A 575,354-nucleotide genomic window follows, 5' to 3' on the forward strand; every position below is an offset into this window, starting at 1 on the left:
CTTGACAAAACACCGTCTCCGTAGGCCTGCTGAAGTTTTGCAAAACTATCCGTTGCACTGTGCCAAGCTCTGAAGCAAAACCTGATAGCACACCGTTGCTCGAAATTTTTAGAACGCATTACAAAAAACTTGAACATGAAAAAAAATTGCTGCGCGCAACTAAATGACTTTAGCAAGTTCAAACTCGTACTCAAGGCACTTGTCGCTCCTCCAAGTCACGCGTCCCAAGTCCTGCCAGTCTCATTACTAAATTTACACACCTCGTATGTACCTAGTCACTTTGAATATCATTAATTGTAATCGCAAGATAGCTAACTGGAACTAGAAACTAGATTCTTTCTAGTTCTAGGTCTAGTGCTAGTGTTAGTCTAGTTTTATTTGTTATTCAGCGCTAGATAGTTGTATATTTTTATTGAGCTATAACTGTAGACTTTTTTTTAGGACTGTATATAGACTTTTTTGAGTTAAAGATATGATTATGTTTTGTATTCCCCTTCATTAATAATAACTTATATAGTTTTTATGTAAAATAAGGAAAAAATCTGGACTTCTTACATGTTTTGTTAAAAAATTTCATTAAATTACATTTCGGGAGCTGAGATATTATCATTTTCCGGGCTGTATGTAGACTTTATTGTATGACTGTATAAGTATTTAGCCGTGCGTCTTCAGACTAAACCCGAATGTTTCTAGTTGTAGGTCTAGTGTTAGTTCTAGTTTTACACTAGCACTATCACTAGAACTAACACAAGATCTAGAATAATTACCGATATAATATCGGTATCGGCACCACATTTTTAAAAGATCTATAACTATTCCATATTTAATAAACACTAATAAAAATAAAAATTATCTTTTAAATTGTATGACAAATTATGTTTTTTTTTCATGAGAATTAAAACTTCGATCCAAGAATCGGGTCACAATAGATATTTTGTTTTGTTAATTTTACTTCATATAATGGCTTTAATGCCATTAAAAGTTAACCTCTACATGTTGTTTAGTTTGGTTAAAAACCTTCTTTTTTCATTGTCCAACAATTAATAAAAATTAAAAAGAAATAATTTATAGTTGTTTTATTATAAAAAAAAAATGTTGAATGGGTTTGTACTTTCAAATATACAGGGTATATCTAAATTGATGCGAAAGATTTGAAGGGGTGATTTTTCACCGAAAATTAAGGGGAGTCTTTCATATAACTTTTTGGTCAAAACCACTTCTCCAAATTACAGCCCTCTAAAATTAGGAGAAAACTGCAACTTTCTTATCTCTTGACATTTTACATTTTACTAACAAATTGTTAGTTTGATCACAAAAAATAAAATAATGCTGAGATCAATTTGACATAACTTCATTTTTTTGACTAATAATAACCAATATGAATTAATTCACTTGAGCTTGTGTATTATTACTATTTTTATGAACAAACTAACGATTTCAGGAGAAAATGTTAAAAGACAAAAAAGTTGCGTATTGAATCCCACTATTTAAATCAAGTTTTTAACTAGAAAAATATAGAAGCATTAAAAAGTTGATGCAAAGTATTGTAGGGTTGGATTTTCTCACCCCCTTGTAATAACATTTTAGGATTATAAAAATCGTCAAAAAGTGTCATTTTATTAGTAATAGTTATCCGCCAAATTTCATCCTTCCAAATTCCTCCGTAGTGGATTTATTAAAGAAAAACAATTTTTTTCCCCTAATTTTAGAGGGCTGTAACTTGGAGAAAAAAGTGGTTTTGGGTCTTTCATATAACGAAAGACCCTTAATTTTCGTTGAAAAATCACCCCTTAAAATCTTTCGCATCAATTTAGATACACCTGTATGAAACAGTTAATCTTAAATATACCGATATTTGTCGGAAAAATATTGCCGATACCGATTATCTGCAAAATTTGCCCATATGCCGATCACTACTTCTAATATCCTTCGTTTAAAAAATTCATTGAATTATATTTCAGGAGTTGAGATAGTATCATTTTCTGGGGTGTATGTAGACTTTATTGTATCACTGTATGTATTTTTGATAAAGTAACAAAAAAATGATAAAAATATTTATTTTTGCCGTTTAAGAACCACGGGTGACTACTTTTTACTAAGTTTAGATTACATATTTGGCAACCTTGGTTATAACGAGCGATTCTTCTACTCCCTTGAATACTCTTTATAGCCGATCTTCACTCTATCATCATCTGTCGAACTAAACATAATCGCTAACACTATCATCTGAATCGTTTTCTATCAAATTAGTGTAATCAAAATCTTGGTTGTTAGAGCTCGATATTGTTGAACAAATATTTTTCAGGTATAAATATAACGAATAATATAAATGGAACTTTCTATGAATCAAACTGATTATTTTTCGTGATAACAGGGTCATATCGGGCCCACGACCAAAACAAAAGCTTCTACATACTTTACAAAAGGCCCATACCTGTATATTACAGATTGTCCCGAGTGAGACTCAGGTTTGTACAATTTCGCCATTTGTTGGGCTTATGCATTAAAGGGATAAGAAGCTCCAAGCTCAACTGTGAGTATAAAAATGCTCGAATCTCACCAGGATTTCGTTTAAGTAAATTTACGATTAAATAAGAAATTGCTAAAAATACTCAATCTGAGCAAGGTAAAATACTCCAATAAGCACCTCATTTTTGAAAAATAATCGTATATTGTGCCTATTTGTATACAATAATTACAAAGTGCTGTATAAAATATAAAAAAAGATTGAAGCCACTATTTTTTATGACATTTTTTAGAATTTCAAATTGATTTTAAATTTCGAATCAGTCTTAAATATAAAATTTTCAACAGCCGATTTATCTTAAATTAATTTTTTAATTTAAAAACAAAAAAACAGTGTCTTCATATTACAAAGTCAAATAGTAATAATAATTTTTTATAACATACGATAACAATATTATAAAGCAAAGATAGCTACCAAGTTATTTATTATTAAATAGCGATTTTTTTAATAAATGGAATAAATGAGTAAATATTTTTTCGAGTATATTTTTACGAATCGTTTTTCAAAGGCACACAATTTGGGACGGTTTCTATCTAATACTGGTCACTTTTTATTTCGTTTTTGGAAGGATGATGAACGTTTTTAATAAAAAAAAATAAATAGAATGATTACAAAAAAATTTAGCTGAAGAAAAAGAAAAAAAAAACAAGTTAAACAAACAATAATTAACAATATAATACACTTACATACTTTAATTATTATAATTAATTAATAAAAAAAAAGTAAAAAAAAAAAAAGATATTTACATTCTCCTTTCCTTTTTCTTAATAAAAAAGATTAAGTACTTAAAAAATTCTAATATTCACAAATGAACGACTCAAAATTAAAAAAAAAAAACAAATTAATTAATTATTTAATTAATAAGTTGAATGTTTCGCACCACGCATTAAAGGCACTAACAAAGCTGGTGGCCCGGCTAATCTCAAAAATGGATGTTGTAATAATTCGGCGGCTGTCGCTCGTTGAGCGGGATCCCTCACTAACATTCGATCCAAAAATCCTTGTAAACGCGGTGAAACTTTATGAGCATTCTTTAATTTCGGCGGGGGCATCTCTCGGATTCTCCTCATAGCTTGCAAAGGTGGTTCATTGAAAAAGGGAGGTTCTCCATCAACCATTTCAATCACCATAATACCCAACGACCAAATATCCACCTCAGGACCATAAGGAAGTCGACTAATCACTTCTGGACTCATCCAATACGGTGTCCCAACTAAAGATTTTCGTTTTGGAAGTTCTTGAGAAACTTGGGCGCAAAAACCAAAATCTGAAAGTTTAACTCTTCCATCAGGCGCTAATAAAATCGAATCTGACTTAATATCTCGATGAATCACCCCTTGTGAATGTAAATAAGCTAATGCTTTTAAACATTGCTTGCAAACCGTTGCTATTTGTTCTTCGTCCATCCTCGAATGTGTTACAATATCTGTTAAAGCGCCTCCTTCTAAAAATTCCATAACCACCCATAATTCATCATTAACCAAGTAACTATCAAACATTTCAACTATGTTTGGGTGATGATAATCCCGCATTATAACGACTTCGTTAAAAAGGAGTTCTCTTCTTTGTTGTTTGCGTAAATCCATTTTTTTAACAGCAACTTGTCGACCCGTATTACATTCTCGAGCAATGCATACCGTTCCTGTTGATCCTTCGCCGATTTTTACGAATTGTTCGAGATTTTCTCGAGGATCTCGCGGTGATACAACCATTTGTAAAGCAGCTCGAAACTAAAAATAAATACATTTTAATTAAAACATTTTTATTAAGTAAAAATTTATATTTTACTTGTTCATGAGTAAGTCGTTGTTCATGATGTTTATTAGCACTAGCAGCTGAAGAAGTAGCAACATTCCCCCCATTCCCACCACCATTCTTCACATTTTGATTTTGATCTGGTCTTGGTGGATATCCGGCGTGTTGCAAACTTTGGTGTGAACCGGTTGCATGAGAATGATTCCCTAAATGTGATAATCCCATGGGGGGAACAGAACTCATTGATCCAGCTGGAGAAATTTGGTTTGGATCTTTATTTGGGGGAAAACCAAAGTTGTCTTGGACGTTTCCGTTGATGTGGGAAGTTTGAATCTCATGGTTACTTATAGAACGTTCTGCAGGGGATCCATCTCTAACAACTTGAGGCTTACTGATGCTGGGATCTCTACGCATCGATGGGTATTGCAGAATTTGTTCTTCGGGAACTGAAGGAGGTACATTGGTGTGTCTGTTATCTCTGCGTAATCTTGGAGGACTGGAAGATCGTAATGAGTTTGATCGAGCAACATTTGATGTTTTAGGAAGAACGATTCCGTTGGAGTTTAGTTGTTTCGTTTGTTGTTGATTTAAAGATAGACGATTTTCAGATTTGTGATCTCCCCGAACTATAGTTTTTAAATCAAGAATTTCAGTTGGGGTTATTTCAGATGGATCAACTAAAGGAAGTGGGCGATTAGTGCTCTTTAAAATCTGATTATTTCCAACAATTGAGGCCCATTGTAATGGTAAACCTGTGTAACGTCCTTCGCGTTTATCAAAACCAGTATGGACTCGGTGCTCAAAATTGGTTGGCGAAGAAATCTGAGGTTTCTTTTTCTTTTTTGAGAACATTTCGCCTTTTAAAACACTCACTATTTAATTTTTAAAACATTAAAACACAACGTAACAAACTGTCGCGATACGCATACGTACACATAACCTTTTCGTTAATGCGTTGTTATTAAAGGGCATGACAATATCCCGTTTTTAAACGATTCTATACACGTAAACGAAACGCTAACGCATGTTTAATCAATAATTTAAAACTTGGGAAGAATTAAATTAGCGATTATCGACAAAATAAATTTAGGGGGCTACGATTTTCGTTAATGCTATTTATGGGGCAACTGGCGACACCAAACGGAAATCTTAAAAACTAACTTTGGAATGTCGAATAACGTTATTAAATTTAAAATTTTAAAATTAATTTGTTATTCACTTAGAATTAATATTATTTGCTTTATTATACAATAATAATTAATAAAACGTATTTACTATAAAAAATTAACTCAACAATTCAATAAAATTCTACCGTTTAAACTGTCACAATTACAACATAACCTTAAATGTCAAAATTTTATAAGATGTAAATAAAATTTAATTTGTGAATGAAATCGTTATTTGTTTTTAATAAAACGATTTGAACCTAATTTAAGGTTAAATTAAAACATTAACCTTAAAAATTATCGAAAATATGATTCAGATTTGACACTAACCTTCAAAATTATTACAAATGTCAAAATTTGTTGTGAAATAAAATAAGTTTGTACCTCAACTATGACGGTTATCCTTAAATGTTGATAATTAATCGAGAATCTCTATCAGGGTCACTTTTAATGTAATTAGTTTTAGAGCAAATAAATTAACGATTATACACAAAATAAATTTAGAGGGCTGCAAGTGGCGACACCAAACGGAAATCTTAAAAACTAACTTCGGAGTCGAATAACGTTATTAAATTTAAAATTTTAAAATTAATTTATTATTCACTTAGAATTAATATTATTTGCTTTATTATACAATAATAATTAATAAAACGTATTTACTATAACAAATTAACTCATCAATTATTCAAAAAATTCTAACGTTTAAGATGTCATAATTACAACATAACCTTAAATGTTAAAATTTTATAAGATGTAAATAAAATTGAATTTATTAATGCAATCGTTGTTTGTTTTTAATAAAACGATTTGAACCTAATAATAATTTAAGGTTGAATTAAAACATTAACCTTAAAAATTATCGAAAAGATGACTCAGATTTGACATTAACCTTTAAAATTATAACAAATGTCAAAATTTGTTGTGAAATAAAATAAGTTTGTACCTCAACTATGACGATTATCCTTGAATGGTGATAATTAATCGAGAATGTGGACACTTTTAATGTAATTAGTTTTAAAGCAAATAAATTAAGGATTTAAATAAATTTAGAGGACTGCGAGTGGCGACACCAAACGGAAATCTTAATAACTAACTTTGGAATGTCTAATAACGTTATTAAACTTAAAATTTTAAAATTAATTTGTTATTCACTTAGAATTAATATTGTTTGCTTTACTATATAATAATAATAATAAATAAATCATATTTACTATAACAAATTAACGTATTAATCGTATTTACTATAACAAATTACAACATAACCTTAAATGTCAAAATTTCATAAGATGTAAACAAAATTGAATTTATTAATGAAATCGTTGTTTGTTTTTAATAAAACGATTTGAGACTAATAACAATTTAAGATTATATTAAAACATTAACCTTAAAAATTACCGAGAAGATGATTCAGATTTGACATTAACTTTCAAAATTAATACAAACGTCAAAATTTATTGTTATAAAATAAAATAAGTTTGTACCTCAACTATGACGATTATCGTTGAATGTTGATATAACAAATTATCTCCTTCAATTCAAACGAAATTCTACCGTTTGAGATGTCACAATTACAACATAACCTTAAATGTCAAAATTTTATAAGATGTAAATAAAATTGAATTTGTTAATGAACTCGTTGTTTGTTTTTAATAAAACGATTTGAAACTAATATAACAATTTAAGGTTAAATTAAAACATTAACCTTAAAAATTATCGACAAGATGATTCAAATTTGACATTAACCTTCAAAATTAATACAAATGTCAAAATTTATTGTTGAACAATAAAATAAGTTTGTACCTCAACTATGACGATTATCCTTGAATGTTGATAATTAATCGAGAATGGGGACACTTTTAATGTAATTAGTTTTAAAGTAATAATTAAATTCTTGTAAGATTTTATCTCAATATCTACGAATTCACGCTATTAATAATAGATGGCGCTACATGAAAAACTATCCCTAAATGTCAATGTCAAATTGAAGTCTTAATTTTTTAAGTTTTAAATTAAGTTTAATCTGCAGAGCCCGGACAGTTTAGGAAAAGTGCGCCCCTCTACACGAAACGAATTCCATGGCAACGACGTAAGTACGTTGTTGTCGCTTTTGACATCATTTAAGTTACTCCATCTTCAAAATTGAATTTCGAAGAGCGATGAGCGTACCTTAGCGAAGAACTTGCAATGCAACATTAATTAATAAATTAATAAAAATAATATAAAAATACGCACTGAATTATTACGTATACATTTTTGGTTTTATTAAATTTATAATTAATAAATTAATTTATAATTTATTTCGTGACATAAGGTATGACGTATTTGACAGCTTCGCACGCTTCGATTGAATATTGAGACTGGAGTGGGAGGCGTTTTAGGATAATTTTCCTAAACTGTCCGGGCTCTGTTAATCTGATTTAATTAATGTTAACTTGATTACTTATTCTGTAATTATTAAGTTAAAAGTTATTTGAAGATTTTGGATTACGTAGAAATGAATTTTGGTACGCATTTATGTTTTTATGCTTAATTATAACGCATAACCTTACTTTTCCGAGGGTCCCTCTAAGGATCCTGAAAAAAACGAGTCACCGGACCTCTGGCTCGAAGAATAACCATCCTGTTAATGTAATTAGCTTTAAAGTAATAATTAAATTCTTATAAGACTCGGGTTGTCTTAATATCTACGAATTCACGCTACTAATAATAGATGGCGTTACATGAAAAACTATCCTAAATGTCAATGTCAAATTGAAAAGTCTTAATTTTTTAAGTTTTAAACTGAGTTTAATCTGGTTTAATTAATCTTAACTTGATTACTTATCCAGCAATTATTATGTTAAAAGTTATTTGACCATTTTGGATTACGTAGAAATGAATTTTTTTTTATGCTTAATTATAACGCATAACCTTACTTTTCCAAGGGCCCCCCCTAAGGATCCTGAGAGTGAGAAAGACGAGTTACCGGATCCCATTTGTTACAGTGTGTGTTCATATGGGGCAGTTCGATGGAGTTGAAGAAGGAAGATATAATATAATAAGAAATAGAATCAAAAGAAACTTTGTGACTGGAAAATGATATGAATGGAAGTTGGAACTTCAAAACCTGACCAGTAGAAGAATAACGAATTGAAAAATTTAATAAATAAATAAATAATCGCTTCGATGAAACTTGCAGAAAAGAAAAATTTAGCCTTAAACTACAAGTACACTTCTAAAATTGCAAATTATATAATACTAGGTCAGGGTTGAATTCGTGCGGCCGCCTTCGTGCGATTTATTCCAACAATTTCTCAGAATCTCAAAGAAAGAAATCGTAAATGAATGCCGGCGACTGAAGAGGTGAAAAGACGATCAACCGCGAAAGTATGCGATGACGACAGTTGTAAATGAGATCTCGCAAAAACGGTCTATAAATAGCATCGAGAAATACAAAAAAAAATTGAGGAAAGCTTGAAAAGAATCAAAGTCGGACGTAAGAAGAAGTTTTAAAACGTTTCGCGCATGCGTTTTGCTCGCGCGCGCAGCATATCCTACTGACCATTATTTATTTTTACGAATTTCCTGCACACAACAGTCCGATTAACAACGAGAAAGTGTGTGTAAGTGTGTTTGCGTCCGGTGAACCGTTCAGGAACGCTATTTTGTGAATGAATCTTATTGGATTACCGGATTACAATGATCTTGTTAGTAAAAAAATGTCTTATTATTCAATTTAACAATTTAATTTATTGTTTTTAATTCAATGATGATAGTTGAAGTGTTGGCAATTGGTTTATATCCTTAGTGAACGATTTCAATTTAAAAATTTAAATAATATAAAATGTTTAAAGAACGTACGTCAATAGATAATTTAGTTTTTCTATTTTTAAAACGTTTTATATAAATTACAATTTATACTTCCAACTAATTAAACAGATTCATTCAATTAATTGAATTAAACACCACAAAACCGTAGAATTATATAAACCAACGTTCAATTAGCATCGAAAACCTTTTATTAAAAAGCGCAAAGCTGGTTCGCCTTCTGCAATTTGAGTAAGCGAAAAGGTCGTTTCTTTTTCACGCCGTGGCGTGGCATGAGATTTATAACGCATAATTGCAACCGCCCAGCAATTCGCAAGTAGTACACATAGTTATGATACTGATACATAAATGTTAAAAGTACTGAAACGCACCTGCGTTCGTTTAAATGAGATTGCGACAGTTACAAACTTGCTACTACGCATACTAATCGACCCCATTATCAATCGCAACAATAGATAATTATTGTAATTTTTTTTATTTTTGAATATACTGTCACGAAACTTACAGTTGAAGATAAATAAGGTGACCAAGAAAGTTTTTTTATATATTTATAAAATTAAGAATTTCTTGTGTAATGATAATAACTTATCAATTTATTAAGTTAACGTGTGCTAATTGTGCAAATTATTAAAATATGTGTGTAAATCCGAAAAATAAATATGTAACAGGTAAGGTAATTATTAATAAAATTAATACATTATTTTGAATTAATTTAAAATAAACTTTGAAATTGAACATATTATTACAGAGAACTCAAATCTGAATATTTAAAAAATATGGGCCGTGAGAAATTTGTTTGTTATGGGAAGTTATGACCCATCTAGCAATTAGAGCACTTCCAAACTAGGCTAGTAGAGCTACGAATCATGGTGTCAATTTTGCTAACTTGAAGAAGAAGTAACAGCATTACACAGACAAGGCAAAGACCACGAAATTCTTACTGACCACAACGACAGAGTGGTGACAACGATACGTTTGATAGAAAAGCGATTAGCGTAAATTAGAGTTTGGGTTCAAATTTATAACTAGCAATAATAGAAGAAGCAAAAAGGGAAGAAAAATGAGAGCAATATAAATGACACATTGACAATGGAGTCAAAAATAGCTGGAAAATTAATTTCAGATCAACAATAAACGCACTAGAAACAGATAAGAAACCAGCTGAAGTGTGTAATAAGTTTATTTTAACAGAAAAACAAAAACGATTACATGTGCAGTATGAGTTTGTATTGGGATCAACCTTGTAGAACATGTTACGTGATGATTATGCCATTAAAGGATTTATTAGTCCAATAACGGAGAAAGAAACACTACAGATACAATGACACATGACATATATATGACGAATCACTTGACACAATGACAGCAAAGGTGAAAAATCAGGCTTATGCTGGTATTGCAAGAAACAAGCCAGAAAAAAAATGATGCTTAAGGATGATGATGATGTTTCCGTTTGAAGAGAAGTGATTAAAAACCTAAGGCTAAGGGTTACCAGAGGAAGGGGATCCAGCCCAAAACGAAAGATTTGGTGATAAAGAGTGGATGAGTATTGACGGAGAACTATGATTCCTGAACAAATAAGAGATAAATTGATTGTCGTGAAGACTGGATTGAGATGAAGAGATTGTCCAGAACCTACACATAGTACCACCTCAATGAGCAAGGTACTCAAGTTCCATAAAATTAAATTCTATGACGAACCAGGCACAAGGCAACATATTTCAATCTTACTATAAGTTATAAATTCCAAAGTGGTAATTCGTACATCCCTCCAAGTCTTGTATATCAGCTGCGAAAGCTTTTTATCACTATGTACAACAGTATAACAGGTTGCAAACAATTCTGAAATCAGCAAAACTTTGTAGATAAATATAGAATATTTACCCAAAGCTCAAATACTAACTTAAAAATTGCGTATTTATTTCCTCGGTCAGACTGAACCGAATCTGGAATGCGAAAAAATGATATTGGGTAGAAAGTAGGGAGAATGGAAATAGATTATAATAGAATAAGAAGACGAGCCAGAGTGCGAAAAGACAAGAACAAGACTGATAATAGAAGAAAATGTCTGAGTAGAAAGTATTAAAATTGAAAGACAAGATTGGGGGGAATGTGAAACAGATACTTGGTAGTGGAACAAAGAGACTCAAGAGAAGATGGAAAAACAAGAAGGTGACCTTTATTGTAAGTAAAAAACAGTGTATAGAGCGAAAGAAAATCGGAAAAAGAAGACAGAAAGGAATAACAGAAAGGAAAAATTAGCAGCGCAGGGACTTTTGGAACTGGAATTTTTCCTTTCTGTTATTCCTGTCCTTAACGTATAAAGGTATCCTTCCTTCTGGTTGTGTTTCATTTATATGTTACATACACGTTTATATTAATTCCAATTATTATTTAAGAAACTGTAGAGACTACAGAGCTGAGGAAGACGGGAAGAAAACAGTAATGTAATAAAGCAATTGCGAAAAGTGGAAGAGATGGGATACTTATTTGTAATGGAAAATGTAGATTGAACAGATACTAAGGAAGAAAGAAAAGACTAAGAAAGGTCACAAATATGATACTGGAAATAGACTTGTAGTAGAAGAAAGAGTATGGACAGATGAAGGGAGAGTCGAAAGAGACTAGCAATACAAGAAGCAACAGGGAATAGAAGATGAGGTCTTAATAGGGACTGGAAAGAGATAAAAGATATTCGGTAGAGAAGAAAATTGGAGTCTGGAAACAGACTGGCAATAGATAAAGGAAAATGAATAGATACTAATAGTAGAATGAGACCAGCAATGGACGAAAGAGACAACTGGGGCTGAAAAGACAAGAAGGAAATTTATAATAGAAGAAACTGGGAAAATATGGTAGAGTCTGCAAAGAGACTGATAAGATAAAAAAGAAATTGATAATTAATGAAAGAGACTGCACAGAAAGTAGAAAAATCGAAATGAGACAAAACAGAAATTGAATAGTACTGGAATTTGAAAAATAGATTGTGCAAAAAGATAGGGGATTCACAAATTTATAATAGAAGAAGGAAACTGGATAGAGATTTTAATAAAAATAAACGAGAAAGATATGAGGTAGCAAGGTAAAAATATAGGAAATGCTAAATTCCTCGATTTGTAGTTGAAATACTTTAAAAATCCTCAATTTATTGATAAATAAATAAATATAAAATAAAAATTAAATAGTTTTTCCTTTAAACCTCCTTATAATAATAGAATGGAATGTTATGAAAACGTTTTTGTTCTAAATTTCATTACCGTTTCTCGTAACTTATTATTTTTTGAACAATTATTTTATAAAAGCAATACCATATGTTGTGTGTAACTAAAACTGTATTCTAAACGGTATAACAACGAGAAACTGTTATTATTCTACATACAAGTCATACGATATGCTCTCAGAGCGAGAAGATTCTGTGAATCAGTATAAGTGAAGCAACCGAGAAGTTTATGGCACCCCATTGTTCACTTTTATCTTTCCCTCGTGACTGTTTTATGAAAGCTGTTTAATAAATAACGTTGGCAAGTTGGGAATTATTTAGTTCAGACTTAGAAAGATTTGTGAATTGTACGGTTTTCTAACCCGGATTCCTTCTCAATCAATTTCAACAACTAAACTTAGTAAGTAACCTAATTTTTTTCTTTTTGTATTATTTCTAGGTAACAAGGTCTGACGATCAACCAATCGATAGGGAATGGAGTGGTAAGTTAACCGGAGAAAAAATAACCAAGTAAAATAAACCATGTTATTTTCGGTAAATATTTGTGCGAATACTTTTCGTGTAAATTCAGATCGAAATTACTTTTTAAATTAGTTCAGGGAAAACTTCGCATTTTCTTTCTATGTTTTACAATAACAAAAATGGTATTATATTTTCAAATTTATTGCCCATGCTAAATATTAAATTACACACGCACACCCACCTCCAACTAATTACCATTTGCGTCATTAACTTATCTAAGAGTTGTTCAACCGCAAACTTCCATCCAAATCAGAATAAAAATTTTAATATTTAAAAATTTATTTTAAAGTGAATTTACTAAATAAATTTATAATCATTTCCAGGGAATTCTAAAACAAATTTATTACATATAAATTTCTATAAAGATGAAATAAATAATACGTGTGGAATATGGTGTAATTTCTTGTAGTTTCTTCTTATACACGAGTTGTTCCGCTGACTCTGCATTCAAAGTAACCTTGCAAACTTACCATTGGCCTAAATACATATTTACAGTTGGTAAACGTCTTATAAAAGACTGATATGGTCCACCGTTAATCGATTATCATAAAATAATTACCAAAAAAAAAATCATAAAAATTGATTAATTGTTTCTTTAATAACCTCATTCTGTTGATATTTAATTTATTACAAATCCAAGAAATAATCTTTGAACTACGTCTAAAATCAGTACAATTCCTATCACGCTGTAGATGTACTACTAATTATTTTTTTTGAAATAAAGTTTGTAATGTCTCGTTTCAATACACAAATCAAAACATAAACACGTATTAATAAATAATTCATTTGCGTTTTAGCTTAAAATCTTAGAGATGACGTGCGACGAGTTCGTTATAAATAGATTTGAGTTCTATAAACCATCAATATAAGACCAAACATTCATCACGTGCCCCGTTTATATTAATTCACAACGTTTGTTGCGAATTAAAGTCTTTTTATAGATCTCGAATTTATTTTTATTTTACAATTTCAAAATAAGAGATTAAAAGCTACAACAAAACAATAAAGTTGATCTTTTTTTATTATTTTTTTTGCAATACTCCTTATCTCATCATTTTGCGTATTCTTATGTGTAATTATTTCGAAAAGCACACATCACCGGGAGCAACAAAATGTGTTAAGATAAGATTGACGTCAAAGCTTAAAAGAAATGAGAAATAACGCGAGAGAGGGTTATCATGTCGTCAATTAGATTTATTCCTTGGAAATAGGTTGCTACAGAGAATGAAGATAAAATTTGAAAAATGATGCAAAAATAATTTTGTTTTCATGATTGAACACGTTTGGGAAACCAAAATCCTTTTTTAATAGTAAAAAATAAACGTTTAAGTTGATGTTTTTATCGTGTTCACTTAAGTTAACGTTGTTCAAATACTTTTATCGTTTTATGTCCGACATGTTCGCGGAGTTTAAAGTCTATAGACGAAATAAATATGTTAATGGAAAAAAAATAACATACATTTTCATGTATTTAGGAAAAAATACGAAACAAATCGATAATTGTTGAGGTAAATTTAAAAGCATTGTTAATTTTATGTTGATTTGATGTTTATGAAGCAAAAAAGTTAATTCAATATTTCGAGCTTTATGAATTACGTTGGCGTCAATTGTATACCATATTAAGAAATCAGTGATCAACATATTTCACAAATTTAAAAGTTAGTACTCTCTGTTTAGGAGAAGTCTGAAATCTCGGAAATAGTGAGCAATTCTTTTTTCTCTCCCCAACCACAATGTTGCGTGCCACTCTATACCATGGTCTATAAAGTCTGTTGTTCTCGATTAAACCTCGTCTTTGAAAATTTTTAGAATTTTAATGACGTTAATTGCACGTGATCTGCTAGAACTATGTTGATCGCTTATAACCAGAAAACTTCTGTATTTAAGGCACCAAGAACTTATCTAACATCTCTACAAAACGTTCTGAGTTACTGCAACTTCGTATCCACTTTTGTCTTCAAATGGCAATAATTGGTATTAGGCTATACGATATTTTTGACAGAATTTTCTGAGAGTGGCTTTATACCTTCTTTGACGATTGATATTCTTTAAATTAATATATCGTCAAATGACGGAGTTATGGTGGCCCTTAGCGGAGAATTGATAAATGCATTGAAATTCCATTGAAGTAGAAAATGACAAGCTGCACCAAAAACTCTAGAGAAAATTCTATACTACTACAAACCAAAATGTTGCTACATCAAAGTAAGATCTTTTGGGTCGAAACCATAAAAATGTACAGAAGACCATGTACTTCTCTAACACAGTCTTCAATTTTGTTGATATGACCCCCAACAAATCATACCCTTTCCAGTAACGCGAAAAAGCTTAAAAAAGTAGAGGATAGCTAGGTTTTTTCACTTATTAGAAATCACTACACTCCTGGACAACTTATTCCAATGAAAATGATATTGTGAATTACATATATAAAAATTATCAATGTTGTTGATTGTTGACAAAACTGTTTTAAACTAACTTTTCAAAGAAAACTAACCAAATTAAAATTTTTTGAATAGAATTTAAACCAATTATAATCTATAATATTAACGAAGTATCAATTTTTTTGTACGAGACATTTCAAATGTTATTTTTAGCGTAATTACTAATTACTATATAGGACAGGGTATTTTTCCAAACAATCTTATCGCGAGGTAGCTAATGAGGAAAAAGCGCACACCTAACGACGAACTCGTCAGTGAAACAATTTTAATTATTTTATTTTTAGTTTAAATTAATCATTAGAGAACGATAACAATGGCTATAAATTTTTTCCCGATTTGCGTCACTACAAGAAACACTAAGAGTGAGGCTATTTTGGAAATCGAAGGTCAAAAAGAATATTTTCGAGATTTATCAACAACTATTTGAAATAATAAACCCCCCCGGCTCGGTTAATACTCATATTTCTCCTTAGCATCGTGAATGTGCGAAGTTTTATGTTCTCTGGAAATGAAATTTAAAACCATTTGCGGTAAAGTTGCAATAAAATTTTCCGTTTGCATGAAGGAATTAAAAAAAATCTCAAATTTATAATGCGTTTGAACAGATAAGCACCTCTCCGACCCTCTCTCTACACCTCTCCACTATTCCTTAACCGTACTGTTACTATACAGTTTATATAGTGGTTTAACGGCTCTTCCCCGTTCAGTTTCAGCGTCCTTTGGGCACGTCGCCCTTCTTCGGAGCCGGTCAACGTGTGGTTTACCAGTAGATCTTGCAGCTCTCAGTGCATAATCGACGATCTAACGTGCATCGAACAAAAAATGGAACCTAATCAGCTCCAAAAGAAATCATCTTCTGGTTCTATACCAAAGGATGAAGACTTGCGCGAAATCGTCCAGCAAAAAGCCGAAAAACACCGCGAATATTACAGAGCGTTAATCGGCGACGTGGTCGACGCTTCGGATTGTGAGTTACAGATGGCGCCGCCTGATCACCAACAAAATCAAATAATTACCGCGGAAATAGTGGATGAGATTGATGTTTTACCTGAAACGAGATTTAATAGCGTTAAGAAAATGAAACAGAAGTATTTAGAGATGCTGGGGAAACAAGGTCAAGATAATAATGATTGGTTGGCACCGCCTCCGAGCGGTTATTGTAGTTCTTCAGCTTCCGGGGGAAGTGATGATGAAAGGGAAAAGGGATGGTACTCAAAAAGAGTTGAAAGAAGTGCTTCTTCAGATTCGGCGTTAGGATTGACTCAAAGTGATGATGAAATAACATTAAATTCATTAAAAAAATTCGAACCCACCATAAAATCTAGTGAAGAAGAAATCCAGATGCCTTATTCCTATGAAAATCCTTATAGCCCCCGATCTTCCATAGACCATTACAACGTCCCCACTAAAACCCTGCTCGAAGCGCAATGTTTTTCTTGCCCGATTGATTTCGCAACTAATCAGAGAAAATTCAGCGACGTTAGCGACGGTTTCGACGATTCATCGCGGCGCGAAAGCACGTTTACCGATGATGGTGAAGAATCCCATCGATATCGATACTGGAGAACACCATCCGTGGTTGTCAGCGATTATTCCGATGAAGTTATGGCACTAACACTCGAAGACATCGAACACATCCGAAATCAAAAGGAACGATCATCATCCCCAGATTCAAGTCTCCACAGTTCTTGTAGCAATTTAAACTACGTCGGATCTACGATAAGCACCTTAGATGCCGAATACATTCAAAGACAAGTGTCGTTTCGGAAATCTTCCGACTGTTCGACGTGTTCGACGTTGAGCGGCGATGAAGATTTATTGGAAACCACGTATAAACCAAAGGTAAGATTTCGCTTTTATTGTTATTATCATGATTTGTTTATTTTTGTGATTATAAAAATATTTATGAGTTATTCCAAGACCCTATTGGGTCTCGGTTAACCGCGCTAAAAGGTCATTGTAAAAACGTTGCATACCAGGCACCTGTCTGTTGCATATTCAGCACAGCTCTGACGTCAATTGTGACGTCTGTTTGGGCCTTGTAGCAAAGAAATGGAAAGGGAACAACAGTGTGAGTGCTTATAAAAGTGGAGATTGAGTAAAAATTGAGTCGGATCGAGAAATATTGTTTTTTACGGGTATTATTTATGTTTTAATTAATGAAAAAAATACACAGTTAAATTTAAATTTAGAATGATTTTTTTTTTGTTAATTGTTGATAATTTATTTTTTCTTGTAAAAAAACTTGCAGTAGAAATGAAATTAATTTTTAATTATATTTAGTGGCAATTTAAAGTATGGTTTTTAATAAAAAAGTATCTCTACAAAACAACCCTAAGAAATACCTAAAATGTTTATTATACAACGTTTTAATTTATAACTTTTGAACTAAATATAACAAACTTATTTCTTCGTAAGAAGTAAAAAATATCAGAACAAGTTGGCACATACTGCTCAAGATATTCTGATTTTTCACATTGCACTGAATTGGAGAATTATTTCCTGTATATTGAAAAAAACCTTCAAAGATTTTCTGGGTTTTCTAACAAATTTCAAGGTATTTCTAAAGTATTTCAAAGAGCTAACAAGGATTTCATGGAATTTCTAAGCATTTTCAAGAATATCCATAAATAATTATGATAATTAATATTTCCACAGGAAAAAAAAATCTAATTGACTTTACACACAATAATCTTACTGTAGATATAATCGAGAGACTTTATGCATTTACCAAGTCAGATCCATGATCTAGATTTGGTGAAGATTTAATAAGGATTCTATGAAAGTTTTATAAATCCTTGGAGGTGACAAGATGCACTACTAGATGCAGTTTTGGCGTAAACTCGTTTTGATAAAAACAAAGCGAAATCCTCATATATGAGCATATGAGGATATCCTCATATCCTCATATGCCTCAATGCTGACTTCATCAATGAACACTTGCAACATTTAAACCAGGAAGCATATTATAGATTCAATGCAAACTCATTAAGTACGATATGGAGATTTTATGCAATCTTGAAGTAGTGTTGATGCTGCAATTTGATGCTAATTTGATGTAATAATAATGATAAATATGTAAAACTACGCCTCTGTTTTGGAGGATCTGTTCTGGATTTAACACCAAAATATAGTTTTTGTTACAGATCCAATGGATATTTAGCCTTAGCTTCACCGAAATCTTATTTGACACGTGATAAAAATTTAAAATAATCTTGATAAAGCTATGGTGCATCCAGTCAAAAGGTATAGTTTAGATGCGATGCAGACCTTAAATATATTTAAGATGCAGACTTAATAACGATTTAAGTGAAAGTTATGTAACGTTGAAGCAGTCTTGATGAACATCTGATTTTATATACATTTTTCTGGCTACAAATATGGTGAAGGCTTTATTCAGAGAGATACAGATTTAAAGTAGGCTTGATAGAGCCACAACGCATCTATCAAACCAGGAATCATAATAATGATTTGATGCAGATTTTAAATATATGATGTAGACTTAATAAAGAACAGTGTTAAAGTTACAGTGTTAATGGATTTGACTCTGTATGAGTCTGTCTTGATACGCAGAGACAGATTTTATACGGCACTATTTCGATGAAGACTTGACGCAGGAATAATGGAAATTTAAAATAGACCTAATGAAGCCATAATGTATCTATCACATAAGGAGATTTAATGTACACTTCAAACACATTCAGACTTAATAAGGATTGAAAGGCAGTATTAATGCGGATCTATCTACCAATATGATGTAATCTTGATGGACTAAACTGTATAAATTTTATCTTGCTATAAACAGGGCGAAATTAAAAATAATCTGGAGTTTATACAATGAAGATTTGATGGAGACTTGACACTGTGATAATAGAAATTTACAGCAAACTTAATAGAATCATAATGCTTAAAATCTATCAAGTCAAGAGGCATAATTTGATGCAGACTTTAAAGACTTGATGCAGATTTTAAAGACTTGATGCAGATATATGGAGATGTTATGCAATCTTCAGGTAGCTTACACACACTACAATGCATCAGGATGCAAATTGAATGACTGTATGGATTGTTTGCAGTCTTGAAGGGGTTGATTTAAGACTTATTGTTAGAAAACTTTTTAAAATTTGTTCTTGACACAAAAAAAATCTTTTGACTTGTTGCAGAGATTTTTCCTAAAAATGTTTATAATGTTTTTATTGATTTATAAGCACGTTATGGCACATTTACAAAGAAATGAGGAATTGGAGTTAGCAATCTATCATGTACACAATACATTAAGCGAGAGCTATTATTTTTTTTTAAATAACATCATTTAAACAGTAAATTTTTAAATTTCCAAGAATTTAACTTAACAAATGAACACAGAAACCACGTGATATGTACCGACAACGTACAACTTATGCAAATAGTTTAAAAACATAAACAATGCATTAATAGTAAACCAAAAAACCATTATAAATCTTAACTCTTCTTTAACCAATTTTTTTTGCTTCATATAGTTTCAAATTTTATATTTTATAATTTAACAATTAAAACGGTTCTCTTATACAAAAAAAATTTGAAAATTTTATCGCTTTTCTCGTCACCTAATCCTGAGACGTTTTAATATGCTAATACGTCGAACATAAATGAGCCAACTTGCGTCACCGTTGTTAGTCACATAGCAATTTTTGTAACCGGTGGTTGTGTTCTGTTATATTGTTTTGTTGATGTTCTTATTGATGTGCCGCGCGGATGTTTGCAGTATACGTTTTTGTTAAAACTCGTTAAAGCTAAACTCGCCGTTCATTTAAACTCAACGTTTATATAGTCGATTTTATAAACAAAAACCGGCATAAATCAATTTCGATTCGTGTGCGTTTTTATCCTTTCGATCGTCTCTGGTTAATCTCGATCATAATTTATGATTTTTATGAGTTAAAAAGAAACAAGACCAGAACATCATATCTTTTGATGTATGGATATCTGTCTATCAGTGTATACATATATATTAATCGTATGATGTAGGTATATTTTGTTTAGAAATTCATTTTGAAACTTTAAAATACTTTAATAAATTATCTTGTTGGTTGGTTGTCTTCGACGAGGTGGGATTTTTTATCAACCCTGTCAAAACGTCATCTTGTTTCTGAAACTTGGTGCTTAATTGCCATGGTCATTAAGATGCGTTCGTGCGACAACTGCATATGAGGCGGAGCGCATATTAACGAGGTCTTTCTCTTTGCCGTCATGGACCAAGCACAACGTCCGTTAATGGTATAGAACAGACGCCTCGGCATCTCTAAGTGAGATGCCGAGACATCTTTATTGGCGTCCTGGACCTACCGACGACAACGACGAAGACTACTTCGACCTCTAAAGTCTAAACCAGACCAGATTTCTTCTAACTTGGCAATTAATACATACAAGTCGATAAATTGAATAAATTCGTTTCGGTTTCCGTTAGCGATTACTACTTTTCAAGCAGCCTAATTACGAGGCAGATATCGAATACACGACGGGACGCGAATTACAAACGATTAATATTAATTTAAAAAGAGTTTGGAATCAATAAGAACCAGTTTATATCTTCTGGTGGTTTTTTGTCCTTGATCATAACTTTTTCTTCTTTTTTTAACTTTTTTTGTATAAAATTAAAAATTAATTCTATTTGATAAGTGTTAATGAATTTTGTTTGTAATTTCGTAAAACAAATTTTATTGGAAAACAAAAATTCAGAAAAAGACACCTTTACAATCACATTATTTCAAAAGGGTCATTCGCATTTAAGTCAATCCGCGTTGTTTATAAACAAATCGTAACATAATCGTCGGCGTTTCAGCGCGAATGTGGGGAATTCGAGGCGTTGTTAAACTTAGAATGTCGGGACTCAACAAAGAATTTTGTGGGTTAAAAATGTCTCCGGCCGTTTAAATTGTGTTTGAAAAACGATGACTACTGAAAAGATCCAATGAAAATGGTTGGGATGACCAACATGTGCGTTGAAAGAGTGGGATCGCAACATGAATGCTCCTTCCTTAACGTTGTATGGAACGCTCGCTCTCTTTAGTATGAATTAGCCAAGTCGCGGCGCACGCAACAAAAACTGAATTCTCCTAATTTTTTTTTCGTTAAAACGGGTTGTTTTTAAATTACATTGTTCCATTCGCGGTTAAAATACCTTGTAAAAACTTATTTAAAAAAAACTAGTTTAGTTTGTGTACTAGGAAAAGTAAAAATTAGTGTACGTGTTTCTGAATACCTTAATAAGTGTTGATAGTGGAAGAACGCAAAGCAAAAACATTTTTTTTTTGTTACATTTAATGTTAATTTAGTGAAAAATTAGCGCGAAAATAAATGAAAGCATAATCGAGGTATGGATCGTTAAAAATATTTGAATTGAGCAATAATTTTCAAATAAGGCGCATTGTGCTTAAAATGTACAGGAAGTAACGGCATCAAACAAATATGATTTACGATAACAATATCATTGTGAACGGATATGGATTGTTTTATATTTTATCGTCTAAACATTTAATTTCTAAGAAATCAACCAATAATAATATCCTTAACGAATTACTTTTAAAAAATACGGCTAAGATAAAGTATAACGTTAGATTTATCATCTTTCGTAATATAGTCCAACCCGTGTTAGCTTACAAAATCACTATTTATGACATTTATAAATCTCTCAGCCTCCATATAGAAAGGAATTTACCTGGTCAACTAGAACAGGAAACGAAAGAAAATAAATAATTTCGTTCACAAAGTTTCGTTAATACTTATTAAAAATGTTCTTGTACTAATACTCATTCTTCTCAATCTAAACCCAACATAAACTTGATATTTCCTTTTTTATGATTTTATAATGAGAGTGAATTTCAAATAAGATGCAATATACAAAAATATATATCCATTCCAGTTTCTAATTCTAAGTCTAATGTTAGTTGTAGTGGCAGTGGTATTTTTATTGCACTAGAACTAACACTAGATATACTTTCTAGTTCTAGGTCTAGTGTTAGTTCTAGTTTTACACTAGAACTATCACTAGAACTAACAGAAGACCTAGAACTAGAATTATTTAGGTTTAGCCGCCTTGACAGAGGTGCGGCTAAATCCGAATGTTTTTAGTTCTAGGTCTAGTGTTAGTTCTATTTTTACACTAGCACTATCACTAAAACTAACACAAAACCTAAAACTAGAATAATTCGAGTTTAACCGTCTTGAGGCCGTCTTAAGAGACGCACGGCTAGTCTTTTAAGACTGCCGAAAACTCAGGGTTATCATAAGGATCATTACCTTTTTCCATGCAAAACTTTTCTTTAGCAAAACTACCCAATACCTGTACTATTATAGTGAGTTTAGACATGCATAGATTTAGTGGCGCCAATAAAAACTGGCGCGCCAGTAAAATTAAATTGCATGTGTAAACATCAACTGTCATGCAAGTTGAAATCATGCATGCATGGATCGGAAAAGTCTGAAACACACCCTTCTGAAATCACTGGCGCCAGTGATAAGTTTAAAAACATGTAACCATGACAACATAGATGAGTATCCACAAAAACACATTTTTTTTGTCAAATTTAGGTTACATTTCATTGCATTCAAATTAAATCCGAATTACGTTAACACATTGAACAATAACGTTTAATTATCCACATTAAACCTAGAATATATCTATTTTCGTTTCGGTTGAGGTCCTAATTTGTGTATATAGTTGTGCAATACACTTTAAAAATGAAATTGGCGTGTCACTTATTTTTGTTGCAAATAGAACTGGCGCAACTACTGGCGCCACTAAATCCATGCATGTCTAAACTTACCACCTTTAAGCTATATTGCATTTTATGTGGGACAGTGCAAGTAGTACAACTACTTATTGTTAGATTTTGTTTAGATCTACACTCCACCAAAGCATTCTAAATCTGCACTGCTTATTTTAATGTATATTTGATCAAAAGATATAGTGCCATTTTGCTGCATATTGGTATATCCGTCGAACAAAGTTAAAGGTCTACTATACAGGGTATCACAACATAGCTATACTGTAACACTCTGTATATACTAGTATCATACATTAATTACTTAGTACCTAGCCGACATAGTACAACGATGTAAAATTTCGAAAAATCTGGATTTTCAGTATTCTAATTAAGAAAGGGGGAAAAGTTTGTTATACATGAAGTAGTATTGGATCGAGAATGCCGTTTACTTCATATATTACTGCTCCTTGTGTAACCCTGGATTCATGAGTTTGTGGTTGAGAGAGAGTAGACGAAATTAATTAGGTTGGATGTGTGGTTAGAGTTCATTAGTTTGACTATCAGTCCTGCTGCCGAGACTGCAATGAAAGTTTTTTAGAGATTGAGAGAAATCAGGGCGGTGCACAAACAAGAGTATAGAAGCGTAATGGCGTTGGTAATGATACAGACGATTTGATGAATTCTCCAAAGATGACTTTTCCATTAATTACTACCTTTTTTTACATACATTTATGTAGGCTAATATAGTTTGTATTTCCCTTGACATGGAGTTATTATATTGTGTTAATTCGAATAACTTTGAATGATATAATTTAATATCCATAATGCCTTCTCTCATGTCTCTTGGTTTTAAATTAGCAGATTTCTTTCTGAATATTATTTTGTCTCATGTTTCGGACACTTCATTAAAATACTCTTTCTTCATCTCACTCAATTAATAATTTGCGAAGTCAACCCTAACAATATTTTCTCAAATACTTGCAATTATTGAAGTAATGAAAGTTTTCAATTATTACTTATATTTAACTTGCTCAAATTCCGTGGCTAGAAGAACCATTCAACATTAGAAAACACATTTTTAAATTTTATGTGGAGCTTATTTAATAATATAACCAAATTATAGTAAAAAATGAAATTATAGTTAAAAAGTGACATCCTAATCTAGGTGACATGCGCTTGTATTGCTGGTCAATGTAGTTCTGCGTTAACTATCATTCGGAATAACTACAATCGCTAGCTATTTTGTGGCAAAAAAACTTGATCACGTTGAATATTACAATGTTCGAACAATTCTGTTTACAAAAAAGGGGTGGATGATAACATCATCTTTTTATATTTGCTATCGTTCTTTAATTTATGATTAATATTCGTTGAAGCAGATTCTAGACGCGAAGTCAAAAAAGATGTAGATGATTTCAAGACTCTACTCCAATTAATATTCTCACATCTACCATCTGCTATTTAAGAATTTTCTGCTTCGTCGGAGCATTTCAAACCGTGATATGATAATGACACCCTTGATTGATAATGAAAAGTAAAAAACAGTCGTTTAGAAATACCAACCTAATTAAAGACAAAAATATACAAAGAAATAACTATAGGAAATTTAACTGAAAAACTGAAAATTTAAAAAATATATCTGGAGAAATCTATCCTGGAGAATCTAACAGGTAATATTCATCTTACTAACCTTGTTTGCATGTGTAGCCCATAGAGAAATATGGTGCTGGAATGCTATAAAAGATCATAGATCAGAGGTGGGGAACCTGCAGCCTTGGAGCCACATGCAACTTGATTCTTGTGTGGCCTTCATAAAAAGTTAATTCTTGTAGTTTTTAAAATTCATAAAGAACGATATGATTGTAAGTTTCAATGAATACTGATTATATCAAATACATATTTCAAATGTTAAAGCGTCACCTGATGTAAAGTGATAGTTATTGATTCGGCGCAAACTGGGTACACTACCTGAAAGAACTCGTGGAGTTAACAAGGTAAAAAAGAAGGCTTCGTTACCTCATAAAAGGACAACCCAAACATGACAAAATTAATATCATTTCGCTGCATTTTGCATTAGCAAAGTATTTGTGCAAAATCTACCATTTTACAAGACACTCTTCATAGAGCTATTGCGATTGTCAACTATATTAGCGTAAATGCGTGAATTACGGTAGATGCTATCTCTAGACGAGGACCCGTACTACTGAAAGGTTCACTGTCTATCTACACGACAAATTTTGATATAAGGTATAACTTTACGATGACAAATTTTAAACTTTTATCAAGAACAAGGAAAGGTATGTGATGTATCAGATGAAGCATTTTGTAGAAACATTGCATTATTGTGTGATATCATGACAAAGCAAACAATTTAACTATTTACTTGCAAGGTAAAACATCCAAGCGTTTCGAAAAAAATTAACATTATTTGAAACAGACATGTAAAAACAAAATATTTGATAAATATGTAGTTGTTCTGGATTCAGTGGCATTCATGGCAGTCATACCCAGTGAGTTATTCAATCAATTAATCTTTTATTGCTCAATCAGGTTATGATCGTGGTTCCAATTGGTTCCACTATTACTGGAGCGTTTCTTATGTTTGCCCAATTTTTTGTTTTTTTTTGCTTATCAATGCAATAAATCAATAAAGCTATGGAAAAAGTATAATAATTTCGCAAATGTCGCATTTATAGGTGTATCGTCTTACGCGGCCTTCATTATTACTACCTAATTCAAAAGTAGCCGCTAATGGCAAAAAGGGGGAACCTCTGTATTTTAGATTATTTGGTACACAACTAGGTCGTACTGATATCTGCAATAATTAATCTTCCTAAGATTACTCAGAGATATCCGATGTATTAATTTTGTGTGCATTTCTGGCCCTGGGGCGTAGCGAAAGTTTCATGATGGCTTTTTCTAGTAAGCTATCAGACCTGGAATGAACTAATTCAATCTAATTCAATGATTCTCCACAATCTTTTAAGACTATTTCATTCAACTACTCAACCCACTTTATTACAATTCCTTAACTAGTTTTGTGAATGTATTTTATTGAAAATCGCTTAATTTCATTTGAAGTGATTATATTTTTTAAATGCAGAAAGTGGACATATCAAGGATCTTCGTATTAAATATGAATTTAGGTTTTGTCCTCATCATTATTCATGGCTTAGAACCACTCACTGGCTTATTAATTTAACACTATTGTGGGCTAATATTAAGATGGAACAATAGGAAATACGAGAAATCATTCGAATAGCATTAATTATTTACACATTTTATTCGCTGTTTTATATTTAGAAGTAACGAAACATCTTGCCTTAGGAAGCCAAGTTAGAAATCACAAAAAATCGAAGGTTAATCGGGAAAAGTTATTTTAATTATTGAGATATCACTTTTGAACAATAATTGCAACTATATTGTAATAATGAGGTTGTTCACATCGCAAAATTTTTATGTAGCACGTGTATTAGAAATTGTTACCATGAAGGTCATAGTAATAAAATTATTTAAGAGTGCGTTAAGCGAATAGTAAAATAAAAAATAAAAGAAAAATCAAAAATATTAATGAATAACATTACCCCGATGAGAAATTGCCCTATAATTGGTACGAACCTTTAAAATTTACACGATTTACGATTATGGTATTCGGGAATAACTTGTTTTCGGATGGTCGAAAAACGTTCTAAAAAAGGGCAAGAAATTTTCTTGGGTCTCTCATTTACAATAAATTCGCATTTCTTTTAGCGGTCGCGTAAACGTTTATTCTCCATAAAACTGTTGTGAACGGCCAGTTAACGGTGGATTAATTTTTATTACCACAAGCTTATTCCATAATCCAACCGAGAGGAGGTCGTCCAATTACGTTCGCGGTTAACGAATGTTGATGGCGTGGCACAATTAAAAATTAAAAAAATATATATATATTTATAAGGATATATAGGACAACAAATTAATTTTTAAATGCAACAATGAAATTAAATGAGTATTAAACGTACAATTATTTCGACTTCCACGTGCTTCAATTATATGTGCATTTTTCGTTGAAATTGTACATTTCATATATGCTATTATGGTCGCGTTATGACAATGTCGAAACGTGCTATTTATTTTCAAAACATTTTTCGCGGTAAATTCGACCGGATGTTAAGCAATAAATATTATTATAAAGAACGATAAAAGGCATGTAAATTGCCGTTAAAAAAGGTCGATTGGTTTCATTGATTTGAAATTGATACTTAATTTAAACTAATCGTCTGGCTAATGCATTTTTTTTACTTATTATCGTCGATGATTGAGCATGTTTTTATTATAAAGAATTTTTATAAAGAGTCATTATAAAAAATCATTACAAAGAATGGACGCGAATAAAAAGAGAATTTACAAAATGGTTAAATTAGAAATTACAAGATGACAGTCGCCCTAATTAAATAGATTAAAGTGCCACTCGTTCATTAGCAAGACGTACGTCAGATAATTAAAATACTATTACTTAATCTGTTATGGAGAGTTGTTCAACAATTAAAAAGCGGGTCGGTTTAGAGATGGCGTAACGAAGCTGTGTTGCTTATTTTGTAAACGAAGGGAAAGAACGCGATATGCCTCTGTGTTGTCGGGATTAATGGTGGTTCGAACTATAAAAACATATATAGGAGGTATTATCAGATTCCGAACTAGATTTATTAGTCTCGTGGTTACACAAAAAGTTAATCGATTTAGTTGACCTGTATACTTGCTCAACAACAAATGTTTAATGATGTTTTTCAAATACATTTGCGGTTTTAACCATTTTTTTTTAATTACTGAATATACATTAATGTGTGATATGTCTTTATTAAAACTTGTTATATCTTAATTTAAACTCAGCGCCTCAATAAGTCTGTCGTCGTTGATGTTTTTGCCGAAATTTGTTTATTTACTTGTCGTCACATTATCGTCATAATTTTACTCCGTCACCGAATTTAATCCCACAGTTATATAACATACAGTGATGAACAAAAGTCTACATACAGCATTCAATTTTTTGTAAAACAGAGCGATACAGTAGAGTGTCGAAACCTCGTAATTCAATGCTGTATATAAACTTTTGTCCTCCACTGTACGATTAATTTCAAATTAATTATTTCTTTTTGCAACCACTCTTATCATATATCATGCGAAATTCCAAATCTAATTGACATTTCCGGTAACTATCGACAAGTACCATTCATAACACGACTTGCCTCTGGTCATTTCATGAATAAATGCACAACCATTCACTAGGTAGCATGTCCACAAAAAGTCAATCAAGTTTCGTTTTTTAGTTTTTGCCGGTCAAGCTTACCGAGAACTGATTTCGAATCCGAGCTTTTATTGTTCGTTTTAGAATCGTGAAACAATGTGATAAAAAAAAAAGAAACTTTTTTGTGATCGACCTTAAAAATGCATTCGTCAAACTGCGGATTCTCCTCTCAAAATCAACAAAACGCGGCGTCTAATGTGCCCACGACCATTCAAAGATCAAAATCTTTGATGGAAACTTTATTGGTGGCGAAAATGGACGGTTTGAATCAAAAATTGCCGAAGCAATTTGTTAGAACGAATAGTGTTGATTCAACGGGTTCTATTGGAAGTGCTCAATCGACTTCGAGTGAATTTTGCAAATGCGATGATTGTTTGCTGGGAATAACCGATACCTATTTGAGAAGATCTAAAAAGAACGAGGAATTTTCCACGAGAAAGGTATGATTTTATTAATTAAATTATTTTTATAAAAACTTGATAACTCAATTTTGTAATTATCACTTATTTTAACCAATTTTATTTTCAATCATTTTTAATAATATAAAAAAGAGAAAATTTTCTCGTCAACAGATCAATTCCGATTTTTTTATACAATGTATACAAAACAAAGTTATGAATTTTGTAACCTAGCTCCATCTACATTTTAATCAACTATTTAAATACCTCGCTACAGTCATTCTTGGCTAACTATATTGCTGTATTTCAGAACTTAGCCGAGAGATGGCGACAAAAGTAATGTGGGTTATTCAACTTTTAAAAGAATAATTGATTGCTAAATATTTACAATAACTTAATTGATCTGTCCACGTTTTTTGCTGATTAATTAGTTTCATGATAAACTTGGATTTCCTGTATATGGAGAAAGCGATTTATTAATACTAAAATAGCCAAGCCTGGCTACACAAAAAACAGAAATATGGTATTAACAATGAATATGGTTTTTACACTACTTTCACTCCGCAATAAGTTTATTGGTAGTTTTTCAACGCTACAATTTTCCCTGCGGATGTGGTTGTATTTCACAACCCAAGTTCTTATAGATGAAAAGGTCGTCGTTTCGATTCGAATACAATGTTGTGAGTTTCAAAGGAAAGGAAGCAAAGGAATCTTGACTATGTTCCAAAGAATAATAGGTGGAGGTTTCCTTAACTTTAATAAGCTTTTTCAATGATGAGGCAATTTGAGTATATTGGATGCTGTATCACAAAACGGAGAAGAACGCCATTACGACTTCAATCACAGCTGGTATTTTAGCTTTTTTCAAAACATTTCTGTGGCAATATGTTTTCACTCACAATAACGTACTCACATAAATAGATTTCTAGATTTAAACCAGTCAATAACTGTCAACAGGCTTGTGTTAATAAGCTTATATTGGTGTTTGTCTTTCTGCAAAAACATCTTTGCTAATTTACTTATTTTTCTGTTAAGATAGTTATTTCTATCAGGATTTTTGTTAGTAACAACTGTTCCTCTCTTTTTGACAACACTTCTGTCAATATCAATTATCATTGTTGCTGTCCTGTTTGAAAAAGTTTCTATACTATTCTACTCTTTCTCTAGAAACTTTCTGTTAGCGTGAGTGTTTTCATCATTTTGCAAAAAGATATCTCAGTCTTTTTTCTTTGGTCACTTACAGAGTGTCATTTGTTCTACTATTTGGACAAATACTTCTGCTAATGTTTTCTATCGGCCAATTACCTAGCTTTTTTGCACAAACTTCATTGTCAGTGTCAATGTTCTAATCGTTTTAGAGAAAATCTTAATGGCAGTGTTTTTGACTCTTTGCAGAACTTTCCGTCTCAATGTTTCTATTTTTCCACAGAAATTTCAGAGGTTTAAATTGTGCCAACTATTTACTTCCTCTTTCTGCAAACATTTCTACCAACATCCTTTATTAGTGTAAGTATGGCCTTTTTGCAAAAACTTTTGTGTCGATATTTGAGTTTTTTACTTTCTACAAACACATCTCTGCTAGTATATATGTTTTTCTCTAGTAATTTCTATTTTTCCAACTGTTAGATTTCTACCTGCATTTTTTATATATCCCTATAGGACCTTGTTACATAAAATTTTGTCAATATTAAGGTTTTTGACTTTCTGCAAAAACATCTTTTCTATTGTACGGGGTGGCCAAATAAGCATGCAAACCTCGGAAACTACTCATTGTGGAGAGTTGCGGGAAATAATTTAGTATTCTTGTCTGGTTGTAGGTTGAGTTTGAAACACCATGAACCGCCTCCATAAATAAAAATCCAAAAAAGTTATGTGTGGGGATCTGGCTGGCCATGGAAATAGGCTTCCTCTTCCGATCCATCGCTGTTAAAACACTGCGTTTAAGTGGTTTCTCACATTTATAGCAAAATGTACTGGACTACAAGTAGTGGTTTCCGAGATACAGTCCTTTGCACGGTTATTTGGCCAGCCTGTATCAATCAGTATCAATTAATTATCAGTCTCAGTATTTTATCCTTTTTGCAAACATTTCTGTACCAGATTTGGCATTTTTCTCTTTCTACAACAATGTAGTAATAAATCTCGGTATTGCCTTGTTGCATCAAGTTTTTTCAATATTAAGATTTTTGACTTTCTTCAAAAAAATCTTTTATGATGTACATGTCGTGTCAATTAATTATGATTCTCAGTCTTTTATCATTGTTACAAAAATATCTATACCAGTTTTGATATTCTTATTTTTCTCAGTTTAAGTGCTTATGTCACTTCGCAAAAATATCTCCGACAGCGTTCTTGTTCCTCAACAGAAATTGTCCGTCAGAATTCTTTCAAACACATCTCCCAATGTTTTCTATCAGTCAGTAACCTGACCTTTTTGCACAAACTTGAACATTGTCGGTGTTTTTAGACTTGTTGAGTTTTTTACAAAAACTTTCGCGATAATGTTCACATTTTCAGAAATTCACACTACTTTGTTCGTGCCAAAAGCTCTTCTCGTTCTGTATATCTTTCTGGCTGCATTCTTTATCAGCCTTTCTTTACAAACTTTTGTGCTTTACTGTTCTTTTATTTGTTCTTCTATAAATGCCAATGATTTTGGCTTTGTTGTTGTGTGATGCTTCTTTGTAAATATACTTATTTCCTACAAAATATTCTATAATAGCAAAACACTTTTTCTAATCTCTTTGGCTCTATCTGTGTAAGTGTTTTGTCCTTTCTGACTTTATGCTATTAATAAGATAATGTCTGCTAAATTGCTATAAGCATTATTTACTGCCCAAATTTTACGTTTCACGTTTGCTGTTTCTTATAACATATAAAGCATTTTGCACTTATCCGCAAACAAAATCATAAGTTTTTGCAACCTTTTTATTAACTAGAATTACTCTTCCTGCCAGGAAATTTGCTAAGTGATTCTGCTTTATTGACAATATTTGATGTAACAGATTTGATTATAAGTTATAGATAAGAAGATTTTACTAAAAATTGTTTATGATAATTTAATAATTTCAAATATTTAGCAATACATTTGTTTACAAAATTTCCAACGATAAACATTCCCTTTCTAATCTAATCATTTTGCAAGGGACCACAAATTTTCATAATCTTGAATAAGTTAAATTCAAATAACACGCAATTCAAATAACGTGATTTCGCTTACTTTTTAATTAAAAAAATATCTTAGTTACGATCGGTGATTGTTGGCGGTAATAAATATATTATTAGATAAGACTTTTCCGCGAAATAAGTGACATTAGTCCGTAAAAATCTCACCGGTAATAAGATTACGTTACCAAAGCATGAAATCGGATAAAAACTAAGAAAAAAAAACTTTGCGGTTGCAACAAAAAAAAAACAAGCGCACTTATCTATTACGAAATTGACGCATAAGTAAAGAAAAAACTATTCATTACTTTAATTTTGAGTTAGTTTTACATATTATATTTGAGATACACGCTAAACTGTAATTTACTTGATCATTACAAAATTAGATACGCTCCAATTCGTTACGAATTGGAATTCCGAATACCAACGAATAAATAACTAAGTTACGCACATGTGCTTTGTATATGTAATTAATACTAAAATCTAAAACACGAATCTTAAATTACACGAGAGCACGTGTAAAACTCATCACATCGCTAATTAAATAATCGCTTTTTTAATTCATTATTACAGTAATAATTTAATAAAATGCTCGTTTAATGCGCGTGCAATAACAACGGTGAAAGTGCGCCAATGTAACACCTAAACCATCGACAAAACAGTCACACCTGATTAACTATGACAAAAAACGTGAATTGAACCAAAGTATAAATTGGTCGTTGCTCGCACACAGCTGTCAGTTGTCTTTGGGAATTACTCAGAATCAGAATGTTGACACGGTACAGTTTGGTAGCCATTGCCGTGGCCCTTCTCGTCATTTACGTTGAATCGAAGAGTGTCTCTTACGATTTGGAAACAGCCGCTTCCGGTCACCACGAAGAATGGAAAAAGGGCGGCGGTAGTGATCAACATTCGGATCACCATAGCAGCAAAGGTGATAAAGGTGAGAAAGGTTATAAAGGATTCCATGATTACGAGAAAGGCGAAAAAGGACATCACGACAAAGAAGGCCATAGTGGTTCGTATGGTGAAGATGGCGGACACAAAAAAAATCATCACCACGATGATGGTTATCATGCTCACCATGAAAAAGGAGAGAAAGGCGAAAAAGGAAGCGAATTCGGGGAAAAAGGCCATTACAAGAAGGGTCACAGCACCCACGGCGGACACGACGTTCACAAAAAAGAAGAATACAAAAAAGACAAACACTTCTTCGATGAAGACCATGACGAAGGAGAACACGAAAAATACGGAGGATTCCACCACGAAGACGGATACAAAAAGGGAGGTCACGAAAAAGGAGGACACCACAAGAGCGGACACCATGAAGATCACTACGGCAAGAAAGGTCACCATGAAAAGGGAGGACATTTCCATGATGAAGGTGGCCACAAGAAGGGTGATGATCACGAGGAACATTATGAGCATGGTTCCAAATATGGAAAGAAGGGAGGTGATGAGGGTCATAAGAAATGGGGAAGCCACCACGAAGAAAAGCAGGGAGGACATTAGATTGACCAACATTTTCTCACAAATTTGTGTTCTGTTGTTGTTGTTAGATGTTTTTAAGTTATTATAAGGTTAATCCAAAATGAAATTGTTGAGAAAAATCTTATTCTTTTGTATGTATACCTTGTAAAGTCTCCTTTTTTTTGAAAAAAATTTTCCTCAAAAGATATTACTTTTTTTTAAATAATCCCTTCTTCATCAAAAAATAAATTTTTAATAGTTATATATATTACAAGTGGGCTAGAAGCATAATTACTGTACGAGTGTGGAGAATTGCACGACGAGGTCATAGACTGAGTCGTGTAATCACACGAGTACTGTAATTATGCTCTAGCCAACATGTGATATACAACATTTTATCTACCGCTGCTAAAAATTACATAAAAATCAATTTCTTTAAAAAGATCTATGTATTTTGACATTTATAAAAATATTTTGAAATGATTGTTGACAATTTTGAATTAATGCCACTTTCAATGACATGTTTACTCATCTGGAATAAGTGTTTCGAAATGTAAAAACATAACAATTAATGTTTATACTAAATACTATTGTTTCTCTTTAAATAGGTAGCACTTTTTCTTTTGTATTGTTGCTCGTTTCAATAAATTAAGTTTATTCTGATTGGGCTAAAAATGCGTTACGTAATGAAGCCAGTGCGGTAATGAACTTCATTACGTAACTCAAATCACCTCAAATGAGTGTGGTAATGATGACTTATCCAAGCAATCGTAGATAAACTAATATTTATATGAAAAAAAGTGACTAATAATAACGTAGATTCCATTGAGTGTTGATAAAAAACTTCCGGTCATCCCCGGAAGACAAAGATGGAATGATATGAAAGATTTTAGTTTGGGTTCGTGTCTAAAATCACGTACACCAAAAAAAGTTCGTTCCTCCACCTGTTTGTGTTTACATAAAAGACCCTTCTTTTGAAAACCCACCAAATGTCTCGAAAAGATCTCCAGAAACAGATATAATTTTGTGAGTGCAAAGATGCGTGAATTTAGTGTAAAGTTATCATTATTGAAATTAAGGTTATTTCGGGTATGCAAATTTTTTAATCATTATTTATTTATTTAAATGAATTCATCAAAAACCTTTCCTCGGGTTCTTTCACTATTACTCAATCGGCTCTAATCGTTATAAATAAACTTTGAAATAGTTTTAATTAGTTTCGCGTATATAATAGTTACGAATACCTTAAGTTAAAAAAAAAAAATAAACTCCACGTGGTTCGGGTTCGTTTTATAAATGTGCAGTTGAACGTTCGTTGGAAAACGTGGAACCCGCGTGGTCGTTTTCTTTACGTCATAAGAACCGATATGTGAATGAACAACGAACGTACAGAATGGGAAAACAAGAACCAATAACAAGAATCACATGGTTCCGCATCAGGAGTTCATTTATTATTTATGCTTATAAATTTCTTTGAAGTCATCTTTGTTTATGATAATAAGTGTACAAAGTCTACACGAGAATTCCGTCCGATGCAGACGTTGAAAGTGTCAACATAACCAGATAACATGTTGTTATAAAAAATTTAATTATAAAAAACAGTTTGTTTATACAGAGAATACTACATAATGTTAATATTTTATGAAATTTTTTGATAAAAACTTCTTATTTGGGATTTAAACAACATTGAAGGTGAATAATAGAACCACTCTGTATATAATAGCACAATGTTGTAATTTACGTAACTAACCTATTGAATATTCATTAAGTATATTCATATTGATTCGCATTTCTTTGCCTTACGTTTTGAAATGCACCTTGGACTCGCCGTTGTTTATTGCTTTATTGAATGAAATCAGGATATAACAGTAATTGTTGGTATCGTAGAATTTACGTGCAAAATGACTTGAAGAAGTAGTGTGAATCACAGCTATGTCGTTATGCTATTATATACGTTATTGGATTCGTAATACTTTTTTTTACAAGAAAAACACGTTAAAGGTTTGTTTTCTTTTACGAGAAGGATGTCGATTATGTTATTATCCTAACTAACTTGAGTGATAATTGAAAATAATTGAAAAATATTAATTATCACATCAAGAATAGTTATTTAATTTATATAAATATTTGTGAAACTAATAAATACCCTTTTTTTGATGTTTTTGAAATAGTTACAAGTTTATTTACCTTGGCGAATTGTGTAATATAATAAAAAATGATAAAAAAGCACTTTGTTATTAAAAGATTCAAATTTTGAAGTAAACAATTAAAGGGAAAAAATAATTGTTACAATTAGGATTATTAATATATGAAGAATTTAGTGCTATAATTAATTGCTTTGTTAGAAAAATATTTCTGTTAGCTCATTCTCAAGCAAACCATCAACAAAATTTATTGCATTGACGTAAATACAACATTCCAAATATTTTTTTTTTATTTTGGTCCTTAACCTTGGTTTTAAATAACTAAAGTGCAAGGGATTTTTGGCATTTTATGGTCGGGAGACTTAAACACTTTTTTGATCTGTAATTCAAATCATGAAAGATCAAAATTATGCAAAAACTAGAATTTTTATAACAAATATCTCATTGAAGATAATTCTCCCATTCTGAGATACAGATATATCCACCTCTATGTTTTAATGTACGAAGATTTCTTGATCTTACTGCACAAGTTATGAGCAGAATACAATCGTTGCATTTGATATCAAGTACACCAAATTTCTCTACAACATTGGGCGAGTGCAATGGCAATTCTCTATCAAATCTTTGTCTATAGTTATACTTGGTTATATTTTACCTTGGAAGCAAAAATTACATGATTATGGCAAGAAGAGGGGACCAAATTTATTATTTTACAGTTAATCGAGCATGAGTGTCCTTCCATCGATTAGCAAGTGTACAAGATATACAAGATATAGTACAAGATATGGCAAGAATGTACCTCAATACCAACGTAAGTTAATTGATGGTGGATACTTTTTATGGGGATATTTAAAATCTGATGTGTACGTAGAACCACTGGAGATCATTGAGGAATTGAAAGAAAAAATTAGAATTTATTCACACGTACTGGGTCGTCTGAGGGAGTAGTTTTTGCACACTTTGTGTAATTGTAACCAAGTTAAAGGAATGATTTAGCACCAAAGAAGAGGTCAGCAAATGTGTAAGGTTTCATTTGCTCGCAAGCATGTGACTTTGTAGAGTTGAAAGTCTGCTTAATGCTTCATACAACTATGTACAAGGCCTTATTGACACCACCTGAGACAACTCACGCGAAGGAAATCTTTTCAGTATAGAGCCCAATGTTTTCTACAGAGTTACCGTTAGCACAATGATCTATTAATAATATACATAGTAAATATAGCTGGAAGTTTCAAAAATGTAAAAACAAATGAAGAATTTGCCTTAAATGTCTTAGTTATACGCCATGATTTATTTGAAAGTCCATTTTATTATTTCTTCTTCTTCAATGGCGGTATATAGCCCAAATCGAGCCTTGACCTCTTCGATACTTCGCCTTAAACTGTCTCTATCTCCGGCCGCTCTCATTCATCTTCTCATCCCAAGAAAGAGCATCCCTGGTCACGTCGTCTCCCCATCTTACTCTTCATCTACCAGCCAAGGGTCTTCTTCTGTTTGTTTCTGTCGACGTTGTCGTATGCTTGTTTGAGGTCTATGAACAGCTGGTAGATATCAATGTCAAACTTCCAGAACTTTTCATAGAGTTGTTTGATGATAAAGACTTGGGCAGTTTGTGACTTTTCTGGTCTGAAACTCGCCGATGACGTTTTAGGTGTATTTTAATAATTAGTTTCTGATAATTGTACTGATACTTTATATGCCGTGCTAAGTAGCTTTATTCCCCTATAATTGTCACACTTGAGTTTATCTCCTTTTTTATATGTATAAGGCAAATGGTGCTGATACGCAATTTGTCGGGGAATCCATCTGTTTTCCATATCTCCAGTATCAGTATGTTTATGCCGGGTGCCTTAACACGTCTGTTTTCAAAGTTGTTTTTATTCAAACTATATGTCCATAAACTTTTACACATTAAGTGACAATCTTATCATCCATAAACTATTTAGCGGATAGTTACCATGGTTACAGCAGTTTTAAGCGCTCCCATTGGCTAAGAAGGGGACCCACTGTTACCAACTCTTGATGAATTTAACCGATGAATAAATCCAGATGTTAGCCAATGAGAGCGCTTAAACCGCTGTACCTATGGTAACTATCCCTTACATAGTTTATCAGGTGGTTGGTAAACGTGGTCTTTAGTAGACTAATACGAGGAATGCCCCCAGGTCGATGTTCAATCTATAAACATCCAATAAAGGAAGTCGGTATAATACAAGAATTAAGAAATCATCGTTAAAAATATTATTTTAATTGAAATTTTGATGTCATTTTAAAATTGATTGCAGAAAAACAAATTTTTAGTATGTCACAAACTTTACACAAGATAAATAAAATAAATAATTTTATCTGGAAGTAAAATAGCTGTCGGTTTTTATAACCAATTTTTTTATTGCAGCCGTGTTTATGTGAAGGTGTTTAGACAGTTTTAGTTGCTCTCATACGTTTTAAACAAAAAAAAAGTACAATATCGTGTTAATCATCGCATTCATGTCTTCTAAGCAGGTAATTGACGCATTCAAAATATATCGAAATCGATTTTTTAAGTGGTTTTCTTCGGAAAGATTTGTTTTTTTTTATTATTTCTTATTGACGTAAACGATGGTTAGTGGAAACAAAAAAAGCTCAAAGATTTCTCAATAATCGATTTGCGACGTTTTGTTTAACGACTTTTTTTTTGTATTTTTTTTAAAAAACTTACAAATACCAAACTGAAATACCGTATATAAAAAGGTACCCGGCATTGTTGAAATTGTTTTAGTTATCTTTTTAGGAATGAAGTGTGTGGAAAGGTTGTGTTTTATCGAAGTTAATTTTTCTAATTTTTTTGTTTTTGTGTTTGTGACAAAGGGAAAAACTGTTTGTAATAAAATCGATGTGTAAATATTACGAGAAAAAAAAGGTACTATTAAAAAGCGGGTTAATTATAACTTGATCGATTATTTATTAATAAGTGGTAATACCACATCAGTACTATTTACAACTTTAATTATTTGATACGTCAAATTTAAACAATCTGGAAAATATTATGATTTGATAAAATTTTATGAATCTTATGTGACATTGACTAATTTTCCCGCAATTTTTGTGGTGTATTAATCAGTGATATCGTCATTATTTGATTAGTACATAAAACGTTTTTTACACAGAAATCTTAATAGGATTACTCACATAAATCATATCATATAAAAACCGTGTAAACTTTAAAAAAAAGGAAACTTACGACATCATGTTCCATTGACCTATTTTATTATCATAAAATAAATGTTTAAATACTTTACATACGTTAAATACTTTTGAGCATAAAATGTATTTTTTTATCGACCTAATTAAAACAAAATAAAAACGACTTTCATAACGTCAGTAGAAGACTTCAGTAACGATGAAGAGGTCTTGGTGCTTTCACCTGTCCCAAAACCTACGTCATTCACTTCCGGGAGTCGGGCGACTTCCCTCTATAGAGTATTCTTTATCCGGACGGGGACCTGGTGACGCCAGAAGTTTTCTTACTCTTTTTTTTCGATAACGCCGTCTCCGTCGTTGTCGTCGCTACCGTCGTCGTCGACATATATTCAAACAGAAAGCGTGTGGCTCATGTGGTTAGTTGTAACGCGTCCTCTGCCTTCATCAGAGTTTTTAACTCAATCACAGTTTTTATTTCGGATTTGTGTTTGTGTTGTGATTGTGATGTAATGTCCAAAAAGATCCCATTGATTTGCACTCATATTATCCTCCCGGAAATCGTAATGAGCCAACACAACGTAGATCATTCCCAAAACGGGAAATATCTGAATTCGCCGGAAATCACTTGTTTTCCTTATCCATGTGTTTTTGATAATTGTACTGGCCAAGAAGATTCAAATCGAAATCTCATCGAAGATCGTACCCCGTCTCCATGCGATTCTCTAAATACATCCCCAAGATTAAATAGAAGATCTTTAAGTCCTTTCGGAAGAAGTATATCACCTATAAATTATTTGAACAGAAGGACATCGAGTGCGTCTCCGAGTGGTTACGAACAATATTCTAAAAGTCTTTTGGAAGTGCCGACGATTTTGGATTACGGGGACGCTTCCAGCGACGATCTCAGTTCCGAATGGGATTCTGATGCAAACGAGTTACACCAAAATAAGAATTCAAAGGTCAGAGAATTACTATTTTTGGTTTTTATGGTTTTTGCTTTATTTCTTCATTTCGGTGATAATATAAAAATAACCGTAATAAGTGACATTGACCTCGGGTGAAGACTTAAGACTTTGACCTTAATATTACATAAAAATTAAAATCTTAACTGTCAATAAAATGTTTATTAAACCTTGATATAAAATTGTAAAATTGGTCGTGTGGAGTTTGCAATTATATCTATTCCCATCTATGATTGATCGATCAATCATTTGATCAAAAATTCCGATCTCGCACAAACTTATTATTCTTATTAAGTACTAATCAAAAAAATTCATTACACGTCCTTTCTTCAACGTGTTCCGTTTTGCTAATTAGTTATTACAAGAACATAATTTTTATTTGTTATAACTTACGTAAGTTATAACAATTTTTTATTGAAGAGGTGTTAATAACTTTTAATTCCTTGTGGTTTGTTTTTAATAAAACCAGTTAAGAGTATGCAAATTTTTACCTTTGAAGAATGTTTAATGGAAATTAAACGATGAGGTTTTTGTGGGATGTTTGTTGTGGGAAGGTTGTAAGAAGAAGGTTAAATCGAGAATAACATATAATAAATCGGCCCCAAAATCATTTCAAATCAATCATTATTAGAAATTCAAGATTTATGTAAACAAAAATGGATAATAACGCGTGTGCCTATAATCCTCGATTAAATATTTGATACTTATGTTTACCTGCGGTTGTAATTAATGCTGAGCTATTACTTACTTCTTATGCAACATCCATAATCTTGAAAAAAAAAAATAACTAATATTTTATCTTTCCTCATGGAAATAAACGAAGCATTAAAATCTACTTATTCTCAAAAAATGTAGGTGTTAAATCATAAAAAAACTCGTGGGTTGATGTAGACGTGATGGTTCATTTTTCAATCAAAAAAGAATGAATCATTCTCGAGACATTTTTAAAAACCGCGACAGAATTTACGATGCCTGTCTTATTGTTTATTGAAATTTGAATCGAAATACAATTAGTAACTTAGTATGGAAACGCGTGGGTGTGTATCTTATTCGTTCGGGATTTAAATAATTTTAATCATCGCGTAAAATACAAATATACGCGAATTGGCATTGAATCCAGAAATATATTGGCTCAATAACGACATCGAAACGAGGCGTACATAATCGAATAACTACGCCGTTTATTATTGTTGTTTATAAATTCGTTTTTAAAGGCTTCGATTTCGTAAATTGACCTTCGCTAAAAAATTTGCAATAAATCCCAAAAAAAATGTTCAAGAATTAAAAAAAATTGATTAAATTAAAAAGAAAGATGAAGAAACAAAGGATTTCGTTTTGATGTAAAATGTTTTTTAAACCACATTGAGGACACATGAAAAGTGGCTCTTTTTTGCTTCTCTTACGTCAGGGAGTGGAGAGAAGTTGTTCAACACCTTCTATGGCACCCGATTTACCAAGCAAATATTTGCCATCGATCGAGAATGAGCGCACGTCCTGACGTCTAAGCGCCTTTTTAATAAACCGCTTGTGTAAGATTACGAGGTGAAAATCAAAGATGTAAAAAATACGTGATCACCATCGTTAATAATATATTAAAAGAAAAAATCAACAAAAGTTGTCGAAGAAAAAAGTTGTTGAAAGTTTATTTTTTAGAATTAAGTAACGAATTAGGTAATAAATCATGTTAAAGATCATATTTTTTAAGAAAATTTTCTATCAACAAAATAATTAAATGTTGCGAAAAATTACTCGTTGCACTTTCTAATTGACACCCGTAGATTGAGATTCTCATTGTAATTGACAACTTGATGTGATAATATCCTTTGTTGTATCTGGTATTGATAGTTTTTTAATTCGCACATTTTGTCAATCAGAATATATGATACTTAGATAGTAGTGACACGTGTCTTGTAGTTTCCTTTAGATTGCTTTTTGAGCTTTTCTTTTAAGAATACAACTTTCAGTCAAAGTTCTCGTAAACAAGTTTTCGTAAGAATTATTTGCACGAGATGATCCTTAGAATCTTCATCATAATTGAGATCATATCCAAAGAACTCCACTCCACTCCCAATTAATTAAAATTTGAAACAAGATTGTTGCTTTTGAAGCTGGTTACTTGATAAACTGTGTACTAATTATCTAAAACTAGACTCTTTCTGAGCTAAAACTTGCCAACTATTCCTGATATTATTTTTCATATACAAGTATATCTCAATTGTTTGGCCAAACTTCACCCAAGTGATGTATGAAACAAAACTGTAAAAACGTTTCTATAAACATGTGTCTAAAAGTGCTTCCTTAAAAAGTGCCATATATGGGACTGCCACATATGATATGAGCAAATTGTAACAGTAATTTGGTTCGACGTCTTTATGGCGAAACATTTCCGACTCGACGATGTCTTTTGCGGCAATACATCAACATCTTCGTGGAACAGGATATTTTAAACCAGAACCAGCACCAAGAAATTATTTTTAAAATCAGGTGCTTCGTATAATACCACGTACAGCGAGTGCAGGATCTTAGTGAAGCTGATTTTGTAACTTCTTCAGCAGTCGTTCCAAACATCCAATCCTTCTTACGGATGAAGCACAAATTACTAAGGATCCAATTATAAATTTTCATAATGACCACCTATGGGTTGCAGAAAATCCTCACGCGATTAAACAATCAAGACATCAACAAACATTTTCATGTAACATCTCAGCTGGCATTGTTGTGATTAATTAATAGGATAGGAAATTGTTACTGAGAGAGAGAGAGAACAATATTTCTTTAGACCAACTTTTTTTACAACAAAAAGAAAAAAAACTGCACTATTCAATGAACGTTGGCCCAAAAGGGCTGTTACACCACCATAGTCCTTCTGCCCGGGGTAATCTTTGTTTGAATTTGACTTCTTCTTAGTTTGGTTATAAATTATCTAGAAGATATAGCGAGTTTTTTAGTTTTTTAAGATTTCAATAGGCAAGTTGATGGTGGAATTATGGGATAAAGATTGTAGACGGAGATGGATTGGAGGGATTTCGAATATGATGGTCTAGTAGATATGTGCAGCGCATTTTGTTGCTATGTATTTTGGTGCTTCTCACGATTTATAGCTTTCATCTTTACCTTGATATGCACGGTCGGAAAATTTTAACCATCTGTCAATCGAAATTCGAAAGTTATGATGGGAGAAGGAACATGAAGGAACGAAGAATTGGGTTTAATTTGAATTCGCTATTTCTACAGCCAGCTCTCTGTAATTTGAATCAGCGCCTGCAACTTTTGCACTGCTTATCCGATGTTTTTGTAGAGTATCGGGGAGAGGGGAGACCTTTTTAGACACATGTTTATATATAGGAACTTATGTACAGTTTCGTTTGGCAAGTAATTTAGTATATTAAAAAAACCATCAAAGCGTATTTTGATTATATTAATAAAGGTATGATAAGCTGCTACATGACACCATGCTATCTATTTATCTCCTTGTACCAGATTCTTCGTCAATTTCGTCAGGTTAGACCATTTGCAATTTTTGAATTTTAATTTGTTGGCGTGTTTCCAATTAGGTGGCTACGACAAGCATTCCTGAATTGAGAATGTGAGATAGGTCGCATCGTAATAAACATGGATGTTCAATTTTACAACAATTAATACAAGAAGAACTATACTAAATTCTTTTAAACGCATCACCCACTCCAATGATTAATGAGGTTCTTCTAGAAGTGGCGCACCTTGTTGTGGTAATAACAAGCATTTTATATTCAGAGTGAATCAAGTATTCTTTTCTTAAGAATTTTATGTCTTCCTCGAAGGTAGATGATATGTGGTTATGGAAAATATCGTTGAAAAGTGATAACGTCATTGTATTTCTGGGTTGTACTTATTTACATAAATTGATTTCTCATCAAGCTTAAACAACGTCATGATTGAGCATGGTTATCTTTAAACTTCCTTGACATCATTTTTGTATGACAACTTCTTCAAGTCTCCGCGTCATCAAAGTTTCTTTACCACAATAACCACTTTGCGAGTTCCTGTGTCTAAAATTGTCTACAGGCAAAATACTCATTGTAAAGTTGGTGTAAATGTGTGTCTAAACATAGTGCGGGACGATTACAAGACATAATTCTGTCGCGCACAATATTGGACATAAATTTTGGAAAAAATTCGTATTTGACGATGGTTCTTTTGGCAAACTTATCCTTGTTGGAGTTATTCATCGTCTAATACGTCATATTCGAATGGTTCATTGTCTTCTTTATCCTAAGTCTCCTTTAGTTTCCTAGTAAGGACATTCGCATTTGATTTGATGTTTCTAAACTATCGAGATTTTTCCATTATTTTTATTTTTCACGTTTCATAAAGCATGTCTAATATTTAAATGTTTACGTTATAAAATTATTTTCGCCTCGATTTGTTTGTTTTTATTTTTCTTTAAATATCAAGACAACATATTGCCCTATTTTAAACCTCTCTCGAGATTTATATCTATAAACTTCAAAAGAAAACAGATGTTTTTAATTTTAACATTTTTTTTTAATAAATTAATGCATCTTTAAAAATTCCTTGGCCCAAAAAGAAAATGAAAATACAAAGAAAATATTTCCGCTTACCTTAAAACCTGTTTCGGTCATCAAATTTTTAAACAATAGCTTTGACGCAACTTGTAAAGTTTCTTTATCAACCTTGTCGCGGTTTTAATTGCATATCGAAACGGAAACTTGGAAATTTTTAAATCAATTCGGTCGACATTTAGATTGACCAACTTTCGCTGTTGTGGTCTCTGATAACAAAACTGACGCAAAAGCGAAACCACAGAATTCTATTGAATTCACTACGACTTTGTAGTTTTTACTAGAAAAAAAATACGGCTTGTTTATTTTTTTATGGCGAAAATGTCAAGATTTTGAACCAACACCTGACGAAGCATGAAATGCTAGACATTTCAAACATTCCTTTTTAAATTTTTTTAAATTATTTCGCAATTACCAATGATGATGTTAATTTTAATAAATTATAATTGATTAAAGTTTTTTGTTGTTCGTAATCTTTTTAATTAACATTTCCCCCGGAAATTTCTCAGATTAATTCTTTACGTCAAAAGATTAGGTATTAATTTAATAAATAAACGAATTCCGAATCGAAATGAATCAGGTTATAAACTTAAACACCAATTAATAATTTTTAATTTTTCTTTTTGCAGTCTTCAGGCTGGAGAAAATTAAGAAACATCGTTCAATGGACGCCCTTTATACAAACTTACAAGAAACAAAGGTATCCTTGGGTACAACTTGCTGGTCATCAAGGAAATTTTAAAGCTGGCCCAGATCAAGGAACGATATTAAAAAAGTTATGCACGAAAGAAGAAAAATGTTTCAATGTAATAAAACAAAAATTTTTGATTTATTAATTTCTAATTTTATTTTCTTATTAATTTTCTAGGTTTTAATGAAAGATGTGTTACGACCCTACGTCCCAGAATTTCGTGGCTTAGTAGCCAGCGACGACGGAGAATGCTCCTACATTCAATTACAAGATTTATTAAGCGATTTCGTCTCACCATGCGTTATGGACTGCAAGATAGGCGTACGAACTTATTTGGAGGAGGAATTAGCGAAAGCTAAGGAAAAACCGAAATTAAGAAAAGATATGTATGAAAAAATGTGCCAAATCGATAAAAACGCTCCAACTGAAGAAGAACATCGACTTAAAGGTGTCACGAAACCTAGATATATGGTTTGGAGGGAAACAATTTCCTCTACGGCAACGTTAGGATTTAGAATAGAAGGTTTAAGGAGAGCCGATGGGGCATCTAGTAAAGATTTTAAAACGACAAAAACTAAGGAACAAATTATTAAAGCTTTTAGGAATTTTACTGATGGCTTTCCCCATGCAATTGTAAGTATTTCAATTTTAATAAGAATTAACAATTTGTGATTTAAGATTAGGTTTTAAACTGTCAAAATTGAAACTTACCGATAACTTCACGTTGATTCCTTGAAACAACTTCACAGCCATTTTTTAACCTGTCAAAAGAATACAAATTATATTATTTTTTTTTAATTTTTATTTACTTTAACGTTAGGTTTGTGCAAATATTCGTTTTTGTAAGAATTTGATTGCACATTTTGATTAAAATTATATACTCTAACTTACCGATAACTTCACATTGATTCTTTGAAACAACTTCACAGCCATTTTTTAACCTGTCAAAAAAAATTACAAATTATATTATTTTTTTTAATTATTATATTTATTGTAAGGTTAGGTTGGTGCAAATATAGTAAAAGTAATTATGATTATACTTACTATCACATTTCCGTATTTGTAACAATTTGGATGCACATTTTGTTTAAAATTAAAACTTTTTTAACGGACGCTTCAAACAAGTAAAAACTGACAACTACTAAGTATTATTATTGTTATCTAACTTACCGACTTACCGATTAGAGGTCATCAAATTTATCGCTTTAAATTTTTTACTTTATTTTAATGAAACGAAATTAATAATAACTTTAATTAATTTATGTTGGACTTTATTTAACTGAGTTAATTAAACAAAAAAAAAAGTGGGGCCCCTAAGTCACATTGGAACTGTCAATTACTAAGTTATGCAACCGGTGATGCTTTAACCTATAAATTTTTTTAAAACTTTTCAAATTATTTTATTTATATTTATTGATAAAATTAGGTCTAATTAATAAATTTTCTTTGTTACAGCCTAAATACATTCAAAGATTAAAAGCGATTAAAGCAACTTTGGAATCATCACCTTTTTTCGCAGAACACGAGGTAATTAATTAATTAATCTTAAATTGAATATATGTATTAATAAAAATTAATTTCATTTTTAGGTTATCGGAAGTTCATTACTATTTGTACATGATCGTACAAATGCAAATATTTGGTTAATAGATTTCGCCAAAACCGTAACATTACCAGAAAACATAGAAATCACGCACAATTCTAAATGGGTTGTTGGGAATCACGAGGATGGTTATTTAGTGGGTGTGAACAATTTGATATCAATTTTTATGACGATGTTGGAACAACAACCAGTTCCTGTAACTCCACCTCCATTGGAATCTGATTTAAATTTATTGGATTCCGAATCGAATCTTTTAGAACCAAATGCGAATATTTTAGAATCAAATTCGAATATTCTTGAACCCGATTTAGAGGTGACATAAAATGTTGTTTCATTTTATTCTCGGGTGGAAATCTTAAGACTTTTGTACTCGTATTTGTGACTGATTAATTTAAAAGAGATTTTTTTGGAAAGAAATGTGCCTTAATAATAATAAATAAAAAGATTTAAAAAGAAATAAGGTTCTGTGGAGCGGAACGAAAATATTTTTTCAAAATATTTATAATTTAAAAATTAAATGTTACTTTTATTTTACTATTAGTTTTTGCTGAAAAATGCTGTGTACATATTCGACTATTAATGATTAATTATTTATTGCATTTAATTTATCTTCATTTTTATCGTTTTTTTGTTTTCATTTTATTAAAAAAAAATGTGGTTCGTCTTAATTAGTATATTCTTAGAGAAGAATACAAATTCATCTGTCTTATAATAAGATATTGATGTAACTTAATCATATAAATATAAAGCACTGTCTGTACTAAAAAGTGTTAATTTATTTCTTACACTACAATACAAAAAAGTACAATGAAAAACTTCATTTTTCAATCATATGTATAACATACAAAAATAATCTAAGATCTGGCTATAAATTTTTCTAATTAATCCTTTAAAAAAACACTATTAGAAATTGTAGGAAAAAATATTTTAGGTTCTTAATAAATAAGTGTAATAAAGGATTGATTTTTTCTTAAAAAATTCTTTTTCGAGACGTTTTATTGACGTCACGTCTCTATTTTCCTCACAAAACTATTAGCAACTCGTTTTATTTTCGATTCTGAGTAACGCGTTGCTAATTAATGTAAATACTTTCTACTAATAATCAAATTAATATCACATTTTAAAAAGTCCCCTTCTTCACATTTTCACAACCTTTCACTATAAGAATCGTCGCGTTTTCGAACTTGTCTTTGAACCGGCCCCGTTGACGATTGATTTAAATTTAAAACTGGTCTCAACGAGTACCTTCTATTACTACCTGGAACTCTAATAGATCTTCTTCCTGGAACATCTCTATCTGTAGTAGCAAAGGGTGTGTATGGTGGTGGAGGTGAAAGATGATGTGAATGTGACGAAGGAACTTCTAATGTGTTTGGATTTAAATTAACTCTTTTAGGTGGTGAAGGTTCTAAGAAATTTGAAGGCCGCAACGAAAATCTTCTTCCAGAAGCTGGGTTATGACTTGGTGGCATTAAAGAACCTTTCCTACAACTATTTAAAATTGCCCTCCTAGTCATTGGTGATAAATCAGGTGGAGTTAACGATGCTGTACCAAGTTTTCTGTTAGGTACAGGTTTAGGTTCTTCGTCTTCTTCGCCATCAATCGATATATTTGCTAACATTCTTAAGAAATCAGCTATAGAAGTCTCTTCTAAGACACTATCAGAAGAAGGTTGATGTAAAATTGAAGGTCTTCCATGACGCGTATTATTCACATATTTATTAATAGCTTCGCTGTTTGTGCGAGGTAACGGCACTTTCGCACTTTCTTGTTTTTCAACATCAACGTCTTTATTATCCTTGTTTGATGTTCCTTTAATGGTATTTTTAATTTTTGAGAAGATATTGGGGGGTTGAATTGGAAGAGTTCTACTTCTTGCTTTTCCATATTGAAGTCCTTCCCGGATTTCTTGTAAATTAACGAAAGATGGTTTTCCATACCAAGTCAAATCGTTTTGGTACTTATTTTCAGGCAACTTTTGAGGAAATTTAACTTCACTACAAGCTCTTTTACGCACAAACGGTATATTTAACCTCGATTCTTGATTTAATGATCTTATTGTATTAACATTATCATCAATTTCTTCATTATCAATACTTCCCAATGCATTTGCAACCCTTAATAATAAATTACTTTGTTCGGATAATTTCCTTGGGAACGTTCGTTCCATATCAATTTGAGTTAAATCACTATCAGAAGACATTCTAATAAGGGGTGAAACAAAAACACAAGCTGAACAAGCTCGCCTCCTATTCATCGCTGGTACAACTAGTTTATTATCATCGTAAATTCTTAAATCCGGACAACTTTGACTTCTCTCTATTTTATGGGGTGTATAAACAAATTCGTGTTTATAAACCCGTTTTACTTTAAGTAAAAGGAATTCGTGTACTAAAGATCTTAATTCCGATCGGATTTTATGAGGTGTTTTTTTGATGTTCATCGCTAATGCATGTTCGATCGCTCGAATTTTTTTACTTCGTAAACCTCTTGAAATAAATCCTAGAACCATTAGGCCGTATCCTAATCCAATTATTATCCAAACTAAGAGGAATATTTTGTATGCTAACCACATTACAGTGCCTTGTCCAGGTTTATTAACTCCTGAAATAAAAATTATAAACATCAAAATAAAAATTTGTAAAAGGAAAGTACTTTTTAGTACTTAAAGTATTATTTAGTATTTGTTTAAGATAAGTTTATCAGATTATTTTCAAATTTGACATTTAAATGTCAAATTGACATAAAAAATTAAGGTTATGTTGACGCAAAACGTCAGTCGATTTATAAAATATTTTAAATATGAATCAATTACAGTTTTAATGAGAGATAATAAAATAAATGGAATTAAATAACTTGAGAGATTACGTTATAATTATGATTGTAATTTCAATTTTTATTGTTGAGAATGGCGATAAAAACGAGTGTCTCCTGACAATCTTTTTAAAGTATTCTATTTGGATTTGGCTTCTACACGTTTCTTGTAATCTCAAATTAAATTATAATTAACAATTAATAAAAAGTACACCACAAATAATATTGTTCAATTGACTTGTTTATTGAAGTGTTTTGTAAATATTTCTGGCGCCATTTAATTTCAATATTTTAAAATCATTCGTCGAAATCGATTACAAAATTATTGACTTTGTTTATAAGGTTTAAGCTATTCTATTTTAAGGTATACCATAGAAAATAAATGTCTCAATAAGATTTTTTATTAACTTTGTTAGTTTTTTTACTTGAGCTATCAAAATTTTTTTTCAAATACATGAAATTAAAGCTAAAAGATCATATTTTCATATAATTGTGATGAACTTGACAATAGAATTGTACAAAAAAATGTTTTCAAAGAAATTGTTGAGTTACTTTTTGTACTGTCAAAAAAGAGAATGTTAAAGAAATTGGGTAAACTTGATTTACAGATAAAATTAAAGCTAAAAGATAATTTTTTCATATAATTATAACGAATTAAGAATTTAATAATAGAATTTTACAGAAAAAATTTGGAGAGAATTCGATTTGCAACAAGAGATGTATAAAACATATTTTTATCGAAATCAAAGAAATAATGCAAATAGAAACGACAAATTAATGTTATAAAGCATTTCCTTATTCGTAAATCGAAACATTATATTTTTAATTCACCAAATTACATGACAGCTTGAGTACACGAAGACTAATCTTGATAAAATCAAATTTCAAGAATCAATTAAGATTTCAAGTTGAAAAAAAACATTTTAGCCGATTTAATCTAGTTATAACACACCAAAAATGATTTCTTCGAAATTATAATATGAGATAATGATGTCACGATTTTTGAAATAAAAAAAACATAAAATTTAAATCATCATATCTCAAAAGCCGAATGAGATATTGTCATGAAATAAAAAGCATTTTAAAGCAAATTTAATTGATATTTCGTGTGACGAAAATTATTTCTTTATTCCTATAAATCTAAACGTTATGATTTTTTTCATTCATGTCTTAAATTATAACGAATAAATATTAAAAAAATCATATCTCAAGAATTAAATGAGATATCAAGTTGAAATAAAAAGCATTTTAAAGCAGATTTAATCTAGTTATAATATACCAAAAATGATTTCTTCGAAATTATAAATAATGATGTTACGAGTTTTTAAATGAAACTGTGTATAGCAATTTAGGCTAGGTTGATAAACATAAAGTTTAAAACATCATATCTCAAAAGCCGAATGAGATATTGTTATGAAATAAAAAGCATTTTAAAGCAAATTTAATTAATATTTAGTGTGTTGAAAACTATTTCTTTATTCCTATAAATTTGGACGTTATGATTTTTTTAATTCATGTCTTAACTTGATAACGATTAAATATTAAAAAAATCATATCTCAAGAAGCAAATGAGATATCAAGTTGAAATAAAAAGCATTTTAAAGGATATTTAATCTAGTTATAACACGTCAAAAATGATTTCTTCGAAATTATAAATAATGATGTTACGATTTTTTAAATAAATCTGTTATAGCAGTTTAGGTTAGGTTGGTAAACATAAAGTTTAAATCATCATATCTCAAATGCCGAATGAGATATTGTTATGAATTAAAAAGCACTTTAAAGCAAATTTAATTAATATTTGGTATGTTGAAAATTATTTCTTTATTCCTGTAAATTTGGGCGTCATGATTTTTTTAATTCATGTCTTAACTTTATAACGATTAAATATAAAAAATTCAAAATTCATATCTCAAGAACTAAATGATATATCAAGTTGAAATAAAAAGCATTTTAAAGCAGATTTAATCTAGTTATAATATACCAAAAATGATTTCTTCGAAATTATAAATAATGATGTTACGATTTTTTAAATAAACTGTGCGTAGCAATTTAGGTTAGGTTGGTAAACATAAAATTTAAATCATCGTATCTCAAAAGACGAATGAGATATTGTTATGAAATAAAATGCATTTTAAAGCAAATTTAATCAATATTTAGTGTCTTGAAAATTATTTCTTTATTCCTATAAATCTGGACGTTATGATTTTTTGAATTCATATCTTATGACAGCTTAGCTTTATAACGATTAAATTTAAAAAAATCATATCTCAAGAAGTAATTGAGATATCAAGTTGAAATAAAAACCATTTTAAAGCAGATTTAATCTAGTTTTAACACACCAAAAATAATTTCTTCCTTTATATGATTGATTTTGTTATCCTCATTTAACACAGTACTGAACCAATTTCGAGCATTAGCTCATCAAATTAACATTAAAAAATACTTTTTTTCTTACCTGCAACAATATCTCCAAACCCAATGGTTGTTATTGTAACGAAACAATAATAAACGGCAACATCATAATCCCATTCTTCAAAGGCCATGATAATAAAAGCCGGAAGGAATATGAAAAAGGTAAAACCGGGTACTAAATAAAGTACTATTTGACTGATTAAACCTAAGCGGGTTGTATCGTATTCCATTTTCGCAGTTTTCCATCGTCTGTATAATTTAACAAACTGAAATAAAAAAAGAATATATTAAAAAAAAAAAAATTGTTTTATTCTTATGAGTCAAGTATAAATTTAATGTAAACTCGACCTATAAGAAGTAACAAGGACTCATTCTGTATATGAATGATGCAAATTAGTTCTTAACAAAAGTAATTTTTGCGATATCTCAAACAATGCTCGTTTTATAAAACTAGGACACCGATTTAATTTATTAAAACCCGTTTTTTTAATGCATTCTATTTTTTTTGTTTGTCATGTGATTTTCCATTAAAAAAATTTATTTATAACTCACCGATTTTCCGAAATAATCTCCTAACGTTAACATAACTATGCTGTTTACAGAAATCCCGATTAAAGAGTAAAACATCATCACAATTCGTCCTAACATTGTGGTTGGAGCTAAATTACCATACCCTAAAATAATTATTATTAATTTTTATTCATGATTAAATGAAAATTTACTTGCCTACCGTGGTTACAACTGTAACCGAAAAAAATACAGCGTGATAAAAATCCCATTTCGGAGGATCCTCTTCGTCTGTTACGTTAGAAAGCATCGGTTTTCCGCAGTAATTGGTTAATTTTTGGAAAAGATCAGGTTTGGTATCCTCCATTGTTGAATTGTAGTGTTTATTAATGAGTTCTGTAATGATAAATAAGATTTATTAATAAAATTTTTGTTTGAAATCGAATTAATTAGCGATAACTTTAAACTTTCAAAAAAAAGTTTCAAATTAATACTTAATGACGTGGTTTTTTCAACGTTCAAATGACGTGATGGTGATTTAACCGAACTATTTAGCAGTTTTGTATCAATCTAATAATAAGGATAAACATTACCTAGAAATTTGTGTGGAAAGAATTTTTTTAAAGATTTAGGATTATATTTAAAAAAATCATATTACCTCAAGAAGTAATTGAGATATCAAGTTAAAATAAAAAACATTTTAAAGCAGATTTAATCTAGTTATAACACACCAAAAATGATTTCTTAGAAATTATAAATAATAACGTTACGGTTTTTTAAGTAAAAGTATGTATAGGAATTTAGGTTAGGTTGATCAACATAAAATTTAAATCATCATATCTCAAATGCCGAATGAGATATTGTTATGAAATAAAAAGCATTTTAAAGCAAATTTAATTAATATTTAGTGTGTTGAAAATTATTTCTTTATTCCTATAAATTTGGACGTTATGATTTTTTTAATTCATGTTTTTACTTTATAACGATTAAATATTAAAAAAATCATATCTCAAGAAGTAAATGAGTTATCAAGTTGAAATAAAAAGCGTTTTAAAGCAGATTTAATGTAGTTATAACACGCCAAAAATGATTTCTTCGAAATTATAAATAATGATGTTACGATGTTTTAAATAAATCTGTTATAGCAGTTTAGGTTAGGTTGGTAAACATAAAATTTAAATCATCATATCTCAAATGCCGAATGAGATATTGTTATGAATTAAAAAGCACTTTAAAGCAAATTTAATTAATATTTGGTATGTTGAAAATTATTTCTTTATTCCTGTAAATTTGGGCGTCATGATTTTTTTAATTCATGTCTTAACTTTATAACGATTAAATATTAAAAAAATCATATCTCAAGAAGCAAATGAGATATCAAGGTGAAACAAAAAGCGTTTTAAAGCAGATTTAATCTAGTTATAACACACCAAAAATGATTTCTTCGAAATTATAAATAATGATGTTACGATTTTTTTAATAAATCTGTTATAACAGTTTAGGTTAGGTTGCTAAACATAAAATTTAAATCATCATATCTCAAATGCCGAATGAGATATTGTTATGAAATAAAAAGCACTTTAAAGCAAATTTAATTAATATTTGGTATGTTGAAAATTATTTCTTTATTCCTGTAAATTTGGGCGTCATGATTTTTTTAATTCATGTCTTAACTTTATAACGATTAAATATTAAAAAAATCATATCTCAAGAAGTTAATGAGATATCAACTTGAAATAAAAAGCATTTTAAAGCAGATTTAATCTAGTTATAACACACTAAAAATGATTTCTTCGAAATTATAAATAACCATGTTACGATTTTTTAAATAAAACGGTGTATAGCAATTTAGGTTAGGTTCATAAAAAAAAAGTTTAAATCGTCATATCTCAAATGCCGAATGAGATATTGTTATAAAATAAAAAGCATTTTAAAGCAAATTTAATTAATATTTAGTGTGTTAAAAATTATTTCTTTATTCCTATAAATCTGGACGTTATGATTTTTTTAATTCATGTCTTAGCTTTATAACGATTAAATTTAAAAAAATCATATCTCAAGAAGTAATTGAGATATCAAGTTGAAACAAAAAGCATTTTAAAGCAGATTTATTACAGTTATAACACACTAAAAATGATTTCTTCTAAATTATTATTATTTTTAATTCATGTCTTAATTTTAAAACGAATAATTTAAAAAAATCATATCTCAAGAAGTAATTGACGTATTCATTGACATTTGGTCATTTAATAATAATATTATTCAATGAAATGCATTAAGATAATCAAGAGTTAATCAAAAACGTATTGTGATTTCTAAATTATCTTAAATGGAATCGTTTATGGATTGATTTTGATTGTTATCACGTTAAAAAACTTAATTATTAATACCTTCGATGATTTTTCGTTCCTCTTTCTCGATTTCTCTTTTATGGGCTTCATCGTGGCTTTGGACGTAATAAAAAAATGTGCTACCCAAAAGAATGTAGATTATGAATAAGCAAAAAAGAACGAACCATTGCTTTTTGGACATCATTTTTAATAAAGCTAAAATAATCCTTTTCTTACTCAAACTTAATCAATGTTTAATAAAAATAAACTCACCTGGGTTAGATTCAAAAACTCTCACAAACTAATTCTATAAAATCGTCGGATTTCTTTTGTGTTTTTCAGTCAAAGAATAGTCGAGGTGTGTCCCCTTTATTGCAACAAAACTATTTCCGCACATTTTTCGAAACAATCAACGATAAATCGTTACCAAATAACAACGACATTTTAAATTCTTTTTAAAATAATTTAAGAAAAAATAAATTATTTCCCGCACTAAATAAGTGTTCCGAGCGGATTAAAAAGTGGTGATACACTCGCTCTGGCTCACTAAAACCATCTCATTTAAAACATTTATGTGTAAAGTGGTAGGTAATAAGTTGTTTAGCACTTTCCCGTTTTTTTCAACAAAAATATTCGAAAACACAATAAAATAATAACTATTATATTGAGAAAACTCGGCGTTGGAAGTACTTATAGACTAGATTTGTTTGCTATCACCATTAAGAATGTGTTTTTCAATTATAAACAAATAATTTTTGCAAAATAAAAATATGTAGTCTATAGATTAGACACAAGTAGGACTCGCGAGGCTATTGGTCTTATCAAAGAGAGCAAAACGAGTTGTTTTATAGATCACGTGCCTTTGATTGTCTTTCAATATTAACCATTTTATTCCTTATTTCAGTTTGATTTAATTTTATTAAATTATATCGTTTTTTATTCATTAAAACTAATAACTTTGTTATGAAACCAGCATATTATAAAATTGAATATTAAAATCTAGTTTATCGAGATAACACTAAATTCTTTGCATTTAGAATTAAATGGAATTCCATAATCCCATCAGTATTAACTTAAATTTCTTGGACTATGGACTTCCTAATTAAAATCAAACCTAACTATACGATACAACGTTAATTTTGCTATTTCTTTTGCAACTTTATAAAATCTCTTCTTTTATGACCCCATAAAAACTAATTGTATACTCATTTAGATCATTTTGATCTTAAAAACACGCCTTTTTTAACATTACAAGATTTTATCAGTTTTTTTTTATTTCAACCTTACAAGTTTTATTTGTGACAACAATAAACATGTTTCTCTTTCAACTAAATTAATTTTACGAAAAAATAGCGGATGTGGACTACTTCAACTTTGGAAATTTTAAGTGGAAAAAGATCGTGTTTGTAAATAAAAATTTTTAAATAAATATATCGTTTAAACGATAAAACCACTTATATGAATTCAACAAACATTTAGGTGTCGAAACGTCATCGTCTATATGCCAATTATACGGTATTGGGCTGGCGAAGACCTTGTTTAAATACGCAATAAACTTGTTGAATTTTGGAATTTTCGTACAACGTGTATTAAATTTGCTAATTTGTACGCAAAATGATTTATAGTGTGCGGTATTTATTTATGATATTAAATCTACGTCCTTTTCGGGTCACTTATTAGTTTACGACCTTTTTAATCATTTACAATTTTTATTTTCAATAAATATTAACACATTTCTTTAAATTTAAATTTATTTCGTTTTAATCACCAAGAGATGGCGCTAAATTAAACGTCACTTCAAACAATTAGGATAATTTCAATAAAAAATTTATTTATTTTATTATCTAAATTATTACAAAAACCATACAAAATAAACAATTTTATTTTCAATAAATATTAATTAGTTTTTCTTTTTTACTTTTACGATACTTTTGTTAATCATTAAAAGATGTCGCTGAATCTCAATCTTAATTAAAAATAATTATTTAAATGGTAATTATTATTAATTTTATAATTCTTTTTAAATTAATATTTAAGCTTCTTAAAAGATAAAATAATAAATAAAAACAATTTGTTTAAATAAGAATGTTTATTTTGCAAAGTAGAAAAAAGTTTATAATCGCCAACTTCATTCATATTCATAAGTTAAGTTTAGTATGAACCTAACCTGTAAGTCATCAAATTGTTATTTTTGTAATATTTTAATTTTATTTATAGTTTAATAATTTAATTTTTTATCCCCATTTTTAGATACCTCAGCTTGACATAACTATATCCCTGATTATGATTTTTCAAACTCCATTATCGTTTGATACAGTTTAAGATAAATTTTTGGATAATTTATGATACATTTGAAGAGGATTACAATTGTTAAGCTTTTTGGAAGACTATTCACTCAAATTAACATCTAAGTTCCAAGGTAAATTAACTTTATTTTTATATTTGACTATATTTAACTCAACAATAACATAAACAAATTTTTAGTATCAACTTAACATATTTAATTCCAATACAATTTCTCGGACGAGCATTAAGTAGATATACTGCACAAATAGCAATGTTTATAATAATTTTCACAAATCCTTTGATACAGTTTGAGTTCCGCTATTAAATAATAGATGGCGCTACATAAAAAAATTCCTAAATAATTATAATTGTGTAAAAGAAATTATATAAATATAATTCAGTAGCACTTTTAAAGTAGATTAATCCACAATCTCTGCCATCAACATTTGAAATCTTCGATCAATTTCCCAAGTAAAAATAGGAATCCCACATCTCCATAACATCATATTGAGGTGTATAGTCAAAATAGCCTAAAAATTAGATTAATGGGAAATTAAATAAACAAAATTCTTCATTATTTACTAACCTTCCAATTTGCTGCAAGAAAATGCAATTATTGTTATCCATGACAGATTTATTTCCATCACAATAGCTTATTTTAGTTGCAACCTCATTATTATCCACCCAACTTAAATTTTCTTAAGCATAATGCTGTTTTCTTTCAACCCATTGCTTAATTTCTACTTCTTTGTCTTTTAAGGCCTTTGCCTTGTACTCTATAATCTAAAGACGTGACTGGGATGATGAATTCCAGCTTTCATACCATCTTGTGGGCGTCCAGGAAGTCTGTTTGATCTTGGGATATCATCCTTTGCAATTTTCGGCAATCTAGTCACCCAACCGCTCAACATGGTCCCTCCATCTGGTTCGGGATCATCAAACTATATCTTGGACCCTCTGATGTCTGCTTTCAAGTTGTCGTTTGTCTAGAAATGATTTTACGACCTCTAATGCTAGATTGATGTGATTTTCCACAGTTGCAATGTTAGCAGAAGTACAATATAAGATTAAATCATAGACATAGCTTATCGCAATTACAAGTTCAATCAGTTCTTGACTAAGGGAGAACAGATATATATTGAATAAAATTGGATTCAAGGAACTTGACTTGTAGCTTATTCTGTGGCCAACATTTTTAAGCTTAAGTATCTTTTCGAAGTAGCGTCAGTGAACAATCGCTGAAAAAACTGGAGGGGTATTTCTACTCTACATAATCTGGATCAACGTAGGGATATCAATAAAAACAGGCAGTGGAGAATTTCTTTCTACGAAGGCTTTTCGTATATCCAATACCAAAGTTGTCACCGCTTGATGAACTCCTTTACCTTTAAAACTGAGTGTTTGTTGGGTTGCATAACAACATGAATTTTTAATTCATAAAAACAAATATTTTTGTTCAAAAACACTCTTTATTTATAGATATATTTACATTTTTTTTCAGTCCCAATTAGTCCTTATTAAATAGTAGCTAAAATAGAATAGTAACTACATAATCATGGTAATTCATACTTCCAGAAATAGGAAAAGTTTTTTATTTAATTTATGCGTTATTATTAAAGGTATTGTTAATTATTAAATTGATAAAATAGAAAATAAAAATCGGAGTATCACAAACAATACTACATAGACTACTATAAATATACATCGCTCGGAAAAATGCGTCTACAAAGAACAAAATAAAGAACGTTTTTGGTTTTAACGATAAACACACATTTAAAAGCACGATCACGATCAAAAACACAGTTTTTATTATTTTTATTTCGGGGTTTCGGTCACTAAAAATTCACATCACTCGCGACTTTTGTATCTACGTGTCTTTCTTTCGTTTCTTTCCGAGGAATGTCTTTACCATCGCGAGCACAATACTGAATACCCTATCACGGAACTGTCTGTCTTGGAAATTAGGTCAGATCTATCACCTCTATAAACCTGAAAAAGAAATAAACAAAAACGTTAATCACATAATTTAGATTTTTTCGAAAGAGACGTAAAAAACGCCTTTTACATAAATATTAACATGTAAATAAATCCAATTTATTTAGATTTGCAAATTCGTTTAATTGGTATGTATTTAGAATTCTAGGTCAATGCGACATTTGTTATTCTCGTTATTAACGTTTTGAGGTTTTTCGTGCACGGCCTGTTATATTATTTATTTTTTCATTCATTTTTAGTTTTATTGTAGCTGTTCACGGTTTAGAAACTCGCAAATTGCACTTCGTTTCAAGTGATGATAATAAGTGTGGCGCAGCAGTAGAGAAAGTGAAGTAAATTTACAGATGATGATAATAGCAATAACAACCCAGATGGTTTATTCGAGGTCATTTTAAGTAACATTCTTTTTAAATAAATTAAAAACTTACCCATTTACACGCTTGAATTTTCTGAAGAACTATTACTAGTTCTTCTTAATGCCGGTGGAGGTGGTGCAGGTTTAAACCGGAGTGGTGATGGTGTGTAAAATTCATCCGGGTCGGCATCATCGCCTGAAGATGGTGTAGGTGATGGCGATGGGGGCGAAAGAACACGATCTTCATGATCTTGAAGCATTTGTCGAAAATCTTGAATCGATTCGTTCAACGACCACAATTGAGATAGTAAAGATAAATCCAATTGTCTCAAACTATACTGTAAAGATAAAACATAATGATTAAAGATAATGTTAAAATGAAAGTAAAAATAATTATTTCAAATTGGCATATCGCGTTCTCGCACTTTCTACTGTAAATATGCGTCCACTGTAAATGATGTCATTATTGTCGTTTTCTCTTGAACGTTTTTTTTTTATTATTAATTTTGTTGTAAAGAAAAATAGGCAAATTATTCTTTTTAAGCCACCTTCGATTTGATTACGACCACATAAAAGAATGCAGCTTGACTTCATGTTTAATTTATTATTACGGTTAACAATCTTGCGTTCTTACGCAAGCGGTCGACATTGCGAATGCACCGGGAGATTGCAAACTGGAGGCTGAGTGAAAGTTGGCGACGATGTCGAAGGAAAGAAAAAAGATCAAAAGAAATGACCTTAAAAGGTCACATAACCTCGAGCGATTTCTTAGAAAAGGATCCGATGGAGACAGATAAGAAAGTGTATCTAATTGAATTTGCATCGGTTCCCAACCAAATGGAAACGAAGAAAGTCTACTAACTTTATTCCTGCTTGAATAACTACAAGGACTTAAGTAGTAAAAATTTATTGAGTGGGCGAGAAAAAGAAAACAAGTTTTACACCTGTATTTATCGTACTAAATAAAAACGCGAATACAAAGCATGCGGAAACAAGGTTTATTGTTATGTTTTGTATACAACTCAAAGGCTTTGTCCTTTAGGAAATTGAATTCTAGTCCCACACAGGAGTTTATAAAGCTGACTGGTGACTGGTAGACGTACATTTAGTACCATTGTTTTCGCCTGGAGAAATGTCTAAACTGTCTGGTATTGTGAAGGATTGCGTTGAAAACGAGATGGAAATTAATTTTTTTTTCGATTAAGAAATCAATTTCGTAAAAATTATTAAAAACTTAATTCTATTATTAATTCAGTTAAACATAAACAAATAATTAATATGAAATTAAAGGAACAAAGTAGGTAAAATATCATTTTTACAAAATATTCTTGATCTTTGAATGATCTTTATCACTGTTAAACGCTGTCACAAAGCATGTCACACTCGAAATGGCTATAAGAAATTTTCAAACCTACATCACTGCGTAATAAGAATACCGTACACGGCTGAGTAGGAGCAATGCCATACTCAGTGCAGTGGACATTGGAAGTGAATTGTGGCACACGGGGTAGTGCCAGCCATCTATGGCGATGATCAAGAAGAAAGCTGAATGCCGTTGGACTCGTTAGGCGATGAAAAAGAAACCGATCGTGTCGGCCAAGAATAGGAAGGCACGCGTGGAGTGGGCGAAGGCTCATCTCAACTAGACCCGACAATAGTGGCAGCAAGTCATCTACAGCGACGATAGCAAATTCCTGATGTTTGGAATTGATGGCATATCGTGTACAGGTGCATTCTAAGAATGATATGCTTCCCTGGGAACGCAAAAATATGAGTTGGGGTTAGGTGTTCCAACTAGCTAACGACCCAAAACATCGTTCCAGAGACGTCACCAACTGGTTCACGTAGTATATAGAGTCCTAGCTAGTCGTTATAGCTTTCGGGCCACATCCGCCGATGAAAACTTTCGGCAGCTGGAGACGGAGATGTAAGACTGTCATCGACAACAAGCTAGAGAACTATCCAAAGAGACTACCAAAGAAGAAAAATTACCAACCCAGCAAGTTTCATAGGACAAGATTGAGGCAGTTCTAAAGATGAAGTAAAGGAAGTTCCAGAAGAAGTTAAACCTAAGGAAGATAAACTTGAGAAGACATCCCAAGAGGTTGTCAAAGAAGAGAAATTAGGAACCCAGCAAGTTTCAGAAAAGAAGAATCAGTTTCTAAAGATGAAGTGAGGAATGTTTTAGAAGAAGCAAAGACGGAGGAAGTTAAACCTAATGAAGACAAATTTGAAAAACCATCTCAAGAGGTTGTCAAAGAAGAAGAAAAATTACTAAATTAAATTTTATTTATTATTAGAAGACAAAGTTGGAGAATTATCCAAAAAGTCAAGTAGTGTTGATTTAAAAGAAATAAGACCTGAAGAAAGTAAAATGAAAATGTTTCTTTCCAGAGTGTCTAATTTGAAGAGTCCTTGTGATTATTCATCTGTCTCATCCTATCATTCCTCGGGAAGAATAATTTACTCGATTATCATTCTAGAAGTACCAAAGAACGGTTTTCTATCAAACAGCAATTTTTGTCAATATGAAAACAAAAAGACAGAGTTTCCCGAAATAACACCATGTGACATTTCCCGAATTTATTTGCCAACGTCGCAGGCTCCATCATTTGCAGAACTAAGTATTTACTCAAACTGGTCAAACTGAATATTCTACACATTTATCACCTAGTAACTCCGTGTGGTGACGAAGTTGAAGAATAAAGCTTTCAACTGATCCTCCAGGTTGAAGGCTTGGCTTGAGGCTGACAAAGAAGGCTCTTTGGAAACCGGATATCAGGCCTCGGAACTGGATGGATAAAACTGGAGACGAACATGGCGACAGAATATGGACTACTCTTTTGGAACGTAGAATTAACAAGACTAAGTCCCTATTGGAACAGTTAGGAATTGATGCATTGCAAAAAACCAGATGGCTTTGGGAAGGGAATTTTGGGTGAATACTGTGGAGAAGGACACGAGGGGTTTTCTAGATGTGAGGTGCTGGAACTGAAAGGCTGGGGATAGGCAGGAATGGAGGAGCCTGATAAACTGTCGTGCCATAGAGGAAGAAACTACCGAAACCTGTAACGTGTAAACGTTACATATTCGTAACGTGTAAGATAGACAAACGTGTAAAATGAGATTTATGTGAGGACAACACCGCCAACTGTTGAAAACACGAACAACTACTATTAAAGTTTCTCTTAACGTCCTTTTCAAGATTCTCTCAGCAATTACAACTTGTCATCATGGGGTTAAAGAGACACTATTAGGACTGGTTAGGGTGGACTGAAAGTATATGAAATTATGTTAACCGTTGGTGGGTCGAGGACAAAGCTGATATTTTTGGACTTGACTTGAGATGTCATTATAACACCACCACCTGTTGAGTTCTCGATTGGGCTGCAGTGCTGGGTAAAAACTATGAGAAGTTTGATGATGAAACACTACAGATTTCTAGCAAGGGTGTCTACTGTAAAAAAGAACGTCATTGATTGCAATGATTACCCAATAGGAAGAGTCACAAAAATGTAGGTACCTATCTGATGAGTAGAGATAGTGTGTTTTTCTCAAAAGCTATTAGTCATAATTACATCACGACTTAAGATAACACGAATATAAAATATCCACAACCTGAGTTAGATGAATGTGGCAAAATAGCTTTAAATCAACGTTTTAATTTTCCTTTGCATAATTCAAAACCTTTTTGTCGCCTTGATAGTTTAGAAAAACAATTACGTAAGAATTAATTTATGATTTATGTTTAAAAAAAATTACAAACACTATTTTAACGGATATGTTTAGTTACATTAAAATAACTAAAGTATTCAAAACGGACGTGATAAGACTGTAATTTTATTTATTCTCGTGTATGATTCACCAGTTGAGTTTCTCACAGGCCCACAATATGTATAATGGTAACTTTTTATTATGCGCCAAGTCCACGGAGAACATAAATGAAGTAATAAATTTTAATGAAAACATCTTGGAAACTAGCTCGCAACCTTTCACGAATATTAAAGTAGCAATTAACTTTCTGCACTGAAGGGTGTCTATAGACAAAAAATATCGTTAATTTTTTAAAATTTGATTACGAGTTTAATAGATAAATATGCAACCAATTACTTTTATCTTATCGAAATGTTAATAATAAATAAATTCGATAAACTCAAACGTGTTGCATCGCAGTATTAACGAAAATATTTGTACATACTTCAAGGAATTTCTGTTATCTTTTCTTCGTTGTAATTTATAATAGTATAAATCTAAATGTAATAACATTGATGCTGGTTTAATCGAAGTATTATGTAAAATCCCGAATGAATCATAACAAGATAACGCATCTTTCAACTCATTTATCTATAAGCGCAATGTTTGACGTGGAATTTCCATAAAGGTTAAAGAGAAGAAAAGTTTTCGGTTACAACCGCTACAGAAAAACTGTCACTTCCTGGCTGTTGGCACACCTAACAGGACTCTTAATTAATCAGCCAGCGGAGAGAACTGTGAGAAAATGGACTCACTGAGGCAGAGCGCGACTTGATACAGTTACTCAGAAAAACGGGAGACTACAAAAAGGTTGTCTCCACATCCTCCCGTTGGAGCAAGTAAGAAAGATAAAGTAATTGATTCAATTTCCCGGCTATTAACTTAGAATGCAACCTCGTTTCAATAAAATTTTTAAATTTAGGATCCTTCCAAAGTGCTAACTATCCTTAACGAAGAATAGGTCAGTTCTGAGAGAAGCCTTCAAATTGAGTTTCGTACGTTAATAGAAGACCATCGTGGGCTCTCGTAACTGTACAAAAGGTGGGAGTCGTAGAGGTTACGAGGCCACCATCAAGAACCACTCAACAAAGAACGAAACTGTTACCTGAACTAGAAGCATGAAAAATATAAACACAAAAAAGGAATCGTTTTTAAGAAATTATTGAATACGACCAATAAATAACACAGGATGTGGTTCGTAAATTTTTAAATTAACATACACGCGGAACTCCAACCGTGTTTAAATTAAATTAAATCACTCACACGAATTGAGATGAGAGAACATTCAAGCGTAAAATACCGCATGTTGTCCCCTACAATCAAGAATTTCCTTTCCACCTGAGAATGTTGACAGTAGTCACGCATATTCCGGCTTAACATTTGATTAATCAACGTTTAAGTACCGCTAATTTAAGAACCATTATGGCTCATTAAATAGCAAATACATTGCCGCGTAGGATTTATATTTATCTTTAAATCTATTCTCAACCGTACTTTCTTTATTTTTATTTATTTCATTTAGTTTAGATCTTCCGCGTGTTTAAACTGTTTATAGTTCGCGTGTCAATTATAACAATGGAACTGGATTGAAATAGAATATGACCCCTAGAATTGTTGAGGTTATCTCGCCATGATACAAGTTTATATCGTTAATGTTCGGAATTAAGTAAATATTTTAGTTACATTAATTAACGTCAATTTTTTTTGATTAAAGATAAGTTTGCAATTCGAAGTATTACCAGTGTATTTTCAATTTGAAATTGTAATTTATGGTATCTTTCATCTTGAAGACTCACGCTAATCGCTTATCCTGCATGGCAGGATTTCGCAAAGATGAATCACGACACATGAACTAAGCAGACGTCGGCTGCAAGAATGTAGCACGAGATATCTCCCCTTTGTTTGAATAGTATAACGCCATCGGCAGGTGTTTGAAGTAGCGGTGTATGTAAACCTGATAAGCCCATTTGTTCCACGTCCCCGGCTATTTATAAAACTTTTAATGAATCCTATACAGATGCTTTTTATTTAAAATAGAATCAGGTGCTGTATGTAGGGGGTAAAGATTAATTATTTTACTATTTTAAAAAATGAAAGTATAGGCCTTGTTAGTTTCGCTTATAGTTTTGGTTTGTAATTTTCGTTTATTCCACGCATCAGGTACCACTAAAGTTACGCAATAATGAACACGACTTTGTTAAAACATCAACAACATTCGATATCAACGTTACACATGTTACACTCTACTTATACAGAGTAAAACAACGCTAGAAAAATTTCTTTGTGCTTTTTATAAATGTTCAATATTGATAATTTATAACGATCTTTACCCCAGCGACTAGTTACTTTTCTAAGATGTTGTTTTACATGGTTCAAGTCTTTGTCGACAGCAGGTGCGTTGCATCGACCCCGTGGTATTCCCAACTGGAGATTAACTCGAGTAGCCATGTGCATCGCTTAAGTTAAAAAAAGAAACCCCTAAGGAAGAATTTCCATATTTATATCATTTTTTTCTCACCTCTAACACTTTTATACTTTCTTAATTTTATTCCAATAAAAAAAAGGAAACCAACCGAAGAAAAGTGGTATCAACAAATAAAACGCCATCAGGTAGAAGTTTTATATACATATTCGCTTCCTTATTGCACATAACAGCCGGTCGCAAGACAGGTACTGAAATTCCACGCAACGAAAAGAATGTCCGCGTATACTTACGTAACTATACTGGAATTTTACTTCGAAAGCAATAATCATACTTACGCGACAAAAATAAAAGGGATGATGATCGTTGAAATTGCCCTCGAATTAAATGTAAATTTCATCGGACGATTCTATTGTTGAAAGATCACCGATGGATCCGAATAGAAAGCGAAAGAACAACAATGCAAAGTGCAACCCATAACCGAACGCCGAACACATAACCTTTCGATAAAGAAACACTCCTTGTGGTCTATTTATTATGCACGAACTATGCGTTATGCAACGATAATTTTATTCACTCGATTTGTGTGGTATAATCCACTATTTAACATTTTTTTGTTTATATTTTTTTATTTCAAATTAATTCAACAGAAATGAATTCGTCTATATTGGGATAGAAGTGTACGGAGGATGTAGGGACGAGGGGAGCTGATAAGGTGGTAAGATCAGGAGTTGTGGAGGAGAGATATGAGGAGGGTGTGTTTTCAGAAGTATGTGTCGGCAGGAGATGATGGAGAATGTTAGAAAGGCGCTGAAGAGATTATAAATGGAATCAGATAAAGATGTATAGGTTTATGAAATGGATGAGGTGGCCATGTCTAGTAAGGGCATTCAGCTGATGACTGGACATGTTCCATTCCATGTGTATGTGTGTGGGGTTTGAGTGAGGACACCCTGCAGCATATCTTGCAGGAGTATCTAGGTGGGAGGAAAGTAAATAGTAAAGACGAGGTCAGAAGGAAGAAAGAGAGAGAAAGTTAGGGAGACTCGAATATAATTACGGATGATAGAGATGTGGGTGATTGGAACAAGTTGGCGACAGGAATTATGTTTGGTTATGATGAGGAGTAGTGCTGGGTGTTGTTAGGCGGAGGCGGTGGGTGGCCTTGGTGGTAATTGGGTAGAGAAGAGCAAACAGAAAGCTGCATGCCGAAAGACAGGACGGTCGTCATCATATTTTATACATGGTAACTTAAACTGTCATTGTAAAGAATAAAGCTTCATAAGCAACCAAATCAAATCGAAATATAGACATGGACAGTACATAAAAGCAACTACACTGGATGGATAAATTGTATTGATGACAACGAAATTTGATAATTGATAGATTATCCAAAAAGATTATATTTTTTTGTAATAAAATGTCTAAAAATTAAAACCAGATAAAAGTATCAATAAAGCTAAGACTCGACTTGTTGTCAAGGGCTGCGTTTAATAACCATGAGTAGACTACGATAAATTCTATACCCCATATGTATTCTGAACTTGAGGAAGAATTATAGATGATACGACCATAGAGTTTTGAGGAGTTTTAATTACCAAGAAATACAAATTCAGAGAAGAATTACACAAATGATTGAAAAATTTGGCATGACTAACGCAAAACCAAGCTAGTTTGCTAATCATGCTAGTTAACAAAAAGGAAGAAAGTATAGTTCTTGATCATAACACATCACATCGAGTAGTTCTCATATCTCACAATGTGAAGTTAGCCGAAGATGTTGTGTAAGTTAATCGTGGCTAGAAAAGTATCGAAGTCCACAAAGCGGATTAAATACTAATCTAACCTTCTTATCTATTAACATTAAAAAGGTGAGATTCGGGAATTTTTGTTACTGTACGAAAAAAAAACTGTTTAGAAGACTTTGTAATATATAACGACCATGCAGAATACGATATGTTGATCGACAACCAAATCTCAATAGCTAGCAGCCAACGAATTGATATATTGAGAAAAGTCCAGATTTCCTGTGTGACAATAAATATTATGATAAAACCTTGAGTTTTGTTACAAAAGCACAAAGTACATCATTGTATGTACAGGGTGGGCCGTCAACGTCCACTAAAGTTTGTATATTTCAAAGAAGACTTGAACGAGATATCAACTGTGCTATATTTTTGGAAAGAAAAATTTATGCTATCGTCGCATTTGCAAAAATATATAGGGTGTTTGCCATTTAAAAAAATCATTTTTATGTCAATAACTGCTAAAATATTGCTTTGAGGGAACAGAAAGGAAGATTTATCAATAAGAAAAAAGTTATGACGACTTTTCGAAAATGCACTTTTTTGAAAAACACCCTGTATCTCTGAAACCGTAAGAGATATCGATATGCGGTTTTCGTCATTAAGTTTCTTATAAAAATCGAGCCTCAGACACTGACACCATTTTTACTCTATCTTTTATAAAAAGAGGAGTTTTCCTTAAAAGTGTCCAATTTGCCCCACCTGTACAGTATTATTACAAAGAAAATTTGTGTCAAAAATATTTTAGCAGTGTGTAACGTTGACATGAAAAATCAATTAGCCGACCTTTATATGAACAATTTATTGGCCTTACAATTTTTAAAGTGAAATTGGCAACGTGGTTTGAATCGTAACTTTCTACTCTGATACCTCGATTGCGTTTTAGCTTTAATGATATCGGTTGAAACTCCTCAGCTCCAAAAGACCTCGGCTTATATTCGGCTAGATCTAGAGCTATAGATCGACCATCACAGAGCTATAAAACAGCTTTTCTACAAAAAGATCACACTGCTTTATCTTTACCACTTTAGAAATTAAAGCTGAAGGTACTTCCAGCCGAAGCGCTGCAATTGTAACTTTCGATGCTCATATCTAGTTTGCATTTTATTTTTAATGATATCGCTTCATCTTAACAAACCTCGGCTGTGATTTATCGCATACTACAAGAACTTGCATATCGAGGTTAAATCCGAGGTACTACAAACATCATAAATTCGATTGCGTTTATTGAGTCACGATTGTAGCGCCTCGGCGGTGAGCAACCTCGGCTATCATCTATCGCAATCGTCAGAGATAAAATGCAACTTAAATATAGATCACAATTTTTATCATCACCGATTTAAAGATTAAATTAAGTCGCTTGCGACCATTTATACATTCATACTTCGACTGAGTTTTATCTTGCATAGTCTCAATTATAGAACCTCGGCTATAATTAGTCGCAATCATCAAAGTAAAATGTAGCTTACGAAATTTTCTTAACTGCTTTAGAGGTTATGTCGTTTTTCTTTAATGGTCTCGATTGTAGCGCCTCGCTTTCAAGGCTATGACCTACTGTAATCATCAGAGATTGATCATAGCTCTGGTATGCAATAAATAATTAGATATCAAAACCACGAAGTTTGCAGGAGATATTAGGAAATATTAGACAATCATATGTATGTGATCTTTAAGGATTAAAGATATAGTTTATATTACATGTTTGGTGTTTAATGTAATGCAGAAGTTGTTTTATAAAGACAACTTGGGTAAGTGAGGTAGCCTTATTTATGAGGGGATCTAGATTTTCAAATCTTAATAATCTTACGTTTACCAATTATTTGATAACATTTTAAACGGAAGCACTAAGTTTTATATTTGGATTTAGTCATACATGATTTTGATAAATTCCTAGTAATACAGAATTAAATTCTTTATCCGATAGGCTAATCAAATATGTATGAGGTGTTCCATTTCTAATTTTCGAGTTTTTTGAATTGATTACGATAATTAAATTTGTGAGTAATCCTGTATAAGATTGAGTGATACATTTGAAGATCCAACGTTGCCGGTTGATTACTGTTGAGACATCTTTGGTTTAACCGGTGAGTCATTTTGATTTGTATCTTACGATCTGGTTTTTCAAAAGTTCTACTATAATAAAAATTAAAACGATAAAAGTAGATTGAATAATTATAATTTCAACTTTTTAACGCCTCACCTAATCATAATTTATTATTCAAATCAAATCATTTATAAAGCACTTTTTTCTCTTCCCACACCGCTTAGAAAGTGTGTACGTAGAGTCTGTCCATAATTGCCATTTTCGCGTATTAATTAGCTTCTATGTGGTGTAGTCACAAGGTCGAACGTGGAATTAAAAAACCGCCTTCTAAACGTGTTTCTGTAAAAGTAACAGTAAAACGCGATGTAGTTGCGTAACCCATCGGTAACCTTTTCTACATTGAAATGGTTCCACGCCCTTCTCGGCGAAATGATTTTACATCTCTATGAGGTCGATATAGCTGTTTTCTCGTGTAAAACCGCGTTTCCGGAAAATTTAAACCCGCAATAATGACTCCCTTATTCGCTCGGGTATCGTTCCGTGGATAATTACAAGACGAGGTTATCGGGTATTGAATTTGCTGGGAGTTAACTGGGCACGTGCAAGAACGGTCGTTTAATGGTTTTCGTGGGCGGTTTTGCCCCGGAGGAAGTTGTAAAACCACGGAATTTTCTTTTGTTGATGAAACAATTATTAATAAGAATTGAAAACAAAAAGAAAAAAATTCCATTTATTATTACTCACCATATGGGTTTTGTAAACTAATTGAAGAACAACAAACTTAAGAGGGGTGCTTATTTAAAATCGTTAAGATGTTTAGATTTTCTTCGTTCGTGTTTGCTGTTTTTAAACTTATTTACTAACATAACCTTTTAAACTATGAATGAGTTAATTGATATCCTCTTTAATACCTTTTCCAACATTTCTTAAGAACTGACAAAATCTCGTTTCGTTTCCTCTTTGGGTTTATTTTTACGGCTCGGTTAACAAACGGATTCGGTTCGTTGCCAATGGTGAGAATGTCGAGTTTTCCTCGACTCGGAGACTACGAGAGGATGCATTGTTTTCAAGAAAAACGTTCGATTCAACGACGTCGTTTCCACGCGGTTGGTTGTAGTCGTTGTTGGGCTGGTTACTATACATGTTGGCCTTGCAACTTGTTTACACTATTCATACGGGATCTATACTAATGGACACGCAAAGACAGTACGTATTCAAAAATTATGGGAAAATTACAAAGGAAGTTACGTTATTTTGCGAAATCTTACATACACATAACGTTACGTAAAAGCTTAGAAAAAAAAAAAGATTAAAGGACAACAGCCTTATGAACGACAACGAAAGATGACACTGTATTCTTCCTACGCACGTCATCAAGTGTCAAGGCCGAACGTACTTTGCGTTTCGAATTACATATGAAATTGTTTCTTTAGAATAAAGAAACATTTTCTAATATTCGTAATAATATTTATCTATTTTTATAAATTATTTCATGCGACTTTAAATAGTTTCAAAACTTGTTTATAATTGGAGATGACATCATTAACGATCACACACAAATACCTTCTGTCAAGGTCACAAAGTTTATTAAAAATCAAAACATCGAACTTACCATTTCCCTTCGTAGTATGGCTAATTGAGCATCCAAACTCGATTGCTGTTGATTCCCAGCGACGACGTTTCCGGTGGTCTGCTGTTGCTTCGGATGTGGTGGGTAAACCATGTGCTGTTGTTGGACACCTGCACCCGGAGGCGTTGTGTTCCGGCTCCGGTTCGGTGTTTGTTGTCCTTCCATGAAACTGAAGCTGGAAAGACTCTTCGGTAGCGGTGGTAATCCATGAAGATTCGACATTGCAGCCAGCCTGGAAATTAAAGGGTCCAGATTGATGTCAGTGTCGTTCTTTTCGGCAGCTTCCTCGATGGTAATTTGACAACTGGATAGACGCACTTCCTGCCCGTTACTCAACTCTATCCAATCGGAATGATGTATTTTTGAATCTTGCAAATTTTGTTCGTTGAGATCGGTGAGTTTTTGGTCATCATAAAGATCTTTTGATGGTTTTCTTTGGCGTTTCATGATACGTTCTTGTTCAATTTTCATGTTTTGTAACTCGTTTATTAATAATTCATGATTAAGTTTATCATCAAACTTTACATGGAGCGACTTCCGATCTGTTGTTGATGAATTACTATCTTTGCTACTACTCGAATCATCTTTAGTTTCAGTTTCCGATGAATCTTCGATAACCAAAACTGTCGTGGCTTGTGGAAGAAGCACTTCGACTTCATCTTGATGAGCAACTTCATCGTGCACTTTAATCATAGTTTTATCCAAAGACACTTCGATATCCTCGTTATCACGATTGTTAAGAACTTCAGCGAACATCTCATCTATGAGAGTATTCACGTGATTTCTGTCATTCAAAACTTCGTTCCAATTTTTGTCTTTTTCTTTCAAACTTTCTTTCCTGGTTACGTTTGGTGGTTTCTTTTGAGGGTTCGACTCGTAAATAACAGTTCTTGTTTTCTTCTGTTCGTGGGATATCGACCGTTCCAAAGTAGGTTTCGAAAGATTCAAGTTAATGCTCACTGAACAATAAGATTGAGACTTCGCGATTGGATTCGCGGCAAAGTTCTCTTTGATTTGTTGCACTTTCGATGAAACCGGAGGCGGAGGTGCAACCCTAACAGGTACTGAGGGTGGTTTCGAACCAATTTCTTGTTGAATCGCGACGTTAACTTTTTTATTCTTAAGTGCTTCGGCAACCGTGTGTTTACTAGGCCTCGGGGGTACAGGTGGAGGCGGTTTTGCCATTTTATTCCCGGCGTTTGACCGCATCATGATCATAACTTACGTCGTCACTATACGTTGTTAGTCATGAGTAAATGATTCACGAGTATTTGTTCGGATAAAGTAGGTCGCGGGTTTACGTAGTTCTCTCTCGGAGGTCGAGCGCGGGACTGTGGAAGTCTCGGAGTACAGCATTTTACCTTTTCGACAACAACCCAGTTGGTGGAGGGGGATTCTCCTCCTCAACTCCTCGCCAGCAGCTCAGGCTACTGTTAACGCAGGCGAACTGTGTAGTTGTTTACCGTGTACAATTAACGAAAACAATAACAAAATTAGATGGTACTGAAAAGAAGTCATCTTGTAGTAATCAAAATTAGTTTTTAAGTGATTTTAAATCTTAATTTCAAACTAATAATTTGTATACGAACCAGATTAAAAAAAAAATTGTATAACTTGGGAATTCGAACAGAATTGTGACATATTTTGTCAAATTTTTAAAATCATACAATTAAATGTTGATCAATAAGTATTATTGCGCAGTAATAAGATCTCATAAATTTGATGTTATGCACATCTGCGCAGAACATTATTTTGTTATATATATCGTTTTTAACAATAATGTGTGGTATGAAAAAAGCAGATGTAAAGTACGCCTACTTGTCATACTTAATCAACCCGCAGCACAAAACGCGTGTGAAACACGTTTTCCACGACCCATACCAAAGATGAATTGTACACATGAATTCTGAATGCAATTCTGAATATGCTGAGTGAAATGTGGTTACTCATTTTTTCCCAAGTACGAAGTTTTCCACCTTAAAATATTGTATGGGGAGTATTACAATATAAGTGAATAAATATAATAGATTTTTAGTGAAACATCAAGAAAGGTCTATCAACAAAACTGCGAACAAATTATTTAGGATCTTAATATTTAGATTTCCTTGATCGTTCACGATATCAGTGTTGAAAGATGTGTTCTGTTTTTTTTTTCAGTTTTTCATCATGACTTTTGGGTTACGAAATGCTGGAGATTTTTTTCAAAGATTCATCGATAAAGTATTGCAACGTTTGGATTTATGGTATTTTGGGATATCAGTGATGGTGCTTCTTGTGTGTTTTGAAGACAAACATTATCCAAGCAGAAATAAGTGAGTACACATTTTGATTTTACATTCCAATAAAAGACCCAAAATAAACCTAGTTAATCTCTTATTGCTATTAGAAGAAAGGTTATGGATATCTTTTACTTTGGCTTAAGAAAATTCGCTTCACTAACACCCATAACATAAGCTTAGACAAAGCCCATATCTCCTGTGTTAAAACTATTTCTGTTCTAACTCCGTTAACTTCTTCTTAATAAGTTATGGCACATAGATTATGCACGCCAATGAAGAGAACCCAGTCCACACAAATTTACTTTGCAACATCTCTGCTTTTATATTATGTGCTTGTTTTACTTATTTTCTATCCAAAATAAGATTGTCTTTGATGATTGATCTTCCAATTCAAAAGATTTTTATGTCACTCTTGTTAGCTACGTTTCCAATCAAATCGTTGAATCTAAATGAAGAGTAGTTGTTGATTCACAAATTTAGTATTTTTAGCAAAACATGAATTTTTCATAGAAGAACTAAGGTTCAATCGTATTTGTCAATATTATCATTCAAAACAGGAATTAGATTTAAAAAGCGCTTGTAATCGCTGTATGCCAGAATAAAGTCATCATCTATTTGTATGGCAACACCTCAAAAAACGACACTCAAAAATTGATTTATAAGATAGCAAAGTTAATGAATTTGTTAATAACATTAATCCACTATGCGTTGCTTGGTTGCAATACATTTTGGAACCGCCATTTTGCCACAATTATCATAATAATATTAATAATTGAAATGATTGAGTATAAGAAGTGTTACAGATTTGTTTATTAAATAAGACTGTGAATCATTTTCTGACAGTTCTTCGCCGCGTCAACTCCAATCTTGGCTGCAGATTTATAACTCTGCTTTGTAAGATTTATTTCTAAGTGATTTTTTTAGTATTTTTGGAACTTTCTTTATAACTTTCAGATAATATATTAATGCTCAAGCTCCTTGAGGTGAATTTCTTGGACCTAGTCTAAGAAAACTTATGACGGATGAAAAATTACTGGCATTCTTGGCAATGAAAAAGACCCACACTAAAACTCTACCCACATATTTTCAGAACCTTGACTAAAAAGTAGACGAAAATCGTACTTAGAAATTTGTTTTTGAAAGTATGCGCTCGTCACCTATCTCGTCCTCTTTTAGTGATTCAAATTCAGAATCAGATCCATTCTACAGGATCCTTTTCACATTTTGAACAGTAAAGTTCAGCGTCATCATAGCCAAGTCATACTCAAAAAGAGTGCTTCTCATCCCGTTGGAAATGCCGCTTCGTTTTCAAACTGCCCGGTTATGTGTTCACTCAGTTTGATTCATCACTGATCATCAAAATAACTACTGTATCTAGCACAATCTGGACCAATATCTAATCGTTATCTTATTTCCCTCTATATTTGGAAGAGAAAGCTTGAGTATCGTCATGTAAGACATTGCTAAGGTATTTATTGACTTGCTCGTGGCCAGTGACGCAACAATTTACTACTCTCGTTTACTCGAATCCTTATAAGTCTTGAGTATGTTCCATAAAATAACCGTTTCTTGTGTACGCTGATAGAAAAAGTTACATGTTATGACTCGTTTGGACTTATTGCACAATGTCTCAATATGCATTTTAAAAGATTTGACAACAATTTTGGTAAGGCGATATTCAGAGATGTATTTAGCTGGTTCTCAAGCGAACTATCTCGGTTTTCTTATGCTAATACTTAATCGGTCACCCAGAAAAGTAGTTCAAGCAACATTACGTCTCTCTCCAGATATCCTTTCGACTTTTAAAGTATCACGTTCCCTGGGCTGATATGTTACTTTGGCCATCTGGGATTAAAACCGTAGGTGTTAGTTGAAGCGTGGTAACTGGGTATGTTCGCTGCAATGCAGTTTTATTGGAACCAAGCCGAGCTTCTGGCGATAATTACCTCATACACTAATTATACAAACATCTCAAACGAGTGCTGATCTCCAACAACCTTCAGAACTAAAATAGGAATCACAAATATATTAATATCTGTTTAATAGGCGCTCTCGTATTATTATTCTTGTGGTACAGAAATGAAAATAGATGAAATCTTGATGTAATTTTAACCTATAGCTGGTTCAAGTATTATTATGAACCCTAGTTATCCTAAACCAAACCGAATATATTTTAGGATACATATAAAACATAAAAAGATAAAATCGCAACTTAATAATATCTAAATTTGACAAAAACGACACAATTCAGTTATCTTGATATAAAATCATGATATAAGATTTCGTTAAAATTTTCTAAATAAGTCTATTTGACCTGAATTTAATTTAAAAATCTCGCATACTTTGACGTGCTAAATCAAGTCAGTTCATTTTACTTTCCCACTGACCCAGATGCAAGTATTGACCCGTTATGTAGTCCAATTACCTTCAAGAATGTCGATTTATTTATTTTTTGTAATCAATCTCGCAAAAAAAGTGAATAAAAAAATAGATAGGTAACAATATCAAGAATTAAACATCTTGTGAAAGGAGTTGTAATCACAAAGGTTGAACGTTGTAATTAGCGGGGAAATTATGTCACCGTTGTTCGCAGAGTGAATGTCACGGCTCGTATTGCGTCACGCGCTGCTTTATTTTCCAATCTAAAGTAAATTATCCGCATCTCTACTCTACTATATGTCTCTCTACCATGCGTTGCGGTTCCTAACGGCAACTAAAAGTTTTTCTCAAGAAAAAAGCCCGGTCATCGTCGTAACACGGTGACGAGTTTGATTCAAATCCAATCAAAATCCACAAATAATTAATCTAACAGTAAAATTTATCTGGTCGTTTTGGTGAAAGGGTCTAATCTACATACTACCTCGTATTTATTCATAACGCAAAATGCAAAACATTACAGTAGTTATCTAATTTTTAATTAACAACTATTTAAACGAATTTTTTTCAAGTGTGTATTCGACTTCAGCTTTTTATTTTGCGTACACAACTGTAAACCGATATTTTATTCGCTTCGGAGTTTGGTTCAAGTTGCAAAACAACTACGGCGATAATTGTATAACCCTAGGCGTTACCCGCAAGTCAAGCTATGCTACAAGAAATCCGCCTCCTCATTGGACGTTCCATCTTTGAACAAAGGTTACAGTGCCGGGTCGGTCACGATTTTAGAAATCTCGAGTTAAAACCGTTCGTTTACTCGTGCACCCGCACAAACTAAAAGGTTTTCTGTTATGTAATTGATTTTGCAAGTTCTTATTTTTTTTTGAATTTCCCGCTTTTAATTAGGATGGTTGTTAAGGAAAAATGGCGGTTTGACACTTAGCTATCATACAGTGGCAGACAGCATTGAATTATGAGATTTTTGTACAACATGATAAAAAAATTAGTAGAGATGCTGTATGTAGACTTTTGTTGGTCACTGTATTTGTAATTAAACTGGAAAATTGGAGATTATAAAAAATAAAAAAGGATTTATTATCTACTTCAAATAAAACATTTAAAGAATTACCTGTTTGATCTAATCGAAGAAAATATCTTAATTTCGATTATTTTTTTGAATTTCCCGCTTTTAATTAGGATGGTTGTTAAGGAAAAAATGGCGGTTTGACAATTAGCTGTCATATTTTAAAATTAATCTGGATTATTGGAGATTATAAAAAATAAAATAAAATTATAAAAAAAATTTATTATCTACTTCAAATAAAACATTAAAAAAAAGTTACCTGTTTGATCTAATCGAAGAAAATATCTTAACGATTATTAAACTTCCACTCTTGTCGACACATTGGACATTGTTGATTAACTTGTTGAGATTGTAACCATTTAACAATACAGTGCATATGAAAGCAATGAGTGCATTCGCCCCAAACTAATGGACAATTATCTCCAGGAAATTTACATTCAGGGCAACAACCATCAAAGGACATTCGACATATTCCACAATTATCATCGTTTGCTACCCATTTCCAAGTAGCGACCGATTGCCAATCTTAATAATCAAAAACTAAATTAAAAACTTACGAAACCCATAAATAACAATTTACTTACTTTTAATGATAACTTTCATAATGAACCATATCCAAGGGGATAGAAAATTGATGTATTGATGTCAATTTAATGTCATTTAATAGTGTTTTTGTACAAATTACTTTTTTTTATAAAATAAGATTTTGAAGGTGAAATAAGATGAAATCGAAATCGAAAATAGTACAACCAAAAATCGATGAATCTCTCCCTCAAGTTGATAATGATAATGCTGATATAGAAGTGCAACCAACATCGAAATACGAAAAGAAACTAATTGAGTTTATTAAAAGCGGCCAAGCTGATAGAGCTAAATTTGAATGTAAATATAAATTAACTTATAATTATCGCAAATAAGGTTAACGATTCTTTTAAATTAATATTAATTAATTAATTACAGTTTGTTTTTATATATTTAAGTTGGCAGTTATAACGTGAAGTTAGTACGTCAATTTTCTGTCAATTTATGTTGTATAAACTTCGGATTTTAATCTTTAAAAATTACTTCAACACGTTTTTTTAGATATTCATATTGAAGGTAGAACACCAAAGCTAAAAACAGAAGATTTAGAAGGTGATATATCACAAGGTGAATGTAATTTATACGACACCGAAAAGTTGTGTACTCTTTTTAAGGTAATTTTGAGGTTATGTTATAGGTTATGTTGATTATTGTTACTATTATTTAGCAATTACTAGAAATAGATTCAAAAATGGAAGATATGCAAGCGAAAAAATCTCGCGTTGATTTAGCATCTCTTCCTACAAGACAATATTTGGACCAAACAGTAGTTCCGATTTTACTTCAAGCGTTATCATATTTGGCAAAAGAAAGGCCTCCAGAACCGATAAATGCCTTAGCGGCTTACCTATTAAAACATAAACAAGTGTTTGATCCATCGCCAGATCAATCTCCGAAAGATGGAAGTGATAAAAAGGACAAGGATAATTTACAACAACAACCTACTCAACAACAAACGTCCTAAACTTAAGGCTATTTATTATTAATTTTTTAAACATAGAAGAAACACATGGTATTTTCTCTTCTAATTTAGAATAATAAACAAATTATTGTAATTAAATTAAATTATTTTAACACAAATTTTTATCCTTTTAACATTTTTTTTTACATTTTTGTTAGAAATATGTCATTACATATCGTTACAAGTAGCTGTGTCTTGTGGTGAATTAATGCTGATTCCGCATAAGCATCTACGACTTCCTTTCCCATCTGGAAGACAAATATGGCCTGTTGGACATTGATTTTTATATTGACAAACATTGTATTGAGTTGGACATTGATCAGGAACTGCTACAACTTCATAAATTTTATCTTTTGGAGATCCAAGAGGAACTGAAATTGGTTTTAATCGTGTTAAAGTGTCTTTGTTGACGACGTTAATTTTTCTTCTAAAAAAAATTAGATAAATAATTAGAATATAGAATATACAGTGTGTTAATTAATTATCGTACCTGACGTATGCAACCAATATCACAGTGTTGGTATTGCAACAAGCAAATCGCATATTATAAAATAAATACTGTGATATTGGTTGCATACTTTCAATGATGACGTCGGGTACAATAATTAATGATAGAAATGAAGATTAAATTTTTAACTTACGATATCCAATCAGACCAATAAATTTTATCACTAGATACAGCAACCCCAAAAGGTTTTGTACAATTACTAGCGATGGTTTGTCGAAATCTTGTGTCGATGTGTATACATTCAATGCTATTTGTACCAGCATCTGCATAACAAACGTGTTCTCTATCAAAATCTATAACTAAAGAATTTGGTGTCACAACAACAGTTTCATTTACAAAGACTTCTCTTCCCGTTCCGTCTGTGTTTGACCATTCTATTTTTGGTTTACTTCGCTTCCAATCGCTCCAAAATAGTTTTCCTCTTTGAGGATGAACCGCGATGCCCCTCGGATTTGATAGATCCGTTTTAAAAAGTACTCGTCTTAATCGTGTGTCGATGTTAGCAACTTCGATTGTTCGTTTATTTGCATCGGTCCAATAAATGTTTCTTGAAACCCAATCGATTGAAATTCCTTCTGGTGCTCTGATATCGGTGTCCAAAAAGACCTTTTTATCATTGCCTAGATAATTAGAACTTCGAATAGCTTTCCCGGAAATATCGCCCCAATAAATTCTTCCTTCCATACAATCAACATCTAGTCCAACAGCAACTTGCATTGGTCTCACTTGAACAGGTTTTATAAAACTCCTTCCATCATAATTAAAAGGAATTTTTAATGTAGCCATTCCTTGATTTAATAAAACAAAATTCCCGTCGTGTTTTGGAATTGCTTTACAAAAAGTACCATTTCCAATAAAACCTGGGTTACATTCGCAAACGAATTTTCTCGAAGCATCCGTTACACATCTCGCGTACGGATCACACATTGACGGTTCATTGTTGCAATTTTTTTCTTGGTAACAAACAAATCCATTTCCAAAATAACCTTCGAGGCATTGACATTCGTATAACTGCGATGTCGAATTTAGTTCGCATTTAGCATTTATTCCACAATTATTATTAATATTACACCCGACGGGTCTCAATTTACATTCAGCGATACCATCACCCATATATTCTGATTTACAAGAACAATAATGCGTTTCAAGAACGTCATCGAAAAGACAATCGGCGCTTTCGTGGCAAGTTGCACCATCACAATTTCCTTCTAATTGTACGCATATGTTTTGAGTGTCTCTTACCAAACCATCTTTACATATACATTCGTAACCATTGAAATCTAAGGAATATGCGCAAATTTCGTTGATCGGACAATCATCATCACTACTGCATTTTGCTAAAAAAAAAAGATTTTTGTTTGAAGAAATTTTCTGGAGAATGTCTCAAGAATCTCGCAATGTTTGCAGCATACTCTTTCACTACTACGATTAAGCTCCAACAATTGGTGACCCCGACGTGATCAAAAGTAGCCGAAGTTAAGTTGAAAATAAAGAAGAACTTTAAAATGGCCCCACTACAATTACTGTTTATTAATGTTGAAATACTATTTGTCTGGGGGTAGCTGATCGCTGATGAAATGAAGTACAATTATGTCTTGATCTCAAGATCAGAAGTATTGGTCAGAAGAACGAGAAGTTCTGTGCAAGTCTTCATCAATGGTCAATTATGATAAATTATAAGAATAATTATAAGAAGAATAGATTTGGCAAAAAATCATTATAATTCCTAAGATGTCTGACTTTAGTTGGCACCGTCATACAGAATTGTGGTCTTCAACATTTATGCTCAGAAGGTAACAAGACGAGGTGGTTGTTGAAACGTAAAGAAATCAATGCCAGGAAATCAAAAACGGTGTCTTGGAAACAATTCCAAGGCAGACGACAGACTGCAAACGGCAGGCTACACTTTGGTACAGGTATATGGCATCATCTCCCTAAGTCATTGGCAGTACCACTTCACATCCTCGCTATACCATAATTATTTGTGTAACAAGATCAGGGGTTGTTATTAACACGGCAAAGATCAAAACTGAGGTTGCTTGTGGATTCAAGTCCTCAATTGTAGTGCTTAGGCCTCAAACGACGTCGGCTTTAATTCTTTGCCCGCGATGATAAAGCTTCGTGATCTTGTTATGCAAATAATTATTGTATACCAAGCTTCAAAGTATTATTTCTAATGATTTAGGAAAATAAACGGCGAAGTAGAGACAGTACTTGATGTCTACTGCTCATGTCAAAGTGCTGAAAATTATAGTTGCAAATTAAGTCGCCGTAATCGAAGAGTCAAGTGTCAAAGTAACGAGAAAAATGAAGAGAGGGTTAGTAACGTGGTCTCTTTACTACTTAGGTTGGGACACTTTCACAATGACTGGAAGCTGTTAAACTGACATTTAGTGCTGTACTTAGTCAACATCACCATGCAGAAAGTCAGCTATTTGTCTACTAAATTAAGACTTATTGTCAGGTTATCAGCTTGGTATAGCCAGTTAGATGATGTCAGCGTAGTGGACTGCTTCACCTATTTGGGCGTATCTGCTACAAAGACGGCGAAATGCGGAAAAGAATCGTAGCTGCTAATAGGGCGTACTTCTCGCTGATACGTATCTCCTAATCGAAAAGCATATCCGCATAATCGTCTTGTAGAATACGAGGAGAGACTAAATATTTTCGAGAGGAAGATAATGAGAAGAATTTTGGGGCTCGTTATGGAGAACAACCTTTGGAGGCCTAGGTACAACCACGAATTGTATTAGCATTTTAAGGAACACTCCCTGTCTGATTTTGCGAAAATTCAAAGCCTAATGATAAATAGCGGCATGCAGGGAAAGAAGCTAATCGGAAGACCGATGAAAAGATGGGAGGACGCAGTGGAAGTGGATGGGAGTGCGGAGTTGGAAGAGAATGGCTCTGGATAGGAGAGAGTGGAAAGGCAGATTGAAAGAGGCCAAGGCATGATTTGAGATGTAGCACCATAGGAGGTATGGGAGGCGTCAAATAGATTCCAATAAGATTTTAAAATTGATTACAAGATGTTGCAAACCTGAAGCCTGCGAAGAGAGGCTTGAAAGACCAAGAAAGCTGCCATAATGGTGGAAAACAATATCTTCATATGAATTTAAAGGAGTTTACGTGAGTTTCTGGTGAATGGGGTTTTCTATAGTATTCCTTTATTTCAGCCATTTAGCACATCTGTTATTTGAATAATTCTGGTATGTTAGACATTTCGGAATTATAACAGTATTAAGGCTTCTTAATTCATTCCCAGCCCTCAATCAACAGATTGTTTTGATTAATGTTAAAGAGTGAATCTGTGAAAATCGTTCGGTTTTAACCTCATTTGTTAGAACTGAGAAGTGCAAAAAGAGAATATACTTAAGGAGTACTTAAGAAAGAGTTATGTATAATGTAAGTATGGATAATATAATGGTGATGTTCATTTATTAGGACTCTCCCATCTGTGTTAGGAAACCAGCTTGCTACTTGATTCTCGTTTCGCAAAACCATTCTGGCTTGGGACCATGATGCTAACATAGACTGTAAGCCAAGCCACGAGTGGACCAATTCTAGAAGAATTAATTAGACCAGGGGATCTTAAAACCAACAAATCGTACCCAACAAGTCCGTCAAAAAGCACATGGAAGAGTCGATTAGCGAATCCCAAGATGAAATCAATCCAGTTTGATGCAGCCTTGTTTGTTGGAACTAGTGTAGTATAAGAACTAAACTAATATAATGATGAAGTTCTTTAATAAACAACCATACCGTGTAGCTGCTTACAATAATAGTATGGGAATGATGATTGGTTGGGTTGCCTGCACTTTTTTATAAATTTTATAAACCTCATCAGTCAGAAATTAGCACTCAGTTCCTGATTTACAGTTACTCAGAACAAACAGTGAAACATTTATACATATTTACAATTATCTTATTTATACATATTTAAACAAATCCATAATAATTACCTGCTGGTTCACAAGTAAATCCATTTCCTTGATATCCAGGATTACAAACACATATTGCTTTACCAGTATCGTAATCTTCAGTACAAGCGGCGTGCATATCACAAATATCATCGGTCATACAAGATTCTTCGACCTCTTCGCACCTATAACCATCTCCTTTATAACCAGGTTTACAAACGCAACTATACGTTGATTGTAGATACGGCGTGTGAATACATTCCGCGTTGTGATCACAATTATGTAAATATTTGCAAGTAACTAAAAACAATTAATCAATACCAATTTATTTCTTACATTAACACAACTTACATTCATCACTTCGTTTCGTTGTAATCTCTTGAGTGGTTATTTCAACTTGTAGTTGAGGAATTTCCGTTAAATTGTTGTGATTTTCTGTGCAATTATATCCGTCTCCTATGTATCCGTGAATACAAGCGCAAGAGTATTTGCCGGATTCCTCATCGATTCCGCAATAACCGTATGGTGAGCAATTGTTGATGTAATAACAACTTTGGCTTGTTATTGGTACGCAAGATTGGCCATCCCCGGTGAATCCTGCCATACATTGACAAGTTGCAACTGTGCTTTGAATACATTCCGCGTTTTCTGAACAAGTAACCGTTGTGCAAGATATGGCATTATCGCAAAATCTTCCATCTCCTTCGTATCCCGGTTTGCACTCGCATCGAAAACCGCCCAATTCGTTGATACAGTTCGCGTTAAAATCGCAATCGTGAGATCCGATTTGACATTCGTTTATATCGGAACACAAAAATCCACCGTCTTTATAAACTTCGTGATAACCCGGATTACAGATACATCTATACGTGTCATCGTCGACAACGCAAGATGAATTTGGGGTGCAATGTTGTCTTCCTTCTTCGCAAGGATCGACATCTTCAAATGGTCCGATTTTGTTGCTCAATCCGTATCTTATAATTTGTTCTTTCCCTTCGTAACCGATAAAATTATTACCAACTCTTAATTTCCACGTTGTTCCTGGAGGTGTGTTGTTGTATTTACAATAATTAAATAAAAAGTGTTGTTTAATTTGGAAAGGTACTTCAACTAGGTAATTTCTTGAATTGTTGTATTTTAGTATTCTCGTTGATGTGGATTGTATAACTCCTGGATTAGTTAACGTATATTCTTCTGTGTATTTTGTGATAGTTGCGTTAGCTTGAGGTAAAATTGGGATAACTCCCTTTATATCAACTTCTAATCGTAATCGATCAAAAACGTCGAGTCCTAAATATTTTTGGTTAATAATTAAGGTGTCGTTAGTAAGGGGATAATGAATTTCAGCGGTATGATTAAAGATACCACCAGTTAATTGAAAACCGTTTAAAGCTGTTTTAACTGGTTTTGCGAAAACCCACCCCATTGTACTCCCTAAAATTTGCAAAGTCTGACTTGAATATCCAATCTCTTTAGGTACTTTAGAAACTGCCGTATAAATCCTTGCATCTCTCATAACAACGTAACACTGTAAATCTAAATTTTCGAAAACTTCCCCGTTGATTTCGCCGTTTACTTTTCCGGTCACGCGGAAATCGGCATCTCGTTTCACGCAGTGTTTTCCATTGCCGTAATATTGTGATTTACACTCGCAACAGAAGCCATCGTCGTAATCAACGCATTTTCCCTGGCTGTGACATAACGATGATGATTCAGCGCATCTTTTCGGAGCGACATCGACTTCATCGTAAAGATCGGGTACTTCTATGTCTTTTGTTTGATCAACTTCGCCAATTTTGAACATCCATTGCCCGGGAAGTCCTCTATTTGATAATCTTTCCAAGTTTCTTATTCTTTCTGATCCGGAGCCGGGAAGAAGATAATATCTTCCATCGGGAGCTATAATCCCCGCTTGGGCTCGTGCATCTGGCAGTCCCGATCCATCACCCGTCCCTTGTAACCATTGTATTCCGTTTTCTGGATATAAAAATTCAACGTACGTGTCATCGTTATCCGAGATTAAAGCAACTTGAAATGTGTTGGTTTTATCGGTGCCGTTAACGTGGTAACCAACATCTTCCCAGGTTACTATGAAGATGCTGGTGGGATCGAACATATCTGCGTCTAAAAAGCTATCTCTGATATCGCTCGTTGCTCTATCAATCGATTCGAAATCGTCCGTTTCTAAATAAATAACTCTACCGGCGGCTTTTGTGTCAACATTTGAATAAAGTGGCGCCAACAAGGGGTACGCTAACGGAAATTCATAATTGTAGAACGTTCTGATGTCGTGTTGAAATGATAAAAGACCGTTGTTATTTACCTAGAAAATTTATATAATTATAATTTTTTTATATACAAGGTATAATTTGTGTTTAAAAATATACAGGTTTCTGTAAAATGTTGATTAATCCTATGCCACGACTTACAGAAACACCTCTGTATAGATAAATATATTTGAATGTATTGAGTGTAGACCATTTGTTGATTTAATTTAGATAACGTAATTATTAAGGTTATGTTTAAAATATCAAAAGAAAGAATTGTCATTTCAAGCAACCATTTAAAATTTAGGTTGGTAAGCTTTGTAAAACTTAAATCAGTTGTTTTTAAAATGACGTGAAGTGACATGAATACCTCCTTAAAAGGATACTATACTTAAAGTTTTCTCGTTTATTTTTGTCAAGTACCATGTTTAATATCCGTTAAGAATCGATTTTCATTTGGTAAGTTTTTATCCGTTTTCTTAACTTTTATTGTTGTTTAATTGAATTGATGGGATATTGAGGTTATGTTTCAAACGTCATTCGAAAATTATTCGTAATGTCAGTGTGTTGCGTTTCCATGGCAACCGTTTCAAGTTCAGGTTGGTAAACTTTGTAAAAATTAGTAAATTTTATAATTATTTGGTAAAGTCAATGACTTCATCCTCAAATAAGACGTTGTTTAGAGCTTAAAGTGTTTATTTTATGTTAGTGTTTATAAAAACAAGTTTTTTGGTAAGTTTTTGTTGTATTCTTCAATTTTCTGTGACGTTTAAACGAGTTAATGTGATTTTATGGTTATGTTCCAATTGTTAATGATAATTAATTATTATTTTTTTATATCACATTTCTTAAAAAACTTAGTTTACACGTTAAGGTTTTAAAAATCATACAAATTTAGACCAAATTTTGGTATTTTAGGGTTATGTTCAAAATATTAAGAGAAAGAATCGTCGTTTCCATAACAACCGCTTAAAATTCAGAATGGTTAACTTTGTAAAAATTAAATCAATTGTTTTAAAATGATTTAGTGACGTGATACCTCCTAAAAAGAAAGTGTTATATCTTGAAGTTTTCTCGTTTATTTTTGTTAAGTACCGTGTTATAACATCCGTTAAGAATCGATTTTTATTTGGTAAGTTTTTACCCGTTTTCTTAACTTTTATTGTTGTTAAATTGAATTAATGGGATATTAAGGTTATGTTTAAAACGTCATTCGAAAATTAAACGTAAATGTCATTGTGTTGCGTTTCCATGGAAACCGCTTCAAATTCAGGTTGGTAAACTTTGTAAAAATTTGTAAATTTTATCATAACCTCGCACTATAAACGAAAAATATTTTTATACATACCGGGTGTTCCATAACGAAGTACTGACATAAACATGTTATTTTAAATGGAACGATATAAATTCTGCAGACAAAAATAATATATTGACTTTGATAAGACATGTTGATCCCTAGTGCTTTTAGTTTTTGAGTTATTTTAATTAGAATCTGTTTTTAGCAATTAACACTATATCTTTTAAATCTGATCTCAGTGAGCGGTTGAGCTAGAAAGTTCAAAATTGGTATTGTTTCTCCTTGGATATCCTCCATATCAAATGGAACATTGGTTATATCGGTCTATCTTATACAGGATGTTCAAAAATGTAACTACTGTTTTACAAATCTTCAGTACATGTTCCTATCCCTATCAGATTTTGAGATATTGCGGAATTAATCAAAATCATGCAACGAATGGGAGAATTTGTTTATTTTTTAGTAGGCCATGAAGTCTTCCAACAGTTTTCATGAGTATTTGTGGTAGGCTGCGCAAATTTAGCCCTTCAAGCAGTGATCGTTCTGCTTCATAGCAAAAAAATCGTTACTACAGATATACAAGATTGACTAAATCACGAAGATTAAGTTCTAGGATATGAGATTCTTTGAAATGAAGAGATTGTTGCAGAACATTGAGTTAGTTAAAAACAATCTTGTTAATTATAAATATATAACTGATTTATTTTTGAGTTAATTTTGATTGAATTAAGTGACCTGGGTCAAAATTTATCAAATTGTTTCATATTATATAATAGTTATTTATTTGGGCCAAAATGAAAATATTCGGTTTAAAACGCGTCTTAATTAAGTTTACTTTACTTAATAGGATCAATAACCTACTCATAAGTATAACGAGCGTTGTTCGCATTCGTTGACCCCTAACGCATCTAATAAGATAACCCGCGATTTTTTTTAAGAGAAATGGGTTAAAACTTACGAATATTGTCCTGTATTTGGTTCCGTAGAAAGTGATCGGTTGTATTAGAGGTACTTCTTCGGATACGTCATCCCCTTTCGGTAATTCTTTCCCATCTTCGTACCTGTACAAAAGGGATTTATCTAATCCCAATACGGGAGGAGCAGGTGTTATTATTAGTAAATGTAAACACAAGAAAATCAGCGCAGTGTTAATCCTCTGCATCTTGAAGCTGCACTGAGCCAAGTTCTTCGACGCCTTGGGTCTTATCACCGCCGCAAGTTAAATAAAGAAGAGTTCACAGTTCAAATTCTGTTTGATTTTAATATTAAGAGGCAGTTTTGTATCGCTTAAACAAGATTTTTATTTTCGTTCTACTTACCTAATTAGGTAATAAGGCATGTGCCAATAGATAAATTAATTAAACCAGATATGAGATAAATATTACTTTATTTTTTTTTCTTAAATACAACTGCATTATTATCTAACAGCTATCATACAAAGAATCGATGCTCGTTAACTCGTTAACAATATAAAAAATCATATATAAATAAATATAGTAATTTTACATTAATTACAATGATAAGGACAAAACAATAACTTGTATGTTCAATTTAATAATCGTAATAATAGACAATAATCGTAATAATTAGGTAGTATCACAAAGAAAACGTTATACGCACGAGAATCTTTTGTAATCATTTTTTTTTAATATCTTTTAATCTGTCACAGTGCTACGTGTTATCGTTATAAAAATCGTATTTTCCTATCCGATCGTTGGTAAAAAAAATGAAATCAGAATCCGATGAGATCAAAAAAATTGACAAGCAGTCTTAAGAGAGGGTTATAGGTAGTATAAGGTATACTCGTATCAAAAAAGATTGGCAAGATATATCAATCGTTGATCCCATAAGTGAAATGATATGCGCGGGTGGAATGGATGATGATTGAAAATGAAATGATTTTTTTACCCCTGTATGTCTTTGGCCACAAAATGAAATATATACATTAATTTGTATTGTCACGAATACATTTTAACAATTTTTAAATTAATTTATTAAAGCAACTTATTTCAAAAAGTATCATAATATATTCGCAACATCAGATTTTATTACAGTAAAATCTCGATATAACGGACATCGTTAGAACGAATTTCGGATATAACGAACAAATATTATCTATTGAATACATCAGTATATTTAAATATAAATGTTAGCGCTCATAGATAGAATCCAACTTGGGTTATATTTTTGTTCTATTCCATGGTTATAGATAAATTCGGGGTATTCCCCGAGTTCTCTATACGATATATAAATCAAGGACGTAGTTCTAGTTTTAATTGTTATTCAGCGCTAAATTGTTATACATTTGTATTGAACTAAAAGTAGAACTAACTCTAGACCTAGAATTTGAAACATTCAGGTTTAGTCGTATGTCTCTTAAGACGGCTAAATGTTTCTAATTCTATGTTAGAGATGAAAGAGGAGAATAGTCTCAGAGGTAATTTTCACATCGTGGCTCCCTCTGTCGGTCTTGACAAAACTCGGACTATGAAATATGGCATGGTAGATGCGGGATATGCTATGAATATTGAAATTATTTTCTTAAATTTTATCAAAATCAGAAGTTAACAGACCCTCATCGAGTTCCACACTCGATGGTTTTACTGATGTTCCATCAAAAGTTGATCAAGAGAAGCTAGAAACTATTCGCTAGGGCTGTGTTTGCTATTGTTGAAAATAATGACTGGCAATCACTTTTTAAACATTTGAGATCATCTTTCAAAATCCCCACACGTTATTTATTATCAAATAAATTGCTGGACTCCGAGCATGAAAGAGTTGACGCAGACATTAAAATGAAAATTGGAGAAGCGCATGCTCTTTACCTTACAGAGGAAGCAACCAACGGAACGAATCCATACTTAATTTTATTATGATTACACCAAACTCTGTGTTTTATAAAACTTTGCCAATAAATATTTGTCGACATACTGCAGAATATATTGCTGAAAAAACCGATGACATTTTGAGAGAAGTTGGTTCTGAAAAATTCTTTGCTACAGTAACCAACAATGCCAGTGCAATGGTTAAAGCAAGAAATATACTTCATGCAAAGTATAAACATATTTCTGTTTATGGATGCATTGCTCATAGGCTAAATTTGTTAATTGGAGACATTTTAAAAATGAAAACCATGTCTACTATTATCGAAGATGTTAAGGCTGTCATCAAAGAAATTGACAATGAAAACTGAAAGAAATGACACCAAAGCTGCCTTGATCCCCATCAATTTTTCATAGTTTAAAAAGTCTTCTTGATACAAAAGTATGCATTAAAAACATTAGCAGTTTGTGAAATAGTTGAAGATATAACTACTCAGTAAACGAGTTGCAAAGTTGATATTGGATGAGAATACTTTTTGGGTAAAAGTTTCAAAACTTTATGAGCTAATAAACTCTATTGTTAAATACATAACCCAACTGGAAGGAGATAAACCAAGGTTGAGCCAAGTAGCTGAATGCTTTTAGCAGTTGGAAAGTCATTTTGAAACAGCCCTTTCCTCAAACCCTTTGCTTAACCAAGAGGAAAGCGAAGTAAATAACTTTTTAGTTAAGAGAAAGAAAGCAAATGGCAATAAATCTTATCCATTTTGCTGCAAATATTCTAGATCCAAATTTTAATGGAATACATCTTAATAGAGAAGAACAAATACAAGGAACAGAGTTTATAGACAATATGGCTACTGTAACAAGCTCATATGAGTCTGCAGAGGTAATGGCAGAATTGGCCCTTTATTCCCCATCCATTATTCATGGTTTAAAAAGTCTTCTTGATACAAAATATGCATTAAAAACAGTAGCAGTTTGCGAAACAATTGAAGATATACTCAGTAAACGAGTTGCAAAATTGATATTGGATGAGGATTGTTAAATACATAACCCAACTAGAAGGAGATAAACCAAGGTTGAGCCAAGTAGTCCTTTCCTCAAGCCCTTTGCTTAACCAAGAGGAAAGGGAAGTAAATTTTTAGATAAGACAAAGCAAATGGCAATAAATTTTATCCATTTTGCTGCAAATATTCTAGATCCAAATTTTAATGGAATTCATTTTAACCATTTAAGTCCCGATTTATTTATAACGTTATTTATATCGTGACGAGTCTGACTCGTCAAATGTACTCAAGGGGTTAATAGAGAAGAACAAACAGTTAATGGCAGAATTGGTCCTTTATCGATCTAAAGAAGGGTTATTTGGAAAACCATATGTTTTAAAATCCGTGGAAAAACTACATCCCGTTGTATGGTGTTTTTGGTCGTTTAAGTAAAGTTGCAATCAAGATACTAAGTATGCCTGCGTCGAGTGCAGCAACAGAAAGAAGTTTCAGCACACTGCAAAAAGAAATCGGTTTACGGCTGAAGGAGCTCTATTAGATTCATGTGAGACCAGCGAAATGCACCTGGAAACATCCACAAGTTCTGCCACCGAAGGCAATGAAGACCTTTCTGATATTAAAATAATTGAATGAGGTGATTTGGAAACTTTGCCAGAGCTCTCTAAAAGTTTATTAGATTCGAACTAATAATTTGTTTTTTGTTTTTTTTAACGCCAAATATATTCTAAACATTATAAATAAGTCCTCCATAGTAATTAATCCCATAAATATGAACCTTGTCACATTATAGCCGTCAGACTGAATTTGCTGAGCTGTATTTGTGTTTATAGCTTGTTCTCAAAAAATTCTCAAAATTGAGAACATTCTCCTATTTCTTTTTCTCAAGAATTTTCCATCTCTATTCTAGGTCTAGGTTTAGTTCTAGTTTTAGCTCCATGATAAATAGAACTAGAACTAACACTAGCGTTAGAATCAACACTAGACCTAGAGCTAGAAACATTCGCGTTTAGCCGTCTTAAAAAACGTTCGGCTAAATCCGCATATTTCTACTTCTAGGTCTAGTCTTAATTCTAGTTTTAATTCAGCGCTGACGTCACGAACGGACCTTCGAGCTGTGGTTGTAGCAGTCCTCTTAGATTCTACCGTCCTTGGTATAAATATAAACCCACGTAGACTGAACGTAACGGTGTGAATAGCCCGACTTTGTATGAATTAAAATTATTTATATAGCGAACAATCTCTATCCCGCATTAATCCGTTATATCGAGATTTTACTGTACTTGGACACTTGATTCGGATTCATTTATTATTTTACTTTTGACAATTAGTTGAGAAATGAGCCAATTTCAAATTCACAACCGATTGTCAACGAAAAGTGTTGGTGCATACCTCTACCGAGTTTTATCTTTAATTATTTCGAATACTAAAAAGATAAAACTTTGTGGTTTTGGTATACAAATATTATGCGATTCGACTTTTATAAATTTATTTTTTAAATTTATTTGAAAGCCCTTTTTCGGCCGATAACTGAACACATCGACGACGTTCGCAAGTTCTTCGATTAAGCTTAGAATAAAAATTGTTCTTCCTGAGTATTGGGTTCTTCCTCAAAAAGATCCAGTCTTCGATTAGAAAAAACGCGGAAGTAGAAAAAATGGCCGAAGCGATTGTTTTTTTAAAAATGCGTTTCCGGCGGTTCGTCTATGTATTTACATGTAAAAGGATTCAGAAACCATGAACAAAAAGATTTCTCGTGTTTATGCTTACACTTTCCTCTCCTACTGTGGACGTGCGATAACCTGCTCGTATCCGAGTCTATGCTAGAACTTTCACTATCACGTACTACGCTGTCGTATCCGCTTTCGGCTTTTCTTGATATCGCAGCCGGACTATGTTTTGATGTTCTGGGAGTTGAATCGTGTCCGCTGTCGTAACCTTCTGATTGTTTTTGTGTTACCTTTTGAAGACCGGTTTCTATGCTGAACATTCTTCTGTTAATTCTTTCTGCGGATGGTAATGAATTGGGAGGGGGAAGCGGGAGGACTAAATTCGATTGTGGTGCATTTGTAATAGGGTTCTCACTGGACGCACCGTTTCCAGGAACCCTTTCTTGGTCTTCTCTCAAATTTGGATTTGATGCACCATCAGGGTGTCTTAAATAAGCTAAATTTGCGTCTTTTGGATTGCTGTATTTGTGCGTGTATCTCTGAAAACGACCGCTTAAATGGGGGGTTGGATTTGATAGTTCCATACTGCTTGCTGAGAGACATGTATCGCCATACCAATTTTGTGCAGTTGCTGGTCTTGACATGCTAATTTTACAATTTTCGCAAAATTTTTCTTGGTTTGGAATATAAGCTGGTTCGCTGTAAATACTGCTGTTATCGTGTTGTGGTGGACCTCCGTATAACATATCGGTGAGGGTTAATGATTCACATCTAGTTAACATTTTTTGGGAATTTCTTTGAAAAGTTTCCGAATTCGAAACGTTTGCTTTAGCTAATTTATTCGAGTAAATTTCGTGTAATCGCGCTAATTGATCAAATTTTTGTCGGGCTTCATTAGTTTTATCTATATCCTCGTAATCGTCGTTGTATAATCCGTATTTTGGGTCGTATTTATTTCTGGGAAGTATCCTTTCTAAATCTGTATATATCGACATTGAATCGGTAAAAGTGCTAACAACTGTTAAATTTTCTTGGCTCAAAATTCTTAATGGATGATCCAAAGGATTTTCTTGATCTACTTCCGGCAAAGGATTTTCTCTTATTCCCATGCAATAAGCGATATCTTCTTCGGTTACTTGTAGACAACAATCTTGCGTTGGAACTGGCTCTAATGGCTCTTCAACTTCTATGATTTCTAATACTTCATCTTCATCACTTCCTTGTTGGTCGTCGTAGTTATTTTGGAAATTATTGTATTCGGCGTTGGACATTAATCGCTCTTTTAATAAAATATCGAGACTTTCTAGCGATACTTCTCGGCTACTAAGAGGTTGTATTAATGGTAAAGCTGGGGGGATTTCTGGTTCATCTTCTTCGTCGAAATCTTCTTCAACTTGATCGCCTTCTTCTTGGGGAGTTTGACATTCTGGAATCGCATCGTTATTTTTTCCATTACTCATTTTTAATCCGGTTCTTATATGGGACTCCTCAATTATTTCTTGTTTTTTGCTTGAATCTAAAGGTTTTATAACGACTTCTTCTTCGAGGGATTTAATTTCTTTTCCATCTTTAGTTCTAACATCTTTATGAACGTGGTGCTTTTGCTTAACGATTTGCGATGTTTGATGTTCGACCCATTTTCTTATCATGTTTTTCTTATGGCTATCCATGTATCCGTATCCAGCGGAAGCTTCGGCTTGCATTGGGCCATCTATCCACGTTTCTCGTTTCTTAACATGACACGCTTCTTTCATTAAATGCCTCGCTTCGGCTACTTTTGATTTCGATATTCTTGGACCATCAATCCATTGTTCATCACTAGGATTTATTTTTAATCCGTCGGGTTGGGGTATTTTTACTTTAGCTGATGTTCCTACTCGATTTGGGGAGCTTTTGTTCGATGATGATGTAACGACGTGAGCTGGGGATGTTTTTGTTATCACACCTGATGATAACTTTGGAGTGGGTTTTTGAATGCTTTCGGTTTTCGTGCAAATTTTGGGTTTTTGCTCGGCGATGGAACCTCTTAAAGCTTTACTCATTGAACAACGATTATCCCCCGAGTTTAAACTTGGGATATAAACTGGTGGGTGTTCGCCATCTGTTGCATCGTCAGCTGGTCCGACGTAAATAACTGTGTCGGCTGATAAATCACTGCTTGAAGGATCTGGTTCACTACTTGTTCCGGTTGTTCTCGCTGCTTCTTCTCCTGAGCTACCTCCTGATCCATTTCCGGTGCCGGCGGATACAAATTTTATTCTTCTCCGTCTCATTCGATGAATTCTCGATGCTAATTGGACTGTTGTGAGAGTATCTGAGTAATTTTGGGCGTAAGGAGAAACGTGGGCTATCATTGCTGCGTGACAGGTTAAGGAACTTAGGCAATCTTTGAGGAGGTGTGTTAATTTATGTTCTTTATATGGCAAATGTTTTTGGCCATTAAAGATTGCGAGGAGAATATTTCCTAACCCAGAAAGAGGGATCCCTCCGCTTGCTTTTCCTCTTTCCGAGTTGCCGAGGTCGATTAGATGAAGACGACTTCGACCACCAGCAACTGCAAAAAAAATTATTCATGAGATTTTATTAATAAAAGGGGTCGAAAAGGTTATGTTTTTTTTTAATTGGGCTGGGACGTAATTCAATTTGCTTAATTGGGTGGTAGACGGGGTTTCGAGGTTATTATTAAAATAATATCCGGTGGAATATTAAAATTTGTCTGGATGGAAAAGGATGGTTTTTAATTTCCGCAGTTTTTTTGTTCGCGGTTAGCTTACCTCCTCCTTTTCCAGCCACACTGTATTGGTAGACGTGAAGTGTAAACAGTAGATGCGAATCTCTAACATCTTCTCGTCTTGGCGCTCTACATTCAACAGCTGCATCCAAATAATGTGCCGCTCTTTCAGCGGTGGGCACTCGTAACTCGCAGTGCGGGGGTTGGTTGCCAAAAAGAGGGTCGTCCCTCAAATAAACGCCGGGTGATTGCTCGGAATCTAAAGAAAAGAACGGAAACAAAATGTCTTGTTATAAGTTTTGAAGATAAGCTAAAATTTAATTCGAATTTTCTCCCCCTCCCGTAACCCTAATTGAATTTATTAGTGGCATAATTCCATTCTAATTCTTAATTTCATCGCGCCCCTCGTTCCGAATTTTTAATTCGCTAATAGGAACTCTGCCTGTCGTCGATTTGTCCTCCCTCGTCTTCAAATTCACAAGTTTCCGGAAGCGTCGTATCCATTACCCGCACCGGTTGCTCGTTCACCACGACGACGTCTACTTTTATTGCTATCATCCACCGACGGTGACGATATGTAGACACGTTGTACGAACAACCCCCTTATGCAGTTTATATTAATAAGACCCCCTCTCCCTTCAAACCTAACCGAATACGTGACTCGCGGAAAGTTTCGCGATTTAGAGCAGTAATGGTTTCAGTTTCGGCGCACCATAATGCTCGTTTAGGGAAAAGAGAATAGCTTTAAATACCAATTAACGACACATTGAATTATCATTATTCTGTATGCATGGTAATATGGAGGGTGGACCAAAAAAAAGAAGTAACAAGTAAAATATTATTCATGGGGAAAGGATCATATTGATTAAAACATCATATCGAATATTCAGCTTAATACCGAAAAAAATTGTGTATAAAGCAATGGGAGTACGAATAATATAAGAGAATACACAAGTTCGATATTTTTTACAATTTAAAATCCGATTGCAAAAGTTCAAACATTAGAAAAGATTGGGAGAATATATTTGATGATCAAGATGCAGAGATTGATTAAGAGATGTAGATAAAGAGTTTAATATAAAAGTTTCTCGTGTTACACGAATTTTTGGCAACACTCTTCAACAAGTGTAGGTTGGAAAGAAATAATGTCCCAGACGATTGGAACTTAGCTTACATCAGCTTAATTTTTTGAGAAAGGAAACAAAAAGTTGTGCCAAAATTATCGAGGTATAGATAACTAGTACATTGGGGAGGTTGCATGGCAAAGTCTTAAAGAATAGGATTAACATGCAATGAGACTCATAGGTCGCAAACACGGTGCCCATGAAAAAGCTGTTTGAGATCTTGATGGGATGGCTGAAAACAGAGACCTGCAAGAATGGTTTCATTCGCTAGAATGAAATATTCATAGAAAACCGAATGGTGCAGTGTTGTTCTACAACATCAAGCAGTAGGCCTCTCTCTCAAGTCTAACGAAAAGCAGCGAATCATTAAAAGTATTCGCAAATCATTTAAAATGATTCATTGCCTCACGTACACAGTAGTGCTTTTGTATACAATCGTTGTTGTTTTAATACCGTCGTATAACAACCGTATATAATTTTGTTTAAACTTGTGCAAAACTGCCTAAAATGATCAAAACTTGGCCAAGCTTGTACAAAATTGTCTAATCGTATATGTATATCTAAAATTATCAAAATGTTAAAAAATAGTTCAAGTTGTTCAAGATTATTTAAAAGCAGAAAATTTGTCTAAAATTGTTTAAACTTGTTCAAAACTGAAAAATATTATGGAGTTGCCCAAAATGATAAAATTGTATTTAAAATTATTTAAACTTGTGTTGTTTTGGTCGATTTGAGATTTCATCCGTTCTTCCAGTTGGTTCTCCCTGGAAATGTTTCGCCAAGATCTTACCTGGCATCTTCAGTGCGTTGTCGTAGTTTCCTGTCGGCAGACTAACTGTTCAGAGTTTCGTACGTAAGAGTCAGCTTGCTCTGTTATGGGTTGCATGATCTTGGCTAGATACTTTTCAAGATTTTGTACCTGTGAGTGGTACTTGTGGATTTTGGGCAGACTATAGAGTTGGAACACCTGCTTGATTTTCCCCGAGGGATTAGGATTTTCTTGATCCCGGGGGATTTTCTATTTTCGATTTGGTCGTTTTTTCCAGGTAACTTGTAGGCTCTCTTGCTGCTGGTTTGTAAGCTGCGTTGTTGAGCAAGTCCGTGATCTTGTTCTTATAGTCCACTGAATCCATAACCACTGTGGCGTTGCCTTTGTCCGCCGATAGTATGATGATGGTTATTTTTAAAACGTTTTAGGGCCTGGAGTTCACTTGGAACCAAGTTGGGCTTTGGGTGGTTTGGCTAAACGTAGGATCCTGGAGATGTCCATTCTCAGACTTTCGGCTTTTTGCTTGTACATTGTGATTAAGCTGGCTCAACGTTGGTAACGATTTCTTCGACCGGAATAGTCGTGGTTAAGGCGTAGTTGAAACCTTTGATTAAGACGGCTTTTTCGGCATTGGAATGATTATGTTCTAAAAGATTATGGACGATTCTGGATGTGGAAAGGTGGATGTTTCGATTTTTTGGTAGATTCCGTTTCTAAGCCCTCGAATTTCTTTTTGAGTTTTCTGGTTTTTAGAGCTTTGTTGGTTTCGCTTTTGGGCTTTTAAATAATTTTAAACTCATTTGGAATATTTTTGATAATTTTACAACTTTCATGATTCATGAAGTTTCACATGATTCATAGTAACTATTGACGAATGAAGGCAACACTCAAGCAACGAATCAGCGGCTAAACAGTCTGGCTAAAAACATGGAGAAGACAAATTTCGAAAATGAGATGGATGATAGAGATGGAAACCCAACCCTTTTCTTTGCTAACGACCAAGTTGTTAAAGTAAGTGATTAGAAGAATATAGGGAGTGAGGATTGAATATCAATATGGTTTAGACAGAATATATGGTTATAGCAAATATGAGGGATTCTGAACTACAAATAAACAAAAAAATAGGAAGATCCAAGAAGAGTGGAATTATGATTAAGTCAGATTAAACTATACGGCCTATTAGAGCTAGTTTTAACGTAAGGGTCGAAATTCTGGTAGCTCACTACGAAAAGCAGGAAATAACTTGAACTTTTCTAAGAAGACCATGCAGAGTATCAAGACTAGAACATGTTCCAAATGAGGAAATTAGACGAGGGTAGGGTATATACGTCAATGGGTGGATATGATAAGGGCATGTGATGAGGATGCCCCAAAATCAATGGCCAAATAGAGCTCTTTGATATGTACCTCAACATAGAAGAAGGAGAGGTTATCCTAATACATCCTAGATTTAAGGGATCACACAGACCCTTATCAGAAAAGGGATGGAGAAATAGAGAAGAATGGCGATCGAAATGCAGGATGAAATAATTTATTGCCACTTTATGTAGCATAATGGTATAGGAAGTTTCTCCTGGACATTCTTCAATATTATTGCTGTCATCCCTCAACATCATCTTAGACAGTTCCTAAAACTATGCTGGACATCTTGGAACTCCTCAACATTGTCAAAAGTATTCTTTGATATTGTCCCTAACACACCTCAACATATTCCTGGAAATTTCATAATGTTTTCTCTTCAATATGTTAATTCTTATGTTAATTTTAGATTTATTAAAAAGAAATTTATGAATAGAAATTCTCTTACCGTTTGAATGTCCTGCTAGTAAATCTCTAAGTTGATTTGTCGGTCCACATACTTCAACAGCAGAAACTCTAACTGAAAATCGAGCTCCGGTCTTTTGCTTCTGTTCATTGATGCCTCGAAAAAGCCAGGAAATTGCACACGGAATAATTCCGAGTGTGTTGGCGCTGTCCGTGTTGCCCAACATAGTATACGATTTCCCTAAAACCAAAAAAGCATAGGTGAAAAATTTTCTATTTCGCAGGTAGGTACCGATGCGGTCGTATTTCTTCCATAGCGGACAGATAACTGACCGAATGGTACCCAGAGGCGCGATTGACGATTCTCCTGTCCACTGCAGTAGGACTTCGTATCCGGATAACAGGCAGTAACCCGGTTTCCCTTTGAAATTTATAGTCAACCGCAGACAGGTTTTGTCTCTTATCTAATATGTCACAGAAAATTTACCTAATCAATTTTCCAGTCAATTTTCATACGATAATAGAGCCGATTAGATAGGGGTTAGGTCTTTAGTTTTCGTTCCGTTGAATTACTTGAACTAGTTGACAGAGCCATCACGTGAAAAATTTGCAATTTGATGAAAATGGGGTTTCCCCTGTACGTTGTCGCCGCGGTAACAACACTTTGGGGCAAAGTGCGCATACAAACTATGGGCGCTTTTTTTCCGATAAAAAGCCACCCCTTAATCCCGTCCGAATAAATATCCGGCCCTCCCAAAAGGAGATATCCGCTTTAGGGATGCGTTCGATTTCCGCGGCTAAATGGATAATAGATGCTCGCGTTAAATCGATTACCTACGGTGTTTACCGTTCCTCCTACGACAATTTATCGCCGATATAAAGATGATTTTGACATAAATATTAATTAATTAAAAGAACTGTCATTAGAACTTACTTTTCTTTTTGGTTGGTTTATTTACTGAATTATCTAGTAAACGTAGTCGTTTATCTTCATTTTAACCCTTTAAAGTTTTCAAAAGAACACTTTTTTCCTTTTACTACGAAATCGCTGAAATAATACTTGGAAGCACGTGTTTCTTTCTGGGTTCGGATCGATAGTACAATAATCGTAAAGAATACGGCGCGTAAATAAACGTTCTTTTTCGTAGTACTTCCCGTTTCTTCCAGCACAGATTTTCTTGTGCCATTGTGCGTCTCGCACGTAAACAAAGCGGCCCCAATAAGACTCGGGAGCACTTTGGAGCTGCTCCCCGTTTCGTAGAGCGCGAGACGTTTGCATCTAAATTGGTTATTACTCGACGGTTCGTGGCAAAACTCATTTGAGCGTGGTACAACTCTATTTGGGTTGTAAATCAGTTTGTTATTTCGCAAAATTTTTGTCACCGCAAACTTGAATTTCTTTTAGTTTTTGCCATTTTTTTTTGAATAAACGTGCTTTTTATACGAATTAATTTGGATTAATTAATTTTGGTCGAGAGATATTAAAGTCGGCGTGTCGAATGCCCGTTCTGACAGATACTTAATATGCTAATTCTTCGCTTACGAGGTACCCAGATAACGGCTAAAACGGTGTGAACGACGACTCTCGGGGACAGTTCTACCGAAAATTTCGTAGTCGCCAGATTTACGAATGCGTAATAACCGGGTTAGGACGCTTTTCGACGCTCGCCGCTTTATCAAATTTTCAAGTTAAACTTTTAGTGGAACGACCGGCTTTATCGCAATTAACCACTAATGATTCCATTAACGCTAGTTACTTTCGAATTCGATCGAAAACCAAAATCGAGCGATGAATCGCGAATTTCGACCGCATCGCGTTGTCAGACTCAGAATTAATAATAATGGCTCGCATTAATCCTTTGTAGAGAGCAAACAGGGATAAATTCACACTACACATGCCTACATGTATGTATGTATGTTATAGTCGAGAAACCCCCTTCAAAGGATATTAATAACAATCAAACTCGCACGAGTTAATTATGGTTATTATCACAAAAAAGTATTCTTACCTAATCCAGCGTGTCCAAAACAAAAAAGACATCCATCCGCACCATTTATGACAGCATGTATGACATCGGTTAGAGCACTCGAACAAATTTCAGTCTGAAATCAAAATCGAATCGTTTATTACCCGGATTACCACTCTGACACTTGATAGAGATCACATGTTGCCTGAAGAAGATTGCATATTGCTTGCAAAACACCAGGTTTTCATCGTAGAACACAAGATTCTCTATTTGAAGCTTGTTGAAGGCATATTGCTTGAAAAAAACTGTATAGTGCTTGCAAAAGACTAGATTCTCATAGTAAAAGATCAAGTTCTCATTATAAAAGACAATATTCTTATTGTAGAAAACTAGATACTGCTTGCTGAAGTGTAGATACTACTTGTAGTAGTATAGATATTGCTTCAAAAAGACTATATTCTGCTTGATCAATACTAGGTACTGCTTAAAGCTTGACGAAGACCACATATTGCTTGAAGAAAACTATATACTACTTGCGACGGATCAGTTTTTCGTTGCAGAAGACTGAAAATTTTCGTGGTCGAGGTAATATGATGTTTGACACCAATCTTGTTATGATATGGTATTAATCGTAGTGTCTCATCCGCAAGCAACCTCGGCGTAAGTCACATCGTGTATTTCAGTGTATTAAGCCGAAACCAAAATCGAAGGGATATCCTTTAATAACCTGTGACTATTAGTGCAATATTCTACACTCTGACACTTGATGGAGATCACATATTGCTTGAAGAAGATAGCATATTGCTTGCAAAGGACCAGGTTTTTATCGTAGAACACAAGATTTTCATTGTTGCAGCTTGCAGAAATGCAGCTATTGCTTGAATAGGACTATATACTGCTTGAGCAAGATTAGATGCTATTTGAAGCTTGTTGAAGGCATATTGCTTGAAAAAAACTATATAGTGCTTGCAAAAGACTAGATTCTCATAGTAAAAGATCAAGTTCTTATTATAAAAGACAATATTCTTATTGCAGAAAACTAGATACTGCTGCAGAAGAGTAGATACTACTTGTAGTAGTGTAGATATTGCTTCAATAAGACTATATTCTCCTTGAAGCTTGACGAAGACCACATATTGCTTGAAGAAAACTATATACTGCTTGCGATAGATAAGTTTCTCGTTGCAGAAGACTGAGGGATCTCGGCTTAAGATAATGGCATCGTGTATTTAATTGCATTAACCAGTCATGTGTTGATAATGGTATTGACCTCGGTTTAATCCAGTGACATTGTGTATTTCAGTATATTAACCCGATGCCAAAAGAAAAAATACATCAATCTGCACGATTAATGACGGCATGTCATACATCGGTGAGAGCGCTCGAACAAATTTCAGTCTGAAACCGAAATCGAAGGGACATCCTTTAATAATCTGTGATTATTAGTGCGATCTTGAAGACGACGCCAGACGTTTCATCAAGTCCAAACGTCGTGTTCAAAACTCGCCTAATACCCGGACGTTTCGATGACGAATGCGACCGCAAGAGAACGTTCAAACTTTGCGTAATATCGCGCGAATCGGCACCTGTTCCTGTCTAGGATTAGGATTGAGGACACAACTCCTTGTGGTAGTTGTAGACGCTTTTCCGATCGATAGTTGAAAAGTTTTTTCATAATAGCAACAAAATTAGAATGATAAATTTCATTTATTTCTTTACACTTTAGATAGAGTCTATTTAGTAGTTTTCTCTAATTATCGTTTGCAAATTTGTTATCAACCCCCGACAGAATGCAAATTAACAGAGAGAACACACCCTTTGTTCGGTTTGTTTTATTGCCGTAACAACGTAACAATGAATGGGCGTGTTTTTTGCTTGTTCACCCATTTTTACTCATGAGTTCCCTTTATTAACGTACCCGAAAAACCTTCAAAACTAGAAAAAAAGTAAATTTTATTTTAGGAACTCATTTTAACCGCTCAAATGTAAAAGTCGTGTCGATGTTTCTAAGATTCTTTCCCCCCGAAGTTACTGAAGGAGCCTGGAGGTGGTGAGGAATTTTGGGAAAGTGTCGATTCCCACGTACCTCTTCTCAGTCCCCTACACTTTTAAGCAACGTCAACCCCTCTGCTCTCGTTGAAAACGTCGTCGAACGTAGTCGGCCTACTTTTTCTTTAATATTCCATAAAGATCTTGATGAGTTTTTTACGCGTTTTGTTCGAAATTGGTCGTAAACACTTATCTTGGGTGGGCATATTTTCCTGGGCTTTTTTGATAAGAAGGAAGGGCTTTTTTACTTTTTTTAATTCGTTTCACCTAGCTTACCTGAGAGTCATCTTGCGAGAAGATTGCGTCAAACGCGAACATTTTCGGTGCTGCTACTCCAACTCTCCTGTCTTCGGGGGCTGCTAATCCGCTACAAGCAGAAGGGTCTATTAACGTAACTTGTTTCTTTCGCTTGTCAAGGTTGAAGAAGCCGTTTGTACTCCCCGTTTCACCAAGATTCGAAGTCGGCGTCGACACTCTAAGCATCACTTTAACCTAACAACAACAAGAAAATGTTAATTAACCGAAAGGAACAAAAACTAAATGCTTCTCGACGACATAAATTTTCGATTCCCGTTGGGAGGGAGGTTTAACACACGGCGCTCACCTGTCAGGTTTTAAAAGTGCTTATCACCAATTCCCAACCCAATTATAATCGGAAAAAAGTTGTCCGTGCATACGAAAAGCTGGTGCTCTCGGGCTATGTTCAATTTCGCTTTGCGCCCTTCTCTTGGGTGATTTATGTCGAACGGAGCTTTTTTGATATATGGCCTCTGTAATTGCCCAAGTTTTTGAGTTATGCGCGGGCCGAGTGCTTTTGCGACAGAGCGCAAATTAACTACGCCATTGAAAACGGTAAAACAGACCGTACGCGTGCCTCTCTTCTTGACAGGACAACTTACCGCCAGTGAGTTACGCGTGGAATAATTGAAAACCTCACGAATATTGAACGAAGGATTTATTCAAACTCACCCAGTGTAGATGGATTTATTTAATAATCCCCACGTCGGATGTTGCACGCGGTTTAAAGTTGGTTTGAAGGACCCTTGTCATTACCGAAAACTGAATACCGAGGGTGTTCCTGAATAATTTCAAAATTTTCTACTTCAAGTACCAGATTTCATGAGATAGATATTCACTAAAACTTTTTTAATTTATTAATTTACTAATCTTTTGGTCCAATTTGGCCAAATATATATATTCTTATATGATTTATTAAGTAATTAAGATTCCCGTTGTTGTTACCATTGTAATTTTAGTATGCGAAACATTTCTGCATTGGGATACTTTGCACCACATTATAACGGGGTGGTCAAGCGACCGTTCGTGAAAGCAATTAATAAATTAATTTATAGTTACCAGGTCGGTGTTGACATAATTTGCAGTTAGTTAGCCCCTCTCGGGTTTCCATACTCGACGTTGTTGTTTCGGTTACGAACGCATATTAAAGCAGACGTATTTACACCAATGAATGGAAGGAACACCACCCCTTTTACAATAAATCACAAACTTTTTGCTACTAAACGGTCCCCAAATTAAGTGATCAAAAGGGAAGAGGGTGGTATAGATTAGCAATCGGCTTGTTTTCTCGTTACCTACGTATCGGGTAGGGTGCTCAATGCTTTGAGGAGTCGAAGGGGATTGCGATATCGCGTCGACGCTCGTTTCAGTGATGGATTTATTGCCGGAGGGCACCGTAGGTGGCGATTTTTGCAAATTTACCGGGGACCGGTTTGTTGGCGACGACGTCGTCGCCGATCCAATTTTCCGACGCTAAAATCAATACGGTTTATTGGACGTTTTGACAGTCCATTAAATTATTTAATATAAATTCTGAAACGCCCCAAAGGCATCGAACGCAATTTGAGTGGTTAACGTTGTCTCTCCGCTACGGATATATTCACGTTTGATCGACACGTTACAGGTTAATCGGCGGAAGCATTCTAATGCATCACAATTGAAATCGAAACACAACACAGTAATAGTGTAGTAATTTATCAAATTGATGACAAGAACTAATAGATAATAGAATATTAAGTAAAGGAAGCGATGAAAAATACTCCTATTAGAACACTTTCTTGAAGAAGACTACACCACACAGTTTGACGTTTATATTGCTTAAAGAAAACTATATACTGCTTGTAAAAGACCACATTCTTATTATAGAAACTAGATGCACCCCATCACAGTAAACTAGTGCTTTCATAAGACCAGATACTGGTTTTAGAAGACTAGTTACTGGTTGCTATAGTGTTTAAAAGGCTATATATTGTTTAAAGAAAATTATATATTACTTGCAAAAGACCACATTCCTATTGTAGAAGACTACTTGATGCTTACAAAAGACATCATTCTGCTTAAAGACGATTTACATAAGACTATATACTATATGCAAAAGACTGCATTCACAGTTCAGAAGACTAGCTACTATTTGTAGAAGACTTCCCCGCTTCAAGAAGACTATACAATGAGACTTGATGGTGATCTTATATTGGTTGCAAAAAAAAAGAACAAATTGCAAATGGTTTGGTTTTGATTGTAGATGTGGCGTACATCTAGACGGCTGAAATGAATCTGGAAAGGCTTTACAATCTGAGAAGGCCAGAAATGTTTGTAACCTTTACAATGACACTTTCTCGGGTTATTGAAGGACAAAAACAAAGCCATAAAACGTCGAGCCCTCGAACTTCAACGGAAACTTTCACCGGAACATAAAAGAACCAAGAAGAGAGTTGGTTCCAGCATTTTTGATCCCGAACAACCGTTCTTCGAAGCGCATCGATACTTTTATTGTTATATTTTTGTTTGTAAATAAAATTTCATTGTTGTAGCAAACAATAGGTTTTCCTAACTTTCTCTCGCTAGTATCAAAGCATTAGCCCGCAATAGAACACAAAATTCTGCAGAAAACTAGATATTGCTTGCAGAAGAGTAGATACTACTTCTACATTCTGCTTGAACAAGACTAGATACTGTTTGAAGCTTGACGAAGACCATATGTTGCTTGAAGAAAACTATACTGCTCGCGAGATATCAGTTTCTCGTTATAAAAGACTGAGAATTTTCCAGGCCAAGGCAATACGATGTTTAACACCAGTCTTGTGTTAATATGGTATTAATTGTAGCGCCTCTGCTTAAGTCAGTGATATCATGCATTTCAGTGTGTTAAGCCGAGGTCGCTGACGGTCGAGGCAGTTTTATACCAGTCTTGTGTTGGTATATTGCTTCAATAAGACTATATTCTGCTTGAATAAGAATAGATACCGCTTGAACCATGACGAAGACCTTGACGATGCTTAACACCAGTCGTGTTGATATGCTATTAATTAATGCGCCTCAGCCGCAACCAACCTCGGTTTAAAACAATAGCATCCTGTATTTCAGTGTATTAAGCCGAGGTCGCTTGCAGCCGAGACAGTACGTTGTTTTACACTAGTCTTATGTTGATGTGGTACTAAATGTAGCGCCTTGGCATAAGTGTTAAGCCGAGGTCGCTGACGGTCGACGCAGTTTTATACCAGTCTTGTGTTGGTATATTGCTTCAATAAGACTATATTCTGCTTGAACAAGAATAGATACCGCTTGAAGCATGACGAAGACCTTGACGATGCTTAACACCAGTTGTGTTGATATGCTATTAATTAATGCGCCTCAGCCGCAACCAACCTCGGTTTAAAACAATAGCATCCTGTATTTCAGTGTATTAAGCCGAGATCGCTTGCAGCCGAGACAGTACGTTGTTTTACACTAGTCTTATGTTGATGTGGTACTAAATGTAGCGCCTCGGCATAAGCCAATGATATCGTGCATTTCAGTGTATTAAGCCGAAGTCGCTGGCGACCGAGGCAGTACGTTGTTTTACACTAGTTTTGTGTTAATATGGTATTAATTGTAGCGCCTCGGCCGCGAGCGACCTCGGCTTAATACACTAAAATGCACCATGCCATTGCCTTAAGCGGAGGCCGATCGCAGTCGAGGCAGTACGTAGTTTTACACTAGGCTTGTATTGATATAGTATTAATTGTAGCACCTCGGCCGCAAGCAACCTCAGCTTAAGACAACGGCATGGTGTATTTCAGTGTATTAAGCCGAGGTCGCTCACGGCCGGGTATTATGGTGTTTTACACTATTCTTGTGTTGATATGGTATTAAATGTAGCGCCTCAGCCACAATCGAACTCGGCTTGGTCGCTGATATCATTGTTTCTTATAATTAAGCCGAAGCATTGCTGTTATTTAGATTTGGGTTGGTTAATATTAATTGTAGTGATATAATGATACAAAATATCTTTTGTACTGAAGGCTTAAGCCAGCGACATCGTGTGTTTCAGTTTATTAAGCCGAGATCGGTTGCAGCCAAGGTTGTCCCTTGTTTTACACCAGTCTTGTGTTGATATGTTATTAATTGTAGCGACTCGGCCGCAAGCGACCTCGGCTTAATATACTGACACACACGATGTCACTGGCAGTACGTTGTTTTATACTAGTCTTGTGGTGATATGGTATTAATATTAGCACCTCGGCCGCAAACGACCTCGGCATAAACTAGTGCGTGGTGTGTTTCAATGTATTAAGCGCCTGCGGCCGAGGCTGTCGGTTGTTTTACACTAAACTCGCGTTGATATGGCATTAATTGTAGTGCCTCGGCCGCAAGCGACCTCGGATTAAGCCAAAGACGTCGTGTGTTTCAGTGTATGAAGCGGAGGTCACTCGCGACCAGGTATTATGTTGTTTTACACTATTCTTGAGTTGATATGGTATTGAATGTAGCGCCTCGGCCGCAAGCGACCTTGGCTTAAGACAATGACATGGTATATTTAAGTGTATTAAGTCAAGGTCGCTTACGGACGAGGTGGTACTACTGGTATTAATTGTAGCACCTCGGCTTAATATACTGAAATGCACCATGCCATAGTCTTAAACCGAGGTCGCTCGCGGTTAAGGCAATACGTCGTTTTACAGTAGTCTTGTATTGATATGGTATTAATTGTAGCACCTCGGCCGCAAGCAACCTCGGCTTCAGACAATGGCAGTACGTTGTTTTACACTAGCTTTGTGTCGATATGTGGTTAAATATAACTATTAAATTTTTAATTCAGAATCGATCGATTAAGAATTTGAAAGGAAATTCTTTGGGTTGTTATCAAACATTCACAAACGCAATTTTCTTGGGGGGATCATAAACGCATTCGCTCACGGTAGGTAGATGAAAATTTGTTATGGCCAATAAGACAAATGTGAGGATAAATTCGCGCCTAACGTGATGGTGATTTTTACGATATTAAGCTGGGTCGTAAAACTGATCGGTATAGAACGTTATCTATCCTTTTCGCGTTCGTCGTAAAACATTATGGTCGCGCAAGGTTCCATCTCGCGCACAATCGCATAAACCGAGCAGAAAGGAATGGGTGCCTCGTAAAACGCCGCTCATAAAATTTAATACCACATTTGTTTAGAGCGAAATCCTTCTTAGTCCTTAAGGCTTTTAATCAAGGAAGGACTCAATTAAAACTAGGTTTAAAACGAGATTTAAAGCGGAGTTTAGAACGGAGTTTAAAACAGATTTAGTTGAAGCTATTGTACGGTTTGTTTCGTACTCGCAAAAGATTTATGTGTATTTTTGGGAATATTGTTATATCGAAAAAGAGATTGAGTGCTTTCGAATGTTTCGTTGAATACAATAATATAAACTCGACCCATTTTGGGATGTTGGTGCAATATATTCGCGCGAGCTTTTAGTTGGACGATGTCTGCATTTCGGTTTTGATCGATAATTTTTAATTAAAAGTCCTCGTGAAATATGAACGTCATAAATCGTAAACAGATCGCTGAGCAATTCAGTGTATATTTATTAGTGGGATCGAAAGTTATATGGAGCATATTCGTAAAGATATAAACTTTCTGCAGTAGGTTCAAATATTTAGTAACATCGATTTATCTGGGAGCCGCAATAATTAATTTACGTTCGAATCAGCTTTTTAACCCGCGATGATTAACATCCGATAAATATGTCGGTGATGGCCCCAGTGTAAATAATAAATCATACCGGATGCAGTTGCGCCAACAAATACGTGGTTGAAACTACGGGAATTGAAAGTTAAATAAAAGTTACGGAATCGAAAATAAAAAAGGGGGCACCCGCGACAGCAGCAAAGTTTTATCACCAATTATGCAAATTATCTCCCTAGTTGAGATTCGAAACTTTCTGAGCGGGTGGGAAACAGTTAGATGGCACGACCGTAAATTTTGTCCCTTTCGTCCCCACACCGCACGGCACTGCGCATCATATCCCCGTCGCTGACTTTTATGACATGTTGAGATTTATCGTTACATCATCGGGGCACACGTTTATTGTTCCATAAAAGTTGGTGGATGCGCCGGTTTATCTCAAACGACGATTAAAAATTTTACGACCAAGGCAACTTCCTGTTTCGATTTAAGTAGCAATTTGCAGGTGGACTTTATATATAAATCAATATATTATCTTATTAACACAAACTTTAAAAATTGAAATTAAAAGCGTATACAATTTCCTTGAATGGATGACGAAGCTGTCTTGAATTAACACCGTACTTTCCAACAGTAAACGAAATGTCGTTGAAGTAAATATACCTGTGGAGTGGAACGAGCTGCTGATTAACCAGAACGACGCCGTAAAAGCGGAGGTAGAAAAAGCGCGGCCGCCATCGCCATAAAGACTTCTAACGTACTCGAGCTTTTTGCCGACGTCAGTTCCAACGTGTTGCTCCGTCATTATGAATTCTTTGAGAAAATTGAATAAACCGCCCCCTAGCTTTCGGACCTTCCGACCCTGTAACGACCTCGTAAAATGTTTACAGCAGAACGAAGTCGACATTCTCGTCGCGACGGAGGAAGTACGTCCGCACGCACCCCGGAACTAAAACCTAAAGGCGATCTCAATACGGGCTCGCTTATGGGAGAACCTTAAAAGTCGATTTGAATATTTTAATTGCTTTCTACTTTGGGCACAAAGGGTTTCGCGTAACGAGGCGCACTCTAAAAACTGGAACTGCGCGTTGCCATCGGCGTCGAAGCCGAAGCGCCGCGCCGGTGTAAATATTATGGTTAAATTAAATTTTAATTACCGCGTTTTAACGGGCGCAATTATAAACTTCGCGACGTCGGATGGTCTATAAAGATAATGTCCGCTTTAAAATCAACATTCCAACGATATTATATCCCATTTTATCATCGTTCTAATAAAAGGCTAATTTGTTTTTTACTGCCCAAATTCATAGTTTACAAAAAATATCTCCTTCCTTTATTCCTTCTGTATTTAGGACTGTTTTTCGGAAAGTTGTCGCTTCATCTTTTTCTAGGTCTTCCAATGCTTCTTCATCCTGATGGTGACTTGTCCCATGTTATTTTTACAATTAATTCTTCTGTCTTTCGTCGATGTACTCATTCCATTTCTTCGTTCTGTCCAATACCCAATCATTCATGTTATCTATCCTGCAAGCCTATCTGTCTAGGTACCACTAGTTAGCATTAGATATCACTGCGTTGCATATTTTTATTGAATTAAAACTAGAACTAACACTAGACCTAGAATTAGAAACATTTAGAAACTTTCTAATTCTAGGTCTAGTGTTAGTTCTAGTTTTGCATTAGCACTATCACTAGAACTAACACAAGACCTAGAACTAGAATAATTCGGATTTAGCCGTCTTGACAGACTTGCGGCTAAATCCGAATGTTTCTAGTTCTCGGTCTAGTCTTAGTTCTAGTATTGCACTAGCACAGTCACTAGATCACGTAATATGTCACGTAGTTTAGCGCATGTATGTGGCTGATTATCCTTCATACATCTCTTAAGCGGCCCTTACACGATCAATAGTATTGACAATATCAATATTGACAATACAACCATCAATCCTCGTGGTAACCAGTCTCAATACTTCACTACCTTACACGATCAATATTATTGTCAACACTTTTGTCAATAAGTTTGCTCAATAAGTCGCCTTTTTACCACGAACAGGGTGAATCTACGTAGTTTTACTTGGTTATTTGCCGGTTTTTCCTTTCCAAATATGCCAATATTTTGTATATCTAGTACTGTTGAAAGAAATCAGCCTCTGCGATGTTAATGATTTCAAGAACTACTTTCGAATGGATGAAAATACCTTTAACAAACTGTTACAGATGGTTGAACCATTTTTAAAAAGACAGGATAGCAATATGAGAGAAAGTACAAATGTTAGGGAAAGATTAGCCTTAACCCTGAGGTACTTGGCCACATGAAGAAATTTTGAAGACTTTAAGTTTTCTGTCATAATGTTCCCAGCAACTATCAGCAAACCTGTAATAGAAACCTGTGAATCCTTTATACCTACAGGTGTTCCAAAACTCATCGTCAAGCGGGCACCGGATGAGAGGCAAACCCACACCTGTTCTGGTAAAAATAAGAAAAAAATTCCATGTCTCTTAGTTAAGTGGTAATAGACATATTTTTGAAAATGTTAAAAATCGTTCCCGTACATCATATCTTTAGGTATCTTACGGTATCATATCTTACGGTCAGAAATGTTCGCAATTTAACAGTGATTTTTTTAATAATGTATTCCTTGTGAACCATGCTACCATAGAAGTCACAAATCAAACAATAAAAGTCCTTAGTGTTGCAAAAAAAAAAATTAATTTGATTGAGTTAAGGTTGAAAAAATGTATGTGTATTAAGTTTGACACACGATTTCTAATAAAAGGAGTAGTACAACACCCTTGGCAAGTTATTTTAAAAGATGGCCAGTTTAGTCAAGTTTCCAAAATGGTGCCCGCTTTTGTTGAGTTTTGGGACACTCCGTATATGCTTTACAAGACATGAACCATGTCGTGTTGAACATCAACAACGTCAGCTAATGGGTCGGTCAGTTTCACCATTTCTTCAAAGGCGCGCGGCTTAAAGTGAACTGAGTGTAATGTAGAAAACAGAGATGTTATAAACGAGTATTTTTGTGGAACAGGTACAATATGTTCCTGTTCCTAAAAAGTAACTGTTCCAAATACCTGTTACAACTGTTATTAGGTATACTATACTTAACCTGTTCCTATATCTAATACTAATTTGAGTACATTACACTGTTACCGATAAAACCAGAGCTTTATAGTGTTGTTTCTTTGTCTCAATTAAAAAAAAATATCGGTTCAACGCCGATTTTCATTCCAACAAAAACAACCGTTTTTTTTTCGGTTTTCGGTTCAGTTCCAAGTAATAAATTTTAAACACCGTGATAAATAACCAAAATTCTAATATATTTATTTTTCCATATTGTGTCATTTAGACACGCTCGTCTGCGTACTACCAGATGTTAACCGCCCTATTTCCCATCTTGTATCCTTTTAGTTCGACAAAAAATATCAATTAATTAAATTGATTAAAAGAAAAAGTTGAAATAAAATAAAACTTAGAAACAGAGAGAAACGTTGGTCGCGCTAATGTAATTTAAAAGCATGGGCGACATGGACAATTCAGTCGAGAGAAAAAGTTTAGCAAATAACTTCTGATTACGGTCCGAAGGAAACTCTTAAACTAGACGGGTTAAACTCTGCCCTGAATGGATTAATTAAAGAAAATTCGCTTCATCGGACAACGACCGTCATAGAACGATGGTCATCGATGGTAAATCTCCGGTAAAACGTTCGCGTGTTTCCGCACGATAAACTATGGAAAGTGCGTGGAATTAACTCGTAAAGAATAGAGAAAAAGAGGCGGAGGTGCCCGGGTCGTTGTTGTCGAATCGGGTCGCGTTCTTCTCCAAATCGAACCAAGAACCCTCCATCGGCGGATTATAAAATATTGGCGAAGCGTTCGGGTATTTCAGCAACGCCAACGATTTAAATTGTATACACGAGACGAATTTATATTTTCCTCGAAAAATACTCAACATGAACAATTTTCCCGTTGCGAATAAGTTTCTAAACGTCATTTTATTTCGAGTGAATAACACTGAACGGGAATGGTTTTGTCGTAGCGAATAAGTTAATCGCGTAATTTTCACATATTTTTCGCAAGATCTTCAATTAAGATTGCTTTGTTTCAGTTGACGCACGTGGTAGCTAGCTAGTACCGGATTAATTATGTATAAAAGGCTTTCCATGGTTATCGTACCAACCGAATAGAATTAACATTTTACATACATAATCCGCTATGTATGCTCTGCGGGATCGACGTAAGCCGGTTTTCCCCGTAACTTTCACGCCAAAGGGAGATTTTAACAAATGAAAAGACGCTCTTGATCCCGATTTTGGTCGGATCTATAAGGAGTGGATGTAAATCAACGTGGAGAAATCCCGTTTCAACGCAGATTTCGTTTGAGTCTCGTGCAGGTAAAGCTTATTTGGGGCGGCCCCCTCGAGCTTCCGGGTGACAGCTCACTTACATTTTTCTCTACTGTCCTTGTCTTCGTCGTGAATAAAAGGTTTCAATCGGTTTTCTAGAAACTTCACAAGAACAGTTCATATTTACTTTGTAACATGTACTTGTAGATTATACTCGTCTACTACGTTTATAATTTACTACGCTAATTGATTTATATCAATCAATAGAACAGGCGGGTTTTCGCCTGACAACCTCTAAAGTATCAAGACATTCATCGAAAAAACAATAGAGTATAATAAACAGGCAGTTTTACAAGCACTTGAAGAATGTAGAGTCGATTATCGATACACCAAACTTATTTATAACATGTACAAGAATGCTAAAATGACGGTAAAATTGCATCAAAGTATTGAACGAATACCTATTGGGCGTGGGGTAAGACAAAGCGATACAATCTCCCACAAATTGTTCATCACAGTCTTACTTCTTCATACTTCACTGTATATATCTATACAGTGAATTTTACTTAAAATGCAATATGCAAAAATATAGTTCCATAGAAATCTACTTACTTTGTTCCACATAAAATGTAACATGTCTGAATGTTTCTATTTCTAGGTGAAATGTTAGTTCTAGTGACGGTGCTAGGTAGCGCTAGTTAGTATTAGATATCACTGCGTTGCATATTTTTATTGCATTAAAACTAGAACTAAGACTAGACCTAGAATTCAGACGCACGGCTAAACCTGAAACTTTCTAGTGCTAGGTCTAGTCTTAGTTCTAGTTTTGCACTAGCACTATCACTAGACCTAGAACTAAAATCATTCTAGTTTTACACTATCACTAGAACTAACACAAGACCTAGAACTAGAATCATTCGGGCTAGATCTGAATGTTTCTAGTTCTAGATCTAGTGTTAGTTGTAGTTTTAATTATTATGCAGCACTGACGTCACGAGCGGGCTTTCAAACTATGCACCTGTTCCTATGATGTATCAATCCTCTTAAACTCTACAGTCATTGTTATAAATGCAGTGTGTTAATTAATTATCGTACTCGACGTCATCATTGCAAGTATGCAACCAATATCACAGTATAGGCGAGTTGCGTATTGCAATACCAATACTGTGATATTGGTTGCATACACTGTACTATTAAAAGCTATGTTGCAGTTTATGTGGGACAGTGCAAGTGCATAATAGCTTCGTAACTATGGTTACTGCATTCATATATTGCGAGTTATATGGAATTCCCGGTATATATGAAAAGAAAGGCTTTCAATCAATTCGTGCTTCCGGTTATGACATAAAACTTTAACGTCAACGGTGGCCACAGACAGGAGGCTCAAAGTAACGCAAAGAAAGATTCCTGAACTCTGGAGGACCACATGTGAAGAAGAACTGGCGTAAATGATGTGGTTAACATTGTGATAAAGCTCAAGTTGAACTGGGCGGGTATATGTTACGCGAAAGAAGAATGAGCAGTGAACAAAACGACGTCAAAAGAATGACCAAGAATTGGATTCAGACAGAATAGAATCGAATATATCCAATAATGGACGCAGAGGGCTGCTTGATGATGTCTACGTTTATATACAGGGTGTCACACAGAAAACGCCCCAAGCTGTAACCTGTTATTTACATTTCCATTTTTATGACATTTGATTTCTAGCAAACGCCATCTACAATTTCAAACGATTATTAACTCTTGTTTTTCAAATTGCTGCGTATATTTTTCTTCACGTCATTGGATAGAGATTTTTTTTGTGAATCCATTGATGTACAATACATCCGTTTTAAATGTAATTTTAGCAAAGAAAAGACACCTGTATATACAGGTTGTCACATAAGATTGCCGCAAGCTGTAACTCTGTCATTTACCTTCCGATTTTCATGAGCGAGGTATCAAATGAAAAGCTTTGATGAATACTATGATTCATACTAACTAAATAAACATTTTCTAACGCCATCTTCAATTTCTGGCGATTATCAGCTTTTGTATTAATTATCAGCATTAATGTATTCTTTTAATCATTAATCTATTAATGTATGATGATTAACATCAATATTAATTGTAATTGTAGCATAGAAAAACATTAAAATAGTTTCCGAACATTCTCTTAAAGTCACTTGTGTTATACTGTAGTGTGCCATGGGATAAATAAAAAAACAACTTATAAGTACCATTTACAACTGCTTCGGACATTGAAATAGCATTTAATGACTGTTATCAGTTTTGCATGTTATTTTTTTCCATGGCACACAGCAATACTACAGAAGTGACTAAGGGCCGGTTGTACCACCTCCCGATAAACTATCTAACGGATAATTACCATGGATACAGCGGTTTTAAGCGCTCTCATTGGCTAATGTCCATTACTACCATCTTTTAGTTAACTTTATCTTATAGATAAACCCATCTACTAGCCAATTAGAGCGTGTAAAATAGCCGTAAGCATGGTAATAATCCCTTAGATAGCTTAACCAGAAGATGGTAGTAACGAGCCTAAGTGCGCCAATTTATCTATCGGATAAATTTATCGGGAGTTGGTACAACCGGCCCTTAGACAATGTTCGGAAAATGTTTTAATTGTTTTCCTCTGCTAAAATTACAATTAATGTTAATGTATTGTACATGTATAACTAGGTTCAGAAGAAAAATCTTTATCCCATAACGTGAAGAAAAGCAATTTGAAAATCAAAAGTTGATAATCGCTTGATATTGAAGATAGCGTTGGAAAAAATTTATTTGTAGCATGAATCACAGTATTCATCAAACCATTTCATTTGATGCCTCGGTCATGAAAATCGGAATATAAATGACAGAGTTACAGCTTGGGGCGTTTTTTGTGTGACACCCTGTATTTTTTTTTTTAATTGCAATGGAATTTTTAATAGAGTAAAAAACCGTACATAAATGTTTGTTCACGGTGTGTCGTATATTTACGTTGCACCGTCGATATTTATGTTGTGCTCTGCTCATTTGGGTTCCACTATCAATGAAACGAGCCGTTTTATGTTTATAAATATCAATTAAATTTCCCCTAATTAAAATAAACTGAGCGGTTTATTAATTTTTTTCGACGTGTACTGATGAAATTGATCGAACCGGACGCACAATTAATAGCGTAACAAACGCCATTATGTAAATATAACAATTAATATCCGTACAGGAAATTGTTTTAATCATATACGCACTAAAAAAATCAATCTATATTAGCGTATAATTGCTAGTTAACTATCGATAAATTATGTAGGGTTTATAATTTACATTAATGGTAATGCGGAAATTTGTATTGTACGAATTATGTTATCATTTTTAATGAGGGTTACAAAAAGAAAAGTAAAATTTTTTTAGGATATAGTTTTGGTTTCAAAGCCTCTTGAGTTAATGCACTGCTGCTCCGTTTCGGCGGCGGTTTCCGGTATACAATGGCAGAGGCGTACGCTAAGTAATTTCGCACAATGCACACGTCGCAATCAATAGCTTGCTCGGGGCATCTTAATCTGCCAGATAATGGGCAGACTGACGATCAAATTTACCGCGTCCTCCAACGAATAGGCGGTCGATGTCGACCGCCTAATTGGTCCGCTGTGGTGACGCGACACTCTTGTTTATTTTCCATTAGCTCGCGCTCGGTCCGATGTCAATTGAAAAGAATATGAAATTGGGAAAACGTACACCATAAAATACCCAATTCGAGTTTAGAGAGATGTAGAGGGAAATGTGAAATCAAATCGAAATGATTCCAGTAACCCCGTAATAGTAAGCAGATATTGCATATGTTTTCCCCTACTAATGCTTTTCACGCAAAAATGTAGGGAAAGGAGACGACGTTTTAGGGGTTCCATCCTTTTTGAGATTCAAAACCTGGACGTTTCCACCAATCCCCTTATGCGATTTAAAGATATTTATTGCTACAGGGGGCGTGTAGATACTCAAGCGCAAAACGACGTATGCATGCAAATCATGGTGGTGAGCTTACTTTGTATTTTTTTTTCGCCACGACAGGAAAATTCAAATTTTCTCATCAACATATTATCGATGAGACTACTTTTAAAATCACTTTGACATTTTTTCTTTTAGCGCCATCTATTAATATCTATTATCAACAAAGAAGTTTTTGTATTTTTATTTCTTTTTATCAAATTTTCGTTTATTGAACTTTTCTGTGAGAGAGAGAGAGAAAGAGAAAATAATATTAGGGTGAAACGTTGAAATTTTCGAAATTAACACCCTCTTACGTTAATAATCTCTTTATGGCGAAGTCGCCGGTCCGGTGTAGATAATGTGAAATTGAAACACCTTAACGACTCTTGTGGTCGTTCATAAAGACGACGCCCGATAAAGTGGACAAAAAATTAATGGCAGTTCTTTCTTCACGGGGCGTTTGGCTCGCGGTGGTAGGTTAATCACTCGAAGGAAATAAATGAAGCTTTCGTTGGCCGGCACCGCGTAATGATTCCTTCCTTCATCTTGCTTTTATAAGCTGGTCCCTTTAAAGACGTATTTTTCACTTGCCGCCTTTAATAGTGAAGGTGGCCTTTCATTCTTTCACCCCTTCAAGGTTTTCTTATACTCTTTTAGTTCTTAAGGGTGGCGGTTTAAATAAATAAGAAAATCAATTTTCCTCTATTACACCAAACTATTGTCGCCACAATTAACTTTAATTAACAATGCAGCCTCAAGCTTTCAGGCGGTGGTAGATTCCGGGCGCCAAATCCTTGCATTCACCCCTTTGACTGGCGTCCTCATTTCTGACAGGCGCCCTGATAATTGCATCTTCCCCTTAGCGGTCGACGTTAATGAAGGAGCCCTCTCGTAGCTGAAACGGCGCTGTCGAGCAATCCAAAACATGGTGGCACACACACCAAGCACGTATACGTCATCTGCGCCGAATTGGTATCCCAACGATTTTAAACAAAGACGGATCCGCTCGAAATGACTGCGGTCTCTTCCTTGAGGCCGCAGGCTTCCAAAACTGCCAAACAGGAAAACCGTCCCATCGTTGGTTAACTTTAATCGCAATTTCTTGGTATCCGGCCGTAGGGAAAATAGAATCCATATCCCATTAAAGTTTTTGGGGGTGCGCGCAGGTAAAGCTCGCGATGGCAGGTGATTTCTCGAGCCTACGGCTATGGAAAGAGCGAGGGAATTCAAAATATAATTTCTGGTTAACGAGAAAATTATTTTGATGGTGTATGTAAACGAAATAAAGTATACAGTAACAACCCGACCGCAGCTTTTACCTTTCAGAGGCATACATGTATATATATTATAGTTGATGCAACCCCCTTTCTGGCGGTGCAGTATTTTGCGGTTAGCGGTCGCTCCGGGTGTATGCAGAGGCACAAGGACTTATATCAAACAACGCAATCATCGTGGTCTCCTGTTTACATTACGGACATATGACCCTTATTATTCACAATAATTTCTGTCTTTTCAACTAGATATTTTAGGTACATTAACTTTATTTGTACTAAATAATTAGTACAGTGTGTTAATTAATTATTGTACCCGACAAGTATGCAACCAAATACGCAAATCGCGTATTGCAATACCAATCTGTGATATTGGTTGCATACTTGCAATGATGACGTCGGGTACATTAATTAATTAACACACTGTACATCATAAATTAGACATGACGACATCTTTTGGTCTATATATTATAATGATATGATAAATATAAAAATGTGTTAAAATCTGATTGATATATACTATTGGGGTATGGTCCATCCATACATTCTATATTTATGATTAGCGACGGTGAAAACCTAATTTCCATATATATATGTTATATGGGAGACTTAACAAAGGTATTTCCCCGAATCCAATATCTTAAACAAAATTATATTTGCATACTCTTCCGATTATACAACCTCTCTCTAGACTACTTCCTTGCAGAAGAGTAAGTACTACTTGAGGAAAATAGCTATTGCTGGAATAGATCTATACAGTGAATTTCGCTTAAGATGTAATATACAAAAATATATACTAGTACCGTAGGTGGTAGGTAGCGCTAGTTAGCATAAAATATCACTATGTTGCATATTTTTATTGAACTAAAACTAGAACTAACACTAGACCTAGAACTAGAAATATTCGTATAATATAATGATGACTAATATAAATGATGAGCTCTAAGATACGCAACTTTGCCCCCATTTAATCATTTTTGTATCTCTTATGGCTTCTGAGATCCCAATGGTGGGGGTCGAATTTGAATTACCCTGTATATTATAACGCTTGAACAACACTAGATTCTCATAGGAAAAGATCAGGTTGTCATTGTAGAAGACAATATTCTTATTGCAGAAAACTAGATACTGCTTGCAGGAGAGCAGATAATACTTGTAGTAGTGTAGATATTGCTTCAATAAGACTATACTCTGCTTGAACAAGACTAGATACTGCTTGAAGCTTGACGAAGACCATCACATATTGCTTGAAGAATACTATATAGTGCTTGCGACAGTGCAAGAACGTCTTTTGATCTATATAATGATAAATATAAAAATGTTTTATAAAATCTGATTGATATATACTATTGGGGTATAGGCTTGTCCATCCATCCATACACCCTATATTTATGGTTAGCGACAGTGGAAACCTAGTTTCCATATTTACATGTAGCTGAAACGCGATATGGGAGACCTGACAAAGGTATTTCCCCGAATCCAATATCCCAAACAAAATTACATTTGCATAATCTTCCGATTAGACAACCTCCCCTCGCCGTTTTTTGTTCCGTTCGTCAGTTGTCTGGCCGCGAATGAATATTTTGTGTATTGGTAACTCTCTATGGAGCTTAAATTTTCAATTTCTACGCTATCGATTGCGTGAGTTCCGTTTGTAATTTTAGAAAGGGGGCCCTCTACAATATATCAAGAGGTGAGTAGTCCAAACAATATAAATCCTTCAATCTCACGTTTTGCAATTCTGAAAATCGTGCGTTTTCAATTTTGTTTTCATTTCTTTTTAAAAATAAATTGCTGTGATGGAAAGAAATCTCACGGATGAAAAAAGCTGAAATGGAGTAAAATTGAACCGGGAAAGTAGAAAAGAAAGCGATAAATGTCTTAATTAAAACTGCGGAGGTTGGCTAAGTTCATAATGCGGTTACAAGTAAAATTTTAATTCTCTCCCCGACCGACCCTGTTGCTGCTGCGGCAGCTTTTGTTTTCTCCCTTTTAACCAAAAGGGGTTCTTAATTTCAGCGTTTTCTTTTTAAGAAATTTTCCTTACGTTTCGCCAACCTCCCGGAAAAAAAGAATCAATCAAACGTTCCGGGCCCCGATTGAAATCCAGTTATAAGTAGATAAATGATCCGGCGAGCGGAAAATAGAGGCAACCCCTATCGGAAACCAGGGGAAACTGCCAGTTTCACGGAGCTCGATGTGTGTGGCAGCGGCACAATAGATCCGGTACCGCCAAAAATGCTATCACCCGTAGCGAACAATGCCGCGCGTCTCCTTACAATGGAAATGGACCGAAATGGTCATCTCTGGACCGGATTCCCGGAGCGCGCCCCCGAGTTTTGCAATCAGAACGGGATTCAAATTATCCGAACCTCTCCTTTCCCCCATCGGTTTCACGAAACGGACGGATCCATCAAAGTCTCTGACGTTATGACATATTATTACGGGAAACGAGCTGACGTCATTAATATCCCGTCGGGGAAAGAAGTTTTCAATTTTATTATTATTATGAAAGAGAGGGGAGAGTATAATGTGGTTCGGTTGTGGTTTTAACCAAGTTGACTTAGGCAAACAGCTTATTTGAGGATACACAAAACCGGACAAAGGACTACTTTGAGTTCACCTGTTTAATTAGTACGTATGCGGTCAGTCTTTGAACATATGTATTTGAATGAGAATAATCCAATCAATGAAAAGTCTCGTTTTACATTTATTTGGCGAATGTTTTATACTAGCACTATCACTAGAACTAACACAAGACCTAGAACTAGAATCATTCGGGTTTAGCCGTCTTGAGAGACGTGTGGCTAAATCCGAATGTTTTTAGTTTTAGGTCTAATGTTTGTTCTAGTGACAGTGATAGGCAGCGCTAGTTAGCATAAGATATCACTATGTTGCATATTTTTATTGCACTAAAACTAGAACTAACACTAGGTTCTAGTTTTACACTAGCACTATCATTAGAACTAACACAAGACCTAGAACTAGAATCCATTCGGGTTTAGCCGTCTTGACAGACATGCGGCTAAATCCGAATGTTTCTAGTTTTCGGTCTAGTGTTAGTTCTAGTTTTGCACCAGCACTATCACTAGAACACAAGACCTAGAACCAGAATCATTTGGGTTTAACCGTCTTGAGAGACGTGCAGCTACATCTGAATGTTTCTAGTTCTAGGTCTAATGTTCGTTCTAGTGACAGTGATAGGCAGCGCTAGTTAGCATAAGATATCACTATGTTGCATATTTTTATTGCACTAAAACTAGAACTAACACTAGGTTCTAGTTTTACACTAGCACTATCACTAGAACTAACACAAGGTCTAGAACTAGAATCATTCGGCCGTAACGTAAGAAAACTATGTGTTTTTTAGAAGATGGATATTTTCATTTAAGGCTCAACCGGTTTCAATTGCTAGTTGCAATCATCTTCAGGAGCTAGCCACCTATTATTATAAAAATAAAGAAATACTTTTCAGAAATTACATCAGACTGTAATTTTTTTATAAAAAACATAACTTACGTCATCAAATAATATTCTTAAAGACATAATCCGGAAATGTCCGGAAAATGACGTGTACAACGGAAGACCACAAGTACGTTGACCAAAAATATGATGATTTAACTAAACTTATCTATATACAAAATTGCTTAGTTTAGTCGCTAGAGGGCTTTGAAAATTCATGATGAATCAAAGATAAAACGCAAAACGGAAAATACGAATACTGCTATCAAGTTTAAGTGACAAACTGATTTTGTTTTTAAAATGAATTATACTTAGCCAACTATTAGAAAAAACGTTTTTAGTTACCTTGCACCACGCATTCGCGCTTGTGGGGATTTACAAAATATTTTTTTGTGGCTAAACCGTTCACCCAATTGAAATTTTGTAAGAGAGAAAATAGTTTCTAAATTAAAGTAAGTATTCAGAAAAATAAAATGGTAGTGTTTGTACAGGGGGTTAAAAAGATATCGATGCATAATTTATTGTTACAAAGTTTGTAAACACCCTATAATTTTCGAAATTAGAGTTTATTCCACAAATAGCTGTAGTCTACTGATACAAATGCATGACCAAAAAATGAATAAAATCCATCGAGGATTTTTCGACTTATTTAAAAAATATTTAAAAAACATATTATTTTTAAAGCCCTCTAGCGGCTAAACTAAGCAATTTTGTATATAGATAACTTGAGTTAAATCATCATATTTTTGGTCAAGGTACTTTTGGTCTTGCGTTGTACACGTCATTTCCGGACATCCTTATATTTAATGGTATTGTCACTACTTGTATATTGTATCCTCTGGAAGTCTTATTTTTGTTGTCAGTTCTTTATTGTTTATTAATTTAGTTCGACCATTATTGTGTTAACCATGTGTGTTTTCTTGAGGTTATGTCTGGTTTGGTCGTCATGTCAGTGAAGGTAGTCACGAATTAAAGAAATTCTCAGACGCACGGCTAAACCTGATACTTTCTAGTTCTAGGTCTAGTGTTAGTTCTAGTATTATACTAGCACTATCACTAGAACTAATACAAGACCTGGAACTAGAATCATTCGGGTTTAGCCGTCTTGAGAGACGTGCGGCTAAATCTGAATGTTTCTAGTTCTAGGTCTAATGTTTGTTCTAGTGACAGTGATAGGCAGTGTTAGTTAGCATAAGATATCACTATGTTGTGTATTTCTATTGCACTAAAACTAGAACAAACATTAGACCTAGAACTAGAATTATTCGGGTTTAGCCGTCTTGAGAGACGTGCGGCTAAACCAGAATGTTTCTAGTTCTTGGTCTAGTGTTAGTTCTAGTTTTAGTGCGGCCAATTAGTACGTGCGGCTAAATAAGAAAAAAGACGTGCAGAAGGGGAGGATAGTGTGGTTCGGTTGTGGTTTTAACCAAGTTGACTTAGACAAAGAGCTTATTTGAGGATACACAAAACCGGACAAAGGACTAGTTTGAGTCCACCTGTTTAATTAGTACGTATGCGGTCAGTCTTTGAACATATGCCTTTGAATGAGAATAATCCAATCAATGAAAAGTCTCGTTTTACATTTAGTTCGCCATATTATTATCACTGGCACACCCTGCGGCCAACCGCAACATACTACTCGCATATATTTTATTGCGATCGCTGTGGGCGCTATTGAACACAGTGGCGTACGCAGGTTCCCTGCAAGGGTCGGGACAGTTAATACGCCGTTGGGGGCCCACGGTACCCTGCAGTATGGACTCCCCCGTATTCCGAGGGACTACGTTATCGCGCGCATGGGGAGCCCTAGCACTTTACCCTGCACCGGTATCTCGTAGCCGAAGGCTACACGACGGCGACACCGGCGCCTCCGTCCAAAAATGCACCTGAGGGCTTAACTCGTTCAGATCGAATGAGTTTCGATTAAAAAGACAGACAAAAAAGTTTTAAAAAAATTCTGAGAGAGAATGGGAGGTTTCCCCATCACAGTTGTAGGTTTGAAATATTAAAAAAGAACAGGTACAATTACAACTTCTCCCATTAAAAGCGACTTAAAAGAAATATGGAACAAGGGCAGTAATTGCACGCGGTGGGTGCTTTTACTGAGAGGAGAATATGTGTAGAAAGGGCTGTTTGTACCTTACATGTGTAATAAACAGTGGTTCTAAACCCTTCCCTTTTTGAAAATTTCGTTTCTGTATGTATAAAAATTTTATAAGATTTATAAAGAAAATGTTGACAATCACCGTGCCATAGTTAAGCGAATCGAGCGTCGAAGCGATAAAGCGAGTAAAAATAATGAAGCGGGAAGTAATAGCGTTTCATCTTTCTCGGTGAAGGACTTGCCGCGTCCGGATAGAGAAGCTCAACCCTTTATAAAAGCCATAAACTTGCCTTTGGAGTTCGCAAAATCGGTCCCGCGAGGGAAATAGGCAGATTGCCGTAAAAAATAATCCCGTTTTGCTCTCCACCTGGATTCTATCCGTGCGTAAGCGGACTCCGTTAAAATCTATAAAATTCCCTCCCCCGGAAACGGACCGAACCCCGTCCGACCCGCGCTCAATACCGTCTTTATGAATTTATAATCCAAGCTATCCTGCCGTTTTTGTCGGAGCCAGACAGGATGGGGAACAATGCTGTGGAACGTGGGTTGTTATAATTGAAGATTAAGCCGTTTTGGCATGTGGACTAACCGTGCGCCGTGTGGATTAAGCGAGGGGCTCAAAACCCGTCCGCGGCCAAAACTGGATTAATCAATCGTTAATAGTTGGGACACGAAATAAATACTCAAACCGTGAACGTCAGCGGGAAATAATTCGGATAGTTTCAATCTGCACGGCACATTTGAAATTCCTACTCAACATTTTTGTACCGTTAAACTTGGGCAAATTATCGCATGCTTCCCATTCCGGTCGACGCGTTATGATCCAGCGGCATTTCTGAAACATTTGACGATTCGTTTAACTCATAAACAAAATAACATTAATATTTTCGCCTAAGTTCAAGTTTGCACCCGAAACTCGTTAAAAGTTTAAGTTTTGAACTAGAACTCGTTTGTGTAAGTTTAAATTGACGTTGACGTCTGAAAAATTTCGAGTCTAGACAACGAAAATTCGAACATAATAACCCAAGGTGATTATGGTGTTACAAGAAGATCGTGGTTCGGTTTAGCGAGATTAACTTCGTCTCGAATACAATCCTCCCTCTCTCTCTCTCTATCTCCTTAAGTACCCGGTAAAGAGTTTTATAAAGTAGATAAGATTCAAAGTTACTCGCTGCGCGGCGAGAAAATATATGTTTCTAATTAAACTTCGAAGTAGCAAGATTTAGAGTTCTCAACCATTTTTACTTTACCCGATCAATGGACGCACCAAGTTTACAAACTCTAAGTGCTTTACTCGCTCCATAACGTCTCTCGACTTTACATGCCTACTTAACCAGTTTTTGTTAACATAAACCGTTTCGACGTAAAGTCATATTTTGACGACCCGGAGCTTTTAAACTGAATGTGAAAATCCTTATCAACGTTTTCCGCGTGCGACCATTTAGATTTACACGTTAGGATAACACCGGTTTATGCGTTTTTACCATTGCCGGAGAGGGATGGGCATTATGGAATCGCGCGACCGTATACATGTTAAGAGGCAGTAAATATCGTTTTCCGCCCTTTTAAAAGGGCATACATCAATATAATCTCCGTCCTCGTACGCGTCTTTGTTCCTAAATAGGTGAATGTTTATTTATTATACTTTTGCACGGAGATTTTAAACACCATCAACTTTGTTAAACGCGATAATGTTATTACAGTTAAAACACTCTTAATTAAGAACTTACATGATTTGAATCAGTTTGTAAAATTTTTTTAATCAGCTGAGGTCAAATATCTTAGTCTAATACTACTTATAATACTAAAATATAGAGAAGATAAAGTTTATTTCCGTTTGATTAGTGATGAAAAGCTGTTTGGAGTTTATAAGGATTATCTCCCAAGGTAGCTATTTGGATTTAAACGGCCGTTGTTCGACTAATGCTCGCATACTGTGTTGTGGTGGCCACCGCCAGTCTAAATAGAATATAGAGACTCGCGCATGTGCATGTTACAGGTGGGCTGCGAGCAATCCTCGTCGCAGCCACGAAAAAACATTTTCAACCTACCACTCCATCTAAAATTAATTAAAAGTTATAAAGGGCTATAAGAGGTGTAAGTGTTGTAAACTTAATCAGACAAACAACATCAAAATAAATCATAAGTTATTTCTCGTTAATCGGAGGTACTTCCAACTAGATCTGATTGAGTCATTTGATGTGTTTCATTTTTCGATAAACCCACAGGAAATAAATGTCCCTCTATTAGGTCCATAAAGCTCGGTAGAATGAAACAAAGCTACGCGAAGCGCTATTTGCGATTCTCCTCTGAGAATCAAAGAGCAGTATTGAGTCGCGTCGCACTGCAATATAACGAAACCGGTAGTGGCTCAAAACTCCTCGTTGACTTCGGGGCAAATAATCGCTTCGAAGTATCGTTGTGTACGCATTTCAGAACTAGGTTTATATTCAATCTTTTTTTCTTGTTTTATCTTGTTTTTAACCTTTTCACCATATGTGATTTATCCAGGCAGACGAATTAAGTGTACAGGGTGTCCAAATTTCGATGGGTTTGCAGGGCATCTCAGTTATTATGAAAGGTAGAAAGTTGCGGCTTTCGCGAACCTGAGCTACTTTTTTGTGAAACTTACAATGGCGCAAACCAAATTTTCATAGCCCTCTTCATTTTTGATATACAGAGAGTGTTTCAAAATTTACGATTTGAGACACCTCCTGTATCTCGGCTATCCGGAAACTTAGTAAAAAAGTAAAAACGGGTTCTAATAGATTTTTTCACGTAGAATCCAATGGTGCACGTAGAATTTTTCTAGTCATCAAGGTTTTTGAGTTATAAAGAGTTAAGTATTTTAGAAGTTGAGTATTCAGTATTTGAGTTGTGTTTATAACTCAAAAACCGCGTGTGTTATATTTAGTTCTCAGCTGCATTGTTTGAAAATATAGAGAATTCATAAATTTGGATCTGATTTGAAGCTTTTTAAGCTAAAAAGTCTATGATTTTACGCTGTTTTATTTTTCAGTCTCTGTTGCAAAAATTTGTAAGGTGCTAAGGATCCTTTTCTATCAACATTAGTCTTCCTCCCATTTCTAAACATTTATTAACTGTTTTGAAAGTTAACATAGCTGGAAGATCTGCCAGATCTTCAGAATTCAGAATTATGTGCTTAAAGAAGCTCTTCAATATCTGACAGTTACAGGCACGTAGGAGGCACATTGTTACATTTTGTTTGGGGCACGTTGTTACAGTAAGCAGGTTCTTACTGTTCCAATCTCTTGCATCTACATTCAATTTATTTATTATTATTGCTATAAAATATCAAAAATGGTGAGAACATATAAGAGAAAAACTACTCGAGAAGGAACCAATTGCAGCGTTTCAAGCTCCTAATGCTATTTCTCTAGAGAAAATGTCTATAAGAGCAATTGCTGATAGATTTGGAATTCATTTTATGACGCTGTACCGCTATGTAAAAAAATCAAAATCGAATCCAGATAATCCTCCATCTGTTGGATGTGCAACATCGTCAAAACTTTTTACTCAGCAATAAGAAGAGGAGTTAGTTGAATATGTTGAGTTTGCTTAAAAATATATCATGGACTAACAAACAGGGTAAATAACAATAAGGACAAAAGAAAAATTCTAAAAAAATACAATAGATCTGACTCTTGATGATGATGATGAGTCAGAAGATAATGAAATTTGCATTATCTGTCTCATACCGTACTCACAAAGTGCAGACAAAAATTGGATCCAATGTACAGCATGCAAAAGATGGGCACACGTGGCATGCGATTAGTGACGACGACTTTTATGTCTATTGTCTTTATGGCATACTGTTTAAGCCCATATATTTAGATTTTGTTCTGGTTTAATAGATTGAAAGAAAAGAATTTATTTGTCAAAAATGTAACAACTTGCCCCACCCTCCCCTACTGTGGGTACTGTTGCCTGAATGTCATTCTGCAAATTCTCATAATCCTTTTCTGATGTGACAAAACTTGGCAAAGTTTTTGCTCCAGCAACCATTCCATGTGAATTTTTCAATTCATATTCACTATTTTCTATACAATCGGCAATGTTGTAAATTTTTCAGCATTGTGATAAAGTTAGGTCCAAATTATCTAGCAACTTTTTGAAAGTTCTTCTGGCATAACATATCATGAATGAAGCTATAATATATACAGGGTGGTTCAAATTCAATGTCCGAATAGGCTAATTCGGAAACTATAAGAGTTAGAAAAAAAGTAACTTACATGTCTCTAGTTCTAGTTTTACACTAGCACTATCACTAGAACTAACACTAGACCTAGAACTAGAAACATTCTGGTTTAGCTGCACGTCTCTCAAGACGGCTAAACTGGAATGATTCTAGTTCTAGGTCTTGTGTTAGTTCTAGTGATAGTGTAAAACTAGAACTAACACTAGATCTAGAACTAGAAACATTCATCCAATACAATATCTTTTTCGTCCATCTACCGTCAGTCATTCTCGCCCATTTCCACTTCAAATGAAGGCTAGTCTCAACAGCATCTCGTAGCCCTGTTTTGCGTCTTATATCGTTTGGAACTTTATCTCGAATGATTTTTCCCAGCATTGATCTCTCCATTTTCTTGGTCATCGTCAAAGTCTCTGATTCATATGTCAGTACCGGGAGAATACATTGATTGGAAACCTTCCTTTTTAGGCATATTGGAAGGCTAGATCTGAATACTGTCTTAATTTTAAACGTTACCCGTGCCAGGCCAATTCTTTGCACGATTTCGTGTATTTGGTTGTCTCTTCCAATACAGATCTCATGTCTCAAATACTTGTATGTGCCTACCTCTTCTATGCTGTTGGTTTTCTTAGTATTTATTTCTATACCGACCTCTGCTCCCGTCTCATACAGGTTTTGTAACATAGTTTGTGTCTGCTATTAGGACAATGTCGTCAGCGAGCATAGGTTTTTCTGGTTTTTGATTAGAATCAGTTATTTGCACCTTATTATTTTACGTTTTGACATAACGCTTTGAAAAAGGTTTTTATGGTTAAATTACGTACTATTTTATTTATGTACTGTGTTATTTTTTGCTTTTAATAATAATCTTTTAGTAAAGGGACTCCTGATAATTTATTGACAGGAGTCCACTGGGGAGTTCTCCCCGTTCGAGTTCTTCCTGTATATATCGCTAGAGCTGGCGGCATATAATTGGAAAAAGGACTCGTTGGCCGCTTTTATTTGTTTTTCGCAATTAACTTTAATGGATAATTTTATTGCCGGTCCGCGAAAAGATACGGTTCCGATGGAGTTTATTTAAGACGGTAACGCGGATAGTAATGGTAAAGGTGCGCCCGGCGTAACCGGGGGAAAGCGGAAACTAAAGTTTTACGAGGTAATAGTAGCACGTTTGCACCGGTACGGAATTACTTTTAACTGATTTTATTGCGTCCATAAGGTTTTTCTTTTCACCAACGAAAGAACAAAGAAAATTTTAAAGGTAATAATTTAATAAAGTTACGCGGTCGGTATCGATCTGTTCCAAACAGACTTAGCAATTTGCACTTTATCCTCGTTTGAATAACCAACAACGCATATAGGTTTTATCTGATTAAGAATCGTCGGCGTACGACGCGATTATTGACCACTAGCACGAAATCGAAAAACATTAACTGATTATAATCCCTGGTTTTAATTAAATTAAAGATCACCACAATTCTTCCGGGTCGCGTCGTCTGTCATAGAAAAGCTTGGGGAATTTGTTTAAAATTCATTCTCGAAAAGGGGTTCCCGCCCTTGCCAGTAATTAGTTTGAGGACGGCAGGCAACTACTTAGAACAAACATTGCATTGTCTCGCATCCCTCTCAAGACGCCGACGACGCCTCCGACGACGACGACATCGCATCGCCTCTCGCTACAACTCATTACGACTAACGGAGTGTACACAACGCGGGACTTGACGTCAAAATGCGCCATAACTTATTGTCGCCCGTCCGAAATTGTTCAAATACGTCGACGACAACACGAGGCTGCTTCACTGTCTTCTCGTGTTAACGTCTAATCTTCCTCTTCAGCGGGGGAAAAGGTCCTAAGGGTGAACATCCACGCGTACTCTCTATGAAATTTTAATGAATAATTTATTTTTTCTTACATTTACATAAATTACATATCGTGTAGGAGGACCAACCAACCTTGCACCTCAATCCTAAGGATCTATTATACCCCGATAGATAACGTTATCAAATTTCACCTCTTAACGAACATTAATACCTTGCTCGGTGAAAAGTCATACATCGTCGGCTAGTCCCAACAAGCTTAGCACAGTAGACGAATTCTCTCCAGCCCATAGTCCAATCTTATGTTTGGCCAACGCAAATGATACACCAATTGCTGGCTCTGACCCCACAAACGCTTTAGCTCTATCCTCTCGTGCTAGCTCATCTGCCGCTTCATTGCCAGCAACCTCAGACTGACCTGTGTGTTTAAAGTTCTTTTACAGTCATTAACCAGAGATTGACTGTCTCAGAAAAATCGTACTGTCATATTCCTCATCTCTCTCTCAAGAAGGATTTTAGCACCTATGTACAGAGAATACGGTATGTGTATCTGCCTTTTGCCCATGATAGAGGTTAGAGATTATTCTTGCGTCTCTGAGATCAATTCTCTTCGTTAACAAAGTTTCTATGAGAAGGTCGAAAGCCTTATTGTAGTTTACAAAACACACATGTAAGTCTTGATTTGCTGAATGTTCCGTTATGGATCACCTTCAGTAGGATTTTCAAACGTGTGACTCATGAGGCTTATTGTACGGTTGAGAGCAGTACTTGACACATTTACTTATTGGGAGAGTTATGAACGTTGACAGTAACCAGTCATTTGCTATTATTCCCGGTTTATATACAGGTGTCCCGTTAAGGGTACGGAGCGGCTGTATTTCCACAACGGTAAGGCCTAGAGGTTTGGGAAAAAAATCCTTATAGGCAAAGTGGCCAAGAGAAATAGCTGGAAACAACGGATCAATGAAACATCAACAATGATAATAACACAAAATAAACACAACACACTTAGAATTACTAAAATTGTTGGCAAAAATAGCTCACTAATGTTCGAAATGCCGTTCATAAACCACGATGCATTTATTTAATCTAGTTTCGACGGAAAGAACCGCCGTTTAAGTCTCAGCCCTGGACACGTTTTTAATGGCATTAGTGTTTTGTCGTATTTCCCTTGGTTATTGGTTTTTCTTGAAAAGTCAGGTCGTTTAGTCTAGCCCATAGAAAAAAATCTAAAAGGGGTGAAAGCAATGTGAGCTTTGCTCGAACCAAGAATGCATATTATGCAAGTTTACACCAGCTTGTTGGAAGATGCTTCATGCATCCATAGTATTTGTGATAAAAAGTTTGGATTTGCCCGAATCATGTTTAAAAGGCAATGATAATAGTTGAGTCTGTTATCACAATCGGTATCTGTTAAGGTCTAATGTAAAACAATGTGGTAGAGATACATATTATTCTCTTAAGGAATCTTGTGGACAATTGTTTTCGGGGTTCCCAGATCATATGGGATTGTATTGCGCACCAAATTTGCATATTCAAATGCAAAGGAGATAGGCCAAATAGAACATCTATTGCTAGAGTTGGCGTTGTATTTATCGCACCAGAGATTGCCAATCAAGCTACTCGTTGAATTCGTGAAAGTTTACTGATAACTGAAGTCTGTCGGACATTCCTATACTAGGCTGCCGCTCCGTATGTGATCATTGGTCTAACCACAGTCACATAGAGCCAGTACAGTCTTTCAGGGGTAATACAGCAAAAAGTATCATCGACCAACAACGTGAGAAGTAATAGAAAAAATTTATTCGGATTTTCGGTCAACAGGAATTAAAAGAAAAACAACTTTTTAAAATCGCTAATATTTCGATTGTTAAATTACAATCTTCTTTAGAGCATTTTGTTGCTAAAAGATTTTACAAAGAAAAAATGTAAGTCAAGCAACCATATTTAAAAAGCAAAAACTGTAACTTACTTGTAACTTGAAGTGGCGTAAAATCTCAGAAATCGTCAAAAGTGAATTGATCAAAAACATTATTAAAATTTAAAATTCAAAAAACAAATTAAAATTGAAAAATGAGATATTAAAAACTTATTAATAAAACGTGGAACAAACGCACGACTGTCAATGTAAAAAGAGGAAACCCGTTTTTGGAGTGAGAACATGATTCCCAAAAATTTCAAGATGTACAGTGTACAAAGAAAATTATCAAACATATGAACAAAAAAAAGTGTTATTAGGATTAGAACCTTGTAAGTTGGGTGAATTATTGTTGTTAAACCTATCTAAGGCAAACAAATAAGCATAAATGTTGCTAAGCTTCTGAGTATCAGTTTTAAAAATTTACAGCATTCTGTGTATAATTGATGTGTACCATCTCCAAGAACAGCCTATTATGATAATTACCTTCTGAATCCAAGATTTTTACATCCTCAAAATCAAACACGTGTTGGAATAAAGCATTACTGGACGTATTAGTCTACAGTCACTTGCATGTTTAGAGATTCTACAGTTCAGCCACTGACTGGTCTGACCAACGTACTTTCCATCACAACCCTTGCATGAAACACAGTAAATCAAGTTGGATCTAAAATTATCACCAGTTTTATCTTTAAGTTTAGTAAAACGGTTTCCTAATTTGTTATCATAACAGTCAATGATCTTTATGTTATTAAAATCTATCATCTTTTCAGGGATAAGACCCCAATTTTTTCCACAAAGACTACGACAAGTTCACAAGGATAGTCTAGCTTTGTGTAAAACTCCCTGCAAAAGTCGGGAAAGAATTTCTTCGCCTTGGACACTTCGTCTCCTAGTGAAGGGCACAACGATTGTCTTTTGTGGGTTTATCGAGAGATCCTCTTCCTTACACCAAGCTCAAATAGTATGTGGGTCACCTAGATATTTTTTCTTGGTATGTTTAAAATATGTTTTAAATTTAAAGTTAAGTTATTGTTGATACGAATCTAAAACACAATTTAACCCCTTCATCACGTACATTCGCGAATTGTTAACTATTAATAGGAAGCTGGAAGTCGAGCAATACGGTCCGAATTGCAGAGAACACGGCTCCCTGTAGGTGTGGTAGGGGTAATAACGTCTAATCTCGGGGGTCTCATTGATAATTATTATAACACGAGGGGGGCCGGAAACGTGAGGGTCGACGAGAGAAACGCGCGCCCCGCACGGTACTCGTGGGCCCGAGTTTGTCAACTACAGAATCGTACCGGTTTCCATGATTTACGACTTCCGGAGACTATTCGAATCGAATCGCACACACGCTTTTCGCTCGAGCGACTAATTTCCGATGCCGTTTTAGGGGTGGGTTTTAAAATTTTAAAGCAGCACTTTCTCGCGCACCTTTTCCGACGTCTAAATTATTAAAAGGCCCGTTGCTTTTGATCTTTTCCGTTTTTGACGTTGCCGGACGTTTAATTTAATTTAATTCGCGAAACAAAGCCGCGCGATTTTGTAATACTTAGAGTGGGTCAGAAAGGGAATGTTTAATTAGTTTTTGTTGGCGATCGCGAAAATCTTTGGGTAAAACAACCGTTTTCCGGAACTAATTAGGCGTTCGCGTTCGCTACGAAAAAATAACGGGACGGCCTCCGTTGAAAAGCCTCGGCGATATGAAAAAGCCCTTCGAAAGCTCACCCGGCGGGGAGTGAGCGAAGGCGAATCGCGACGCTGAAACGACCCGGATGGGATTAAAGTCGTTTAATTAGTGAGTAACGCAATGAAATAACTACGTTCGAGTAATTTTCACGAATTTTTCAGCCGCCTGCTGGGATTACGTACCCCCGCGCGCTTCCTAAAATTAGTTTTCTCTCGGGAACCTGAAAAAACCCGGAGGCCATTTCGTACGGCAACACTTCATAATTAGCCCGCCTCTAAAAAACTGTTTTGTTTTGAGAGTGCATTCGTCACAAAAAATTCGTCCTCCCCCTCAAAACAGAGCGCGTTTTCGGCCCTCATCCATTTTAAAGGGCAATTAATACAAATCCACGCGATTTATTCCTGCTTAGCCCGGCAAGGGCGATAAGAAACGGCTTAGAAGGTTCGAGGTACAGAGCCGGTCGATACGGGCGACGAACGTGAAGGTTTTAAGAACGACTACGTCTCTATAGGCGACTGTATACGTCTAATGAACTCGGCGTCCTTCGCGGATTACCAAATACCTTTCTCCCTTTCGACGACGACGATGCGGCCCTTCTTTGCGACGAATACACCCGCACACCGCAACGGCTCTCGACTTCTCCCGAGATTAAATTTCTTTATTTGTCTTTGTAATCTTCGTATTGATTCCGACGTCCCATTTAGGTACCTTTCTTTTCACGTTTATCGATCTTCTACCTCAAATAAAATTTTTTATCTTATTTTGTTAGTCTAAATGTTACATTCTAAATTATTTTTAGATAAATGTTACTTTTGTCGTCGGCAACATGGTTTTCAAAGGTTGTTCAAAGCACTGAGACTTCATAGAGGAAAGATTTCCGCGAAGAGTTGCTTGCTGCAAAGGACACGTGTCCTTTGCCTAGAACCTCTTATCAGCACCTATCTCCTTCCTTTTGCAAACGACTCGTATCCCTTTGAACTCCCCACTCGCATTAGGTTCGTTCGGAATCGGAAAAAGAACTTCGTTCGCGGCCGGACGTCTCTGTTATCCCTGCAAATTCTCGATCCCAATCAAGCGGTTAGTATTCGGATCGCATTCGGAAAATTCGACTGGTTCTCGTATTTGGAGGGTTAATGAGTCTCGTTGTTCGCGAATTCGCTGGAATCCGAAAACCGGAGAAGGCACTTGGTTAATACTTTTTGTCGTTCGGATTTGTCCAGGCGGACAGAGGTCGCCATTATCGGGTTCCCTCTTCATTTCTCGCCTCATTTCTGCTTTGTACGCGAACCGGGACGAGCGGCAATCAATAATCCGGAGCTTAGTTAGAGGTTGGATGCCCTCTGTCAACTTCTGACACCTCCATTCACTTTATCGGGATATAAGGATTTTGGCGGAGCAAAAAAGGCTCGCGACGTGTCTTTTTGTTGCCAGCGAGACGGCTTTGTGTCCTCGTAATTTGCCCCTTCTCGATGTCACTGTTACAATGGAACGTATTTTGTTCGATATTTTAGGAAAAAATTTATTTTGGATAATAAAAACGACCAAGTGAGGAGTAAGTTTATCAATATAGTTTCTCTCCCCAAATTTTATTCCCATCGTAATTCCACAATAAAGACGCGAAAAGGGCTGGGCCCGTAAGGAGTTTATTGAGTTTTAACCTTTTCTATAAGCGCTGGGGTCAGTCCCGATATTGGCCTCTCGGGAGCCCCAAAGAAGACGTGTTTACGAGGAAAACCGTACCCCTTGGAAAGAAAACGATGGTTATGGAAACCCACCCAATACGCAAAATATACACACAAACTATATGATTGTTATTTCATAGCTGAAATATCACCTCAACATTGAAATTAAACAAACAATTCCCGAGGGGAAACAATAATTGCAGGACGATGTGGTCGTTCTACTGTCATTATTTTTAATTTACCGGCGTAGCCCGTTATTGCAAAAATGCTTGGCATGTTTATTTAATTGCCGGAAATGTTTGAACAATATAGCGCGGTCGAAAGTCGCTGCTCGTTACCAATTCAGTGTGCAGTTCAACTGGAGCGCTTTTCGACCCAGGCAAGATGGAGTTAAAATTCAATCTCGAGTGGGGAGAAATGGTCAGAAATCACGTAGGCGACCAGGACCTCAGATCCGAGCGACTCTGAAACCGCATTACATATTCAGTGAGCGGGAATTGAAACGTAGCGATCGTCGTCGCGGTATTTGCAAGTCAGATCAGACCCGCTACCTGACAGAAACCGAAAGTGTAAACCACCCCACCGAATGTCAAGGAGAATCCACCTTCCCCAAAAGAAATCCAATTCACACAAAAAAAAAACTTGTTTTCCGAATTAAAACCGGCCGGATAGATATTCGCTTGCGAAATACATGCATAACAAGTAGCCTTGTGAGTTATGTATCCTTGTGTACTACAAAGCTCGTGTATAGGGGATGTAGCGGAACGCGGGGTTGAAAACGATAAGGGGCATTGTGCAATCGGTAATGTAACGCGCGTCCCGACTTATCGAAGAAGGAAGAAAAGAAAGTAGAAGAAGAAGGAGGCGGAGGTGGCTGTGTCTCCGGGACACGAACGTACGGACGAAGAGGATCCGCCAATAATTGGACCCCACTTCGCAGGCTGAATACAGATCGAGTGGGCCGAGGCCGAAGCGAGGATGAGGAACGAGGATTGTTCCGAGACTGGAGACTTCTGTTTGGGAGGAGGTCTTCGTAGGTTTAAAGTGCATTAATCCCCGCCGACTTATCGTGCAGTAAAATAATTCAAACGGAGACGTAAACGTTTTATTCATTTAATATAGATGAAAATATTTGGATGTTGTAGTAATCGATCGCTCATCTATAGATTCTAACGATTATAGACGCATTTCCAAAGTTCTTTCGATACGGGTTCTCCACCCCCTCCGTTCAGGAAAGAGAAAGAAAAGTAAAGCTGGAGGAACACACATGGTCAGTTCGCATCAGTTGTGGGTCATGGGTCGCATATTGGCAATCACGGGTCCTGCAGGACCCCGCCGGATCCAATCTGTTTACCTCGCCTCATGGAATATCACGGTCCATTGATTTGGTTGGCGAGGTGCTTTTTTCCTTTTTCTTTTGCCTTCTTCTAGTCTAGAGAACTTTACGACACATCCTTTCCTCCACGCATATCTAACACACGTAATTTCAATAAAATTTTCAAACTTGTTAAAATAAGAACACGTAATCTACATGACTTCCTTTGGGCAATGTTGCTGCCCTATTTACTCCGTCTGGCGTCGCCCTTCTATTTACCCCTCTCTATACTGCGAGAGAACTTTGCGTTATAATATGTTCAGTCAAATATCGAGGAAACGGTTGGGATCCGGCGTATTTAACTTGCAGAGTGCGCACTAGAACAACCAGTAGTTGGCCGGAATACTCTGGGCTTCGTCGAATTCAAATAATACGCGAACAATACAACGGCAGTATGTGGCATCGTCTCTTACGTGCAATTTACCACAGATTAACTGCGAATACCACACGTGCAACGTACACGATTCCAATGTTGCCAAGAATTCTTTCGCACTCAACTTATTATTACAAGAAAATTAACTACAACTATAAAGTGAAGTAAAATTTTCTCATCAAATTAAAACGCCATCAAAGTAAATTACACGTCGTTCGAGAAGTTTTACAATCGCAATTAGACAAAGGACCGACCCGATTCGCGAGATTCAACAATAAAAGTGATTTATACCCGGGAAACTTTCGGATTTACTTCGGCGCTTAGTTAGAACATCGCGTAGTGTATAAATGGCGCCGTCATTAGAATACTGCGCACAACGCGTAACTAATTGCATTGTGCAATTAACCTCTTCGAGAAGGAGCGGATCTCGTCCTCTAAAACCCTTCCTTCCTATTTCCCAGCTCTAAATTCCTGGGTTTCGTTTAAATGGCGTGTAACCGCACAATTAGTGTAAGCAGGCCGAATTCGAATTTATTCCTTCGACCATCGAAGTAAAAAAGATCTCCTAACCAATAAACTTACCCTCAAATGAAATTATCGAGATGAAATTAACGCTGGAAGGTACGAAATCCATAATCGTAACTCCGCGTTTCTTTTTTGCGAGGCGACTATGTTTTTGCTCAGGCACAAGTTGTCGACAAAAAACGACGTCCAACGGACGAGGTCGGAGAAGTTATGGATCGTGCCCTCAACAATTGGGGAACTTTCCCTTTCGGATTCGGACCGCTTTTTCCAACGGACCACCGCTGTTTAATAATAAATGGCTCCTTAACTTTCCTCCGCTTTTCCGCAATTAATAATCCAAATCAACGTCGTAAATTATATCTTGAAATTGTGCGCGAACTTGAATCAAGTTCTAAATTACCAAAATCGTGTCGCTATTTGTAATAATAGTCATTATTCAACTTATTTCATAGAAAAAGGTTACTACTATGTAAGATTTATGTTAAAAAAAGTGAATTTCAAATAATTTCTAGAAAAATCGCAACAACGAGGATATTACAAGGATTTTCTAAGTTTTAAGATTTCCAAAGATATCAAAATGCCTAGATATGAATCTAGACTTACATTTATGTTTTGTAGACTACAATTAAGCTTTTGATAAAGTTAAACACCACCTACTCATAGAAACTTTATGGGCAAAAGGGAGAAATATATAGAAGATTTAATATCTGATGAAATAGAAGTTTAAAGAGGGGTTCGACCAATCCTCTTTAACCTATACTCAGCGGACATAATAAATAAAGCACTTGGTGAAGTAGATTAATATCAACGGTATGCTAATAAACAATTTAAACACCAGAACGCATGAAGATCTGCAAAAGCTTGTTAATAGAATTGTAACTGTAAGCGAAGAATTAACCTTTACCTTTACTTTAGTTATTACAAAAAAGAACAAGAAACAATAATAAGATATATGTAAAAGGTCAACCTATTGAAAAAGTAAAAGAATCCAAATACCTAGGCATAACGACAGCTCCCAAGAGGTGAGCATTAGAATTGAACAGGATAAAAGCAGTTTAATGGAATGAAGAAGCTTTTTTGTTGTCGAAATCTGAGTCTGGAATTGAGAGTGAGAATGATGGTATGTATCAGTACTGTTCTACGAGGTTGAAGTGTGGACATTTAAGGCGTTTGATGTGAGAAGACTGGAGGCATTTCCCATTCTTTTTGATTCACCCTGTATATGGGCCATGTCATGCAAGGGAAAAAGTATCAACTTTTGCAAATCATTATGCAGGGAAAAATTCTGGGAAAGTCCTCCATAGGAAGAAGACATAACTCCTGGCTGAAGAACCTTCGGGAATGGTTTGGCTGCACTAGCAACGCATTATTCAGATCCATGCACAGTGTTAGGAAGTTATGAATATCTGGCCAAAAATCTAATACCATTATAATATCTCCTTAATGATTAGCTAGGATTTTTTTCATCTATAAACAGTGCTTAAAACAAAAATTAGGAAATTGACAAAAAAAAGCGAAGCAAAGGTTTTGTTGTGGGTTGGGTTGGATGTTTAATCTAATGTAACTCCGAAAACATGGTACATTTATTTCATGTACCCTAACAATAAGTACAGGTGTCCCGTTAAGCGTACGGAGCGGCTATATCTCAATAACGGTAAGGCCTAGAGGTTTGGGAAAAAAATCGCTATAAGCAAAGTGGGCAAGAGAAATAGCTGGAAATTATTTTGAAGTTCGTAATTCGACCGCGAGGGGGCGTAACTGCCATAGAGAAACATAAAATTCCTGCTAACTCAGAAAGTTAGACGATGAGCTATAACTTTGACAACATCATTTAATAGCTTGGATAATACCGCATCGCTTTTGTTTTGCAATATTTTTCATATCTGTCATAATAAGGGAGGGGGAGGCCAATGCGTTTTCAAATGTTTACATTTTAATATCTCCTGGACCATTCAACCGATTTGAATATTTTTGGTCTTGTTTGAAAGAGCATTTCATACTCTTTTAAAAGATATTTTCAGAAAGACCGCTTGGTTTAAAACAAATAATCTAGAATGCGCTATCTGCAGCGGTTACATATTTATGTGATTTTTGAAAAAAAGTTAAATGGAACGGTACTATTTACTTCACAGACCGTTAATCACCATAAAATTTGCTAAATATTAGTGAAAACCGCATCTCGATATCTCCATCCATTCTCGAATTATAAAAGAAAATGTTAAAAATTCGTATATCTTAATCGGATCAAGTTACCTTAAGAAACAAATAAGAGAGAACAATAATTTTATTATCTAGAACCTTCTAGAACACTTTATCCAAGCTGAGAACTGCTTCAAAACTACTTTTGAGGCGTGTTGAAAAGCCAACGGATCAATGAAACATCAACAATGATAATAAAACAAAATAAACCAAAACACTTAGAATAACTTAAATTTTTGGCAAAAATAACTCACTAATGTGCTAAATGCCTTTCATAAACCTCGATGCATTTATTTAATCTAGTTTCGACGAAAAAAAAAGCGCTGCTTAAGTCTCGGCCCTAGATACGTTTCTACTGGTATTTAGTGTTTTGTCATATTTTCCCTGGTTATTGGTTTTTCTTGAAAAGTCAGGTCGTTTAGTCTACCCAATAGATAAAGGGGTGAAAGCAATGTGGGTTTTTCTCGAACCAAGAATGCATATTATGCAAGTTTACATCAGCTTGTGGACAGATGCTTCCATGCATCCATGCATCCATAGCATTTGTGATAAAAGGTTTGGATTTGCCCAAATCATATTTAAAAGTCAATGGTAATAGTTCAGTCTGTTATCATAATCGGTATCTGTTAAGGCCTGATGTAAAACAACGTGATGGAGATATTATTCTCTTGAGAACTCTTGTGGACAATTGTTTTCGGAGTTCCCAGATTATGTGGGATCACATTGCGCACCAATATGATTTACGAATTCATAGAGATGTCTGAATGGGCTACACGTTGCCAGTTTTCCGTAATCGCTAAGTCAATCTTAAAAACACTTCTAGAGAAAAATGTCTTTCTTTGTCGTAATTGCATTGCACATTTTTGCCATGCAGTTGCATCGTATAAGAAACATTGAAAATAAATCATCATACGCTCTATCATACGCTTCTGCGTTAGGAAATGACATGTTTACAGTTACCATGGTAATGTGATTTGCTTTTCTCGATGAGGTAACTGAATCCGATTGATGGCACTCGAGTTTTTAACATTTTCTTCTATAACTCGAGAACGGGTGGCGATATCGAGATGCGGTTTTCACTAAAATTTAGTAAATTTTAAGGTGACTAAGGGTCTGTGAAGTAAATAGTATCGTTCCATTTAACTTTTCTTCAAAAATCACAAAAATATGTAATCGCTGCAGATAACGTCCTTTAGCTCATTTGTTTTAAAGCAGACGGTCTTACTGAAAATATCTTTAAAAAGAGCATAAAATGCTCTTTCAAACAACACCGAAAACATTCAAATCGGTTGAATGGTCTAGGAAATATTAAAATGTAAACATATGAAAACGCATTGGCCTCCCCCTCCCTTATTATGACAGATATGAGAAATATCGCGAAACAAAAGCGATGCGGTATTATCCAAGCTATTAAATGATGTTGTCAAAGTTATAGCTCATCGTCTAAGTTTCTGAGATAGCGGCAACTTTATGTTTCTCAATGGCAGTTACGCCCCCTAGCGGTCGAATTACGAACTTCAAAATAATTTCCAGCTATTTCTCTTGGTCACTTTGCTTATAAGGATTTTTTTCCCAAACCTCTTGGCCTTACCGTTCTAGAGATACAGCCGCTCCGTACGCTTAACGGGACACCTGTATATATACTTATATAATATAATATATACAAGTGTCGTTAAAACTTTTTAAGGTTCCACTATTCATCATAGAGGTTTGAAATTTTGGTAACATGGGTTGGGTTGGGTTCCGAATAAACGGAACTTTCAATCTAAAACATTTTCAAGATGGCCGCCACTTCCGGTCTACCGGAAGTAGGCCATAACTTCGTTATTTTAAATGGAATGTTATAGTTTTTATTACACCTTTTAATTACATGCAAAAAAATATGTTGACTTAGATAAAAGGTATTGGTACCTATTGGTTATTGAAACCCGAATAACAACTAAAACTAGAAGTAACATTGGCATTAGAACTAACACTAGACCTAGAAATATTCGGGTTTAGCCGTACGTTTTTTAAGACGGCTAAACGCGAATGTTTCTAGTTTTATGTCTAGTGTTAGTTTTACTTTTAGTTCAATAAAAATATACAACAATCTAGCGCTGAATAACAATTAAAACTAGAACTACTGTCCCGACAAGGTTCTTTACTACATTTCAAGAATTTCCATTAAATTCCGTATGTATGTTGAGAATTTAAAAGGATTTTTGTTTAACAAATAAATTGTAGATGTAAATGCATAAGTAATAATACCGAAATACCATGAAACACAATGTGTTAGAGATATGGTGAAGATCTTGTGAAGTTTGTAACCCCACATTTTCGTCGAATCAACGAGTACAGCCGTAAAGTTGCTATCAAATATTCGTGTGGCAATTGTAACGTATCCTACCTGTTTCGTGTGAGAGTGGGCTGAAACGGGATACATCCAATTTTATCTCTCGGAAACAATGGGACGGGAGAATGGAATATCGACAGTCGCCCGTCCGGAAGCAATACCAAAAATATACGACTTATATTCGAACGTTGCCGTTGCGTTGTGGCGAATTTCAGCATGCCTCTGGATAGTTTCGGGCTTGGGCCAACCGGGAAAACAATCAATAGACAATTCCCAGAGATATAGGGAGGCAATAATATAATTTACCCGGGGCCCTTCTTTCATTTCTACGTGATTCCGGAACGGAAAACCCTTTTGGGAGGTTATTTCGCGTGGCAATAATGGATTCGAGTTCTTGACCGAAAGAACAATTGCCCTCGGGCATAAACAACTTCTTGGTAAAGTCCTTTCCTAATGCATCAAACATTTTTCGGAGCGATAATCTCATCGGTGTTAAATGATTCGGTATAATCTAGGCTCTAAGAGGGACAATGGCCAGAAAACTACCACCCCACGCGTGGCCAAAGGGGGATACTTTAAGGTTTAACTGTCGGAATAGAAACCAGAACGCCCCGTTAAACGACGTTAACCGGGATTTTATTCGAGTATTATTAGAACAGTACGCGCACCTAGGTATAATAGAGATCTAATCGATTGACAAACGCAATTGATCCGCAATAAATAGGTCTATTAATGGGGTGTCAACGCGATTGCACGGCTCGTTTGGCCTTTTCAATTCGACCTCGGACGTGTTCCGGCGAAAACAAATTCAATTTCGGCCCACACAAAAGGGCCGCGTCGCTCGCGCAAATTACCCAGTGCTCGCTAATCTAAACCAAGTTTTCAAGCGGACCCCAAATCCTCCCAAGAGGATTGACCAACAACCGTCTCTTCGAAGGGCGACTCAATCTGGGGACCTTCAACACCGCAATCAGTGAGTAGGTACTCTACTCGAGAAGGGTTAGTGCTAAACTTCTTGCAATTATAAATATATATTTACTAATACACTACTGATAATTTGGTATACAATGAATTTCACTTAAGATACAAAAATATATTTCTATAGAAACCAGGGCGTACCTACTTACTTTGTCCCACATAGAATGTAACATGTCAATATAATTTGACATTACACTAAAACTTCGATATTACGGATCAATACGGGGAACGCAGTGTGTGTTATAGCTTAATATACAACCATCTAGAATAATAAATAAAACTAGACTAGCACTAGGACTAACATTAGACCTAGAACTAGAAACATTAAGTTTAATACGCAATAACTTTTAAGACGACTATACCTGAATGTTTCTAGTTCTAGGTCTAATGTTAGTTCTAGTGGCAGTGATAGGTAGCGCTAGCTGGCATAAGATATCACTATGGTGCATGTTCTTATTGCACTAAAACTGGAACTAACACTAGACCTAGAACTAGAAAGTATCTAATTCTAGGTAGATCTAGTGTTAGTTCTAGTTTTACACTATCAGTAGAACTAACACAAGACCTAGAACTAGAATCATTCGGGCTAAATCTGAATGTTTCTAGTTCTAGATCTAGTCTTAGTTGTAGTTTTAATTATTATGCAGCGCTGACGTCACGAGCGGGCCTTCAAACTGTGCACCCGTCCCTGGGATGTATCACTCCTCTTAAATTGTACAGTCGTTGGTATAAATACAGCGTGTTAATTATATATTGTACCCGACGCCATCATTGCAAGTATGCAACCAATATCACAGTATTGGTATTGCAATACGCAAATCGCGTATACTGTGATATTGGTTGCATACTTCAATGATGACGTCGGGTACGATAATTAATTAACACACTGACAAAACGGACACACTTTTCCCGTATTAATATTACTGTACGTTTATTTTAAAGTTTACGTTTCTGAAGACGCACAGCTAAGTGCTAGTTTTACGCTAGCACTATCACTAGAACTAATACAAGACCAAGAACTTTCCAATCATTCGGGTTTAGCCGTCTTGAGAGACGTGCGGCTAAATCCGAATGTTTCTAGTTCTAAGTCTAGTGTTAGTTCGAGTTTTGCACTAGCACTATCACTAGAACTAATACAAGACCTAGAACTAGAATCATTCGGGTTTAGCCGTCTTGAAAGACGTGCGGCTAAACTCGAACGTTTCTAGTTCTAGGTCTAGTGTTAATTCTAGTTTTAATTGTTATAGCGTTAGGTTATTTTTATTGAACGTAAGGTGGAACTAATACTAGACCTAGAACCAGAAATATTCGGGTTTAGCTCAAACTAAACTCAGGGTTATGATAAGGACGTCACCTTTTTCCAAGCAAAACTTTTCCTTTGCAAAACTACCCAATTTCTGTACTATTAAGCTATCTTGCATTTTATGTGGGATAGTGCAAGTGCATAGTAGTTTCGTAACTATGGTTACTGCATTCATATATTGCGAGATATATGAAATTCCCGGTATAATTTTATTGCAACAAAAAGTAGTATTGCTAAGATTATTTCTTTCTGCAAATGGATTGAAAAGTGGATGAAACTTCCGGTTTTAGATGTGCACTGTCAAGTCTGACTTGTTTTTGCTAGCTAATTGGCTACCGAACAAGCGTGACGCGTCGCTTTATAATTCACAGCCACTCGATCTGTCACGGGGCGTTCTACTCGTTCTACTACGCTCGAGCGCGACGCTCGTGGGTTAAATAATAAATGCGGAACTGAGTTTTGCAACGATCCAAGCCCGGACTCTCTCTACTAACTTTCGGTATCCTGTGATCGATACTGCCGAGGTACGTGAAATATCGGTTGAAGTTCTTTTTTTTATTCCGAGTAGGTGATATAGCTAAATGATCATTTTTATTTAAGCCCGAATAGTGAAACAGCTAAATATAGGGAAATTTAATTAATAGACAACGAATTCTTGCTTTCTAACTTCTAGCATTAAATATTCCAGTCTCATTAAAAGCCTCTTTTATCAAAAAGTTTTAATGTCACTTTGAAAGTTTTACGTCTGCACGATAACTACTTTTAAAAAATCTTTATAAGACTTTTTAAGACGATCTAAATAAAATTTCTGATATTGAGAATATCCAGTTATGAAAAGAATTTTGCGGTTTATTGGGTTATTACCCAAACATGCACAATAAAAATAAAAGGGTCCGGGTGAGATATAAAACGTTCAAGTTAAGAAAAAGAATCATAAAAAGGAACGCTATAAAATAAGGAAAAGGAATGATAAATCTGGCCCAGATTAGAAGTATAGATAAACATCGTCGCGCCTCCCTCCCACTGAGAAAATTTATGGCTCTAAAAAGAAAAGTATAAAAAGGAATACGGAAAATCCTACCTTTCCTACTCCTGTAATCTCTTTAACCCCGATCCTGCGGAGTAACGCTGGAGGTACAGGAGGTGGAGTCCTCTGCAGGACCCCGCAGAAACCATTAGGCTCACTGTCATCGGAATTCAGCCTTTTTCTTCGATGGGGTGATGAGGAAAGATTTAGTTTTTGAGCTGCCCTGAAATAATAAATAATAATAATAAATTACAATAATAAATTTTGAAATTTAATTCGTTAATCTTTATTATTGTTATCATTTATGATATACCAAAAAAAAATAAAACATAATCCGAACCGTTTTCTATATAATCCTAGAGCGAATTTTACAAAAACCAACTAGGTCCGGATGTTTTTGTAATTCCCGACATCCGTTCGACAACAAAAAACAACGTCAATTAAGCCGAGCATATTTTTTCGATAGCCCCCCCGATATGTGCGGGGTTACAAAAATTCGTTGCTTTTTTATCGCGGCCGACTCATATTGCGCTCATTTCAGCCAGGAAATAGTTGAATAGGTAATCGGATTCGTTGGGCAGCAACGCATTGTTCAGTCAAAATTACCGAGGCAGTTGCAACGAAGTAATTTTTATGATAGCGCCCCCCGTTTGTGAGAATGTGTATAAAATCGTTTTCGATGAAAAATTCTTTTTTTCTTTTTCGCTAATTTAATAATATTAACTTTTAACATGAAAAGCTTTCCTCAAAGAGGATTCAGGTAGCGTGCTTATAAACGTTACATAACGAAATTTTCATTAAAGAAACAATTTTTATAAACCCCAAAGGAAAAGAACGCAACCTGTCATCTACAGATATTAAACCTTTCATTACAAAAGTGTAGTTATTTAAAATAAATGTATAGTAAAACGGATTAATACGGGAAAAGAGTGTCCGTTATAGCCGAAAGTTGTATGAATAATTTTAATATATACAAAAGCGGACAACTATCCACAACACCGTTGCGTTCAGTCTACGTGGCTTTATACAGTGTGTTAATTAATTATCGTACCCGACGTCATCATTGCAAATATGCAACCAATATCACAGTATACGAGATTTGCGTATATGCAACCAATATCACAGTATTGGTATTGCAATGCATATCACATGACATAAATTTAATCACAAATACTAGAGTCAAAATGATGTTTCGTGTACAAATTTTTGAGGAAAATTATCTAGAGTGTGATTTTGTACTTTTCAACTGATTTCTATTTTATACCGAATTTAAGTCTAACTAGTTTCGGCCCTTGGCCACCTTTAGAGACTCTACAAATAGATTTACATCCCTTATCCTATCCATTTTACAAACAAGTTTCTTAATATTTCTGTTTCTTTTGTTAAAAAAGATCACGTATCAAAGTCGAAATCAGATAAAAAGTTGTAAAACTAAATTAAGGACGAAGTGTTACAAGTTTACAGGTTAAAATTTAAGAACGCTTTTTTTTAACAAAAGAAATATTAAAAATCATCTTCTTAAAAATCGACGATTTTTTTTAATCACTGTGAAATGACGAAAAAACACATTAAAAATAAAAAGAAAGTGCTGAAAAGTGACTAACACTAGATTAACTTCAGTTATAAAACTTCTATTATACGATAACTAACTTCAGATTTAACATGTCAACCTCAATTTAGACATATTTGTAATCTTCATTAAAAATCCTTTAAAATGAGTCCAAACATGATACGATTAATTCCAATATTACTCGAGATATAAGCAACTTCCGATTTGAAATGTCAATGTCATTTTGACATATTCTTAATTTTTATAAAATGTCTTACAATTAATGTTTGTCACAAAAATTAATTGATATTTTTAATTAATATTTAAAAATTAAATTGCTATCTTCATTGTTGCTAACTTCGGGTTTAACACGTTCGCTGCCAACTCTCAAGGTAGTCGGCTCCGCGCGGAGTCGATGACATATGGTACGATAACCGACTGGCTCCTAGCGGAGTCAGTGGCACTGAACGTGTTAATGTTTTTTATTCTAACTTTTTTGTTTTTTGAGATAAGTGCGTCACCTTTGGACTCATTTTAAAGGTTTTTTAATGAAGATGACAAATATGTCAAAATTGACGTTGACGTTTCAAACCGGAAGTGATTGTATCTCTATTAATATTAAAGTTAAATACGTCGAGTTTGGACTCATTTTAAAGGATGTTTTATGAGGTTGACAAATATGTCAAAATTAATAGTTGAAAGTTCGAACTTTTTGGTTTTTTGAGAGAAATGCGTCATGTTTGGACTCACTTTAACGGTTATTTTATGAAGATTACGAATATAATAATAAAATTAAAGTTACTTAGCTTTATCCTTTAAAACAAATGGTATTTTAGGTCTTTCGATATTCAGGATTTTTTCTAAGATAAGTTACATCGTTACCTACGAGACAGCATGAAAATCTCTAAAAACGACAAAATGTCGCTTAGTCAAGTGGAATACCACGAGTTTATCTATAAACATAAAATAGATCAATTAGGGGAATAACCCGAGTTGGATTCTATCTATGAACGCTAACATTTATATTTAAATATACTAATAATGTATAATAGATAATATTATGACTTAAAAATATTTTGTTCGTTATATCCGAACTCCGTTCTAACGAGATTCGTTATTGTGGTTTTACTGTATTTTATTTTAAACCAACGACTTGATATACACCCACAATGATATCAAAATCACAGTGTATTCTTCGAGACCGTTGCGATATTTTACCAGAATGTACGGAGACAGCATTCGCCCAAGGAAAGAGCTTGTTTAAACTTGAGAAATGTCCATGCACCCAGCCCTTTCCGGCTTATACGCTCATTCCACTCGAAGAGAGAGGAGGGGTTGCACTCCGTACATGTGTGTACTTTCTTTATAAATCACTCTTTATTACGCTAGGAATCGCGTCGGGGACATCTGTGGTGTTCGAGGGGACGGGAAGGATAATTGAGCATCAGGTGCGAACGTCAACTTTTGTCAGAGAAAAATAGCCTTGAGGGCGACGTGAAGGGAAAACCTAAGATTTACCCTTCGAGATGGGGATAAAAGGAATGTTATAAAAATAATAATCGTTGTAACATAGAAATCAATGAAATTTGATTTGGATTATCAGATCATGCTCGTCAGTTTCTATATTTGAAACGTGTTTTACAATGACAATTAACTGATAAATTTTATCAGTGTATAGAATATAGCTTATAAAGGAGAAAGTCATGGCCCATATTCTCTACTAGGGCATTTCATTCCCCTCGCTGAACGTCAGGAATGCATAAAATTGATGGGCTAAACCAACAATATTAATGCCCGCATTCCTACAAGTTCATATCAGCATACCGATACACGAGAAGGCTTCCAGAAAGTCACCGCTTGAATAACTTCTTGTTTCCATAAAACCGTGGCTTTTTATTATAAAATCTTCATCTCTCTCGACGACCATCCATTTATCATTGGCTGTCAGCCAAATACGAACACTTTTGGTGCAAGATGCTTCTTTTTAAAGAGGCGCTGAAAACTCGTTTCGAAGCAGATTTCTGTTTTTAACTGAAAAACGCGCGACGCGAGAAAGTCATCTGGAAAGGTTAAACGTATCGCTACGAGTTGACCTTTAAAGAAAAGAGCAGCTGGAAGACGTCAGAGAAGCAAACTCGGAACAATAAAAAAGGGAAGAAGCCGTAACAAAAAAAAGGAGATACAAAAAGAGAAGACACAAATAAAGGAGAAAAAAAGGAGATTCCAAAAAAGGACATACAAAAAGAGGTGTTAGACTGTCGAAGACATCGAGATCCGTTGTCTAGCGTCAATTATTTGTTGTTCTATTCCACCCTCGCGCTTCAGACTACCGAATTTATTTATTTTCGTTGCGCCATTCGATATCGTGTTCTACTACTGCCCTCTTCGACATCAATGGAAATCGAAATAATAATATTCAAAGAGGCCGTTTAAAAGCTAAGTTTATGGGGATATATCTAGTTCTAGGAAGGACGCCATCCACCTTGTGCCATGTGTATTTTCAAGGGTGGGAAATCTCGAGGAGGAAATCTGATCGAGCATAACTGTTTGTCCTTCGGAGCGTATCAAAAAGGGAAATTAAGTGACTTATTGCGTGATGTCGTCGCGATCACAGGTTTACCCCAAGAAAGGGGTTGGAGGGTGGTAAAACGCAAAAGTGTAAAAACTGATACTCGAGCTATAAATTTACGGGCCCCGCGCAGTATTATGTTTACGTTCGTTTTTTGCTAATTGCTTTTTGCTCCTCGTTCGTGCAGTCCTCCCAACTATTTCGATTCGTGTAATTTTTTAACGTCTACCTTTTGCTTAAGTGCTTCGTACACGACAAGCCGATTAACGATCTCAGCTTTCAATGCCACATTCACTATGGTAATATCATCGTTCTCTACTCTCAAAACGTAAATTCTTTTCACATTTTTTTTTAATTCCTTTCTCATGAATAATACAACAACATTCATTGAACTTGTTAAAATGTCGATGAATAACCAAAACTAATAGTTTGTATTATTATTGGGCATATAATTGGGGTAGCTCGCATATTTTAAACAGGTTGGAACAACCCCTTTTTCAACGTGTCTGGCTGTGCGACGTTGGTCGTTGTCATTATAAAATTATCCCGTCGGCCGATAAAATCATTTGCATAATTGCATTTAAAATGCGGCGAGACGGGGGGCATTTAAAATTTACATCCATTATTACCGTGCTATCGCTGCTACTATTGCTGTTCGTCGAGTACAAGTTTGGGCAAGTTTTAAGTGGTACAAGATCAAATCGACGTTGAGCCGTAAAGTAAACAAGACACTTTTAAATAAATGGAAGCAAAAGCCTCTTCCCCCGTCCGCCTAGCGTCGCGTCGGCCATTTTCAGAAAACCGTTATATTTTGACAGTATCCTCTCTAAACAGCGTCGCAGAAGGATTACGTATGGACGTCACGGCGCAAGCGACGCCCCAGGAAGGCCTCCCGGTTAGTTGTCACGTGGCCAGACACTTTCGTTCGAAGCCAGGGGTCTGTGAAATTGGAAAATCTACCAGACGGACTTTCCTCACCGTCGCTATTTCGACTTATTTCGCGTAAAAACTTAAAACAAAGAGTTGTTTATTTTTCGACAGTCACGAGGTGTGCGTTATGAACGCGTGCCCTATTTACACGTGGTTTCCCCTCCGTACACACCAAGTGACCCACGTGCCACGATGCAAACGACGATAACGTCACTGTAACTGATGGATCACCATGGCCTTACACAGTACCCACACGGTATAGAACCCTAAAACGGTAGAACAACGCCCCGTATTAACCCCAACCCTGTATAAAAATTAAACTCGAATTTTTCATTCTTAACTTAGACCGCGAGAAATTTAATTTGTGACCGTATCGCAGGTCGTCTATTTTTTTAATAAATGATCATTCCCTACCTAATGCGGTAATCAGACGCGATAATCTTACGCGAAGGGCGAAACTCGGGTAAATTAATAACAAGAACCTCATGGGACGATAACTTATCGTTACTAATGTACGGTATGCCCGGAAACGGAAGAAATTCGTGGAATGTTTCTCTTTTATTGTCGTTTCTAACGCACTACGTATTATAACCTTACAGTTTTTTTTTAGAGGTAATCTTCATTTCTGTAACTATATTAAATAATATAGGGCAAGGAATAGTAATATCAGTAAGTAATATCAATACAAAACTGTTTCATGATTTGTTTGAGCCTGAAGAAGGTTATTGAGGAACCTGAACAATTTTTGTCCAGTACTGTATTAATTATTGTACAGTGAGTGGCAAAATTCTGAGTTAACAGTCATGACAACGAAACCATATTTCCAGGTACTTCTCGAATGCCAACTTTGCGAATAATATTTGATACACTTTATGTACGTGGTAAGTACGAGATGATCATGCGTTGTTTTAAACTAAAATAGCTGAAAACTTTTAGCATTCGGGTTACTCGACTATAAACTGCCCACTTATTAACTTCCAGTTAGGTATGAATTTTAACATTATCCTAAGAACAAACATTCGCTAGAAATAATAAACCCAACTATACTAAAACCCACACAAAACTTATTAAAAACAAGATGTATTTTGCTTAGTTCAGATACCTATGATAAGCCGTAAAATTCAAGTTGAAATGCACTTTTCCGCTGTCGATTTACCGAAAGCCCTCAAATAACCCAAAAGAGTTGAAAGTCTCGGAAAAATTCTTATACATCCGTCTACGCGAGAATGTGTTGGCGAAAAAGAAACCGCAAAGTCGCTGAAAACCCGAATGACGGGGGCTGCGCCCCGCCGATAAGTCGTCAGCCTTTGATGTTCGCGAGGCGGTTGATTTAATAACTTCCCCGTTTGGTAAGGGGTGGGGTTAAGCTCCCGGACTTTTGGCGATGGGAATCGGAAGAAGACGACAGAAACCCGTTTTCCCGGTAATTAATCATGTCGGGGCAATTAAGGGAAACGCAATCTGCTCTAATTCTGGGTGGATCTTTTAATTTTCAGCCAGTTTTCGTTCTGTAATTAGCAAAAATCGATTATAATGTTCAGAATGATACTGGTATAAGTATTTAAAATAATCTTTAGAATAATTGAACAGTACTAGTATTTTATTTTAAGTTTACCGATTTCTAATCTTACAAATCATCTTCAGGAACTACGTCAGCATTGAATTAAATGTCATGAATCTATTACAAATCTCCACTTTCTAACATAAAATCTATTGTAAACCTCCGACACGATTGTCATCATCGAATTAGAGATGTTTTTAATAGATTCAGGAGATTTAATTCAATACTGACGTAGTTCCTGAAGATGACTTGTAAAAATCGAAACCGGTAGAACTTAAAATAAAATACATCCATCGAGAAAAGTGTAAAACTTGAGTTTTATTAAATCTATAAGATGGAAAAAGATGATAATAATATACCAGGAATTTCATATAACTCGCAATATACAGGGTGTTTAGAAATTGGTGGATAATGTACACGTAACGACATTCTTTGATCGACTTTGAATCGAAAATCTTAATGTTAAAATGCTATGTTATACTATGTTATCAAATGTGTTTTTTATGACGATATGATAATGAAAAAATGTTAAAAACGAACCCAACTCAAATGATCTAGTTCTAGGTCTTGTGTTAGTTTTAGGGATAGTGCTAGTGTAAAATTAGAACTAACACTAGATCGAGAACTAGAAACATTATGGTTTAGCCGCATGTCTCTCAAGAACCTAGTTTTACACTAGCACTATCACTAGAATTAACACAAGACCTAGAACTAGAATCATTCGGGTTTAGCCGTCTTGAATGACGTGCGGCTAAACCCGAATGATTCTAGTTGCAGGTCTTGTGTTAGTTCTAGTGCTGGTGCAAAATTAGAACTAACACTAGACCGGGAACTAGAAACATTCGGATTTAGCCGCATGTCATTCAAGACGGCTAAACCCGAATGATTCTAGTTCTAGGTCTTGTGTTAGTTCTAGTGATAGTGCTAGTGTAAAACTAGAACTAACACTAGACCTAGAACTAGAAATATTCTATTGCTTTCTAGTTCTAAGTCTAGTGTTAGTTCTAGTTTTAATTGTTGTAAAGCGCTAAATTGTTGTCTATTTTTACTGAAATAAAAATTGAACTAACACTAGACCTAGAACTAGAATCATTTGGGTTTAGCCGCACGTCTCTCAAGACGGCTAAACCCGAACGATTCTAGTTCTAGGTATAGTGTTAGTTCTAGTTTTACACTTGCACTGTCATTAGAACCAACATTAGACCTAGAACTAGTAACATTTGGGTTTAGCCGTACGCCTCTTAAGACGGCTAAACCCTTATGATTGTAGTTCTAGGTCTAGTGTTAGTTCTAGTTTTACACCAGCACCGTTACTATGTAGAACTGAGAGTATACCTAGAACTAGAATCATTTGGGTTTAGCCGCACGTCTTTCAAGACGACTAAACCCAAATGATTCTAGTTCTAGGTGTAGTGTTTGTTCTCGCTTTACACTTGCACTGTCACTAGACTAACATTAGACCTAGCACTAGTAACATTTGGGTTTAGCCACACGTCTCTTAAGACAGCTAAGGTCCATTACTACCATCTTTTAGTTAAATTTATCTTATAGATAAACCCATCTACTAGCCAATCACACCGCGTGAAATAGCCGTATCCATAGTAATAATCCCATAGATAGCTTAACGAGAAGATGGTAGTAACGAGCCTAAATCCGACTGATTCTAGTTCTTGGTCTAGCGCTGCATGACAATTAAAACTAGAACTAGCACTAGACCTAGAACTAGAAACACCCGATACTTTTTAGTTCTAGGTCTAGTGTTAGTTCTAGTTCAATAAAATTATGCAACATAGTGATATTTAATGTCAACTAGCGTTACCTACTACCTACCAGACATTTTAAGAGAGGTACCTCTAAACGGAATGTTTCTAGTTCTAGGTCTAGTGTTTTTAATATACTATTATTGAACTATAACGGACACTACTGCGTTCCCCGTATTGATCTATTACATCAAGATTCTACTGTAATGTCAAATTATATTGACATATTGCATTATATGTGGGTCCAAGTAAGTAGGTACGCCCTGGCTTCTATGGACATATGTTTTTGTATATTGCATCTTAAGTGAAGTTCAGTGTAAATGATTAAGTATTTAGGACCATATTGAATCGTTCTATATTATCAGATAATCCCAGAGCCACTCAAATAACTATGATTCGAGTGTGAACAAGGTGCAGGTAACGGCGCCCGGCAATTATTCAGAATTTAGCAGCACGAAATTTGCATTAGTGCTGACACGGCGGCGGCATCACACGTGTATGCTAGGCCTTTACAGTCACGTAAACACGGCAACTGCGGCCGTACGTAACGAATAATCCACGCGCCGCGCCGTTTCAGGTACTAATGGTGCTAATTATACGTATCATTGCTCTGTTTAATGAAAGGCCAAATCCCGCGTTAATATTACCTAATACCACTCGCTGTTTGGATTTCTTCATACCGTTTTTGAACCCTTTCATAGGACCACCTGTGAAAGGCCTTCATACTTGCATACAGACTTCGAACTAACGATCTAAACTTGCTAATACACACTCGGATTAAGTAACGCCTAATTATATTTTATGTGTCGAGGCAAACTTCGCCCGAGCACCTGGCTTATGAGAAATTGTTGGGCGAATGGAGCCCCTTAATGCAGGTCTCCTACGATTTTGTATTTATAATCTAATAAAGGAGGTCGTAGATCACCGGATCCGTCCCATAGCGACATTCGACGGAACTATTACCGGGCTCTCTTATTAGAAAACGGACGAAGGGCGAAAACAGAAATATGTAAACCGAAAACTCACGAAACCATTAAATTAAACGTACCTACTTAGGGGGAGCTGCTCCAAATAGAGCATAAATCTCGCAACTTTCTTTTATTTCACGGCTGCTGGGGCAGTAAATGGGATATGAAATAAACGCGCCTGAGAACTGCCGAAGATTTTCTCCTTAAGAGGATGCTAACATGTAATAGCTTAACTTTTTCTCCTGCTCCTCGCGCTAAAATTTGAATACCCGATAAGATAGGGGATTCTTTACGAGTTGGCAACGAAATCTTTGCGAAGTGGGATTTCTTAAAGAGTGCTCCCTCACGTCTATGTTTACGTTAGGCTTAATATTAATTAGTCTGGCCCAAGGAGGTGTCGTAATTATGCACGAGGTGTCGCTTCGAGAGCAGCAACGCTGCAATATACAGGGTTACCGTTTATTGACTTTATCAACACAGGCAAACTGCGGGTTAATGTTTGGCAATGCGCCGGTGTCAACACTATAATTATAATCAAGATATAACCGTATATTCGGCTCGGTCGCCACGATTCTAAATCAATTTGCTAACGGCCTCGGCGGGGCCCAATAAAATCCAATGTAGCCCGAATTAAATAAGCACGGCCGTTTCGGACTGCTGATCAAATATTAAGCGCGTGTATGAAAAGTAAATTGCCACGAACCGTGTTTGCAGACGCAGCTATAAAACTTGATGGTTCAAATTATACTTTCCATTAAAGACGATTCATTTTAAATATGACGTGAAACAAATTAAATGTACCTAATTTAACTCGTATTAAAAAAAAATCTATGACGATAACATATCGAAAATGCAGTAGACGTTGACGTATTTGTCGATAAACGCTTCAATGCAACGACCGCATGTCAAAGGAGTAAACCGAGTAACTCGGTTGGAAGAGTTGTCACCAACACGGGGTTAAATCTTCGCCCATAAGGGTTCCACCATCTGCGCGAAGCGATTATTATCAACTCTGAATTCTCCTTGAAGTCGAAAGGAAGCAGAAACAGACTCGGAACTTTGCATAATGTCGACGGAGACGGTAGTAAATCAGCCGGTGGGGCCTCGTGCCTGCACTGCAGGTTTCCCCGACTTCGTCGTCCTCTTCCCCAGCCTTTGGAATTCGCGATTTTATTTATCTGATTGGCCTATCTTCCCGGCCTACTGCTCGAAATCTGTTTCCTTTTGCCGGTTTTATCGACCCCGAGGGTCTTCTTCTAAAATCAAATAGGAAGAGAAGGTTTTCTTTTTTTTTTAAATCCGCTTTGTCTTTTACTTGAAAAAGAACACTTTTTTGGGTATAAAATATACGATAAATTCCAATTACAACAAAAACCTGGGAAACTCGATCCGATATAACGATATACCTTGGTTGGCCGTAAAAAGGTCCTAAAAATATAATTTACGGCTTGATGGCAAAAGCATGTGGTAATGCACTCAGTGTAAGGGCGGGATTACCATATTTTATATAATTTAATAGAGTCGACCATCGTAAACTGAGAAATATTGCTCGAGTCGAGAAGTTTCGATTTTGTAACATTACAAACATTTTTAATTAGCATCGCGCACTTTGGGAATTGCAAGATGTAACCAGAGTTTGAGACAAATATTTGCGTTCATCGAGTTTAACAAACTACAATATTAGTTCTACTCTCGGTACGACGTTAATTTGTTTATCCAAAACCGATCGTTAATGAATGCAATTTAAAAAAAATAATCACATTTATATCCGAATGTAGTTGTTAGTATTCTTGGATGTGGGATGCCCCGAAGGACATTCTGGATACGTAGCTATGGAAACGAGCTCAGCCTGTCTCTCAAGTGAATTTGACCGAGTAATACCATTAAGCGGGTACACGAACATAATTTATTGTAATGTATTCCACGTAATGTACCGCAGAATCGCGCGGATTAGACGAGGTCCAGAAGCATTGTTTTTCCACGCGCGAAATGTAAACGTTTCAAGGCGGAAGCCGATACTTTTAGACCTCTTTGATGCCGAGTGACGCGGATGTCACAAACGTATCCTGCCTCTATTTTTATCCTTACCCCAACCCTCCCTCATCCGCACGACAAAACAAATACTGCCCTAATTCACAGTTTACCAAGAGGCAAACTAAAACAAATAAGCCCCGAGGTTTCAGCTTCAAGCTTCAATTCGGTCGAATTCGTTCCTCCTATACGAAATTCATCACAAATAATGAACTTGACTCTCGAAACACTTATAAATAGAGATGTAAGTTGTTTGTTTTAATAAATTATCCTCGAAACATTCCAGTTGCGTGTAAGTAGAAAAATAAAATCCCTACCTTCCTTCACTGCAACTGGTGGCGGCTGAAGAAGCCATTGCAACAATAATAACGACGTTGAATCCCCCAAATTGATAGTTTCTTAAAAACACCAACTCAACCGTTCAACTTTGTATTAAGATGTTTAAAAAATGACATTTCCGGCGAAGACCATCCGCGGTCATCGGAGTCACTTGCGGAGATGCGGTAACATCGTGTGCGGGTTTGGACGACGGCGGCGTCGTTTTCAACAGGACGTCGCGGCGTCAGCGAGTGCGCGCGACTGATGGTCTACCAGCGCCAAAACCGAGCACTGCGTCTTCAGCTGCGAGAGGCGCATATATATGCGCACACCAACTGAATACAACACTACCAAACTAAAAAAAATTAACTTTTATTTCCTTTTGCACTTTTAATAATCAAGAATAAAGTCCGTTGGGGTCGAAACGAAACTTTCTTAAACCGTCCAGATTTCGCGACCAACCTCCCCCAACCCCAGTATACGTGGAATATTGTTTCTCATTTCGTTTGATGGCCACAAACCCGTATGTGACCGGAATAATAAATGAGCCCTTATGAGCTTCCGTTATTATACGACTCCACCCCCGAGCAATATACGGGGCGGCGTCGTGGATCGGCCGAGAAAGCGAACAAAAGATTTTTTCAGTGACGGAAATGAATCTGCCCGATAGTATCATTATCGGTCGATATCGAGGCCCCCTTTAAAATCTCTTTGCGTTTTTTGAAATGGGGGTTCCCATTTTCGACGAAAAGTTTCCGTTTGCTGCAGATCACCTGATGCTGCTGAAGGATCATTGTTAGCGAGTTGCAACGGTGGCACCGCCAGCTCCATATCGGAACGGCTTTGGCGTAAACGAAGCCAATTCGGAAGAGAAATGGAAAGGGTGGTGCGCGGGCTTAGATTCCGAATCCCCGTATTATGATTATTATTGTTATTAATTGAAGTATTTGACGGGAGCGTGAAAAAGCGCTCTCGATCAGCTTTAGAGGTGCTCGCTTTTTCGTTTTTAATTGCACTTTTTCCGGGATTACGTGATAAATGTCGATTAAACGTATTATGCAAATTCCGCGCCGACTTTTTCCGTTCCCCATACAATAATATTTAATTAAGTATGCACGCTCTCACATTCATTTCGTTTTCAAATAAACCTTCTTATACCTACACCTCAATATGTTGCGCCTATACAATTTATTCTGACAGAATTCTTAATTACATCCCGCATAATTAGGAGCAAACTGAAAAAAGGAAGAAGAAAACTAAGTATAGAATAAATTTTAATGAAAGTTTAAGTGTGCTCCTGCGGTTCGTCTGAAGACGCACGGTTAAACCCGAAACTTTCCAGTTCTAGGTCTAGTATTAGTTCTAATTTTATATACAACAAATGCTGGATAACAACTAAAAGTAGAACTAACTCTAGACCTAGAACTAGAAACATTCGGGTTTAGCCGTCTTAGAAGACGTGAGGCTAAACCTGAATGTTTCTACTTCTAGTGTTAGTTCTAGTTTTAATTCAATAAAAATATGCAACAGAGTGATATCTAATGCTAACTAGCAGTACTTAGCACTGTCACCAGAACTAACATTTGACCTAGAACTAGAAACATTCGCATTTAGCCGCACGTCTTTCAAGACGGCTAAACCCGAATGATTCTAGTTTTAGGTCTTGTGTTACTTTTAATGATAGTGCTAGTGCAAAACTAGAACTAACACTAGATCTAGAACTAGAAACATTCGGGTTTAGCCGCACATCCCTCAAGACGGCTAAACCCGAATGATTCTAGTTCTAGGACTTCTGTTAGTTCTAGTTTTAACTCAATGAAACATATACAATAAACGCTGGATAACAACTAAAACTAGAACTAACACTAGACCTAGAACTAGAAACCATCGGGTTTAGCCGTGCGTAGCTTTGACTCAATCAAACATGTACAACAATCTAACGATGGATAACAACTAAAACTAGAACTAACACTAGCATTAGAACTAACACTAGACCTAGAACTAGAAACATTCGGGTTCAGCCGTACGTCTCTTAAGACGGCTAAACCCGAATGTTTCTAGTTGTAGGTCTAGAATTAGTTCTACTCTTAGTTCAATAAAAATATACAACAATCTAGGGCTGAATAACAACTAAAACCAGAACTAACACTACTTTCGGGTTTAGACGGCTAAACCCGAATGTTTCTACTTCTAGGTCTAGTGTTAGTTCTAGTTGTAGCTCAATGAAACATGTACAACAATCTAACGTTCTGACATTCGGGTTTAGCCGAATATGCCGACGTTTCTAGTTCTAGGTCTAGAGTTAGTTCTACATTTAGTTCAATACAAATGCATAAAAATCTAGCGCTGAATAACAATTAAAACTAGAACTATTACAAAACAGACTAAAGTTTTCAACCAAAAAAACTGCACTACCAATAAATGCCAGTGTCCCATTTGAAAAATGATTTAGTTATTAATTTTTTTCTTAATACGATATATTCAACTAATAGCTGATGCCTGATGATGCATGATTAGGTAAAACACGTACCACACAAAAAAAAATTTAAAACATAAATTACTTATGACTTAGAAGTTAAACGTCAAACTTTAGTATAAAAAACTCAATTTCAATATTGTAATTATTCTTGATGGATGCACTATAACGATCCACTCATCCATTAAATCATTTTTGGATGCTATCTTTTTTAATTACACCCGGCATAATTAGGAGCAAACTGTAAAAGGGAAGAAGAAAACCAACTATAGAATAAATTTTAATGAACATTTAGGTGTGCTCCTGCGGTTCGTCGGCCATAATTATCCAAACACTCGACGCTGCAACCATGCCGTCCCCTCGCATACCCCAAAATGTTACCTCGCGTACACAGAGTGTCATTTTGCGTAAGATCTATCCCGCAGGAACTCCCAAACCCGCTCGACCGTTAGGGACAGTTTCAGTCCACCTCTGAAATTTTAATGCGATGCAAACGAGAAGCGGAGATTATTTGTCAGTCCCGACGATGTGGGTTACAATTAACGTCAGATTTAGACATGCTACAATGATTTTTGACATACGAGGATTACACGTTGTGATAGTTTGAAATTAGGACGTTATCGCAATAACTAATAAAGTTTTTACAACAATCAAGGTAGAGGTATGTCTGAGGCACGGTGATACATCAAAAAGAAGTTGATTAACAGAGGCAAATATTTAATTAAACCGTATGGTGGAGCACAGCACGCGGAAATTCCAATAGGAACGTTGTGAGGCTCCGGTGTTTGAGTTGGAATTAGAGGGTTTCACATGCGAATCGGAGCCTCACGAAAAGCGGCGGCTGTCAGTTATGAACCGGGCGAGGCAGTCACCGGCTGACGGTTCCTGCAGAGGAGTTGCCGGAAGTTTTTCCCGTCGACACTCGTTAGCGCCGAATAACGTGCGTTTTTGTTGTCTTGTACGGTGGTATTTTTCAACTAAAATATTCCGACCCCTAGCTGACGGCTGCAGTCAGTTACGTCTGATGGTTGAAGTGTGGCTGAAGTGCTTTTCGCAACATTATTATTTGACCTTGTTGCCACGTGTAGACCACACATGCATAACGCCTCACGGTCTGTTGAAATTAACAAGATACGCCCCATTTGTGGCCACGCATCTCCGCAAACTCGAGACGCCACCACTCGAAATAGAAGATCTAATGTATCTACATATATTCATACACAAGTTTGTTGGTGAAACACACGTGCCCCGTGGGCGAGATCCTTTACGTAAAGTTTCTCTATCTGCTTTCACCCCACTATAACTCGGTGCAGTTAATAATGTGGAAAGGTAAACCTACACAATCCCTACTAATAAACTATTTGACAGTTATTTCACTCTGGCCGGTTTTGACGTTTCCAAAATCCCTCTGCTTGTACCCTTAATAGCGCCAATTCAGTACTAAGTACGGACCCGTCAATAATTTACAAAGTGAATTTGTAATTCTACTGTGACAACAAATCCCCATTATGCCCGGGTTGCATTATAAATGAACTTCGAAGGAAACCTTGTTAACCTATAGCGAACTATTTCTCGCACTAACTAGAACTCTATATCAAATATATAATTATATATCTAAAGTAAATATAATTATGTTGTATTGTTACTTCGAGAAGACTTATTTTCATCATAAATAAAGCTGTATTTATTGGTTAAATTAAACATTTTTTCGCCAAATCATCGAATACATTTAATTTTCAAATTACACATTCAACGCATGCGCAATTTCAGTTTAATAATATAGTAATCTCTTACTTCAGTCTCCCAAAGTTGATACTACATAATAGATCAGTCAGTTTTCAAATTTTAATAAGTCTGTAGATTCAGTAAGTTACATTCACTAAATATATATCACATATAGTTTTTCATCTTCTCTTATTTCTTTTTGCAGATAAATTCTTAATTTAATTCAAAAAATAAGATAAACCACATTTTTACGTTAAAACCAGTAAGTCAACTTTTACATTACCTATAAGACACGTGCTCTAACTCCATTTCCTTTGTTTTTCAGAATTTTATTTATCAAGAAATAACAAATTATTTTAAATATGACAAAAGCCATAAATAACTTTTCTCACATTTTTTCACATTTAAGGAAATTTTTCAAATTTGTTTCAAACTCCTAAACGTATACGCCTAAATTGTTGACGAACGTAGAAATGAATTTTGATCATAAAAAGGAGTTCCTCTGAGATCTGACGGTGAGCTGTTTCTTTTAATCCTTTTATTTCGTTAAATGTTAGTTTTTGCTCCTTAATTGTTTTTACTCTTTAGTTAATTTGTTAAATCAATTTGATAATGTCATGGTATTTTCAGTCGTGCCTGAAGAGGGAAAGAAATTTCCGAAACATATGTAGCACTAAAAAACAAATAAAATTGCTTCATCGTTAAACATAGTTTAATTATTTAATAAAATTTGCGATGAACACCGAATCTACTATATCTAGGCCAGTATAGTCTAGACTATACTGGTTTTGCTTTGTTTATATTCTCAACTCAACCTAACTCAAACATTTTTATTAGTAACCCAAAATATTGACATTACTTTAAGGACTGCAGTTAAAGTTTTTTACCAAAAACCGCACTACCAATAATCCATCCAATGATCTCTGATGTCTGATGCCTGATGATGCATCATGGGTGGGCGAAACACGTACCGCACAAAAAATGTTTGAAACATAAATTAAGGCGAAAAAATGTTTAATTTAACCAATAAATACAACTTTTTTAACAAAACAAACTGACTTAGAAGTTAAACGCGCTTTAGTTTTAAGCCGTCTTAAGAGATGTACGGTTAAAGACCTGAATGCTTCTTGTTCTAGGTATAGAATTAGTTCTACTTTTAATTCAATGAAACATGTACAGGGTGTCCCAATTTCGATGTCCGCATAGGCTATCTCCGAAACTAAAAGAGATAGAAAAAAAGTAGCTTACATGTCATGATCTCGTTTTTCGAGAAAATGCTAATGCCGAAAACTCCGAACAGCTATCGTCTTTTGTTTTCGCCCTATCGGCAAAAACAGAAAATTTTGCGAAAACAACAATCGCGAATATCTCACTTATTATCAAAGATGGAGTATTATAAATAAAACATTATATGGGCAACTTTTTACGAAGAATTCAGTGGCGTAGGTAGAATTGTTTTCCCATCTTTTATTTTCGAGATTTTAGACGTAACTTTATTTTTTTAAATGGAAACCATAGTTGGCTATGTCTTAAAATAATTTGTTATTTTCTTCTGATAACAAATATATATAGTTTGTGGGGTATATTTCTTATAGTTATTGAATAATTAACAAAAATTCATTTTGTTCCATCTAAATCTAATGTATGTATTTAAAAGTTAATGTTGCTATGGTGATAACCATACATACTATGATGGAATATAATGTATCAATTTTTTTGTTCTTTCTAAAACTATTGTATGTATTTAAAACTTAATGTTGTTATGGTGATAACCATACCATGAGGGAAAGCATTGTTTCCAATTATTGTCAAAGTTTGTAGCAAGGACAGTAGAATCTAACAGGACTGCTACATCCATTGTATTTTTGTAGTCGACTACGGGTTGGTTGCCCGCACTCTACGTCACACTATTTACCACGCCTGGTAACTGTCTGTGTTTTTAGAGGTTATATGATAGACATTAATACGTCTAAAACATAAAACTTCAAAACTAATATGAATACATCTAGGATATAACCTCTAAAAACACACAGCAAACGCATAGACCATAATAACAGCTGGGCGTGGAATATGGTGTGACGTAGTTTGCGGGTAGGTTGTCACAACAATGGATGTAGCAGTCCTGTTAGACTCTACTGTCCTTGAATTTGTAGTAGTATTTAAAAATTCACTAACAACTCTGGCATTATGTGGCATATCTGGCATATATCATTTGAGACATATTTAGTGGCAAGTTGTCGACTAAAGGCTCAATTTGCTGCCTTAATATATTAAGGTATTACCCTGAGTTTAAGTTTTTATGGTTTATACTTATTTTTCTTTCATATTCGGGAGCAGCGGCTTTTGGGTCAGACGTCTTGTTGCAATTTCTCTTGCAGGTCATTTTGGTATGTTTTTGCATGTGGTTTAGGGGAAGGACTAAATATCTATTCAATTTTCTGCTAACCGACTGAAGGTTCTTACGTGCGGTTATCTTCTTTCAGGATATCTTGTGAAATAAAATTCCGCGGCTAACGTCGCATTCTTATCTGATAACATATAGCATTCCATCATGTTAAATTTTTCATAATTTTCGAAATTCATTGTAAAGTTTTATTCAGTTTTGTTATACTTTGACACTTAACATGCTGGTGCATCGTACCAGCACATAATGCCAGAGTTATTATCGAATTTTTAAATACAAGCTTTGGCAATTATTTCATACATTATGTTCCATCATAGTATGTATGGTTATCACCATAGCAACATTATCTTTTAAATACATACATTAGTTTTAGATAGAACAAAATGAATTTTTGTTAATTATTCAATAACTATAAGAAATATACCCCACAAACTATATATATTTGTTATCAGAAGAAAATACCAAATTATTTTAAGTCATAGCCAACTATGGTTTCCATTTAAAAAAATAAAGTTACGTCTAAAATCTCGAAAATAAAAGATGGGAAAAAAATTCTAGCCACGCCACTGAATTCTTCGTAAAAAGTTGCCCATATAATGTTTTATTTATAATACTCTATCTTTGATAATAAGTGAGATATTCGCGATTGTCGTTTTTGCAAAATTTTCAGTTTTTGCCGATAGGGCGAAAACAAAAGACGATAGCTGTTTGGAGTTTTTGGTATTAGCATTTTCTCGAAAAACCAGATCATGACATGTAGGCTACTTTTTTTCTATCTCTTTTAGTTTCGGAGATAGCCTATGCGGACATCGAAATTGGGACACCCTGTACAACAATCTAACGCTGAATAACAACTCAAACTACAACTAGCACTAACACTAGAAGTAACTCTAGACTTAGAACTAGAAGCATTCGGGTTTAGCCGCACGTATCTTAAGACGGCTAAACCAGAATGTTTCTAGTTCTAAGTCTAGAGTTAGTTCTACTTTTCGTTCAATAAAAATATGTATACAACAATTTAGCGCTGAATAACAACTGAACTAGAACAAAACAGGCTAAAGTTTTCTACCAAAAAACTGCATTATCAATAAATGCCAGTGTCCTATTTAAAAAATGATTTAGTTATTATATTTTTTCTTAACACGACATTGCGCTTCATAAAAGGCGCCTCCATTCAATTGATTCCTGATGATGCATGGTTAGGCGAAACACGTACCGCACAAAAAAATATTTAAAACATAAATTAAAAGAAACAGACTTAAAAGTTAAATATTAAACTTTAGTTTAAAAAACTCATTGTAATTATTCTTGATGGATGCACCATAACAATTCACTCATCCATTAAGTTACTAAAGGTCATTTTTGGATGCTATCTTCATAATTAAAACGCCAGTACTCGAACGAATTTAATAAAAACTTTTACCGAAAAACAAAACCTCTAAAATGCCGCATAGCCAGCATACCGAATTTATTAACAAAGTTTAAATTAAAACTTTGCCTTTTTGACGGTGGATGTTTTTGAATGCAAGTACTAAGCGATGACCGGAAAGATACCAAACGAACGCTGTGCATTTTGAAACGCGATAAAGAAAAGAAGAAGAGGAAAAATTAGGCGTTGTAAAAGCTTAAGGTACTAACAGTCGCGCGCTCGCGATTATTACCCCGAAATCTGAAGCTATTTTAAGGACGTTCCCCGTTTTCCTCAAGCAGTTATTTCAGCGTCTGTCCATTTACCCGGAGCTTCGGGACCCGGACTCGAGACGGCACTTATCTGCCCCGTTGCCAAGAAGTTCAACTTAAAACTGAAATCTCGTCTCGGCCAATTTGTCTACGTTAAATTGTTCTCATTAGGGAGGGTTGAAGGGCTCTTGCAGAAAAAAAAACTTTTAGTAAACAAAACGAAAGCCTATCAAAGAAAATATTTACGTCGGGAACGAGAATAAATCTGAAACTGTCCGCAACTGTAGGGATATCATTCATTTTTAATCAAAGCGCCACGAATTCTGACTGACTGACTGACTTGTTTATGGTGTTGAGTGACGTTGATAAAAACGATCGGCCCGCTGAGTTGAATCAGTTTTTCGAAAAACACATTTTCACCCCTATGTATACTAATATCATTAATGGTTTCCCAAATATTACATTTTAGTATTCTCGTTCTTGTATTAATTTATTACCTCCGACAAACATCGTGTCGCAGAATCTCTGCAGTTACTCGCTAATCTCAGACATATTTAACCGAGGTATGTTAAACGCTCGACAGTGATTAGTGGTGTACAGCGAAATACTTTGCGTTCGCGAGTGTTTACGCGGACACGTTGTTTATTTGCGAGTTCTTCTTCTCTCGGACAGGAAAAAAAATCAAAAAAAGGTATACCAATTTTTTTCTTCGTCTCTTAACATTCAAGAATAAACATCTCGAGCGAATATTACCATACAACACCGAAATCACACAATACACTACATCTCGCGCATATTATGCAGAGAGAGAGAGAGAGAAATTTCATTGAAATTCGCTAATATCCGCATTGTTGGCCGAGTTTATCCCCTCATTGTATATTAAATGCACGAAGGTTTTGTGTTGTTGTCCTTGTTATGTAAGGACGAATGAAATAGTTATGTAAAATTTCTAATACTATTATTTTAGAGTATTTTTGTATATAATAAGAGTTAAAATGAGAATTTAATTAATATTAACACAATTAAAGACCGTTGAGCCCAAAGATAAACATCAAATCTATGGAAAAGTAGGTTAGTAGCAGAAAGGTTCGTAACATGGTGGAAGACGGTTGTAGATGTTGGGGCTAAATTGAATCAAGTTTTAAAACGACTAAATTTTTGCTGTTCCAAAGACATGATTTTTTGAATTTGTCACTTTGAGTGGTAAAGTTGCAATTTATTCTGCCAAGGACTTGCTTCAAATGAGAACAAGATATAGAATCTATTTTATCAGAAATCTTAACTAATGTGAGTGTTATCTCGAGTACACTCACTGCCTGTCAATAACCCAAAATCAAGTAAATGGGCGAATTTTGACATATCTTCTTTATCATTTCTTCTAGATACCATCACAGCGTTGGGGTGTTATTGGGATCCATCTTCTAAAACTACGTCTGTTGCTTGCCATATTCTTCACTTCTTGCATATTTCCTCCTCTCTTACGCACTATCTCCTCCACTTTATCGTCCCATTTTATCCTTGACCTGCCTCTCCTTCGTTTTACAACTATTCACATTTCCATTACTTTTTTGGGAATTCTCTCTTCTGACATTCTAACTAGGTGTCCATACCAGCTCAGCTGTTTGTTTTCTATTTCAGCTACCAGCGGTATTTATTCTAAATCCTCTCTTATAGTTTTGTTTCTAATTCGATCCACTCTTGTTTTTCCCGCAATCTATCTTAAAAATTACATTTCATCTGCTGTTATTTTTGATTTGTGTTTATCTCTCATCGGCCATATTTCAGCTCCATCTGTCAGGGTCGGTATATACAGGTGTCTTTCGCATCAGAGCATTATACGGTTGAAGGATACATTATATACCCCTGTATATAGTTTCTTCTTGCCCACAATTGTGTTATTCATTTGGTAATATACATTACTTGCTTTTTGTATTCTATTCTGTATTTCTCTGTATATTGTTCTATTCTCAGTAATAATGGTTCCCAAGTATTCAAAGTTATCCACAATTTCCAGTCTCTCCCCAATTTTGACAGATGCCATGTTTAATAAAAAATGTTGAATTTATTTTCTTAAGAATTAAAATCTGCTGCATCTAGGCCTACTTTAAATAATTCAAGTAGTATCCGTAATCATAAGACTCTTCCAAGCAGCAGGACTTTCTGCAAAAAGTTCGCAAAGGAATACAGCAAATATGAGCAAATCCAATCTTTCAGTACCCGGTACTGCCAGCAGGTTAGAACATAATTACAGTATTCTGGTGGTGTACCTTCATACAATGACTAAATCTTCGATTCGAAAATTCTGAACCATCTTATTGGCAGTCTAAAGTCCCTAGATCCAGAGGGATTTTCTCCCTTCGCTAAGAATAATGATTGAGAATGATGATGAGAATGGGCCAGGGTGGGTTTCAATGCCTATTCCTAGGAACATAGATTGTTGTATATTTTTCATTGAACTAAAACTAGCTTTAGGACTAACACTAGACCTAGAACTAGAAACATTGGGGTTTAGGTAGTTCTAGTTTCAGTTGTTATTTAGCGTTGGATTGTTGTATATATTTCAGTGAACTAAAACTAGAACTAACACTAGTACTAGAACTAGAAACATCCGCAACTTTCTAGTTCTAGTACTAGTGTTAGTTCTAGTTTTAGTTATTATTCAAAGTTAGATTGTTGTATATTTTTCATTGAACTAAAACTACAACTAACACTAGCATTAACCCTAACACTAGACCTAGAACTAGAAACATTAAGAAAAACTTTCAGAGTTAATTTTAGTCATGTTTTAGTTAATTTAACTAGAAAGTAATATCAATAACCTATCGCCGCATTAATTAAGTGTATAAATACATAATTATTATACGGTTAATTTGGGTCTCTTGTTCGTGGGTGCTTTTCAAGCGGCCACAATAAGAAGCCTGTTACTAAGACAGGAACGTAATCCTTTCGGGTAAGTAGACCCTGTTTTGTTCCAAAACTCCGCCGGTATTAAGACCTTGGTAATTGAGGGAGTCTCTTCAAAGATGAACAAGAAGAACGGGGTTATTGTCTTGTATAATCCATCAAAAATAATTATTACACAATTTTTGTTTGTAAAAAAAAAGTAATAATGTATAAGAGAAAGTATATGAATAGGGGCTGGTAAATGCAATAACCGTACTTTTGGGTCGCTCTCTCACCATAACGGCCGAATTTCCATATATGCTGGTCCTCGATGTCCACACTAATTGCCGCAGTAACTCGTAAAATTTAATAAGGGCATCAGTCATCCAGAATTCGCTGCTTAACCTGTTGGCTGCCGTTACTTTTACGAACGATAATAATAAAAAATGAGCCGAAATAATACCCGGAAACTATCCCCGCAGTTTATCTTTTTCGCGAAAAAAAAAAAAAGTAAAACATCGTGGGATTAATTTGGTGAAATTCCTAGCCGCTAAATCTACATTTTAATTTGAATCCGGGAGCCTCAATTAAAACACGCTGCCCCCTTTATTTTACTATTATGTCGCTCCCCTTTCCGGAATAAGAATTCTGCGAAGAAATCCAATTAAAAGGAAGGCCGCGCAATCAAATCCTAAATGAAAAACCGGAAATACTCAAAAATATCTAACACCCCATTGTGGTGGAATGAGTTCTGTTGAAAGTTTTAACGAAAACCGAAAAGGCCATCAAGATATCGTATGGCAAAGTAGTAAGACGTCGTCGGTAAAAATTTAAAATGGAACGAGCATTATCCGTACCGGAGTTTACTTAGTCTGGACGCCGCTTCTGTAACCTGTACCTTTGCAACTACAGTTAACAGGATTACGTTCGATGTGTGTGGGTGGGAATTGAATTAAACCAGCATTCGCAGACCTGCATTCGTTATCTCTTGGGGATATTGTAGGGCGGAGTATTGCCAATATCGATCAGCAAAGGTTCACAAAATAACTTATAGTTTCAAAATGATTAATTAAATTATCTAAATACCATAACTAGTATTATATTAATACTTGTTATGATTAAAATTCCTTTTGCTCGTATATTCATACAAGATGGTAATCAATTTCTCTGGCAAATAGACGATCGAAATTCCAATTTGCGGAGATGCTTTGATTGCCATTCGAGAACGCGCACTCGAGAACGAAATCAGCTCATTTTGCTATTTTGCGATGATGGCTACGTCTTCAGGGCAGAGAGGGTTTTGGATTTTTCGATCGGTGCTTCTATTAGTGACGAGACGCGGTGCGAAGGGGAAAATAGGAAAAGTTTAATTTTCTTTCGGGCAGCACGCGAGACAAAGCCGCAAATGCGGACCTTAGCTGGAAAAAGTAATTATAATTCAGTGCCATATATCCCGGCGAGGCAGACCGTGGTTTAGATTACAAATGCGGAAACGGCATTTAATTCTCTTTCCCGTAACAATATGAAACGGAATCCTTTTGTAGTTAGCCACTCTCTTTACTCCAACCTGTTTTCGTTTTTGGCAAATATGTAAATGGAAACGGTGTAATTTAGTGTCATAATAATGTCCTCTTTGACCACTAAGCATCAACTGTCAACTCTCGTCACCAGATAAAGTGGTTTCGTTAAATATAGTTTCTTGGCGCCGTGTAATTGTCTCATTTTGTTTTATTCCACAAAGGCGTACACCCAACCCACAAACGTTTTACTCGTAAACGGGTTAAGTCTGAGGACATCTCTCGGTTTAATAATGCACAAGACAAAACCGCGTTGACGGAACGAGCTTTTCCTTATCTGCCTTTTACGTTTTCGCCGGAAGGAACGTGTTACGCGATTGTTGGGCGACCGCGTTGCGAGCGTTGCATAATGAAACTGGCCCATGAATACCAAATGTGCAATGCCGTCGATGTCAAAACGGTTAACGACGGGGTACCGTACCGAAAATTCTTCCAACGGAGAAGACCACCAGAGTTGAACATAAAAATCATTAACGATCGTAAGTGTTTGCGTTGGTTTACGGTTATTTTCATTCAACGTTCGGGTTTATCGCGTGTGTCTCTTAAGATGCTTTAGTTCAATAAAAAGAATACAATAATCTAATGAACTAAAATGGAACTAACACTAACATTAGAACTAACACTAAACCTAGAACTAGAAACATTCGGGTTTACTCGTCATAAGAGATGTACGGCTAAATCCGAATATTTCTAGTTCTATTTCTAGGTTTGTATTACTCCAAAATCTTGTTCTTTTATGTCGGTATTCTCATGCGTACTTAACCGAAAATGTTGTGTCTTAGGCAGCCTCTGGCGACGCATTCACACAGTATACAGGGTTAGTATAAAAGAATCATCGGGTTTGACGAAGCTATATTTCGGTTAGTATTATAGATAGAATAGTAAATGACATGTCTATAGATAGAGAAAATACTTAAGTTTTAGCACATTACAAACGTTCTATGTGGGCTCCTCGAGTAACACTGCAGATGTAGCAACGATAGTGAAGTTCAGCCCATGCACGCTGCAATGTGTCTTGGTCCATACTGTTATGTAACACCATCAGTAATGCGTCCTCTGAGTTCACCCAATGTTGTAGGTAGTGGTGGTACAAAAGCCTTATCTTTAATGTACCCCCATAAATAAAAATCGCACGGTGTCGTTCAGCACGATGGCTTATCCAACGGTGAAGAAGTTCCTCGTTTTGGTACGCATTATTATGACAATAAGGGGGGACCCTCTATCTATCTAACATAACTTTTAAATACATACATTACTTTTAGATAGAACAAAATGAATTTTTGTTAATTATTTAATAACTATAAGAAATATACCCGACAAACTATATATATTTGTTATCAGAAGAAAATAACAAATTATTTTAGATCATAGCCAACTATGGTTTCCATTTAAAAAAATAAAGTTACGTCTAAAATCTCGAAAGTAAAAGATGGGAAAAAAATTCTACCTACGGCACTGAATTCTTCGTAAAAAGTTACCCATATAATGTTTTATTTATAATACTCCATCTTTGATAATAAGTGAGATATTCGCGATTATCGTTTTCGCATAATTTTCAGTTTTTGCCGATAGGGCGAAAACAAAAGACGATAGCTGTTTGGAGTTTTCGGCATTAGCATTTTCTCGAAAAACGAGATCATGACATGTAAGCTACTTATTTTCTATCTCTTTTAGTTTCGGAGATAGCCTATGCGGACATCGAAATTGGGACACCCTGTACTGATGGACTTTTGTGACGAACGCACGACACATTGTTTAACTGCTTCCACTATTCAGTGTATCAAGTACTCGTGGTCTTCCGGTACTTTTACGTTTCTCAACTACACCTGTGGTCTTGAATTGTCGATATGGTAGAAACCACGAGAGCTGGCAGTAAGTCATTACTTAAAAATGGTATGAATCAAGATATGGACGTACGACTTCGATTATTTCACCACATACATTTAAATGAAAATACTAACAGATTCGTGACAACACTCACAAGACGTTTCGATTTGAAGTTGAATTATTTTTTCGACGTGGCTATTTGATTTGTACAGCAGACATATTAAACTAATGTCTAACACTAAAACTATCTAACACACATTACTCTCTAGCGGTTTGTGAATTTTGATTTACTACGTATGGCATTTGTAAGAGCGGAAAGCGATGATTTACTGCCAGCTCTCGTGGTTTCTACTATACCATCGTAAAATGCTTAGGAGCATCAATTTGGTATTCCCTTCGGAATGCACGTTCCACTGTACCAATCGATAAACATCACGCGTACTCTAATACACAAAACGTATTCTATTGCACAGTTGCCATTTTGGGAACTGCGGACTTGACTTGGGCGTGCGCATGACAAACTTAGAGGTTGTCGCTATCTATATGTTCATTTACCATTCTATCTGTCATACTCTCCGAACCTTGTCCACAACTGGGTTTGAGTTCAATAAAGGGCGTTTAAGCTGCCACTTTAGTAAGCTTGTTCGTCTTTTCATTGCCCTCAACGTATCTGTGACCTGGAACTTACCATAGAGTAACATCATTGCCCTTAGCCAGTTTTTTCAGATTGCTGCTACACTCTCTGATCAGCGCAGTGTCACACGTGTAGGCCTGAATTGCGTTTAGGACCTCCCGACCGTCTGCGAAAATGCGTCTTCAGACGCACGGCTAAACCCGAATGTTTCTAGTTGTAGGTCTAGTATTAGTTCTAGTTTTAGTTCAACGAAACATATACAACAATCTAACTTTCAATAATAACTAAAGCCAGAACTAACACAACAGGTCTTAAAAGACACACAACTAAACCCAAAACTTTCTAGCCTTTCTAGGTATAGATCTAGAAAAACAGTCGTTTATTTATACATAGTATAGATAAAGATCGTAAGTGTTTGCCTTGGTTTAGTTATTATCGACCGAAATAAAAAAGCGAAACCTACTGGTGTTGCTTAAATTTAAAGAACTTTGAAAACTTTTAAAGTTAATCAAAGTTCGTCACCGGGCGTGATCTTCTACCCAGATTCAACTTATTTCCGAGATGAATCGATATGCAAATGAACCGTGGATGAAGATAGCATCGTTCAAACTTAACTGAACTAGTTATCTCTCAATCAATATTTTTATTTTCATACAGGTTTATTAGAAATCATTATCAACTTTAATATTCATCATTTTATTATTAAATATTAGTCAAAAATGTCAATATTCTCTTTCCCGTTTTAGTCCCTCTTTTAGTATTAATCGCAGTCATTAACATTTAGTCCCAGGCGTAATTTTTCACCAACTCCGTCGCTTTGATAAACGACTTACGTCACAGATCCCATTAAATGTATAATATTCGAGACACGCGTCCTATTTTTCACTTCGTTTCGTTTTTCCTGCTCTTTCCCCGCCGCATTACTAACACGACTTACAACTCATTAAGCGTGTGCTCGTCGCATAGTCTAATCTTCAACGTCATTATTCTCCGATTCTAAACAGTTTTGATTCGGGAAAAGTCACGCACGCGAAGCCGGTTATTGTTCCTCGTTAAGAAAATATTTAATCGTCGTTAAAGCTTCTGAAACAGGAACGCCTGTGGTTTAGATCTCGTATATGGCCAGCGGAAATGCAGATATCGAGCGGAAATACTGAATACATCAAAGTTAGAATTTACATAGCAAAGGGGGAGAGAGGTCAACGTTATGTGTCCACTAAAGATCTCAATTTAATACTGTAGTAATACAAAATTGGTGTATTAACCTAAATAAAATATATGTAGATGTTTAATAAAATAATTAACAAAATTTAATTTTTAATAAGCAATAAGATAACGATAGTTAGGACATCTATTGGGGAAAGGTTAAACTCGCAACTAAATCTTTGCGTAAAACGCCGATAGATGGCTAAATGTGCAATCGATTTAAAAATAAATCCAAATTTAAAAAAACTTTAAAGTTTTATCACTTTACACGAAATTGTTATCAATTTAATCCGTCTTGAGAGTGAACGACAACACATCGAAACCACTTAGTTCTCACACCTTTCCCGTTGGAAACGACGGCGGGTAACTTTGGATAAATTTGATTGAGTGGTTTAGTTGGGACGCGCGTCGAAATTCGATTGAAAAGTTTGGCAAGAGAGGAGAAGGGGTTGGTTTATTTCGAAACTCCCGAGGGCAGACGCTAAAACGCATAAAACTCGGTAACTTTTTACAATGGAGGCGCGCGGTCCACCTCCAACGGCCGTAAAATGCAAAATTACGACATGCTAGATGCACGCCACCGTCATAAAGGGGACATAAAATCATAATTGTAATGGCGAAGTGGGTTTGCTGAACCGCTTACAGTCCAATCAATAGCTCTTCGAAAAACGCGCCCTCGAGAGCTGCATGGGAAACGGTTGTAAATGTGAAAGAAAGGGTAGATAAGAAGATAATCCGTTTTTGTTTTTTTTGTTTTTTTTTTTTTGTTATTTATGTAGTGGTAGCTAAATAAAAACGGCATTATTTTAATCAAACACGATTAAATGCTCGAGTTTTAGGGTCTCACTGACCGTTTGACAAATTACCCAAGTGAGGAAAATTGCGTGACCACAAGTTTCCACGTGTGTGGTCGTGAGATAGAAAAGTTTGAAAATTTTAAAAATACAAAGCTTATTTAAGCTCTGTTAACATTTAACCTTTAATTTCTGTTGATATTTTTAACACGTTTTTAACTTTAAATTGATATATGTACATAAAACCTATCCACTAAAAATAAATATGGAATGGTATATGTAAATTTATTTTTGACATTTTGAGGTTGAATAAGTTGATGATTTATATCTCAAATTATAGCTTAACCCATCTATTTTCAGACAAACCATAACAACGTGGAGAATAATAATCGAATTTACTCGAAAAAAAATTTAAAGCAAATAGTTCATATTTGACATTTTGAGGTTAGTTTGGAATTTCTTTTTTATGTATTTCCATAATAAACCGACCGATTTATACCGCAAGGAAAAAGCAATAGCGAGTTTTACAGCTTTAATCTAACGTAAAAATAACATTTTTATTCACAAATATAAAGTTGGAACGATTTAAATTGTTTTTTTGACATTTTGAGGTTAGTCTAAAATTAAAAAATCGTATCATTTTATTGATGGTTTATATCTTAACCTTTCAATACACGATATTAAATCAAAGACGCAACTAAAAGTATAACTAACTACTAACCTAGAACTAAAAACATTCGGGTTTAGCCGTGAGTCTTTTAAGACGGCTAAATCCGAATCATTCTAGATATAGGTATAGTGTTATTTCTATTGATAGTATTAGTACAAGTTTTAGTTGTTATTGAGCGATAGATTGTTGTATACCTTTATTGAACTAAAAATTCTAGGTCTAGTGTTAGTTCTACTTTTCGTTCAATAAAAATATACCACAATCTAACGCTGAATAAGAATTAAAACTAGAACTACCACTAGACCTAGATCTAGAAACATTCGGATTTAGCGGCACGTCTTTCAAGACGACTAAACCCGAATGATTCTAGTTCTAGATCTTGTGTTAGTTCTAGTGATAGTGCTACTGTAAAACTAGAACTAACACTAGACCTAGAAACATTAGGGACTTTCTAGTTCTAGGTCTAGTGTTAGTTCTAGTTTTAATTGCTATTCATCGCTAAATTGTTGTATATTTTTGTTGAACTAAAAGTACAATTAATACTAAACCTAGAATTAGAAATATTCGGGTTTAGCCGTTTTAAAAGACGCACGGCTAAACCCGGAACTTTCTAGTTCTAGGTCTAATGTTAGTTCTAGTTTTAGTTCAATAAAAATATGCAGCACAGTGATATTTTATGCTAACTAGCGCTACCTACCAGCTACGATTTAGCTGCACGTCTCTCAAGACGACTAAAACTGAATGATTCTAGTTCTCGGTCTTGTGTGAGTTCTACATTTCATTCAATAAAAACATGCAACAATCTAACGTTGAATAACAATTAAATATGGAACTAACACTAGACCTAGATCTAGAATCATTCGGATTTAGCCGCACGTCTTTCAAGACGGCTAAACCCGAATGATTCTAGTTCTAGGTCTTGTGTTAGTTCTAGTGATAGTGCTAGTGCAAAACTAGAACTAACACTAGACCTAGAACTTTCATTCGGGTTTAGCCGCACGTCTTTCAAGACGGCTAAACCCGAATGATTCTAGTTCTTGATCTTGAGTTAACTCTAGTGATAGTACTAGTGCAAAACTAGAATTAACAGTAAACCTAGAACTAGAAACATTCTGGACCTTTTAGTTCTAGGTCTAGTGTTAGTTCTAGTTTTAATTGCTATTCATCATTAAATTGTTGCATATTTTTGTTGAACTAAAAGTACAACTAATACTAAACCTAGAACTAGAAACATTCGGGTTTAGCCGTTTTAAGAGACACTCGGCTAAACCTGAAAATGTCTAATATGTTAGCTGTGTTGTCAATTTATAGAAAACCTAGTTCAGTTGCTACATTAATTTCATATGATTCAAATCATCCCTTATCTCATAAATTAGCGAAGCTTCAGATATTTTACGGAACGAATTTTTAATTATCCATTACCATTCATAGAGAATAAGATTGATGAATTTAACTATATCTGTGATCTAGCAAAAAATGATTATTTTCCTATAAAAGTAATTAATAATTTAATTAATAAAATTAGAATAAAACATTATTTTTCAAAGATTATGAAACTAAAAACTATAAACCCATTCCCTTTAACTCTATTCCAGCATCTAGCAAAAGATTTTTTCAGAAATATAATGTTAATCTTGCCTTTTCTACTAATACAATGTTAATAAGGGTACTATCTAATTATCATTTTAATGATTATAACATTAATAAAGAGAGTGGTGTCTATCAAATTAACTGCTCTGAATGTAGTCTGACTGGCCAAAAATTGGAAAATAGAATAATGGAACATAAAAATAAAACCAGTTCTAATGTTTTTAAACATAAAATTGAAACAGGACACGAGATTGATTTTGAGAATGTAAAATTGTTGCATAGATGTAATACAGGTTTTAAATTAGATTTCTTCGAAGCTCTAGAAATTAACAAATATACTAAAAACAAAAAATATGAACTTCTCAATGACCAGTTGGATATTAAATTTACGCCTTTGTTTAGTTACCTAAGTAAAATATAAAATTCTTTTGGTTTTCTGTCTGTTAAAAAGGTTATTTATGTCTGTTAAATTTTCTTGCGAAACCTGTTTGTTTTATAACAGCGATCTTATTATAATGCAGTTTAGATCTTGCTTCGTCCAATGTATGTTCGGTTTTGGAGAGTTTTCATTTTTATAGTGTGTGTAAATTTTGATACATTATAAATTATATTTTCTTAAATGTTTAATTGTGTATATCGTGTCTCCTTTTTAATTGTTTATTATTTTTTATTTTTGTATCGGATAACTTATTTAAGGAATGTTTGTAATTGTGATTTCTTGATCATGAAGATTCGGCTGATGATGAGCTAATAAATTAGGTTGAAACCGGTACCGAGAAATTTAATAAATATAGCAAGAAAGAAGTTTTATCGAACATCGTATTGTTTCTTTTAAATTATGAAAATCTCTCCCAATTCTTGGTCTAGTTTTAAACTAAAACTAGTGTAACAATTTTTAAACAATCTATTCTTAGATAGAAACTTAATTTTTGTTTTTTAACATTATTTTTTAATGCGGTTTTTATACAAGGTTAACATAAACACCCAAAAAAAATATTTTTCATGTTATTTACCCAATTTATTGATATATAAATCCGAAACACCCGAATAAAAATTAGTTCTTCTAAAACAATCAAAATGACTGTAAGTAATTTTACGATACTCTTTATTTTGCTACTTTATTAGTATTTTAGATTAACGGTGCACTATTTTTATACACTCCTGTCTGGGGGTCAAAATTTAAAATACGCGGGATCCCAGATAAGGATGGTACAAATTTTACAATTAACTTAACGCACCATGTATCTAACCAACACATATTACACCTAAATTTTTATTACACCAGAAATTACATCGTTTTTGATACTATGGATAAAGACAATAAATGGGAAAGGCAAGAACGTACTAGAGATAATCCTGTTCGAGCAGGATACGAATTTGAAGCAGAAATTACTTGTAACAGAGACGAGTATATTGTAAGAATATTAAATTAAAGTAGATAAAGTGGATAAATATTTTAAATATTTTTTAGTTGAAGATTAATGGAACTTGGATTGAGAAATTTAAACACAGACATAATTATTTACATGCAGATCGTTTAACAATTGCTAATAATATAACTTTATTGAGTGTTAATCTGTAATTATTCCAGAACCATGTAGCACAGTGTCAAAATAAAATATTCAATTCTAATATGCTTATTGAAAATCAACTCAAATCCAATTTGTTATTAGTTAAAGTTAAGACAAGAATCTTATGAATAATATATTCTCGTTATTCATATAGATTAAGAAAAGTTTTACTTAATATCTTTTATAGTTATGATCCATTGAGGTTAATACTCAACATGATGTTGCCCACTGTAGCAAACATACAGGCGCCGGGGTCGTAGTTCAATTCCATTGGGACGTCGTGTCGGGTCTATAGTCCGGTCGTGTCTACTAATTTCTTCTATCTTTCTCCGACATCCAAGTTTATTGTTTCATGAAGCGTTCCTCTTCAACCCGGGTCCACCTTTGACCTCAATTATTCAACACCGTTCTGAAGAGGCGCCCGTGTTCCTACCTCTTTTCGTGTAACAGATCGTGGCGTTTTAAACAAATCGAGAGAATAAAAAAAAATAAAATTCTTTTCTCGCCTTCGGGTGGCACCAGTGCGCGTCGTCGCTCTCCCCTCGCTACGGTTATTACTGCTGAGTTTGACACATGGTGTGTCGAAGGGTGAAGACGTTAAAAAATGACTCTAGCAACGTGTTTCATTAGGTTTTCGTTTTTTTTTTGTTGAATTTTTTTTGCTGTTTGAGTAGGGTTACAAGTATTAAACTACATGTATTTTTAAATAGACAAGAAACTAATATCCGGTGAGTCGAGCGAGCGTCGCGACGCCGAAAGTCTCGGTAATTTAGATTAATGGGGAGCGTGTTGCGGGACATCAAAGTGCGAAAACGTCGGGGCGACTTTACTATTTCCCGATAAACACGGGTTGTGAAGGTTGTGAGAGTTTATGTTCACTGCTCGGGGTTCCCGTAAAGTTGACAAATTTCACGGCCATGTGACAAACTGCACGGATAGTAAACGATAAATTTTCGTGGACTTGTTTCAAAACAAGATGCGAACAAAACTGACTGAGATCAGTTGGTTTTCTTCCAGCAAAAACATACGACTTATAATGTCTTAAACATGTCATAACTTTCGAGGATATGTGTAGTACATACAGTTTATAATGTACCAAAATAGTTTGATATTATGTCTACAGGATTCATTTATATTATAAATATATGAAGGAAACAATAAAAACCATTAAACAAGCTATAAAAAAGTAAGGTTGATTAAAACTTTTTGAGGGATTTTTTCGGGTCGCATGCTTATCATTTTTCGTTGTGGCACTTTTTCGGGTTCGTTTGCGTGCGGAGTGGGTAACTCATCAATTATACCTTGATATTGTGTGCGTAAACGTATTAAAATTAGCCAGAGTGGTATGTACAAACGTTATCTTCTTTGCGATGATAAGACACGCGAAACACCGCCGCGGGATGATGAATCGCGCTTTCGTTTTTTATTACCAATCAACAGCAGCGGTTGGAAGCGGAGCGCTTAAGGTGTTAATGGCAATAGTATTGTGGTCGCTAAAAAAATGCAATATATATATATATATATATATATAGTGGGCAGCTCTAATGGCAACAACCACATTCGCGCATAGACCGCATGCCTCGGGCCAATAAATTCTTGCGCACGTCGGACGTTAGCGCTTTAACAACTGTTCCAGTACGATTAACTGCATCACCATACAATGGGAGAGCTTCGCTCCCAGTGAATTGTTTATGATTATTACAAAGGAGCTGTGGCAATTGTGCGAAACGCGTTTATTTTGTTACTAAGTAATAATAACCATCTTCGAACAATTTAATTTTGATAAAATTCGTTCAATCACATCATCACCCCTTTTGCTTTCGCCTCTCCCCCGTCAAAACAAGCTAATGAATAAATTAAGCCAGGGCAGCTGTACTGTCTCCCAAAAGAGGTATATTTCACGCTTACGCGTAAAGGGGTTGAATGGGAGGAGATAAGAGATGTGATACAAAACGGTAATTCTATACATTTAAATTGGGATGTTACATAGAAGAGATGAAAGGGTTGAACGCCACAAAGGTATTGTTTTATTAAGGGGGTCAACTAGTAGGGGTCAAAACAACTACTCTCGATTATAATTATCATTGCTCTTTGGTACAGTTTCTATGGTCTTTATGGGCTATTTAACATCTATGGGAGCATGAATCGGGCGACTTTCTACCAAGCTGCCGCCGACCTTTGTCCGGAATTGGGTCGGTCCAGATCTGTTCGTCGATATCGATCGAGCCCGAACAATGATGTTTACCAGATGCCTGTAGGGCAGTCATCTAATTAGAAAACGCATTGTGTCCGCTGAGAGATTGAACGTCCCATTTCAACGATTAGAATATTTAAATCGATTTTCAATAAGAATACAAAAGATATTACGATTAAATATTTTATTTTGACACTTGTACTGAACACGGCTCTGGAGTAATTACATTCGGAACTACTTCCAACAAAACAATATTAGCAACAATTGTTAAACGATCTGCATGTAAATAATTATGTCTGTGTTTAAATTTATGAGTCCACGTCCCATTAATCGTCAACTAGAAATTAATTAAATTATTTATCTACTTTATCTGGTTTAATTTAATATTCTTACAATATACTCTTCTTTGTTACATGTAATTTCTGCTTCAAATTCTATTCCTGGCCGAACAGGACTATCTCCAGCGCGTTCTTGCCTTTCCCATTTATTATTTATATCCATAGTATCAAAAATGATGAAATTTTTGGTATAATGAAAATTTAAGTGAAATATGTGTTGATTAGATACATGATGTATTAGGTTAATTCCTATATTCGTACCATCTTTATCCGGAATCCCGCGTACTTTAAATTTTGACCCCCAGATAGGAGTGTATAAAAATTGAGAACTATTATTCTAAAATAATAATAAAATAGTAAAAATAGAGAGTAGCGTAAAATTACTTACAGTCATTTTGATTATTTTAAAAGAACTAATTTTTATCCGGTTGTTTTGGACTTATATATCAATAAATTTGGTTAATAACAGGAAGAATATTTCCTTTTTGGGTGTTTATATTAACCTCGTATAAAAACCGCAATAATAAATAATGTTAAAAAACAAAAATTAAGTTTTTATCTAAGAATAGATTGTTTAAAAATGTTACGCAGTTTTAGTTCAATAAAAATATACAATAATCTAACGCTGAATAAGAACTAAAACTAGAGCTAGCACTAGAACTAGAAACATTCGGGTTTAGCTGTAATAATAATAATAATGTTTATTGCCTCAAAAACAAATATATACATTCATAACAAATATAGACATCAAGACAAACGGATCAATTTATCGCAATAAGCGATATCTTCCAAGAGATCCAACTGATAATAGTGTATATGTAATTTTAAATGAATAATTATGGCTACCAAAAAAGTAATACTAAATGATGTGCTAATAAAACTGAGCGAATGAGCATATTTGAATTATGTAACAAATCGATAGTCAGTTACTACAAGCAAGGAAATAGACACAAAGAAGTGCAGCAAAAGATAGATGAAAGGCAGACTAGAGAAGAAAACAAACACGTATAGCTCAAGAAGAAGATAGTTGAAGAAATAGCAGATCGCGCCTCAAGGCATTTTTAAAACTAATTAAACTAGCTGCATTGCGAACAACGGCAGGCAAATCGTTCCACAATGCAATCGACTGCATTGCAAAAGATCTGTGGTAGATTTCAGTACCATGGACTGGAAACATGGGTGTAGAGTTCGACATTGATGGAGTGGGCAAGTCAAGTATGTCAAGTATGGACAATTTTGTATAACATAGTAAGCATACGAAATGATCTACGACTCTGGCAAGTCATCATCTGCTAGTTGTTACTTTAACTTTCCTAAATCAAAAATGTACCGTATACAATTGTCTTTCCAATTTACCCCGAAGGGCTGCGGACAGATCGGGATACAAAGATTGCGATGTACAACAGGAGGAAGGTAGCAGCGAAGTTTTTTCAAAGTATGGAAACAGAAGTAAACCCTCTTACAGACTCCCTGACCTTGTGGCCGGCAAGACATCGCTGAATCCATTACCACACCAAGATTTTTGACCGTATTAGAAAATGGAATAACGGTGACGCCAAGCCTCAGTTGAAGGGTAGTTAAGGAATTAAATTGTACCAGCCAGGGGCGAATGCTAAATGCAATGGCTTGCGTTTTACCTGGATTCAGGTTAAGTCCATGACGTCTAGACCAGTCAAGTGCGCTAGAGAGATCGTTGTTAAGATGCATCAAAGCATCTGGGAGGTTGTTAACAGTTGACGAAATATAAAGTAGAAGGTCATCTGCATACAAGTGATAGTTACACGAGATACCATCACTAATACTATTTATGAAAATTGAGAAGAGCAAAGGACCCGCACACTACCCTGGGGAACTCTATATTTGATGTCAACAGCAGGAGAGAGTACAGAATTCACGCGGACATGTAAAGACCGATAGGAAAGGTAGGACTGGAACCAAGATACACAAGAAGGGGTAAAACCAATAGCAGAAAGCGTGCCCTAGTAGTGTGGTAAGTATCGTCTTTCAAGACGACTAAACCCGAATGATTCTAGTTCTGGGTCTTGTGTTAGTTCAAGTGATAGTGCTAGTGTAAAACTAGAACTAACACTAGACCTAGAACCAGAAACATTCGGATTTAGCCGTGCGTCTCTTAGGACGGCCTTTTAGAAGGATGTCACTTTTTTCCAAGCAAAACTTCCTTTGCAAAACTACCCAATGCCTGTACTATTAAGTTATGTTGCATTTTATGTGAGACAGTATAAGTGCATAGTAGTTTCGTAACTATGGTTACAGCATTCATATATTGCGAGTTATATGAAATTTCCGGTATTTAAATCTCAAGTTTAATAACAAAATTCTACACTTTGGGTATGCTTTGATATACCATACTGTTCAGCGGGAAATAAAAAGATCTAAAATTGTGAATTAATTTTTTTTTCATTTGCTATTTACAAATTGCTTTCTCAAAGAAGCTCCGACCAGCTATACATAACCTCAACAATCATGACTTATCACCATGGCTACATTGAAGATTATCAGCCATGTTAGTTATGATCCTAATTACAAGCGGTAACTCTTTCCTTTAAAATATATATATTTCTAAATTTCTTTTACAAACTGTTAACATTTACTGCCAACACTAAATATAAACAAAGAAGTTTCTTTTCATCTTTTAAATTGGTTTACAACATCGAAAGTGCCGCTACAATAAGTATACGCTACCTAAACCCGTTTAACGAAGTTAAATAAAACAATAAAAGTTAAATTAGTTAAAAGCCTTTTTTTAAAGAATCACACGTCTCGCGTTAAAACGAACGCGGTTCTATATTTAAATTAAATTTAAATTTATCATTGGTGACTGCCAATATGCGATCAGTTCAGTTTTGAATTTCCATTTCAATTATCTCTGCGGGATTGACTAGGGAATTAATTTCATTCGCGGGGGGTTGATAAATTGAAAATAACAAATTATGTGTTATTACGAATTTAGAGTGACATTGTGTCAGTTTTTTTTTGGTTTTTATTGGTACTGTTAAAACGGTCGGAGACAAATTAAGATTAATTAATTGCCTTGGTAAGACGAAGTGAGTAGCAAAAAAATAAACGGATTCCCGACTTTAAAGCGGTGTAGCCATAAATTATATTAATTATCAAAGTCGGCAGCAATTTTTCTCTTTTCTCTCCCTCGAAGGGAGTTCCACAATTAATAGGTTAACTTTTTTTTACCTTGTTTTTATGTTTCTTACTCATCAGGACTTTGTCTCTGCGTATTTTGATCCCTTTTTGTCTTTGTATTTCACGGACCATTTGATCAATTCAGTGTTTTATGATTTATTTTATTATCCATTATTTTCAGACTTAATTAATAGGACAATGGAAGGGTTTATTCTTTTGTCTTCGGCACATTTATGTTTATCATTATTATTTCCCGGTGTCATAAATAAACGGGTATGCAATTTCGTTCGTTCACAAGAGAGGTCCGTACGCGCAGCAAAGCTTTTATACGACTGGCATAAATTTCAAGAGAAGAAAACTTACGATAGCCGACCGTTCACACGGGGTTCACAGTTTAAAGAGAAGATTCCACGATTCCACGCCGGTTAGAGTCGAGAAGGTAACGCGATATGTAAATCTTAATTACAATCCCGCGTACGCGAAGCGTGAACTTGACTGATGACGACAATGTTAAAAACGGCCGGGAATGGTCAATTAGGTTTCAAAGACGAAAAACTCTCTGTTCGTAGAAACCACGACGACGACGATTTCATCATTTGCATATAAATTAAAACATCAAAACAATTTCCTCTTTCAACTTTCTTTTGAAGACTCAAGAAATCTTTGCGTACACAATTTTTAAACCATCACCATCGTCGTCGTCCTCGGAACCAATTTAACACGAGAAACGCACCGTTACTCGGAGATACCTCGATCGACCGCGAGCACGTCAATTGCTGCAATTAGTTTTGATTGATTAGGCTTAAATTATACGTTACGGACCGATTCATTACATAAACGCACGAGTAATAACCACCATATTCTCTCTCTTGCTATGTGTACAGTGGATGCCAAATTAAGAAACCTCTTTCCATATAGACCACATGTTTTATTACTAGTTATGAAATTAACTTTAATAAGTGGGTAATAAAAATAATTATTTCAAAGACCAGATTTAGCTTATATAAGCTAGCACTACTTCTGAAATGGCTCCTTTCAGCTGAGAGAGTTTTGAACCAACTACCAAAAAGGTGCTGATTCAAAAATGGTACAGAACTGTACTTCAAAAATTTCAGAACATCACAAATGAATGAAGATTTTATATTTGCTTGTAAGACTCCAAATATTAATTATATAATTAATAATATAAGCTGCCCATGTATTGTTTGTATACTTGGAGCAAGCAACGTCCAGTTCAAGCGAGGTCTCACGTGCAAGATGCTATTTATCAGGATTCACATAATCCTGGTGTTTCTGATACTGGCCAAATTTTAGACTGCAAAAAAGTGTGGAATTACACTGGCCAAAGTCTTCTACCAGCAGATTTTAGTCTTTTGCAAGCAGTGTGGTCTTGGGCAATCTTTGTAATCTTGTTGATTGCAATGTAGATACATTGATTAGTATTTTGTAAAAATTGGATAAGAATTACAGAGGGTTAAGTATAACGTCACCACTTGGAAGGTTATATGGAAGAGTCCTGAAAACTAGGATAGAAAGGGAAATTAACGAAAAAGAGGAACAATTCACGCTTAGACACCTAGTTGAGAAGAAGTTGTCAAAAGGAAGGGAAATACTTATTGCGTAGATAGATGTGAGGAAAGCGTTCGATATTATCCCGCTTCAGAAATTATGGATTGCCCTGACAGATGCAGGCATCAACAGACGCGACAGAGGTTCAGGTAGGAAAACTCACAACTAATGCTTCTCTCATACAAAAGGTGTCAAACAGGGATGCTGCCTCTCTTCCACAATATTCAAGATCTATATCCACTCAACCCTAAAACATTGGAAAAGGTAATGTAACTCGATGGCAATACGGGTAGGAGACATACACACCATGCTGTTCGCGGACGACCAAATAGTTTTTACAGAAGACGAAGAGGATATGAGGTATATGTTAAATACCTCTTGGTATAAGAAGAAGAAGAAGAATACAATAAATGGGGCTTGGAAATGAACAAAGATAAGACCCAATATATGGTAATTGGAGGAACGAGAAAGGACAAACAATTAGAGACCGGCATAATAAAACATGTAGACCAGTACGAATACCTTGGGGTAGTTATAAACGAAGACAGAAAGGACAATAAAGATGTAATGAGGAATGTTGGTAGACGAAAAGAGCGATAAAGGCAATGCATTCTATTCTGTGGAATAACAACCTAACGATACAAACGAAGAAAAATATTTTTAGGGCCATTATAGAAACATTAATGACGTATGGGTCGGAAGTGTGGGTGAGAGACATAACTCGAAGACAGCTAGCAGCAGAGATGATTTTTTGGAAAAGATGCTACGGCATAACCATGCTGGACCGAGTTGAAAATGAGGAAAAAAGAAAAACTAATGGAACAAAACGCAATAATAGACACTATAAATGAAAAGCAACTAAAATGGTATGGACATCTACGCCGAATGATTAAACAGAGAATCAAACTTAAGGTTTGGACCTGGGTGCTAGCAGAAGGAAACAAAAGAGGCCTAGGAAAAAATGGATCCAGGATATCAATATAGAGATGAAGAGGAGAGGACTGGGTGAAAATGATTCGAATGATAAGAACTGCTGGCGGTTGGGATGCGAGAAGCGGCAATAAAGAAAGCTGCAAATACTCGCCAAATAGAATAGAATAGAGTAGGATAAGAATTTTCCATGAAATCGATTTTTTAGGAATTTTTAAAATTAATCTAAAAAGCGGCAGAAATTGCTAAAACAACTTCAATAATCTATATCTCAAGAATCAAGAGTAATTTTTTAAAACAAAGTTATCCATTGCAAAGTTGATACTTTAATTGGTAATTGACCAAAATTTGACAAACATTTTCCAAGAAATCGATTTTTCACGAATTTTTTAAAATTAATTCAAAAAGCGGCAGAAATTGCTAAATCAACCTCAATGATCTATATCTCAACAGTGATTTTAGTAGTTTAGTAGGTGCTTTGATTAGCAATTAGCCAAAATTTCGTAGAACTTTTCCAAGAAATTGATTTTTCGCGAATTTTTAAAATTAATCCAAAAACCAGCAAAAATTGTAAAATTAACTTGAATGATCAAACTTGTCCATTGTAAAGCAGACACTTTAATTAGTAATTGGCCAAAATTTGACAAATATTTTCTAAGTACCTAATCGCTATTCACGAATTTTTAAAATTAATCCAAAAAGCAGCAGACGTTTCAAAATCACCTTCAATGATCTATATCTCAAGAACCAAGAGTGATTTTTCAAAACAAACTTGTCCATTGCGAAGTAGATGCTTTAATTAGCAATTGGCCAAAATTTCTGCGGCCAAAATTTCGCAGAAATTTTCTAAGAAATCGATTTTTCACGAACCAAGAGTGATTTCTCAAAAGAAGCTTGTCCATTGTAAAACAGATGCTTTAATTAGTAATTGGACAAACATTTTTCAAGAAATCGATTTTTCAGGAATTTTTGAAATTAATCCAAAAAAGCGATACAAATTCCTAATTAACTTTAATAATTTATATCTCAAGAACTAGATATGATTTTTCAAAGCAGACCTGTTTATTGTAAAGTCGATACTTTAATTACTAATTAATGAAAATTTTATAAAAATTATCCAAGAAATCTGCTTAAAATCAAAAACTCATCATTTTACTTTGAAATATACCAACAAAAAACATTATTAATCTGATTTAACACTTACCTTGCAAAAAAAGCAGCCGCTGCAGAAGCTTGTGCTGTACTCCCAGGTAACCCATTAACAGTAAACATATACTTCGTTTCAGAGTAAACACCGAAAACACTTCCACTAACACCTACAGGTTCTTGTATCAACCCTGCACCGGTAACATAACAGCCTTCGGCGGTTTGATAACTATGATGGTGAGATGAAGAGCGTTGTTGGAATCCAGCCGTTTTACCATTAATATTTGAATTTTTGGTCCCGTGTCTATCTTTCTTCTGGTCTTGATGATTCTTGGTTTTAATTGGAATGCCGGAAGCACCTCTAGATACCACCGTTGTTTTAACATCTTTCGCATCCATGATTGCCACTTGTTGTTGGAGAAACGCGTGAAGTTTGTTTGTTTCTTCCGGCGCCGTCGCGGCAACGAGCACGTGGTGAGCGGAGCCGCTTGTTTTTCTACGTTCGCTCCTGCTTTCTCTGCCCGAGTTCCTGCAGGCGTCCGAAGCAGGCGAGGTTAGGGCTGACACTGAGGGCCTTCCGTGCTTCGAATGGCGCCCACCACCCGCTGCTCCTGATGACTCCCACTCCGTGCCTCTTCGGCTTTCCTGCTGCTGCTGTTGCTGGTGGCGGTGATGATGATATGCTGCCTGAAAGACTTGATTCATATTTCTTTCAGATGGTAAGACGTATTCTGAAGACCTCACCATTTGCATGTCGATCTAAAAACAAAAAAAAAATTAATTTGGAAATGAAACAATTTTCTTTTATTTATTTTTTTTTTCATTGATTCCTCCATCAATCACTCTTAGTGTCATTCATTTGGAAGAAGTCCCCCGGATCATTCATTCAGTTGTGTCTCGCTGTTTCCCTGCTAGATGTCGTATTAAAGACTTAACCCAGGGGCAGGGATTTTCTACGCTGGACGTTGAAATATAAACCTATCAATCAGAGACATCAATCGCATCGTTATCGTTCGGAATAATACAGCAAATGACGCGGCATTATAATGTGCAGTCATAGAGAAGGTGATAAAATGCTCATTAGAGGGATGGTATGTATGTATGATCGATTCGTTAAGTACGCAATCATCGTTCTGATTTTGGGCTGGTTGTTAACGGTTTGCCTCCGTTGAAAGAATAGACAAATTTCCGCGTAAACAGATGAATCAGCGCCGTTAACGAGGCGTCGAAAGGGCGGGTTTTACTGGGTGGTCCTGAAAAGTGACCATTAACAGCCTGCGGGATAAATCACCGTAATTGAATCAAAAGCCGACATTGGGAAAAACGTTGGAAAACGTTGTACGATTAAAAGTGGGGGTGAAACGACGGCGGAAGAATGAAATGGTCGGAGGAAACGGAAGATGGTGACAAATCTAGCTTTTTCAGGGGTATATAGAAAGGAAAACAGCAGGAAGCGAAAGTTGGTGAGAAAAAAATTCGTTGTTTATGGAGGATACGGAAAGTTTGACCATGTTTCATCGTTCGAAATTAATGTTGTGGTGAGCAAAAAAAAAGCAAAAAATATAAATAACATGTGTCTACGAGCGAATATCATCCTTGACGACCTGCTAAATGCAGAAAATCTATATTGAGGCCGAATCTTATCGTAAAACTCCTCGATTCGAGGTCGTTTTCAAGAAAAGAAATTAAACGCAGGAAAACGGGCGAGTCACCGGCTCTCGGTCGATAACCAATATCTCTTCAACTCTCGGTTTCAATTATCTATACGTCGCGGCAACAAAAAGATTGCAGATGAACCCCCTTCGTCCTTCTCATTGCACGCCACCATCGTCCTTCCTGACTTGCACATTCCCAGCGTATAATCAAACGTAAACTTAACAGCTTCCACAGTCGAAAAAGCTCAAGCGTAAAGCTCCAAGCTTTTCCTTTATTGTCCTTTCTTTTTCAAAAGAATTCCGGATCGTGCATCATTGAATTTTTAATATACAGAACTAGTATAAAGTGTTCATGAACTCAACTTAATCCCGAACAAAAATATGTTATCTTCAAGATTTTAATTATGTTTTGTGATTAAATAGTTTATAAATCATCTGTTTTACGTTAGGGAATGTTTAGTATCTCCGAAGGGTCCCCTCCTATGGATGGTAACCTGATAAATATTTCAATCTCTTTGCAGGAAGTTGAGAGAAATCGAATCAGTCGCTCTAAATGGGCCCGTAGGCACAGGGAACAAGTGCCGAAGACCACAACCGACCCCAATACAACTGCCCGTGCTGATTGATACATTTTCGTTCCCCCGAGGGGGTTTCAACGACGCTAAGTTGAGATCCCCAGAGAGTCTGATTACGAGATAGCGCAAAACTATGACGCCCTCTACTTCATACTCGAAAAGTTTAAAAGTCGAGGGATAAAAACTTGGGTCAGTTGAGATCTGGCTGAAAGTGGCGGGTAACATATAAATATATATATACCGAAGGATTGACAGGCCATAAAAACATGTCACCCTTGTTAGGGGTCGGGGTTGGGCTATACATGAATATTGGATTATGCAAAGCGTGCCCCGGAGCGGGTCGCGGGTTCTCCCTTTTTTTGTCCCTTGCTTAACCTCTCCCCGCTTCGGTAGCCCATCAATTTTCGCGGAATTCCAAAACAACGGTAGCATTATCATAATGAGGGTAAGTGCGAACGGTTTCCCCGCGGCTCTTTTTCGACTACCGATCGATGGTTCCCTCATTTAAAGTTGCATCAATCGACAAAGATTGGAGATTAAGGGGTCGGAAGCGTTATAATTTGTTGGAGAGGGGGTGGGCAACCTCCCCCAAACCCAACGGGCCTCCGGATTGCGACAGATACGAGCGGGATTCTTCAGCCCCTCCCCGGATTTTACACCGCAAAACCGAGGGGGCGACACTTGACTCACTTAGGCGCTTCCGGTAAATCAGGGCCACGAAATTCTGATGTATCTCTTTGCATCACAAAATCCAAAAAATTTCATAGACCATAAACTCAGGGTATTAAACCGTTTAAAACCGCTTTATCTCTTAAATAAAGTTCGGACCGTTTCGACCTTAGAGGTGGAGTTTTTTTTTTACACTTTTATGAGGCGGGGGAATGCCTCGTGAAAATTAAGTACGTATACAGTGTAAGCTTGGTTTATGGCGATGCCATTAAAATGCTACTGTTAAAAAAAAGCGACAGGACGACAAAAACAACATCGTAAATGGGGTACCGCCCTTTACTTTTTTTATTTTTCATGAGGGAGATGTACTAAAATCATCTAGATAAGAATTTTTATTATGTATATGTCAAACCAATGTAACATAATCCTTTTTTAACAAAAACGCGTTTTAATTTTTTTCGTTTTATTTAATCTACACTTTTTTCATCATTTTTATTTTTCTCTACATATCTAGTCTCTTTCTAGACTTCACAGTTTGTTACCAGATTCCTTCCTCTTTGCCCAATCTCTTTTGATCACACTTTCTTCTACTACTAATCTAGTTCTTGGTTTTGCAGCCTTCACTCAATGTCTTTCTTCTATTGCCAGCGTCTTTCCTATCCTCTTCTTTTCAATCCAGTGTCGTTCTTGTTATTCCAATCTGCCCTTCGTTCTCAAGTCTCTTTCTTGTATTTAGGCTCTCTTTCCAGGTTACCTCTTCTCTTTCCAGTCTCTTTTTCTCTTCCCAGTTTCTGTTTAGTCTCCTTCTTGACTTTATAGTCTCTGTCAACTCATTCCAGTCTCTCCTTTCTGAACAATATCGATATGTTCTTTTAAGCTACTGTTCAGTCTCTTTCTTTTATTAATGGTTCCTTTGTAGTATTCCTCTTCTCTTTCTAGGCTCTTTTTGATGTTACCAATGTTTTTTTTATGTTTCCAGTCTTTGTTCAACTTTTTTCCATTACCAGTCTCTTTCAAGATTTCTTCTACTCAATCTAATCCCTACCTTGCATTTACAGTTTCATTCCAATTACTCTCACTGTCCAGTCTCTTTTTATTACTCTTTCTTGGTAATCTTCTATTACTACTCTTCAGCCTCTTTCCTATCCTCTTCTTTTCAATCCAGCGTCGTTCTTGTTATTCCAATCTGCCCTTTGCTATTATGTCTCTTTCTTGTATTTAGGGTCTCTTTTCAATTTCTGTTTACTCTCCTTCTTGTCTTTACAGTCTCTATCAACTGATTCCAGTGTCTCCTTTCTGAACAGTATCCATATTTTGTTCTCTATTCTTCTTCTCTCGGGTCTATTTCTTTTATCTGAACAGTATCGATACTTTCTTTTAACCCATTAGTGCACAGTGTACCTTTTAAGGGACGTTTTGCACATTTTTTTTTTCCAATAAAAATTCATTTTTATGTAATAGATCATTAAATTAAAGAAAAATACAAACATTTTTTTTTAACTTCATGCACTAATGGGTTAAGTCACTGTTCAATCTCTTTCTTTTATTAACGGTTCCTTTATAGCATTCCTCATCTCTGTCTAGGCTCTTTCATGCCTTCTCAATTTCGTGCCGGTTGCTCTACTCTCTGATTACTCTCTTTTTGCTATTACCAGTCCCTCACTTCTTTTTCCAGTCTCTGTTCAATTTCTTTCCATTACTAGTCTCTTTCAAGATTTCCTCTACTCTGTCTAATCCCTCTCTCGCATTTATAGTCTCTTTCCAATAACTCTCACTATCCTGTCTTTTTACTTTTCTAGTATCTGTTTACTCTTTTTCTTGTTTTGTCAGTGTCCTACTTTTCTTTTCAGTTTTTGTTCTCCATTTTTCTTCTATTACTAGTATCTATTCGAGTTTCTCCATCATTGTGTTATCGCTTTCTTGCCTCTATAGTCTCTATCTAATCTCCCCTTTTTCTGTAACATTCTACTTCTGTTTTAAATCTCTCTTTACATTCTTTCTTCGGTTACCTTTCTTCTTTTTGTCTAAACAGTTTCTATTCGATCTCCTTCTTCTATAACCAATTCTCTTTGCTGAGTATCAACTTCTCTATCCAGCTTCTGCCCAGTTTCTTTCTTTAATTATAATAGTCTTTCCATAGTGTCTTGTCTATATCATCCTGTTATAGATGTATTAATCTATATCTGCCACATATTCCGACATCTTAATGTTCTACTTTGTCAGAAATACATTTTCGACATTTAACTCTTCGATTTTGTTGTGCTCTTCTTCCCCTTTATGGACACGTGGAAATCAGAGACCCGTTGGTTGCAAAAATAAATCGTATCAACCCGGATATCATAATTTGCCCTGATCGAATGCATGTTAAAACAAGTGTAATTATAGATATTATCGCTTAGCCACGGAAAAGGCAAAGAGAATGAAAAATGGAGGACATACAACGGATACATCCATTAATTGCATTGAATGAAATATTTATGTGAATCGGCCATTTTAAACGTGTGAATAAATGGATATTTTCTAATCTAATTTATTAATTTTATTAATATTAAATCAAAAGTTATTTTTGCAACTGTAATACCTGTCATAATTATAATTAATAACGATGCCTGTTCTCGTCAAACCCAAATAATTTCAGCAATAATCCCCTGTAATAAATCCACACGCTCTGCCAGCCAATACTCTAATAGAGGTTTATCAAACTCGAAACGGCCATAGATATTAAATTATAGTCTGAACATCAGTATAATGTCACTTGGTTTTATTACCAAGCACCATTCTGAGTTATTATGCGTCCGTTTCGGAGATAAAACACATTATATAGCTTTACATAATTATTATTGAGACTCGTTCTCGTTTCGTTAATAAGTAGATATGTCTGCGACCCGAAGAGAGAGAAAAAAACTCATTAGTTGAAAACGAGTTCAGTTCTAACAACCGTTGAAAAAAAAATAATAACTCAACTTTATAGGTCGTAAACAGTACGGACAAAGTTACAAAATGTTAAGAAGCATTTTTGGTACTTTCCCCTTTTTCTCTTTTTTTTCTTTTCTCTCTTTTTTCATTCTAACACTCACTTTCCCACACGCGTTGCAGGAAAAAGCCTCCTCGCCGATTTAGAGTAATAACTCTTATTGGGAAAAGGGACTTTACCCTCCTCGCGCTTTATTCTGCGCTATTTAGCAGACCGAAAGAAATGGCCCATTGAGCACTCAACTTAGAGGCTAAGAAAGAAGTCGTGTTGGCCTGTCCAAATTGTAGGGGTACTGCAGTCGTTAACTGACTTTTATGCTCTCAACTTGCTTCCAGTTAAGAATCGTCGTCCTATATGACTCATTGAACCAACAACACCATCTCCAAAGACGTGTGTGGGTCTATTTATACTAGGGCTTTATTTGGCAGCTGGTTAAGTGGTGGGTAATAAAATTTGCGTATTTGCCAGAAGGGTTCTGTACTCTCGAAATCGATTTACGAGAGTTCCTCATTAACAGATTTCTTTTAATTGAATTTACTTGGTTTAATTTTTTGTTTATATGAATTTAGTTAATTAAATTGTTTTCTATTTGTATTAATTCGGCATAATTCGATTAATTAAGATGCGAATTAGCAAAGCCATTCCTCGTCGAAGACGACTCCTCATAAATATTAATGAACATTTTCATGCTCTCTTAATTAAAAATATTTTGACCCTTGTAAATGGATTTTTAAACACGAAAAATAAATAGGCCGGTGTGATTTATTAACACTGGGGTTGTGACGAAAATTTGCCCATCCATTCTTTAGGGTCTATATTACTTAGTAAATTACTTAATCTTCTTAATAACGCGTACTTCGTTTATCGTAGAATTAGATTCCTCGCCCTGGGAGGAGATTAAAAGAAGTCGATTTTACCCTTCTGATAAAAGGAGAATATAAATTTTCGTTTAACTGGTAAAGCATAAAATAGAGTGGAAAAAAAGGGAAAGTGTCCATGATGGAATGGCATACGTCCGCTGGAATTTGCGTCAACATTGAAATTTATGCTAATATATTCGATTACAACAAAATTTAAACCGCGGCAAATGCATTAATAAATATGCATTTATTCAAATGCGAGTAAATGGCACATCGTGTATGTTGGAAATTTCATACGCTGACGCGTCACTCAAATATACACAAAATAGGAAAACTAAAATTAATATTATGCATTAAATAAATAAATAAACAAAAGAAATTAAAAAAAAAATTAAGCTGAAACTAGAAATAACACTACCACTATCACTAGAACTAACACTAGACCGAGAACTAGAAACATTGGGATTTAGCCCCACCTCTTTCAAGACGGCTAAACCCGAATAATTCTAGTTCTAGGTCATGTGTTAGTTTTAATAATAGTGCCAGTATAAAACTAGAACTAACACTAGACCGAGAACTAGAAACATTCAGATTTAGCCCCACGTCTTTCAAGACGGCTAAACCCGAATGATTCTAGTTCTAGGTCTTGTGTTAGTTCTAGTGATAGTATTAGTGTAAAACTAGAACTAACACTAAACCTAGAACTAGAAACATTTAGGTTTAGCCGTCTTAACAGACGCACAGCTAAATCCAAATGGTTCTAGTTTTAGGTCTAGTGTTAGTTCTGCTTTTCGTTCAATAGAAATATACCACAATCTAATGTTGAACAACAATTAAAACTAGAATTAATACTAGACCTAGAACTAGAAACATTATTAGGCGTGCATCTTCAGATTAAAATAAGATAATAATAAAAAATAAGATATAAAATAATATAAAAACTAAAATAAGACTCACCTTAGAAATCAATCTTGGATTAATCCAAGTAGTTTTGACATCATTATCGAGTTTATACGATGCTTTAGCAACCAATTGGTGTCCATCTAGTACAGCAATAGACGAAGGAAAAGCTTTCGACGATTCCGCTTTACCACCACTAGACGATCTATAAAATGAGAGAATAGAGGGTTGGAAAAATAAATATAATTAGTCTCGGTCCGAAGTCTTTAATAAAGCGTTATTATTATATGGAAGATTGAAAATTGTGACATTAATAATAAAGGGGCTTTTTCGGAGTAGGAAGTTTAAACTTCATATAGCTTGGAAAGCGAGCAAACACGACGACGACGTTCAGTAAACATTACGTAGAACGTTTCGCAATAGACCAAGCCGAAGAACGAACCGCTTTTACAATAAGAATAGATAAAAGTTATCAATCTAACAGAAGGAAATTAATTATCCGTTATTATTCATCCGCGCGCGTTCGGGAATAGAAAGTTCACTCACTATGTGGACGGGCAAAAGGACAAATGATTAATAAGTAAATGTCAGCTTGAAACAGAGATAACGGTAATCGAAAAGACTCTTTTATACCAACACAAAAACGATTTATATAGCCACACTTGATGAAATCAAACGAAAAATGTATTATCATAAGTCAAGTGTTAATGAATATTAATTGAAAATTTATAGATTATAAAAAAATATATTTAGAACCGTTTACTAAGTTCTAATTGTAAGTTGAATCTATTTTAGTTTAAAAAAGGCATTATCTTGAGTTGTTAGTAAATAGTAATTGAAAACGAAGATTGATACTCCATTTATTATAATTTATAGCCAACCAGGATCAAATAAGTTATCATTAATTAATTGTCACATTATCTGGACACCCTCAATTAAAGTGTCGCGTATAATTGGGGCCGGAAAGAGTGATCGGGAAGGGTCGAAGATATAAAATTAGCCCTCACGAGACTCGTTTAATTGTGTCTTTTCATAACCGAGTGATTTTACCCACGGTATATATGTAATAAATGGCCAATTACAGAACGATCACCTGGAACAATGCCGATAGTAATTACAGCGAAGCAATCATCTACTTATAGGGTCGCGGGAAAGCCGGAATAAAGAAAATCCACAACGAAGTGAGTTTTTTTTTTACTTAAGCGATAATATCCGACTTCTCACGTCGTTAGGTCGGATTAGTATGTAAATTGGAATGCAGCTTTGGTCGTGGCTGATACAGACCGGCGATAAGGAGAGACCACTTTGTGGGTAATATAAATTCAAAGGCCGTATTTATGGGGCTAAACGGTATTTTGTAACCTATACAGGGACTTGAGAATCATCTTCTCATCCCATTAAACCATGTCAGAATAATTACAATATTTTTATTTTTATGATTCAATTTTTTTGTTATTAAGATATTTTCAGGTCAACCATCTCTTTTCTAAAAGTTTTGAAACTTCTCGTGGTGATCAATTTTACTACGGAGGTTACGAGGAGGTGTTTAGAATCGATTAGAATCATTTTGACAAACACCAATAACTTTTTTGAATTATTTGCCAACTTCAAAAAACACCAAAATTATTTTTTCTTACTTTTATCGTTTTGTTTAAGTGTTATTGAGGTGTTTCCGGTCGACTAAAACCATTTCGATTCATCCCAATCACTTTTCCCATTTTCTGAAAATTTTAAAATTTCTGGAGAAGATCTAATTTACTTTTAATAACTTCTTTAATCGTTGACAAATACATTAGAGGTGTTTGCACTTTAAAAAGCACCAAAATTATTTTTTTTTAGTTGTATTGTTTAGCTTGAGTATTTTTGAGACGTTTCCAGTCCACACAATGTTGATTCACAGCTGGTATTCTTGAGGTACTTTTAACAACTTAGAGTCATTTTGAAACAATTGAACAATTTTGAAACTCCTACGCAACTAGTCTTAAGTATTTTAACTCTTTATAAACCTATAAACACGCTTCCTTATTAATATTTCTACTTACTTTCTACAGAAAACGTTTTAGCATCATTTTCTTTGATCTCTCTGGGTGCCTGATTATGCAAGCAATTTTGTATCCAAAGGTACATTCTTTTGCCATAGAATTTTCGTCTTTTAGATTGCAAAACTGTAATTCCTAGGAGTAACTGACCTAGATTTGTCCAAATAAGGGTCATTAGACATTAAGACTAATGTTTAAAACACAAAAGGTGAGAAGAATGTAATTGCTTTTTCGGCTCTGTTCAAACCTTAAATGGTTTTATTGTTGTCTATCAGTACTTCTGATTTTATTACTTCTTTCCCACGTTTTGTACGTACCATAACAGTCGAGGTATATCATCTCACTTTTCTGCCATGTAATCACTACTTAAATTTTCAGATACTTCTTACCAAACGAAAAGAATCTCAAAAAGTTCAGAAGATGTCTAAAAGTTGTCGGTAACATATCTTGATTTAGCAACGATTCGGCACAATGGTTTGTTCTCACCATCTTTCCTATTCTATCTTTGCTAACTTGCTATTAAGGTAATGAATTGTTGCTTTTTGTGGAGGAGTGTCTCCATAACCATTTTTCAATTACCTCATTGGTCAGAAATAACTGTAGGTATAGCCAAGAGTCAATCGTGGTCAAGTTCTACTTTCATAATATGTGGAGCACATGTAAACGAGAATGTTGGAGGTGCTGCCTAAGCAATATCACAATTCATATACCACCAAGTTGTACTATATACGAAACAAATTGCACAGGTACAGAGGCACCAGAGTAGGGAGTCAGATCAATATAATGGGACAGACTATCTAATATCCATCTCCATCCACAACAATTTTACTGTAATTTGTTCTCCTGATGACATTGTTGTATTCTGACTTATTACTTCTTGTCCTCCTTAGGCCTGGCTTTCTATCATTACTCTTTCTTCCCTTTGTCTACTTCATTTCTCTCTCTTCATTACTTTTGCATAACTCTACTTTCTCTTCATGCTCTCTGCAGATTAATTCTGCCATTTTATTTTCTGTCCATTCCGGCCTAGATAAATGTTTTTACTTGCAATTCCATATTCCTTATTTGTAGAACAATTAGAACATGTCTCTGTTTTTACCAGTCTCAAAAATAGTTTTTGTTAAAAAAGAAAAAAAACTCTTAGTTCTTATAAAAAATCTGTGTATATTTAAACGTCTTCAATCACTTCTCTATTAACTCAATTAAAAGGGCCAAGTTTTCAATTAAATCTCGTTTCCACTTCATTACCTTTAATACCTTAAGGCACACCTTAACCTTTTAAGAGTCCCCACCGAAAGCAGTTCTTCATCCAGCCCCCGGCGCAGCTGCCTCCCGTCAACCTCCCATATTGCTTACTATGCGAATTTATTCTACACCCCAGGTAGTGTTGGAGATTGTATTCATAAGCAGCGAATCGATTTATGGGGGTGGAGAAACGGGGGGTTCGTCGCGACGAGGGGTGGCAGAAGTTCCTCATCTTCCCTTCCTGGGCATGATTTATGGTGTCTTAGGGGCAGAGCTTTCGTTCCTCCGCGTTCTAACGTGACTCAAATTTAAAATTGTTTTATTGTTTTTCACATTCACCCATAATTCGATTCACGGATTCCTGTTACTGATAAATGGCAACCCTCAGCAGAATTGCACCACCCTTCAAGAAATACTTTTAAAAAACCCTCTTAAATTCTTCGCCGAATTTAAGAATGCACTTAATGGGGTTAGGGTATACAAAGATTTACTCCGTCCGAATACCCTATTAGAATGGGGTTTTACCAATGGAAGAGGGAGGTAACCCGATATACAAAGAAATTGAAAAGGGCATCATTTATCAGGGGATAAAGTCATTGGGTCTTTACTTAATTATCGCCTCGTTTTAAACTTGCATACAACGTTGAATGGAAAAAAGGAGAAAAACGATGGAAGACGACGACGTCTCGGAATACTTTCTTATCTGATATTAGAAATCTTTTTCCTTCAGCTTGATTAAGTATGCGTCGCGAGAACCAATTCGCGTACCAATTCCCGGAGACGAACGTCTCAAGATCATTCGTTACGATAAAATAAATGCATCTACTTATTAAGTGTGCAGTATAAATAAAAAAAGTTTTACATTAAACTTTTAAATTCATCTTAATGACACTTTTATCGCTTGCTTTTATACTATAAATAATAAAGGTTAAATTGAATAATTTAATCGAATAAAAAATTCATAAACATTTCGAATATTTATAATCGTTTCAAGTTGAAAACGGTGTAGCATTATTAATATATTAAAAATTTAAGGTAATATTGAAGTTTAAATTACATGGTGCGCCATCTATTAAACGTTTATGGTAGCTCTGCGAGCTTTCGTGGTTGTTAAAACTAGAGGGCGACGCTTTTGCAGGTAGTTTTATGAACTGTGTGGGTTTAGTCAAAAGATGGCGTTGCAAGTATATACTTTTAAAAAAATCTTAATTATTATTAAATTAAGTTTTAAAAGAAATAAGTCTTGAAAAATAAACTTAACTAAAAAGATTGAAAGATATAAAAAGATATGTATTAACTATAGAAGTCAGTTTAAATGTTAGATTAAATTTATCTGCATGTATCGCATATCGTAGCAGTTACAGGGTCCATTAATCACCGTGAGTTCCGTAGACTTGTTTTCTTTTCTCTTTCACGATGCACAATTAAAAACGTGAAATGTCCAAGTAGCGGTTCGATCTTTTTTTAACGATAAAACGACCGATTTTTTGGTTGGAAAAAAATTGAGTCTGAATATTTTTAATTGCCAGCACGACCTTTCGCGGAGGTATACCAATTATTTTTATAGCCCTACCTTCCCAGAAGAACCGTTTGGTTAACTTTACGTTCCCTCCAGAAATAGGTTAGCTGCGACATTTTTTTTTTGCTGTAGCGCACAAAATCTCTTTTTTGTCGAACCCAACTTTGTATCAAAGCTTATACGCGGGAGGTTTCAAAACGTCATGGAGGCTCCCTTTGAGAGAAGCATCTCTTTGTAATTCTATCGATGGTTGAACATAGGATGATGCTACAAGCCCCGCCATGGAATTACTTCAAGCACCAACTAGATTTGAATCGACAGAAATTGTAAAAAAAAACACGAAAAGAAGCTTCAATTAAACTATGAATGAATTTTAGTAGCTTTGTGCGTAATCTTTGAAAGGCTTTCGGTCCGCTACTCGTTAATCTCTATTTAGTGGGAACGAATTTAGTTGATTAAAAGATGTTGGTAAATAGAAATAATTACGAGAGGTGCCCCGAGGTATGAAAAGAAGGGCTCTGTTAAATAAATGAAGGGGGCCTTCATTAAAATGAAAGGCACGGAGACGAAGAGATTCTTTGGATAGTGATGGAACCGTATTCAGCTTAAGTTAATAACCAGATGACGCTACTTTTGATGTTTCCGAGTTTATTACTTTCAATATTTCCTTAACATTTAAAAAATTAACTCTTTAAATTAAAATAATTGTAATAAGCCTTGTTTATGTGTTGATTTAATAATTAACCTTAACACCTAGTGTCTTAATTGTCTATTGTGAGTTTAAACTAAGTTGTGACAGAAACCATTAGCATTTAATAACTTTCTTAGATTTATCTAAATATGAACTATTAAATATCAAGAATAATGATTAATAAACAAAAGGTGGGAAGAATGGAATAAGGAGTCACATGATTTGATTGTTTGATTGTCTGTCACTACTTCTAATTTCATGACTTGTTTCCCACTTGCGTCATATCACTTTTCTGCCATGTAATCATTACTGACGTTTTCAGATTATTCTTACCAAAAGAAAAGGAACTCTGAAGTTCAGAAAATGTCTAAAATTTGTCAGCAATAACCCTGATTTAGCAACGGTTCGGCGCAATGGTTTGTTATCAACATTTTTGCTATGCTAACTTGGTATTCAGAGTAATAGATTGTTACTCTTTGTGGAGGAGTGTCTCCATAATCATTTTTCAATTACCTCATTAGCCAGAAATAGCTTTAGGTATACTAAGGAGTTAATCGTGGTCAAACTCTACTTTCATAACATGTGCTTGATTATAAAAGAGTCTTGGAGGTGCTACCTAACCCATATCACAATTCATATAGCACCAAATGCGTACATCGTTAAGATCAGGTCCAAAATTATCTCATGAATCGATAAGATGAATAGTCAAAGTCTAAACTCTGTGACTACGCTACTAGAAGGAACACAAACCAGGACTCGGGTATGCTATAAACGAAACAAGCTGCTCAGTTACAGAGGAACCAAAGTAAGGAGTCAGATCAATATAATGGCACTTGAGTTACACTCGAGATAGACTATCTAATATAGTACTAACCTGATGACTTTGTTGCATTCTGATATATTAGTTATTGTCCTCCTTAGGCATGGCTTTCTATCATTACTCTTTTTTACCTTTGGCTACTTCATTTCTCTCTCTTCGTTACTATTGCAAACTCTCCTTTCTCTTCATGTTCTCTTCAGATTAATTCTGCTTAAGGAGTTAGTCGTGGTCAAGCTCTACTTTTATAGCATGTGTTTCATTAAAAAAGAATCTTGGAGGTTCTGCCTAACACAACCTATCACAATTTATATAGCACCAAGTTCGTACATCGCTGATAAATTTGCCTTCATTAAAATGAAAGGCACGGAGACGAAGAGATTCTTTGGATAGTGATGGTACCTGATTTAGCTTAATATTTAATAAATTAACTCTTTAAATTAAAATAATTGTTGTAATAAGCCAAAACACACCAATTTTCTGTTAATTTCTAAAATTTATAGCTTTGTTTACGTGTTGATTTAATAATTAACCTTAACACCTGGTGTCTTAATTGTGACACATTCTATTTTGAGTTGAAACCAACTCGGATCTTGTGCCAGAAACCATTAGCATTTAACACTCTTAGTCGCTAAAAACTTATGAGTTCTATTTTACATCTTGTCATCGGCTTAATAACGAAAATAAATTTATTAAATCCGACCGAAAACTTTACGACCATTGGATATAACACAATGGATGATTATACTTTATACTCAGGTATCAAGAAATCTATTACTTCTCGCATCGCGGGTTTTGCATTTAAATGAAAAATATGCTAATTCCGTACCGATGCTGAAAGCGAACTATTGAAGAGCTTTGCTGCAACTCGACCTGATTAGTGTGTTAACACAGTTTACAACTAAAGTTTCATGATTCAGTTTTACTTCATTATTTATGAAAAATCAATTAAGTTCAAATTTATCATTTTTTTGTTGAATCGATTTTCTCTCTTTCGAAATGTTTCGTTTCTTGAACGTAAAATGTATGGACCATGTGGCGTCCATAAAGTTGGTCGTGTTTGGAGCATTTATCATTTTGCGGGGCGCCGAAACCGACGACGTCGAGAATACTAAAAATATTCGTTAAATTTCGAAGGTTGGTTCAGAAATTGACTCTTAAATGCTGTTGATTAAACGGTGTAAACGCAAAGTTCTCCCAACTTTACTTGAATACTAAAGCAAATTTTCTTAATATTATTATCATTATTACCGGCTTCAAAGTTTCGATGGTTGCGGTGGTCGAAGAAAAGGGGTTAATTTTAATTAAATAATCAAAAGAGGCCGGATGGTTTCATAAAACCGAGCACGAGTCGGTTTTAAAGCGAGCGCAAAGAATTCTATAAGCTCGAGCTGAGGGAAATGAAAATTTAATTAAAAAATTCTTTCCGGAGATTCTTACTTTGTAAGGTTGTTATTGTTCGGAGGCGGCATAGGGGTGGGAATCCTCGGTGGGAGAACAGGTAGGGCCCTTTTTCTACTCGGCCCCGTTCTACTGCTACTGGTCGTCTCCATTCCTGAAATTAAACAAAATATTTACATTATAAATAGCCAAGTAAAAAGCTTCCAGAAAAATGTGTATAGAAGGGAAAATGTTAATATTTACATTCATACTAGAGATCGAAATAATGCAACCGAACCGTTCTAACAAAAAGTACGGATTCGTTTTGGGAGCGTTAGCGAAAAAAAACTGTTTGACCTTTCATTGAAACGGTCCGATTCAGCACAAAAAAATCAATGGTTTTATTGCCGAGGACTACAACAACAAAAAAAAATTAAGCCGCACGTGTTGGATTTTAAAACGCCTACATTTTTTACAACTCGATGACTGCAATGAAATTATCGTAATCGTAAAAAATTGTTACAAATATATATTCCAAAGTTACTTGTTTATTTAAACCCGATAAAAAACCATTTTACACATTTCCACAATTCTCTAATAAATGGTTCATTATCAGATTAAAATTATTTCTAACACTTACTATATTAGAGATTATTTTAGAAAAAGTTATGATATACATAATTAAACCAAATGTTTCATATGAGAAACGACTAACATCGGGGGAAGCACAAGAAAGTGTTGCTGAGGTTTTCTTAGCCTAAGACAAGTTCAATAAAAATTAATAGTCCGTTATATGATCGTCCTATAACAAAGTATAAATTATTAAATGAGTAGTAGCCGTTGGATTAAGGCACGTATATTTGGCAATGTCACCTTTGATAAAGAATGTTGGCATAGATCATTATCGTTACACAATGTTTGGATTGTTGGGTAAGGTTAGGAATATTTGCCAAAGTCAATGATCTCTTCCAAACAATGTTGATGTCTGTTCTAGTTGTTGTGCATTGTTTGGAATGTCGCTTAAAGTTAGGAATATTTACTAAAAACAACAACCTTTAATTGATATGAACGGTTTTGGAACACCTGCTCTAATTGGACATATGGTTGGGGTATTTTGAAATATTAAATTTGAGGATCTTGTATTTTAGTCCATCTAACCATATTCTATCAAACGGGTTTCCTTATGTACAAGAGTTACCAGGATATCGACGCTGCCAAGCCAAAATATCATAATGACATTTACTTGATTTTGCATCACGCCGTATTCAAATAGACATTTGCGCAAACTTTAAATCAGTATTGTAGCGATTGAAGTTTGTTTGCGGTTGTTGTCGCTATAACTGTTGGAAGCAGATTCTGCTCAACGGTGTAGCTAAATGAAAATGCACCATTTTGGCATTTATGTCGTTTTGGCTTGGTAGCGTTCATATGCCACAAAAAGTTATCAATTGATGTTAAAGCGGTGTCGGAGATGAAAGTAGAGATAGTAGCAGAAATTTATTCCATGAACTAGTTGGCGGCAGAAAGAACAGTGTAATGAAGTAATGACAAAAGAAATGAAACAAAATTGCTGGGTTAGAACAAAGAGCTGAGCAAAAACAGTTAATTTCATAACAAAGGTTTTGAGTGAGTACGGAATATCTAAATGGTATTTCTATAAAATTAAAAAATCAGAATACAGTTTTGGATTTGTGATCGAGTAGATAATGATCACAATCTATGATAACAGAACTAATGCATAAAGAGAGGAAGGGTGGAAAAGATTATTTCCAAAAGTACTGAAAGATATGTAAATTATTAGCGAAACACAAGATAATCTGGAATGAACGTGGAGAAGAATGAAGACAGAAAAGGAGAAGCTCTAAACAACTGAGAGGAGAAGTAACATGAGAGGAGCTTTTAACATAACTGGGGGAAGGAAGGAGGGTTAGATCAGGGGTCTCAGGTGTATAATTTTTTCTGAAAGTAGTAAATGAATATCCATCAAAAATCATATTTGATACGATAAAGTGTATTTTCGAATACTAAATAGAAATTCCCTTAAACTTGTCTAATATATCAGTGTGTTACAAAAATATTGTTACAATCACTTTTCGAGTTAATAAAACAAGTATGTATTACAAGAATGGTGCAGCTGTTTTCTGTGAACTTGAAACATGAACTAGCCGAGTACAAACAGAGAGCCGCCGAACGTTGGGAGTTCCAGAAGGAACATGTACAAATAAACGCGGAATACATTCCACGCCAGTAACGGGACTGAAACGGTTTCGGGATGCGCTGATGGACATCAAAGGCGAAGGCCGACGCTTAACAAAATTAACAATGTTCGAAAACAAATAACCACAGTTTTCATTTAATTCGTTGAAAAGAATCAAAAAAAAAGTGGAATCGGGACTTTTTTTGAAAAAAAATCAAATTAAGGGAATATTGGCGGAAATCAATACAATAACATAAAAGCGAAGTTTTTATTTACAATGAGAATCGAATTTCCATAAAACCGTAATACAGCGAAAAACTAATTTTAATTTTATGATCGTAGAATACAAAATAAACATCCCATTCAGTTGTAAACACGATACTGTAATCTGCGGTTTACGACGTTTCATAGTTATTAAAGAACTCGTTCCACAATATGATTGATATTCATTATCAGAGCAGTATTTCATTACATTTCCGACTTTATCTTTATACTTCATTGGCGTCCGTCAGTTTAAGAATGAGTTAAACGATAAGTTTAGAAAGCTATAAATAATAATATTGTGTTTTAATAATAACATAAACAAATCTAGATTTGATAATAAATTTTAACGTACTTATTCTAAATTCATAATAAACTACCTTGATATACAATTTCCGGTTAATTGTTTAACACAGGATAAAGGGAATACAAGCAAATATACCAAGTGATGTTAATATCCTATTGAAATCTCAAGGACTTATGAATAATTAAATACAAATACTTGTGAAATCTAAGCCTTTAAGGTAACGATTATATCGTGTGGTTTATTTCCTTCCAAGAAATTTAAGTTACATTCTTCATTATTCATACTATTTTACGAAGGTAGAGAGTTGTGGACGGTCGCATTTCGAAAGTACCCAAGCCACAACAACAGTCACGTCATAAATCGTTCCTTCACGATACCTATACGCCTTAGCCCCAATGGAAGCCGCTTTTACGTCCGTGTTTACGGATCGTTTCTAATACGACTGGGTACGATAAAATCTAGGCACGTCACTTACCAGGGCAAATTTTTTTGGTTGATTAGAAACACAAAAAAGAATTTTTATTATTTTCGAAAAAAAATTCAATTGTAAACACACCATTGTTTCTCTTTATTTACAATCGCCGTCACAAAAGGTAAACACATCGTTTAGTGTCTGGAAGCTCGTAGGGGTGAAGGACAAATGACCTTTGGGGCTTTAGGAACCCTTCCCACTTAGATAAAGGTCTTGTTTTAGTCACGGTTCGACCACGTGTCCGTTTATCTAACTTCACGGTGGTCTTAAAAACCATCGTAGAAATCGTCTTAGAAATCTTCTTAAAAATCGTCTTTGGAATCCGGTGGTGATGTATTCGCCGAGATTCTTTCCTCTTTTGCTGTATGGCCCGATAAGAAATAAAAGGGTAATCCACCCTTATTTTATAAGCTCAACGGTGAATTTTTGAGATTAAGGACTTAAGAACTCCTTAAGGAAACCCCCTCCTCATATTTGCTGGGCTTTTATCGGGATGTCTTTTCTCGGGAAGTGATGCGATGCCATTAGATGTAATCAAGAAGGAAAGAACGTTGTAATCGTTTACTTAACACGAGGGACAAGCACGAAAGCTTAAATTTTTTAATGCACCCCCAAAAAGTATTTTCTTTTTGTTCGAGAAATTTATCGTTCGTTTCATTTGTTGCTTACGATCATAGTTACGAGATCGATTTATGTGTGGGGTACAATAAAACGTGAAATCCTTATTCCAACCGTTTTCTTTCAATGAACGTGGTTGGGCGAAAAGACAAAGGGCTCGAGCGAAAAAGTTTATTGTCCTGTATTATATGAAAGAGGTGCTGCAATAACACGTCTGCTTTCGGAGGGGTCCGATCTGACATAATCCGGGCGTATAAAACAGGCAAATAATCCTTTGTGCGTCAGACACAAGGGGAGAACCGGTATAAATATTCAAGCAGTGGCTTGTCTTCACGATGTCAAAGACTATATACATCTAATATGAGCTTTTTCGATTAATTGGAAGTTCTAAAAGTTTTATGTTTACTTTTCTAGAAAATCCCTAAAAAGGGGTTCGAAAACCACACCAACTCAGCAGAGGAATGTGCAAATCTACTCTTGAATCGTTGGGGTACCGATTCCGGTGGATAACAAGTAGAAACACGTAGAAAACGGGTCGCGATTGAGATCGAAAATAAAGGAGGTGAAGTGCGCGGTCGAGTCCGTGGCTTCACTTGGATTTTTTGCTCGTTTCTTTTTTTCAACGTTTCTGCTGGAATTAAACGTTCTCTTATTTAAATACCCTTTCTCCTCTCGATCTTGGTGGCATGAGTCACTTCGATTTATGTGGCTCCGTAGCGCACTCTGATCGCATTAATGTGTTGGTAAATGTATTCTGCGTGGCTTCGGCTTTCGGAGACCCCTCTCATCGATTAAATTAAGGACGCGCAGCGTGGAATTTATTGCGCCTTTGTCGAAGCCAGAAGTACAAAAAGCGAATTAATCGCATCTCAACTATACCACGCTACTACCCCGAGAAGAACCTTTCTTTCCATTTTATCTTCCACGTTCTTTTTCAGGTATTATTATTTCTGATTGAGTCAACTTCGTTTTGTAAATATTTTCACCCTCTTCCGTTTTATTTGCGCCGTTCGTTTAACCTAATCACCACCCTCGCAAACACTGACAGTTCGCTAGATTATAGCGATATACTCGTAACGGTTCATTAACTCGACTCGAAAGCAGAATAGGAACCTGCACTTTGTTTTGTACGGTACGTAGATCATGGTTAACTGGGATGCGAACGAGAGACACTCGTAACAACCCCTTTTGCGATAAATTAAAGCCAGATTAATAACGACATAACATAGAGTTATATAGTATTTATTGTTGTATTGTTTGTTTACTTCTAGAAATTTTACTCATTATACCCTAATCATTATTTTGATAAGTGAGACCAACGACATGAGCAATACAACTATAGAACGTAAAGCTGGAAGAGCAACGCTGATGATTCATGAAAAATGTGATTATGTACTTATATGCTGAGTTTTTAAATGCTTGAGAAAGACAGAAACATTGTCAGGAATGTACGTAAAGAATTGCGGTAAACGAGGAGAAATAGATAGGGAAAGAGGTTATGTTAATAGGATATGTATTTGGAGGGTGTGGAAAATGTTGGGCGAAGAACTATAGAAATTCTAGTTAGAGTGTTAAATGAATTAGTGACAGATGGCGAAAAAGATGTGTATGAATGGTGGACGTGAGGAGGTAATTTTCACCAAAGCAGAAGCACATGTAGTAATGAAAAACCAGATGGGTGGTATAACCCCCATATTCATGTATAATACATGAGAAATCAAGTCTATGATGATTGTAGTAAAGTTGCTAAATGAATGTGTGCAAGAAATTAGATTCACCTTAGAATAGAAGAGGACGCGTGTCGTATTGGTAAAGGATAAGAAGTAGTTTATTACTACCCAGAAAGAATATCGGCTACCTTTATCCCTGCTCCAGTCCTTAATATGGTATATGAAAAGTTGTTGTGGATAATGATGTAAGAAAGATGAAACGTTGACGGATGTGAGAGTAACTGCAGCATATATTTAAGTGAATGCACATTTCTAAATAAAATGTGTATAAAACCAATTGCTGAGTTGCCAAATAATTATTGATGCCTTATTTACCAAATGACACCTTGGATGTTAGATACTAAACAAATGTGTTTCAGTCTCTCACATTTTCCCCCGCTGGGTACGAGTGGGAATACCTCAAGGATGATTGAGGTTGCTGTTTCTGTTCTCGTGAAACATTTTGCTTGAGAAGATAAGATTCTGCCGCGAAACTTGGAGTGAGTGGTGAACACTGGTGAGATAAATCTCACCAGTGTTTCAACAGTGTATTATTATTATTATTGCTGCCGAGCTGAGCCCTCCAAAAGTTTAGGGCAAATGTAGGTCTTTGATGAACCTTAGTATTGCTGTAAGGTCTTGTTCCTTTATGTCGGTAGGTGTCAGATGTATTTTACCGAACATTTTGTGTCTTAGGCGGCCCTGATGATGCATTCACACAGTATATGTTCAACAGTCTCTGACTCATCGTTACAAAGCCGACAAGTTTGAACCTTACCTTGTCCAATGTGAAAGAGATGGTATTTGAAGCCTCAGAAGCCTGAGAGCGACCTTAGATCCCCTTTGCTGAAGCACAAAACCTCTTTGGTTTTGTTGTGCGACAAAGTTATCATACTCTTCGCTTGTCTGTGACCTGGAAGTTCTTTCCAGCGTAACTGCTAAACCCAAATTTTTCTAGTTCTACGTCTACTTTTAGTTCTACTTTGGTAATCTTAATATATTCTAAAACGCTAAATACGTAATTCTCACTTTTGATTCATTTCAGTCGAGATTCAGTGTAAACTGCTCCGATTAAGATCATGAATTAAATGAGAGTTCATTTAATTAACTGCGTTTTAAAAGCGCCTCTTGATTTAAGTTATTTCTGAACAACTGCCGTTTCTGTCTTAGGAATAGGTCAGTATGATGTGCATGATATGTCACGTGGCATTCCATAAAGCATTTTGTGTATCGGTATACCACCCAATTCGCACCATTAGGGATTTTTTTAACACCATCGACAATCTTAATGGTAATTTGGAAAAAAGTTAACTAACTTATAACGTATTTTCACAAATCAAAATTTTTTTATCATCATCTTACTATGTGTTGAAAAGTGTAAGCTTTATTCGAAGGGGAATAAAGAGGGTTCAATAAAAATAAAATTAACCCGATCCATCAAGTATAATATAAAGCAATATTATCAGAATTACCCCCTTATCAGAGTTAACTTAAGACTTCCCATTCATCATTTTGATTTGATAACGGACTACGATGTCAACCCAACCACTTAGTAAGTGGAAAAGTTTTATGATTACGACTTGAAGTGTTTTTTGATAAATAATATTTAATAAACCAGGATCGAAAACTGTTATCCGCAAACAATTATCGACAATTTATTCCCAAGGGAGTCAATGCCATTACAGTTCAGCAACCATAACCGAGCCGAGAGTGACGACGGTAGGTCACGTGCAATCCACGTGCTCTTTACCATTTGAATTGGCGAACGGCGTCGCCCGATTCTCGTCTAACAAAAGCATCTGCCTGTCGGAAACAAAAACTAGCACGCGTTTTATTTTGTCGATTGATTGGAAAAGTAATGGGAAGGGACTCGGTTCTCGGTTATTTAAGGATGATCGCACTTTTTTCCACATCCAGAAATAGCGAAACGTTCGCGTTGCTAATTAAATTGGAAATACAATTCCCGATGGGAAGTAGTTTTAGTTCGACCTCACGTCTTCGTGCTATAAATGGCCACGGTGTATATATAAACCACTCAAACGCGACAATAAACTTTCACGCATTATATTTTTCAATACAATTATATAATATTAGTGAATCACATTATATTTAAGTATATCGTAGAGAATACCAATACGACATCGTGTTCATCGAAGAGAATATGGTGTACTGCTCGTTTATTGGAGCTCCAGGAATTTAATTGATCCTCTCATTAATTTTAGACGAGCCGCAATTTACGGGCAGCTCGGAAGAAATTCATAAACACCGCCCACCGAGGAGGAAAAGGCGCGCGTTGCAGCACAATGGGTCCTCGTTCATCCTGGCACCTAATGTCTCCTTGGAACGGCGTCGTAGTCGACGTTGTGTGGAAACGTGCCTCCGTATTTTGATTTATGAATTAATTAGGGCTGCAAGAAGCCATGGAATGAAGGTCTCTACAGATTTACAAATAACCCTCGACTTCGCTGACGTTCCAACGATACAAAAGCAGGAGAAAAAAATCTAAAATGAAAAACGGTTATAAATCCTTTCCCACCGTTAGAATTTGTAATGTGTCAAATTTAAAATTTGTTTTATAAATTATCCTCTATTTGGTAAATACTCAATGAATATATTGGAAACGTAATGATAAATTAAATAATAAGAGCACCCCAAACATTAATTAAACAGGAAATTTCAAAATTAGTGTTAGTAAATTGGAGATTATCATCAACATTAATGGTAATTAGACTTAATCGTTACAGCCGATAATTGCTCGGCATTGCAAAGTACTATTCATATCAAGTTAAAATTTAAATGAAATTAAATTGGGAAAAACTATTTTCTTTTATTAATTTTTCACGGTTCATTTCGCATTAGTTTTTCATCCCCTTTTCGAATTATCCCTCATTCGAGGACATGTGGCGTTGAAAAATTCGATATTTGCTCTCATAAGCGATTCTATTGTCGAAAAATCGACGACGGGAGAGTGCTTTGTTCGGGGAACCTATTATTTTTCTCTCGACGATAAATGATCGAAAGCCACACGACCCGGAGGAGAATCTAAAAATCGGTTCGAAAATTTGAATATTTCACCTGCGCCATGTGTCCGAACGCTTTAATTCGGTCCTCGCATAAATTCAGTTGCTTTATTTTAAAAACTGTCCGCAGTCGGAAAAACACCGTCGCAATCCACGCTGTCTGCCCATGAAAATAAATTTTCAATTTCCTATACACACACACGCGGTTCTGATTTACGATTGTGCTACGCTTTCAAGCAGCACCGATGCAAATCGCGTCGAGTTCTCAAAATATAAAATCCTACAAGCAAGTTCAACTTATCTAACTTTATTTCAAATAGAACAATAAAGAAAAAAATTAAATAAATAACGTCACATTAAGTTTGACATTTTTAGGTTATGTTTTCGAAAAACTTTCGTTTTACTCATTTTAGCACTTTGTGAACATTAAAAAGTTGTTGCGGCATTTAACTTACCATCTCCAGAAGCAATTTGGTAGGAATTTGAATTTGTAGAGGCAATTTATCCGCAATTAAATATTTTAACGATTTTAAAACTGTCAATCACCAAATGACAAAACTAAAACAAAGTGAAGTTTGCTACCATTTATAATAAATATATTGCGATTTAATACATATTTAGATCTCAACATATAAAATTCTACAAGCAAGTTCAACTTGTCTAACTTTATTTTAAACGGAATAATAAAGAAAAGAATGAAATAAATAACGATACATTGTTTGACATTTTGAGGTTATATTTCGGAAAAACTTTCATTTTACTCATTTTATCGCTTTGTGAACATTAAAAAGTTGTTTTGATATTTAACTTACCATCTCCGGAAGTAATTTAGAAGGAATTTGAGTTTGTAGAAGTAATTTTTAACAACTTATCCGCGATTAAAAACTTTAACGATTTTAAAACTGTCAATCACCAAATCACGTAACTTTACTAAAACAAAGTGAAGTTTGCTACTATTTATAGCAAATATATTAAGATTTAATTTATTTTAAATTATATTAAAGTGTATTAAAAATATTGTTTTTATTATAAATTAATAGAATTTACCCGCTTTCGAAAATAAATTAAAGAAAAAATTAAAATAAATTAATCAATTTGGGTCTAATTTCATTGGGGAATTAGTAAATCGATATATGGCGGTATATGTATTTTTTTAAATAATTTCAATTAATTATTACAAAGTTACCTATGTATATATTCGAATAAATGTCTTTTGAGTGGTAAGAGTTCGATTTCTCTAAAGAATCTTATAGATTCCGACCATATACGGTCACGTTCTCTCAGACTGGTTTCTGTTGGAGAGGAAAAGATTTACGGAGATGCTGTGGTTTGCATTTCCAAAATTGGTAGGGGAATTACCGAACTTTGCAGCCTCGTTTATTCTAGACTTAGCGATGCTCTTAACAATACTGCGGTCGTTTCTTATTTTTCAGCTTCGCACACGCAAAAAAATCGTGGTCGAGCTTTCGAAAGCTGCAGCAACCGCACCCGAGTCGACGGCCTTTAAGTTGATTTCAGGTAATTTAATATGAAAGAGAGGGAAGCCAGCTTTAATGTCCCGGAAACGGGGTCCAAAAAAAAAACTTTTCTTCTTCCCATTCTCGTTAAAATATCGACTCGAAATTTCCCTTTTAACAAATTTACTAACCGTTGGTGTCTCTTTGACGCACAAAGGGTGAATGATGATGTTAATTTAAGTGAATTATTTCCTTTTAGTTATAAGATATTAACGTGACACTAACTTTTTTTTTATTACGTCATAACCACACGCACAAGATTTATGTTAGTTTTACGATCCAGTTATATACTTTTATTAGGATGATTACGTTGAAAATGGTATAAAGGCGAAATGCTTCACAGCGCCCGCGATAAAACAAAAAGATAGGTTTTAACTTAGCTATAACAAGGGTTATAGCTTTCGCAATCTGCACGAGATTATCAGATATTCCGGGGTTATAAAATTTATAAACGAGAAACGACGCAAATGGGGTCGTTTGAAGAAAATATCGAGTCGCTTTTAAAATCGATTTAAGAAACACGTTTTAAAATCGACGCTTTCCGGTTGAATCACGTTCGTTAGTTTAAGTTTGTCCAGCTTTTGAACTCCATAAAGGAAAGTCCACAAGATAAGATACTAAGTTGTATACCGGAAGATGTAAACGACAAGACTCAAAACTGCAATTTAAATTTACGTTCGACCATAAATTTCTCTACGTACGGTGCCGACTACCATAAATCTGTATTGTCTCGTATCATGCTGGGACTCAACACCGAGATGGTTTTGAGTACTCTACGGATGCGAATTCCGTTTTATTGCGAAAACCAAACTTGTTTAGAAAGAATTGTTGAATTTTGTAATAATTATTTAAAAAAATACTTATATTAATGCCGCCATCTATCGGCTTAATAATTCCCCAATGAAATTAGACACAAATTGATTAATTTATTTTAATTTTTACATTAATTTATTTACGAAACCTTATAAATTCGTTTAATTTCTAATAAGAAATAATATTTTTAATATAATTTAAAACAAATTAAATCTAAATATATTTTTTATAAATAGCAACAAACTTCACTTTGTTTAGTTACGTGATTGACAGATTTAGAATCGTTAAAATTTTCAATCGCGGATAAATTGTTAAAAATTACTTCTACAAACCCAAATTCTTTCTAAATTGCTTCCGGAGATGGTAAATTAAGTATCCCAACAACTTTTTAATGTTCACAAAGGGATAATATGAGATAAATGAAAATTTTTCGAAAACATAACCTCAGATGCAAAATTTAATGTATCGTTTACTTAATTCTTTTTAATTGTTCCATTGTACAGCATGCAAAATCCGTATTCGAACACCTTCCGAAATATTAGAAAATCACGAATCACTCAAGAATGGCAGTAGAAATTTTAAATATTTTTGATGATTTATTTCACTTAGATGAGTAAAAGCAAAAGTAATGTTGGTTACTTCCGCAATTCAACAACCGAACGGTAAAGGACATTTTAATCAAACTTTACAGCAAAAAGCGTATTCGAACAGGAATTTCCATTTGGAATAACACTAATACTTTTCTGAATGCCTGTTTGCTTAACAACAGCACTTAGATACCTCGGCATCGATTTTTGCAAGTTTAATGATTAATTGAGGTGAATAGTCCATTCTCTTCAACGCTACTTTTAAGTCGATTACGTTTCTAATATTGTAATATTTCAATTTCTTCTTGAATATTGACTATAGGGTTAAGATTTGGGCTATGTGATGGTGTTTTGAGGTGTTCTGAACAGTTGTACACAGTCCAAAGTCTAGAATCTACCGCGGTATGCTTAGAATCATTATCTCGGAATCTATACGATTCTTTAGAGAAATCGATTAAAAATATTACAATTTTTTTTCTTGTAAATATTATTTGCACGCGAACATTTACACGAAATAGGTTTACACGAAAGACAAGTTTTTAATATCAACTGACACACGTGTATAGAAACCATTAATATTAGCTTGTCTACCTGTTAAAGTACTTTTTGTAAATTGTTCGATTACAGTTAGGTGGTTAATGTAGAACGTTATATTCCAAGTGAAAGATAAGCCTTGATTACACCGTAAATTTTCCAGCGTAATCGCTTCTTTGGGTCCACTTCGTTTGGGATAAAGTTCGTAACGCACCGAGTGGCGATTAAAGAAAAGGGACGAGTTTGTTTACGGCTTCGTCGTCCGATATCTGATGGAAAACTCTTGCAAAGTTATTATCCTGCTTGAGCATTCGGCTCGTGTGTCCCCGATGCAACTTTGTATAAAACTTGCCTAATAAGACCTTTCTTATATATGGATTATATGGGCGGATTCTTTTAAAAGTGATTCTAGAGGGTTCATTAAGAACAAAATTTCTTATTAATTAAAAAGTTTTTAACGCGGCGATGGCGGTTGGTGCGTATAATTAGGGCGTTCTTCGAATACCTGGTGACTTGCACATATCAGGGGACGTCTGACTTGCATTTACAAAGTTTACGTTCCACTTCCTGCACTAAACCCGTGTGTAAACCGCGCATGTGTCCAAACAATTCGGCGCTCGGTGTTAAAAGGAAAATAAAGCGAACCGTAAGCGTCGAAGATCAAAGGGCAATGAAAACTATAAATACCAAGGATTCTTCGAAAGTATATAGTTCAGTGGTTTTCGCTATTTGTAGGACGTTCAACAACATTGCATAGAGGGCGATTTTTGCCTCGAAGGGAAAACATGAATAAGATAAAATAGAATATCTTCATCTCTGTTTCTCGTATGGAATTCTCTTTAAAAGATGGACAGTAGCCTACTGTCGGTCATCCCAACGTCTGTCGGAACTCTCAATAGAGATCTTATCAACCCCGAGTTCTCAGTAGACAGCGTTTTACGTTACGAGGACGAAGTCACCACTGACAGCTATTCGGTTGCACGAAACCGGACGCTGAATTAAAAATAAATAATATAAACAAACACACAAGATGTACATACAGGGTGGGTTGTAAATATTTTTAAATTTGTAAATATTTTTGTTTGATATAGTGACCTATTCCCAACATATGGTATATCATATCATATTTATATGTCACTGATAGATTAATAGTCCAACTAGTATGCCACAGACACAACTTTCTCACATTTTTTATATACAGCACTCACTTTTTGCATGACTAATATATTAGTAGAAGTTTATGAGAAAAAGCTGCGATATAATTTATTTTAGATAAATCAACTGAGAATGTTTTTGGGGGTGTTGACCTATCGTATATCGTATGTGTGGGTGTTCATTTCGAAATATTTACTCGTCAGCATCGACCTGAAAAATCAAAATCAAAATAAGGTCCCCATTCAGCTCGGGCAGCAGCTCTATCGCGAGTACGTGACCAGACTGTTTACGTTATAAATTAAATAAACGACGCAATACTTCTCGCCGAAGTGATTTTACTAGCGAACGGACTCTCGACGTACAGAATCTCTGGCATAAATATTTAAGAGCCACGGTCAGCATTCAACTGCTCGCGCGCATAGCATTCGGCCGCAATCTGCCAGAAATAAGATGCACCGTCGTTGTTTTCGTCGCGAAAATGCTTCGGCGCACACAAACAACAATGAAAAGGAGACCTACGTTGATTGAAAGTGTCGATGTTTTCGAGAAACGAAGACATGACAAGTAATGAAAACGTGCCCCGTTGTTCTCTTTCAATGGGAACAAATCACGAACATGCACGGGAAAAGAAAAAGTTGTATTGTTTCGAGACAGATGAAGTTGTTACTACAACATTTGTGAAATAAATTCGTTGATGACCTCGACAGTTATTTAATTTGCATGCGTTAAGTGTAGTAAATTATTCAGTTGGCATTCAGGAGAGAAACTGGATCCAATCCAAAACGCGTTAGTAAAGATGTTGCTTGAATTCTAATTGGGGTATCTCATCAAGAAATCGTCAAGTGTAATCAAGTAAAATATTTCAAGTTTTACATGGCTTCGATTTTACCATGCTATTTAAGTACAAGTTTGTAATTTTAATTTTTGTACATTATTATTTTGAAATTACTATTTATATCCGCGTACATTATTTAACGTTTATTAACTCTGCATGTAGAAACTTTGCAAGCGGCTTCGGGGTCACATTATAAGTCCATTTAGATAGTAGATCTGAAATTATGGTCTCACGGCGTCTTCGAAATAACTTTACTCCCCATTAACTCTTAGGTAAAATGCATAAACGGCTCCTAATTATAAATAATTGGCAATAGAAGCGGTTTAGATTTTACGCACTCACACTGGACGGCGTAAAACTAATCCGCCCTTCAGATTTAATTAACGCAAACGTATTCCCGTGTAACTTATTAGCGTAATGAACCATCGCAACTGTAACAAATCGGCTCCGCAACCCGGCAAAAACAAATTTCAATCCGATATCGGACGAACGTTTTAGGGGGCGACCTTTTGGTCCTCGTCGTTGTCGCCAACCGACGCTCAATGTGATTTATTTTTACGGTTATACCCGTACACACATTGCTTTCATTTCCACGTCAATCCAAATCGACGAGTTTATAGTGTTTGTCGAACGTACTAAGTACGTTGTTGATTCGGTTTTCGTTTTTGTTCGTTAAGTTATTTTGTTAGTTTGATTTTCCTTTACCGGCGGTTTTATGGACATAAAACTACAACAATCATAGTTAAATAAATAATTAATAATAAATTAAATAAATTAATAAGGGACCAAAACGCAGTCCAAACATACTTAGAGATCCTTGACGCAAGCAGCCAAGGAAGCCATAGCTGAAAAACAAATATGGAAGGAAGTCCTGCAAAAGCAAAAAGAGATAAAACAAATAGCATACCAGAAATAGCCGAATCAGGTTACACCAGGGAACGAGGCTAACATGCGACAAAAAGTGTAAAGAAGTAGACACATACTTAGTGGAATCACGAGCGTGATTGGCTTGGAGCCTAGTACGATCCTTAAAAAACAATAACAATGAAAAATTAAACATACCACTCATACCTGTATCAGTTTGGAAAGAACATTGAAGCGAATTGACAGAACAAAGACCTCACTTCATAACACAAACCCCAGAAACACATAAAATAAAAGATCCTGCGATAGAAATAAAAGCAGATCAGGTAAAAAAGCACTAAAGGCAATGAAAAATAACAACACAAGTGGTCCAGAGAGGATTCAAATGGAGAAATATTGGCAGATATCTTTCAAGACTTTACAAATGGCGAAGAAATTTGAAAGGCTTGGAAGTAAGGGTGAATAACATGAATCCATAAAAAAGAACATAGAAAAAAGTAACTACCGATGTCTAATAGTCACAAATTCCTAAAGCAAACTATACGGTCAAATAGTGAAAAATTTGATACTAGAAGAATAGGCACCATGTGAAATGGAAGAACAAGTGGGATTCTGAGCGCTAATATATTCAGTCTAAACCAAATCATAGAGAAGAAAGTAGCCACAGGAAGAACAACACATCTCTTATTTGTGGATCTCACCAAGGCATATGTCACATTAATGAAGGCGGTACAAGAATTACACAGAGGGGCAGAAGCATCAGTAAAGATAAACAAACAAATATCAGAAAGCTTCAACATCACCAAAAGCCTCCGACAAGGATGCACACTATCACCTCTATTAGTTAACATATATGTGTAGATTGTTGTTCTTGAAGAATGGAGAAAGAAATGTAGAGGGATGGACGTAGAACTTAATGAACAAACAACACCGTACAGCCTATATTTTGCTGACAAACCAGGTGGTAGTAACCCAGGACGAAAAACATCTTGAATATAGGCTTGGTTACGAATGTTGTAAAGACACAGTATCTTTATGTGGGCGAAGAAACAAAAGATATGGTGCTAAATGATAACATGATACACCTTGGAACTAAGATGGACCACAGTTGAAGATGTGAAGCAGAAATACGAAGCCGACTACATCGGGGCAAACACATAATAAAAGTCATAAAGTCCCTTCTTTGGTCAAAAAAGATCTAAAAAAAAAGAGAAAACAACAACTATATTCCACTATCTTCATACCCGTGACGCTGTACGGATGCGAAACCTAGCAACTAAATAAACAAATAGAGAACTGGCAGTTGAAATTGATTTCTGGAGAAGAGTTAAACTAGATCATGTGCGAAATACCGAGATACGAGAGATGATAATCGAACAACGATAATCGACGAAGTCGAAAGAAAACAGTTCCAATGGTACAGCTACGTTCAAAGAATGGGTCCAAGAAAAAATCTGGCACCAGGGGACTCGGATGACCGCAAAGGCTGGAGATTTGCAATCGAAAGGCGGAAAACGCTATAAACTGAAATAATATACAGGTGTATCAAATGTCTGGAATATAGCCAATAACTTCGCCATTTGTGGTTTTAAAGAACAATGTTTCAAATGAAAGTTTCTTTATTAACTGTGGCGCATTTTTTGGCGATGTTTGCTTCTTTGCATTGTTTTTGTTTTGTTGCTATGGCAACCAACATTATTATTTTAAATGGGATGCATATGTTTTTCCTGCATATTTTGGTAGAGGATAAATCCCTCTACGCGATGAACATATCACATCATATGGTTGTATGAGAAAGAAATCGAGAAAAAATACATTTTATGAAAATATTAAATCAGCAAATTACAATCAAAGTGGGCGCTGAAATTACGCCGTTGACAGCTTTAAATGTCAAAAAATTGACATTTTTTTTACTCGTCGGACGACAATTACATTATTATTTCTGAATAGCCCATTTAGTTCTGAAACGTTATGTCTCTTATAAGATTTTGATTACGTAACTGGTTAAGTCAGAAAAAAAGGTATTTTTAAATATCTGCCAGCGTTGTTTACGTCATTGCAATTACAAAACCTCATCGTAGTTAGCCCTGATTTAAGAAGCAATTTTAGATATAAATAACATAACTGAAATTGACCTATTTTGAGCCAAGGAATCTGACACCTTCCGTTGTACACGCATTTTGGAGACACCTGTATAAATAAATTATAATATGCATAGTACGGATTTATGATAATAGATGTCAGGAGGTAATGATCAAGTATTAATTAAAAATATTTACTTGAATCATGTAATGTATGAAACGAAGCAAAAGTACATTGCAAAAAAATAACATTTTTAGGTTGGTATTGCTTACGATTTTGACACTGACAGCCGCAACAAACAAATCAAATTGATATTACTCAACAAAAATTACCGAAAGGTACGAATAAATTGATGTTAAAATTGTTAATAAACTGTGCCCGGTTGAAATGCAATCTTAAAATATTATGGTAATAAGTACTGAGTTGGTTAATTCTTATTTATGAATTTGCTTGTAATTCGTTTAATCTTGATAACTTAAAAACTCAAGCTTTACCTTTAATAAGATGATTATTTTCTTTTTATATCGCCTTACATTGCGATTTATGATAAATCTTAATATGTCACATTATGATTAAAATTTTACGGAATGACACTTTTTTGACATTTGACAATCGGTTGATAAATTTCATTTAGTACCAACAATAAAAATATCTATTATTTAATTCATAAACATAATTTTAAAATGATTTTTATCTAAAATCGATAATAAAATGTTTATTTAATGTTTATAAAAAAAGCAAGAATCATAATAAGATTAATTAAAATTTATTGATTATAGTTCAAATTGATGATAATGGATGGTAGCAGAGAATTGTCTTTATAAAAATTTAAATGAAGCTAATTTGTTAATAAAAAACTATATTAATTAAAAACATGTATTTAATCCAATTAGAATTGAAAATTAAGTATTGATTTTTATAATTGTTTCTAAAAATACATTGAAAAAATAAATATCGTTATGTTGGTATCACTAATAGATTCGTAATTGACAGATTTGACAGTGACATAACGAAATTAACCTGTTCTAAAAGGAGGAAAAGGATATTATTCAGCCAAAATCACCGAAAAGTGCGTATAAATCAATTTAAATTGTATTAAATTAATTAGTTCCAAATGCATATTCACAGCTGTTCCAACAAAAACCAATTTATCTATAAATAGTAATAAATCTTTAGATTAACAGTATAAAATGTAGTGAGCTTAAGTTTTGTTCCCCCTCTAAAATGGGATAAAAGATAAACACACGTCCTGTTACGACGACATAGACACACAATCTCTCTCTCACTCTCTTTTCATGCAGCTTATTTGAAATTTGAACAGCTTTACGTCTGATTTATTACATCTCGTGCATAACCCGTCTAAGCAATGATATATGACGATGTCACATCTCTAATATGAAACAGATAAAGATTTGCATTGAAATCTCAAAATTGCTGAATTATTTCGGTCATTTTTATTATTAATCTTCATTTAATTTTGAATAATAACTAACAATTACCGTTTATATTGCAAAAATTTTGATTAATCACCAGTCGTGGCGGTCTGTTAATGAGCAGATATCATGAATAATTAATTGTTTACGGGCATAAACATATTTTACGCATATAATTCCAATGCATTATTTCTTTTTTATTTTTATTAATTCGTTACCCTCCATGTTGCAGGGGATAAAAAGGGGTGAGGAAGGACCTGCACTGTAAAAGGGTGCACGAAATGGTAGTGGGCTTTTAAAATTTGCATTAACCATGATTGACGACGGTCCAAAACTAACACGTTACGTTACTTAACTGCAATTAATATAATATACGAGGTTTTGTACTCATCACAAAATCATTTTTTTGAATATTTTATAACGGAAGAAGACCATAAATAGTTTATACAAACTAGCCGTAGTCGTAAAGTGTAAAATTTGTCCAAAATTAACTACGACTCAACCTTCGGGTTGTATATCAGTCGAGACTGCATCTGCTTCTTTCAAAACATACACAGGACCCGTATGTAGTCGATGAGTGTATATCATGCGTCTTTTTACTACACCCGGGTTCTTTTAAAAATAGAACTTTGAACTTGTTTTTAAGTAAATAGGTTGTTGTATTTGATACCTTGAACTTGTTTTTTTTTACTAAATATTTAAAAGAATCTAAAGATAGTTAATTGGCAAAACCGGTTAACAACAATTTTTTTTCTCATTTGCATTACATCATTAATCTTGATCATACAGGTGCACTAAGCAAGTGAGGTTGTTATAAAATTGAAAGTTGATCTGGTTCAGGTTCGGATTTTTGCATTACCACAACTTTACTTGTCAGTCTAGAGAGTACACGCCTTTGCCTTTACTGCATTCCGTCCGTTTGCGTTTTACTTAGGAGAGTTAAAAGGAATTTCCATCCACGTTATAATATATATCACAATCCGATACGTCTCGGGTAATACACCGCAAAGTTACATTGGGAAAGGTGAGAAATACGTAACTCTTAACTCTTACCTAAGAACCAAACCGACAAAAAGAACCAATTAGAAAGTGTTGATGAAGAACCGTGGTTGTTGTTGTTGTTGCACGATATCTGTTTTATTTTCTATTCGCCACAGCATCATTAAAAAAAACTCTTTCATCACTCAAAACACAATAATAATTAAATTGTTTTAATAATTTCAATAATTAAAAAAAAACTTTTTTTTATAAGCATAAATTTTATGATTCATATTTTGATTAGAAAGGAACCTTAAATGTTTTGACGCGAAATCGTGTTAGTTTCAAAATTATGCCGCGAATTGGTCGTTATATCCGAACAAGTTCTCTGCGCGATGGCAGGACGCGGAGTAAGCGAAAGAGAAGAGCGACTCTTTAGGGCCCCCGCGCCGTTGAAACGCGGGGAAGGCTCGTGGACTGTCGCGCAACATCGAGCAAACCAAACCCCCTTTTACATTCGGTCTTTTGTGTCCGGAACGCTTTTGCTGGACCCGCTTATTCCAAAGCGCGTTTTAACTAACAAATTCCGAACCATCGCTATATTGATTGCTCAATTCTTGTAAACCAATCTTCACGAACACGACACCGTCGTTGTCCTCGAGACAACCCACAAGTGCCTAAGAAGATACCTAATACATCGATAATCTATTACATTCGATGGTCATGTAGTATTATTTCCCCTAAATTAAAAGCTTGACTGTATTTAGTTACCCAGAATGTTTTCTTTTTTTACTTGAATCTAATCAATTTCATTTTATATCACTTTAAAAGAAATCCTTTTTTCATTTCAAGATAAAAAAAAAAATTGGCCACGTCCTCATCTTGATAGATCCACTTGAATAGACGGTTAACAATCTTTGTGAGTGGCTGTAGCCTCTCGTATTTGTTGTCTACGGATATGCAGCGGTGGTGGTGTTACCTGAGTATATGGGGGGAAAAGATCACCCCATGTTAATCCCGACAGACGTGGTGCGCTTACGCAGCGAGGCGCACTCATTTCACATATTGCGAAGGTTCGCGGTGATGGTGGCCCTCTTCGGACCCTCGCACCGCGAACTCCATTGTCCCCGGCATGAATAAGTTTCAGCCTCAAGAGGGCCATGTAGACGGGGAATCGAACAACTCTGAAAGGAGATTATGGTCGAGTTCTCGCGTCAGCTCCTTTTGGTTGTTAATTCCGCGTTTACCGGACGTAGAAATATCGGATGCGGATTATCGCACCGTCACCTCGAACGAGGATAACAGTCAACGAGATGAGAACGTTTCGTAATCGGCTTAAAGATTCGTAAAGACCACGACATATTTTGTTAAATATATCAATTTTACGCGGTTATTCTTCGACGCGAAGACTCATCAAGCTGCTGGAGAGGAGATGATATAAAACGTAAAAGTTTAAATCGACGCTTAAGTTAGGATTTCACCTTAACGGTGCTTTATGAAGTTCATACATAAAACGGTCATAAAAGTCATTTTACAACCGGCTCTTTTCTAACGTTCGTGCAGATGTTGAATGTTTAATATGTTTTATTCGACCGAATGAAATGAATCGTAATGAATCTTTTTATACTACGAAAATTAATGTGATTTATACAAATATTTTTTTATGTACACTCAAGATAGTCCAAATCGATAATTGTCAATATCAAACGCAGTCAACTTAATTAATTGAAAATGATGGGTGACATGATCGAGCGCTTTACTGAAGTCTAGTATTGATGGAATTGGCTGACACAGAGTTGTGTTGTCTTAAATTGATTTTAATTTGACTCTAAAAGTACTAAAAGAATCTTTTGGAAAGCACGACTCAGTTTATAACACAAAGACTTTACGATCACGTTCATTTAGATATTTAGGTCTACCCCACAGTACCGAAAAAAATTATGCAATAGTCGCTTATACAACTCTGCTTATATTTAAATGTAGGTAGATTTGAATATTTTATCGAAAAAAGAACCGAACCGAATGGCGGATGAAATGCCGGTTTGAACGGGTTCACATTGAACAGGTGTATGTACGCGTTGTTCCCATCAGTTATGGCTTTTGGACACACTTTATAGGAAATGCGCGTGAGCGTGTAGCAAGTTCGAACGGGACTACGAATAAAACTTGGAATAGACAGAGTATGCACTAAGTTAATTTCTCTTTTTGTGAATTTTTTTAACTGCATAAACAAATTACATTCAAACAGTTTATCAGTTAATAAAACAGTAGTTTATAGTGTATCTAATATCTTTGAATAGTATCATCTACCTACTGGCTTTGACTCAAACATTAAGGTTCGTTAAGACTATTGGACTGCACCCGACATGTAATTGATGTTACATAAAATATACAGGTGTCTCACAACGTGACTGCCATACTGTCGGGCTTTCCTATACTTCTTTTACGGGCTTTTCTATACTATGCTTTGTGTAAAACTCTCTGCAAATGTCCATTCCATGAGAGGGTTTTGTCTAGGATTACTCCTAGGTATGACTTTGACTATTATCTGACATAGTTTAAAGGCAAAAATGTCATTTTTACATCGTTTCCTACAACGAGATCCTGCAACGAACATATTTTGGAAACAATTGAGTATCCCAGGAATTAGTAACGCTGTAAATTTGCAACATATACTGTTATATGATAAAACATACAAGGTGTTCCATTAAAGAAAATTAACATATTTGCCGTTACGCCTAAATGAAACACCCTGTAGGAATGAAAATAATTTTACGTTATAAAAAGTGGTGAGTAAAACTACTTTTGTAAAAAATATTTTTTCTCTTCAAACAATTTAATAACTATCAACTTTCCGATACTACTAATATAACTCACCCTTTATGTTCCTTCTAGCCTTCAACCTCGTTATCTCGGTTTTTAAACACACCGGTGTTAATTGTTGTCCTAGATATCGTTGTCGCAAATAGCCTTGTTTATAGCGTTCACGTGTGTCTTCGGGTTGTTGAGGATCCTGTCCTTCTCAATGTAGACCCATCTATTTCAGGATGTCACAATTTATATCCCAAAGCGAGTGCAGTCAGTGCTTCTATAGTGGTAGTATTGCAGACGTTATACAAGATTGTATTTTGATTCCAAAAAGCTGGTTTGCAATAAAATAATATTAACCTAAAACTAATCAATACATTGAAGGTTGGTTTTCGGAGAAAACTTCAACTCAATAGATTTAATATAAGGTCCCATCAAATATGCCAGTATCTTTCATGAAGTGTTAGCTATCCCATTCTAAAATTTCGCTGATGGATAGCTGGCAGTGTCTTTCCTGCTTATAGATATTCCACCCGAACGATGTTATGGTATTTCTTCAGTATTTTATATGTTACTCCATTCTCTTGATATGTTTTCCAATTTTTAGCTCATCACTGATAGTATGATCAGCCACATTCACTGATTCACTGATACTCATTCTTTGGTGGCGAGATCTAAGTTCTGTAGTTGTATATTACATATTGTTAGCAATTATTACTAAAGATGATACTGGCATCAAACTGAGAGGACCTACATGATCATCATCCATTAAAATAAGATTTCCCAAACATTTTTTTGACGAGTGTTTCGACGGTTTGTCGTCACACTCCTTCTTCTGCGCAACTGATCGGCCAACATGGATTTGCTGAGCTGTATGTGCCATAATTTGAAAATGGTAGAATAGCGGGTGAATGTTTCACATGGCAGCAAATTGGAGATATCCAACTGAGAATATGAAAAAGATGATCATGACAGGTGACGATCAGGTGTCCTAAAATTCCGTAACTGAGAATTACCAAGAATGATTTTAGAACAGGCATATTCGAAACTACAAAACGTTTAGTATTTTAAAGATGGCTGTTTTTATTATCGCCTCTACCGGTTTCGATTGCTATACTTCAATCATCCTCAGGAGTTAGCCACGTCATTAAAACATATTTTCAAAAACATAATTTGTTTATTATTTTTAGATGCTATTTTCTTGATTTGGACTTCTAATTGGACTAATTAAAATTGAGATGGAAAGAAATAACCAAAAAAATAATACAAAACATTTGCCAAACACGAGAAACCTAAAGCTAAGATACTTCAAAGCTAAAAAGAATAAAAGAAATAAACGATTTAATTAAAATTTTTTTTTAATAAAAAAATTAAATTTTGATGTTTATGAATAGAAGTATTAAAGAAAATTTTTATTTATACTAGTTAAAATGTTATTTTTTTTTTAATAATACATCCTAATTAAAATGAACTCTACATGAGCCACTAAAAACTAGAATAACAAAACTTCTTACTAGTTGTACGCAAACTCTTCGTGGACGTGCGTAATTTTAAATTAATGAGGACATTATACGACCGCCAAAGCTCGACTTGGTTGTTATTTTAACAATGGGAACTTGGAGGGCGCTTTAGAAACGTTGAATCAAGCCCGCGGGCCCAATTCCAACCGGCTAAAACTCTTATATTGAAAAAATAAAACACATCTTATGAATAAAAGTTTTGAATACATTGAAATAATTACTTTTATTAAACGATAATTAATACATTTAAACATTTAGCAAAGTTGTATAAAAACATTTTTTTATTCAGCATTCACTAACTGGTAAAAATATGTAGTAGAGTCTTCAAGGAGCACATCGGGTTTGTCAAATTCCAAAACGACACCATCTTTCATCACTAAAACCCTATCGTAATCTATCACTGTTTGCACTCGGTGCGCAATTGTAATCACAGTGCTTTTTCTGAAAGCTGTACGTAACGTGTTTTGTATTTGTCTATCAGTTGTTTGATCTATATTTGCAGTGGCTTCATCGATACATAAAATCTATAATTAAAAAATTTGTTAAAATTGTGAATTTTTTGTAAATTTTTTTTTTACTTTAGCGTTATGAAGTAAAGCTCTTGCTAAACAGACAAGTTGTCTTTGACCAGATGATAAATTACTACCCCCAGTAGCAACTTCCGCCTCCAATCCACCCAATCTCCTCACAGTCGCTAGTAAATTAGCATTATTAATCGCAGTCCAAATTTCTGTATCTCGATACTCATTTAACGGATCTAAATTATCCCTTAAACTTCCGCTAAATAAAAACGGATCTTGGGGAATACAAGACAACCTTGAACGTAACGCTCTTAATGATATATGAGAGATATCTATTGAGTCTATCGTTATTTTCCCTGAGGTTATTTCACATAACCTAAATAATGAGGTAAAGAGACTTGTTTTGCCCGCACCGGTTCTCCCAACAACACCAATTTTTTCAGCGGGTCTGGTTTTAAAATTAACCCCTTTTAATGAAGGTGGTAAATTTCTTCGATAATTTAATACAACATCTTCAAAGGCGATTACACCTTGACTTGGCCAAGCATAAGGGGGATCAGTTATAAAATTAGAATTTTCACTAATAACAATCTCCACGTATCGATTAACTCTTTCAACAGCAATCATTTCCCTTTCTGTTTCTGTAAAAGCGTTTACGACTCCGTTTAAAAGAGCTGTTACCGACAGAGCGTAAGTTATCGCTAATCCAACTAAACCGGGATCGGCGACATCAAATTGATGTTGAATAACCGCGATTATAACCACTCCTGTAACCATTGCAACTCCGATAAATTGGAGTCGTAACCCTAACCATTGAGCGGCTGCTTGTGAAGCCAATTGAGTTTTTTGGTTAACTTCAACGTAGTCTTCGTTGTCCCTTTTAAATCTACCGGTGGTTCTAAAAGATCTAATGACCGCCAGACCTGGAGGTAATTAAAATTCTGTCAGCTTTGGGATGTTATGAATATGAAATGAAGTCTAGAAAGTTCCCCCAAGATTAAAAAACGACACTTACCTTGTAATGACTCGTTAAAATGACTGTAAACAGGCGATAGCGTAACGCTTGATAGTCTCTTCAATTCCCTTGAGGTTAATCTATAATGGTTTTGGAGCCAATGGTAAATGGGGATTAATGGGATTAGTACTAAACACAACCAAGGTAACCCATATATTGTTATAATTACGCTACCTAGAAATTAATTATTAGTGAAGTACAGTAAAACCTCGATATAACGGATTAATACGGGGCGAGAGTGTTCGTTATAGTCAAAAGTCCGTTATATGAATAATTTTAATGCATACAAAGTCGGATAACGTTGCGTTCAGTCTATGTGGCTTTATATTTATACCAAAGACGGTAGAATCTAAGAAGGCTACATAATAGGTGCACAGCTCGAAGGCCCGTTCGTGACGTCAGCGCTGAATAACAACTAAAACTAGAACTAACAGTAGTATAGACAGCTCGCGAAATATCCCGATTATATCTATAAACATGGAATAGAGCAATTAGGGGAATAACCCGAGTTGGATTCTATCTATGAACACTGATGTGTTTGTATTAAACATCAGTTAATAATATCAATAGTATGACTTAAAAATACCTTTACCAATACTTACAAAGTACAAATTTAGATATCCTCAACAGAAGTAACGAACCGACTTTTGTTACCAAGAGTTAGTTCCGACTTAGTTCGCAAATCGCAAACTGGCATGTTTCACGTGAAATTACTTTAGCGGATTACAAGCATATTCGCTTTGTCATTGTAGCAGACATGACAAAACAAACAGAATTCAGAATCCCCTCACTCACTGATTGGTGTTCTTTTTGTAGACACATCAGCGAAGAGGTCGACGAAATCAAAACAAATATTGAAAGCAGAGAGGATTTCGAAATAGCCTCTTTTCAACTAAACAATCTCATACATAGTGCATATGAATCTAGCTGTCCAATAAAACACAAAAGAGCACAATTCAATGAGCCTTGGTGGAATAAGGACCTTAAAAAACAGCGAGTTATGGTGAAGAAGACTATATAATAAAGTTAGGCACCTCATGGGACCTCTATAGGAAAGTCCTAACCGAATATAACTTGGTTATCCATAAAGCCAAAAGAAAAACCTGGCGCAGCTTCTGTGAAGGCATAGACAATACGCCTACAGTTGCTCGTCTGCATAAGATCTTGGCAAAAGATCACAACACTGATCTAGGCCACCTATGCAAACAAGACGGTAAATACACTGAGGATGCTTAGAAATCGTTGGAGCTCCTACTGAGTACACACTTCCTCAAAAGTCTGCCCCTACGCAGATGCCGACCCTGAAGTAGTGGACATAACTCGTCAATCAGGTAGGGTTCGCAGCATAGCTGGGAACATTTTTACACCCAACAGAATAAGGTGGGCTATTTCTAATTTCAAGTCCCTAAAATCGTCTAAATAAAAGGAAATGGAATTCTGCCTATTTTTCTGCAAAAAGGCTTAATAATAATATCTTTATTGTGCAAAAACATTCAAGTGCTACACTCATCAATCAGTAGTACAATAACTGTATAGACAAGTATAATAATAATTATAACTAAGCAAACGCAAGACATCAATCATAGCAACAATAGTCAACTGTTTTATCTTCATTCAGGCTCAATTTATTCATTGCAAACCAGAGCTCGGCATTAGTCTTCGATGAATCAGCTAAATCACAAGTAGTCTGGGAATCCTTGCTTTTACTGATTAAAGTGGTGTCGTCTGCATATCTGATTACGGACGCACTGTGAATGCTGTTAGCTAAATCAATTAAGAAAAGAAGAGGTCCCAGGATTGACCCCTGAGGAACCCCGGTATTAACGATCATTTTCTTGTATAAGTTACCATGACAGTTTACAATTTGTGTTCTATTAGTTAAATACGTTTTTATTAAAGTAACGCTTCCAGAATCGAAGTTATATTTCTTTAGTAATAGATCTTGTTGTACACAATCGAAAGCCTTACTTAGGTCGCAAAAAATGGCTGTCAAGTACTTTACTTAGAAGACCTGCTCCCAGTAATAATATCCCTATATACAGGGTGATTCAAAAAACCGCTGACAGACTTTTTATTGCAGATAATGTTTAATTTTAAAGAAATTTTGATCCGGTATATCTCGCCAACGAGGCATTTGCGAACCCATGTATATTAAGACTATTTATCTTAATTTTTCATGTATTATCTACTCTAGAAGTCTGTCAGCGGTTTTTTGAATCACCCTGTATAACTAGCTACAGCCTTAGCTATATACCCACACTATGGAGGAAAGTAAAGGTGGTCTTCATACCTAAAGGTGGTAGGCAGTGTTTTGATGGCACCTACGGACATAAAGGTTCAAGACCTCAATACTAAGGTTTATCAAAGACCTACATTTGCCCTAAACCTTTGGAGGGCTAAAGTTACAAGAGATCTTATAGGTCGCGGTAACTCCCCTCAGCCCGGCAGCAATAATAATAATGACTTCAAAATATTTCATCCGTTATATCCGTCGTATATAAGTCAGTTCTAACAAGGTCCGTTATATCGAGGTTTTACTATATTTACATAAAAAAAATAATTACCTAATAAACCAAACAATTGGGCTAAAAGTATATTTAATATAAACGGTAATGAATCATCCACAGTGTACGTATCACTCGAAAATCGATTTAAAATTCTTCCCAATGGTTCAACATCAAAAAACACTGATTTCGCCTTTAAAATAAAAAAAAAACATTAAATGTATTCTTTTACACGATTTTTTTTACTCACAATCATTATATTTTTTAATAAACTCTTATGAATACTCAAAGCAGCAACGATTCCTCCGTATGCAAATAAAAACGCCCGACACAATGTAAAAACCGAATTCAAACAAGCCAACAAGATATAAATTAACATATAATACTTAATCGATTCCTCCAAATCGCCCTCAAATTTAAACGAATTTGTGTGGTAATCTTCGTAATGTTGCGTTAAATTTGTCGTGTTTTTTTCGTTGGAATTCGTAACCCAAATTGAAAGCCACCAATCGGTTAAATTCCGACTCGTTTGCATAGTAACCAAAGAAAGGATCACTAACAAACTAAGTAAATGTCCTATTGCTTTCCAATAAGATTTATAAACCCCGAATTGAACGGTTCCAGATTCACGAAATTCTTCCTCTAAAACACTATCATTCGATTCGTTATCATTTCCCTCCGATTTAAAACTTTCCATAACAGAATTTGTTAACGACGTTTCGCCTAATTCTAAATCAATGGGGAGGGCATCGTCAATTCCTCTAAGAACATCAACCGGTTTTCCTTGTTTTTGTATTTCTCCATTATCCATTAAAATAACTCGATCTGCTTTAGTAAGATATTTCAAGTGGTGAGTACATAATATTCTCGTTTTATTTTTAAGTATCCCCATAATACAATTTTGATAAATATCTTTAGCAACTTTAGCATCAACAGCGGAGATAACATCATCAAGGAGATAAATTTGTTTATCTTGATATATAGCTCTCGCTAAAGCAACTCGGGCTTTTTGACCGCCGGAAAGAGTCATTCCACCTTCGCCTATCCCAGTTAAATCTCCAGCCGGTAATTGATCCAAATCTTCACCGAGACAACACCCGGCGATAACCTCGAGGTATTTACTTTCATCGTAAGCTTTCCCAAAAAGAATATTATCTCTTATTGTACCTCTTTGAAGCCACGGTTGTTGGGTTACCAAAGCAAATCCGACGTCGGGGTCGCAAATTGAAACATAACCACTTTGTTTATTTAATTCCCCGAGGATCGCTGAAAAAATCGATGATTTCCCACTCCCCACACTTCCTATAACACCGATAAATTCACCCTAAAGTAAATTAATCAAATTAAATTAATCCAATAATCCAAAAAAATCAATACTTTACTTTATTAATTCTTAAATTTAAATTTCTCAAAAAAAATTCTCCCGTTTCAATGTTAGATCTCGAAGGGGATTCTTCATTACTCGAAGATTTCTTTCCTACACCTTTATCTTTGATGTGTTTTCTTTTAATATTATGTAACTTTTCTTTTTCTTCCCTACTTAAAGGTTTTCCCCAAGAAAAATTAGCGTTTGAAACAATTACATCGGCGTTATTCTCATTTTCCGTTAACTCGTTATCGTAGTACTCGTCAAAATCTAAATCGGGAAGCTAAAATTTTAATCGGAATAATGTTGATTATAAATTAAAAAAATTAATATTTACATCTAAAAGCTTTTGAATTCTTTTTAATGAAACCCACGCTTCTGTAACTCCGTTTAAAACCCAAGGAAAAGCGTTTAACGGTGCTATTAACATATTTAAAAGGGCTATGCTGGTGAAAACCTTTGACGCCGTTAATTCGTTTCCTAATAAAACGTAAGTTACGAATGTTAAAATTGAAATTAAAACGGGCGTTGTGGCCCAAAAGTAAACACACAATGCGTCCAGGTATTTTCGACCTTTTAAATATTTTATTTCTGAATCCCTAAATTCTAAAAAAAAATTATTAGTTTGTTTTATACAAGAGGGTTGAAAAATGTACTTAATTTGAAAATTAAATAAATGTTTATAAACTGTTCCTTAAAAAAATCATCAAAAAGAAATTGCGGACGATTTCTCGCGATTTCCAAACATTTCCAGAAAATTTTATTGAGAATTCTACGTGAATCCCTATTTTCTAAACATTTTCCAGAATCTCCAAGAATTGGCAGAAGATTTATAAGCATTTTCAAAGATATCTAAAAATTTCTTTGATTTTCTGTGTACAGGGTGGTTCAAATTCGATGTCCGAATAGGCTAACTCGAAAACTATAAGAGTTAGAAGAAAAGTAGCTGACATGTCATGATCTCGTTTTTCGAGAAACTGCTAATGCCGAAAACCTCATAGCGCTATCGTCTTTTGTTTTTCCGCTAGAGGCCAAAATTGAAAATATCGTAAAACCCGCAAATGTAATTGTCTTGGTTATTATTATAGGTGGAGTATTATAACTAAGACATTATATGGACACTTTTTTACAGAGAATTTGATGACGTAGTCAAAAAAAATTTGTCGGTTTTAGATTTTGAGATATTATCACAATTTTCGTTTTTTTAAATGGAAACAACCACTGATTATTCGCTTAATAAATTCGTTATTTTTTCTGATTACAAAAATATAGGGTTTGACAGGTCTATTTCTTATTGTTTTAGAATAAAACTAAAAATAAACTTTTCTTTTAGTGTTGTCGAAGGAATTAAATTTACAGTTTCCTGTAAATTACGGTTCTATAACTAAAAATTAAAAAAACATATTTTTGATATTTGAAACAAATATATTTGTTGAACTGTTTAATCTATATATGTTTTACACAAAAGTTGGAATAGATTGCATTATTTCACATTGTTTATTACGATTTAATATTATTTTTAAATGACTTAATAAATTATCGATAAAGATGAGCGCCATCGCTCATATGTTTTTTTTTTAATTCAAATAAACATAGCAACATTTGTTTGTATTCAAAAATTTTCTGAAGTGTCACTTTAAAAATCCCGTTTTTAAGATCAATTACAAAAATTTTAAAACGTTTGTCATGTTAGAATGTTACATATTAAAAAATTATTTGTTTTTAAATACCAGAACTTATATTCGTATTTAATTGTTAACTTTTTAGATTTTACCTACCGCCCCGTAACTTACAGGAAACTGTAAATTTAATTTCCTCGACGACACTAGATGGAAATTTTATAAAAAAAGGTTTATTTTTAGTTTTATTCTAAAACAATAAGAAATAGACCTGTCGAACCCTATATTTGTAATCAGAAAAAAATAACGAATTTAATAAGCGAATAATCAGTGGTTGTTTCCATTTAAAAAAACGAAAATTCTCATGATATCTCAAAATCTAAAACCGAAAAATTTTTTTTGACTATGTCATGAAATTCTCTGTAAAAAAGTGTCCATATAATGTCGTAGTTATAATACTCCACCTATAATAATAACCAAGATAATTGCACTTATTGGTTTTACGATATTTTCAATTTTGGCCTCTAGGGGAAAAACAAAAGACGATAGCGCTGAGGTTTTGGGCATTAGCAGCTTCTCGAAAAACGAGATCATGACATGTAAGCTACTTTTTTTCTAACTCTTATAGTTTCCGAGTTAGCCTATTCGGACATCGAATTTGAACCACCCTGTACTTTCTGGTGATGTTTGCAATGTTTCAAACTATTACACGTATTCCCAAAAAGTTTTCAAAGATTTCTAAACGTATCTCTATTTTTCAAAGATTTTCCAGAATCTCCAAGTATTGGCAGAAGATTTATAAGATTTTCAAAGACATCTAAAAATTTCGTTGATTTTCTAAATGCTTCCTGGTGATATTTGAAATGTTTCAAACTATTACACGAATTCCCAAAAAGTTTTCAAAGATTTCTGAACGAATCCCTATTTTCTAAAGATTTTCCAAAATCTCCAAGTATTGGCAGATGATTTATAGGATTTTCAAAGACATCTAAAAATTTCTTTGATCTTCTAGATACTTCCTGGTAATATTTGAAATGTTTCAAATTATTACACGAATTCTCAAAAGGTTTTCAAACATTTCTAAACGGATCTCTATTTTCCTCAAACAAGAATCATCAAAAAATACCCAGAAACTGCGGATATCGAAACATTTCTAGAAAATTTTACGAAGAATTCTAAGTGAATCCCTATTTTCTAAAGATTTTCCAGAATCTCCAAGTATTGGCAGAAGATTTATAAGCGTTTTCAAAGACATCTAAAAATTTCTTTGATTTTCTGGATACTTCCTGGTGATATTTGAAAAGTTTTAAACTATTTCACGTATTTCCAAAAAGTGTTGTAAGATTTCTAGACGGATCCCTATTTTCTAAAGATTTTCCAGAATCTCCAAGTATTGGCAGAAGATTTATAAGATTTTCAAAGACATCTAAAAATTTCGTTGATTTTCTAAATGCTTCCTGGTGAATTATTACACGAATTCCCAAAAGGTTTTCAAACATTTCTAAACGGATCTCTATTTTCTAAAGATTTTTCTCAAACAATAATCATCAAAAAATATCCAGAATTTCTAAATAATTTCAATGCTTCCCAGAAGAAAGTCTTCAACGGATTTTCTATGACATCCACTGATTTTTCACGAACTCTCAAAGGTTTCTAAAGATATCCAAAAGTTTCAAAGAGTCTTGTGAAATTTCTATATGTTTCAAATATTCAAAAAATAACGAAATGATTTTTAAAGACATCACAACGGTATATTTACGCATTTCCAAAGAGTTTTCACAGGTTACTGATATTTCCAGAAAATAATGAAGAATTTCAAAACCTCTTCTAAGATCACTAAAGATTTTCACTATTATTAGTAGTTTCAAAACATTTTGTTGCGTTTTCAAGTATTGTTAGAAAGATTTATAAAGATATTTTGAAGTTACAAACAATTTCTTAGGATTTCCAGTGATTGTCATGTATTCATTCAAGTTTTAAAGAATTTTCAAATTTGTCAGAGTCTCCAGAGATTTTCTGGGACTTCCAAGTGTTGCCAGAGGATTTGTAATGATTCTCAAAGCTACACTGGAGTTTCTAAAGATTTTCTGCAGTTATCAAACACACCCAGAAAATGAAAATGCTTTAAGATGTTCAGTATCTATAGCTATCTAAGATTTTCCAAAATTACCAAAAATATTCTATACAGTTTCTGAGATATAATTTTCTGAATATAAACGACTTCTGAAACATTAGAAAGATTTCCAGGCGTTTTTAATGTATTTCCAAGAATTTTTAGAGATTTCCAAAATAATCAAAAAGTTTCTAAACGTTTTCAGAGATATTCTACGAATTTTTAAGATTTCCAATGTTGTTCCGAAATGTTTAAGAAGTTTTAAAATTATTAAAGTGTCTAAACATTTTTTAATACGTTTCAAAAAATTTCAGTAGATATTTATACATTTTCAAGAATATTTAGAGAATTTCCAATGTTATTCTGAGATATCTTAGAAGTTCCAAAATTATCAAAGTATCGAAACGCTTACTTAAAGACATTTCAAAGATTTTCATAAATTTCCAAGAAATTTTACGATTTGCAAACTTATCCAAAGACATTTGAGAATTTTCAAAACTAACAAAAAGTTGTCTAAACATTTTTTGTGAGTTGTCAAACATTGCCAGAGGATTCTTAAACACTTTAAATAATCTTCGGAGTGTTTCTGATGATTTTGTAAGATATCAAAGGGTTTCGAAAGACTTCTAAAGTTATAGAGACATTTTTAAACAATTCTTAAATTATCAAAAGCAGTCTAAACAGCTTTTGAGAAGGTTTAACCAATATTCAAAGGATTTCTATATATTTCAGAGACATTTTAGACGATTTCCAAAGTTATCAGGGGATGTCTAAGAGATTCCTAAATTGTCAAAGAATGTTTAAACACTTTCTAAGGCATTTCAAAGATATCCTAAGTATTTTCAAGAACTCCTATACGATTTCCAAACTTATACAAAGATAATTAAGAATTTCCAAAATTAGCAAAAAGTGTCTAAAAGTTTTTTGTAAATTGTCAAACATTTCCAAAAGATTTTAAAAGACGTCAAACAATCTTCAGAGGCTTTCTGATGATTTTCTAAGATATTTAGACATAATTTTGAGATAAGTTTAATAACTAATAATAACTCAAATAAGTACATTTCTCAATTTATTATTGATTGTAAAAAATAATAATTAAATTACTTGTAACTAATCTTATAAAATGGTCCTCCCAAACGTGAATTTTAATAGTTTTAATTCCCCTCAAAATTTCCGTCATTATTTTAATCCTTTTATCTTTTTGTTCCATCATTTTTGTACTAAGTTGGCCGATTTTGTTCGCAATAAATTTATTGATCGGTATTAAAATCAGTGTAAATATGACTCCAGCTAGAAAAGCGACTCCAACTTGATTGTACAACAAATACAAAGTTACTGCAATCTTTTTATAAACTTTTAGTTAGATTAAATTATTTTTTTTTGATATTAGTACCTGAAATGGAATACTCCATAAAGCATGAAAACTCGGACAAGAATTCACAACTCGATCGGTATCCGTTGACATGAAATTAACAATTTCCCCAATTGAAAATGCGTTATTTAGAACAGTGCTACTAACGGTTAAAGTTTTTTTATAAATAGTTGTGATTAAAGCACCACGAATTTTCAATCCAACTATTGCCATTAAGAAATTGAAATGGGTATTAAAAAAGGAACCTAATAAATTATTGATTTATTAATTAAATTGAGCAAAAAAAATTTTTTTACCAAGAAGAGTTGTTGTGAATAACCCAACAGCATAACCATACCCATTTTGAATATTTTCATTTTTATCCTCAATGAACCCGACTAATTTTCCAAGAAGCATTGGCCCCGCGAATCCTAACAAATCAGCAAATAATTTTAAAGCCCCAATGCTGTAAAATTGAACCCAAAAACATTTATGCAACGCCCGAAACAAAGAGTTATTATTGTTGTTGCTTCTGCTGAATGCAACATCGGGAACAAGAGGAGGACTCGCATGATCTGCCGGGGGCCTTTCTGGAATATTAAGTCAATTACCCCCTTCTAATCAGAGCGAAAATACTACGTACCTCCATCGCCAATTAGTGCCCTCTCCAGTTTTCTACTCAAAGTGTCGCTCCGCAACGAATCGGGCAAGTCGAAGAGGTCGTCCGGGAACACGATCTTCTCTTCCACTCCTTTCTGCATCAGGGGACTTACCCAGTGGAAGAAGAGTTTTGAAAACCAAGCGGCGTCCTCCATCGCTACTCCTAAATAATTGGGGTCCCTCGCTTCCAAGAACCTTAGGTACGCGCTTCCGCTCAACAATGGGGTATTTTCATCATTCTACATCAAAATTATTTACACAAATTGACAATTTAAACATAATTGACTTTTAAAATTCAAAATATAACCTAAAGTAGAAACGTCAATTTGACATTTAAATGTCAATATTTACGTCTTAAACGTCATTTTGATATACAGTTGCTTACAAAATTATATATACAGGGAATGGAAAATAAAATTGACTGTACAGTTAAGCAAAAGTGATTAAGTTTAGAGTCCACTAACTTTTTGGTGTAGTTTGGCGAAATTCTGTATCACATTTTAGAAATTTTTGTTCAAATTTTGTGTTCTCAATTTTGTTAGCAACTGTAGTACACGATATAATTTGAACTTACTCTTTGTGGCTCGGCTACAAGATAATCGGATTCTCCTTCATTCGGAATTAAAGTAATTCCATAAAAGACATGAAGGATGAAGGTGAAAATGGAAAATCCAAAAGCCATTTTTAATCCGCTCGATTTATGTTCGCTCGCTCTGTATAAAAGGGCATACGATCGCAGATTAATCGCGCTTAACACCGCGATGATTGTCCAAGAAAAAATTATGAAAAGTGGCCCTCGAGCGCTTAACCCGAGCCTTCGTCGAAGGATAAAAGTATACCCGAGGTGTATTAACCAGGTTAATAATTGAACGGCGGATAAAAAATAGAAAATCGTAAATTTATCAACGTCCCATTTGTTAATGACTATGTAAACGTGTAACGTTGGGGCGAAAGCGAGTAAAAAGACGATAAAACTGCGTAAAGTAATCGCGCGTAGCTGTAAAAGGCCTCTTTGGACGTGGTATGTTTGTCTTCCGAAGTAATAGGCAGATGATATCGCCAAAAGGAATAAAACAGGGATTTGAAGGCATAATTGTTGAAAACATATCCCTAAATCGTGAGTTTTTGGTGACCAAATGTTTAAACCGTTTGGGCCACAAAGAGATTCCCATTCCCAATGCCATCGGTGATCCATTCCGGTTTTATCCATAATTTTTTGTTTATCTAAAAAAGAAACAAATTAATAGTATATTATTATATGAGCATATAATAAGGGCTATTATTCACGAAGGTCAAGTTTATGTCACGAGCGTAGCTAGTGGCACAATTAACCTGAGTGAATAATAGCTCATTATATGCGAATCCACGACTATTGAAATTGATTCCATAAACTTATTTTTTAAATAGATTTTTGAATAAAGTTTAAACGTCAATATGACACAAATTCAATGTTACTAACTGTAACCAACTTCACAACAATTTGTCAAAATTAAATGTCAATTTTATATAACGTCGTTTTCTTTACGAAAATTAATTAATTTATGCTTAAATCATACGAAAAAAGGAATTTGTTTAGGTTCTTTTAATGTTAAAGCTTTAGAAACTCCTAAAAAATTGAATTAAATTGACGTTTTTTGAAATTTTAACGTTTCAAATAATTATTATTAGTCTGTCAAGTTGGTTACCCGTAAATGCCCGTGAATAATGATTATTATTCACTCCGTGAAAAATGATTACCCTTTTGTTTTAGAAAACTCATTCATAAGGTATATGTTATAAGGTAGTCGTGGACAAAGAAAATTTTGAAACGAAATTGGCGCGCCATCAGTTGATGGAATATGCAACTACCATGTTTGTTTACAGAAATCTGTAAGATCTATCAAAAACATTGTTTACCTAGTCTTTAGGTGTTTAACGAGCGATAATTTGAAGCAAATTGTGTATTAATTATAATCAGTGATAAGAAATCGTTAATAATTACCAAATCGTGGAGAAAGTTGTTAATCCTCCAAATCGATACCAAAACAAATCGTTTCAACACCAAAACACATCTCATCCACAAGGTACAAACAAGCTTTATTCGCGGAACTCATTCACGATAATCACCAAATTAGTAAGTCTTATCTGGAATTAACTAAATTTAAAATATGCGGTGATTCATTCACTGTTGTTATTAAAATTCTTTTTGTTTGTAGGTTATGTTCAATTTGCTGTCATTGTCACTTTAATCACTTCCTTTTTAACACAACCTTAGTTCGATCTGTCAAAGTGTAGATGGTGCTCATGGAGGTTGACGCGGTTAATTCAAATCAATTAATAGAAATAATTAATTATTTAATCTCAAATAACTCGGTTTGTTTTAAAAATCAATCGAGAGAAGAATCCGATTTAACCGATCCCGAAAAATTCGAAATAGCCCGAGATGTTTTTGAAAAAAGTAAATCGAATTTTTTAGCGCGATTCGGAAAACATTTAAAACAAGAATTTTTGGAGTTTTTTAAAACTTGTTCCGATCACCCCGAAGAAATTTTAGAAATAAACACATTAATCTCTAATTTGAGCCGATTTTTCTCCGAAAACGATCATAAATTAAAAACGAAAAATCGCCGTTACGAAGCTTTAAAAAAATTAATTGAAGGGAACGCGTATTTTTCCGAAAATGAAATGATGAAAAGAAATCCTTTGCTTTACGAACAATTAGTGGGACAATATTTATCTGAGAGTGAAAAGAAAGAACGCGATATGTACATCGAAAAAGATACACTCGTTAAAATCTTATTGGAAGGAATCGAAAGAGATTTAACCGAAGAAATTTTAAAAAAACAATTAGATGAAGAAAACCTTGAAGAAGACCGAAATGAAATAAAACACGTTCAAGACGATGATGATGAAGATGAAAATGAGGATAATGACATAAATAAATCGTTTAAATGGGGTGAATTTCCTCATTCCGAACCATCAACATCGAAATGGGGCGAAATAAAACATAAAAAAGAAAAAACTAAATTTAATAAAAGATCAATTATCACAAAAAAGAAAAATGTTTTATCACAAAAAGATTATATCACAGCGGCAGAACGAAAACTTTTAAAAGAAGAGTTTACAAGTATAATGCACCAAAACTTTTTAAACGGAAAAGACGATTTCGATTACTCCACAATCGACAATAACGACGAATACGATAACATCGAAATTTTGGATCACGACGAAGAAGAAAAGTATTTCGATTCCGAAGAACCGGACGATGTTCAAATGGATGAGAAGAAAGTTGAGATTAATGAGAGTTCTGAAGATGAATTAGATATTTATATGAACGCTTTAAATCAACATCCTTCTGTTATTAATCTTTCAAAAGATCTTGAAAAAAATGTAATCAATTAATTTATAATAAAAAAAAATCTTTTTAAAATGTACAGTTTGTATCAAAAGTTACAAATAAATTTCAAATTTTGCTTCTTTTATGGTTATTATTCCATCTAATTAAGATACCTTTAGTTTCATTAAGTACTTCTAATCTAAGAGGATTGCTACATATCGATAAATTAAGCAGAGAAACAACAAAGATGCATTTAAGGATTAAGACGGTAATAACGACTGAGGGTGATACGTGGTGTGACATATTGGACCGATACTGACGTCATTTTCTCCAGTTCTTGAAATATGAGTATGAAAATTTCCAAAAGTGTTAATAAAAGTGTCCTCTTTCCAATGAACCAACGCGTTTTGTAAAATAGCTTTTAGTTTTTGAGAAAAGAATATTTGAAGTTTTGATAAAATTTTCGATGTTGCAATTTTAATCGATAATTTTCAAAATTCGCAATAAAATTAATTTCTTGAAGGATCCTTGTGAAAATATCACCAATTAGTAATTAAAGTATCCTCTTTTAATGCAAAAAGCCGTTATGAAAAATCACTTTCAGTTCTTAAGAAATAAATTTTTGAAATGATCGACAATTTTGTCGAATTTTGCAATTTTCGCCGATTAAATTTTAAAAATTCGTATAAAATCCAGTTCCTGGTATATGAGTTTGAAAATCTCCTAAAGTGTTAATAAGAGTGTCCTCTTTCCAATGAACAAACCCGTTTTGAAAAATAGCTTTTAGTTTTTGAGAATCCAATATTTGAAGTTTTGATAAAATTTTCGATGTTGCAATTTTCATCGATAACTTGCAAAATTCGCTATAGAATTCATTACTTAAAGGATCCTTGTGGAAATATCGCCAATTATTAATTAAAGTATCCTCTTTTTAGAGTTGCTTTGTTGATATCCGGCCGAAGGGGATGCCGAATATCCGGTATCCGGCTTTTCGCAAAATCACTATCCGTTCCATCACTAGTAAAACGAATGTATATAACGTAGAAATGAGTTTTGCGAGTATAATTTTTGCGTACTTTCTAACGAACATAAACATGCGGTGTTGCATTTCAATCGAATCCCAAATTCAAACGTCCATAGTCAGTTACAAAATCGTGTGTGCGTTTCGAAAGTTTTCTTCGGCGCATAGTATTGTGTGTACCGCACGTTTTACGGGCAAACCGTAATAATAACACGGATACTTATTACTTTCTATGAACTGCAAAATGAATGGAATGTCGTCGTCGGCTAGAAAGCAACAACCATAAAGAATCGGCGCCGAGTTTTTACGATTCAGATTTTTTTTTTAATACCAGATGCGAATCGTACGCTCAATCAAATCTCGGTAATCTTCACTTTAACTTTTCAATCAAATCCGCGATAAAATCGAAAATAATTTTGCGAAAAGAAAAAAAAATGTTTACGGCGAAAAACGTTTTGTTTAAAACAACGTTTAATAGATGACTGTAAAATGTTTAACGATTCAAGATACTTAAAGATATGTTAGGGCTTCGACTTATGCATTCTAAAAGACGCGCACCTTGTTAATTGACACACTTCTTTGTCACCGCCGAACGTTGTTCTTTGAGCGAATTTACATTTTTACACCGTTACTGTACCCAACTGTTTCTTGAGATTTCAAGTAATTTATTCGTATTCATGTATATTTCGCCAAATGCTAATCAACAGTACTAAAAAGAAACGAGAAAAATTTCTATATTAACCTTAAAATGAAAATTTCAATTAATAAGAATTCTAGCGACACTTAACTGTCAAAATTGACGTTTCTTTATTTCAGGTTATGTTCAATGTTATAAAAAGTACAACTTTATTACTAAACTTTAGTCAACAAAAAAAATTTAATGTTTTCAAATGCAGTTAATTAAACGCACCTTTCAATTAAATTTTCGATTTAATTCAAATCGTAAAATGTGTTGTCGATCGTTATGTAAATCGGAATCGTTCGTGGCGTCATGGGGAGAAAGAAGAGAGGTAGGAATATCTATGGGTTGTAGAAAGAGCGGTGATTTCACTATGGTTTCGTACCATACGCGGCATCGTGCTGAATTCTACGCTGAATGTCGTTCTAACCATGACCGCGGCTCGCCGGCGTCCTTATAGAGTAGCAGTGTGAAACTTTTAATTGTTCCCCTAAATATGTGTACTCAGCTATTATCACTTACTCTGCTTACCCATTAACCTGGTTGGGTTCTCTTCAACAAGAATTCTATGAAAAAACGGACTTGTTCGATTTATTTTTTTATTTTATTTTTTTATTTGATTATGAACACAGTGGGTAAAATCGAAAAACCTTGCCTCTCGTTTTAGCATCACAAAAAAGCTATTCTGTTATGATACTCATAAATTTTGGCTACATCAATCCATCAAGACGATGAAGATTCCAAGCATGAATATACAGCTGAGTGTTTCTTTCAATCCTAGAGAATAGGATAGATACACAAGGTGTGCTTCACTTAAACTTTATGCCTAAGAAGTATTTAGTAAAATTTATCTACCCTGATACCTAAGTGTACCAAATTTCTCCATGTAATGCCGGCCAACTGGCCTGACAGGCACAGCTAGAATTGTCCAGTTCCTTCTTTCACTCCTAGGAAGTGTCGGAATCTGTGCCTCCTATTAGTCTACTTTCTTCACTTATTGCAGCCCTTCGGCACTTTAGTGTTTTCAGCACATTGCGCCCGAATGTGTCAAAGATATGAATGTTGCATTGCTCAATTCGGGACGTGTGTGAAAAATTTGTAGAAATTTGTCAGAAGAGGTATAGTGTCGGAGAGAACGTTACAATCGACGAAATGCTTCCAGGTTTTCGAGATAGGTTTGCATTTCACCAGTACATGCCATCCAAACCGAACAAGTACGGTATAAAATGTTTTGCACGTTAATGCCAAAACGATTTATACACACAATATGGAAATTTATACTAGAAAACAACCTGAATGCGTTTTCTGTGTCAGCAGTAAGCAGTAAGTAATTGGATCCGGCGATACACCAGCATGTTTGGCTTCGGTAGTGAGAAAACTCTAGTATTCTACGTACCACGAGTTAACAAGAACGTGAATCTCGTATCCTCGCGTCATGATGACAACGCCATTGATCCTGAATCTGGAGAGAAAACGAAGCCAGAGGTAATCACGTTTTACAATTCCACCAAGGGTTATGTCGATACTTTAGACCAGATGTGTGCTACCTACAGTGTGAGCCAAAATGTCAAACGTTGGCAGTGGGTCATATTTTTCACAATGTTGCATGTGGCTGGAATTAATTCTGAACTGATTTACCTCGGCAATCGACTAGATCCACTACGATGAAGAGTTTTCCGAAAACGTTATCACACCAGTTAACGCTTGGAGAGCTGAATCGAAGATGTGTAAAAACAGTTGGATGGGCACTAACCTCCAGATGCGACTGAAAAGGTTCCGTCCTGTCGGTGATGATCCTCCAAAAAGGTGTAGGTGCTCAACCTGTACAATTGAAACAGGTTTCGGAAGGATAACAAATTATGAATGCCAAAAATGTCACTCTGCAATTTGCCTGACTCATGCAAATATGGTTTATGGAACGTGCTGTGTTGAATTGAGTAGTTAATGAAGCTTAAGAACTTGCTTGGTAAATTATCATTTAGATCTTTATGGGGAATAATTTGTGCCCAAATATCCAACATTTATGACACGTTCTCTGTGAATGTCTCATACCTGAAGAACTGGTCTACAATAGGCCAAGCTTTTCTTGATACTACCACTTAGTTCTATTTTTAAAAATTGCGATGTGATTAACCACATTTCTATGACCCAACTGTGTTTAATGTTCTGTGGTAGTCCTCAACAAAATCCGACACAGTTTCACCTCCCTATCGAGAACATTTTTGTCAACCACAAAGTTCTGCTTGGAATGGTATACAATACATATCCGGTTGTAATCTAGCTTAGCTAGCAGTTTCTGCCATAATAAGAGAAACTATGTGAACAATACTCAATAATGTGGCTCTTATTCTGCCCATCACAATTATGACTAAGTTGATCTTTACATTTCTGTTATCTTTTCTGATTTGTTTAGATTGTGCGTTCAAAGTTGCTTATAATAGTATCCTTTATAACACACGAAGAGAGGATGATTATTGGCGGAGTATTTGGTGGTCACGGCAATAAACGGTGGAGATGATGAAGTGCCTGGAGATATATTTTAAGGCGGAAGGGTTGGAGGTAAACGTCGAGAAGACAAAGATCATGACGTTCTGCAAAGGGGAGAAAAGAAAGTGGGCGGAATGGAGGTGGCAGGGAAGAGAGTTCGAGGAAGTGAAAGAGTATACGTTTCTGGGATATGTGTTCTCGGAAAGTAGTAAGGGACAGGTTTGGGGATGGGGGGAGCACAATGAACTACGGCGCAGAAGTATAATCCAAACATTTATATTTTTTGCATAATAACAGAATAAAAACAGAACTTAACTAAGATAACTTAGAACATATTTATGTATATTATATCTACGTAAGTTATTCTTTCAAAAAAAGTCTGTCCATTTGGTTTGAGTTGCACACTTTCAATTTTTTTTAATTATCTGACGTATTTTGCGCAAGATTAAAATGTCAATAAGATCCGAAGATTCTTATTGCTCAAAATTGTCTAGTAGAACATTTGCAGCTTCTTCAGTCTCCCGGTTCGTTACTCGCTAAGGCTGCGTTGTACTAGGTTGACCCAAAACTTCTTCAATTATATCGTCGTTGTTAAGAAGCTGATAGCCCAGTTTCGATCTAAACTAATACCACTCGGAATACGCAACAACTAAGTCGGTACTAACCTACAACTATAGAGCCTAGGGTTGACGAGGGAGACCCCAAGGTATATAGTGATGGAGAAAGTTAAGGTGGATGCAGTAAGGGTGTAGGCTGGGAGAAGAACCAGAGTGATATATGTTCAGGGAGATAGGAAAAGATATTATAGGAGAGTGGGATATTCACTAACTGGGATCGACAACAGAAGAGTAGAGAGAGGTGAAATGTGGAGAGAACTGAAAGATAGGGACAGGGACATACAGAGCCAGGAAAGAAGGTCACAGATACGGGAAGGGAGATATAATGTAAGGTATAGAGAGAGTAATCCAGATTCAGCTATGGCAATGAAAAGGTAGGGAAGAGGTACTGGCCGGATGATGTAGAGAGGATTGGGAGAAGCTGGAACACATGATAAAAGGGTGTAGTGAACTGATGGAGGAGGCAATGGACAGGAAGCAGATTTTGGGAAAGGGGGTGAGGGTAAAAGATAGATGAAGGAGGTGATTGGAGCGAGGAGCCGAGGATGTGGAGATGAAGGAGAAGGGTTTGGGTTTATATATATATCTCATGATTTGCAGAGTAAGCAAAAGTTTTTGTAAACCGTTTAGATGTAACTCTAAAACTAATAATCAAAACTTTTCATAAGAACTCTTCCTTCACTACTCTTGGACTGTAAGTAACTTGATTTGAATGCTTCGATTTGTGTTTAGAGCTTTATCTATTTCTTTAAGGCATTTCTGGTTCCTCTGGTACGTTGATATGTACTATAACTATATTTGATGATTTTTATAACAAAAAAGTTATTGATATGTCTTTTAGATCATAAACGATTTGACAGATGACATAACTTTAAATAATATTTTGACGTTTAACAGTATAAAAACTTGTCAAAATTAAAGTTTTAACAGAATTATTTTTTAGTAATAATTTGGTCTATTTTTATAAAGCTTTGAACGATTTTTTTTTAAGTTTCCAAAAAGATTTGTTATTTTATTAATGGATGTAGCAATATATGAATGGGATGCGTAAAAAGAAATGATGTGGAGATGGAAGAAAGGCCAATTTTCTTTGGTGTGTAACCGCCGTGCTGTCTGGCGGGGTCCGAAGATTGACCAAGTGAAGAGACCACGGGAAGAGGTGAAAATAAAATTGGTGGGGGCCCACTATCGGCTATGGCCCAACATCATATGAACAGTCTGGCAATAGTTCTTCACTGATGTGGTCATAACGATTAATTGGTCAAAAAAATACTCGAGTGATATAGTCTGAAAAAGTTTCAATCAATTTTCATTAATAAATTTTTATTTTTAAGAACTCTTTATTAACTCGCAACAGTTTTATTAGTTATTCCAAGTTCGTTTTTAAAATTAAATTCGTTTCATAAAGCTTCAAATTTTGAGTGATTCTTTTTATAAATTTATTATTTTTATTTTTAAAGGTGAGTTATTTAAATATTAATAATAAATTTTTTATGTTCGGAGTTTTTTTTGAATAATTTTTTACGATGTTAATTTTTTTTTGTCTTTAACATTTTTCTTTTTATCTTGTCGAACATCGCAGACGCGTGTTATAGCCGACACCTGGCATAATGACCACTGTTGAGAGACACGGGTTGGGCCACTTTTCTTAAAACCTGTAATAAAGCCCGATCAAAGTTAAACGACGAACTTTGCGGTGTAATTCGCTGTTTTACCTCTCTCGTTTTTATTTTCTGGGCCAACGATTTGATTCTCATCCTCTTCCTTTTCGGCGAAATTAAAAAAAAAATATTTCCTGCGTTTATATTTTTTCCTCAAAATTAAATTTAAACATTTTCAAAAAGTTTCAAGTTTGTGATCATTTCAAGTTAGGCAGATTCAATTTTATAAGGATATTTAAAAACGGTTTCAGATTTAAAAAATTAATTTTGACTTTATTTCTAGAATCGAAAGGATAATTTAATTCATTATAAGATTAAAATATAAAACTCAACTTTCTGAGTTAACCTCAATTTCGTTTAAAAAAGCTTAATCCTATATTTTCTAATTATTGTTATGCATTTGATCATTTACGTGAGGACACGCGAATTGTGCTTGTTAAAATTAATTGTTAAGATTAATTGAGTGCAAAATCGTGATTTGAAAGAATCATCCAGGAAAAATGTGTTAAAAAAATGGGACAAGACAAATCAAGATTTTTTTTGTAAGCGTCCTGCATATACATATACATACACCCACGTGTCGACGACGCTCCCGCGTGACGTCAAATATTATAGCACGTTTTACTTTCTCCGTAATCGACTCACGTTGAAATTTATAAACATTCAAGGAGTAACAAGCGAGCGAGAGGAGAACTGTTTCCTCGATGATTTTAGAGATAAAAGTGGTTCAATTTCGATTGGGATTTATCGTTTAAAGAGAGACCCTGATTCGGGCCTCCTGAACTATAATAAGCCGGCGGCTTCTTTGTCACGATTGCCGTGACCTACGTATTTGCGTTTTGCTCTGCATATACAGGATGTTTCACGATGTTCAAAAATGAAAAATAAATATATGTATTTTAAATGATGTTTAAGTAACACAAATTTTTTCTTAATCTAGTTCCAATTCTAAATAGATCTGCTTTGCATTCATAGAACAAAACGAGTTCGACTTGATGTTGTCGCTCGACATCCAAAGCAGGTCTTTTGTGTTCTCTTTAGTACTTAGATAGGAGGTAGATTTTTTTTTGTATGGGAGCTTCTTTGTTGTTAAGCCGACCGCGGATTTAGATCGAAAGATTAAAAACGTTAAACAATACGATAAATTTTTTTTTATTTATTTATATCTTATTTTTATTTTAGATAATGAGAAGTAAAAATAAACGTTGGTTATACACTTGGATCATCTTATGGACTTATTTGCAATTATTATATTGCGAAGCCAATGATTTCCGAGGATCTTCTAATAGAAATGGTAAAAATACTATAAAACTAAAGTAATCTATTCAAATTGTTCAAAAATTTGTCTAAACTAATCTAAACCAGTATATGTAACACATTCAAGCAGAAATTTTTGTCCTCACAAATCACTTTTACCAGAAATTAAATTATTATGCGCTATACTTAAAAATGGACAAGAATTGTTCCGTGAAAGCTCGAAATCTGCTATTCGACGTTTTATGAAATCACAGTGTTTCTTTAATTACACTAGCAATGGGAATCCCCTCGTAAACTATCGTAATGAATACTTGAAATAAAACTTAAGCCACAGAAGTGATGTAATTAGAGTAACTGCTGATGATGAGACGTATGACTACAAGTCGTACTTGAAAGGGCTATGCGATAATTCGGAAACTCCTTTTGAAATTTTCTGGTTTCTTCGAAAAACTACGCACATAACAGCTAAAGGTTTCCAAAAAAATTATTGGTGCCTAGGATCCTTAGACGTCTAACATTATCGTAGCGCACATCCATTTTGAACTAGATCTTATGACATTAAGAAGAATTCCCCAGGTTCATCTTAGCCTTCGTCTAATATTGGCTAAAAATGAGTCCATTTCTTTCTCCATAACAATCACCTCATCATGCTTTTGTTGCATCATTGCTTCGCAAAAAAACCCTTTCCGAATAAGAAGTGTCCGACCACACCTGAGGTGAATTTAGATGATTAAATTTACCAAGACCGTCAATTTTAGCTTCACGGTCTAATTCCCGATGTATTCGTCGTCGTTAATACTCCTTCAAAATCTTTGAACATTTTCATTTTTACTATTTTCGTCTTCTTGCATAATTACAAAAATATCGTTTCGATATCCATTGAATTTTCTTAAATCTTCTGGTTGGAGGTACCTTCCAACGGCAGCAGCACTTAATCTAAGAGCAACTACTCAAAACTGCTTCCAGCCCAAAACTGGAAGATTTCTTAAGTTGTTATCGGGATGATAAATCCAACTTTATTTTGGGCTGTTGTACTTGATGGAGTGTGGGTAAGATCGAGATTATGTGAAATCTTCAATCAAAAACTCCAGTAAAATCCAGCAATACAAGTACCACACAAGGCTAATTCTCCTTGGCAAGATTTCCTGGTAGAATTTTCTTTCACTCGACTTGTAGAAGTCACGCAAGTCTTTTCGCCGATTTTGCACCTTAATTCTGAGATTCAATTCTTCTCAGAAATTCTCGGGTTCAGGTCTAAGTTCTGAGAAGGTCAGTTCATTTAGGTAACCCCTTTATCATCATACTAACCGCTTGTGGACTTCTCAACATGACAGCTAGCGTTATCGCCCTGAAAGTAACATGGGTCTATACTCCATAAAGCTGCCACAACGCAAAAAAACACATTAATATCTAAAATTGTGCAGTAGCGTCGGCGTTAAACTTACCATGATTCTAATTCATGGAAAGAAGAGTCCCAATCCGTACCAGCAGAACCATAATCCTACTTTCGCTGTATGTTACTGTTGGCACAATACATTTGGGCAGGAGATATTCTCCAGGCTGATACCAGATTCATACCTTGCTATCTAAACCTTAATTCTAGTCCACTAGCGACGTGTTTTACAATACACTAACCGAGTTACTCGTTTAGACGTAGTGATCAAAATCTTATGGGCAAGCACAACCAAGCAGATGTGCTTCCTTAAAAAGAGTATTTATCGAATCAACACTCTTCTGTCGAAATCAGATAACTCTACACTGCGTGGCATCTTATAGATAGTATATATCAAGCAGAGATAGACTAGCACAGATAGTTTTCGACACTCTCTCTTGGAAACTTTTGGAAGGCATTAACATCAGAAAGTACAATGTGAAAATCGATAGCAGAAGCAATACTGTTCCTTACGGATAGTATTCATCGAAACAATACTCTCGGTTACCTGTTGAAGCTTTTGTATGTGGTCCATCAGTTGAACCTAGGTCAATATCGATTTTGGGTAAACACTTCTCAACGATTACATCTTTCTCGACATCAGATAACTTTGCATTGCGTAGCATCTTATAGATAGTATGTATCAAGCAGATATATATTTTTGACACTCTCTCATAATCTTGGAAACTCTTAGACATAATCTTGGAAACATCAAAGGTATTTATTAAAAAAAGGCATTTCTAGTCTATATTATCTCCCATTGCATCAAGGAGGAAACAAATGGTAGCAACCTCAACCTTGCTATGATGCAGATTATGCATCACCTATTTTTCCCTACATAATAATGAAATGAGTGATGCAATGGTGTCTAACTATTTTGAAAGGGGGTGTTCCAAATGAACTTATTTAACACTTCAACCCAACCCAACCCAACTCCTCGGGCATAAAACTCCTTATAGAAACTTTTATATTCCATTGCCAAAAAACATAGAAACTGGTTTTTACATCATATTTATCATCATTGCATTAAAATATAACAAAATTTAATTTAAAATAAATAAAATAACAGCGATATTTAGTACTAATAATTTATCAAATTCTCAAAATCGTTTATAATAAATTCAAAGTACTAATTTGTTGTTGGCACATTTCCTCCTTGAACAAATAGTTTTTTTTTCGATTCGAAGTTCTTGCTTTGAATTTAAATTAGATGTATTCTAAGTGTGATAATAGCGTTAGTACTTAGGTGTCACATCGTTTGTGCGGCACACTAACCTCGAACTGATTACTGATTTTTTTTATATTTTTAGGTTCGGTTACGTTTAATAATAACAAAGAAACGAGAGGATTATTTTCACCGCGGATGGATTATGAGCAATGGAAGCCGATCCTTAACGGCGATCCTTTAAAAAATGATCCCACATTCGATTATGTACCCCCTATGGTTGAGGCAGTTCGATATTGGAGGGATACTAATAATAATCATAGAAAAGTCGAAAATAATAATAATCAGATTAATCAGAAGAAAGATATTTTAATATTGGGCGTTTCCTCCAAAAAACCAAGCACAAGTTCAGCCTCGATTCCAGAAAATCCTAATCGAAGAGAATATTTCGACCCTTTCTTAAAATACGTTAAAGAACCATCTTACCAAAGACATAGACAACATCTTCCTTTAACATCCCCTTACTTTACACCATCAATTTTTTTGAGCAAACTCACAGAGAGACCCCCAATTATCGACATCGAAAACGAAGCGATTCCTTATACTATGTTATTACCCCCACCGATGCCGATAAGCAAGAAACCTGTAACAACACACATTCCAGAAATCCATCCATCAACTAAAATCCCATTTTCATCATCTCCACCAACATCCTCCGATTTTATAACAGTTGATCAAGCTAAATTAATCTACCAATCCAGCACTCATGGCTTAACCGATTGGTTATCAGATCAATACACAACCGCAGAAACCCATAATGTAGCTACATGGAAAACACCGCCATCTCACGAACCAATTTTAAACAACATCATCGATAAGCACGAAAAATCGAATGAAACCAACCAAGTTAATATGCATAAAGGACAAGTTGAGGATGACGAATTAGATACTTACGTAAACATTGGAAAATTAGAAGCGCACATGGATTCCGTTTCCGGAATGGGAATTTCCGGAGTTACAATAAAACCACCGAATTTTGGCGTCCAAGTTTTGCGTCCGATGTCAATTCCAAATTTAATTGATGAAAAAATTAACGAAATAACCCAACCATCTTTAGAAACTTTAACCTCTTCAGTGATAACCACAACAACTTCTTTACCGACCACAACAATAACTTCAAAACCATCAACCACAACGACATCTACGGCTTCATCGTTAACAACCGATCCATTATTTAAACATTATAAACAATCCATGGATCCTATTAGAGGCCCTTTGTATTTAATAATTCAGGGTCACTCGAAAGTTAAAACTTATGGACCTTCAAAGCAAATTCACGGAATTTCTGTGCAAGAATCAAATGAGATAATTCCTGGTGATAATAAGGAGTTTATTAATGTTAAACATTTGCATAAATTTAAAGTGGATGAGAATGAAATGAGGAAACCAAGGAGAACAGGAAAATCGGCAAATTTACAAACGTTAAAACACGTCGTTCAAACTCGTTTAGGATCAATTGATTTTGGCGAAATTGATCGAGAAGTTGAATATAAGGTGTCACAAGAAGGCGAATCAGATGAAAAGTATCAAAAAGGAATTGTTGAAACGGGAGCAATTGCAAGGAGGAAAAGACTTCTTCGTTAAATTAATTAATTTTATTTATTTAAAAATTTTATAATATTTACTTACAGGCTATGAAGTTTTTTTAAGTGCCATATAATATTTTCAAAAAAAAAGCAAAAAAGATTTAATTGTTATATTTGATTGTGGATCACCTCATTATATAATAATATTAAGTTATAAATAAATATGGAACGCGGAAATTAAAACGTGCTTCTCATTACCCCCCTTTTCTTTCCCTTCTTTAATTTTAATTTTGATTTCTATAGTTTTTTCATCACCTTGTTAACAGATAACTTACTCGACTCTAATTCAGTTCTACTTTAATTAAGCGATAATTTATAAGGGTAAAAAGTACTCGGTCAGAATGAGCTCAAGTTTTTGCAATTAAGTTTAGTTTCGCGACACGGAAAATAGTAAAAAGAACTCTTCCGGCAACGGTCTTGTCAATCATACGAGATATTTTTATAACGATAATGAAAAGAAATCGAGAAAAAGCCCAGATTGTTGACGTGAAAGTATAATTTCGAAATATTAATTAATAAAATAAGGAAATAACCATTTTAAGATCTCTTTACCGATTCCTGTAAAAATAAAGAGACGCACAAGATATTTACGAAACAATGCAGTTTCATGCCATTCGCGTTGATGATGTTCCGGTATTTGTCCGCGATTGGTTTCCCTAACGGCGTCGGAGGTTGAATTCGCATCAGATCCCGTCCGAAAATCCGTAACGGGAAACGGGCAATTTATGAGAGACGAGAAAAAGCGCAAAGAAGTTCTCAACCGATCGTCGTTGTCGTCGTCAATCGAGACGTTGGTTTCAATTAAAATTAATTCGTCTTTTTGCGTCGCATTGTAATAAATATTATAACTGCATTAAGGCAGCCTTCTTCCCACAGTATTTAGGACGGGCCCACCCCGGGTCTCATTCGTCTTCTCTCTTTTTTTCGGCCCCGAACCGACTCAGTGCGTTTAGTAAATTATATGCCCAAGGCAATGAGGACCTCTTTTATATAACAGTATACATCTCTCTGGGAACATTGAGAAGAGACCATACCACTTACCATATCGCGTGGACATCTCGTTCTTTTAAAACCACTTCCCCTTCTCATTCCAATAGAACGAAATAAAACGAAACGAATTAAAAAAAAACATACTTAAATTGTACGTAATTTATTACTTTACGTAATTTCAACGGTATCCACGAGTATGTATTCACATTTTCTCATTTAAGAAGTATTTATTTAAAACCTTACTAAAAATCAGATCAAAACTTGGCTAAAACTCCCTGTAATTAGTAACGAGTGACAAAAATGCTATGCTCTTCAAGAATATTGTTATTTCTTAAGAACTAAATAATTAAGAGTCAAAATTTGGGCGATTTTTTTGCAACAATATTAATAAGTAAACTTATTGTATGCAAAAAATTAAATAATTTGAAAAACCATTAACGACATCTCTTATTTAAAAGCGAAATGGTATTAAATAAAATTGATTTATCTTAATGGTGACGATTTATTACTTTATAAAGTCTGCTATTGGATAAAAGATGTCGCTACTAGTAGTTGCAAGATTAATTAGATTGTTTTTGGATGAATTGGAAATTATTTACTACGTTGTAAATAAATGTTACTCCCATTATATTATTATGAGAACTATTTGGATACAACTCCAATCTTTTCACAAGCATCAGTGCGTAAGGAGCAGCTAAGTTGGTACTAATGTTAATAAAGGACATCTTCTTTAATGCGCTTCAGCCCAAATCAAGCCTTGACCTCCTCGATGCTTTGTACAAAACGTAGAAGTTGTTGGTTTGATTGTCGCCCAACCTAACTCGATAGAACCAAAAAGGCAATGTGTCAGACAATTCAAATGGACTGTGGAAGACATCTTCTTCCACAGTCCGATCAAGCCTTGAACTCCTCGATGCTTTGCCGCCGTACAAAACGTAGAAGTTGTTGGTTTGATTGTCGCCCAAATCAACCCGATAGAACCAAAGGAGGAATATGGCAGCATATTCAAATGGGTGGATGAGATGAACTTATACAAAGTTGCTACTTGGTCATCACGCCTACAGCCCAAATCGAGCCTCCTTGATGTTTCGCCTCCAACCGTCTCGATCTTTGGCCACTCTCCTCCAGCTTTTCATTCCGAGAATCTCGTTGTCTCTTCATCTTGCTCTTGGTCTACAAACCATGCGTTTTCCTCCTGATTGTCTAAGAATCACTTTCTTTGAGACACGTGTCTCTTGCATGCGTTGTGTATGTTCCGCTCTGTATCCTCCACTTTCCATTGTCGTTTCTTGGACTGCAAACTATATGTTAACAAATGCACGTGTATGGTATAGTTACTGAACTACACAAATTCGTCGACATAGTGTTAAATCAAAATTGACAAATGGGCAAGAAAAGTGATACACTAAACAAATCCACGGGGTAAGATAAATATATTATGTATAACTCAAAAAGCACGGTTATAGGAATGAAGGCTTTAAAAAAAGGAATTGGGAGGAACAACACAGGCAATGATCTGAGGATGAATCTGATGAAACCAAAAATATATTAGAGATAAAAAAATCTTAGTAATGCAACACATGATAGCAAACCTTAGAGTGCGTATATTCAAAAAGACCAAAAAATATTTTATTATGAGCTTAATTACGATGAAGAGAGTAGAGTTGTCAAGTTGAACCTTGGTGATCGACAGTCACTGAGCTTTGCCATACAATCACTATTACCAGAGAAAAACCAAAGAAGTTACGGGAATTTATCTCCATAATTTATTACCATACAGTAATCTATGGTGGCTACTTTCTGGGAAATACGCTGCATGTCGGTAAACCATCTCTGCGCACACTAACTCATATGTTTTCATGCAGCTCAAAGGAATGTGGAATTTGTGTCCAATATACAACATTCCCTTACGTCAAAATAAGGAATATCACACCCTTGCAAATCAACCACTGCTTCTTCAGTCATCCTTCTAATTCTAACAAAATAAAACGACAAACAAATTGCGCAACAATCGCTGTTTTGCGAAAATTATGTGAACACCATACATTAGTGTCGGTTGATGCGTTGCGTAACTGGTTGCAGAAATTCAAAATTGTTTGAAATTAGTTAATAATTAAACGAATGATGTTGCGGAACCAATGGATAGCGTATGGGGTTTGTGTGAAGTTTGTATAAAATTGTCTATAGTGTATGGGTAACCTTGTTTACACAATAACCTGTTGTGCAACGTCAACTGAGAATACACTATAGACTGAGAATACAAACTGACAAACTAAAGCGTAACATTATATAGAAAAAGAGTGAAGGTCAAAATAAAGGTACTAACCTTGACTAGATTATAGCTGACGTTGATCTCAAGATGATCTCACGATACGGTTGTGGCCTTGGGTGTTTTTAGGGTATAAGTCAAGGTCGTACCGGACACATAAGTTGACCATTATTTCTATTTGCCGATTGAACCTCTTCCTGGAATCTCAAGCCAAGGTCACGTGGTGACATTGAGCCTGGTAGATATAAGTGTATCTATAAACAAGGATATTTTCTGGTATAAAGAAGCAGGGAATAAAGATTTAGTGAATGTTAACATACTACCAGCCTCAAATATTGAAGCATATAGGGAAAATATATCAAATTAGATTAACCTAACTGCAGATATATAAAGGATATGGAATTTATAAACTATAAAATGAAATAATTCATAAATTAAGCAATAAATAAGGTTAACATACCTTTTTTTGTGCAATTTTGTAAAAATCAGTTTCATATCACCATTTTAATTTTGACATATACATAAAACGATAAAAACAATAGATGGCGCTACTAGAAAGGGAATTGGCAATTAGCACTATTTTACTTTTGTACAAAATAATTACAATTAAATAAATAATCAATAACACAACATTGAAGTTGTTTTTTTATTAAAAATTTAATATAAATCCACTTCTTTTGAGAAACATATTTATTTTATATTAATAATCACCTTTTATTTCTGGTAATAGATGGCGCTAATTGTCTAGCTGTCAATACACAAAATACAAAATTTTGATTTATTTTCAAAAATAAACTAAAAACTAAATCAGATTATCTAAAACATTATTATAAAGCATAATTTTTTGATCACACTTTAAATAAATTTACGATAACGTAAGATTAATTTATTATAAATTCATAAGAATCGATTAAACTCTTCATTTGTAATAAAATTTTTGGTTTAATAACATTTAATTTCCTATCATTCTCCCCTTTTTCCCAACCTTTTGAAACATGAAAACTCATGAAAACCTTGGTTATATCGATTATACGAAAAGATTGTGGCGTGACCATAAGGTTTTGTTGCTATTTTCCGTATAGCAGATCTAAAACATCGTCGCTTTCCCAAACACAACCTTTTGTAATGGAAAAGCACGAAACCCCTTTTTTGAAAAAATGAGTGAAGAAAAACCAGGAAATACCGAAGACGATTGGAAAATTTATCAAGTACTTTGTAAAGACACCAATTTCGAGGTAACTAAAAATAAAACTCGACACATAACAGTACTTTACTTAACAAACACAGTTTTTCACTTAAAACTTTTACACGCAAACGATCTTTTATTTACCTGCTCTTATTTTACGCCCTATTAATTCCTTTTAACAATTTAAAAGTGAATCTTATTGTTTTAAGTCACTTGTAGCAATTATATTTCAAATTAATTACCATTTCATCGATTTAATAATCTTCGGGTTTATGGTTTCGTGATCACGTGACAAATCACGAAATCTTAGAAGCCTCATCGATTCTCGTTTTTATTATATTTCAGATGGAACAAGAAGAAGTCGATGTCACCACAGCGCTTAGAAGCGACCTGGCTGCTTTACAATTTAAAAAAGATCGTTTAACTGAAGAACTTTCCGAGATGAAGTGTCAATATCGAACTAGAGAACAAAGATGTATGGAAATGCAACTTGAATGTGACCAATTAAGAGAACAAGCAGCGAGACAAAACGCTGTTATTCAATCGTTAAAGAAAAGACTGGTCGATTTAGAAGAACGTGAAAGGAATCTTTATGCGACACAAGGTCGAAATGAAATAGCGTTACAAACATTACAAAGGGACAATAAGTATCAAGAGGATCGTGTAAAAGAATTAGAAAAAAAAATTCGAAACTTGGAATTGGATTTAAGTTCGGAAGAACAAAAAAAGGAAAGTGCTCGAAACGCTTTTCAAGACTTAATACGAAGATTATCAATCACTTTAGGGGCGGATAATGTTTGCGATTCCGCTTTAATATCGATCGATAGTTTAATTCACAAAGCTTCCGAATTAGTTCAAGAAATCTCTCGATTACGAAGCAAATCCCATTCGTGTACCGAAACGTTAACAAACGTCGAAATTGAACTTCGACAATGTAAAGAACACTTAGAAAGAGTTCTCGACGAAAAGGAGTGTATTCAACGACAAAACGCATCCCAAATGATTGAAATCGATCGATTGCGACAAGAAAAAGAAACAGGTGAAATGCATCAAAGAGTTGCAGATAGAGAAATTATCGAACTCAAAGACAAACTCGTCGCTTCAACGAGAAGTTTAGGATCTGCAGGTTCAAATATTGCCCAACAAGAAGCGAATATTTGCCAATTAAAAGATGATTTAAAAATACGCGAAGAAAAATTACAACGAATTCAACACGAACATCGACAAGGTTTGGAATCGTTTGCTGCTTTATTATCAACACCTGGTTGTTTTATTGAATGTTGCGAAACTGCTATAAGAGATAGAATAAGGGATTTAGTAACGGAAAATAAAGATAAATGTGCTGTAAGTGAAAATGACCCTATTAGTAGAACTAACACTGGAACTACCACTATCACCAGCACTAACACTAAACGTAGAACTAGAAACATTCGGGTTTAGCCGTATGTCTCTTCGGATGGCTAAACCCGAAACTTTCTAGTTCTAGGTCTAGTGTTAGTTCTAGTTTTACTCCAATAATGAATGTTTCTAGTTCTAGGTCTCGTGTTAGTTCTAGTTTTATTTCAAAAAGAATATACAAAAATGTAACGCTGAATAATAACTAAAACTAGAAACAACACTAGCACTACAACTAACACTAGACCTAGAACTAGAAACATTCGGGTTTAGCCGTACATCTGTTAAGACGGCTAAGCCAGAATGATTCTAGTTCTAGTTCTAGTGTTAGTTCTACTTTTTACACAATAAACATATACAACGATCTAGCGCTGAATAACAATTAAAACTAGAACTAACACTAGACCTAGAACTAGAAACATTCGTGTTTAGCCGAACGTGTCTTAAGATTGCTAAACCCGAAACTTTCTAGTTTTAAGTCTAGTGTTAGTTCTAGTTTTACTTCTTTAAGAATATACTACAATATAACGCTGAATAACAACTAAAACTAGAGATCTAGAGTTAGTTCTATTTTAACCCAACCCAACCCAAACCAATCCAACCCAACCCCAATTGTATAGTTCAATACATATATATCGTAAACATATTGAGTTTATTTTTTTTTAGCAATTAGAAGCATTAAGAGAAAAGCTTTCACATGATTCATCTCAATTAGGACGACAAATATCAATGTATGAACAACTAAATTCACGTGTTAGAACATTAGAAGAAGAGAAGTGTCATTTAGAAGCTAGATTACACAAGGCAGATACGGAAATTAATTCCTGCGAGGTCTCGAGGGAAGGATTAAAACGAGATAAAACAACCGTAATTATTTGTTAATTTAAAACGAAATTGGACATTTTCGATTATTTATTTATTATTATTATTAATTTTCATTTTTTGATTATAGTTTATGAATTTCTTGGAGAGGCTTGCAAGGGCATTGAACATGGAGGAAATATCACATGACGTCGGTGTGGAACTTCACACGGAATCATTACTTTTACGAGCAGAACAGTTAGCACGGCTTGAAAGTGATAAACTCGTTGATAAGGTAATTAAAAAATTTACAGTTAAATCAATTTTTATTTTGAGCCATCATCTTAGCTGCTATGTTGTGGATACGGAACATTACCACGTTTACGACGCGAACGTTCGTTTCACGATCTTCCTTCACGCGAAGTAAGCTCAACTTAATCAAAAAGTAGCTTCATTCATAAAAAAAAATTAAATAACATTTTTTTATTACATCCCACAAAATTAATCTTTCCAATTTATTTTTTAGACCGCCACCGTTTATCAGTTACAAAGAAGATTGCGCACGTTAAGGGAACAAGTACAAAGAAAAGATTTACATTTAGATTTATTAAGGAGGAAATTATCTCTACAAGAGGATAATGCAAAAGCGAAATGTTTATTGCAAAGTGAAAGAGACGAGGCTTCGATAAGAATTCGAAAGTTAATGAAGCAATTGGAAAAGGTTCAGATTCAATTCGCTGATTCAAAGAGTCAAATTAGGGAACTTAACGCTCAATTAGCTGAAGCTGCTGATTTTAAAGTAAATATTATTTTTATTTTAATGCGTATTCTAGGCACGTTTTTGAATATTTTTATCACATTTAAAGTGAGTCATTCGAATGCAGAAGACTATTTTAAAGTAAGCCTTCAAATAAAGTAGGGAATTGTACGACTTTGCTGTTTATTCTACTCTTTGTTCTTTCGCCGATGTTTGCTGAACTCGGAGAATACATAAATTTAAAATATTTAGAATTAATTATAAATAAACTTTTTTTTAACCACTATTTTGAAACTACCAATCCGTATACAAAAGACTTTTTAAGGTAATCCCCAAAAATAAAATAGGGACTTACTCTTTGTCCCCTCTTCGCTTACGAAAACCGAGACGGCATAATATGAATTTAAAGTATTTACCTCATGCTGAAGGACTTTGAATCGTCCATGCAATTCCCGTGGCTTACCCAAACTTTCCTTCCAGATAACAGCATTGGAGCGAGCGCGGAAAATCGAGGAGTTACAAAAGCGCTTGATAGAGTCTGAAGCGCTTCGTACCAAATACAATAGGAAAGTGAGTATGTTGAAAGACCAGGTTAGAAACACCGGAGACACCATAGAACAAGAACGGAGCATGAATGAACACTCCATTCAATTATTAAGGGACGATTTGGCCAGAATGAAGGAATCTTTATCGGAACTAAACAGAAGGGAATCTCAATTGTTGGGATTTAGAAGTTCAGTAGCGAAAATTTTGGGGTGCATCCTTCCAATGCCTGATTACGAGTTAATTTCGCGTTTACAAAAATTAGTTGACGCTCATCATGATTTTACTATTGTCTCGAGAAGGTACGATGATCCCGTTCTTAGAATGACTTCAAGAAGCCCAACTGGAGGTAGTCGATGCACAACGAGATGTACTCCCGATCGATCTAGATATGATGATTCCGGATACACAGATGCCGCGGATATTGACGATATAGATGATGATTTATTTAAACGAAGAGGAAATTTATGACACACGCACTTTAAAGTTTAACCACTTAATTATTAATTAGATGATGTAGAACCAAAAGTGTTCAATATTAAAATATGCTTAATATACCAAACATAATTTCTTAATTCCCATTAAGTCCATAAACAACTCAAATACAAACAAATTTTTAATCTTTTTAAAAACACAAATACGATTAATAAATATTTATGTATTATTAAATACATGTTGTTTTATTAAAACGAAATTCGTTCAAAATCATTATTAACTTTCATTTTTGGGTGTGACCATGAAGCATATATGAATAGAAGAGATGTCGAACGAGCCCAAATTAATCTACTAGAGAGACTTGGTCCTCCTTTCACTATACTTAAACAAGAATATTAAATTCGGGGCGAGAGAAAACGTTTCGTCATCTAATTTCGGATACAAACACACTAAAATAAATTAATAAATTAAAATTTGGATCATCTTTTCGGTTATCAAATATGTTTTTATGATTATTATTACCGATGATATAACATAACGCATGCGAGGTCACAGAGACGCAAACAATTTAATTCTGGAACTTACGTCAGTTAGGATTTAGGAAAGGTCGAGACGTTTTGGTCGATTGATCGTTTTTTAATAATAAAGTGATATAGATTTTATTTTTCCGTTCTAAAAATAAAGGTAATTACATGGTTAACGGTGGGAATTTGTCTCTGCGGTACAAAACTTTTATCTCGAAGACGGTTTTTACGTGGGCAGATACTTAAACCGCGAACTAGTTTCGAGTTACAACTTCTTAGATAAAGAAGTCGACGTCGAAATTCTTTTCTTCTTTTATTTACTGCCATCTGTTAAAAATTATAAAATAAAACAACATGTTTCACATGAAGAAATGTAACAATGTGGCAGTATTTTTTTTTATAATCATCTGTAACATCATGAGTTGTGACAAATGCCCAATAATTTTGGTTAAATTATTAGATTCTAATTCGTCTTCACTTTTTCAATTAAACCTGACACAAAGTGCCATGATCAACTTAGAGAGGCAAATTCCTTGTCCTTAAAAGTTGCTACTGACTGTTGTCGCCGCATATATGTGAATATTAAGAGGTGATTAGTAGTCGCGATGGCAGAAGAATCTCAGATAAGCAAAGATCTCAGAGCCGTGTACATCCAGATTACTCAACATTCTTAGAGAATGAATTTTATACTAAAAAAGACACAAAATTCTGGTTATCACTTCATCTAATTTGACAATAAGTATTCAAATACGTTCAAAAACATTCGAGTTGGGTTGGGTTCGGATTAAGTTTGGGTTCAAGTTAAGTTCTTGTTGGGTTGAATTCGGATTAAGTTTGGGTTCGGTTAAATTCGGGTATGAGTTGAGTTTGGGTTCGGATGCAGATGGTAATTAAAATAACCAGCGCAGTAGGAGGGCTCCTGTATAGGACCATCTGTACAGGAGCCCTCCTAGTTATAGGACAGTCACTACAATAGACCTATTAGTTAGAAAGAGATGCCTAGACGTGGAGGAAGAAAACGATACAGGAAACCCACAGATAATACTGCAAGAGTGGAGAAATAGATAGAGAGAAAATACCAGGAAGACGAGATGGACAAAACGAATCCTGCCAGACATTAAGCCGTGGATGTCGAGCATACTTTTTGCAAATGTGAAAGGAAGACTTCAACAGAAAGAGCGACATGCCGCTTACTCCAGAAAACATAATACCTGCAATGTTGGAAAGCCAGGATAAACGGAACCTAGTAGGAGAATATTTAAGGTATGTGTTGGAAGAAACAAATTTCTTCCAAAGATAGTATCTGTCAGCTGAAGAAGTGGTTCGGGGAGCTCAGCACGAGCTCCCCAAGTCAGGTGTGGTACAAAAATTAAAACTAATGAAAAAAGTAACTTGTTTGTATGATTATCTCATCCTAGCGACTGATAGGCGGAGGAAGGGGAGTGGGGAGCTCATACCGAGCTCCTCAAGTCAGCTCATCCCAGTGATTGATAGGCAAAGGAGGAAGAGTAGGGAATTCATACCGAGTTCCCCAAGCCAGGTGCGGTATAAAATTAAATATAATACAAAAAGTAACTTGTTTGTTTGATCATCCTATCCCATCGACTGATAGGCGGAGGAGGAGGAGTGGGGAGAGGAAAGGCGTCCCAATGATGGGCCCAACCTGACACGGCCGCTCAAGATTTAAGTCAGAGTGTCAGTTAGCACATTTTCCCCGACCTCGTAAGAAAAAGCAATGGATTGGGTTTGGATTAGGTGCGGGTTTGGGGTTGGGTTCCGAGTAAGTTTGAGTTCGGTTTAGATTCGGGTTAGGTTGGGTTTGGATTAAGTTGGATTCGGGTTATGTTAAGGTTGAGTTTGGTTTAGGTTGGATTGGGATTAAGTTTGGGTTCAGATTATGTTTGAGTTCGGGTTAGGTTCAGTCAACAACAGTTTGCTGTATCTGAAGATGGAGATGATCGTCAAGTGGACGACCATGGGGTCGAACAAATGATAATAGACTCATGTAGAGAAATGATATAATCTATTTTAAAAGAGGTGGCGTGCAGTATGATGAAATGATTAGATAGCAGAGTCAAGAAAGAAGTATATTACCAAATTAGGTTATTATTAAAACAGTAAGACATATTTCAGAAGACAGAATTCCTTTTACAGATACAAAGGAATTGCTATTTTTGATGATGTAGTCTCTTTGCACATTATTTCGCGTTTCAACGACATATTTCCCCATTTTGTGGTTGCGATCTAATAGGGATCACGTGTAGATCTCAATATAGCGATGTCGACTAGAAATCAACGTTGAGGCTTTCCATTTCTGACCGGAAATTGCGTCTATATATTGAAAGAGGTCATCAAAAATCATGACGAAAACTTTATATAAAGTCCGGTCCGAAAATGCTTCCTAAAGGCACTAGAGCCAAAAAGTTAACTTTGAGATATTTAGCGTTATCTTAAAAACGACAAGGTTTAGAATTTTTACGTGACAAATATGATTACTAAAAGAAAAAAAATAATTTATGGGGTTCAACATAACACGTAGGGGGCGCGTTTACGGTACCATACTTTTTTATCTTAATTTTTTCTGCCATTTTAATTGCATCAATCAATTCTGCGGAAAAAAATACATAAAAAAGGTACTACTTAAAAAATTGTCTAAAACCAGTCGTTTCCAAGAAAAATTACATTATACGATTTACGGCATTAAAATCAATTTTTAAATATTTTTCTAAATACCCTAGTAAATATCCTATTACTGTTAAACGATGAATAAAACCTATTTTTGAATTCAAATTGCTATTAAAATTCTCAAAATGGTCGAATATTTATTCGAAGAGTAAACCAACATCCATTTTATGTATAGTAAGGCCGATGAAAATGCTCGGAGATTGTATGCAGAAGTATTTCCGAACATACAACTTCTTTTTTAGAACCTTTAATATGAAAGAACTAGGATTCTAGGATATTTAGAAAAAAAAATTTTGTACTTTTACTTATGCTGCAAATCGTTTAATGCAATTTTTTTTGGAAATGACTGGTTTTAGGGCTCTAGCGCTCTTAGGAAGCATTTTCGGACCGGACGTTATATATACTTTTCTTCATGATTTTTGATGTAGAATCATCTCTTTAAATATATAGACGCATCACTATTTTGCATGGATGATGCATAAAATTATTTTTATTCTGGTTCCTACTCTGCGAATTTTTCATATAGCTTTCCAAATCCATAACATCCGATTACTTAAGATTCTTATCTTTCTGGTTTTCGAGAATTCAGATCTCAACATTGTTTGCGTCCTACTTAGTATAGGAATGATCTATACAATATCCAGAAATATACTACCATAATGCATTTACCAGGAACTGAATCGATTTATTAACACGATTAAAACCTATCAAAAGAAATGGAGTTGTTGAAAAAATCAAACAACTTAAGAAAACAAAAAAAAATAAATTAAAAATATTTGAAAAAAGCTAACCAGTTTAAACTCTATCTAAAATCTAATAACGGTATTTATTCCGTTCACAATTTAAATAGACCACGGCTTGTTAACGTGTCCGTTAAAAAAGCTTAACAGTGTGGAACGTATTAAAATTATTATTAAACTTCTGTGGCCGAGTAATTTTACTTTCAAACGACTACCAAGAATCAGAATTTCTTAGCTGACGTTTTAGAATGTATATTAATAGTGCACATTCTATGCAAAACATTTTAATATCACGTGTTTGCTCAAACTTTATCTATTAATTTATTTATTTACCATAATGGCAGTGGCCATGATTTTTTTAAAATAAATATTTTGATCCGTACAGTTTATGAGTTTACGCCAAAACATAAATATTTAGATTGATTCATATTTCGTTCACACGCGATTATAAGACGTAAGCTCAGATAAACAATTAAGACAAAGGTCGAGTTAACGGGCGGAAATGACCTCATTAATTAGCGCAGATTTAAACCCTGGAAACTGGAGCCGAGAGAGCACAACGCATTCTGTGTTATGTTTTACTGGTTTTACAAGGGTATATCGGGCGAGCAATAATAGCCTCCTCACACAGCCTCGATGCTCGTTGTTTCGATGAGCGAACGCTTTGTGAGTCACTGATTACGACGTGAAAAATTCTTAGAACAATATGCGGAACGGGTCCCACACGATGTTTTGCGCTTGAACTGTGAACTATCGTGAACTGCTTTGAAAGAACGAAACGCGTTCTTTGAACACGCCCTAAAATCAACTATATTCAATTAAAATCAACATTTCCTTTTATAGAGTTTTCTCATTAATTATAATGTTGATATATTAATTATATGGCGTGATTTAAAATACTTTATGATATAGTTTTAATATCTCGGTATGGTTTAGTTCACTGTGTACAACGGCTACATACCTCATCGATTAGATTAATATGTAACGGCTGGCGTCGCGACGGACATTGTTTGCGATGTCATTCGGTCGATTGGACGTCGGTTTCATGCGACGCCCCGCGGTTATTAAATGCTGGAACATATTTACTGCTCTGAATGAAACTACCCACGATATGTCCATTCACGTTTATATGTAGATCCTGTATATGCAATAGACACCGATTCGATTCAATACGAACATGTTTATGTCATGTGGGTCGAGGAAAACTTACCTTTCTTTCTTTAATTATTTGATAATAACATTTAATAACATTAATTCCTAGAGAGATGTATAATTCTTGGTCTATTATTCAAGTACTTAAGATTAAATTGAAGTTGGGAATTGCAAATGAGACCTTAGATTACAATTCGTAACTGTTGTGTATGAAGTTAAAATGTGGGTTAAGAACTGTTGGCAACTGGCAGTCCCACAATTTTAATTTACGATATTGTTCCTCATGAGTCACCAAACACTTTCCCTTTACAAGAGGCGAAGACTTTCTCTGTGTCTGCAAAGAGCAAGGTAAAAAGTTAAAGGGCATCATTTAAAAAATGTGTTTCAATAAAAAAAATCTAAGAATTTTCTTTTGCAAAACCCGCTGTGACATCTGCAGCGTATCAACGATGTGAGTATGTAAAGGTACGCTCCTCTCTGCCTTCCAGTTGAACGTGACCATGAACCTGAGGAACCCAGAACCTGTTTCGAAAGTGAGCTCTTGCCCATATTAAAATCGTTTCAGGTTGGGCGAGTGGGAGTTTTAAGGCGAGATTTTTAACGGCTAAATATTCTTTTTTCCAACTTCGCGATCATCTAAAAAATCTAAATATAGTTAAAATTGATTAAATTTTGAATGTTTTCACTTCACTTCACCCTGTAGGTACGGATTAATAATAATACGGTTCACTTGATGTCCCCCTTTATGGTTCACGGGTAATTGCGCACGTTCGCTATCGGTTTATAGAAAGGGTGAATTTTTTATCACGAGCAAACCGCGTCAAGTTAAGCAAATAAGGGTCCAAATTAAAGTAAAAATAAAAAAAAGTTTACACACGTCTCAGTTTACGGTGTAACCTTGAAGATGCTAATGGTGCACGTAAGTTATACGTCGAAAGCAAACATCAATTATAGGTATTACTTGTACGCCACGAGCGTCCATGAAATCATCGATTCAAAATTCTATCCACAAGCTAGGAACGACGCATGGAAAATTTTATACGGAAAGATAAAAATTAAAGATTTATTTGATGAACTAATTATTTTTTAAAGGTTAAAACGAGGACAAATCTAAATTGAAACTTAATCCCGGTTAAATAATAATAATAATAAAAAACAGGTGATCTAGATTTGAAAACGAAGCCGACAATCTCATTTGAATACGACGTCTGCGAGCCACATAATTGACCGCAAAAGTACTAAAAAGAAAGTGTAAGGAAGGATTCGATCTGAATTCATTTGAATAATTAGTTGATCTTACGCGATCGTGAAGTATGTAAACATCTTAATAACGACGCGATGGTGATTCAATAATCCAAAATGCGTCATAGTTATTTAAATTTTTACATGTAAAATGAGCCAGGCAAAAAATTATTTAGATTGCGCATCTATAAAATACAGTGTCATTACGAACAACGTTTTTGTTAAATTTAAACGGAATTCTTAAATCTGGTTATTCAAAAATTATGATTTATAAAAGGAAAATTTATAAATGGAACTTTGATAAGACAAAAATGTCATAAAAAAAGAGTAATCGCTTTTTAAACGGATTTCCCGTGACTTTATAACAAATGTTTTAATTCGAGGAAACACCTGTTTAATCGCTGATTTGAATTATTAATCAGAATGATAAATTTTATGATATTTTTGGAAAACGATTATGATTAATTCAGTTTTATCCATGATAAAATTCCATGCAAAAAACATTAATTTCTGTTTATTTATGGAAGACTTTTTCTGCAAACGTGCAAATAGGGAACGTTTAAGTACGAAAAGTTGTGTTCTTCCTCTGAGGACATCAAGCCATTCTTAATTCAGTTATATTTCCTTTTACTTACCTAATTCTACAAAAAGACCCCAAACAGCAGAAAACGTCCTTGATGATAGATAGCACCTATAGAATACAAAATTTTACTTAAAACCGGTAACAATGGTTAAAAACTTACCATCAAATCGATAACCTACTAAAAAAATTGAGGTTGTGTTCTTATGAGATGTCATTTCAACAAATAATGACTCAAATTTCGACTCAAACTAAAAAAAAATATGTTGTAATTGGAACGTTATTATAAAATAAGTCCACGTACCTTAAATGCTTAAAAAGCCAACACAAAACGTTAAATCAACTCTAATGAAGTAAAACGACACCAATTCTCTTTCAAAGCTTTTTACCTTTGTGAACCCTAAATAATGGTCGAATTCGAAAGTTTGGAGTTCAAAGAAAGTTAATGTAACGGTATATTAGGCTCCGCGTGCCCCAAGATTCATCAAAACGCAAAAATGTACCCAATATTAAGAACTCAAAAATTTGACACTTTATATAAACGTCAAAATCTAATACATGTTTATGATAATAGATGGCAATTCAAAAATCAAAGTATCTTAATAATTTTTTCTTAAATTCACTCTAAATTAATTAAAAATACACATTTAAGTCGTACAAATTAAATATTATATTAAATCTAATAATTTAAATTAAACCATAGAAACCGGTTAAAAATTCGTTAATAAAAAACTCAATTTATTTAGGTTGATTTGTACAAAACAAGTTGGTATAATTGTTAACACTTGACAGTGACAGCACAAAATTTATTCCTTTTAAGGTTAAGTTAAATTTTAGATTTTTCTTCGTTCCGGATCTTTACTTGAAAAGTTTTGGAGATCTAAAAGAAACTAACAGCTCCTCCTTAACATTTCCGCGTAGTGTAACGGCCTCCTCACTAAAAATATCCACGTAAGGACAAGACGCGTAAAACGTAACGTTATCTTTATTAAACCGGGCAGGAAGATAAATAAACACGACGCAGTCTCGTAGGTTTTAAGACGGTTTAAAACGGGGTGAGGAAATTTTATGGCAAACGTATGTCAACAAGTTTGAATTGTTACAACTACACCCAATTTGTCGTTTTCAACACAGCTTGTTGTTATAAGGAATTTAATACAACCGAGAATTGTGATAAAATCTTGTAGGCGTTAATCACCTTGACATTAATGGAAAATAATGTTTATTAAAATGAAATTGGCATCTAAAGTGTTATTTGTTTTTTAGCGGGCCCGAAAAATCTTTAACCTGTTAACTGTTAAAAGTACTTAAAAGTACTAAAACGAGGAAGAAAACAATAAACAATGAAGAATGGTATTCGCAGTAAAACAAAACTAAAAGATGAAAGGAAACTAGGTTGCGAACATTTCCACGGTTTTGAAAACCACAAGTTCAAAACTTGCACGCCGAATAAGAAAAGAAGTTTTATAAAGAGATGTGACTGTCTGGGACACACACATATAGAGATAACTTTGCAGTCGTCGTTCGTCACGTGTTCTTGACGTGCACGTCTTCTCTTCTTGTAATGCACTCTCTGGAGTAGAAGGAAAGAGTGGAACACAAAAGCGGCGGCGGTACAATTAAGAAAATAAAGCCAAATGGAACGGTGACGTAAACCGCTCCGGGAAAATGTGCTCTCCGTATGTGTTTATTGTTTGATAATCATTAAAAAAAGATGAGTTTTGATGGTATCCTTAACTATAAGTTCATTCTTAAAATGCTAGATGATTTATACTTTTAAATAAGTCAATTTGACATAAAAATGACATTTGTTTGAAATTCGGATTTATTAACCAAAAATTATAAGAAATCCTTTTAAATAAAAGTAAATTTCTTTAAGTCTGGATTCCCCGGAGTCTCCGGAATGTTGCGCGCGCACAGTTTGAATCAACGAGCGTCCGCTGAAATTGCCGCTTGGTCGGCAATTTTCAAACAACCTCCGATCGGTGTGGTTCATTTGTTCGTTGCGCGTTTCGTTTGTTCGAAAACGTTCAATGATTTAGTGAAAATAAACATTTATTGTATTGTTGTTAGTTTTAGTGTGAAATCAATCGATTTCAAACTGTGTTGTTTCTTTATTGTAAATTTTGTTCGTTTTAACTCTATTATTTCATTATTGTCAGTGTGAACTCTCTGGATATTGAGGATACTTTACCTCTTCGGATTGTGTCAGTTGAACGATCCCAAAAGAAGATAACAGGTAAGATGAGTAACAGGTTCTTCAATTCTATGAATTATTTTGAAAGAAAAGTAAGGATTTTTACAACTGGAGGGTTTCGTGATGAAAGAATGAAAGAAAAAGACGGTTTTAGTCAACTTCTACCTGGTTTTAAAAACCATGTTTGCCTTACACATGCTATGCGCATTGTTTTGCGGAATAAAGTATTTCTACAGTGATACAATGGAATTAATAACAAATTTGTTTGTTCAATACACACACTTCTTTTAAACAATTCCGATATTTTGCAACATCCGTTTTTTTTTGTTTTCATAAAAATTAATAACGTTTTCTAACCGCAATTTATAATCTTTATACGTTTATTAATAGTTTTCGAAATTATTTAAGGTAATTAAACAATTTTCTAGGAGATTAAACGCATCTGCCGAAAATTACGCTTTCTCGACAGCTTTCCTTATTCACTTTCAAGTGTGTAAATATATATTTAGATGACCAATCTTTCGAAAGCACACCATCAACGAAAATGTGTTAATGAAATTCATAAAAATGAAACGGAATCATAAACCTCATTATACGCTTTTAATAACTGAGTGTAACAATCATAATAATTTACATATTTCGTGGAATAAATTTTTTTTTACAAGATAAACGTCAATTTTGACATTTTAAACGTCAGATTTCAATACGAAACGTTAAGTTATAATTTGAAATTTCTCATCATCATTAACTTAATTGGATTTCTATTTGCACAAAGAATGCAATCTATATTGATAAATCTTGGTCTGTGCTGTACCTGAACACGTTAAAGTGTAAACACAATCTTATTTGCTCCGAGAGATAAAACTCGACAATTTAGATTACGACCATATTACCTGTATCGTGTATCGCTTTTTATTATTATTACCAAGGTATAACGATTTCTATACTTTTTTTAGGGGGGCTTTAAAATTTATAATTATAAAATGTGACGCTTTAAAAAAATGATTTGCCTAATAACGATAATAACGTGTTTCTCGAAATAAATTACGGTAATTGTAAGTAATTTATCTTTAATTTAGATGTTTTTGTTTATTTGGACCAGACGGGCGCCAGTTCTCATCAATAATCCCCGGTAATTTAAAAAAAAAGTAGAGAATGAAAAACTTAAGTCCTTTAATTATTCGTGAAATTATCCGACGCATTCCATCAAATCGCCGTTCTGTCACACTTTTGCGCAAGAGTAATTGTGTAAGGTTACATAAGGTCACAAAGATTTTACGCAACACCTTTCAGATTGTATTGTTTTTTTTTTGTTATGATGGTGAAGTTTTGAAAGTTTTGCTTGGCTTTATCGCGTTATTGATTAGATTTGTTTTCGAATTCTCAGTTTAAAGTCGAATAAAAGTCATTTTTGGTATGAGTTAAGTGCAAAATTGATTTTAGGTTATCTTTATGATAAGTTATATTCGATTAATCATTTTTTGTAAACATGTACATGACCAGTACATTTAAGCAGAAATAAATATGAGTTAATGATTGTTAATGTTATAAGCTAATAAGAATCTTCCGTACATGGCATAACAATTACTGAAAGCTGAAGATTTAGGATTCAAAGAGAAGTTTTTGTAAACTATTGAGTATTGAAGATCTTTTGAGATCTGAAGATTACATATTTCATTACATTTTTTCCATATTCAATACTATCAAACGGCAAAAACTGGAACGTAGTGTTCTCTTTTAGCCATCAATAAACCGACACCATGATTTAACTGATAATAATTTTGATGACTTGAACTTGGTAAAACCAAGAATAATACATACGTTCTTAACTTCTCGCAATATATGAACGAAGTAATCATAGTTTCGTAACTACTATGTACTTGCACTGCCCCATATAAAATGCAACATAGTTATATAAGCAGTACAGGCATTGGGTAGTTTTGCTGAAAAAACGGCCAGAAAAAGATGGCCGTTTTTATGATGACCCTGAGTTTTCAACCTCAAGAGATGACCGTTACCGCCGCCATGTTGGAGATGGCGCCTGAATTCATAATTTCTGGAATATCTTTGTATTTAAATACTGCCACATTACTGCAGAATATTAAGGAAGGATCGTGACATCAACTTTTTTGGAAACCACTTTTGCTGTATACAGCCGACAGCAACTCATTTTCCTTCTGGACGTCTAATAGGACGTACCTAAATTTTTAATTTGGCCCACCGACGATCAGTTCCGACAGTTTGTGTTTTTCACACAGATGGATGTCGTAGATATTTAACATTGTCGTGTATTTAGTACCAGTCTATTGCCGAACGCAGGTCCGTCGGACTATAATACCTATTGTGGACTGTCTAGGAAGGAAGTGAGAAATATTAGGAATGCGCTGAACGATGGTGCCTTACTCTGAGAATAAATTGAGCTTTGGAAAAGACGACGAAACCTTGTTGGAAGATGAAGTAGTAGCTTTGGATATCTCTGATCAACATATACGTCGGGCGGAATTTCAGCTAACATTGGATTCACGTAAGTTTGTCTCCAAAGTACACCAGTTTGACGTCTCTAATAGTGGACTACAGGATAAAAACTTACAAAATAAAATAAAAGTGGTGAGACTATAAGAAATTCCTCGCAAAAATGGGAAAGCACAAATGAGGTAATGCTGGATCTGCTCCCATACAATACACGGTGAAAAAAAGGTAAGAATCGAGGTTCATGTGCAAAGATTGTGGAGCAGGCCTCTGTGTTGTGCCATGTTTCCAAATATACCACGAGCAGATCAAATATTAGTAGTAGTAGTAGAAACGGGGGAAAAAGGATACACCAGAAAACTTATATTTGGACTACTAAGTTTTTGATATCATTGATATTTTGTCTCTAATATTTTTGTCATTTGTTTATTTTGTTCTTTTATTCTTGCTTTGCCAATAATATTATATAATATTATAGAATATTATATAATATATAGCATTCAGTTAATTTTGTATTGTTTGATTATTTCTTCAATAAAAACAACTGTTTCCACAATATCGTATATATACATTCGACAGCCGCTTGTTTGCCGCTGCAAAAACTCCTGAAAGGGTTCACGACTTCTTGTACTAAACTCCAGCAAGAACATTTACTAACATTTTTGATCATTTTAGTGATCCATCTGCTTTTGAGTCTTTGTTATCACCCCTGACTCCATCTTTCGGGGAGCATCATATCAAATCGGCTATCACCACACCGCCACAAATTGTCGCTTCCGCAATTCAAACAGCACATAAGATTTTGTCATCAAGTTTAGTGCTTGCAGATTAATCTGACACTATTTTTTGAAGAATTTTGGGTTGATGACATTTTCCACCATTATTTAATATTTTGGTTTCAAAAATCTTGTGATTTAATTTCAATTAATGTAAGTAGCACATTATGGGGGTTTTCTTAAAAGTTATTATGTTAAAGGAAGGCCACATCATTTATTTATACATCATTACGTCAAAAAAACGATATTGAAAAGTAATTTTTTTGATGGTAGTCAGCACGATATCCGTTGCTTGGTTACGCGTTTGTTGCCATTGGTTACCATAAGCATTTAAACGGATGTGACGTCACGTTCGAGCGGGAAAATGAATGTATTTAAATGTTATGAACAAATTTGCAATTTTTTTCTTTAAAACATTTTTAGATCGTTTCAAATTTCTGTAATAAAAGTTATTCAAAATAACTAATATTTTTGATGGTAGTCAACACGATATCCGTTGCTTGGTTACGCGTTGGTTGCCATTGGTTACCATTTACTTTCCGCCATTATGGTTGCAAAGAACCAATACGAATACTTGGATAGTATTTAAACGTATGTGACGTCACGTTCGAGCGGGAAAATGAATGTATTTAAATGTTATTAACAACTTTGTACGTTTTTTACGATTAAAAAGTTTTTATAACTAAAATTGATGATCCTAAAATCTTAAAATTTGATATAACATAAACTTAAACCTGTCTTAATAAGTGGATAATAATAAAAAAACATCTTTTATCTGTAAATCGATTGTCATCAAATGTCAAATAGGCGGTTTAACAATTTCTGTAATAAAAGTTATTTAACTTAGAAACACAAAATCTGGTATAATGCAACACCAAGTCTCCCTTAATAATTAAAACATCTCTAAAGTCTAAAAATTTGGTCATTTGATTGCAGTTTAGAGTGTTGCCACTGTATATTTAGACATTTCCTTATTATTTAGAATTTGACCAGTCTAGTTCCAGACATTTTCTTACAGTTTAGTGTTTGGCCAATACAATTGTAAGCTTTCAACTACAGTTTAGACTTTTGCCAGTGTATATTTAGACATTTCCTTGTAATTGAGAATTTGGCCAGTCTAGTTCCAGATCCTATCTTGAGACGAAAATTAGTGATATTCGATTGAAGTCACCTCATAAATTGACTTATTATTCACCTAAATAATGTTATAAAATAGAATAAATTTAGTTTCGGTCTAATTCCGTAAAAATATAATAAAAAAAAAGAAAGTCATATTTAATCTGTTATTAGTGTAGTTCGATAACCAAGTAGATTGCTTGCTGCTGCATGTGCTTTAGTCATGCGGGTCAACTTTCGTGACTAGAAATCACCCGTAACGAGCTGCGTGCGCCACTTAAATAACAATTATGAAAAGATTTTGTAATCGATGATTTCCAATTTTATCATAAGATTTCTCACGTGGATACGAATTTTTATTTTATTATTTAAGAGAAAAAGGACAACATGTGAAGACCAAATGATTTGGGTCAATGAAACCGTTATAACCTTGCCAATATCATTATCGTAAAGGTCGGGAAATGGTAGATAATACGCGTCTATAAATAACGTATGCAAGAAATGCTTTTATTGTTGCCCTCAGATATGGTGCTAAAGAATGTTGAATATGCCTGCAACAAGAGCAAGTCACGTTTCTTGAAAATAAAATACGTGATGTGAAAGAAATGTTTTTTTAAAACACCACAATAAAATTAGCAAAGAAAGCATGATATCGTTTTGGAATTTCATACATAGTTTGCAATTTTCATTACAAAACTTCTTCTTTTGCTTTGTTGTGGGTAGGTTGTTATTGGTTACCGGCTGTTTCTTTTCATGCCCCTGCATCGTGACTAATAAATTCTTGACGAGTCGTCGTCAGGGTTATGACGCAACCTTTTCTTCAAGAAGAAAACCGACCACTTTAGTATACTTTACCCAATAAACTTGGACTTATCTTTTGGGATACCTCGCTCGAAGGACTCAATTTTTGTGTCAACGACCTTCAAACCTTGTACAACAACTTCCCCCCTAAATCTCCTGAGCACCATCTTCTTTCATCCCAAAGACATTGATGATGTAAGTTTTTTTCGTTGTATATATTTTTCGTCGTATAATCCATATTATTATTTCTTTGGATTGTGTAAACGAAGGCCATTAGTAGATGGTGTCAAGATAGGAATGCCCCGGTTCTGTTTATCTAAATGGGTTTGCCTCTGAGTTAATGTACTTTTCCGAGATATGGTTAGCAAATAAGAAATGCGCGCGAAGATTTCTCCATTGCAAATATTTGAGCAATAATTGGCGTATCAGGAATGCGTTCGATTGCATTAAAACTGTTTTTATTTGCTGTTTACATTAAAAATTACAAAATTCGAATGTTTTTATTTTTAAGCGACTCCTACTTGGATTCTTCTCTAAATGCCAAATGTAAATGCACGGTATAAATTTACACTTTTATCCTCCAGCACATTGTAACACACAACTCGCACATTCCGTAACAATAAAACATTGCCATATAAGCATTTTTATGGTATACATAATTTTAATTGAATATTTCGATGTTCGAACACCCTAATAATTACCTTCCTTGCGTATCGAAATAGAAATCTAAAAGCAAAATCGATGAAGTCGCCGGCCGACGGCCTCGTGAAATCAGATATTTTAAACGGAGGAGAGATATCTAAGAGAAATCTTCGATTGAAGTCGCATGATTATTCTTTTTTTAATTTTAAATTAAAAAGCTCAAAAACTTATTAATGCTGAACGTTTTGGGATGACCAATGACCTGTGCAGGTTGAAAACGATAAATAATCGGGGCCATTTCCCCCGTCAGGCGAACATTAAAAATCACCGTTATGGCATGTAAATCTTGTGGCAAGTTTAACCTGGCGGTGTGCAACGAAACGTAAAACGTTAATTCATCACGAGCATTGATTTGAATAACTTAGAGTTAAATACTAACAGTAGATGGATGGCGACAGATGGTATCTAAGTTCTTGAAATTTTTTTGTATATTTTTACTTTTGTTATTTATATTGTTATAGAATCAAACGTGTTGGTTGTGCAAGATACCTTTACGCTTCAACAATGAAGTTGAATATGTAGGGTTAGCTCTAAATGAAGTAGAGACACCTTACAAACTTTACAACTGCTTTTTACAAACATCAGTAAATAAATAAATAGTAAATTCAACCCAACCAAAAAGCAGACCATGGGAGTCACGATTATGTCTTATATTCTTTCGTTTAAGAGATATCATTGTTTTTTGAGATTGTTGTGTTATGATATTTAGCTACTTGTAATATTTATAGGAAAATAAAAAGTTAAAAAATGATGGAGCTAATTTTTAAATCATCAATTCATTCTTAACCCACAAAAGATTCCGCTTCCCATATGCGATGGTATTAAAAATCTTGTTGTGCTTGTAGATAATGCTTTACGATTTACGAACACCTAAGCAATTTTCGTAGAAAGCATATGCTGCGTTGTAGACATGTGTTAAATAAATAATTAGCTTCCTAGCTTGGTGGGAAAAAAATTAGGCGGATGTCTCTCTTAATAATTAGAACATCTTTGCTTAGTTCCAGACAAACTGTTGTAGTTTAGATTAGCTTTTCTGATGTAATTCGATTGCAGTTTAGATTTTTTCCAGTGTATATTTAAACATTTCGTTGTAATTTAGAATTTGGCCAGTCTAGTTCCAGATATTTTCTTGCAGCTTAGTATTTGGCCAACACAATTCTAAGCTTTATACTACAGTTTAGACATGCGTTAAATAAATAATTCATTTCCTAGCTTTGTGGAACCTTTATTTAGAATTTTATGAATTAGTACTTCTTGGGCGATATGAACATGACGTTGTCTATCGCTGTATCAAAATTCATCAAATATGAGTCATTAGGTTGCTTAATTGATTACGTCAATTTTTGGATTTTATGAGGAGATTTCTCAAATTGCTTTGAAGTTACTCTTTTTTGGGAGTTAAGAAATTCCACGACTTTATTATGACGAGTTAGGAAATGGTAATTTAATTTACAGCTAAAATATTCAATTTTTAGAACACGATAGATCTATCTTCTACAAAATGATTTTTTCGCCAGTGTCAACAAGCCATTATCCGAAATGGGCAAGCACCTACATTTCTTCACCACCACTTCAGATTTTCACAATTTTTCAACCTACTCAACTCATAGTTTTGTTATAAGTTGTTGTAGAATGCTCATAAATCGTCGATGCTGTCCTCTGTTCTTTTTTTCCATTTTGACGTCCCTATCCTTTATCATGACCAAATCATTCAGGGTGTTCTTGAAATAATTTTGCACATCTTGCCACTATCAAGAAGTCAATGAATCACAGATTCTTCCAATCCGTCTACTTCTCCAAAAACTGAAAGTGGAGCCTTCAACACTTTGCTTTATGTACTAGTATCTCATATATATATAGGAATCAGAGCCTAACTCTCCAGATCATCGAAACCTCTCCCAGAAGTCACGGAACGTCATTCCCGAAAGTGCCCAATATGCTATATTAGTTGATAAAAAAAGCAATGGGCGGTTTATCTTAAACATTCCGAAACATTTCGAAAAGCATAACACAACAAAATCGTCATCTCTGGCTTTTCTGGAAAACGATCCATAAAGAAAATCAATGATGTAATATTAAGTACAACAAGATCACCAATAAGGTCTTCGTATCAATGAGTCATTAATTTATGCCAAACACATCTAAACCCAAATTGGACATAAATATAGCAGATAGACTTATTAATACAGGGGCTACACTCTCACTTTGAAAGTCGAATAAGATTAATTGCAGCAAAAATTGGAGTCTGGAGCGGAGCTAAATATGAAGTGGGCACAAAATCGACTGCTGTTATTAACCAACGATTAATAAGAAAAGTGAAAGTCTGTTGGTGAACTTAAAAACTTATGGGTGTTGGTGTTTATTTAGCTAATTGAAATTGGCCAATTCCTAAATGACGTCGTTTAAAGTAATAACTTCCGTTGTGGTAAGGTGATTACGTAGTCCTTGAGTAGTCTTCATCTTATGTATTAGAATGGGTTGGGTTAACCATCACCTGAAGCAACAACTTTATTTTGGCGAAAATAACGCTTAGGTCACTCATCCTTGAATTTGCATGTATTTTTCTTCGAGGTAACGACACAACGCTTTTTCATTATTCAAACCAAATACTTCCACCAAGTACTATAGTATAATAGTAACCATTCATATTTCAGTGTGTGTTTTATAATATTTTAGGTTGGCAATAGGCACAACTAACTTCAATACAGTTCATGAAATGACAAGTGGGCAGTAGATCAGGATGACATGGGGTCTGAAAAATATGTTGTTCATAACTTTATAGTTAATTACAAAATAATAAACGTGTTAATAATCTTTTGTGAGTTTTATGAATGTTCTGAGACTTTTTTGATATTTAGTGAGCTGTCTTTAGAGATGCACTAGTTCTATATAGGTCTAGTGTTAGTTACAGTGCTAGTGTTAGCTCTAGTTTTAGTTGTTATTCAGCTTAGATTGTTGTATATTTGTATTGAGCTAAAACTAGAACTAACACTAGACCTAGAACTAGAAAGTTTCGGGTTTAGCCGTGCGACTTCAGACCGTCTATAATGACGGCAAAACCCGAATGATTCTAGTTCTAGTTTTATACTTGGACTGTCACTAGAACTAACGTTAGATCTAGAACTAGAAACATTTGGGTTTAGCCGCACGTCTTTCTAGACGGCTAAACCCGAATGATTCTAGTTCTAGGTCTTGTGTTAGTTCTAGTTTTAGCTTTATAACTAACAGTAGACCTAGAACTAGAAACATTTGGGTTTAGCCCTGTGTCTCTAAAGACGGCTAAGCTCGAACGTTTCTAGGTCTAGTGTTAGTTCTAGTTCATCTTAAGAGACGCACTGCCCAAGTTTTTTCTTTTATATTAGGAGTCTTATTAAGTCTCAAACTAACAACATTACGTTGTTAGTACCTCAAAACGTGCAATAGTAGTTGCCTAACCATGCGTAACGTCACGAACGGGCCATTGGTTGTGCACCTGTTCTTAGGATGTACCAGTCCTCTTAGATTCTACCGTTTTTGTATTAAACAACAATTTCTGAAGATATATGGTTTGAGTAAGGATAAGTTCAGGAGGAAATGAGAATCAAATTTTACCAAAATTTACACTTTATTACCGTGATAATATTTAATTTTAATATATATATCTTTTAATATTGCTTAGCTATTATTTGATTAATGATTGAATCATTGAAAGATTTGTTTTATTATAACACAAAAAAAGGGTAACTTTCTCCCACACACAAAAGACGGTATATTGCGACAAAGCTAAGAAGAGAAACTTCCTGGACGATTACAAACAATAACTATGTGTGTATGCACGCAGGTCGTATTGCGAAATTTTTTTGTGATTAGAGTTCCCATTGTTGTGGGAGTCTAAAGAGGATTATCAAGCGCGATGCACTTTCTAATTACTCTTAATACAAGTTGTAGTACGATGACATTATGTCTATTTTTGAATCGCACATCCTGCTACATCTGAAAGTATCCAATTAAGAGATCGTTTCAGTTCGAGCGCGTCTTCTGTGTGCTTCGAAAATTTTCGCTTTTCAAACCTTCCAGTCGCTTGCCTGGGAGGGCGAAATTACTACTCAGGATGCAGGTGTAATACTTTTGTCTTTACGAAGGAAGTACGTGTAATTGTATCCTTGTACCCTAAACAATTATTAAGTTCGTGATCTATATAAATTTGTTTTTAATAAAAGTTTTTATCGCATAACATTTTCTCACGGTTGAAGTGAGTCGGGAATTCTTGTATTTTGAAATATAGACGAATACACGCATTCCTTTGTTGTTTGTTGAAAAGCTGCTGGTCTACGACGACTAGAAGCAATTAGTTCAGGTTGCTACCGCTAGAAGCTTTTTAAATTCTACGTTTCTGGTACGGTAACTCGTAACTCTATGTTGAGTGTTTTTTTAAAAAAAACTTTACCACGAAATATTAAAACACTAATGAGCGTATATTTGATCGCATTTAATTGTAAAGTTATTTTGATATGTTGGTGTACGCATACAACTAATTTATAAATTAATAAATTACAAGTAATCGATTGTTTATGTATGAAAACAGTTATATTTGAATTCCGATTCGCAGGAAGTAAGCCAAACGCATTAATCTTAATATACGCAATTACGGCTTCTTTGCAATAATATTTTATTTATGAGAGTTCTAATATTTCAGAAATGAAAATTTAAATTGAAAACTGTTGCAATGCAATATCTAGGGGTTTCCACATAACTCATTTTGCGGGAAAACGTTATCTGAGGCGTGAATCACTAACGTAGATAACGTAAACAGGTATATTTTTTTTTATCGACCGCGAGATATATTTTTTAATATTGGGAAATATCCAATTTCCTCCGAAACCATCATCTGATTAGAGTTTTACGTGACCTTAATCTTTTCTATATCGATCAAACCTTCGTTTTTATCACCACTTATTCATTCCTTCATTCATTCCTTATTTATTTATTTATTTTTTTGTATTTTTAGATATGCCAAGCAGCGACGAATACGCCATTTACACTCAAAGTGTAGGCGGCCAAAGAATCTCAACAATCAGCGTCGGTACAAACAACAAATTCAACATGACCAATAGGTTCTCGCAAAAATACGACAGCTGTTCCATGTTGATTTCTGGTGGTACAGTCGGTAGAAGGAGATTATCTTCGACCGGCGAAGGAAGCGGAGATTCGAGCACAACGACGTCTGGAAGTAGTAGTTACGGGGAAAGGGAAGATGGCAGTGAAGGAAGCAAAGAAACCGACGAGTTAGAAGAGAAAGACGAAGAAGAAGAAGCACCAACACTTGACGGGAAAGTCACTGAAACTGAAAAGCAACAAGTTGAAACATTTTTCAGAGGATTAAAAACAGAGGTAAAAATTAGTATTTGATAAAAATTATTTTTTCTTGGAAGTTTTATTCCCACGTTTCGCAAATCGTGTTTGAACCTCAACAATGTAATCGGCAAAAAACATTCATTCAGATCGAGTCGAGTGTGAGTGATGTGGTGACTCATTTCTATTGAATTAAAACTCGGTTTTTTTCTTTATTATTAATCTTTGTTTATTATATTGTTATAAATCAAGGACGGTAGAATCTAAGAGAATTGGTACATCCCGGGAATAAGTACACCTATCCCCCGATTAATTGACAAATTTTACAAAAAACTAGTAAAAATGTACAGTGTGTTAATTAATTATCGTACCCGACGTCATCATTGCAAGTATGCAACCAATATCACAGTATTGGTATTACAATATACGATTTGCGTATTGCAATACCAATAGTGTGATATTCTGATGCTGGTGAGTCCGAATTATTCTGGAAAAAATGCCGGAAAGAACCAAAGCTCACAAATCAGTTAGTGATAAAGTAGCGAAAAGTCATATAACAGTTCTTTTCTGTTGTAATGCTTCAGGCGCTTAAAAAAATCAAAATCACCACGCTCATTCAAAGAAATAAACATTAAAAACCTTCTTGTTTAATATTGGATGGCTAATAAAATAGCATGGGTCACTGCCATAATATTTGCAGATCACTGAGTTGGCCCATACCATAGCAGGATAAAGTTTTGAAGATTTAGCTGAGGCAGATATTGAAGAAATAATAGCTGATGAAGAACCGAATGAAGATGATTTAATTAACATGATTCATGAAACAAAGAAAGATGATTAAAACAATGATTCAGATAAAGAGCAATCTGAACCAGTTGTGTTCACAGCAAGAATCGTAAGCGTAGGACTTGATTGGGAAGAAAATTGGGCAACCATTTGATACAATATGACACAAATGTTGATCGAGCACCCCAATTCCAGCAAGACAACAATCTTGCGCTGAATAGCAATTAAAACTAGAACTAACACTAGACCTAGATTAGAAAGTTTCATCATTTTAACGAGAAAGCTTTGAGCTTTAATTTAGAATAAGTCTCATTGCTTAATTTGAATAAATACGGCTTCCAGGAATTTTTAAATTAGCATCTTTTTTGACACTTTTGGGTTATACAAAAATGTAAGTTTTATTTCAACTTTTTTTTTCTCAATATTTTTCCAATTCAACTCAACAATTATTATACATCATATTAAAGAGAAAGCTTTGAGCTTTAATTTAGAACAAGTCTCATTCCTTAATTTGAATAAATACGGCTTCCAGGAATTTTTAAATTAACATCTTTTTTGACACTTTTGGGTTATACGAAAATGTAAGTTTTGTTTCAACTTTTTTTTTCTTAATATTTTTCCAATCCAACCCAACAATTATTATACATCATTTTAAAGAGAAAGCTTTGAGCTTTAATTTAGAATAAGTCTCATCCCTTAATTTCAATAAATACGACTTCCAGGAATTTTTAAATTAGGATCTTTTTTCGACATTTTTATGTTATACGAAAATGTAAGTTATGTTTCAACATTTTTTTTCTTAATATTTTTCCAATCCAACCCAACAATTATTATACATCATTTTAAAGAGAAAGCATTGAGCTTTAATTTGGAATAAGTCTCATTCCTTAATTTGAATAAATACGGCTTCCAGGAATTTTTAAATTAGCATCTTTTTTGACACTTTTAGGTTATACGAAAATGTAAGTTTTATTTCAACTTTTTTTTTCTCAATATTTTTCCAATTCAACTCAACAATTATTATACATCATATTAAAGAGAAAGCTTTGAGCTTTAATTTAGAACAAGTCTCATTCCTTAATTTGAATAAATACGGCTTCCAGGAATTTTTAAATTAACATCTTTTTTGACACTTTTAGGTTATACGAAAATGTAAGTTTTGTTTCAAATTTTTTTTCTTTATATTTTTCCAATCCAATCCAACGATTATTATATATCGATTTAAACAGAAAGCTTTAAGCTTCAATTTAAAATAAGTTTCATTTCTTAATTTCAATAAACACGGCTTCCCGAAAATTTTGAATTAGCATCTTTTTTGACACTTGATTATGCGAAAATATTAGTTTTTGCTCAATATGTTTTTTCTCAATATTCTATCAGATTTTCGTCGTTCTGTAGCTACAGGTCTGATAAATAAATATTCAAATTTACTGCGTCCACGAAAAGTGGCGCAACTAGAATCGTTCGGATTTAGCCGTCTTAAAAGACGTGCGGCTAAATCCGAATGATTCTAGTTCTAGATATACTGTTAGTTATAGTTTTAATTGTTATGCAGCGCTAGACCAAGAACTAAAATCAGGGATAAGTGGTGCACAGCTCGACGGACCGTTCGTGACGTCACGCATGTGTAGGCAACTACTATTTCACACTTTGAATTAGCAAATACTCTAACTAGAAACATTCGATTTCCGTCTTAAGAGACAGATAACCTGAATACTATAGCAATAGCTGAATGAGTGTGACACGTGATGTGAAGTATTGGTCAAATACTAACGTTATTTTCTGGTTAAAAAAAAGTATTTAACAGTCCTTTTAGATTCAATTGTCCTTGATTTTAAACGAAAAATTTCGTAAATTAATTAAATTTCGTTACCTTTTACTAACGTTTTAAAACATTTTAAGGGAATGTTATGTCTAATCGACGAAAGGTCAATGTTAATGCGCTCTCTCAGTGAATTATAAGTTTATAAGTTATCTTGAGCCGAGGTCGTTTCACTTCAATGACTTGAAATGATTGTTCTTGAAAATGTCTTTGTACTTTTATATCAAACTCTTTATACAAAAACGATAATAAATAATTTTATTTTTTCTTTTAGGTTTTTGTAAGTGGATCGTTAGCAAATCTATACACAAAAACATCATCAACCCCGGATTGGGATTTAAAATACACCGGAATCCCGGTGGTTCTTTTAGATCATGGGGAAGCTCGAGCAAGAGACAAACGTCGAATTCAGATTATGTTAGCAGAAAGAGGAACGTGTTTTATGCTTTGGAAAGATACAATAGATAATTTAACATCGTATAAAGTTGCTGGAAACGCGTTCCATACTATGTGTTATTCCATTGATCATTCCCTTCAAATAGGATTAAGTTTCGACAATGCACACGCCGCTCAAGAGATGTGGAATCACATAGAGAAGTTGGTTTCTTGTCCTGAAAATATTCAGTTATCGATGCCGGGTAAAAAGAAGAAAAAGAAAGATAAAAAACCATCGAAACCAGCTCCGTTACCGCCAAAGAGTCATATTTCCCAACCTTGCTGCTTTCAACATGTCACTAGAGTGGATCAAGAAGATCATGATAGGTTCTTTTCTTTAAAAGAATTTGTGCCGAAATCGTCGTTTGGAAGTCAACGATTATAATCGGAAAATCGATTATAATAGTGGGTGTTTTAGTGAACTTATAAACTATATAAAATATGACTGATGACTGATTTTTATTATATTTCATTAGACTTATTAGTAGATTTGTTTTAGGAGTACTAAAACAAATCTATTATTAGTTATGACAAGCAATTTTCGTTCTTATCACGTAGAAAATAAGGAGCAAATTAAAATATGTGTATTTATATCGTAAATTTACCTTTTCTACTTATTTTTTGTTTAAAGTAAAAATATATTTATTTTCTTACATTTTGTTAATTTTTGTTATTAAAATAAGAATGAGTAAAGATAGATAAAAAAAATGATTTTTATAAATCTATAGAAATATTGAATTAAACTTTAAAAAGCATTCGTATAATTCCGAATTATTTCTTTTTGTGTTATTGTATATACAAATTGTTTTTACCGCGGTATACGTTAGTTTATTCGAATAGTTATTGATAGTTATCTTCATTGTATAGCTTCGAAATGTGGCGATATATCTGCGAAATTGATAAATTAAAAATAATAAAGGCATATTATTCGATTTGTGTGCATTTATTAAAAAATAAGTTCTGCATAGCCTATCTCCTTTGCATTTATATACAGACTTGTTTCCCAGTGCCAAATAAATGTTAATAAGCTAATTCAAAGTTTAATATCTTTTTGATTTTTTTAGAAATACCGTTTCCTGTATTACCGACTTTTTCGAATAAAATTGTTCTACTCTTTGATTATATACAATATGGATTGAGCCAACGAGAGAGATAGCTTGCGCAAGGTGATCGAACCGAGATAGACATAGAAGCGTACTGACATATAATGTGCGTGCGTTAATTTTGGCGGTAAATTTAAAACAAAATTAATAAATGAAAAAAGAAAAAAAAAAGAAAATAAAATTTCCTTATTATTTATAATACTTACAGGTGATGTGAAACTGTATTATCGCGAACTTTGCACACGAAACAATACATTTTTAAACATAATGGTGTGACTGGCTGTGACACAACAAAACGATAAACATCAAATGGAAGAGGTTTGACACTTTTGTGCGCATGCGCCCGTCTGTTTAGTACCGTTTTATGTCTATTTTTGTTACACTTTCACATTATCGCTTTCCATCTGCGTCTATTCATCTTGAGCCACATTTTTGTTAGTAGATATATTCAGGTTCTACTGGATGGAGCGTAATCATCATAAAGTCAAATATAAGTCGTTGATTAATAAATTTTGCAATATAAGTAAACTTAATCTTTTTATATTATCATTATAATTTTAATTACCTCAGTTTTTTAACAAATTTTGTGCGCCATCTATGAAGTGGTTGCCAAAGTTTTAAAATGAATGTATCAATAATTACAATTCTCAACAAATTCATAAGATATTAAGAAATCTTTAGCATTTAAAGGAAAATCTCTTTTTATCTTGTTTCGATATTGAATATCAAGGTCCGTTGAGTAAACATACTGTTTAAGGTTATCCAACTCCATATGAATATATGGCCTTGCTGTGACGTCATTGGAAGAATTAACATTTCTATGTTTTTATTTATGTACTTCACTTAAGCATTATACCAAAATATTAAAAAAAAAAGATAAAATAAAATTTAAAACATATTAAAATATAAAGCGAAATATTGAGGGTTATAATTTTATTATTGTTAGGTTATCCAACTTGACTCGGTTACCATGGTGATTAAGATCCAAATATTACAGGTGCTTGTCAAAATTGACGTTGAATTTAAGTTTTTTTAATGAAAAACACATAATTAATAGGATTTAAAGGTTGTATTTAATTCAAAATGGGTAAATGGATGAAATTATAAGCAAGGTAAGTGGATTAAATCAAAAAACATTTTTTAGATCAATTAAAATGTACAAGAATTTAGGGTTAAATAACAATTAAAACTAGAACTAGAAACAGTCGGGTTTAGTTGTGAAAAAAACTTTCAGTTGTCAATGTCAACTTTAATTTTATTATTATATTCGTAATCTTCATAAAATAACCTTTAAAGTGAGTCTAAACTTGACGCATTTATCACAAAAAACCAAAAAGTTCGAACTTTCAACTTTTAATTTTGACATATTTGTCAACTTCATAAGCTTCATAAAAAATCCCTTAAAATGAGTTTAAACTCGACATACCTATTCAACTTTAATATTAATGGAAATACAATCACTTCCGGTTTGAAACGTCAACGTCAATTTTGTCATATTTGTCATCTTCTTTAAAAAACCTTTAAAATGAGTCCAAAGATCTCAAAAAAACAAAAAAGTTAGAATAAAAAATGTTAAACCCGAAGTTAGTAACAATGATAGCAATTTAAGAGAGACTCTTTAGAGACGCAGGGCTAAACCTAAATGTATCTAGTTCTAGGTTTAGTGTCAGTTATAAAGCTAAAACTAGAACTAACACTAGACCTAGAACTAGAATCATTCAGGTTTCGCCGTCTTGAAAGACGTGCGGCTAAATCCGAATGTTTCTAGTTCTAGGTCTAGTGTTAGATCTAGTTTGCACTATCACTAGAACTAACACAAGACCTAGAACTAGAATCATTCGGGTTTAGCCATCTAGAAAGACGCACGGCTAAACGCACGTATAAATTTGAGGAATTTAAAGAAATAATTAAAAACAAATTTATTGATATCCTTAGGACATTAATTTTATTTAATTAGAGACACATCAAGTTCATAATAAATACACATAATACAATGACTTGGTGGTATAATTAGAACAGTATGAATTCAAAAACTTATTAATTGTGGCAAAGGCACAGTTGGAAAAAATGAGATTCTTCTATAAACGACGAAATAATACATCAGATAAAGTGAAATACATACAGAATAAGAAATAAATGTACAGAAAACAACAACAACAAAAAGAGAACATTAATAATAATTAAAAAACATGATTAAAAGTACTTCGTTTGTAAATTATTTATTAAAAAGAAAAAAATTAGATTAAAAAAAATAGTTATGGAATGTTTCTTTAAGGTACAAAAAAAATGTTGATGAAAAAATGTAAATATCGCTATAGATTTCTAAAGGTTTTTTTACATGTTACTTTTTTTCGTGCCGTTGGTGATTAGATCCTCGTAGCACGTAGGACGCTGATTTTTCAGTGAAAACATGCCAAAGTCCCTATGTAGGCCGACGAATTGTATAGAATTTTTTTAACAAACCAGAGTTACGTCACGATCTAAACGTTTTCTATCTAAACTAATATCGTGTTCATTTTATTTATTTACTTTCATTTTTTTACGTTCTTCTTTAGGTTTTTTAGTCTGAGCACTGAGGCCTGATCCCACCGCCATTTCTAACAAGTGATTACTATAGTTTTTTTTATAAATTCTATTTAACAACCATCGAGTAATAACAAATAGCAACAGTACCTATAATTATTATTACACTACTACATCGATTCTGTAGGACTTTTACAAATCTTTTACAATCTCATTTTTTTTATGTTTATTATTTAACTTCTGGTATTTGCTAAAACACACACACAAGATAAATATAATAGGTCTTTATAAAGTTTTTTTTTAAGTTATTTCTTTGCAACTTGTGTGCTTCCACTTATTTATTTATTTTTGCTGAACTAATATATGTATGTAGGTAGTATGATTCTTTTAATTGTACATATTCTAATATGCGCTTAACTTTTATTTTAGTCACTCTGTTTATTGTGGCGTACTTTTATTATGTATAATAAGATTTTATTGCACATAGTTCAGATCTACTCGTTTAATAAAAAAAAATCTTAAAGTAACAAATAAAATCTTCTCTTTTTAAAGAAATTCGAAATAAATTTATGCGTTACTGTAGCACCGTAATTGTAATAATTGATGCGTTTTGAAATAGTACCAAAAAAATCATTAATGAGTATGTTTAAATGAAATAATAAGTTTTCTTCAAACGTCATTTAAAATGTCATTTTGACTGTTAATACATTAAAAAAAAAAAAAAGTCGGTGAAGTCAAGAATGGTTAAATCTAAAAGAACCACCACAAACTTTGTTCTTTTGTAAGCTATTACTGTCTTCAGAAGACGAAACTTTCGAGTTCTAAGTCTAGCGTTAGATCTAGCGCTTAATATACAGTTGCTCACAAAATTGAGTACATATACGGTTAAGCAAAAATGACTAAGTTTAGGTTGGTATTATGTTTTGATACGCTTAATACGTATTAACCACTGGAGTCCACTAACTTTTTGGTGTAGTTTATCGAGATTCTATCCTAAATTATACAAATTTCATTTTTCACTTGTTATTTTTTAACTGAAACTTAACTTCTCCCCATAAAGATTCATGGCGAATGCAGGCGATAATTGACGCCAATGTAGGGTCTCTACAACATATTAAAACATATAGGTGCGAATACACAAATCTCATGTCATCATCTAATGATATGAATCCAATATTAACTTATGGCACGGCTTCTTCAAAAACTATAAAAATAGAAAGTTTTGGAAATCAGCTATGGAAGAAATTTCAAAAGTCAAATTGTTGTCATTTGTAAGTTTAATCATACATTTCTTATATACAGGGTGAGTTATTAGTATTCCGGCGGTCGATAGTTACTAAACCGTTTGAAAAACAAAAAAATATTTTATACAAAATTTCTTTGACTCATCACTTTCTATTACGTAAAATTATTTTTACTTATACAGCGTGTTTCATTTAAGTGTAACGGAGAGTACGTAAATTTATTTAAATTGAACACCCTGTATATTTTATCATACTATGAATACAACTAAATTTGTTTATACAACCGTATATGTTACTATTTCACAGCGTTCATAGTTCCTGAGATATTCAATTGCTCTTCCAAAGTATGCCTATTACAGGATCTTTTTGCAAACGATGTAACAATGACATTTTTTTGGATTTTGCCTTGAAACTATGTTAGACAATAGTCAAAGCCAGTAGGTAGATAATAGTGTCCAAAGATACACTATACAGGCTGTTTATAAAGCGTAGTTACTTTTGATGTTTTTCAAATGGCTTTTTCTTAAGTTTTTTAAATGGAACATCCTGTATATTGTGTGCTAGTTGTCATATGTGTAACTTTAATAGTTTTCCTGATATTTAGAATTTAAAGAAAACCATGTAGTAAAATGTCATTATTGTACTTAAAAAAGTGACAGAATATAATATATTCTGTCCATTTTTTTTGTTTTTTCTTTTTTGTTCATCTGTCATAAGAATCAAAACCTGCTTAACGCTAAAAAAAACTTTTTTAATTACTAAATTATTTAGAAGTTGTTCAAAATGCCGCCTTTCTTCTTTAAAGTCGTAAATTATATGGCAGAACAATTGCATATTTTATTACTTACATCTTTTTAAATCTCATAAAGTACTAAGTCGCATTAAAATTTGGTATATGGCAGCAAAATTATTTTACATTATAAAATATTAATCAAATAATAAAAGGAAGAACAAAAAAAACTGATAGAAATAGACAGAATATAATATTAAGTACAATAACGCATATTTTATCACACATAATTCTTTAAATTGTAAATATCAGGAAAACTACTAAAGTTAGATATATGACATACTTATCATTTATTAAAGGTAACTTGATGAGCAATTCAACCAGCACACAATATACACAGGCTTCCATTTAAAAAACTTATGAAAGAGCTATTTGAAAAACATCAAAAGTAACTAAGCTTTATGAACACGCTGTATAGCTATTCTATTTATAATATGATAAAATATACAATATGTTCCATTTAAAAAATCTACATACTTTCCGTTACGCCTAAATGGAACATCCTGTATAAGTGAAAATATTTTTTCACTTATAAAACAACTTTTGTGTAAAACATTTTTGTCTTTCTCAAACGGTTTAGCAACTATCGTCCGCCGGGATACTAATAACTCACCCTGTATATTTGTATTGCCATGGAACTTCTCCTTCATGGGGTATATTGTGTAAATGTCAGTTGTACATCTTTGGCTTCCAAATTTCTGCAAAGGTTAGAACACTGTCTGGGTTGTATTGTGCCATTTTTGTGATTTTCCACATTGAAACTGCCATAAGGAGTGTAGTGTTTTAGATCGTGTTATGCAACACACACATGGCAGATACAATACAGATCATTTTTTAGGTTCTAATTCTTCGGTCTTCTTTGTTCACCATACAGATTTCTAAATGCACATGGTTTCATAATGTGTGGCTTAGTTCTTCTTGGTAGTGATCTAAGTTTTGAAAATTTTAAACTATCATTTGCAAGTTTCTTGACAAAGAGCATCCATTAAAAACGCCCCCATCAGAAATTCTTACATTAATGTATCGAAATTTGTAGTCTGCGTCAGCCAAAGCCATTAATAGTACACTATGCGTGCCTTTGTAATTGTAGCACAGACTTTCACTATGTTTTAATGACAACGTGTTTACAAAACATTGACAACTGTGGAAACAGCGTATTCAGAGACACCATATATCATAAGAGAAAAATGTCTAAACTCCGGTGTTTCACAGAAATATCTATGTTCTATGGAAACACATCTTAGATATATTTGTCATGAAACAAAAATCTCATAAAATTTTAGTCTCTAGCTTATCATCAACCTAAACTTAATCACTTTTGCTTAACTGTATACTCAATTTTATACCGTTTCGTATCATTTGTTATTATTGTTAATATTGTGATTATTTTATTTGGAAAAGTGGATTATTTTGTATCACAAACTTTAAAATAAATTAATAATTGTTTGAAATCTTCATAATTATCTATCTTCCATTTCCCTGTATACTCAATTTTGTGAGCAATTGTACATATTAAGCTTAATATATAACAATCTAGTGGCGAATAACAATTAAAATTAACTTTTGCACTAGCACTGTCACTAAAACTAACATAAGACCTAGAATCATTCGGATTTAGCCGTCTTAAAATACGTGGGCTAAATCCGAATGTTTCTAGTTCTAGGTCTAGTGTTAGTTTTGTATTATCACTAGAACTAACACAAGACCAAAAACTAGAATCATTCGGGTTTAGCCGTCTTGAGAGACGTGCGGCTAAACCCGAATGTTTCTTGTTCTAGTATTAGTTTTGCACTAGCACTGTCACTAAAACTAACATAAGACCTAGAACTAGAATCATTCGGATTTAGCCGTCTTAAAAGACGTGCGGCTAAATCCGAATGTTTCTAGGTCTAGGGTTAGTTGTAGTTTTGCACTGGCACTGTCACTAAAACTAACATAAGACCTAGAACTAGATTCATTTGGATTTAGCCGTCTTGAAAGACGTGGGGCTAAATGCGAATGTTTCTAGTTCTAGGTCTAGTGTTAGTTTTGCACTATACTAGAACTAGCACAAGATCAAAAACTGGAATCATTCGGGTTTAGCCGTCTTGAAAGATGTGTGGCTAAACCCGAATGTTTCTAGTTCTAGTGTTAGTTCTAGTTTTAATTGTTATTCAGTGTTAGATTGTTATATATTTTTATTGAACTAAAAATAGAACCAACACTAGAACCAGAAACATTCGTTAGTTCTTGCGCTAATGACAGCCCTACTTTTAGTTGTGATTCAGCTTAGATTGTTGTATATTTTTATTGAACTAAAACTAACACTTTTTTACACATTGCAAAACTCGATCATTTTTCTTTTATATTATGAACCTTATTAAGTCTCAAACTAACAACATTACAAAACACGAATAAAATAAACATTTTTGACGTTTAAAGAAAATCTGTTTTTAAGTAAATCTTGATAAATTATTTAAAAGAAGATTACTCAAAAAAAGTTTTTGTCGTGTTTTAAATACATCATCAATTTTATCACTCTCTAACTCCACCTTTTCATTCGAAATAATAAAAAATAAAAATTTATTTTGCTACAAACGTATCAATAAAGATAATAATAAATAACAGGAAACTCTAAAATAAAAAATTAATGAATATATTATATACACTCGCCGAGGCTTTCATTTCTACTCTATACACTATTTTTTTTTTATTATTAATATATTGCCGTATCATTTCGTATTTACACGTCTCAGTCCAATAAGCCCGTAAGTAAACCTAAACATGTACACGCAAACTCTAAGAACATCATTATCATCATTATTATGTTTTGAGGTAACTTATTTTTTTTTCTTAAAATTTTTATTTAGGTAGAAACGAGAAGGGACCGATCAATCATCGTTATTAATGATCGACAATTAAACTACTATCACAAATAAGACTGTGTGTACTGCGCGACTACTTTATATATTTCCTCTTTTTTAACTCTTTTTTTTTAAATCTTTTTTATTTACTTTTTATAGCAACTAAGCACACCCTAAACGGTCTGTTAAGTTGATTGTCGTGGTTACGTTAAGCAATGTGCTCTCTTCTCATCTAAATTTTTTTATTAATTCATTCTTCTTGCATACTACACTCTCCGTCGACTTTTGAGGAACGTGCTTCAAATTCTTTTTCCAACATTGATTTAGCCTATATAAAAATAAATTCTTCATCATTTCAAATTTTTTTAAAAGGATTTATTATTTTAAATTTACCTTCGCTTTGTGTTCGGCGAAAGCATTTCGTACAGTTTCATGTTGCCTTTCTAGTTCAGTCAAATTATCTTGGAATGCTTTACACAATTTTTCCCTTTCCATAACACCTTTTTCAACAACCTCACGATTCACCTCACGTTTAATCCGATCGAGTTCATCGCGATCTTTATGTTTCTTTTCGAGTGCTTTAACCTCTTCGCGTCTTTTTAGCTGTAATCGGCGCATTGTTTCAAATGTATCCCTATCGTATCTTGCTTTTAATTGTTTCGTTTGATTCGCCTGGGATTGTTTTAAAACTTTATCGGCCGCGCTGTAGATTATCTCGTGATATCGTTCGCGTAAATCTCGTTCTTTTGCGAGGTAATCTTTGTGGATTGCCAGCAATCGTTCGGATTGGCTTCGCGGGATCAATGGTTTATCTGGTTCTGTTGTTGTACAACTTTCTTGTTGATCAATTACGCGAGTTAGAGGTTCCGAACTTGGTGATTCAGTTGAAAAAGTTGATGTTCTAAAAAATTAATAGTATATTAAAAAACTAGTTTTGTAAGACACGCTTAAAATGCACGAATTCAAATTTAAAAATGAGAGGCGAAGCCACGAGTTTTTTAATGAATGAGTGCTTTAAGTCTTATGAAACGTGTTTTTATGTAATTTTTTGTAATTCGCTATTTATGTAGCAGTTGGTAACACCGTAACACCACTTGAAAATAGAAATTTTAATTGACAATTAGAAGTTATCAAAACACAAAATGTATTAACCTGAAAAAAATGTTTCATGTACACCTCTCGAAATAAGAAAAATTATTAATTGATTTTAATAAATTTAAATATATTTTATTAATAATTTTCAATTTGACTAGGTATAAATTCCAATTCGAGTTGTCACATTGACAACTAGAAAAATTAATGACCCAATGTCACCAACTTGAACTGGTTCCATAAAATATTACTAAAATCTCATTACAGAATTGGATGCTGTAAGAAGTCTCATTACAGCACCTGTTTCAGTACTGTAATAGCTTTCATTACCATCGCGAATTACAAAATAGTATATTAAAAAACTAGTTTCGTAAGACACGCTTGAAATGCACGAATTCAAGTTTAAAAACGAGTTGCGAAGCCACGAGTTTTTTAATGAATGAGTGCTTTAAGTCATGAAACGGGTTTTTATGCTATTTTTTGTAATTCGCGTTTTTATCCTTTTTTTTTAACAAAAATAAAATAAATTTTGACATTGTAGGGAAAAAGGTATGTTACTGTTGGTAACACTTGAAAATAGAAACTTGAAATGACAATTAGAAATTGTTAAAACAAAATGTATTCACCTGACAAAAATGTTTCATGTAGTTTCCCAAAATAAGAGAAATTGCTCAGAGTTCAATGTCCTAATCATTGTGGACCTTGTATTCGATGCTAAGAACGTGTTTAAACATCCATAGACAAAAATTGTCACATTGCTTGTTGCTGAGATGAATAGCAAATTTAAATTGGAATCTACACACAAGAAAGGTTATAAAAAATGACGGACGATGGAGAAGATTACGGAAACTGGAAAAAGAAAATAATCATCTATTTGAAAATGAAAAAATGTAACGAAGCTGTTTCAAGAGAAAAACAGAGTTCCGATGGAGATGATTGGGATGAGAAAAATCTAAAAGCCATCAATATTATCTACACTGCGATCACAAATAAACAACTGGAATTTGTGAGCGAAATAGAAGCTGAGAATGAAAGATTTTAAAGATATTCCAACATTTTTTAGTGAATTTGAAAAATCAGAAAATTTATTAAAAGCTGAGGGTGCAAAAGTAACGGAAAAAGAAAAAATTAGTTATATTGGAAATTTGGTTGATGTTTTAACCCTTTATGTACCAAGAAGTCAAAAATTTTGAAACTTTGTGACAGAATCAGACAGGATTAAAACGATATCAAAATACACTCAGTAAAGGCCTTTGGAATCAATTTTGGCAAAATATGCAATCCCCCTATTTTCGTATAATCTAAGTGTCAAAAAAGATGCTATAGTTCATTTTTTTTCTATAATACCTCTCAAATTTTTGTAAAGTTAGTAAAATTAACAGGGAGTTTTGTTATATGATGTTTTGAAATAAATATGTCACGCTGACGTTTGAGCTTTCGTTATTCAAAAAGAAAAGGTGCATAAAAAATGTTGTGGGGTGTTTATTTGCCATTTATTTACCTACAAAAGGTGTTTTGTTCTATTTAATTACTATGTAGCACGTTTTTACAATAAATGTGTACTAGGTTAAAATAGTATTTATCTAAAAATTTATTAGTATTTAGTTACTGAAAATGTTACCAAAAATCAAGGAAATAACATAAATTTTATAGGGTCCTAGATAATACCAACAGAAACCCTAAACAATTTACATTGACAAGTATTATAGAAAAAAAACGAACTATAATTCAAAACTTCCTGGAAGCCGCGTTTACTGAAATTAAGAAATGAAACTTATAAGGAATGTGACTTATTCTAAATTAAAGCTCAAAGCTTTCTCTTTAAAATGATGTATAATAACTGTTGAGTTGGATTGGAAAAATATAAAAAAAAAATGTTGAAATAAAGCTTACATTTTTGTATAACCTAAAAATATCAAAAAAGATGCTAATTTAAAAATTCCTTGAAGCCGTATTTATTGAAATTAAGGAATGAGACGTATTCTAAATTAAAGCTCAAAGCTTTCTCTTTAAAATGATGTACAATAATTGATGGATTGGTTTGGAAAAATATAGAGAAAAAAAATGTTGAAATAAAACTTACATTTTCGTATAACCTAAAAGTGTCAAAAAAGATGCTAATTTAAAAATTCCTGGAAGCCGTATTTATTGAAATTAAGGAATGAAACTTATTTTAAATTAAAGCTCAAAGCTTTCTCTTTAAAATGATGTGTAATAATTGTTGGGTTGGATTGGAAAAATATTTTAAAAAAAAGTTGAAATAAAGCTTACATTTTTGCATAACCTAAGAGTGTCAAAAATGGTGCTAATTTGAAAATGCGCCGAATAGATGACCACAGTTTAAAATGAGTGTTAAAAATTTATTAATAATATTAAATTTTACTATACTCTGTTTTTAAACCAGGAGGAGTATTTTAAATTTGTCACCAGATTGACCTTGCACGTGATTGGTTGAATGCGATGAAGGTTCACACACATGCAATTTTGAATTTAAATTTGAAGGTTAGGTTATTGATCGTTCGACCGTTTCGTGTCATTATTGTAAATTTTGTGTTCTTAAACCCTTCTTTATTATATTTTACAATAAATACACTCATAACTTCAATGTTAGTTTGTATGTTTAGTGTTGACGATAACAAACGAAAATAAATACAATAAGTAAATAAATAAATAATTATTAATTTAAATTTACCGCCAAAATATCTAGTGATATTTTCTGGTGATTTTTCCTAGTGTAAATCTGACTTTCGCGTTTCCTCCTCCTGGTTTAAAAACAGAGTATAGAAAAATTATTGACCCAATGTCACCAACTTGAACTGATTCCATAAAATGTTACTAAAATCTAATTACAGAAGCGGATCCTGTAAGAAGTCTCATTACAGCACCCGTTTGAGTAGTATAATAACTCATTACCGTCGCGAATTATAAAATAGTATATTAAAAAGCTAGTTTCGTAAGACACGCTTGAAACGCACGAATTCAAGTTTAAGTTAGTTTTTTAATAAATGAGTCCTTTAAGTCTTATGAAACGTGTTTTTTATGCTATTTTTTATAATTCGCGTTTTTATTATGTAGGGATATAGGTGTGTAGCAGTTGGTAACACTTGAAAATAGAAATGTGAATTGACAATTAGAAATTGTCAAAACACAAAATGTATTCACCTGAAAAACATGTTTCATATAATAAGAGAAATTTCCTGAGAAGTTCCACAAAACATATAAACAACAGTACGCTAAATTTAAGACATGGTGCAAAGAGAAGATTAAAGAAATGTCAGCAATGTCACCAACTTGAACTGGTTCCATAAAATGTTACTAAAATCTCATTACAGCATCGGATGCTGTAAGGAGTCTCATTACAGCACCCGTTTGAGTACTGTAATAGTTTTCATTACCGTCGCGAATTACAAAAAATTAATTAAACCAATTAATTTAAGTAAATAATAACGTACATGTTAGGTTTGGATAATTTCTTTACTAATTTGATGTTGATAAAAGATTTTTTTTCGCCACTTAATTCCCCGGATTTTTGTGAATGAAACGACGTGACTTTTTTCTTTTCTTTTTCATATTTCTTCCGCATACTCTCAACTTTCTTTTCGCATTCGAGTCGTTTTTCCTTCACCAATTTATTTTCCATGATCTTTTCAATCGGTTCCGCAACAATAACTTCCTCAATTTTTTCTTCTTTAACATCAACTTTTGCAAGGGAGTTATGCTCAACGCTTCCGCTAAGATTCGGTGAAGTTTGCATCATAACGCTGCTTGGTGGCACATCGTTATCAATCGACATGTCTAAGGAACCGGCTGTTAAAGCAATCGCTGGGGGTTTTGTTGGACTTCCATTGGATGTTGGGGGTGCGTTTGAGAATGAAGTGTTATTCCTATTGGGTGCTGGCTCGATTGTGTCAGCCAATGGGTCTAAGTCGTCTGTTAACACTGAGAGTTGTTGAGCACGTTTTTCTAAATCGCTTTGATATTTTATTGGGTTTGCTAAAGCTTCGGCGAAATCAGCAAAATCGTCTGGGACGTAATCTTTAACTACTATGTGGAGAAATAACGCCGCCATCGGTATTGGTTGGCCTAATTCGGTTCTTAGATTAACATGGCGATACCCGGGGCATAATCCAACAACAGGTAAAACGCGATGTCCGATAAATCTTCCGGAATCGTCGTAAGCTGATAATCTAATAGATGCTAATTCAGGGAGAACAATTTTCTTAAAAACGAAAGGTTCATCACTATAAACTGGGTTTATTCCATTATTACTGACAACTCTCGTTCGAAATTTTCTTCTTACAGTATCCGCTGGTAAACCATACATATCAACCTCAACGTAAGTTCCTACTCTTTTATCAGATAAACATTGTCCAGATAATACTGTTATTTCAACCGTTCCAGCTATGATTCCATCGACGGTAGATTCGGCGAAAGGATCTAATCTTCGGTCAGTTCTTCTCATGAATTCCGGTTTTAATAAAAACCCACATCTTTGGTTGTATTCGAAAATTCCAAGGTTAAGTTGCATTGCTAAATCTAAAGTTTGAAAATTTAACGCCACCAATTGACATCCGGCGTTCCAATATAATTGGGGCATAAAATTCGAGGAATCAAATCGAGTTCCACCTGGATACACCCTACTCAATTGATGTTTATTATAATTAACAAACTCAATTGGTTTTTCTTTAAGAAGAGTGGTCGCTTGTCTTTCATCGAACGATGACATTTCGTAACAACGATTTTTCTTTTGAGCGCTTTCGAAACTACTAAAATGTACCGGTTGAACGTAATTTACTAAAGCGGATATTTCAGCACTTGCTTCCGCTTCAGTTTCAGATTCTCTTTGAGTATCATCGCCGCTTAAACCACTAACACCTTCCACGGAAGCTTCAACTTCCGGTCCTTCAACTTCTTCTTCTTCGCTAGTTGAATCTTCATCTTCAGTTCCGGTTGATTCTTTAGAACCTTGTCGAGTTTGTGATAAAGGTGGGGGATGAGGTACTTCGCCATTTCCTTTACTTTCTTCGGGTTTGTAATCTTCAGGTGAAGATCTCGATTGACCGCGATGATGATGATGGTGTTTCTTTTTATTTTTAATAATAATTTTTCTTTTTAACATTGAAGGCGGTGGAAGAGCAACCCCCGGTTCTAATTTATGCGTCTCTAAAGGTGCTTCTAATAGCATATCACCAAAAATTTCTCTACAATAATTCGCTAATTTCACTTGTTGCTTCGGTCTTAAATGATTTTCAAATGATAATATCACTGGGTAATCAGAAGTTTTAAATGCACTCTCCGCGATTGCCTCCAAAACTTCTTTTGCGGGTATTTCCGGTACGAATGTGTAACCATGAACGACAACGGGTTCATCTGAATTTCTTGTATTCCAAAAATCCAATTCAACGCATCGACATCCTGCTAATAAACATTGCCGATAAATTTCCACGCTACTCCTTCCGGTTATTTGATGACCCGTTAAGTAAGTATTGTGCGAAGAATTTATAAAGTAGTGGGGTAAAGGTTGGTCCATATCGTGGGAGAGATCGTAAGTTGTTTGAGATAGGATATTATTGTCTTCTGAGAGTAAATATCGAAGAAAACCGTCGAAGGATAAAAGACCTTTTTGAACGTTGGATTTATTTGGTTCGTATTGGTTAATAATTTCGAGTGCGTTCGCCGAATTTGCGTAAGGATGTAGAATTTCGTTGAGCCTTGGATCCCTTTGTTGTTTATTTAGGAAATCGACGATTTGTTGAATCGTCATGTTACCTTTCTTTACCCCTTCAGTTCTAAAACGAACAATAATTTAATGATTTAATAATTAGAATTACAAATACTTACAATTCACAAAATACTTGTTCAACTTCCGGCCTTTGCGTTAAATTTTTGTATAAATTAAAAAATGATTCAAACTCAAATTTTTCGGGGCTAACAGCGTCGTTTTTCCCGTATGGAAGTCCGATCGATTCTAAAGCTTTTTCTAATCTTTTCTTATCATCCCTTTGATTAGCAAACATTTTTATTATACTATAAAAGAAATATAAATACTTAGTTACAATAAAAAAATTAAGATTTTATTACTTTTTAACTGGTATTTTTCCGCTTCGATCAGCCATCATGGTAAGTTTAGTGTGAGCCTTTAAAAGATAAAAACTGGTAGTCCCATTGACTTGGTTAAGATTATAGGCCAAGCTCATGAGCGCGTCCGTCCAAAGTTGAGCGATATCCTTTTTCGTACAGCAAAAGTTGATGAAGACCAAGTTAACGAAATCGCTTGCGCAACACACGGTAACGGTTTTTTCTTCTAATGTGTCCGCTTGTGCACCCATAGCGACTACTTGTCTTAATCGAGGATCCTATTTAAAAGATAAAATTAAAAATATTTAGTGGGTAAATAAGTTTTGTATATAAAACACATCTGATATATAAAATAAGCTTTAAGTATGATTGCTGAATATTGATCTTCTTAAACTCCCTATAGACCAACGAGAACAAACTAAAAACACGCTTTATGTATAATACGTTAATTCGAAATCATGTTATGTTGCGAATTAATTAAAGTACTAGTAGATTTATTTTTAATCAGAATAAAATTTTTCCCAAACTAATTTCAATCCCAAATTACTGTATTCTCTAGCAGTAAGAACTAACAAAATTAATATTGCTTAAGCTGGAGAAGTTTTCGGTGTAGACAGCGATGAATGTTTTTCTTACTCAATGAGGTCGTGTTTATTCGCACTGCGTAGCCGTTCACGTATCTTTTTAGTTTTCATTATGATGAACTCTACTATCGTTTTAATGCCTAATTCTCTGTCAAGTTGTTTATTTGTGACGAATCATTCAGCGTCTACGTTTCCCAAGATTTCCATTAAACGAATCAGTATAATATAATATAACATAATTCTGTTAGTCTTCCACAGTCTTGATTTAACTTAACATTGATATTACATTTCCATTATTGTATAAATAATAATCTTTATATTAACCACGACAAGTGCAGCAAAATCACATTTACACGTAAACGCTATCCTATTGCTTTTGATTATTCCCTCGGCTCTAACACTCTCAAACAATATGAGTACGTTCGAGATCTTGGCGTTCTCTTTGACTCCAAACTTACATTTTCTACTCATATTGTCGTACATGTCGTCCTTTCATTAATATAACCTATATCCATTCACTCTATTTTGCCTATGTATTATAATAATAATAATAAACTGTTTATTGAGCCAGAAATAATGATAATAAGAACAAGATACAAAATTATTTCAACAGAAACAAAAAAAATATATAAATATAATTAACAAGGCAAAATAAAATAATCCTTACAACTAAAATAAATAAAAAAGTATTCAAATTACAATAAAATAAAACGGGGCCCAAAATAAAACCTTGAGGAACACTAGAAGAACAGATCACAGGATCAGATAAAACAGAATTCAGCTTAACCGACTGTACCCTATTTGATAGATAGCTATCGAAGCTTAACTGCATGAACATCCAATCCAATAAACTTCAAAATGCACAACAGGAGACTATGATCAAGGATGTCAAAGGCCTTAGTGAAATCAAGTAAAATTAATACTGTGGATTTACCCTCCAGAGATCTGAGTACGTCATCAGTCAAATCCAGGAGCGCAGTAGCACAACTGAACTGTCTCCTGAACCCGGACTACTTAAGAGGCAAAATGCAATCTATCATAAGTCTTCCTAAGATCTTTGAAAGAACCGGCAGAATTGTAATGGGCCTCAGATCCTTACAACCAATGATAGGACCAACTTTGGGAATGGGAACAACAAAACCATACTTCTAGCAATCCGGAAACACTGAATGAATAAAACAAAAATTGAAAAGATGAACAAGCACGTCAAGAATACGGGGACAACACAGTCGAATCATATCCAAGCAAACATGGACGCAAACACGAAGCAGGACACATCCTATTATTGTTATAAAAAGCAAGAAGATCAGTATCAGGAGTAACCAAGGAGTCATTTACACTATTACTAAAAAATGTATTGATAACATTAGGATCTGACAAATGAGAAGGCAACGAAATAGCTGAAGATTTCAACACGTTAAACCTTCTCAGGTTTTCCACAAACACTTAGAGTCACCGGCGATTAAATTTTTTTCAAAAATGACGTTTTTGATCCTTTTTTACTACGCGATTTTTGTACACAAACGATATGATGTTTCAGTCTGAAATTGCAGACACTCTGTTGATCTGATTTCTCAGGTCCTCAGGATATCTGTTAATGTTTGGTGTGGTATGATCGGTTATAAATTGATTCATCAAATGTATCGATGGAACATTGAGTGGGAGGAAGTATTGAAATGTTTTAGAAACTTGCCAACTTTACTAGAAGTTTTGCCTTTATTGCGTTAACAACGGCGAATTACTTCACTTCTTTTTTGTATAAGGTGAATTTCAATTGTAAAATGCGTATATCTTAATCTCACCCACTTTTCAAAACAACCCAACACAACCCAACCTAACCTAACCCAACCCAACCTAACCTAACCCAACCCAACCCAACCTGCACTTCAACTGGTAGTCGATGCTCACGCGGTCAGTTACAAAATATTATGATTTCATCATTACTTAGAATTCCCTTATAAAATTTTCAAGACACGTAAACGATAGTACTTTAGAATGAGCACATTTTTAAACCCTGAAGTATGTAAGCCATTACAAAAAATGACAATAATGTGTCTTACATAGTTACTTTGCAGAATCACCTTAGATCTGTGAGGTTACCTACACTGAGAGAAATAGATTGTAGGAATAGTATTATAGAAAAAATATTATACATGCAGCAATTCATTGTATTATATTCATTATAATTATATGCTTCAGTACAATCTCATCTCGCTGTCACTAACGTTACTAACCTTATAGTATATTTTTAGTGCATAGTACAATCCATTTCTCTCAGTGTACGTAGTGATTGTTCTGACGTTTATTCAACTTCAATAGTTCCATTTCAAACGCAATTTTCTTCTATTTCATGTGGGCACTCACTTCTCTATTCAGTTCTTCTCTGGAATGTGTTCCCCAGTGCCTTTTTTGTATGATATTTTAGTCGCAACCTTAAATTTTTCATCGTACCAGTTATATTAATTGTATTTTTTGTTTCACAACACCTCTTTGATGAATAAAGCTCCGTTTGTTTGTATTCTTGTATCGTCGCTCCTATTTGTGGAAATATCCTAATTCCTGTTTTATCATAGTCCAGGTTATAGCCAATATAAGTCTCAATCCACCTTTTATCACATTTATTATAAAAACATAAATGAACTTTTTATTAGTCACGATTTCACATAATTCATTAATTTTATAATGAATAATTATTACGCATATTATTAATCATTAAAATTAATGTTTTATGTAAAATTTCTTGTAAAACAATTTTCAAACACTTTGAAAATATCGATTTGTAGGAACCGATGTACAGTGGATACTTTACACAAGCCATAAAACTATCATCACCACACAGGCATAAAGTACAGAAATTAGCGCAGTTTTGGCTGCGTTCCAACGTAATTAATAGTCTCGGTACAATTTTTCGATCGTTATGAAAGCACAAGCGCATCATTCATTGTCGTTTACCGACTACTCTTCTTGATACTCGACCCATGATTAATTTTCGCTCAAAGTACGTTTGAATTTGTTTGAACGCTTATTGTTATGAGAAGTTAAAACGGAATGACTCATACGTAAATATAATCGCAAAAATATGCATGTATAATTAAGAAAGGTTTTCTGTTTCTTAAGAATACAGGTGAGTAATTGTTAAAAAAATTATCACATTTTTTTAAAATTCATTTAACATGATTGTTTCAAATGGAATTTTCTAAAATAAATAAATATATAAATTATAATGTACGGAAACTTGATAAGAGGTTGTGATTTATCGTCGACCTAAACGATCGACCGTTAGATGGTCCGCATAAATTAAGTTAACGTGGCGAAATCGGCGTAAATCGGGTATCCTTGACACGATTTGACCGAGTCTGCGGTCATTTTTTTCTTTTTTTTTTGGATAGTTAAAATAAAAATAGTTCGGGATACACACAATTAAAAATTATTTTTTATATCTACTTTTTCTTAAAAAGATTTCAATTTGGTTTAATCGTTTCATCCAGATTTAATGCTTCGCGAATAAGTTGAAACCCACAAATCCGATCATACCCCGATTAAATTCCAATTATTACCCATTAACCTCGTCAATTATCCCGCCCTGCTGCAACCCTATAGGTGTCGACGGATTTAATTAGATCCCGTTGCAGATCTCGATGCAGCAACGTTCTAAAAATAAAACGGGGAAGAATCGATTTCAGGGTGGCCTTATATTTTAGTTATCATTTTAACCTCCCGGAACTTTGTCATTTTTAATTTAACGCGGTCTATTTTATCTTTCAAATACAGTTTTAAAACTAACATGTTTAACAAAAATCATTTTCAATTGAAAATCGCAGGGGAAACATATTTCTCTCGACATTATTATTCCTTTCAACTGCAAATAACGCAAAGTGGTTTCAAAATTATGGGTCTCCATTAAGGGGGTGGCACAAGAGATCCACGGGGAAGACCTTCCTCAAGGTCAACAACTGTTTCCATTAGTCTCCCTTTTTCCCGTAGGATGATACATCTCCGGGGGGTTTACAGATTTATAGCGTAAACCTTTTTAGTAAAAGGGATAAGGACACCTTTTATTAGAGTATGTTTTGCGGTCATTCTCGAACATTTTTACGACTTTAACGTTTTCCACCAATAATTCTCAATGCAAATGATGTCTACAAAAATAAACGGTATGTTTTTTAGGGATCGTAAAATTCGCTAAATTTAGTAAGTTTCGTTTGTAAGAACCTTTTGTATTCATCTCAATTTGCTTGGTTATTTTTGAAAACTCGCTTCGTACGTTTGTTCATTGTTCTTGAAACGTTTGCGTAAATCTTCGTGTATTTTTAAAGAAGGAAATTTCAAAAATTTATTGGAATTCCAAGATCATATCTTTTCTAGCATTTTGCAAACACACATAGAGCTTTTGTTAAACTCTGATGGCTTTTGTAAGTGACGGACAATTGTTTTTACTTGTCGGTGGAGGAATAATAAACACACACACGTACACACGACGGCTTCAGCCGACCGTCGTAATTGTTCGTTTCGCTGTCATACCAAGTGTTTATCAGTTCCCGTTGTTCGTTTTCATTTCATCCAACTTTACAAATGCAAAGTACACCGTAAAATAACCATTATTGAAACGGAGCGAGTAATTCATGTTAACAATTTTTTATAGTTTAAAAAAAAATAAAAGCTAAAGCTACAGGTGCATTGAATTTATATCCGCCGGGAAAATATATCCTCGTATTTTTATTCCCCTGGCAGGTAGGTTTATGTTATCGAAAAGGATGTGTTTTAAAACGATGAAATAGAAGAATAATACATCAAAGGATATTCTTAAAAGACTTCTTGAATCATAAATTCCCTTGAATAAGAAATTTTTACTTAAAAATATCAGAAAACTTACTTTAGGAATTTTTGCGTAACGTCCAGTTCTTGTATCACGAATATTCGCTATATCCAACATATCGCTTTCATTTTTCTGATCGGTCCAATGAAGAAAAAATCCAAATTTGTCTACTTTAAGCGTTACGGGGGTTCCCATCCCGGAATCCTACAACAAATAATTATATCAATAATGATTAAACAAATATAATATTAAATTTTTAAATAAGATTTTTATATTATAAAGCAATGATAAAAGTTATGGAAAGTGGTATTAAAAAGTTTTCTGCTACTAGAGAGTTTATAAAGTTTTCACAACGGTATAAAGATAGCAGAGTAAACTCAGTATTGTCAACTACACATTTCAGTATGTACTTTATGTTATTATTGTAAATTATAATAAATATATGAAGTGAGTACTTAGAAATACTCGGATATGTCTTAAATGATAATAAAATTATATAATATTGATATATGATATAACATTAAATGATAATACTTAAATGATAGGATAAGAAGAGTATTCTTCTTCTTATCCTATTTATAAATTAACAATCTAAAAAACAATTTAAACAAATATGTGCAGGCACTAAAACGTATTGAAAAATCATTGTTGTACTTTGTTGTAAAGGAGACACTTGGTAAAGTAAAAACCATGTAAAAACTTCTAACTTGCATTTATTTATATAAAGTCGTACTAGTTTCGGGTTACCCCATCATCAGCTAATTACGATCTTAAAGATTCCTCGATTTTCTAATTTTTTAACATTCCACACTTTTTAACGTCGCCATTCCTATTTCATCTTTTATCTTCATTTTGTTTATCCATCAGATAGCAAAACGCTTTACTTTCATTTGATTTCCAGTCTATAGCTTCATTGACTTCGTCGCTGATGATGGAGTAACCCGAAACTAGTACGACTTTATATAAATAAATGCAAGTTAGAAGTTTTTACATGGGTTTTATTTGATCATTAATCTTGCAACATGGATAACTCTTTCACTTGGTAAAGTGTTCTTGCAAAATATAGGTGCTTATCTATCTTCTACATAACCAATTCTTAATCAAAGTCTTAATTTGTTCAGTTATAATTAGATTATCCAATAATAATCAAAAAATCTTGCTTATTAATTATGACACAAATTTTCGTAGGCCGACATTTTCCAGTATCTAGTCTGGAAGATTACCTTTTCCAGTTGTGTAATTGAAAACTAGTTACTGTTGGCTGAAGAAAATAATGTACACCAGAAAGACTTGAAAGTGATAAATAGACTGGATATCATTAATTCCTCTATTAATGATATCCAGTCTATTTAGATAATGTTGACAGAAAATTAGATAGTGCTAGCAGAAGGCTAAATACTGCTAAAACAAGACTAGATACAGCAGGCGAACGCTAAATACTGCAAATGGAAGCCTAGATCTAGCTTATTAGTCCTCTGTAAGCTCATTGCTTGTAGCAGATTAAATAGTGCTAATAGGTTATCAAGATGACATTTTAAAGTACTTTATGTACCGATTTGTATGCAACATCGAACCAAGAATTTCCTCATTTAGCATGTTGGACATTATTTATTCCATTGATTACCAACTTCATTGACTGCTTATTTTAAGGCGTATGCAACTTAATACATCAAAGATAATGTAATAACCACAACACTGGTATTAAATAAAATTCCATTATGGTGGCAAATCTAGTCTGCTTAAACTTTATTACATTTGCACTGACAAACAAAAAATCATTGCCCTTCCATTAAGGAAGTAATTTTTTTCTTTTTGATCCAAGATTAACCATCATGATACTCTTATTTCTCCCACTTTCCATGCGAATACAGTTTCTCCTTCTTCTCATAGGCCCTAACACATTTCGTAACAAATGAGTGATGCTGACGTAATAACTATTTTTGAGTGAGTCGTCTCTTACCAAGCTTATCTTGCTTGTATTCTGGATTTAGAGACTTCTATGCTTTCTACTTCATTGATTCATTATATATACTCCAATTTACATACTTAATTTTTAGTTTTGACCTTATTTCCTCCATGCTTTTCACCAAATTTTGTTCGATGCATAACTAAGTAAATTAATTGAAGTATCTTAAGTAGTGCAATTTATAAGTTCAACTCTCTCATCTTCATCAAATACTCTTCTTTATTTTATATAGAGGACTACATACGTAAATATGAATGCAGCGAAGCTTTTATGTGTAGAGGATGGCAATTAAACACCATCGTCAGTAGTTCTACAGTCCTATAGGGGAAACTCGACTTTCTGTAGCTTCGTCCGCCATCCTTTCCGGTCTCTTGCAAGGATCTTCCAGTTCGCCGTACCAATCTTTCCCGTATCCTCGGAGCACGTTCCATCTGAGCCTTGGTCTCCCTCTGCCTTTATTGCATGTTGGTATGCCCATGTCATAACATGTTACATGTCCTGCCCATCTACGCCTGACAATCTTGATCGTTGTTCTTAACTCTGTGGCCCTCTATATAAGTTATCAAGTTCAAAATTATACCTACGTCTTCAGACGTCATTTTCCTACACCACATCATATATTTTCCCCGAAAATGTCTTTCAAATACTGCTAGTGGCGGTTCATCTGTTTTTGTTTAGGTTCGTGATTCCACGCCGTAGATCAACACCGGTACATTTAGGGTTTTATGAATTCTGATTATGTCATATTTTGACATAGTAGCAGCGATTAACAAACATAATGCGTCTCTTAATTTCTTTACTGACATCATTACTACGGTTTATTAGGGCTACGAGGTATGCGAACTCTTCCACTGCTTCGATGTTAGACTCTCCAATTAATGATACTCTAAAACATGCGGATTAAATATTTATAGTTTAAGTCGCAGTTTAGTGTCTTTAAAGAATTTGTCAAATAACATCAATCAAAGGCAATGAGTCAAGAAAGTTATTGATACTCAAAATTGCTCTAAATCTGCTAACAAACTTTTAATCCTGTTAAAAATGCGAATATTTTCTAATCCAAGATTGAGGTAAACGTTGTTGGGGGCCTTGATGATGAGGGTCGATTTAAGTATATCGGATCTACTTTGAACGCAGGATCAAAGGATTTTATTAATTCCCCGCTACATAATTTAGTAGATTTAATTCTCTATAAAAACCTTAATTAACATTAATTTCATAATTTATTATTGTGTCACACCAACACATAAAAACGAACTGGATTTTTGTAATTTAAATTAAAATTTAAATTTAAAATCAGTCATTAAGTTGTTTGCAAGAATTTTTGATAAGTATATATTATGGGGAGCAGTCCCAGATCGAATGGTTTAAATTATAACTTAATTTAATTTAAAAGTATTACATTTTAAGCCGGTGCATTACAGTGACATAACAAATTCTGTTCATGCCAAACCGTTTTGCGTTTTTGTCACGTCACTCGAATACAGTTTTGGGTGAGGTAAAATGGTTGGGATTCCAACGTATTAATAAAGTAGATCCACTTTTGTAGGACAAACTAAGACACACAATATTTTCATATATATACAATTTCGCCTCTCCATTTTTTTATTAGATCTTTTTATACCCTCTACTGCTGAAAATTGCTTTTGCGAAAACGTACTAGTGCCGAGACTCGGTGGCATGTTGCCTACAGGCCTTTGACAGTGTCACTTCAAAAGAACACCAAGTACTAGGTACTTTTACAAGAGAACAGTTTAGAAAAAACTTGTATTAAGAGAGCTACTTTTCTCGTTAACTAAGCCAGTAATAACGTTCAGTTTTTAATATAACGAAAAACGTGGAATTTAGATAAATTCTCTTAATTATATTTTAAAATGTGTGGGAATACTGATCCCGAAAAACGTAAACGGTAAAATCCCAGTAAACAAAACGTTAAGCTCGCTGAAAACGTTAGTGAATGAAATTTTCAGACTCCCACGTTAACCGACACGCAAACTTACGTCACGCCAACAACACATCTTAAAAGCGATGTAAACATTGAAGGCGTTCGTTATATTTTCAATAATGAAAGGAGACGATGTAAATAACCGCAAAAGTTAATTCCGGATACGGTCAGAAGCTATTTATAAAACTCATTATCGTTCTTCTTAGAACCGTAGGATTACGCGGGATGGTTTCGTTTCGGATGACGACGCGCCCTTAGCCCTGGAGTAGGTAGGTTTAGTAGCAGCAGGCCGCAAAACTGAAAATCAATAGGTACCGGTGGCCGGGTGCTGCAAATATGTTCATTCGATGTTTATTTTTCCAGCCTCTTTATAATCTTTTATTCCAAAATCACTTTTTTTACCAACGCAACAGGAAATTAGAATCATTTCTTATGTCGTCGCGCGTCGGTGGAAAATTACATTTTCTCGAAATAGTGTAATTTCTCGATTGATAAACATTTTTGTACCACAAAAGGTACCGAGAAATCTATTTTAAACGAATTTCGGAGGGGGCGACCAAGTAATAAACATGTTTTGAATCATCGACATAATAAGGAAAATCTTGGAAATCAAAAATAAACAAATTCCATTAAAATCTTTGTCTAAAAAGATTAAAAACATTTTATATTTAATAATCACGCACGACGAATCCCTAAATAAATATTTTGTAAATAAGCACCAGTAGCGTGTGCAATCTCCTTTAAATACGTTTTAAACATTATCTCAATTTTATCTTATCTACATTGTCTTTTTTCTTCAATGAATGAATCAAAGAAATAATTTATACAGAAACTTGTTAATGTTTACTTTTTTTAACTTCTCAGCAGTTAACGTAATAATCATATGACAAAATAATGAGTAGTTTCAACAATAATTGCTAATACGCAAACATTTTTGCCTATTTCCTATTAAATTCCTTTGCTTTCAACTTTATTCTAGATTATAACCACGTAGAGTTTCTATTAAAAGGAGGTGGGGGGTATTAAACTTCCTGAAATTAGCAACTCATAGTGAAATTGAGTTTGGTCATGCTAAAACTTGTAAAAGGCAAACTACACCCGCCATCGTATACCGCCGTAAACTCCGAAACAAGGCGGAGAGTTCGTTCTATATTTAACCAGTGCACGTTTTAAACGTTTCAAACCGCAAGTTGACGGGAGTTTATCCCGTTGCGGAAGGAGGAACGAATACAGATAACGCTGACGCCGTCCATTTGAAATGTAAAACCGGAAGTCCACATACACGCGATCGTACTTCTCTATTTGTATGGAAAGTTGGAGTTCAAAAAGACGCCGCCGCAAGATTAACGGGAACAAATTCGCCGATATACGACTTTCCGATACTTCCTTTGTAGTCAGCGGAGCGCACGTTTTATACGATTGTAACCCTTCTAGGGATTTATTACAGGTGCAGTTTTTCAATTTTATCTCGAACGTTCCGGAAAACGAAATTTCACGCAAAGATTTGTGTACCTATAAACCATCTTGTCAATATTTCCTAAATCCACATTGATTTTTCCTTGCGTTTTACTTAAATTGAACTTGAAACTTCAAGTTCTTAAGTTTTTTTTATTCAAAACAACTTCGTGGTAAAACATTTTCTTGAACAACTTTTTAAAACAACATTTTTCAAAAACTTCATGGATTTGTAATTTTATAAAAAATTTTACTAAAATAAATATTTATTTTGATTCAAAATGACAAATATGTATTTTAGTACTTACTACACCAAAACTGGAAAGTGTCTTAAATTCTTACATCTTAAGGTTAGCTCCATACCATCATCTCTATTACTGTTATTCTTATGACGATGAATTTCTGGTCATCTTCTGATAGTAGTGGCTATCTCCTGGCAATTATCTACGTCTTATCGAAAGCTATATTGTGGTGTCGTTTCTTGTGGTAATGTTCTGTGATTGCCCCCTTTTCCTAATTTGATGTCCCCTTACATGTCTCTATACTTGCACGACAATCTATAGACACCTAAGTTTCTGGTTTGCTATATGCAAGGGCTTCCGTATTTTGCAAACTTGGAACAGTCTACAATATGCGGAACACCTTGCCAATAGCAAAGAACAAACTTTAACTAATTCGATGACACGTTAATGTAATTCGTTGGCTAATTTGTTGTAAAGACCACCGTCTGCATACACGCTGTGTGGATCGAACAACTCAGCAGTTATGTTGCTAGTCCCAAACCCCATAAGACCCAGGAAGTTTCACTGGCTAGTAATCTACGTACATTACGCTAGATACGGTGAAAAAAAGAGATACTGGAAGAACTACCTGATAGGATATGGATATATTATGGCATTGAATAGGCACCTGATAGATATCTGCGTCATATCAGCGACAAAATATAGCAATTATGTATTAATGTACAGCAGAAGATCGAAAAACGCAATCTAATATGAAAAAGCTTGAATTCAACCTAGACAGCATGGAATACGTGAACGACCGACTACTACACGTAGCACTCAGGTTTAGGACCAGAAGATGAACATACATTTCATTTTATTAGTGTATCAGCATACTGAACATCAGGAATTAGACAGGTTTAAACTTTGAGGGCCTTATAAGAGACATCAACAAACCAAAGGAAGAAATAAAGTAGTTTTACAATCAGCTCCAAGACCTAATAGAAATTATCTCGACACATCACCAACTCGTGCTGATGGAGGATTTCAAATCCATATCAACATAAATCCACCTTCTCAAATAGCAGGAGCCAAGAAACCACTATTGACTATTTAATAAAAAACTCACCCATTGCGAATACTCGATGTCAGAGCATTGTCATTAATGTCTATTAATGACAACGCTAGAATAGGAATAGGAAGTGATCAAACAATGATACTGAGGATGTTACGCATAACATTACAAAAGCTCTGTGTAATGCTATGTGTGAAAGAAAATAAAACAATTAAGGTATGTACTTTGTGTGATGTTGCTCTTCATAACAAATGTTTTGTAGACTTTAAAAATCATAATTTTGTGTATTAGTATCGTCCCATAAATACTTAGAATTACCCGATGATTACAAGATAAGAAGATGAATTTTTTAGTATCATTCGCTTATATGACTTAACTGGAAATACAATCATTTATGAGATTCTGGGTATCAAGAGGCTTCAAGGAAGAGTGTGTAATATCTTGATTTTTTTATGAATATCCTTCCTAATTTAAATAGACTTCGTTTTTTCAAAAATCCTTGAAGATTTGCGATAATTGTATAATATGTCACTTATTAAATGATAAATTATAGTATATGACACTTTTTAAAACATCACGCCGCAATACCCCCTTAAGGCATGAGATGGTTATCTCTATGAAGATGTCTCAATCATCGCATCAACTAAAAGATATCACTTATAATAGACAAGTGCGATAATATAGAGACTGTGTGAAATCCGTACATAATTAATTGCATAACTAATAATTAACGTCTATTAGATATAGCCAAAACTTAATGCCAATGGGTGGGTTGAATAAAACAGTAGTAAATGCTAATGCTACAATACTGAAGTAAATTCTATGATTGTGAAGCAGGTTCTACTAATTGCAGTAAATACTTCGATGTTTCCCAGAAGTTACTTTATCATGCTACAAAGTAGTACTACTAGCATGTACTACTCTATTTTAGCGAAGCTTATAAAAGGCCAGCTTCGTTAATCTTGCTACGATGCTACATTATTAAACATAGCGGAAGGCCTAAGAAATAGAAAACATTACCTGCCTCACGGACAGTAGAATGCGACGAGTTGTACCGAAAATTATTTAGGTAACTATATATAATGCGTAAGGATATAATTCGTGTTATAGGACTTTGATTCTTCTATTAGATTTAACAGAGGAAACGTTGTGTAGCTAGCTAACCGTTTTATACCAGGGGACACCGATAGCAGAGGTGGCGGATTATCAAAGATCCAACAGATGGAAGTGTACCTAAGAAGTCCACCTACCTGAGAAATGTTTGGATAAAATATCCTGCTACTCGTGAAGAATTAAACAGAGCTGCTGAAGAATGTAATAATATACCCAATGTTATTGGAGTAATTGACTGCACCCATTTAAAGATTTTAAAACCAGTAACTCACGGGATATTTTTTTTTCTTTAAACATAGTATTCGTTGCACAAATAACTACGAACCTCACGCGTACGTAACCTATACAAAACAAATGAGTAAACGATGGTGAGACGTAAACCAACGTGAACTAACACGTTGTTGCACTTTTGGAGTGCGTACTACACTTTAAAAATATTTACTTCCTACTAGAAGTATATACTTTAAATCGCATAGTTCGTACTACATATGTGAGTAAATTCTACCGAAACTGAAGGCGTACTACATCCGAAAGTATTTGCTATGCAGTAAATTCTTTTTCCTCAAGCATTAGCATGTACTACTTTTTTATTCAACCCACCCATTGTGTTGTAGTGCTTCGTTGTACACATCTTTTTGAGTAAGTGATTATAAAACTAATTGAATAAGTAACTCATTGTCGGTATCTTCTGGAAGTAATCAGTGTTGAATCTATAATCTCTCCTCATGGAAGATTAATCTTCGTGATGATAGTTAGTTCGACAAATAACACAGCCCTTCAAAATGCGCTTAACGGTGCTGTACTATTTTTCCCTCATAAGTTGTGACCCTTGAGGTTGAACGCGGTATGAATATGAAAGGTTGCGTGGCGTTTCTTTAATTTTTTTGCTGGTTCTGTATGATCAGGCTGCACTAAATGATTTGGTCAGGGATTTAAGTCTCCCTAAAGATAAATCTGAACTGCTAGGTCTTCTTGCTCCTGGAACTACCTTCCCTTGGTACAGACATCGAGAGAAGACATTTATTGATTCTTCTCTAAAGATGGTGCTATGTTATTGTATTTTTTTTAAAGCAAGGTCTTCTTTGTGGTCCGCATCAGCTTTTGATTCGAATTACTCAATTCACATTGCACTTAGCTGCAACATTAAAATCATCCAATAAAAAATCGACCACACTCCAACAATAAAGTGGCTTTAGAGCTCAGTATCTCAATATCAAGAGGTGATAACTCAAATCATTCTGATATTAAGGAGCTTTATCTATACACTAACTTACAAATTTCAGCAAACTCAGTTTCAACGTTGCAAAAAAAGTGAGTCTCCGCGAACAACGCATCCTTTTCATGAATTAATGCTTCTTCGTCTAAAGTAGTGATTACATCGCTGTGATAGAACATGATAAAATTGTCATGCTTAAACTTGTCCAGTGAAGTGTATGAAGAAATAAGTCCTATATTTAATACACGTGTAATAGTTAACAAGCGATTAATATTTATTATGAAATCTCTTTAAATACTATTCAATACCATTTTATCAGTAAAATCTATTGTGTAAATATTATTACATTTAATTCAAAGTAATTCGCACGTTTTCGATGTCTCATATAATCATTTTATTTGTGCCATAACTAATACATTTGAAAACAACAAAAACCAGTTGATAATCGACATCAATACTTCTAACGTGAAATCGACTTTAAAATTTTTCACGACTACTCACGAGATCATCGCTTATATCGCCGTTTAAATGCCAACAACGACCGGCTTATACGACTATTATGCAGATTGTTATTGGTTTTTTAGCTCTTCGGGCGAATGGAAAGCCTTGAATCGTCAAATAGTTTTAATGTCACGATTAGATTTTCTTTTCATGATAAAAAATTGTTTTAGAAAGTAGTTAGTAATTTTATTTCGAAATTCGCGATTTTGAAAGGGTTAGTGTACAGAGATTGCTATTTAAATAAATATGGGGCTAAAAACCCTGTTGCTCCCTTACAGAGATATGCAACACGTAGGCAACAGATGATGCCGGAACTTTCTCGCGCGAGTTCGTATGCAGAGATGTCCAAACTCTATCCATATCATTTAATTAGTTATCTACAAATTAATTTCCAGAGAAATGGTATTTACTTGCAGAAATAATACATGATTAGTTAATTTGTTTTCTTTCTTCAAGATCAAAATTTAATTTGAAAGATTGCTGATTGCTTGAGGGTGTATCTATAATTTCCGGGGAAACCCTTTTAAGGTAAACGCCTTAAAAATGGAAAAAATTGTAGATGGGTGTGTAGTTGCATGTTTTGTTCGGATTATATTTTCTTCTAATAATAATGCTCTAATTGGATCGATAAGATTAATTAGGCGTTGTGACCACAACATATACGTTAACACACCGACTTCCTTTAGAGGGTTATTAGCACGACAAGGAAGATAATTTGTTTATCCTTTACCAAGGTTTGTTTACTACCGCACGCGGTGTTCCCCGCATTTACAATACCAAAACTATTTCGCTCGCTCGCGCTTATATTTTATATCACATCAAAGTTGTTGCGGTTAAAAACAAAAAAATTTTATCTTAAACTTTTTGTGTAAACTAAAAATACTTAATTGATTATTAAAATAATAATACCTCATCCCACTTGATGAACTTCTCGCCCTTTTGCAGGGCTTCTGGTACCTCGATCGGCTTGAGAGAGACGGCATTCTTCACGGCCGAGGAGGTGGTACCTCTAGAACCACTCATTATCGCCCCCTCAGTTGGTGATTTCCGAGGTCGCACTGGCTTACACTGACATTGTCAAAGACGTCGCGACGCCCGTTTTCACTGAATCCCCGCAATGGTTTTTACCGCGAGCGACTCGACGAAACCATTTTGCTGGCGACACAGACTGCTTACCGACTGAGGTCTGAGCTCCGGAGCCGAGTTCTGCTACGCTAAATAACCGGCGCACCGCACAGAGGGCACCACAGTATTTCGACCGAGAATTCATTCCTAGAAAAAAAATTACGCGATGACGTTAATGGGGGGTGGTCATGAATAATTTGTTGGAAAAGTTTGAAAAATTCCTATTTATTACGTTAACAACAAGATAACGAATAAATACGTTCTAAGAAACTAATAAAAAATTAAATTACTCCCATTGATTGGCCTAAATCATCTTCTAAAATTTTTTTATCCCGAATTTTTAATTGGAGCAATAAACATTGAAGCACCCCAATTCGAACATCCATTTCCATTATTTCCGATTTAATTTTTGTAATCGCTCTTTTAATGTTCACTAATGGGGCTAAAATAAATTAATTTTTAATTTTTACAATCAATACATAAACTTCAAAGCTTACTTCCATCTGTCATAGAACTACCTCTATCTTCCATTTCCTGTTTTACAGTCTCCAATCTATCAGTTAATTGTGCCAATTCTCTAGTTCTCTCTGTAACGCCGCCACTTAAACTCCGATAAGTATCCTTTGTTTTCGACAGTTGATCTTGCAAGTTTCTGTATTCGTCGAGCACCCCTTCAAGTTCCCTATTTAAATATTTTTCGCGATTTGAGATTTTTTCAAGCGTTGTTACAACGTCTTTTTGTACTTTTTCCAAATGGTGCTTTGTTGTGGTAAGATTTTGATTAATAGTGTTTCTGTATTGTTTCATTTGTTCTAAATTGCTCCTCCAATCTCTATTATCATTACGAATTGTAATTCTTAACCGGGGTAAAACCCTTTCGATCTCTAAATTCCAATTTTCTTGATCGATATTTATCGATTCAATTTGTCTTGGAGTACTTTTATTTTGTTGGGTTGCGTTTAAGTTAAATACATTGTCATCATCAGATTCATCAGAGTAATAAGCCAACATCTCTTCTTCAACTTTATCTAAAACTATTTCAGATTCATCTGTTATTATTTCAGATTCTTCTTGAGGATCAGGTTCGATGATAGGTTTATCAAATGTAAAGTTCGTGTAATTTAAGGCTTTATCAGCTAAATTATTTAAAATATATGTGACATATTCTCCTACTCCTTGTTTAAGTTTATTTGGGGGAAAATCAACGGAAATATTCTAAAAGAATTAATTATTAATCTTAGAAATTAATTTATTGGAGAGTATTAATTAAACCTCTTCGCGGACAGCATCTAAAATATTAGCTATTGTGGTGTTCGGATCATCGTATTCTTGAGGTTGATCAAATTTTTTACCACATTTTCGTATTAACCAAGCTGTTAAAGCCGAAAACATATAAAATTGTTCCCCTGGGTTTTTAGGTATCATGAAATAATATCTAAAATTGTATAATTATTATGTAATATTAACTTTTTACCGTTTTGTACCTGTGAATACGTTTCATTTTAAGATCTGTGGTGAATTCTTCATCGAAATTCAATATTTTTAATTTTTCGATTAAATTTTCCATCAAAACAAACGGGGCGAAGGAGTTTTCTTGGTCACCATCGCTCAGTATTTTCGGTTCTGTTCTTAACATATTTTATTACTTACAAAGAAAATGAGAAAAAGTCGTTTAATTTATTAATTTAATTGATGAAACTTTGTTTGTATTCATTTGACAGTTGTGTAGTGATTGAAGTTTGCGTTAATAGATGGCGCGTTAAAATTGATTTCTGTTTTGTATTTAATTAAGTTATAATAAGTTATCCTTTATAAAATTATCGTATTAATTTAATAAATTAAAAGTTATTTGAGATGGTTTTAACGTATTTCGTGTACAGGAAAATTTATTATCCACCAATTCAAGTGAGCATTTGACATTTAGGTAGATGTCGCTAGTAGTTGAATCAGCTGATTGATAAAAATTGATTTTCCAAAAGCTGTCAACGACGGTTTGGAAAACGGGGGTGTAAAAATTTGCCCCGTTTTTTTTAACAATGTGAACGAAATCGCTCCGCATCAAGATGAACCAACTGACGGGTTGTGCCAAATTCATGTTTTTCTGGTCAATGGCTATCGCGAGCGCTGTTTGTGTCGCGAAATTCGGCTCCTTTACGGCATGGGCACAACTGATGAACAGCGAAAACGAAGTCGACTTGTGGTTGGAAGAGAACAACCTCGCCAATTATAAACAATTGTTCAAGGATAAAGGTACGTTTTTCAGACGCGATAACGTGTATCACGTGATTTGGCGACGACGTCACCGCCACTGCCCTCTCGCCGGGTACCTTGATTTGTGTATTCGTGTAAAATTCATGAATAACAAATTAGACTTTGACCGCGAATACAGAACGTGCCTTTGAATATTCATATTGCATGCTGCATTACTGAAAACTAAAGTTTCTTAGCGGTAAAATTACGATTAAGATACTGTTTGAATTATTTAATTATTTATGCATACTTTTTTGACGTTTAAAATGACATTTAAAATGACGTTTAAAACGTCAAAATTTTTTTGTAGTTTTTATTGATTTTTAAATGATCCTCAACGATAATGGTTCATCATCGACCAGATGGTCGATTCTTCCATCCGTTCCGTTAAATTGAGGGATTTTTGGCAAAGGGGGTCGCATGCGCGAAAGCCTAACCCTCCAGCAATCAACTTTTTTTTCTGGGTATAGCTTTTAATTCCAGCCCTATTTCAACGATAAGAACAAAAAATCTTTTACTGATCTAGGGCAGTCATCAGACTACAAAATGTTTCATTTCCAGTTAATAATTAAAAAGGTTTTTTGTATTTTTTTAATGGTTTATGTTATATTGATATTGAATAATGGATATTATAAAGTGTTGTCGTCACCTCCATTGGGTTTTTGTTGTAAAACGGTTTCCCCGGCAACGGTCTGCTTCGTACCTGGTATGGAAGCGTTAAAGCAGTCGTTGGCTGACCGTCGGCGGGTACGGTTCGCGTCCTGAAGAGGTCGTGCGACGGCGCGATGTCCCACAATACGTGGCCCTCCTAGGAGCACATCCCTCGGACTTCCAAACTCTCCCCCCCATTAAAAGTCCGTCCTGAAATCACCCAGAAAATAGAAAAAAATCTTTTTCCTCCCGAACCATTCCACGTTCCATTACGTCCCCACAAATGTGGGCCGAAGATGTCGAGATCTGCTCCATAGGCATGACCATGCAGCCCTCCTCCAGTGCGTCCTCTGGTAAGAATCTCCAGGAAAAGTGCGATAAATCGCCCCCAGTTTCTCATTTACATAATCTTGTTCCGGGGACGTCCCCAGAAAATTAACGCGCGCGGAACTCGTTTATTTTTCGGCGACAATTCAATCTTAAATTTCACTCCTAAGAGTTTTCTCGTTTTCATTGTTTCCTTTTATATCATTTTCATTATAACGTAAAGATTTATTATGAAATCCCATATTTTGTAGTTGACAGCTTCTGTTTCCTGTTAACAACGCTAATGACTTTCAAACAATGTTTGGTTGGTTGATTAATAAGCTTCCTCTTATGCACGATCCATCATATTAGTCGGATAAAGGATCGATTCAGAATTAATGATAATTTCATAAATTTATTTTAACAAAATGAACAAATCTAATCATTTGACAGTTAGACAACCAATCAAATCATGCGGAAATTCGAAGATGTCAACGTCAGAGATATAATTGCAGCGTCTCGGCCACAAGTGACCTTTTTGATGTACATAAACATCGTGACCTTTATATACAAATATCTATTGTATACTAAAACAGCGAAGATATATTTTTGCTTGTCACGAGAGATTTTAGATAACTAAAATCGAAACTATTAAGGATAAAACGCGAAATTGAAAATTAACTTCTGATTTCGTGAAAATCCAAGAAATCGATATACTTGATAATTCCTCATATCATCAGGAAATGCTTGATAATTTTCTGGAAGTTTTGGGACTTACATCACATTTCTCAAAGTCATCTAAAAATACATCCAAGAATTTTTAGATGATCTTGAGAAATGTGATGTAAGTCCCAAAACCTTCTAGGAGTCTCAAAAGCTCAAAAAGTCTTTGAAAATACATAAGAAGTGCTGCAAAATCTAAAACATACTTTAAAATACATAATCCACATACTCTAATAAATCGCTAAAACTTTCGCAAAGTCTTTAAAAGTCTTAGATTTATTTGAACACCCTCAAAAAGTTTTAGAAATTCATGAAATTAGTCTGAAAACTTCTTTGGAATCTAGTTGGAAAGTACCTGTAATGGTTTCAACGCTTTAAAACTTGAAATTTTGCTGTTGAAGACAAAGCTCAAGACCACGGAAAAAGTTCGAAGAGGAAGAATTGGAAACAATATTGGACGAAGATGACATCTAGATGTAAGGGAAGTTAGTCGATAAGCTGAATATTACTCAAAAAGTTATTTTATGCCGTTTACATTAAATGGGGAAAATCTAGAAAAATGGAATATGGGTTCTATATCAACTGAAGAAACGAACACAATATGCGAAAATTTGTTGGAAAGAGAAAAAAAGAAGACTTTTGCATTGCTTTGTGACCACGACAACCAACAAAATCGACCGCAAAGCCAAACAATTCATGGAGAGAAAGTTTTATAGTACGTTTGAAATTATTAAAACTCCTTTGGAATCTTGGGATATACCAGAACAGTTCAACGTTTCAAAACTGGAGATTTTGCTGTCGAAGACAAAGCTCATGGAAGATCACACAAAATGTTCGAAAAGAAAGAATGGCAAACAATATTGATAAGCTGAACGTAACTCAAAAAGCTGGTTTGCATCAAATGGAGAAGTTCCAGAAAAAAGGAATATGAATTTCGTTGAAAAGACAGAAAAAGGAGACTTTTTGCATTGCATAGTGACCACGACAACCTACAAAATTGACCGCAAAGAACATTCATGGAAAGATGGTTTTGTTATGCATTTAGAAATCATTAAAACTGCTTTGGATCCTTGAATTTTGTCTTCTAGAAATCCAGAAACTCATTAATATCTTTGGAAATTCTTAAAAATCTTTTCTTTGAAAATATTCTAGAATATCTTGGAATTAGTTTGGTTAACTCTTTAAAATCGAAATACAACCCAAATAAATCTGACAAACTCGTGAGAATCACAAGCAATTGTTGTGAATCCCTAATAATTTTTCATATCATCAGGAAATAGTTAGGAATGATCTAAAAATCTCTTAGAGTTTTTTTGAAAATATTAAGGATACTTAAATTAATCTCGGAAATCTTTAGAAATCATTTAAACTTCTTTGAAAATCTTGGATATACCAGAATAGCTATGAAAATTTCCAAAAAGTCTTCTAAAAATTGTTAAAAATCTATCTGCGTCTCTAGCTGCTCTAAGAAATCCCAGAAACTCATTAATATCTTTGCAAATCCTGAAAAATTTCTTTTAAAATAGTCTAGAAAATCTTGGAATTAGTTTGGTTCTCTTTAAAATCGAAATACAACCCAAATAAACCTCACAAACCATTAGGAATCATAAGCAATTCTTGTGAATGATCTAAATATCTTCTGGATTTTTTTGGAAATATTAAGGATATCAAAATTAATCTCCAAAATCTTTAAAAATCATTAAACTCCTTTGGAATCCTCAAATATACCAGTTTTTACTTATGAATAGCTCAGAAAGAATTTTTCATCGGCGAAGGAAACATGGCAAGTTAGTATTTATGGAAGAAACGATTGGCAAAATAGTGTGTGTTAATATTATATAAGAAAATATGTAAGAGGGCATACAAAAGGTTAATCTTGGGGACACCTTCTATTTCCAGTATGGCAATGATCTATGTGGATCATAAATCTCATTCGTCCACAATCTCTAGACTTGACCCTATTGAGTATCTTGGTACCCAGCATAATCTAGCAAAAAGATGTTCTACAAGAATTTCAAAAAATATATAGATATTAATTAATGCCTGTCTAATTGTATCTACTAATATTTACTAATAATAAAATAAATATTACTGCTAATAAGAATATCTGTTATTTGTATTACCTTTAACAATCTCATCCTTCAAAGATTTTAAAAAGCAGATTGACAGTAGCAATTTGTGTTGCCCACTATTCTGTGTCCTGGATCTAATCTTCTTCTATTCCATAAACCCGCAGTTGTTGGTTTTTCCATCATGTTTTTAAAATCATTCACTAGAAAAACAGAGAATTTTAATAAATCTCCTTTTCGTTTTAAATTCTGTAAAAATGACTCAGTGATGATCACAATATCAATAGTTGATTGTATAATCAATTTTTTATAAACTTTTTTAAAATAAAACGATAAAACTTGCAATAAAATATTTGTAAGTATGTGAATTATATGTTAGTGATTTATGGAAATTTTATTTATTTACGGTTGGTATTGATTACAATTTTTTGAGTTCCGATACTTTAATGTCATTGTGTTTTTAATCGATGTCTTTTTGAGAACTGGATTTGAAGGGGTTTGTAAAGTTGACTAACATCGAGGAATGAAAAAAATGTTGGTGATTTTTTTTCAAAAAAATGTATGTTATTCAGATCATGCAGAATACAAAACATGTCGGCAGAAAAGAAAATTAAACGGTGAATTATTTAAACCTAAACTCAAGCACTGCGCTCGCTGTTGTTGGAATGTAATTTTTTCGTGTCCACTTTGCGAGCTTATAAATCACATCTATGTGCAACCACCGAGTTACTTTTTTCTCTGTTACAATATGATTTTTCCCGCAACTTTTATGTTATTAATTATTTTAAAATATGCGTTCTAAAAAAAAGTTGTTCTACTCCCATTTTACCAACGTAGGAGTTATTTGTGGGAAACCCTTCAGTAGTTCTGAGAGCTTCGTTCAAAGCCACTAAGTTTAAGTTCATTTGTGTGGAGTGGAGTGACTTTGAGAATACTTGAAACGTACGTGTTAGGATTGCCAATTTGTGAAACACCCATAACAAAAAATTACGTGTACTATATATAATATATAACAATATAACGTTGTCCCTTTTTATCTAATTTAACTGCAATGTTTGTGTATGAAAATCTGTATATGCACACATTCCTCTCGATAACATAAAGAGAGTTATTCAACCCAGTTGGCCCAGTGCCTGAAACGATATCCTCTAGCCTTGAAATTCTAAACCATCTAAACTGCAGCACCGTTTATCTTAAAAATAAAAATAATATGCTAATTAACCGGAAAAGTTTTTCCTCGTCCGGAAAAGGGGTTTATCCGATTAAAATTTAGACTATTAAATCTCGCTGCGGGGGATCTAAAAGTATTAAACGTCGCAAACGTTTGCGTTTCAGATGAACGCGTTCGCGGGCATGTTAATAATTCCGCAAACACGAATTTAATTAGCGAGTCCGAGGATTTTGGAAGAGTAATTCCAACGGCAAGAAATTTGTCACGACGTATATCCAACTTAATCCGACCCTGGATTATGAAACGAGATTCTGAATCTGGGTACAAGATCTTTTTTAAATGCGTCCAAAATAATGCAAATACGAAATTAACGATGGTGATCGTAAATTTTAATCGAATTTAATAACGTCCGCAGGGGCGCCTTCCAAAACAATCAATTGTAACATGCCTGTTAGTTTGCACATCTCGTTATGTTAATTAAAATTGTTCAAGTACATGCAACTATCGGTCACCTTGGGGACAAATTTATTCCAAACAGGTATAACTGCACGAGATGTATTTTTAGATCGTTTGTGAGTTAAAACTTTTGGACTAAAAAATTAAATCGACCATAAAATAATCTTTCTTTGTGATATAAAAAATCATAATCTTTATATTTCGCATCAAAAATAGATTTGCAACCGACTCTGCTGGTACCTTATGTTTTATGTATAAACATTCCGACTTTTATGATGCAAATGCAGCGGCACCGTTGAATACGCTATCGACCCTGCGGCCAAATCTTGTATTCTGCGGTAGTTCTTCTCCACCATCACGATTAAAATTGAATTTATCGTTATGTCACGATAAATAATACAAAAATTTTTATAGGAATATCCCAGTTAGCGCAATGTGGTCAACTAGGAGACCTTCCAGAACTCCCAGCCCCGGACGAACAACGACTTCAAAAAGCGGCGGCACTTCTTCAACAACGATTAGTTTTTCGTCAGTGGTTGTCCAAAAACAATCTTCAACATCATTATCCGAGGCTGTTAAGTTTAGAAGTCGCCAGTTTGGAGGATGTTTATTGGTTCGAAGATAACAAAGCGCGAGTTGCTCTTCAAAAAGACTTTACGCAATGGTCTGGAGCTCGGCAATCTTTACCCATCGATAAGCAACGTTTAGAAGCTTTGAAAGCTGATCTTTGGAGTGAAGTGGTTAAATCGAGTAATCATCAAGACGCATGGACATGGGGTTTGTAAAAATAATTAAATAATAAAATAATTCTTTTGTTATTAAAAAATAAAATTAGGTGGAATGCTCGTGGTGTCCGTTTCGGTCGCTGGGTTGGTTACTTTAGCAGCGATGACCCAACCTTCATTAGCACCGGAAGCAAAACATTCCCTACTTCAATACGTCACCGGAAAATATCTCCTTCCTTCAAATTGTAAAGTGGTTTTTCATTGGAACGATCCTTGTCCTGTGGGACACACCGTTTCTTTTACCGTACATTTCTACCAGCGCAACGGACAGCCTTATCCCATCTGTGATACCGATCGGCTGCTGGTAGATGTTTCAGAAGGAACCAGAAAGGTAAAAAAATCTTAAATTTCCGTTGAAAAACATCCGGTATTGTAAAAGTTTTCAGACTATCGAACGGGATGTTCGAGATATAGCAGGCGGCTTTTGTGACCTTTGCAACAGCCGTTGCCAACTTTTAAGATTTGTATTCCCCGGCTGAAGCCAATTTCGTCTCATCTCAAATTAGGGAAAATGTTATGCTGTCAGCAACTAAATATTATAAATATATATTTCATTTTTGTTGAGCCAACCCAACCGGTTTCATCCTATTTAATCATCATCAGCTAAAATGATCTAAAATCTTGTTTTGAAGTATATGAGAGTGATGTTTAAGTTTACAAAATATTTATTAGAATCGTTCGTTTAAAAAATAAATTTTCTCAAGGCAAAATAATAAACAAACGCGCTGCTCTTACTTCCCCAGTCATTGCCGCGTACACAACACACAAATCGAGTGCATGCGACGACGACAAAAGTCCTCCAACGCGTACGGCAACACAATCGCAGTTTCCGTCCTATTGAACGCAACGGTGTGTGTTATGTGCATTTATCTTTTATTAATCTGGATTCACTACAATTCAACGATTAAACGCCGCCGAGAAAATATTTAAATAAAAAAAAATGTTCAAACCAACCGGGTTCGTATTTAAAAATATTCTCTTTGTTTCTTTGAAAGTGAAATATGCCACCTTAACGCGTGAAACATATTTTGAATAAATAAGTATTTGAATAATACTTTCGTCACGCTTACGTAGTTTGCGTGCACCGTTTTCCTAATACAAATAACCGATAATTGATCGATTAATTACAATAAAAAAATACAAATAAAATTAAGTATTAAATAAATTTGTTTTAGATGGCTATTATAACGGAATTGGGATCACCGACAGATCCAAATAGCGCAAATCAAGCAAGAATAAAATTTACAGTTCGACAGGCTGGACAATACTGTGTAACTGTGATGGTTGGAAGTCAACACGTTGCAGGAAGCCCTTTTCATAGATCCTTTACACCGGGTCAAACAGATCCCCAAAGAACCGTCGTCATCAGATATTGCAGTACGATCGTTTGTACGGCAAATATCGGCCACGTTTTATACGTCGAACCTCGAGACGAGTACAGCAATTTATGCACTTTCGGCCCTAAAGATGATCCAACACAGGTTTTTTTATTTAAAACCTCATTGTATCCCATCTTTGATTTGTCTTTGTCGTTTAGGGCTACGAAGTTATAATAAATCAATTAGGTTACGCTAACGAAGATGAAAGATCTGATATTTTAGGAGCAAACTACTCGGTTTTAATTGATTACGATTGGATTACACAAAGAGTTACTGTCCAATTTAAGTTTTTGAATGAGGGATGTTTCCATGCTACCATAAGATATAATGGTTCAGAGTTAAATAATGGGGATTTTGATATTATTGTACTTAACAGTGAGTTTTTTTTATTAATAGTTTAAATTTCGTTGTAACAATACAACCCTCAACTTCATCCCCACCATTTAATAACATTACATTATATCACTAATAATAACTGTAAGTGCAAATTTTAATTCTATATATGTCTTAAGATCGTCTCAGGCATTTCTAGACTGTAAAATCCCTATATATAATTCCTGACATTCCCTAGCAAAGCTCCGGCCTCTTACAAGATCATATTTGTTATTTATCAACATCGTCTTTGATATCGCTAAACTTCATCCCTGATATCTCTCAACATCTTTCCTAATATCCTCCAACATTCTTTATGGCATCACTATACATTGTCCCTGATATGTCTCAATGTATTATGTGGCATCTCTTAATAATGCTTTGGTCACCTTAAAGTGTTGAAGCATCATTTATTAAAATTAGCCTTGGTATCTCATCCTCTTTAATATTTTCCAACATCATCCCTAGTTTTCCTAAACTACTCTTAACATCGACCATGACAATGTTCAGGATTTCCTCAAAATCTTTATTATCATTTATAAATATCATTCTTGATATCATGAAACATCATCCTCCATATCATTGCCTGATGTTCCTCAACTTCATCATTATCCCTATTATCTCCCAACATCATCTGGTCTTCTTCTATTGTCTATTGCTGTCTCAACATTGCCCTGTAATATCACTGTCCTGAGTTTTGTTAAAATCATGATCATCTATCAACATAGTCCCTGCTATCGGTAAATATTATACCTGCTATCTTTCAACAATTTTGTTGGCTTTCCTCAACATCATCCCTGATACCTCTCAAAATCGTCTGTGATAGCGCTTAACATTTTTGCCCATCAACATCGTCCATCAGCATCCATCATACATGACAACGCAATCCTTAATAACTCTGAAAATCTTCTGACACCGTTTAAAATCTTTGTCCATCTCCCACAACATCGTCCAATGTCATCCCTCAATATTATCACTGACGTCTAACAGTATAATCCCTGACATCTCTAATATCATAACTGCTTTCTCTCAAAGTAGATATCTGATATCGTTTAACATGTTTGGCCATCTCCCACAACATCGCTCAATGTCATCCCTCAATATTATCCCTAACATCTAACAATATAATCCCGACATCTCTTACATTATACTGCTTTCTCTCAAAATAGATCTCTGATATCGTTTAACATCTTTCGCCATCTCGCTCAACATCGTACAACAACATCTGACAACGTAATTCTTGATAACTCTCAAAATAAATCTCAGATATCGTTCAAAATCTTTGTCTATCTTCCTCAATATTACGTTTTTGATATTGTTTCCAGTACCTTCAAGGTCACTGATTACAAATACGTACGTAGTTTTGCCGGATCAAGTTAACTGTTTGAAATATCTTATTTATATAGAGCCTTGGGTGGAGATGCAGGTCGTTTGTCTTCCTGGATTAGTCCGGAAAATATGTATAATAGGCATCTACTCGCTGTCGGCTGGGAGCTCTATCAACGATCACAACCTTTCTGAAGATTCAATCCTGTTTAAATTTGTTCCCAACACTTCTTCATTCCTGCTTATTTCTTAACTGGGATGGTCTAGACTACCGCGTTATGAGCCTCAACCCAGATTTTCCAGGGATTTAAGAGACACAATCGGCACCGTTCACTCAGCCATTTGTAAGGAGTTATTCATTATTTCCAGACATACGTGTGAATTGAATCTGCTTACACACCCTAGACTTGTATAGGAGTTCCAAGGCTGAAATAACCTCCATTTGTGGAAACGTAAGATCTTCCGTACTGAGCTGTTTGGCGGGATAATCCAGAAAAATGAATCCAAACAAATCCCATCGAAGTGAATTTTTGAATTTTCTAATACTTGTTTAAAAATTGATACGCTAGGCACTCCGCTTCCTAAGGGCTTGCATGACATCCCTCAATATAATGACATCTAACAATATAATCCCTGATATCTCCAACATAATATATCTCTCTCATTGTTTAACATCTTTGCCCATCATCCCTGATACCTCTCATAATCGTCTCTGATATCGTTTAATATCTCTGCCCATTTCGCTCAACAACATCCTTTAATATTATACCTCACGTCTGACATTGCAATTCTTGATAACTGCCAAAATCTTCTGATATCTGGGTTATCTTTTTTTTTTATTTGTTTTGGTTTACTTTATGGTTAGGTTGGATTGGCTTAAACTTTGCTTTGTGATTGGATTCAGTTCTCTAACCAATACAAACCAACAAGTCTTAACTTTGAAGTACAATGTGTTGTGATGGTTTCTGTAAGGCTTGCATTGCTTTGGGGTTGTGTTGCTTTATGGATTTTGTGAGATTATTTCATGATTGATTTGGTTTAGAATAGGATGATTCTATAGTTAAGTTTCTTTGAGGTACGTTTGGGTCGGGTTGGCATGCTTTGGGCTATCTTGGTTTACCATGTGCTTGGGTTGGGTTGGTTTAAAGGTAGGTTTGTGGTTGGATTCAGTACTCTAAGCAACACAACGTGTCTACTTTAATGTACAATGTGTTGTTATAGTTTCTGTTAGGCTTTCATTGCTTTGGGGTTGTGTTCTTTATGGGGTTTGTGGAATAACTTGGTGATTGACTTACTTTGGTGCTTGATTGGCTTGTTTTGACAACAGAGAAAGATAGAAAACATTGTCCAATTCCTTCCTGACATCTTAAAACATAATCCCTGATATCTATCAACATTTCCCTGGCCTGTCTCAATATCTTCCTTTCCATTTATAAACACCATCTTTAATATCGCTAAATATCATATCTAATACCTTTTAACATCTTCGCTGGCCTTCCTCAACATATATGGCAAGCCTTTATATTGTCCATTTCTCCACATAATCTCTTATAACTCTACGTTATGCCTGAAATCATTTCTGATATCTTTCAACATCAACTCAATTTTATCTGCCAATACATAATCCCTGACATCTTTTAACATCTACCCGGTCCCTCAATATCTTTCTCACCATCTATATCTACATCTAATATCACCCTTGACATCGGTAACCGTCACACCAGACATCTCTCAATAAGATCACCTATATCTTTCAAAATATATGTCTTCCAAGTTAGTCATTCTTCCTCTTCATCATCCTTCCACATTGTCTATAGTATCGCTCAACATCGTCCTTGATATCCTTCATCGCCATCAGCGCCCAAAAATGTTTTTTAATGAATAAAATTATTTATTAGGTGCCGATTCAACTCTAGTCCATAAAAATGTCGCGTCCAAAAACCATAACATCTGTTACGAAGCGAAACTGTTAGGTTTGGACGGTGAAAAAATATTAAAACCAAAACGGGTTCTTTGTTACGTATCGCCGAAACAGTTAATAATCAAGGAATTGATACTAAAATTTATACCAAAGAGGCTTTACACATTTAGATTATGTCCGTCGACCAAGATTTATTTCGCAAAAGAAATCGTGCCAGCGAAACAAAACGAAAGTTTGGACAGCGTCTTTTACATCGACGACGGTTGTCAGCCAAAAATTGAGTTAACATCGAAAGAGAGAATTGTGATAGCTGCGACTTTTGCGCAATTTTTATTGAAAAATATGGGTGGGTCGGAAACGTTTAAAGATAAACAAGATTTTTTTTATCACGAGGTTAGAAAATATCACGATAAACATTATCAACATCATGAAAAAGTTAGTTTGAAAGTGAATAGATCGAAACTTTTAGAGTCGAGTATGAAATTGACAAAAAATTTTTCTTCAAACGATTGGTGTAAAAGCTTTGATATTTGTTTCGTTGGTGAACAAGGTCTCGATTGGGGTGGTTTACGACGGGAATGGTTCGAATTAATTTGTGCTGAATTATTCGATTCCCGAAAAGGTTTATTTACAAGTTTCCACGAAGGCCAACAATCTTTAGTCCATCCAAATCCAAGAAGGCCACCTCATTTAAAACTAAGACATTACGAATTTGCCGGAAAAGTTGTCGGGAAATGTTTGTACGAAAGCGCTTTGGGCGGATCTTATCGACAACTTGTAAGGGCAAGATTTACAAGATCTTTTTTGGCCCAAGTTATCGGGTTAAGAGTACATTATAAATATTTCGAACAAGATGACCCAGATTTGTATCTCTCGAAAGTAAAATATTTATTGGATAATGATGTAGATGATCAAATCGACACTGAATTATATTTCGTCGAGGAAGTTTACGATAATAACGGGAGACTTTTAAAAACGGTCGAATTAATACCGAACGGATCAAAAATTAAAGTTAAAAATCAAACCAAACATCAATATTTAGATGCTTTAGCACAATTCCGATTGGCAACTACGATTAGGGCCGAATTGGAAGCATTTTTAAAAGGCCTAAATGATTTAATTCCAGATAATTTGTTAAGTATTTTCGACGAAAATGAATTGGAAGTAAGTAATCTTATTGATGATGATTTAATTTAAAACTTTAAAACCCATTTAATTAATAATATTTGTCGTTATTGGCCTTTCAGTTACTTTTATGCGGCACCGGACATTATTCGATAGCCGATTTTAAAGCGAATCACATTGTAAATGGAAATTCGCCGGAATTTCGGAGAGTTATTGGTTGGTTTTGGACCGCTATCAGTAATTTTACGCAAGAAGAAATGGCGAGGTTGCTTCAATTTACAACGGGATGTTCTCAATTACCTCCAGGTGGATTTAAAGAGTTGAGTCCTAGGTTTCAATTAACAGCAGCCCCAACTTTTGGAAATTTACCAACAGCACACACATGGTATATCAAAAAATTAATTTTTAATTTCAAAATTTGATTTATTCCTTTTAGTTTTAATCAATTGTGCTTGCCGGATTATGATAGCTATGAAAAATTTGAAAAAAGTCTTTTGTTGGCGATAAGTGAAGGGACGGAAGGTTTTGGAATGGTTTGAAACGATAAATAAAGAAGAGTGATTGTGAATTTTTTAACGAAGGCATTGATTAATGTCGATTTAACAAATAAAAGGGAGGATTAAAGAAGTAACCGATATATATCATCTTTAATATCATCTTAAGCAGGTCTATTAAGGCCTAAAAGAAAACGCTTAGAATTATTACATTCTTCCCAGTTGTTGAAGGTTCTATTTACAAAGAAAGTGGGCAATAATTTCCTTTTTACAAGCTTTAACCAACTTTATCAAAGAAATAATAATAAATAGTTGTAGGTTTTTAATAATATAGGTACAAAGTGCACATTTTTGGACGAATACTTTGCATTTTCTTATTAAAGAACATTTCAAAACTGATATTATAAATAAAAAACGCAGACTGATAGTTGTGCTGTTAACCATAGATTTTAAAGAACTAGTCATCTTATTTAATTAGGATATTTTATTGTTATTAAAATGTTGTACTTAATTTAGTAATCTATTTGAATTAATATTTATTTTTTTCTATTATTTTTTATATCCACAATTGTGATTAAGTTTAATACTTAATTAGTTGCGTGACATCAAATATGATTGTATCAAGCCTATGTATTAAGAAGGCGCGAAGAGAGTAGCCTTAAATATAGGGTTGCTAAGCAACACACGCCAAGTTAAACTATAACACCTTAGAAAATTTTAACACAATCAAATTTTAGAAATCATTTTTGAACTAAATTAACGCTAAATCATAAAACGTGGTTTAAACATCAAATTTTATCTTGAAATTTAGCATTAAAACGATAACAAATAACATTTAACCTTAATTAAAACATCAAAAATATTTAGCATTAAAACGATAACAAATAATTGCTTTTACTTACCTTAATTAAAACATCAAAAATATTATGCACTGTTTATAATAATAACTAATAAATTAATTATTATTTTAACAAATTCACTTAATCATTTCAAGCTTAAACATAACAATAAAAATAACATAACCTCAACTGTCAAAAGAAAAACGATCATAAATTAAAACAAATAACAAATAAAATTGAGTTTATGGCTCAAATCGTTATAGAGTTTTAATCAAACGCATTGAAATTACTAATTATTAAAATAACGGTGTAATCACATCAAAAATTATTAAAATATTAAAAAAAAATTATGTTGGTAGATTTGAAAATTAACCATTTTGTTGGCAGAAAATTGTTTAAAATTAATCAATTTTTGTTTTTAATTATAAATAGTTAAAAAAGAACATAAGAAATTGTTTATTTTCTTGGAAATAAATGATTAAACGTTTCGTGTTAACGAAAAATTCGAGCCTATTTGACTCTACGCAACTAATTAAGATATAAAATCGTTTATATTTATTTTTTTAACGTTTTATGTACTTACCAAAACAAGTATGTGGTGGGACCAGAAATATATTTTCATTTACGTTTTTCCTTAATTTTATTTTAACATAACGTTAAATGTTTAAACGTAAATTTTATTTAAATGTCAAATTTTTAACAAAATCTACTTTACCGGCGTTTATTTGGTTGCATATACTATTAAATATGTTTAATTAACAACATTTAAATCCATTTTATTAATAAATTAGAGCAATTATTATTAACCTCTAAACTATAAAACAAATGTATTCTATACTATTTTTAGTTGGTGAATATTTGCAGCTTTTTTTATTGCCACTTCTCGCATCCCAATCGCCAGCGATTCTTATCATTCCAATCAATTCACCCAGTCCTCTCTTCTTCATCTCCACATTGATTTCCTGGATTCATTTTTCAATTCTCTTTACTCATCCGGCGTAGATGTCCACACCATTTTAGTTGGTTTTCATTTACAGTGTCTCCAACCCATATTTCCATCGGGTTGCATTTTCTTTTCCAATGTTTTAGGGTTGAGTGGATATAGATCTTGAATATAGTGAGAGAGAGGCTGCATCCCTGTTTGACATCTTTTGTAGGAGAGAAAGCATCAGGTTGCCATTTATCAGGGCAACCCATAATTTTTGAAGCGGGACCATATACGCTTTTCTCAGATCTATATATGCAATATGTATTTCCCTTCCTTTTGAGAGCTTCTTCTCAACTAGGTGTCTAAGCGTGATTAAATTATCTACTCAAGATCTTTCCAAGTCATGACGTAATACTTAACCCTCTGTAATTCCTCCTTCCTATTTCCTTTCTTAAAAATGTATTAAATGATAAAGATTAAATTAAAACGCACATAGATAAAGAAATAAAAACAATTTTGTTTATTATTTATTAATAATACGTTCTATATTATAAGAAAATATTTATTTCGTCGTTTCAAGATAAATAGATACCTTAAGGTTAACAATAATAAAAGTAAAATGATACAAGTACAAACGTGTTTTCTTTGACTGTTACCCACAATAAATACGTGTATAAAGTGTACATTTAGTAATAAAAGATAATAATGATACTTAATCTCTTCGTTTTTTCGCCGGGATAACTCCTCGAGGTGGTAAATCAGTGGTGGATGTAGTTTTATTTCGATTACCTTTGGGGAATGCGGGCAACATAATCGTCGCTGCGTTTTGTAAAGAATCAACAATCGTCGTCGCAGCCTGTTTCCACCATTTCTGCGCCCTTTCATGGGCTAAATCTCGTTCCAAATTCATCAAAGTCGCGCGTAAATTAACATTATCATCAGTCAATTTCGACCTTAATTTAGATAAGTTTTCAACAACGTTTTTTAATTGTTGGAGCTTTTTTTCGATTTCCGTTCGCTTCTCCTTTTCTTCGTTTAAATCTTTACTTAAAATTGTTTTTTCTTCACTTTCGTTTTGCAGCTTACTGATTAAATTCCGTTTATTTTCTTGTAAAGTTATTATATTCGCGTTGGCTTCTGCTAAATTTTTTTCAACTACCGTTAACTGTTCTTTTAGTTTCTTTATAGCTTGACGGAATTCATCTGCCGCTTTAATATGAGCGTTAAGCTATAAAAATAAAGAAAAAGTATATTAAAAAAAAACGTTCAAACAACCTCATGAGGTTCACCTTGAAGAAATCAACATACCAAAAATAAAGAATTTCAAAACTTTCTTTATCGTTTAATTTAATACAAACGCACTTTCATTATTTCTTAGGAAAATGTGTCAAATCAAATCGATTCTTTGCGAATTATTTTATTAATTGGATTGAAAAGGTGTTATAATATTAGATGACTCAAGGTTGCGGGTGAGTCATCGTCGTCCGAGCAACCCTTACTTTGAAATTCGCGGAATAAAGATGCTTTATAAAATCAATACATGACTCACGCACTCATCTAACTTGAAGTTCGAAGTTCGTGAAACTCGCTCATTTACGAAACAATAAAGAAATAAAATGGGAGTGATTCCCCTTTACAAAGTCAACAAGAAACAATACGTAATTTAACAATATGTTTGGAGTCCTTGGTGACCCAAGAAAATAATTGTATTTTATCAAATGAAGCGAGAGCAGGGAGTCCCCTCGCGTTTAACTTTTTATTTTACCTTTTCATTTAACTCAGTATTCTCGTCACGTAAACAATTATTTAAAATTATTTCTTTCGCCGCTTTCCTCTCGCAAATAGCGAATTCGCACCGAGCATTGCCCAGTTCGATTTTTAAGCTTTGATTTTTCGCCTCAACATCGGACAACGTGCGTTCTAAATTGAGGATATCGGCGCGTAATTTTACGTTGTCTTTTTCGATCGTTTCGGCCGTCGAACGAAGATCTTCGCATTCTTTGCGTAACTCGGCGTTTTCACATGCTGAGATCGATCTTCGTCCAGCTTCGGATTCGCGCAACTTTTGTAAAACGTCCACTTGAATTTGGAGTTGGTCTACCTTGATTTAAAAGAAAGAGATTTTTTAGAATAAAGAAATATCATGATAAATGAGTCTAGACGAATAAATTTTAAGAAGACGGTGATGCTCTATCACCAGCTCATTTATATTTAGATCGAACCAAATATAAACCGGTGCACTTTTCAAGTCATATACTATAATTAGATTTTAGATCATGGCGCAACAAGTTTCGACAAGAAAATTTTATGCAAATAAAACCAAGAGATAAGGTTCCCTAAAATAAAGATTAAACGTTAGCGTATTTTCCGGACAATTTTTTGCCAACATTAATCTACTTCCTATCTTCCCATTCTTATTATTCCATAACCGCTATTTTCCCAATGATTTAATACAAAAACCGCAATCAAGTTTCGCTCCGTCTCTATAGCCCCAAGCTAGAATCGCTTTTTATGCAAAATAAAGTAAATGCGTCAACGGTAAAATAGATGTGTGCCCTAACGTCACAATATAATCCGTTCAACAATTTTTATTACGTCACATTTGAAGAAATCCGACGATAGACACCTCCCGCAGTCTACACCAACACGAGACAGGTGTATTTATAGCATTTTAATAGCACACATTACGTGTTTTTCACTCCTTTTTTTAGATTTCACATATCAATACGTACAAACACACCTATTTGTTTGCAAATTTATTTCAAACTCGCCAATATGACGCGCGTAATATTTTTTTTTAATTGCTAATGGGGGAAAATACTAACAACAACAATTACAAATGGTTAAACACCATCGTTTAAACTTATTTTTTTGTTTAAATAAATTCTATTTTAAGTTGAAAACTTTTTTTAACCTTCAACACTAAAATTATTCGTTTTTACTAAAAACAATCATACTGATGACGACGTGTCATCGACGCCGAGAACGCCTCGACGCCGCCGAGCGTCGCGACGCCCGGCGTCCTTATTTTTGCATAAGGCGCCGGCGGTAACAAAACCAAACGGCGTCATCGAGGCTACCCGACGGTGAGTTATCCCTTTACATGAGGCGCCACATGCACCCTCACTTCCACCTGTCACGACACCATAAACGCCTTTTTAAAGGAGAGTTTAAATTAACTGCAACAAAAAAAATCATTCAAAAAGAATTAATTTAATAAAAATAAATAAATAAAAGGATTTCGCCATTGAAGAAACTAAACGTCACGTCAGTGTCAAAATTTGATGATATTGAGGTTATGTTTGAAAATAAATGTTATTGCTAATGCCAACATAAAAATATTAAGGCCCTATTTTATATTTAAAAGTGATTCATTTAAAATTGATAACTTTAATTTGTTATATAACAATAAATAAATCGAAAAAACATCTTGAAGAAGTAACTATTAAAGGAACAACAATTAAAAATAAGGAATATAAAACATTTTTATAATTGTATCAAATGTCAAAATTGATGTGTTCAACCTAACCTTAAAAAAAATCTTAATGTAACCTCCTAAGCCGTAAAATACAGTAAAAGATAGCAAATTTTAGTAAATATCTCAAAGTTAATATCTACAATTCAAGTGATTCAAGTGTCGGCAGTGTGAACTACTTAATTCTGTAGACTTCTGTGTTCTAAGTTATGCAGAGTTTGTAAAAAAACTAAAAACCAAGTTGTTCTTGGGTTGATTTCAGTGAAATGTTGTGAGTAGAGACAATTGAGAGGAGAACCAAGTGTGTATGTCTATGGTGCGGGGAAAAACTGTAATAAACTCAACCCAATTCAATCCAATCCAATCCAACCCAATCCAATCCAATCTAAACTAAACTAACTCAAACTGAACTCGGAACATAAATATATGAGATCATTTGACTTTTTGTTTAGGTCTCTTGGTGAACAGTGAATTAGTTCAGTTATTCTAATACCTTCAAAAAATAGTGGGGAATAAGCAAAAAATGATGAACTGCACAGAAGATGTGAGAAAAAAGAGTTGATACGATTACTTTGGTTGAGCTTACTCCCTATACAGATAAGGTACTCGATTCCAACATGCTTATCGGAAAGCAAAATCAACAATTACTGCCCTCCATGCTTTGACGAACAATTTAGAGGAGGCAATTGCCGTCAAAGAGATAGCCCTATGTGCATTTATAGATATAAACTAATATAGAGGGTGCTCTTGAAGCCCTACTCAGTCTCACACCACTTCACTTGTACATACAAAAAGAAGCAGCTCTTCACTCAATTGATACACGGTAACCTCAGAGGACATTTCGAAATCCTCAGGCACCCATTTAGGTATGAGTTCACTTGATTCAAATTAAAACGAATCATACCGACATCCGTCGGTATCTTCCAGCCGCTTCCTTCAGCCCAGCAGCATCAAAAAAAAATGTTATTCGGTGTCGCACAAATCTTAAAAAAAGTCCAGAGGAATGGTAACAAGAATTAAGAGCAAGTAGGCAAAAAGATGGAAATAATTACAGTTTATAGCAGAAATATGAAACAGACTAAAAGAAAATTGGATGATGTGGACGTACAAGAATTAGTAGAGTTCTAAATTAGTGCAGAGAATTAAAAATTGGTACAATGAAAGAAAATGTATAGAGAGTGAGGAATTACCAAGCTAAAGTAGAACGAGTGAAGATTATGAAGGGTGAATTCATGTAATTTGAGAAGTAATGGTGAGGAGAGAATGTTAGTAGACAACTCCCGCGGTTTCTGAAGATGATGAATTAGTACTTGTTTGAGAGTTGTTGAAAAGGGGATAAAATTGGAAAGTGCTAAAAAGATTCATTTAGGAAAGCTACACAGGATGCATGGAAAGATACTTGGAGAAAAGAAGTGGAGGAGGTAAATTCATGTTACCAAATTGATAACAGAGGTCAGTGAAAGAACAGTGAAAGAGTGACAACGACGAACAGATTTTAAAATGTGACGTCATCAGTGTATTAATCTTATTATATTTATCATCCTAGTGGGAGAAAAGGTGAAATAGCGAGAAAGATGGGCTTCCTACACCGATTGGCCAAAAACCATAATCCCAGATCTAGCAGCATGAGTTAATAGAGAGTAATTTAACCTTTTGACAAATTTGATCTTTCTCAATTAAAGTATTTCTCGAAATTTGACAAAATTCAGCTTAATTCAATAACCTTGTTCATAAATACTATTGGCAAAGTGTAGACTTTGGGGGTTGACTTTTCTGGTTGTAACCTGGGGCTTCTTTATGTTAAGTCTAAAATTGCAATAAATATTTTCTTGTCGTTACAAACTGAAGAATTAGTTGCCTAAAAAGAATTTTCTTACTTGAGTTTGAAGTTTGGCGGACGATTCAGTAAGGGTGTTAACTTGAATCTTGCGCTGACGCCAAGAGTTTAACAGTAACCGTTGATAAACACGACGCGCCGCTTCTTCCCTCTTCGGAGGTGGTGGTCGCGACGGACCGTCGCCAGACAGGCTGCAATTACAACGAAAAAAAATGTTCAGGTAAAACGCAATGTACAACCCCAACAGCACGCAATCAATATCACAACGGGGGGAAGTTAATAATATATCAGTGGGGAAGTAGGATAATAAGACTACAGCAACAAGATTTCTAGAAATCTACCTTTCAATTTCTCATTTTCAAAAATAAAATTAAAAAGAAAATTAAGAACTTAAAATTTTATTTCAAAAAAAATTACCAAAAAAATCGAATTAAAAATCAAATTTTTAGACAACCAAAAGGTAGAGTTTCCTTTTTTATTGTTTAGATTACTTGGGGTCGATGGGCTTCCGTTTTGTCGGCGTGATTTCCGACATTGTCTTGGACCGCTTCCGGTGCCGAAATGGTTCAGATGAAGACGATTTTGCTTTCAAAGGGGTCGATGGCGCTGATTTTTGAAGCGTTGAAAGCGCTTCTTCTAGCTTGACCCTCGCTAAGTTGTCCTGTTGCACGTGATTTTGCCGCGTTGCAAATCTTCTGCATGATGGCACCGGATTCCTTTTCGAAGAAGTCTTCTGGAACGCCGTTCGCCGCGCTCCGTCCCCGTCCCCCAAGACGATGTTATCGCCACACTCGAATGTAGACATTACCTCTTTTAATTTTTTTTAAATAGGCTTATGTTTTTTTTGTACGCGCTATCTTGACAATATTTATTTTTTTTTTTTTTTGAATTTATCAGGCGATGTTCTACTTGTAGCCCTCTTACTCTCGATTTTGTTCGATAATGATTTATATGTTTGACTTTGACGGTGAAGTTCGTTTCCATAGATAAAACCAATATCCTCCTTTTTTTATTAATAAAAAGACCGATCTTGACCTAGCATCTTTAGTGGGTTTTCTAACCAATATCTATTCCATAACTTGTAGCTTCCGGTAAATTAGTCAACGCGGAAAACACGTCCCGTTAAATAGGAAATCTAAATTCTAACGAGAAGGAGATAGTGGAAGAAAATGAATCGTCTCGTCTCATTCTTGTTGTACTATTTGAAAGCGTTAAAATGGAAGTGTGTGTTTGCGAAGCGAGTTGCGCGGCTTTTGATGACGACACGTCAATCGCGAGCCAATCCTCGCCCGTTCTGCTCGTTTTCCTGGAACGTTTTGTGGTCATCGGTTCTTAAAATACACTTGGACAGTGTCTGGCAACAGTTCGTCGCGAACGTTTCACTCGCAAACACGGTGAGCTCGCGATACAAAAACTCGCTACTCATTTAGAAAGTTGTTTAAAACTCGGGGCTCAAATAGAAATCTAAATAACTTGTCGAAATAAAATCAAAACTAATCTCGTGATTGTTTTGTGTTGATTTTGTGAGGATTTCTGTTTAAATAACGAGTTAAAAGTGCTGTTGTTAATATAAAATCTTTTTGATGTGACTTTTCTCTTGCTATCTGTGCGGAGCGAGATTCTCTGTGCGTTTTTTTATTCAACAACCGATGGCCTTGACAGTTTGTTATTCCTAGAACGCACGGTTTAATTCGACCATCAATCAAGGTACAAAAATGATGAAGTCTCTTCGTCGAGGAAGACGAAATTAAATCACAATTTACCTATAAATTTAGTTTCATCCACAAAAAGTTAAAACCACGAGAGAAACTTGTCATGGACAAGATAGGTCAGAATTAAATCAAAATGTTTCCTGATGCTGCATGTTTTGCGTATTTGGTAGATAGCTTCTGCTCGTGGAGATTGGAGATGTTGCTTTATAAAAATACTTTTTATCTATACACACACACAGTTTTATACATTCGTAGAAATTAGCGCTATAAAACATAATAATTCTTAGAGAAATTGATTTAAAATTATAATCGTTACCGGTATTGTTTTATCTCCATATAGCCGCTCGTTTTTTGATATTACGTAAGATTTCTTGGAAGTCGTATGATGTGGGGAAGCGATATCACCGGATAACGATACTTTTTAAATCTGAAATAGAAAATTGTTTCAAATAAAAAAAAAATATTTGAAAATTACTTTTAAAGTTTGACGTTTAATTTTTAACCTATAATAAACGTCAAAAATGACATTGTCATTTTTGAATGTGAATACATTCAAAAACGCGGGAAACATTCTGTTATTGTGGAAATTCTTATTTTTTTACCTTTTTAATCAAAATGGTTATTTAATAAGTAATAAAAAATAAACAAAGATGATTCAAAATCGTAACCCGGTCAGAATCTAAATATAGAATCGGCGTAAAATTGATATACGTACCCACTACGTGTTTAAAAGCACGATCTAAAAAGAACCAATTGAAAGGTGCCCAGGTTTGATGGGAAGCCGCGCTTTTCCGAAATCGCATTTGGTAACACGTGTTTAGTATCAAGGTCAATAACCGCGGAAAAACTTGGGCCATCCTCTATGTCCTACGCGGTTTGCATGCAAATTTATAAAGAAAGTGTTTGTATATTTGTTGTTGCAATCGATTGCTGTGGTTTGTGGCAACGAGCCATCTAAAAGTTACATTTGAAATATGTAAACGGAAATGCCTCTCGGTTTTTAACGGAGATTTATGTATAAGTTAAATTCTTTTTATTAAAAAATTAACATTTAATGACATTAGAAACGCCATTATAAACGTCATAAACTGAATTCGAATAATCTAATATATGAATAAATCTAATTATTTTTGCTTCGATTGGGGTGATTAAAAAATGTTTTACTTACATATTTCGTAAAAACTATTTATTTTTAAGTATTTATCAAAGAATTATTTCAATTATTTTTAAAAATTTCACTAAAATTGTTCTCTACATTATCGGCATTAATATATTTAATAATTAATATAACTAATTTGAAGTTTATTTTATTAATTATTAAATGTTTTTAAAATATTTTTTTAATTTACATTTCTTTAAAAAAATATATAAACTAAAATTTGAATTGAAAAGTAATAATTTTTTCGAGATAGGCAACCAATTACACCTAGAATGCTACAAAAATTATTTAAACAAATAAAAAGAATTATTATATCAAATAGGTTTTTGTAAATACAGGTGTTTATACATAGAGAAATGTAGAGTATTTTGTTGATCGGGTATATTTAAAACTTCAAAGGAGACGAAAAATTTAACAACAAAATTTTTTCTTAAAATTTCATAACAAAATTGCAATCATTTTGTTTATTAATAAATGAGTCAAAAAGTATCAATTAGGGATTTCTTATCTAATACGCTCGATTGATTAATTCCAACAAAACGATTAACATCTTCAAGTTTGTCGGTTTTCCCAAACAGTTAAATAACATTGACAAGATTCCAAGAAATAGAGACAACGCCAACATCTAAACTCATATAGATTTCATTCATTCAGACACGTTATGAGACAATTTTTTTATTTTCAAGTCGTTGTTTTCGATCTTTTATTACTTAAATTTCCATTCATCATTGACGTTTATTTTATTAAAAACGTATAAAACGCGGAAGTTTCGTAACTTATAGTAGGTTTTCGTGTCGTTACCGCACGCGATCGCTGGGTAAACCCCATTCTAGGTTTTTCTAACTCTAAAATAAATTTAAACGTTTATTTTTAGCCAGATATTGGTCATCATCGTCTTAAAACTTTTACACCTACTTAAATATGCATGTGTGGGTTGTGTTTTTATACAGATCTACTTTTGTATTTTAAAGTAGTTTTGATTATTTTGTTATTTAAAGCTTTGATTAATTAGTTTTTGGTGTTTTCCTATTTGCATTAGATTTTTGCATGTTATTCCTTAAATTTTAGCAAATTTATTTTGTTAATTTAAATTTTTTTTAATTAGATTCCCAAGGTATGCCAGATGACACCATTAACATCGGCGATGTCAGTAAGTATTATTTTTTGTTATAATCTTATTTAATTTACATGATAAACACGTACTAAAATACTAAAGAATACAAACTCGGATGATTCACAGCTGTAACTCCCCCTGCAATGAACGTTATTATTCACTTTTATTTAATTCTTTTTATTAAATAATTCAAAAAAAGTTTTCTATCGTTTTCAGTGGAGGTTATAGAAACCGATCCAGATTACACAAATAATAAAGGAAAAATGAAGAAAATGGGATCCTACAACTGTTTGGAAACGACAAGAACAACGCCGAGATGTATCATCGTCGAAGAACCCGCTCAAAAACAACTCAGATTTCGTTATGAATGCGAAGGGAGATCTGCGGGATCTATTCCAGGTGCTAATAGCACCCCAGATAATAAAACTTACCCCACTATTAAAGTTGAAGGCTATAAAGGAAAAGCGGTTGTTGTTGTTTCATGTGTCACCAAGGATGAACCTTTTAGGTGAGGAAAATATAATAAAGAATGTTATGTTTATTGTGGTATGGATGAAATGTTATTAAAAGAACCGATACCGACACTTTGTCGGAGTTTTCAACAATTTTTTCTTTATAAAATGGAAATTTATTGGTTTCATGACAAGACTTTGTTTTTAAAGTAATTATTTAACAATAAAATCGTGCGGTCAACCATCATCGTATTAATGTGATGCTTATTATTGAGAAATGAGTTGTGATTTATAATTTGTTTACACCACGCAATTTTTGTTTAACCAAAATATGCCAATCGCATTATCTTCTACGAACATTGCAGCGTTGTTTTCATGTTTCGACATATTTCGGAGTTAAAGATTTTTCTGTATTTGGTAAAAGAAATCTTTACAATTCTTATGACCCCTTTATGATTTTTAAGATTTCTTTAATATTCTATTGGTGTTGGAGTTGGGTTGTCTTGCTGTTTAAATAGGTTGGTTTGCTTAGAATTTGGTTGGAATGTTTTAAAATTGGGACTTTTCTATAGCGTTCTGTAATCATAAAAAAAATTGGTTATGTTCATAGTTTATCATAAAAATTATACAAGAACTCTAAAACTGCAAATACACAGCAAATTAATAAAATTAAACTCACTCTTCAACATTTTCAATACTACATGTAGAAAAATAATGTAAAAATAATCAATAAATTAATATTTAATAATAAATTCATCTATCAAATTTGACATTACGTTGACATATCATAATAAACATAACCTCAACATTTTTAAATTCGTCTAATCTGTTTAATAACTAAGTTTTAATCATTTTAATCGTTAAATACGCTTATACCCAAGGTTCCTTTTCAGTTTGAGATAATGCTGATGTAAAAAGTATTATTAATTTGTTTACATCACTCAATTTTTGTTTAACCATACAAGATTATGCCAATCGCATTTGGTTCTACGAACTTTGCAGCGCTGTTTTCATCTTTCGGAGCTACAGATTTTTCTGTGTTTGATAAAAGAAGCCTTTACAATTCTTATAACCCCCACAGATGGTGTTTCATATTATATTTCAGGTTTAAATGTTTAGGATTTCCTTAGTGTTCTATTGGTGTTGGAGTTGGATTGTCTTGCTGTTTAAATAGGTTGGTTTCCTTATAATTTGAATGGAACGTTTTAAAATTGGAGCTTTTCTATAACGTTCTGTATTCATGGAAAAAATTGGTTATGTTAATACATTGTCATAAAAATTATACAAGAACTCTAAAACTGCAAATACACCGCAAATTAATAAAATTAAACTCGCTCTTCAACATTTTCAATGCCACATGTAGAAAAATAATGTAAAAATAATCAATAAATTAATATTTAATAATAAATTTATCTGTCAAATTTGACATTACGTTGACACATCGTAATAAACATAACCTCAACATTTTTAAATCCGTCTAATCTGTTTAATAAGTGTTTTAATCATTTTAATCGTTAAATACGCAAATATACAAGGTTCCTTTTACATTTTTTACAATATTATTATCAATAATTTGTTTACACCACTCAATTTTTGTTTAACCATACAAAATATGCCAATCGTATTTGGTTCTAGTGGTTCTACGAACTTTGCAGCGCTGTTTTCATGTTTCGAAGCTGCAGATTTTTCTGTGTCTGATAAAAGAAGTCTTTACAATTCTTATAGTTATAACCTCCACAGATGGTGTTTCATATCATATTTGACGTTTAAATGTTTAGGATTTCTTTGGTGTTCTATTGGTGTTGGAGTTGGGTTCTCTTGCTGTTTAAGCTTTCCTTATAATTTGAATGGAATGTTTTAAAATTGTTTTAAATTTAACGTTCTGTAATCATGAAAAAAATTGGTTATGTTAATACTATGTCATAAAAATTATACAAGAACTCTAAAATTGCAACGACACCGGATATTAATAAAATGAAACTCGGTCTTCAACATTTTCAATGCCATATGTAGAAAAATAATGTAAAAACATCAATAAATTAATATTTAATAATAAATTCATCTGTCAAATTTGACATTTGGCACATCGTGGTAAACATAACCTTAAAATTTTAAAATCCGTCCAATCTGCTTAATAGCTAAGTTTTAATCATTTTAATCGTTAAATATGTTAATATACAAAGTTACTTTTTAGTTTGAGATAATGCTTATGTAAAAAAGATTAATTTAATATTATATTTAATAATTAATTATTCTGTCAAATTTGACACTTCCTAATAAACATAACCTCAAAATTTTAAAATCGTCCAATTTGTTTAATAACTAAGCTTTAATCATTTTAATCGTTAAATATGGAAATATACAAGGTCAAGGTAATACACAGATTATAATCAATATTATATTTAATAATTTAAACCAAAAATCATTTAAATTTATACAAAATTAATTTCAATTTAAAACATTTTAAACTGAAACCGTGGTTTTCCTTTCTGTCCAGGAGGTTTTTGGCTCAGTTCCAACTGTGTGTACTATTTTGAAAGACACATGTTGTTCGCTAAGCCTAGTTTATCTCGACCAAGAACCTTTGTTAAAAAGATTTCACGTTTTAATAACCAAATTAGCAAATCGCATCTTTAAATAAATCTACTAAATATTTCCAAGAAATAATCAACTTGTCTTGTTAATGATACTTATTACATTATATTTTCCTTAATATTGATAAATAGCGTTATTCTCGATTTGTGTTTCTAAGAATCTCATCGTGACGACGATTTCATTTTGGATCAATGCCCAAAAAGTTGCACAATTCTAGCAAATAAATGTTTTGTATTTGCCAAAATGCCGTAGATTTCTATCAGAGCGTATCATTTCTGTTTTTAGACCGCACCCTCATAAATTGGTTGGAAGAGAGGGTTGTAAGCAAGGAGTTTGCACGGTTCCAATTCCTGAAGATACGATGACCGTGAGTTTTCAAAATTTGGGGGTACAATGCGTGAAAAAGAAGGAGATTGAAGATGCGTTGAAGGCGCGAGAAGATATTAGAGTTGATCCATTTATGAGTAAGTTTAATTTAAATTAATAAATAAAAATTAATTATTTGAATTGTGTTTAGCTGGGTTTTCGCATAGATCATCCCCGACATCTATAGATTTAAATGCCGTCCGATTATGTTTCCAAGTATTCCTTCACACTCAAAATAAAGGAAAATACACAAACCTCCCCCCAATTGTAAGCAATCCAATTTACGACAAAAAAGCAATGTCGGATTTATTAATAGTGAAACTTTCGGATTGTGTTTGCCCCGTCGATGGAGGAAGCAAAGACATCATCCTTTTATGCGAAAAAGTAATAACAAAAATTTCATTTATAACAAAAATAATCAAAAAATAACTTTTTTAAGGTTGCAAAAGAAGACATTCAAGTACGTTTCTTTGAAGAACAAAATGGGCGTGTGGTTTGGGAAGGTTTTGGTGAATTCCAACCGGCTCAAGTTCATAAACAAACCGCAATATGGTTTCGACCTCCTCGATATAGAACATTAGAGGTGATCGATCCTGTGAAAATGTTTGTTCAATTACGAAGACCGTCAGATGGGGCAACAAGCGCCCCGGTACCATTTCAAATGGTGTCTTTAGGTAGGCCCGTATCTTGGTCTTTACGCCCATCGATAACCAAAAAAAGAAATTACTCAATATTTAGTGAGATTTTAGCACAAGATGCTCAATCTCAAGCAAACAAACGATCAAATCTATTCAAAGATTTAACGAATTTAAATAGTTCAGTTTCAGTCGAAACTCAAACCATTTTAATTGAAAATAATAATAATAACGTTTTTATTAACTTGGAAGATGAAAATAAAAACATGGAGGTTGAAAAAGTCGACGTAGAAATCGATAAAAATGAAAATGTTTTAGTTGAAAAAAATGAAATCCAAGAAAAAGATCCGGTTGTAGTTGTAGAAAAAGAAATTTTCGATGATACAAAAAGTTATACAAGTTTGCAATTAGCGTTTAAAAATCCTTATGATATCACAATTGAAGATAAATATGAGGATGTTATTATTATCCCTGAAAGTCCGGTTATTAATTTAACTAAAGAAGTAGAAGAAAAATTACCCCCTTTACCACCTAAGCGATTAAAAAAGGGCGATATACGAACGTATTCATCAAAAATTACCGAAATAAATGACCCAGGCTCAAACATTTTAGAAATATCATCCACTCCTGAGATACCAATACGTTCGCGAAGTCTTTCCAGACAAGAATTAAACCCCATCTCAAAAGATTTACCACCCACACCATGCTCAACTTTACCTAAATCAAAAAAACGCAAATTCTTGTCAGGATTTTTTTCTCATTTTAATAAAAGCGCCACAACTTCACGAGAAACAACACCGTGCAATTTTTCTAGTTCACATTCTTTACAAACGACTAATTGTAATCAAAATGAAAAGACTCAATCTCAAGATATTTCTAATGAATCTCCCAAAACTAATTTAAATGACGATTTAAATAAAAATGTTAATGACAATATTAAATTAAATGAAAATCTAATTGAGAATGTAACTGAAAATTTAAAATTAAATGAAAATGTAAATGATAATTTAAATTTGTTTAATGATTTAGATCTGACTGAAGCTGAAAATTATGCTTTATATATGACAATGCCCCCATTTGCTACGCAAAGTGAATTTGATGAAGCTTCTTGTTATTACGCCCCAGTTGAAGGTGGAAAAATTTTGAATGAAACTGAAGTTCAATTGAAATTAAATAAAACTTGATAAAAAATTTTTGTTTGCACACGATTCAACATGATTTTGTTTGATTTTTCTTCAAACGTGAACAAAAAATGTTATAAAAAAACGTTATAATTTGTTGAATAGTGTTATTTATATAAATATTAAATTGTTTTTTAAAGCTGCTTAAACAGCATTGATCTACAAGTCGTTGCACATCATTGAGTTGCGATTTTCTTGATAATTACAAAATCATAATATAAAGAAAATCTTTATAAACACAATTTTTAAAGATATCTTTTTTTGTTATACTTAGGTAAACGTAGAGCTGAAAGCTCGGATCAACCTCCTAATAAAAAGATTTTTACCGAGTTACATAACCGGGTTAAAAATTGTAAGTTTAACTTTTTTTATGTTCCACATTTTTTTGGTGATGGAGACTCAATTGCAAAAACTCAAATTCTTATTGTTAAATGCATTTTCGTACATTTTCTTGATACATTTATGCAAAAATGCGTGTTTTTACCATAAACGATTATGTAAAAAAATAAAAAAATTTATTATTAACGTACTTATTAATTCATTCATTTTGTGGTGCTATTTTTTTTAAACCTTTATTATATTTAAAAAAACAAAACATGTTCTTTTTTAACTTATTTTGTTATATTTTTGTGTGTTGAATTTGTTAGTTATAAACTTTATGATGTAGTTTTTAAAATATTTCACAAAAAAAAAGTGTATTTATGTAAAATGTAAAGATGGAAAGTTGTTTATATCCAGGATTAAAATCTGAATCGTTTTTTGTATAGAGCCTATTATACATTATACACGTTTATATTACACAATTCGAGCTTTATCGAAATATATTTGACATTTTCTTAAAAATGTGCTTTTTTATGTGTTGATTTATAAAAGGTGTTAATCTGCGCCACAAGAAGGAAACAAATTAAGGTATTATTAGTTTTTGAGTGTGTTTTGTAGCATTTTTTCCATTTTTATTTTATAATTTATTCCACTAAATTGTTTTTGGTAACAGCATGTGCTTTTATAGTAGTTTTTTGAGTTTTTATGATTTCCATCACTTTCCTTTTATCATGTAACAATTTTTAAATTATTTTCTTAATTTTTAGCCCCACTTCCTGAAATGGATTTCACTCAACAACTTAATATCCCTCTTCAAACCACCGTAAAAGACGAACCAAGAGGTATCATTAAGCTTTAATAATTAATTTTTTTAATTTTATTATACAACCTTAATTTTATTTCAGATCTTTTGCGATCACCGTATCAATATATGGATCAATTATCTCGATCGCCTCAACATTACCCTCAAACGTGTTATATTCAACAACAACCGATGCCATCAACCAGTTCAATTAATCATCAAATAGTTCAACCCCTCGAATCTATACATTATAATCTTTCTCCTCCTGCGTATAATCCAATGGAGGTTATTCCGAGTGATCCTCAAAGAAATGTTCAATATATAAGAAATGAATTGAATCCAATCACAATAGAACCCGGAGATTTGGGTTTAAATGAAATCGCCCAAAATTTATCCAGTAGTTTATCTCTAACGGATTTTGGAGCTGATGGAATGACCGATAGTTTAGATCGGCTAGCTAACAATGAATTTGATAGACATTTAGCGTTAAATCAAGTAAATAATCAACATTAATTAGATTTATTTTTCTGTGTTGTACACTATCTTTTATATAGAACTTTATAATTTTTTTTTTAATAACAATCGATTTATATCTTGTAAAGATTTAAGCATAAAATGTTTATAGTGAGAAATATTTTCTTTTTTTATTAAAGTGTACATAGTTATTTTTATGTTGGTTTCTTTGTTATCTCAAAACAATGATCATTAAATTATAGTAACTTTAAATACATGTATAAATCGTTTTAAATCGAATTTTATTTAAGAAGTTGCCCCCAATTTTCTCACATTTACAATAATAATAAAATAAAAAATAGTTTAAATTTATTAATAAAAGTTGATAAAGTAGAAACCAATTTAATTTGAGATGTCACGTATTAAAATAAAAAGATTGAGGTTATGTATCTGTCAAACATTTTTCTTTATTATTATTAACATGTAAATCCATCATTTCCTACTAAAAATGGATGTTCCACCAACAAATTTTACAGTAGATTACCAATCCGTAAATAATCCATCATTTTAAAGAAAAAAATCTAACAAAATTTTTTTTTAGATTTTACCAATTCAACAAAAACGGACAATAGCCTTTGTAAATAATTTCGTTATGAACACAGTTTCTTTTCTAAATCATTTCGCGCAATCTTGCGAATCAAGATTAATGGAGTTTGAGTATAAAGTCCAAAAAGTTGAGGCGGGGTTAATGATTTTAGAATCTCAAGTAAACTAACTTATTTCTAATAAGCATAAACATGTTGGGCAAATCGTTTTCGGCGTTATAATAAGTATATTTTAGTTAGCATCGATACAAGGAATCAACGAGAATGATGAAACTCCAATAAAAGAATCAAATAATTCCGTAGAGTTGCCTTCGATAGTTACTAATCAAGAAGAAAGTGATAAAATAGACTCAGTTAACGAACCAAAAGGAATTATTGCTTGTCAAGATGAGAGATTTGCCCACTTTTTTAAAATGGTTCAAGTTGGAGTTCCTGCGCAAGCTGTTAAAAATAAGATGATTATCGAAGGGGTCGATCCAAATATCTTAGAGTAAGAAATTTAATTAATTTTTTAATTCATCGATTAATTTTCCTCGTTATAGTACACCAAATGCTGTGATTGATTAAAAGATAATCGAAACAAGAAAAATCAACTCAGTATTATTGTTATACTTTAACGGTTATTTTTATAGAAAGAATTTATTAAAATAAAAACTATTTTTAAGAAACACTTGTTATTTACTTTATAAGTCCGGTAGGTGACTTGTAACATGCGAGTCAGGAATATCTAGACGAGTACTGTTACAAGACCTACCGGACGTGTATCGTATAACATTTTATTTCAAACTGTCGAGTCTGGTTACACAGCAATTACTAATTCCAAAAGTTAAAAATGGACTTTAAAGAAACGCAAATATAATAGTTTAAATTTATATTTAATAACAATTTAATAAAAGTTGATAAAGTAGAAATCAATTTAATTTGAAATGTGACATATAAAATAAAAAGTTGAGGTTATGTATCTGTCAAAAATTAAAAGACGCCATTAAAGTGGAGAATTTCCGACGCAATTTTAGCGAAATCGGCTGAAATGATTGTAAAATTGGTTCCTACGAAGTCAGCAAATAAGTATGAAAGGGAACACCAAGTTTTGCCAGTGAAAAAAAAGTAAAAAAAGACGCTGTATATGTATGTACAGTCGGTCCCAAAAGTCATCGTACACCAACGGTTTTTGCACGATTTCTCTAAATAGAATTATAAATAAAAGTTTTTTTTATTTAATAATTACATACTGAAATATTGACAAAGACTAGACCTTTCAACTAAAAAAAATCTTGTTCAAATGGAGCAATACATTCAAAAGTTAAAATTATTCATTTTAAACAGATTACAACAAAACAAATTTATAATTCTTCAAAATTGTTCGATTGCAACCTCACAAAAGTAATCGTACAGTTCCAAATGTTGCAATGAACATAGTACTAGTACTTCATAGGTCCTCCATTCGCTTTTAGTATAGCTTTCAATCTTCTTGGCATTGATTGCACAAGCTTTTCATTATAAGAAATCGGAATTTTTCCCCATTCTGCTTACAATGCAACTTTTAACGATTCCTTACTACCAATGTTATGTTTTCTAATTGCTTTTTATAAATACTCCCACACGTGATCTATGGGGTGAATATCTGGTGACATATGTGGTGAGGAGCTGCTACATACAAATGACGCTGTATTGAAAGATAGAGGTACAAACGGTTCTTAGCCGCTCGTTTTGCCAACCTGTCCTCATGATCGTGTCCCTTATTTCCGGTATGTCCTGTCCACTACTTTATCGTGACGTTGTTATAAAAGTTAGTCTCCTCAAGAGATTGCCGACAGTACTTCATTAACGATGATGTAGTTTGATGCCTACTAACCGCCAGTATAGCTTGTCTGCTATCAGCCTATCAGTTCAGATTACGACGTTTCTGCCATTTTTTTTGGAACGATGATCACGTCAGCTGCTATATTTATAACAGTTATTTTGAAATGGAAGATGCAGCTGGAGATCGTGCGAGAAAATTCCCGCTCCGGAGCCTCCAGCGTAATCTGACAGTACCAATATGCTGGGTTTCAACATTTTAAAATGGCTATAACTTATAAATCTTATAATAGAAAAATCGTACAGCACCATTCGAGAGCCTATTTTGAAGGGTAAGGATAGTACTATATGATGAAATAGATAGAATAGAACAAACTAATATTGTGCGTCTCACACATAACTTCAAAAGTAGCCAAAAAAGCCAGTTTTCTTGTACATAACCTCAAATATCTCAACATCCTGAGGTATGGTTCCATTCTGATTCCACGCAGAAAATTACTTCGGAATTGATCGTCAGCCATCTAACGACAATCAACGCGGCTTTTTTTGCAGACCTGTGTTATTATTTTCTGCTGCTTCAGAAGTATGTAAATATACTGCTTGGTATCTGATCTCGAAGATGGTACTTAGAGTGGCTCTTAGCAGCAATCAGATTGCCTTGAATGTAATTGTAACAAAATTTGCTCAAAACGCTCTGTTTAGAAGCTACTACAAAATCATCTGGAATGAATACATCTATTTCATAGCACCTAATTCTGCATACCCAGCACGCAACTATATCTTAATATGTCTTTTGTATTATGATTTTTAAATGAATTTGATTTGTAGTTGAAAAACATTAGTAGTGGGTTATTATGGGCCAAATATTCCATTGTAAAATCGATGCTACTTGTTATAGAGGCAATAAAGAAAGAAATATAGGTAAATTTAATTAACTGGCGGCGCTTTTGAAGAAAAGTAAAATCAAAACGGTCAAAGGAACCCATCAGAGGAAAAATGATACGTTTTATATGTAAATATTAGTTTCAAAGATTTAGGAAATATTTATTTAAAATTTACTTTCCTAGTATCTTAAGGTTGCCATATCATTTGCTCATTTATTAATCCTCGACGACAGAATTTAATTCATTATATTCCTAGGAAAATAATAAAGATGAACAAAATTAGCAAAAATCATTCTTTTTATAAATATTGAATACAATGGAGTAATTTGAAAAAGATGAATTGCCTAGGACCAAATTCTCATTTCAAAATCTTTTTCTCTTATATATTCATTAAATGAAGCTGAATTTGATGCAGTTGCAACTGGAAAACATAATGAAATCTTCTAAAAAATGCTTCCCTTTTGGCTATTTATTATTTTATTTATTTATTTTTCCTCAATATAAACTTTGCCTATATAAAAAACTTGATTTGATACTTCCAATTTATTATTAAGTGATTCTCCCACCTAAAAACAGTATTGTAGTGTTGTTTACAGGCCTTCTAATGTTAGAGCTCACTTACTGGTCTCAAATTAATGATGTAAACATCAATATAAAGGACAGTATGAAATTAAAAAAAGGATTGATTTTTTTATATTTTATTTTAAATATAAACGTCCTAAAATATACAGATTAGAACTGAATCATCTGTCCCTTGCGTTTCTTGTCACCACCAAGTTCAAAATGTTTGCACCTCTTCAATGGGATTTGTTTACGATACTTGCAATCGGCACATTCCATACGCAATACAATTTTCTTCGTGGTTTTAGCCTAAAATTTATAACAAAAATAATATAAACATTGCAAAGAATAGATTTATTTATTAATTACCTTTTTACGGAAAATAGGCTTAGTTTGTCCACCAAAACCTTGTTGTTTACGATCGTAACGTCTTCTACCTTGAGCGGCATGTCGTTCTTTCGATTTTTTATATTGGGTTACTTTATGTAACTTATGCACTTTGCATTTCTTGCAAAACGTGCGCCTTTGCTTCGGTACGTTTACCTATAACACAAAAAAATTGATAATTAACATAACCTCAACGACAACATAACCTCAATCACGAAAAAAAAAATTTGGGGTATATTAACGAAATTTTTTAAAGGATGGTTAAATCGTGATATTAATATAAAAAGGGGTGCAAATTTTTGGGATAAATTGAAGGATGATTGAGAAAATTAGCGATAAAAATGTTAAACTCAACTCACCATGATTGCAATTCCGAATAGAAAGAGATGGAATGCGGTTGTCTTTCAAGTTATTGCATAGAGGGCGCTAACTCATGATAGCTGAGGTTATGAATTTTATTGGTTGGTTTATTTTTAAAATTACATTTTAATAATTCGTCAATTAAGAACTACGTAACACGATAACGATAATTAATTAGAAAAAATTAAATATGCTAAAATTATCGGTGTAATCTGAATCCGTAATTACAAAATAACTTACATTGCATTTATAGGTTAAAGTTAAATAATAATAATTATTTAAGTTAGAATTAAGTTATACAACATCATTAAGCACGATTTCGAGCTTTTAAATGATATAACTTTTAAAACAAACCCATTTTAACCGTTTAATTAAATTCAAAGAGCGCCCCCTGTCGATGGCATATGAGTATTAACCTAATAATCTCGTACCCAAAGCGCTTTCCTCAACCGTGTACTCTCGAACCCCTCATTTTCGATTTGACAGAAATATTTTTCTTGACAATTATAATTAGAATTAGAATAATTCGTTAATGAAAAATCTTAAATTAATTTGTCGATTAATCCGAAACGATCGAAAATCTTAAATTTCAATCTAGAAAGAATCCCGCTTAATCGTAAATTTACGTCAGGTTTCGGTTTGAGCGGCGCCATCTTAATTTTTGAACGAAGCTTGCTTGGAGCCGGTCAGTAGTGTGCTAAGCGGTCGTGGACGACAGTTGTTATTAAGAAAAGTAAATTTTCTAATTTAACCGTATCATAAACAAAAATGAGTTCAAAAGAGAACAGCGAGGTCGCAGTCGAGAAAATAGAGAACGACAAGGCATCGGGGGACGTGAAATGCGAAATTAAGGGGACGAAAAGGGCGGCAGAGGTAAGTTTAATAATCAAAAATTTTTAGAGCGTCTAAGCATCATTTTTCATTACGTTACTTTTTCTGGAAGTTTTCGCATCAACAACGTACGTAGCGTCGGTTTTTCGGTGTAAACGCGTGTAACACGGAGGGATAAACAATTGTATTAATATTATTCTTTTAATTGTTGTACAAACACTGTTACCATGTGGGTAAAGCAAATGGTAGCGGTTTTTATTGTGAAAGGGCACGCTTCGGATGACGGCCTTGCTTATACGCGTTGATTTTAAAATCACTCATTTTTATTTTTGTAATTTTTTTTTGTTGATTTTACGAATAATTACGATTATGGAATTTTATTTTTCGGGGGGAACCCGTTTATTATAGTTTAAGTATACGTAAACATCACGGTTGCATCCCGCCATAGCTTCAAATGGTACCCATCGAGGAGGCTACGGTCTCATTTCAAGATGGCGAAATCAATAGTTGTACTTGAAAAGACCCGTTTTGAGATTAACCGGTCACTTTTTAAAGTTTTTTTTATGATTTTATTAATTTTTTTTATGTTTTTGTGAATTATTTTTAGTTAAAATTAAAACGTGTTCATTTTTTTTTTTTGTAAAAAATTTTTTTTCCGATCGTATTTGCTTAGATTTTATCTCTTATCTCGTCCAAACGTTACCTTTTAACCGTTTCTCCTCCCGAAATCTCCCGATTACTCTGTTAAGTTCGTTAAGATTCGTATTTTCTTATATCATCATTTTTGTCTTACTCATGTTGATGATGATGATGAGGAGAAGAACGAGTAGCGTCCCCATCTCTTTTCTTTCGACCGTAACTACTTAAAACAGTTGACTTCCGCCAAACAGGTGCCGAACGGATCGTGCTTCGCTTGTTTTTAATGCGGCGTCGTGATGGCGGGAAAGCGGGGGGGGAAGAAGTAGGCGAATCTCGCGCGCTTTTCCCTTTACCTAACCCTCTCCCTCCACAATTTCTTTATCTTTTTGTTGATTAATGTGCTTGATGTGTAAATAGCGTGTCTAATTTTTGTTATTTAACAACAATTTTACGCGATTCGATTCAATTTAAAGAATGGTAAAACATCTTTATTTTATAAACAAATAAATATTGTTTTAATGAATAGTGGTATGTGTTATTAATACTTTATTCGTGTTTAGGATAAAACCGACGACGCTAAAAAACAAAGAAAAGAGGAGAATGGTGCGAATTCGGATGGTGATGATATAGAAGAGGAGGAAGAAGAAGGAGCGGAAGGGGAGGAGGAAGATGAGGAGGAGGATATTCCGGAGGGGGATGAAGAGGAAATTGAGGGAGAAGGTTAGTTGTTCATAGGAGAGAGTGAGATATACACCCCATGAGTCCTGTGTATGAGATTAAGTAATTTTTTTTTGCAGAGGATGATGAGGAGGATGTGGAAGGTGAAGAGGAGGGTGTGGACGAAGAGGAGGATGATGCATAATACACAGAGTTTTAACAGTGTACGGACTAGCAGTGAAAAGCCTGGACCAGGTGGATCCGTTTTCTCTAATTATTTTTTTTTATTATTTAATTCACAATGATGTAAACTTGCCGCTGGTCCAGGAGAAAAAGACTCTAACTTATTACTGCAACCACCCCTTCAATTGTAAAAATGTCCATTTTGTGTAAAGATATAGCTATAAATTTAGACTTAAGTTGATGTCTCACCTCCCCATTTTTTTTCTTAATAATTAATAAGTATCTATTGTGTACAAAAAAATCAACCAGAGAAAGAAAAATTTAGGAAAATGAGAACACGACTTATTTTTACTTATAATATAATTTTTTTACTGTTACGTAGAAAAAAATAAAACGGAACATAATAGTGACTTTGCGTGCGCAGATAAAGGCTTATTTTTTAATTATTAAAATAGTTATAACATTTATTGTTTCAGATATATTTCAGATACACTTTTTTTATTTTTATTTTAATACTAAACTTGTACGTATATACGACATTGATACGTCTAAATAATAATGATTTAAATTGGATTATTCTCATTTTACGTTTCAATGTTGTATGTGTCCCAAACGAAAAGAAGCGAGCTCTGCCGGCAACAGACGGACAAACTACCGAAAAGAGATTAACAAATTTTCAACATTTTCTTCGTCGGTTGCCGTTCGACCCCCTCAACCCCCACAACCCATTCCATCATTTATATACAATAAATAAAATGAGAGAACACATTATAGGAGATAAAGTCTGCGCGGGCCCCGTCACCGACAAAACAATAATGATATAATTTTTTCAATAAAATTTTAAGAAAATTACGAAAAAATAATCGACGAAAAGAATTTGTCTACTTAAAATATAAGAGTTGTTTTTTAGATTAAATTGTAGGTGTGTATAATTTCCCCATTTTCTTCGATATAATTTTTGTCTAAAATGATACAGTTGTTTCTTAATTCCAAGTGTTTTATTTGACACACACCACCCGTTCGAGTCAACACAGCGCCTGCACGGACGGGATGAAATGCATCGGACGGAGCCAAAGTTGATCATCACCCATGATAAAAAAGAGAACCGATGGTTGTACTGTGTGTGTATCACACTACAGTTTTATTACTAGTAATGTTTAATAAAACGATATTTTGTAAGTACAAAACTGTGTATTTATGATTATTTTTTTAATTCTAAACGAGAAAAAAATTAAAATTAGGACAATAAACTTTTTACAAATGCCGTTTTTTCTACGTCATCCAAATAATTTCTAGAACATTCTCAATCAAACACCAAGGTAAGTCACAAAAATAAAATAGTCTTTAATTTTTTTTTTTTATTTTTTTTAATTTTGATGAATATTTAAAATAACTAAAATAAAATTAATACGAAAGAATTTAAAGTACATGGGTATATTTATATCCGTTTTTTGGGATCATCACAACAATTTTAGATTAGTTGACCTACTAATAATGACGCGTCATAATGGGTATTTATCTCTACCAGTTTACAAATAAACCAATAATAAAAATAGCTACCGTTCCCAGAGATACCGAAAAATGATATCGCATTACATATAATAAATATTTTAAGTATATAGTGTTGAATGTAGTGGTAAGCTTAAATTTAACTTTACGCAAACGAAAATAAAACGGCTTGACTTTTAAAAATAACCCAATTCCGTTTGCCCCCCTACGATACAAACGATCAATCTATAACTTTCTTTAAAAGTAATCGACATCCCCAGAAAAAAAAAAGATTAAAATATTAAAACTTAGTTCCTCTTGCTATGATGACCATCCTTTCTGGTATTATTAGGTTGATTTATATATCGGCCTAAAGCGTTCGCGGGAGTCATGCGCTGTTTACCGGTTGGAGCCGGATAAAGTCTTTGATTAGCACGCGGAGGCCCAGCTGCTGTCGCTGCCCCAGCTTGTTCGTGAGATTGAGATTGCTCTTGACCCTCCGCCGAAGTTCTTCTGATGTTGGATGATCCTCCAGCTCTTCCCCTATTAAACTCGATGTTATGGACCGGCAAAGACATCGACTGACGATTTGTTCTTCCAGAGCCGGCCGCTCCGGCGCGGTTGTCTTCGTGTACGGCGGCTGTGGCCCAGTCGCAATCGGAACCTCTGGGGACCTGCGAAATACAGAGCACGCCGATTTTCATCAGTCAGGCAAACGTTTTGCTACCGCCGCAATAAATCGATAGACTCGACCCCCACCACTACTAAGAAGAACGGGGCACAAAGAGCCAGGTATGTTGGGGGCCGGCTGTGGCAGAAATTTTGGTACAGCCTTCTCTACCCGAGCCCGGCTCAATTCGCATTCTCGGAAAGCCCCGTTCATGCACAGTACTGACCAAAAGAAATAATATCTTATTCAAGGATTTTCTTATAAAAGAAAATTATTTAATATTTTATTATTTCTTTTCTATCTAATTCTTACTAGACACTATATGAAGTTATAATATTATAACAATGTTAATAAAAAAAAACTGTATTGACTATAATCCTAGTTTATATAAGACAGTATCAGATAATAAGGATACACATTTTTAGATGTATTGTAATCTTTATAGTTGATGTAATATAAGGAAAGATGTACTATTTTTCTATATTTTGTTGTAGGATATAGATAATTATGAATTATTACAATGATATCTAGTCTTGCTGAATGTTATTGGATTTTGCTAAAGTTTTTGGTAACGCACCTACATTTATTTACTTCTGTTAATAATATTCTTTTCATTATAGGCCACAAACAAATCGCACCACAATCGCTGTTTTACAAAAATTGTGTAGTGTATGGTGTTGGTTGATGCGTTGCTGGTTGCAGAAATTCAAAACACATTGTGCAATAATGATAGTTTTTTTTCACGTGTATTAGTAGAATATGGTGATATTGGTTCTTTCAATATTGTGTCTTATTTTTGTATAAGTCGTGTTACCATGGCCAAAAATTCACGAAAAGGATGCATTCGTAAATAATTTTTATAGTCTAATGGCGAACTTAACTTAAGTTCTTTGAGATGATTTGCGTGGCTAAAAAGTGATCTTTTCTTTAACCACTCCTTCATCCATACTCACTGCTACCTTTTTCTTTTTCTAACGCCATCTTCTGACGCAACAGCAATTATTATAAGCGTACATAATACAAGTAACTTGTTTGCACAATAAACTGTTGTGCAACGCAATTTATTTGCAGGTGTATGGGGCCTATTATGATATTTATTCTTCATCACTACTCATACTTCCTTTATTCATTTTGGATTTCGTTCTGCGTTCTTTCTATATTTAGCGGTTATTCATCATCTCTTTAGTTTCAAGTACTCCAAGTAGTTGAAATAGAGCTACTTAGATTACAGATTATGTAATTTTAGAAACGTCTGGCAACACGACATTGTATAAATAACCAATTGGGTGAAATAAAGAGGTAGGTACATAACATAAGTATTTGTTCTGTATCAGTATATACAGTGAAACGTTTCTTAGTTTTGTGTCAAAATATGATACAAAGATTTGCAACGAGCTTGATCATCGTTTAGTTTCTAGGTTATTGTCACATCAAGAAAATGATTTCCGTATGTCACCCAGGTCTCGACGCTGTGTTGTAAAAATGGAGTGGAATTAAGAAGAAATCATAAAATTATGAGATCATTTGAGATGAAAGAAGGTTACTTGGACCAAAGCATCGTAGCACTTAACGTACAGCTGCCTTGGGATTGTTTACTCAAGAATTAAGTAAAAATTGTTTTGCTTTCGTCTGATGAAGTCATCAAATACAGTAAATACAAAAAATTTCCGTTGTTGTGCAATAGAAAACTACAAACTGGACACCAATCACTTCACAATCCTATAGTGATATTTTGGTACATCTTCACCCAAGTTAAATCAGTTTGAAACCATAACGATAAAGAAGTCTGGTTCCAACAAGATGGAGCTCATACCTCACGATATTCTGTAGTAACTTTAAGAGAGTTATGGTCTTGGAAGTTTTCTCTCTTGGCAAGGACACATCATCTAGCCCCCAAGTTCACCTGATTCAATACATTGTAATTTTTTTCTTATCACAAATGTGCAACCACCTCCAACCCAGAAAATGGCTGCTATTTCACTGGAAATGGCACGAAAAACTATAAATGACGTCCTGGAATGGTTTCCTCAAAAATTTCTTTTTTACAAATATAAGTAAGTATATTTGCTGTATCTTACTTTGTCTATTTCAAACTTTGTTTTGAAATAGGGGGATCTTTTTGCCGTACCCTCTAAACATTATTATTGCTCTAACAATTAAATGCAAGTTTTTGAGTGTATATCTTAAGAAGAGTACCCTATGAATATTTCTTTTGAGTTACTAGACACGGTCTTTACAATGACTCCCATTAGAACAAAGATGCTACCACGATTGAGTTCAAGGATGATTCAAATTTTGACTGTAAAGATATCAATAAACTTCTTTGAATGTCTCGATCGCTGCAGGGAGATTTTACAACCACTAATAAGAGCTGACATTCTTTGTATTGATTGCAGCACTTGGAAAACAGCTCGACTATCTGAAAATAATTTTATTGCTGTGTTTTTGACCTCTGTATCTAGAACGGTACTGACACCCATGACAATAACAAATCCTTTTGTCGAATAGTAAATGCGTTACCAGCTCTTGAAAAACAATTTATTAAATTTTCTTACCTTTGTATCCAAATTCCCTATAAAAAAAAATAAATCAAATAAACATTTTTTACCATCATATCCTGTTTCCACATTTTCATCATATCTAATACATTAGCACTCAATGTATTTTCGCTGAGTAATTTTCCATGAAGCCACGGATGCATACAAATTTCTCCGGCAGTTATCCTTAAAGCGGGATCTTTTTCGAGCATCTTCTTGAGGAGATGTTTCGCTTCAACGCTAGCACCAAGGCTGGTGAATTGGGGTTCCGCGTGACAGATCATCCGAGTCAACTCGGACTCGGCCATTGAGAAGAATGGAAATTCGCCGGTTAATAGTAAATACATGATGACTCCCAATGCCCAAATGTCGCACTGTTGGCTGTAAGTGCCCTTCATAATGATTTCGGGTGCTGAAAACTGTTTTTGTGAGCTAACAAAAAAAATTTTGAGATCATTTGTATACAGATATAGGTTAGGGTTCCGCAACGATCGTGCATCCTTTCATAGTGGGCTCCTTTTACGAATCCAAGTCCGAAATCGGAGACTTTTATGTAAAGGTCATCTTGAGGGTTTTTTGGATTTTGCGCCAGAAGGATGTTCTCGAGTTTTAAGTCTCTGTGGACGATTTCTGTAAAGGGACCAAGTCCTCTGTAAATATTTTACTTTTTGGATTTTTGTTTTCAGCTAATTATTAATTTTTTTACCATTTTTGTGTAAATAATCTACTGCGTTCGATAATTGCGTGATGACGTTTCTTGTGTCGCCTTCGGTGAAAGGTTTTCTTGATTGAAATTTTTGCCTAAGTTCGCCAATACATTTTTCCATAACCAAATAAATTTTTTCAGTAGATTCAAATATTTTGTGCAGATAAATAATGTGAGGGTGTTTAACTAGTTTCAAAATTAATATTTCCCGGTTTATTGAGGTCATTTTTTTCGGAGCCTATTAAATTTAATAGAATTTGTTATGATTCTTAACACAAATCGAATGCATTTACAGTTTTTGGTATGATTTTCATTGCCCATGTGGTTCCATTTTGCTTCTCGCTGACACTTATGACTTTTCCGAAACTTCCTTGCCCCAAAACTTGTCCAAAGTTGTAAGATGTTTGAAGTACCGATGAATCGGTGATATGAATGTGTTTCACATCATTCTGTTTCTTTAATTTAGAAGCGTGCGAATGCTAAATATAACGTTTTCAATAATTATGTACATTAATTTGTTTTTAAATTAATTACTTACGCTTTGACTGTCAACTTCGAATTCATCCCAATTTAACGGATCTGTATTTATACCGGTGTTAACAAATTTTGGGGTTTTATCTGGCATTTTACCCATACATCTTGCTAAACTGTCAAATTTGGATAACCCGCCAAAAAAAACAAGTTTTTTTAATCTCGAAAATTATCTACTTTCATTTGAGTTTTACAAATAACTTACATGGACATTTTTGAATTCGATTCTATTGAAATCGATTTCATATCTAATAAAAAACTTGGAAACGACATTTTTTTTACTATTTTTTCCTTTTTCGATTCTGATTATCTAAATTGTGTTGGTAGTATTAGAAACCATTAATTGTTATTTCGCAGTTGGCTACCACGCTTTTAAAATCGTTTTCGTTTGACAGCATGTCAACTACGATTCTAGATTATATTACAATAATGTACAATTATAATTATTAAGTGGTACTTTAAGGTAATTTGTTTAATTTATTAAAATGTAAGATCTAGGAAGAAAATAATTAAAATTTTGTAGCGATATCTGTGTTGTAATGCCGTAACATCCTGAACTGTCATTTAATTACAGAAATCTGTATTTTTAATTAATTGGATAAAATATTTTTCATTTCTTATTTTAAATAATTAACATCAATATAAATGTTTATATTTATTACTAGGTAATAATTAACGTAAAATATCTAAAAAGACTTATTTAACTTTGTCTAGGTAATGTGAAAACTGATACAAAAACTATTGATAAAAATATTTCAAGAAATACATTAAATTGTTGATTTATTAAAGTAGAACGTGCCGCAATAACCGTGACACATAAAAAACCAAAATTAGATATGTAATTGTTAATTGCTATCGTTTCTACGTAAAAAACAACAATTAAGGTTATCATGTAGGTACTCGTGAGAATGAACGTAGATTTCAATACAAAAATGATTAGTACTCGAAAATTCGTTGATTTTATCTTTTAAACATCCTAATCGAATTAAAATGAGCCCGAATAAAGGGAAATTGTAAAAAAATACCGAAAGATAAGTGTTAAGTGCTCAATGTCGCCGCCGCATCGGTAGCGGCGCTGTAGTCGCTGGCCACGTAAGATTGACAATGACAGTTAACGAGTTGCAGAACGAAATCGTTCAAAAAAAGTTTAAATAGACAATAGGGAGATAAAAGTGTCGTTAGGATTTCTAATTTAAGACTTAATAAGGTATGTGGTGCCTATAAATTTAATTTAAACCCTTTTTGTTGCTTCTAAACCGACGCATAAACTGTTTACTGATTTCGAGGTCCAAAGGTTTCGTTATTTTCTTTTATTTAAACAATACATCTTACATTTAATCGATTTCCAGAATAACAATGAACGAGAACCTTCCGAACGGGATACCGGGACAACACGACCCGATGAAATCGTCACCTAGAGATCGTTTTGTGCCATTCAATGGGGTGGAATCATCACACTCTTCTAGAGACTCATCTCCAAGCCTTCGTACACAAATACCACTGTCGCAACTACCCACTGGTAAAATGGAAATTCCCCCTGGACAATTACCACCAAAAGTATCCAATTTAACAGGACAAATGGGCCGAATTTCTTTATCAAAACCGTCTGAATTACACACACCATTCTCAAGTCCTAACGTTTTTACATCAACGCCCGTTTTAGAAGCAACAAAACCTAATTTAGTATCACCCATCGGTACCCCAAAGCCCAAAGAAGGCAGTGCTTTTACACATTCTTCAACGAGCCAATTTGCGTCTGTCAAAAATATCGAAAGAAATGAAATTGGGAAAGAAGAAATCGAAAAAAATGTGAGTTCGTTTTTTAATAAGAGCGGAATAAACGGTTCGCTTAAAGATTTGCGGAATATGGACGATTTTAGACAAGGCGAACAAAAATTAACGCCAAGTAACGTTGTTCCTCAACCAATTAAAATGGCTTCTCAACCAAATTTGATGGGAAATCAATTTACGCAACAGCCGAGAATTAGTCAACCCAATTTACAAGGGAATATTCTACAGAATACTCAACAAAACGTTCCACAACCAATTAAAATGGGTTCTCAACCGAATTTAATGAGTAATCAAGGATTTCAACATCAAAATATTCCACAACAAATTAAAATGAATCAATTTCAAACAAATTTGCCTACTCAAAATGTACCAAATCAACAATTTGGTTTGCAACAACCTCAAAATCAACAAAGATTTCAATTAAATCAGCAAAGTTTTAGTGGACCACAAATTAATCCTCAAATTCAACCTCACTTACAACATCCACAACAAATAAATCAAGGGGGTATTCCCCAAGCGAATTTTCCACAAGGAAATGTTCAACAGATGAGAATGCCACCACCAAAATCGAATAGTTTTCCACAATTAGGTCAAAACGTTCCTGCAATTAATTCTGATCAAAATAAAGCTCATTTACACACTAATAGATATCCACAAAATAATTTTAATCAGAATCAACCAAGTGGATATCAAAATCAACCTCAAACTAGTTTTCATAATCAACCAACAAGTCAAGGATTTCAAAATCAACCACAAAGTGGATTTCCAAATCAATCACAAAGTGGATTTCCGAATCAACCACAAAGTGGATTTCCAAATCAACCACAAAGTGGATTTCCAAATCAACCACAAAGTAATTTTCAAAATAAATCAGTAAGTGGATTTCAAAATCAACCTCAACAAAGTTTTCAAAACCAACAGCAAGGGGGGTATCAAAATCAACCTCAAAGTGCATTTCAAAATCAACCTCAAAGTGGATTTCAAAATCAACCTCAAAGTGGATTTCAAGTTCAATCACAAGCTCCTTATCAAAATCGTGTGACTCAATCTGGTTTTAATAAATTATGGGGTAACGAAAATTTTGATCTACTCCAATGTCCAAATATATTGCCCCCGACGAAAGTGGAAGCGCCGAAAATCAATTTAGGACAAGAATTTTTAAATGCCGCGAATTGTAGTGCGGATATTTTCCGTTGTACAATGACAAAAATACCGGAAAGTACGACGTTACTACAAAAATCTCGTTTACCACTTGGCGTATTAATTCATCCGTTTAAAGATTTAAGTAATTTGCCGGTGATTCAATGTAACACGATTGTGCGTTGTCGTACTTGTCGTACTTACATAAATCCTTTCGTGTTTTTCGTCGATTCGAAACGTTGGAAATGTAATTTGTGCTATCGAGTAAATGAACTCCCCGAAGAATTTCAATATGATCCGGTTAGTAAGACTTACGGAGATCCTGCACGCCGACCGGAAGTACGTTCAAGTACAATTGAGTATATAGCCCCGGCTGAGTATATGTTAAGACCCCCACAACCAGCGATTTATCTTTATTTATTCGACGTATCAAGACTTGCTGTTGAAACTGGGTATTTACACACAGTTTGTAACGTACTCAGCGCGGAAATTCAAAATATTCCTGGCGATGCAAGAACGCAAATTGGATTTTTATGTTACGATTCGTGTTTACATTTTTACTCTTTAGCCGAAGGTCAAAATCAACCCCACGAGATGACCGTATTGGATATCGACGACGTGTTTATACCATGTCCGGATAATTTATTAGTAAATTTAAAAGATCGTATTGATTTAATTACGGATTTATTAAGTCAATTGCCTATGAGATTTTCAAATACAAATGATACAAACTCAGCTTTAGGCGCTGCTTTGCAAGCGGCTCATAAAATGACTTCACCGACGGGTGGAAGGGTAACCGTTTTTCAAACTATTTTGCCGAATAAAGGTCCTGGGGCGGTTGTTTCTCGAGAAGATCCCAATCAGAGATCATCAAACGACGTACATCACTTAAACCCGGCTAATGATTTTTATAAACGTCTCGCTTTAGAATGTAGCGGCCAACAAATCGCCGTTGATTTATTCATTTTAAATTCTCAATACGTTGATCTTGCGACTATTTCTGGAATAAGTCGTTTTAGTGGAGGATGTATTTATCATTTTCCGTTATTTAAAGCCAGTAGAATTGTTCAAAACGATCATTTTGAGCGATCATTTCGACGGTATGTTACGAGAAAGATTGGATTTGAAGCTGTTATGCGTGTTAGATGCACGCGAGGACTTTCTATACACACTTTCCATGGGAATTTGTTTGTTAGATCGACAGATTTACTTTCTTTACCAAATATTAACCCTGATGCTGGTTTTGGTATGCAAGTTTCTATCGAAGAAAATTTATCGGATGTTCAAACGATATGTTTTCAAGCTGCTTTATTGTACACGTCAAGTAAAGGTGAGCGTAGAATACGCGTTCATACTTTGTGTTTACCAATTGGTAATACTTTACATGATATTATGAACTCGGCCGATCAACAATGCATCGTCGGATTGTTAGCGAAAATGGCTGTTGATCGTTCGATGCAATCGAGTCTTTTGGATGCGCGCGAAGCTTTCTTAAATGTAGCAATCGATATTTTAACTAGTTATAAAATTCAATTAAATTTGGGTTCTAGTACCAACGGATTAATGGCTCCTAATAATCTTAGATTACTTCCTTTGTACATTTCGGCGTTATTAAAAAGTGTAGCGTTTCGTGTAGGTACTTCAACGAGATTAGACGATCGAGTTCGCGCAATGTGTGATATGAAAACAAAACCGTTGCCTTATTTAATACAACAAATTTATCCGGATTTATATCCGGTTCATAACCTCGAAGAGCATAGCACGGTTTTAAACGACGAAGAGGAACAAATCCATCTTCCGCCTCATTTACAATTGACGGCGCGAAATTTAGATTCGAACGGTGCCTATTTAATGGATATGGGCGAACATATTTTATTATTTATTTGTGCAAGCGTATCGCAAGGTTTTCTTAAGGACGTTTTGGATTGTAACGATTTCAATAGTATCCCGGAAGATTTCTACGAATTCCCCACGTTGGATAACGCGGCTAATCGAAGGATGCAAATGTTTTTGAATTATTTGAACGATGAGAAACCGTTCCTTGCTACGTTTCAAGTAATTAAAGATAACAGTCCGCAACGCGTTATCTTTTTAGAACGACTGATCGAAGATCGACTGGAAAACTCGTTGTCCTACCACGAGTTCTTACAGCACATCAAGACCCAAGTGAAATAGCTAATAATTAAGTGAACCGTGTCTTATTAATATTAAAAAAAAATAAAAGGAAGAAAAATGAACATTAATCATGGTATATGATACATACTATTAATAAAATATAAATACATAAAGACGATAAAGTTTCGGTGCAAATTTATTGCTCGCATAGACTTTTCAATTATTATCTTTTAAGTGCATTTTTTTTATTATATTAATTATATCCTATTTATTCTTGGGTCAATCAGGAACTTTTTTATTTAGTTTCATCGAAGAGGATCGAGCAAAAGCAATAACTTTGCATTATTTAGGAAGTAACGTGGAACAAGAGTGATTTCGTTTCTTAATATTTAGTGTACATACGAGTTTGGATAAAATAAAGAAATATTACAAAAAAAAATAATAATAATAATGTTACAGTGTTGTTTTCGCAGTTCTTACTTTCAAATTATTTCAAATGATAGTATTTATGTCCTGTTTATATCCTTTAGTAATAATAAAACTGTATATTATTCTTTAAATGCTTTTTGCGTTATTGCGCCAATAATGTTATTCATCGCTTTTCCTGTCAGATGGTTCTAGTATGTGCAGCATTTTATAATGTTTGGAAGTTCTGTATAATTTTTTTAGGAATTTTTCTAATCCAGGAAGAACTCAACCCACACGGAACCGAACCCAAACGCAGCCCAACCTTTCTTCTCTCTCCTTGCCACTGATTATGGTTCTGATAAAGGTTTCCGTCCTTCCTCAATCGCAAGCATGACTTCCATACAGGTCGTTGGTTCTTACCCTCTGTCCCACTTCTATATTTAATACCTCCTTCTATCTAACATCTTTATCTGCACAATATATGTATACAGTTTCCGCTCTGTACTCTTTTGAATCTGTACAGGTACGCCCTGAAGCAGCCATATCCTGCGATAAATTGGCTGATGTGATAATTAGTATTTCCCCATTTCTGTTTATCCAGGGATCTATATCCGGCAGGTTTCTCTTCATCCATTGTTCTTTTTCCCGTGCCTTCTCTCCATCTATCCCTCCACTTTTCCATGCATCGCTTCTTCGATGTCCTTTCTCCTTGATGTTTTTAATTATGATGTCCATAAGCGGTGTATCTCCCATGACCTGGAGTACTTGTGGAAACGGTTCTGTACGAGCTTGTTATCCTAACTCTTTGTACCCTTTCCATCGTTATCAAATTTCTCCTAATGTTAATGGTGTCTTTTTACGCTTCACAAGCATATAGTATTTAGGAAAATATAATTGTACAAATAATTTATTTGTTTTCTGTGTTCGAACCGCACTTCCGCAATCTAACCTGAAACCCGAAAACAACCCAATTCAAAAGCAATTCATCCCAAAAGTCGCAACATCTATACATTGGCGGTGTTGATACCAACCTAACCGAGAAAGAAATCAACCTGAAAGCAATCCGCTTCAGAACCAACCTAACTCGGAAGGAACCCAACTTAAAAGAGATCCAACCGAAAAGCGCAGCAACATTTATGCATTGACGGTTTGAGAGGAATTATTTAGCAAGACATTTTTTGGTAGCGCTTTTTCATTTGCCAAATTATCATTACTTATGGGCTACTTTCTTAACGCGGGAGGAACTTGCACGGATTATTTCCAAGAATTTATTCAATTTTGATAAGTTTTGTGCCAGAAGAGATAGTTCTAGGGATCTTACTTGTTGTGACATTGTGGCTTCAGCAACTCCTCTCATTAAATATCTTCAAATCACTCAATATGAAACTTGAAATATATAAAGTATAAAAGTATGACTTCACTTCTTAATATGTTGGTCTGGTCTGTCGTTGTTGAAGAAGCTAATTGTATTTTTCTCTATATTTGCAACAGTTCTTCGGTTTTTATCACTATTTCATTGTGCTCATTCTTAATGAAATTTGGCGATGAGATTAATTTGAATTGATTAAAATCTGACGGCTTCAATTAACTCCATCTATGAGGATTTTATACCAACTAAATCATGAATCGGCTTTAAAAATAGAAATATTTGTTTAATAATACATTAAGTGCGTTATAAAAGAATAAATAAAAACATATTTGATAAAGTTTAACTTTATATAAAGTTTTTATATATAAATAAAAATAAATAAAGTATCATTTTTATACAACTCCATCTATGAATAAATATCCGAATTATTCAACCAAAAAACTAAAATAATTATTAAAAAAGAAATTGATTCAATTAGAATATGTTTTATTAAAATAATTTATAATATACCAAAAAAACATTTATTAATATAATAAGACAATAAGAAAAAGACAATAAATAAATAAAATTTAATTTTGACGTTTAGTAAACGTTCAAATGTTCGTTACCACGTGACATAACGGACCAATCACAATTGAAATTTCGACAGTTAAATCGGTGCAACTTCGAAAATCAATGTCATTCGGTGTCTTGTCGCTAACCGTTATTTTGTGTTTTATCATTACTTGTGCGCGAATTTAGGCTAAAGCTAAAGGAAAACCATCCGGAGGATCTCAACAAATTAATCGGCTCCCGGCGACGAACGGCGCTGTATCGAAACATTCCTGTTAGTAAGCGGATGTGTCGTTTTTTATCCGACATTTTGATTCAGTTGATGTCACAAAAAGGGGTAGAATTTTTCTAAAAAAGTAAACCCTTGCGAGAAAATCGTTTGTACGCCACAACAAATTGAGGTTCCACTCTGCAAAGTTCAATGCATGTTTTAAATCGACATTCGTAAGGTAAGTAGGTCGAAAGAAAACTTGTTCTAGTCTTATTTGGTGTTGAGAAGGTTCTTTTCTTATTATATTTCTTATTTTTTCTTGTAGGTTTATACCACTTGTTTTTTTATTAATACAGGTTGTGAAATATGTATTAAATGTATCCATATTAACATTTAAAACATTTTTTTTCAGATTATTGTAAAGAAAAATGGACGAAGAAGAATATAAAAAACTCCCTGTAGAGGACCGTTGCGTTCATAAATTATGGAAAGCACGTGTAAGCGGATACGAGGATGTAACTCGTCTTTTCCGTCAAATAGATGACGAAAAGTCACCCGAATTCGGAAAATATCTAGGATTAGTAAAAAAATTTGTGGTGGATAGCAATGCGATGGGTCAAGAAAAAGGTTTAGAAGCGACATTAGCTTTTGTTGAGAATTACGCCCATGCTGGAAAAACAGTTGGAGAAGTAATGTCGGGGATCATCACCAAATGTATGGCCGCCCCAAAATCAAAAACTAGAGATTTAGCATTGCAAGTAACATTAATGTATGTAGAAATTGAAAAGCAAGATGTCGTTCAAGAGGAATTATTAAAAGGGATGGATTTGAAAAACCCCAAAATTGTTGCCGCCTGCGTAACAGCTTGCACCACCGCATTAAAAGAGTTTGGATCGAAAGTATTTCCAGTAAAACCTTTGGCAAAGAAAATTTCAACTCTTTTCGCAGATCGTGATAAAACAGTTCGAGATGAAGCCCGTTTGTTAGTTATTGAGATGTACAAATGGGTTGGACCAGCAATAAAGTAATTTAATTCCCCATTTAATCAAAAAAAATAAATTATAATAATCTTTTAACATTTTTATCTTATAGACCCCAATTAACCAATCTTCAACCAGTTCAAGTAACAGAATTAGAAGCTGAATTTGCAAAAATTGAAGGACAAAAACCTGTTCCAAGTCGATATTTACGATCACAACAAGAAAAAGCAGCTGCTCAAATGGTTGAAGAAGCCGTCATTGGGGATTGTAATGACGAAGATAACGAGGAGGAAGTTAACACAAATATGGATCCTTATGATTTAGCTGATCCCCAAGAAATTTTATCAAAACTACCAAAAGATTTCTACGAAAAATTAGAGGCCAAAAAATGGCAGGAAAGAAAAGAAGCCCTGGAGGCTTTAGAAAGACTTGTTCAAACCCCAAAATTAGAAACTGGTGATTATGGAGATTTAGTTCGTGCTTTAAAAAAGGTTTATCCAAAAATATAAATTGCATCAAATCAAATTTTAATTAATTATTTATTTCTTATTTTCAGATCATTCAAAAAGATAGTAACGTTGTTGTTGTAGCTTTAGCAGCTAAATGTCTTACTGGGTTAGCAAATGGTCTTAAAAAACGTTTTCAAACGTACTCAGGTGTTTGTATACCTGCTTTATTAGAAAAATTCAAGGAGAAAAAGCAAAATGTTGTTGTTGCTATAAGAGACGCTGTCGATGCAGTTTTCTTATCAGTAAGTTAAATCATTTGCATTAAAAATTTAATTCAAATTTATGGTTGAATAAATTTGGGAGTGTTTAAGAAATTACTCGACATTGAAAGTGATGACTAAATTGTGTAGGTATTAAAATTTCTATGATATCATGTTTATGTCATTTTATAATTGGCCATTACAATGTTTTGGGAGTTGGTCATATTCAACAATATAATATCTTATTGTCACTTTCTGTGTACAATTAAAACACAATAGCTATAATATACAGGGTGGCTGATAGGTATGGAAACTGTTAGATATCTCCTAAAGTAAGATAGCTACCAAAAAATGTTAAGATACAAAAGTTTTAGTGTTTTTTTAAATTCTATTACAATAAAGACAAATTAAGTATACAGGGTCAGTTAAAAACTTATGACGAAACAAAGTTGGTTATAGTTTTCTTTAATGGAACATCCTGCCTGTATATTACTCCATATTTCAGTTCATCTCGAAATTCTAAACAAAATTCATGTAGCACATCATAGACCTAAACTTAACCGTCTTCCAGATAACCAGCCTTTTAAAAATTTACAAATTTATCTAATTAGTGACGTAATAGACTGCCTAAGTCTGACGTCACAGAGATGGGCGGAGCTTATACCAACTCCAAACAATTTCGTTGCTAAATCGTCATAAAAAAGTCATTTAGTTTATTTAATTCCCGTCGACCCTGTATTTATATGATTTATAAATGTATACAAAATCATTCATTAATGACACCTATTAATAAACGATTTTAATGTTTCAAAAGTCAAAACTTATTATTATAGTCTTACCAAATAGATATAGTGGTAGGTTGGGTCGGTATTACAGATTTCATTCGAGAATATTTACTAAAAAGACTACTATATTATACTCTGTTTTTAAACCAGGAGGAGTAAACGCGAAAGTCAGATTTACACTAGGAAAAATCACCAGAAAATATCACTAGATATTTTGGCGGTAAATTTAAATTAATAGTTATTATTATTTATTTATTTACTTATTATTGTATTTATTTTCGTTTGTTATCGTCAACACTAAACATACAACTTAACATTAACATTGAAGTTATGAGTATATTTATTTCAAAATATAATAAAGAAAGGTTTAAGAACACAAAATTTACAACAATGACACGAAACTGTCGAATTGTCAATAACCTAACCTTCAAATTCAAAATTGCCTGTGTGTGAACCTTCCTCGCATTCAACCAATCACGTGCAAGGTCAATCTGGTGACAAATTTAAAATACTCCTCCTGGTTTAAAAACAGAGTATAATTGCCAAAGAAAACTTCAAGGTATAATTAATGTTTGTAAACAAAACTAACCTTACCTAACATTCCTTCACGCTATAATTGACATTACAAAAGAAAACTTCACGCTATAATTGCCATTACTAATTGCCAAAGAAAACTTCATGGTATAATTAATGTTTGTAAACAAAACTAACCTTACCTCACATTCCTTCACGCTATAATTGACATTACAAAAGAAAACGTCACGCTATAATTGCCATTACAAATTGCCAAAGAAAACTTCATGGTATAATTAATGTTTGTAAACAAAACTAACCTTACCGAACATTCCTTCACGCTATAATTGACATTACAAAAGAAAACTTCACGCTATAATTGCCATTACTAATTGCCGAAGAAAACTTCATGGTATAATTAATGTTTGTAAACAAAACTAACCTTACCTAACATACAGTGTCTGAAGACACAGGGCTAAACCCGAAACTTAAAAATATACAACTTAGCGCTGAATAACAATTAAAACTAGAACTAACACTTGCACTAGAACTATACTCTGTTTTTAAACCAGGAGGAGTAAACGCGAAAGTCAGATTTACACTGGGAAAAATCACCAGAAAATATCACTAGATATTTTGGCGGTAAATTTAAATTAATAATTATTATTTATTTATTTACTTATTATTGTATTTGAAGTTATGAGTGTATTTATTTCAAAATATAATAAAAAAGGGTTTAAGAACACAAAATATACAATAATGACACGAAACTGTCGAATTATCAATTACCTAACCTTCAAATTCAAAATTCAAAATTGCCTGTGTGTGAACCTTCCTCGCATTCAACCAATCACGTGCAAGGTCAATCTGGTGACAAATTTAAAATACTTCTCCTGGTTTAAAAACAGAGTATAGTTCGGTCGGACTTTTTTAAAGTTTGCCAGTGGCCAGTGATAGAAATCGACGGAAAAATATTGTAACTAACTCGTATATTAAAATGCGATTAATTATCTCAATAATTAACAATTATAAATCTTAAAAATAAGTTAAAATATCTCGATAATTAATCGCCTTCATTAATACACTTGTTGGTTAAATGACTATTTAACACTAATTGAAAAAGTGCATAATATGAATAGAAATGAATAGATTATTGCTCAGCTCAGATCCATTATTGTCTAGCATTAGACAAAAACCACGAAATAAATCTATACCACAGAGTAAAGAAGTCTTAGAAATGCTGATTTCTGCTGAGGCCCACATGGCTGACAAGAATTTTTTTGATGAGGAATCTACTGCAGAATATTCTGATCGCGAATGGAGCTCTGATGACGGTATTTTTCATTTTAGATTAGGGTTGAAATATTTTCTAAATAATTTTTTTTAATGTAAAATTGTTTTTTACTTTTATATATGTTTACCAAAAGCCTAAAACAACTGAAATAAATCAAAATAAACGTTTATGAAATCCTTATTAGAGAAGTGTACAAAAGAAATATTTGGAAATTAGTAACTGCCATAAAAAAATAAGAAAATTCCTGCTATCTTGGAAAGTTAGATGATGAGATATAACTTTTACAACATCATTTGATAATACTGCATTGATACATAGCGAATAATACTGATGAAAATATTTACATTTAAATCATAAAATTTATTTATTCATTAATTTATTTATTTTTATGAAATTACAGACTTCAATAGAAGCAATTTTAGAAGACGTTATCGAAGCATTAAACAATAAAAATCCCTCTGTAAAATCAGAAACGGCTCTTTTTCTATCAAGATCATTCGCAAAAACCCTCCCAGTTACGTTAAATAAAAAACTTTTAAAAGCTTTAACCGGCGGCCTAATCACCTTAGTTAATCAGCCAGGTAAGAATAATCTCCTTAAATCATAACCAAAATTTATTTTATTCCAAAAATATAGATCCTACCGTTCGAGATAGTGCTTGTGAAGCCTTAGGAACATTATTGAAATTAGTAGGTGAAAAAGCTGTGGGTCCATTCCTTGTTGAACTCGAAAAAGATAATTTAAAAATGACAAAAATCCGGGAATGTTGTGAAAAGGCGGTGATATTGGTGAAAGTTCCAGCGGCGAAAAAAGATAGGCAACCAACGAATAAGGCTCCTGCTAAACCTCAAAGTACGGCTGTTAAGCGTCCAAATACGGCTTCATCGGCTAGTAGTAATGCTAGTACAAAGAAAAAACCTGAAATCTCATCTGGAACAGCAACTATTGTAAAATCGAAAGGGAATAAAACAACTAAGGCTGCTCCAGCGAAGAAACCACCGGTTGAAAGGGAATTAAGCGACGAGGAGGTTGATGGAATAGTTAATGACATTCTACCTTCCGAAATTATTGTGGGATTGACAGATTCGAATTGGAAAACTAGATTATCCGCTGCCGAACAAATGTTAACGAAACTACAAGGGATGGATGCTAATATTGTTCCTACACAAGCTATGGTTAAATTAATTGCGAAAAAACCTGGGTTAAAAGATATTAATTTTCAAGTTTTAAAAGTCAGATTGGATGTTGTTAAATATTTGGCTGGAAATTGTTCGTTTTCAATGTAAGTCTTTAATAATTAATTACTTAATTTAAATTTTTTAATAAAAAAATTTAGTACAACAGCTTACGCATGTTTAAACGATACAATTGAAAAACTCGCCGACGCTAAAAATGGTGCAGCAGCCGGAGAAGTTTTAACAGCAATTTCGGAAGCAACAAGTCTAGGTTACGTTTCCGCCCAAGTTATGGAATTTGCTGTAACTCAAAAAAGTCCAAAAGTACTTCAAGAAGCCCTAAATTGGTTATCAAGTGCAATTAAAGAATTTGGATTTGGGTAATTAATCATTTCCTTTATAATTTCTTCAACTAACTTTTTTATTTTATGTAGAAATCTTAACGCAAAAGTCCTCATAGAAACCGGAAGAAAAGGTTTAGGTTCATCAAACCCGGCTGTTCGAGCAAGCGCGATAACATTCATGGGCGTTCTCTATTTATATATGGGATCGGTCATTTATACATTTTTCGAGAACGAAAAGGCCGCATTAAGAGATCAATTACACGTAGAATTTGAAAAATACGCCAACGAGAAACCTCCATCCCCAATAAGAGGCATAACACGTAGTGAGAGTTCAGTGAGTGTTAATAAGGAAGTCGAAGATGAAGATTCCAATTCGGGAACAACAAACGTAGCCGATTTATTACCCCGAGTTGATATTAGCCCACTAATTACCGAAACTTTAATTAACGAACTGTCGGATAAAAATTGGAAAATTCGTAATGAAGCTTTAACAAAAATCAATTCAATTATAAAAGAAGCGAAATTAATCAAACCGAATATAGGGGATTTACCTCAAGCTTTAGAACCGAGACTTTTGGATACAAATAGTAAAATAGCTCAAGCGACAATTAATCTTTGTGAAACGATTGCTCTTTCTATGGGACCTGCTTGCAAAAATTTAATTCGAGTGCTATTTCCGGGATTATTACATGGTTAGATTTAATTATAGTAAAACCTCAATGTAACGGAATGTTTTTAATGGGACAAAATATTTTTAAGTCGAACCTGGATAAGTGGGAACAACTTTAAAATCCTTCTTATTGAGGTGTCCCAGTAATCCAAAATCCCAGTTATAAAAATCTTAATCCCACATACAGAGATCAATCAATTTCATTTAAACTAAAGCAAACATTTTATTAATTAGAAAAAATCGTTTTTTTTCTCTAAATCATTTAATAAATAACATGATCATTTGTTTCGTCTCAACCTTCAAAAAAAGATTGTAAAACATTCATAGCTTTTCGTGCTTCCGCTCTGGTTATTACAGGATTTTGTACTTCTGGTTCATCAACATCTTGTTTATCTTGGTCCAAGTTTTCATTAAAAAAGTTCCTCAATGTCATTATTTTGATCTCCACAAATACTTAAACCACTGTCCACGTTTATGAAATCCCATGCAGTGATTTACTCTTCGCATCTTTTAGTAACAGTGAGTTCGCATTCTATCGCTGGTTGTTCTTTATCTTCATGAAATTCATCAACATCCATTTCTTCATATAACCGATGTTTTTTTGGAACAATTAACAATTGTTTTCTTGGTTTTCTATACATTTTAGTATGTGTTTCACAACAATTTGACGATAAAGAACTTTAAAATTTTGTATAATACCTTGATCCAATGGTTGTAATTTACTGGTTGTGTTAGCAGGAAGAAACGAAATTTTGATGCTGTTTAATGTAAAAATGTCCTTTATAAAAACAATAATTTTTCTTTTTTGCTGACTCATCCCGAAAGATAATGGCCGTCATCCACTAGTTTTTGTAGTTTATCGGTAGTGTCTTAATATTTTGGAAACATCTTGGTTTCTTTGATTTTCCCATCAAAAGTAATGGTATTTTTTAGTGGTGGAACATCTGGTTTAGTGGTGGAATTACCTGATATCCAGGCAACTATCCGGCCATTATTTAAAATTTTTTCAAATTTTGCAATTTTCGCCGATTAAGTTTTGAAAATTCGTATAAAATCCAGTTCTTGGAATATGAGTATGAAAATTTCCCAAAGTCTAAATAAGAGTGTCCTCTTTTCAATGAACTAACCCGTTTTGAAAAATAACTTTTACTTTTTGAGAAAATATTTGAAGTTTTGATAAAATTTTCGGTGTTGCAATTTTCATCGATGATTTTCAAAATTCGCTATAAAATTAATTTCTTGAAGGATCCTTGTGGAAATATCACCAATTATTAATTAAAGTATCCTCTTTTTAATGCAAAATTTTTCGAATTTTGCAATTTTCGCTGATTAAATTTTAATAATTCATATAAAATCGATTTCTTGGAATATGAGTTTGAAAATTTTCCAAAGTGTTAATAAAAGTGTTAATTCATTTCTTGAAGGGTACTTGTGGAAATATCGGCAATTATTAATTAAAGTATCCTCTTTTTAGAGTTGCTTCGTTAGTTAAATCAGCATCAAAAAAGTTCATTTTGTATCTTGGATCCAAATAAGTTAACATATCTTATCAGGTTTCTTATTAATTTCATTTTTATTCAAATATCGCAATAATGTGGCAATGTAGGGTATCACTTCAGAAATGCACCAGAAATTATAACCATAATGGCCGGATAGGCTTTTCGCAAAATCACTATTCGTTCCATCACTACTATTTTTTCTGTCCCGTCCATATTAATGCATAACAATGTTACTCGTTCTTTGCTGTGTTTGCCAGCATGACAATCGTAGTTTTTGAAACAAATAGTGAACGAATTGGCTCTCGCACGGCATAACCATTGTAAACAAACCTACACTTACAATAGTAGACAATAGTTGTTGCTAAGCTATGACGTGTGATGACGCACGAGAGCCAATTCGTTCAACGTGTGACCTTCTATTCATCTACTTTGGTTTTGTTAGGAAAACATTTAAAAAATAATCCAGTCTCGTCGGCATTAAAAATGTTTTTCCGTTCATATTCCCTTAGAATTTCAGGTAAATCATTAATCCAAGCATTACAAACCTTGTTATCAACAGATTTGCTCTCACCACAGATCTTTTTTAATGTTAAATCATTCCTCTTTTTATAACCTTCCATCTAACCATTACTGGCAACAAATACTTGAAGATTTAATTTTTTTTGCAAAATCTAAGTCCTTTTGTAAAGCAATCTTCCAAAATTGAAACTTTAATTGCCGCAGCGTTTTAAGTTTTCCGCGTCCTTTGGATGATTCGTCTAAAAGTTTAATGCATCTGCTAAAATTCGTCCAAGAGTTGACCGTAGAACCCCAAATTCTTTTGTTAATTCACTCCTACACATTCCCGACATATATGCATTAATTATTTTTATTTTATCGCTAATGTTTAACCTTCTTAAAGTACGTTTATTTGACATTATCACACAATCGAAGTCTTTGTAGAATAACAACAACCCGTTTAAACCTACACATATATGTTGGCGCCTTCGTCCTATTTACAGTGGTGCAAAAGTTATTAAAGTGGAACAATTCCTATATACAGGTGTCCGGAAATTGCGTTCATATATTTAAAGGTGTGATTCTACATAAAAAATCATGAAGAAAAGTTCATATAAAGGTGTGTCCTAAAATGCTAGTATATTAGAGAGGCTAGAATGGGTTATAGAGGTTAAAATTAGCCCAGATAAAGAGGTTGTTGGTTTGATTTTCTTTGCTGACCATTGTGTTGTAATTTGGAATAATGATATACTAATGTGCACTTAAATAATGGTACAACGTAGGTACAATGTGTTTTCACCACCACTGACCATCACACATCATTCCATAATACTGCATAATGCTGTCATAATTTGGTGATAATTTCTTGTTATTTAGTATAATTATTGATTGTAATATGTTCTCTACGAAACAATACAACTAGTTCTCAAATATTCGATAATTTTGACGAAGCCTTCTGAAGATACCTTAAAAAAGGCGAAACCGGTCAAGGCACAATTAGTATTAAATAAAGTCCATTGTTTAAGCTTAAGTTATAAGTGGTTCTAGTTTTATACTATCACTAGAACTAACACAAGACCTAGAACTAGAAACGGTCGGGTTTAGCCGCACGTCTCTCAAGACGGCTAAACCCGAATGATTCTAGTTCTAGGTCTTGTGTTAGTTCTAGTGATAGTGTTGGTGTAAAACTAGAACTAATTCTAGATCTAGTGTTAATTCTAGTTTTAATTGTCACTCATCGCTAGATGGTTTTATATTTTTATTTAACTAAAATTAAAACTAACACTAAAGCTAGAACTAGAAACATTCGGGTTTAGCCGTCTTAAGAGACGATCGGCTAAACCCGAATGATTCTAGGTGTAGGGTTAGTTTTGGTTGTTAATCAGTGTTAGATTATTGTACGTTTTTATTACATTAGAACTAACACTAGACCTAAAACTAGAAAAATCCGCGTCTAGCTGTCTTAAGAGACGATCGGCTAAACTCAGACTAGATTTCTAGATTAGTTTTAATTATTATTCAGCCTTGAAGTCTCGAACGGGCCTTTAAGCTATGCACCTATTCCCAGGATGTAGCAGTTCTCTTAAATTCTATCGTCCTTGGTGTAAATATAACGATACATAGACTGAACGCAAAGTGTGGATAGCTGCCCGATTTTGTGTGCATTAAAATTATTAATATAACGGACTTTTGGTTATAACAGACACTCCCTTCCCTTGATTAATCCGTTATATCGAGGTTTTACTGTACTTTATGATTCAATATCTTTATTATTTTATATTAATAAAATAGGTTTGGGTGATTCTAAATCGTACGTGAGAGAAGCAGCTTTAACTACAATCAACGCTTTCGGAGATCAATGCGGTTACAAAGAATTTTTCGAATCGGAAATGATTGCAGACGCTCTTAAAACGGGTTCGCCGCTTTTAAAAAGTGAATTATGGGCTTGGATTGCGGAAAAATTACCCAACAGTAAGTAAAATCAAAAAATTTTCAATAACTAAGAGAACTGATTTTAGTTCCGGTTAAACAAATTCCTAAACCCGAGCTCATCTGCTGCATCCCTCACTTATATGCCAACTTGGAAGATCGCAATGCCGATGTAAGAAAAAATGCCCAAGAAGCTGTTTTAGGCGTCATGATTCATCTTGGTTACGAATCGATGGTAAAACAGTGCGAGAAAATAAAGCCCGCTTCTAAGACTGTTGTTATGGGAGTGTTGGAAAAAGTTAAACCTAATTTACCGGCGCGGGCTGAACCTGCAAAAAAAATTGTTCCACCTAAAGAAGATAAAGAAGTTAAAGTAAAAGGTGGAGCTGCAACGAATAAAACCGGAGCGAAACCAAAGGTACATTTAATAACAAACATTTGATTAATATTTAAAATTTTATCTTGTAGTTATCTAGACTTAAAACAATGTACTGCATGCTTTAACTTATTTAAGAAAAATGAAAAAGCTTCGGTGTTTGCAACGCTCAATGTCTAACTAAATATTTTAGTCCTTTAAAAAATTATAAAATCAAAATCCATCCTTTTTTCTTTTCCAAAACCCTTTTTATTTCCTCTATTTCTTTTTTTGTTTTTTAATTTCATTACAATTAAAATTTATTGTTATAGAGTGGTGCTATGAACAAACAACCCTCAGTTTCGTCAAGGAAAAAGGATGACGACGTAGACACATCTCCATTGCTCGTTGTAAACAACATGAAGCACCAGAGAACGTTGGACGAATCAAAACTAAAGGTGCTGAAGTGGAATTTTACAACGCCACGAGAAGAATTCTTCGAATTACTCAAAGATCAGATGACCCAAGCGAATGTTAATAGAACGTTAATCACGAATATGTTCCATGCAGATTTTCGGTAAAAACAAAATAATTTAAAATTTTCTTATTACATACATTTTTTTTTCATTTTTAGTTTTCACATAAAAGCAATAGAAGCGCTACAAGAAGATTTAAAAGAAAACAGCGCAGCTTTAATTTCAAATTTAGATCTTGTTTTAAAATGGTTAACATTGCGATTTTTTGATACAAACCCTTCGGTGCTTTTAAAAAGTCTTGAGTATCTCAACAACGTTTTTAAAATGCTATTCGAACACAAATACCGCATGTTAGAAAACGAAGCTTTATCCTTCATCCCTTACTTAGTTTTAAAAACGGGCGATCCAAAAGATTCGGTTCGGAGCGGAGTTCGATTACTTTTAGATCAAATTTGTTACGTGTACCCGGTTAGTAATTTATTTTCATGCGTTATGGACGGAATGAAATCAAAAAACGCTCGGCAACGCGCTGAATGTTTAGAAATAATGGGTTCGATCATAAACGGGTTTGGTATCACAGTTTGCTTCCCATCTACAGCCGCTTGTTTAAAAGAAGTTGCTAAACAAATTTCCGATCGTGATAACGCCGTAAGAAGTGCCGCGTTAAATTGTTTGGTTGAAGCGCATTGTTTGATCGGCGAAAAAGTTTATAAAATGGTCGGACAAATTTCTGAGAAGGATATGTCGTTGCTTGAGGAAAGAATAAAAAGAGCAGCGAAAAAACCGAATCGCGAACGGCCCAAATCGAAATTGGAACCCTTACAATTGGGTAAAGTTGGTCCTAGTAAAGAATTAAATCAAAGCGATAAAGATAGTAGTACTGAAATTGTTGCCGAAAATGGAGATTCCGAAAAAATGGTTGATGATGAAGATGTGGATGATGTTGAAGATGATCTACCACAAGTTACGTAAGTTAAAACATAAATTCTAACATTAATTAATTAATTTTTAAAAAAATTATTTTTAAGATTACCTTCACAAGTTCCTTTACGTGAAGGGCTCCCACCGCAAATTGATGGCCCTTTTAAACTCGATCCAGAACTAATGAGAATGTTAGATAGTTTCAAACCAACTCCTGTAATCCCAGTATTACAACAAATCGATTGTGAATTTCTAAAAGAAGAAATTGTAATTCCCCCAACTTTAGAAGAATACAAAAAGCAAAGAGCGGCAGCTCCGAACGCTATACCCGCGGTACTCCGCAACCACCCTCTATTCAAAGATTACAAAGCGCCTGTACAACAAAATATACCTAGAGATTCAAAAATTGAGAAAATCATCAATGACATTGATCATCACGATATTGTAGTCGCCGTTAGAGCCATCCAAGACATACAAGACATTTTGAATAATGACAGAGGAAATACTTTGCTACCTTATGAAGATCAGCTGATGGAAGCTATTGCAAAACATTTGGGTATTTTGAGTTGCATTAATCCTGATGTTGATATTATTCCAGAAGCTTATAAAGTTGTTTTATCATTTATAGACTCAGTAAGTAACTTGTAAGCCAACAATTCTTACATCAAATATGATATTAAACGTCATTTAGAATACCAAAATGATCGCGTTCATCATGAAATTCAGTTTATCTTGACTTTTTAAATGTCAAAATGACATCTTCCTCCAGAAGAACATATCTTATTTGACAAGTGACATTTGAAACGTGATAATAACATATCATTCATTAAAAATCACATTTCTAACAAGATAAAGACTTTGGGATCGCTCAAATTACTTTATTAACTAGACCTCACCTGACATATTTTATGTCAATGTGGTACTTTCATCTCGATAGGAGACGGTTTATAATTCATGATGACATTTCCTACATCAAATACGGTATTAACCTTTATAAATGATATTAAAATTACAAGACAATTTTTTACAATAATTTAAACGTCAAAATGACTTTTTCCACTAAAATTCTTCTAATTTTATATTTGTAATGTAAAATTAAAGTAATTTTCTTCATAAAAAATGACATTTCTAACTTGAAAAGTGACATTTCAAAATTGGGCGCGTTCATTAATTGTTATTTTAATTAACTTGACTGGCTACATATTTAAATGTCAAAATGATTTCTACTCAAGAATAACATGTTTATTTGACAAGTGGCATTTGAAACGTAATAATTCATTAAAAATCGCATTTCTAACAAGACAGAAGTCTTTGGGGCCGCCCAAATGACTTTATTAACTAGATAAGTAATATTTAAAACCTCACCTGACATTTTTTACACCAAACATGATACTTTAAATGTCAATGTGGTACTTTTTTTTGGATAGGTGGCGTTTTATAATTCATGATGACATTGCCTACGTCTTTATATACCTTTATAAATGATATTTACAATACAAGACAATTTTTTATAATAATTTAAACGTCAAAATGACTTTTCTACTAAAATATTGCTAATTTGCTATTTATAATATAAAATTAAACTAATTTTTTTAATAAAAAATGACATTTCTAACAAGTGCCATCTCAACCAATGGGCGCGTTCATTAATCGTTGTTTTAATTTTAACTTGACTGATGACATATTTAAATGTCAAAAGAATATTTCTTATTTGACAAGTGACATTTGAAACGTAATAATGACATTTACTTCATTAAGAATAACATTTTTAACAAGACAAAAGACTTTGGGATGGAAATGACATTTCTAACATGACAAGTAACATGTCAAACAATGGGAGCGTTCATTAATCGTTATTTTAATTTTAAACTTTACTGGTGACATTTAAACGTCAAACTGACATCTTGCTCCAGAATAGTTCTTATTTGACAAGTGACATTTGAAACGTAATAATGACATTTCATTCATTAAAAATCGCATTTCTAACAATACAGAAGTCTTTGGGGCCGCCCAAATGACTTTATTAACTAGATAAGTAATATTTAAAACCTCACCTGACATTTTTTACATCAACCATAACATTTTAAATGTCAAGGTGATAGTTTCATCTCGATAGGTGGCGTTTTATAATTCACCATGACATTTCTTACATCAAATACGGTTTTAAACGTCTTTATATACCTTTATAAATGATATTTACAATACAAGACAAGTTTTTATAATAATTTAAACGTCATAATGACTTCTTCCACTAAAAAACTTCTAATTTAACATTTGTAATGTAAAATGAAAATAGTTTCCTTCATAAGAAATGACATTTCTAACTTGACAAGTAACATTTCAAACAGTGGGTGCGTTCATTAATCGTTATTTTAATTTTTAACTTGACTGGTGACATTTAAACGTCAAAATGACTTTTTATAGATGAATTTTAAAAATTTTTTTTTTAGTTTTACAATCACAAACCATTAGGAAAAAATATAAGTGCTGCTGTATTAAGAGATGTTCTCCATCAGTTTATTTTGTTACTAGCAGAACCAAGATTTTCAAAAATACCAACAGCTGATAATTATATTCGTGTGGTTAATGTAAATTGTGTTAAAGTTATTGAAATGTCGAATAAAACAAATGTTCTTTGGTAAGAATAAATTAAAAATAATTATTAATTTTTTTAAAATTCTTGTTATTTTTAGTGCTCTTGTATCTTTATTACAACAAGGAGTAGCAACGGAACAGCATAGAATGGTTGAATTGATAATGAAATGTCTTTGGCGCGTGTTAAAGATAATGAGTGCTTGGGTTGATGAAATAGATTATGATAAAGTACTTTTAGAAGTTCACGCTTTTATGAAACAATTTCCCAACAGTTGGTGGAAATCGAGAGAATCTGATACTCCAATGAGAACAATAAAAACTCTTTTACACACAATGACGAAAATGAAAGGAGATGTTTTATTATTAAGTGTTTATGGAATACCAAACAGAAACGATTCCGAACTCGAAGCTTACGTCGTGAGATATTTAAAAAGTTTAAAAATAGAAGATTCGATGAAAGTACCATTAAAATCGGAAGGTCGTCAGCCGCTATCGAGATCAACACACACTCTTTTAACCGATATTTTTCAAAAAATTGGCAATAAAGCAGAAACAAAACAAGGATTGAACATGTTGTACGATTTCTTGCAACAACATCCCGAAGCTAATATCGAGCCATTTTTGAAAAAATCTAGCTCTTTTTTCCAAGAGTATATCCAAAAAAATTTGAAAGAAATCGAAATTGAACGAAAAGCCATCCAAGATGGCCAAAATAGAGGTAATCAAAATGACGCTGGTTCACCCGAGTCAGAAAACACGAATGAGGTCGTACAATACTGGAAGCATCGATTAGAAATGTGGAAAGATTTATGGCAACAAATCTCTAAGAGTTAAGAGAATTTACTTACTAAATGGGGTTTTTCTGTTTAGCAATAGCATGTAAGTGAGAGTTGTTTTTACCTATTGTTAGTGTTTTTTTTTTGTAATAAAGGAAGTATCGAGAGAATGTAAACGTTTTTGATGAATCGACTTTTTAATATTGCGAATTGATTAATTTAGATAAGACATATGTAATGTGATATCCGAAAAGTATAGATAACAACTCATGAAAAATAATAGTGTGAAAGTAGATTCGGTTATCATTAACAATTAAATAATAATACAAAAAAAGTTTTAATTATTTCTTGCTTTAGTTAGTTATCTTTTCACACTTATTTAATTTCACTGTATTATTAAGATTTACGTGAAATATTTACAACTGTTCTCATTTATTCTTAATTCTTATTTATTCTCTCATTATTCGCTCGTTTTTTTACAATTGTTAAGAGAATATATTTTGTACCGTTATTGTAGACTTTTCCTTAACAAAAAATAAATTAATTAACTGCATTTATAGTTGTTTTAATTAGAGATGGGTCAACTCATCTCATACAGCTGAAAATATAGCAAAGGTTATTCAACAAATATTGGACGAGTGGCAAATAAGTTCTAAAATAGTAACTATAGTCGCAGACAATGCAGCTTCAATCAAAAAAGGAGTTAGCGAAGTTTTAACCATTTCTGTGTAGCCCACACTCTTAATCTTGCTGTGAAAGACTGTATAGAAGAAGATAGAAGCAAAATCTTCATATGCCTTGGTCATATCTTCATATGCAGAAGCAAATGAATTTGGATGTAATCAAATTAAAACAAGATGTTCGCACTCGCTTTCTGCTACTTTACAGACGCTGGTATCACTTCCACCGAATCTGGATTCTGAAGAGTGGTTATTTGAAAGCTGCTTTTCTTGATCCGCTATATAAAAAATCAGCATTTAGTTCAGAAAGCAACGCTTACAATGCGCAAATGTGGATAATAAATGAACTAAACGACTACTTATCAATGGAAACCTTGAATTCAACCGAGCAAACTTCTACATCTACTGTGTTTGGCGCTGCCTTTACTTCTACTATTGAAGCTGATATTAGGGGTCAAACTCCACTACAACTTGTTCAGTAGCCACGATGATAAAACTATATATTGAATACCCATACATAGACAGAAAACAAGATCTAATGTCTATTTCCGAAGCTAGCTAAAATGGCGCATAAATTCCTCTGAATACCAGCGACTTCGGTGCCACTCCAAAGACTGTTTTCTAAAGCAGGTATTTTATGTAATAATCGAAGAAATCGACTAGCACCCAAAAAACTTAACTAAATACTGTTTCTCAATACACCGTATTAAAAATTATTCTTGTAATTCAACTTTGAATTCGTTAAAATATTCTTTTCTGAATTGTAGTAAGTATTTTATTTATTGCCTACGGTACAATTTTAATAACAATGTCCGACACTACTTAAAAAAATACCATAATGTGAGTCAAAGAATACAATATTGACTTGGATATCCATCAATTCAAACCAATGCGCGGTTTGAGAATTTACAAATTTTAGATTTTTGCTACCAACTGGGTTTGGGTAACTCGGTTTACGCAAACTAAAATAATTCACGAGCACACCCTGTATAATTTGAACGCGTGAAGATAAATCCATAATATTTGCGGAGCATTAAGCAACTCCTTCTTCGACTCGATTCTGTGGACCCATATCTATAGAGTTTGCAAAAGAAGCTGTGGAAAGAACTAGATGGCTAGCTTCAAATATAAAATCCCAAATTGATAAGTTAGCGCCAACACTTATAATAGTAGGTGTTAAGCAACTTAGTGTACCAATTATTTTTTACAATGTTCGATGGAAAAGTATGCAGCACTTTAACAAACACTCCTTCTAGATCTCCTTGTATGGTATGCCTTGCCAAACCAACGGAAATGAATAATCCGGAGAAGGTGTAACAACAAGACCATCTCAGGAAGATACATATAAATTTGGTCTCTCATCTTTACACGCTTGGATCAGAGTTATGGAGTTGGTTCTTCATATTTAGAAGAAGAGACTAAGCAAAAGACCGATTTAGAGATGAAGCAGGTATAATTATTGATAAGCCTTGACAAGGTATTGAAAACTCCAACGATGGTAACACTGCTAGAACATTCTTTTCTAATCCTTCTTGCACAGCAGATATTACAAGAGTAGATGAGGATTTAATTAAAATGTTTTCCATAATTCTTCAAACGTTAGCCATAGATGCCAAAAAGTTTGGGGAATACGCATATAAAACAGCAGAACTGTATGTAGAGCTATATAAATAGTACTACATGCCTGTTTCAGTACACAAAATACTTATTCACGGTGAAAGCATCATACAATATGATGTATTACCAATAGGACAACTTTCAGAAGATGCACAAGAAGCTAGAAATAAAGATTATAAAAAATACCGGTTACATAACGCTCGGAAATGTTCAAGGATTGCCACCAATCAAGATGTTTTCAATACGTTACTATACACCTCTGATCCTTATATATCATCAATAAGACATGTTGGGGAAAAAAGCAAGTTAGACTTAGATTCAGCAGCTATAGATATGCTAAAATAATTATTTATTAACTTTCCATTATAAGTGTAAGCATTATTACGTGTAGTTTAACAATTAAGCAAGCATTATTTTTTTCTTAACAATAAATCTATATTTAAATATCATTTGTGTCTTATTTTATTATTCTAGGATAATGATTATACCGGTTATATTATTTATTGGAACTTCACAGGGTTGCATTAGGCGAATGGGACAACATCAATGTCGTTAGAATCGATAAGGTAATTTTTAAATAAAAGCAAAAAAGGGGTAGTTTACCCCATGCAACCCTCTGGCACATGTGTAATACATCAATGGGAACCTCTTTAAAAATGAATATCAGTTTATACCAGACTATATCAGACTTTCGACAGAAAAAATGTATTTAAAAGTTATTGAGTTTTAGCCAGCAAAACAGCGTTTCGCCCCACTGTGCGCCCCTCCAAGTGGAACATTCCGTCGGTATGAAGATTGAAGTGGGTGAGAGATACCAGTCGTTTTTAGACATTGGTAGCATGTGAGGGTAAGTTACACTACTTTAGTACTACTTCCATACCAAATTTCATTGCGCTAGACACACGCGTTTAAATTATACAGGGGGTGTGCTCGTGAATTATTTCCAGCAGTATAAATAACACAAATTACTTAGTCAATCTCTGTATATTTTTCTATCATCTAAAAACATAAGAAAAATCTTATTTTAACATATTCATACTAAATTAATTCCTTATAATAAATTAAAAAAGAAAAATTAATTTTCTCCATGTAATTGAGTAGCTCCTAATCTTGCTGGATCTTGACTGGGATAATGCACAATTGGTTTACTGGTCACATTATCGCTACTAACGACTGTTGATGCCGCCGTAGAAGTAGAAGCGACATTTCTATTACCAACGTCCGCTGTAAACTGCGGTAATTGCGGTGGGTTAAAGAAGAAAGGTGGCATTGGGGGTGGTGGAAACATAGGTGGAACTAATAAAGAAGACGGCGGTGGCATATTTGGTAATGGAATATCCAAATTGAAGAAATTGTTGCTTAATTCAGGTAAAGCACCAGGTAAACCAGGAACTGGTTCGTAAGCTTCTAAATTTCCAGCAACAACTCCACCCCCAATCCTTCCCTGGGAACGCCCCCACTTTATTGTTAATCTTCGCCCACCCAAAATTAATTTATTAAACGTTTTTTCTGCAGCAGTTTCAGCAGCAACTCTAGTTGTGTATTGCACAAATGCGCATTGTTGTTTTGGGACTAAACTTAACGAGCGAATTTCTCCATATTGATAAAAATGATCTCTTAAATCTTGCTCGGTTAAAGTTCCAATATTACCAATATATAAAGTAGTGATTGTACGATCATCCGGCGGTGGTAAAGCCGGCATTGCCGCAGCTCTTTTCAATAACTTATCAGCAACAGGATCATTAACTCCATAATAACGATCTCTAATATTTTGATCCGCCAAGGGATCATCAGGATCGGTTGGTTTTTCGTGACGATACGGACACTCTTCACCTCTTCTACATTCGCCTTTAACCCAAAATGAACAAACATGGGGGCGATTTCTTTTATAATACGGCGCTGTACGTGCTAAACGCATTAATAACTCGTTTGGTTCATTTACTTTATTTCCAACTAAACTTCCAGAATCCGATTTTGTTAACTATAATTAAAAAATTCTTATTAAAAAGTTCAATGAAAAAGATTTGATTTACTTCATTTTCCATATTTTGTATATAATATTCCTTGTTAACATCACTTTTTGGTAATTCATCCTTCATTTTTAACGCAGCGTCTCTTACTTGAATTGGAAGCCCATATTCCAAATCCAACAAACACGTTTGGCATACGTTCTTTAATTTACTGCATGTTTGACAAACCTCCGTCTTCTTAAATCTCATCCTAGCACCAGGACACCACCGGAACACCGTAAACGGTCTCGAACAAATTTTACATTCTTTTCCGTATTTTTCTTTTGTCTAAAAATTTATATTAAAAAACGAAACGACGAGTGAAATCGATACTCACCATTCGAATAAAAGGATTATCCCCCAAACATGTTTGGCATAAAATTGGGAAATCCTAAAATTATTATTTTTTTTTTTTGAGGTTAGGTTTGATTTATTAATTCGAATTTTATAATTACCGAATCTTCCCAATTTTGTCTGTTGTACGTATTTGTCGTTTTCGAGGTAGCCATAATTATTGATTTTAAGAGGTTTTTATTGGTTTTTTAGGACTTAAATGTAAAATAAATTCGTTAAAAAACGAGCGTTGACGTTTGACAGATGCTAAAGATGACATTAATCATGATTACCAACTATTCCAACTAACGAGTAAAAATTGTTACTTAAGATTTTAAATAATATTTTTTTTAATTATAAAATATTTAAATAAACGTAGTTGTATATTATTTATTTATATATTATAAAATATTATAGGATATTATATTGAAATTAATTGTGATTATAAAAAAAAACATTGTAAAAAAAAATCACTGATACCAAAAGGAAATTACTAAAATTGTTTAAATAATCTTGATAAGGTTTATTTAGCACTTATTCACAGTATTATTATATAAATATTTCTTTAAAATGACGATAATTGTAAGTATAGTAATAAACGTCAACGATAATAATGAAAAAAAAAAAACAAAAACAAATTATTATAAATCATAAATTTGTCATGTTTTTAGAAGCACTCAACACCTTTAAAAGGGCCCCAATATGTATCCATTGAAAATGAAGAACTAAATAATATGGCTACGACTCTTAGAAGGCCAATTTTGGCTGGTGGACAAACGGAGTGTAAATTATTAAAACGATATAGAAAGAATAAAGTCTACATACACCCCAGAAAATGATAAAATCTCAGCTTCCAAAAGCTATTACATGCAGCTTTCAATGAAATTTGTTAACAAAAGATGTAAGAAATCTGTATTATTTTTATATTTTATATAAAAATTATGTAAGTTCTAACTCAGAAAAGTCTCATATAGTTTACTTTTATACATACTATACCATTAATAATCAAAACTAGTCGAAATTTACATACTAAAATGAATATTCGGTAGGTTCTCCCTTGGCAGCAAGAACTGCTGTTAATCGTCGAGGCATGGAATCAACTAAATTAGCTGTAAGGTCTGTTAAAATACTCCCCATTCCCATAATAGTGCAGTTTTCAAGTCGTTTTTATTTCTAATATGTAGCTTCAGAATTTTACAGTCAAGAAGCTCCCATACCTGCTCTATGGGGTTGAGGTCAGGTGACTGTGAGTGTAGCTGTTTAGGGATATTATATAATAATAATACAACATGTCATAATGTCACCTAATTAGAATGTACAAAACAAAAACAAGAAAAAAGAAAATAGAATAATTCATTCTATACATCGTTCAAGAAATTCATTTATCCCCTGTATATTGGGTTTTGCACTAGGTAATTCTTAAAGTATGATTTCATTCTTCTAGAAGGCTTCTTTAGTTGCTTTAATTGTCTAACTAACTGTGGTAAGTGATTGTAGAATTTTGTGCCCCAATATTCTGAGTTATTTTGAGTCTTTACTAGACAGTGGCGTGGAACTCACAATTCATCTTGTCAGATAATTGTGGATATCTGATTTCTTCGTAAGGTTGATCTATTTCTTCTTGGTTGCTTTAATGCAGCTCAATATGTACACAGACGGCATGGTGAGAACTTTGTGTATTGCAAAATGTTCTCTACAACTATCTCTCCTCTTTAAATTGAGATGTGCACGAATTGCCCTCTGTTACAATAGAAAAATTCGCTCTGCTGCTGAAGATATACCCCAGAACAGTAAATTGCGCCATTTAGTTTCTTGGCAGTACTATCTATATGGGTGTACCATTTCAATTCCTCGTTTAGATACAGTCCTAAACATTTTAGGGATTTATTTTCGGTTATTTGGGTGTTATTATATCCTATCTCAGAAATTATAAGAGATACGAAAAAAGTAGGTGCCATGTCCCGATTTCTTTTTTCGAGACTAATCCAATCCCGCAAACAACAAACCTCTATTTTCTTTTGTTTTTAAGTTATAGCCAAAAAGTGATCAAATTTTCGTGATTTCAAAAAATGCTCATATTTCGTTTATTTTTGAAATTAGAGAAATGTGGTTGATACGTTCTTAAGACACTTTTTTAAGTAGAATATATTGCCGTTGAAAAATTTTAAACATACCTGATGATTTTTGAGATACAACACAAAGTTGTGTTTTTTACAAACTATACTTTATTACGATGTTACTGAAAAGAGCATACTTTTAGCTTTCCAATGATGTATCGCGCGTATGGTGTATTTGCAGAAAATAAGCGTTAATTTTCAATTCCAAAATAATAAGCGCTATGGTAATAGTTATAATTTATAATATACAGAATATGACAGAATAAAGTTGGTTTTATACAATTATTCAGGATAAAGTTTGTACCAACAAATAAAAACTTTGAATAGTTTATTTAAATTTCTCAACATCTTATCCCTGACTTTGTTCGCCAATAGAAAATGGTTAGCAAGTAAAGTTTGTTTATTAAAAATACAAAAAATGTATTAATTAATTAATAATTAAATATGGACAACTTCAGGAACTAAACAGTCACAAACTGTCATCTTCATGCCAGTCCATAATTTCCTCAATAAACTCTAAATTTCCTACACTAGTCTCTGACATACAACCTCATACCATCACTTTTCCTCCGCCACGCTTCTCTGTGGCTTTCAAGTTTTTCTTTCTCCATACTTTTGTTGTGTCATCATAACCGAAAATATAGAATTTACTTTTGCTCATGGAATTTAAAAAAATCGCATTTGTTTCCGATATTCCTTTTAAAAATTTTATGGAATTACATTTCAAGAGCTGAGATAATATCATTTTCTGGAGTGTATATAGACTTTATTGTATCACCACTGTACTTATAATTTTCTAATTTCTTGTTATTTTAGTTCAAAAATGTAAAAAATTTGTGACTATGACTTTGGGCTTTGTCATAGGTTTTAGTATTTGCGCGTGGTTAACAATGAATGTTTATCCATTAAGAAAAACTGTCCACGTTTTGTATTTACAAAGTAACGAACCCGCTACGTACATAACAAATTCGAAATTTTTAAGTATCGGATTAGACTCGTCGTTAATCGCGGATGGTTTTAAAAATTTCGATATGCAAAACATTCGTTTAAAAAATATGATTGGAAATTTAGGTCCGGGTTATTTAAGGGTTGGTGGAACATTAGCGGATCGGTTAAGATTCGATCCCAAGAATAAAGCACGCACAAAATTAAAATATCCTTTAATGCAAGACGGTGGACTTTGTTCGTTTGAGGATTTCCAATGTGGTCCGGCAATACAACCAAATTTCACATTATCAGGCGAAGAATGGTTGGAGTTATACAACTTGGCGTCCGGTACTGCCTTTGAAATAGTTTTCGATTTAAACGTTTTGATACGTTTCGACAATGGGACGTGGAATTATACAAACGCTAAGGAATTGATTGATTTTTCATTTAAAAATAAAATGAAGCTCTCTTGGGAATTGGGAAATGAACCTAACTCGTTTAAACATGTTTTTAATTACACCGTGGATGCTAATCAATTAGCGGAAGATTATGGAATACTTAAAGAGTTACTTCAAAACGCTGGGTATTTAGTTCCTTTTTTGGTAGGACCATCCATAACTCACCCTCGCCCTGAGAATAAAGAAAGCATGGAATATTTAAGAAATTTTTTGAGTAATGGAGGCAAAAATGTTGTTAATGCTATTACTTGGCATCAGTAAGAATTTTATTCTGTGTTAATTTTGTTTTATGATTTTTTTGTAGATATTATTTTAATGGTCGAACTGCAACAATCGATCAATTCGTAGATCCGGATATTTTTAATTTGCTGATAGCGGAAACTAATTTACTTGAAGGAATCGTTAGTAGAGTTAGTTCTGGAATTCCGATATGGCTTGGTATAAACTTAATTTGATTTGATCAAAAAATTAATTCTTTTATTAATTAAGGTGAAACTGCCGCCGCTTACGGAGGTGGAGCCCCAGGTTATAATAATCGATACATTGGCACGTTTATTTGGTTAGATAAACTTGGAGTTGCCGCTAAAATGGGGTTGGACGTCGTTGTGAGGCAATCAATTTTTAAAGGATTTTATGCTTTAATAAACGGAAAAGATTATCAACCCACTCCAGTAAGAAAATTGACATAAAATTGAAGTGATGATTTTTTTGATTTTATTTAGGATTATTGGATTTCTGTTTTATATAAACTCCTCGTTGGTCCTCAAGTTTTGCCATATCATGCGACGATTCCACCTCAAGTTCGTTTATATTGTCATTGTACCAATAAAGCTTTTCAAATCTACCCATCAGTTACTGGTAAAAATAATTATAGATTATTAATGTTAAACTAGAACTAATATTAGACCTAGAACTAGAAATATAATAATAATAATAAATAAAATCTATAATAGACTACAGAGCAATAAAACAAAATCCAGAAATAAAAGTACATCACTTAAAAGTTTGGAGAGGAGCGATGTGTGGGTCGGACCACTTTCTGGTTAAATCGCGAATGGACATAAAATTTGGAAAACAGGAAGAGAAAAGTACAGAGAAGGCAAAACTGGAAACGATAACGAGAAAATACTGCAATATACACAGCTTGAAAACTGACTCCACTAGCTTCCTCTATAAACTGCGATTAGCACAGAAGTTGGAGCGAGAAATTGCTGGCAGTGCAGACGAGAAACTAACATAATAGACAAAATGCATGAAGCTGCCACAGAAGCATTAAGTATGAAGAGGAAAGGATAGATGAAAGTCCACTACATTGTAAGAATTACCCTAATCCATTTCAATTGAGAGAAAAGGTGGATTCAGCAATAGAGAAACTTATGGTACAAGAAATTTGAAATTGAAAGGGAGTTAAACCTGGTTTTGAGATGCCTCAACTCAAATTTATACTAAAATTGATTTAAAAGCAGCATTTTGGCTTATTAGAGTAACAGACAAATCTAAGAAATTTTGTGCTTTCAGCATAAATGGCAATATTTATCAGTTTAATCGGCTCTGATAAGATTTTTACACAGAATTTTAAACAAGGTTAAGGATTGATCATATCATAAATTTATTAAAAACTTTATTAAAAAAAGAACGTTAAATGGAAATGGACTGAAAATCAGAAAGAAGCTTTTCAAACATATAAAGGAAAGTTTTATTGAAGAATTGTTTTTGTATAGAGCAGATTTTGAGTTACTTTTTGTTTTACGATGGGATGCTTCAAATCATGCAATAGCAGGAGAATTAGTACAATTTCAAGGAAATATGAAAGTTCCAATTCAATACCTATTAGCAGAGCAGCGTGAAGAATATACAGGGTCGCTGATATGTATGAAAACGGTGTATCTCCTAAAGTAAGATAGCTAGCAAGAAATGTTTTAGCGTTTTTTAAAATCTATTATAATAAAGATAAATTAAGTAGAGAGGGTTTGTCAAAAAGTTATGACTTATGACGAAACCAAGTTCTGTTTTCTTTAATGGAACATCATTAAAGATGTAACACATTGTAAACCTAAACTTAACCGTTTTCGAGATATTGAACTTTGAAAATCACTCTTATAAATTACACAAAAATATACAGGGTGTATCTGAATGACTGCAACAAACTTCAAGCTCAATATCTGTAAAACGGTTAAGGTCTATGATGTGTTACATGAATTTTGTTTAGAATTTCGAGATGAACTGAAATATGGAATAATATACAGGATGTCCATTAAAGAAAGCGTAATTTTGTTTTGTCATATCTTTTTGACTGACCCTATATACTTAATTTGTCTTTATTGTAATAGATTTTAAAAAACACTAAAATTTTTGTATTAGGAGATAACTGATCGTTTCCATACATACCAGCGACCTGTAGAGACACCCTCTTAGCGGCGGAAGAAACCGATGAAATCGACGATAGAGAAAGTCAAGCAAGCGCTGCAAAAAATTAAAAATAACAGGGCCTGGAGATCTGTCTATAGAGCTAATCAAACAAACTACCATGAAAGCCCTGGAAGTAATATGTCCGATATTTAACAAATATCTTAGAGGAGATGACATTCCACTAGATTGGAAAAAGCCGCAAATAATCCCCATATACAAGAAAGGAAATAGGAAGGAGTGCGTGAATTCCAGAGGGTTAAGTATAATGTCATCACTTGGAAGGTTATATGGAAGAGTGCTGAAAACTAGGATAGAAAAGGAAATTAAAGAGAAAGAGGTTTCAGACTTGGACGATCTTGCATAGATAATTTACTGACGCTTAAACACCTAGTTGAGAAGAAGCCGTCAAAAGGAAGGGAAATACGTATTGCATATACAGGTGTCTCTGTAACTCGTGGCATAATTTTAATCACAAATACAAGAGTCTATATTCTGAAAGAATATAGAGAGAGAGAAAGAGATACTCTGAAATATCTGATCATCTGCCACAAAATCGAAAATATTTTCTTCTAGTTAGGGTGTACGAACTGACCTCTGATTCCCCTTGTTTACATATTTCTGTCTTAAATTTTCTGTCTCACGTATATGTCTTTCGATATTTCGAAATGTTTTTCTATCATGTTGTCTTTACTTACAATTTGTTTTCATAGGCACCTACGATTAATAAAAATATTCCAAAATCTACAACCTTGATTTTGGAATGTTTTTATTGGTGCCTATGAAATGCCTTTTTGCAAATGTAAGTTTTTGCAAAAGCGGCAATAAAAAAATGATTCTAGTTCTAGTGACAATGCTAGGTAACGCTAGTTAACATAAGGTATCACTATGTTACATATTTTTATTGCACTAAAACTAGAACTAACACTAGACCTTGAACTAGAAACATTCAGGTTTAGCCCAGATACTTTCCGTCTTGAGAGACGTGCGGCTAAACCCGAATGATTCTAGTTCTAGTGATAGTGCTAGATAGCGCTAGGATGTATATTTTTATTAATCTAAACCTAGATCTAGAATCATTCGGGTTTAGCCGTCCTTAAAGACGTGTGGCCAAACCCAAATGATTCAATTTCTATGTCTAGTGTTAGGTCTAGTACTTATAATTATAGATTAATTCATAATTAAAAAATGCTTTTTAGTTTATGGAATGAACATGAAAAGTACTGAAGCTGTGATACGTTTAGAAGGATTTGCAAGTCCATATTACACAACATATAACATTTACGCATTTATCTTAACATCGCATGGTACATTATTATCCAAAGACATCGATTTAAACGATAAAAAATTAGAATTAAACGAAGAAGGAACATTACCAATGCTAAAACCTCAATTATTAAGACACGAAGACCACGTGGTTATGCCACCATTTTCCACAGCCTTTTTTGTAATTCCAACCCAAGAAGTTTTAACTGGTTGTAAAAGTTGGAGGGATTAAAAAAATTAATAATTTTGTCATTTTTTTGTTGGTATTATGTGACGATTGATTATGTATTTGTTTTAGAGTTATTTTCTAAAATAAAACGAAACGATATTTATAAAGCTATAAATTATTATTAATTATCGTAATTATTCCGTACAATCTACAAAGCGATGACGAAAAATGGGGTCACGTACACAATACCAAATACACACACATCGATTTACCCATTCTTAACACAAGTGAATTAATAAAATACAAAAATTCAATAAAAAGGAAAAAAAAACTTAATTTCATTAACGTCCAATGGATTTTCGTAAACAAGTCGAATTATTGATATAAAAAAATATGAGTAATTAAATTTCATATTTACAGCCAGGTGAAGATATATACAAGTATAACAAACAGCGTAATATAAATTAAATGAAGTAACAGATTCAATTTTATGATAAAGGATCCGACAGGTGATGATCTTGAATTGTGGGCTGAAAACAAATAAAATTATTAAGAAAAGAAATTTGATTTAAACTCAATAATACCTCAATTATAGTGATTGTATTTTCCAGGTTATTGTATATTGTCCCTCGTACCGTTTGGGTTTGTTGTACGTGCTGTTGTTGTTGTCGTTCTTCTTCTTGTTTTTGTTTTTTTACCGAACCGGAATGAAATCGTCCACCTTCTCCTCTTATTCTATTCATTGCGTGTCTATGTCTTGATTCGTGTAAATATTTCTGATATAAACAAAGAGATTAAAAAAAAATTTATTTTATTACGTTAGAAGGGTAAACCATACAAGTATTGGATAGTTATTGGACGGCCCAGATTTAGTGGTCAAATTAGATTTCTTTGGCAATTATCTCACAATAAAACACCAAAAGGCTACAATTTGCAATATCATCGCAAAAATTTCAGGAAATGTACGAAAAGAAGTGAGTATTACAGATAGAAACAGAACGACAGAAAGAAGAAAGCTTGATGAGAAAAAGAAGAGGACAATCACAAAAAAAGATACTAAACTGAAATGTTTTGTTTATGGAAAAACGTGTCAAAATAAGACAAACTTGAAGTGTGATTAATGTAAACATAGTTTCCATAAGAAATGCGTTCCAAAATCTCTAATCTATGCCATAATTGTTACAACAAAGAGACGATGAGCTCAGGAAATGAACTTTATAAGAACTCCTGTGATGAAGACTTATTAAATGCAGTCGAGTTTGAACAACTTGAAACTGGCCAGTAAGACAAGAAACAACAGAAAGGCGACATAACACAACTTGAAGGATTGGATGCAGATGAAAAAATAGATACTTTATAAGATGAGTACATACAGTGTCGCACTTAATTATTAAGCCATACAATGTCAAAGGCCCTTGCAATGTCAAGAAAGCCAACCGCTGTGTACAATTTAACTTCAAATCCTTTTTCTATTATGTTGGTGACCCTGGTCAATTGATGGCTAGTTGAGTGCGATTTACGAAATCCAAATTGTTTGTTTGATATAAGCCCCATCGCTTCAATTTCTTCTGACAACCTGTTTTTAAGCTAGGTGTCCACTTGAGAAAAACAAGTGCAATAGTGTTGTACAAAAATAAAAAGAAGCTGTTGGGTGAAACCATGGATCAGGCGTAGATTAGTGCTGGGTGTCAACAAATATCAAATTGTTAGTTATTTGGCATACTGGATTCACAAAAAAGTGAACTCGATTGCTTTAATGGCACTTATAAATGGAAACTATAAGATTATTGTCGTGCACGTGATAGCTTAAGAGGATAACCTATTAGCGAAAACAACGAATACCATTTTATTCAGCCATCGTTTAAAATTTTTGTATGTTTGTTATATCAAAATTTCTATTTTTTTATATAGTTTTTAGTGATGCATTTAGTTTTTTCAAAAAATGTCGCGTAACGTTTCTAAAATCACGTTTTAAAAAATTTTTAAAAACGGAATGCATCACCAGGTAGTGAAATGTAAAGTAAATCATATTTAAAGAATTCAATTTTTTTATTAAATGCAGCAAATTTAAATAAAATGGGTTTAAAACGTTTAGTCTGTTTTGATTGCTTTCGGAGTATAAATACGGCAACATCGCAAATATTGCTATGTCCCAAACATTGCCCGAGACATAGTGGAGCTTAGTATTCTCGGTAACCGAGACGTCGGCGTAATGTCTCCAAGAAAAACAAACCTGAAGCGATTAATATTTTCAGATAGATCAAAAAATTTTTATATCACTAATTTAAATTTAAACATTTAATTTACGTAGAATGCAAAACAATGTTTAAGTGTGGCAATAAATTTTTAATAATGAGAATATTTGCACAATTATCTGACCATTTACTATTAGATTAATTATTAAAATAAATACCAAAGGTATATTTTAAAATAAATAATACAACATAAATAATAAAAAAATATATTAACTCATAAAAAACTAAAAATTTTCTTAATAAACAATTTTTGCATTTTTTCAAAAATTTTCTGATATAAGGGTACTAAAATTTGGAGAAAAACAATCTCTATCAAATGAACCTAACAAAAGGGTACATTGCCATTTAAAACAATTCAAGTGTTATTCGTTGCTCATTTGTTTTCTGAAATATAAACAATTGAATGTTGTGTTGCTGTCCTATTATGGCAAATAAAATATTAAACAACTTTTGTATAAAATGTTTTTTTATAAAGTCAACATTTACCGAGATATATACTATATTCCATAAATAATGGGCACCCTGTATAAAAATATATGTTGGTTCTGTAAGTGGTGGCATAATTTCAACCACATATACTGCTAGAGCAAAAATTATGACAACTAGTGTAAACGTTTTTAATCTTTAAATACAGGATGATTTTTGAACATATGTCCTATTTCAATTATTTACGAAATTATAACACTTTAAAGTTTTCTGCAGCGAATGTATTAATAGTCAGTAAAAACTTGTCATTGTAATATGTCAGTTTGCTGCAAGGTTTAATTATTACATACAAGAAGAAACTCAAAATCTACGCTTATAGCACTGAAGAGTATGCTGATATAATTTTCGTGTATGGTTTTTGCAATTGAAATGCTCGACAATTAGTACCAGAATATCAAGAAAGATTTCCACAGCGTCATTTGCCATATTATTCAGTTTTAGCAATTCTTTCAGAAGACTTCGAGAAACAGGTTATCCTATTCGACCGCATGTAGTTAATGTAGAGGACGAAGAAACTGTAATTAATGCTGTCATTGATAATCCTTATATCAGCACTCGAAGAATAGCACACAAAATACATGTAAGTCAAAATTTTGCATGGCGCGTATTGAACCGCCAAGTCCTTCATCCGTATCGTAAACAGAACGTTCAAGCTCTACAGCCAGGAGATAATCAGCAACAGTTAGCATTTTGTGAATGGTTATTGCAGTAACATGCTCAAAATAATGACTTCATTTCAAATGTTCTCTGGACAGATGAATCATGTTTTACACGAGATGGTATAAATAATTACCATAATGAACATATCTGGGTATTAGAAAATCCGCATGCGATTAGACTAAGAAAATTTCAACAACGTTTCAGCATCAACGTTTGGGGTGGAATATTTAACAACAATTTACTAGGTTTGCTTGTACTTGATGGACGTTTGAACGCTGTAAATTACAGATTTTTTTTGAACAATACTCTTTTTGATTTACTTGAAGATATACCTCTTAATGGTACTAGCACAATGATGCCCACCTCATCACGGAAGAGTAGTTGTCAAGTGGTTAAATCAATATTTTCCAAACAAGTGGATTGGTAATAATGGTCCATTTGCTTGGCCACTTAGATCCCCCGATCTTAATCCATTGGATTTCTACTTATGGGGTCATATGAAACAAATTGTGTATGAAGTGGAAATTAACACACGAGAACAGTTATTAAACAGAATACAAATGGCTGCTACTGAAACAAGAAATCAACCAGACATTTTAATTCGGCTGAAGAACTCTTTAATTCGTCATTGTGAAGCATGTATTCCTCCTTCAGAAGGAGGCTATTTTGAACAATATTTGTAATATTTATGTGTTTTAAAAAAATGTAGTAGTTAATTATGATATAAAAATGAAAACTTTAAAGTGTTATAATTTCGTAAATAATTAAAATAGGACATATGTTCATTAACATTTTTTTTTGTAATTGGATTAGCTATCATATGACAAAGTTTGATGGTGAACTGATAAATCACCCTGTATAAATCAATAAATGCCTAAGGTATAGATTACCTTCAATAATTTCAGTGATTTGTCATATACAGATAAAATTTGGTATACTGTGAAATTTTATAATGAGGAATCTGATAAGATCGGCATCCACCAACATCCCTTTTCGAGAAAATATATAATTTTAACTAACAATCGATAATAATGAAATACTAGTAATAACAGCTATGTTCCAAAAAGCGGCCCCAACTCGTATTCAAATGCATTCAACTAAGAATAAAATCAACGTCGCTGATTGTCGGGGAATTACCCGACAATCGGACAGTCCTAGTCGCCATCGGCCTGGCGTGCCAGCCCGATCGAGTACACATCGAGCGGTGTTGCCGCATTAGGCGTGTTCACGACCGAATCTCGTTTCGAATTTTTCGCCAACTAGGTAGGCCTCTTAATAGTGGGTTGGCAGTATTTTGGAAAATTATTAGAAAATATAACCTTAAACGTCTCAATTACTGAAAGAGACTAGATATAGCTGGCAGAAGACTAAGTATTACTAATGAAAGACTAATTTAGCAAATGAAGCAAATTCTTCTTACTGACGACTTCACACTACTACCAGAAGACGAAATACTGTTGGTAGAAGATTAGATATTGCTGGCAGAAGACTAAGTTTTGCTAGTGAAAGACTAGATATTGCAAATGAAGCTCATTCTTCTTACAGAAGACTACACACTACTACTAAAAACCAAATTCTGTTAGCAGAAAATGTAATTTTACAGTCAGAAGACCAAATTATGTTGTCAGAAGACTAGATATTACCGATGGTACAAATCCCGTTTAAATTTCTGTCCAATACTTGTTAAAATTGCATCCCTCTCTCATTTCTTGGTTAGTATCATTTTTATTATAGCACGTATTTTTTCGACGGCATCAAGATCTTTGCATAAACTAAGCGTCGGAAGATGATTTTCGTTGTACTGCTGTACTGCGATGGAAAAATCTTGATTAGTGCTGTTGATGTTTGGAGTAAGATTTCTTCCTAAATAATCTGCAAACAATTCAGTTTTGCATTTATTATCTGTCATCATACCTGCACCATCCGTGTGTAATGGGGGTATAGCATTTATAACTTGTAATTCTGAAGTCTTCTCCAGTTGCAAGATATGTTTCCGTTATACAAGCAATATAGACTTTATTAGCAACTATAAATCTTATAAGTACCATTTCTAGGGAGGAAGGGTTATGTGTTTGAGTATTATCATTGCGGGAGTTTGTGATGTGTTTGGGATGACGTAACGTGATGATGTGGGTTGCTGTTGACTGTGAATATTTCTTCTAGTATGTCTTGGGTGTTGTATCGACATGTATTCTGCATTCTCCGCAGTTCGCACATTTTGGTGGATCGCTCTTTTTCTTCTTGCATATTATGATGACTATGTTGGTAGTTTTGTGATTAAACTTCTGTGATTTTTTTCGAGGTTCAACAGTGATGATAGCATTATTTATTTCTTTAATGTTAAATACTTCTTTAGATTTTTCTGTTGGTGTTAATTCAACAGCGCAAAATGGCATTGGATTTTTAGTTCTATTCAACAGTCTTGTAACTGTTATTATTGGTAACCCACGGGCGAGTAATTCTTTAACTTCGTTTTCGGTTATCAACGGAGGAACGTTACGCATTATTACAGATAGGGTTCTTTTTGTTGCATCTTGATATGTGTGGAATCCTATTTTATTATCGGTATAATATTTAGTGAGAGTTCTAAAGAAAGAAAAGGTAGTCATTTTTCACAGAATGAATAATAGCGGTGAATAATCATTATTAACGGGTAATCACCTTGACAAACTAACAATAATTATTTGAAACGTCAAAATTTCAAAAAACGTCAATTTAATTTAATTTTTTTTAAGACTTTCTCAATGTTTGACAATAAAAAACGTAAACAAATTCTTTTTTCGTATGATTTAAGGATAAATTAATTAATTTTCATAAAAAAAACATGACGTTTCATAAAATTGACATTTAATTTTGACAAATTGTTGTGAAGTTGGTTACAGTTGGTAACATTGAATTTGTCTCACATTGACGTTTAAGCTTTATTCAAAAATTTATTTACAAAAATAAATTTATGGAATCAACTTCAATAGTATTCATGCACAAAGTATAGTTTTAGTAAGTAAGTATATAGGCGGAATTTTGTGGACTTGGATTATCTATATTTTCAGATTTGTCGTTATTTGTATCTATGTCATTGCAGTTGCTTAGAACATGGTACTTGTTTTGTGTTAATTTCATCTTTTTTCCAAGAGTAACGTTTTTGAATATCTTCGATTATAGGTGATAGATGGCGCGTTTTTTAACTGTGTCAATAGTTTTGTGCCTTGAAAACAAGTACTTTTTTATTAATTTAATTTAAAACGAATTATTCAAAATCAATTTTTTATATAAAAATAACTCATGACTGTACTTTTTTGCAATAAATAATTAAAAATGTAATTGGTGCTTTCAGTATTATCTACGAAATCAGATAAGTAACTACACTGTGTTAATTAATTTTCTTACCAGACGTCATCATTGCAAGTATGCAACCAATATCGCGTATTGTGGTATTGGTTGCATACTTGCAATGATAACGTCGGGTACTATAATTAAATTAATTAACACACCATACATTCATGCAAAATATGCGGAGGAATTATGTAAAAAACGCAAATTTGCGTTTACATCACTATTTTTTAAGAAAGAATCATCTAAGAAAACCCCTTAACTATCCAATAACTGTATGATTCACCCTATATAAAATTACCGGTCTTTCTTTAGGAATTTTCCCATCAGCCTCAAGTTTTGCTCTTGCCTGTCTTCGTTTTAATATTCTCCTATATTGTTTTGCATTAACATAGAGGGGTTCTTCTTCTAAAAACTCAGTTCCTGTTATGGGTACCCTTTGGATTTGTGTTACATTACTCGTACTAGGAACCATCTAATTAAATTTTATTATTTTATCATTAATTTATGTAATAATTAAAGATTGTTACGTACATCGTTAGTGTTTCTCACCATTACAATGTTTCCGTTAGACATTGCTAATTGGTTAGGTGCTGTAGCGGCTGCTACAGTCGCTTGGGGGACCACTGTTGGAGGTGGGGATGTCACTGTGGGTTGAGTTACTGTTGTCGCTGTTGTTGGCACTTGAGGAGTACCGGTTATTTGTACTAAACTACCACTCAAATTAAAAACTGCAATTAAATTAATTAATTAAATTAAAAAACATTAAATTATTTTAAATTTATTTACCTGTTGGTTGCACCGCAGGTTGAATTGTAGTGTTATCCACGACGGGGTGATAAATAAAAGTTTGTCCATCAGGCATTTGAAGAATTTGAGCTTGTTGGGGTTGTTGCAATAAAATTTGTCCCTGTGTACCTTGGATGCTTGACACAGGTAAAACTTGGATTTGTTGAAGACCTTGCCCACCCGGTGTGACTTGAATCTGTCCATTCTGCGGCATTGTATGTACCATAATTTGTTGTCCGTTGGCACCTTGGATGACCTGCCCCGTATTCATCTGCATGACTTGAACTTGTTGGGGACCAACCCCCTGAACTGCTTGCATCACAACTTGCCCATCCGAAGCGGTTAATTGCTCCATGATTCGATTTCTAAGAGAGAAATAAACATAACCTAAAAGTGTAAATTCCAAATACGATTGTTTTGTGGGTTTAAATGTTGTTTAAACAGGAAAAATAAGTTTTTTAACGATTGTTTAAAAGAAATCGAGTTGGATTGATTGTGATGATGGTGAAAATTGGGGTTGGGATGGTTTAAAAGTGTTAGGTAAAATAAAATGTGACAGTGGTGAGGAGTTATGTTCGCCATTATGCTTTTTTCACTCGGATCGTAAGGAAAAATCACGGGAAATTGTTTAAAAAGACGCGGAAAACGCGAACTCGTGTTGTATTTTGCCGGTTCAACCCCCTGAGAGTGTCGGTCGAATATGTTTGATAATTTGTGGACTTACATTGGATATTTTAGTTGGCCGTATCCCAATGATTGGCCGAGGAGCGGCGGGACCAATGGTCGAATCGGGAACGACGCTCTCCGCCTGTGTATTGGTGAAGTTGGCCTACCACTCCCTGTCGTTGGACGGTTTGGACGGAGGCCGCGTCGGCGGTCGATGCACCGTTAGTGCGCGCGGGAAAACGGACGACCAATTACAAAAGTAGAAAAGGAAAAGTTACACTAATCAGAGAATCTCGAATGATATCTCCGCAAGGTACTAAGAGGACTAAGAGTTAGTCCATCAAATTAATCACTTCAGCTTCCTCAAAATCCATCTCAACCACATCAACGAAACACCATTTATATTTTCTCTAATTTAAAAGAGATTACTTTAATCTATCTCGATTAGATTAAGGTAATATCACTATGATATCACGTATTATTATAAAATTACCTTGAAAAAATAACCAAAATTATAAATTTAGATATGAGTGATATAGTTTTTTAGTTACGCCATCTATGGACTAGTTATTAAAATTTTACAATCTTAAGTTTTAAAAAGAATTTAAATTTCTTTATTAAATATAAATACGTATAATTAGAAAAATTATAATTTAATTTACTGAAATATGCATAAAAGATATATTTTAGTTTAATTTAAAAAAAAAAATTTATTTTCATTGACAGTTATTGATGTTTTTCTTGAGGTTAAGTAAGTGTCAAAATTTATTTATTATGATTTATATTTAAAATATTTAATTTTTTATCATAACAAAGTAAGTTATTAATTAATTTTTAATTTATTTAAAATTCATTAAATTATTATAGTGGTTTTTTAATTGTGGACAGATTCAATTACTCCATCTATTGATTAGTTATTAAAATGACGGCTATATTAAACAATATTAATAAACTTATTTACAAATATATACGTATAATTAGAATAAATTAAAAGAAAATTAGATTAAAATTAACTTAATTTTCTTTAATATGCATAAAAAATATAATATTTCAGTTTAATAAAAAAAAATATTTTGTTATTTTGTTGACAGTTATTGATATTTTTTTGAGGTAAATATCAAAATTGTATTTATTATGATTTTCTCTAATATTAAACAGATTATTTTAATCTATCTCGATTGGATTAAGATAATATCACAGTATATCACGTATTACTATAAAATTATCTCGAAAAGATAGCCAGAATTATAAATTAAGATATGAGTGATAAGGTTTTTAGTTACGCCATCTATTGACTAAGACAATTCCACCTCCTAGAATAATATAGACTTCTTTGAATGACTAAAACTTCTTGAAACCTCTAGATATAAATAAGTATATGATACATCTTATGAGGAATCATTGAGACGTAATCATTGTTTTATAAGCACTTTTTCATCATTTTATGAAGTACCAACCTAAACTAATTTTTATCTGTTTTTGCTTTGTTTCAATCATTTAATTTAAATCAAATATTATATTAATAGTACTTAAGTGTATTTTTATTTAGTTGAGTGGTTACGTTGATAAATTAATTAAAAATCATCAGTTTTTACCGACAAATTTAACCATTACCTGCTACCATCTATTATCACAAGTACGAATTAATCTTTTGATGACATCTGTCATTTTTAGGTGCCAAAATGACATTTTCGAAAATTCCAGATAAAAAAAAATATTTTATATAATTACTTAATAAAAATATTTATTGATTAATAAAAATAATCTATTTCTTAACTTCCCGCCATTGAATTTGTACTGCTTTCTGTTTCAAAGCCACCAAAACCTCTAAATCGGACGTTTCGATATCTTTTCTTGACGAGGCCCATTTCAGAATCTTTTCGATACTCTCAAGAGCTATAGAAGTCGGGACGGACGAAACATTTTCCGAAGCCTTAGACTTTGGTCTTGTATTCGCGTTATTTGCAATTTTAACATTTTTAACGTTTTTCTTATTTTGCATTTTCAAAAAGATACAATCTCAGTTAACGTTTTATTTAAATTGCTCTGTAAAAACATGTTTGTTATTATACATAATTAAATAATTAATTTTCTTTTACATTACTTACTTGTAAACGTGATAATCAAGATGATTTAGACAAATTGGAATACATATTAGATCTTCTTGAATATTAAGTTGCAGGAATTCGATTTTTATTAAGGCATTTTTGATGGTTGATGTCAAATTTTGATGTATTTTGTTAATAATTTGCATCACGGCCTTCTAAAGTAAAGGGAAATTATACATAGCTTACTTAAAATAAATTGTTATTGTTTATTATTGGGAAAATCTTTTATTTTTGGATATTTGGACTAAATGGTTAAATACACAAAGAATTTTTAGCTTATTAATAAAGGTGTTGTTTATATAATTATAAGTCAATTTCTAGCCATTGCTGTTCTATTGCGTATCGTTTTAATTTTAATAAAGTTTCTATATCAGATGTATCTACATCTTCTCTCGATGAAGCCCATTTAACAAGCTTAATTAAACTTTGAATAGCAGTTGTAGTGGGAACTGATATATTTTCAGTTGCAATTTGTGTATTTCGGTTATTTTTATTTTTAAGGTCCTTTTTATTTTTTATCTCCTTTTCATTTTTAAGTTCCTTTTCTTGTTTAATTTCCTTTTTGTTTTTATATTTGTTTTCATTATTCATATTCGACTTGAAAATATTTTATTTGGGTTTTTTAAGTTTTTTAAAAAATATGTTTCTACAATTTTGATTAATGTCAAAAAAACTTCATCTTTTTTACATTTTATTCCACAGCCATCATCATCAAAGATGTTGAGCGGATAGATGACAACAGATTGCCAAAAATTGATATTCCAAGATTTACAAGGTGGTATAAAATCAATCAAATTCATCATCAAAGGCCTTAAAAAGAACTAATTAACAAACAACTAAGCAGTCATTAGTCTTCAGAGGTGTTTATTTGAATCCCATTATCAAATCTTGATAAATAAAATAAAAAATGCTTTTAAATTTAAACATATTTATTAGAACAATATATATGAAGACGGAGTCACGTTGTTTTATTTATTTTTTTTTTGTAAATTTTAATCGTTATAACCACTTCTTTCTATATATTACAATAAAGAATATCTAATACTATTTATGTATAATAAGATTATTTACAATATAATACAAGTAAAAAAATCACTAATAACACGTACGCTAAAATTATTTATAATATATATATTTGTTTTTCATTGTAAAATATATATAACTGTATAGATTAAATATTTATAATATAATAATAATAAAATAACAAAGTCATTTTGACTAATATAGTCAGTCAATGACGGTTGAATATCCCTTTCGTTCTTATTCATGTGTTTAACATTAACATTTCTAATATGATACAAAATATTAAAAAATAAACAACAAAGTCGTTTTCTTTTTCGTTTCGCTTCTCTTTTTTCCAGTAAAAATTAAATGTTTAAACGTTATAATATTATCAATAGTAATATTTATAATAAAGCACGATTAAACTTGATACAAGTTTATTTTGTTTGTTTTTAAGGCCCTTTTCATCTTTTCTTTTGCGATAAATATAAAAATAATAATAATCGATCACTATAAAAAAGGTTTTTGCCTCTGACTTTTTATTTTACAAGCATTTCACAAATAACAAATAAAACTCCACGTAGAAAAAATCGTCTAAAAATTTAATACGAGACTTTCTACACGTCACTTTTATTTAGTATAATTTATATGAAACACCCTGCGTTCAGAACAAAAAAAAATGAAAATTTGTTGGTAACAAAAACAAATTAAATAAGATTGTACTAAAAAAAGAATGTACATTATGTATATAAATTAAATAAGGTTATAAAAAGAACAAATAATGAACTAAAAAGGAAAAAATGATTTGTAAAAAATTAAAAAAGTTTTTTTAGTTTAAATAAAATTGGGTTTAAAACATCTAAATTTTAACTATATTTACAAAATAAAATCATTAAATATTTTACACCCAATATCTGTTTATCTATTTTGTTTTATTTCTCTAATTAAAAAAATAATATTAATAAAACGTATTGAGTATTTCTTTGTATAAACCACCGGAAGAAATAGACACATCTATAAATATTTACAAATACACTTCTTTTCTATCAGATCTGAAGGCACAAAATCACAAAGAGTACAAATCGAATCGAAAAATAGTTTATATCTTTTTCATTTTATCTTAAAATCTATTTCTTTTTTTAAAAAGTTACACTTCGACACCCAAAGCGCGATCAACAACGTATTCATATCTTGTCGAAGACGATATTTCCACACTTTTTTCTTCCGATTTACCTTCAGACTTCGAATACTGATTGTTAATTTCTTCAGGCGGTTTCGAATTATCTTCGGATTGTTCAGGTGGCAAAATTGGTACAGTTGTATTTATTCTTGTAAAAAATGCCATTTTCTCTCTATAAAAAGTAATAAATAATCATTAATTTTTAAAATTAGTTAGGTTATGTTATGTGTCAAATGTCAAAATAATTTTTTTAACATTTTAAATTATATTTTTCTACATTTTCTTATCGTTTAGCAACAATTTAAAAATATTTTAATCCAATCTCCATTAATATCAAACAAATTTAAAAAAAAAATTGTTGATTAATATAAAAGTGACATCCATAAAAAAAAAAAAATGATACCAATTATTAAATTAAATCCCCTAGTTTTATTTTAAATAAATTTTACTTCAAGCAATTAAATAAAAGCAATTCAATTATTAATTAATTAATTATGTTTTAAAAGTAATAATAATTTAAAAATATAACTAATTTTAAATCAATTAATATACGCCATCTATCGTTATAAATCGTAACTATTAGAACTGTCAAATAATTTGAATTAAAAGAAGATTTTACTTACTTGAAAGAGATAAGATCAGGTTTTCCATTTCCAGCTTTACTTTTTCTTAATTTATAAATTTCCTTTGAAACCCTCCTTAACATTTTATCAACTTTCTTTTCTTCAGCGGTCCTCATTAACTTTTCATTTTCAGCTTGGGCGACCAAATTTTGAAATTGTCTATCTTCAAGAACCCAAGCGGCGATTTCGGTGTCGCCTTGTTCTTTTGCTGCTTCAAGTCGATTTTTTAACTCCCTCAATCGTACCAATTCCGCGTTCAAAATGTGCAATCGGGTCTGTTGCGCTTGCAGATCCAATTCTAAATCTAACGAAGTTCTCGATGTTGGTGGCATGTGACTTCTTCCACTTTCTGAAGATTTCGTTTGGGTGGAAAGTGTTGCTAAAGAACCCGATTGTTTCCTAAATCTTAATGATCGTCTTTCCACGGCGTTTCTTTGGAAAGGATTTGTTCCTTTTCTATACAAAGGCATTGCGCTGTCGCTGTCGCTTCGATTTAATTTACATATGTAGGGATTTTTTGAAACAGCTGGCGAAAACGTTTGTGATCTTTTGATATGTCTTTCATCTATCCCGGATGCGTTAATTTTCATCTGTTTTGCGTGTTCGGGATAAAAAGCGCACTCGGTGTTAGTTTGTTTATCTAAATATTTTTCTTTTTCTTCGTCACAATCTTCAACAACAACTTCTAAAGGATCATTTGGGCGAAATTCAACCGTTATTCCTTCTTCCTCCTCTTCATTTTCATCTTCTTCTTCCTCCTCATCAGAATCATCATCTTCGTAATCGAAAAGGTTTGGATTTAAATCTGGGAGGAGAAGATCTTTTTGGAAACCTGCACAATCTTGATTTCTCGTTAACGTTGACGTTTGAGATGAAATTATAGTTGAGTCATCTGAACTTTCTTCTTTGGTGCCGAATTGTTGATGATGCGTTGAATGGTATTTATAAGTTAAGTCAGGTTCTGGTCGCGAAAGATCTTCCGATTCAGGTTTTATATCTTCGTTTGGCGTTTCCATGAAATGGAGACCGAGAATGTTGTACCACTTCGATGATGGACTTTGCGGGTTGAAATCTGCTAAACTAACTTGGGCACAACCAATACATTTTTCTTGTTGACCACCGATTCGGCCCCAAACGTTCATTTGCAAAGTTTTCGTGTAAATTTTATTCGCTGCTATTGTAAAATTAAAAACATCCCCGAAAATGGGTTTTCTTAAATCTCGCACTGATCTCGTACAACAAACCGATGTCGAACAAGGTGCTGAAGGCAACAAAGCTATTTTAATATACACTTCTGAATCGTCAGCGATCAGTAACGCTGCTAGATTTCTTCCTCTTTCTATACAAATACTCAATGTTGATTCAGCGGTTGTATACTTAACTTTAATTTGAACTTGTGCTGTATCGGAATCATCTCCGCCGAATAATCCGGATAATCTTTTACGATTCGAAGCTTCAAAAACACCTGAATCACCAGCAACCGATTCATCGCTAACAGCGGCGGAAACTGATCGGGTGTTTGTTCCGGATGACGATGTTCTTGAAAGAGTTGCTCCTTGAAGTCCTTCATCTTGATCGAGAGTTGGCGGGGGTGTTTCAGAAATTGGGGAAAGTTGAGGATCACCAGAACTTTCGTACGATAATCTAGACGGCCTTCCTAAGCCACTACCTTGAGACATATTACTGATATTACCACCTTCTAAAAGGTCTGTAAATGGGGTTAATGACGAAATAATTGGAAGTCGCGATGGGAATAAATTTTGATGGAATTCCGATTCTTTACGATCTCTTTCGATTTGTTCGTAGGATGGTGGCGGTATCATACACGGTAAATTTTCGTACATGGGTGAGACGGGTGGTGAAACTGATGATAAAGAACTTCTCGGCGATAAAGATGGTTGTGATCGACCTGGAGATGGTGTGTTAACTTGCGACGAGTCGTTTCCTTTTAATAAACGTTCGACTCTTCGATGTAAATCGGCCATATCAACCGGTTTATCCATGTTAACCGCCATACATTGAGGACCACCGTAAATATCCGTAAAACTCAAACCGGAACTTAACGATCCTTTGCTACTGGTTGTAGACAACGATCCAAGACTAGAACTACTACTAACCGATAACGTACTCGCCGATAACGTTTTTAATTGTGACTCTAATTGCGTCATAGCTCTTAAAGCATCTCTTAATTGTTGTAATAATAATTGTTTTTCTTCGTGTAATCTTAATCTATCAGCGATTGCCCTGTTACTAATTTCAATCGCTTTGTTAAGATCTTCTTCTAATCTTTTACACTCTAATTGGATATCACACATTTCTTCTTTCGATCTAGTTCTTGGTGTTATGCTTCTTAATTCTCTTAGTAGTTGTTCTTTTTCTTGAAATAATAATAAACGATCTTTATCGGATTCTTCTTGTCCCGGTTGTACTTTCTCCTCCAAATCGGCTAATTTTTGTTGAATCATTTGCACCTTTTTCCTCGCCTCATCATATTCCAATCGCATCTTTGCCATTTCCGCTAATCTTGTTCCTATCGGTAATAATTCACAGGATAAATCCGTTTGTGAGGCGGTACTTAATTTTTCTTGGGGTAAACTTAGCGTTGAAGCGTCGGGCGAACTTTCGCAAAGTTGCAACCTTGTCATTTCATCTTTTAATTTCGCCAAACTTTGCATTAAATCAGCTTTTTCTTTCTCCCCGGACGATAAAGATTTTTGGATGTTTCTTAATTCGTTCATTATCGCTTGAGCTTCCGTTATGCTATAAAACATTCCTTGGTTTCGACTCAATTTTTGACCGACACTCGTTAACGTATCAACCCCTCTTTGTGTGTACGTCACTTCGTTTTTGATTTGTTCCAATTCCGATTTTAATCGAGAAACTCTATTTCTGGCCATTGCCACGTCCGATTTTAGAAGATCCGGATCGTATTTTGTGCTAACGCTACTCGTTGATGAACACACTAAAGATGTTTCAAAAGAGATTTTATTAATTTAATAATTTTTTGATTACTTTAAATAACTTACGGCTTGTTCTAGATGTGGTGAGTGTTGCTAAGGCATTGTTAAGATGATTGTATTCGTCTTCGGCGATGGTGAGCCGTTGGGATTTTACGTTGTAAATGTCTTTTTTGGCCTAAAACAAAAACAAGAATTTAGTAACGTTATTTACCTGGAAAATTAAGGGTCAAAAAAAATTTAAATTATAACTGGATTTATCGACGACCTCGTAAAGGGGGGGCATTTTAAGCAGGACCTCGCGATGGAATCACGTGTTAAAACTTTTTTGTCACAACTTACAAATCCGTAAGGATATCGAGGTGCATAAACAGCGTTTCCTCTCCTATAAGCACCGGGTTCGAGGGGAATCCCCACGTCGGCAACGACGTAAGAAGCGGGAAGAGTGCTGTAAGCCGGTCGCGGATGAACATTTTTCGTTAATTTTTCAACGTCGAAGACACCGGGAAGCGTGTGGACCCGGAGGGCGTAGGCGTCGCTGTCGAGAGGAAGACGAACGTAGCACAAGGGCCACATCCTGTCCCTCTGGAGGGCCGTGTCGTACTGAAGAAGAGCCGAACGCGCGGGCCTCGTGGGGCCCCTCTCGAGTAGCGGCCTTGGAATGTCCTTCGCACCCCGAGGGGCATACGGGGACGAGAGGTTGGGCCCTCGGCCCGGGCCACTTCTCTAATTTCCGTGTGCATTCTTCTTCTTCTGCTTCTTCAACACCGAAAGCAGCTCAAGATATATTTATATTTTTTTATCACGCTCATCGAGATAAAATAAAATTTTTTAAAGAAAGTTGTAACTAAAATTGTGTATGTGCCAATTTTCACGTCATCATCAACGCAAATTTAGTCAGAGATGAGATTTATACAAAGTCGATAACGAAATTTTGTACTTTGAACTGTTTTTGTTAATTATAATTGAGTTAAAAATAGAAATTTGATTTTTTTTTGTATTTATAACAGAAAAAATTATTAATTAGAAATCAAAAATTTTGAACACTTCGTTATTGATATTAATAAATCAATAATTATTAATCGGTTCAAATTCTATTAATTTAGTGTTTTTATTTACAAAGTATATTGATTCAAAACAAATTTTTTTAGTTAGTTTATACCAGATTTAAAGTACTCTGTTATTATAAAAGATTATATCTAACAGATTAGCTATTGAGGATCAACTCATAATCATCTAATTAGATGATGAAATGAAATAAAATTAAATGAAATGAAAAGAAAGAGTTAATATCCTCAACCACGTTGTTTTCGGGGCAGCTGCGCATTCCAGAACGCGGACACAGGCGGAGGAACCGCGACGACGACGACGAAGAAATGGGTAAGGAGTTGTAGGGGAAGCGGGGGTGTATGAGAAGCTTGGTCCGAAGCAAAACAAAAGCGCGGGCCCCAAAACATATAATAACATTCGGCGAACGAAGAACGGACGGATGGACGAACAACCGAGGGGGCCGAGCTGAAGAGACAACGGGACGCTGGAAGAATGCGAGCGAGCGAGCGCCCCGGGAGGGGGCCGCTAATATGCTCTCGCGCGCGGAGTTATGGAATGCGGACCCGTCGTTGTGGGAGAAGAAGAGGCGGTAGCGGCACGCGCGCATTCTACCAAAAAGAATGTGTCATTTCTTGGGAAGATATAAAACGAAAATGTAATTTGTACGGATAAAAGAAAGTTATTTAATTTGAATTTGGTTGTTTGTGCATCTTCACGCAGTCAAATCGTTTATGCCATTGTTATTCATCGGACTTAATTCGTTGTCAACGGCTGGGGGGCCGCGCCCTACCGTACTAAATTCTCCCCATCGCATTCCACACATTCATACCAAGTTCTTTAAAAACCATCCCCTTTAAATCGTCTCAACACCAAAAAATAACACTCAAAACGTATTAAAAATAATTTTTCAACTTTGTTATATGTACTCTTCGCGTGCGTCCTAATATGTTGTTCCTCGGCTGTCTCTTTCCGTAACAACCTGTTGAGGCGAGCGGGACCCCCAGGCTTGGGTAGAAAGAAGGAAGAAGAAGGGGGGAAGAAGGTAAAAGATGATGATGAGGGAAGGAAGGGGGGACCATCGTCGTAAGCGGTGGAATGCGCGTTCGGCGCGCATCGGCGTCGATCGGTGGAATGCAATGCAACGGCGGGCCGCCGCTGGATCGTGCGGCGTAACACAGGTAGCTACTGCAACACAAGGATCCGTCCGATTTTCGCCCTCTCCCCCCCGCGCGAGCAGACCCCTCCGGTTCAGAGTCGGGCATCTGCGCGCGCGATCCAAGGGGGATTCGAAGAGTAACGACAGAAGGACCTCAGATGACAATCCCCATTAATTGTGTGCGCCCAAAGGAAATCTCGCAAAACTCAAAAGCGATTCTTAAAAATCAAAAACGGGCGACGAATGCGAATCCTTGCCTCGCATCGTTTTAGAGGGGCGGGGGCGGCGCGGTGGTACGATCGTTCGAAATTGGCGTCGCGAAGAAAAAGGCGACGCGGGCAACCTCGACATTCCGATGTTGGCACGAGCCGGCCCGCTCCCTCGCCCCTCCCACCCCCTCGGGGGCCCCGACCCGCTGCTGCTCACCGCCGCGTTTTGTTGTTTGTTTGCCCGAACTCTTCCCCTTCTCTCCCTCTCATCATCGTCCTCTCGTAGTTCTCATCTTCGCTTCTACTCTTCGCGCGAAACACCAAACAGCTACCGCTTCTTTAGATTACGAATAATCGTTTATGTATTACAAAAATTTAGACGTCTAAATGACTATTAAGTATTTTATACATAATCATATAAACGTGGTAGATTCTTGATAATTTTTTCTGTTAATCTAAAATTCAGCGAAGTACTTCAATTCAGAATCAGATTCAATGTTCTTCTCCTTTAATGTTTTAAGCTAAAAAATTATTGAAAAAGTTATCAAAGTAAAAATAGTGCTTCGAAGGATTTTCAAGACTATGTTCTTCATTGTAACAGTTGTATCATGTCATACCAATGGGCTACAGAAGACATTATAAGCACTGATATTGTGCTATCAATGCCGACAGATTTGACAGAATCACTACCAGTGATTAATGTTTGATATCAGATTGGATCGAAAATGAAAATTTTCTGGTTCAGGCAGATATTTGCATGTTCACAGATGGATCAAAAACGCCGGAAAGGGTCGGGGCAGAACTATACTGCCAGACACTTCGGATTAAGCAAGCTATAGCCTGGGTACGTACTGTACTGTATTTCAGGCGGAAGTATTTAGGCTATTGATATAGTGCTAAAATCCTTCTTGAGCGAGCGGTGAAGAACATGACAGTGCCATTTTTCTCAGATAATCAAGCCGCTCTCCAGGCGCTGCAAGCCGTGAAAACGGTGTCGGCTCTATTGGTAATGTAATGTAATACTGGAGCTAACGTTAGTACTAGAACTAACACTAAATCTAGAACTAGAAACATTTGGGTTTAACCGCACGTCTCTTAAGACGGCTAAACCCGAATGATTCTAGTTCTAGGTTTAGTGTTAATTCTAATTTTAGTACAATAAAAATATACAATCTTACGTTGAGTACTAACTAAAACTAGAACTAACACTAGACCTAGAACTAGAATGTTTCTATTTCTAGGTCTAGTGTTAGTTCTAGTTTTATTTCAATAAAAATGATTTTGATGTTTTTTGAAAAAGTTTCGATGTACTGCTAAAAAAACTTTCAGGTGTCAAAGTCAACTTTAATTTTATTATTATATTCGTACTCCTTATAAAATAACCGTTAGAATGAGTCCAAACTTGATGCATTTATCTCAAAAAACAAAAAAAAAGTTTGAATAAAAAATATTATACCTGAAGTATAATACAGGGTGCCCATTATGTATGGAATATACTATACCGGATGTGCCTCAGAAGTGGCTCACCCCAATGAGGTACTTGACGATCTCAGATATCTAGATTAATGGTAATGATTAATTTTTAGTAATAAACAATTTTTCCATTTTTCTCAAAAATTTTCTGATGTAAGGATACAAAAATTTTACGCCATCGTAAAGAAAAAAGTAATCTTTATCATTCTGAATTAAAAACAATTGAAGGCAGTCTTATTATGGCAAATAAAATATTAAACAACTTTTGTATAAAATGTTTTTTATAAAGTTGATACCTACCAAGATATATACTATATTCCATACATAATGGGCACCCTGTATATTATGAAATACATAAATATTAATACCAACCTTAATTTTTAAGATTTTTTCTTATATTTTCGATAAATTTTAAATGTATGTATCATGTTTGGATTCATTTTAAAGGATTTTTAATAAAGATTGCAAATATGTCAAATTTGACATTGACTTTTCTAACCGGAAGTTGACCAAATATGCAAACTCACACTAGCATTAGCGTTGTCTTAGAATAACATAGTGAAAAACATAGTCTTAAAACACCAAAGCAACAATTTCCAACACACACAAATACATATGCTTTGGTGCTTTGGATGAATGATAACCAGAAGCAATAAAAATCTTATAAGTTTTTTCTGCACGTCAAAGATACTCAAATTTGTTTCTCAGTTCTTCATATTTGTTCTTGTTTTTGTTCAGCTATAATTACATTTTCATTATCGGGTTCTGTATCTTCCAATATCTTCGCATTTGAAATCATATTTACCATATCCGGAGGAAGTTCAACAATATCATGAAAATTAGGGTAACTCAAAATCATCTTTTAATTCTTGTTGAGTGCATTTTTTTGTAAATTCTTAAAATACCACTGGAAATATGTAAAGCGCCTTTCACACGATCAATATATATTGTCAATAACTAAGTATTGACAATATTATTGAACGTGTGAGGAAAAAGATTGACATATTGTCAATATTAAAAATATTGATGGGGTGGTTTGACGAAAACGAAAATATTCGATATATTGGCAATAAATATTGACAGTCTGAGAGAGATATTGACAATCCTACATTAGTAGGATAAAATAACCATTAGAATAAGTCCAAACTTGACGCATTTATGTCAAAAAGTTAGAAAAAAAATATTAAACCTGAAGTTCGTAACAATGAAGTTAGCAAAATATAATAAATATATTATGAGATACATAAATATTAATACCAACCTTAATTTTTAAGATTTTTTCTTATATTTTCGTTTTTGTGACAAATTTTAAATATATGTATCATATTTGGATTTATTTTAAAGGATTTTTAATGAAGATGTCAAATTTGAAATTGACTTTTCTAACCGGAAGTTGACCAATATGCAAACTTACACTAGCATTAGCATTGTCTTACAATTTCCAACAAACACAAATACATTTGCTTTGGTATTTTGGATGTATAATAACCAGAAGCAATAAAAATCTTATTGTTGCTCAATTCTTCATATTTGTTTTAGTTTTTGTTCAGCTATAATTACATTTTCATTATCGGATTCTGTATCTTCTAATATCTTCGTATTCGTAATCACATCTACCATATCCGGAGGAAGTTCAACAATATCATGAAAATTAGGGTAACTCAAAGTCTTCTTTTAGTTCTTGTTAAGTGCATTTTTTTGTGAATTCTTAAAATACTACTGGAAATAATTAAGAAATAATGATTTTAATGAATATAACGTTCTCACGGTGTAATAAGATTATAAATTTGAAAATAAAATGTCTTCATTAGATTTCTTATATGCACTTTCGTAATTGCAAATTAGTTTTTGCTGTGTAATGTGAGAACATTGTAACTAACAACGAATATGTCTTGTAAAGAGATAGGGGGAAAATGTAAAGTGTGTGATTTTTAATTTTTTTCTATAGTATGTATGCTGTTATAGCGCGGCATCGTCCGCGTTCCGTCCCGTACGATCTGATGCATACCCGAGGGGCAGCCATGCGTGATTTGTGAGGCATACGTTGGAATGCGAACATTGTCTGGCCGGGAGGGAGTGGCCGCGGCCGAATAAGGCCCGAAGGACTCGGCAATTTACCGAAACTCCTATCCTGAACAGAACCGACTCTCAAACTCCACTACTCACTCACCTCCAGTACGTACTGGGCGATCTCCAGGTAATCCCGTAACATCGCTTCCTGAATCGCGCGCCATTCCTCCCTTGGATCTTCCAATTGCGTGGTCTCTAAAAAAATAGAAAAAAAAAACATTTTAATTTTCAACAATCTTTGTAAAGCAATAAAGTTGTTATGGTATGTCAAGTTGGTTGCCTAAAGAGTTGGGGAGAATTTGAAAAGGAGAAGCAGCTACAACGTACGGCAAAAGGTGCATAACATTAGAGGAATGCGCCCGAGGCCTTGGCGTTTCTATCTGCGCGAACATAACTTATTAAGAGATGCCTTACGAGTCAATGTCAACCGGGATGAGTGTTTACACGGTGCCTTATTAACTGTAGAGGGCGTGCGCGGCGCTGCGCAGGAATGCGACCTCGCGGCTACAAAACCGCAACCGAGTCGTCCGTTTTTATTGCCCCCGGAGTGTACGCCACGTTTTCGATCGATCATTTACCGTGATACTATAAAAGTTCAACCTAAAAAAATAAAAGCTTCCTTTTATTCCCTATTAAAAAAAAAAGAGACAAAAAGAAATCGAAAGTTAATCCCAATTTTGATTTTAACATCACTTTATTATTATTATTTTATTTGATAGTATTAAAGATAGAGATAGTATTCGATTAAAGTTGTGAATGAAACTCGACCCCAACCTAAGAAGAGATTGCGTCGTTGCCGTCGTTAAGCTAGAAGCCGTCGACTCGAAATCCGTTACTATATCCGCAAAACATTTATTATCCCGTAGAACCGAGGCGCGTTGCGCTTAGAAAAACGGTAAGAACGATTGCGGATCCCGCGTTCTCACCAACTCGGCAAGAAGAACTAAATCGCGACCGAGCAAAAAAGACTAATTACGCTAGGCGAATGAGTCCCGAGTATCGAAGCAGACGATGATTAGTACCGAAACCGTGACAAATAACAAATTACTTCTTTTCATATATTATTAAGGCATTTTCTCAATATAAATATATTTTTAAATCATTATCATCATCCTTTGTAGCGTATATAGCCACGCGTTGGAATTTTATCATAAAAGTGTTATCTCTCGCCATGGCAAACATTCATCGATACATACTTTGTAGTATCGATATCGCGCGTTTCTTAATGACATTCCGCTGCGGTGACATCACCAGGTGCACCTTCGGACAACGACGACGACGACGACGACGCACGCACCACGCTTTATTAAAACCATAGTAGAAAGTGTTTTTAAACAACAATATGCCGGCCGCGTACGCGGAATGACTCTCACCTATACCATATGGCGTTGCAAAATCGTTGTTACATTTTCGCGACAGCGACATGTAAATCTCTACACAAATATTTTTAGTATGTTAGAACGTGTTCTGAATACAACAATGAACGCAAATTTTATTGTTAATATAGTATGGTTGTTGTAATGCTTTGAATAATTGGGTATTGTGTGGGATTCTACAAAAACTATTTTCTTAGTATTTAATTATGATGACCAGAAATTAAGCAACAACAAAAAAAAAACACGAGAATATAGATTTTGCTTTTTTAAAAAACTGTTCTGTTTATATATATGCAGAAAGAAGAATAAGGAGCTGCATGTAAAGAATCTGAATCGAATTATGAACCATGGTTGGGGATTTCTGATGGTGTACAGCCCTTTTCTGCTGCTATACCAGAATTTGGCAGCAACTGACGTTTCTACTAAGATAAGGAGTCAAACACATAGCTTACAAATTATGTTTCTGGATTTGATGTAATTCCAATTTTTGCTTCCAACACATTCACCAAGCACAATTTGGACAGTTTTGTGGCTATTAACACAGTGCTCGGTTGCTATATACTAATTACGCCTTCCTCAAGAGTGGTTACGCTAATATGGCATGAACGGATATCATGAGTTATATATAAAGAACAGTAAAAAAACGACTTCCAAATGCTCCCAGTAACGTTTAATACGTCCTAACATCTATCTCTCAATACTTTACGTTGATACCGGTTTTTAGATGCATCCGAAACCAGCACATCCAATGAGGCTGACATCAGCTCCTGAAGGTTCAAAAAGTGCCCCAAATACCTGTTATATTATAATATTCTCTAAATAGATTATAAATTTAAAGATTCCAATATGTTCCGAATGTCTGTCAATGCATCTCAATGGTTTACAATTATTAGGGTTGTCTCAATTGATATCTTATACATTTATTAGCTTCCAAATACTTCCGTGGCGTTTAGGACATTTCAAAGTCTTCTACTATTAAATCTAAACACCTTTCGTCATTATTAATGTCAGTTGCTCCCAAAACCTTTCGCGTTTAAAATAATTTTTCTCAGTATAAACAATATGACTCTGAAAAGCTTTCAATAGCAAGTGATAAGTTGGTACTATTGAATTGCTACAGTTTTAAAGGTCCCAGTTGCTCCAAATATCACCATCATTTGGTTCCATTATACTGTAATGTTTCCCACTCACCTCGGATAGTATCAATGATGAGGGAGTGCTCGAAATATCTTTTGCTTATAATGGTATAATATAAGATAATATATATAATATAATGCTATAATTATAATTTGTCTCCAGAGGATTACTATACATAGCAATAACCCCTTTCCCCAGCCTCCCCCGGCTTACTCTTCGTTTCCTCGTTGCCACCAACTCCACCAATCTATTTACTTCCTCCGCCATCTCCCCCAGCATCTGTCTCCAGTCCATCACCTCCTCCCTCAACTCACTACACACCACCAGAAAGTGTAAAGACTCCCTGCCCGTCCAATATCTATTCTATCGATACCTTTCCTTTATCTCCGTTCTTTTCTCATGCATTCCCGCATCCCTATCCCTGCCCTCCAGTTGTCTCTACATCTTAATCCCATCCTCCCTCTCTTTTCCTGCCACCTCTTCCGTTGAATACCCCACCGTTCTGGACTATTCCACCCTTTCTCGCTGCCCACAACGACTCATTCGTACTTTAATCTCTCTGCGGCACTCCCCCAAGATGTTACAACACAACCCAACCTTCATTTCTTCTCCTCGGATTATATACCCCGGCGTCTCATCCTCTAACAGCCCTTGCTCCCCGCATCCCTATATCTCCATCCCATACATCATAACGCTTTTTATCAAGCTCTCAAACATTATTCTCCTTTTTCCCACATCTCTCACTTTCACTGCCATCATTAAATCATTTTTGTATATTGTACATTTTTACTACAGGGTCCGGCAAAATGATCTCCCACATTTTGCAACACCACTGTGCTCGTATCACTGAAGAGAGGGAGAGTTTAGCGTATTTGGTTGGTAGCTCACGCCTTGCCACTTCAGTTGTCGTCATGAATTGGACGTGCCTTCATTATCGAAACATTTATGAAAAGTAACGAATCTGTAATTACAACGCAAAGAACTTTTCGTACTCACTTCGTGCTTCGTAGACATGATCCGGTTCTATATCAAAAAATAATACCGTTGTGGGTTTCAATTCTAGAGCCACAGGTTCACCCTTAAAAAGAAAATCAACTGGTAGACTCAAAAGTGCTCTGACACCTGAAAATGTTGCAGCTGTAAGAGAAGCGGTTGAACGATCTCCTACCCGTCCATCTGCTAAACATGCCTCTGCTTTGCGTTTGTCAGATCGTTCTGTGAGAAGCATTTTACACGCCGATCTGAAATTCCACCCATACAAAATGATGATTGTGCAAGAACTTAGTGAATGGGACTGGAAAAATTGCAGAGTATGTTCCAACGATATTCTTCAAAACGTCCCACAAAATGCTATTTTGATAACGAGTGACGAAGTTCAATACAGCAATACGTCAGCAATTACAGGAATATTCACGAGCAGCAATATGCCAAGAAATTACAGGAATATCGCCCCAAATTGCTGGTCGAGTGATGGAAACTTTCAGAAATCAGTATATCGAAAAAAATGGTCGCCACTTCGATTCTGTAATTTTCAAAATAAAAACAAATGGCATAGCATACATTTTCAGTTAATAAATAAAAAGTTTAAATAGCAGTACAATGCCGTTTTTATTAAAGATTAAAATGTGGGAGATCATTTTGCCGGACCCTGTAGTTTGTATTCTAAGTATGTGTACTTCCTTGATCAGTCCTCCTTCTAACCCCTTTACAAAATTCCATCATGTTCGTTTTGTTTCCGTTCAACTCCAAATTCTTCCCCCTTAAATACCTTTCCAGAGACCACATCATTACCCCCATCTCATCCACCTCTCTCGCGATCACTACCAAGTCATCGACATACTATCAGTATGCCTTCTATGTCTGCAGTGTATAAAACAAACAAGGCTAGACTAAGCGGATATCCCTGCCTCAATCCTCTTGTCGACCAAAACATTTCGTTTAGTTCTTCTCGCACCTTTATTCTCTTGCTTATAAAAATACCCAGTTGCGAATTGATTGCTTCTCAGTATCTTGCGGTGTCCCGAAAATAATTAAGAATGACTCTCAATACATCCCAATATTTTCCACCAACTCCCAATTACACCATAGGACACACAATTACTTCAAATTTGTCTTAATAACTCGTAACCAATAATGAGTAAGAATGGCTCACAATATCTTACTCGCTATTAAGAGGAATAGGATTCTTATTGGTCTCTGTATCTTAGCAATATTCTTAAAGACGCCAGGAAACTAACTTAAATGAACTCCTAAAACGTACTAGGAGCAAATTTCTTTTGGTGGAAATCGTTTGTTTCTAATGAGCAAACAAGTATATAGCCGTAATTGAAAGGATTTGTTTCTTCAATAGATTTACTCTGATTATGACTACGCTAATGCTTTAAAAATTAAGGAAGCGTCAACATAATTCGAGACTCTAATTAGAGGAAAATGCAACATGTAGTATGGATTTCCTTAATTAACATAACCTAGAATCCAATACTTTAGAAATGATCTTTTAAGTTATTATTTTGCAATAATTAAAGCTTACCATTAACATGATTGATATAGTAGTGTCCGATTTGGCCATCGTAGGCTTCCTCCCAGCCAACGGGCAACTCGTTCCCAATGCAATCCGCGAATGTCTGCGGTTTCGTAAACCTGTAACAACGAAAGAAGAACGAAACGTGAAAAATGTGTATAGAGTAGTGTGTAGTAGTTGTGTTTCTTAGCCTCTCCTCTTTTATACCGTTACGACGACGACGACTACGACGAAGTTAATGGGCAGCGGCCGGTGGCGCCACCTATTAGCTCTTGCCGGCGATACCGCCGGGAGCAGGTGAGCCGATCGCGGATTCTTGAGCAAAAGGTCAACATATGCGTGTGCGAATGAATAGTCGACCGAGTTCAACTCTTCGGGTGTTCATGTATTGAAGATGGAAGACGCGTTTTTTAATCGATTTGATGAAATCCGCGCGTGAAGATTTTGATACATTCCTCGACGGTGTTTTTATGTGATAGCAACACCGGAAAACGCCGACATCGAGGTGGTCATAAAAAACGACATTCCGCGGTTGGGACCGATTTTCACTTGGTGAAAATTGAGTTAGATATATAAAAATAACTTTTGATGATTCCTATTAAAAATATTTTTGGTTGTAATTTCGTAAATGGTTTGATAGGCAATTTTTTATTTGAAATTGCTCAATTGGTGTGAGTAACAGGAAATCTGTCGATGCAGGCGCGATTTTGGAGTCGTTATTCGGTTTATAAACAGTAATCGAAACCGTTTAATTGCGAATTTCTCTCCGTACCAACGTGAGTCACGTAGTTTACCACGTTCCTAAACACGAATTCGATTCTATAGAAAATAAATAACAAAATAAAAAATGATTGGGTTTTCGATTGAAAGGGAATTTGAAAATATTTATTGCTTATCACACCCCTGTGAGTCAGAGTTAATTTTTCAATCATTTAATTCAACTGAATCGTTTATCAGTAACCCGAATAGAACGCAAATCTGGGACTCGTTTTTTTTCCTTTTTGATACGCCTTGATAAGAATGGAATGCATGATAGTGCTCCCGCCGAATAATCAGTTATTGACATTACCCGACTTGGTTATATCGTTTGGTTATAAATAAATTGTTTTGGATTTGTATTTTTTTATTTTTCGTTATCGACGCAAAATTGACGTAAAACCCTTTTTAGCAGTGTAACTAAAAATATCAAAGATATATCAAACGTAAGAAATATTTCTTATCCTTTCTCATACGATTGACGTAACATATTTTGATAAAACAAACTGAATAACATGTTTAGAAAATAAATTTGAAGATTTTTGGTTGCGCATTAAATATATTAATATCTTATAAGTAATAGAAAACAATAGATGGCGCTAATATACAACATCAAAAAGCTATATATATATTTATTCCAAATTAGTAGCAAACATTTTTGGCTAAAAGAATGCGATGATATAGAAATCGTTTATAAAAATAAAAATGTTATAGAAGTTGGCTAGAGAATAGAGAAAGATGAGAATTAACCTTGAAATTTTTATTGCAAAACTTGGAATGCGCCTAAAAATAGTGCGTTTTGTGTCGGTTAACTCGAACGACGACCACGAAAACAAAAACCTCGATAGGTTAAGGTTACTTAAGTATACCAATTTTCTTCCTTATAATTTAATAAATTCCAAGCTTTTGAGTATTTTACGAAATCTTATCGTGCCACTTAAAGATAATAATTTTTGTAAAAGAATCAACCTTACGAAATAGTTTATATTAAATATTAGAACCAAAACTAGGAAACCACGTTAGAAAGTATACGAGACTCGTTTAAATCTACCCACAACTCTGTTCTTATATAACTAATTAATCGTTGTCACGTAATAAATAAATTAGCAAATACATAATAAAAAGTATGTAAACATAGAAAACTGATTTAATGCAATCAAATTTTTCGACACTTCCTGTGTCATCATCTTCTGTGTGTATCTCCGAAGGAATTTCGAATGGTCAAATACGCTGATGATCCAAAAGAGGGGGTCCCCCGCAAGACAAGAAGACGCGAGTGAGAGAGTCTATTTTTATCCGGACTGAGAGCCACTCGTGCACTTGTTGGGTTTCCAATTTTAGAAGCCGAATTCCGCCCGTCCGTCGTCGACCGGTCGCCCCGCTGTCCCCGGATCCGGCCCATTCAAGCGGATGGTGCGGAGACCCGCGGGTCCAGGGGGCCTCGGGCACATTCCGGGCGTATTTTCGTTTTTGGCCCATAAGGCAATAGCGAGCGGCGCATTCTCCGCATAGCGACCCACGCGACGATTTATTTTCGGGATCGCGATTGTAAAAATATCTTTCTGGATTCTCAATACTTCCTTCGTCTTGTTTAGATCGATAGATGAAAACAAATTTTTCCTTTTTTGAAAAGTAATTTAATATTCTTAACAATTTTGAGCATGTCTAACGATTTTTATTATTATTTATTAAATTAATTATTAATCTTCATCAAAATCCATTTAATTTGATACCAAACACGACATATTTTAAACAAAAACTAAACGTTGGAAATAGAGTTTATCTCGAAAAATTGAGATACTCGTCCTAACTAAATATCAAGTTAATAACTTTATTCGTTAGGAACTCTTTAATTTAATACCAAACACGACCTATTTGCCACAAGAATTTTAAATATTTCGGATTTTTAGAGATTTATCTCGAACATTAAGATACTTACTATGATTTTTAACGTTTAAATCAACTCTCTTCACGCCATGTTAATACAGCGGCTTGATATATTGGAGCCCTAACCCAACTACGCGCGATTAGAAGAACTAAAACATTGGAGATAGAGTTTATCTCGAAAATTGAGATATCTCATCTTAATTGAATATCAAGTTAGTAACTTTATGGTTAGGAATTCTTTAATTTAATAGCAAACACTATCTATCTATTTGCTTATCTATCTACACACGATCTATTTGCCCCAAATATTTTAAATACTTAAATGAGATTTTTAGAGATATATCTCGAAAATTAAGATACCTACTACGAGATTAAACTCTCTTCACGCCATGTTAATATATGGGTTTGATATATTCGAGTGCCAACCTAACCCCACATGATTAGAAGAACTAAAACATTGGAGATAGAGTTTATCTCGAAAATTGAGATATCTCATTTTAATTGAATGTCAAGCTAGTAACTATATGGTTAGGAATTCTTTAATTTAATCCTAAAGACGATCATATTTATATTTGGGATTTTTAAAGATATATCTCGAAATTAAGATATCTACTATGATATTTAATGTTTAACCATCTCTTCACGCCATTTAATACGTCGGCTTAACATACTCAAGTGCCAACCCAACCTCGCGCGTTTAGAAGAACTAAAACATTGGAGATGGAGTTTATCTCGAAAAATTGAGATATCTCATCTTAACTGAATATCAAGCTCGTAACTTTATGGTTAGGAATTTTTTAATTTAATACCAAACACGATCTATTTGCCACAAAAATTTTAAATAAATGAGATTTTTAGAGATATATCTTGAAAATTAAGATACTTACTATATTTGATGTTTAAATGAACTATCTTCGCAATATATTAATACATGAGATTGATATACTCGAACCCAACCCAACCTCCAGCGATTAGAAGAACTAAAATATTGGACATAGAGTTTATCTCGAAAAATTGAGATATCTCATCCTAACTGAATATCAATTTAATAACTTTATTGGTTAGGAACTCATAAATTTAATATCAAACTCGATCTATTTGCCACAAAATTTTAAATAATTGGGATTTTTAGAGATATATCTCAAAAATTAAGATATTTACTATGATATTTAATGTTTAAATTAATTCTCTTCGCGACATGTTAATATATGGGCTTGATATATTCGAGCCTCAACCCAACCCCACGCGATTAGAAGAATTAAAACATTAGAGATGGAATTAATCTCGAAAAATTGAGATACCTCATCATAACTGAAGCTAATAATCCATAAATAACCATCCTAAGTAATCCTAAATAAGACTAAATCATCCTAAATAACCTAATTATTTTATTGTATTTGCCACAAAAAATTAAATTATTTATTAGAAAAACTAAAACATCGGAGATTTTGAAGTTTATCTCGAAAAATTGAGATATCTCATCCTAACTTACTATCAAGTTAGTCACTTTATTGGTTAAGAACTCTTTAATTTAATCCTAAACACGATTTACATTTATATCTATATTTGGGATTTTTAGAGATATATCTCGAAATTAAGATATCTACTATGATATATAACGTTTAAACCATCTCTTCACGCCTTTTAATACATCGGCTTAATATACTCAAGTCCCAACCCAACCTCGCACGATTAGAAAAATTAAAACATTGGAGATGGAGTTTATCTCGAAAAATTGAGATATCTCGTCCTAACTGAATATGAACTAAGTTTATTGGTTAATTATACTAACATTATTGGTTAAGAACACTTTAATTTAATACCAAATATAATCTATTTGTCACAAAAAATTTAAATATTGGAGATTTTTAGAGATATGTCTCAAAAATTAAGATCCATACTAACAATAAGATATTTATATAAATAATAATAAATATATGATAAATTTAACGTTTAATTATTTCTTTTTACCTTTCGATAAATGTGGTGAAAACGATGTATTAAAAAGATTTTTTTTTTATATCTCAATTTCTATCTTTAATCTTTATCTCTAATTTTTTTTTTATCGAAACCACATCGTGTTTGGTATCAAATTTTAGGATTTTTAATCGCGATGACTATGGTGTATAGGAACCTATGTTTAAAGCAAGTTTCCTCATGTCATGTTAATACATGGGCTTGATATACTCGTGACCTAACACAATTAGTTAAGGGTTTATGAAAAGCTGTAAAATATTTTTTTTTTGTTTCAAATAGTTTATCGTCGCCGCATAAGAAATTTGAACTTGCGAAATTCAAATTTGCCACACCTCGTAAATAATCGCGATCGACGTGGAATGCATAAACACCTGTCGCGGTCAAATAAACAAAACCTGAGAACGAAACGCCGTTTTCTATAAACCGAAACGAAACCGTGTGGCCCCCTCGATTTATAAAACTATTCCAAGAATTTACGACAAAATGCATACTCTCGCTTTAAATATCTATGGGAAAGAGATAAACTTTTTAATCGGACGACCACGTTTCCGGGAAACTTGTGTAACAAGCGCCACCGATATCTTTTTTTATTCCTTTTTGTGCTATTTAACCATATTATTTTTGTGTCATTTATTTATTAGTGTATTATTTGGTGTGTTCGCGATAAAGAGCAATTATCCGGAATGACGAGTACGACGGGAAAACTACGTCGAGTGGTCCGTGGAAAAATCGTACGCCCCTTAATTAAGGCGCGTTCCCACGGACGAGCGCAGAGAGGAGACTGTAAATCGTGCACGCATAGGTGAACGCGAGGTATGCGGCCGTTATGAGCCGTTTGTTTCGTTACTCGAGCGATTTTTTTTTCATTTTTGATATAATGATGAAAGCTAATAGTTATAACGTTTCTATAATTTTTATGATCTGCGTATTGATTAATTATAACGTTTATATAAGAATTTGAATAAGGTATCAAAAAAAAATTGTATACGGTTCATTTAGAATTGAAAATTAGTTATTTTGAATAAAAAGATGGACAGATGTCTTTGTTCGTAGTGGATTGATGATGATTCAGTAGAAAGGCATGATCGAAATGTTTTACGTAATCCGCCGTAGAGCGTATTTTTAATTGTAATTCTGACCTTGGTATATCGGCAATTGAACGAACCAGAAACCGTATGTTCTCTCTCTCATTCTCCCTACAACTTGTCGAGAGTTAATTTTTAAAACTCGATCATTTCTACTTGCAAATAAATCAATAAAATGTATTAATAATAACAAAAAAACGTTAATCGGAATGTAAGTTAATCTAATTTGACATTCGTTCACGATAATGATAATAACCTCGGGATTCTATTGAAAAACCCGATCGTACGATACCCGCATTCCTAAACATTTATCTGTTCCTAACCTATCTGGAATTTTTTATGTGGTTATTACCGGTTTAAAAAATATTTCTCATCTGATATCAAGCAAAGGTTGGTCGCATCGTTTATGAATCACACTTTTATGATAGAATCAAAGCATAGAAAAATAAAAAAAGAATTTGGGTTGGATACGCCCTTTTTGAGGAGAATCTCAACCTTGCATAGCAGTGCACAACTGCTTGATAAAACCAAGTATGTATCTTTTGAAGATGGAACTTCCAGATAATGATGAAAACAACAATGAAGCTGATTGAAGATTGATTGATGAGAGGTTTTTGCCTTCGAATGTAAAACTTGTAAATCAATGTATCTTTGGATGCACATGTTTTTATTAGTGTCATAAACTCGCATACAGTTTAGAATTAAATGCAGCTTCAAATAACTGTTATGGTATCTAACAGTACTTTTCCATAACACCCAAAGCATAGTTTTAGACCAGATTTCAGTTGGGTTTCTGCAAATACTTGCAGCTGGCTTACAACATTATTCGTCAAATTGATTTCTTTTTTTCTGGGTTAATAACAAATTGTCACCTTCGATTCAGATTGCTTTGGAATTGCTGTCCATGGAACTTTCAACATATTCTGCGACGGAAATAACGCACTTTGTTGTAAAGCTTACTTGATAAGAGATAATTACAAAACATCTTCTATTTGACTTTTTTAGTATGGAGGATCTTGATTTATGTTGTTTTTCTTCGAATGTAAAACTTGTAAAACAATGTATCTTTGGATGTACATGTTTTTATTAGTGTCATAAAGTCGCATACAGTTTAGAATCAAATGTAGCCTCATATAACTGTTATGGTTCATATCTGGTATCTAACAGTACTTTTCCATAACACCCAAAGCATAGTTTTAGACCAGATTTCAGTTGGGTTTCTGCAAATACTTGCTGCAGCTGGCTTATAACATTATTCGTCAAATTGATTTGTTTTTGTCTGGGCTAATAACAAATTGTCACTTTGTTGTAAAGCTTACTTTTTTTTAATTACAAAACATCTTCTATTTGACTTTTTTAGTATGGAGGATCTTAAATATGAGTTCAATTCAAGGATAAACCTTAGATCTTGATTTATATTGTTCTCAATTTAACATTTATATAAAGCTAAATCCAGATTAATTCATCTGGTTTGATGTTAGTCCATGATTTCGATACTTTTAAGTTAGACCATCTCGTCCAACCTTGCTGTTCTTGCTTGTCATGATACATAAAGCAGATTTTATGAAGTTTCTTATCCCGAAACATCAACTTGCTGTATGCAATTGCCGATTGCATGATGAAATAGCATTAAGATATGATGAAATAACACAAATAAAAATGAATCTAGAACAAAATCCTTTTATGACAGACACTAGAACGAATGTTAAATTTAAAAGTGTTCATTACAACCAGAGTTTGAGTCATTGTAACACATTGAGAGTTGTATATGAACACAATCCTGCAATATCATTGTGATATAGAACTGGTGTAGAGTCACTTAATTTTGTCAAAGTCTGCCAGGATACCATGTTTTGCAAAAAACTTGCAAATAGTAAGAACAGAAATGATGTGATAATTATTACCATTTTCCAGTTATTTAAGCATTTAATTCAGATTGCCTTAAGTCGAAAAAACTTGGCAAAGAAGAAGAAATCTTTCTCAAATCAGGATGCTTTACACAAATACCGGATTCGAGTACAGCCTATTGTTACAAATTATGTTGAAAATTGACAAAATAAAGCATCGAAATAAGTTTATGCTGTCAATGACATTTAAGACTAACGCCATTAATACAATACGTTAAAATTTAAGTAACATGAAAAATTCTTATTCATTATCGTAGTACAGCAACAACAAAATCATTTTAAGCCGATTTTACAAATACTTTTTTGCATAGTCATGTTTTATTTGGTAGATAATGTATTTGTACATTCTCGCTTTGCCGATAAATAAAAGCTCGAGTTTATGTGTATCGTTATCATTGCCACAAAGCATAACAGTAACCATATCTTTCGATGCTTGCTATCTCCTGCAAAATACTTATCACGCCACCATTTTTCAATAACTCACGAGTGTAATGCTTCTCCAATTTCTTGACGAAATTCTGAAACAGTTTTTTTAACTATAAGATTATTGAAATCTCATCAATATCTGTTGAAATCCGGGTATTTTTCCCCTTCGCTTTGGAACATAATCTAAACTGTTCAAGTATTTCCAGTATTTGCAATTAAAATGCGTCCGAGCGAATTCCGATAAACTCGGTTACACTCACAGTTGTGGTATTTCCTTTGCGATAAAGCCAAAGGCTACGCAGGACGTTGAATAACATAGATTATTTTTTACTCTACAAACGACAATTACAGTGAAAGTACAAAGTACTTTGATTATCACAAAAATTTAAAATTCAATCATTAAATACATTTAAAGATTTTCTTTTACACTTAAAACAAAGTAATATAAAAAAAACGATAAAAAAGAAGATATTTACTAATATGAATTTGTCTGACGTAAAATATAAGGCATTTTCGTTATGAGAGGTCATCGGGGCCGAATTCTTGACCTCCAATTCGGTTATTGTTTACGTCTTTGCAAGTCTTTCCTGAACAGATAGCATCGCGCGACCAAAACTTTTCATCCAATAGCGAAACTCGACGTCAACGACGTCGATTCTTCGACGAGATATGGAGATATCTAAGCAAAAGGTCATTTACGTATTAAAACCCAAAAATGAAAAACATAAAACGTATATTTTATGAACGTTTATTTTCGGGATGTTGTGATACTACTAATCAATTAAAAATAAATGAAATCAATCGGTTTTTAGTTAATATTTAATTAATATTACAATGATTGATTTCATATTCTATTTTTAAAGTTTTATAACCTTGAAATAATATCAGTTAGTTTATTATTCATTGTTTTGCAAAAGAAAATGAAAGGAAAAAAAATTGAAGACACCCTTCCAAGAATAAAGAAAATAATCAGTGACAATTCAATTTGGAATGTAAACGTTTGAGTCACACGAAATGAATAAAAAAAATATTTTTTTAAAAGACAAACAAAACTCTCATTTTGTACACCAAATGGAATTCGAGTTGAATTGAACGCGAATCGTTTGAGTTCTCGCATATACAGAGAAAGTCAGTGCTGCTGCATTCCTCCGTTAAAGCAGTTTTCCCTCCGTTATTTTGACATCGGAACGCGCGACGCGGCGGAAATTTAATGTTATTACGTTTTTAGTAGCAGATTTAAAAGAATGGAAAAAACGCCCCCGAATTGAGGAATTTCTAACGATCCGCGGAATCTTTACGGTATATATTGGAATCTTGGCGAAGGTCCAAAACGAGCGCGGACGACGAACGTACCAAAAAAAAAGGAGTAAAATGGGGATGTCGGAATTCGAATCGCCCACAGTGCTCGACGACGCAAATATAAAACCGACGCCAAGCCGTCTATAGAGACGCCTTTGTGGGCGACAAACGACGACAGACGTCCCTATAAACTTTTATTTTGTACTAATTATTTTACATTTAAAGAGATTTAAATAAAATATAACATAATAGAGTATGGGTAATAAGTTATCCTTAGAACTTGATAAGTTCCTGAAGATGAGGTGTGTTTCTCGAAATCAGTAAAACTACTATTAGTAGCATCTATTCACCAAGATAGGTATGGATTTCTTTTATGCTTTCTAATCTACACTGTTAAAGTCAAAGTATTACCAACGATCCAATTATCCTAGGAGGTCAGCTAACAAGACTGTTGCTATATCTGCTAGAATGATTTAGGGCAAGGGTATAACATGAAGCAAGTACATCAGCAAGGAATTACCTAATGCCAAAGTAATTTGTTGTAAACTACAAGCCAACATCTTCACGACGTATCAAATAATCAAAAAAATTCTTCTTCATTACAATTTATTTCCTGCATATCCTCAAATATATAAATACATCCTGACTATTAAATGAAACGTCTTATTGTTTTTGGCCTCTTGTAGCATCGAGTAACTAACAAAGAAAGTATTGCCCATCTGCATAGCTGATCTTGTATTATCTCGTTCTTTCTTTCGATAGCATTTTTGTTTGCGTGAGCCACCCCATATGGCTACAGTATCAATTGTATTCATTTTAAATTGATGAATTGATTAGATATTTTGAAATATTAGTCCACTTACTCTCAAAATTATTTATATTGGTGGTCCAGTCCAAATTTAGTTAATTGCCGCGAATCTTGCGTTTTTCCACGTTTAGTAAATTCGTTGGATTAGCGGAAAGGTTTAGATCTGTTCGGAACTCTTGAATTAAAACAGGGCTATCATTACCGAATGATAGGTCTATGTGATTTCGCTCTGGAAATTCAAACGCCAAAGTTCTAAAGTCATGTAACTAAACAATCGTGCCTCCATAAAGAAATATATCGCGCTAGCTCTTCTTCTTGTTCTGGAGAGAATGTTGGTGTGTGGCGATCCATTTTTTCTTCGATGATTCTTTGCGGTTAAGCTCTCCTTTTCTTATTTTTTTAACTTGAGCTTCAAGAATTGTACGACGAACTTCAAACTAGCTTTTATTTTGCCCGCTAATACATCCTCAACAGAAAAGAAGTTGAGTAATAACACATATAGATTAATATCATTTTTAATTAAGGATCAAATAGTAGAAAGAATTATGAGATCAAAATATCACAGCAGATCATTACCTGCTCTTCAGTTAGAACTAAAATATTTGACATGAAATTAACACCAAACAAAATGGCGAACCTCACTTTTTTCGTTGCACGTTTTTTCTCTCACAGATTTGCAGTAACTTTATTATTGTGGTTTGAACCATTTAATAACAGATCGTATGATTCTAATTTGACGATCAGCAAGTGGATGGTTTTACCCGTATAATCTAGTTAATAATTAAAGTATTTGTTCTAATAATAGTATATAGAAATTCGTTAAAGTACATAGTGTTCTGTAAGTAGTTTCTAGTCTTTCACAAACATAGTCTAGTCTTTTGTCAGCAGTATATAGTGTTCTAATAACGGTATATAGGTTTCCACTAAAACCCTTTAGTGTTTAGTGAATAGTATCTAGTTTTTTACCAGTTGTCTAGTCTTCTGTCAGCAATAACTAGTCCCCTCCTAAGAATATCTAATCTTTTTCCAGCAGTATCTGACATAATCCTTCATTACAAGTATCTGATCTTCTACAAGCAGTATCCAAGCTTCTATCAGCATTATCAAATGTTCTACCAACTGTATATAGTCAACCATTAAAGTATTTGGTGTTCTAACAATAGTATTTAGTCGTTGAAGTACATAGTGTTCTGTAAGTAGTTTCTAGCCTTCCACAAGCATTGTCAAGTTTTCTGTTAGCAATAGATAGTACTTTACCAACAATTTCTGGTCTTCTGTTACCAGTATCTAGTGTTCCAATAATAAGTATCTAGTTTTCAACGAGATGTCTACTCCTCTCTCAGCAATAACTAGTCCCCTCCTAGCAATATCTAATCTTTTACAAGGAATATCCATACTTCTACCAGCATTATAATAGCTAATAATAGTATATAACATTAAAGTACATAATGTTCTGTAAGTAGTTTCTAGTCTTTCACAGGTATTATCAAGTCTTCTGCCAGCAATAGCTAATTCTCTACCAACAATTTCTAGTCTTCTGACAGCAGTATCTAGTGTTCTAATAATAGTACATAAGTTTCCAATAGAATTCTTTTGTTGAACTAAAACTAGAACTAACACTAGAAACTTTCGGGTTTTGCCGTGCGTCTTTTAAGAAAAGGTTTGAAGTTTCGGATACCATGTTGCAACCTTCTTCAGAAACTGATTCGAAATGTAAACTTTTCAATTAGCACCGGCCGTGAAAGCCTTACTTATAGAACTATTTTGTGTTCTGTAAACAGTATCTAGTTTTCAACAAGTTGTTTAGGCCTCTGTCAGCAGATAATGCACTTCTACCAGCATTATCTGGTGTTCTAACAAATATAGTCAAGTATTAAAGTATTTGGTGTTCTAATAATAGCATACAGCCATCCGTTAAAGTACATAGTGTTCTGTAAGTAGTTTCTAGTGATCTACAAGCATTGTCAAGTCTTTTGTCAACAATTTCTAGTCTTCTGTCAGCAGTATCTAGAGTTCTAATAACAGTATATAAGTTTTTAATAAACTATTTAGTGTTCTATTAGCAATAAGTAGTCCTCTCTATACCTACCCCTCTCCCCTATACCTATTTACTGTAGTTTCATATAGGGAAATTTATCAAAACGTGTACGGAATACCGGAAAACCTTTGGTTTTTTTTTTGTTAGAAGGCCATGGAACTTTGACAGGTTTTCTGTTTATTATTTAAGTAGTATTTGTCAAAATAGAATAATTTTCATAAAATTTGTATTAATTTTACTCCTCTGTCAGCAATAACTAGTCCCCTTTTAGCAATATCTAATCTTTTACAAGAAATATCCAAACTTCTAGCATTATCTGGTGTTCTAACAAATATAGTGAAGTATTAAAGTATTTGGTGCTCTAATAATAGTATACAACCATCCATTAAAGTACATAGTGTATTGTAAGTAGTTTCTAGTGATCTACAAGCATTGTCAAGGCTTTTGTCAGCAGTATCTAGAGTTCTAATAACAGTATATAAGTTTCTAGTAGAACTATTTAGTGTTCTGTAAACAGTATCTAATTTTCTACAAGTTATCTTGTGTTCTATTAGCAATAAGTAGTCCTCTATACCTACCCCTCTTCCCTATACCTATTTTAAATTTGTCAAAACGTGCACGGAATACCGGGAACCAATTTTTTTTTTTTATGGAATTTTGATAGTTTTTCTGTTTATTTCTTAAGTAGTATTTGTCAAAAATAGAATAATTTTCATAAAATTTGTATTAATTCAGCATTACTAGAAGTATGAATTAAAATGAATGAACGCATCATATGAATATTTCATTGACAAAATAGGTTTTTCCGATTTCAATTTTTACATTTTCCATAAATTTACAAGTCAATCACGTTAAAAACCAACACAAACCTAAAATTAAACGTTTTATTGTTGTTTATAACAGATTATTCTAGAATTTAATTGAGTAATTTATCAAGCGATAACAAGGTGATAACAAAATACCTAAAATGTGAATATCGCAACTCTTTTACGTACTTGTTTATAGTTTACGCGAAAAGATTGAAATTGGGATCATTTTTTTCTTAACTAAAGGAGTAAAGCGAAGAAGAGTAACAAAAAAAAATAAAATATGTAACGACGACGATGGGCATTATTTTTAGCAACACGCACCAGCGGTCACGAATGCACGCGTTTTCCGCGAGATGGCGCGAGGAGCGCGCGCGTTGCGGCGTTTTTTAAATCGCGAAAATCGCGCAGGGTTTAAAGACCTTTAAAAATGGAATCCGCATCAGGGAAAAAAGAGAGAACGAAAACGGGCATTCAGCGAAAAGAGAGAGAGCGAGAGGAAGGACATATAAACACACCGAGGATGAAAAAGAAAAAAGAAAGAAAAGAAAAGGAATAAGATGATGAAGAAAAAGAAGATGAAGATGAAGAAGAAAAAGACGAAGAAGGTGGATAGAGAAAAGCGCATAAGGCGCATCACGTCGTTGTCGTCGCATACCTGTCCCTCGGGTCGATCCAAGTGGTCTTCTTCGAGTTGTGGTCGATGAAGTAAACCTTTCCATCGTAGTCCCTAGCCACGTCCCAACCGTCCGGCAGTGGCAACAGGCCATTCCTCGCTTTTGGCATTATTATTATCGCAACATTTAAACGACCGCCCCGCCGAAAACTCCTCTCTCTCTCACGGTTTCCCCGCGCTCAAAACGAACGTACGGCAAACTGGCACACACACACTCAACTACACGGCCATGTTGAATACCACATTATCATGAGCAGGCGACGGGTGACGTCACTACGTCGTCCACCAATCGCGCGATACCTTCCTTGCGAATGGAATGCGACTACAGAAGGCAAAGCCAAAAGCACATAATAATATCTCTCTCTATTTTAATTAGTATTTCGAAAATTTAAAATAATAATAATATTACTTCTATATATTATATATATAAATAGATTTTTCAAAAAAATCCTTTTTCTCTCTCCTTTATTTTGAATCTCTTCAATTTCAATCTTCTTCACTATGTGTCATACACGATTTCTTTTCTAATTCATTTTGAATACTGGTTTTTAATTTTCTAATAAATAAAGAATCTTAATGTATCGTATCCAGCTTGTTTCTTATCGCTTTCTTTTTTTTTCAAATCTTCGTTCGTATTTAATCACATCGCACCTTATCGTGTCCCGTGGCCTAACCTCAAAATGTGTACCAAACACTTTTCGTAATCGCGCAATTTCGCCACGGCACTATCGCGCTCGTACTGAAGCTGAAACTGAATGAAGAAGGAATAAACTCGATCGTGTCGGCGGCAATTGCGCTTAAACTCAAACTGTGTCTCGTCCGTCGTCGAGATCGGCGATCCTATTGGCATGCGAACGGAATGTGGCAGGGACTCGTCGGCCCCTCGGCCCGCAACCCACATTCCCCCCTGCTTTTGCTTGCTTTACTTTGCTTCTTTACTTACATACTCCTCTATCTATACGTTTGTATCCGTATCGTACATGAACTATGTGCGGAGCTAATACGATTATTCTTAAATACTTCTCCGTTTTAATACTTTTCGTTCGGATGGTATTTAAGACGTGGAGAGAGTGTTAAATTTATGTTAACCGCGCACACGTATTCTTATTCTCGAGTTACCACCGCGGACGACGTTGAAATGTTGTAGTTCTAACTAAAACAATATGTTGAATTGGATCATGGTGACATCTATTAACCAATAGTTTAATTATTATTTGAAAATAAAATGTTAATTGGGTTGCATATACACGTATTTATTTTGAAATATAACTTCACAACATTAAAGAAACAAGTAATTGGACCGCATTATACATCACTTGACTAAGCGATATTTTATCGTTTTTAGAGATTTTCATGTTGTCTGGTAGGTAAAGGTGTACCTTATCTTACAAAAAATGCAGAATACCGAAAGACCTAAAATACTATTTGTTTTAAAGGATAAAGCTAAGCGCCAATCGCGTTATACGATTTCAAGTCCGTTTTGCATCATACGTCTAAGAACCGACTTAGATACACCAAGAAATTCTACAATAGAAAAAAATAGATGAATTTACAATTTCGGGCCAGTGTCGTTTTCTACATGTTAGTATAAAATTAAAAGTTTATGTCTTTTATTTTATATAGAATAGAATAAACTTTATTGTGCCAATAAGACCTGAGCAGTATATATGAGAAACAGTAATTAAATTTTTGACCAGTCTGTATAAGATACTCCGATACAACAAATGGCAATCTATTTGACAACATCTGAAGAGTAATCGTGCTAACGTAGATCTTTTTTGAAAAAGCGTTGGCTGAGATATGGAGTTTTAAAGAGCATGTTGAAATTTACCAAAAAAAGCTTAAAACCAAAATAACTCGAAAACGAAAAACGCTAGGTACCAATAAGTTAGATTAAAGTCAACCTATTTTTTTACGTACAATTAAACGGTGTAATAAAAACTATAGCATTCATGGTTTATATCCACTGTATTTTGTTTGTTTGCAGTTGGTCTATTAAAATTTATAACCGACCAAGTTACTCTAGATTTATTTCTATAATAGTATTTATAATATTTCTATATAGAATTTAAGTTTAACTAATTTCGGCCCTTGGCTATCTTCAGCGACTCTACAAATAGATTAACATTTCTCATCTTATCCATTTTACAAACGACAGCGGTAGGTAGCGCTAGTTAGCATAAGATATCACTATGTTGCGTATTTTTATTGCACTAAAACTAGAACTAACACTAGTGAAAGAAGCATTCGAACCGAAAACCAAAAAGTTCGAAGTTTCAACTTTTAATTTTGACATATTTGTCAACTTCATGAAAATCCTTTAAAATGAGTCCAAACTCTACATATTTAACTTTAATATTAATGGAAATACAATCACTTCCGGTTTGAAACGTCAACGTCAATTTAGACATATTTGTCATATTCATTAAAAACCCTTTAAAATGAGTCCAAAGATGACGCACTTATCTCAAATAACAAAAAAGTTAGAATAAAAAACGTTAAACCCTAAGTTAGCAACAATGAAGATAGCAACTTAATTTTTAAATATTAATACCAACCTTAATTTTTAATTTTTTTTTATTATATTTTTTTGTTTTTGTGACAAATATTAAGACATTTTATAAAAATTAAAAATATGTCAAAATGACATTGACATTTTAAACCGGAAGTTCTTATATCTCGAGTAATATTGGAATTAAACGTATCTTGTTTGGGCTCATTTTAAAGGATTTTTAATGAAAAATACAAATATGTCAAAATTGAGGTTAACATTTTAAACCTGAAGTTAGTTATCATATAATAGAAGTTTTATAACTGAAGTTAATTTAATGTTAGTCACTTTTCCGCACTTTCTTTTTAATTTTAACGTGTTTTAATAATCTGATTTCGACTTTGATATGTGATCTTCTTTAACAAAACAAAAAGAAATATTAAGAAACTTGTTTGTAAAATGGATAAGATGAGAGATGTTAATCTATTTGTAGAGTCTCTGAAGATGGCCAAGGGCCGAAACTGGTTAGGCTTAAATTCTATATAAAATAAAAACCAGTTTAAAAGTACAAAATCAAACTCTAGATTATTTTCTTCAAAAATTTTTACACGAAACATCATTTTGTCTCTAGTTTTAGTGATTAAATTTATGCCACGACTTATAAAAACAACCTGTATAATCATAAAACGTAACTAGTGACCAAGGCTTCTGTGCTTGTGATAGCTGTCATCAGTGTACTGTGATAAAAATGGACAGGCACCAAACAATTTTCAATAGTTCGAGTTTTTTTCGTTTTTCTCAACATTATTCATTTGTTGCTTAGTCAAGTGATGCATAATGTGGCCCAATTGTAAGTGTTCTAAATCCAAGATCATAAATTTTTTCAAAGGCTAAACTTATGAGCTATCCATATTTAGTTCTAAAACGAATGGATTTCACTTAAATAAATCGAGATTTAAGATAAATAGAAAAATAGATTTTTATTTTATTCAACTCAGCTTAAAGTAGATAAAATTTTCAAAAATAATCCTTAAAACTATGCTTTCTTTTAAAATGGCAAATAATTATAAGGAATGGTAACTCTACATATCGGGCAACTACCATTGTTTCTTAACCACTCCATAATGCACTAAAATGTAAATAAAAAAGTTAAACAATCAAAATTAACAAAAAACATAATTACGTTATTGTGAAATAAATGCCCACACGATAACGGCATCTCATTTTGCTCGATTTGATCTAAACAAATTGGGCATGCATTAATCTCAGATTGAGTATTCTTGTCTGATTGCGAATCATTTTCCCAAAAACGTAAAATATTATTAGTGGCATCATCAATTATGCTACTTTTAAATGTTAATTTTAAATACTCAACGACATCTTCAAGCTTTATCTCTTTAAAATTAACGTTTTTTTGGGATTGCACAACTTTAATCGCTCCATTTATTTGCGTAGTCGTACAAAGCGGCAACAAACTTTGAATTTTTGTAACAAAAGTATCAAATTCATCACGAGCTTTTATCTTTTTTAATTTTCGTCGGCTTAATCCACATAACGGGGGAAAATCTTCATCTGATGGCTCTATATATGGTTCAAAACTTTCACATTCTTCGTTTAGAGTTTCATCTGGATTTTCATTAAGATCCTCATTAAAACTATCATTTAAATAATTGAATTCTCTATGTGGTTGAGGTAAATCATTTGAGTAATAACCACCACCACATGCTTCATCTTGAAGAGCCCATCCTTGAAAAAAATTGAAATCTGGATTATTTTGATTCCTTCGTTTATTGTTTCTACATATAGTTATTAATTTTGCAATCAAATCAAGCATTAAATTTGGTTGTTCAGTTAGGTTTGGTTCCAATACATAATCTGTACTTAATATTTCAACAAACTGATTGGAGTGTAAAAGTCGTAGAATTTGTTTGTGTCTTTTATCAATTGATTTGTTGTAATGTTCAGCTTCGTTTTGATAGTGTGATATAGTCCAAGAAAGATGATCCACATCCTCTTTTAAATCTAACTTTATAAAATCGGAACGTAACGCTGTTAACATTGCATCAATACTTTGTAATTTTTGTTTGGTTTGTTCTCCTGTGGTTTTTTGAAGATGATGGAGAGAAGTAAAAGCAGATTGTATGATCTCTAACATAGTAGTTTCATGATCAATATAATTTTCTCTTAAAAAATAAATAAATGAAGATAAAATTAAGACGATTAAAATAAAATAAATAATAATAATTAAAAGAAGACGAGAAGATACCTTGATTCTTGTATTTCATCTTCAAGGTGATTAATTTTATTTTGAGCAGCTTTAAGATTCTAATTAACAAAAAAATAATTATGTTATTAAATCAATACTACATGTAGTTAGTCACAAAAGACTAGATACACCACCTAAAAGAAATGGAAGCAAAAAATTTGCTCCCAATCGTTAAACATGGTCGATGGCGGCTTCTGGGCTAGGAAATTTAATTTTTATTGATGGTATCATATTTGGAAATATTGCAAGGCAATTTGAAAACATAACTTGTTTTTTTTTAACAAGACAACGATTCTAAGCATACCATTCATGTTGTCCAAGAATGGATTCTTTCTTCTTGAAAAACTAGCGGATCCAGAAACATATCAGTTATGGAACACCCAGGTCAGAATTTTACTTAAAATACATGATCTTGATAAAATTGCAGATGGCCTACAAATAAACCTTAAAAAATTAACTAAAGAAGAAAAAAATGAATGGAAAATAAAAGATGCAAAAGCACAAAGTATAATAACCACCACATGCTTCAAGTGCAATAAAAAAGGTCATATTGCAAGAAACTGTAGGGAAAATAGTGGAAAAGAACAACAGAAGGACAAATGTGGAATATGCAAGAAGAAAAATCACGCTGCAAAGGATTGTTATTTTAGAATTATACATCGTGATGTTGTTTTAAGATTAGATCAAGAACTTAATCAAAAGAGGAACGAAATTGATGAACAAATTAAAGAAAAAAACAACTCAGGAAGTCCAAAAGGAAGAATATAGAGAGAAGAAAAACGAAGAAAATCATGATAGAAGGGAACAAAGAACAAGAAAACCACCTGTAAAGTTCAAGGACCAAGTATATTTGACATTTGATGAAGTAATAAATGGTGAAGATAAGAAAAAATGGTTAGATGCAATAGAAGAAGATTGAAGTTGAATCAAGTATAGGAATTAGTAAAACGCGAAGAAATTAAGGGACAAAAGGTATTGAGTAATAAATAAGCTTTATAAGGAACTTATAAAGCCAGATTAGTGGTAAGAGATTTTGAACAACCAAAAGAACACATAGAAGAGTTATTCAGTTCTACAGCAAGTATGAGCTGTATTAGAGCAATATTAGTAACAGCAACTACAGAAGCATGTAAAATAACAAAATTAGATATAAAAACGTTTTTTTTTGTATGGCGAACTGAAAGAAGATATCTACATGAAGATACCACAGGGATATAGCAATCTAAACAATATAAACCAAGTGCTTGAAAAATTTTAAATTGACGACAGTAAAAAAACTAAAATACCATTAAGGTAAAACGAAGCGATAATCAAGAGATAAAGAAAGACTTTGCATATAAAGAAGCAGTAAGCAGTTTACTATACTTAACTAACAAAACCAGACTAGATATGTTAAAAATACAAAAAAATGTGACGTAACTGATGTAAAAAGAATTTAAAATATCTACATACAAACAAGGATTTTGGAATCGAATATACGCTTGGAACTGTAAGGAGTTCTACATATCAAGAGTTTTATGGAAGAGTTGATTGGTGAAGAAATACAAACAACAAAGCTTATAGACAATAGAAGTGCTATAGACTTGATCAATAATGGAATTTTAAACAAAGTAAAGATATTGACGTTCGTTTTCATTTTATACATGATGTATTACACATTATACAGAGTGGTTCAGCTTTTAATCGGGGATTTAATTTGGGCATCACTAAAGAGTAATAAATACTACATTCTTAGATAGTTTAGAACTTCCATGCAATGTGGAGTTTTTTTAGGGGATGACCACCCCTATATTTTTTAAATAGCAATCCCTGTCGAGTTTTACCTTATTTTAAAGGTAATGAAAAAAGAAGCACAACCCCATATAGCAAAACCCGATATCTTAATTCTATTATATATATGATATGATAATTCGATTATTAAGCAAGAGTATCATTTTTTTAAATATTGTTTAAAACAACGTAATTTGTTAAGACAAACATTCATCTTATTTATGGTTTTTCTTATAAAAATCACAATCAATTGGTGTTATTTAGTTAGTACTAGATCCTAGTAAGTGCACAACTTCCATAACCAGCTATAAACAATTTTTTTAACAATAGCATTGCTTTACAGTACAATGTAGCATATTTTATTTTTTTTACGCTAAAACAAAAAAAAAGTACCAGTAATAAACAAGCTTTATAAGCCATACCTTTTTATATTAATATTCCATGGCGTTAAAAAGTTGTTATAAAAAAATCAAAGGGGTTGTGAATTTCATCCCCTTAGAGGGCGCTAGGGAAGTTTAAGGTGTGATTGAAAATAAGGTTAACCAGTAGTACATACATACAAAATTTTAAATTCTATGGTTTACTTATACCCGAAATAAAGAATAAAATGTAAATTTTTGGCTCAACTTTGACAGCTCATAGCTGGAAAACAAAAGAGTTGCGACCATATGTTTATATAAAAAACTTGTTTTATTTTGGCAAGTACTACGTCCTAGTAAAGTTTCCCGATTAGAAAGCTGAACCATCCTGTATATGATATTTATATAATACAAGTGTCCCACCTAAGTTGTCTTAGCCCATAGCCGAATTATGATTGAGTTTTGCAAAAAAAAGTTTCAGATAAAAATTGAATCGAATCATATTGTACATATTTTAAAATTAGTTTCAGTAATGGCGGACTTCAGCTTCTACCGGAAATGGATATCAACTTTGTTATTTTAAATAGAACACCTGTATTTACTGCATTTTTGGATTCTTTGTGAAATTTCAATGGTACTTTGTTAAGGATAGCTTAGCTCTAACTGGTATCGTTTTTGAATTATATGACGATTTTCGAAAAAAATGACTTTTGCAGAGTCTTATAAATTTGGTAATACTTAACAAATAATACTTTGAAAACCAGTTCTAATACATGGAACACTAATGACAGTTCTAACGCGTGGAACATTAATGACAGTTTATCTAGTTTGTTTTCCAAGCCTACTTCAACTTTAATAGTATTGCAAAGCGTCCACCACCAATTTTACCAGTCGCTGCAAATGTAATTTTTTTCGAAAATCGTCATATAATTCAAAAACGATACCAGTTAAACCTTATTTGAAAAAATTTTTGAAAACCTCAATCATAATTCGGCTATGGACCGAGGCAACTTAGATGGGACACCCTGTATGTACATGATATAGTCATATCAAAACGAATTAAATTGATCCACTATAATAGTGTAGATAATTTAGCAGAGATTTTTACTAAACCATCAGAAAGGATTAAATTTGAAGGATTTAAAGATAAACTAGTTGTTAGAATTAAAGTTATTGTTGTGTAAAACTTCGTTTTTTTTACTGGGGTGTGTTATGTTTGAGTTTTAGTGGTATAAACAAAAGTCAAGTAGGTTAAATGACAATGTAAAAATATGATAAAACACCACTATACCCAAATACTAGTCAATGTAACAGAGAATCTTGTTCTTTCTATGCCAAGACAACTCCATGCAGTTTTGAATTTGTAAGGTGGACCTAGGGAATATTAAAATTTTTGTATTTGACTATGATTAACTTAATAATGTCAAGTTTTATATATTTTATATGTGTATGTAGACTTTTGTGAGCTGTTAATTTTAGTTTAAATTTTTTTCCTAAGATTGTATTATAATAAAATAGTTATGGTGTTTCAAAATTGTCTACATGTGTAGTAATAAATATTTTTAAAACGAAATGTTCAATAATATGACGTATTATTTAACTGGAGTGAATTTACTTGGTGTACATAGACTTTTGTGACTAACTACACTTAAATTGTTTAAATTCTTTTACCGATAAAGTCTCATTTAATCGTTTGGTTAAATCAGAATTACTTTTTCGTAATTCATCCACAGTCGTTTTTAATACTGATAATTCCTTATCCTTTTTTTGGTCATTTTTATCCTAAAAATTTAATTTCAATAAAACAACAAAGATTTAACCTAAAAAAAAATCTTACCTTGAATTTTAAAGTTTGTACCGACTTATTAATTGTTTTTACTAAATCAGTTTGGAATCCTTTAGTGCATGTGTTAACATTAACTGTTTGAGTTGACTTATCATTGCTAATAACCTGGTTATTGTTAGGAAGATCTCCCCCCAAGAACATATCAATTTGATCTCTTATTATGGGGAAGATGTCATCTCGAAAAATGCTTCCAATCGTTTTAACATCATTCATTTCTAAAAGAAAAAAATTATTTCATGAAAACAAAGACAATAAGATTACCAAAAATGTTGTTTGTTTTAATATAATTATTTAAAGGAATTTCTTCCATATTTTTAGTATAACCCAAAAACTTCATAATCGAATCTTTTAATTTAATCTCATTCAAATTTGTTATACTCAAATTTAAATTTTTGAATACTTTTGGTGTGTGAGAAGTTATTTGTGCAAGGCAGAAAGCATCACGCGAACATCTAAATCTAAAATAAAAAATTTTAATTTAAATTTCCCACAAATAAGCGCCATCTATCAATTAATAATGTAACTTAATGATAACCTTTATTGTTTACACTTACATGTGACGTTTATTTTTGACAACTCCAAGCAAAGCAAAAAACAAAGATTCTTGATATTTTTCGGTTAATTCATAAAATAACTCTTCGGCTTCATCCCATTTGCGTCCACAACATAAAATAACCGCATTGATAAGCAGGATTAAATCGAAATCTGCTTGGGTCATATCGAATTCTTCTGGACATCCCCCTTTTTCTAAATAGTATCTGATTATCGTAATTGTTTCAATCGCTTTCGAAATGTTAAGTTTTATTAAATGTTTAATAAAACTTTTAACGTTCTTTAGTATTGTGTCTTTTTGCGAGATTTCCACGTCCGCACTTTTCTTCCTACGGAATTCTTCTTTTAAGAGGTCGTAAAATGAATTTCCGGATTCCATCTTATTCAACACTTGGTATACTTTTATAAACCACTATTTTTCTTTCTTATCGAATAAAAATGTTAAAATTGCTTGAACAATCCTTTTAAAATCGTTACTGGTACAGCGATGTTTACAGATTGAGTGCAGTTTAACAACTTGTTGGTCTTGTTGGTTGGATTGAAGTGGAAGCGTTGTTGTGTGTGGACAAAAAGCGAAGTTCAACTAATTAGTCATGAATGGATTTTCGGTTAAACTATTTTCAATTTGATAACATTCGTTGTGTACAAAGTGATAATTTAAGTTTTAATTGTTATAATATGATAAGAATTGTTATTACGATAAGATTAAGTTTTTATGTTTTTATTTATGTTGTCTATTAAATGTAAAATGATAATATATATTAAAAATAACCTATTACAATAATTATTTATTAATAAAATAATTTAAATTGATCTTTAAGTTGGTAATTTAGAATTCGAACGCCATCTATTGGTTTCTTTACAAAAAATTATCACAAAAATTAAATTTAAATAGTATAACGAATAATTAGTCATTTCCAATTAAAAGAATATCAAAGGGTTGAAAGCCGATTTTGTTTCATCGAATTCCTCAAATATATTTTAATAATTTTTAACATTGAAAAATTTCTTTCTGCAGACGCAACTGTCACCTGTCAACTGTCAGGTTTTGATAATTTGTTAGTTAAATTTTCAAACAGTTTGACATATTTTAATGTCATTCAGAAAATTGCCTTTTTAAGCTAAAACCAAAAAAAGAAAATGTATGGGGGCTACATAAGGTATTTATTTCCTCCTCGTTCATATACACTACCGATAATACGAGGAGATCGAGTGGATTTATTTAAAAGAATAGCTGGGGTTAATCCTGAAGAGGTAAACTAAATTTTTTTCTAAATAAATAAATTTTATGTTATTTTTATGTTTTAGGAAGATGAAAGCGATGTTCAAATGTCCGCGATCCAATTTATAACCGCCTCCACAATGTATCAAATCAACATTTATTATTTAATTATTTTTATAGATATTTTACTTGCTTCTGGTGGAGGTAATAATCTCCAACATTATTTTTTTTTAATTTTTTGATGTTTTTTTTTGTTTCAGTAAACGTTTTCTTCTCATTTTTACCTTTACACATTTTCTTATCGATTCCTTTACTCGTCCTTTTCATATTTATGAGTAGTTACTCCAAAAAGGGATTTTTATGTATGTGGGAATGCGTCCCAATGTTTTCTGGATTAGGATACAGTTTATTATTATGTCGTTTAACTTTCGCGCTATTCCAAGTTTTTTTTACATTCGTGCCATGTTTACTTCTAATCGATTTAATGACATCTCCAACTTTCTCGTATAATTTTAGAAATTGCCCCGGGGATACAAACAATGTTTGTTTCCCAATGTATCCTTTATTCCCGATTAATCGAACTTGCAACACCCCTGTTTTAGAACGCTCCTTTAACGAAAGCATTTACATGGCGAGTCAATATTATTATAGAATTCATATTTTGGGGTATCACCGACATGATTCAGTACCGCAAATAAAATTGTTGCACGTTTTCGTATCATTTTTCATCTGGGCGTTTGTTTGTGTAATTTCAATGTTTGGGGTTAAACGGGTTGTTAAAGTTACGATGAGTATTCAATTAGTTTTGAACGCGATTGCGGTTTTTTCTGTGTCTTATGGGATGATGTTGGGGAGTGATACGCCGATTCCTCAAGTTCATGAATACAATCGAATTAAAAACATGGATTTTTGGGTCGAAATATTTGTTGTTACGACGGATATCATTGTTATTACCGATATGATATATATGGGGACGTTAAAGCCGAAAAGTTTAACATCTTCACAAGCTGGCATATTAATTGGATTTGGAAAAGGTTTCTTTCTTATCGTAGTCATGTTTTTTACAAATCGATGTGCTCATTTGATATTGGGGCATTATCGATTTTTGGATACAAGGTGTCTTATTGCGTTTGGTATGTTGGTTAAAAATTAGATTATGAAGATTAGTAAATAAATCATTTTAGGTCATGACGTAATGTTTTCTTTTGTACCAGATGTGCTTTATAGGGTTCGTTTTGGTTTAGTACTAACAATCCTTTGGTATTTAGGAATTATAGTCTCAAATATAAACGTTTTGGTTTTGACAATCATCGGAATGGTTAGTGCTATAACAGAAAAATTTAAAACATTGAGAAGATTCCGATTGCTGGTTTTTTGTGGAATATGTGGAGCGGGCTTTTTAGGGAGTATTTATTTTTGTACAAACCTTGGGATGAACACCATTTACATTTATCGCACATACGGGGATCTTTATTTTACGACGGCTTTCATGATCGTGATCAATTTGGCTTTGATGTTTGTGTATTCGATTAATAGGATCATGGAGGATTACACATTTACTTACGGGAATCCCCCGAAAAAATTTTATGTTACTTCTTGGCAAACGTTTCCTCTATTGGCAATTGTAAGTATGATACAACTAAAATTTCATTCATTTTTTTTGTTTAGTTTGTGTTTTTATTTGTGGTAAGTTATGGACAAGAACCAAGTCAAGTTTATATGACTCAAGGAACTTTATTATGGAGTTATATCCACACTGCGATTATGCTTATACCGATTTTTGTGCAAATTTTAACAAAATGTTTTAAGCATCTTAAATATAGAGTGAGTGATTTTTTGTGATAATCCTTCTTAATAAACTTGGTATGTTCTAGACTTTAAAAACGGTCACTAAACCGGGTAGTTCTTGGGGCCCTGGGGATGCTTTGTTGCGCCACGCAAGGAAATACTTTTATCCTCAAAGAGATATTCGTTACAGGAATACGCAATTAGTTTGCCAGCACAGATGCATTTATAATTCCGATAAATATTTTGATGAACATGTTAAACAAATTACCAAAATGCGCGAAATAATTCACAAAATGGGCTTAGAAATTCGAAGAGATGTATTGATGGATATGTATAAATAAAAAATATCAAATATTTTTTTTAATTTTATTATATACAGTTAAATCTTGATATAACGGTCTATCTATAACGCACATGGAGGGGGGGGGGAGAAAAAGGTGATGGGAGGGAGATTGAGGAGATGAGAGAATTCATCTGGGGTATAGATTTAGGGAAGATAGGCATACCTAGAGATTGAGAGGAAAATATCAAATTACTGCACAAAAAGGGAAACACAAACGATTGTAATAATTATACGAACTTTAGGAGGGAGGAACAAGCGGCATACTGGAAAATAGACAAAAGTAAGATCACATATGGCATGGAGAGAGGGTAGGTACTGGGCACACGATATACAGGGTGATTTATTAGCTCACCATCAAACTTTGGTTGATTTCTTATTTCGGTAGCAGCCATTTGTATTCTGTTTAATAACTGTTCTTGTGTGTTAATTTCCACTTGATACACAATTTGTTTCATTTGACTACATAAGTAGAAATCCAATGGATTAAGGTCGGGGGATCTAGATGGCCAAGCAATGGTGGTTTAATCAATGTAGGTAGATCTTTTCGAAATTTTGCATAGTGCCATAATTTCTCATTCTGAACAACTTTTCTTAATGATATTTTGCCGCATCATGAACAAAAAGATTACTTTACTTGAACAAAAAATAGTTTTTGCTTCACTATCAAGGCCGAGTTGATTTTCAAAATATGAAAATTAAAATTCTCTCCACACCAAGCAGTGGTTATTTCCTCAGCCTTAAAATAAAATTCTAAAATTTTTGTCATTATACCTCTGGTAACATCTATCCTGGGACATACTGTATGTTGAAAGGATGGAGCGAAATGATTGTAAAGTCTTAGTTGACAATAAAAAACGTTATTATTATTATAACGCTTAGATAGAATCCAACTCGGGGTATTCCCCGAATTTGTCTATACGATGGATATATAATCAATAATGATAGTTCTTGATCGAGGTTTTACTATTTATAATTGGAAATTTGGTTGAAAATAAAACAAAACTAAATACATTATTTAATTCTTTTTTATTGATATTATTAATTATTAATTTTACGCAAATATTTACACTAAAAACCACTTACTTAAGTTACTTATAACAGTATGTAGTTATATTGAAAGTAGATTCTAAGAGAAAAAAAAATATAAGGAGCATTGAAAAAGGGAAAGCACACGAGTTTGAAAACAAATAAGGCTTTATTTCGTCACTTTACAAAATCACCAATTAATTAATTAATTAATTGTTCAGTTCGATTTTAAAATGGTCAAGAAATTTGAAAGGAAATATTATTTTTAGTTTAAATCAAATCCCATGTTGTGTAATAAAGAAAACTTGTGGATTATCCAATAGTCAATAACGAGTTTTTCAACAATACCGGTACAAAAAAATAATTAATTTTTAACGTTAAAATAAGAAATACTATCTTTTTTATACCTTTTTTTTTCAAAAATTCTGTAAGTATGTAGTATATACAAAATATCGGCATCTCTTTAGTCTATTTACAATAAATATGTACAAAAAAATGTAATGAGAGAACCTAATAACCATTCGCATCTCTAAAAGAAATGAATCGATTAATTTAACTTTAATTATTTGAATTATTATAGAACAAGATGGGGAACTAGATCACATAATGGAACAAAGTCCAGAGAGTTCGGCTCCCTTTTTAACTGGGGCCATTTTTTTGAGGTTGATACCCCGCAGCGCGGGCTTGACGTTGAGCTGGACAGGCTCCTCGCCGGGGGGCAAGGGTTGGGACGGGTCTATAGATTCACCACCTTTCTCAATTTCGCTACTCAACTCTTTATTGGTACTACTCTCTTTAGGCGCAATTACAGGCAACGGTTTCGTTATGTTTATTTTTATTTTACCACTAATACCGGTTGTTGGTTGAACGTTCGAGTCAAAGAACTCTACGTTACCGTCCATATGCGTCACAAGGTCGGTTGGGTGGGCGTCCGTTACCGGTTCTGAAGTTATTTTTTCAGCTACATCAACTCCCCCACCATCCACTAATAATAAATCGTCACCCTCCAATTCATCTAAATACATAATATTAAAACATTAACATTTATTAACTCGTACAAAAAATTTACCTGGATCAATTGGCTCGCTTTTTATCTTCACACTATCAATATCCATTTTAAAAATAGCGCCATCAACATCAACAAAACCATCATCAATCGGTTCCTCTTTAATTTGGATCACTCTAGGTTCTAATTTTTCATCGGGGAGATCATCGTAACGATCATCATCAACCAAATCGATTTTTTCCGGGACAATTTCATTTATTATTACATCATCATCGTCATCATCATCATTTTCTTCCGGATCATCCGGAAACGCTTCTTGCGATATTTCCTCTTTATCTTTAGTTTCAGAAATTTCGGTTAATTTTTCAGATTCATCGTCATCTATTACAATTTCGGATGTGGTTTCTTCCATTTTTTCTTCTGGTAAAGTATCTAAACCTGGTATTGTACTATCTTGGGTTGTTTCATCTTCTTTTTCTATCGCTGAATCCTCTAATGTTGTATCAACTAAAGAGGCCTAAATAAAAAAAAAATGTTTCAAATAATAATTTTAATAACAATAATTATTATTTATTTACTTGGTAATCTTCATAACATAAAGGATGATAATTCAATCCATCAACACAAATAGCTAGTTTTAAATGCCACTCTTCCTTTTCTTCATTATAAAACTGATCGAAACGATCGTGACAAACTTCGCATCGGGGATCTTGTATGTTTGGGTCAGCGGGAACGCTAGGAATTTCAATTTCTTCCTCAATCTCGTCATTGCCTTCGGCTTGCGCTTGCTGTTGGTTTTCAAAGTAACTTTTTTCACGCTCCTCTAAATCTTCGATTTCTTCGTAATTTTTCCAATCGGATAAAGAATAATACCACCTGCGACTGGCTGCTTTTCGAATATTCTTTTTTCCCTTGCGATTTTGCCGGAAGTGCCAATCGAGATGTTGGCTATACTGCATGCTTTGTTCCGGTGGGAAACGCATTCCGCACGTACTACACGGCATCCCTGAATAAAGGGAATGCACTAAACTCGAATGCCGAGTTTTTAAAGTTTCTGGCTTATCAAAATTAACCGCTCTGTAAAATTGTGGCATTTCCTTTCTTAAGAAACTACTAACTGGGGTGATTTTGTGAGGTGGTGAAGGTATTTGGGGTAATTTATTTACGATATTACTATTCACAAGAGGAGGATTAATGTTTTTATTAATTATTTGGGGGGCTGGTATTGTAACTTCGGGGGTTACATTTTTTTGTTCTTGCAATGTGGTCATTATTCCAGTTGCGACTAATTTTTGGAACAAATCGTTAATATTTAAGGTTGTGGGAATTAATGGAGCTGGATTTGGTGTTGTTGTTGTCGATTGGCTAACAGGTACATCGTGAATTTCTTGAGGTGCTTCTTGCATCGGAATTTCTTTCGGTTGATTTTCAACTTGATATCCATTTGTACTTATATTTAAGTTTGTTGGGTTTGCAAGTAAGTTTGATGCCATAACACTCGATAAAACACTATCTAAGTTATCTAAAAAAAATAAATTAATTTAGCTTGTAATATACTGTTGGAAATAATTCACGAGCACACCCTGTATAATCTGAACGCGTCAAGATAAATTCATAATATTTGCGGAGCATAAAGATTTACTATAAATGAGTTTATTAAGCGAGTTTTGAGTTTTTCTGTCGCGGCATTGTTGACTGAGCCACCCTTCCAAGTGTGGTCGTTTTTAATGTGGTGTGTGCATATACAGGGTGTATCAGGTATGAGTAGAAAAAATATGAGGGGTTATAAGTCCCTTTCTTTGTCCTTCTTAAGATATGATACGATCAAGTTAAGGGTTCACAAGTTTGAGTACCACTTAAGTTAATGAATTATACTAAGCAGGCTTTGCTTTGCAATTTGTAATTTGTTTGTAGTTTTGTAATTTTGTTTTTTTTTTAATACAATAAGCAAGTTTGTCTATTAAAACCTAAATTTTCGTAAATTTTCACATTAAAGACTGATAAAACAGAAGTGATAAATTTATTCGTATAAACAACCTCTAAAAAAGTATCTCAAAAATGACTTTCATGCGTCAAATTAAAGCTATACAGTGTGTCCGTAAAGTAACGGATATAGGCGATAAAATCATTATAAACGGTTTATAGAAAAATCCCTGAAACGGGTCTAAAGATTTAAATTTTTTGCAATTGTTTGGTGTAGATTTTAAATTTCTTCCGCCATTTTTAAGCGAGTTATGATGTCATCGGTATATTTTTCAAATGGCAATCCCTCATTTTTATTACGAAATATGAAAGAAGATTTTGCTGAGCAAGAAAACCCTCATGTTACTGTAAGGAGTATTGGGTCTAATTTCGACATATAAAGTAAACTTAATTCACGAGGAATGAATCGTAGTTTTTGCAACAACAATTTTGCAACGATAACGAAGACTTTGTCAAAAACATAATTTTTTCGACGAAGGGACATTTACATTGAGTGAACAAGCAAATAGACAAAGTTGTCGGTATTGCGCTACCCAAAATCCAAATTAGTCAAGAAAGTCGCACACCCAATATCCGCAAAAGATTTGAGGAAACCTTAATAAATTTTTTCCGAAATGTTTATAATGACCGCACGAGAACTGTTTAAAGATGTCCAATAGCGGATTCACGGAAAAAGTTTATTTTTCTTTCCGTGTCGAATGTATTGCTGAGTACACGTGAGAAACGTGTTATGAGGTGGGGCCGATTACCTGTGTCTGATTTACGATTTACGCTATTGGTCGATTTTAAACAATTCTCGTGCGATTATCATAAACATTTCGAAAAATATTTATTAGAAAAATCGTTTCAAAGTAATGTATCCTTCAACCGTATAATGCTCTGATCCGGGAAATACGGGACACGCTGTATATATCGGTGTGAGGGAAAAGTTTGTTGTCGTACTGTATGCGCAATGGAAGGGCGATCGCGTTACTTAAACGAGTTTGAGCGAAAACTGATTGTGGGTATGCACATTGAGGGTGCATCGTTCCGTGGAATTACGCGTCCTCTCGAACGGTCATTATCGGCAGTGCAACGAGCATGGCGAAAATGGTCTGAGCTAAGACATACTCAAAGCAATTTGGAGCTGTTGGCCATCGGGAAGGGAAGGCGCACTTACTACGCGAATTGTACGGCGGCGTTTGGTACAGCGGATTCTAAAGAGTGTTTTTTATAGAGGTATAGAACTTTAAGTTGGCAACACTTTTTTAACTGGCGGCCATTTTGTCAGCTGCCAAGTGATTTATGTTTAGTTTGGTTTGGCATTTCAACATGAATATACTGACGCATGAACAACGCTTCCAAATTGTGCAAATTTATTTTGAAATTACAAAACCATGTCAACATAATCGTCCGTCAGAGCAATTAGTTCGGTTAACTATGGAACGTTTTCACACCACGTTTACTCTAAATGATAATACGCATCCACAGAGACGTCGTACAGTGCGTACAGAAGAAGTCATTGCTGCTGTAGAGCGTAGCGTAGAGGAAGTTCGGGTCTTCCTCTACGCTACGCTCTACCGCCATCTCAGTCTATCCGCCATCGTGCACAGGAATTGGATATGTGTCCATCCACTTTATGGAAGATTTTGCGGAAAGATCTTGGTTTGCGTGCTTACAAAATCCAACTCGTGCAAGAATTGAAGCCACACGATCACCCAGTAAGGCGTAGATTCGGTAAATGGGCCCAAAACAAGATTGCCGTTGATCCAGATTTTCATAAACGAATTTTGTTTAGCGATGAAGCTTGTTTGAATGGATACGTCAATAAACAAAACTACCGTATTTGGAGTGATGGTAATCCTCAAGTGTATGTTGAGACACAAAAACTGACTGTTTGGTGTGCTTTATGGGCGGGTGGAATCATTGGTCCGCTATAGAGCCATGATTACTGACTTTTTCGTTCATCAATTGAACAACTATGATGTGCAGGACCTGTGATTTCAACAAGACGGCGCGACATGTCACACAGCTCGTGCCACAATTGATTTATTGAAGGAAACGTTTGGTAACCGCATAGTTTCACGTTTTGGACCCAAGATCGTGCGATTTAACGCCGCTAGACTATTTTCTGTGGGGATATGTGAAGTCGCTAGTCTACGCCGATAAGCCCGAAACGATTGACCACTTGGAGAACAAGATTTGCCGCGTTATTGCCGATATACGGCCACAATTGTTGAAAAAAGTCATCGAAAATTGGACCTCCAGATTAGACTACGTCCGATCCAGCCGTAGCGGTTATATATCAGAAGGCATATTTAAAGTATAATGCCAGAAGATTATCTTTCGAATAAAATACATTTCATGGCAATTTAAACAATTTATATGCGTTTAATTCCATATCAAAGTTCTTTACCTCTATAAAAAACACCTTTACTAACACCCTAGCACCGCCGCATACGTCACGAGCGGGTCGACGCTAGACATTAGTGAGTTGCTGAGTGGAAGGACACTTTGTTTTCCGACGAATCAAGATTCGAATTGAGCGTCTACTCGAGCAGTGCGTGCAAGAACGCCCTATCCACCGCCTTCCAAGCATTATGGAATGGGGTGCAATTACACATGGTGGACGTACACGTCTGCTATACATGTACGACAACTCCCGGGGTCTGTGTTGTACAGACCTTTGTAGAAAAGCACAGTACACGAATGCTTCCATGGCCAGCTCATTCTCCGAATTTGAATCCGATCGAGTTATGTTTGGGACATAATTGGTCGGAAACTTCAACGTTATCTGGTCTCCTCAGCTAACGTTGAGGAACTATGGAGGAGAGTAGAGGCGGCATGGTTGGCCACATACCAAATTTATATCGCGCTAGACACACGCGTTCAGATTATACAGAGTGTGCTCGTGAATTATTTCCAACAGTGTATAAAAAAAGAAATTAATAACTTACTTAACCCCGTTTGTTGGAATAAATTAGGAACTGGCGAATTTGAATTTCTATCGGGTGATTCAACCCCGATAAGTTTCCGCTTTTTAGCAACCACAGGTAAAGCAGGTTCATTAGCATCAACAACCGGGAAAGCTTCCATACTATTCTCACTCTCAATTTTAGGACTATCCGGGCGAAATCCTTCCATATCTTTAATCCTAACAACCCCAGGATGCACCCCGCGTGGTAACCGCGTAAATCGAATAAAATGTTTTTTTTCCTGCACAATAATCGGTTTTGGAAGTCCCCCATATTCGACGGTAAACGGAATTTCATTAATCATCACCGTTTTTAAAGCGTCAATAAATTTAAGTGTATTTGGTTTCCCGTCGATTTCGAATTTTTGTAATTTTCCGTCTAAATAAACGGGAACGACCGTTTTCGCATCGATTATTAAATTAATTTGTCCGGCGACTAAATCTTTGCGTATTTCCGTTCCGATTTTAACTTGAGGCGGGGGTCCCTCCATTTTCAAAGAGGTCAATTTCCCGTCGAGATCGATAAAGACTTGCGGACCGCCAAAAAAACATTCGTAATTTTTTCCGTCGACGTAAATCTCTCGAGTCGGCGCCCCCAATTTCACGTTGTGCGGACTTCCGTTAATTAACACTTCCTTATAAGGTTCGTTAAATGACAAATAATAAATATCTTTATCGCCGAAAATCACTTTTCTTACTCCACTTTGAAACGAGATCTCTTTCGGCTCATCCCAAGACATGAAAATAATCGCGGTTTCGTCGTAGTAACGGATATCTCTTGGGTACCCATCGATATTTATTGATTTTGTGTTATCTTGATTGGCACAATCGACGACTAATTCTTGTGGGCTATTTTCGGTTGTTGTTTGTTCTTGTTCTAAACTATCCAAATCAATAACTTCGTTGTTGTAAATTGGTGATTGTTTTATAAAATTTGATTGCATTGGTTTCCATGGCCCATTTAATGGTCGTGGCCAATTCTCTCCTGGTCTCATGGGTAGCCGAATTCCTCCTCTGATCATTCCTCGTCCTCTCACAGGACGTCCCCGCCACATTCCACGTCTTAAATCACCTCTATCTGGGCCTCTTGGAAATTTGTTAAATTCGTTATTATTAACTTGAGGTACTCTATCATCTTTATCAACATAAATGTTTCGTCTAAAAGTAGCTGTATCTTCATCGGAACTACAACTAAAATTAGCTTCTAATTCATCATCACTAATCGGTTGTAATGTAATATTTCCCAAATTCTCTTCGTTATCCTTTCGTTTTGCTTCATTTAATTTTTGATTTTCCATTTGCGCCAAAATCTTGTTCATTAACGCCTTTTCTTGTTCTTTAGTCATATTTCCGGTTTTTATGCATTGTTCATCAGCGGAAGATATTATTATTCGACTCATAGAATCATCTGCACTATTAGTTCCACCACGCAAATCAGTATCTTTTTGTTTCTGTTCCTGTTTAGTCCTTAATTTTTCCCTATTCGTAGCATTAGCTAATTTCGCTCTTAATATATCTAACTTTTTAACCTTTTCTGACTTTTCTTCTTCAGGTTTCGACGAAATAATTGGAGGAGGCGGTGTTGGGGGTCTATCTTGAGAAGGTGTATTTACCACGGATGTAAGTTGACGCAAATCTGTATCTTCATTACCAAATAATCTAAAAATTAAAATTATCGTTTCGAGATTATTAGCACCGATTATTAATAAAGTAAACATACTCATCAAACACCTCCGTTTTCGATTTTTTGCTAGAAACGTTTAAACTCGGGTCTGGATTGTCAGTTGAAGAACGTTTCTTGCTGACCATCGAAGGTAAATGTCTTAAATCGACGTCCATACCTGTCACAGTGAGATCATCTGTAGAACCTACGAAAGCTTTTTGTGTTAGTAATTAATTTGGAATTGTTAGTTAATTGTTAGAACGAAATATGGTGTTAAATAATTATCTTTTTGGGAATTAAGCATTTTAAAAGATTTTACAAAATGGGCTTCTCCACTACATTATTACGAAAATCTTTGTATAAACTCGATTTATTATTTGTAGACTATTTGGTGATATCAACTCCACAGTAAGAAAAGTGTGCCCATCCGAGACCCGGTGCGTGGTGTGACTTCTAAATTTCTGATCACAGAAAAATTTCTTGGTCACCACCGAGTCTCGAACCTCGATCGCTTAGCGCAAGCCGAGACCGCTGGGCTATCACGCCACAAAGAAGATAACGCAGTGCATAATGCTTATTAACACAAATAATTCTAAGATCAACTAAAAACAAACTGTGGGTAACAAAGGTAACACAAGAACAACAAAGGACCAGAGACAAAAATTAGAAGCTTACGGACTAAAGAAACCTGCATGGGAAAAAGAAACCTCATATATAAAGAAATCCTATGTATACCAAACCGATAAACAAGACTTAACCAAGAAAAAAACAAGAATAGAACTTAATCTTATAAGGACATTGCACTTATATACTTCCAATGAAATTCCACTGTATACAGTGTGTTAATTAATTATATTATGGTACCCGAGATCATCATTGCAAGTATGCAACCAATATCGCAGTATAATATAACACGCGATTTGCGTATTACAATACCAATACTGTGATATTGGTTGCATACTTGCAATGATGACGTCGGGTACGATAACTAATTAACACAGTGTACTTATTAAGGAAATGGGCAATAAACAATCTACTGAAATGGCCAAGTTGAACATCTCTTCACCAACGGAGAAATCTCAAGGTCATGTTAGGATCAAACTCACGTCAAGGTCAAAATATACTATTTAACCTTCGCTTTTTGACGCTATTTGACAATCCCCCTCGTCGTAAAACCACGTAACCTTAACCTTGATGTTCCAGGGGAAGGTTCGTCAATCCGTACTACTTGAATAGATAAAAAACTGTCAAAAAACAAATTAGAATGTGTTCATCAGTGTTTTTCTATCTGTGTGTCTAAGTCGATGCTATCTTCATTATAAGACAACAGATAAAAAAGCCAATTGAGTACGATAAACCTATATTCTTTCGTTTTTGTAGTCTTGAAGCAAGCCTTCGACAGATTAATGATAGGAAACATATTTGATCTACTAAGAGAAGAGGTAGATGATGGATATACCTTCTACGAATCATGTTATGCAGACGACGCCATACTGCATAAAAGCGGAGAACGAGGACTATGTAGCGCGCAAACTGTACAGATTTATAATAACAGAAAAATTTAATATGCAAATAGTGTGCGAGAACATCAATGAAGAGTAAAATAAAAGACCAAGTAATGACGTTTAAGTATCTGAGGTTGGAACTGGACATGATGAGAGATCTGGTAGTGCAGGACATGGTGAGATGGACCAGAACGTGACGTCAGTAATGGAGGGACCAGGTTGATAAGATGAGCTAGACACGAATGGGCACAAAAACCAGGAACCAAGCGTCCAATTAGAAGAAACGCTGGACATCTTTATCACAAGAAGGAATGAGACAGAACTAGATCTTATAGCAGGACGAATAAGAAGAGAAAAAATAATAAGTCAACAAAAACGAAATTTTTTGTTTCCATTAATAATTATTTAGCTCAGGAGCGCGCGCGTGCCATAAATTTTAGGAGACAGATCCGTATCAACCAACGATTTTGCAACGTCGCTCGCTTCACTGTTCTCTCGATAAGGGATAACGCGAAAAAACTGTCCTATTGATACAAAAATGGTTTGATAAATAGATTTACTGAACGTAAAGTTACTATTTTAAATTGTGGTTACATCGCGGACGAAAACATAAACACGTCAGAGTTTACAAAAATTGGGTAAATCATAAAATCAATAAAAAAACGAGCGACGTTGCCAGATCGTTCGTATTAACTTTCTTCAATTTCGATTCCGACAAAATTGATATTACGGATCTGTAAAATATTATTATATTATATTATTCCTGCACGCAAATACAAGTAAGTTTAGTAAGTAATTACGGAGATCAAAATGATGATGACATTTTTGAAGCTTATCTTAATGAAAACTTGGAACAAGATATTGAAGAACCCGAAATACTCTAAATTCTGTAGTAATCAAAGTTGAAGTAAGAAAAATCATTTTTTTACTATGACTGCTAAAAAAGTTATTCTTATCGTATGTTTTATAGCTGACGCGCCTCTGTCGTTCTATTTGCTTTTCCATACACAGAGTGAGTTATTAGTATCCCGGCAGTCGACAGCTACTAAATCATTTGATAGAAAAAAATTTTTTAAACAAGCATTGTTTAATTCATAATCACTTTCTATAACGTAAAATTCTTTTCCTTCATACAGGGTGTTGCATTTAGACGTGATGGCTAGCATGTAAATTTTTTACAATAGAACGCCCTGTATATTATGTGCTGGTTGAATTGCCCATCAGGTTCCCTTTAATTTATATTAAGTATCACATGTCCAATTTTAGTAGTTTTCGTCATATTTACAAATAAGATGAAAAAAGTATAATAAAATGTGCCATTATTGTACTTAATATTACATTCTGTCTATTTTTGTCCGTTTTTTTTTGTTTGATTACTATTTTATAATGTAAAGTAATTTTGTTGCCACATACCTAATTTTAATATGATTACTTGATAAATATAAAATTATAAGATTTTAAAAGTATAACTAATAGAATATGTAATTGTTCTGCCAATTAAATTTACTTTGGATTTTTATCGCTTTTTGATTATTTATTTATCAAAAATAATATTTTGCATACATTTTTGCATAAAATTCATATATTCGTTCTATGAAAACTAAATTAATATTTTAACATTATTTATCTACGACTGCTTGGATAAGTCATCATTACCACACTCATTTGAGGTGATTTGAGTTACGTAATGAAGTTCATTACCGCACTGGTTTCATTACGTAACGCATTTTTAGCCCAATCAGAACAGACTTACTTTATTGAAACGAGCAATAATACAAAAGAAAAAGTGCTGCCTATTTAAAGAGAAACAATACTATTTATTATAAACATTAATTGTTATGTTTTTACATTTCGAAACACTTATTCCAGATGAGTAAACATGTTATTGAAACTGACATTAATTCAAAATTGTCATCAATCATTTCAAAATATTTTTATAAATGTCAATATAGACCTTTTCAAAGAAAATGATTTTTAAGTAATTTTTAGCAGTCGTAGATAAAATGTTGTACATCACACGTGGATTAGAGCATAATTACAGTACTCGTGTGATTACACGACGAGGTCGTAGACCGAGTTTGTGATTTCACACTCGTACAGTAATTATGTTTCTAGTCCAATTGTAATATAAATAACTATTATGTTCATGTTTTAAGTCGGCTTGCCTATTAATAGACTGCCTAAGTCTGACGTCACAGAGGTGGGCGGAGCTTATACTGACTCCAAACAATTTCGTTGCTAACCACTGTTGCTAAGATAAATTGCTAAAAAATGTCATTTGAAATGTCATCACTTAGTTTATTTTAACACTAATGGAAAATTGCATATGGTGATTTACCGTTAGCAACGAAAATGTTTGGAGTCAGTATAAGCTCCACCCATCTCTGTGACGTCAAGGCTTAGGTTGTCTATTGAATTAATAGCTGCATTTGCTTCAAATAGCTTACTGGATAGAAAGTGATTTATTGTTTAATAAATGATAAGGATGATGAGGATTACATAAAGTGAAGTTAAATTAAAGAACTGTTTAGAAATGAGAGACAAACAAAAAAGAAATAATAAAAAAACTGACAAAAATAAACAGAATGTAATATTAAGTACAATAATGGCATGTTTTATTATACATATTTCTTTAAATTCTAAATATCAGGAAAACTACTAAAGTTAGACATATGACGTACTTAACATTAATTAAAGGGAACTTGATGCGCAATTCAACCAGCACATAATGTTTTATGAACACGCTGTATAGTGTATCTAATATCTTTAAATACTATGATCTACCTACTGGCTTTCACGATTATCTGACATAGTTTAAAAGCAAAAATGTCATTTGTACATCGTTTTAAAAAGATCCCGCAACGGGCATACTTGGGAAAAACAATTAAATATCTCAGGAACTACTAACGCTGTGAGTCTGCAACATATACGGTTGCATAAACAAATTTAGTTGTATTCATAATATGATAAAATATACACGGCGTCCTAGGTGAATACACTTTGTGTTTTGACAGTTTCTAATTGTCAATTCAAATTTCTATTTTCAAGTGTTACGATGTTACCAACTGCTACATACCTATTTCCCTACATTGTCAAAATTTATTTTGTCCACGACTACCTTATAATGAGTATTCTAAAACAAAATGGTAGTCATTTTTCACGGAGTTAATAATAGCGGTGAATAATAATCATTATCCACGGGTAGCCATCTTGACCAGACTAATAATAATTATTTGAAACGTTAAAAGTTCAAAAAACGTCAATTTAATTCAATTTTTTAGGAGTTTCTAAATGTTTGACATAAAAAAAACCTAAACAAATTCCTTTTTTCGTATGATTTAAGCATAAATTAATTAATTTTCCTAAAGAAAACGACGTTTTAGAAAACTGACATTTAATTTTGACAAATTGTTGTGAAGTTGGTTACAGTTAGTAATATTGAATTTGTGTCACATTGACGTTTAACCTTTATTCAAAAATTTATTTAAAAAATAATTTTATGGAATCAATTTCAATAGTCGTAGACAAAGTATAGTATTCTACTCGCATATAATAATATACTATTATTTTTGTTCAAAAAAAGGATAAAAACGCGAATTACAAAAAATAGCATAAAAACACGTTTCATAAGACTTAAAGCACCCGTTTTTCAACTTGAATTCGTGCATTTTAAACGTGTCTTACGAAACTTGTTTTTTAATATACTATTATCTACAACTATTTAATTTCGAAAAAAAAAATCAAAAAAGGAAAAAAAACTTGATAGACATTTCAGACATAACCCCAATATAAGAAAGCTGTCATTTCTGTATTATTTTATTTTTTGATTAGTAGGTCGTCTCAGAACTGTGTAATAATGGCTTCATTATTCAACACTTGTCAGTCATAAGAGTAATGCGTGTCAATACCCGTCATAAATCAAATGTATAACGAATAGATAATTCAATAGTTGTAGATAAATAATTTTACGTAATAGAAAGTGGTGAGTTTAACAATTTTCGTTTAAAACATTTTTTTCTATCTCAAATGATTTAGTAGCTATCGACATCTAATAATAACCCACCTGTATATACATGGTGTCCCACGTAAGCGGCAAAGTACATAAATGACGTTAAGGAGCTGAGGTTCTTCAGTTTTTCTGGCAGTTCTTAGAGAAAAAGTTGTAGGAAATTTACCACAGTATTAAGGGCGAATATTTTTATACTTACAGGGTGTTCCATAACGAAGTATTGACATAAACATATTATGTTATTTTAAATGGAATGATATAGTCTTTATTGCGTGTTCTAATTCTACACTATGTCCTCTAAACCTGAATTGCTCAGCGAGTGGTTAAGCTAGAAAGGTAAAAAGCAACATGGGTTATAAAATACTTTGTATGTATAAAAATATTTTCCGTTTATAGTGTAGTAAATTTTCTACAACTTTTTTTATGTACTTTGCCGCTTACATGGGAGGCACCTGTACAACTAATCCCTTTTCATTTAATTAAAAATATGTAAACCAACAACTTCATTTTAGACGACCATTTCTTTACCACCTCTTTTAGAGTTCCTGTTCTTCTCTTCCGCATTGCTTCTCATGCAAGGTATAAATCCCTCTATGTATAATCGCAATCAGTAGATTGCGAAGAATGTCATGAAATACTTTTCAGGATTCTGTCATTCTTCTCTTAATAAATTTGTACATCATTATTCATTACAGTATGCAGCATATACTCAAAAATTTTACACCATCTTTGGGTCTGTATCAGGAATATGAATGTTCTGGAAATCCAAACAACGAAACTCGGCAGGTATACTACAAATTAGGTAACATTTAACCTTTCAGAAAGCATTACTTCGAATTCCACATTATTCCTTATATTATACACTAAGTTGGACTTAATTACGTTTCAATAAATTCTTTGAAGTGGTATTAGTATAATTATTGTCTTCTGATCAAAGTAATGCACGTCCCTCACAAATTGATTCACTTCACGTCATTTTAGCCACAAACATTTTCAACACTATCCAAATGATAAACAAAACACACACAGTTAACACTAAAACTGAGTCGTGAATCAAGTATTTCAACAAAAAACGACGCAAAAATCATCGAAATTCAGTGGAGAGACCCATTATTAAAAAAAGTTAAATAAAATTAGTTATTATACTGACCTATTAAATATTTAGGAAATGTACCATTTCCTGTGGTTAGCATTAAGAGAATATAAATAATAAATACTTTCACATAAATGAACCACGCTTTTATCAAAATCTTTAAAAAATAATCGTAATAATAATCTTTTCTTGAATATCTTATTTTTTATAATTAAGTATTTTTTAATTTTATCTCCACTTTAAAACTCCAGCACACAAACAAATTAAAATCTTTCTTACCATTATCCTCGGAGATATCACATTGTAGTCTTGCTTGTTTCTCGGGTGGTCCGCTCAAACGAAGATCGACGTCTCGAACTGGTTCTGGGCTGACGGATAAATCTCGATTGCGACGGATGTAATTCCGACTTTTAGAGCTGGGTTTTAGTTCTTTAAACGTCGTGGTCAAAGCGTCACTCTGCGATTTACCCGGCGAGAGGGTCCTGCTCTCTTTATCAGCCTTACCCAAATTGTTTAAGGAGGACGAGGAGGAAGAAGAGGACGTTGGTACGCTGGACGAGGTTATTTTCGGGATTTTCTCTTTCTTTTTGTGTTTATTGGGCGAAGCGGAAGAGGAGCGGCTACCGCCGGTCTTCGACTCACTTTTACCGCTTTTATTTTTTGTGGGAGACGAATCGAGAGAGCTTGCGGAGCCACTACTTCCTTTTGACGGGCTAGAGAGTTTAGACCCTGAACGGCCAGCTCTAACCGCCTTTGTGGAAAATAAATCGGACGATTTATCAGATTTTTTCGTTAAGGATTGGGTTGTAGGCGTTTTTGATTTGGTTTGCGCGGAAGGAGGTGCGCTACCTTTGCTAGAAACCTGTGAACGGGGGTCTGAACGGCTGTTGCCCTGAACACTCGCTTTATTAATGTTTAATGATTTATTATTGTTAGCGTTTGAACCTAATGTCTCTGCGTTTATATTTGATTTATTCTCTAACGGCACATTAGAACTAACAGTGGTATTGATGGGCGCGGACGTCGCTGTTGAGCCACCACTACTTTGAAGTCGGGCTAATCGCGGATCCCTCGTTCGACCACTCGATGCTGCTGCCACCAGCGCACTATTTACGGGTGTTATTTTTGGGGTTGATGCGTTTGATACTCCAGAATTACCGGCGTTTGGAAGTAATCTTTTATTCATTACAGATGATGACTAATAAATTATGTGGGAATTAGTAAAAACATATTTGTGTTTTAAAAAAAAACTTACAGTTAATTGTTTTGTATTTTTTGAATTGTTAGTGCCCCCTGATAACTGCTTTGCAACTTCAGGCTTCAACAAAATATTCTTGATAAAACACACACAAAATTAATATAATATTATAAATTAATGTAAGTTAATATCTTTTTAATACCTGTGCTTTATTTATTTTCGGTCCATCTGTAGTACTAGAAGTTCCATTTCCCATATTCATCCTTTCTTGTAATTTAACCTGCGCCTGCAACACCTCCAATTCGAGCCTCTTCTGCTGCAACTCCAACAACTGCTGTTGCTTCATCAATAACTTCTTCTGCATATCGAGGGTTGAAGGTCCGACCTCTGGGGGCGCATTCGCAGACGTTGGGATCGCGATGGGGGGGCTTTTTTTGGGAAGCGTCATCTGCCAGAAGAAGAAGAAGCGAAGAAGCGTCAAGCGGGAGTTAATTACTACCACGTTTTTTTATATACTTTATTATTTATAAATGACACAACGATTTCGTTTAGATTTACAATAAAAAGAAACAACAAGATATAACAGTATCTTACATTTTGTAAAAATTTCGGATTTAAATGAATGTTATTTGTGACGGGGGGATCCGAAATTGGCCAAGCCGGGTCCAGGTGTTGGTTGACCTTCACATCTAAGTTGTAAAGTTTCGTTTTTGGGAGGACATCGTTCCATGTTTGGCGCAGCTTAAACATTTCTGAACGAGTTTTTTCGTCCACCTGAAATGTAATTAAAAAAAAAGTGTTAGAGGATATTTTATGGAAGTTTAAAAAGAATATTTTTGCGTGTAGGTGTGTACATACCACTTCAAAAGTTTGACAAAATGTGGAAACAATGTTCTGACTGAAGAGGGACAAGTAGATTCCACCGACAGTCTTCATAATACAATCGATGAGGTACAACACTGGCAACTTGATGTCCTTGGGCACCTAAGTACAGATAACTCACTCTACTTTACATTTCTCCCAAATTTCTATTAACGATTAAATCAGCAAGAAGACCCAGATCCGCACTGCCATCGATACTTACACAATATGATACAACAATTAAAAACTACTCACTGCCTAAATATTTATTAATGACAAAACGCGTTCATCACTTTCTATCTCTACCATATTCGTTTATGTACTTTTTATTTAAGATTTGGCATGCATAGTAAAAAACAAATAATTATACCATGTTTTTAAAATTATTTATTTACTTATATCACAAATAGGTTCTTTTCAAAAAAAAATAAATTAATAAGAGGTGGAAAAGAGGTCACCTCTTATACGTAACCTTATTAATTGTTTTTTTAATTTTCAAGTTAGTTAAGCTTGAAGGGCTAACTAACACAAAAGTGATAATAACTTTAAATAATGACCTTATCGAGATGAGATTCGATGGTGGCGACGATATCGGATGCATGGGCAACATTCTCTCCAGCCAACATTGTAAGCACGTTTATCATCGGTTTACTGTTGCACGTCAAATCGTCCAACGTCGAAACGTACTCCCTCACCTCTCTACTTGTCGACGACATCATCCAAAAATAAATTATAAATACACTTGTAGTTGTAATAGTACTATCACAGGCTGTGCGTGGAAATTAAAATCTAAAATGGAAGAAGCAAAAAAAATCTACGTCAGTTTTTAATGAACCGAAAAAGTTTGTGACGTTTATAGTGTCACAATTAAAACGTATGTCGCGTCCGATATTCACTCACCTTAAAACCTAATTCATTAGTAAACGTTATTCAAGGTGACATCTTCGTTACATTTCGCACACGATTTCCACCGCCTTTTTCCGCCTTCTTCATTTCCAAATAAACGCGGAAAAAGACTCGCTTCACGTGCTCTTTACTTTGATCACTAAAAATGGCGACTGGCGATTGTTTGTTGGGCTACTTGAAATGAGGGTAAACGTCATAACAATCGCGCATGCGCATTTAAATTTTTATTTAAAAACTACTACAAAAAAATAGTTAATTACTTTTAAATAAACGATTAAATAAGTTTTTATCGCATAATTTGTATGCCTAAAAGCGATTATTAGCACGGAAAATATAATTAAAAATAAATTATTTTATTAGGACTTTTGTATTTTTTTTTTGATTAAAAAACCGTTATCTGTAGGTTGATTTTTAATGTATATACGTTAAAATGCGTATTATGTTGGGCGTAATTCCCATTATAAGTGGGTCAATAAAAATAAAATCGATGTCTTTGTTTTCATTTAAAAATTGCGAAGTAAGAATAAAAGTGTAATCTATTTCTTTTTTAATTTAAATGAATCAAATTAAAGTAATTATTAATTACAAATAATAAATTTCTTAATATTTCCTAATAACAATATTATTTCAATTATTATTATTTAAACATTTAAATTTGTAACCAATTTGACCTTGTTCGTGATTGGTTAAATTTTATTTTTGACAACGCTTTAAATTTATAGGTTAGGTTACTGACATTTAAACGATTTTTTCGTGTCCTAAATTTTTTGAGCGCAATATTTTAATTTAATTGAAGTAAAATCAATTCTTTTTAAAATTAAAAAGGGATTCTAAGGTTAGTAATAATTCACAACCAATTTTGCCAATTTTGATGCAATTCATTAATTTACATCATTAATAAAGAAAACGACCGATATTGTTGATAAAATTGTCAAGGCTGAACAAATTATTTCACACTACATGACGGTTTATTTATAGGAGTATTGGAAAAGTTATGAATCCCAAGCATTGAAGATCAAAACATAAAAAGAGAAATCATTAATTTGTGCAATATATCATAATTATGTACAACAGGTATATTAAACATTTACAGCCTATAAATTTGTATTAGTATGTAGAAATAATAACTATGCCATTTCACTCTAACACATGTTAACTTATGGGCGTAATATCTATACCGTATGCGGAAAATAAATCGTAAATGCACTATTTCGAACGTTTTCACGCGATGAGTCACTCTCACTTCTGGTGGTATAGACTCTATATCTCTATACTCTATTATATATATAGTCACTATAGAGTATAGTACAACGTTCCTCTAGGATACATCTAGATGTGGAGAATAGTCTTCCGCTAGTTGCAGGGCATTTAAAATTCGACGGACTAATTTCTTTAATCATGGGAGGTCATTACAGTTTTTCCTAAATTCCATAGGACATGTATGGGGTTCAATTTTTCTTTGCATGTAAATATCTATTTCGCCATCAATTTTATCTTGTTCTCCTGAAGAATCTTGAAATTCGTCAAATAACGTTGAAGTTGAAGTAAATGCTTTGAGTTTTATGGGTCTTGTTGCTGTTATATCTAATTCATCTTCAACAACTTTAGGTTCTTCATCTAAAATGGACTGCAACATAATCCGTATTGACGATTTAACTCTTGTTTGCTTGTCGTCACTACAATTCTTCTTCTAGAACTAGTATCATTTGGGTTTAGCCGTCTTTAGAGATGCACGGCTAAACCTGATATTTTCTAGTTCTAGATCTAGTGTTAGTTCTAGTTTTACACTATCACTAGAACTAACACAAGACCTAGAACTAGAATCATTCGGCTTTAGCCGTCTTGAAAGACGTGCGGCTAAACCCGAATGTTTCTAGTTTTAAGTCTAATGTTAGTTCTAGTTATACACTTGCACTATCACTAGAACTAACACTATACCTAGAACTAGAATCATTTGGGTTTAGCCACACGTCTCTAAAGACGGCTAAACCCGAATGATTCTAGTTCTAGGTCTAGTGTTAGTTCTAGTTTTAATTCAATAAAAATATGTAACATAGTGATATCTTATAAATAATAACGAAAAACTTTATTTTTAGATCTAAAAGCTAAATTAAACTTCTAAAAAACTTATTTCGTTAAGATCGAATCATTTTTTCTTTATAATCCGCCATTTTGTTCTTATTATTATCGAATTTAATTAATCCAACATCGTATTCGTGATCTACATTAAATTCTCTTTAAAACGAGCCCAAACTCGATGGGGTTATCGTAAAAGATAACAAACTTCTTATTGTCATTTTTTTGAGGTTATGACAAAATTAAATGTGGGATATCGCGGGTGTTTCTTGAGATAATCGAGTCGAGTTTGGACTCGATTTGAAGCATTTTTAATTCCCCACACGATCGTGAATAAATTAAAAGCCTAACCTCACTTTATAAACGTCAAATCATATATATACTATCATATATATAGATAGTATATATATGCGTCAAATTAATATTATTTGATATTTTCCGCCATCTTGATTAATAATTTTAATTAAATAATAGCGAAATTCTATATTTTTACTTAAAAGTACCCCACGAACTTAATTTCGTTCAAATCTTAACATTTTTCATTGAATTATCCGCCATTTTGCCTTTATTTTGACAGAATTTAATTAAACCAACATCGTATTCGTAATCTATATTAAATTCTCTTTAAAATGAGCCTAAACTCGGTCGAGTTATCTTAAAAGACAACAAACTTCCGGTTGTCACTTTTTAGAGGTTATGTTAAAATTAAATGTTGGATATCTCGGGTGTTTTTTAAAATAATTGGGTCGTGTTTGGTCTCAAATTAAAGGATTTTTAATATCCCACGTGATTATGTACTAAGATAAAACCTAACCTCACTTTGTAAACGTCAAATTAATTTTATTCGTTATTATCCAAGATTTTAACGCAACGTTTTGTTTTTATTTGCGTTAATAATTTACTAAGCGTTAAATTGTTGTCTATTTTTACTGATGTTGTAAGGTTTAAGCCATCTAGGAGGAAATTTTCATCCTTAGTAATCAATAAGTTCTGAATTTCCCCATAAACGTCTTGTATACTGGTCAACATAGTGTAAATAGAATTCCATCGTGTTAAAATATGTTATTTTAACGGCTTAGAAGCGCGAATTTGACATAAGCGAACTTAAATTTACCGCCAAAAATATCTATTTTTTTTTATAGTTGTTTATCTTTCTTAGTGTAAATATAGCATTTGTATTCACTTCTAATACTTTAAAAATAAATTAATAAACAAATTTCTCACCATTTCCTAATAAAAAGATTAAATTATAAATATTTTTAACGAATTAAGCTAACTTCACACATATTTAAAATTCCTCCCCCCCAAAAAAAACCTTGTTAGAAACAAAATAATTAGACAACTCAATTTATCTTAATGAGTAAAAAAAAATAGAATGATGACTAATACACCAACTAATGCCATCTCTGTTTTACACAGCTGTTCATTTGACAGATGACTTTTTTATGCATTAACAATTCCACCTGTCATTTATCTCAATAAAATTCATTTCTGGGTCGAAAAGAACCGTAATTTTCGCCTGAATGCATCAAAATCGATTAATAACGATGTATCGAAAAAATACGTAATCGGTGACGTAATAGTTTAAACATATCTCGAGCGAAATCGGTGAAAACGTGAATTAATTAAAAATAATATCTATATGTGTAGAATGTGAATCACCTGTAAGTTTCTCTATTAAAAAAATAGAAAACAAATTAAAAGTAAGCAGAGAAACTTGGTAAATTGATCGCAAAAATGGACGATTATAAATTTTTATTCAAAGTGGTTCTTGTTGGAAATGCTGGTGTTGGTAAAACATGTCTTGTGAGAAGGTTTACTCAAGGGCTTTTCCCCCCAGGACAAGGTGCTACGATCGGTGTGGATTTTATGATAAAAACCGTTGAAGTTGAAGGTGAAAAAGTCAAGGTAAAGTTATTTTAAAAAAATTTTTAAGTTCATTTTAATAATAATTAATAATTAGCTTCAGATATGGGATACAGCCGGACAAGAACGTTTTCGTTCGATCACACAAAGTTATTACAGATCAGCACATGCCCTTATTTTAGTTTATGATATTTCATGTCAGCCTACTTTTGATTGTCTTCCTGATTGGTTGAGAGAAATCGAAGAATATGCTAGCAGCAAAGTTTTAAGGATTTTAGTAGGAAATAAAATCGATCGAGATGATCGAGAAATTCCTACTCATGTCGGTGAAGATTTTGCTGCTAGACATAATATGTATTTTTTGGAAACTTCCGCAAAAGAAGCTGATAATGTTGAAAAATTATTTATGCAAATCGCAGAAGATCTCATGGAGGTAAAAAAAAATTATTTTTAATCAATTAATAATTAATAATTTATTTTTAGCAAGCAAGAAGTAAGGATTTACTTCGTTATGATACATCAACAGCTAATATAGATAATAAAACGACGTCTATATCAGATTCAGGTTGTTGTAGTAAATTGATTTAGATGAATTGTGCAATGTTAATACAGTTGATTATGATTAATTATTAATAAGACTTAATTGTTCTAATTTAAGTGTAATCAACTGTATTTCTTGTTGTTGTTGGTTTGTTTTCCCAGTAATTAATATTAATTCTTTGATTTTCTCAGGTGTTACTATTTTATTAGTTGAGTTTAAAATGAGTATTTTTTAATGACACAAATTATCTTGATTAGGATCAAATTTTGTATTGCTTAACAGGTTGTGCCTAAAAAGTTCCTAATTCTTTTCTTATTTAACTTTTGTTCTCAAAAATTTAAATATTACAATAAAACGAAACAAAGACTTGTATGTTTATCTTGAATTGATTAGATTTTGGTAAATTTTTTAATTAGAAATGGTAAACATATCTGTAAGAGTAGAAATTTTTGGAATTGCACTCAAAATAAAATTAAAAAAAGCTTAATAAAATATGTGTTGTGAAAACTCACGCATTGTATCTCTTTATTTCATTAATTTAATTTTTATAAAGACTTTGGCACTAAGCTACGGTAGATGTACTTAAAATTTAGCTGTGATTGACGCATTTTTATCTTTTTTGGTTTTTAGTGTAACTTATTTTCTAACTTATTACGTGTTAACTCTTATAATACTCCTTTTTATAATTATTTAAAATCGATGGTGGTTATGTACAGGGTCTATTTTTGTCGTGTATGATTAGCTCACCCTGTATTTATTTTTAATTTTATTAGCATGAAAATCAAAGTGTGTAGTTGTTCTTTTTCGTTGATTTATCTAGAAATGAACTAATTTATCTAGATTTATTAGCACTTTATAGATTATTATTATAAAATTGGTGTAGGAATATTAATTTGTCACCCATTTGATTTGTTTTAAATATCTTTATAATGAACGTTAACCAATAACCAAAGAATAACGAGATTATTGTAAAAAAATATGATTTAATAAAGACTTATTGTTCAAAACTCTATTTTTTATTCTCCATTTTATTTCTCAAAACAGAACAAGGGAGCCACAAGAGAATCTCTCAACCGATTTTAATGAATAATATCTCTTTCACTAAGACTTATGCTGAAAATGAATGTCGAAAATTAATACACAAGATGTAAAACCACGATTTTATCTAATTTTCACCTTTTCGTATTTTTCTCGATATTTATTAGGGTTGTAACGAATGTATTCGCATTCGTAATATGCGGATTATTGAACAGTGTACAAACTTCACTTTGAGTGCGTTTTCTATCACCTGCACCGTACCCATACATTATTAACCCTTCCTCTGTAAACCTGGGTATTTCCTGTCCGAATTACAACTGTTTAGGCAAATAATTTCTTCATTTCATATAAAAAAATATGTAAGTATGCAAAAATAAATTTTTCGATAATTTTATGATTGATTTATCAAGTTGAAGGTTTCGAGCATTATCATGAATTGTTTATAAAATTTTTTGAGTGCATTAACAGGATGAAAAAACGGCCGGACCCGAAAGACCCACCTATACAGACGGAAGGTGCTAAAATAGTATATTAAAAAACAAGTTTCGTAAGACACGTTTGAAATGCACGAATTCAAGTTGAAAATCGAGTGGCGAAGCCACAAGTTTTTTAATGAATGAATGCTTTAAGTCTTATGAAACGTGTTTTTAATGCTATTTTTTGTAATTCGCGTTTTTATCCTTTTTCTCTTCTCAAAAATAAAATAAATTTTGACAATGTAGGGAAATAGGTATGTAGCAGTTGGTAACACCGTAACACTTGAAAATAGAAATTTGAATTGACAAGAAGAACCTGTCAAAACAAAATGTATTCACCTGACAAAAATGTTTCATGTACATCTCCCAAAATAAGAGAAATTGCTCAGAGTTCAATGTTCTCATCATTGTGGATCTTATATTCGATGTTAAGAACGTGTTTAAACATCCGTAGACAAACATTGTTACATTGACAGCTAGAAAAATTAATGACCCAATGTCACCAACTTGAACTGGTTCCATAAAATGTTACTAAGATCTCATTACAGCATCGGATGCTGTAAGGAGTCTCATTACAGCACCCGTTTGAGTACTGTTATATATTTCTCAATATAGGTGTCTGAATTCGGTGTCGGCGTATGGGACTGCATTGCCATTTATGGGACATAGTTTACTTTTTTATAAGTAAATTTTATGTATGTCGATTTATTTGTATTTAGTTTTATTAGCCATCATTTGGTCCAGTTTTCTATTGAATTTAAGGCCAATTGTAACTTATTTGCTGCAACTACTTAATTTTCTGCAACAGCCAAGATCGCTGTGTCATCTGCGAATGTAGCTGTTAAAGTTTCTGGTACCTGAGGAAGGTCGAATGTATAGAGTAAGTACAGTGTTGGGCCAAATACACTTCCTTGAGAAACTCCGGCTCGTATTTCATGTAGTGGTGAATAAGCGTTTTCGTATTTTCCTCTAAAATATCGATCAGAAAGATACGATTTTAATAGTTGAGTTGGTAGTATTTGGTCTAGTTTGTAATTTAAGCCATCTAACCAGATTTTATCGAAAGCTTGTGCAACATCCAGAAATACGGCAGAGCAGACTTTATTTTATTCCATAGCTATTTCGATAGTATTTGTTATTCTATGCACTTGGTCTATTGTTGCATGTTTATTCCGAAACCCAAATTGATGTATTGATATTAGGGCTTTTTCTTCTATGACAGATGATGTAACATCTGTGGGGGGTTTCCCAGGTTTTGGTATCATTATTATTTCAGCAACTTTCCATATGCTTGGGAAGCATTTCTGTTTAAAAGCAGCATTAATTATGTGTAATAGTTTTGTAATCGCCCGTTTTGGTAGATGTTCCAATGTTTCTCCATTAATTAGGTTATAGCCTACTGATTTCTTTATATTTAGTTTTTGTATTTCATAATACAGTTCTTTCATTCTTACACATGGTATATTACTCTCCTGATCACTTTGAATTACGCTAGGGACACTATTTAGCATAGTTGTTCCACTGTCTGATGTAAAAGTTTCTTTCAGATGTTCAGCAAACAAATTAACGTTTTCTTGATTGCTCTTAGCCCAATTTCCATTGTTATTTCGAATTAGAGGTGTGTTTTTGGAACTTTAAGCTTTCTTGTTGCCTTCCACAGAGAATAATCAGTACTGGCATCGTCAGTAAGGTCTTTTAAGTAATTTTGAATATTATTATCTTTGTGGCTATCTGTTGATGCTCTTAATTCGGCTGTTATTTTATTTAATTTAGTTTTATCACTAGGAATTCTATTGGTTTGCCATTTTTTTCTTGCTTTCGGTTTTTCTGCAATTGGTGTTGAGGCCCAAACTGCGTTTTGTATGTCTTTTAAGAACTTTTCTACTTCATTGTCAATTTCTTCGCTTGTTTTCATAAGAGCATTAAGATGAATTTTACTATCTAATGTTTGTTGAAACAGATTCCAATTAGTGAATTTATTAGTTAGTGATAAAAAGGGTTCTTTGTTACATACTTTGTTATTTAGAATAATAATTACTGGTGAGTGATCTCAGTCCAGTCCTAACTCTTCTTCTATGTTTACGAAGTTAAGCGATATATTTTTCGTAATAAAAAAATCAAGCAAGTCCGAAATTTTACTTCTATCTGTTGGCCAGTAAGTTGGCTTCCCAGTGGAGAGCACCTCACAATTTAGGGCCTCTATTGAATGGTTCAGTTCTCTTGCTTTTGTATTTGTCAAGCGAGAACCCCAAGACATATGTTTTGCATTAAAGTCTCCTCCAAGTATAAATTTGTAGTCAAGATGTAGTAGAATCTTCTCTTTTGAGATTATGTCTTGGTGATATGTACGTTGCTCCTACAGATATTAACGTTGTAGAGTTGACAAAAGTGTTGTTCCCATTCATTTAGTGTTGAACATGAATGTTCCTTCATCTTCTGGCCTTCCAAAGGTCATGTTTCATGTGCGCCAAGAACTTTTCCCAATGCGCTTTTTTAATGTATTGGATCTTGTTGTTGACTGCATTTCTTACAGCCTTATATTCATCTAGTGTTAAGCTTTGAGATCTGTATTTTAAGTATGAATTTCGTTTTTCCTTTGCAAGTTCTTTGAGTTCCTCTGTAAACCATGGTTTTTTATTTGGTGTGGTAGATATATTAGATATTTTTCTTTCCAGTGTCTCTTGGTCGGCTTTGAGTATATTTGATTTAAATGATTATCCATGTCGCAAGTTTTAAACTTAATAAACTGAAGATATAATTGTCTTCAGTCGACCTACAAAAAATTAAAACGACACTTAAACTAATACTTTACAATTTATTAATGAAACAAAACAATTTCTTTTTAATCAAAAATGAATGCTACATTTGACAATGATGAGGCCACCTTGGAAATGGAATTGTATCTTTAATATTAGCAATCCCAACAATGCTTTGTAAGAATCGTTCGAATCCCATTCCAAAACCTGCAGTCGGAACGCTCCCGAATCTTCTCAAATCCAAGTACCAATCTAATCGAGCGTCGTTACCCGGAATACTATTTTTTAATTTATAATAATCGTTTTCGCGTAAACTCCCACCAATAATCTCCCCAACGTTTGGGCCTAACAAATCTACAGCAGCAACTTTCGTTTGATCATCAGTCAATTCTTTCATATAAAACGGTTTCATCGTTTTTGGAAAATTTATTATAAAAACCGGTGATTGACAATGCGCGACTAAAAAGATTTCGTGTTCTTTAGTTAAACCATCCTTTTCGTTGAACGCTTTTTGAAATTTCGTTTCATACTTTTTTAAAATGTTGACAACTTCATCATACGGTAGAACTTTAAAGTCACGAATTAAATGGGACGAAATATAATGATCGGTTTCTTTACAAACGGCGATTTCTTCGGCGCATTTATCAAAAATTTTAAAAGATACACATTTAATAAACATCTCGATGGTATTTAAAAGTGTTTCTAATTTATTGATAAAAGCCATTTCGGCTTCTAACATGTAAAATTCGGACAAATGATACCGTGATCTTGAATTTTCTGCTCGAAACGTTGGCCCGAATGAATAAACTTTTGATAAACCGTGAGCTGCTGCTTCAAGATGCATCTGTCCAGAAACAGAAAGGTAAGTTTCACAGCCGAAATACGCTTGATCCACAGTCACATTTGGTCGAATCATATTGTTTAACATATCTTTATTTGTTGGAATAGCGGAAAAAACCTCTCCGGCACCTTCGCAATCGTTTGATGTTAATATCGGTGTGTGAACTTGTATGAAATCTTTAGAATGTAAATAATTGTGTATCTCTAAATGAGCAACATCTCTGATTTTTAATAAAGATGAAAAACGTTTTGTTCTTGGACGAAAATGTAAATATTTCCTTGTATATTCAGGTGGATATATTTTCCTAGGAGCAAATGGGTACCCATCTCTCACATCACATTCACCAACTACTGAAACTGCAGATGCATTTAACTCTAATTGACCAGATGGAGTTTCAGCTAAATTTCCTGAAACGATTACGGAAGCTCCAGACGTCAAATTTTTTAAGGTCTGATCTTTTTTAGCAACCACTTGAAGACGTTTAATGTGTGTACCATCATTTACATCAAAAAATGCGTAATCTTTTTGTTTTCTTAACGATTTTACCCATCCCTAAATATAATTTAAATAAATAAAGCAAAATAAGTATGGTAAATTAAGCATTACTTTAATCTTGATGGTATCTCCGGGTCTCTTAACCTTAAAAACATCTGAAATTGTCGTGTGGTAAAATCTTCCGTACCAATTTCTGGTGCTAATCGCAACAGTTCTTGTTACGAACATTTTCGCATTAAATTTAGACTATTAATGAGTATTTTACGATTTCATGGACCGAACGGAATAAAAACATTCACAATTTGACAAACAGTGACAAATAATAACCCAAACGTACCGGTATAGACATTTTAATTAATTCATCGAAAGTCTTTTAGATATTTATGTTTTAAAAAGATTAATAAGCGTAATTTAATTAATAAAACATTTTTAATTTTTATTGTTAATATTTAAATTTCGCGCTGTTGTAATACCAACCTAATCAACAATCAATTTTTACATCACTAAATTGTCATTAATCTTAAATAAATTTAGTTTAATTTTATTATTAATTCTAGATTTATTAATAACATTTACATCGAAAAACATTTTAGTTTATTATATTCCCCATTAAAACTAAAAACGGAATAAAAACACATTCACAATTTGACAAACAGTGACAAATAATCCAAATATACCGATATAGACATTTTAATTAATTAATCGAAAGTCTTTTAGATATTTATGCTTTAAAAAGATTAATAAGCGTAATTTAATTAATAAAACACTTAATTTTTATTGTTAATATTTAAATTTCGCGCTGTTGTAATACCAACCTAATCAATAATCAATTTTTACATCACTAAATTTTTAATAATCTTAAATAAATCTAGTTCAATTTTATTATTAATTCTAGATTTATTAATAACATTTACATCGAAAAACATTTTAGTTTATTTTATTCCTCATTAAAACTAAAAACATTATTAATAAATATTTATTTTTATTTTTGACAGTTCAAAACCGCCAAAGCTAACATAACCTCAATTTATATTTACAATAATTTCACTTATAAATCTTACAATAATGTCGACTGGATTTACCTTTGGACCTAAGTAAGTTGTAAAGTGTTTTTTTAATATATAATCAATTAATTTTATTATTATAAAGTACAACCACTCCAGCTTTTGGACAAACCTCTTTTGGGGCACAACCAGCTCAACCTTCCGGAAGTATCACCTTTGGTACTCCTGTATCGTCTGCAGTGGGAAATACAGGTTTTGGACAACCAAGTACAGGTAAAACAATGTTTTTGTTTTGTTGTGATGTTAATTAATTTATTAATTAGGTTTCGGCCAAACGAATTTTTCTGGTTTTGGAGCCCAACCAACTCAATCAACTCCGTTATCCAATTTAATCGGCACAACGACAGGCCTTTCTACTTTTAATGTTGGGAATCCAACGGCAAGTACAGGCTTTGGGATTAGTTCGCAAACAGGATTAATGGCAGCACCCACTGCAGTTGGATTTGGAGTTCCTCAACCCGCCGCAACGCAAACCGGTTTTGGATTTAGTGCGCCACAACAGCAACAACAACAAACAACCTCTGTTTCAAACATTTCTGGCGGTTTTGGGTTGGGTTTAACGGCCCCCACGGCTACTACGGCTAGTTTTAGACTTTCAAATCCTCAAACCACCTCAACAAATCTTGGGTTTGCTGCCACATCCACTGGGTTTAATTTTAATGCACCTGGAGTGACCACGCAACCAACTTTTAAGTTGGGAGCAACTTCTGCTCCTTCAACTGGGTTAAGTTTTGCTGCACCAACGACAGCATCAACCGGATTAAATTTAGGGGGGATTTCTACAACCACGACAGGTGGAGGTTTGTTTCAGAGTCAACCTCAAACAAGCATTGGAGGCTTTTTTAGCACCCCAACGACGAGTGCTGGATTATCTCTTGGAACCACATTAACAACTCCATCTTTAGGATTAAGTTTTGCAGCAACGACTGCGCCAACTTTGTCGTTTTCCGCTCCGGCTACAACAACAACAGCAACCATAGGACTTGGAGGATCAGGATTTAATTTAGGAGGATCTTTTGGTTTAGGTGGATCAACAGCTACTCCAAGTTTAACAAAACCAACAACAACGACGACTCAATCGGTTGGTTTGGGGGGGATTGTTACAAGCACTCCAAAAGCGGGAAGTACAACAAGTAAAGGAGCTGAGGTGTTACCAAAAAATGAACCTCTCCCTAACGAAATTCAACAAACAGTTGAATCGTTTAAAAGTTTTGTTAAGCAACAAAAAGCTTATAGTTCCGACGTAGCGCGGTGTTCAGTTAAAGAATTTAAAAAAGTTTCTGATGAAATCGAAATGGTTTCGAATTTATTGAACGAAGTTGAAAAACAATTACAAACGAATCGAGCGGTTTCAGAAAAATTAAAGCTTGATACAGCTAAAGGATTACAATGCGTTGAATTAGCGCAAAGAACTTTAGATACACCACCAGGTCTTCAGTATGAAAACACAGCCCCAATGGAATTCTTTGTTAACCTTATTGCAGGTTTTGAAAACGAAATGCACACTTTACAGATGCAAATTGAAAACACAGATCGTTACGTAAAAAATTTAGGAAAACCCTCCGTTTTAAGTTCGGAAGATTTAGCAATGGGATTGAGAAGACTTCATGAAAGCTTCGTCGCTTTAGCTGGAAGATTACAATCGGTTCATACCCAAGTTCAAAGTCAAAAAGAACAATATCTGAATTTAAGAAAATATATGTTACACGATGATACTAACATTTTTGAAAAAAATAATTCCAAATCAGAAACGTTAAATATCTCTTTGAATGATATAACCTACAAACCGAGTGCGGTTGCTTCTGGACCTTCACCTTTTAGTACTTTAACTCACCCGAGTATTGTTCAAGCGAATTTGAATCAAACTCATCAACAACAAAGTGGTGTTCTTAATCCACAAACGCAACAGCAAAGTTTATTTGGATCAACTCAACCTGTGGGAAACATTTTTGGTAACACATCATTAAACTCTAGCATACAACCCATGTTTGGAGCGAATACTTCAGCTTTTCAATTACAAAAACCACCGACGGGAAATAAACGCTCAAAATAAACACAAAATATATCGGGCGAATCGTTTAATAAACATTTTTCACTATATAATAAAAATTATTAAAAAGGATTTCGTTATCTGATTATTTTTACAATTATTTACAATTGGAGTCACACTGCGCCTACTTGCAAGACTGGAATTAAGAGTTGAAAGGCATCCTTTATGTAAGTGGTGCTATTTGCCGCCTGAAATAATGTTTCATTTAAGATATTTGTATTTTATTCAATAATAAATATTTAATTTAAAAATTTTGATTACCTCGTAAAATACGTTTGTTATTAACTCGTTTACTTCCGTTTTATCGTCTTCAGTTGTTATCCTATTTAATTTTTCACAAAATTTTGATGAAACTATTCCGATTAATGCCGCTAATGTCACGGTTAACCTAAAAAATTAAAATTAATTAATATACAGGATGATTTAAAAAACCACTCAGACTTCTAGCGTAGTTAATACATGAAAAATTAAGATGAATAGTCTTAATATACAGTGTGTTACTTAATTATCGTACCCAATAACATCATTGCGGGTATGCAACCAATATCACAGTACTGGTATTGCAATACGCGATTTGTGTATTCAGATATATTTAGTGCGATATTGGTTGCATACTTGCAATGCTGCTTGCAACACTGAATATATCTGAATGCGCAAATCGCGTATTGCAATACCAGCACTGTAATATTGGTTGCATACTTGCAATGATGACGTCGAGTACGATAATTAATTAACACACTGTACAGGGGTGGTTCAAATTCGATGTCCGAATAGGCTAACTCGGATACTATAACAGTTAGAAAAAGAGTAGCTTACATGTCATGATGTCGTTTTTCGAGAAACTACTAATGCCGATAACTTCAAAACGCTATCGTCTTTTGTTTTTCCCCTAGAGACAAAAATTGAAAATATCGTTAAACCAACAAGTACAATTATCTTGGTTATTATTATAGGTGAAGTATTATAACTAAGACATTATATGGACACTTTTTTATAGAGAATTTCATGACGTAGTCAAAACAACTTTTTCGGTTTTAGATTTTGAGATATCATGACAATTTAATGTTCAGCCGCACGTCTCTCAAGACGACTAAACCCGAATTATTCTAGTTTTAGGTCTTGTGTTAGTTCTAGTGATAGTGTAAAACTAGAACTAACCCTAGAACTAGATACATTCTAGGTCTAGTGTTCGTTCACTAGGTTTAACTTAGTTTTAGTTCAATAAAAATATACAACATAATGATATCTTATGCTAACTACGCTACTTACCACTGTCGCTAGAACTAATATTACACCTAAAAGTAGAAACATTCAGGTTTAACCGTGTTTTTAGTTCTAAGTCTAGTGCTAGTGTTAGTCTAGTTTTTTGTTATTCAGCGCTAGATAGTTTTATATTTTTATTGAGCTATAACGGGCACTGATAGACTCTTTTTTTAGGATTGTATGTAGACTTTTTTGAGTTAAAGAAATGATTATGTTTTCTGTTCCCCTTGATTAATAATAATTTATATAGTTTTTATGTAAAATATGGAAATAATATGAACTTTTTACATGTTTTGTTAAAAAATTTCATTGTATTACATTTCGGGAGCTGAGATATAGTCATTTTCCGGGCTGTATGTAGACTTTATTGCATCACTGTGTGTCATGTCTGCTGGAGCAGATATTTCTAGAAAAATTGGAATAACTCGAGACATTGATACATTTCCCTGTATCACGTGAAACGAAATTCGCTAGCAACATAGATGTTGCTATCGAAAATACAGAAATAGCAGAATTGCAAAATAACCGTAAAAATGACAAAAAGAAGTTTGTCCACGACTACCTTATAAATGAGTTTTCTAAAACAAAAGGGTAGTCATTTTTCAGAATGAATAATAGCGGTGAATAATCATTATTCACGGGTAATCAACTTGACAGACTAATAATAATTATTTGAAACATCAAAATTTCAAAAAACGTCAATAATTCAATTTTTTTAGGAATTTCTAAAGGTTTGACATTAAAAAAACCTAAACAAATTCTTTTTTTCGTATGATTTACGCATAAATTAATTAATTTTCGTAAAAAAAAATTAATTTTGACAAATTGTTGTGAAGTTGGTTACAGTTGGTAACATTGAATTTGTGTCATATTGACGTTTAAACTGTACTTTATTAAAAACATAAATTTATGGAATCAATTTCTACTCATATATAATTCACTCATTATATGCTCGTATAATAATATACTATTATAAGCTAGGTTACTTAATTCACTTATTATTGACATTACTGACAGCCCATGTTTAATTTATAGTTAATTTTTTTCTATAATACCTACCAAATTGTTCTAAAGTTGGCAAAATTAACAGGGAGTTTTGTTTTATCATGTTTTGACATAGATATGTCACACTGACGTTTGAGCTTTCGTTATTCAAAAAGAAAAGGTGCATAAAAATGTTGTGGGGTGTTTATTTGCCATTTATTTACCTAGAAAAGGTGTTTTGTTCTATTTAATTACTTTGTAGCACGTTTTTACAAGAAATATGTACTTCGTTAAAATCGTATATTTAAAAATCTATTAGTATTTTAACCTCAACTATTTAGTTACTGAAAATGTTACTAAAAATCAAGAAAACAACATAAATTTTATAAGAAAAAATTTACATTGACAAGTATTATAGAAAAAAAACGAACTATAGGCTTGTACTATTATGAGAAACAAAATTAGCAGTGGCATAGAAAATATTTTTAAAAAAGGGTTTTTTATTGCAGGTAATGAAACTTTGACGTCCTACATCTCACTAAGAAAACATTTGCGAGCCCATATATTAAGACTATTCATCTTAATTTTTCATGTATTACTTAGTATACATCTTTTTTAATTAATAACTTACTGAACTAAAGAATCAGCTTCATCCGCAGTACTCCTATGTTGTTTAACCAACAACAACTCCCCACCTTTATGAAACTGTTCAACTGCAATAGCAGTAAGTTCAGCTAAAGTTTCAACAGCTTTTTGATGCACATCCCTAGAATTATCAGTTTCCGCGTTTCCATCCAACCAAGTTTCAACATCATCCCACATTAAAAGTAATTTATCATAACAAATAGGAACGTTTAATTCTTTTACTGAAGTCTCAATCTTTTCTTTAATTTCGTCTTTATCTAACGTTTCATCTTCATCATCTTCGGGTAATTCGCATAATTCTTTGATTTGTCCAAGAGTTTCTTGAGTTTCCATTAAGGAGTCACCATGAGAATGCTCGATGAGATTGGAGAGTTTGATGTCACATTGTTTTGAAAGCATCTCCAAAGCTTCTAAATGCACCAATCCTTGGTAATCATCAAATAAAGTTTCGTAATTCGGTCGTTTAATAACAACGTTTTTTTTATAATCGATTTCTTGCTCCGATTTTTCTTTAGCTTCGCGTAACATTTGCGATAAAATTGGTTTATCATCGTTTAAAGTTAAGAAAGCCCGTTTCTTTTTTAATCCAGGATCGTTTTCTTGTAAAACTTCCATCGTTTTCTTTCCGATCGTTTCTAAAGTGTCTAAACCGCCCGTTATTACTTTTGAACCGGTTGTTTCAACCAATTTTGTCACCCCTTGTACTAAAGAACCTAAACCGAATCGGTTTGATTTATCTTCTTGATTTTGTGAATCTAATTCGTCATCGGAAACATTTTCAACTTCTTTTTCAATTTCCCTATCGCTTTTAGCTAATTCTTCTGGATTTGGGGCACCTATTCCTGTTTCTAAAACTGTTGTTATACTTTGTGAAACTTGAGTTGTTAAATTTGTTGCTGTTGAGATTACTGAGGATAATCCCCAATTTCCCCATGATCCCCATCCGGTATCTTTTTTATTTTCTTCTTGAGTGTTTAAAGGGGTTTTTAAGGAAGTTGTTTTGGGAATATTTTCAATCGGTTCCCAATCGTCTTCCCAAGAATTAAGTTCTTGTGATTCTTGTTTTGTTGATTTTGATATTGGTTCATCAAAATCACCCCAATTATCTTCCCATACATTTTCTTCTTCTTTTTTTGTATTTTTGGTATCTTTTGGAACATCATCTTTCTCTTCATCACTCCAATTATCGTTATCCCACATACTTTCTTCTTCGTTTTTATCAATACATTTATTTAATGATATAGATTGTGGCGAAATTCGTTTCATATCAATATTTTTAGTAGATTCTGGCATGTTAACATCATCATTTCCCCAATCATCATTATCCCACATATTATCATCATGTTCAGCAATTTTTGGTAAAACTATTTCATCGCCTTTTTTTGTGATTTCCAACTTGTTTAATGTTTCTGTAACTTTTAATTCTTTTTCTTCATCTTTGTTGATTATTTTCTTTGCATTATCAAGTATTTCTGGGTCAACATTTATGTTTTTTGGTGATTCAACAATGTCTTCTACATTTTTAGTACCTATTTTTGAGTTATTCTTGTTACCATCTTTATTTAAGTCGCAATTTTCACTTTTCTCCAAATCAATTTTCTTACATCTTTTTTTATCATCTTCCTCCTTTTCTTCGTCGGAATAAAACTCTTCACCGGCACTTTCAAAACATTCACTATCTGATGTTTCCATTTATAATTTAAAAAATGTTTTTTTTTGCTTCAGATATGAACACGCAATAATCAACGTAACATCTGTTTTTGACAATACGTCTTTAGGTTAGATGTCATTTTGACATTTGTGACGTTTCGTAGTAAAGTTCTTGTATGGCTCAATAGATGGAGCTGATATCAAGATTGTAAAAACGATTTATTATTTAATGGGGTCATACACGATTTTTTTTTTAATTATATTTTCTGAAAGATTATATAAAAATATAGTTACCGTTATTTTTTTTTTAATATTTTCGAACAAAGTCATTGTTAAAAAAATTATTGAAAATTTATATACCCATTTCTAGGTCTAGTGCTTTGATTATATACATATTATATAATATGGATTGAGCCAACGAGAGAGATAGCTTGCGCAAGGTGATCGAACCGAGATAGACATAGAAGCGTACTGACATATAATGGGCGTGCGTTAATTTTGGCGGTAAATTTAAAACAAAATTAATAAATGAAAAAAGACAAAAAAAAAAAAATAAAATAAAATTTCCTTATTATTTATAATACTTACAGGTGATGTGAAACTGTATTATCGCGAACTTTGCACACGAAACAATACATTTTTAAACATAACGGTGTGACTGGCTGTGACACAACAAAATGATAAACCTCAAATGGAAGAGGTTTGACACTTTTGTGCGCATGCGCCCGTCTGTTTAGTACCGTTTTATGTCTATCTTTGTTACACTTTCACATCTGCGTCTATTCACCTTGAGCCACATTTTTGTTAGTAGATATATTCAGTTAGCTCAATCCATATTATATATAATCAAAGGTCTAGTGTTAGTTCTAGTTTGAGTGCAATAAAAATATACAACATAGTGATATAATATCTAGCTTTTTTTTAATAAAAAAAACATCATAAAAGAACACCATGAAGTTGTCCATTTGTCTGTTATATGATAACTAACGTCAGATTTAAAATATCAACCTCAATTTTGACATCTTCATTAAAAATCCTTTAAAATGAGTACAAATACGATATATTTATCTTCAATATTAATGAAGTTATGGTCAACTTCCGATTAGAAATGTGAACGTCAATTTTGACATATTTGTAATTGTCGTGAAAAATCCTTTTCCGTCGACCGTGTATTTATATGATTTATAAATGTATACAAAATCATTCATTAATGACACCTATTAATAAACGATTTTCTATTAATAAACGATTTTAACAAAGTCCGACCGAACTAAATAGTAGTCAATTTAATAAATATTCTCCAATGAAATTTGTAATACCGACCCAACCGACCACTATATCTATTCGGTAAGACTACAAAAATAAATTATGACACATTAAAAGTGAGGTTATTTTGCCAGTGACAGAATTGGGAGATTTTTCAACGATGGATTTTCTCTATTTTGTTGAAAAGACGGTCAACGGAAAAATATTGTAACTAACTCGTATATTAAAATGCGATTAATTATCTCAATAATTAACGCGTTCGCTTCGCTTCGCTCGCTCACGCGTTAAAATATCTCGATAATTAATCGCCTTCATTAATAGACTTGTTGGTTAAATAACTATTAAAATGAGCCCAAACATGATACGTTTAATTCCAATATTAGTCGAGATATAAGCAACTTCCGGTTTGAAATGTCAATGTCATTTTGACATATTCTTAATTTTTATAAAATGTCTTAAAATTTATCACAAAAACAAAAACACAATAAACAAAATTAAAGTTGGTATTAATATTTAACAATTAAATTGCTATCTTTATTGTTGCTTATTTCGGGTTTAACGTTTTTTTATTGAAACTTTTTTGTTTTTTGAGATAAGTGTGTCATGTTTGGACTCATGTGTCAGGTTTTTTTAATAAAAAAAACATCATAAAAGAACACCATGAAATTGTCCATTTGTCTATTATATGATAACTAACTTCAGATTTAAAATGTCAACCTCAATTTTGACATATTTGTAATCTTCATTAAAAATCCTTTAAAATGAGTACAAACACGACATATTTATCTTCAATATTACTGAAGTTATGGTCAACTTTCGGTTACAAATGTCAACGTCAATTATAACATATTTGTAATTGTCGTGAAAAATCCTTTAAAAGGAGCCCAAACATGATACGTTTAATTCCAATTTTAGTCGAGATATAAGCAACTTCCGGTTTGAAATGTCAATGTCATTTTGACAAATTCTTAATTTTTAGAAAATGTCTTAAAATTTATCACAAAACCAAAAACACAATAAAAAAAAATAAAAATTAAGGTTGGTAATTAACATTTAATAATTAAATTGCTATCTTCATTGTTGCTAACTTCGGGTTTAACGTTTTTTTATTCAAACTTTTTTGTTTTTTGAGATAAGTGTATCATGTTTGGATTCATTTTAAAGGTTTTTTAATGAAGATGACAAATATGTCAAAATTGACGTTGACGTTTCAAACCGGAAGTGATGGTATTTCCATTAATATTAAAGTTAAATGCTGAGTTTGGATTCATTTTAAAGGTTTTTTAATGAAGATGACAAATATGTCAAAATTGACGTTGACGTTTCAAACCGGAAGTGATGGTATTTCCATTAATATTAAAGTTAAATATGTCGAGTTTGGATTCATTTTAAAGGATTTTTAATGATGTTGTCAAATATGTCAAAATTAAAAGTTAAAAGTTCGAACTTTTTGGTTTTTTGAGATAAATGCGTCAAGTTTGGACTCACTTTAAAGGTTATTTTATGAAGATTACGAATATAATAATAAAATTAAAGTTGACATTGACAACTGAAAGTTTTTTTCACGACTAAACCCGACAGTTTCTAGTTTTAGGTCTTGTATTAGTTCTAGTGATAGTGCTAGTGCTAGTGTAAAACTAGAACTAACACTAGACCTAGAACTTTTTCCTTAAAAAACTTAAATTCAATTTCAATTTTAACAAGCACCTGCAATATTTGGATCTTAATCACCATGGTAACCGAGTCAAGTTGGATAACCTAACAATAATAAAATTATAACCGTTAATATTTCGCTTTATATTTTAATATTTTTTTTATATTTTTGTGTATTGTTTCTTAAGTGAAATACACTGTATAAATAAAAACATAGAAATGTCAATTCTTTCAATGACGCCACATTAAGGCCTTTGCGGGGGGAGACGTTCATAACAATAGCGGACCTTGAGGTTAGCCGTCATTTTGACATTTGTGACGTTTCGTAGTAAAGTTCTTGTATGGCTCAATAGATGGAGTTGATATCAAGATTATAAAAACGATTTATTATTTAATTATTACATAATATATTAATAAAAAAGAATATAAAATTGAGGGTGTAATTTAATTAACGTTCTATATATGTACTAATAATTATTTGGTTATTGCACGATTAAAACTTTTTAATTTTGATCCCCAACTAAATTGGTTGTACTTCCAGGTAAAGAACACTTTCCAATTTCACTTTTAATAGCAGCGATTAAAGGCACAGCTGGATCGTTCGTTTTGAATTGTCCCTCAGCTAAAATATGGGCCACATCAATTTTTGGTTGTTGTCTTAAAACCCCAGCACTTAAAGGCCGCGCTAAAGGTGATGGAGCGTGGCTATCCCAAGCTCCTCGGGGTTCTACATGGGCCCCCGTTGGAGGTCTTCTAGGATCCGATGTTTTTGGACGAGGTTTCATCGATTGATTTTCATCTGGAAGGCGACTTAAATTTTTCGATTACATTTAAGTTGAAGTTAAATTAGCAACTTTTTACTTATTTATAGCTGAATGGCTTTTAATTTCGGATAAAGCAGCTCGTTGATCATCAATTGGACTGTCTCTTCTACTTCCGAATAAGCTGAATGTGTCGTCGAGGAGATCGTGGAATCGTTTCCTCATTCTAGCTACGTTATTAGCAATTTTTAGTTCGTCGATTCCTTCATCAACGCTAACCCCTAAAAATTATTATTTTAGAGCAATATTTTCTTATAAAAGAAATTACCATGTTGTATTTTTTGTTGGTGAATACTCCAAACAACCGGGCCGATAACACCGGGATCTTCGCAAGAACTTCCATGTCGTTTAAAATAATTTTTATCCGGTTGATCTTGATCATCTATTAAATCTAAATGAAGAACACTAACTGGTTCTAAAACTTTACTTAAAGGCTCTGGAATGTTACATCTAAAATAAATGATTATTAAATAATACTTTTTTAATTATTTAAATTACTTTGGAAATGATTTTACTGAGGGCATTGACAAATAAGATTTAGGACTAATCACCCCAGATTCATTTTCAGATCTCTTTACATCCTCGCTACTATCAGAATCGCCAAAAGAACTTCTATATTTCACCAAATTAAGAGGTACAGTTTTATTCGTGGGTTTTCCCCTAAACTGTTTTGGTTTCGCCCTCATTAAAGGCGAAACATCCAAACTACTCGAACTAACACTCATTGAACTAATTGAACTCCTCGATCGATTAATATCAACACTTCTTAAAGTTTCATTCGACGTTTGCGTACGGAAATCGATGTAGGTTGGTGATCCTTTCCTATTTTTGTCTTTATCGTCAACAAAACCAACGTTTTCTTTTGCATGGGTGTCAAAAACTTGACGCATATTTGTATGAGATTTTTTTCTTTTCGTTATGCAAAGTGATAAAAAAGCAACGGCTAAAAGAAGTAAAAAGACTGCGGCTAAAGATGACCCGATAAATAACCATGTATTTTTCGATGTTGATAAGCTTTGTGGTTCGGATGCTTTTAAATAAGCTAAAAAGTTGTTTTAAAATTAATTAATTTAAAAATTGACAACTTCTTACGTTCTGCTTTAATTAGGAATGGATAACCCAATTCTTGGATAACTTCTTCGTCGGAAATTAAAGCCATATCATCAGCAGCTGTATTTGCGGGAATTGGTTGTCCGGAAACGGAGACGTGATATAAAACTTCGATTTTTTCATCGCCGTTAATGGGGGATTTCTCAACGTTGTGGATGTAAACTTTAACGGGTTTATCTTTGGTGTCGATTAATTTATTATTGGTTTCGTTGAATTGTTCTAAATCCAAATCCCTTTTATTTCTGTTTATCCCCAAATGCTTTTCTTGTTGCCGTTGGAAAGCTTTTTTGTAAAGCTTAGCTAAGCTATTCTTTAAATCGATCAAAACGGGGTCTTTTCCATCGCTTTTAAGAACAGTTAAGAGCCAAAATTGGCGGTCGGCGTCTAAATTTTCGGTTGTGTTGTAATCGTAGACTGAGGTTGGGTTTATATCGCTGTTTGGTTGATGAGGAGGTAAACAGTTTATTATGCATTTTGAAGGCTTCGAAGTCTGAAAACAAATAATTACAGAAAAGGGGTAAACGACCGGATATCACGCAAGATGATTTTCTATTAAGTTCATTGATGGGTCAATATTGTTTGTTGGTTCGATTGGATCAAGTTTTACTGACCTGATTTGATGGTGGGTTTGTTGATGCTATAAAAAGCGTTGATAAGACAGTTTTTGTTTCGTAAATGATTGAGGTTTTTGTTTCAAATTCTTCTTCTGAGTCCCCGGAGCCGGTCCAAAAGAAATCTTCCAATTTGTAGGAATTATTGTTTTTAAACCCATTTTCTAAGAACACCAATTCTATGTAAATGGAGATGAAACGAAATTATTCTTTTTATGTAAAAGTATTTACCAGATCCGTGTTTTAATGTGGATAACTTTGAAACATCAAATTGAAATTGGTTTTCTTCAAGGGAATAACATAATCTTAAAATGTAATAAACGATTGGAAAATTTTTCGAAAATGTTTTAAGAAACCATATCATTTCACGTGATAGGGTGGTTATAACCACCTGCACTCTTTGCACGTGCTTGTTACACTCTGCGGCTCGCAACTAAAATGTACACGTTAAAAGCTCGATTCGATCAAACTATTTGTGGCAGCCATGCGCGGAGCATTGTTACGAAAATTTGATTGTTTGGGTACAACTCTTTGTTTTTTAACAAAAAAATTAGAACGAGATCATATGATTAACAACAAATTAAACAAAAAATCACTCCTTTATTAATTTTTTTTTTGTAAATACGATAAAAAGGGAAATTCCAATAAACTTTCTAATGAAATGATAAAAATCACCTAATTTCAAAAGAATTGACCAATAAAAATTGGTGACGCACGGAATCCCGTTGCGTTTTTGATTACTAATCGGAGCTCCCAGAGGTGGGGTTTCAAAAGAAATAACACACACAAGAATCCAAGCCGAGTGCGTTTTAGTTGCGCCGTAATCGTCTAAAGGTGAACCTTGAAAATGATTACCGTTTCAAGTTACTTTATATTTGTTTATTTTGTGTTAAATTTACAAAACGTACAAGCTTCTGATACAATCGTTTATCCCGGAGAAAGATCGAAAAGCCCACAAGAAGTTAATCCATTAAATTATAATCGATTTCATTACCACCACCATCATCATCATCATCATCAAGACAACTTAAATCAGCGAAATTGGACCGATCAAATCAAAAATGATAGTGAAATTTATTTAAATGATACTAATTCTAATGAAGTAAGTTTATTTAAATCATCTAATAAATTATATTAATCTAATTTTAAAGGAAATAATGACACATTTTCTGTAAGGATGTGGGTTTGGTTGTGATACAAAAAAGAATTTACTAATTATCTTTTAAATACGTTTTAAATTAAGTGAAAATTGATTGGGCAAGGTTATTTAAAAAACCGGTCGTTTAAAAATCTTTTGTAGAAAAAAAATTAACTCTCTAACTTGGTTTATTTATTTATATCAAACTACATCAAAAAATTCTTAAATATTTTTTACTTTTTCTGCAATTTTAAAAACTTGTTCTACCTGAATCGATCCCAACCCGAAACGAAATGAGTTTTTGGGAAGCTCGCCTAAAAGGAAAAAAGGTAATGACCCCTTAAAGTGACTACCTCCAAGTGATACAGTTGATTCAGTTCGGCGTCAATCGTACGCGATTCAACAAAGTGAATAAATTTATTTCTAAGAATTTAAATTTTTCATCTTCGAAGTTATTTCCGTTAGAATTTCTCTTGGTCAAGAGATTATTTTATCTTATAAAGCAGGTGTGTGAATCACTTATTAGGTTTATTTATAGAGTTCTTGGGAATTTTAATGCAGACAAGTTGATTATTTTACCTTGCCAATGACGAATTATGTAATAGGAAAATTATATATACTTTTTTTTTAGATTCCTGTTGATTTTGTGGCAAAATTAAATGGCCATTCTTACACGGTTAATGATCTTTTATTGCATTATGTTGATGGATACGAAGAAGACGAAGGAAATTTTTTTGAAAGTAAGTTTTTATATTTTATTTACAAATTTCTATTATCAAATTAAAATAATAATGTTATTTTAATAAGAAAGAATTGTACGTTGGTAATACTGAAAATTTGACATTTTAAACTGTCATATAAAGTTTTTTGGAGTGACTTACTCCGAGTTACTTTTAAAACATTTTATATTTACTCTCGATGTGAAATTTCGCACCTAAACTAAACGATTTTTAAGTTAAGTTATGTTTATCTGGAGTTATTATAATAAGAAAGAATGGTGACTTGGTAACACTGAAAATATGACATTTTAAAATGTCATTTAAAAAGTTTTTTGTAGTAATGTCAGATTTTGTACTTTTAAAACATTCATCAAACGTTGTAAACGTGATTTAAATGTTTAGGATTGCTCCTTATAATTATATTATGGTCTTTATGTGAAAGTACGCATATAAGCCAAACGATTTTTAAGTTAGGTTATGTTTATCTGGAGTTGTACGGGAATGATAATGTTTTAACTTTATTTATTTTTAGTGAAGAAACAGTGCAAAAATCCCCTTTGTAATTTATGTTATTGTTTAAAATTAACAAATTAAATTAAATGACAAACGTCAAATCAAAAGCGAAACATAACCCAAGGTCCGATGAGTAAACATACTGTAATAAATTGTATAAAATTGTTGTATAAAATCCAACTCCCTATGAACGTATCCCCCCGCAAAGGCCATAAAAAATAGATTCGTAGAAATGCAACCGAATGCAACTCTCTAAACAAAAACTTCGTACTAAAAATTGAAAGCTTGTGGCGTCATCTGTTGGAGATATTTTGGAATTATTCAGCTAAGAACCGAACCACTAGAATACAGGTTGAATTGGGTTTATATATAAAAGCTCCAACCACAGAATAATTGTTTGGAGTCACTATATGGCTCCAATTAACGTGAATTAACGTTCCGGCTGGTTGGGAATTCCTCAGATGCAATTACCTATGGCAATTACACCTGTCAAATAATGCTGCCACATTTGAATATCACTGCATCATATGACGTGTGAGATTACATGTGACGAGCTTCCAACCAGTTATAACGTTAACTGAAACAAAGCTATAATGTCAATTATAATCTAATTATTTAATCATACCATTATTACTTTATTATACTCTTACCGAACAATCACTTTAAAATGACGATTTCATCTGTCATTCTGAACAAACTTCAACTATAAAAATATTATATTATATTATTTTTATATTAAAATTTTAAAAGCTAAAGTTAGCGGCAAAGGTCCCTGGGGCTGGCAAAGGCCTTGCTGTGACGTCATTGGAAGAATTGACATTTCTATGTTTTTATTTATACAGTGTATTTCACTGTATGTTACAAAAATAGACTTCCATAAAACCAGAGCGTACCTACTTACTTTGTCCATGTCAATATAATTTGACATTACAGTAAAACGTCGATACAACGGATCAATACGAGAAACGCAGTGTCAGCTCAATAAAAATATACAAGACTTTAGCGCTGAATAACAAATAAAACTAGACTAACACTAGCACTAGAACTAATACTGGACCTAAAAACATTCCGTTTAGCCGTACTTCTGTTAACACGGCTGGTAGGTGATAGATAGCGCTAGTTAGCATAAAATATCACTATACCGTGTATTTTTAATGAACTAAAACTAGAACTAACACTAGACCTAAAACTAGAAAATATCGGGTTCTGCCGTGCGTCCTCACACGCATGGATTCTAGTTCATGGTGTAATGTTAGTTCTAGTTTTACACTTGTAGTATCACCAGAACTAACATTAAAACTAGAAACATTTGGGTTTAGCCGCACGTCTCTTAAGACGGCTTTGATTCTAGTTTTATACGATCACTGTTACTATGTAGAACTAACATTATACCTAGATCTAGAATCATTTGGGTTTAACCGTCTTTAGAGATGCACGGTTAAACCTGATACTTTCTAGTTCTAGCTCTAGTGTTAGTTCTAATTTTACACTGTCACTAGAACTAACACAAGACCTAGAACAAGAATCATTCGGCTTTAGCCGTCTTGAGAGACGTGCGGCTAAACCCGAATGTTTCTCGTTCTAAGTCTAATGTTAGTTCAAGTTTTACACTAGCACTATCACTAGAACTAACACTATACCTAGAACTAGAATCATTTGGGTTTAGCCGCACGTCTCTAAAGACGGCTAAACCCGAATGATTCTAGTTCTAGGTATAGTGTTAGTTCCAGTTTTAATTCAATATGCAACATAGTCATGTCTTATAACTTATAAATAATAACGAAAAACTTTATTTTTAAATCTAAAAGTTCAATTAAACTTCTAAAAAGCTTATTTCGTTAGAATCGAATAATTTTTTCTTTATAATCCGCATTAATTATTTTATTCTTATTATTATCAAATTTGATTAATCCAACATCGTATTCCTGATCTACATTAAATTCTCTTTAAAACGAGCCCAAACTCGATGGGGTTATCGTAAAGAATAACAAACTTCTGATTGTCACTTTTTTGAGGTTATGTCAAAATTAAATGTTGGATATCTCGGGTGTTTTTTAAGATAATTGGGTCGTGTTTGGACTCATTTTAAAGGATTTTTTATGAAGTTAACAAACACATGTTAAAATTAAAAGTTGAAAGTTCGAACTTTTTGGTTTTTTGAGATAAATGCGTCAAGTTTGGACTCACTTTAAAGGTTATTTTATGAAGATATAATAAAATTAAAGTTGACATTGACAACTGAAAGTTTTTTTCACGACTAAACCCGACTGTTTCTAGTTTTAGGTCTTGTGTTAGTTCTAGTGATAGTGCTAGTGTAAAACTATAACTAACACTAGACCTAGAACTAGAAATCTTCGGGTTTAGCCGTGCATCTTCAGACTTTTCTAAATTCTTGTCTAAGACGCCCGGATAAAGCTAAAACTTTCTAGTTCTAGGTCCAGTGTTAGTTCTAGTTTTAACCCTAAATTCTTGTACATTTTAATTGATCTAAAAATATTTTTTTTTATTTAATCCACTTACCCTGCTTATAATTTCATCCATTTATTCATTTTGAATTAAATACAATCTTTAAATCCAATTAATGTGTTTTTCATTAAAAAAACTTAAATTCAACGTCAATTTTGACAAGCAACTACAATATTTGGATCTTAATCACCATGGTAACCGAGTCAAGTTGGATAACCTAAAAAATAATAAAATTTTATTCCGATTTTTTTTCAATTCTAACCTAATTTTTATTAATTTTAAAACAATTCGAATTCTTTACGATTATCTCGCATTCATAACAAATTCGTCAATTGTAATTAATTTAATACGATTCTAATTAAGAGAAATAAATTAAAAATATCTTTTTTTAATTTAATCCACTTACCTTGTTTATAATACCCTAGATAAACCAATTTTGAGTTACATACAGCCTTTTAAACCAATTAAATAAGACTTTTTCCTTAAAAAAACTTAAATTCAATTTCAATTTTGACAAGCACCTGCAATATTTTGATCGTAATCACCATGGTAACCGAGTCAAGTTGGATAACCTAACAATAATAAAATTATAATCGTTAATATTTCACTTTATATTTTAATATTTTTTTTATTTTATTTTATACCTTTTTTTTTATATTTTTGTATATTGCTTGATGTCAATTCTTCCAATGACGTTCGTATGGAGTTGGATAACTTTATGTACGTTTACTCAACGGACCTTGACATAACCAATACTAACTTCCACAGAACAGTAGTATAGAGAAGTGCGCACTCTGTGTTAAAATAAGAGCAACACTACCCCCTCCAGATTCGTATGGCACACACGCGGGAAATTTGATTTCTATATACTTTACTTTCACTTCTCTATTTTCCTAAATTGAATTCTTTATTTCAAAAACCACCAAAAAGTGCCATTTTAAAATATTTGGCATTTTTTAGTTGGCTTTAGAAATAAAAATTCAATTTATTTCTACAACATTTTTTATGTATTATAATAACACAAAACACGTTATGTTGGGAATTTAAAATTTATATTAAAACAAAATTTAAATACAAAAATAACATATATTGTTTTTAAAAAATATATGAATAAATAAACAATAAATATAAATACAATATAATACAACAAAAACTTAAAAATCATTTTAAACAAAATATAAAAAAAAACTTAACAACCATCTTTGGTAAAATAATACTTCTTGGTAAAAATAAATCTTGTATTCTTCTTCCATGTATATTGCACCCATGCTCACATAAAACAAAATAAACTGTTAGGAACATTCTTAATGCTTTTTTTTTTTAAACTTTCTCTTGTTGACTTCGTTAATATTCTTATCTTTTAAATATTTATATACATTTAAACGAATACATTTATCCATAATCAAACACTTAATATCATGAATTTGACAAAATTGATAAGAATTAAAGAAGTCTACATTAGAATTTTTAAATGTGCTCTCAATTGGGCTTAAGTGACCATACTTATCAAGAAATTGATACATTCTTTCATGGACTGCATCAACCATCTTAATAAGCCCGTCACTTGCATAATTTAAATGTGTCTCATTGTTATACTCCTTGAAAGAAGTAAACAAATGATTCTCGTTACATTCTGCAGAATATAAATTTTCTCGGCACGTATCACAGTCCGGAATATGTATATTTTTCAGAAAATAACCAGCCACATAAGCCGTTGCTTGATTATCTTCTATACTTGGGTTTAGTTCGATATCTGAGAAAACAGGATTTGAATCCATTTTATCACTAGAATGAAAATCCTCTGGAAAATGTACTAACAAATCTTGTAGGTTCCCCAAAGACTCACAATAATCGTCTTGACAATTCCGTCCCCTACTTAAGGGTACAGAAAAGTTGTTAACGACAAGAGTCTTTAAGGCAGCTACAAATTGATGACATGTAGGATTAGTGTTAAAAAAGCCATGTTGGCGTACTTGACAAAATAAATTTTCCAGCGGATCTTGATTCAGTGATCTTAAAGAAAGAAACGAGACGCCTTTTTCACTTAAATGATTCCAAAGGAAAATAACTGATCGTATGGTAGTCTGCCAACCTTTAAGAAATCTAACTGACTTTGTACAGTCCCTACCGTTCCGATCAATCATTTGCCATTTGGTGATTTTAGGTAACAAATTGGACCAGAACTGTAAATGTGGGGAATCTTTTGATAACGCGCACCGAAACTCTTTACCATTTTTTGGATATCGAACCCACCCATTCAGCGAATCAAACAATTGATCCATCAAATGAACAAATTCGGCAGTAGCTAAGGATTCAGCAGGTAAATCTTTAGTTACATGAAATGTTTCTATCGATGCAGTAACTGTGTGACTCAACTGAGCAGCAGCCACTTTCACCTTCATTTTAATATAACTATTATCAAAATTGAAATACTCTGATTTTAGTTTTGGCAACTGTTTGTAGGTTCTACACTGCTGATCTAAATTGAAGGCAGACTGAATATGTACAAACTTTGCGCGCTTATTGCTTTCATACGCAATATCATATCGCAACAACGCATTTCGTGTATTCTTTAGTAAATGTGGCACGTCATAGATTGTACATATTTTTTCTCCGTTTACTTCAAACACATAATCGTCGTTACCACAAAGTAATTTACATGCAGCCACATTAGTAGACCCCTGATCACAAACAGTTGCGACCACCTTCAGCCCAATTGCTTGCAAATTACTAATTATTTTTACAATTAATTGCTTTAGGGAAGTAGCTGCTATTGTATTTTGAACAAAATAATAAGCGACAACTTGCTTATAATTTTTTTGAACCCCTCTGACCATGAAAACCAATGCATGATTTGCCATTTTGTTATTGGTTCCGAGTTCACCCAGATCTTCGAATCCCGAAATTCTTTGTTCATGAGCCTCATAATGAAGCCCACTACTAAGTTGAACTTCGTCGAAAATGAGGGTGCAATACTTGTCAACATCATTCATGTTCCTAACCTGACGTTTAAGATAATCCATAACATTTGGATTTATACCGGTACGAAAAGACATGTTGGACAACAGGCCTTTTAAAAGTCTTATTGATGGTAATTCAAAATGAGCTTGTAGATAACGATATAATCGTGGGCTTCTTTTGTAGATAGATAAAGCAAATGCTTTATCTTCCATAGTCCACCTTTTACCTGACGGAGCTCTACTAGAATTGCGTAATTGAGAATTAATAAATTCCTTTGTTACAGAATTCAAAGTAGATTCGATGAACTCAAATCGGCCCTCGTCATATAGTTTCCTAACAAAGCTCACATCAGCTTTAGCGCTTTTCAGCTGTGATCTTAACTTTGACAATTTCGATTGTATATTACGATGAATTTTAACATTATCACGCGGGTCTAAATTTTCTTTTAAAACTCCTGTTGTTTCAACATTATCTGATGTACCGCTCAAATCTACACTATCCGAATGGCAAACAGCATTAATTTCACTAGATTCAGCATTATCAGGAATAATTGAAGATGGATTACCGGATATGGAATTATTGGATGCTTGGGATGTCATGGTAGATGTCCTAGGATAGGGTTTCGGACAGCAATTATATTTTAAACGGATGTTATCAGGACTGCTATAATCGGAATCAGAAAAATGGTCTTCGCAAATAAACTGATTCTCTGGTTTTAAATGGTTATCTAATCTACAAGCATTTTTCCAACGTGATAGTGTGTTTGGATCTTTTGGAAATCGGTGAAATTTTTTATTGTTAGGGCTATTTGTGTAATAGGAATTTTGACATGAAGGATATTTACAAGACCATTTTTTTCTGAAGAGGGAAGATGATGCCTTCACTATATTAGCCATTGTGACGCAAATAAATTATAAGGGACAATTGAGTAGCACAAAAACAATCTATACTAAAATTTATGATATAAAAGCTTTACTTACATCAACGTTTTGTGGACCTAAAATTAAAAAAAATATATTAATAATCATTCATTGAAATGGTAACTGTTTAATTTAAAATAGTAGTTTGGTAATAAGTAAGTGTATACATATATACTTAATAATTTAAAAAAAAAAATCTGTTTGTTTCCATGTTATGTCAAACATAACCTCGAAACGTATACACGAATTATTTTATATAATTGATATATTATAATCAACACATATGTAACTTGATAAACAGTTAAAAATCAGTACTAATGTAATAGAAACAAATATTTCGTTTTACTTGCCTTTTATGTTAATATTTCTTTCACACAACACCACAAAACGACATGAAAACCGACGATTGAGGCGAATAATGCGCAGGTGCAAGCCGCAAAACCCGCCAAATGTTGTAACGTGCGCGCAGTTGTCAATTTATTCATCAGGTGATGCGCTGCGGCAACACCGCATTTCGTATGGCACGGGATTCCGGATTCTGAATACTAGTTTCACTCCCCTGCTAACTTCAGAAATTTGTTACCAACATGAATAACTATGAAATACTATAATCACTATTTCTATACTCTGTTTTTAAACCAGGAGGAGTATTTTAAATTTGTCACCAGATTGACCTTGCATGTGATTGGTTGAATGCGAGGAAGGTTCACACACAGGCAATTTTGAATTTTGATTTTCAATTTGAAGGTTAGGTAATTGATAATTCGACAGTTTCGTGTCATTATTGTATATTTTGTGTTCTTAAACCCTTTTTTATTATATTTTGAAATAAATACACTCATAACTTCAATGTTAATTTGTATGTATAGTGTTGACGATAACAAACGAAAATAAATACAATAATAAGTAAATAAATAAATAATAATTATTAATTTAAATTTACCGCCAAAATATCTAGTGATATTTTCTGGTGATTTTTTCCAGTGTAAATCTGACTTTTGCGTTTACTCCTCCTGGTTTAAAAACAGAGTATAGTTCTAGTGCAAGTGTTAGTTCTAGTTTTAATTGTTATTCAGCGTTAAGTTGTATATTTTTAAGTTTCGGGTTTAGCCCTGTGTCTTCAGACGCTGAATGTTAGGTAAGGTTAGTTTTGTTTACAAACATTAATTATACCATGAAGTATTCTTTGGCAATTAGTAATGGCAATTATAGCGTGAAGTTTTCTTTTGTAATGTCAATTATAGCGTGAAGGAATGTTCGGTAAGGTCAGTTTTGTTTACAAACATTAATTATACCATGAAGTATTCTTTGGCAATTAGTAATGGCAATTATAGCGTGAAGTTTTCTTTTGTAATGTCAATTATAGCGTGAAGGAATGTGAGGTAAGGTTAGTTTTGTTTACAAACATTAATTATACCATGAAGTTTTCTTTTGTAATGTCAATTATAGCGTGAAGGAATGTTAGGTAAGGTTAGTTTTGTTTACAAACATTAATTATACCTTGAAGTTTTCTTTGGCAATTATACTCTGTTTTTAAACCAGGAGGAGTATTTTAAATTTGTCACCAGATTGACCTTGCACGTGATTGGTTGAATGCGAGGAAGGTTCACACACAGGCAATTTTGAATTTGAAGGTTAGGTTATTGACAATTCGACAGTTTCGTGTCATTATTGTAAATTTTGTGTTCTTAAACCCTTCTTTATTATATTTTGAAATAAATACACTCATAACTTCAATGTTAATTTGTATGTTTAGTGTTGACGATAACAAACGAAAATAAATACAATAATAAGTAAATAAATAAATAATAATTATTAATTTAAATTTACCGCCAAAATATCTAGTGATATTTTCTGGTGATTTTTCCTAGTGTAAATCTGACTTTCGCGTTTACTCCTGCTGGTTTAAAAACAGAGTATAGTGATTGTTTATCCCATTTAACTTCGGTAATTGATAAATACTGAATACATTGTTAATTATAGGCTATATTCATTTAGAAATAAAGGGTTCTTATATAAACAATAGATTAAAAAATATAACTTTTTATTATTAAAAAAATACAATTTCGTAAATACTAATTTATACTCTAAACACTGAGTATGTACAAAAAATGTAAAGCTTAAAGCAACAATCGCTTTCGCAATTTCATTTATTTTTTACACGTTTGGCACAAAAGAATTTCTTATCACAAGAATAATTGAAGAGGCAAGTAAATGAAGAGGTTATATTACATGAAATGATATCTTGCTGAATCAATCGTAGCAAATTAATAAATGCTCACCTTTTTGTGCATATTTCGTTTAACTAAGTTAATTAATTAAATGGGGATACAAACCTTATTTCTAAAAAAATAATTCAATTTGATTGAATCTAAGTTCGTTCGGTTCATATAAAAATGAAATTTGCACTAAACCAGGTACGTTTAAATATGTACACTTATACAATTAATTAATCTACATAAAAAAGTACAAACAAAAACATTGCACTACAAGCTCATAAATAAATAAACTTACTAAACAACACTTATTACAACAACAAACAAAAAAATCACTCGTCTTCGATACTTTCAAAATCTTTTAACAAATTTCTTTTGCATTTCATTTCATTACTATAAATAATCAAATGAATTGTAAAGTCTTTATCTCCAACAACCGAGTAAGCTATTTCCAATTTGCAGGGTCGTTTCCACTTGGTTTCTCTTTGCAATTTTTTCGCACTTTTTTTACGAAATTCAATAAACCCATCGGCTTGAACAAATCTGATCGGGGCACACTCCTCGCAATTTATCATATCATCTTCATCTTCGATTTTAACAACTTCCTCCACACTATTCGATTTTTTAAATTTCTTTATCGGAGAAACCGGCAATTCGCAATTGTGTAAACCATCACCTTGTCCTTGTTCGAAAATATGACTAGAACCAGCATCGGTTTTTGGCGGAGTTTTCTCGTCGGCGTTAACTAACGAGGATGAGTCATTTAAAGTTAAAGATTTTTGTTTTTTTGAAACATCGACAATGTGAGTGTCTCGATGACCGATTTTGAATACTGGTTGTAAATTTTCAAGCAAGTGTACGAATTTTGTGTTGTCTTTTAAGTGGAGGGCTATATTTCGTTCGCCTTTAATCGTTTTTCCGAACCAATCTAAAATCACTCGATCCGATAACGAGTATGATAGAAAATCGATGTGGTTTTCTACTAAATCGGTGTAGAAATCCATTAATTTTTGTGCGATTTCTTGATCTTCCTTTGTAAATGATTCCATTTTTATCTATAAATAATTTATGAAATAAAATTTTAATATCATCGGAAAAGTTTCCGACTGCATAAATTTTATTTAATTAGACAGATTTGGCGAATCCGAAGAAAGAGCGAATGTGCAAATACCAAAACCAGCTCAATGCATCCCCGAATTACAAACAGTTTCATTGAGGCAATCACCAAACCCTACGACTATGTATTTGCCAAGTTGTACGAGAATCGAGCGATGTGGGGGATGTTGCAATCATAACAAATTGGAATGTCAACCTATGGAAATCGAAAATGTTAACTTTCAAGTAAGTAATAAATCATTGGAAAAATTTAAGAATCATCTTGTGAAATAACCTTATATTTCTTAGGCTTTCGATGCCTAACGACCGATTACCTGTCGTTAGATAGACTGTGTGTCAATAGACTCTGTGTTATTACCAGCACTAACACTAGACCGAAAACTAGAAATCCAACCCAACCCGAAACCTCCTAGTTCTAGATGTGGAGTTAGTTCTACTTTTCGTTCAATAAAAATATGCAATATAGTGATATCTTATACCAAGTAGCACTACCTACCACTGTCATTAGAAGTAACATTAGACCTAGAACTAGAAACATTCGGGTTTAGCCGCATGTCTCTAAAGACGGCTAAACCCGAATGATTCTAGTTCTAGGTCTTGGGTTAGTTCTAGTCGGAGTGCTAGTGCAATATCAGAACTAACACTAGACCGAGAACTAGAAACATTCGGATTTAGCCGCACGTCTCTCAAGACGGCTAAACCCGAATGATTCTAGTTCTAGGTCTTGTGTTAGTTCTAGTGATAGTAAACCTAGAATTAACACTAGACCTAGAATTAGAAACATCGATACTTTCTATTTCTAGGTCTAGTGGTAGTTCTAGTTTTAGTGCAATAAAAATAAGCAACATAGTGATATCTTATCCTAACTAACGCTACCTACCACTGCCACTAGAACTAACATTAGACCTAGAATTACAAACATTCAGGTTTAGCCGCACGTCTCTAAAGACGGCTAAACCCGAATGATTCTAGTTCTAGGTCTAATGTTTATTATATAGAGTATTATTTAGAGCAGTGGTGTCCACTAACACCACTGCTCTAAATCGATTAAACGTCAAAATTGTTGATTTTCGAAAATTAACTCAATCATAACTCAAAAATTAAAAGCGATGGAGAAATACTTTTTATATATAAAACCTTAGTAATGGACCATAAGGACTAGATCTAGAAAAAGATTGAACCCAATTATAACCGTTCTTTATTTAGTAGCTTTAAATCGACTAAACATCAACATTGTTGATTTTTGAAAATTAACTCAATCATAACTCATAAACTAAAAGCGATGGGGAAATATTTTTTTATACATAAAACCTTAGTAATGGACCATAAAGACTAGATCCATAAAAAGGTTGAACCCAATTATTATCATTTTTTATTTATAAGCTCTAAATCGATTAAACATCAAAATTGTTGATTTTTGAAAATTAACTCAATCATAAATCATAACTCAAAAACTAAAAGCGATGGAGAAAAACTTTTTATACATAAAACCTTGGTAATGGGCGATAAAGACTAGATCCATAACAAGATTGAACTCAATTAATACTACTTTTTTATTTATAAGCTCTAAATCAGTGGTGGCCATAACGTCGATCGCCAAGAAAATCATAAATCTGAAATATCTATATCTGGGCCTCAGAGCAAAAAAAAAGGATGTTTATAGGACATTTATATTAAAAGTCGATCTTGATCAAAAATTAGTGGACACCACTCGTATAAAACGTCGATGTTTCACTTTTGGAAAATATCGATGTTTTTATGAGCAATATTGCATCCCTACTTTAGTTTATAGATGGTAATAAACGACATTTTAATCGTTGTGCGTCGAAAACTTAAGAAGCAACCGTATTTCAACCAAAAATATAGGTTTTAACCAAATATATGGTTAGCATGATCGATGACGTCACAAAAAGTGAGGTTACGTCGAAACTATAAAGGATTTTTCTGGAAATTTTAGATTTTTTCGCACTTTTTTTTAATTTGTTGTCGAAAAGATTGTCAATGCTTAATCCACATAATGATTCTTGAATTATACCAATCATTTAACAATTTTCAATCTAAATCATTTCATTTTTGTAGGTTATCAAAACGGAATTCTCTGGAGGTGCTAAACTACGATTTGTAGAAAAAATAGCTGTAACATTAGAGCGGCATAAAAAATGTGCATGTGGATGTAAAATTAAAGCGGAGGTAAATAATAAAACACAAAAAATTAAAAAAAAAAAATTCAATAAAATTTTTATAGCATTGCACATTACGACAAGAATATCGTGAAAATGAATGTAGATGTGTTTGCCGTAACTTGGATGAGCAGAAAAAGTGTGCAAAAGAATATAAGAAATTATGGGACTCAGAATCTTGTGAATGCCAATGTAGAAATTCAACGATTTGCACCACCGGAACTACATTTGATGATCAAGAATGTAAATGTGTATTAACATCTTCAATGAGGCGGAGATATGTTGATTTTCCTCAAAATAACACCCCCACGGTGGTTCCTTTAGATACAAACTAAAACTATTTAAAGCTTAAAAAAAGTTGTGATATACAATACTTACTTTTTATTCAAATATATTATTATTTTGAAGAAAAACGGTGTTTCTTGTTAGGGGTGATGGTGTTTCGGCGATTTTTCGGTAGATATTTGAGGGTTTCTTTGATATTTCGCTGGAAATTAGGAAATTTGAAGGTGAAGTTTGAAAAGATTGTTTGTTATTTAACAAAAAAACAAAAGACTTACTTTTCTTAACGTTTCCGAGCATTTTTTTTGCGGATTTAAACGTTTTCGCAACGTTAATTTTCATAGTTTTCTCATTAAAATCGTGTGAAAGTTACCGAATTATCATAACAAACACAAAAAACTCGTTCAAAACAAAGCGAACCGAAAAACGGTAGGTTCACAAACAAAATGGCGCTGGCGTCACTTTTAGTTTATCCGACAAACAACAGGTGGCGCTTATTTAAATTTAATTTAAATCGCGTTGTTAATTTATAACGTTTCTAAAACGTTTTCGCAACGTTAATTTTTATAGTTTTCTCATTAAAATCGAATGAAAGTTACCGACTTATCGTAACAAACACAAAAAAAATAAATCGTTCAAAACTTTTAGTTTATCCAATAACCAACAGGTGGCGCTTATTTAAATTTAATTTAAATCGGGTTATTGAATTTTGGCGTTTCTAAAAGATGGCGTTAGTTTATTTAAAAAAATTTCCGTGTTCTTCGAAGTATACAATTTTTTTTCGTTTATACGAGCCGGTTATTGTTTCGGGAGGAGCGCTACCGGTTTCAGATGAACACAGAGGGAGAGGAAAAGAGCAAAAAAGTAAAGAGAACCGCTCGGTGGCAACAAATTATTTAATGGTGAACTGCAGTAGTCCGTGAAAAATGCAATAAAGTGTTCTTTGTGTTTGGCGAACCAAGACTAAACCAGTGCCATACCCCGAAACCAATCATTTATCTTCGCTTAGATACTATAAAAGTTTTATAATAAAACTATTCCAACAATAATCATAACCTCAAATTCAAAATTTTTTTAATGTGACATTTGACATGTGTAAATGTCAAACTAACAGCTGATATTGCATTCAATAATGATTTCCTGATTGAACACGTAAAATATTTAAGTGGAGTTAATTTCTATAAGAGAATAATATGAGAAACTAGGATGCTCTCTAAAGGTAATGATGAACTTAAGAGAGGGGCTGATTAAACAAAATGAATAACTTATTTTGGGCAATAAATGTAAGAAGGATACTCAAATGAAATTTTATAAGACAATGGCAATACCGCCCCTGATGTATGTCAGTGAAGCTTGGGTAACAAGGAAAAAGGACCTAAGCAAGATAGAGTCCGTGGAAATGAAGTTTCTAAAAGCGACCAAGGGCTGCAATAGATTGGATCATATCAGAAACGAAGGTATTAGAGAGGAACTGGAAATTTTTGCAGTTAACGATAAAATCAAAGAATACAAAGAGAAATGGATGGACCACGTGCAGAGAATGCAGGATGACAGAATACCAAAATTGGCACTGTAGTATAAATTAAGAAGAAGACCATCAGTGGAACGCCCGAGAAAGAGGTAGTCTGAAAGATAGGTACAGGTCAGCAAGCCCTAAACCGTTAAGTAGACGACGACGAAGAGAAACTCCAATGGTAATGATGAAATTAAGAAAGGCTGATTAAGTGAGATGAATACTTGCAAAAACCCTTGGTAACCTAAGGATGAGGATCCCAACACCAGAACTAATAAGGGAATGATGATTTCTTACTCTTTAGCTAGTAATTTATTAATTTTCATCATTCCATCACATGATGGATGGGAGACAGGTGTTGGGGGAGAGGACGGAGGGAAGGAGATGGATGGGGGAGTTGGTGGTCGCAAGGGGACGTAGGGAGAGGCTGGGGAAAGGGGTAGGATTTAGATTAGCTATGGATAATGTTGTTCTTTTTTGTAATATTGGAATCTTCTGGAGACAATAAATTATTATTATTTATTATTATTAATTGTCATGTATTTTTTATTATCTTACACATTATTAATATGTCCAATTGAATTAATGTCCAAGTCCCACAGCCATATGTTATTTCAGGGCTTAAAATCTCTCGCCAGCTGTTCCGTGTCACCATACACGACTCTGTCTGATTTAGTCCGCACCATTATTTTCGTTTTCTCTATATTTGTTGTTAACCCCACTGACTTCACGACATCTTCGTCCCAACCCAATCCTAGCCAATCCAACCCAACGCTTTTTCTTTGCACTGGGGAGGAGAAAATGCGTTATGCACCACGGCCTACTCTTGGAGTTTTGAAGTTGTTGTAATAAGCAAATAATGTTTCTTCGGCCGGGAGTGTGGGACTAATTTTCTGCTTTTTTCCTGTGAGGAACTACCTTTACGAGTTTTCTCCATCGCACAGGCGACTTCTGTTTTCGTATTAGTTAATCTGTTCTTTCCTCTTTCTCCTTTGCACTGACAACATCTCTTATGTATCTCTCCACCGCCACCCTTCGCTTACACTTATCATCGTCTCCACACAGTTATCAAGAGTTAAACTTCCCAATTTATTTTCCATCTCTATTCGAAGGTCTTTCCACCTGCTATACTGGAACAACGTGTGTTCTACATCGTCCTGTTTATCGCAGTATATCTGAACAGATAGCTTCTGAAGCATCCGTGTCCCCCCATAAACTGGCTGACGTGATATTTCGGCTCGCTCCACTCCCGTCTCATCCACACGGATAAAACTTTTTCAATTAAGTCTTTGGTCTGTACTGCCCAACCCAACCTCTTCTTAATGTATAGGTCTATCGGTAGCATATCCCCAAGTAAGTAGTCACCCTTCCAGGATACCTCTCTGCACTCTCGTTAGTTGCTCGACGTTCTGCTTGATCATTATGGCATCTTTGCAGGTTCTGCATGCGTACAAAATTTGAACCCAACCCAACTCAATCCATCCCAGAGAAAAAATAATGTTTCTGCAGGGCTCTGTGAACGCTTGTACCATTTTGCTAAGTTTCTGCAACAAACGTTATCTATTATAAATGATGCAGGTTTTCAGATTTAAGCTGTTTCAATTATACTGCTCCAATAATTTCCAATGTTGCATTAATTTCAATTTGAATCACTTTCTTCACGCTAAAATTCTCTGATCGTGGTAACTGTTGATGACGTGCTTTATGGGCTTTCTGTTATTGAGCTCATGATCAGACTATGTGGCTGCTAAATGCTGTATAAATCTCAACTAAAAACTTTAAATTTCTTTTTTTTAATTTTGACATTTGACACATTAAGGTGTCAAATTTGATAATCTAAATAATTAAATTTAATTGTAAATAAGTATAAAATGGATGGAATAGTGTTGTTATAATGGAAATTTAGCCTTCCGTTGGATGATATGTTCACTTGTAATCAAGTGGTAGGTAGAAGTCGTAAATATTGGTCGCGGTCGCAAAAGAAAAGATGGAAAAAGGGCTTCGTAGGTTTACAGCGGGGGCCGCTTATTACGAACGACGCGTTCTCCCGACGCGGGCGTCACATAATTCTTTCTTCCACTCTGTATTTATCGCGCACGAAGCATATTTATGAGACGTTATTCGGGATACGACTCCACGCCCCTCTATGGGGGAGCAAATCCTCTCTACAGTAGCCAATTCTTCATAACTTCCATAAAAAAATCATTTATCTTTGTATTATTTTAGTTTAAAAGAAAAATTTATTTTATAAAGGAAAAAATATGTTTCTTTGGTGACGACAGCTTTAGAAGAGATTGAATCAAGTTGAATACAGAGTCTATTGTCCTGAAGATAAATAACTCCTCGGATTCATTTTTCATCATTAACTCCAGAGTGGATCGTTTTTATCCTTAGATTAAATCGGCGGGTTACTTTTGTTGTACGACATTTTGATTGTGGGTTTCGCAACCGGAAACTTTTTTATTTTAAAAAATCTAAAATCGTAATTATTTAACTTTATTTAAATCGCCCTTTGTTAACTAAAACGCGTTTAAAGCAAAAAACGTTTGAATGAGCTTCAAGATTGAAAAAGAAATGAGTAAAAGCGAAAAAATAAGTAAAACAAAGATGAAAATGTCGAACGTCCTTCTTCGGAGGCTGGTTAATTGGATCAGGAACAAGATAGACGCGCGCTGAGTATTAATCAGACTGGGTACAACGGGAAAGAAGAAGTAGATGAATGGCGCAATGTGTTTCACGTATTATATGGTACGCGGCGCGTAACAGCGTTTTGCTTGCTTACTGAAACAGCACGGCCCTGGTTATAATTCACCACTGCATCCTCTTAATATAAACCATCCGGAGGAGGTCCCGAAGATTTATACCGGCAAGAAAACAAATCGCCATGCAATTAATTATAGGATTAGGTCTTTGCGGATTGACAGCTTTCAGATTAAACGACTGCTAAACATGAATACGACTCAATTTAGTAAGCATTTTTTGTATTCATTACCTTCGTCGACTCATTTATTCAATTGAAGGTTATTTCAAGTGACTTCACTTCAAAAAAATCGTTATATCGTGTATATGCTGAATGTATAGATGGATATATTGAAATTATAAGTTTTTATCTTTGTACAATAGTTCGTTACACTCAATTTACCAAGCAAGTCCGTTTCGGACCTCATTATCTCAGTTTTACTGCACACACTTTGTCGTTGGTTTTCTCAAGGCCAAAACCGCCGACTCGACGCTTAAATTACCCTCGTGTCAATTGGCTTCCTTTGTTGCCTTCGTCACCGGGGACCTAATTGCAGAAGTAAGATAACCATCAACAACCAACCTGCACCATCCCTACCGTGTTATTTCTTCACGCCACCGCGATTTCTAATTTTGTTTAATTACTACCCAAGTCATTCTTAAGCAATTTTTAGCCAATACTTATCTAATCTTTTTTTCTTTTTTTCCCACGTTTAAATTACAAATTCATATTCGCAAAAAAAAATGGATAAAAATATACGGTGGAGTCGTTGGCAAATCTCCTTGTCCAACGAGTCCAGTTTTCGGTGCCCACGTGTGCCATCCCCGAAATTCGGAGCATATCCCTTTTCTCAGGTGTTTATTCATGCCTGTACCTGTTCTGAAAACCTCTCACTCTCTCACCCCATATTTACATCGTTTTTGCACAACGAATTATGCGCTTCTAATTAAACTTTACTTTCGTCATGGGACCCGAACTGACCGTTTGTCGGCGTTCGTTTCCCACAGGTGGCAAGTAGAAGGCGTTCGAAACGTATTATGGGTTCTATGACATCCGTAACTTCGCTCACCGTGTGAGTTGAAAGCATTAAACCGTTGCACGGATATGTGATATCTCTGTAATTCTTGTCCAAGATCATGGTGTGAGTTTTAAAGTATCCTGTAACGGTAAATGATATGATATATTGTTAATTGTATGGATTCAAAAGATTTTATTACACGTATTTTATTTTTTTTCACTTAACACGTTTTATAGGTAAAAATTACGAAAAATGTTTCACTAAAACACTATGACACTTGAATTGTAGAATGCAATAAAAGAGATTTCAAAATTGTACTTATTAGTGTGTGTTAGAGTGGGCACAGCAAGACGTTCGTCACGTCATGCAACACTGGTACTAGAACTAACACTACATCAAGAACTAGAAACATTCATCTCGAAGCTTTCTAGTTCTAGGTCTATTTTTGGTTCAATGAAAAATACAGTGTGATTCACATAAGAACCGACATAAGGGCAATACATGTAGAGGACAATAAATTAAGATGATTTAACGTAACTTACCTCTATACCAAGTTGTACACCCGAGGAGTTATAGGCCTTCAAAGTTGGTTATTAAATTTTTTAAAAGTTTAATATCTTCGTAATACATTAAGCTAGAAAAACCAAATTTGGTATACGTTATGAGTGTACCAAGGGTATTAATTGGTAGGAAATTGAACTCAATTGAGTGTTTCAAAGGGTGCGACACCTTGCTCTGTGTCGGTTCTTATGTGAATCACCCTGTATATAACAATCTAACGGTGAATAACAATTAAAACAAGAACTTACTGTACTTCTTTCTTATAATGGGGGATTTGGAAACTAGTCCTTCTTATATCCCAGTTACAGCGTCTATTTATAACACAACTTACTCTAGATCTAGAGTCTTGAATTATATATAACACAATTAAATGACAATCAATTGACAGTTAGTACTGCTTTACCGACCAAAGTGAAGTTATTAACAGAGATTTATATGTTTGTATATGGAATAGAATTAAATAATTAATTTAATAAAAGTATTAGTAGTATTAACCTTTTTAACAAACATATTTATAAACATTTCAAGAAAAAATAGTGTTTTATTAAAATCATTTCTTCTTCAAATTTTTTTAGTTAAAATTTACACTAGATGTCGCTATGAAAACTTAGAATTATTTTAACCTCTAATTTGACAGTTATCAATATCATCAAATATCATTTTAATTTACATGAAGATCAATGAAGATAATGGGATATATAAAAAAGTTAAAAATGAACCGAAAGGTACTAATTAATGATTACAATTTTAATCTTGATAATTTTATTGTGCCCATTAAAAATTTCTCCGTGAAAGAGCACACAATAACATTTTCTTACCTAGTTAATAAGATAATAATTTCAGAGCGGAATTAAAAAAGGAAATTGTAACACTATTACCGTACGTGTGAAAGAAACCACCGCAGTGGTTCGACCGCATTTTCAAACCATTAAAGGTCTTGTAGACGAGGCGGCGAAGTAGCGACAATATTTTTTTTATATTGTTTATTTTTGTATCGGTGTAAAGGTGGTACAAGAAAGGTAATTTCGTTGGGTTCGCGGCGCTTTTTGGTTGGCCGCGGTGCAGAAAACGGCGTGAATTATCCTTCCAAGGTTACGGTTAATTTCCTCGACCGCCGAAGAGCGAAGACCGGTAGCAGTGACCGGCTTCTTTTGATCTTACCGCTTCGACGGCAGCCGCTTTCACTCCTTCTTCCGATCTCTCGAACCGTTGGTACCCCTGTCACATACATATCCTTACGACTATCAGTTTACCAATCTACGCTTTTCTTCTTTTACCTTTTTGTTCTTTTTCGTCTATTTTTATGTGGGTTGTATCATCTATATCTTTCACAAAAATCTTTACAGAAACTTTTTTTATAACCAGTTTTTAATAAAGTTTTAATGTATTGTGTACATAGAGACGCGTTCTCCAGCCGCTAAACGTTGCCTATTCATGACGCTTTGTCCTTGTGCAAATATTTTTTGCAAAGCGTTATCTGATATTCGTTGAGAAAGTCGTTGGACGCGGTGTTCCCAGCAAAGTCGGTAGAGTCCTGTTACTCAAACGACAAAGGAACTAAGCACAAGTGTTGCATTGTGTACCCTCAAAGGGCTCGCTCGCGTTCATCTCTTTTCATACCTACCCATATAGGTGTGCGACAGGTTCTGCAGATTCAAGAACTCATCCCGTTGTGGAGAGAGATAAAAGAGGCACCCTTACGTTAATTTGCATAGTGCCTTTTTCAAGTTGTACGGTTACAAAATGAAGAAAAGAGATACGAGTGAAGCGAGAAAAAGAAATTCGTCTCCTGACAAGGTTCTAATAAGTTTTGTTTACACCCACGGGATCTATCTGTTCAAACTGTACGGTAAATTGCGAAAATGTGGGTGTGACGCCGTCTCATCGTCCGACTGCGTTAAACAAACAAAATAATCCTGTAAATATACACAAGTCAACAAACGCGTTTTAGTACAGTATAGCTATTGTTGAATGTTGATCAACTTCTTTCATTTGTATTTTTTGTTTCTGATTGAAGAGATGGAAAATTTTACTTTATCTATATGTAAATGCAAAGATATTTTGTTATATAACTTATGGATCATAGACTTATTGATATTGTTATCTATGTAAACAGGTTAAGATATCTGTCCCTGCATAATTCTAAGTAACATATCTTATAAAATATTTTTTTCAAGTTGATTTGGTTCGATTAAAATTGTGCACGTGCCCACGCACTTTACTTTGGAGGTAGCGAATGAGATGAAGGTGGAGGGTTCCAGGACCCGTCCCGGGTGTAATTCGGTGTATAAAACGCTCAAAGTAGCTTATAAATTACGGTCGCCGCTACCTGTTGCCCGAGCGCGGGGTCAGGTCGTTCACGTCTGCGGGGCCCCTTCGTCCCCTCGGGCCCCCTTGCGGCTGCTACCGGACTACACCTCCTTCTCCTGCCAGCTTGCTCGTCCTGCGGCAGAGTAAATCTCCTCCGATGCTACTCTCTCGTAAGCGCGTTTTCCTTTCCTTCTTCCACAACTCCAGTATTAAATGGTTTTCTCCTTTTCAGTTCTTGTTCCTTATCTCAAGCTACGGACGCAATCTTCGAGAACTCGATGGACCACCGTCCGAAACGGAGATGAGGTTGAGAGGAAAAAGGAAGGATGAAGGAGGTTGAAAAGGAGGAGATGGAGCAAATAATAATTAGGGACTGTACGTGCCCCGGAGTAATTATTGGTGGCCGGTGAGTTAACTGATGGCTCCACGCTTCGGACCGAGCCAAAATTAAAAAGAAAACAAAGGATAACATTAAAAAAGATGGAAGAGGTAGTTTTATTTTTTTGGGGTAACCACCGATTAAATACCTACCACACCAGCGAATTAAATCTTTTATAGTAACGATTTGTCTTTGTTCTCTTAGATGATTCAATAGGAAACGATGAGATGATTCATTGTTAACAATAACCCGACCCTTTTTGCCAAAAAGAATAGGAAAAATGACACCTCAAACTCTCTCCTGGCGGTTTGGATTGTATTACACAACGACCATCAGGGTTTTATTCCCCCTCTCACTTTAACATTGGTGTTACATTACGCTGGACGTATCGCTTTCAAAATATTTACAAAGACAATGCAAACATAAACCCGCGGGTCCGTTAAAGGTGCAAAAAAAAGATGAAGCGTAAATGAAACGAACCCGTTAAAAATTGAAATTAATGCGACGTCGTTTTTCGATGAATCTTTCATGGGTTCTCGAATTGAATGGAACGGAAGATGTTGTTTTCCGATTTTCAGGTGAACGAACCCGTGCGAACTTGTGCTAGACGAATGAACTTTCCGTGAGGTCGCTTAGATCTCCTCGGCGCTATCTCCTCCTTCTCCTCCGGAGGTGGATTTCTTCGCGAATCTAAAACCCACCGACCAGTTCCGAGTTTAAATTCTCTCTCCTGCATAAATAACAAAGTAATTAAACCCCCTTTTCTTATTCTCCACCGAACGTTTACACGGCTGTCCGACCAGAATCGGCAAAACGGGAGCTAAGAGCCAAGATGTAAGGGATGGGGTCTCAAAGAATACCCGAAAACTAGCCGTTGTTTGTCGTAAAACGCATTCATTGTCCGTCGAGGTGTTAACCGTACACCTGAGAGCACTCGAAAGCGATTAAGAATGCGCCCTTAAGGTCCGCAAGGGGCCATAAATAGCGAAAATTATTACCTTTAATAGCCCTCGGCAGAATCGCGCTACCCTACGCTAGATGTTCTGCACTATTATTCCCTATTGTTCACCTTAGACGCGTACTTGTGTACCCATTGTTGGCAAATTTGATGTTTAAATCTGACGGAATTGGTCTATTATGTTAATAAGACATGCCGTGGGGAGAGAAACTAGATTTCAGTCTTCTACTTCTACTACAGTTCTTTGTGTATATTTTTTAAACATTTTTCTATTAACGTGACTTTAATACTTTGAAAGAACTCTTAATACAACAACCAAAATGACTTTCAATGAATATTTTAGATTTTATATTCAGATTTACTTTTATTTTCAAATGTTTTGAAATCTTTCAATTTAATAAGAAAGGTCATTGCTGTGGTAAGATTTCCAGTTACAACATCTTCAATGCATTTCCAATGATGATAGTGCTCTGAAGAAACTGCATTGCCAGTATCTACATAATACTTTTAATAAATCTACATTAGCAGGTTCTCCAATGAAGGTGCTGTGACAGAATGTCGGCAGTGACAAGTTCTCCAATAGCAATATACTGAATTTATTTCTAATGTACACACTCTAATAGATCTCTAATCGTAGTAGCTGGTAAGTGGCAGCATCACCAATGGATTTCCAAATTTTCTAATGAAGATGCTCATGACGACAGTTCTGCAATGAAGCTCCAATAATAAGTTCTTTATTACTGCCACACTGCCATCGGATACTATTATATCACATTCAGTATTTTGCAATGGCTAAAATTGCAGAGATTTTGCCAAAATCTTGCTACTACAAATACTGAAGTTGCTGGTATGATAGAATCTCTAAGGGATTAAATAAATTTCCAATGAAGATACTCACGCGGATTTCTTATTTCTAATTAATTAGCAATAAACCTTTTTTAATAAAACCTCGCACAAAAGAAATCGAGAGGGTTAAGATCGGAAGACCTCGCACGCCATAAAATAGGACCGCCGCGATCAATCCATCTATTCTTCTAGTCTTACGTTATGCCCGAAATGTGCTGGAGCACCATCGTGCATGTAGGCAGAGTTATGGAGTATGTACAGCGGAATTTCGTCCATAACTTGCTCCAATGCTTGGAGATATTCAGACGATTAATAACAAGAATATCGGAGTGATTAACGATACATGGCGCGATTTTAAACGATACTATCCCAACAATGGCAATATCTGAAACTAATTTCCAATGAATCTCCAATAACAGTTTTTCCGTTGGATATATTACCTTAATCTTCAATTACAAAAGATCTCTAAATCCAGTATATCAAGTGGCAGTCTCTAAAGAATTTCCAATAAAGATATTCCAATGAATCTCTAATGGTAACATCTGAGATGGGTTTCTATTTCGGATATGCAATATCTGGATATGAATTGCATGTTATGATTGGTACTCGAGTGGATTATCTCTTCAGCAACTGCAGTAGCTAAATATCCTCAATAAATTTTTAATGAAGCAATAACTGCACTAACATCATCAATGGAAGTTTCTCGTAGATGCAGTATTTGTGGTTTTTTGGTGAGGTTAGTACTGATTCTCTTTGTTATTTATGACCAATTTTATAGTAAACCAAATTTGTATTGAGAAACCAATCTTGTATGGTCATTCATCACCACTTTTTTTTTAATCACAACTTCATTAAAATCATACAATGATGATTGAAATATAGAAAATAAACCATCCAAACAAATGTTATATCAATTTCTTTATAGTCATCATCGTAATCTGATCGTCATATTGAACCTTCTTCTTCTTCTTCACACCTATCGGTTCAAATCGGGCGAAGTAGAAAACGAGAAAAGTAACTGGGCGAAAACAGCGAAGGGGCAGAGAAAGGAGTGACTGGCATCTTGACCTGAAGTGCTTTGTAAGGGGGTGTGGGGGTATCGCGGGGGGACGGTTGGCCGGCGTCCCCAGCTGCACATCTCGGTACTGATTTGTTTGGAGTAGTACGGGAAGAGCCTCGGCCGCGGATGATCTCTTCTCCTTGCAGGTCGACGAGCGTACTATGTAAGGAAATCGGCCCCTCGGTTCCCTTCGAGCCCCCCTTTTGGACGGTTAATCGAGCGAGGTGAGCGCGTTGAACTTTTCGTCCCGTACCCACCTCCTCCTCCACTTCTTCCTCCTTCGCCTCAATGGATGCGCTCTCCACAAGAACAGAAACAACCAGAACATCTACAATTTTTTTTTAATTTAATACAAATCAAAATACATAAAACCTTAAAAAAAATTAATTTTATCTTGCAGCATTTTTTTTACAATTTTCTTCTCACATTACATTACGAGAGTTACTCCGAGAAGATGGTGTGGACGCGATACGTCGCGTTGTGGTCACGAAGTAGATACGGCACGTTCACGAAGAAAACTGAGAGGCAAAAGGAACAGAAGAGGAGGTGGAGGAGGAGGTGATCAAGGCAGCAGGAAAACGAGAGGGAAAAAAGTCTCGGCCGATAATTACGCATAAACAACGGACAGCGCCGCACGAAGCGGCGGTACGATTACAATAATCATCTCAGGCTCGCATTATCTACAGTCATTACCTCGGATATTACCATGTCGCGGCCATGTACTCGCGTTCCCAGCTTATTTGTGCCGATTAACCAGGTCTTTCCACGACCTGGTCATCTTTTGGTTTTATATTTTTATTTAGAGGGTGAACCATAAAGTTGTAAAGGTAAACATATATTAAACCAAATTATATTTATTATATTGTTTGTAAAATTTTGTAAATTTAGGCTATTTACTATTATACATTTGGACTTAAAGCCATGCATTTTCAGACGGCTAAACCCGACTTAGTGTTAGTTCTAGTTTTATACTAGCACCTAGTGATAGTGCTAGTGCAGTACTAGAACTAATGCAAGACCTAGAACTAGAATCATGTGAGTTTAGCCGTCTTGAGAGACGTGCGGCTAAACCCAAATGTTTTCCGTTCTAGGTCTAATGTTAGTTCTAGTGACAATGGTAAGTAGCGCTAGTTGGCATAAGATATCAATATGTTGCATATTTTTATTGCACTAAAACTAGTTCTAGGTCTAGTGTTAGTTCTAGTATTGCACTAATATTATCACTAAAACTAACACAAGACCTAGAACTAGAATCATTCAGGTTTAGCCGTCTTTAGAGACGTGCGGCTACACTCGAATGTTTCTAGTTATAGGTCTAATGTTAGTTCTAGTGACAGTGGTAGGTAGCGCTAGTTAGTTTAATATCACTATGTTGCATATCTTTATTGCACTAAAACTAGAACTAACACTAGACCTAGAACTAGAAAATATCGGGTTTAAGGAATAAAGGCTGTCAACTGTAATTTATCAGTTTGGGGTGTGCAAAATTATTTAGCTTGCTTTCACTCATAACTTTAGTTTTGCATTTCATTGGTTTTGATGTTAATGGTGAAGTGAAAAATGTAGCTATCATTTACATGTTAATAAAAGTGGAGTAGCTATTGTTAAAACAGCTCAAAGAACCACTACATTTAGTGGCGGTTATAGAATAGGCCTATAAAGCTTAACTGACTACTCAACCCTAGTCGCGCAAAGTGGAAGAAGAAGAAATTTTGTAATTGCTTTTATTTATCTCATATGCAGATAACTTTTTATTTTGAGAATGTGGACGATGTGTTAAGATCTGTTTTCATAATAGGACCAAATTCTTAATAGTTACCATTCAGAGTAAAGTAAGCCTCTCCTATTTTCTTTGTCTTCCGTGTGGTACAATCCATGTTGCGGATACTGGACTGCTAGTAATTGAGGGAAGCTGCGTTATTGTTCGGGTAGAACAGTAATCCACTTTGTTTTAGACTTCCATTAAACAAGACCATGTTGCATAGCAAACATTTCCTGCACTGTAACTAAATAGATCTTATAAAATATATCTTAATATAGTAAAACCTTTATACATATAACGGATTAATACGGGAAAGCGAGTGTACGTTGCAACAACTAAAACTAGAACTAACACTAGCACTAGAATTAACACTAGACTTAGAACTAAAAACTTTCTGGTTTTGCTGTGCGTCTCTTAAAACGTCTAAATCCAATGTTTCTATTTCTAGGTCTAGTGTTAGTTTAACTGTTAGTTCAAGAAAAATATACAACAGTCTAAACTACAACTAAAACTAAAATTAACACTAAACGTAGAACTAGAATCATACGGGTTTAGCCGTCTTAAGAGCCGTAAGGCTAAACCCGAATGTTTCTAGTTCTAGGTCTAGTGTTAGTTCTAGATTTACACTATCACTAGAACTAACACAAGACCTAGAACTAGAATCGTTCGGGTTTAGCCGTCTTAAGACATGTGCGGTTCAATCCGAACGTTTCTAGTTCTAGATTTTGTGTTAGTTCTAGTATTGCACTAACACTATGGACAGTACAAGTGCACAATGGTTTCGTAACTATGGTTATTAGTGTTATTATATTCATATATACCAAGTTACATGAAATTCCCGGTATAATGAAGAAGAACAAATCAGTTTGGATACAATACTTGATATTCCATCTCCTTACATTTATATATCTTTCCTTCTTTCGCACTACTTGAATATTATCTCTTCTTCTACCCGTTCTTTCCGCGCATCCTTCTTTCTTTCTTTTCTGAGCTCGGGGCGAAGTCTTTGTGAGAGTGCACGCGTCCGAAGTTCTATAGTAGTAGTACGTCGGTTGTACGGGGATCGGTTCGCGACCGGTTTCCGCGCGGTCACCTCCTTCTTTTTACCATCAACCGCGTCCTGGGGCCCATCCTTCGTTTCAACCCGTACCGCTCCCCTTCCTCTTGGTCGACGCCGAAGAAAAAGATCGAATCTGCTATCGGAGACCTAGAGAAGAAACGCGCGCGTCGTTAACGAGAAGAAGAGAAGCTTTGCTCCAAGAAGATGAGAAAAGCTAATGAATCCAATGCAGCACTTTTCGGAGGAGGAGGGGGTTATGATAGAAAAACGGAGGAAACGCGTAATATACAGATAATCGGTGGAGGAATCTTTGTGTTCGTTTTTCCGGACGAGCTTCGAACGGGTATTAATTATAAAATTCCGCAAAGTCCGTGCACTATAATTAAACGGGACGGCATGGCGTAATTATTCCGAGTTTATATGCTCTATATTAATCTAAATGGATCTGGAGATTTTTTCTTGGAAAACCGTTCAAGACTTATTATCTTTGTATTGTAATTGGGTTTATTCTTAGAAAACCAACAATAAAAATTGCAACAGAAAACCTTTTTGTTTTAAAAATAACAAAATGAATCATTCATCAATGAGTCATAGATGATTCTAAATAAGCAACTACATCACAGGAAGTGGTCATAATCAATTTTTTCCCATCTATACTTTTTCCATTTTCTAATCGCTAATAAACCATGGACATTATCGAACAGGATATTAAAGAACGAAAAAGATGCTTTAAGATTTTATCACTGCTTTCATACACATTTTAATGGTCACTAACATGTATAATTCATCGTGAAATTGTCGATGACGCTATGTTACAGTGCTAAAATGCTACTTACTGTCGTTGCGTGCGAAGAACATTCGCAAACTGACAAGATACACCAAGAGACATCTTCATCATATCGAACTTTAACTGTTATCGCGTGTTTACAAATGAAAAATAAACAGTTCATATAACAATATTTCTTTTTTTAACAATCGTAAACACGTTTCGAGTGCGAGCTTCGACCTTTGCCTATTAAATGAAAGGTCGTCTTGGTTATGTCGTAAATCAAGAACGAAATGGTCTTATTGTTGGAAATGGAGCATAGTCGATATTAAAATCGCTATAAATTCAACGATTACGACAACACTTAAAGAAATCCAAGTTTTATTGGGTTTGGTGATATCTCTCTTTCTCTTTTGAGCGAAGAGAGTCGAAGCAATCAATATTATATTGCAGATCGCAATCTCGGCTGTATTGGAATGCAATAACTCTCCAAAGTACGGGTACCTATATTTCCAAGAGAAGGTATGCCGAGATGTTATCTTCGTGTCAATGACTTTTTGGTCGACGCCGCCGACTCTTTTGCATCATCCCTTTTGCTTCCTCCACTTTTAAATCCATAACTAAAAACGGATCACAACGGGGTTTCCGTTTTAGTAATGTAGGAAGAAAAGGTACTTTTCGGTCAAGTACAAAAGCGATATCTCGGATCTCATTACGAACGGGGGCCAACGCCGAAACGCGGAGGCAGTTATTTGTCGGGCAAATGGACCGATAATTGACTCCGGGAAAGGGACCGAGATCTCTATCTAGAGCTGTCTCGAGACCGGTTGTGTTGCTTGCGATTTACTAGCTCAATGGAACCGAAGCGCCCCGTGTTCACGAATAAATTGGCACCAATTCAACCGTATATCTTTTAAAAGAACCATTTTATCTTTTTTTATAACCATCTATAATCTAAATTGTGTAGTCAATCATTAAAATAAAAATTAAAAGGAGTTCACAATATTATCTTCATCAAAAACTTACCTTTTACGGTTATTAACCCTCACTTTATATATGTCAAATGTCAAAAGTATCAAGTTGGCAATTTTATATAAAAATAGGGAATTTTATTTTTATTAAGTTGGCTATAAAAATTGATTTGACAATTTTAAAATGTCAAATCAAACTGAAATATAAACTAAACTATTATATGTTTATTGTTATATGATTTGTCCCCCTTAGAAAAAAAAACATTTAGACACACGTAAAACTACCTGCAAGTCATCCTTAAATAGATTTATCACGTCACGATTCAGTGTGGTCTCTCTGTCAAAGCTCACCATAGGGTTTTTAACTACTGGTTAGTCTCGACAAGGAGTAAGATTTAAATGTTATCTATATTGAGACCTCTTGAATGAGTCTCCAAAAAAAGAGAAAGAACTCCCATTTTCTATTTTTTTTTCTCTCTCATTTTCAATATGAATACTAAGCCGATACAATGCGTGTTTTTGGCCGGCATCCGGTGGCCAATTAGTGTCCCATCATCCCATGTGGTGGTTCACGGGTCCATTAGCGAATTGGGGAACCTGTTCCTCCGAAGGCGCCGTCCACGTCCCTGGCACACGCTTCTTTTACTGAGGCACGTGCTCGACGGAGATAAAACTTATCGCACACATCCTGACGACTCGAAATAAAACATTTTTAAAGATTAAATCTGCACGTTCTTACAAGAAATACACGAGATGTCCTTTTACAGTTTGTTTATATTTTCTACTAAGCACCTGATGATGTTGATTGCGTCTTTCCTCCATAACCTTGTAAAAAAAATTAGAGGATATTGTAATTATCGTGTAATGACAGGAAAGACTTTAATAAGATTCTCTACAACGATTCTATTCTATTTGGCGAGTATTTGCAATTTTTTTTATTGCCACTTCTCGTATCCCAACCGCCAGCGGTCTTATCATTTCAATCATCTTTACCCAGTCCTCTTCTCTTCATCTCCATTTTGATATCCTGGATCAATTTTTTTCTAGGCTTCTTTTGTTTCTGTCTGCTAGCACCCAGTTCCAAACCTTTCTCTCTTTACTTATTCGGCGTGGATGTCCATACCATTTTAGTTTCTTTTCATTATTAGTGTCTATTATTGAGTTTTGTGCCGTCATTCTCCGTCTTATTTTCTCATTTTCAACTCGGTCCAGCATGGTTATGCTGCAGCATCTTCTCCAGTCATATCTGCTACTAGCAGTCTTCGAGTTGTATCTTTGTCTCTCACCCACACAATATAATGACTCTATTTGGCCCTAAACATGTTTTTCTTTGTTTGTATTGTTAGGTTATTATTCCACAGAATACATATTTCCCTTCCTTTTGACAGTTTCTTTTCAACTAGGTGTCTAAGTGTGAATAAATTATTTACGCAAGATCTTCCAGGTCTAAATCTACTTTGTTCCTCTTCCTCCTTAATTTCCTTTTCTCTTCTAGTTTTCAGGACTCTTCTTTATAACCTTCCAAGTAATGACCCTATAAAGATTAAATCTTATTACCTCCTCTCCTTTCATCCTTTCATGATTTTTGAGGTTGCTACCCGGAATACCTCTATGGAGGAGCTACAAAACGTCGCAGGTCTTTCTGCCATGAGTTTTGGCGTCTTCCCACAAATCTTTTTTCTTCTATTTTGCCTTCAATGATTAAACGGAGAACATGATACCTTTCACCTCTCATTATATGCCCTATACAGGATGTTTCATAATATGTCATCATTTTCTGCTTCTGACACATCACTTTCTTCAGAAAGCAGATCATCACATTCAGCTGCCCACTGCACCAATATTTCTTGTCACCAAATCTCACGCTTTTCACATTCCTTTTTGACGCCATTATCATATGTATCTCATCATAAGAGCCATTATCATAAGTTCACTCAATCCAACTATTTAAACTACTTATTAAACTACTAAACTATTAAACTACTTACAAAAGCTGTTTTCTGTACGATAAACGGTTCCGGAAATATTCGCAAGAAACGAATTTTTTTAATTAAATTTTAACACCCTGTATCTCGAAAATGGTGCATTTTAAAAACAGCCTGTATATTGTAATTTACTCTCCTTTGTTATTTCCAGTAATTCTAAATATTGTTTCATTGGATATTTTCTCCATCCATGAGATTTTAAAGATTCTATTTGCCAATGATGGGCTGAATGTCCAACTTTCTGATCCGTACAGTAATACTGGAAATATGTAACATCCTTTGATTATATATAATATAGATTGAGCTAACTGAATATATCTACTAACAAAAATGTGGCTCAAGGTGAATAGACGCAGATGGAAAGCGATAATGTGAAAGTGTAACAAAGATAGACATAAAACGGTACTAAACAGACGGGCGCATGCGCACAAAAGTGTCAAACCTCTTCCATTTGACGTTTATCGTGTTGTTGTGTCACAGCCAGTCACACCGTTATGTTTAAAAATGTATTGTTTCGTGTGCAAAATTCGCGATAATACAGTTTCACATCACCTGTAAGTATTATAAATGTTACTTCTAATTGATAGTTTTTTATCTTATAAATTAACGCACGCCATTATCTGCGCAAGCTATCTCTCTCGTTGGCTCAATCCATATTATATATAATCAAAGGTAACATCTCAGTAGATGAATACATAGTTGGAGACTTAAATGTTTGGTTGTAAAGATTTTTTTCATTACGAAAAAACGATCATTTCTCTCGTTGACCAAGGCACCCAGATATTTATATGAGGTTACTTGTTCTACAGAACGATCGTCAACGTGGGGTGTCTCGCGTGTTTCTGTCTTCGAAAATATCATCAGCTTGGTCTTAATATGCGATTTACTAAGCTTTGTAACAGCATCATATTTTTCCTCTTCTACGATATATTAATTATTTCATTACATAACCTAAAATTGAATATTTAACCTAAAAACTTTCTAAATGACAGTTGTAAGTGTGAAATTATAACCTAGATATTCTAAGATGATGAAAATTCTTTTGGCGTATTTTTCTTTAAGAAGAAATATCTGAAGTAAATTCTTTTCAATCAAAATTGTCTCGTAATGGGTTTGAAACGTTTTTTCAAAGAAAGAAAAGCTTTAAAGTCGCGCAATTACGCAATTTGGTAAAGGAGCACATGCGACGTTCCCATTTTTACGGCCGTAATTACGTGTCATTGTGCGTGAAATTGGCCGAGACGGACGGCGTGAGGTCAAACGACGACAATCAGCGCTTCTCGTCGGTCTCTCTTTACTTATATCCTTTTATTTTTTATTTCGCGAGACCACTTAATAATATACTTACACTACTTTATGGGGTGTTTCATCTATCTTTCATCCAACACAAAGACTGTTAATTATTCTGAACAAAAATATAATAAAAAGTAGAATAGTAGTAACGAAATGAAATCGCAAATTGTAACCTTGAAACAAAACGCGTCGTACAGATCGGCTATGCATAATTCACCGTTTTTATTTGCATCGCAAATGGCAGCCGTCGACGCAGCAAAGGTCAGCCAATATCTTGTTTATCGATTGGTGCTGTTTAACTTGGACAGACGTCGACGACGGGAGTCGAATTCATTAAGAAAATTGACAAAAATAGATTTTGATTTCAAAAACTGGTTATTTTATATTGACCGTTGTGATTTGTTTTATTAACTCAACTTTCGATGTGACACACATTTAAAGTTAATTTAAATTAAAATTTGACTGAAAAAATCGATTTATTCTTCTTCAGGAAACTATTTAACAAAAAAAAATCCACTTGAGAAACTTTAATGTAGCACCATTAAAAAAAAACGACCAAGAACAAAGCCGTTCTCGTGCATTCCGAATGGCCTCTTTTTTTAATCGTGGGCTTCCCGAAAGAAAGATTAGACGAGATACGTTTTCTAATGACGCCTTTTCTCTTGGTAAAGCACGCAACAACACTCGAAACGGCTTTTTTTTTATTCCTCGTTGTATTTTTTGACAGTCGTTGAGAATAACCCGATTCATACGCGTATCGCGTTTCATTTCCTCTATTATAACCATTAAAGCGCGTTTAATTAGTTTCCTTTACACGTTTTTTTTAAAGTTTATTTTTTTATGTAAGGCGACGTTTAAAGACGGAACTTTTTTTAGTGAATCAACCAGAAATTTACATACAATGACTCAACTAGGTGGTCTAACTATAGTAAAAATTTACATAATGTTAGTTGACCTATTTTTTATAAAATGACCTAATTTTTGTAGATTATATACTTTGTATGTGCAAAAAAATTAAATTAATTAAAAAATTATAGAATTGTCCACTCTGTTTTTGATTTCTTCTGTAAACTTGCCCGTCTGGTGAATTGCCGTGCCCAGATATTGATAGCTTTTAATCTAGGTGAGTCTACGATGAAAACTACATCATCTGCATATATCAGATCTTTACTACTTCATCCATAAAGACTACAAATAGCAATGAGGAATAAACTGTCCTTTTTCTATTATGAGCGTGTTAGAGGTCGCTGGAGCATTCTTTAGTGCTTTCCAGACATCTTGTCTTAGCACCTCATCAAACGCAGAGTACATCTAAGAAAGCCAGGTATGCAGATTTCCCTCTGCTGATCCACTTATGAGTTATACAGTACAGGAAGAAAATCTGCTTCTCATCCAGTTCTTTTTCAATGCAAGTTCTCCAGAATTCTGGACTATAGCTTTGCAATGAGGCAAACATTAATAATAGCGCCTCGAGTCCCTTTCTTATACATAGAGATGATTATGTTTCTTTGCCAATTTGCTCCCCAATACCATGCCTTCTGCCTTCACCATTTCTGGTATTATTTTGTCCTCCCCATTCTGCGTTTTCTTGGCACCTCCTCGAGAGTTGTTGGCTAATCTTCTTCATTGCTACTATGCCCTGGGTCGATGTTAGGATAAGATGAAGTAAACCGGAAAGACAAGAGTTTATAAAAGCTGGACTGCAAATAGAAGCGAATTAATGCGGTCCAAATGAAGTGATGGTACGATAGAACAGAATACAGGATGATTAAAGATAGACAGCTGTCTTGGGAGACCAAGAACATCATGAGACGAGACAATGACGCAGATTGCGGCCAGCCGAGGGAAGTCTATGCAGACCTGGGGAATATCAAAGGGTCTTGGCACAATACGAATTTTACTAGTATAGGATGGGTGTTTTTATGATGCTTATTGAAGGAATGCCACGATGAAGTTCATATCATTACATCATATTCCCGTATTGATTTCTTTTTAAAATTTCCGAAACAATAAAACTAAGGAGTACTAGTTTTTAATTGGCAAAACAATTTAATTTTTGATTTTAATATGAATTTGTAATAAATAAATTTATTGTTTATTGCTTGAAAAAGCCTTGAATAAATTTTTTTTAATGGGAATGTTTTAATAATAATTTTTCGTCGTTGACAGTGTTTATTTTAAGTGACCTAATTCGGGCTAGTTTAAAACCGCTCACACGCTTCCGGTACCAGATGGTGTTATTTTTTAATTAAATAGATAACTCTACCAGATGATGATATCATAATTAAGTAGGTCACAGTTTGATGCGTTTTGTGCCATAAAATAAAACGAAATAATTAAATTAGCAAACTGAAAATATATTTTTTTAGTATTACAAATGTTGTGAATACGTGATCAACTTACATTTTTAGAACTATATATACTATATATAATGTATTAATATACAAAATTTACAAATCAGCGTGTTTTTCTTTATTTATTTTTTTGAGAAATTATTATTATATTAATAATACAACTAAAACTTTGTAATAATCTGAGATCAGCCATACATCACATTTCCATATTAATAGTTCCTCCTCTTCGTCTTATTCCATAATTCTGTTAATTAAATTATACGAACCGCAATCTCAAAGTTCTTTTTCTCTAATTTTATTAAAGAAAACAAAATGTTGCCATCCACTGAAGCGAAAATTCCTTTCTATTTTTGCCCGTATATTAATTAAAAAAATCAATACTTCTTTGGATACAATGATAACTAAACGACTCTGGACGTTGCACTTCAGTGAATTAATAAAATTAATAATCGTATTTAAATTTGTAACCTACTTCCCACTTATACAAAAACGATTTTACTTTTTAAATAAAATCGTTGTAAAAGCAAAATTAATATTTTTAATGTTTTTTAATTTAATTTTTTTCTTTTGAGACATCACAGATACAACAGCGGAGGGAAAACAGAAAAACCTCCTACAATTTTGCCTCTGGAGAGGTATTATCATTTTATTTTATTTTTTTTCACTTTAGGGAGGGAAGAATTTGGAGATCAAGTGAAAGAGACTAACCATTAAGGGGGGAAAGGGGGAGGGGGGAGAAATAAATACGCTCGACGATAAACTCAAAAAATAAAAATAACTAGAAAATAATTAAATTAGCAATAATAAAATTTTCTTTTTTCTTCAACAAGTTGTACTTTAAATTTTCATCTAGAGATCGTCAAGTGGTGAGGTTCTGCAGTTCTCTTTGAGGCCTTTTAACTTTTTAATTCCAATTTCATCGTCTTTTTTGGCACCAGTGCCACGTCAGATGATTTATCTGCTACCAATCCATTTCTTTTACGTTGTGGCATGAAATCTGTAACAAAATAAATCACTATTATTAATTAAACTCAAATTATATATATTTACAGTATAACCTCGATCGTTAGAACGAATTTCGAATATAACGCATTAAATATCAAAAAAAAAAAAATTAGAGTGGCACTGAATCCAACTCGGGTTATTCCTCAAGTTCCTCTATTTCATGCTGATAGATAAACTTGGGGTATTCCCCGAGTTGTCTAAACGATGTAATAAATTAAAGACGGTGGTTCTAGTTTTAATTGTTATGCAGCGCTAGATTGTTGTATATTTTTATTGAATTAAGAGTAGAAATAACACTAGACCAAGAATATTTCTAGTTCTAGGTCTAGTATTAGTTCTAGTAACACTGCAAGTGTAAAACTAGAACTAACACTATATCTAGAACTAGAATCATTTGGGTTTAGCCGCACGTCTCTAAAGACGGCTAAACCCGAATGATTCTAGTTCTTGGTCTAGCGCTGCATAACAATTAAAACTAGCACTAACACTAGACCTAGAACTAGAATGATTTGAGTTTAGCCATCCGTCTCTAAAGATGGCTAAACCCAAATGATTCTAGTTCTAGGTCTGGTGTTAGTTAGAGTTTTACACTAGCACTGTAACTATGTAGAACTAACACTATACTTAGAACTACAATCATTTGGATTTAGCGGCATATATAGTTCTAGTGACAGTGCAAGTGTAAAACTAGAACTAACACTATACCTAGAACTAGAATCATTCGGGTTTAGCCGTCTTTAGAGACGTGCGGCTAAACCCAAATGATTCTAGTTCTAGGTCTAGTGTTAGTTCCAGTTTTACACTAGCACTGTAACTATGTAGAACTAACACTATCTAACGATTCTAGTTCTAGGTATAGTGTTAGTTCTAGTTTTAGTTGTTATGCAGCGCTAGACCAAGAACTAGAATCATTCGGGTTTAGCCGTCTTAAGTGATGTACGGCTAAACCCAAATGTTTCTAGGTCTAATGTTTGTTCTAGTGACAGTGCGAGCGTAAAACTAGAACTAACATTATACCTAGAACTAGAATCATTGTCGTTTAGCTGCGTGTTCAGACTTTATAGGGATTAATTTTTGTGCAAATTGGGCATGATTACTCCAAATACACCCAATTATCAAGTTTACCGAGATATTTAACGGAATATATACTAATTAAGCCGAGATTGCTTGCGACCAACGTATTGCTATGATATGGAGCCTCGGCCGCAAACGACCTCGACTTGATTAAAGCATATATCCTTAAAAATCGTGCAAATTTGTATCGATATGGTATGGATATAGCTCGGCTAAATTATAAAATATTTTCTTTCAAATTGTGTAGTTTTGTATCGATTTGTTATGGATGTAGCGCCTCGGCCGCAAGCGACCTCAACTTAATTAGTGAATAAATCGTTATGGATATACTTTTTGACACTATATGGCAGTTTTTCACATCTTATATATCATTAATGAGAATTGTTGTGTTTTAACAACAAAGATTACAACAACTTGGCTTTCAGCGGTAAAGTCAGAAAAAGGTTGTTCTAGTAAGTAGGTTATTTCTAATTGAGGTTGGTTTAGAATTGAATGTTAATTTATGTTAACAACGTTAAATACCATAAATCCCAAATGTGATTTTTAACTCATATATTGCAAAAAAAATGTAAACTGTTTACAATTTTATGAATATTCAGATAACGGTTTATCTAAAATCAATAATCTCGGTGAAATGTGTATCAGGAAATAAAGAAAATGAAAAATAACCAATACATTTTATGTATATAATGGTAGAAAACATCAAAGTCAAAGTTGTACTTAAAAAATTAGTTACACTTATTGATGTAAAATGATTTTAAATGATTTATTTGATTAATGTGTAGGTGTTGGTTCTTCAAATTATTTAAATTTGACCTTATTTGTATGTGAGAAATTTTACCTGCGTTTCGTGTACAGTGTAAATACAGCCGCTAACCGTTCAAAAAGCTTTCTTCTCTCGGTTACGTTGTTTGCATGAAACTAAACTGAAAAGTAAACCAACGAGTGAGTGACGCAACAACAAGAGTTGACGAAGTACACTCATTCTATTCAAATATTTGTACGAACGGCACTGACTACACAAGAAGCCTACCAAACGAGATTTAAAAAAAAATACGGGGCTTCCGTGGGTGTGCGCTGTTGTAGAAATAATAAAAAAAATCAACCGGGATGCTCGTCCCCTTTTTAATAGTGACCCAGTTAATCCGAAGTAATTGCGAGAGAGAGGGCAACGAACTCGAATGGAAAAAAAATGATTATTTCTCGGCGAAACTATACTACGTTATGTTTGTGCTTTTTGAGATAAGATTAAAAAAAAGTGACGCCAGTTCTTTGCGTTGGCGGCCTCCTGGATTTATTTTAATGCTATTTTAGGCTAATTTCGGGCAACGCCAACAACAAAACGTAACGTAAACATTACAGCGGGGGACGCTTCAAAAATAGCATTTCATGTTGGAGGTTTTTAAAGCCAGCTGCTTTGGACAGATGCAAAAGCTCCTATTTTCGATGGGGTGTCTTTTCTAACGGTTTTCCACCCTCCCAAAAATATCGATTCCCTAACACCACTATCAAAAATATACATAGTAACAGTTTCGAAATAACGTTTTACTCATTTTAATTTCGTTTATTTTTCTTTTCTTGACACAGTATTAACAGTAACCGTCAGTAGCCACGCCTTTACTACGACGACGCTCTCGACTCGCGTACTACTACTACTACGATAAGAACGCTTGTGACGTCACCGGAAGAACGGTCTCGTCATCGCTACGTCACAAGTTCTTGGGAAATGTCTGTACGCACTCGAAATGTGTTATTTTTTTTTATATCCATCCCAAAAGACTTTGTCATTATCAAGAAGATGTATGGGAAACAAAGCGGTAACTTCGACGATCTCTTTAGTTGGGTGAACCCGGAACTCTCCCGGTCAAAGACCTTTTCGAGCTTCAGAACCTACCACAACAAAATCGTACGAAATTCAACAACGTTGTTTTTAAGATTTTGCTACTTCAGTAGGACTTAAATCCCAAGGTCTTCTATCGGCGGTGCAAGAAAATAAGTACACAATATTTCCAATAACGGCAATTCCAAGAACTAATCCATACATTTGTAACCATTCGATTAAAGTGTTATCGATAACGATCCAAGAAATGAATATTGGGGTTAATCCTGTTATGGCACCCATTGCGTTTACGATGGCGTTAACAATTCCAGGAAAATTCCTCGTCATATCTAAATGATTAACTTGAACTCCAACCGAAATCGGGCCCTTGAAAAAGCAAAATAAGCACAATAAGATGTTTATGATAGTTGCGTTACATTCCCCTCGAAATGGTACAAAAAACATTATGATCGGTGGGATGAGAATAGCTAAAGTGCTACAAAACTTTCTGCAATTAACAACTTTAACTTTTTTTGCGTTAACCAAGTAATTAACGATTTTTCCTGAAATTATTCCTGTAAGCCATTGAAATATATAAGGTACTGACGTCATAACGGAACACATACCAAGATCGTAGTATGGCACAATCGTTAAATATCTCGGTAAACTTGATAATTGGGTGTACATGGAGTAATCATGCCCAATTTGCGCAAAAATTAATCCCCATAAAGTGCTATCTCGCATCATACTCGACCAAGGTATCTCTAAGCGCGTGTTAGATCTTTTAACTTTCTCATTTAAAAAAGCTTTTTCATTCGGAGTTATAAACGGGTGACTTTCCGGTCCGGAAAAAACGTAGTGTATGAAAAGTACGTACCAAAACATTCCCATCATACCCCAAAAATAAAACGCGAACGGCCAACTTTTTAGATACTCGATTCCTTTCCCAGATACTAAATTTCCAATTGTTAATCCTAAAGCATTCGCGGAATATGAAAATCCAGCTATTAAACTTCTCTCTTCCGGCGGTATCCATCGCGCAATTAAAACACTGATACTCGGAAATAAAGCCGATTGACCAACCCCCATTACAAATCTCGATGCCATAAGACATTGTTCCGGTAAATAATTAATTAAGGTTGGTTGGCTTATAACCATTACCGTTGATACTAAAATTCCGGTACTAAAAAATTGCCTAGATCCATACCAATCCACGTAAAGTCCAAATGGAATATGCCCAACGATGTAACCCACATAAAAAAAACCCAACACCCATGCTATTTGATGTCGACCCCAATTCATCGCTCCTCCTTCAATTAATCCTTCTTCCGTTATATTCCTAACTCCTCTACAATGAATATGATCAGAAACTGATCTAGGCACAATTTCATTTATAGCAAAATTTAAAACAATTCTTTGACCATAAGCCACGATTAAAGCCAAACAAGCCAATGTTGCCATTATGTAACGTTGAGGAATAAAACATTCCTTATTTTTATAAACACATAGACAATTTAATACATTGTACGTCATTTTTAATAAATTAATTTTGACATTATATATTGACAACGCCATCTTTTAATAGTTACGACCACTAATAAACGATTTGTCGGTTAGGTCGCTTGACTCCAATTCTTGAAGTTGCAGTGCAAATTATGACTTGTTTCGTATAAACAGGTCTATGATCCGTCAAAAACTAAAATTGATTTAATTAACTCTTGAAGTACTTTTCTTCGTAATTAATACTTATCGCTGTCACTTCTCAAGGCAAATTCTCAAAACTTTTTCGCAGCACTATTCTGAATTCATTCATTCAAAAATAAATACATTTTTCATAGTCATGCCATAGCCAGAAAAGTTAATGCAGGAACCTAAATAGCTGTAAAGATGTGCTACATCATTTTATTATCATTATAACTTTGCACAATAGAGTAATGCGTTTAAATGGGATATAGAAACTATATACCATTTATATACAATGTAAGATAAAGCTTGTGGTATATTTATTACTGTAAAAACCTTGCGAAAAGCATATGAAGAAATCAGCTAGCAGAATTTTAGTATTACTTACCTAATAACATGCAAGCCAATATGTAAAAGTGAAGAAGTAGCAACAGAAAAGAAAATATAAGTGTAAGACACGGAACATTTAGATATTGATAGCTGCCAAATAAGCTCATAGAATAAATATAGGACGTAAAGCAGTATAAAACATATCAATCTATAATAGAAGGTATTACATTGTACTGCTCTAAATCTTGGGACAACTAAGAACTAAGTCAATACAAACCAACTTCGAAACCAAACATAAAATTCGTTGTGAGACAGGTTACAAATACAAATATATCTTCCACATGCCAGTGTATAGGCTTAATTAGTATATATCCTGAAAATTGTGTAGCTTCTTATCAATATGGCTTATTCAGTATCGTCATAAAGTGTCAAAAGAATTGCTACAATATTGTAATGTCAAATCATGCATTAAAATTACTCAACCCATGTCAGAAAGTTTTGTCAGTTACTAAAGGCTTGTTACAAGGATACGCCAAGTCTTTGTGACTGCAGATAGAGAAGATGCAGCATCAGTTTTGTTAAATACCCGGGTATTTATTTTCAAGGGAAAATTCCCTGGATATATACCCGCGGGTATTTACCCAAGATGTGTATTTAGAGGTATTTATAAAATTTGATTTAAATTGAGTTGATGGCAGTTTTGCAAGTAGCTGCAAGAACTATGTTTTTATGTTCCTCCTTATCAAACGCGTGGAGGATTATTGTTTAGGGTTGGTCATTCATATTCGAATAATAGTATTCGAGGAGTCGAATACCAACTACCAAGGTATATAGAAGCTACATTTACAAGAATGCTACAATGACAGTAAAATTGCATGTAAGTACTGACCGAATACCCATTGGGCGTGGAGTAAGATAAAGCGATACAATGTTGAACCCAAATTGTTCATCACAGTCGTGGGGAGTGCATTTAAACAATTAGATTGGACCCAAAAAGGTATAAACATTGATGGTAATACCTAAGTAAACGATATAGTACTTATTTCTGATAGCCTTGGACAGATGAAACTGATGCTGAACGACTTACCCATCACCGTGCAGCATACAAGACAAGGAAATTTAAAGAATACGAATCCTGTGGTCTTGAAATAAACATAGCGAAGACAGAGTTCTTAGATATGGGAGCAGACACGGAACATTTAGATATTGATGGCTACCAAATAAGCTTATAGAATAAATATAGGACGCAAAGCAGTATAGAATATACCAAACTATATGAATCTTAGGACAACTAAGAACTAAATCAATACAAACCAACTTCGAAACCTGACTTAAAATTCGTTGTGAGACAGGATACATATGCAAATATATCTTCCGCATGCCAAAGAAAGCTGTATAGGCGATGTATTCTCTACATCATTTATATAGTGGAATGCGGAAGATACAAGACTAATGATGTTTAGCCAACGATGCCTAATATCTTTATGGCCCAATCATTACCTGTACGTAAAAATAACTTTCTAAGTGTAAATTTAATTAATAGATAGCACACTCCCGGTGTTTCACACTTCCTTATCAATCGAATCCCAGGAACAAACTTGGTGTGACTTTCTTCTTCTTTCATAGATTTTTTTTATACTTTTGGTCATACCGGAAAACTACTAGATAAAATGTGGTTTTAATTAAAAAAGTTTACTACGTTCATTCTTAAATTTATCAACATTAAAAATTTTATCAATTTGTAACAAATACACTAAACATAATATAATAGCTCATTCTTTGTGCTACATAAAAAAAACGGTTATATTTTTTGCATATTATTCATGATTTATGAATGACTCCCTTATTAAAAAGTGTGTTAAGGTTTGTTTGTCAAAATTTAAATATTTACAACATATTTATCAGATATGATAATTATTAAAATATGTTTCGTACCTGTGATACACATCTGCTTCTTTTCCTTCGTAGCTTCGTTTTCTTTACTATTTTCCTTTTCGGAATTGCAATCTTCCCTTAGGCAATTTGAGATGAGCTCTTCAGGTTTAAAGTAGGCCATATCAGCTTCGGCGATTTCTTCTTCGCTAACATCAACGGGCCTCTTTTTAACGGGAGCGTGTACAAGTTCGCAACTCACGTATTCGTAATTGGTGTTTGGTCCGGAAAGTGGTATCCCCTTATCGAAGTCGAAATTGTATTTTTTGCTTTGCGCTTTTTGTAGTTCTTTTAGTTCCCTTGCGACGAATCTTAGGGCTTCGTCCTTGGCGGGTTTTCCGAAAAGCATTCTGCGTGCTTTTCGGACGTTCATCGGTTGGAAGGGCATCGGGCGCGTCCTTAACGTTTCGTTCGGAGGAACAGGCATTATCAATCTGGTACTCATTATGCAACCCGCACGACACGGCGTGTGTACGATGGAGAACTGCTATAGTAAACTGACGCCACCGAATAAAATCGAACTCACCGAATCAATAAACCGGATCGAATCGGTTCAAAAACCACTCTAGTTTTTATAATCACTTAGTTTTTTAATTAAAAACGTTTAGAATTTAGATTATTTTCGTGAAAATTTGGGGAAAACGACGAGACGCCGACGCGACCCCTACAGGACACGCGCGTACCTTTGCAACTGCCTACACATCGCGTACTCCGCGGAACCCAAGCTTGGCGTGGATAAGCGTAGTGGGGGAAAACGCGGACCGGTCCATTTTGTAAGCGAGAAAGGGGCGTCCGCTTTTCTCTACGCTCTCCGTCTCGCCCCGAACGTTGCCTATCTCTTTGTTTTTTTTTTGTTTTGTTGATTACTTTTTTGTCGTTTTGTCTTTTTTTGGTTTACGCGTAATCGTTGCGAATGAAACGAGACGGAGAGAGCGGAATGGGATGAAACGGGACGGAGACGCTGTTATTTCGCAATCACATCTAGAACGAAACCTAAGTACGAATAATGATAATATAAAATGGACAGTTTTTAATGGCAACGGTAAAACACCGTTTGTTGATGTCATTGTACACTTGATGCAAAATGTAAATGTACGTAATATACAGTGTGTCCGTAAAGTTGCGAATATATACAGGGTGTTTTAGGTTTTTCTAGCAGGACTTTAACAATCGATAGATCTTTTAAAATTAACACAAAAACTTCATATAAAGATAGGTAGACAAACGTTTTGTTTTGGAGATACAGAGTGTTCAAATTAAAGTTTTAAATCGATTTTTATTTAATATTACACGTGTATTTCAACCGATTCTTTTCAAATTTGATATACGGAGGTTTTTTGGCATGGGAAAGACGATTATGGAGTCCGTTTTACTATATCCGGTAGAGGGCGTTCTGTAACGTATTCTTTACGGATTAAAATAACAATAACTTTTCTGACAGTATACTTTTTGGCTTTTTAAATAAGAATTCTTATTCTCGGTACTTTTTTAAGCAAAAACGGTACTCTTATCAAAATGCTCCAAAGTTGATCGTTTTCAAGATAATCCGCTTTTTATTATTCACATGAATGTGGAATCGTTTTTAACAAGATGTAAACTTTCACAGTTTACATGTTTTGGTACCCCTACGTATTTAGTGTCAACGTCTGGGTAGGTGTTTATAATAATCATCTTTTCAGGCCATACTTTTTGCCATCACAACCAACCGCTGGCGCTGCCGCGTTCTTGTAATTTTTGGTAGCTGAACAACTTGATAATTGTGCAGCTTATCATGGTAGGGTGGTAAGAAATTGGCTAGACAACTATTCCTGCAAGATGGATTGGTCGAGGTGGACCAGTCGCATGGCCCCACGATCTACAGACCTTAATGCTTTAGAATTTTTTGTGTGGAGATATTTGAAAGGAAAATTGTATGAGACACCTGTTCCCACAAGGGATGAACTTTTATTAGGATTAGGAATTGAACTAAAATTAGAACTAAAAAAGTCACTTCGAACCAGTTTCTGAAGAAGCTGCAGCAGCCAGACTTTGAGAAATCTCGTAGGTGCCCATGCTTTTTAAATTTAGTCACAGCTAGGCTTACCATACTTTGACTAATGAGTTGGCGATCAGGATATGAGAGGAGAAAGATCCACCGAACTTGCGATGTTTCAACTGTTGGAAAATATTATCTTGGGATTAAATGGAAAACAGGCCACAACAGCATTGTTCATGGATCTTACAAAAGCCTTTCATAATGTACATCACTCAATCCTTTTGACCAAGTTGGAGAGACTTGGCTTTAGAGGTGTTAGCTTGTCATGGATGACATCCTATCTATCAGGGAGGTTACAATGTGTAGTTGCCCACAGTGAACAGGGAACAGAAATGAGATCAGCTTGGAGGGAAGTCAAGCTGGGAGTACCTCAGGGTTCCATATTGGGTCCTTTATTGTTCCTGCTGTTTATGAATGACTTACTACGTGTAACGAACAACATTACGATAATGTTTGCGATTATGAAATCCAGAAATCATTTTCTGTGGATTTGAATAAACTTGCGGATTGGTTTGAAGCGCACAACATAAAATTAAATACAAAAAGAACGAAAATTGTTAACTATCACTTATGCTCTGACCAGATCAAGGCGAGGTATCGGGATACTAAGATTGCCAGTGTTGAAGAGATTTCGTTTTTGGGTTGGAAAATGGATTCTGGACTGTCTTGGACCAATCATATTGATTTCTTTGCTGGTAAGATCAGTCATTTTTCATATGCCATTCGGATTATTTCCAGATCAGCTGGCATTGAAGCAGCATTAAATGCCTATTATGCATATGTTCATTCCTTGCTAAGATATGGAGTTGTCTTTTGGGGTCGTGGTGTTGGTATAGATAGAATCTTCATACTACAGAAGAGGTGTGTAAGAGCAATCTTTGGTCTAAAAAGTGCTGTAGAAGTTACTTTAAAGACTATAAAATACCTACCTTGTATGGAATTTATATTCTGGAATGTGCCGTATTGTGCCGCTACTTTATGGACACACTGTATAAAACTTAATTTAGAATTCATTCTCATTCGAAAGATGATTGCAGCCTTACGGGTTAAGGTATTCACAAAATGTTAGAGAGGTATTTTTCACGGGCGATAAACTAAAATATGCACAGAATATGAATGTTTGTTATTCCAGTTATTTAAAATATAAGATGAGATGTGAAAACGCATTATTTGTCTACTGATTAAAATTAACATAAAAACATGTAAGAAAATGTTAATGTTCATTACGTTGATGTGGTTTTCGTCATTAAAACTAATAAGAGACATAAAATATTTATAAAATGTCACAAAAATGTTATCAGTTTCCCTCTGTAAACATAGTAACCTTGATTTTTTATCAGTCTTGTTTTTTATTTTGCTATTTTTTAACAATTATTAACAGCAAAACCCGTTGTACTTTACACGAACTATTTATAATTAAATTAAAATTAAATTCATTTTCATTGGAGCACATCCAAAGCAAAGGAGAAAGTACTTTTTACGTAAACAGAAAAATTTTTCTGTTTTACTTATCGAATTTAAAAAAAAATTAATACCTAAGTAAATATTTATTAAGATCATTAGTTCGGTGTCGATACGATAGATGGTGTTCTTTTTCTATAATACCTGTTAAATTGTTATCAAGTTTTTGAATTTATATTTATACACAAATAGCTGAAAATTTATAAAAAATGTCATAAAGAAAACGTTTAAAGAAAATGTGGAAATTAGAAAAACAACATAAATTTTATAAAATTAATAAAATACCTAAAAATTTGACCTTGACAGGTAGGAATTTTGACAATATTAAATGACAATGACAGTTGTGTTTCTTCCTTATTGGTGTTGGTTGTGGTTTGAAGTTGTGTTTAGATAGTACAATATAAGTAATTTGTTGTGACTTATTTAATAAATCAATCGAATAGAATAAAGATCGTAAAATCAACTCCATTATAAGGTAAGTTATATCGCATGTCAAAGTCTATTTAGATGCAAAATATGCGAAATGATCAAATGTTTACTTTACTCTACTTGATATTATATGGTATAATATTGATGTAATGTTATGTCAACAAGTTGTGTCAACAACCCCGATAAATAAGAAAGTTAAAAAGTTTAATTTCGCTTTCGTAACCTTTCAAAGATCAAATTTTAAACGAAGATTACAATTTTGCCCAAGTTAGTTAACACTTAGGATTACTGCTGGTTCCAAAGATGGTTTCTGGCGAGTTTCTGTACAAAAATAAGAAAAAATGCAATAAAATGGGATGTGTAAAATGACTTACTAAACAGAATAAGTTCAAAATCCAAATTTGGCAATGGAACAAAGAAGATAGGCGTTTTTGAAAAGTGTGTCAAGTCGCCTATTATAAAGATTATCACTCTGGATGGGAAGTTGAAGTCGGTAAATGGGTATGAAATGCCCCTTGGCAGAGGTGATTGTCAAAATGACTGAGTGTAGGAGTGAATTTTCTGAAATGTTAAAACTCAGAGCTGTGCCTCTTCAAAGATGAAATTTTAGTCTCTCCTTCTAACAAATTATCTGACCGTCGATGTCGGTTGCAAATCATCCAACACGCAAACCCACTAACCCCATTCTAATTAGCCCTATAAATATTGAAGATTAATCGATCCTCTTTGTCTCTAAATAGTTTCGTTACGTTTCTCATCTAAAAATATAAGGTTATCTGGTGCTAAGTAGTATCATCCAATAACCATCATTAGCTCAAATTCTCCGTTAGTTACTGAATTCGAATAATGTCAGAGTTTCTATAACATACAGAGTAATTCAAATTCGACCCCCATCATTGGGGTCTCAAAAATCATAAGAGATACAGAAATGGTTAAATGGGGGCAAAGTTGCGTATCTTAGAGCTCATCATTTTTCAACTAAGTTTTTGGATCTAGCCGTTTTAGTTTTTAAAATTGTCAAGTGAGTGTCAAGAAGGGTCAAAAAATGATTAAAAGTATCATGTTTCATAAGTATAAAAATGGCAAAGAAGTCTCTGCATGTCTGAAAGTGTCTAAATATATCAAAAAGTGCTAAAGAGTGTCAAGAAGTGTCAAAAAGTGATTAAGTGCATCAAGTTTCATAAGTAATGAAACGCCAAAGATGTCTCTTATTGTCTAAAAGCATTTGAATATGTCAAGTAGTGCTCAAGATTGTCAAGAAGTGTCAAAAAATGATTAAAAGTATTATGTTTCATATGTAATGAAATGGCAAAGAAGTTTCTGATTATCTAAATGTGTCGTAAAGTGTTAAGAAGTGTCAAAAAGTGATTAAAAGTATCAACTTTCATAAGTTTAGAAATGGCAAAGAAGTCTCTGCATGTCTGAAAGTGTCTAAATATATCAAAAAGTGCTAAAGAGTGTCAAGAAGTGTCAAAAACTGATTAAGTGCATCAAGTTTCATAAGGAATGAAATGCCAAAGATGTCTCTTATTATCTAAAAGTATTTGAATATGTCAAGTAGTGCTTAAGAGTGTCAAAAGGGGTCAAAAAATGAGTAAAAGTATCATATTTCATAAGTAATGAAATGGTAAAGAAGTCTCTGATTGTCTAATTGTGTCATAAAGTGTTAAGAAGTATCAAAAAGTGATTAAAAGTATCAACTTTCATAAGTATAGAAATGGAAAAGAAGTCTCTGCATGTCTGAAAGTGTCTAAATGTGTCAAAAAGTGATAAAAGTATCAAAAACTGTTTTAGAAATGGAATTTCACATGGCAAGGATGTTCTATGAACATAAAATATTTTGTAATAAAATGGAAAACATTGTTTAACAACAAAGATGTTAACTACACATAATGTAACGTTATTAATGAAATAAAATCTAAACCATCTTTGAAATATTAAGTTATTTTGTTTACTAATTTCTTTTTTTAACTTGCTACCGAAGATTTTTTTTCCTTCCTTTTTCTGACATCCTCTTCTTTATAGAGGCTATCTTTTTCTACATTTTCACCTCTTCTTAACTACTTTGACTTATTACTAATTTAGTCGGCAAGAAGCTCTGATTCGTTTACTTTTTTTCTAATTTTTTTGGACTAATTCAAGTTTATTAAGTTTACTTTTCACTTTATTAATACTTTTGATTACCTACAATCGTTTACGTTTATATTTACATTGACCTTAAACGTAATGTTTACGTCTATTCAAAAATTGTTATTTTTTTTGTTATAAACATTTCAATGTTAGAGTTCAAGGAAGATTAGATTGCAAGTTAATGATTTAATTGGTTGAAAATGATTACAAATTTATGGATATAAATTGTTGAAATTTTAAATTACATCAATTGTACCCTCATTTTACACGCAACACGTTTATCTTTTTTTTAAATCTTTTCAACAACACAAAAAAACAACTCGTTATGGAACAGTAAAAATATTTTAATTAACATGCAAGTATTTGTTAAAAATATTTACTATATAATATAAAATGTTTAATATTTTAGTAAAACTCAGCAAAATCATTTTTCATTGAGTATTTAATTTTTGTTTAAATTTGCTGACACAACTCATTTCATTCATTATGACAAATTTAGAACTGTTTATAGGTAAGCTCTCCGCCTCGTTTCATTGTGAAAAATAAAACCCAGATTCCTTTTAGAAAAAAAAGGCGGGAACTTTTTCTAACGTAAGTAGAGTAAAAGATTTATGTGCCCGACGACGAAAGATAAACAATTTCGTAGACGTGCAGTCTACCAGCGATTTTTCTAAAAACCTTCTTCTTAGTCAAGATCTGTCTATATCCACTCAGGTAGAAGGACGCCCCCAATACGCGCAGGTGTTCGCGTTCCTTTTCTTTAACAATTATAATGAGTCGAGGATGTCGTGTAGCATTTTTCCTAGTATCTGCTACAATGGACCACGAAAAACAATGGCGCGACGCCCCACGACGACAACATCTATTTTTAATCGAACAATTTTGCGTCGTTACCCCAGCTGAGAAACACCTTCTTAAAAAGACTGCAGACGTCCGGTCCGGGGGACGTTCTCACCCTCCCTTGACTGCACCCTGTTTCCTTTCTTGTCAAGGAAACACTTGTCAAGGTATATTCTTGTATAGACCCTTTAAAATAATCCCACGATTTTTTTTTGCTTAAACGTTTTGACTTTTTTATGCATCAACTTCCGTTCCTTAAAAAAAAGATTTTTAATTATCTACTTTTAGTTCAATAAGAATTTAGCGCTGAATAACAACTAAAACTACATCTAACACTAACACTACAACCAATACTAGACCTAGAACAAGAAACATTCAAGTTTATACTTTCTAGTTGTAGGTTTAGTGTTAGTTCTAGTTTTACACTAGCACTGTTCCAATGTAGAACTAATACTATACCTAGAACTAGAATCATTCGGGTTTAGTCGTCTTTAGAGACGTGGGGCTAAACGCAAATGATTCTAGTTCTAGGTATAGTGTTAGTTCTAGTTTTACACTTGCACTGTCACTAGAACTAATATTAGACCTAGAAACATTTGGGTTTACCCGTATGTCTCTTAAAACGGCTAAACCCGAATGATTCTAGTTCATGGTCTAACGCTGCATAACAATTAAAACTAAAACTAACACTAGACCTAGAACTAGAATCATTCGGGTTTAGCCGTCTTGAGAGACGTCTTGAAATCCGAATGTTTTTAGTTCTAGGTCTAGTTGATTAGACAGAAAAGTCCTTAAGGTTGTATACGTTCGTATGGTTAACATATATTAAGTAAGATCATAAGTAATGAATGAGCAAAGAAGTGTCTGGTTGTCAAAAAGTGTCAAGAAGTGTTATAAAGTGATTAAAAGTATCAAGTTTCATATGTAATGAAATGACAATGAAGTTTCTGATTATCTAAAAGTGTCTAAATATATTAAAAAGTGCTAAAGATTGTCAAGAAGTATCAAAAAATGATTAAGTGTATAATTTAACCCTTTGTGTCCCGATGGTACTTTAAAGTATCGGTAGTTTTGAACACTCATTTTAAACTTATCTATTCGCTGGTCATCTATTCGGCTGATTTAGAGCTGTCGGTACTTTCTACTATACAAGAAAGAGTCTGTATAAAAAATGACGCAATCCGCACTGCAGGGTTTTTAGGTATATTTAAACTTATTAGTCCATATGTGAGGTTAGAAGTTTAGTGAAAAGTGGCGTTGCTGAATTTTGTTGTTTGTTCAAAAAGGTATCGCCTTGATAAATGGTTATTAGGTGTGATTATTATAGATCATTTTAAAACGAAAGCATTGAGCTTTAATTTAAAATAAGTCTCATTTCTTAATTTCAATAAGCACGGCTTCCAGGAATTTTTAAATTACCCTTTTTTGACACTTTTAGGTTATACGAAGATGTAAGTTTTGTTTCAACATTTTTTTTCTTAATATTTTTCCAATCCAACCCAACAATTATTATACATCATTTTAAAGAGAAAGCTTTGAGCTTTAATTTAAAATAAGTTTCATTCCCTAATTTCAATAAATATGGCTTCCAGAAATTTTTAATTTATCATCTTTTTAACACTTTTAGATTATACGAAAATGTAAGTTTTATTTCAACTATTTTTTTCTCAATATTTTTCCAATCCAACCCAACAATTATTATACATCATTTTAAAGAAAACCCTTTGAGCTTTAATTTAGAACAAGTCCCATTCCTTAATTTCAATAAATACGGCTTCCAGGAATTTTTAAATTAGCATCTTTTTTGACACTTTTAGGTTATACGAAAATGTAAGCTTTGTTTCAACATTTTTTTTCTCAATATTTTTCCAATCCAACCCAACAATTATTATACATCATTTTAAAGAGAAAGCTTTGAGCTTTAATTTAAAATTAGTTTCATTCCTTAATTTCTATAAATACGGCTTCCAGGAATTTTTAAATTAGCATCTTTTTTGACACTTTTAGGTTATAGGAAAATGTAAGTTTCGTTTCAACATTTTTTTTCTCAATATTTTTCCAATCCAACCCTACAATTATTATACATCATTTTAAAGATAAAGCTTTGAGCTTTAATTCAGAATAAGTCTCATTCCTTAATTTCAATAAATACGGCTTCCAGGAATTTTTAATTTATCAGCTTTTTTAACACTTTTAGGTTATACAAAAATGTAAGTTTTGTTTCAACATTTTTTTTCTCAATATTTTTCCAATCCAACCCAACAATTATTATATATCCATTTAAACAGAATGCTTTAAGCTTCAATTTAAAATAAGTTTCATTTCTTAATTTCAATAAACACGGCTTCCAGGAATTTTGGAGTTAGCATCTTTTTTGACGGTTAGATTATGCGAAAATGTTAGTTTAAAAAAAAAATATTATTTTTATATTAGCAATAAAAGTTTTTGTATACTGCAACATCACTAAAATATATTTTAATGCTTGACGGTACTCTCAAATTGATTCCAAAGGCCTTTACTGAGTGCATTTTGATAGCGTTTTAATTCTGTCACAAAGTTTCAAAATTTTTGACTTCTTGGGACACAAAGGGTTAATGTATAATAATCAAATTAATCAAATTGGAATTATTATAAATAAAACTGTATAGGCAACCAAATTAACAGTATAATTTGTTGCCTAATTTCTCTTTGATTAAAAGTAAATTTTTTAATAAAATTCTTTATAAAATTGTTTTTCTTTGATAAAATGTTATCGCAAAAGTGTCTAATTACTTCCATTGATACCCTGTTGGGTTTAAAAATTTCAAAATAGCTGATTGTAATGCGAAAACAATGAGTCGGATAAGGAATGTAAGGTGAGAGGAAAAAATGTTTATATAAAAAATTTTTATTATCTCATTATAAAAAGATGCCAATATTTACAAATTTTGTATTTGGTTTCGTAGCCGTGTTCGAGATTAATTTTATAAAAAGAAATTAATCTACGGTTTTATAATAAATTAAATCAAAATAACATAGTGTAATAATAATAATAATTACTCCGATTAGCGAGAATAATAAATAAGTTAATATAAATAAATATACTCGTATATAAGTACGATTTAATAAAAATAAATTATCATTAGTATAGGATTTTTTGATCACTCATAGACTAGGTTAATTTAAAAAGAAAAAAAAACATCCATAAATAAATAAATAAAAAATTATTGCACATCATTTTCTTTTCCATTTCCGTTCGTTTGATTTCTAGCTCCTTCGGAATTATTGACTGGGGTCCATTCCCAATCGCCCTCTAAAGGCCGATCGTTTTCAAAATCAAAATTCCATTTTTCTTTAGCATCTTCACTCCTCGTTGGAAGATATTCAATGGGAATTTCGTCATTTTCATCGTTTTCGTCGTTTTGAAAGAGTCTTCTGCATACTGCCGGTTTTTGTGGGACCGATTCGTTAGGAGCCGGCATTTTTGTCTGAAAATTCGATTTTGAAAATAATTCACATTTTTTTAAGTCAAATTTTAATGTTCAAAGTATACCAACTTAAAAATAAAATTTTAGTACCCAAAAGATTTTAATCTTGAGATACTAAAAATCAAAAACACTTCACCTTTCGATGTTTTTAGATTAAATACTGTTCATTAGTTAAATTTTTTGATAAGATAAGAAAAATGTATTGATAAGATACAGTAAATGCAATTGGTTCCGAAATTAATCATTTCAATTAATACAATTAATTAGTTTAAATAAAATGTTGATATTTATGGTTTTAAATACAATTTTCTTGTATAACCTACCTAAAGTAAAAGGAATCTTGAGAGATAGCGGTACCAACTGCACTTGACCGTTCGTCTAAGGCACTTGCAGCAGTACTACATACGTTGGGGACTCGGTTCGTATTGATTAGAAAATCGTATTGCGTGCGCACTCCGTTTTGCGACTATAATAATACAAAGTCGTACTCAAACGTTTGTTTTGTTAATTTATTACTCATTTCGAGTAGACCGCACGTCGCCGATTATTACAACAAGAACGTAGAGATTAAACTTACCTACGGGAAATAATTTATTTAATTAAAGCCAATTTCCGTGCACGTTCGCAGATGTTTAACTTTACAACCACTACTACCTAATACTACAAGCCTACAAGCAAAGAGGCGAGCTCTCCAACTAGGTAGAGTTGAAGGAATGGTTGTCGGTCTATTTTAGTCTCGGATACGGTGGGATGTGAAAGGGAAACCGATTTTAAAGTGAATTCCTTCGAGTTGGTATAAAGGTTTTATAAAAAAATCTACATACCTTCCTGCCTTCCTACCTTCCTACATTTTTACCATCCTCAATGATTATCATGGTTTCGTTGGTGTTATCCATCAAAGTCTGTTGGAGCAGAACATCCTTTTTAAATTTAAACAAAAAGTGGTTCGGAAACACGCGAAACGAACAATTGAATGAGATCCAAAATGGTTTATACACTGAACTGTTTCAGTCGCCCCACCACATTGTTCCGCCGTCGCCGTTATTATTAGAGGCCTTAATTGCGATGGGCTTCCGGTGTTTGTTCCGTACGCAGAAAGCAAATCTCGTTGTGCAGAAATTTTTGCTTACGATGGGAATGCACCTGGTTAAGAATTCTCAGATTGTCAAGGTTAATTAATTTTCTTTAACTGTAGAGAGTCGTTTAAATAAATCACTTTGCATATATCACATAAATATAATCAAAGTGAATGTTTTAATTCTTTTTTTGATGAGTTACTTATTGGACGAAGATAATGATACGGTGTGATGCTTTTAAGGAAGGACATCCTGTTTATTCTCTCGAAAATGGACTCAAAAGTATCCGCACCCTTAAAGGTGTGTACATCCTGAACGAAAATATTTAGGTGATTTATTGTCTTTTTTGAGATTTTCAAAGTTTTAAAAATTTTATGTGATAACGAGATTTGTATTAAAACTTCCTGTTTGTTTTTTCAAAATTAAGAACATCCACATCCCGGAAGGTAATATTTTCTAGGACATTCTAGTTGATTTATTGTTTTATTATTACTTGTATTGTAAGTCTTTAATCTGGTGGTTCTGCAATAGTTGGTTTAAGCAAAAGAGCTACCCAACTTAAAATTTACCAAAGTTTCCATACTTAAGCTTAACTCTTTTAATCAGTTTTACGATAGGAAGTTAAACGCAAAAAGAAAATGTTATGGTCAGAAGAAATTATGACAATGTAAAATGCAAAAATGATACGCAGATGAAAAAGTCGCAATTATTTTAAGGCAGAAAAAATATCTTGTATAGATACTAATTGTAACAAGAAAAAGCAAAATGTTATGCGTAGAGCAAAATATTATATTTAAGAACAAAATTCAATTAGCGGCAAATTGTAGATGCAGAAGCAATAGAAAACATTAATGTCAAAAGAAAACGATCGTGGTAGACAGTAACTAAAATATCGTTGGGCAGATGCAATATTCTGAACGTGTGCAAAAAAAAATATCACTGTTAGAAGCAAATTATCATAATTGGAAGCATAATATCAGTATGTGTAGAAGAGATAACAAGTGCAAAAAGAGAATATCATCGTCGGAAGGAGATTATTATAATTGGGAGAAGCAAATTATCATTGCCAAAAGCATAATATTATAGGTAAAAGTAAAGTATCAGATGCAGAAGCAATATTCTAAATATATGCAAAGATATTATCATATCTTAAATGTAAATATAATTGTTAGAAAAAAATTATCATAATCAGAAACAAATTATCGCAGACAGAATAAAATTACTAGAAGTAGAAGCAGAATAATAGAAGGAGACACTATATCATAAAAATTAACTGATGAAAATATCATACAGAGAAGCAAAATACCATAAGCAGAAACTAAATAGCACTGTCAGCAGTAAAATAGCATAATCAGAAAAAAATTGTCATATACAGAAGCTAGGTATCATAGCCAGAAGCAAATTATCACAACTAGAAGTAAAATATTTTAGGTTGAACTAAATTATGAGAAATATATTCAAAATTTTAGACATAGAAATAATATCATAAACATGTATAGAAGAAAATATCAATATCAAAAGCAAATTACCATGATATTAAGCAAATTATCAAAAGTTGAAACAAAATATATCAATATTAGAAATAAAATATTGTAGGCAGAACCAAATTATAAGAATCAGATGCAAAAACGATACAGATACAATATCCTGAACGTGTGCAAAAAGATGTCACAGGCAGAAGCAAGTTATCATAAGCGGAAGCAAATTATCGTAATCAAAAGCATATTATCAGAACTAGAAAAATAATATTTGATGCAGAAACAATATCACAAACATGTGCAGAAGAAACTACCATGGTCAGAAGCAAATTACGAGAAGTAGAAGCAAAATATCATTGTTAGAACTGTTAGTACTAGAAGTAAGAGACAGAACCAAATTATGATCATCAGATTTAAAATAGATGCAGATCAACATCCTGAACGTGTGCAGACAAAATATCTCACTTATAAGCAAATTATTATAAGTGGAAGCAAATTATCATAGTCAAAAGCATATTATCAGAACTAGAAGCACATTATTAGATGTAGAAATCCTTCTTGAGGGAGAGGTGAAGAACATGATAGTACGAATTTTCTCAGACAGTGAAGCCGCTCTTCAGGCGCTGCAGTGACTGAGTTGTGATAACAGAGTTTCTCTGATCTGGGTCGTGGGTCATTCTGGGGTTGCTGACAATGAAGCGGAAGATGAGCTAGCACGAGAGGGCAGCGCTAAAGCGTTTGTGGGGCCGGAAACAACAGTTGGTGTATCATTTGCGATGGCCAAACATAGGATTGAACTGTGGGCTGAAGAGAGACTTCGCCTACTGTGGACCAGTTCTCCTGGAATGAGACATGCTAAGGTGTTTATTAACATCGCCACTGTCAATCCCGGGAATATTTTAGGACTTGCTCGTAGCAGCATAAAAGTTCTAATGGGTGTCTTTATTGGGCACTGCCGATTAAAAGCACATCTCAACTTGTTGGGTTTAGCCAACGATGTTGAATGCTGACTATGCGCGGAGGAAGCAAATACGGTTTAGCATGTTTTATGCCACTGCCCTGCCGTTAATTTATCTCCTCAAAGAATCTGAATGACCTTTCACCGAGCAAGATATTAGTGTTCGTTAAGAGCATTGACTGACTGCACGGTGAAATTTGATAACGATATCTATCGGGGTATAATAGATCCTTGGTAATTAAATAGGTAGTAGATTGGTTGGTTCGCCTACCCGGTATGTAGTCTATGTTATGTAATGTAATGTAGATGTAGAAACAATATCATAAACATATACAGAAGAAAATACCGTGGTCAGAAGCATATTATTACAACTAGAAGTAAAATATCATAGGCAGAAGCAAATTATGAGAAGCAAATTCAAAATTTTATGCACAGAAACCATACCATACCGAAGATGTGCAGAAAAAAATCATAGTCAAAAGCAAATTATAACAGGCAGAAGCAAAATATCGTAGTCAAAAGCATAATATCACAACTTGAAGTATAATATTCATGCAGAAACAATAGCATAAATATATGCAGAAGAAAATATCATGCGTAGAAGCAAATTATTGCATTTAAAAGAATATTATCGAAGCAAAATACCAAACGTGAAAGCGCAAAAGTTAACTGTCATAAGTTGAAGCAAATAATCGTGTTCAAAGTCGAAATATTTGAGTTAGAAGCAAAATATTAAACAGAAATTATGTTATAAACGTGTGCAGAAGAAGATATTATAAATAGAAGTAAAATATCACAGGCAGAAACTAAAATAGAAACAAAATGTCATAAGCTTTGTTCGTTGGGCATGGCACTAATATGACGTCATAGTGCAATTAAGTGTAAGTAAGTGCAATGTCTTGTCAACTGAGTGCAAGTCAGAAAAGTGTGTAAACCATGGTTGCAACGAACAGATTTTTATCAAAAAAAGTGTATAATATGTTGAGGTTATGTTAATGTCAAAAAAAATATAACTATATAATAATTTTTTCGTTTTCTAATGAGTTTATTACAACTTAAGCTGTTAATAGACAAGCTCCACCAACAGCTTTAATTTTATCTTCTGCTGATTTCGAGAAGAATTTGGAATTAACAATGACGGGTTGATTTGGAATTCTTCCTTTGCCTAATAATTTATAATAGCCCTAAAAAAAGAAACAAATTAATATCTTATTTATAGTGTGTTGTCCATTTATCTATCTACTATCTTGTCGATTTTCTACTGCCTCTTCCAAATATTCCGCCATTTTAGTTACACTGAATTACACTGCACTTATTGAACTTAATCGAAAGAAGGTGCAACAAAATCTGCACTAACTTGCACTGGCTGCACGAAATTACACTGTGCATGGCCCAACGAACACACAACATCTGCACTAAACTGCTTGGTGCAAGTAGTGCAGTCCCAACGAACAAAGCTATAGTTTGAAGCAAAATTTCAGAAAAATGTCATGGTCAGAAGCAAGTTACTACAAGTAAAAGCAAAACAGGAAGAGTTTAGTTTAATCACACAAACTATGTTTTGTGTGATTAATCATATTCTAAATCAAATAAAATAAGAGAAAATTCACGCAATCAGCTGATTTCACCACAAATAAAGAAAGCAATAAATGCAAGATTTGTTAAATATTTTTTTAGTGCAACATATCATACAAACGCTAAAACCTTTTTTTATATGATGAGCTATTTGAAATGAAAGACTTCCTATTTTGTAAAATAATGAACCCACTATCTAAAATGTATACATATAAGCTGTATACATCCTGGAGGAAGTTATGGAGGTTATAATTTTTTATGTTTGAATTTTGATAAAGAACCTCTACATATAACATTCTTTAAAAATGTTATTAATTAAGGTGATTTAACAAAAAATTTTATACCATCTCATTTTCTAACTTTACAATCTTTACTACCCTTCGTACCTGGTTAAAAATTCACAAGGTAACCTTTTCGGCCTCTACCAGAAACAGATGTTCCATTCGATTGGACGACTCAAGAATTTAACAGCAGCTGCTCCGCCGACTACGACGCTCTGAGGTGTATCCGAATTTGCGCCAGATGATCATTGGATTTTTGGCGGGAACTCAGCTTCTTAATTTCTCACCATTCTCAGCATAACCAACATTTTATATCCTTGCGAAGGACGTCGTTGTTTCCCACACACAGTACACAACACGCGGTTTATTACAGCAACGCTTACCACATGTCGTTCGTCCCCTGTAAAACGGCGCCTATTTTATTTTATATTTTTATAAAGAAGAAACAATAAAAAATTACTTTTTGTACTGGGCGCGGAATGCGTGTAATCGATTCGATAAAAAAGTTTTTGTTACTCAAACCGCGAGTGACTAACAAATGTACACGAACGCGGTTATCTCGCAGGTTTCGACACGCACAAACACGTCGAAAAGTGTTGCGTTGCGCTGCGTCGGGTCTCTTTGTTCGTAAATCTAAAAATGTCTCATCGTTTCGAAGCCATCGACACCGTTAATCATTATGGATGTGTGTACACGTAGACGTGTTTACTTTATTTTTCAAGACAGGAAGACGTAGTCGATTTCCTGCTTTCGGGTCCCTGTTAGCAGGAAACAGCCCAAGTTTGAAACTGTGCGTAGGCGATTGGGTTACAATATCAGGTTACACCGTTACATCCGAACGATAAAAGATGATTTTTATGAGTTTTTAACTAGAGTCTTAAATAGGAAATTGATGTATATGTTAACAAAAAAGGTAATGAATGTTAAATGTTAATTTAGAATAGTGCAAAAAGTGAAATTTTCTCTGGTGTGCACATGGGTTTGGAATAAAATCATAAATCTTTCGTTTGTGGCACGGGCTGTTTCCAGACGTTAGGGACACGTGGAGGGATGGATGCTGAGCCCGCTCTTTTTTGGGGGACCCTCTTGTTTCATCCATAGTTTTTTTTTCTCGTTCGATGACGATGGTCGGGGCGATGCACCTGTCTGTCCCTCCTTCCTTAGTACAACGAGATAAGGTGTTGGGTTACGCCGGATGTTTAAAAGTGCACTTCCAGCCATCTGAGTTCTGTTCTTTACTTACACAAACTTTATTTATGGAAGAAGATTCTTACTACACAAAAAAATCGACCTTTTTTGTTAAATCGACTTCAACAATTATCTTTAACAAGGATAAATCGTTCCAATTGCATGCGATTATGTTTTCAGTTTTGAAACAACTTGTGAATGACCGAAAAAGATACATATTCATGAGGCGTTTGTTTTAACAGGTGTACGAACTGTCGGTCGGGAGGAAAATTGCATTTCCTGTCCCACAAGGATTCAAATCGCGCTGCATTTATTTTCCGGTAGGAAAGTTTCTGTGCGAAAATTCTTATCTGTTTCAACGAACTTTTGTGTGCAGATCGTTTCCTTCATTAACTTTGTTTTCTTCGACCTCATATAGCAGTCCTAACAAAAAACAATTCATCGATCCGTAACTTATTTTAGGTCATTATTTCCAATGACTAAAACCAATTAACATAAATTTAATTTACATAACAAACCAAGAATTTACTTGAAGATTGATTCGATTGTTAAAATGACATTATTCGATCCGTAACAATTCTTTGTTCTTCTTAACATTTATTTTCCACTTGACCGATAGGGTGGTTTTGTCTTTTAACTTTTTGAACAGGTGGAAAAGATGTAAATCTACAAAGCGTATCATTACGCTGCGTGATTTTTATAATAACACAATAAATCTCGATGAAAATTTCTTTTTTTTGAACCATTTCGGGTTACAGAAAATTACACTCGACGGTTTATTGTTCCGATTGTAAGTTCGTTTTAAGTATCTCAACAGGATGCTGGCAAAACAGCAGCTGTTGGTCGTACTTTGAAGCGTTTTACTGCCAAATCGACGCCGATGAATAAGTACGAGGGATTTTCAAATAGTCGATGAACCGAGAAAAGGGTAACAAAGAAGCGCGTCAACCCTTAAACCGCAACAAATAACCCGTCAGTTTCGACAGCAGATGCTATTTTAAGATGACAATCAGTATTTTTTTATTGTCTACGAGACCACTATTAAGATCTGATAACAATCAGAAAAACGAACCAAAAACAATGAGGTAAAAAATAATAAAGAAAAAAGCATGGTACCAGCAGATCTTTGTCGGTTTTATCTAAAGATTAAATTTGTGGTTACAATGTGGATAAAATTTCTTGTTTGAATGCATATCAATTTTCTTTTGAATAATTGTCCTCTCATAATAGATACTCAAATTAAGTGAGGTTGAGTTTGAAATTTAATGGTATTTTGATGTTTTGGGAATTTCCACTTTTTAACCAAAATAATATTATAACTAATTGTAAGTTAAATCTGATTATGGATTTTGCATTATTTTGTTATTAAGAACAGTTAACATCTATAATATACTTTTCGTCAGTCTTAATTTTTAAACAATAATCGATTTTAGTAACAAAAATAAATAACTTTGATATTTTTTGTAATTTCGATTTTCTAACTAATAAATGGTTATAACTGAGTTGAATATTATTATGGATTATGTATTTTTGACTCTTTATAAACAATTTATGTCCAACATATTTATCTCCATCGCTTTTAGATTTTGAGTTATTGATTTTAACAACGAAAATCATCAATATTGATACTTTGGGTATTTTTACTTTCTAACTACAATATGGTAATACTTTAACTAAATCTAGTTAGGAATTATGTCTTTTGGGTTCATAACAAACAATTTATACTCGAAACATTATTCTCCATCCCTTTTAGTTTTTGAGATATGATTGACTTTAACAACGAAAATCATCAATATTGATACTTTGGGTATTTTCACTTTCTAACTACAATATGGTAATACTTTAACTAAATCTAATTATGAATTATGTTGTTTAGGTTCATAACAAACAATTTATTCCTAAAACATTTTTTTCCATCCCTTTTAGTTTTTAAGTTATAATTGATTTATTACGACAATAATCACTTTGACGTTTTGAGATTTTCCAGTTTTTAACCAAAATATTGTTATAACTAACTTAAATCTGATTATGAATTTTGCATTATTTTGTTATTAAGAACAGTTTACATCTATAATATACTTTTCCTCAGCCTTAGTTTTTAAACAATGATCGGTTTTAGTAACGAAAATAAATAACATTGATATTTTTTGAAATTTTGGTGTTCTAACTAATAAATGGTTATAATTGAGTTGAATATTATTATGGATTATATATTTTTTGCTCTTTATAAATAATTTATGTCCAACATATTTATCTCCATCGCTTTTAGTTTTTGAGTTATCATTGACTTACACAACGAAAATCATCAATATTGATACTTTGGGTATTTTAACTTTCTAACTGCAGTATGGTCATACTTTACCTAAATCTAGTTATGTATTAAGTCTTTTAGGTTCATAACAAACACATTTATTTCTAAACCATTTTTTCCCATCCCTTTTAGTTTTTGAGATATGATTGACTTATTACAACAATAATCATTTTGACGTTTTGAGATTTTCCAGTTTTTAACCAAAATATTGTTATAACTAACTTAAATCTGATTATGGATTTAGCATTATTGTGTTATTAAGAACAATTTACATCTATAATATACTTTTCCTCAGCCTTAGTTTTTAAACAATGATCGGTTTTAGTAACGAAAATCAATAACTTTGATATTTTTAGAGATTTTGATTTTCTAACAAACAAATGGTTATAACTGAGTTGAATATTATTATAGATTATGTATTTTTGATTCATTATAAACAATTTATGTCCAACATATTTATCTCCATCGCTTTTAGTTTTTGAGTTATCATTTACTTTAACAACGAAAATCATCAATATTGATTCTTTGGGTATTTTCACTTTCTAACTACAATATGGTAATACTTTAACTAAATCTAGTTACGAATTATGTCTTTTGGGTTCATAACAAACAATTTATTCCTAAAACATTTTTCTCCATCCCGTTTAGTTTTTGAATTATAATTGACTTATTACGACAATAATGACTTTGACGTTTTGAGATTTTCCAGTTTTTAACCAAAATATTGTTACAACTAACATAAATCTGATTATGGATTTTGAATTATTTTGTTATTAAGAACAGTTTACATCTATAATATACTTTTCTGCAGTCTTCGTTTTTAAACAATTATCACTTTTAGTAACAAAAATAAATAACTTTGATATTTTCTGTAATTTTGATTTTCTAACTAATAAATGGTTATAACTGAGTTGAATATTATTATGGATTATGTATTTTTGACTCTTTATAAATAATTTATGTCCAACAAATTTATCTCCATCGCTTTTAGTTTAGGAGTTATCATTGACTTACAGAACGAAAATCATCAACATTGATACTTTGGGTATTTTCACTTTCTAACAACAATAGGGTCATACTTTAACTAAATCTAGTTATGAATTATGTCTTTTAGGTTCATAACAAACAATTTATTCCTAAAACATTTTTCTCCATCCCATTTAGTTTTTGAATTATAATTGACTTATTACGACAATAATCATTTTGACGTTTTGAGATTTTCCAGCTTTTAACCAAAATGTTGTTATGTTATAACTAACTTAAATCTGATTATGGATTTTCAATTATTGTGTTATTAAGAACAGTTTACATCTATAATACACTTTTCCTCAGTCTTAGTTTTTAAACAATGATCGATTTTAGTAACAAAAATCAATAACTATATTTTTTGAGATTTTGATTTTCTAACTAACAAATGGTTATAACTGAGTTGAATATTATTATGGATTATGTATTTTTGATTCATTATAAACAATTTATGTCCAACATATTTATCTCCATCGCTATTAGTTTTTGAGTTATCATTAACTTTAACAACAAAAATCATCAATATTGATACTTTGGGAATTTCCACTTTCTAACTACAATATGGTCATACTTTAACTAAATCTAATTATGAATTATGTCTTTTGGGTTCATAACAAACAATTTATACCCAACACATTTTTCTCCATCCCTTTTAGTTTTTGAGTTATGATTGACTTTAACAATAAAAATCATCAATTTTGATAGCTTTCTAACTAGAATATGGTAATACTTTAGTCAAATCTGGTTATGAATTATGTTTTTTACGTTCATTATAAACAATTTAAGTCTAACATATTTATCTCCATCGTGTTTAGTTTTTGAGGTATGATTGATTTTAAAAATGAAAATCATCAATTTATATAGTTTAGTTATGAATTATATCTTTTGAGTTCATAACAAACAATTTATTCCTAACACATTTTTCTCCATCGCTTTTAATTTTTTAGTTATAACTAACATTAACAAGGAAAGTCATCATATCGCCATTTCTTGAATTTTTATATTTTTTGATGAACAAAGTTGCAATTTTTGTTAACAATTTTCACTTAGAATTTTGTTAATTACTAAAATTAGACATAACGGCAATTTAATTGGTTATTAACTATGTTTTTTTAGTTTCAATAAACAATCTTTATTAATTACGTTTTTTTTTAATAATTTTTGGAATTAAAGTTTATTTTAAGAATTATGGTCAAGTTAATGTACGATAACATAGCTTATTCAAAAACATTGAAATATATCTTGAAACTTGTGAAAAATTTCAAAAAGAATTTCAAGATTGAATGATTAAATAATGATTCATCGGTTCGAAAGCGGTTCTTTTAGTATGACTCACAGGTTGGTCGGTTAAGTTGGGGTAAGAAAAAGGTTCCCTACTTCTTCTCCTTTGTGTGGAGGACCTAAAGGATCCATATTCCAACCTGCGCTGGGAGACAGGTGCTCGTTTTAGTCCTTGTTGGCGTTTCGCGCCAAAACTTACGAACAGCTGACGACCTCCGGCCGTCGGTCCAGAGAAAAAAGACCGCAAGTTTTACCTGTTACTCATCTTCAGTTTTAAGACCATCCACAAGATGTATCATCATTACTTATTTTTTCCCCCTCAAAAAAATACAAGCACCTTTTTAACCTCAATAATTTTTAATAAATCGATATAAAATTTATCTACGTTAAACAGATGTCATAAAAAATAAGGAGGGATCATTTTTCTTTCGACGAAATCCAATACTATCGAATGACCAAAAACGCGACATATGGTCATCATTGGAAGTTGCACGGTGATAGACCGAAAAATGTATGAAATTTAATCAACGAAACAGATGGTTTGGTTGAAGGGACAAAAGAAAAAGATAAATTTAATGAAAACGATTAATTTATTTCTAATTCTGTTAATAGATTAATCATTAAATGAAGGAGAGGAGCGGTTTTTAATTGTCGGTTAAATTGAGTTAATTAAAACAATTAACTGTTAAAGATAAATTGTCGGTACGATTATAACCAGGACTGGATTAACTTATTTTGAACTCACAAGAAATATCATCCTTCTTTTTGTAATTAACACTAGCACAGTGAACATTGTGGTTATTTTTTCTGCAACACTTAAGGTTATAATCGTATTACTTAGTTTTAGCAAGTAGTTGATTAGATTTTCATGCTGGGGTGATCTCTACTAATCAAAAGTCTCTAAAATTTCAATCTTTTAATCTTTACACTCTTTAAACAATTTTAAATGATTCAACTGAGGTTAGATAGCTAAATGCAGCAAGAGATGCCAGTAATCATGATGTTGTAAAAATATTTCCGTTGTTAATTTAATATTTTAAGCCTAATGACTAATGAGGGAGGAATTCAAGTAAATTTGCTGGACATAGAGATCAACATAATGAAACTTCAAATCTCCAAATACATCTTTTTGGCCTCAAACAAACTTGGCAAGTTTTGGGACAGAAAATCTATGTCTTCGTGTGATAAATATGTAAATGTATATTTGCTTGCACCCGAGGCGCTAGATCAACCATACCAACTAAAAACTAGTCAAAATGATGCAAACCCGTACGCGACCTCGCCTGATTATCGTGTAATTGTATAATTTCCTGTGGTTAAACCGAGGTTGTTAGCGCCCGAGGCGCTACTATACGTTGACTAGTTTTTGGTTGGCATGGTATTTATTGTAGCACCTCGGCTTAATCACAAGAAATCATACTATTACACCATAACCAGGCAAAAATACTCTGCAAAAAGCTTAGCCGAGGTCGCTTGCTGCTAGAGATGTTATAAACTAGTATTTTTGAGGCACAGGTACAAAATGTTTAGTTCCTAAAAAGCAATAGTTCCAAATACCTGTTACAACAGTTCCTCTGTTCCTAGTGACATAGCATAAATCCATTATGTTAAAATAAGATGTTTTTTTTTTAATAAAATCAATTATAACCTAAGTACTAAAAGTGATGGAGAAAAACGTAATGAATAAAAAATATTCCTAAACTATCAAGAAATCATAATCCATAATTATTTCATATTTATCTATCACCAGTTTCTAGTGGTATAACATAAATCCCCCAAATATCAAAATTGGATGATTTTTCTTAATAGAATCTATTATAATCTAAATACTAAAAGTGATGGAGAAAAACATTATGAATAAAAAATATTCCTAAAGCATCAAGAAATCATAATCCATACTTATTTTATATTTATCTATCAGTTTCTAGTGATATATAGCATAAATCACAACATGTCAAAAATGAATGCTTTTTCTTAATAAAATTAAATACAACGTCAATACTAAAACTGATGGAGAAAGACGTTATGAATAAAAAATATTCCTAATCCATCAAGAAATCATAATCCATACTTATTTCATATTTATCTATCACCAGTTTCTAATGATATAACATAAATCCCCAATATGTCAAAATGGATGATTTTTTTTAATAAAATCAATTACCTACAACCTAAGTAGTACAACAGATGGAGAAAAACGTTATGAATAAAAAATATTCTGAAAGCATCAAGAAATCATAATTCATACTTATTTCATATTTATCTATCACCAGTTTCTAGTGATATAGCATAAATCATAAAATGTCAAAAATGAATGTTTTTTCTTAATAAAATTAACTACAACATAAATACTAAAACTGATGGAGAAAGACGTTATGAATAAAAAATATTCCTAATCCATCAATGAATCATAATCCAAAATTATTTAATATTTACCTATCACCAGTTTCTAGTGATATAACATAAATCTTCAATATGTTAAAATAGGATGATTTTTCTTAATAAAATCAATTAGCTATAACTAAAGTACTACAACTGATAGAGAAAGATGTTATAAATAAAAAATATTCCTAATCCATCAATAAATCATAATTCATAATTATTTCATATGTACCTATCACCAGTTTCTGGTGATATAACATAAATCGCCAATATGTCAAAATAGGATGATTAATTAAATTATGATTAATAAAATCAATTACCTATACTTAAGTACTAAAACTGATAGAGAAAGACGTTATAAATAAAAAATATTCGGAAAGCATCGAGAAATCATAATCTATAATTGTTTCATTTTTATCTATCACCAGTTTATACTCATATAGCATAAATCAGAAAATGTCAAAAATGAATGTTTTTTCTTAATAAAATTAACTATGACGTAAATACTAAAACTGATGAAGAAAAACGTTATGAATAAAAAATATTCCTAATGCATCAAGAAATCATAATCCATAATTATTTTATATTTATCTATCACCATATATAACATAAATCCCCAATATGTCAAAACAGGATGATTTTTCTTAATAAAATCAATTAATTACCTACAACCTAAGTACTAAAACAGATGGAAAAAAACGTTATGAATAAAAAATATTCCTAATCCATCAAGAAATCATAATTCATAATTATTTCATATTTATCTATCACCAGTTTCTAGTGATATAGCATAAATCACAAAATGTCAAAAATGAATGTTTTTTCTTAATAAAATTAACTATGACGTAAATACTAAAACTGATGGAGAAAGATGTTATGAATAACAAATATTCCTGAATCATCAAGAAATCATAATCCATACTTATTTCATATTTATCTATCACCAGTTTCTAGTGATATAACATAAATCCCCAATATGTCAAAATTGGATGATTTTTCTTAATAAAAACAAAACCGTTATTGCAGGAACCGTTATACAAAAGTGTATAACGGTTTGTGTATCCAGAGGTGAGCCCTACAACGTTCATAACATCCATGGCATAATGTTTGGCAGGATCCGTTTCGTTCATCTCGCCTTACCGGTGTCTCCGCTCCATCTATTTCTCCACTCTTGCAGAAGTATCTGTAGATTTACTGTATTATGTTCCTCTTCTGTGTTCAAGCATCTCGTTATTCAAAATTTACTCTTAAACGCTTGTATCGTTCTCTGTGCCTTGAAGCAAATATATTCTAGGTGAGCCCACCACTTTAGGTTCTTTCCAAACATCACGCCGATGTATTTAAGTGATCAAATTTGCAATACTATCTTTCTTCCAGCCGGTTATAACGATAGCCAAAGCCGTTCATGTTCGCCACTAACTTTATAGCTTTCATCAGCGTTCCCACTAGGATTTGGTCAAAGAAGATGTTCCAGAGCAGGAGGCTCAAAACTAGAACTCTTCTCATATGAAAGCTGTCGTTGTTCGCTTCATATTCCTTTATTACTATGCAGTTCACTATCTGCTCTCATGGTGCAGAGAAAAAAGCATTTTTTGCATCAAGAGTTATAAAGACTCATAATACATTTTCTTGACATTTTACAAAGCACCTTGCCTCAATAGTACATGATTTTTTGTATCCACACGTGTGTCGTATTTATTTATATAACACTATTTCCGGTGTTATTCAATCTTGTCCCGGAACCTTTCTATTTCTTAGGCTTTTTACGAGCTGTATCAGTTCCTCTTTGTCACCTCTCTAATTTTTTGACATTCCTTCCCTTCTTGCCCGTACCACGTCCCTGTTCGCTTCTGAAAATAGCTCTTTAATCAAATTTTGTAGCTCATGGTCTTTAAGTATCACTCTCGGTATGTTTTTAGTCCTTTTAGGGCTATTTTGTAAGAGTCTCCCCATACGTCATCCTCAAGTTCACAGCAGACTTTCTTCCAACCCAACCCAACCCAACTCAGAACGGAAACCCGATTAAATTTACAATTAGTAGAAGCATTTGCCTTATTATTCGAGCATTTGTTGTAATTCGATTCAGTAATTTATGGTGTAAAGGAAAAATTTAGCTTGATTTAGCCGAGGTTGCACCATATTGTATAGGTTGGTCTAATTAAGCCGAGATAGCTTTAATGTTTAACAATAACATTGTAGAAATGGAAATTCGACAATTATTTTCTCAAAACCGAAGTGAGATTTTTAAAGTTGGATGAAAATAACTAACCTTGAGAATTGATAAGAAGCTCAACTTGGAAAAGTAATAAATAAACTCAACCTATAAATATTATAGGTGACTCAATATGCGTTTCATAACAAAATAAATATTTTTAGTTAATAATTTATTTAGTTTATTCATAACTGTTTGTTTGTTCCAGTTGAGTGTTGAATTTAAACGAGTTTTAAATTGTGTCATCACCTATCATGACGAGTTGCTTAATAAACACGTCTTCACTTGACGAAGTTTAACGTTCCTGTTTAGTCTAAGCGAAAAAAAAAGTGAAGTGGGGAAAAATGATATCACACAACAAATTTTTAGATTCATATAGTTTATTGAAAAAATAATATTAGTTATCAAAAGACTAGAAAGTCGCTTAGAAATTCTATAAAAAAAAATAATTATCATCGTAATGACAAAAAATAAATTACTTAATAAATATAGATGTCTCATTGCAACGCCCTTTATAAAATAGGGAATTAATTAGTATTTACAAAGATAATTAACTTCTTTATGTACATCACTCTTTCGTTTTGGTGGATTAAACTTCTGTTTTCTCTTCTTTACTTTTCAAAATGGATTGGCATCTTTTCCTTACTTGAAATATATCTGCAAAAGAAATAAAAGTAAAAACGTTAATTTGATCGTTTTAAAAATGACACAACAGCTACTAATTATAGCTTATAATAATTAAGAACCAGAGCTACTTTAATGACCACCCGGGAAATATGCTCTAATTAAGCGTTAGTGACAGTATTTAATCGCTTTATCTTGTGAAAAGAATGAGCCCAAGGTTGTCGAAGTTGCAAATAATTGTGAAAATAAATTTCAAATAGATATTGAATGAAAATTTAATATTTCTTCTTTTTCTGAACTAGAATTCCAAAGATATTTAAGTGTAACATTTTTGTATGTAAAAGTCGTGCTTTACCACTTTCGTATGCAAACGAAGAATCTCGGTACCGTTTCTTCTCAAAACGAACCGAAATTCAATCACTTCCTTTTTATATTTTAATATTCCCAAGCATGAATGATAATACCGTTTTGTTGTGTTGTTACAAGATGGAATAATAATGATAAAAATTAATTTTATAACTTACCGGTTAATCTAGCTTGTTTATTATAAGGTTTCAACACGTTATCCAAAGACCTCCTTTTCTTATTCACTTTCACCTTTCCATTTTCTTTCATTTTTTCAAAATTCTTTTCCAATTCTAAAATATCCACATCGTATCTATCTAATAATCGTTTCCGATCGCACTCGAATTGCTCATCCAGCATCCGTTTCGTTTCTTCGGGATTCGAAGGGCCGAACAAACACTTTTTAACTTCTTTAGCTTTCTCTTCGTTTTTACAAACATTTTCTGCGTTATCTTTTTCAAGATCTCCGACGGGCAGGAGTCTTCTTTGGCAAAGAATCACGTTTAAATTCATTTGGACCAACGACATGATTAACTTGAAACTTTAATTATTTTTATTAAAATTCGATATTTTCACTTCGTAATTTTTTTTTGACGAAACTTTTACTTGGTGTTCGTCAACGCCACGAAAATAAGAACGCTCTGAGCACGTTGATGGCAAGTTAGTGTATTTATGGGCGCCCCACCACCAACGCCGTTTGCTGCCGTTAAGGAACCAATGAAATGAATGAATGGGGCCAAAAAACTTGGCTTTTTTTTGAGAATAGATAATTGTTTTGTTAAATTGTTATTTAATTTGCTTTTCTTCTAAAATAATGAAAAAAGTTGAGTTAAAAAGGTATCGTGAACGTTAAAATGTACTTAGATAAATTAGATTTTTTGTTGTTTACGGTGTTTTATAACATACAAATGTTGTTAAGATATTTTTATTGATGTTTTTTATTAACTAATCAAAACAACCAAATCTATTTACAATTGATTTATTTTTTAATAAACAGTTTACTTCTTTAGTATTTTAAATCCAATAAAATTGTCATATTCTGTAATAAAAAGAACCTCAAGCTCATGTGAACCCGTTATGGAGGCGAATTAAAAAAAAAGCTTTATATCAATATGAAAAGAACACACTTTGAGCTATCAAAATCGCGGTTTTGTCCGGTCAATATCATTTGGCGCTAGCTAACAAATACGGCTAATAAACAACCCTACATACAGAATCGGTAGATTGGCTTTTTCAATACAACTTTTTTGTTTGATAGGAACAAAAACTAAAGTAATTAGGAAATTTTCTGCTCTTTCTATAGGTACATAACAAAAATCGAATACGAGATTTGAAAACTATTTCTTTTGTAAAAACAGTCCTACTTAGCATAAAATCACTTTTAGTATAATATCCTATATGATACGGACGAAACTCCAAGACCATATAGAATCTATAGGCAATTTTATGGTTTATGCAGTTTACTTGATAACATGATTGCACAAGCATTGTTTCTCCAAAAACTGCAAAAACCGCGTATAATTACTATATGTCAATATTTAGAGCGTCATAACTTTCTTATATTGTTACAGGCAAAACTGTGAGAGCACATAGAATCTATAAGAAATGTTCTGCTCTACAGTGCGTTAATTAATTATCATACCCGACATCATCATTGCATGTATGCAACCAAAATCACAGTATTTATTTTATAATACGCGATTTACTTATTGCAATACCAATACTGTGATATTGGTTGCATACTTGCAATGATGACGTAGCGTACGATAATTAATTAACACACTGTATGTAGTGATATATAACTTTAGTAGATCGTATGGTTGCACAAGGACTTTTCCCCAAAGACTGCAAAAACTGCGTATAATTACTGTATATAAATGTTTACGGCGTCATAACTTTCTTATATGATACGGACAAAACTCGGTGACCATATAAAATCTATAGAAAATTTGCCGCTCTATACAGTGGTATACAACTTTAGTAGATCGCATGGTTGCATAAGCATTTTCCCCCAAAAACTGCAAAAACCGCGTGTAATTACCGTATGTCAATATTCACAGCGTCATAACTTTCTTATATGATACTGACAAAACTGTGTAATCATAAAGAATCAATAGGAAATTTTCCGCTTTATACAGTGGTATACAACTTTAATAGCTCGCATGGTTGCACAAGGATTTTCCCCCCAAAAACTGTAAAAATCGCGTATAATTACCGTATGTCAATATTCGCAGCGTCATAATTTTCTTATATGATACTGACAAAGCTGTGTAATCATATGGAATCAATAGGAAATTTGCCGCTCTATACAGTGGTATACAACTTTAGTAGATCACATGCTTGCACAAGGATTTTCAACCCAAAAACTGCAAAAACCGCGTATAATTATCGTATATCAATATATAGAGCGTCATAACTTTCTTATATGATACTGACAAAACTGCGCAACCATATAGAATCAATAGAAAATTTCCCCCTCTATACAGTGGTATACAACTTTAATAGATCGCATGGTTGCACAAGGATTTGCCCCCCAAAAACTGCAAAAACCGCGTATAATTACCGTATGTCAATATATAGAGCGTCATAACTTTCTTATATGATACTGACAAAACTGCGTAACCATATAAAATCAACAGGAAATTTGCCGCTCTATACAGTGGTATACAACTTTAATAGATCGCATGGCTGCACAAGGATTTCCCCCCCAAAAACTGCAAAAACCGCGTATAATTACCGTATGTCAATATATAGAGCGTCATAACTTTCTTATATGATACTGACACAACTGCGTAACTATATAGAATCAATAGGAAATTTTCCGTTCTATACAGTGGTATACAACTTTAGTAAATCGCATGGTTGCATAACCATTTTCCTCCAAAAACTGCAAAAACCGCCTATAATTACCGTATGTCAATATATAGAACGTCATAACTTTCTTAGATGATACTGACAAAACTGTATAATCATATAGAATCAATAGGAAATTTTCCGCTCTATACAGTGGTATACAACTTTAATAGATCGCATGGTTGCACAAGGATTTTCCCTTCAAAAACTGCAAAAACCGCGTATAATTACCGTATGTCAATATATAGAGCGTCATAACTTTCTTATATGATACTGACAAAACTGCGCAACCATATAGAATCAATAGGAAATTTCCCCCTCTATACAGTGGTGTACAACTTTAGTAGATCGCATGGTTGCATAACCATTTTTCCCACAAAAACTGCCATATGTAAATGTTTACGACATCATAAATTCCCTATATGATACAGGAAAAACTGTGAGACCATATAGAATCCGCATGAAATTTTCTGCTCTATAATTTTTCCATCAAAACCAATGCGCTCCACATTGACAAGAAAGCATGTAATGTCTCAATTCTCCAGGAATAACGAAAATGCAAACATAGACTCATATAATTCATCGTGATGATCTTAAAAAGAGCTATACTCATACGTTGACAATAATATAAACATAACTACCTCAAGTGATTCAGTTATTTTATACACCATTAGATTTCTCCATACAAGATGCTTATTATGTAATCGTAGTCATGCAAATATCTCACAATAGCAAAAGAACCACAAGGTTAGCCAGTAAGTTATTCAAGGAAATATTTTGTAAATATCTTATCGCATAGTTACAGAGGGGACATTGTAATACACACTCGAAACATCTCTTGAAATACCTGAGGTTGCTTATTCTTACTGTCTCTTCAATAACCAGAGAAAGGTAATTAGAGTTCTATGTGGTTTCAAATCTTGTTCCCAATACAAGATAAATGTTATTTCTACAATTATTTATCATTCCTTTTGTTTTTTAATCCCAAGTAATTAATTATCGCTTAAAAAACTTGAATAATTTAGTAATGCTTGTTTTAAAATTGTAAAACCATACTCGCTTTTGTCCGTTCTAATCAAAAGTAAACATTCTGCACAATGTTTATACAAGATAACAAGAATAAACGTTTATTGTTAAACGATATCGTTAATTTATTCTTATTGGATAATAAAAATCAAAAAATAAATGTAGAGTTCATTAATATTTCTTTCTTTTGGTGCTCTTTATAAAGGTGGTGAAAAATACGTTGAAATTCCGAAATCGATTAATTTTGATTGAACGAGCACCGAACGGAAGTACTATCGGACACAATTACGTCTCGCCCGTTAGGTTTATATTATTTACGTTATTTTTGGGGGAGTGAAGTGAAACTAAGCAATATACCACGATATATAGCGGGAATAAAGGGCAGGGAACCACCCCCAAACTAATTTCACACGTTCTCCGACTATCCGTAAATGCATTAATATTAATTGCATTCTCAAATTGATTTTATCTTAACGACATCAATAAAATTTATTGTGAGAGAACGTTTCTAGTAATGTTTATTTTAAATTCTATTTATTTATTTATATAAAAATTGTACTTTTTCGCCTTAACATAGGCAACCAAATTTGTTATCGTGGTTGCATAAAATAAAAGATATCAATAATTTTGTGTTTATTTATAATAAAGATTTTAAAAAGGAATAAAAAATTTGTATCCGTTGGGATAGGACATAGAATGGGGGCGTTTTTAGTGACCGGAAGTGGGGCATTGACGGTAAGGTACGAATGCTCGTTACGCTTCGTCGAGAAAGACGGTTAGGATCATGCACCATAACGCACCGGATTTTAAAAATTCTCACATAAATTAACTTAAAAGAGATAAAACTAAATCATTAAACTAGTATTGTAAAAATTAAAAAAAAATCTTTACAATTTTACAATTACAAATCATTATATTTATGTTTGCATAGTAAAAAATAAAAGTTGTATTTATGCTTATAAAGTAAAAGGTATAATTTATCATTTTGCAGTAAATAGAAGGTATGAATGACATCCAGGTGAATGATGCGCTCTGTTGGAAAGCATTATTGCCCATGATGTATCATCCAGGTGTTGATATGATGACGCCAATTGAATAAAAACGTTTTTGATAGGCACGTGGCAGACACCCGCATACCTTTTTAGAAACGATTAGTAAAATTAGTTAATACTGCCTGAACACGTGGTTAGATTCCTTAAAATTCAGCTGCATGTTAAAAAAATTTACATATCAACCTCTTCATCAAAATCTTTTTGATAACAAAATTTAACAAACATACCAAAAATTAGACCATTAGTAAATTAGTATGCTCATAGTTTATTAATTAATTAATGAACGAAAATGTTTAAATTTAATGAACTTATTTAACCTTGTTGATTTATTGACTAAAAATATCCGAATTTCTAATTTAATAATTCCGCGGAACTAATTTGTAAATTTTTAATATTGAATCTAATTGATCATGTAACGACAAAATATATCCACTAATAAAAAGTTTAAAAATACAATATCCTTTAATTCGTATTCTAAATTTTGATTAATTTGATTAATAATACGTCATAAAAATTTTGACGTTAAACGTCAAAATGTCGTTTAAGGTTATGTTATCAATTAATATCATTTGTGGTGTTTTATAAGTTATAAGTTGAATATGTATGATATATTTATACAGAAAACAAATGTATGAGATGCCCAAAAAGCGTCAGAATGATAAGATTTGTCCCCGGATCATATAAATGCTTGAGATCAAACAGTGGAATGATTAGTGTAGTAGGTAAGGAAATTCATGCGGGATTTTTGTCCCTTCGTTAGAGGTTGAAGAATACTACCGCTTGCCAGATCAATTAACTATTTTTTCTGCGGAGGCTTACTTACGCCATCTTAAGAGCAATTGCTCAATCTTTGGAAATAGAAATCCCCTACTTAAGTGATAATTATAACAGATTACCGAAGCTCACTCGAGCGTATTAAGAACCCAAACCTTAATAAGCAATCCTTATAAATCCTTTGCAATCGGCAAGATATTGATGACACAAATCAAATAAAATTAGTACCAACCTACGTTACAAAAACTTCCATTTTTCAAAAAAGTTCCCTTTGTATCTACACTGTTATTACTAGACTGAGAATAGGACATGTGCCCACCTATTTGTTTAAAATTAGAATTAAAGATACCCCACAATGCAAATGTGGGGAAGAGGGTGATCTAGACTCTAGACCGTACCTTTTTCGCCTATCCAAGATCTCTAATCAACGACAGAAACTATTTGCAGGTCTATTTAAGAAACATATACCAATTATAAGGTCATTGCAGCAAATTGTACCCTTAACACAATGTTCTGTAACATTTTTGCTCCCAGATGCATCAATGTAGAGAATTTTTCAAAAATGTATAGATGCATGATATAGAAAAGCTTTTACAACAAAAGTTGTAGCAAATTATACCCTTAACACAATGCCATCCAACGTTTTTGCTCCCAGATGCATCAATGTAGAGAATTTTTCACAATACAGAAAAACTTTTATAACAAAACTTGTAACAATTTACCAATTAACCTGGTATCATTGCTAACTACCGGCTCATTTGAGATATACTTCATGTTGTTTGAATATGTTAAATCTGCTCTACTTGATAATAGTATCATAAAAGTCTGGTCACCACGTAAAATCATTTCTACTTGTGTTTGTTTGTTGTTTGCAGAATTGTCGTATTTTATATTTGTAAATATTGTAAGAAATAAAATCTACAGGACAAAAAGTTTTAAGAGCAGGGAGCCAAAGAAACAAGAAAGTATACAATACAACAAGAGTCAGTGGAAACTCTGTAGCTGGAAATGATATAAACGAGGAAACTCCAAAACCTAACTAAATGTCCATCAATCAACTTATAAATTAATTTTGGGGCAATACAATTAATTGGTTAAATTTCTTCTAATTAAATTATCTTTAGTATTTAGCTGCGTCATTGGGAATTAGAATTATAAGAGGAACTATACTAGAAAGTATAACAGTAACCATAACTCATGATTGTTAATTAAGGACATCTTAGAGAAGGAAAAGCAATTAAAAGATCAAGACCAATAATAAAGATTGATGAATATCAATAGAACGTAATTAACAAGATGTGTTTGCCGATTTTAAAATAAAAAACATCACAAATTAACTTAAAAAAGGATATTTAATATACTTAAAATTTAATTAAAAACTAAATAAATGAGTATTTACAAAGTATTTCGAAAAGAAATTTAATCTCTTTTAAATCGCAACGATTTTAGCAAAACTAAGAAATAAGAAAAATACGTATACAATGCAAACATTATTAAAATCTACTTAAAATGTGAGAAAAAATTGTGCTTAAAACTTAATTATTGTATATTTACATAAGTTAAAAATGATTTTCTTTGGTTCCTAAAAGAAAGATTGAGCAAAAATATTTTTGGAAATGCATCATTACCGATGTGTCAAAATATAAATCATTTTCCTGGATTTATTTTTCAAGCAAAATTGGTAAATTAAAACGATAATAACTAAAAATGAGACGCTAAAAACTCCGACGGAAGCTGAAATGATTAACGTTGTTGTTCCTTCTTCTTCATCATCTAAATTATCGGCTATAAAATAAATTAAGTTAGGCAACTTCTTTTACACACTTTTTTTAACTTACCCATTAATCGCCCGTTTAAATACATTTCCGTCGTTAAATCAACATCAAACAAAACCAAACTTAATCCTTCTTCATTTTTATTAAAATCGCCCAATTTTAATTCATCAATTTTAATATTTCCACCAATCAAGGCATTAAATTCATTTAAATTTTCCTTAAAAATGTTATCAATTTCATCTTTTCCATTAACGTTAACGTGAATGCTTTGTAATGTAATTACATCATGTAATATTTTAAATTTTAGTTCTAAATAACTCGATTCTTGTTGTATTATTAAAATAGGTTCGTACGAGTTAACACAAATCTTGTTAAATTGATCGAGATATTTAGGAGATTCCAATTCGTTATTTTCCGTGATTAAAATAAATTGATACCCAATCATCCCCATAAAACAGATTTCAACGTTTTCATCGAATTCTTTCGATTTTAAAAACGTGTGATCGTAAGTTTCAGTTACCCCGTCTCCTTTTTGATCAGTCTCGATATTTTTTAAAAGATATTTTAAATCGTAATGAGCCAAAGTTTCTAATTTAACATTTTTCGTTAACGTTTTTAAAGCCATTTTTTCATTTTGTTTTAGATCCGGCCACAATTTCAATAAATAATCATCAAGATTGGGAGAATGTTTCTTTAAATCTTCTTGTAAGTTTTCATTTGAGTCATCTTCGACACTTACAATGTTAGCTGATTCAATTTTTTTTGATCCAATTTTTTTTGATTCAATCTTTTCTGATTCAATTTTTTCTGTTGTGATCGTAATTTTTTCGTTATTTTCAATGAAAGTAATGTTTTCAGAATTAAATTTACCATTTCCAACGAGTTTTTCTGTCAAGATTGATACGTTTTTATTTTCTGAAGAGGTTGTTAATTCTTTGAAAGGATCAATATCGATTATATTCGTTTTAATAGGAGAAACTGTTTTTATATCTAAACCCAAAAACTCTAAAACATCGTCTGGTTTATTAACCAATTCGTTTGGCGATGAATTTATTATTTTTAACCATTCATCTTCTGTAATTGGTTTTAAAGTTATTATCTCAGTTAAAGGTGTTATTTGATATCCATTTTCAAGCTTTGTGGTTGTTGATTCAAGAATTATTTCTTTATTGAAATTATCTGTTAATATATTTGATGTAGATTCAAATAAAGTTTCATTTTCGGTTTCGTTCTTGATTAAAATGATAATTTCCTCCTCAATTTTAGAATTTTCTTGAGTATCACCTTTGGAATCATTATTTTGACTAAAAAGTTTCAAATTTAATATTTCCACTGTTTTATTCCCATTTTCTTCTTCGTTCCTTTTTGAATCATTAACATCAAATTTTTCAATAATAATTTCTGCGAATCCATGTTTTCCTTTTCTTCTATTCAAATCTTTCGGTTTTTCTTTAACACTTTCTTTCTCATCCCCAATTTCATCCCCGGATCCTTCAATTTCCAAATTTCTTCCCTTAATCCCAACAAAATCATTTCCAAATCCTGATCCTTCCATCTCAAATTCCTTATTGTTACTAATCTTGTCATAAGAACCATTAAAAATGTTAACATCCTCAAAATCATCTTTATTTTCGTTATCTTCGTAATAATAATTCTTTTCAAATCCGATTGAATTTGAATCGTGAACATCTGGTTCGTTTCTTAATGGTGGTCGTCCAGTTTTCTCTTTCTCTTCACGGTCTATCATCGAGCGTTCTATTTTTGAGGCGTTGTAAAATTTGTTCTGTTCGTTTCTTAGATATTTTACGTTGTAGATGTTGTCGGCTTGACTTTGCCACTCAAAAGCAGACTTAGTTTGGGGTACTTGAGTTGTTTGAATTGTCGCCTCAATGGGATCTTTTGTTTCAACGGACAAGAACGAATTCGTAAAGAGGTCTAGTGGACTTGAAATTGACCCTAAAAAGTTTTTATTAATTAAAATCGTATTAAAAAAATTAATTATCTAGCGAAAAGAAAAAAAATTGTATAGGGGTGGTTTGCATAAAAGAACCTTTAGAAAACACAAAAAGATCCAAGGGCTGAACAACACGTGCAAGTTTAAACATCTGGTCTTATTCCATGAAAGAATTTGGGCGCGAATTTTTATTTTGTACCAAAAAAGATTTTTTAGATAAATAAAATAATCTTACCCTTTACAAAAACAATTAAAATCACGATGAAAAACATTTTTTTCACTTTTTGCTTCATTTTTTAAACGATAATTCTCTTCTTTTTTTTGTCAGTTGTTGTTTGAAGTGGATGTGAACTCGCACGCTGCAAGAATTTATCTGGAGGCTGAGTTCTTCCGGTGAGGTTTATTCCTTATTTCTTCTGCGACGACTCGTCTGAGTGTGAAGTGGAGGGTCGTAAAGTTCGGTGTTTAAATGAATGCTAAGGACAAAGACGCGGAGGGGTGTCGGAGACACTTTAGTATTTGGATTGTTTTTGGGGAAAAAAGACGTCGGGCGCCGACTTATTTCCACATAATTCCTTTTTTGTAAGATTTTAAATGATTTAAACTCTCCTTTTTCAACAAATAAACTTGATAAATAACAAATAAAAAATCTCAAGTAACTAATAGATTCATTTAAGAAGGAATTAAATAGTGATTAAATTGTTTGTTTTTTATACTTAAGATAAAAGCTAACTGGTTCATTTTTTTTGAGAGGAAGTGAAAACAATGGGATTTAAGGTGTTTGGAGACAGTCTGATTCAGGTACAATGGTAAAGTCTAGTCGAAAAATATATTTCCGGAGAAAATGAGAAAATTAAAAAAGGTTGGCGCCTAACTTATAAAAGAACCTATACCTAAATCATTCTAGAAAAAATAACTTAAGAAGAACATTTTTAAGCTCTATTTGTCTATGTTCTATACAAAACTGTTTCCTGATTAGATTAGTTCCGGTTATCAATTTCCGGATTAAATTTCCTTCGATATCTTTACTTCTTATGAAACACAATATTTGAAGTTAAAAAAAAATAAAAAATGGGTTTTATGTGATCATAACAAGATTTATTTCGTCGTAATATCTTAATTAGTTCTTGAGATACGATTTTTTAAAATTCTATTCTTAAGTCTATCATAATCAAACGTATATGATTTGATTTAAAAAATCATAACACCCATATTTCTGAAAAATAAGAAATTATTTATGGCACATTTAATCTACATTAAATTTACTTTAAAATGCTTTTTATTTCGTCGTAATATCTCAATTTGTTCTTGAGATACGATCTCTTAAACTTCCATTCACAATTCTACAACAATCAAACATGCACAATCGGGTTTAAACATTCATAACAACCACGCTTATGGAAAATAAGAAATTATTTTTCTCTCATTTAATCCCCATTAAATTTGCTTTAAAGTGCACTTTATTTGATCGTTATATCTCAACTCGTTTTTGAGATACGATTTTTTTAATTTCTAGTAACCAGTTTACAACAAAAGTTCAGAATTTGGTTTAAAAAATCATAACAACGATATTTATGCAAAATAAGAAATTATTTATGGAACCTTTAATATACATTAAGTTTGCTTTAAAATGCTTTTTATTTCATCGTAATATCTCAACTCGTTCTTAAGATACGATTTTTTTAATTTCTAGTACCTAATCTATAACAAACACCCAGCGTTGGATTTAAAAAATCATAACATTGTCATTTATACAAAATAAGAAATTATTTATGGCACATTTAATCTACATTAAATTCGCTTTAAAATACTTTTTATTTCATCGTAATATCTCAATTTGTTCTTGAGATACGATCTCTTAAACTTCCATTCACAATTTTGCAACAATCAAACATGAACAATAGGGTTTAAACATTCACAACAACCACGCTTATGGATAATTAGGAATTATTTTTCTCTCATTTAATATCTATTAAATTAGCTTTAAAGTGCACTTTATTTGATCGTTATATCTCAACTCGTTTTTGAGATACGATTTTTTTAATTTCTAGTAACCAGTTTACAACAAAAGTTCAAAATTTGGTTTAAAAAATCATAACAACGTTATTGATGCAAAATAAGAAATTATTTATGGAAACTTTAATATACATTAAGTTTGCTTTAAAATGCTTTTTATTTCATCGTAATATCTCAACTCGTTCTTAAGATACGATTTTTTTAATTTCTAGTACCTAATCTATAACAAACACCCAGCATTGGATTTAAAAAATCATAACATTGTCATTTATACAAAATAAGAAATTATTTATGGCACATTTAATCTACATTAAATTTACTTTAAAACGCTTTTTATTTCATCGTAATATCTCAATTTGTTCTTGAGATACGATCTCTTTAACTTCCTTTCCCAATACTGCAACAATCAAACATGCACAATCGGGTTTAAACATTCATAACAACCACGCTTATGGATAATTAGGAATTATTTTTCTCTCATTTAATATCCATTAAATTAGCTTTAAAGTGCACTTTATTTGATCGTTATATCTCAACTCGTTTTTAAGATACGATTTTTTTAATTTCTAGTAACCAGTTTACAACAAATGTTCAAAATTTGGTTTAAAAAATCATAACAACGATATTGATGCAAAATAAGAAATTATTTATGGAAACTTTAATATACATTAAGTTTGCTTTAAAATGCTTTTTATTTCATCGTAATATCTCAACTCGTTCTTAAGATACGATTTTTTTAATTTCTAGTACCTAATCTATAACAAACACCCAGCGTTGGATTTAAAAAATCATAACATTGTTATTTATACAAAATAAGAAACTATTTATGGCACATTTAATCTACATTAAATTCGCTTTAAAATACTTTTATTTCATAGTAATATCTCAATTTGTTCTTGAGATACGATCTCTTAAACTTCCATTCACAATTCTACAACAATCAAACATGCACAACCGGGTTTAAACATTCATAACAACCACGCTTATGGATAATAAGGAATTATTTTTCTCTCATTTAATCTCCATTAACTTTGCTTTAAAGTGCACTTTATTTGATCGTTATATCTCAATTCGTTTTTAAGATACGATTTTTTAAATTTCTATTAACTAGTTTACAACAAAAATTCAGAATTTGGTTTAAAAAATCATAACATTGTCATTTATGTAGAATAAGAAATTATTTAGAGCACATTTAATCTACATTAAATTTGCTTTAAAATACTTTTTTATTTCATCATTATATCTCAATTTGTACTTGAGATACGATCTCTTAAACTTCCATTCACAATTTTGCAACAATTAAACATGCACAATCGGGTTTAAACTTTCATAACAACCACACTTATGGCTAATAAGGAATTATTTTTCTCTCATTCAATCTCCATTAAATTTGCTTTAATGTGCACTTTATTTGATGGTTATATCACAACTCGTTCTTGAGATACGATTTTTTTAATTTCTATTAACTAGTTTACAACAAAAATTCAGAATTTGGTTTAAACAATCATAGCAACGACATTTATGCAAAATAAGAAATTATTTATGGCACATTTATTATTTGCTTTAAAGTGCACTTTATTTGATCGTTATATCTCAACTCGTTCGTGAGATATGATTTTTTTTAAAT

At 33.6% G+C, this 575,354-nt stretch overlaps 44 protein-coding genes and 6 long non-coding RNA genes across 71 annotated transcripts; 20 read left to right on the forward strand and 30 right to left on the reverse strand.

The window, feature by feature from the left end:
• Positions 1–3,306: 3,306 nt before the first annotated feature.
• LOC111427903 (serine/threonine-protein kinase PAK mbt) lies at positions 3,307–5,414 on the reverse strand. The gene is made up of 2 exons (XM_023063264.2): positions 4,316–5,414; positions 3,307–4,257 (listed from the first exon to the last, which is right to left on the reverse strand). Exons 1-2 carry the CDS (start codon positions 5,132–5,134, stop codon positions 3,385–3,387), a joined length of 1,692 nt encoding a protein of 563 aa, XP_022919032.1. The 5' UTR covers positions 5,135–5,414; the 3' UTR covers positions 3,307–3,384.
• A 3,426-nt stretch (positions 5,415–8,840) lies between these two features.
• LOC111427887 (Inositol 1,4,5-triphosphate kinase 2) lies at positions 8,841–47,246 on the forward strand. Of its 2 annotated transcripts, XM_023063246.2 has the most exons (7): positions 8,841–9,134; positions 12,915–12,957; positions 16,146–17,280; positions 44,978–45,154; positions 45,217–45,672; positions 46,495–46,566; positions 46,629–47,246. In XM_023063246.2, the coding sequence occupies exons 2-7, from the start codon at positions 12,950–12,952 to the stop codon at positions 46,962–46,964; spliced, it is 2,184 nt and encodes a 727-aa protein (XP_022919014.2). In that variant the 5' UTR covers positions 8,841–9,134; positions 12,915–12,949; the 3' UTR covers positions 46,965–47,246. The 2 variants fall into 2 exon arrangements, with proteins under 2 accessions (XP_022919014.2, XP_022919021.2); XM_023063253.2 differs by lacking the exons at positions 8,841–9,134; positions 12,915–12,957 and adding an exon at positions 12,776–12,875.
• Positions 28,914–33,706, forward strand: LOC111427911 (high mobility group nucleosome-binding domain-containing protein 5). The gene has a single exon (XM_071199937.1). The coding sequence runs from the start codon at positions 32,799–32,801 to the stop codon at positions 33,540–33,542; it is 744 nt and encodes a 247-aa protein (XP_071056038.1). The 5' UTR covers positions 28,914–32,798; the 3' UTR covers positions 33,543–33,706.
• Positions 45,463–46,169, reverse strand: LOC111427923 (uncharacterized). Its single transcript, XR_002708015.2, has 3 exons — positions 46,084–46,169; positions 45,931–45,980; positions 45,463–45,800 (listed from the first exon to the last, which is right to left on the reverse strand). It is a non-coding gene; the product is annotated as an uncharacterized lncRNA (long non-coding RNA).
• A 148-nt stretch (positions 47,247–47,394) lies between the features above and the next one.
• On the reverse strand, positions 47,395–55,450 carry LOC111427328 (open rectifier K[+] channel 1). Its single transcript, XM_023062426.2, has 6 exons — positions 54,983–55,450; positions 54,770–54,925; positions 52,599–52,775; positions 52,425–52,546; positions 51,916–52,138; positions 47,395–49,247 (listed from the first exon to the last, which is right to left on the reverse strand). Exons 2-6 carry the CDS (start codon positions 54,912–54,914, stop codon positions 47,788–47,790), a joined length of 2,127 nt encoding a protein of 708 aa, XP_022918194.2. The 5' UTR covers positions 54,915–54,925; positions 54,983–55,450; the 3' UTR covers positions 47,395–47,787.
• A 2,992-nt stretch (positions 55,451–58,442) lies between these two features.
• LOC111427830 (uncharacterized) lies at positions 58,443–72,459 on the reverse strand. Its single transcript, XM_023063176.2, has 3 exons — positions 70,982–72,459; positions 59,419–59,683; positions 58,443–58,984 (listed from the first exon to the last, which is right to left on the reverse strand). The coding sequence occupies exons 1-2, from the start codon at positions 72,215–72,217 to the stop codon at positions 59,423–59,425; spliced, it is 1,497 nt and encodes a 498-aa protein (XP_022918944.1). The 5' UTR covers positions 72,218–72,459; the 3' UTR covers positions 58,443–58,984; positions 59,419–59,422.
• LOC111427850 (lemming A) lies at positions 71,164–77,414 on the reverse strand. 4 transcript variants are annotated; one of them, XR_011642049.1, is made up of 4 exons: positions 77,323–77,414; positions 76,998–77,263; positions 76,784–76,910; positions 76,129–76,710 (listed from the first exon to the last, which is right to left on the reverse strand). XR_011642049.1 is itself a non-coding variant. In XM_023063203.2 (3 exons), the coding sequence occupies exons 1-2, from the start codon at positions 77,339–77,341 to the stop codon at positions 77,025–77,027; spliced, it is 258 nt and encodes an 85-aa protein (XP_022918971.1). In that variant the 5' UTR covers positions 77,342–77,414; the 3' UTR covers positions 71,164–71,231; positions 76,998–77,024. The 4 variants fall into 4 exon arrangements, 3 of the variants coding, with proteins under 3 accessions (XP_022918971.1, XP_022918980.1, XP_022918964.1); XM_023063203.2 differs by lacking the exons at positions 76,129–76,710; positions 76,784–76,910 and adding an exon at positions 71,164–71,231; XM_023063212.2 differs by lacking the exons at positions 76,129–76,710; positions 76,784–76,910 and adding an exon at positions 72,484–72,502.
• A 46-nt stretch (positions 77,415–77,460) lies between these two features.
• Positions 77,461–78,400, forward strand: LOC111427840 (uncharacterized). Its single transcript, XM_023063184.2, has 3 exons — positions 77,461–77,620; positions 77,822–77,934; positions 77,988–78,400. The coding sequence occupies exons 1-3, from the start codon at positions 77,461–77,463 to the stop codon at positions 78,282–78,284; spliced, it is 570 nt and encodes a 189-aa protein (XP_022918952.1). The 3' UTR covers positions 78,285–78,400.
• LOC111427827 (Nidogen) lies at positions 78,282–87,464 on the reverse strand. Its single transcript, XM_023063163.2, has 5 exons — positions 87,232–87,464; positions 83,061–85,032; positions 82,752–83,009; positions 78,923–80,126; positions 78,282–78,708 (listed from the first exon to the last, which is right to left on the reverse strand). Exons 1-5 carry the CDS (start codon positions 87,433–87,435, stop codon positions 78,450–78,452), a joined length of 3,897 nt encoding a protein of 1,298 aa, XP_022918931.2. The 5' UTR covers positions 87,436–87,464; the 3' UTR covers positions 78,282–78,449.
• Positions 87,465–87,643: 179 nt separating this feature from the next.
• On the reverse strand, positions 87,644–221,891 carry LOC111427583 (kinesin-like protein CG14535). 2 transcript variants are annotated; one of them, XM_071199933.1, is made up of 10 exons: positions 221,560–221,891; positions 202,163–202,277; positions 194,469–194,616; positions 186,837–187,537; positions 144,777–144,945; positions 102,453–102,668; positions 100,170–100,263; positions 98,204–98,401; positions 94,547–94,762; positions 87,644–94,326 (listed from the first exon to the last, which is right to left on the reverse strand). In XM_071199933.1, the coding sequence occupies exons 2-10, from the start codon at positions 202,273–202,275 to the stop codon at positions 91,781–91,783; spliced, it is 4,401 nt and encodes a 1,466-aa protein (XP_071056034.1). In that variant the 5' UTR covers positions 202,276–202,277; positions 221,560–221,891; the 3' UTR covers positions 87,644–91,780. The 2 variants fall into 2 exon arrangements, with proteins under 2 accessions (XP_071056034.1, XP_071056035.1); XM_071199934.1 differs by lacking the exons at positions 186,837–187,537; positions 194,469–194,616; positions 202,163–202,277; positions 221,560–221,891 and adding an exon at positions 156,408–156,624.
• Positions 176,896–177,506, forward strand: LOC111415890 (uncharacterized). The gene is made up of 3 exons (XR_011641840.1): positions 176,896–176,957; positions 177,008–177,289; positions 177,346–177,506. It is a non-coding gene; the product is annotated as an uncharacterized lncRNA (long non-coding RNA).
• LOC111415885 (beta-galactoside-binding lectin-like) lies at positions 179,809–180,444 on the reverse strand. Its single transcript, XM_023047769.2, has 3 exons — positions 180,366–180,444; positions 180,033–180,314; positions 179,809–179,976 (listed from the first exon to the last, which is right to left on the reverse strand). The coding sequence occupies exons 1-3, from the start codon at positions 180,369–180,371 to the stop codon at positions 179,824–179,826; spliced, it is 441 nt and encodes a 146-aa protein (XP_022903537.1). The 5' UTR covers positions 180,372–180,444; the 3' UTR covers positions 179,809–179,823.
• Positions 209,667–211,597, reverse strand: LOC139432251 (uncharacterized). Its single transcript, XR_011642110.1, has 3 exons — positions 211,499–211,597; positions 211,142–211,244; positions 209,667–210,168 (listed from the first exon to the last, which is right to left on the reverse strand). It is a non-coding gene; the product is annotated as an uncharacterized lncRNA (long non-coding RNA).
• A 4,125-nt stretch (positions 221,892–226,016) lies between the features above and the next one.
• Positions 226,017–239,033, reverse strand: LOC111415581 (ATP-binding cassette sub-family C member 10). The gene is made up of 13 exons (XM_023047332.2): positions 238,943–239,033; positions 237,536–238,185; positions 236,945–237,200; positions 236,619–236,891; positions 236,344–236,567; positions 236,055–236,292; positions 231,556–231,824; positions 231,235–231,501; positions 230,103–231,176; positions 229,913–230,045; positions 227,349–227,522; positions 226,391–227,256; positions 226,017–226,336 (listed from the first exon to the last, which is right to left on the reverse strand). Exons 2-13 carry the CDS (start codon positions 238,169–238,171, stop codon positions 226,094–226,096), a joined length of 4,653 nt encoding a protein of 1,550 aa, XP_022903100.2. The 5' UTR covers positions 238,172–238,185; positions 238,943–239,033; the 3' UTR covers positions 226,017–226,093.
• Positions 238,985–240,417, forward strand: LOC111415590 (coiled-coil domain-containing protein 97). The gene is made up of 2 exons (XM_023047340.2): positions 238,985–239,074; positions 239,157–240,417. The coding sequence occupies exon 2, from the start codon at positions 239,236–239,238 to the stop codon at positions 240,340–240,342; it is 1,107 nt and encodes a 368-aa protein (XP_022903108.1). The 5' UTR covers positions 238,985–239,074; positions 239,157–239,235; the 3' UTR covers positions 240,343–240,417.
• Positions 240,418–246,230: 5,813 nt separating this feature from the next.
• LOC111415930 (uncharacterized) lies at positions 246,231–252,419 on the forward strand. The gene is made up of 3 exons (XM_023047834.2): positions 246,231–246,541; positions 247,925–248,036; positions 250,742–252,419. Exons 2-3 carry the CDS (start codon positions 247,928–247,930, stop codon positions 252,238–252,240), a joined length of 1,608 nt encoding a protein of 535 aa, XP_022903602.2. The 5' UTR covers positions 246,231–246,541; positions 247,925–247,927; the 3' UTR covers positions 252,241–252,419.
• Positions 252,355–268,046, reverse strand: LOC111415856 (uncharacterized). Of its 2 annotated transcripts, XR_002706448.2 has the most exons (5): positions 267,846–268,046; positions 267,705–267,792; positions 267,597–267,652; positions 255,559–255,755; positions 252,355–254,526 (listed from the first exon to the last, which is right to left on the reverse strand). It is a non-coding gene; the product is annotated as an uncharacterized lncRNA (long non-coding RNA). The 2 variants fall into 2 exon arrangements; XR_011641905.1 differs by lacking the exons at positions 267,597–267,652; positions 267,705–267,792; positions 267,846–268,046 and adding an exon at positions 255,962–256,056.
• Positions 256,555–260,729, forward strand: LOC111415848 (coiled-coil domain-containing protein 170). The gene is made up of 7 exons (XM_023047731.2): positions 256,555–256,736; positions 257,033–258,031; positions 258,749–258,949; positions 259,035–259,178; positions 259,232–259,306; positions 259,410–259,682; positions 260,121–260,729. Exons 1-7 carry the CDS (start codon positions 256,659–256,661, stop codon positions 260,652–260,654), a joined length of 2,304 nt encoding a protein of 767 aa, XP_022903499.2. The 5' UTR covers positions 256,555–256,658; the 3' UTR covers positions 260,655–260,729.
• A 1,454-nt stretch (positions 268,047–269,500) lies between the features above and the next one.
• On the forward strand, positions 269,501–284,631 carry LOC111415732 (misexpression suppressor of ras 3). The gene is made up of 3 exons (XM_023047557.2): positions 269,501–269,780; positions 280,590–280,972; positions 283,816–284,631. Exons 2-3 carry the CDS (start codon positions 280,592–280,594, stop codon positions 284,359–284,361), a joined length of 927 nt encoding a protein of 308 aa, XP_022903325.1. The 5' UTR covers positions 269,501–269,780; positions 280,590–280,591; the 3' UTR covers positions 284,362–284,631.
• Positions 284,632–292,481: 7,850 nt separating this feature from the next.
• Positions 292,482–315,729, reverse strand: LOC111415786 (Phospholipase C at 21C). Its single transcript, XM_023047641.2, has 7 exons — positions 315,451–315,729; positions 305,107–305,253; positions 299,653–299,927; positions 299,413–299,598; positions 297,024–299,360; positions 292,873–293,380; positions 292,482–292,807 (listed from the first exon to the last, which is right to left on the reverse strand). Exons 1-7 carry the CDS (start codon positions 315,562–315,564, stop codon positions 292,730–292,732), a joined length of 3,645 nt encoding a protein of 1,214 aa, XP_022903409.1. The 5' UTR covers positions 315,565–315,729; the 3' UTR covers positions 292,482–292,729.
• Positions 315,730–315,875: 146 nt separating this feature from the next.
• LOC111415812 (intraflagellar transport 57) lies at positions 315,876–321,804 on the reverse strand. 2 transcript variants are annotated; one of them, XM_023047702.2, is made up of 5 exons: positions 321,720–321,804; positions 317,151–317,289; positions 316,939–317,101; positions 316,164–316,881; positions 315,876–316,108 (listed from the first exon to the last, which is right to left on the reverse strand). In XM_023047702.2, the coding sequence occupies exons 2-5, from the start codon at positions 317,231–317,233 to the stop codon at positions 315,948–315,950; spliced, it is 1,125 nt and encodes a 374-aa protein (XP_022903470.2). In that variant the 5' UTR covers positions 317,234–317,289; positions 321,720–321,804; the 3' UTR covers positions 315,876–315,947. The 2 variants fall into 2 exon arrangements, with proteins under 2 accessions (XP_022903470.2, XP_022903462.2); XM_023047694.2 differs by lacking the exon at positions 321,720–321,804 and having other exon boundaries at positions 317,151–317,396.
• LOC111415791 (apoptosis-resistant E3 ubiquitin protein ligase 1) lies at positions 317,619–330,831 on the forward strand. 2 transcript variants are annotated; one of them, XM_023047664.2, is made up of 8 exons: positions 317,619–317,916; positions 323,707–324,069; positions 324,128–324,408; positions 325,253–325,558; positions 325,615–325,831; positions 329,053–330,239; positions 330,323–330,585; positions 330,637–330,831. In XM_023047664.2, the coding sequence occupies exons 1-8, from the start codon at positions 317,730–317,732 to the stop codon at positions 330,737–330,739; spliced, it is 2,907 nt and encodes a 968-aa protein (XP_022903432.1). In that variant the 5' UTR covers positions 317,619–317,729; the 3' UTR covers positions 330,740–330,831. The 2 variants fall into 2 exon arrangements, with proteins under 2 accessions (XP_022903432.1, XP_022903451.1); XM_023047683.2 differs by lacking the exon at positions 317,619–317,916 and adding an exon at positions 318,641–318,920.
• Positions 330,832–333,002: 2,171 nt separating this feature from the next.
• LOC111415542 (M protein, serotype 2.1-like) lies at positions 333,003–338,790 on the reverse strand. The gene is made up of 4 exons (XM_023047277.2): positions 338,265–338,790; positions 337,814–337,964; positions 334,227–334,562; positions 333,003–333,689 (listed from the first exon to the last, which is right to left on the reverse strand). The coding sequence occupies exons 1-4, from the start codon at positions 338,576–338,578 to the stop codon at positions 333,174–333,176; spliced, it is 1,317 nt and encodes a 438-aa protein (XP_022903045.2). The 5' UTR covers positions 338,579–338,790; the 3' UTR covers positions 333,003–333,173.
• A 335-nt stretch (positions 338,791–339,125) lies between these two features.
• LOC111415505 (embryonic polarity protein dorsal-like) lies at positions 339,126–348,775 on the forward strand. 5 transcript variants are annotated; one of them, XM_023047257.2, is made up of 9 exons: positions 339,126–339,601; positions 341,750–341,794; positions 341,975–342,266; positions 345,091–345,269; positions 345,323–345,555; positions 345,611–345,845; positions 347,262–347,339; positions 348,076–348,150; positions 348,214–348,775. In XM_023047257.2, the coding sequence occupies exons 1-9, from the start codon at positions 339,589–339,591 to the stop codon at positions 348,621–348,623; spliced, it is 1,560 nt and encodes a 519-aa protein (XP_022903025.2). In that variant the 5' UTR covers positions 339,126–339,588; the 3' UTR covers positions 348,624–348,775. The 5 variants fall into 5 exon arrangements, with proteins under 5 accessions (XP_022903025.2, XP_071056042.1, XP_022903008.2 ...); XM_023047232.2 differs by lacking the exons at positions 347,262–347,339; positions 348,076–348,150; positions 348,214–348,775 and having other exon boundaries at positions 339,391–339,480; positions 339,549–339,601; positions 345,611–347,072; XM_071199941.1 differs by lacking the exons at positions 347,262–347,339; positions 348,076–348,150; positions 348,214–348,775 and having other exon boundaries at positions 345,611–347,072.
• Positions 348,776–348,947: 172 nt separating this feature from the next.
• Positions 348,948–349,836, forward strand: LOC111415552 (Coiled-coil domain containing 53). The gene is made up of 4 exons (XM_023047285.2): positions 348,948–349,113; positions 349,165–349,329; positions 349,405–349,658; positions 349,711–349,836. Exons 1-4 carry the CDS (start codon positions 349,072–349,074, stop codon positions 349,733–349,735), a joined length of 486 nt encoding a protein of 161 aa, XP_022903053.1. The 5' UTR covers positions 348,948–349,071; the 3' UTR covers positions 349,736–349,836.
• Positions 349,837–352,534: 2,698 nt separating this feature from the next.
• LOC111415571 (ribosomal protein L36A) lies at positions 352,535–353,232 on the reverse strand. The gene is made up of 3 exons (XM_023047308.2): positions 353,160–353,232; positions 352,783–352,956; positions 352,535–352,722 (listed from the first exon to the last, which is right to left on the reverse strand). Exons 1-3 carry the CDS (start codon positions 353,160–353,162, stop codon positions 352,585–352,587), a joined length of 315 nt encoding a protein of 104 aa, XP_022903076.1. The 5' UTR covers positions 353,163–353,232; the 3' UTR covers positions 352,535–352,584.
• A 596-nt stretch (positions 353,233–353,828) lies between these two features.
• Positions 353,829–356,657, forward strand: LOC111415562 (nuclear regulator Bacchus). The gene is made up of 3 exons (XM_023047296.2): positions 353,829–354,033; positions 355,191–355,350; positions 355,428–356,657. The coding sequence occupies exons 1-3, from the start codon at positions 353,929–353,931 to the stop codon at positions 355,490–355,492; spliced, it is 330 nt and encodes a 109-aa protein (XP_022903064.1). The 5' UTR covers positions 353,829–353,928; the 3' UTR covers positions 355,493–356,657.
• Positions 356,658–356,888: 231 nt separating this feature from the next.
• On the reverse strand, positions 356,889–361,768 carry LOC111415532 (myosin light chain kinase A-like). The gene is made up of 7 exons (XM_023047269.2): positions 361,608–361,768; positions 361,410–361,518; positions 361,165–361,350; positions 360,872–361,109; positions 360,631–360,795; positions 360,237–360,577; positions 356,889–357,632 (listed from the first exon to the last, which is right to left on the reverse strand). Exons 1-7 carry the CDS (start codon positions 361,673–361,675, stop codon positions 357,267–357,269), a joined length of 1,473 nt encoding a protein of 490 aa, XP_022903037.2. The 5' UTR covers positions 361,676–361,768; the 3' UTR covers positions 356,889–357,266.
• A 710-nt stretch (positions 361,769–362,478) lies between these two features.
• On the forward strand, positions 362,479–367,008 carry LOC111415494 (Protein transport protein Sec24AB). 2 transcript variants are annotated; one of them, XM_023047215.2, is made up of 2 exons: positions 362,479–362,609; positions 362,752–367,008. In XM_023047215.2, the coding sequence occupies exon 2, from the start codon at positions 362,759–362,761 to the stop codon at positions 366,506–366,508; it is 3,750 nt and encodes a 1,249-aa protein (XP_022902983.2). In that variant the 5' UTR covers positions 362,479–362,609; positions 362,752–362,758; the 3' UTR covers positions 366,509–367,008. The 2 variants fall into 2 exon arrangements, with proteins under 2 accessions (XP_022902983.2, XP_071056257.1); XM_071200156.1 differs by lacking the exon at positions 362,479–362,609 and adding an exon at positions 362,628–362,696.
• Positions 367,009–368,855: 1,847 nt separating this feature from the next.
• On the forward strand, positions 368,856–384,677 carry LOC111415738 (msps cytoskeleton-associated protein 5). Its single transcript, XM_023047572.2, has 15 exons — positions 368,856–369,226; positions 369,401–370,012; positions 370,081–370,459; positions 370,525–370,719; positions 373,670–373,850; positions 373,906–374,551; positions 374,606–374,824; positions 374,879–375,480; positions 379,247–379,426; positions 379,474–379,802; positions 380,072–380,316; positions 380,374–381,183; positions 381,244–381,769; positions 383,587–383,774; positions 383,830–384,677. Exons 2-15 carry the CDS (start codon positions 369,417–369,419, stop codon positions 384,563–384,565), a joined length of 5,832 nt encoding a protein of 1,943 aa, XP_022903340.2. The 5' UTR covers positions 368,856–369,226; positions 369,401–369,416; the 3' UTR covers positions 384,566–384,677.
• A 3,092-nt stretch (positions 384,678–387,769) lies between these two features.
• LOC111415828 (pre-mRNA-splicing factor RBM22) lies at positions 387,770–389,427 on the reverse strand. Its single transcript, XM_023047715.2, has 4 exons — positions 389,269–389,427; positions 389,151–389,204; positions 388,838–389,101; positions 387,770–388,785 (listed from the first exon to the last, which is right to left on the reverse strand). Exons 1-4 carry the CDS (start codon positions 389,320–389,322, stop codon positions 387,880–387,882), a joined length of 1,278 nt encoding a protein of 425 aa, XP_022903483.1. The 5' UTR covers positions 389,323–389,427; the 3' UTR covers positions 387,770–387,879.
• A 181-nt stretch (positions 389,428–389,608) lies between these two features.
• Positions 389,609–396,664, forward strand: LOC111415667 (heparanase-like). The gene is made up of 7 exons (XM_023047425.2): positions 389,609–389,728; positions 389,818–389,929; positions 392,080–392,905; positions 392,953–393,086; positions 393,138–393,319; positions 393,371–393,506; positions 396,254–396,664. Exons 1-7 carry the CDS (start codon positions 389,717–389,719, stop codon positions 396,550–396,552), a joined length of 1,701 nt encoding a protein of 566 aa, XP_022903193.2. The 5' UTR covers positions 389,609–389,716; the 3' UTR covers positions 396,553–396,664.
• LOC111415675 (nuclear factor Y-box A) lies at positions 396,647–404,818 on the reverse strand. The gene is made up of 6 exons (XM_023047437.2): positions 404,734–404,818; positions 404,010–404,374; positions 403,755–403,951; positions 403,522–403,695; positions 397,074–397,265; positions 396,647–397,019 (listed from the first exon to the last, which is right to left on the reverse strand). Exons 2-6 carry the CDS (start codon positions 404,362–404,364, stop codon positions 396,978–396,980), a joined length of 960 nt encoding a protein of 319 aa, XP_022903205.1. The 5' UTR covers positions 404,365–404,374; positions 404,734–404,818; the 3' UTR covers positions 396,647–396,977.
• A 2,876-nt stretch (positions 404,819–407,694) lies between these two features.
• Positions 407,695–438,330, reverse strand: LOC111415972 (WW and C2 domain containing protein kibra). 2 transcript variants are annotated; one of them, XM_023047889.2, is made up of 6 exons: positions 437,185–438,330; positions 423,547–423,656; positions 418,604–418,698; positions 412,615–412,723; positions 409,589–412,550; positions 407,695–409,137 (listed from the first exon to the last, which is right to left on the reverse strand). In XM_023047889.2, the coding sequence occupies exons 1-6, from the start codon at positions 437,310–437,312 to the stop codon at positions 408,933–408,935; spliced, it is 3,609 nt and encodes a 1,202-aa protein (XP_022903657.2). In that variant the 5' UTR covers positions 437,313–438,330; the 3' UTR covers positions 407,695–408,932. The 2 variants fall into 2 exon arrangements, with proteins under 2 accessions (XP_022903657.2, XP_022903662.2); XM_023047894.2 differs by lacking the exons at positions 418,604–418,698; positions 423,547–423,656; positions 437,185–438,330 and adding an exon at positions 412,888–413,145.
• A 2,324-nt stretch (positions 438,331–440,654) lies between these two features.
• Positions 440,655–447,053, reverse strand: LOC111415908 (putative leucine-rich repeat-containing protein DDB_G0290503). Its single transcript, XM_023047798.2, has 7 exons — positions 446,489–447,053; positions 446,196–446,392; positions 445,926–446,149; positions 445,760–445,870; positions 441,960–442,018; positions 440,877–441,876; positions 440,655–440,822 (listed from the first exon to the last, which is right to left on the reverse strand). The coding sequence occupies exons 1-7, from the start codon at positions 446,863–446,865 to the stop codon at positions 440,742–440,744; spliced, it is 2,049 nt and encodes a 682-aa protein (XP_022903566.2). The 5' UTR covers positions 446,866–447,053; the 3' UTR covers positions 440,655–440,741.
• Positions 447,054–447,479: 426 nt separating this feature from the next.
• LOC111415899 (sodium- and chloride-dependent glycine transporter 1-like) lies at positions 447,480–449,852 on the forward strand. The gene is made up of 6 exons (XM_023047788.2): positions 447,480–447,740; positions 447,795–447,912; positions 447,969–448,841; positions 448,893–449,332; positions 449,377–449,532; positions 449,583–449,852. Exons 1-6 carry the CDS (start codon positions 447,627–447,629, stop codon positions 449,835–449,837), a joined length of 1,956 nt encoding a protein of 651 aa, XP_022903556.1. The 5' UTR covers positions 447,480–447,626; the 3' UTR covers positions 449,838–449,852.
• A 994-nt stretch (positions 449,853–450,846) lies between these two features.
• LOC111415946 (Pcf11 cleavage and polyadenylation factor subunit) lies at positions 450,847–468,250 on the reverse strand. Of its 5 annotated transcripts, none has more exons than XM_023047850.2 (13): positions 468,037–468,250; positions 467,694–467,925; positions 467,134–467,259; positions 466,870–467,049; positions 466,478–466,723; positions 466,333–466,395; positions 465,357–466,275; positions 465,135–465,164; positions 458,528–458,675; positions 456,791–458,466; positions 452,450–453,393; positions 451,935–452,388; positions 450,847–451,880 (listed from the first exon to the last, which is right to left on the reverse strand). In XM_023047850.2, exons 2-13 carry the CDS (start codon positions 467,853–467,855, stop codon positions 451,465–451,467), a joined length of 5,364 nt encoding a protein of 1,787 aa, XP_022903618.2. In that variant the 5' UTR covers positions 467,856–467,925; positions 468,037–468,250; the 3' UTR covers positions 450,847–451,464. The 5 variants fall into 5 exon arrangements, with proteins under 5 accessions (XP_022903618.2, XP_022903628.2, XP_022903616.2 ...); XM_023047860.2 differs by having other exon boundaries at positions 458,528–458,648; positions 466,333–466,410; XM_023047848.2 differs by having other exon boundaries at positions 466,333–466,410.
• Positions 468,251–471,512: 3,262 nt separating this feature from the next.
• Positions 471,513–473,537, forward strand: LOC111415863 (RAS oncogene family member Rab30). The gene is made up of 3 exons (XM_023047746.2): positions 471,513–472,026; positions 472,082–472,417; positions 472,468–473,537. Exons 1-3 carry the CDS (start codon positions 471,856–471,858, stop codon positions 472,570–472,572), a joined length of 612 nt encoding a protein of 203 aa, XP_022903514.1. The 5' UTR covers positions 471,513–471,855; the 3' UTR covers positions 472,573–473,537.
• A 3,297-nt stretch (positions 473,538–476,834) lies between these two features.
• On the reverse strand, positions 476,835–478,451 carry LOC111415837 (asparagine--tRNA ligase, mitochondrial). The gene is made up of 2 exons (XM_023047725.2): positions 478,243–478,451; positions 476,835–478,188 (listed from the first exon to the last, which is right to left on the reverse strand). The coding sequence occupies exons 1-2, from the start codon at positions 478,357–478,359 to the stop codon at positions 476,899–476,901; spliced, it is 1,407 nt and encodes a 468-aa protein (XP_022903493.1). The 5' UTR covers positions 478,360–478,451; the 3' UTR covers positions 476,835–476,898.
• Positions 478,452–479,105: 654 nt separating this feature from the next.
• On the forward strand, positions 479,106–481,515 carry LOC111415600 (nuclear pore complex protein Nup58). The gene is made up of 3 exons (XM_023047351.2): positions 479,106–479,225; positions 479,281–479,408; positions 479,459–481,515. Exons 1-3 carry the CDS (start codon positions 479,197–479,199, stop codon positions 481,246–481,248), a joined length of 1,947 nt encoding a protein of 648 aa, XP_022903119.2. The 5' UTR covers positions 479,106–479,196; the 3' UTR covers positions 481,249–481,515.
• Positions 481,259–496,816, reverse strand: LOC111415602 (protein FAM114A2). 2 transcript variants are annotated; one of them, XM_071200043.1, is made up of 6 exons: positions 496,729–496,816; positions 496,491–496,656; positions 496,139–496,301; positions 484,124–486,053; positions 481,507–481,633; positions 481,259–481,433 (listed from the first exon to the last, which is right to left on the reverse strand). In XM_071200043.1, exons 4-6 carry the CDS (start codon positions 485,827–485,829, stop codon positions 481,359–481,361), a joined length of 1,908 nt encoding a protein of 635 aa, XP_071056144.1. In that variant the 5' UTR covers positions 485,830–486,053; positions 496,139–496,301; positions 496,491–496,656; positions 496,729–496,816; the 3' UTR covers positions 481,259–481,358. The 2 variants fall into 2 exon arrangements, with proteins under 2 accessions (XP_071056144.1, XP_071056145.1); XM_071200044.1 differs by lacking the exons at positions 496,139–496,301; positions 496,491–496,656; positions 496,729–496,816 and adding an exon at positions 486,376–486,441 and having other exon boundaries at positions 484,124–485,981.
• Positions 489,072–492,067, reverse strand: LOC111415634 (uncharacterized). 2 transcript variants are annotated; one of them, XM_023047396.2, is made up of 7 exons: positions 491,480–492,067; positions 491,249–491,412; positions 490,620–491,127; positions 490,026–490,569; positions 489,796–489,977; positions 489,568–489,748; positions 489,072–489,516 (listed from the first exon to the last, which is right to left on the reverse strand). In XM_023047396.2, exons 1-7 carry the CDS (start codon positions 491,610–491,612, stop codon positions 489,210–489,212), a joined length of 2,019 nt encoding a protein of 672 aa, XP_022903164.2. In that variant the 5' UTR covers positions 491,613–492,067; the 3' UTR covers positions 489,072–489,209. The 2 variants fall into 2 exon arrangements, with proteins under 2 accessions (XP_022903164.2, XP_022903156.2); XM_023047388.2 differs by having other exon boundaries at positions 491,249–491,427.
• LOC111415648 (PDGF- and VEGF-related factor 1) lies at positions 492,055–505,890 on the forward strand. Its single transcript, XM_023047408.2, has 5 exons — positions 492,055–492,350; positions 493,018–493,126; positions 503,311–503,522; positions 505,377–505,487; positions 505,543–505,890. The coding sequence occupies exons 1-5, from the start codon at positions 492,096–492,098 to the stop codon at positions 505,810–505,812; spliced, it is 957 nt and encodes a 318-aa protein (XP_022903176.2). The 5' UTR covers positions 492,055–492,095; the 3' UTR covers positions 505,813–505,890.
• LOC111415659 (uncharacterized) lies at positions 501,993–505,946 on the reverse strand. Its single transcript, XM_023047419.2, has 2 exons — positions 505,856–505,946; positions 501,993–503,236 (listed from the first exon to the last, which is right to left on the reverse strand). Exon 2 carries the CDS (start codon positions 503,228–503,230, stop codon positions 502,514–502,516), a length of 717 nt encoding a protein of 238 aa, XP_022903187.2. The 5' UTR covers positions 503,231–503,236; positions 505,856–505,946; the 3' UTR covers positions 501,993–502,513.
• An 11,290-nt stretch (positions 505,947–517,236) lies between these two features.
• Positions 517,237–527,441, forward strand: LOC139431835 (uncharacterized). The gene is made up of 3 exons (XR_011641867.1): positions 517,237–517,368; positions 517,545–523,919; positions 524,591–527,441. It is a non-coding gene; the product is annotated as an uncharacterized lncRNA (long non-coding RNA).
• LOC111415623 (uncharacterized) lies at positions 527,318–535,895 on the reverse strand. Its single transcript, XM_023047378.2, has 2 exons — positions 535,182–535,895; positions 527,318–528,332 (listed from the first exon to the last, which is right to left on the reverse strand). Exons 1-2 carry the CDS (start codon positions 535,621–535,623, stop codon positions 528,232–528,234), a joined length of 543 nt encoding a protein of 180 aa, XP_022903146.1. The 5' UTR covers positions 535,624–535,895; the 3' UTR covers positions 527,318–528,231.
• On the reverse strand, positions 529,120–535,175 carry LOC111415611 (sialin-like). The gene has a single exon (XM_023047374.2). The coding sequence runs from the start codon at positions 532,806–532,808 to the stop codon at positions 531,345–531,347; it is 1,464 nt and encodes a 487-aa protein (XP_022903142.1). The 5' UTR covers positions 532,809–535,175; the 3' UTR covers positions 529,120–531,344.
• A 9,968-nt stretch (positions 535,896–545,863) lies between the features above and the next one.
• Positions 545,864–552,486, reverse strand: LOC111415717 (uncharacterized). Of its 2 annotated transcripts, none has more exons than XR_011641865.1 (4): positions 551,369–552,484; positions 551,014–551,308; positions 546,365–546,927; positions 545,864–546,006 (listed from the first exon to the last, which is right to left on the reverse strand). It is a non-coding gene; the product is annotated as an uncharacterized lncRNA (long non-coding RNA). The 2 variants fall into 2 exon arrangements; XR_011641866.1 differs by lacking the exon at positions 545,864–546,006 and adding an exon at positions 546,013–546,117 and having other exon boundaries at positions 551,369–552,486.
• Positions 552,487–561,668: 9,182 nt separating this feature from the next.
• On the reverse strand, positions 561,669–562,915 carry LOC111415706 (uncharacterized). The gene is made up of 2 exons (XM_023047528.2): positions 562,457–562,915; positions 561,669–561,965 (listed from the first exon to the last, which is right to left on the reverse strand). The coding sequence occupies exons 1-2, from the start codon at positions 562,803–562,805 to the stop codon at positions 561,898–561,900; spliced, it is 417 nt and encodes a 138-aa protein (XP_022903296.1). The 5' UTR covers positions 562,806–562,915; the 3' UTR covers positions 561,669–561,897.
• Positions 562,916–569,315: 6,400 nt separating this feature from the next.
• LOC111415695 (uncharacterized) lies at positions 569,316–572,140 on the reverse strand. Its single transcript, XM_071200132.1, has 3 exons — positions 571,947–572,140; positions 569,821–571,713; positions 569,316–569,767 (listed from the first exon to the last, which is right to left on the reverse strand). Exons 1-3 carry the CDS (start codon positions 572,002–572,004, stop codon positions 569,607–569,609), a joined length of 2,112 nt encoding a protein of 703 aa, XP_071056233.1. The 5' UTR covers positions 572,005–572,140; the 3' UTR covers positions 569,316–569,606.
• Between the last annotated feature and the right edge of the window lie 3,214 nt (positions 572,141–575,354).

This window comes from Onthophagus taurus, chromosome 11 (genome assembly GCF_036711975.1).
Source record: "Onthophagus taurus isolate NC chromosome 11, IU_Otau_3.0, whole genome shotgun sequence".
Taxonomy (NCBI): domain Eukaryota; kingdom Metazoa; phylum Arthropoda; class Insecta; order Coleoptera; family Scarabaeidae; genus Onthophagus; species Onthophagus taurus.

Excerpts from the sequence above, each read along its gene's own strand:
- LOC111427903 (XM_023063264.2), bottom strand. The coding sequence starts at position 5,134 with ATGTTCTCAAAAAAGAAAAAGAAACCTCAGATTTCTTCGCCAACCAAT. Across the intron at positions 4,258-4,315 it reads AACGACTTACTCATGAACAA|TTTCGAGCTGCTTTACAAAT; the intron begins GTAAAATATAAA and ends ATTTATTTTTAG.
- LOC111427887 (XM_023063246.2), top strand. Across the intron at positions 17,281-44,977 it reads AAACCACGTATAAACCAAAG|TCTTCAGGCTGGAGAAAATT; the intron begins GTAAGATTTCGC and ends TTCTTTTTGCAG. Across the intron at positions 45,155-45,216 it reads AAGAAGAAAAATGTTTCAAT|GTTTTAATGAAAGATGTGTT; the intron begins GTAATAAAACAA and ends TTAATTTTCTAG.
- LOC111427911 (XM_071199937.1), top strand. The coding sequence starts at position 32,799 with ATGTTGACACGGTACAGTTTGGTAGCCATTGCCGTGGCCCTTCTCGTC.
- LOC111427328 (XM_023062426.2), bottom strand. The coding sequence starts at position 54,914 with ATGATGTCCAAAAAGCAATGGTTCGTTCTTTTTTGCTTATTCATAATC. Across the intron at positions 52,776-54,769 it reads GGAACGAAAAATCATCGAAG|AACTCATTAATAAACACTAC; the intron begins GTATTAATAATT and ends TTATCATTACAG. Across the intron at positions 49,248-51,915 it reads GTTTGGAGATATTGTTGCAG|GAGTTAATAAACCTGGACAA; the intron begins GTAAGAAAAAAA and ends TTTTTATTTCAG.
- LOC111427830 (XM_023063176.2), bottom strand. The coding sequence starts at position 72,217 with ATGATCATGATGCGGTCAAACGCCGGGAATAAAATGGCAAAACCGCCT. Across the intron at positions 59,684-70,981 it reads CCATACTACGAAGGGAAATG|TATAGTTTGAGACAATTGGA; the intron begins GTAAGTTCGATG and ends TTATCTTTACAG.
- LOC111427840 (XM_023063184.2), top strand. The coding sequence starts at position 77,461 with ATGAAATCGAAATCGAAAATAGTACAACCAAAAATCGATGAATCTCTC. Across the intron at positions 77,621-77,821 it reads TGATAGAGCTAAATTTGAAT|ATATTCATATTGAAGGTAGA; the intron begins GTAAATATAAAT and ends ACGTTTTTTTAG. Across the intron at positions 77,935-77,987 it reads AGTTGTGTACTCTTTTTAAG|CAATTACTAGAAATAGATTC; the intron begins GTAATTTTGAGG and ends ACTATTATTTAG.
- LOC111427827 (XM_023063163.2), bottom strand. The coding sequence starts at position 87,435 with ATGCAGAGGATTAACACTGCGCTGATTTTCTTGTGTTTACATTTACTA. Across the intron at positions 85,033-87,231 it reads CCAAATACAGGACAATATTC|GTAAATAACAACGGTCTTTT; the intron begins GTAAGTTTTAAC and ends TAAATTTTCTAG. Across the intron at positions 83,010-83,060 it reads AACGAAACGAAGTGATGAAT|TTACTTGCAAATATTTACAT; the intron begins GTAAGTTGTGTT and ends AATTGTTTTTAG.
- LOC111415885 (XM_023047769.2), bottom strand. Across the intron at positions 179,977-180,032 it reads GTAACAAAGAAGAGTATATT|TTGACGATTAATGGGACGTG; the intron begins GTAAGAATATTA and ends ATTAATTTCTAG.
- LOC111427583 (XM_071199933.1), bottom strand. The coding sequence starts at position 202,275 with ATGGAGACGACCAGTAGCAGTAGAACGGGGCCGAGTAGAAAAAGGGCC. Across the intron at positions 102,669-144,776 it reads AGATTACAGGAGTAGGAAAG|GTTAAAGTGATGCTTAGAGT; the intron begins GTAGGATTTTCC and ends TGTTGTTGTTAG. Across the intron at positions 100,264-102,452 it reads TCTCGCAAGATGACTCTCAG|ACTGAAATTTGTTCGAGTGC; the intron begins GTAAGCTAGGTG and ends TTTTGATTTCAG.
- LOC111415581 (XM_023047332.2), bottom strand. The coding sequence starts at position 238,171 with ATGGATAAAACCGGAATGGATCACCGATGGCATTGGGAATGGGAATCT. Across the intron at positions 236,293-236,343 it reads TATGGAGTATTCCATTTCAG|ATTGCAGTAACTTTGTATTT; the intron begins GTACTAATATCA and ends GTTTATAAAAAG. Across the intron at positions 226,337-226,390 it reads CTTTACTTCATAACGCTAAA|ATTTTATGTATCGATGAAGC; the intron begins GTAAAAAAAAAA and ends TTTTAATTATAG.
- LOC111415590 (XM_023047340.2), top strand. The coding sequence starts at position 239,236 with ATGGTGCTCATGGAGGTTGACGCGGTTAATTCAAATCAATTAATAGAA.
- LOC111415930 (XM_023047834.2), top strand. The coding sequence starts at position 247,928 with ATGAGAAGTAAAAATAAACGTTGGTTATACACTTGGATCATCTTATGG. Across the intron at positions 248,037-250,741 it reads AGGATCTTCTAATAGAAATG|GTTCGGTTACGTTTAATAAT; the intron begins GTAAAAATACTA and ends TTATATTTTTAG.
- LOC111415848 (XM_023047731.2), top strand. The coding sequence starts at position 256,659 with ATGAGTGAAGAAAAACCAGGAAATACCGAAGACGATTGGAAAATTTAT. Across the intron at positions 259,179-259,231 it reads GTGATAAACTCGTTGATAAG|CTGCTATGTTGTGGATACGG; the intron begins GTAATTAAAAAA and ends CCATCATCTTAG. Across the intron at positions 259,683-260,120 it reads CTGAAGCTGCTGATTTTAAA|ATAACAGCATTGGAGCGAGC; the intron begins GTAAATATTATT and ends CTTTCCTTCCAG.
- LOC111415732 (XM_023047557.2), top strand. The coding sequence starts at position 280,592 with ATGCCAAGCAGCGACGAATACGCCATTTACACTCAAAGTGTAGGCGGC. Across the intron at positions 280,973-283,815 it reads TCAGAGGATTAAAAACAGAG|GTTTTTGTAAGTGGATCGTT; the intron begins GTAAAAATTAGT and ends TTTTTCTTTTAG.
- LOC111415786 (XM_023047641.2), bottom strand. The coding sequence starts at position 315,564 with ATGAGTGGTTCTAGAGGTACCACCTCCTCGGCCGTGAAGAATGCCGTC. Across the intron at positions 293,381-297,023 it reads AAATTATCCAAACCTAACAT|AACATCAACTTTTTCAACTG; the intron begins GTACGTTATTAT and ends TTAATTTTTTAG. Across the intron at positions 292,808-292,872 it reads TCGCCGAACACAAAGCGAAG|GCTAAATCAATGTTGGAAAA; the intron begins GTAAATTTAAAA and ends ATTTTTATATAG.
- LOC111415812 (XM_023047694.2), bottom strand. The coding sequence starts at position 317,302 with ATGTTAAGAACAGAACCGAAAATACTGAGCGATGGTGACCAAGAAAAC. Across the intron at positions 317,102-317,150 it reads AAAATGAAACGTATTCACAG|ATATTATTTCATGATACCTA; the intron begins GTACAAAACGGT and ends ATACAATTTTAG. Across the intron at positions 316,882-316,938 it reads TAGATGCTGTCCGCGAAGAG|AATATTTCCGTTGATTTTCC; the intron begins GTTTAATTAATA and ends TAATTCTTTTAG.
- LOC111415791 (XM_023047664.2), top strand. The coding sequence starts at position 317,730 with ATGAACCAACTGACGGGTTGTGCCAAATTCATGTTTTTCTGGTCAATG. Across the intron at positions 317,917-323,706 it reads ACAATTGTTCAAGGATAAAG|GAATATCCCAGTTAGCGCAA; the intron begins GTACGTTTTTCA and ends AAATTTTTATAG. Across the intron at positions 330,586-330,636 it reads TTACCAACAGCACACACATG|TTTTAATCAATTGTGCTTGC; the intron begins GTATATCAAAAA and ends TATTCCTTTTAG.
- LOC111415542 (XM_023047277.2), bottom strand. The coding sequence starts at position 338,578 with ATGTCTACATTCGAGTGTGGCGATAACATCGTCTTGGGGGACGGGGAC. Across the intron at positions 337,965-338,264 it reads CGGAAGCCCATCGACCCCAA|CCTGTCTGGCGACGGTCCGT; the intron begins GTAATCTAAACA and ends TTGTAATTGCAG. Across the intron at positions 334,563-337,813 it reads CCGCCAAACTTCAAACTCAA|GTAGACCAACTCCAAATTCA; the intron begins GTAAGAAAATTC and ends TTTTAAATCAAG.
- LOC111415505 (XM_071199941.1), top strand. Across the intron at positions 341,795-341,974 it reads CATTAACATCGGCGATGTCA|TGGAGGTTATAGAAACCGAT; the intron begins GTAAGTATTATT and ends TATCGTTTTCAG. Across the intron at positions 345,270-345,322 it reads TAGAGTTGATCCATTTATGA|CTGGGTTTTCGCATAGATCA; the intron begins GTAAGTTTAATT and ends AATTGTGTTTAG.
- LOC111415552 (XM_023047285.2), top strand. The coding sequence starts at position 349,072 with ATGGATGTTCCACCAACAAATTTTACAGTAGATTACCAATCC. Across the intron at positions 349,330-349,404 it reads TAATGATTTTAGAATCTCAA|TTAGCATCGATACAAGGAAT; the intron begins GTAAACTAACTT and ends AGTATATTTTAG. Across the intron at positions 349,659-349,710 it reads GTCGATCCAAATATCTTAGA|TACACCAAATGCTGTGATTG; the intron begins GTAAGAAATTTA and ends TCCTCGTTATAG.
- LOC111415571 (XM_023047308.2), bottom strand. Across the intron at positions 352,723-352,782 it reads AGCCTATTTTCCGTAAAAAG|GCTAAAACCACGAAGAAAAT; the intron begins GTAATTAATAAA and ends TATAAATTTTAG.
- LOC111415562 (XM_023047296.2), top strand. The coding sequence starts at position 353,929 with ATGAGTTCAAAAGAGAACAGCGAGGTCGCAGTCGAGAAAATAGAGAAC. Across the intron at positions 354,034-355,190 it reads GGACGAAAAGGGCGGCAGAG|GATAAAACCGACGACGCTAA; the intron begins GTAAGTTTAATA and ends ATTCGTGTTTAG. Across the intron at positions 355,351-355,427 it reads AGAGGAAATTGAGGGAGAAG|AGGATGATGAGGAGGATGTG; the intron begins GTTAGTTGTTCA and ends TTTTTTTTGCAG.
- LOC111415532 (XM_023047269.2), bottom strand. The coding sequence starts at position 361,675 with ATGTCGTTTCCAAGTTTTTTATTAGATATGAAATCGATTTCAATAGAA. Across the intron at positions 361,351-361,409 it reads TCGAAGTTGACAGTCAAAGC|CATTCGCACGCTTCTAAATT; the intron begins GTAAGTAATTAA and ends CGTTATATTTAG. Across the intron at positions 361,110-361,164 it reads TGAAAATCATACCAAAAACT|GCTCCGAAAAAAATGACCTC; the intron begins GTAAATGCATTC and ends TAAATTTAATAG.
- LOC111415494 (XM_023047215.2), top strand. The coding sequence starts at position 362,759 with ATGAACGAGAACCTTCCGAACGGGATACCGGGACAACACGACCCGATG.
- LOC111415738 (XM_023047572.2), top strand. The coding sequence starts at position 369,417 with ATGGACGAAGAAGAATATAAAAAACTCCCTGTAGAGGACCGTTGCGTT. Across the intron at positions 370,460-370,524 it reads TAGTTCGTGCTTTAAAAAAG|ATCATTCAAAAAGATAGTAA; the intron begins GTTTATCCAAAA and ends TCTTATTTTCAG. Across the intron at positions 380,317-380,373 it reads ATGTTCCATGCAGATTTTCG|TTTTCACATAAAAGCAATAG; the intron begins GTAAAAACAAAA and ends TTTCATTTTTAG.
- LOC111415828 (XM_023047715.2), bottom strand. The coding sequence starts at position 389,322 with ATGGCTACCTCGAAAACGACAAATACGTACAACAGACAAAATTGGGAA. Across the intron at positions 389,205-389,268 it reads GACAAAATTGGGAAGATTCG|GATTTCCCAATTTTATGCCA; the intron begins GTAATTATAAAA and ends TAATAATTTTAG. Across the intron at positions 389,102-389,150 it reads ATAATCCTTTTATTCGAATG|ACAAAAGAAAAATACGGAAA; the intron begins GTGAGTATCGAT and ends ATAAATTTTTAG.
- LOC111415667 (XM_023047425.2), top strand. Across the intron at positions 389,930-392,079 it reads GGCTGGTGGACAAACGGAGT|TTCAAAAATGTAAAAAATTT; the intron begins GTAAATTATTAA and ends TTGTTATTTTAG. Across the intron at positions 393,320-393,370 it reads AAGATTATCAACCCACTCCA|GATTATTGGATTTCTGTTTT; the intron begins GTAAGAAAATTG and ends GATTTTATTTAG.
- LOC111415675 (XM_023047437.2), bottom strand. The coding sequence starts at position 404,364 with ATGGAGCAATTAACCGCTTCGGATGGGCAAGTTGTGATGCAAGCAGTT. Across the intron at positions 403,696-403,754 it reads TGGTGAGAAACACTAACGAT|ATGGTTCCTAGTACGAGTAA; the intron begins GTACGTAACAAT and ends AAATTTAATTAG. Across the intron at positions 397,020-397,073 it reads ATACAATCACTATAATTGAG|CCCACAATTCAAGATCATCA; the intron begins GTATTATTGAGT and ends ATTTGTTTTCAG.
- LOC111415972 (XM_023047889.2), bottom strand. The coding sequence starts at position 437,312 with ATGCCAAAAGCGAGGAATGGCCTGTTGCCACTGCCGGACGGTTGGGAC. Across the intron at positions 423,657-437,184 it reads TGGATCGACCCGAGGGACAG|GTTTACGAAACCGCAGACAT; the intron begins GTATGCGACGAC and ends TCGTTGTTACAG. Across the intron at positions 409,138-409,588 it reads CCTGATCTTATCTCTTTCAA|AGAGAAAATGGCATTTTTTA; the intron begins GTAAGTAAAATC and ends TACTTTTTATAG.
- LOC111415908 (XM_023047798.2), bottom strand. The coding sequence starts at position 446,865 with ATGGAATCCGGAAATTCATTTTACGACCTCTTAAAAGAAGAATTCCGT. Across the intron at positions 442,019-445,759 it reads GATTAAATGAGACTTTATCG|AATCTTAAAGCTGCTCAAAA; the intron begins GTAAAAGAATTT and ends TTTGTTAATTAG. Across the intron at positions 441,877-441,959 it reads GATGAAATACAAGAATCAAG|AGAAAATTATATTGATCATG; the intron begins GTATCTTCTCGT and ends TTATTTTTTAAG.
- LOC111415899 (XM_023047788.2), top strand. The coding sequence starts at position 447,627 with ATGTATGGGGGCTACATAAGGTATTTATTTCCTCCTCGTTCATATACA. Across the intron at positions 448,842-448,892 it reads AAGGTGTCTTATTGCGTTTG|GTCATGACGTAATGTTTTCT; the intron begins GTATGTTGGTTA and ends AAATCATTTTAG. Across the intron at positions 449,533-449,582 it reads TTAAGCATCTTAAATATAGA|ACTTTAAAAACGGTCACTAA; the intron begins GTGAGTGATTTT and ends GGTATGTTCTAG.
- LOC111415946 (XM_023047848.2), bottom strand. The coding sequence starts at position 467,855 with ATGATGTCGTCGACAAGTAGAGAGGTGAGGGAGTACGTTTCGACGTTG. Across the intron at positions 466,724-466,869 it reads ATCCGAAATTTTTACAAAAT|ATGACGCTTCCCAAAAAAAG; the intron begins GTAAGATACTGT and ends TTCTTCTGGCAG. Across the intron at positions 466,411-466,477 it reads CGAAAATAAATAAAGCACAG|AATATTTTGTTGAAGCCTGA; the intron begins GTATTAAAAAGA and ends TGTTTTATCAAG.
- LOC111415863 (XM_023047746.2), top strand. The coding sequence starts at position 471,856 with ATGGACGATTATAAATTTTTATTCAAAGTGGTTCTTGTTGGAAATGCT. Across the intron at positions 472,027-472,081 it reads TTGAAGGTGAAAAAGTCAAG|CTTCAGATATGGGATACAGC; the intron begins GTAAAGTTATTT and ends ATTAATAATTAG. Across the intron at positions 472,418-472,467 it reads TCGCAGAAGATCTCATGGAG|CAAGCAAGAAGTAAGGATTT; the intron begins GTAAAAAAAAAT and ends ATTTATTTTTAG.
- LOC111415837 (XM_023047725.2), bottom strand. The coding sequence starts at position 478,359 with ATGTTCGTAACAAGAACTGTTGCGATTAGCACCAGAAATTGGTACGGA. Across the intron at positions 478,189-478,242 it reads GAGATACCATCAAGATTAAA|GGATGGGTAAAATCGTTAAG; the intron begins GTAATGCTTAAT and ends AATTATATTTAG.
- LOC111415600 (XM_023047351.2), top strand. The coding sequence starts at position 479,197 with ATGTCGACTGGATTTACCTTTGGACCTAA. Across the intron at positions 479,226-479,280 it reads GGATTTACCTTTGGACCTAA|TACAACCACTCCAGCTTTTG; the intron begins GTAAGTTGTAAA and ends ATTATTATAAAG. Across the intron at positions 479,409-479,458 it reads TTTTGGACAACCAAGTACAG|GTTTCGGCCAAACGAATTTT; the intron begins GTAAAACAATGT and ends TTTATTAATTAG.
- LOC111415602 (XM_071200043.1), bottom strand. The coding sequence starts at position 485,829 with ATGGAAACATCAGATAGTGAATGTTTTGAAAGTGCCGGTGAAGAGTTT. Across the intron at positions 481,634-484,123 it reads GAAGCTGATTCTTTAGTTCA|GTTAACCGTGACATTAGCGG; the intron begins GTAAGTTATTAA and ends TTAATTTTTTAG. Across the intron at positions 481,434-481,506 it reads TAACAAACGTATTTTACGAG|GCGGCAAATAGCACCACTTA; the intron begins GTAATCAAAATT and ends ACATTATTTCAG.
- LOC111415634 (XM_023047388.2), bottom strand. The coding sequence starts at position 491,612 with ATGATATGGTTTCTTAAAACATTTTCGAAAAATTTTCCAATCGTTTAT. Across the intron at positions 491,128-491,248 it reads CAAACCCACCATCAAATCAG|ACTTCGAAGCCTTCAAAATG; the intron begins GTCAGTAAAACT and ends ATTTGTTTTCAG. Across the intron at positions 489,517-489,567 it reads AGCCATTCAGCTATAAATAA|TCGCCTTCCAGATGAAAATC; the intron begins GTAAAAAGTTGC and ends GAAAAATTTAAG.
- LOC111415648 (XM_023047408.2), top strand. The coding sequence starts at position 492,096 with ATGATTACCGTTTCAAGTTACTTTATATTTGTTTATTTTGTGTTAAAT. Across the intron at positions 493,127-503,310 it reads CGAAGGAAATTTTTTTGAAA|ACAGATTTGGCGAATCCGAA; the intron begins GTAAGTTTTTAT and ends TTATTTAATTAG. Across the intron at positions 505,488-505,542 it reads GATGTAAAATTAAAGCGGAG|CATTGCACATTACGACAAGA; the intron begins GTAAATAATAAA and ends AAATTTTTATAG.
- LOC111415659 (XM_023047419.2), bottom strand. The coding sequence starts at position 503,230 with ATGGAATCATTTACAAAGGAAGATCAAGAAATCGCACAAAAATTAATG.
- LOC111415611 (XM_023047374.2), bottom strand. The coding sequence starts at position 532,808 with ATGGCGTTGTCAATATATAATGTCAAAATTAATTTATTAAAAATGACG.
- LOC111415623 (XM_023047378.2), bottom strand. The coding sequence starts at position 535,623 with ATGAGTACCAGATTGATAATGCCTGTTCCTCCGAACGAAACGTTAAGG. Across the intron at positions 528,333-535,181 it reads GAAGCAGATGTGTATCACAG|ATTTCATGCCACAACGTAAA; the intron begins GTACGAAACATA and ends ATTTTGTTACAG.
- LOC111415706 (XM_023047528.2), bottom strand. The coding sequence starts at position 562,805 with ATGTCGTTGGTCCAAATGAATTTAAACGTGATTCTTTGCCAAAGAAGA. Across the intron at positions 561,966-562,456 it reads TAAACAAGCTAGATTAACCG|ATATATTTCAAGTAAGGAAA; the intron begins GTAAGTTATAAA and ends TTTCTTTTGCAG.
- LOC111415695 (XM_071200132.1), bottom strand. The coding sequence starts at position 572,004 with ATGAAGCAAAAAGTGAAAAAAATGTTTTTCATCGTGATTTTAATTGTT. Across the intron at positions 571,714-571,946 it reads TTTAATTGTTTTTGTAAAGG|GGTCAATTTCAAGTCCACTA; the intron begins GTAAGATTATTT and ends AAAACTTTTTAG. Across the intron at positions 569,768-569,820 it reads TTTAAACGGGCGATTAATGG|CCGATAATTTAGATGATGAA; the intron begins GTAAGTTAAAAA and ends TTTATTTTATAG.